Source organism: Pelobates fuscus, chromosome 12, assembly GCF_036172605.1.
Source record: "Pelobates fuscus isolate aPelFus1 chromosome 12, aPelFus1.pri, whole genome shotgun sequence".
Lineage (NCBI taxonomy): Eukaryota > Metazoa > Chordata > Amphibia > Anura > Pelobatidae > Pelobates > Pelobates fuscus.
In genome coordinates, this window is record NC_086328.1 from 103,088,469 (window position 1) to 103,665,184 (window position 576,716).

At 42.5% G+C, this 576,716-nt stretch overlaps 6 protein-coding genes across 17 annotated transcripts in view; 4 read left to right on the forward strand and 2 right to left on the reverse strand.

Annotated features, from left to right (window-relative positions):
* Window positions 1-1,645: 1,645 nt before the first annotated feature.
* On the forward strand, window positions 1,646-18,175 carry PSMA1 (proteasome 20S subunit alpha 1). The gene is made up of 10 exons (XM_063438417.1): window positions 1,646-1,755; window positions 4,838-4,882; window positions 9,106-9,207; window positions 9,481-9,584; window positions 9,711-9,799; window positions 15,114-15,184; window positions 15,277-15,406; window positions 15,798-15,877; window positions 17,385-17,489; window positions 17,900-18,175. The coding sequence occupies exons 1-10, from the start codon at window positions 1,753-1,755 to the stop codon at window positions 17,954-17,956; spliced, it is 786 nt and encodes a 261-aa protein (XP_063294487.1). The 5' UTR covers window positions 1,646-1,752; the 3' UTR covers window positions 17,957-18,175.
* Window positions 18,176-29,548: 11,373 nt separating this feature from the next.
* On the forward strand, window positions 29,549-55,222 carry COPB1 (COPI coat complex subunit beta 1). The gene is made up of 22 exons (XM_063438143.1): window positions 29,549-29,671; window positions 30,541-30,687; window positions 32,080-32,309; window positions 34,378-34,547; window positions 35,374-35,488; window positions 37,008-37,100; window positions 38,159-38,296; window positions 44,179-44,298; window positions 44,466-44,573; window positions 44,662-44,808; window positions 45,349-45,494; window positions 46,006-46,102; window positions 46,442-46,602; window positions 47,552-47,672; window positions 47,886-48,113; window positions 49,532-49,711; window positions 50,070-50,214; window positions 50,854-50,973; window positions 51,816-51,961; window positions 53,105-53,194; window positions 53,611-53,766; window positions 54,372-55,222. Exons 2-22 carry the CDS (start codon window positions 30,597-30,599, stop codon window positions 54,429-54,431), a joined length of 2,862 nt encoding a protein of 953 aa, XP_063294213.1. The 5' UTR covers window positions 29,549-29,671; window positions 30,541-30,596; the 3' UTR covers window positions 54,432-55,222.
* A 44,768-nt stretch (window positions 55,223-99,990) lies between these two features.
* Window positions 99,991-159,583, forward strand: RRAS2 (RAS related 2). Of its 2 annotated transcripts, none has more exons than XM_063437439.1 (7): window positions 99,991-100,573; window positions 151,973-152,060; window positions 152,480-152,582; window positions 153,233-153,341; window positions 156,968-157,086; window positions 158,420-158,615; window positions 158,677-159,583. In XM_063437439.1, the coding sequence occupies exons 1-6, from the start codon at window positions 100,499-100,501 to the stop codon at window positions 158,505-158,507; spliced, it is 582 nt and encodes a 193-aa protein (XP_063293509.1). In that variant the 5' UTR covers window positions 99,991-100,498; the 3' UTR covers window positions 158,508-158,615; window positions 158,677-159,583. The 2 variants fall into 2 exon arrangements, with proteins under 2 accessions (XP_063293509.1, XP_063293510.1); XM_063437440.1 differs by lacking the exon at window positions 99,991-100,573 and adding an exon at window positions 115,789-115,891.
* Window positions 159,584-173,172: 13,589 nt separating this feature from the next.
* Window positions 173,173-383,937, forward strand: TUB (TUB bipartite transcription factor). Of its 8 annotated transcripts, none has more exons than XM_063438592.1 (13): window positions 173,173-173,548; window positions 193,095-193,136; window positions 328,168-328,219; window positions 330,872-331,034; window positions 343,856-343,996; window positions 365,491-365,655; window positions 367,580-367,701; window positions 370,805-370,996; window positions 374,247-374,359; window positions 376,119-376,233; window positions 377,097-377,195; window positions 377,471-377,642; window positions 382,774-383,937. In XM_063438592.1, the coding sequence occupies exons 1-13, from the start codon at window positions 173,493-173,495 to the stop codon at window positions 382,905-382,907; spliced, it is 1,566 nt and encodes a 521-aa protein (XP_063294662.1). In that variant the 5' UTR covers window positions 173,173-173,492; the 3' UTR covers window positions 382,908-383,937. The 8 variants fall into 8 exon arrangements, with proteins under 8 accessions (XP_063294662.1, XP_063294663.1, XP_063294664.1 ...); XM_063438593.1 differs by having other exon boundaries at window positions 173,174-173,548; window positions 343,859-343,996; XM_063438594.1 differs by lacking the exon at window positions 193,095-193,136 and having other exon boundaries at window positions 173,174-173,548.
* Window positions 383,938-394,432: 10,495 nt separating this feature from the next.
* On the reverse strand, window positions 394,433-415,353 carry RIC3 (RIC3 acetylcholine receptor chaperone). 2 transcript variants are annotated; one of them, XM_063438459.1, is made up of 6 exons: window positions 415,183-415,353; window positions 410,803-411,014; window positions 399,884-399,962; window positions 398,215-398,308; window positions 396,855-397,000; window positions 394,433-395,746 (listed from the first exon to the last, which is right to left on the reverse strand). In XM_063438459.1, the coding sequence occupies exons 1-6, from the start codon at window positions 415,295-415,297 to the stop codon at window positions 395,277-395,279; spliced, it is 1,116 nt and encodes a 371-aa protein (XP_063294529.1). In that variant the 5' UTR covers window positions 415,298-415,353; the 3' UTR covers window positions 394,433-395,276. The 2 variants fall into 2 exon arrangements, with proteins under 2 accessions (XP_063294529.1, XP_063294528.1); XM_063438458.1 differs by having other exon boundaries at window positions 396,849-397,000.
* Window positions 415,354-540,543: 125,190 nt separating this feature from the next.
* LMO1 (LIM domain only 1) overlaps window positions 540,544-576,716 on the reverse strand; it is a 112,814-nt gene continuing 76,641 nt past the window's right edge. For all 3 annotated transcript variants that reach the window (XM_063438452.1, XM_063438451.1, XM_063438453.1), the window contains exons 2-4: window positions 559,534-559,747; window positions 544,744-544,869; window positions 540,544-541,004 (exon numbers count right to left, since the gene is read on the reverse strand). In XM_063438452.1, the coding sequence (XP_063294522.1) occupies window positions 540,899-541,004; window positions 544,744-544,869; window positions 559,534-559,747 (446 nt within the window). In that variant the 3' untranslated portion in view covers window positions 540,544-540,898. The remainder of the gene's footprint in view (window positions 541,005-544,743; window positions 544,870-559,533; window positions 559,748-576,716) is intronic.

Genomic DNA, 576,716 nt, shown 5'->3' on the forward strand with positions numbered 1-576,716 from the left:
CCATCCGCTCTAACTCTAACGCTCGCTGCCTAGGTGTTGTCTTTGACTCAGACTTCTCCTTCACCCCTCATGTCCATCAATCGCCAAATCCTGCCGCTTCCATCTCAAAAATATTGCGCGCATCCGACCCTATTTAATGCCAGATGCGGCTACGGTCCTGGTCCATGCCACTGTCCTCTCTCGCCTTGACTACTGCAATCCACTCCAACTTGACCCGTTACAGTGTATAATGAATGTGGCGACGAGGCTCATCTTCCTGTCCGCCCGCACCTCCCACCGTTGTCAGACCCTACATTGGCTTCCCGTAAGATATAGGTCTCAATTTTAAATCCTGATACTGTGGTGGAATCTCGGTAAAAATAAATTGAGTAGGCCGAGATTACCACGTGGCATGTGTACGTGCATATACTGGCGTATCGGTCGGTTGGTTGCACGTGGCAAAGATACGATCAGTAGTGTACGGAGCATGTGCAAGAATACCGGATATAGTATTCCCCTCCTCCATTGTGCTGGACAAGCCATGCGGTCAAGCAGGAAGTTAGTTCTTGTTCGTTTTTGATTGGTTAAGAGAATGTGCGGGTGGAGGTTATTATGGGAGGAGTTATGTGCCTATATAAGGAGCCTGCACTATTGTCCGGGGCTCAGAACTTGTTGTATTTTGGTGACATTAGTCCCTCTGAGTCCCGATCGGTGAACCGAATAAGGAATCTCTTCCTTCCTGAAGAAACCTGTGTCCATCTCTCTGTGCTTGGCTTCCGTCAGTTTCTCCGGTATCAATACTTGCTTACAAATCTCTACACAATGCTGCTCTGACCTACTTATCCTCACTAAAACACAAATATGTCCAGTCTAGGCCCCTACGCTCTGCCGGAGACCTACGCATAACCTCTGTTTGTACGCCTACCTCTGATGCTCACCTTAAAGACTTCTCTAGGGCTGCACCGTTACTATGGAATGCCCTTCCCCTTTCTGTTAGACTTTCACCCAATCTCCACTACTTAAAAAAATCTTTGAAAACTTACTTCTTTAGGAAAGCATATCAATTAAACTGTGGACAGCTATCCCTCCCCGCACCCTGATTCCTCTCCTGAAACTGTCATCAAAACAAAACACTAAGCCCTCAATGAATACTATCCTAACAACCTACTTCTCTACCCTACCCTAACCTTTTGTGTCACATTACCCCACTCCCTCTAGCATGTAAGCTCATTGAGCAGGGCCCACAATATCTCTGTTCCTGTACGTCCAACTCGTCTGGTTACAGTTACTTGTCTGTTAGTCTACCCATTGTACAGTGCTACGGAACTTGTTGGTGCTTTATAAATAATAATCATCATAACAATGTTAACAGTTATCCCATAATCCAGTCCACACACAGGCTAGAAGAAGAGACTTTTGCCTGCAATGTCACTATTTAATGCATTGACAGTTATAGAATGACGTGTTTAGTAGAATAATCCTGGAAAGGAGATACTTTTATTTAATGTATTTAGTTTTATATTTTCCATCTAGCTCTCCTGTACACGTGTGTCAGCTCAATCTAAACAAAGTTTATTGAAGGATTAAAAAAAAAAAAAAAAAAAAAGAAGGCGGCGGGAAGCCAGTCGTGTGATTGTTGCTCGATCGCTCGGCGTTCGATGTGTTTTCCTTTTCCTGGGCAGGATTCCTCCAGCAGCTAGACGGGAGCAGCGGATCGCCGAGTGATCAGCATTATTCAGCAGCAGTGCACACCGGCAGTGAGTTCCTGTCACCATGGTAAGGCCGGACACCGCTCCTGGGGCTCACATCGGCCCTGATACCCCGCCTTTATATCCGGCCCCTTATACCCGGCTGGTTTATAGTACTGGCCCTGCCCTGAGCGAATACCTAGCGGACAGGCCTAGTGTAACGGCACAGCCTGCCTGCAGTAACTGGGGGGAGCCATGATCAGTCTCACCCGGCCCTGCATTATTATTATTATTATAGGGGGGGGGCTGCAGCACTGCTTTTAGTAACTGGGGGTCATTACTACCCCCCCCCCCTGGTAGACTGGGGGTCATTACTACCCCCCCCCCCCCTGGTAGACTGGGGGTCATTACTACCCCCCCCCCCCCCCCGGGAGACTGGGGGTCATTACTAGCCACCCCCCTGGGAGACTGGTGGTCATTACTAGCCACCCCCCTGGGAGACTGGTGGTCATTACTAGCCACCCCCCTGGGAGACTGGGGGTCATTACTAGCCACCCCCCTGGGAGACTGGGGGTCATTACTAGCCACCCCCCTGGGAGACTGGGGGTCATTACTAGCCACCCCCCTGGGAGACTGGGGGTCATTACTAGCCACCCCCCTGGGAGACTGGGGGTCATTACTAGCCACCCACCTGGGAGACTGGGGGTCATTACTAGCCACCCACCTGGGAGACTGGGGGTCATTACTAGCCACCCCCCTGGGAGACTGGGGGTCATTACTAGCCACCCCCCTGGGAGACTGGGGGTCATTACTAGCCACCCCCCTGGGAGACTGGGGGTCATTACTAGACACCCCCCTGGTGGACTGGGGGTCATTACTAGACACCCCCCTGGTGGACTGGGGGTCATTACTAGACACCCCCCTGGTGGACTGGGGGTCATTACTAGACACCCCCCTGGTGGACTGGGGGTCATTACTAGACACCCCCCTGGTGGACTGGGGGTCATTACTAGACACCCCCCTGGTAGACTGGGGGTCATTACTAGACACCCCCCTGGTAGACTGGGGGTCATTACTAGACACCCCCCTGGTAGACTGGGGGTCATTACTAGACACCCCCCTGGTAGACTGGGGGTCATTACTAGCCACCCCCTTGGAGACTGGGGGTCATTACTAGCCACCCCCTTGGAGACTGGGGGTCATTACTAGCCACCCCCCTGGTAGACTGGGGGTCATTACTAGCCACCCCCCTGCTTGGAGAACCAGGCTAGGTAACCATAACTCGACACATTTGTTCTCCCTGCTCCATTGTCTCTGGCTATCCAGTGTTTCTGACAGGGGTCGGTATTCTTTCAGAAATTAGCTCTCAGCTGCTGCAGAACCTCTTGGTTTATAGAGCCCCTTTGTTGGGGTTTTATTTTGCTTTTTAAGCAAGAAGTGCAAGAAGTGCTCTGTCTGTTTCATACAGGTTCTGCAGCAGCTGTGTTTAGTGCAGGGAAAGGCAACCCTCGGCACTCCAGATGTTGTGGACTACATCCCCCATAATCCTGGAAAAGCATCATGGGAGGTGTAGTCCAAAACATCTGGAGTGCCGAAGGTTGCCTATGCCTGAGTGGCTGGAAGGTGAGTGTCTGTTAACCCTTGGAGTGACAGCGATTTGTTAGCCTGGAACAGGCTTCATAGCAAAGTTCACAGCAGTCGGAGTCCCAAGTGTTAGCTGTGTACAAGTTAATTTCATATATTAGAATAATTAATAGGAATGTTGTCTAATTACATTATCCTTTAACCCCTTAAGGACCAAACTTCTGGAATAAAAGGGAATCATGACATGTCACACATGTCATGTGTCCTTAAGGGGTTAACCAGTTTGCAAAGTTGATTTGAAGTATGTAATAATCAAGGTGGGATAAAACTAGTCTGTCTTTCTTATTGCTATTTAGTGTGAGAATGGTTTGTGGCATTATATGCTAGCATAATTTAAATATACACGTGTTACTTTCCTGTGAACATAATTTCATTAACCATTGTCATTAGTGTTCATTAGAAACAATAATAGTTTTTTTTTGTTTAATTGTTTTATGAATAATATTTCAAAATGTAATTAACATAGTAGATACTGTTACATTTCCTGCCTGAGCTGTGCTAGGCCCAGCCATGTCATCATGAGTTGGTAACAGAAAGTGAAAGTAAACAACGTTCTTCTAGTATAAGTATGTTTATTCTTTTTAGTCCTGCTTTTTTATTATTAGCTTTTATATACCACCAACTTTTTCCGTAATGCTTTATGTTGGTGGTGTTATATAACAAAAAATAACTGACAGATGAAATAATGTTGGCAGACACAAGAGGTTTAGAGAGCCCTGTTTATTCAAGCTTACTGTGGTCTTTACATTCTATAAATGTATCAATCATCCATTTATTACTCTTCCACTTTGCTGTTCTATATGAGACCCCCAAGAATCTATGGATTTTGTACTCTTAAATGTAATATATTACTGATGGGTGCAATAGAACTGTAAGCTGAATATTTCAAATTAGTAATTTGGCATATACTGGGCATTGGTATAATATTATTATTTATAAAGCGCCAACAAACTTCGCAGCGCTGTACAGTGGGATATGAGACTAGAATAAAGGTACCGGAGTAACTATAGGCGAAACACCGATGCTGTTGTGCTTAACTGGGATCAGGGAGGCTATCGGTGTTTTTGTGGCTTTTTCTAGGTACTGCACATTAGAAGGGCAGTTTGCAGCACCTTTATGTTGCTGTGAATCTCTAGAAATAATCTGCGATTCTGATGGCTTCATTAATTATAAATCAAACAACACAAAATGAATCACTTTGTTTGTTACTCCGGTTAGGAAAACTTTGATCTACACACCGGCTGGACGTTCTGTTCTATTCTGGACATAACTGTGCCTGAATGAATTCTGATTCTTTCTAGATATGATAAAACAATTGTGCTGTCACTATATATAGTATATGACAATAGTATACTCATAGGAATTCTATTCCAAAGCCATAGGGCCATTGCAGTAAACCTGTTTAATTAGCAGAAATTACAAATTGCTTGTGTACAAAGTGTAACCTGCCCTGTTCCACAGGGAGCAGTGCATACATAAAACGTTTGTTTACAATGATGTATTTTTCACTCTTCTGTTTTCTCTAGTTTCGCAACCAGTATGATAATGATGTCACTGTATGGAGCCCTCAGGTACGTGTAGTTCACTGCTTGTCATTTATACTTCTGCCAAATGACTGGGACAGATATTAACGATAGACTCTGATTATGTAAATATAAGCAGTAAAAATGAAAAATTTTAATCAATCCATTTTATTTATTTATTTTTAACATTCTTTTTTGTGTGGGGTTTTTTTTTTTCTTCCCAAAGGTAAGTACAATTATAATAGATGGAAAAACAAGGCATATACATGTTCATTACAGTACAGTGGGTGTCATACATTGTGTAGTTCATACATAATATTTAAAAAATTACTTAGAACAACATTACATGAACCAAACAAAAGGTTGATGTAGGGCACAGGCCTTGTGTCATGTTGTTCTTTCTGAGCCCTTGCTATATTATTTAGGTTTTTTGCTTGGGTCCGCATTTTGCTGGTGATCTTGGGAGTAGCCTTATGTTGGCATTTCATGACACTGATATGGTGTTTATATTGTCTGGGATGTTGGTTCTCTTGAGTCAACTCCCCTTAAAGGGACATTATATAGTCACCTGAACAACTTTAGCTTAATGAAGCAGTTTTGGTGTATAGAACATGCCCCTGCAGCCTTACTGCTCAATTCTCTGCCATTTAGGAGTTAAATCCCTTTGTTTATGAACCCTAGTCACACCTCCCTGCATGTGACTTGCACAGCCTTCCATAAACACTTCCTGTAAAGAGAGCCCTATTTAGACTTTCTTTATTGCAAGTTCTGTTTATTTAAGATTTTCTTATCCCCTGCTATGTTAATAGCTTGCTAGACCCTGCAAGAGCCTAATGTATGTGATTAAAGTTCAATTTAGAGATTGAGATACAATTACTTAAGGTAAATTACATCTGTTTTAAAGTGAAACCAGTTTTTTTTTTTTTTCCATGCAGGCGCTGTCAATCATAGCCAGGGGAGGTGTGGCTAGGGCTGCATAAACAGAAACAAAGTGATTTAACTCCTAAATGACAGTGAATTGAGCAGTGAAATTGCAGGGGAATGATCTATACACTAAAACTGCTTTATTTAGCTAAAGTAATTTAGGTGACTATAGTGTTCCTTTAAGGAGGTGTCGGTATCCTCTACAGCAAATGGGACACCTGACGCTGCTTGCTCCCACCAACAGTCCTAGGCGGTGTCGTCTACCAGTGTCCCATGGATTTAAGTAGCATCTTTTAGAACAGCAAAGACTCCCATTGGCTCATTGATCCCTTTTGTTATGATATTTTCTGCACCACTTCTTGTTTCCTACAGTATGGATGTCTGGCTCCTAATTCACTGAGTTCAGTTTGGCTGAGCCAGCATGCTTTACTGTCTGGCTCACTCATAATAAAATATCCCACGTTCCTCTTCATCTACATGTTTGCAATGGTTTAGTTACACCATCTTTAAATGGAAAAAATATATTTAAAGGGGATGCTGTCATATTCTAGAAACATTAAGTGTTTGTATGTGGCAGGCTAAAGAGCAGACTGCAGCTCCCATTAGTCTTAGGCGGCCACTTGCTTTTACTTTAATTTTTTTTTTTTTTAATTCTTTATTTTATTCATGCATGAATTAACAGTTGGGTCAGTAGCGCAATGATAGTGATGTGTGACCATACATTAACAATTGGTAACACGGCATTGGAAATACTATGCACATTTTTTGAGAAAGTAAAAGTAACGAACATGTTGAAGCAAGATGCGTCAATGGCTAGGAATGTGTGGTGTTTGCTGTTTAGTTTAACACTGAGTAGTTAAAGATATTAAGGTAGCATGCGAGGACCTTGGTAGAGACATGAGTAGGCTAGTGCGCGTGGGTCAGTGCATTTAGCTTAGCGATAGTAATGTCAGGTGTATGCTCTGTGTGTGCTTATAGTGGGCTAGTAAAGACCCGAGTAGATCTGTGCATGTGGGATTTTGTAGCTTATCTGCGGCATGGGGGCATCTAAACCTACAGCTTGGCTATGGTTAGTGTGACACGTGGGTATTAAGAGGTACAGTGGTTAGGTTAACTTGGTAAGAATCAAACTATAGTAACGTTGTGCTGTGTAATGCTAGTCAGTCATTTCAGTGAGTGACTGCTGGGTGTATAAGGCTATTCAAACTTTGTGCAATATCTGGATGCTCAATATATAAACATGCACGGCTTAACAGTAGTCTAAACATTAACTGAAAGCACGGCAGATAGGCACAGGAGCGAGTAAAAACAGTGCGTTAAGTATAAATGATACAGCTATATTATGCATTATCATGGTATTGGAGCCTGCAGGATCGTAGTCCACTCCAGGTTAGTACAAGATTCCATTGTAGATCGCTAGCTGGGGCTGCGTCGGAAAATTGGGTAGCAATGACCATCCCTAAAAATATAGTACATCTGTATAAGTCCTTAGCTGGATGGATGGATTGTGCTAGCGTCCCATGGTAGCCGTATTGGAGCCCAGTAGAAAGTGGAACAGTAATCCAGATGATGGTTAGTTAAGTCCCAGGGGTTATAGGTTGCTCAGCGAGGGCAGGTGCGTGGTCTGGGATAGCCAGGTAATGGCAGTGCCGGGGTTGGGGCGCAGGCGCCTCAGTTCTGTTTAGGTGGTGACCGCGGCGTAAGTGACTGGTGTGAGGTTTTGGGGTACAAATGGGGCACTGTTCGCTGGGTCCAAGCTGTGAGTCGGTGCGGTGGGGGCCCGGAGGCCCGCTTGGAGGAGTGAGTCCCAAGTTAGGCCCAAGGCCTGTAGTAGTTCCGATGCGTCCTGTGGGTCGTGAATTTGGTAGGTTGTCTCACCCCGCTGCACAAGGAGTGTGGCGGTGAGGGGTCGGAACGATCTACGCCACGCCAGGATTCTCCTTGACAGGTCACTGTAAAAGGTCAACTTCGCATTCTCAAATTGTAAGGGGGTTTTTCCCCGGAGGGCGGTGAGGACCGTTGTTTTGTCCATTCCGTTTTTAAAGCTCAGTATTGTGTCCCTTGTGGCTGAGTCTGGGGCCCTGGCGGGTTTTGGGATCCGGAAGAGGCCTGTGGGTATGATAGGTTTAGTATGACCTGGGGGCAGTATGTTAGTCAGGAGGCGTTTGATTGTGTGCGGGAGTTTGGTCTCCGGCAGCTCCTCTGGAATACCTCAGATCTTAATGTTGTGTCTCCTTCTCGTGTCCTCCTGGGCATCCAAGCGCCGTTCAAGCAGTGTGTTTTTGCGGCTCAGATCCCGCATGTCACTTTGCAGTGTGGCGGTAGTGCGCTGGTGGTCTTGAGAGGAGGCCTCCAGCACAGTAATGCTGCCTGTCAGGCCCTGCAGTTCTCCTCTTAATGCAGTGACGTCCGCGAGAATATTCTTTTGCAGATCTGCCAGTAGGGCTTTTAGCACCCCGGTGGTCACGAGGTCGGCATCAGGGTCAGTCCTTGTTTTGGGTCTGGTGTTGGGAGGTATTCCTTATCCGCTTCCTCTGAATAGTCGTCCGAGAAATCCGTGCAGCCTCCGTGGAGCGCCGCCATATTGGCTTCACTCGGGCCGCATGCTTGCCTCCACATTTCCCCTATTGTGAGCCCAGGGACCGGTTTATCTGGCGACTATTTCTTAGTTTTGCATCCCATGGAGCTGGTGGGGTTCCTGTGCGTAGTCAGCTTTTAATGGGGGTGATGTTTAGGCTTGGTTTCTTATTATTTTTTTTAACTAGTAATGATTCATTGGAATTGTAGGAGGCAGTGGTACGTGATTAGTCCTGATGTTCAAATATAGTTAAAGGAACACAAATGTGTATTCCTGACACTTTTTACACCATTTAAGTTTGTCACCCCCCCCCCCTTTTCCTCCCTGTGAAAAATACTTTACTTGCCTTTTTTCAGTGCTCAGCATGTCTCTTTGTGGCTGGCGCTGCCCATGCATTGGGAGGCTATTACGCATGTGTGACAAAACGCTGTGCTATGCCAATACGCATCTCTTCATAGAGATGCATTGAATCATCTCTATGAGGAATGCCTGATTTACTGATTCACTCCTAGTTAAAGGGACACTATATTCACCAGAACAACTACAGATTAATGTAGTTGTTCTGGTGTCTATAGCCTGACCCTTCAGGCATTTTAACGTAAACACTGCCTTTTCAGAGAAAAGTCAGTGTTTGCATCGCTGCCTAGTAGCACCTGCTACTCGAATTTCCTTCGGGTTGGATTATAGCTTTGTAAGATGTGATAGTCATGATTCAAAAGTCAGAGAATTTTGCACCTGTTTTAATATTTCACCTTCAACTTTCCACCAGGGTCGAATTCACCAGATTGAATATGCCATGGAGGCTGTAAAGCAGGGTTCTGCTACAGTGGGTCTAAAGTCTAAAACCCACGCTGTGCTTGTAGCGTTAAAGGTAAGTGTAATTGCTTCCCTGAATATTCAGGAGTGAATGAAAGCTTAGTGAATGATTCAATACCGATGGCGTTACTGGCAGTTAAAATATAGCTGGTTTGGGTGGAAGAGTGTAGCCTGGTAATAACAATAGTTGGTGATTCTGTGACTCCGTTTGCTCTCTGTCACTTTGGTTTGTTTTATGGTTTGATGCGCAGAAAGAGTAAAAGAGGATTTTAGCCAGAACTCAGTGCTGTACATGGAATCTAGATCCAGCTTGTACTTTATTTTGCAGAGAGCCCAGTCTGAGTTGGCTGCACATCAGAAGAAGATTCTGAATGTAGACAATCACGTTGGCATCTCCATTGCTGGACTTACAGCAGATGCTCGACTGCTATGGTGAGAACATTTCTCTTCTTGTATGTTTCATTTCCAGCATGCTCTTTTATTATCTATTTGTGAAGGGTTGATTAGGATTCCCTGTTACCCTTTCAGCCTCTGATCTACGTTGTTTATGTTTTGCAGTAACTTCATGCGCCAGGAGTGTCTAGATTCCAGATTTGTGTTTGACCGTCCACTTCCTGTGTCTCGTCTCGTGTCTTTGGTTGGAAGCAGTATCCTTATCGTTGCTATTTCTGCAGCTTAGGGCATCATCTACCAAGCTGTGCCACTTTGCCATCTGATCTGAGTGTATAAAAACACAGTCCGTACTTTATGACTGTGGACAATATTAGTGCATACAACATTTACTTCTCATATTTTCGTTAAGAGTATATATTTCCTCTAAGGTTTAGCGACTGATGTATCGATAATCAGTTTTACTATCTCTCTCAACTCCTGTTCCCACAAATTACTAGTGTTCTGGCCTAATCAGATTCCAAATAAATGGCAATGTGAACTTAGAAGGGCCCTACACTGTCCAAATACAAAATAAAAATCATTGCATAGTAGATATACCACCAGTGAAAACATGTATTGAATTTTATATATTCTTTCATTGACGTTGATCTTAAAAGCTGCTTGCAATAGCTGCAGATATCTTGTCTGCAGCCTTTGTAAGCTCTCCCCTCTGAATCCGTCTCAGACTTTCTGTGGCTGGCCAATCACAGCTATCCCGATGAAGCTTAATGAGAAGTCTTTGCAAGGCAGTTGCTCTGGTCAATTGCAGCCTCTTGAGTTTAGCTCCACTGAGCTAAACAAACCAGGAAGTAACAGGACCTGTTATCTGCTTGGAAGCCAAAGGGGTGTAACCAGGTTAATTTATAACAATATCCGTCTTAAATTATGAACATTTCTTTAGAAAGCTTTACTTTTTGTAAAACTAGAAGAGGACACACTCTTCACACATAAATCATTTCAGCAGATTAAAGCGCTTTAGGTGTTTGGAGTTTCACTTTAATGCATGGGCAGCCCTGCAGAAAGATCTCCTTAATTGCATGCCAGAGCTTGCAATGGTCAGATTTAATGGCAGTGCAAGCCCTCATTCCGAGATAAAGATAAATTCCCCATCACATGTTTTAGTTTTTTCCCTTTCTGTTTCCTTTTTTTGTGTTAAATCTGTTTTTATTTAGGTCAACACAATAAGCATAAATAAAGCTTAAACAATGGATTTGTTATGGAAAAATATGTCCTCTGAAGCCATGTAACGTGGAGAACATATTCAGGTTTAAGTCGCGGTACACACATTTACATAATCAACATATACAGTAGTAACTGTAGGTAATTATGCAGTGAGTGGATAAGGGTGACGTGTTACCTTGTGGATTTATAACTCAAGTGATTAGGTACACAGACCTATCATATGATTTGTTCAAATAGCGCTTAGTCTATTGTGACTCTAACATGGATATTATGAATGCCTATAATATAAGCATTAATAGTAGTAACTTAAACGTTGTGTCAGAGAACAGACGGCTTACATGTAACATAAAAATGAAACCAACACTGATGCAGCAGGTGTATAAAAAATAATTGCAGTTGGCCTGCGAGATAGGTGGCAGCCATCTAGTGGAGCCGTGCCCCGAGCCAACAGCATCCGCCACCAGGGTAGGTTTCAGCTTTGTGTCTTCTGTTTCCTGGTGCGGGGGATCGGCATGTGTACTGACTGACTCGTGGTCGTCCGAGTCTGGTCTTGCGGCCGTGGGTAGGCCTTGAAGGTCGTTTGCGGTGCTTCCAGCCTGCTTTTGGGTTCCGTTTGGCAGCATCTTAAAGCTGGCGGTATCCTCCACCCTGTTTCAGCGGGTAATCAGGTCTTTGTGCCTTCTGTGGTCATTTCAAAGCCTTTGTTTGTTTGTTTAGGCCTGGAGCCACATTAGTTTGCTTCCAGGCAGCTCGGCGGCCTGGCCCGGCCCCGCCCCCTGTTTCCTTTTTTTGTATTTGTTTTAAATTTACATTTCTAAGTGCCTGCTATCATCCTTGGTCCTCTAAGAATGTAATGAAGGCTTCACTATTAATTCACGATAAAATAAAATACATTCATTAGGCTTGCTCCATCTCTGGCATGTAGCTAAAATCCTAACCTATACATGCTCTATAGACCACATATCCTTCCTGTCATGTGCACCCCTGCCACTCAACAGACAGCAATTGCCCAGAGCACCTGCTTTGTAAAGACTTCTCCTTGAAGTGCATTGGGAAGTCTGTGATTGGAAGCAAGCCAAGATATCTCAAAACACAAATTAAATTGATTATTATTATTTTTTTTTTAGGAGATGCTCTGTTTTCTTTTACATTCATATTAGACCTAATCCAGTTCAGACAAGGCACAAACATGACTCCTATTGCAAAAGAAGAGGTCTCTCTATGTGGATTGCCAGGTGTAATGGGCAGAGCTTATAACAATGATTGACAGGCAGCTAAGATGGAGGCGCCCAGATGCAGGATAAAGATCTGTGGATTTTTTTTTTAATTCTTTATTTTTCGTTTTTGGTGCTTGATATTGTAGTTTCGCATACAGGTGTGCACGTAAGTGCCCCAAATATACAATAGAGATACAATTTCGTTTAAGTTTCGCACCAATTTTGGGTCAAGCAATAACATTCAGAAATAACATCAACATATTAAACATTAAATGATGCACTGTCTAGGTGAGTCAGTATGTTTCGTGCATTTAGGGTGAAGCCTTATGTTTGGTATCAGTGCCAGTACCTGCGGGTTGTGGGTTTGTTGCTATTAGCGCTCCGCGTGAGCGGTGGTGTGTTGACATGCTTATGGTGTCTGTGTTGCAGTAAAGCTGTGTTCAATTGTCTAGTTCTTCATGTCATGCTGAGTGAGGGGGATCTGCAGCAGGTGGCGTTTTGCATTGAGTGATTACCCCTAACCAAGGGGGGGGGGGGGGTTTTACATAAAGTAAACATTATAGTTCCAGTATGAAAGGTATGCCACTATTGTGTTGGTAGGGTTCGTGGTATCGTTTCATATCCTTCACGGCACCGGTTGTTGTGATCCGCCTTGTCCCGGTTCAAACGGGGTAGAGTTCTCAGGGATCCAGGCCCTCGTCTGAGGTCTGTTCTGTGTCGCGTTCGTGGGGTTAGATAGTCCCAGGGTATCTAGGAGGGGTGTTGCTTCCTCCACCGAAGTTAGAACATGTGTTGTTTCTTTGTGTGTGATCTCCAAAGTTCCGTTTGCGCCCCACCTGTAAGCTATGTTTGCTGAGCGTAGTTGTGTGGTGAGCGGACCATAGGTTTTGCGCCACAAGAGGGTGGCTTTAGATAGGTCTTGGAAGAATGTTAATGAGGAGTCCTCAAATAGCATTGGTGTCTTGCCTTTCAGCCCCGCCATTATGTGTAGTTTGTCTTGTACAGTGACGCATCTGAGGATGACATCTCTGGCCGGTGGGTTTTTTAGGTGAGGGGTGCTGGGTAAGCGGTATACTCCGTCTATTGTGATTTTCTTTGCGAGTGAGTGTGGTAGTCAGCAGGCGCCTGACATAGTGTGGCAGCTCGTCTGCAGATATCGTCATAGGTATGCCCCGGATCTTGATGTGGGAGCGGCGCTGTCTGTCTTCAATGGTTGACATTTTAATTGCCAGGTAGGTATGTTGTTGCTGTATTTGTTTCATGGTGTCTTCCATTTGGGTCATGTGAGTGTGGACTTTCACCACTTCTTCCTCCGTGTTTCGCACCCTTTCTGCGACTGTGTGTAGTTCAGTCTTAAGGATGGCTGAGTCTGCGGCAAGGAGTTTGTGGATCTCTGTTAGAAGGATTTTGAGATCTCGTTTTGGTGGTTGGGGCTGAGTCATCTGTGGACTCCGGTGGTGGTGCCCGTTGCTCTTGTGAAGGCCCTGGGGAGTCAGGTCTGTGCAGTGTAGTGGTGTGTGCACTCATCTGCTGCAGTGCCTGGGTGTGCTCCTGAGGGTCAGGGCCCTGGTTTGCCTGGATTTGGGGCCTTGTATGTGGTGGCGTCAGGGAGTGCTCAGGGGGGGTAGGGTCTGGTGGTTTCATGTGGGTTGCCTTGTCCGTCTGTCGTGTCTGAGACAGCAGGCCAGTTAGATTGGGGCTCTGTTGAGCTGTATTGGGTGCCTGGGCGGGGTCCGGCCTGTCTGCTGTGGCAGCTGGCTTGGAGTTAGTAGGCCGTTGTAGCTTGGCCCCTATATCCCTGTCCCCAGGTGTACCTTGCGGTTTTTGAGAGCGGCGCCCCATGGCTGGTGTGTGAGCAGGGACGATGGGTTGGTCCCACAGATAGTGGTCGTTCCTGAACTCTGTCGGGTTTCCGCACAGGATTTCCGCGAGGCCGGGGATCGCTGGTGTTTGGTAGGCCCCGTTTTTCGGTCTCCTCTACTGCAGCCGTTGCGACTGAAAGAAACGCATCGGGTGGTGCAGTGAATTGTGCCGGTGCCCGTTTGGTAAGTGGCAAGGCTGGATGGGTGCTGGATACTTTGATGTTCGTGGATGTAGTTTTGGAAGTTGGGAGCTTAGCGAAATGGCGTCCGCTCGGGTCTAGTAGCAGGCTCCGCCCCCCAAGATCTGTGGATTTATACATTTTATAGGGAAGCTATAGTGCCAAGAAAACAAACTTGTTTTCCTGGCACCATAGCTACCCCCTTTGTCAAGGCTCCAATAGAGTTAACCCTAGCAGGTAATTATTGCAGTTTCTTAAAAACTGCGACAATTATTTGCTTGGGGTTAAGGGACCTGGTACAGTGCACCCAGACAACTTCAATGAGCTGAAGTAGACTGGGTGCCTATAGTGTTCCTTTAATTTCATTTTTCACACCTCACAATCACATACTTGTTAAATACAGGAATAAATAAACATAACATTAAAAATTATTAAAGGGACACTGATCACCAGAATTACTACAGGGTTTTGGTGTCTATAGCCTGTCCCTGCAGATTGAGTATTGTAAACTCGACCTTTAAAGAAAAGAGACTGTTTTACATTGTTGCTTAATAACATTTGTGGCTAGACCAGTACAGTGAGGGAGAAAAGGTAAGTTTAAAATCTTATTTTTCCACTCTGAGGGGGGCCGGGGACCCTAATACAGGTTTGTATTCCTAACAGTATACTGTTCCTTTAACCTTGCCAGGAATCAAACCTGTGGCTTTTTGCAGCTTTCTTACTTTTAGCAGTTGGATATAATGTCCGTTATATTTAAATATGCTGATTAAAGATGTGTATTGTACTCCCTTCAATTGATAAATTGGAGGAGCTTATCGCAATGGTTCACAGCACCTCCACATATTTCCTCGAAATCTGGGCTCCCTGCTTGGAGCAAAGAGGAGTCGCCTAACCCCCTCCACTGATTTTTATTTTTCTATTTGGTTATTTAGCCCATAAACTTTGCCTGTGTGAAATGCATACATATGTATCTTTTTCTGCTTAAAATTAATAATAAAAAAAAGGATCTTTCTCATTAAATAAAGACAGATGTGGATGATAGTCTTGGATAGAATATTTTATATGCATGTTTTCCTTAATGGTCTTAAGAAACACAAATCCCAACTCAGCGTTATGGGCGAAGACCGTATGGAGTTGGACTTCTCATTGCCGGTTTTGATGTGAGTGTGTTTAGACCATATTGTGTACATTCCAGCTGTTTGGTCCACACAGGTCCATCATTCACCTCTCTTAATCCCTCTTCTTTCTACAGGATATGGGTCCTCACATCTTCCAGACCTGTCCCTCTGCTAATTATTTTGATTGTAAAGCAATGTCGATCGGGGCCAGGTCGCAGTCAGCTCGCACATATCTGGAGAGACACATGTCAGAGTTCACGGACTGTGAGTGAATTCATTTATAACACTGTCACTTTGTGTTAGATTGTCTTTATTTACTGCCAGGTTTATTGAGTTAGTGTGTCGAAGCGTCTACTGAGAAAATCTAAATTAAACGATATCAATCCCTTTTATTAAAAAAAATAATGTGTAAAGATTTGACAAGTTCCCAACCAAAGGGTTTCTACCTGATTTAGACAAAATCGTGGACTATGCATGCGTTGTAGGATTTGTTTATTTTGCATTGCGTTAAGGGAATAAAAGGAACCACGAGCATCTCCTACTGTTTCCCCCTTGTTCTCGCCCTGGGCACTTGGATTGTACATAATGTTGCACTTTACAAATCCCATGGATCCTGTGAGCAGACTTTCTGACTGTTATTGCTCTGTTTCTGCAGGTAATCTAAATGAACTGGTGAAACATGGTCTACGTGCATTAAGGGAAACCCTCCCTGCTGAGCAGGACCTGACCACCAAGGTAATGTCTGGTTGCAGCAGGAGAGCTCCGCAGCTATTGACCTGTCTGCTGGACTCGCTCAAATGACCTTTGTGTGTTCAGAAATTATGTTTCTGAAATGAGTTTTAAAATGTTGTTTTAAAGAATGCCACGCTTACTGCTTTATTAAATGGGCACTCTAGACATTATAACATTACAACTCAAACTCTCTAAACCATTTTCAAACTGAGCTTTCCCTACGCCCACATCCCTGTCCCTTTGCTGCGGATAATGTAACGTGAAAGTGATCTTCTGCATTGTCTCAGATGATAAGATTGTCTGGAGGCAGCCTATCATTTGACGTACACAGTTAGATGAATAATGTAGAAGTTCACATTAGTTAAGCCCCAGCAGATGGGCTGGATGAGGTATCAGCAGAGTCCTGGTATTTGTAAAACTTCACAGAAAAACAAGATTGGATCTGTAGACCCTGTGCATCGTAATCTCCATTCTGAGTTGTAGTGGTTATAGTCTTCAGGGTACCCCTTTAAGCACTGCCAGTTCAAGTCGGGTGTCAGTCCCTTCCTGTTCAGTATTATATATTGGACCAGAGTGGACGTTCCAGGTAACCACAATCTGTTAACAATTTTTATATGTGCTTACAAATAAAAACTATATTATGCTAGCAGAATTCATGTATTGCCTGTAACGTGTTCTGTTGCTTGCTGGCGTTTAACACTTCGTGAATTGAACAATTTAGTTTTAATTTCATTGAAATCTATCCTGACTCGTGATGAGTTTTTATTTTATAATGCTCTAACCAAACAATTAAAGTAACACAGCCACTACATCTTTACGTACAATGTAAAACCTCTTCAGCATGCTAACACTGCTCAGCATTGGATTAGTGGATTATGGCAATTACTGTTTATTCACTGTATTCCCACAGTGCTTTACTATGAGAAACCTTGGATTGCAGAGAGTTCATCAATGTTGTTGATCTTGCAGTAGCAGGATTGGGCTGCAGTGACAGGATTTTTATAAAACACAGGGAGCCCTAAATCTAAAGCCGCTAAAGAACACATTTGATTTAAACTAATATATATTTATTTTTTAAAGTTGGTGTCATCTTGATGTCTTGATATTTAAGGTATTCTAGAATTCTTCAGTTAAACATTGCTTAACTTTGGTGGAACTCATAGAGCTGCCCGTGTTGTTGTAAATCTATTTCCATCATTGGATTGTTTTTCTTTTTATTTAATGATTCCTTTTCATCCTGTTGAGATGTGTAATTGCAAGTAAGTAGCAAGTGCATCTTGAGTGCATCTCAAAACCCACTCATTTATTTGCAGAAGGAAGCGAGTGAACAATTTCAGTTCTTTCCAAGCAAAAGTGTGTTTTGGCAGTCTGCCTTAAATTTGTTCAAACACAGGAAGTTCCAGCAAAATGGATCTTAGCTAAGATTTTGGAGGAGACTGCGATAAACAGGTGCAGAGGAAATGGTTTATAAATGTTGTTAAACGCCCACCCTCCTCTCCTTGTTCTGCAGAATGTTTCCATTGGTATTGTTGGAAAAGAATTGGAGTTCATGATCTATGATGATGATGAAGTTGCGCCTTTCCTAGAAGGTTTGGAGGAACGACCACAAAGAAAGGTATATGCTGGGCTATTGCCTTGTGAGGCTGCTTATTGAAGGGAACGTTATAAGGGTCTGTTACCATTTGCCACTTAAACTGTAGCACAACCAATACAATCTGTACATCGTGCTGACAGTTGTGTGGACAGGAAAAAGACTGGGAGGAAGGGAAAGCAGGTCCTATTTATTTATTCTGTATTACCTGAATTACCAATTTGTGTTGGGGGAATATACCCATAGTGATGCTGCCATGGATATGGTTGGGAAAACAATCAGGACAAATCAGGAGAAAAACCTAATTAAATTGGACTTTTGGCTCTGACGTATGATGTTACCAGATGGAAATGAGTTTTTTTGGGGTGTTTTTTTTTTTCCACCATTGCAATGTTAACATGTTCCGCTAAGTTCTTCTTTCTGTTCTCTTCCAGTCTGCTCCCCCGGCGGAGGATCCTGTGGACAAGCCAGAGGAGCCAATGGAGCACTAATGGTGCAGCCTGACTGCACTGGGGTGGTGATATCTGCAGCCCGCACTCCAAGTCTCCAAAGAAAATCATATGTAAATCTGATCTTAAGTACACATTCTGTAATCATTCAGAAAAACATCCATTGCCCAAATGGTGCGGAAAAGTGTATGTTTTGTATGATGCCATTTGCCTTTGTGGTTTGAAGGCAACTTTAATAAACATTTTTTTTTTTCGTTGAAAGTGTTATTTCTTTTTCTATTGACAAGCCAATTCAGTTCAGTTCATGTAAAACAAAATGAGCCTTAGCCTGAAAATGAGCCTTAGCAGAGAAAGCTAGTCTTTATCAGACAAGGGACAGGCAAACTGAATACAATTCCCATGATCCTCAGTCAACCAAAAAAATCTTCCACACCTCTGTAAAGTAGAGACTAGACTGACTATAATTAAAATAGCAGCCTAATACCTAATATTAATAATATTCCTGTTTAATGTATGTGGATAATTCCCTCTGAAAGAGAGAAGAGGTTTGACCAGGCTCTCATTCCTCTGCCCAAAAGGTCTTCCTAACATGTTTTGTGATGACCTCAAATGATTGCTTCTACCACTTGTACCGGGAAGCTATTCCAGGCATCCATTACTTCTTTTCCCTATGATCTGTATAATTTCTACTAGTGCCTCATATTGAACGTATGTATTATTTATATAGCGTCAACAAATTTTGCAAGGCTGTACAATGTAAGTCCCCCCCCCCCAACCCCTTGCGCCGGCTCATGCTCTGGTTTGACACAAATCTGCTTCCGAATATAGATACTGGATTAGATTATATAGCTTTAAAAACTATTACGCAAGATAGTTTGCATACTTTGTTAAATTAACTTTTTTTTTTAATGTATTGTGTGGGATTACCAATCTGAGAGTTTTTTGAATGGTACCAGTGAGCATATGCAATGCATTTACGGGCACGCATTATGCGAGAGGCGGTTGGTTTATAGTAATTAGAAAGGGGATTTCCCTACTTTTTTGTCCCTTGTGTTTACCCCCTAAAAGACAGGTGAGTTAGTCAGACCCTAAGATATGTGTCCTCACATCATCCATCAAAGAGTTAACTAGTAGGGCTGCACCGTTCCTGTGGAACTCACTTCCCTCCTCCGTTAGATGCTCACCCAGTCTTCACTCCTTCAAAAAAATCATTAAAAACACACTTCTTCATAAAAGCGTATCAATTACCGTATATACTCGAGTATAAGCCGACCCGAATATAAGCAGAGGGCCCCTAATTTTACCCCAAAAAACTGGGAAAACTTATTGACTCGAGTATAAGACTAGGGTGGGAAATGCAGCAGCTACTGGTAAATTTCTAAATAAAATTAGATCCTAAAACAATTATATTAATTGAATATTTATTTACAGTGTGTGTGTATATAATGAATGCAGTATGTGTGTGTGAGTGCAGTGTGTTGCAGAGCCTTGGTGGGGGGTGGGCATTTTTATTTTTTTAATTTTAATTATTATAATGGTAATATATTTTTTTTTGTTAGATTACCGTATATACTCGAGTATAAGCCGAGTTTTTCAGCACATTTTTTGTGCTGAAAAACCCCAACTCGGCTTATACTCGAGTCAGAGTCTGTATTATGGCAATTTACATTGCCATAATACAGACTGGGGGGAGAGGGGGGCTGTCAGAGATGTTACTTACCTTCACAGCAGCTCCTGTCAGCTCCCTTCTCCTCCGCGCCGTCCGTTCAGCACCTCGGTCAGCTCCCAGTGTAAGTCTCGCAAGAGCTGCGGCTCTCGCGAGACTTACACTGTGAGCTGACAGAAGAGCTGAATGGACGGCGCGGAGGAGAAGGGAGCTGACAGGAGCTGCTGTGAAGGTAAGTTACAGCTCTGACAGCCCCCCTCTCCCCCCCACTGAACTACCAATGACACTGGACCACCAGGGAAGGAGCCCCCCTCCCTGCCATGTATCAAGCAGGGAGGGGGGACGAAAAAAAATATTATAATAATAAAATAAAAAATTATATTTTAAAAATAATAATAATAAATTATAATAAATAATAATAAAATAAATAAAAATAATTAAAAAAATTACCGTATATACTCGAGTATAAGCCGACCCGAATATAAGCCGAGGCCCCTAATTTTACCCCAAAAAACTGGGAAAACTTATTGACTCGAGTATAAGACTAGGGTGGGAAATGCAGCAGCTACTGGTAAATTTCTAAATAAAATTAGATCCTAAAACAATTATATTAATTGAATATTTATTTACAGTGTGTGTGTGTGAGTGCAGTGTGTTGCAGAGCCTTGGTGGGGGGTGGGCATTTTTATTTTTTTAATTTTAATTATTATAATGGTAATATATTTTTTTTTGTTAGATTAATTTTTTTTAATTATTTTTATTTATTTTATTATTATTTATTATAATTTATTATTATTATTTTTAAAATATAATTTTTTATTTTATTATTATAATATTTTTTTTCATCCCCCCTCCCTGCTTGATACATGGCAGGGAGGGGGGCTCCTTCCCTGGTGGTCCAGTGTCATTGGTAGTTCAGTGGGGGGGAGAGTGGGGCTGTCAGAGCTGTAACTTACCTTCACAGCAGCTCCTGTCAGCTCCCTTCTCCTCCGCGCCGTCCATTCAGCTCTTCTGTCAGCTCACAGTGTAAGTCTCGCGAGAGCCGCGGCTCTCGCGAGACTTACACTGGGAGCTGACCGAGGTGCTGAACGGACGGCGCGGAGGAGAAGGGAGCTGACAGGAGCTGCTGTGAAGGTAAGTAACATCTCTGACAGCCCCCCTCTCCCCCCAGTCTGTATTATGGCAATGTAAATTGCCATAATACAGACTCTGACTCGAGTATAAGCCGAGTTGGGGTTTTTCAGCACAAAAAATGTGCTGAAAAACTCGGCTTATACTCGAGTATATACGGTAAACTGTTAATAACTCCTGACTGATTTATCTCTTGCAACTGTCATTAGTCTAATACTATCCTTACCTTTTGTGTCACTTTACCCCACTCCCTCATTGAGCAGGGCCCTCAACCCCTCTGTCCCTGTGTGTCCAACTTGTCTGGTTACAACTACATGTCTGTTCGCACTGTAAAGCGCTACAGAATTTGTTGGCGCTATATAAATAATAGCATAATAGGCTTTTACTATTGATGCAGATTGCCAAGTCCTAATAAATATTGTCTATTCTATTGCCAGCTGGCTTTATTCTCTCCTGTACATGTGAAAGGAAGTGGCTGAGTATAGGAATTTTGGCAGAGTCTTCAATCTCATTGTAATCACTTTGACAACTGGAAACAATACAGTCAAGTAGCAGCATTGAAAGTCCCTGTGAAGCCTTTATAAATCATTCTAAAATCCTTTATTACATTGCCCTTCAACCTTTCCAGAATATCACTTGTATGTTTACAAAAATAAATAAAATCCAACACAATTCAGGCTTAAAACAAGACCTGGCAATTGAATAAATGAGCATTAATCTTTTGAATACCCCGAGGGGAAATTTATGACTTTGTCTCTGGCTCTTTAAGGGTTAATTCATGCTAAATAGCACAAAATATGCTGTATGTAGTCTTGAATGGTGTGCAGATGTGGTCTGTCCTGCTTGACACATTGCACTATGTTACAGAATATACAGGATTTTCTTTATAATATATATTTTTTTTTTTTAATGCAGTATAACCAATTAATTCTAGCATCCAGGATTCGTGTTGCGGATGTTCACTAGTTTCTCACTTGTAAAGATTGAGATGGGGAGACAGGAGGTATAAATATCGGATATCGAGTTTATTATAATAGTATAGCAGAGTGTGGAGTCAGGTTTATAAGATTAATCTATACACGACTGCAGTGGCGGCTCTAGACTTGGTGAGGCCTTAGGCGAAACTCATACATGAGGCCCCCCACTAACACCATTATTGGAAAAAAATTGCAGTTGACTTGTGTGTGTATAAGAAGCTGTAGATATATTGAAGGGAGAGCTTGCAGCACTGGATATAGAGAACTAGTCTTTGTATACATCGTTGCATTGTCTACCAGTGTGTGTCTGGCAGTGATTATCTTTGTACATGTATGTATATTTCTCTGAGCATGTGTATGTTTGTGTACTGCCTGTGGCCTTTGGCATTAAGTTCATGGCAAAGCTGTGTTTTATGACAGTGTGTAGAATGATTGCCTTCAGGGGGTGACAGGGTGAGTAAAGGAGTAACTGTGGCAGGGTGAGTGTAAAAGAGCAGGAGGGTGCCAGAGTGCGGAGAGTGGTGCCTGTTTGATTAGAGGGAGAGAGAGTGTATGGAGGTAGGTGACAGTGTGTGCGGAGAGAGGGGGTGACAGGTGGGGTGGCAGGGTGAAAGGGGGTGACAGGTGGGGTGGCAGCTTGAGAGGGGGGTGATAGGGTGAGGGGGTGACAGGGTGAAGGGGGTGACAGGGTGAAGTGGCATGGTGAGGGGGGGGTGACAGGGTGAAGTGGCAGTGTGAGGGGGAGTGGCAGGGTGAGAGGGGTTGACAGGGTGAAGGGGGTGACAGGGTGAGGTAGGGTGAGGAGGGGGTGACAGGGTGAAGTGGCAGGGTGAGGGGGGTGACAGGGTGAGATAGGGTGAGGAGGGGGTGACAGGGGGAAGTGGCATGGTGAGGGGGGGTGACAGGGTGAAGTGGCAGTGTGAGGGGGTGACAGGGTGAAGTGGCAGGGTGAGGGGGGGTGACAGGGTAAAGGGGTTGATAGGGTGAGGGGGTGACAGGGTGATATAGGGTGAGGGGGTGACAGGGTGAGATAGGGTGAAGGGGGTGACTGGGTGAGATAGGGTGAAGGGGGTGACTGGGTGAGATAGGGTGAAGGGGGTGACTGGGTGAGAGGGTGACTGGGTGAGATAGGGTGAAGGGGGTGACTGGGTGAGATAGGGTGAGGGGGTGGCAGGGTGAGGGGGTGACTGGGTGAGATAGGGTGAAGGGGGTGACTGGGTGACGGGGTGAGATAGGGTGAGGGGGTGACAGGGTGAAGTGGCAGGGGGTGACTGGGTGAGGGGGTGACAGGGTGGGGTGACAGGGTGAAGTGGCAGGGGGTGACAGGGTGAAGTGGCAGGGGGTGACAGGGTGAGATAGGGTGAGGGGGAGACAGGGTGAAGTGGCAGGGGGTGATAGGGTAAGGGGGTTAGAGGGTGAGATGGGGTGAAGTGACAGGGGGGGTGACAGGGTGAAGTGGCAGGGGGTGACAGGTGGGGTGGCAGGGTGAGGGGGGTCAAAATGTACCTTTTTCCCTGGTGGTCCAGTGGGGTCAATCTGTCCCTGGGGGTCCAGTGTCCTGGATGGATCCCTGGTGGTCCAGTGGGCTTTCCGGTCTGCAGCTCTGCCGGATGCAGAGCTGCAGACCACATGGGAAATGTCTCGCGATCTCCATTCAGAGCGTTGCCGTGGTAACCCGCGGCAACGCTCTGATTGGCTGGAGATCGCGAGACCTGAGTCTGCAGCTCACACCCGGCGGAGCTGCAGACTGAGGCTGGCTCTCTCCCCGGGCGGACTGACAGGAGGGGCCTCGCACCTGGCGGCACAAAGGGCAAGCCGCCGGGCCCCCTCCTGTGTCGGGTCCTCGGTCATAGACCCGACATGTCAGTCTGCCCTCAGGCGATTTAGGCGGCCGCGAGGCCCCTGACTGCGCGAGGCCTTAGGCGGTCGCCTAAATCGCCTAATTAGAGAGCCGCCTCTGCACGACTGTACTCCTTAAATTAGAAGTTATGGGGAATGGGTAAATAATACTAATTTTTTAACCAAAATATCCAAATCTGAAATACTTTCTCTCCCAAGTTCTTGGTTTAGTGAATAAACCCCAGTGTGTTCCAGTACATGTCAAACTCGTGGCCCAGCGGGACGCGAGTACATGCTGGTGTTATAGCAGAGTAGGCACCTGCTTTCCCCACACTGCAGGTGCCTACTCTGCTAAAACTTACCCGGCCGGGGAGGAGGGCTGCTCCCGCGCGCGCCGTCTGTAGTGAAGCCGGGTGCCGGAATATGACGTGAGAGCAGTGAGGAGCAGATAGGACCCCAGGGAGATGCCCCACATTGGCTCCAAAAAGTAGGGAGCAATAAAGAAAAGTGTGTGTCAGCATGAGGATCAGGTTTGGCACAGGGTGCTGTGGTTTAGTAGAGGGGAATGCTGGGGGATTTTTTTATACTGTACTTTTTAAAATAAACATAAGTTTCTATGAAGATTTAAGGTTTTTGTTTTTTTTTTTGCGGCCCACATAAACTTAAACCTTGTTTATGTGGCCCGTGCCAGACTTTGAGTTTGACATGCTTGCAGTACATGTATATCAAGCACAACAGCCTGAGTGGTCGGGGAATGAAAAAGATCTGTTAAGGTGTGACAGTTTAACTTCACCACCAGGTGGCAGCAACACTATAACCTACCAGAGCTTCAGGGAGGAATATAGAAATGTTTGTAATTTTTTTTTTATTGTGTATAGAGCGTTTTGGATTATTCTATCTATTAATACAGTAACTTATTTAACCAGTATCTATCGTATCTTAAAGGGACACTATAGTCACCTGAACAACTACAGCTTATTGAATTTGTTCTGGTGAGTAGAATCATTACCTTCAGGCTTTTTGCTGTAAACACTGTATTTTCAGAGAAAATGCAGTGTTTACATTACAGCCTAGTGATAACTTCACTGGCCACTCCTCAGATAGCTGTTAGAGATCCTTCCTGGGTCATGGCTGCCTAAAAGGCATCCAAACATTCAGTACCTCCTCCCTCTGCATGCAGACACTGAACTTAATTCATCTCTATGAGGAGATGCTGATTGGCCAGTGCTGTGTTTGAATTGTGCTGGCTCTGCCCCTGATCTGCCTCTTTGTCAGTCTCAGCCAGTCCTATGGGGAAGCATTGTGATTGGATCAGGCTACCACTTCTGATGATGTCAGCAGACTGCTTGTTTTATTCTGAGGCAAACAGCATGCAGATCTACAGCTTCAGGCTTGAATACAGTAAGATTTTTCTATATTTATGGAGGCATGAGGGGCCCAGTGGGTTCTAGATGGTGATTGTAACACTATAGGGTCAGGAATACATGTTTGTGTTCCTGACCCTATAGTGATCCTTTAATACTCTATGATCTATATCAGTGCTTTCCAAACTTTCCATGTTGGTGACCTTTTTTGGACATGCATCCTTTCACGACATGGTAAATCTGTTTTACTAGCAAACCGGAGGTTAAACTACTACTAATTCCTTATAGGAAATACAGACACATACATAAATCGTAATAATGACATAATAAAAGATTACGCTCACATTGAGCTACTCACGGTTCTGACTGTGTGTGATATTAGATATGAAACACACAAACACACTCTTATTTACAGACATGGGCTGGAGGAGGTGCAGGGGCACTGCAATGCTTCCCCTTAATGTACAGCAGTAACCGGGTAGCGGGCAGAGAATGTATTAGTTCCCAGGCCTGCATGTGCGAGGTTGGTCAGCCGTCGGCACCTTGTGCGACAGCACAACTCGCACACCATTAAGGCCAGCCATGATACTGATTTGCACCTGCATAAAACTGTTTCGCTCGCCCGATACACACGCACACTCCAGCTGACACACTAACGTTTTGCGACATACAGTTTGGAAAACACAGATCTATATATTAACGCACTATTAATACTCATCCATCATCTATCTGTACAGTATCTATCATTCAATAAATGGGTTTACAAATCCCGGGCAACAGGTCGCCAAAGCGATTAGGAATTTTGTCCTGGTGCCTGGGTGTTTGTCATCCTGTTCAACACTGGCCACTTGCAGACTTTACTGTCTATGAATGTGTGTGTGCCTGTCAATGAGTGTGTCTGTCAGTAAATATGTGTGTCAGTGAGGGTGCCTGTCTGTCATGCCTTAATTACGGTATTCCCTTACTTCCTGGTTCCACGGAGCCTAGCCACACCTCTTTATGACACGGTCTGCCTATTTAATCTGACCACACCAGCTGATCGACGCTGGATTATTAAACTACGTTCCGTACCTACCAACCGGTACAACTTCGTTGTGAAAGCCTCTGCTACCAGACCGGACTGAAAGACTCTGCAAAGTTCCCTTCACCTCTCCTCATCCACGACTTAAGCTTAAACACTCTTCATCCGCCTCTGAGGAGATCTCGGGAACCAGTGTTCTATGTGCCGGAAGCTAAGTAAAACCAATGTGATAAGCGTTGCATCTAAAAGCTGTTATTACCTGTCTCCAAAGTCCTTCGGTAAAACCAACCCCGTTACAGCTAACTTCAACTCATACTTCATATCAGTTATCTGCATCAGTCTTGCTTCAGTTAAAGTTATGGAACAGCTATTGTAACTACTTATCACCTAAACCGTTAATTCTACTAAGAGACTTTATTTGATTCAGTATCTGCAATTTACTATCGTTTACTCCTTAAAGCTACAGTGCCTATAATTGTGGACTTCAGTTATCGTTTACTCCTTAAAGCTACAGTGCCTATAATTGTGGACTTCAGTTATCGTTTACTCCTTAAAGCTACAGTGCCTATAATTGTTGACTTCAGTTATCGTTTACTCCTTAAAACTACAGTGCCTATAATTGTGGACTTCAGTTATCGTTTACTCCTTAAAGCTACAGTGCCTATAATTGTGGACTTCAGTTATCGTTTACTCCTTAGAGCTACATTGCTTATAATTGTGGACTTCAGTTATCGTTTATTCCTTAAGGCTACAGTGTCTGTAATTGTGGACTTCAGTTATCGTTTTCTAATTAAAGTTACAGTACCTGTGAATTGGACTAACGTCCCATTATCTTTTACCTTTTATAATAAAAACTTCAACCTATACGAAATCTACAGTTGTGTTCCTTCATATCAAATGTTTAGACGTGACACTGTCACTGTGTGTCTGTCAGTGAGTGTCAGTCAGTGAGGGTGCCTATCAGTGTGTGTTTCTATCAGTGAGTGTGTTTCTGTTAGTATGTATGTCTTTTTGTTAGTGTATGTATCTTTCAATTTGTTTGTGTCTGTCAGTCATTAAGTGTGTATCTGTCAGTGATTGTATCTTAGTGTGTGTGTGTGTGTGCTCCTGTCAGTGAATGTGTGTATGTCTGTCAGTAAGTACGTGACTGTCATTTAGTGTGTCTGTCCGTGAATGTGTATCTGTCAGTGTGGTGTGTCTGTCAGTGAGTGTGTTTATGTCAATGAGTGTGTCTGTGAGTGTGTGTTTATCTTTGTCTGTGTGTATATCTGTCAGTGAAAGTGTGTCTGTCAGTGAGGGTGCCTGTCACTGTGTGTGTCTATCTGTCATTGAGTGTGTGCCTCTCAGTGTGTGTGTGTGTGTGTGTCAATGAGGGTGCCTGTCACTATGTATGTTTGTCAGTGTGTGTCAGTCATTGAATGTGTGTGTGTTTGTTGGTGTGTCTGTCAGTGTGTGTCTGTCAGTGAGTGTGTTTATGTCAGTGAGTGTCTGTCAGTAAATGCGTGTGTTTATCTGTCAGTGTGTGTGTCTGTCAGTGAGGGTGCCTGTCAGTAAGGATGTTTATGACAGTGAGTGTTTGTTTGTCAGTGAGGGTGCCTGTCACTATGTGTGTCTGTCAGTGAGTGTGTCAGTCGGTGAGGGTGCTTATCAGTGTGTGTTTCTATCAGTGAGTGTGTTTCTGTTAATATGTATGCATTTTTGTTAGTGTATGTATCTTTCAATTAGTGTGTGTCTGTCCGTCATTAAGTGTCTATCTGTCAGTGATTGTCTCTCAGTGTGAGTGTGTGTGTGTCTGACACAGTGAGTGTCTGTCAGTGAGTGTGTGTGTGTGCCTGTCAGTGAGTACATGACTGTCATTTAGTATGCCTGTCCGTGAATGTGTATCTGTCAGTGTGGTGTGTCTGTCAGTCATTGAGTGTGTGTGTCTGTCAGTGAGTGTGTTTATGTCAATGAGTGTGTGCGTGTGTCAGTGAGTGTGTGTTTATCTTTGTCTGTCAGTGTGTACATCTGTCAGTGAAAGTGTGTCTGTCAGTGAGGGTGCCTGTCACTGTGTGTCTGTCAGTCAGTGAGTGTATGTGTCTGTCATTGAGTGTGTGCCTGTCAGTGTGTGTGTGTGTGTCAGTCATTGAGTGTGTGTGCTTGATGGTGTGTCTGTCTGTCAGTGATTGTATGTGTCTGTCAGTGAATGTGTGTGTCTGTCATTGAGTGCGTATTGTAGTGTGTAAATAGTAGGACCAGGGAGCAGCGCCTGTGATGGAATTCCCACGCTCAGAGCAATATGGAGGAGGGAAGGAAAAGGACAGATAGTGTAGTATGTTGAGATCTTAAGTGATAGTAAATGAAGGGAAAGGAATTGCATTTACAATTTTCTGGAGCCTATACTCAGCTCCCGATATGTGCGCCTGGACGGTACAATCCCCGCCTATGGATATGTAGATGGTCCTTGGATGTCCTCAAAAGGGGGTCTCCTGTGGTAGTAGGGTATATCTCCTTTCCAATGGCAGTAGGCCGGTATTCAAATAGTTGGTGATATCTGGAAAAAAAAAGAGGATAGAAACACAAAATAGTGCTCTCTGGATAATACAAAATAAAATGATAAAAGATGGAGGTATACTCACAAGTGAAGAGCAAATAGGATATTGCTCAATATATGTAGGCGTAGGTGGTATGATCCCCACCAAGGATATCACTCATCGAGTCCTCCAGTGGGGGTGTTGAAGAGAGTTGAAAGGAATTACCGGTATATTATTTAAAAAATAAAATAAAATAGAATAAAAGGATGAGCTTGGAGGCTCCAATAGCATAAATGGGCTATCTTTATTGGAGACAAAAAATCAGTAACAGTGTTTTTCAAAGCGTTTTTATGTTACTGATTTTTTTGTCCAATAAAGATTTATGCTATTGTAGCCTCCAAGCCTATCCTTTTATTCCATTTTATTTTTTAAATAATTTAATTCCTCTAAGCGTGGGAATTCCACCTACTCCTCTATGTATTGTAGTGTGTGTTTATCTTAGTCTATCAGTGAGTGTGTGTGTGCCTGTCGGTGAGTGTATATCAGTGTGTATGTCTATCAGTGAGTATGTGTGTGCCTGTCGGTGTGTGTATATCTGTAAGTATGTGTGTGTCTGTCAGTGTGTATGTCTATCAGTGAGTGTGTGTGCCTGTCGGTGTGTGTCTGTCAATGTGTATGTCTATCAGTGAGTATGTGTGTGTCTATCAGTGAGTGTGTGTGTGCCTGTCGGTGTGTGTCTGTCAATGTGTATGTCTATCAGTGAGTATGTGTGTGTCTGTCAGTGAATGTGTCTGTCTGTCCTGGAGAATGTTTCCAGTTCGGCTATTATGGCCTTATATTAGAAATTCATTAACTTGCTGACAATTCTTAGTGTGAATAATCCACTCAAATGTGTATAGAGGGAGTTAACAATACATTTCAGGCGTTTGCCTTCCCCCGTTTATGTTCACGGGGTTTGCGTTCCATCAGTGTAGCATTTCCGGGGTTTGCGTTCCACCAGTGGGGCATTTCTGGGGTTTGCGTTCCACCCACAGATCATTTCCGGGGTTTGCTTTCCACCAGCGGATCATTTCCGGGGTTTGCGTTCCACCAGCAGTGCACTTCCTGGTTTTGCGGTTCACTGCTCCATTTCCGCTGACCCTCCCCGGCCGCCGTACTATTGATGTGGCCGTAGCTCTGCCAGTCCTTCCACGTCACCCTGAGAGCGTTCAGTGTCCGGAGCAAGACAGGGCCCCGGGAGCCGCAGGTAATTCTCCCTGGGGGTCACACACCAACACAGCGCCTCCAGGGGCCCCGAGAGACCCTATCCAACTCGGCAACCCCGCTCTGACTGCCGGGACTGCGGCCTGGGACACGGCAGCCGGAACTGGGGAGAGAGAGAGAGAGACAGACAGACAGGGTGAGAAAGAGAGACAGAGACAGACAGGGTGAGAAACAGAGACAGACAGGGTGAGAAACAGAGACAGACAGGGTGAGAAACAGAGACAGACAGGGTGAGAAACAGAGACAGACAGGGTGAGAAACAGAGACAGACAGGGTGAGAAACAGAGACAGACAGGGTGAGAAACAGAGACAGACAGGGTGAGAAACAGAGACAGACAGGGTGAGAAACAGAGACAGACAGGGTGAGAAACAGAGACAGACAGGGTGAGAAAGCGAGACAGAGACAGACAGGGTGAGAAAGCGAGACAGAGACAGACAGGGTGAGAAAGCGAGACAGAGACAGACACACACACACAGACATGAACAGAGAGAGTGAGCCTGAGGGAGGGAGAGAGAGAAAGACACACACACAGACGGTCAGAGAGAGTAAGATTCAGAGACAGGGGGAGAGAGTGAGACAGCGAAATAGTTGAAAAGGGGAAATTAGAGTGCACATAGGGGGAAAGACATGCTTATGGCACGAGGTGTTCAGTCGATTTTTTTCCTTAATTTACTATTTTCCTTAAATTAGTTTCGAGTGCTGAATATTCAACTTCACTAATACATGTTTCAAAGGTGCAAATAGATTGACATTTACAGAATACACTCGACTCACAATTTTAACACCATCCATTGTCCTAATATTGTAATTCAGCATTTTGTATTTTATGAATAAAATATCTCACCCTTTAGGTTCTACTGCGTCAGTGATCCTGTGTTTTATTTCAAGGCATTAAACGTCAGGAAACATGACTGCGGCAGAGAATGTGTGCTACACACTCATCAATGTTCCCATGGATTCAGAGCCCCCGTCTGAAATCACCCTGAAGACTGATCTTGGTAAATAAAAAGCCACTTCGGTGACACTTTCTATTAATGCAAACCATTACTCCGCCATGGAGGGTCATTTACACAATGCATTAGTCATAAGGGCTCATTATTGTCTCTCACACCTTCCAGCTATTGAAAAGTGGAAGCAGCCTGGAATAGTAGAAGAGTGTGCTGTGAGTTTGCTTGGGGTCGGTGGGAGTTCTCAAATGTTGCAGAATAATATGACTACTTCCACCTTTTTCCCAGATTTGTGCACAATGCACGTTTTGAGCTATCTTTCAGCAATTTTCACTGAGCCAAGAAATGCCAAAGATTTTAAGTTATGCCAGGCACCATAACCACTTCATTGATTTTGTGGTGCTTGAAGTCTGTATGTGCATGGTTTCACGGTGAAACGCTGAACATGCCGAATTTAACCCCTTTTCTGCCGGTGGTGTAACTCCACCTCTGGTGGTGTCTTAAGGGATCATCACGATAATGTCAATTCTCTGCAAATTTAGAAGCATAGACGCTGATTCATTGGCTGAGCAAGATCAGCTGGCACTCTCAGTCACTGAATGAGTGGTAAGATTGACAGCCAGTTCTGCAGAAGTCAGATTCTGTTAAACCTGCTAGGAGCCCAGTGGGCGCTGTTAATGTAAAATTATTTGCCTCATTAACGGGGAACAGTGCAGTGTTAATCTTGGCGTCAAATTTCTATTTAGTTGTAATCGTATTTTTTTGACTAAAAAAAAAATATTTTAGCTTTAGTTGTATTTTAGTAATCTGAATTGTTTTTAGTTTTAGTCGACTAAATCAAAAAAAAAATTTAGATGACTAACATTTGACTAAAATTGTTAGCCAACAACATTAAAGCCAGGAAAACAAAGCCGTTTTCCTGGCACTATTGAATCCTACAGTGCCCCCTTCCCTCTGGGCTTAAGGGGTTTAAAACCCCTTCAGTCACTTACCTGAATCCAGAGCTGATGCCCCTCGGTGCTGGGTCAGGCTCGGCCCACGCTCCTCCCCCGCTGACATCAATGCTTTTGCTGTGGGGAAAAATCTGGCGCTGGACATCCTCATGCAGAACTTAAGGACGTCCAGCGGCCGATAACGGACCAAAGGTCCGTTTCAATCTAGGAAGTCCCTCTAGTGGCTATCTGGTAGACAGTCAGTCACTAGAGGTGGAGTTAACCCTGGATAGTAATTATTACAGTTTCTCAATAACTGCAATAATTACTATTGCATGGTTAAGGGACATGGGACATTGCACACAAACCACTTCGATGAGCTGAAGTGGGCTGGGTGCCTACAGTATCCCTTTAACACTGCCAGCAAGCCATTTATTTAAGAATATCTGGGTGTGGGTGTCTGTTCCTATATTTGCAATGATAATCTTGATGGTTTCTTTTCTCTCCCTAGAAAAAGGAGACATCAAATCCAAGACAGAGGCTCTGAAGAAAGTTATTATAATGATTTTAAATGGCGAGAAGCTGCCAGGTCTCCTGATGACGATCATTCGCTTTGTGCTGCCCCTCCAAGATCACACCATAAAGAAACTGCTTCTAGTCTTCTGGGAGATCGTCCCCAAAACTACCCCCGATGGCAAACTGCTGCAGGAAATGATCCTTGTTTGTGATGCTTACAGAAAGGTGAGCAGGCTTTACTAATCTATTACATGTGGCTGTGAATGTACAAGGCTATATTAATCAACATGTGGCTGTGGATGAACTAGTATGCTATACTAATCTACTTCACGTGGCTGTGAATGCACTAGCATATACTAATCTATTACATGTGGCTGTGAATGAACTACTAGGCTATACTAATCTACTACATGCGGCTGTGAATTGCTCTCTCCTGGTGCTCCTCCTACCTCTCCCAGCGCTCTTTCAGTGTTTCTTTCTCTGGCTCTGCTTCTTCTCCCCAACTCCTCTCTGTTGGTGTCCCCCAAGGTTCAGTCCTTGGTCCCCTACTGTTCTCCATCTATACTGCCTCCCTTGGTAAACTCATTAGCTCCTTTGGCTTCCAATATCATTTCTATGCAGATGACACGCAAATCTACCTGTCCTCTCCTGATCTCTCCCCGTCCCTCTTGACTAGTGTCTCTGACTGCCTCTCTGCTGTTTCTAACTGGATGGCTGCCCACTTCCTTAAACTAAACTTGACCAAAACTGAAATTCTGGTCTTTCCTCCCTCAAGTGTTGTTACTCCTGTGTCTGTCTCCCTCCAAGTCAACGGTGCTACCATCAGCTCCACCACGCAGGCTCACTGCCTAGATGTTCTCTTTGACTCCGACCTCTCCTTCAAGCCTCATGTTCAATCTATCGCCAAATCCTGTCATTTCCATCTCAAAAACATTGCTCCGCCCCTACTTAACGCCAGATGCGACTAAGGTGTTGGTCCATTCCACTGTCCTTTCTTGCCTTGACTACTGTAATCTGCTTCTCAGTGGTCTTACGTGCTCCCAACTTGCGCCATTACAGTCCATAATGAATGCGGCGGCAAGGCTCATCTTCCTGTCTGCCCGCACCTCCCATGCCTCACCCTTCTGTCAGTCCCTACATTGGCTTCCCATAAAATATAGAGCTCAATTTAAAATTCTGGTTCTTGCTTTTAAATCTCTACATAATGTTGCTCCCACCTATCTATCCTCCCTTATACACAAGTATGTCCCATCTAGGCCCTTACGATCTGCTGAAGACTTACGTCTATCTTCTGTCCGTACTCCCACCTCTGATGCTTGCTTTCAAGATTTCTCGAGGGCTGCACCGTTCCTGTGGAACTCGCTTCCCTCCTCCGTTAGATGCTCACCCAATCTCCACTCCTTCAAAAAATCGTTAAAAACCCACTTCTTCATAAAAGCATATCAATTAAACTGTTAATAGCTCCCAACTGATTCCTCTTCTGCAACTGTCACTAGTCTAATACTATCTTTACCTTTTGTGTCATTTTACCCCACTCCCTCTAGCATATAAGCTCATTGAGCAGGGCCCTCAACCCCTCTGTTCCTGCGCATCCAACTTGTCTGGTTACAACTACATGTCTGTTCGTCCACCCATTGTAAAGCGCTGCGGAATTTGACGGCGCTCTACAAATATCATAATAATAACTACTAGGCTATACTAATCTACTACATGTGGCTGGGAATGCACTACTAGGTTATAATAATTTACTACATGTGACTGTACTAGGCTATACTAATCTACACATAGCTACAGATGCACAGATATATTACATTTTACTCAATAAATGCCATAGATGATAAGTGATGTAGTTGGTTCAAAATGCCATTGCCAATGAAACTGCATTATTTTGCTATAAAAGCTTGAATTCGGTCTATATGTAACTCTTGTTTTGTATTTGTATTATTATTCGTATGAAAATAGTAAATATTATTTTCCTTTTCATACTAGCGAGTACAAAAATATGAGACTGAGGGGCTTTAATAAGTCTGCTTTGTTTCCAATATGCTTTTTATTTATTCCTAGCAGATTATATTTCGGGTAAAATTATTTTAAAATGTAGGTTAGTTGCAGAGGAAGTATATAGACCGTTTCTGTAAATCTGAATCAGAGAGATGATCTGAATTAATAAAGGGCAAGAGATCCGGTTAAAGAACAGAAGGTTATGGCAGTTAAAATATGGCTTGTTACAATTGATGATGGGATTTTGTTTCCCCTTTTCACGAGGATATAACTCTGCAATATCTCTTCCTAGGATTTACAGCATCCCAATGAATTCATCCGCGGCTCCACACTGCGTTTTCTCTGCAAGCTGAAGGAGGCCGAGCTTCTTGAGCCCCTGATGCCAGCAATCCGAGCTTGCCTTGAACACCGGCACAGTTATGTACGGAGAAATGCCGTGCTTGCCATATACACAATCTACAGGTGAGATCTGGTATATCTAGGGTATTTAGAGGACACACAATGATGTTCTTTTAGTAATGTCTGGATCTGTAGCATTCAGAGGACAGGCTGTGATGTTCTAGTAATGTCTGGATCTGGGGCTTTCAGAGTACAGGTATTGGCATGTTTTTCTAGTAATGTGTCGATCTGGGGGATATTGCAAGTTCATCTAATAAAGTCTGGATCTCCCGTTGTTCAAAGGGCTGATAGACATATGTTCATCTAGCAAAGGCTGGATCTGAGAGTCCTGTGTCAATCTAATGCTAAAAACCTCAGAACTCCCAGCTCCAAAGGGTAAAGTGAGAGAGAAAAAAAGTCATATACATATACTAGCATTATAATGCACCAATAACGTCTGAAAACACAGTGAATGGTTGTTAGAAATGACAGTGAAGGCCACAAACCAGCAGCTTCATGTCCACATCTGATCCAGTACGCGCTGCACTTCCGTGGTAACATGTTCTGTGTACAAGTAGTTTTATTAAATAAATGTTTTAGAATGCTCATGATGTGACAGTTTGATCAGGCGTATCTGTGGAAAAGCCAGTAACAGACATGTTGTCCAGGCAATAGGTGACATTGATGGTTTGTAGAATCCACAGGGAACATATCTGATGGCTAGGTGAAAGTGTCTGTTTTTATCGTTCTGTTCATACTGTTATATGGTTCTTTGTTTTTCCTGTGCAAACTTGTCTTTCCTTTCTCTCTTTGAGTTAATATTTTGATATCTGCTCATTGCTATTTGTGCTTATTGCAAACAGCACATACTATTAGTGTTTAATTTTGAATGTTATTTATTGATTTCTAGAAACTTTGAACACCTTATCCCGGATGCCCCTGAATTAATCCATGATTTCTTGGTGAATGAGAAAGATGCAAGCTGCAAAAGAAATGCTTTTATGATGCTTATCCATGCAGATCAGGTGAGTATTGGTCTGAAGACTGCTGCGGCATTGTTTGAACTGATCATTGGGGCAAACGTCTGTTAACACGAGTGTCTTTAGCCTGATTCTTGTTTGTGAGGTCGGAAGTGTTTAGTATATAATGTCAGTTTCTTTGTACGTGGAATATACCCATCTACCGTTTTGTCACTAAAATGTTTCTTTACATAAATCAGAATCTTCTCGACAGATGATCTTCATCTGACCTGGAAGCAGTAAATGTATCTGTAATAAATATTGAGCGTATGATTATTTCTTGATGTGGAGGTGACCACCTGAAACCGCAGTATGAGTGTCACACCCTCCGTAACGTTTACTGATAATTAAAGCACAGAGAACATAGTGTGATCTCATCCGCCAATCAGATTCTCAAATTTTGAGCAGGTTCTCTCCCAGCATGTAATTCTGCAGAGAGTAGTATGCAGCCATTTTGCCTTCCTCTGCTTTTAAGGGAGTTAGAATTTGTTTATTACAGAAACAAAGAGATTTGAAGGACCACTATGGTGCCAGGAAAACATACTCTTTTTCCTGGCTCTATAGGTCCTTGGGCCCCCCTCCCGCCGGGCTCTAGGGGGAGGAAGGGGTTAATCCCTTACCTTTTTTCCAGCGCTGGCGCTGGGTACTCTCCTCCTCCTTTCCCGTCATCGGCTGAATGCGCATGCACGGCACGAGCCACGCTCGCATTCAGCCAGTCTCATAGGAAAGCATTCTCAATGCTTTCCTATGGACACTGGCATCTTCTCACTGTGAAAATCACAGTGAGAAGCGCAGAAGCGCCTCTAGCGGCTGTCAATGAGACAGCCACTAGAGGCTGGATTAACCCATTTGTAAACATAGCAGTTTCTCTGAAACTGCTATGTTTACAACAGAAAGGGTTAATCCTAGATGGACCTGGCACCCAGACCACTTCATTGAGCTGAAGTGGTCTGGGTGCCTATAGTGGTCCTTTAAAAGGTGGGAAATAGAGCATTAAACGTTGAATTGAATGTGATTTGAATGCTATGAACCTTTCTAATTGAGACACTTACTGTGCATTAGAAGATAAGTCTGTTTACGCTGGTTCTGTTGGATAAGGAGATTTCTTTGTGCGTATGTATGTGTGTGTGTGTGTGTGTGTGTGTGTGTGTATATATATATAATATTATTATTATACTTTTATCATAAAAATCACAAGAGTTTTACTGCAGAAGCACATAGATGCCATCTAAATATACAGTTGATTAACTGGATGGAAAAAAAAACTACATTCGTTTTAATGTTAGTGGTTTGACGCTTGTTGCATGATTGCCCTGATCACTGTTGTTTTACTTAAAAGCCCGCTGTGATTTCCTCTCAATGCTCCCTGAATACCCATAAGCTGTGGATGTATACAACGTTGGCCTTTAATGATTGGCCACTGTTGTAAATGTCTTTTTGCTCCTGTAGCTTTTTGAAGCATGTTAACATTATTAATTGTTAAAGTTTTTGGTTGATGCATGACTTCTTTCTTCGTCTCAACCAGGAGCGTGCTTTGGATTATCTGAGTACCTGCATCGACCAAGTACAGACATTTGGTGATATCCTACAGCTGGTCATTGTTGAGCTCATATACAAGGTGTGTACTAAGGGCGCACTCTGTGAGTGGCGTGGGTTGTGGGCGTGCTCTTGGTGCGGGTTGAGGGTGCAGATTATGGATGAGGTTTCACTGGAAAATATATTTATTTATTTTTTCTCTCTCTATTTTGCTCGATATTTGAAGCTGGTTCGATTAGTTTGCTCATTTTAATAGCTTTTATTAAAAAGTGGTTTTCTTGTTACTCCCTGTTTAATTACTTCTCATTACTTTTTTTTTGTAAAGCTTTAATCTTTTGCTTTATGAACAATACACAAATTTGTAGTTGGCCTTGAGCTGTAGATACAATGTTGGCTGTGACCTGCATGTTGGTTTTGTCTTCACCCCTCAACTCCTAGTCTAATTTAGATACTGCATGACTCCTTACCTCTATTCTGAGTCTATGTGCGCAGTGTAAGCGCTATATTTATCAATCATAGATGGCATTCTCTTCTGTAAGCTCCACCTGTAAGAGGCATAACGTGTTACTGGCCTGGGTGGACATTTGAAAGAAACATCATCTGTATTCCTAATGCTACATTACTGATGCCCCTCCCACATGTGTAGAAATAGAACAATTTAAATCAAATAATTTTCTTTGTCTCCACCGGTTTTGCCACTACCTCATCTTCAAGTGTGGCTCCAGCATGACTGGTCGATTCAATGCTTCTCAGAGGAGCATTGGAGAACGTGGGTGCGTGCGCAGCGCTCGCCACGGTGCACCTACGATTCTTCCATAGAGAATCATTGTATTCAAGTATTTGGTTTGGCCAACCGTGATACTGCTGCACATGTGCTCTTAATGTCACAGAATGCTATGGTATGAGAGCCAGGAACTAAGAATCGTGGTATGCTGTGCTTCCAAACCTCTTAGTTAATTAAATAAAAGGTTTTAGGATGACAGGGGAGGCCAGAGGCAATATAAAACCTAAATAAGATGAAGTTAAAATGCTTACAGTGTCTCTTTTTAATTCATTTATTTGTTTTGGTCCTGTCCTTTGGCCTGATGTAAGGAGCTTTGTGTACATTTACATTCTCTAAACCATGTCTACGTTCTGCAGGTCTGCCATGCCAATCCATCAGAAAGAGCTCGTTTTATTCGGTGCATCTTCAACCTCCTGCAGTCTTCCAGCCCAGCCGTGAAATATGAAGCAGCAGGGACTCTTGTAACATTGTCCAGTGCACCGACCGCCATCAAGGTAACATGGGAATTCCTGGTACACTGTATCTTCATAAGAAGAACTTTTTAAAGTCCTTGCCACGGCCACAGGCAGGTTTTAAAATGAGACTGACCTCCGCTAGATGAAGAAGTGACTCCACCTACTAGGCGCTTTTTGTTCTGGCCCTTGGGGTCTAATCTGTCCAGTATGGTTTGAGATTTCGTTCAGCCGCCTGATAAGTATATTGCTACTGTAATAAGACACTCCCTAAAATGTGAGTTGATAGAATTTGAAATTTACTTTGAATTACTATCTAAAATTGCCCAGTTATTGTTATAATATATCTCCAAGCCAGCTATATTTTAAGTTCTGCTAATTTGGCGTCAAATTTGAAATGAGAATTCACACTTTAGTGAATAACACTGTGTGTGCCGGGATACAATGATTTAATCCGCCCCTTGTACATCGTAACTTAAAGGACCACTCTAGGCACCCAGACCACTTCAGCTTAATGAAGTGGTCTGGGTGCCAGGTCCAGCTAGGGTTAACCCAATTTTTTATAAACATAGCAGTTTCAGAGAAACTGCTATGTTTATAAATTGGTTAAGCCTTCCCCCTAATCCTCTAGTGGCTGTCTCATTGACAGCCGCTAGAGGCGCTTGCGTGATTCTCACTGTGAAAATCACAGTGAGAGAACGCAAGCGTCCATCGGAAAGCATTGTAAATGCTTTCCTATGCGACCGGCTGAATGCACGCGCAGCTCTTGCCGCGCGTGCGCATTCAGCCGACGGGGCGGAGAGGAGGAGGAGGAGAGCTCCCCGCCCAGCGCTGGAAAAAGGTAAGTTTTACCCCTTTTCCCCTTTCCAGAGCCGGGCGGGAGGGGGACCGTGAGGCTGGGGGGCACCCTCAGGGCACTCTAGTGCCAGGAAAACGAGTATGTTTTCCTGGCACTAGAGTGGTCCTTTAAGCAACGAAATGGGTTGCTATGGTGCATATAGTCCTTTAATTCACCATATATAACCTGCTCTGCCAGTTATTTTCCTAAAGTTTATTCTTAGTGGCCCAAAATGAACCCAAATGGCCCAGAAAACTTCCACCCTGATTCCTGGCTGATTGTATAACGACCGTTACTGGATAACCATAATTTAGTGAGACATTTAAAAAAACAAAAAACGTAGTCTTCATTTGCTTATAGAGGGCTTGAAAGTGTTCCCCATCAGTACGTAGTATAGTTACATGTTACATAGCTGAAAAGAGACTTGCGTCCATCAAGTTCAGCCTTCCTCACATATGTATTTGTTGTTGATCCAAAAGAAGGCAAAAAAAAACAGTCTGAAACGCTTCCAATTTTGCAACAAACTAGGAAAAAATTCCTTCTTGACCCCCAAAATAGCAGCCAGATGTCTCCTTGGATCATAAAGCTATTACCCGACTAATTAGAAATTATATCCCTGTTTGTTATGTTTTTGCAAGTATTTATCCAATTGCAGTATAAACATTTTTATGGACTCTGATAAAACCACCACTTCAGGCAGAGAATTCCATATCCTTATTGCTCTTACTGTAAAAAAAAAACTTTTCTTTGCCTTATATTAAATCTCCTTTCTTCCAGCCTAAATGTGTGACCGCGTGTCCTATGTTTATCCCTGTTTATGAATAGATTTCCAGATAATGGTTTGTACTGGCCCCAAATATATTTGTATAATGTTATCATATCCCCTCTAAGGTGCCGTTTTTCCAAACTAAAGAGATTTAAATTATTTAACCTTTCTTCGTAACTAAAATGCTCCATTCCTTTTATCAATTTTGTAGCTCGTCTTTGCACTTTTTCTAGTGCCATGATATCCTTCTTTAGAACAGGTGCCCAAAATTGCACAGCATATTCAAGGTGTGGTCTTACCAGCGATTTATAAAGAGGCAAAATTATATTTTCATCCCGAGAATTTATGCCCCTATTTATACATGACAAAACCTTACAGGCCTTAGCAACCGCAGATTGACACTGCTTATTGCCTCCTAATTTGTTGTCTATAACAATTCCCAAATCCTTCTCGTGTTTGATTACCCCTAATTCACTACCATTTAGGGTATAAGTTGCTTGTGCATTCTTGACCCCGAATCGCATAACTTTGCATTTTTCTACATTAAATTTCATCTGCCATTTTAGTGCCCACTCCCCCAATCTATCTAAATCCCTCTGCAACAAAGCAATATCCTGCTCACATTTTATTACTTTACAAAGTTTTGTGTCATTTGCAAACATTGATACATGGCTTTCAATGCCCATTTCAAGATCATTTATAAATATGTTAAATAGAAGCGGTCCCAAAACAGAACCCTGAGGGACACCACTTACCACTTTAGTCCAGCCTGAACATTGGCTTAAGGATAGAGTACAATGAGTTGTCATTTACCATTAATGACAACTCATTGTACTCTATCCTTAAGCCAATGTTCTACCCAAGAACAAGAATATTCATCTAGACCAATTTCTTTTAGTTTGAAGACTAACCTATTGTGTGGAATTTTATCAAATGCCTTGGCAAAATCCAAGTAGATCACATCCACTGCAACACCCTGATCTATACTTCTACTTACCGTATATACTCGAGTATAAGCCGACCCGAATATAAGCTGAGGCCCCTAATTTTACCCCCCAAAACTAGCAAAACTTATTGACTCGAGTATAAGACTAGGGTGGGAAATGCAGCAGCTACTGGTAAATTTCTAAATAAAATTATATTCATTGAATATTTATTTACAGTGTGTGTGTATGAATGCAGTGGTGGTATTATTTTTTTTTTTATTATTATTATTTTAATTTATTTTTTTTATTATTTAATTTTTTTTCGTCCCCCCCTCCCTGCTTGATACATGGCAGGGAGGGGGGCTCCTACTCCCTGGTGGTCCAGTGGCATTGGTAGTTCAGTGGAGGGGGGGCTGGCAGAGAGCGCTTACCTCTCCTGCAGCTCCTGTCAGCTCCCTCCTCCTCCGCGCCGGTCCGGCCAGCTCCTCTGTCAGCTCCCAGTGTAAGTCTTGCGGCCGCACTATGACCCCGCGGCTCTCGCGAGACTTGCACTGTGAGCTGGCAGAGGGAGCTGAAGAAAAGGTAAGTAAACGCTCTCTGACAGCCCCCTCCTACACAGCCCCATTGTCTGTATTATGGCAATGTAAGTTGCCATAATACAGACAGTGACTAGAGTATAAGTCGAGTTGGGGTTTTTCAGCACAAAAAATTTGCTGAAAAACTCGACTTATAGTCTAATATATACGGTACTTCTTCATGCATTCTTTGGCTATCAATGTCTCATTTTCTAGTTTAGCCACTTTAATTGCCTTTTTGCAAGTATTATTGGCTTTCTTATATCTTATATAGGATGCCTCTGATTTGTCCGATTTTTAAATGCTTTAAATGCCCTTTTCTTATTTTTAATCTCTTGTTTTACTTCTATACTAAGCTACATTGGTTTCAATGTGTTTCTTTTATATTTATTACCCAATGGTACTTACTTAGAAATGTACCTTTCTAATATTTGTTGGAAGATGTTCCATTTATACTCAGTGTTTTTTCACTAAGGAGTTTATGCCAGTCAATATCTTGTAGAGCTGCCCTAATCTTATTGAAATTTGCTTTTTTTTTTGTAAAGTCACTTTTTATTATCTGTCAACAAAGTGGACAAGCAAACATGGCAGTCAAATTGTATAGCAGTGGGACACGCAGGTCTCCATTCAAATGACATCAACAACAGACATGTTGGATGCGCAGGTCCACAGTAGTTAGGCATACAGTTGGGCGTGGAGTAAAAGTGGCTGCCTCGCTCTATGTGGTCCGGGTGTGCTTATTGGCCAGTTTGCCTTTGTACAAGCAATGATGCGGTAGAAAACAGCATAGGTGTTTATGAACAACGGGACGCGGAGGTCCCTTAAAAAGTAGGTCGAAGTGACCATAGTAAGTGTATCGTAGCGATAGCATGAAACGTTTCGGTTTTATTTTCATTATTTAATCATTAGCTAAATATGTGTGTTTGTCTCCAGTGTAGTTGGCGTGGTTGACTTGGAACTTTATATGGCGGTGTCGCCAGTTGTGATTGTCAGTGTGTGTGGTGTTGTGTCTGCGGAGCGGCGAGTCCTGTGGGGCATCACCGTCCTCGACCAGGCTCCCCTCACGTCTATGGTTCGTATTTGTCGGTTATCCCACTCCCTATGGGTCGGGGGGAGAGGAGGGCGAAACTCCTGCGTCTGCTTCGGTAAAGCTGGTGTTGGGCCTGTTATGTGAGAGTCAGGGTAGGGTCATGTCTGTCTCGGATTTACTGTTGCCCACCCAGCCCCCAATGTCGTGTCAGCGTCAGGTAGCTATGTGGTCGTTGGGGTAGTTGTTGGATGAGAGCTTCGCCTGGTGATGCTAGGTGTATGCTCCGTGTGCTAGTGAGGTCCTCGGCGTTATTCCCCTGCGGTTGACCTCGAGATTTGAGGTAGCGTTGTGGGAGTGTGAATGTGTGTGTGTGTGTATATACCGCGATGGTTGCGTTAAGGATCCCTGAGCGGGGAGTGCGGTGCGTGCTTCCTGGGCTATGGTAGTCCAGTGGAAGAAATTTGCTTTTTTAACATTTATGTTTTTTAGTATACCCCACGTGCTTTTGATTTTTTGAGTTTATTTAAAAAATTTACATATTGTGATCACTATTTCCCAAATGCTCCCCTACTTGAATGTTGGTCAAAATATCAAAAAGCATCCTTTCTAGTTGGTGCTTGTACCAGTTGTGACATAAAGGTGTCATTTAACACATTCAAAAATCTGATTCCCCTTGCTGAAGTAATAGTCCCTCTATCCCAATTTATGTCCGGGTAATTAAAATCTCCAATAATTAATGTGTTACCCAGATTTGCAGCTTTCCCAATTTGCTCTGACACCTGTTCTTCCTGATTAATATTTACATTAGGTGGTTTATAACATCTCCCAACCAATAATTGATTTCCCTTCGTCTGCCACAAGCAGATATCTACCCATAAGGCTTCCACATTCTCCTTGTCACACTCCAGATGCCTAAGATTTGACTTTAATTCATGGTTGACATGCAAACATACTCCTCCACCCTTTTTTTTTTTTTTCGTTTTCCCTATCCTTCCTAAATAACGTGTACCCATTTAAGTTAACTGCCCAGTCATGTGTCTCATCCCACCATGTTTCAAATCCTTCCCGTGTGTGGTTACCCCAAATTCACTACCATTTAGGGTGTAAGTTGCTTGTGCATTCTTGACTCCGAATTGCATAACTTTGCATTTTTCTACATTAAATTTCATCTGCCATTTTAGTGCCCAGTCCCCCAATCTATCTAAATCCCTCTGCAGCAAAGCAATATCCTGCTCACATTTTATTACTTTACAAAGTTTTGTCATTTGCAAACATTGATACATGGCTTTCAATGCCTATTTCAAGATCATTTATAAATATGTTAAATAGAAGCTGTGAAGTACCATATTTCTGTTATGCCTATTATATCAATTTGTTTATTGTATGTTATTGACTCTAGTTCCCCCATTTTGTTATATAGGCTCCTTGCATTAGTAATAGATACCTCCATTGTCAATCACATGGTTTTAAGCCTTAGATAATTGCTTTCTGGCTTGAAGCACCTTCTATTCCTTTCCCACAGTATGCAAGAATATGGCAATCTAGTCCAACGTATACTTTGCTTTTCCAACAGACAACTACACAGTGCTTCGGGTCTCTGTAATAATTATACCTGTCATAACTACTGGATGTAGATTTTCATCCCAGAGTCTGTTTAACCCCTTAAGGACATGTCATGATTCCCTTTTATTCCAGAAGTTTGGTCCTTAAGGGGTTAAAGTTAAATCCGTGTCAGCCTGTTATAAAGTTTCACTAAGACTAATATACCGTTTGTTCTATCTACCATTAGGCAGCGGCTCAGTGCTATATCGATCTGATCATCAAGGAGAGTGATAACAATGTAAAACTCATTGTCCTGGATCGTCTGATTGAACTAAAAGACCATCCTTCTCATGAACGAGTGCTACAGGTGAGCAGAAAGTCCTTCCAGTGGAATTCCCATTAATGTCTCTTTAAATCCTGGCTTTGTCAATGTATTGTGAGAGATATCATTCTGTTCTCCACGTCTGTGGAGTAATAGGACACTTTATTGCTAAAAGGTTTTTCAGGCTGTATTTTTTATTTTTCACCCTTAAGGACCTGGTAATGGACATCCTGAGAGTTTTGAGCACCCCAGATTTGGAGGTACGAAAGAAGACTCTGCAGTTGGCTCTTGACCTGGTTTCTTCACGAAATGTAGAGGAGGTAAAACACGTGGTGTGTTTGTGTGAATTAGTGAGCGCTAAACTCTCTTGCATGCGCTCATGCCGAGTTCTCTTTGCTTTGGTTCCAGCTGGTGATTGTCCTAAAGAAGGAAGTTATTAAAACCAACAATGTATCTGAACATGAAGACACCGACAAATACCGGCAGCTTCTAGTGCGTACCTTGCACTCGTGTAGCGTCCGCTTCCCAGATATGGCCGCCAATGTTATCCCTGTGGTAAGTAGGAAATATTGCACTCGTATTGTGCGTTACGTGAATTTTCAGCAATACCTATAATAACCAGATAAACACTGGACAATGTCATTCGAGGTAGAAATTCTGGTTAATGGCAATGTAAGCCAGACTCTAGTGCGGAGGAAATAAATTGGGCAGTTGAGCCGTGGCTGTGTTTGAGACGCACTTTAACGAACAGAGGCTCACTGCCAACAGAGACAAAGTAGCAGTCGCTATAACTACATTAAATATAAGGTGCAGTCCGTAAAATTGATTTATCTGAATATGGAGTATACGATGGAATAGAATATCTTGATTTTAAAACGCAGGCGAGAAACAAGATAACTAAAGTTCTTTCAGTAGGATTGTTCTACTTTTTTATTTTCTGCAGTGCTATCATTAAATGTCATTAGCTGGTGATAGTTCCTGCAACTCTTAATAATGTTTATTTTCTGCAGCCTCTAGAACATGGCAGTAGTTAACATTTCCCGTAACGTTGCTCCCTTCCGTACTGACGATACTAATCGTCTAATTTTGTTCCAGCTAATGGAGTTTCTTAGCGATAGTAATGAGGCTGCCGCTGCCGATGTTTTGGAATTTGTACGCGAAGCTGTTCAGCGCTTTGATAACCTTCGACCTCTGATTGTGGAGAAGATGCTGGAAGTGTTTCATGCCATTAAAACTGTCAAGTATGTATTCAGATTGCATTTAAGCTGTCCCTTTGCATTTTAAAATTTATATTAAAAAAATGTTAAATATTGTTTCGGAACACGAAAAAATGCTTTGTTTAGAAAGGGGAAGCCTTTTATTCATTGTTCAGGCTCATCATCATTGCTAAACCGTTTAAAGAATTGAGTATATGTGATGTCTGATCCTCTCCTGCAGGTTAGACCCAGGTAAATGCACTTCTGGCACCATAATCACTAAAGAGGGCCTCATCGGCATTTCTACTCATCATGTAGTTGAAAATTACATGGTCGTTATCCGGTGCTATCAGCTGGGGGTACTCTCAGTACTAGCGGTTATGGTGCTTAGACTGAGCCTAGAATGTTATAGTTCATCAGATTTTTATTTAATTCTTTACTTCTTTCTTCTCATCCTACCCTCTTTCTTGACCCACGGATGCAGCAATTTTATTGCAGGAAATTCATTCTGTTGCCATCTGATGAGTCTAAAACACGCACGTTAATATTATTTCAGGATTTACAGAGGGGCTCTCTGGATTCTTGGTGAATACTGCAGCACAAAAGATGATATCCAAAGCGTCATGACTGAAGTTCGTAGGTCTCTGGGAGAGGTAAGCACTGCTTAAATATACAAATGTTCATCTGGTAACAAAGAAAAAACTAATTTCCTGGACATAGCTCACACACCATCCATTTAACCAATTCATTGAGTGAAGCTATTTCAAGCATTCTAGTTAATGAGTTGTCTGCAAACCTTAAATTTATTTTGTGAACATGAAATGTAAATTTAGATAATTGTAATATTTCACGAAGGTGAAATATGTTGTGTGTGTCGCCATGGATCCCACTGATCAGGGATTTCCATCACATGTGTTCCTACTACTACATGACTGTCTGCAGTAAATTTGGCATGGGTACGGATCTAGCAGTTGGCGTCCCTTGAATTTCAGGTCCCAATCGTTGAGACAGAACTGAAAAAGGAGTCTGGTGAATTAAAGTCTGAAGAAGAAGTGTCTGTTGGTCCTGCACAAAAGCTGGTGACCGAAATGGGAACTTATGTCACCCAAAGTGCCCTCAGTAGTTCACGGCCTGCAAAGAAAGAGGAGGACAGGTTAGTGCTATGTCTGCCAGGTTATAAATAATACTAAGCCAAAAAAAGACGTACAATAAACGGTCACTTAAAATATTCCAAAATGTTCTATGTTGTATGAGGTTTTATTTTGGAAATGGTGGAACTGTCCCTGCAGAGCATCATGAGAAATGTGGTCCCACAACCTCTTCAGTGCCAGTGCTAGCTTTGTATCCAAGGCCAACGGTGCAGATATCCGGTATCTGATATCCTCCTGGGGCACAGACATCTAGGAGACTGTGTGAGCTGGAATTGGGTGTAAAAAAGCATTCTAAGTAATGGCTGTGATGACTCCGTATGGAAGTGGGTTATTGTAAATTTCCTAATGAACGAACAGCAAGGAGGAGCTCCCTTTCTCCCTTCGTTCAGTTCTTGGCACGGATGAACTTGACTGTTGCTCTGAGCTTGCAGAGTTGTTTCATTCACGGGCTTTACTGAATATATTCAATATGTGTAGTGCAGGCCCCGAGAATTTGCAGTAAATGAGGCAAACTCATAGACAGGCCTGTTCTATTTTTATATTTTTAATGAATTAAAACTGGAGGCTCCACTCAATGTAAGATTCTGTAAGCTGTTTGCAGTTAACCTAAGGTTCCTTTAAATAATGTAACAGAATTAGTGTGCAATCTGTTTAAATTGTGTTAAACTGGGTTTGAATTATCTTTAAAGTATTCACTGTCTTCTGATTATAACATGCTGGGTTATTTACTGAAGTGTGAGTTCCCAGGAATTCCAAGTTTTAAGGGGCAATAGCTGGATTGGGAAAAAAAAAACCTTAACTGCAGTGTTTTCATTTTGTGTATTTTAGCTTCAAATCTAAAACTCCCTGTGTATTCCTGACAATTCATCCTGCAGTGAATAAGCCTGTTGGTGACTTCACTTGCACTTTCAGTAACGTGTCTCCAATCGGGTCTCTTCTCTTTCCGTTCAGGCCTCCACTTAGAGGATTCTTACTGGATGGCGATTTCTTTGTTGCAGCTTCTCTTGCCACCACTCTCACCAAGATCGCGCTGCGCTATGTGGCTTTGGTTCAAGACAAAAAGAAGCAAAACGTAAGTTTATAGTCTCTGCTTCCTAGGGACCAGGGTTTCCTGAGTGATCTTCTGTTTCCTGGTTTAAAGAGACTGTAACTGCAGAAGCAGCAGATGCTGGGATTTTGCTTCAAACAAGGGACATTCAGAGTGTCTTGAGAATTATGTTTGTGAATCTTCCTGTTAATTAGCAAGTTGCCTAATTTATCCACGTCCCCTTCTGTCTCCTTCCAGTCCTTTGTTGCCGAAGCAATGTTGCTCATGGCTAGCATTCTTCACCTGGGTAAGTCCTCTCTCCCGAAGAAGCCCATCACCGATGACGATGTGGACAGGATCTCGCTGTGCCTGAAGGTCTTATCTGAATGTTCTCCGCTAATGAATGAGATCTTTAACAAGGAATGTCGCCAGTCTCTTTCCCACATGCTCTCCGCCAAGCTCGAAGAAGAGAAACTTTCACAGAAGGTAAGAATTATTTGCACATTGCTCCCTTGGTCTTTGTACACCACAGTGAGTGTTATACAGAGACATATTGTTAATATATGGAGGGGACTCATGCATACACATCTGTGTGTTGTATGGAGTTAATATCAGATTGTGTGCAGTGCATATTATTGTAAGGCAATATTTTGGTTAAATAAACCTGTTAGTTTCGTGGTGGCTAGAAAACACTTCCTCCATGTATCCAACACAGGGGGGGGTGTATAACTGGTTGTAGGTTATGGACTAGATGCCTTTTATTTCATGCTGTTTATGGTCCTTAGATTCAACTTTATCCACTATAGTCCGTTGTAGTGATTATGTTGCTAGGACCATAGACATTGTCAGTTTGGTCCTCGAGCATCTGCAGCCTAGCCCCCAATTTGCTGGATTGCTAATTTAGAAATTCCTCTTCTGCATCATCAAAGTCCATTTCATCCAGGTTTAATTGAAATTGCCAATGTTCAACGTCCGCATTAACAAATTTCAATCGGGTCAGACAAGCTGTAAGTGTCATGGGGAAGCCACCGTTGGTCACATGACTTGACACAGAACAAGAGGATGAAGTCTGCTGTCTTCTAGTACCATAACCATGACAACAGGAGTGCTTTGTGTCTCTTTATTCTGCTCCAGTTGGGCTTCGTTCACATGTGATTGACTAATTTGTAGATATATAAATTGCTACCTTTAACCTCCTTGATGGCATTTTGGATTATTAATAAAAAAAATAAATCCTAAAAGTTCACCAAATCCTAAATGATTGCAGTTGTGATATTATAGAAAGTAAAAAATATTGCATCTTTTGATCTTGCCAGTTTCTCACTAGTATAATAAATAAAAATAAATGGAGGAAGGGCATGAATCGAGTAGTAATATATTACAAGACTTTACTGTTATTTAGATGCGCAGGTTTTTTCAAATACAGTGGATGTTGTTATACCTGCATGAAACAGCAGGGGGCACATTAGGTGGAGTTTTACCCTGGGGCAGCAGCTGCCGATTTTAATGTATCAGCGTAACTTCCATCACTCTCAGAATAGATCTGGGCCATAAGTCCTAGTCTGCCTAAGATTAAAGGAGTCGTAATATAAAACAGACTTAATGCTGACACAATCATCGGGGAGCCTATCATGTCCTATTTGGTTGTGGAGATTTTGGTGGCATTTTTCCATAATAAATCCACCCTGCTGTCTTGCAAGAAAGAGTTTGTCCTGTATTATTAAACATTAGAAGGGGTAAGCACTAAACCGATGATGGGCAGAATTCTACACACACGAGGTAGATTTAGAATGTCCTAAAAAATGCAAAATTGTACAAATGAAGTGTTGACCTCTCAATTCTCAATCGACTTCTTAATTCACTGGGATCTGCATTATACGTCTCGTCGTTTTCCTGTTAAACAGAAAGAATCTGAGAAGCGCAGTGTGACCGTGCAGGCTGACGATCCCATATCCTTCATGCAACTGACAGCCAAGAATGAGGCATCCTCAAAGGAAGATCAGTTCCAACTGAGTCTGCTCGCTGCAATGGGGACCACCCAGCGAAAGGAAGCTGCGGACCCTCTGTCGTCCAAACTAAACAAGGTAAATCTCTTTGAAATTAGCAGATCATCACACTGAGTTCATATTGCTGCACTGAGTAACTACGTATAGCATTAGTGTTTTATTGTGTACTGTTTAATAGCGTGTTTGTTTGTTTTATTCTTAAATCTTTCATACTCTAATTTAAGAGAGAAAAAAAATAAATTCAAGAAACCCCCAGTTTTTAGAATTCCTCAGCCACTCGACGTGTGTGTGTGTGTGTGTGTGTGTGTGTGTGTGTGTGTATATTTTACTGCATTTGCAATTGTGATGTGCAAAGTTTTAGTTGCATTATAAACTCCACTCTTCATTTTAAAATGGCACAATGTCCTCTACATACCATTCTCATTTTTCCTGGTAGGTTACACAGCTGACCGGTTTCTCAGACCCAGTCTACGCAGAAGCTTATGTACACGTTAACCAATATGACATTGTTCTGGATGTATTGGTTGTCAATCAGACCAGCGACACCTTGCAGAACTGCACTCTGGAGCTGGCCACTTTAGGTAAGGGGATGGGATTTGTTTCATGTCAACGTGGAGGTGCTAATACATAAAATGGGGGGAGGGAGGGAACTATTTCTTCTTCCTATTTGTTGTGGAGTTTTTCAAAGAATTCTATTGGTGACTATTGAGAACTTTGTTCTTGTGTTACTGTAAGTAGCAAATTCATCAAAATGTGTGAAGTTCTATAAAATAGAAATAGAGCAAATGCACAATTCTTAGTACAGCAATGATGTCTGCTGGTGCTCTGTGCTGCCAGCAGGTGGCATTAAATGTTTATTCTAAATCTTTATAAGAAGCCAAAATACTAGAGTATTGCAGTATGCAATGATGCATTTTTTTAATTGTATTTTTTATTGGGCTAACCTATTATTTAAAAGAATAGCTTCCGAGAATTTTCCTCTCTTCCTCAGGTCTAAAACATTATTGGACAGTAATCTCTTAAAATCTAGTAAAATCTTGTCTTTGAAATATTATGTTAGACAAAAAAAAAATGTGTCCTGCATTAATGGCATCTTGTCTACTGGACTGATAAGACTAATGGCTTAATCTACATTAAATGTATATACTCAGAGCTTTACAGAAATGGTGACATTGTGAAGGGCTTGCAAGCTCATGTCTTTCTTTCCTTGTACCTGGTAGGTGATTTGAAGCTGGTGGAGAAGCCATCTCCTCTGACTCTTGCCCCGCACGACTTTGCCAACATTAAAGCTAATGTCAAAGTTGCATCTACAGAGAATGGGATCATTTTTGGGAATATTGGTGAGTGTGGTATTGCTGGGAGCGTTCACTTGTGTGGGATCATATAATTACTGGAACAAACCGTTATTGGTAGATTATAGGGACCCTATAATGATTAAGTAGTTAATCAGTTTGATTTTATTGCTTCATTTTTTTTATTATTTTTAAAAGGCTTGGAAAGTGTTTGTCTGTATTTATGGTGCAGTGTGAAGAGTAAGAAGCCAGACAATGGCACTTCAGAAAAGTTTATTTCGCAAGTAATCTGTGCCACAAAGTACCCATCACATTCACGTTTCACCAGACGTTTCATGCCAGGCTGATATCTTGTACTGAACCCACCTATTAATTGCAGAACTGAACGCACATCACCTGCAGCATCTAAGTGGCGGCCCTCGTATACATAACTTTACACTTGGCCAATCACACGACATACATAGTTCCTTATTGACGTAGCACTTACCTAGTAGATGTTCCTACAGTTTAATAACACCAGAGCTCTGCCAGGCCTGAGATTGTGCCCACCTCCACTGCATTGACCAGACTAAAGACGTCCGCAGTGGCTGAATGATTTAAGTAAAATATTGTTCCAGTGCTAGAAGGTGATAAACCACCAATGTTTCAAATCGGTGGTAGCCGGAAGCCAACTTTATACAACACAAAAATGGGGTCTACTAGATGCGCTACTGCAGCCCTATTATGAAAAACTTGGGTTGCACAAGTGGATCCCATTTTGCGCTCAGTCTTTGCAGTGCGTTGATATTACCCAATTCATACTTTTTTATCTTGTCCATCCAAGCTTAACCGAGTGATCTCCATGGGGTGCTGAGCAAATCTAAATCTCATATCTCCAATCCCATTTACAGTGTATGACATATCTGGGGCAGCAAGTGACCGAAACTGTGTAGTCCTGAGTGACATTCACATTGACATCATGGATTACATCCAGCCGGCATCCTGCACAGACACAGAGTTCAGACAGATGTGGGCGGAGTTTGAGTGGGAGAACAAGGTAAGTGCGGCATTGAACGAGCTGCGACTTCCTTCTTACATTGGTGTTGGGGATTTTATTACAGTGTATATTTTCTGCCATTTCCTGACCCCGTTATGTTTTACACCATTTCCAGCCCTATATATTAAATATTCCAACCAATCACTACATCCTTAAAGTGATAAATAATTTGTGTCATATTCCCCCACATTCTGCTTGGAAACACTTCCCCGAGCAGCGTGCATCCCCCTTTAACACAAACACTGGAATAATTGCTTTAATAATAGTTGCTTTTGATAGAGATCAGCCTGTAGGATGGTTCTCCTGTTCTGTTACTCAATTCTTGGCATAGAAGTAAATGTACACCTTTATCTGCATTTCTCCCAGCACTATGTGTATAGGAAATTGTATCTTCATACCTTAATGTAAGGTTGTACGTGCACGATGGTTACACATTAAACAGAAAGGAAGACATTTAAGGGAACACTCCTGACACCTAAAGCAATTCAGCTTGCTCTAGGCACCATTACGACTTCATCTAAGTGAAGTTGGAATAATGCCAGGAGGTCCTGAGCTTATTCTTACCTTAAGGGGTTAAACAGATTACAAATGTTTTAACCCCAAAGTAGCGAAAAACTGCACCAGTCTGCTATGCACCTCTCCTTCCAGTGATGGTCCAAGGCTTCAATCAGCCTCAGAATTGGCACTGCTGATAGGCTGAGAAGTCAGCTGACACACTCGGCCTATCCAGCTTCTCATATCTCAAAGGTACGAGAAAGGTACGTACCTTGTTGAGACGAAGTTATGGTGGTGTTAGTGTTTCTTTAAGGTGTTAATTTCCTGTCTCTGAGGCTTCCTAAAAGTACCAATTTCAAAAGTTTCACTTAGTAACACCTCCTAACTGTCAATCAGTCAGCTGGAAGGGTTTCCTGTCTCACTTAATTCAAACTGTCGTACAAATCTCATGTAAGTGACCCTCACGGAGAAGCTTTGGTTTATCGGTGATGGGGTTGATAAATCTAAACTGAATAAGGAACACTCCAATAAAAAACACATTCTATCGAATTTTTATTCTTTTAAAACTTTATTTGGAGTTTGTATTTTTCTATGACAATTAACAAACAGTGTGTCTTTAATTACGTCACTCCTGTTCTTTCTTCGTAGGTGACCGTTAACACAAACATTATCGACCTGAATGAATATTTGCAGCACATTCTCAAATCTACAAATATGAAATGTCTCACCCCAGAAAAGGTATGTGATGAGATCTATCAGGCTGGTTGTGACAAATGCATATATAAACCTGAAGAGTTAGCTGTAAATCAGTAGGGATTGCAGCAACCTGTCATTAAATCAGGAAGTGGCTCAGCCAATCCCGATGCTCCCTTTTTCATTGGTAGCTGAACATAGTACATATGTCTGGCCAGGATTATGGGACTTGCATAAGAAAAAGCTTCATGACCTGCGCTAGTGAATGGAATGGTTACTGTATTTTGTGATGTTCTGAGTACATTGTGAGCTGAATGACACGTCACATGTATTGTGTGCTCTTCTGTGTGTTGTGTAGCAGGGTTGATGTTGTGTTAATTGTGCTCAATATTTTTGTACTTGTATTGCTTGACATTATTTGTTGCATATACAATATAACTCACTGTGTGTTCCCCCGACAGGCTTTGTCTGGATACTGCGGGTTCATGGCTGCTAACCTCTACGCTCGTTCCATATTTGGAGAGGACGCACTCGCCAATGTCAGCATTGAAAAGCCAATTCACCTGGGTCCAGACGCCCCTGTGACCGGCCACATACGAATTAGAGCCAAGAGCCAGGTAAGTGAAATCATGTCTCCTTTGTGCGATTAAAACATAGTATTTCATAAAGACTCCATAGCACAAAGCAGGGACTAGTCTGAGGTTACAAAAGGCTGTTCAATCCCAGCAGTCATGACAAGGGACGGCTGTGGGATTCAGGCATCGTCAGGCGTGTTTATTGGGAGTCATAATCTGTGTGGTCTTTGTTAGACCTCAGTGTTGTAGTCTCATGGCACCTGGCAGTTAAAATAAATTTAAAATTAAGATGGCAGCAGCCACGAGTGACTGCTTCAAGTAAGTAGAATTACAGTCACCGGACTCTAACCTGACATGTCACATTTGGGGGGTCTTTGTAAAATATATATAAAGACCCCCTAAAGTGACATTCACCTTAAAGTGCTTGCTAGCCAGTTTAAAATGATTATTCAGCATCACATCATGGTTCATATTCTGATTAAAATAACCCATACTGACAAATCCCAGCCCTCACTTTAGCAGTAGCTTAAAAATCTGGAATTGTGTTTCCGGTGTTTCCCTGCGTGGTATAGAGAAGACATCTAGTCCAGATCTGTTCCATTGCTCCTAGTTTTTTTCTGTAAATGATTTGTGCTTTTTCTTTCTAGGGAATGGCTCTGAGTCTGGGAGACAAGATTAATCTATCTCAAAAGAAGACAAACCTATAAAGCAGGTTCCGGAATCCATTCCATGAGATATCTATCAGCAGTCGGCTGTTAAACTTGGATCTTGCTGTCTCTTGTTTCCTCCCTGCTCTCAGTGTGTAGTAGCGTTTCTGACTGCACCGACGCTGAAAATTCCTAGCAAGTTGAGATCTCTGCCATCATGATTCAGTAAACCTACAAGTTCAATATATATATTTTATTTTTGGTCTTATAATAATACTGTGTCCTAAACTCCAAGGCTCTGTGTCTGTGCTCATCTGTTGTGACAATTGACAATAAAACAGTCCTTTTGATTACTTTTGTAATTTTCCATATTTATCCAGATATACCTGTCCCCTTCCTGCTACTACATGTGCTGGTCATAGTCAGTTAGAATGTGGACAGCCACTGTGTATTTATACATCCGACGATAGCTTCATGATCAAAGACTTTATTTTACAATTGTGTGGTTCATTTATTTTTCAACATTTCATAGATAGGGACTTCACTTAAAGGACCACTATAGACACCCAGACCACTTCAGCTCAATGAAGTGGTCTGGGTGCCAGGTCCATCTAGGGTTAACCCTGCCTGCTGTAAGCATAGCAGTTTCTGAGAAACTGCTAGGTTTACAATGGGGTTAATCCAGCCTCTAGTGGCGGTCTCATTGACAGGCGCTTCCGCGCTTCTCACTGTGATTTTCATAGTGAGAAGACGCCAGCTTTCCTATGGACTGACTGACTGCGCGTGTGGCTCTTGCCGCGCATGCGCATTCGGCGGAAGAGGGAGAAGAGTCCCCAGCGTCGAGGGAGCCCAGCGCTGGAGAAAGGTAAGCCTTTAACCCCTTCCTCCCCCTAGAGCCCGGTGGGGGGACCTATTAACACTATAGTGCAAGGAAAACAAGTTTGTTTTCCTGTCACTATAGTGGTCCTTTAAATAAATGCCCTTTGTATAACAAGTTTGTGATTTCACAAGAGCTTGTTACCTCATGCTGTAATTACAGTGCAAACAATGAATGTCATTATCACACATACTAGACAAAGCCACTTAGTAAGGGGTTAACTGCTCTCGGACTGGGAATTGGGGCATATTCACAAACTTGAACTCTATCGGGAATTCAAAGTGAATTTATAGTTTTTTCCCAAAAAGTTGCTTCGTTGGAAAAATTCTCCTAGTCAGTAGTTTTCAGTTTTTGGATTAAATATAAAACTCGCTTTAATGCCTCAACAATTCACAACTTAGTGACTAACTCTGATAACAACCAGAAATCATATTTTCGAGTTGAAATATTTTGCCCAGCTGAGCCCTGTTATTAGATTATTACTATATGTTTCAGTCTTAATTTTCAGAAAGAGCTTTTTATACGTTGAGTGCAAACAATGTGGGTCAGTTATTCAAATCTTGAACAATGTTTGTTCTGTGAGATTTTCATTAGACGCGCACGTTAGCGGTTCTGAAATAAGTGTATTCACAAATATCCAACACGATCAGAAACTGCACGGTTTATTTACTAAAAAGTGAAATCAATACAGATTTGAAAAATGTACCTGTGATTTATTGTCTAACGGGAGATATATTTTTCCAAATTGCACTTTTTGATTGTAGTGTTTAAATTGTGTTCACTGTTCACATTTCATGTAAGCAATACAGTGCTTGTCGCTGAAAGTGCGATAATTATTATAGAACCGAACAAGCTGGATGTTAAAACAATCATATGTGTCATCACCTGACCTGCCCCTCACAGGAGATAATTTAAATAGTCCAATCAATGTGAATGGATCATGTCCCCAGCTGCCCAGCGCTGGTTGTGCACACACCGGCTATCCATCAGAACGTGCAATTACTTTTTATGATTTACAGGATTCTAATGGAAACAGCTGGGAAAGTTTAAAAAAAAAAAAAAAAAAAAAGTCTCAAATTTGCATTAATTTTAACTGCATAAAATCTGTTTTGAAATAAATAAAAACTTTGTAGTTAACCTTGGCTGCCTGTTGTTTCCTGGGGATCAGTGAGCATATTGTGTAATTCAGCTCGTCTAATTCAACATTTCTACTTCCTGCATAATGGGATGAAGGGAGATACTCTGCGTGATGCATGATATGCTGGGTTCTGATTGGCTGGTGGTGTTTTGCCCCAGGATTCCTCTTTATAAGGAACCCCTTAATCTGTTTCAATTTAGTTTATCTTTATTCTGAAAATTTTAAGCATCCAACATGGGTGTGTCCGCTACAAAAGGCGATCATTGTAGGAGACTGAAGTTGCACCGCTGGGGATTTGACGGGTGTTGAAGATGAATTGCTTCAGCTAATGTGGTCTTGTGTTTGATGATGAACCAGAAGTGGTTTCTAAATGATCTCTCCTGTTACATAAAGTGTGTGATGTAATGATCATTAGACATTCTGTATTCTGCGTGGGGGTTGGGATTTAACCGATGAAGACTACAAGGTCCACAAGACAGCCATTTAGATGGGTTTGAAGATAATTTTTTTTCTAAAAACTGGAATTGCCATAACTGTCCCTTTTTTATTCTGCAGAATACCATCTGTGTCTCTGAACTTGTGAACTTATCAGTACATTGATTTGTGCACTTTGGAGAATTGTAATCAAAGTCTCATGTACGATGTATTCTGTGAAAGGGTCATTAAACACGCCCAGTGATGTCACTGTGCCTCCATTTCTTGTAGAAACTTGGAGGGGAAAAAAACACCCAAAGATTTAACCCAATGCTGATTCTTCCATTTCTTGATAGGACGAGAATGCGTTTTTAGATCTTTAAAGACCAGTGGCCCCAGGACTAACCGGTGCCATTCTGGATGCCTTCATGACATTTTAATCAGAAGTGTTTATTAAAAATCCAGGCACTGCTCAATGCGGACGGAACACAGCCATTTACCTTCTACTGAATTTATACTTACTGATATTCCTGGAAAAAAAAACTGGATTAGGATAATCCTAGATGTACTATTTTTAAACCTAGAACAGACCGTGGAAGGTGACTTGTCCTGTAGACTTTACATTTTAACCTGGAATAATGAAAAGCAATCTTGGCTGGGCAGGAAAGTTGGGGATAGTGGATTTAATTTGTTGGACAGAACTTACCAGCTATAACGCCATCAGCAGACCCTATACAGATAAAGTTGATTATAGCGGTGTTCATTATTAAAATATAGTCCAGCTGAGGAGTTTGTTGGCAAAAGGTGCCAGCTAGATTTCACAGAAATAAAAAGGGGAGTCTAACTAGCACAAGTATTATGACTATAAACTGTTATCTACCTAATCCATATTTTGCGTTTTATGAATTGTGGAGCTTTACCGGTAGATGTGGATAATTAATGCACATAGTCCATACAGTCTGATAATGCCCAGATATAGGGAATGTGCGTGTGAACACAGAGCGCAGGCATAGGGTCGGAAAAAGATTTTTCTTTTATACCCGGTTTGTTGCGCTCTGAATGCTAGTCGTTAAACAGGCAACCACTTGAGTAGTGTTAAATGAACACATATGTATTCCTGACCTTATAGTGTTAAAAACACCATCTAACTCCCCTACCTCCATAAATTTAGTAAAATCTTACTTTTATTCCAGTCTACACTTGCTGGCTCTGCCCCTGATCTGTCTCCTTTGGTGACCTGAAGTGTTGATCTGAGCCAATCGCAATGCTTTCCCATAGGCTAAGACTGTCAAGGAAGCAGATCTAGGAAGCACAAGCCAAACACAGTCCTGGGCAATCAGCATCTCCTACTAGAGATGCATTGAATCAATGCATCTCCATGAGGAAAGTTCAGTGTCTTCATGCAGACGGTGAAGAAGACACAGAATGTCAGTCACACTGTGCAGCACTGCACCAGGAAACACCTCTAGTAATCATCTGAGGAGTGGCCAGAGGAGTTATCACTAGGCTGTAATGTAAACACTGCCTTTTCTCTGAAGGTAATGATTATACTCACCAGAACAAATACAATAAGCTGTAATTGTTCTTGTGACTTTAAAGGGGAAATATCATGGTTGTGTTTACTAATCCCTACATTTACCAAGGATGTGTATAGTATAGAAACATCTGTAAAAATTCACAGCACTTTATCCTGCAACTGGGTGCCTCCATCTTAGCTCCCTGTCATTCACGGTTGGAATCTCCACTCTTTACACCTTCATTCAGCATAGAGCGAGTGAGGAAGAGGAGGAGAAATTAAACAATGTTTTTATTTCCCCTTTTCTCCACTGGATTGTGATGTCATTTCACAAATTAAAGGGACACTATAGTCACCTGAACAACTTTAGCTTAATGAAGCAGTTTTGGTGTATAGAACATGCCCCTGCAGCCTCACTGCTCAATCCTCTGCCATTTAGGAGTTAAATCCCTTTGTTTATGAACCCTAGTCACACCTCCCTGCATGTGACTTGCACAGCTTTCCAGAAACACTTCCTGTAAAGAGAGCCCTATTTAGGCTTTCTTTATTGCAAGTTCTGTTTAATTAAGATTTTCTTATCCCCTGCTATGTTAATAGCTTGCTAGACCCTGCAAGAGCCTCCTGTATGTGATTAAAGTTCAATTTAGTGATTAAAGTTCAATTTAGAGATTGAGATACAATTATTTAAGATAAATTACATCTGTTTGAAAGTGAAACCAGTTTTTTTTTTCATGCAGGCTCTGTCAATCATAGCCAGGGGAGGTGTGGCTAGGACTGCATAAACAGAAACAAAGTGATTTAACTCCTAAATGACAGAGAATTGAGCAGTGAAATTGCAGGGGAATGATCTATACACTAAAACTGCTTTATTTAGCTAAAGTAATTTAGGTGACTATAGTGTTCCTTTAATGTGTGGTTTTCAATGTTTTGTTAAGTTGATAAGTTGACTAAGAAGTAACCGTTCCCCTGTAAGAGAGGAGTTGGTAGGAATTGGGGTTAATGCGTTTTGGATTGGGAATTTTAGGGGTACTGTGAACTGTAAAACCCATGATTCAGAACCAGGCATAATTAGGATGGCAGTGTTATTGCGTTGATTTTTTTAAAAAAAAATTAACGTAAATCCAGTGTTTAACCCCTTAAGGACACATGACATGTGTGACATGTCATGATTCCATTTTATTCCAGATGTTTGGTCCTTAAGGGGTTAAAGTGCTCTTGGAGCGTCTCAACTGATTAGACAGAATCCAGCAACTGCCTGAAACCTCACTCCATGGGTTACTCTGATTTCATTTTTATTTTCTCATCTCTATTGTATTTAAAGCATGTCAATGAGGATTTTTTAAATAAAAAGGCAGAATTACCATTGTAGATGTACTTTTGGTTTTGAGAAATGTCTGACCCTCTGATTGCTGAGTCCCCAGAGCTTTCCAGTCATTGTTTTGTGAGTCATGAAAATGAATAAGGAATTCCTGGAAATTCAGAATACGTAATCTTAGTTTCCAGGGTATGGGGGAAATGAAATCTTTACAGATTAACTGACCGAACGAGCCACCGGGAAAGATGGACTAAATGTAATGATTCTGATAATAAACAGACTATGAAAGAGTGACAATATCCTGACAGGTGGAGACAAAGCCGGTTGACTATTCAATCTGATTGGCATCTAGAATCCCAGAGGATTTTTACGGTCAAATGTCTGGAATTTAGTCAGAAATTAACTAAAACTATTAATACTCTCTAGACTTTGTAGTCTCTGGCTTTACTTATTCCATTGGAAATTTTATTCCGAATTGCAGGAATACATACAGTCAAACATTGACATGTCGTGGTGGGATACGTTAACAATGAATGGAGCTTTACATTGGACACATACACATACACATACATGTCCAATGTAAGACAGAGTTAAGAATATAAAAAGAACATAAATAATAGAACACAACAAAAAAAAACATAATGGGTGTGTTAACCAGAGTAGATATGTGGGGAGAGGGTGATGATTAAAAGGACACTATAGTCACCAGAACAACTACCGCTTATTGAATTTGTTCTGGTGAGTAGAATCATTACCTTCAGGCTTTTTGCTGTAAACACTGTCTTTTCAGAGAAAATGCAGTGTTTACATTACAGCCCAGTGATAACTTCACTGGCCACTCCTCAGATGGCTGTTAGAGATCCTTCCTGGGTCATGGCTGCCTAAAATGCATCCAAATATTCAGTGTCTCCTCCCTCTGCATGCAGACACTGAACTTTCCTCATAGAGATTCATTGATTCAATTCATCACTATGAGAAGATGCTGATTGGCTAGGGCTGTTTTTGACTTGTGCTGGTTCTGCCCCTGATCTGCCTCCTTCACAGTCTCAGGCAACCCTATAGGGAAGCATTGTGATTGGCTCAGAACAACACTTCTGATGATGTCAGCAGACAGCTTGATGTTCTGAGACAAACCCAGCAGCTTCCGGCTTGAATACAAAAGATTTTACTATATTTAGGGAAGCAAGATGGGCCAGGGGGAATAGATGGTGGTTTTAACAATATAGGGGAGAATAGCAGGAAGTCAGCAGCACTTCACTCATTTTTAGACTTCATTAGTGATGGTTAAAATGTTTTCCTTCCAATATCCTTTTAAGGCTATAGTAGCCGGGTGGTATCTTAAACAAGAGTGAAATAGATATGGGGGCTTGTCCTGGCTATCTCCGCAAGTGGTCAGGACTAAACAAGATGGCGGCCGCAAATTGGCGTTTTCCCACTCTCCTTCACCAACCTCCAATTCGAATTTGGAGATTATCAAAGCATTCTCTGAACAGGCTATTAGAGACATGCTGCAGACATTGAGATCTCTTTAGGAGGATTTCCGCAATATCTCAGCGAATCTCCTCAAAGTTGTGAGGATGCGGGGGGGTTGCACTGATCGTGTGGAGAACCTGGTGGAAGAATTAGGGATTATTGTAGCTCAGTGACCAATTACTGGACGGAAATCTCAGGAACATGTTGCTGAGAAATGTATATGGGAAGGGCAATCATTTGATCGTTGTCCTCTCCAATAGCTTACATATTTCTTAATGTAAGGTCGCCTCGTTTGACTAGGATTTCCAAAGTGCCATCAAGGAGGCATTTTGACTGTAAAAGGTGATATAATCTATTTGGAATCCCTTGACAGTGTGTAGGATTCATTGGTCCTCAGAGAGCATTTCCTAATGAAAAAAAATGGGTTAATTGGCCTACATTGAAATAAGGACATTACCTGCAGCAGTACGACTGTGGAGGGAAGCAGACTCACGTCCTCTGATAGATCCTCTATTCGTGAATTGCTGCCAATGGTAAGGGCAGGTAGTGCCCGAATTCCAGTAGTCAAAGGGTTGAGGCCTGTAGTCTGTGAAGGCAGCCCTTGACCTCTGTAGCTACCAGCTCTCCCATAAAAATGTGTTGTTTTGGGAGCTAAAGACTCTGCGTAAGGAGAATTGGGCTTATTAATGGTTGTGAATACAGAGACGGGTTTATTAATTGTCCCCAAACAATATGCCATTGGCCTCTGGCCCTAGTCTGGCCCAAGTTCCTTAGAACTTAAGTCAGCCAATTTAGCATCTATTTTGTATAAGGCTGTTTTACACCTTTCCATGGATATGGCCATGTTGGCATTACCACTCTCACACAGTGGGAGGATCAAATTCGCAACTAGTTAGTGCCTCATCGGCCAGAATGATAATTTGTATAATTGGTCCAGAAATATCTAAAAGTTTATCTTGAGTCGCCTTTAAATCCTGCATGATGTTAAGTAAAGAAAGTGAAAAGCATAGAGTCAAATTCTGACATCAGTGCCACCTTATCTAGGATAGTAGGTCTGGGGCATTCAGCCCTTAACTTGGCTCGGATTTCCTTTTCCATGGGTTTGTGAAGCCACACTTTAAAAAAGTTAGCAGTATGTTCTGGAGGTGCCTATTCAGCAGAGCAAGAGTGCCGAATAACTCGAGTCAAAAAATGGTTGTCCAGAAGCATCCAGGAGGAAGTCAGTAAGTGGATCACGTTTTTTTTTGCTGGTGTCCCTGTCATTAGAGTTTGTCTGATTGATAATATAAGACTCTTTGACAAATTCTGATGTCAAGGCATCTCAATGTACATTCGCCGGGAGATCCTCAGAATAATTAGTACAATATTCATCTATCACTTGTAGGTTTTGGGAAGTAGAACCCTCTAAATGGTCTGGAAGGAGGAATTGATCCAGTGGTGTAAGACTGTGATGATCAGGGCAGGTTTTGATCCAGCGGGGTCAGATTGTGATAATCGGGGCAGGAATTGATCCAGTGGGATCAGATTCTGATAATCAGGATAGGTATTGATCAAGTGGGACCAGATTGCACTAATCAGGGCAGGTATTGATCCGGTTGGGCCAGATTGAGCTAATCATGACAGTGAGTTTAGACTGTGATAATCAGGACAGGAATTGATCAAAATACACAATATTAAAAAAAAAAATTGCGGCCTCTGGTTGCAAATTGGTAGCAAATTGACTAAGTGAAACATGTCAGAATACCCTGGACATGTGTGTTATAAAAATATATGTCCAATTATTTGCACATTTTAAGTCATTTTTATTTAGCCGACCTAAGTGTGTATGCATTAATAGGCAAAACAGTGAAATTATGGGGTTTTACTGGTTTTTATTTAGCTTTTTTTTTTTTTTTTTTCGTACTAAATCAGAAGCTATTCGATATCATATCACACGAAAGTCTTATCTGCCTTTAAAAACCCCAATGCAATTTCTAGTATGTATGCAATGAATTTAAAAAAAGAGAATCCTTGTAAAATATATTACAAATCAAAAATAACAAAATGTAAAAAACGTTGGCCCTTTTAGTATAAATTAATTGTAGACATATAGGCCTGTAAGGAGATGAAAAACAAAAAATGGGCTAAAATAGACAAATAAATCAGTTTTTTTTTTTTTTTTTTTACAAATCAGTACTTTCCCCCCTAAATTTAGCAATTTGAGCTTTTAACTCACTACAATGTGTTGATTAGCGACTAACCCCCAGCCAGTGGCTGTAATGCTTGCATGCTGTGATCAGATGGATGAAGGTTATAGTTCTTATTCTGGATTTAACAGTTCATAGACGTGGTAAGTGATGGTGGTGCCCACTGGTGTAACAAGAGCTACGTTCACCCGGAAGAGAACAAAATGTTGTACCTCCCCCCAACAGGTCAAGTACATCCTATAGGCCACCTAGTGCGCGGCTTTAAGGGGGGCGCCGACAGGAGCTCTGCTGCTTTGCTCGTTTGGCCGCCCCTCTATGTTTTAATAATTCTACAAATAGTGTCGCCGGTCATGTTACCAGGCACAATGGACACTTACATGTCTGCTGACTAGCGCCTGGTGTAACACAGCATACACTTCAGCCTGCTCAGCCAGGCCTCCCAGAAGCACTACCATTGCCGCAAGGGAGCTTCAATTCCTCGCTCCCGCCCCTTGCCCTGTACGTGGGGACAAGTGGGCGGGAGTATAGCAGGGGCGGGGCTGACATGCAGTGAAGGCGGCCAGGCGCAGGAAAGTGGCCAGGAACACGTGACACGTAGTCAAATGTTAAGAACGGTAAGTGTGTGTGGCGAAACCGACCTCGCCACGTGTCCTTGGAGGGGGCTGCTTGCCCGCCTCTTGCCTTTGGACTATGGACCAGACTTTATGTGAATGTGTTAACCCAGATAGCTATACCATGGAGCCTATTCATATAATGAAAGACTATGGGAAAGACTGTAGCTCCATGGCAATTGTACTGTGTGAATAGGATCTGCGCGCTATTCGGTAGTTTTTTTTTTTTTTTTTTTTTTTTTTTTTTTTTTTTTTTAAGGTATGCATGTTTACTGAGACAGTCTACGAGACATTACTGGTAATGGTGCAATGTAGCTGGAACCCCACCTGGCAAGGTTACTGCCCCTTCCATATTCACTGACAGCAAGGGAGTGACAGTAAGTGAAATAAAATGAGCGGTGCCCGACCGGTTAGTTAAGTTAACGTAATTGCAATGTAGGAAAGGTAACTTAGCTTTAGTGCGCATCCTATGAGAAATCCAACTGAGTACACTGAACTGACAGGTTATATGTGTTATTTAATGGATGTGTGTGCAAACAAGCCTCTCGGGTCGAAGACCGATTATTAGTGTGGCCCTATGCCATGTTGCCTGTATTAGAAAATGATGAGGACTTAAAAGTGGTGGTTAGGTATTCATGCTAAGCCAGTCTAGCGGGTCTCCAGTGTGGGGCGCGGTGTTGCGCTAATCTCCTACCTAGTGGACTGAAGAGCCTGAACATATTGTATGTCATGCTTATTTAACAGGTTTGTGGAACAGGCCTACAAGAGTCCACAACATCGCTCATGGATTAGGTACTGGTACTGACAGTGTGGTACTCAGAGAAGCTGCACTAGTACATTATAATGAGCTAGTAACAAATTTATAATAAAGAAAATATAAACTTGAGTCCATGTAAGCTGGATCATATCAGGTGACCGCCAGGTTAAACAGGGTCTGCCAGCTCCATCACTGAAATGTGCCTGATAGCTGTCCGGGTCTTCATACCTCTTCATTCAATGCCCAGTCTATTCAGTCTATTCAATGCAGGTCTATTCAATGCAGGTTTGCCCCTTTCGTAACAGCAGGAGCTTGTACTGCGTCTGGGTGTCTTATGGTGCCCTTGCACGATGATCCGCCATCTTGTGAGGTTAGGACTTTGAGCACATGTGGGGCCAGTAATGCCGAGTGGTCAAAGGGATCCATTTTTAATCAGTGACAGCCAATGCCTCTGCGCCAGCCTGCCTGTCGTTGTACCGCACTGCCTGAACAATCTCCATAATAAAGGTCTCCCTTCAGTCAGCTTTGATCGCTCTAGCGTACCTGATGCCGGCGGGTGGCGGCCATTTTAAGGAATACCGCTGGTAAATTTTCTGCAGCAGGGTGATAGTTTCGGCCCCGCGTGTCGGAACACGGCAGAAGTTGCTGCGTATGCATGCAGACCGGGATGACCCCCCCGGTCCAGAGGGGGGGGGACGCCGGACACCGGCGGGAGACCCGGGAGAGCGGCCGTCTCATCCTGGCTCAAGCTCCTCACGCCTCGGGCCTTCATCGGGTTACGGAGGGCATCTTAAGAGGTATCTCCTCGAACCCCAGGATCTGGGGATCAGGGTGGTAGTTGTTGCGGGTGGCTAGTAAAGTTTATGCCCCCAGTTTGCGCCGTTTTCGGGCCTCAAAGCGGGAGCTCAGACAAAACGTGTCTGATCCCGTCGGCGGTCCGGCCCCGCCCCCTATTCGGTAGTTTTATGCGCTCAGATCCCAGCTATCTGGGGATATGTGAAATGTCTGTGTGTTATGGATAAAAAGTAACTTTCTGTATTTTAAAGTGTTTTATGTCTTTCTGTAACCATGTGGTTAATGGAGTCTGTCTCTGTGCTGGAGATAATTAGATTACTTCTCCAGCACAGAGAAGGCTCTGTAAAAAACAGTCTGAGCTGGAAAGCCAGGGGTTTTAAAAGATACTTTACTAACTTTTGAACCCCTGGTCTGATCCATGCCATTTTTTAATATGTTGTTCCCCTGAATGGATTGATTGTGGATATGTATTTTTATGTGAATGTGATGTATGGTTTTAGAGTTAGGAAAGTTGTGTAAAAGTATATTTTAAACTGTATGCATAATGGGATTATGTGTCACACTAAGGGGAGGGGATGTGTGGGAGGTAACATCTATGTAATTGGTTCTTTTATGCCTCCCCCTGGGTGTGGCCTGTATGTGTGAGTTGGAAATAAAAGCCAGGCTGGATGAGCCAGTCCTGAGTTCCTGTTTTACCCTCAAAGTGATGTGTCGTCTCATTATTGGGGGGGAGGATTTATTGCATGCTGTTCCAGTTGACTGCTAGGAGTGCAAGCCTATTCGTACGGTTCCTATTCAACGGTCTACAGCATTCCTATGCTTGAGAAGGTTCATATGCTAAAGTAGAAAGAAGGAACCTGTAAAACAGGAACAATGTAGTGTGTCCAGAGAATATCCTATAGTAGGGGTTAACCCTAAATAGTAAACTGACAAAATAGAAAAAATGAGGGAACCCTAGGACAAGAAAGTCTCGGGTGCCCAAGTGGATATCTCAGTGTGAACTGATACTGTTAAAAAGTCATAATTTTATTATACATGCTAGACATCAACAAAATAAAAGAAAAAGTGTAACTCCAGGCTATGGGGACAAAAAATAGGTATAATGCTAGGAAGCGACCCCCAGGCACAAAAGGGAGACTAACGAGGTATGTTACTCATAACCAGAGTTGCTGCTAAAGGTAATGAAACCTGGGGTAGAAATATGCTATATAGAGTTAGTAGATACAAAACCCTCAGTGGTAAACTGCCTTAGAACATATATAAGTAACTAAGAGTCCCATAGGTAACCCTAGTATAAAGAGTAACAGGATAAGGTCTATAGGTATATGACAGTGATTGAAAGTCTTACTGCTGCACTTCTCTATACAGGTCAGCTATGCTTGTAGACTGCATATCCCAGAGTAACCTCCTAATAATCCTTACTCATACTAAGGTCCCTAAGTGCCGGTCAATGCCCTCCCTAGTTTACATAGAGCACAATACCATTACCGCTGAAAATTCCCCATAGATAAACACACCCCAATCAAGTGGATAAAAATAAAATAAAGTGAGTTAAAAACCCATCCTCTGCCTAACGCGTTTCGGCGCTTAAACTAGCGCCTTTCTCAAAGGCTATCAATGAGGACGCTTACCTGAGCGTGTCTTTATACCCCTTGTCAAATTCAAACACCAATCCGATCGTGGATAGGGGGCATGTCCGTTCGCACGTCCCCCATCGATGCGATTGGATATTCCCGCTGTCCATCATACTCCCGGCCGCCAATCCAAGGGTGGGCGGGGCTTAGTGCCGACATTCCAGGGAGAGTGTTAATTTCTCCTACTCCCCCACTTATCGGTTACCCTTAGTCACGCCCCCCTCGATGCGATTACAGGTTGACTCTGTCCATCAACCTGTCAGAGGGTGGGCGGAGCTTAATGCCGAAAGTACAGGGAGTGCATTTACCCGTTGCCATTAGCAACAATAAAATTATGGGTGACGTATTAAATCCCTATTGAGTTCTCCAGACCCACGGGGGATACAGAACTTCCAAGTTATTATAGCAGATAACAAATCCCTTCGTATTTATACAAAGTTGTTAATAATATGTATAACTACAAAGACGTTCCTGGCATCTTTACCCAGTGTAGATTTATTTCTTCCGATGTGTAAAATACATAGAGGGACTATACATTGAGTGCTAGAATATAGGGTTAAGTGCATACCCCACCCGTATTTACGTTGCCCTGGCCGTTTTGAGGCATTTAGGTTGCATGCCTATTTGGCCAGTGCTCTAAAACCTCACGGAGAATTCAAAATTCCGGAGCTTATAACAGATGGCAACTACAGTTCTGCTTAAGTGAAATAGTTAATATGGTGTATAGCTTCAAGTACACTCTCAACTAGCACATGTACTCAATGTAGGTCCATTTCATACAGTATCTCCATGATTAAATATTGGAATTCAAAAAAAGGGGGGCTATACATTGAGTGCTAGAAAAAAGAGGTTGTTAGAAGTATACACCAATCTACCTCCAGTAGTTTTATGGGTGGACAAATATCAATAGATGAACGAATTAGTGGGTATATGAACAGAAGACTCGTCAGGTCCCATAATAGATGGCTATCCTCATGCGTTGATGCCTAGGATGTAATATGTAGAAATATATAATAGACACAATATATATCTCACAAATACATACTCAAATGGATAAATTGTGATCTAGGATTCAATAAATGGGGTGAAGGTAAAACCTTCATTTAGGCCGTTTGGAGAAAGAGTGTCCAGTTTATGAATCCATAGACATTCTCTTCTTTTTAAAATGAGATCCAAATCGCCACCCCTTTTTCCCAACTGTACTTTTTCAACCACGACAAACTTAAAACATCTTGGTGTGTCGCTATGGTGTAACCTAGCGTGTCTTGCCACTGGAGTATCTCTATCCGAGGTGACCGAGTGGATGTGCTCCATTATACGTCTTTTAAGGGGGCATATTGTCTTACCGACATACTTTAGTCCGCATTTACAGGTAAGGAGATATACAACTCCTGTAGAATTACAGTTAAAAAACTGTTTGATAGGGAACTCCAGTGTACCAGAGGAGTCGGTTACAACTTTCGAGTTTCTGTCTATGTAGCGACATGCTACACAGCGTCCACATTGATAAGTCCCTTGCACATTAATCCAGCTTTTTTTATTACTACTAGGTTTGGAGAAATGACTCGGTACCAGCAGGTCTTTTAGGTTCTTTCCTCTTTTGGCAGTTATAGATACACGTGAGGGGACTACATCTCTTAGATGGCGATCTTGGGTAAGAAGTGGCCAAAATCTGGCCAACACCCTTTTTGCAGTATCCCATCCTGCATCATAGTTTGCCACACACCTAATTATTTTTTGAGGGCAAGGTACTGGTTTGTCCTCAAGGAGGGTTTCATGTTCACTCAGAAGTGCTCTTTGGTACGCCAGTTTGAGGCACCTATTGGGGTAGCCTCTGGCTTTAAATCTGGCTCTCAGTAGGGCAGCTTTCTGTATAAAGTCCTCAGGAGAGGAGCAATTTATTTTTAATCTGAGATACTGTCCCACTGGAATGCCTCTCTTGAGTGAAGTAGGGTGGTAGCTTTTCCAGCTCAGCATATTATTGGTGGATGTGGGCTTACGGTATAGGGTAGTATGGATCTGTAGTCCCTCTGTAATGTTGAATGTGCAGTCCAGGAAATTTAAGGAGGGTGTACCTATCTCCATAGTCAGACGTAGGTTTAAGTCATTTTTATTCAAAGTTTCCACAAACTCAATGAAGAGCTCTTTTGTGCCTGTCCATATTATAAGGATATCGTCAATGAACCGCTTCCATATAAAGACCTTCTCCATAAAGTGTACCAGGTGTTCAGCTTGTACAATATGGTTCTCCCACCACCCCAGGTGCAGGTTAGCGTAGGAAGGGGCACAAGGCGTACCCATCGCTGTCCCCCGCACCTGGTGGTAGAACTGATTGTTAAAAAGGAAAAAGTTGTGGGTCAGTATAAATTGTAACAGGTCCAAGACAAACGTAGTATGTCTTGAGTGCTGTGGACCCCTTGTTTCAAGAAAATGGCCCACATGTGCAATTCCATCCTGGTGGGGTATTGAAGAATATAGCGCTTCAACGTCCAAACTACAAAGAATCGCCCCCTGTGGGACTACTATGGACCTTAGACACTTGAGTGTGTCCTTAGTGTCCCTTAAGTAGGATGGTAGCTTTTCAACATAAGGTCTTAAGATTTTATCTATGTACCTACTCCCTTTACATATGAAATTGTTTGAACCTGATACAATTGGTCTGGCCGTTAATGTCTCGTATTGTTTGTGGACTTTCGGAAGACAGTAAAACGTTGAGATCACTGGGTTTTTGACGAAAATACTGTTGTACTCGTCTTTAGTGAGAACCCCGTGATCAAACGCCCTGTCCAATAGAGTTTTGTATTCCGACATAAACTTAGGTGCAGGATTGGATGTAAGTACTGTGTATGTGTTCACATCCTTCAATATATTTTCAGCGATTTGGACATAATGGGGTCTGTTCAGAATTACAATGTTACCCCCCTTGTCTGCTGGTTTAATAATAATGTGCTCATTTTCCCTCAATTCACAAAGTGCTTTCCATTCTTTTTTCGTGAGATTTTCCCTAGGTTTAACTAAAAGGGTATCAACATTGAGGTTCTTAATCATGTTTGTTGTGGATTCAACAAACATGTCAATGTTTTTAAAGTCACGAAAATTGGGAGTGAACTTGCTCTTTGGATGCAGATCTGTATATGGAAGGGGGGTAGCATTGTCATTAGATTCGAGAAGTGATACCAGATCAAGTAGGCACTGATATTCCTTTGTATCAAAACCCAACTCTTTGGCCTTTTTCTCCTCTCTCACTTTAAAAAACTTATGAAGGGCCAGTTTCCTCCCAAACAAGTTTATATCTTTAACCCATTCAAATTTACAGAATGGAGGGGTCGGGACGAAAGACAAACCCTTCATAATTACTTGACTTTGTGTCATCGTGAGAGGAGTGTCCGAGATATTGATTATACGGGTATCTTTCTCTAATATCGTCTGCGAGTCCTTCCCCTGTTGCGAGTTTGTCTGAATGGACCCTGTGGTTCCCCCTCTCGGGGGGGCTGTCCTAAAAAAGTCACCCCTTTACTTTTTAGGATACTTTTATTCGTCTGTATAGTTTGAGGTACTGAGGTTTGTTCATTTTCAGTATCAGAGGTGTCATATTCGGACGTAGTACAGTAGTCAGAGTCTACCCTTGTGGTCTTTTTAAAATGTCTGTAGACTCTCCCTGATCTATAATCGTCATTGTCCCTAACAAACTTTTTATGTTTGCGGACCTTGATGATACTCTGATACTTATTCAAGTTATCTTGTAATCGTTGTTCCTGAGTTTGGAATGAGGGGTCTACTGTACATTTCTGAATGTCCTCTACTGCCGCATTAACCTTCTCATCGGTTTGCTTTAATCTTTCAGATTCAAACTTCACCAGAATCTCCATGTACTTTTTGGAGCATGCATTGGATGCCTCATCCCATTCTTTTAACAGGGTGGTGTCTTCCATATGCGTATTTGGTGTGGTTTGAATCCTTAAGCCTCTCGGAATCATGGATTTGCTTAAATAGTTTTTTAATGATGTAACCTCCCATCCAATCCTGATTTGTTGTTTACACAAGTTGGTCAGTGTCCTAAATTTATAGTTAATATTGTCTTGTTCTGGTAGTTGGATGTTATCTTTATCTGAAAAAACAGAATCTGCATCTACACACCATGTATTTGATTCTTTAAGCTGTGATAGAAAGTTTGCCATAGTTGAAGCAGTATGTTTATTACAATGAGTATGTATTGACACACTAATAGGTATTAAAACCTCTATAAAATAGATAACTAAAGTAGAAAGAAGGAACCTGTAAAACAGGAACAATGTAGTGTGTCCATAGAATATCCTATAGTAGGGGTTAACCCTAAATAGTAAACTGACAAAATAGAAAAAATGAGGGAACCCTAGGACAAGAAAGTCCCGGGTGCCCAAGTAGGGTATCTCAGTGTGAACTGATACTGTTAAAAAGTCATAATTTTATTATACATGCTAGACATCAACAAAATAAAAGAAAAAGTGTAACTCCAGGCTATGGGGACAAAAAATAGGTATAATGCTAGGAAGCGACCCCCAGGCACAAAAGGGAGACTAACGAGGTATGTTACTCATAACCAGAGTTGCTGCTAAAGGTAATGAAACCTGGGGTAGAAATATGCTATATAGAGTTAGTAGATACAAAACCCTCAGTGGTAAACTGCCTTAGAACATATGTAAGTAACTAAGAGTCCCATAGGTAACCCTAGTATAAAGAGTAACAGGATAAGGTCTATAGGTATATGACAGTGATTGAAAGTCTTACTGCTGCACTTCTCTATACAGGTCAGCTATGCTTGTAGACTGCATATCCCAGAGTAACCTCCTAATAATCCTTACTCATACTAAGGTCCCTAAGTGCCGGTCAATGTCCTCCCTAGTTTACATAGAGCACAATACCATTACCGCTGAAAATTCCCCATAGATAAACACACCCCAATCAAGTGGATAAAAATAAAATAAAGTGAGTTAAAAACCCATCCTCTGCCTAACGCGTTTCGGCGCTTAAACTAGCGCCTTTCTCAAAGGCTATCAATGAGGACGCTTACCTGAGCGTGTCTTTATACCCCTTGTCAAATTCAAACACCAATCCGATCGTGGATAGGGGGCATGTCCGTTCGCACGTCCCCCATCGATGCGATTGGATATTCCCGCTGTCCATCATACTCCCGGGCCGCCAATACAAGGGTGGGCGGGGCTTAGTGCCGACATTCCAGGGAGAGTGTTAATTTCTCCTACTCCCCCACTTATCGGTTACCCTTAGTCACGCCCCCCTCGATGCGATTACAGGTTGACTCTGTCCATCAACCTGTCAGAGGGTGGGCGGAGCTTAATGCCGAAAGTACAGGGAGTGCATTTACCCGTTGCCATTGGCAACAATAAAATTATGGGTGACGTATTAAATCCCTATTGAGTTCTCCAGACCCACGGGGGATACAGAACTTCCAAGTTATTATAGCAGATAACAAATCCCTTCGTATTTATACAAAGTTGTTAATAATATGTATAACTACAAAGACGTTCCTGGCATCTTTACCCAGTGTAGATTTATTTCTTCCGGTGTAAAATACATAGAGGGACTATACATTGAGTGCTAGAATATAGGGTTAAGTGCATACCCCACCCGTATTTACGTTGCCCTGGCCGTTTTGAGGCATTTAGGTTGCATGCCTATTTGGCCAGTGCTCTAAAACCTCACGGAGAATTCAAAATTCCGGAGCTTATAACAGATGGCAACTACAGTTCTGCTTAAGTGAAATAGTTAATATGGTGTATAGCTTCACTAAGGACACACTCAAGTGTCTAAGGTCCATAGTAGTCCCACAGGGGGCGATTCTTTGTAGTTTGGACATTGAAGCGCTATATTCTTCAATACCCCACCAGGATGGAATTGCACATGTGGGCCATTTTCTTGAAACAAGGGGTCCACAGCACTCAAGACATACTACGTTTGTCTTGGACCTGTTACAATTTATACTGACCCACAACTTTTTCCTTTTTAACAATCAGTTCTACCACCAGGTGCGGGGGACAGCGATGGGTACGCCTTGTGCCCCTTCCTACGCTAACCTGCACCTGGGGTGGTGGGAGAACCATATTGTACAAGCTGAACACCTGGTACACTTTATGGAGAAGGTCTTTATATGGAAGCGGTTCATTGACGATATCCTTATAATATGGACAGGCACAAAAGAGCTCTTCATTGAGTTTGTGGAAACTTTGAATAAAAATGACTTAAACCTACGTCTGACTATGGAGATAGGTACACCCTCCTTAAATTTCCTGGACTGCACATTCAACATTACAGAGGGACTACAGATCCATACTACCCTATACCGTAAGCCCACATCCACCAATAATATGCTGAGCTGGAAAAGCTACCACCCTACTTCACTCAAGAGAGGCATTCCAGTGGGACAGTATCTCAGATTAAAAAGAAATTGCTCCTCTCCTGAGGACTTTATACAGAAAGCTGCCCTACTGAGAGCCAGATTTAAAGCCAGAGGCTACCCCAATAGGTGCCTCAAACTGGCGTACCAAAGAGCACTTCTGAGTGAACGTGAAACCCTCCTTGAGGACAAACCAGTACCTTGCCCTCAAAAAATAATTAGGTGTGTGGCAAACTATGATGCAGGATGGGATACTGCAAAAAGGGTGTTGGCCAGATTTTGGCCACTTCTTACCCAAGATCGCCATCTAAGAGATGTAGTCCCCTCACGTGTATCTATAACTGCCAAAAGAGGAAAGAACCTAAAAGACCTGCTGGTACCGAGTCATTTCTCCAAACCTAGTAGTAATAAAAAAAGCTGGATTAATGTGCAAGGGACTTATCAATGTGGACGCTGTGTAGCATGTCGCTACATAGACAGAAACTCGAAAGTTGTAACCGACTCCTCTGGTACACTGGAGTTCCCTATCAAACAGTTTTTTAACTGTAATTCTACAGGAGTTGTATATCTCCTTACTTGTAAATGCGGACTAAAGTATGTCGGCAAGACAATACGCCCCCTTAAAAGACGTATAATGGAGCACATCCACTCGGTCACCTCGGATAGAGATACTCCAGTGGCAAGACACGCTAGGTTACACCATAGCGACACACCAAGATGTTTTAAGTTTGTCGTGGTTGAAAAAGTACAGTTGGGAAAAAGGGGTGGCGATTTGGATCTCATTTTAAAAAGAAGAGAATGTCTATGGATTCATAAACTGGACACTCTTTCTCCAAACGGCCTAAATGAAGGTTTTACCTTCACCCCATTTATTGAATCCTAGATCACAATTTATCCATTAGAGTATGTATTTGTGAGATATATATTGTGTCTATTATATATTTCTACATATTACATCCTAGGCATCAACGCATGAGGATAGCCATCTATTATGGGACCTGACGAGTCTTCTGTTCATATACCCACTAATTCGTTCATCTATTGATATTTGTCCACCCATAAAACTACTGGAGGTAGATTGGTGTATACTTCTAACAACCTCTTTTTTCTAGCACTCAATGTATAGCCCCCCTTTTTTTGAATTCCAATATTTAATCATGGAGATACTGTATGAAATGGACCTACATTGAGTACATGTGCTAGTTGAGAGTGTACTTGAAGCTATACACCATATTAACTATTTCACTTAAGCAGAACTGTAGTTGCCATCTGTTATAAGCTCCGGAATTTTGAATTCTCCGTGAGGTTTTAGAGCACTGGCCAAATAGGCATGCAACCTAAATGCCTCAAAACGGCCAGGGCAACGTAAATACGGGTGGGGTATGCACTTAACCCTATATTCTAGCACTCAATGTATAGTCCCTCTATGTATTTTACACCGGAAGAAATAAATCTACACTGGGTAAAGATGCCAGGAACGTCTTTGTAGTTATACATATTATTAACAACTTTGTATAAATACGAAGGGATTTGTTATCTGCTATAATAACTTGGAAGTTCTGTATCCCCCGTGGGTCTGGAGAACTCAATAGGGATTTAATACGTCACCCATAATTTTATTGTTGCCAATGGCAACGGGTAAATGCACTCCCTGTACTTTCGGCATTAAGCTCCGCCCACCCTCTGACAGGTTGATGGACAGAGTCAACCTGTAATCGCATCGAGGGGGGCGTGACTAAGGGTAACCGATAAGTGGGGGAGTAGGAGAAATTAACACTCTCCCTGGAATGTCGGCACTAAGCCCCGCCCACCCTTGGATTGGCGGCCGGGAGTATGATGGACAGCGGGAATATCCAATCGCATCGATGGGGGACGTGCGAACGGACATGCCCCCTATCCACGATCGGATTGGTGTTTGAATTTGACAAGGGGTATAAAGACACGCTCAGGTAAGCGTCCTCATTGATAGCCTTTGAGAAAGGCGCTAGTTTAAGCGCCGAAACGCGTTAGGCAGAGGATGGGTTTTTAACTCACTTTATTTTATTTTTATCCACTTGATTGGGGTGTGTTTATCTATGGGGAATTTTCAGCGGTAATGGTATTGTGCTCAGTCTACAAGCATAGCTGACCTGTATAGAGAAGTGCAGCAGTAAGACTTTCAATCACTGTCATATACCTATAGACCTTATCCTGTTACTCTTTATACTAGGGTTACCTATGGGACTCTTAGTTACTTATATATGTTCTAAGGCAGTTTACCACTGAGGGTTTTGTATCTACTAACTCTATATAGCATATTTCTACCCCAGGTTTCATTACCTTTAGCAGCAACTCTGGTTATGAGTAACATACCTCGTTAGTCTCCCTTTTGTGCCTGGGGGTCGCTTCCTAGCATTATACCTATTTTTTGTCCCCATAGCCTGGAGTTACACTTTTTCTTTTATTTTGTTGATGTCTAGCATGTATAATAAAATTATGACTTTTTAACAGTATCAGTTCACACTGAGATATCCTACTTGGGCACCCGGGACTTTCTTGTCCTAGGGTTCCCTCATTTTTTCTATTTTGTAAGGTTCATATGCTGCATCGGTTCGGTGATTGTGGTGTCTGCCAGAGTGCTTGGAGTCCTCAGGAAGCACTAGGAGCATCCATTAACGGAGGTACCAAGTCGGGGTGCCAGGCGATCCGTTACAGTGTGTCATTGGGGAATGTGTATTTGTGAAGAATTTGTGTATGTCAGTCTGTATGGGTCAGTGTGTGTCTGTATGGGTCAATGCGTGTCTGTATGGTGTGGGGATATTTATGGGATAATAATTGTAAACAGAGAGAATTGCCCACGAGTTTCGATTCTCAGATCCCTAATCGTTATCGTTATAAGTGAAAGGTAAAACCATAAACCGGTAATTAAAATCACAAATTGTTATAAAAATAGATAATTTATTTATTTTTATATTCAAATGATAATAATATAAGTAACATGCGTGATAATAATCAATGGAATTCGATTATAACATGAATATGCAATACAATATGGTAATTTAAAACAAACATTTCCTAATGACTAAGACGTAGTTTAAAATCTAAAGCATTAGGTGTCAAGATTGATTTACGATAGGCTTCACAGAAAGTTTCACTGGGAGACAGAGAATTCTTCAGCGTGTAGCGTAAGGCAATAAAGCCGTAAAGACTTTCTGCTGGCAGTTTAGAAATAACCCTTGCAATGCTGGCTAGACCTCTTCTAGGGATTTAAGATCTACTCTTGTGTGATTTTAAATAAAAATAACATTTAACCAGTCATCAACCATTTCCTTGATTTTATCCAATGAGAAAAATCTACTATGTTATATTAGCTGATATTTTAATTAATTTGTCTAAATAGATATTTAATCTTATTTTAGAGCCAATCAATACAGCTGGATAAATGGTCATGATATGCTAACGTGATATTAATCACACAAATACATTAATGGCTATATTACTCCCAGCTGCAGATGGGATGCTATAACCATATATATCCTTTAATAATTAAGATTTCTAAATATGAAATCTAATCAGGATTTATCCAGTCATATATCATGCTATTAATTTTAATTAATTTAAATTAATTAATTAAATGCCTGTATATTTACCAGTTAAGTAGATATTTTCTCATCAGATGTTCTCAGGTAGCTAAGTGTCATGGGTCTCTTTCTCTGCATGGAGTGTAAGAGTTTCTTGGTTACTCTGATCGCCCGATTCTGCCTGGATCTCTCTGAATCCCCAGAGTCTTGTAATGTCTTTCTCTTCAATCTTTGAATCTCCGACTCTCTCCCCCTCTCTTCCCTTGTCTTAACTTTTTAAAGGGGAAATTCCTCTAAGTGATAGCCAATCACAAATGTGGGGTGTGGTTCCCTTCTAGGTAACCAATTTAATATTTGGACTCTAAATGGCAGCATTGTTCCACTACACATACCTATCCAGGAAAGAGTTAACTTTTCCTGGTGGCTATTTTTGACGTCATTTACGTTATCTTTATGGTGGCTATAACTTTATATTTTCTGTCAGATCACAGGGTCTTTCTCAGTTTTGTCCAGACTATGCGTCTGCAAATTCTGCTATAATTCCTAAAATTGATAGTTTGTGAACTAAGTTTCACCTTAAACTATAATGGGACGTTGTACAATATCGAAAGTAAAATTTAATTATTTAATCTCCTCTGTCACCCAGGTCTGGGTTTTTAGAATTTATTATATTCCATTAGTACCTAGACAGTCTCTTATCACTTGGTTTGTTTATATACACATTCCATTCAGCTTGGGCAAAGCAGTCAGTTTTAGAGAAAGGATAGAAATTCTGTGTCTCTTTTGTTAGCTTGAGAATAACAAAATGGAGTCTGATCTGTTCATTTTGATTTTAGAACATACACTTTGTATTTCTATCATAGCACAAAATGTCTGCCGATATAAATACCCTGACAATGGGTCAGTGTGTGTCTGTATGGGTCAGTGTGTGTCTGTATGTGTATGCATGGGTCAGTGTGTGTCGGCATGGGTCATTGTGTGTCGGCATGGGTCAGTTTTGTGTTGGCATGGGTGAGTGTGTGTGTTAGCGTGTGTCTGCAGTATGGGTCAGCTTGTGTCTGCATGTATCAGTGTGTGTATCTGCATGTATCAGTGTGTGTCAGTGTATGTGTCTGCATGGGCCAGTATATGTGTCTGCATTTATCAGTGTGTGTGCGTCAGTCTGCATGGGTCAGTGTGTGCATCAGTCTGCATGTGTCAGTGAGTGTGTGTCAGTCTGCTTCGGTCAGTGTATGTCAGTCTGCATGAGTGGGTGGAGCAAATGGGGCGGCATTATTTGTTTTCTCCTAGGGCGGCAACAATCCTTGCACCGGCCCTGCCCCCCAATGTACCACTCCTCTGGCCCCCATCCACCCTGTCCCTCTATTTGTAAGGCTAATTCAAAACATAGTGCATATAGTATACTATAGAATTGCAACTGTTGAATAAACACTTTTTAACACAATATAAAAAATAACTGACAGATTTTAGCATTTTTTGTGTATTTGAATGTATGCATTTGTTTGTAGCGTAGGCACTTGAATGCAGTTTTATGCTTGTATATACTGTTGGTATTTGAAAGCAGTGGTGTAGTTGTGATTGACTGTTTGTAAGTACAGTTTTTGTTTAATTTCTGGGTGCACATACTCTGCCCCGCACATACACATTGAAACACACACACAGATACACACACACTCGTACACTAACACAGATACACACAGACACGCATTCAGTGACAGACACACTTACTGATTTGAAACACACTTACTGACAGACACACACATACACTGACAGATACACACGCACAGATCTAATGAGGATCTTTTCTCTGTTGTCCAGTGGGGATCTTCTCTCTGGGGTCCAGTGGGGATCTTCTCCCTGGGGTCTTGTGTGGGACCTCACCCTGAGATCAAGGGGGGCTCCTGCAATCTCACAGCTCCTTACACTGTAACACTTGTTAGTGATGCTGGGGCCAGAGTGATATCATATTCCGGCTCCTGGCATCACCACAGAGGACGCACGAGGGGGCAATGTGAGGACCTGGAAGATCAACGCTCCCTCTCCATTGCATCCTGCCTCCTCTCTCCAGGCATATTTCTGCAGAGTAGGCACCTGGGTTTTTTTTTGTCATTCTTTGTTTTATTGAAGCAATGCGAGATTGTTACAGAAAGGAAGAGAAGGAAGAATACATCAGTGAATATACAAACATATGCAATAACCATTAACATTGATATATACTCTCCTGAGTGTCTGCTTCATTTTATGTTTTAGAGGATGTCGCTTTGTCTGTTTAGTTAGGCATATATAATTGTGATAATGTATTAGTAGAGTGGGTTAATACATGTTAGGTTTAACTTTAGCGTGAGAGTGAGTAGCATTTACTTAATCTGATTTATCGTAGGTTAAACATGCTGTGCTTTAGTATTAGGTTGTATGAATGCTATAGGGCATGTGGATGTTCTGTGCCCACTGGGTACAAGATAGGCATAAATAAGCAGATTGGGCTAGCTTTTGGTTTAGGCAGCACTATGTCATGTTACTTGCATGGTAAAAAGAATATATATAAAAATATATATAACAGAATAGATAGATAAACAGAATGTACTTGGGTATGCATAGTGTGGAGCACGACAATATAGTAAATTCCCCGGGGGTCCCCCAGGTATGAGTCTCTCTCTGGCCGGGCAGGCTTTAGGAAGATTGATTCTCCCAGATCTCAGTGCAGCGCCATGACTTATTTGGTCTCCCGGTCGCAGGACTCAGCTTTCTGTGCGTCCCTGGTGGTTCACCCGATGCCTCGTTGGGGCTGTGCTATTTCCTGCTGTGGGTGTCCGTGGATCCCCGACTGGGTGCGGTGAGTGAGCGGGAGTGGGTGGGGACGATTGGCGGTACCTTTTTGCCCTTGTAGGGTCGCCCCTGCAGCGGGCCTGTGCTCGATTTCTGCGGTGTTCTCCGCGTTGTTGCTCTGTGTGGGTGAGGCACATCCTCGCAGGTCTCAATGCCCAGGGAGGCAGCAGTAGGGGACCGGACCCAATCGCCTGGTATAAATGCTTGGGCTGCGGATTCCTCTGCTGGTGTGGCAAGACAGACCAGGGGTGGGTGCTCCAGCCAGCTCATAGCAGTGTTGTGGGTCCTGTCTGCTGGTAGTCAGCTTTTCCAGTACAGACCGTGAGGCAGCCATTTTGTCTGGAAAGCGCCGGTGTTTGAGAGCAGGCTAAGGTCAGTGGGATCTGTTCCTGATGGCGTCAGATCTCTCCAGTGTGGGCCGGGATAACCCCCCCAGCCCATGGGGGGGGAGCGGGGCCTGTGAGGAGTGTCACAGGGCTGCTGTGTAGCTGCTAGATTAACGAACAGGGTGGCGGCCGTCCACCCTGCTTCTCTCCCGTTTAGGCCGCAGGCTCCAAAGTTTCGTGTAGCCCTCAGGGTCCCCAAAACTCCCGATCTTGGGGTCTGCGGTAGTGCCCACAGCTCCCTGCTCACTATGCCGTACTTCCAGGCTGAAATCAGAGCCATGTGTGCCATAGTTTTCAGCCCAAACAGCCAGATTTTTTCGAGAGCCTCTCCCGCATGCGACCGGTCAGCATGGCGGTCAGGCCCCGCCCCCCCGGCACCTGGGTTTTAAACAGATTAAACAGGTGCCTACTCTGCCTGAGTGAATAAGTGCCTGCTCTGGTGGCACTCTAAGGTCATCTCCTGGAACTAGCCATCTGCCCACTCCTCTCAGCGCTCCCCAGGTATCCGATCCCGGGGCAGCCACACCATCTGCCCCCGCCCCCCCTTCCCCTGTAGCTACGCTACTTCTGGTGCCCATAGGGTGTGCGTACAGAGAAAATCCCTATCTAAACATTAAAAATAGACCCATTAAGGGGGGCGGAGCCTGACCACCAAGCTGATCAGACACATGCAGCTTGAGCTCCTACACTAAATGCTGGAATTACCCTTAATAAGCCTGAAACTGGAACACATCTGCACAAATTTCGACATATTCATGGTCAGGGGATCCCGGGCAAGCAATATTAACCCTTTCTGGACCATTCTCAGCAACGCGAGCCCAGGGATCCTGCTGCGGCCTACCAGGCCCAGGCTGGATGAGATCTCGTTACGGCCTGGCCCCACACGTGGCCCGCTACACTCACGCTACCCCCCCCCGGACTGGCGGGGGTCATCCCAGTCCCCTCGGAGCTGACAAACCGGGCACGCATATACTTACTCTGCCTGGCAAGTGGTGGACAGAGGTGAATACAGCCACATCATGGCGGGAGTTTCAGTAGCGGACCCACAAGGAACGTGTCCCTTTCAGAAGACACCGAACGATGCTGTGGCAGAGTTCCAATCGGGGCTCGACCGACACTTCCAACACCTCTGGCTCAAGCTCCAACAGCTTCTGGCACCCTCCGCAGCCAACAGAAGGAGCAGAGCCTGGAAAAGCAAGCAACCGGAGAGGAAGGGGCCTACTCGTGGTGAGAAGCTCCGGAGTGGTCCTGTGCAGCCGTCCCCATACACTCCCAGGTCAAGGGTCACAAGGGGCATAAAGGCCCGGCATCGACCATTGAAGTGGAGAAATGCCCACATCAAACAGCGCACGTCAACCCGACCCCCTGGCTACCTCCAACTGAGACCAGCCACAGGCTACAATAGACGCCGGGACCTTGGCAAGCAGAGGCATATCCTCATTAGGACCTGGGGCCGGAGAGGAACCCAATCCTGGCACCATGTCCCCCAGAGAGCTAACACCACCCTGCTACCCATGGGAATAGGCTGAACCAGGCGGACTACTACTGGGCACCCTCCATTGTTTGGATGTACCCTACCTAGCACACACTACCTGGCACCACTTCCTACCTATCCCTGTAGCTGCCCGCTGTGACACTCCTGCATAGGCACACACAGGCGTTGTATTAAAGGACTCTAATGTCAGCCTGAGGTTTCCCTCTTTGAAACCACCTAGTTAAGTAATGATTCTCATAACATGTATGTTACTGCTTTATACTTATTAGATGTTACATGCTTAACGACTACCAAACATAAACAGCTTGTTCCAACTTGACCACCATCAATTTAAATACAATTATTAGGCATGCACTTAAACAACCAGCATGCAATTCAAAGTAAAATGTATAATGTCATAACGAACGTCATTTATTTTAAAAATGTTATTAACCTTTTGAAGCCACATTTGCATTTGTGAAAAGCGTCAGCTAGACTTCAAATAGATCTCAGATAACCTAGTAGTTAATCAACAGTTAAGCGCAGCAGCTTTATGAGTTTCATAAATGCCGCAACGTACCAACCGAATGTTAATCTTTGAAGAAAAAAAACTAAAATGTGCCTGACCAACGAATGTCACAACCTGTATTGCATAATGTAGTTATCTATACCTTGACTCTGCTGTTGTGGCGAATCAAGGCTGTTTGTCACTCTTTGTGCACAATAAAAATAAAGAATATAAAAAAAAAATAGACCCATTAAAAGTTAGTTAAAAATACACACTTTGAGTTCTACTGATAAATAGTGCAAACAAATAGTGAAGATTTCTCTCTGAATAGCATAATGAACTTAAACAAATGAAGTACCCATAGGGAGATAAACTGGGGACAAGGAGGACAACTCGGCCTTGCGTTAGGGCTTTACTGGGCAGGCCTGACACGCCCTCTACGCATACTCCTATGTTGACTGAGTTGAAATCTAGCTTTGTGAATTAGTTGCTTTGTATGAAATATGACTTATTGAATTCCATGCCTAATATCACTGTTTGGGGGTTTCCATTTAAAATCGCCCCTCGGCCGTGCACAGAATACTTTAGATCCCGTCAACTTCCTGCACTCCAGATGATGTGAACTACATCCCCCTTGAAGCTTTGCCAGCATTATACCTGTAGGAGCATTAAGAGTATTATGGGAGATGTAGTCTAGAGCACCATAGGATGCCTACCCCTGCTGTAGATGTGCTAACAGCGAGATCTGAATTGAAAAGCATCCGAGCGAACGTACGAGAACCTTTCCTACCCAGACACTTTCATGTATCTCCGAGATCTTGGGATCCGATTGATGTAGCTTTTGAAGCCTCCAGTATCTCTGGGTAACCTTTTATTTTCATTGACGACATCCAATGAACAACTAGTGCCCTTTATGTTTCACAGGCTTTCTAGATGTTTCAAAGAATTTTAAATGACATTATAAGGAGTGAAGGAGAAATGATTGCCCCGCGCTGGCCTGCAGGATATAATTAGAGGTCCTGCTGCCCGTGTGTCCACAATGGAGACACCAAGTGACACACTGTGCGCTATACAGACATTCACACAAATTAACACTTTCTATCTTTCAATCCGCTCCGTTTGTGTTCTCAGCAAATTTAATTTTCTTTTACTGTCATAAAAGGCTACAATTTAATATAAAAAGGACATTCTGCTATTTATGTCCATTTTCACAGAATATAAGAGGACTTCCTGGCAAGCAGAAAATGAAATGCAGATGGTTCTTAAAGTGACCATGTCCCTTTTTTTTAAACAGATACAGACAGTGCTGGATTAGCATAGGGGCTGATGGAGCTAAAGCCCACGGAATAGGCCCATTGATTTAAAAAAAAGATTATTCATTTTTTTACACACTACTCTTAAGGTTGCCACCTGGCCGGTATTTATTTGAGGCTGCCTGGCTGGTGTAGATATTGCAGTAATACCGTCAATACAAATGCCGGTATTTTTCTCAGTATAACCCCTTAAGGACCGAGGACGTATGAGGTACGTCCAACAAAAAATGGTCCTCAAGGACCGTGCACGTAACTCATACGTCTGCGGTAAATTTGAGCGCTGGAAGCGATCGTGATCGTTTCCAGACGCTCTATGGTGTAATATCCATTGAGCGTCTGGAAACGATCACGATATCGAGGCATCGTGGAATCTCCCCCCCCCCCACATTGCCGGGCACCCGAGTGATTGTTCCCCCTAGAGTGATCACTTCCGGGTTGCCGCACGTGGCGCCCGGCAGTGTAGGCTTCCGATGCTCTGCCTGTACTGGGTGCCTCAAGGGTATAACGACATATTAAAACATAATGAATATCCCTTCTGGCGTGGGTTTAGGAGAATATGCTGCTTAAGTTTACTTTTAAACCAGGGGCCACAATATATTTTTAAAGTCCTTGAGAGATTTCCACTCCACGAGATCACACTGTATGTAAAGTAGAAATGTGGAACTGCACTCAATCCCAAGTATCTGGGTGCAACCAGGCCAGTCCCAGTACCAGGGACCAAATACTCAGTAGAAAATAGAAAAAGGGTCCAGGCACTCCAAGATACAAAAAGGCAAATTTATTGAACCCAAGTTTGACAAAGACCGTATAGGTCGAAACGTTGTGAGTGGTAGTGGGTTCAATAAATATGCCTTTTTGTATCTTGGAGTGCCTGGACCCTTTTTCTATTTTCTACTGTCTGTAAAGTGGCATTACATCCTGGGCAGTCACATGTCAGAGACAGTGGTGGAACTAAAGTAGAGAGGACCCTGGTGCAAGAATTTGTTTAGGCTTTCCCATCACAAGGCTAGCCAAAAGGTAGATCCTCATCTGTCGTACAAATCCCACAATGCTATGCCAGCTGGGGATCTACCATTTTGCCCATCCTTGCAGGGCTGTATTTAGCACCGAGCAGTGCTTGTGTGTGAATGAAGGAGTGTGTTTGTGTGTAGTATATGTTTTCATCTACTGTTGCCATTTGAAAGCAGCCACTTACTTATGTGTAGTGTTTGCCTTTGAATGTAGGGGTGTGTCATTATGTAGTGTTGACATTTGAATGCAGGGAGGTATTTGTGTGTAGTGTTGGCGTTTGAATGCTGAGATGTATGCACATATACATATACACTGCCATACAACACGCAATGATACACATACACACACAAACATTCAGATACAGACACATACATGCACACACATGCAGACATACAGATGCAAACACTAACACACATACAGATACATACATACACAGGTACAGACATACAGATACACAGACACACAGGTGAGCACACTGGCACACATGCAAATACATTGATGCAAACACTGATACACATACAGATGCACATATGCACCGATATATACACATGCACAGTGGCGTACATACCAGGGTCGCAGGGGTCGCGGCTGAGACCGGGGCCCGGCCCACCAGGGGGCCCTGCGACCAGGTATGTGCCCAGTGTGGTCAGCCTCTTCTCCTGGGGGGCCCAGGAGCTGGCGACCTCAGGGCCCCCCGAGGCTGGCCATGGTGTCACCGGGCGGGCAGGCTGGCGGGCGCGCGAGGGAGAACTCTCCCCTGAGTGCTTTCTGCCCAGCTGCCTCGCGAGCACTGCACTGATGCCGGAGCCGGAATATGTCGTCATCAGTACACGGCGCACAAGGGAGCTGAACAGGGAGCACTCAGGGGAGAGTGCTCCCTTGCGTTCCCGTCAGCCTGCCCGCTTACCGGCCGCCCAGCAACACCACTGGACCCCAGGGAATCCCCTCAGCACTCCCAAAGGTAGGGAGGCTCGGGGATTACATTTTTTTTAAAACGTGTGTGTGTGTTAGTGTGTGTGTATTAGTGTGTGTTGTACAGTGTGTGTGTGTGTGTGTATTAGTGTTAGTGTTAGAGAGTGTGTGTGTGTGTTAGTATTAGTATTAGTGTGTGTGTTAGTGTTAGAGTGTGTGTGTGTGTATTAGTGTGTGTGTGTTAGTGTGTGTGTGTGTATTTGTGTGTGTTAGTGTTAGATTGTGTGTGTTAGAGTGTGTAAGTGTGTGTGTGTGTTAGAGTGTGTGTGTGTGTTTGTTAGTGTGTTACAGTGTGTGTGTGTTAGTTTTAGAGTGTGTGTTGGTGTTAGAGAGTGTGTGTTAGTGTTAGAGTGTGTGTGTGTGTTAGTGTTAGTTTTTGTGTCAGTGTGTGTGTTAGTTTGTGTGTGTCAGTGAGTGTGTTACTCTGTGTGTTACTGAGTGTGTTAGTTTGTGTGCGTCTGTCAGTGAGTCTGTTTGGTGTCTGTTAGTGAGTGTGTGTTTTGTAAGTAAGTGTGTATGTGTCTGTCTGTCAGTGAGTGTGTATGTATGTCTGTCACTGAGTGTGTGTCTGTTAGCTAGTGTGTATGCGTCTGTTCGTGAGAGTGTGTGTCTGTTAGCTAGTGTGTATGCGTCTGTTCGTGAGAGTGTGTGTGTGTGTGTCTTCAGCACTTACCATTCTCCAGCGCCGGACTCCCTCCGCCTCTCAGCTCCGAATGCGCATGCTCGGCAAGAGCCGCGCGTGCATTCAAACCGCCCACAGGAAAGCATTACTCATTGCTTTCCTATGGACGTTCAGCGTCTTCTCGCTGTGATTTTCACAGTGAGAATCGCGGAAGCTCCTCTAGCGGCTGTCAATGAGACAGCCACTAGAGGCTGGATTAACCCTCAGTGAAACATAGCAGTTTCTCTGCAACTGCTATGTTTTCAGCTACAGGGTTAAAACTAGAGGAACCTGGCACCCAGACCACTTCATTCAGCTGATGTGATCTGGGTGTCTGTAGTGGTTCTTTAAGTGTATGTGTATCTGCATGCAGTGGTGTACATACCGCAGTCGCAGTCGCATGTGTTGCGGCCTCGGCCCGCGCAGAGTTAGCGCGCGTGGGGGGCACGGATCAGTTTTCGGACCGGGGCCCCATGGGTTGTGTGTACGCCACTGCACATGCAGAAACACATAGACAGCTATACTGACACACAGGTGAACACACTGGCACAGATGCAGATACACTGATGCAAACAGTGACACTCATACAGATACACACATACACAGGTACAGATATGCAGATACACAGACACATAAAGACAGCTACACAGATACACATGTGAACACACTGACACACATGCAGATCACAGAGACACAATAACACACATACAGATGCACAGAATGCCAATCATACAGATACACATACAGACTCATGCATACAAACAGACAAACATGCAAAATGTAAAGATTCCTCATATTTCCTACCTTTTAGGTGCAGGAGTGTGGCTTCCCTGGGGGTCCCATTGGCTGGGTGAGGCTATTGAGAGGTTCTCCCGATGGTCCGAGAGCTGACAGCAATGTAACTTTATGAACCCTCTTTAAATCAGCCAAAAATGTCCTAAGTTGGGAATGTGCACAGAATTGAAGATAATTAGTGCGTTGCTTTGTACACCATCCTGTGGTCACCCAGAGTTCTGTATAAACATGAAAATACTTTAAACAAGCTTTTTCATGTTTAAATATTATATTTTTCTAGACAGGTGTACATAAAGCTTCATTAGCCCTGATAACATGAGTGAGCACGCAATTTATACACAGATATCACCTTGGGCCAAGCAGACACTGGGGTGGATTTTCATGGAAAGGTTTCTGTATTTGAGTCAGAACAAGGTCCTCCCCAAGCCTTGCTGAACAGATAAATGCCTTGTACCAGAGCCTGCAAGGCTCAAGGTGTTAAGGGCTCGCAAATAGCACCCACAAGGTGAAGGGTGGCAGGCTGAAACAACTTTATAAATGCAGATCCCAGCAGACCTTTTCCAAATACCAATAAACATTGTATTGATCAGTTTTGTCACATCTACCATTTGTTAAAAAAAAATAATGGAATTTTGGCTTCAATCCTAATATTTAGAAGCTGTATGATATCTGATAAGATATTATCTGTGTAATTAATCATCCCCAATTTTATTTTATAGATAAATAATATATGAAAAATTTAAATTATAAATAAGTGTGTATGTGTGTTTATGTATGTATATGTATGTGTGTGTTTGTGTGTGTGTGTATATATATATATTTGTTTTTTTAAGAATTGTCTCTGCATCAATCTATTGTCTTCATATTATGAGCTAACTTTACAAATTATAATACAGGTTACTCTTATGTTTATTCACACACATTATATATATATATATACATATAGACAATATCCTTGCACTCACGCTTTTAAAGTTTTTCAGTAAAGTTTGCTCAAAGTAGTTGCCAGGTGCCAGTTCCTTTAAGGATTCGATAGTGTATACAAAAATAGAAAAATAGGAGCTGCACTCACGGTCTTACTATCAAAGTAGAAAAATAATTTATTCCATGTGTCACAAACGACGTTTCGGTCCGCTCAGGGACCTTCCTCAGGATAAAGTGAGGAAGGTCCTGAGGAAGGTCCCTGAGCGGACCGAAACGTCGTTTGTGACACATGGAATAAATTATTTTTCTACTTTGATACTAAGACCGTGAGTGCAGCTCCTATTTTTCTATTTTTGTATATATATATATATATATATATATATATATATATATATATGGTTCTAATTATTATTATTATTTTTATAGTAATGGGTGAGGGCAGGCTCGTTAGAAGAGTTAGTAGAGTTTTCATTTTATGTGTCATCGCTATGTTAACGGGGTAATTCAGCACAGAAACGCAGTTGTTGGCCTGACAGTGTTTCACAATGCGCTGATTGTTCCGATTCTGCTTGCTGATTCTGTCCTTCCCCTACCCAACTTCTGTAAACAGTTTGTTTTAATCACGTGATTAAATGGCATTTTAGGTCCTAGCGTGCAAACAGGCAATGTTTCAGCAGCGGCAGTGAGGCCGATTAATGTCCAGGTTAAACTATCTGTACCCCAGTTTTTTAAGGATGTACCCCATGTAGTAATGTTACTCAATGTTTGTCGATATTATATATTTAAAAATATCTATATAAATGTAAATTTTTCTTGAGAGTCTGTTATTGGGTTTATTAAGCACTATCAGTACTGAGCTCGATAAACAAGGAATGCCAGGACAAGAGGCAACCCAATGGACTGTACTTTAAATTTACAGAGAAGGGTTCGAATGATGAGGAGTTAGGGGACAAGGCCAGAGAATTGGGGAAGGGGTTAAGAGTGAAAGTGTTGGAAGGATATAGGGTCCGAGAATACTGGAGGATGGCGTGATGACATGATAGACAAAGATAAAGACTTAGATGTAAAGCAGGTTTGATGGTAATAATTTGTTGAATACAAGTAGAAGGGACGCCATGATGGTGATGATTGGTTCGTGGTCAAATCTTCAGAATCATGTTATGACGTTCTCATGTGTCCTCAGGAAAGCAGAATAAACACCCTGTACAAGGGGTCATGTTTTATAAGCACTGGGGGTGATATGACTGCTCTGTCTGAGAATGCCCCCAATGAGACACGAGGTGCCATGTTGGATCTTTTACTCCATATTTGTTCCAATAATCTGATCACATGAATGGATCCACCTGGCCTATTGATTGTGTTTGGGAGCATTATATAATGTGTTTATGACACCTAACGGTGGTGTACGAGTTGTCATTGAGTGACATTCTCTAAACGAAGGAGTGTTAGGAGACTGATGATCATTTAGCAAAGTTTAGGGTAATGAATGCCCAAATAAGCCTTTTTCAATAATGTGGAAGGAAATAGGGTTAGTGTGCAACATAATGTAGATTTCACGGACTGAGTTTTTATGATAACATTTTTCATATCTATATCTTTACAAGCTGTGAAAAGAAGATAAAAGGCTGGGTATAATAGTGAAATAAAGGTTGACATTTGGAAGTGTTCCCGAGAGTGTGTAAACCGCCAGCTGGTCCAATATACAGTCTGACAGACGATAAAGAGGCAGAAATAGAACGTTCCTAGGGAAACGACATGTGAAGATTCTGTTTAAAATGTCAATAAGATAAATTGAATGCATAGCTACTGTCCTCACAAATGTCATAGATATCATGTAAAGAGAAACTGCGCACTGTTTGTCATTAATCAGTAAAGGTGGAATTGGAGTGTTTGAACGTGGGATTAGCCAATCGTAAGACTCAATAAACCTGTGGGAGTGTTCACAGCTGGCAGCCAATCACAATCCAGAGTGACGGACACTCCATTGTTATTTTTGTAAACGGTTGTTATAGTGCTTTTATCCATAGTGCGTAATAAAAAAAACTTTATTCATAGGTCAGGTTACAAACTGAGAGATACATACATTGGATAAAATTATAAATGCAACACTTTTGTTTTTGCACACATTTTTCATGCGCTGAACTCAAAGATCAAAGACCTTTTCTACGTACACAAAAGACCTATTTCTCTCAAATATTGTTCACAAATCTGTCTAAATCTGTGTTAGTGAACACTTCCCCTTTGTCGAGATAATCCATCCACCTCACAGGTGTGGCATATCAAGATGCTGATTAGACCACATGATTATTGCAAAGGTGTGCCTTAGACTGGCCACAATAAAAAGCCATTCTAAAATGTGCAGTTTTACTATATTGGGGGTGTCTGTGGGGATCCGGGAGGTGGGTCCAAAAACCAGTCAGTATCTGGTATGACCACCATTTGCCTCACGCAGTGCAATACATCTCCTTCGCATAGAGTTGATCAGGTTGTTGATTGTGGCCTGGGGAATGTTGGTCCACTCCTCTTCAATGGCTGTGCGAAGTTGCTGAATATTGGCAGGACCTGGAACACGCTGTCGTAAACGCCGATCCAGAGCATCTCAAACATGTTCAATGGGTGACATGTCCGGTGAGTATGCTGGCCATGCAAGAACTGGGATGTTTTCAGCTTCCAGGAATTGTGTACAGATCGTTGCAACATGGGGTCGTGCATTATCATGCTGCAACATGAGGTGATGGTCGTGGATGAATGGCACAACAATGGGATTCAGGATCTTGTCATGGTATTTCTATGCATTCAAAATGCCATCAATAAAATGCACCTGTGTTCGTTGTCCATAATATACGCCTGACCATACCATAACCCCACCATCACCATGGGCCTCTTCATCCACAATGTTGACATTAGCAAACCGCTCACCCACACGGCGCCATAGACTCTGTCTGCTATCTGCCCTGTACAGACGTTGTCTGCCATCTGCCCTTTACAGTGAAAACAGGGATTTATCTGTGAAGAGAACACCCCTCCAAAGTGCCAGACACCATCGAATGTGAACATGTGCCCACTCAAGTTGGTTACGATGACGAACTGCAGTCAGGTCGAGACCTCGATGAGGACGACGAGCATGCAGATGAGCTTCCCTGAGACGGTTTCTGACAGTCTGTGCAGAAATTCTTTGGTTATGCAAACTGATTGTTGAAGCAGCTCTCTGGGTGGCTGGTCTCAGACGATCTTGGAGGTGAAGATGCTGGATGTGGAGGTCCTGGGCTGGTGTGGTTACATGTGGTCTGCGGTTGTGAGGCCGGTTGGATGTACTGCCACATTCTCTGAAATGCCTTTGGAGATGGCTTTTGGTAGAGAAATGAACATTCAATTCACGGCAACAGCTCTGGAGGCCAATTGCACGCTCCCTCAAAACTTACGACATCTGTGGCATTGTGCTGTGTGATAAAACTGCACATCTTAGAGTGGCCTTTTATTGTGGCCAGCCTAAGGCACACCTGTGCAATAATCATGCTGTCTAATCAGCATCTTGATATGCCACACCTGTGAGGTGGATGGATTATCTCAGCAAAGGAGAAGTGCTCACTAACACAGATTTAGACAGATTTGTGAACAATATTTGAGATAAATAGGCCTTGTGTGTACATAGAAAAAGTCTTAGATCTTTGAGTTCAGCTCATGAAAAATAGGGGCAAAAACAAAAGGGTTGCGTTTATAATTTTGTGCAGTGTAATTAGACACAAAACAAAAAGGCAGAGAGGATCTAACATTTGGAGGAATTTCATACAGTTCTATATAAGAACCGCCAGAATTCGGTTATTTTCACTGTATTTAGTCCAGTGTTTATTGAATAGCCCCGAACACTGTGCAGTGTGTCCGCTCCCTCTAGTCAAGTTGCTGATAATCTCAAATTGTCAGAAACGCTATCTATTACAGCCAGTATGGAGGTTCTAACATAAGGTTCAGGGACCAGCTTGTGCTGGTCCTGCCACCATACTTTCCAGGCTCTGTTATTAATCACTATAGTGCCAACATATAATGCAGCGCAGCATCAATGGGTTCTGCACACAAATGAAATAGATTGCACATAACACTTTTGTATAATTAATATTGCGTCTCCAAGTGTAAATGTTAAATTGAGAAATGCTCTTGGGAGATGAATTGTAGCAATCTTTCAATAGACCTGCCTTGTATTTTAATAATTTTTCTCGCCAAGTCCTCTTAAGCAGAGGTTTATCGGTGGAATCAGTGCAATGTTCTGACCATTTTAAAGGGACACTAACCACCAAAATCACTAAATCTTAATGTAGTGGTTTTGGTCCATGGAGATTGCCATCTTTGTCCTGCAATGGAATGACAGATTTGTTTAAAGGCTTTGTAATATTTCATTTTTTTTTATATCAAGTGAGGTCCCGAAATGTAAACTGAATGAAGAAACCACGTTAACGTTTAATATATTTATCTTTAGAGTATTTGTTTAACCGTTTGGATACCTGGAGCGAAGCATCCTGCAAGATTAAGAGTTAATGTTTTCTCGGGAGTCTAACTGTCTAAGAGAGTGCTTCCTTTCCGAGTGAGCCATCTGCAGGACAGATGTGGCCTGAGTCACACTCTTGATTTGCTGTGAGGGTTAGGGACCTAACAATCACAAACTGTCACAGGGGCCCAGAATGACTCAGAATAGGATGGAGTCACCGCGCCTGGCAGCCATACATTGTGTGAGCATGACATCCACACAATATCTGAACTCAATCACAGCTAACACATAGCACAGGTTGTTTTTCTATTTCATCTACAAACACTGAATTGTTGATAATAATAAAAAAAAAAAAATGATACAATTCCCCTAAAATAGCCCAGCTGTGCTGAGTAACAGAGATGATGTAATTGTGGAATCCTTTTAAACACACCGAGGCGAGATTTCACATCTCGAAAATCAAAATGCTGTTTTACATTTATATTATATTGTTATCTCATTGCTGTATGTTTAGTAGGTATTTTTTAAAATTATTTGATTTGTTTACGGCCATGCCCGAATTGCCAGGCTCGGCCAGACATTGCGGTACTTGCTGTACACTCTGGACATTTTAAGTGTGACATATAATAATGTCAGTTCTTAATTTCTAACCTTTTTTTTTATTTTATTGCATTTCTATTGCATTGTTTTTGTTCAATAATGTTATTTATATTCAAATGCTGTCTGATTACATTATCGAATTGTTCGAACTGATTACATTATCTAATGGGTTCTACGCAGAAATGAAATTGTTTGCACGTGACACTTTTTATGCTTAATATTGCTTAATATTGTATCTGTATATGTATATGTTAGTTTTGGAAAGGCTTTTGGGAGACGAAATGTTTTAATAAACCTGTCTTAGAGTTTATCCAGTTTTGTGCTGAGTCCTATCCAGTGGCGTACACCTGACCTATGTGGCCCCGGTGCGAAAATTGATCCGTGGGCCCCCCCCCAGACCCCTTCCCATCCTCGCGGGCCGGGGCCGCAACACATGGCGGCGGGCACCTGGTGAAAATCACAGTGAGAAGACGCTGGACGTCCATAGGAAAGCATTGAGTAATGCTTTCCTATGGGCGGTTTGAATTTTTTTATAGCGCTCTGGGCAGGGCTTGATGCCCTCATACTGCCCGACTGCAGTTTGAAAGAGGGCTGTGCTGGTGCACTGGTGTCTTTGGACCAACCTGGGTCGTTAATTTGGAACAGTCCTGTTGACCTAGGTACAGTTAGGAGGTTCACAAACTGTTTTCAAGATATTTGATAAAAAGCCTATCACTTCCATCAGTCAGAGCCCAGCCCCTCTGTCGGTGTTGAGATCGTGAAGAATTTAATTTCCACATTAGATGGCAGCTGGGAGCTCCTGTACGATCTCTGAATCAATGCAGGATCCAGAAGAAGACATATTGACAATAATCCTGAGGTTCAACATATGGCGCAAACAGAGCAATAACCATGGGCTGATATGTCAGTAAAGGGCACCGTGCTTTACACGCTAATAACAACACACACAATCCTTAACGTGAGCAGAAGACATGTTTATGAGCAGTCTGCAGATCACTGGAATGCAATAATTAGTATTAACATAATTTATCAATATTTTACTAAGAGCTGCTATGTTTAGGCAGATGTAACGTTCACTGTCAGACATCCCATAATACCCAGATTATATTTAGAGGACGCTCTGCATAATGGTGTCGCATTACCGTTTATTATAAATAAACTGTGCTGTTTGACAGTCTTGGCAGAAACTGTATCTGACACGGATAGAGTGCACTTGGCATTACCATCGGTTTGTGTCTCACATTTTCCAAGCACCAAACTCTGGGATTCTACAATAATAAAATCTACAACAGATTCTATGAACAGAGCGGATCGCTGCGTCGTTCTTAGATCTGTTAAACCAGAGAAAAGGGATTAGCTCAAGGGAAACAGGCAGATTCTCAGGAGTAACAGGCAGATTCCCAGGGGGAACAGGAGGTTGTCAGAGTGAATGGGCAGTTTCAAAGAGGAACAGACAGGATCTCAGGGGGAATGGGCAGGTTCTCTGGGGGAAAAGGCAGATTCTCAGGGTGAATGGACAGATTCTCTGGGTTTTGAGGTGAACTGATTCTATGGGTGAAAGAGCAGATTCTATGGGTGAACGGGCAGATTCTCAGGGTGAACGGACAGATTCTCTGGGTTTTGAGGTGAACAGATTATCAGGCAGCAGAAGCCAAACAGGCAGAGCTTTTAGGCCAAGGCAACAAATATGCGTAACGATGGTGCCCATGGTTTACCTACCTGGCACATAAAGAGCCTCTAGCTGAAGCGGGGCAGTGGAACCCGCGTGCACCGCGTGCACCCTGAGCAACCTTACATCCACATTTGAAAGTGAACATTACATTCAGACACACCTCTGCAATCAAACGCAAACATCGCATACAAACACACCACTGTATTAAAACACAATAAATGTACACAAGCACCCCTTCAAACACCAACACTAAATGCTAGAAAATTTCCATCATCAGGGCAATAATTAATAAGTTCCAGTCATTGGAAATGTTATGAAGCTACCTTGAAGAGGACCTGTGTCTATATTGTCTCAACACACTATGAAGAGGATGGTTTTAGTTGCCACAACTCCAAGGATTCCAACTGGAGAATTGTAGATGTTAGTTGCCTCTTGAGATCAGAAAGTCTCCAAAACTACAATGCGAAGTCACCTACATCATCACAAGTTGCTTGGATGGGTTATAAGAAAAAAGACTCTACTCTCATCGAAAAACAAACTCAAGTGTACCCAGTTTGCCAGACACTATTGAAACTTTAAATAGGATTGGGTTCTATGGTCAAAATAGAGCTTTTTGGCATTAAACACCAGAAGTGGGTTTGGCACACACAGAGAGCTAGCCATATGGAAAAGTACCTCATGCCCACGATAAATAAGGTGATGACTCTTTAATGTTTTGGGCTATTTTTCTGCCAGAGGACATAGACATTTTGTTAGGATACATGGCATCATGGACTTTATCAAATATCAACAGATATTGTATGAACACACGACTGCCTTTGTTGGAAAGCTTATAATGCCAACATAACAATGATCCAAAACATACATCAACATTAAAATATACTCTGATATATATAGCTATACACCAATATATACCAATATATACTGATATCTACAATGGTCCAGCCATGTAATATGAAAATAGAGACATTTATTGAGAAGATACAATAAACCTTGTACATAGGACAATAATGCCTCAGTCCCCTTTAAAGTAGGCAACTTAGGACCTCACACAGTTGTCACAGCTTCTCTTCCAATGTTTAAAACACTCTGCAAAATCCTTTGTAGAAATCGCCATTAGCTGCCTCATCGTATTTACCTGAATCTCATGGACGGTCTGAAATCTCTTCCCTTTCAAAGCTGATTTTAGTTTTGGGAAAAGCCAGAAGTCACAAGGCGCTAAATCTTTCAACAGATTTTCGACCATCTTTGAAGCGTTTGTGCCACACTTTTATTTGGGCTGCACTCATTGCATCAACCCCGAAAGTCTTCTGAATCATCCAAATATTTTTCTCTGAGGAATGTTCAAGCTTAATGCAAAATTTAATGCAGATTCGTTGCTCTACTCGCTCAGTCATTTTGAATGCACTGGCCACACAGTCTACTCTCCTTGGCTGCCAGGTTACATCAAGGTGGCGCAAACCTTTCTTGTTATATTAACAATGACTGGACTTGTTCTGGACAGACCTTGTGTGTATATATATATATATATATCGGTATATATGCACAATGGTAGTATAGGACCTGGGCACGTGGGGACCCGTACAACTGTATCGTCATTACCCCCCTGATGGTGGGAACACATAGTAATGCTGGGGAGGCTGTGAAAGGAGATCTCGTTCTCCAAGCTCTGTGGCCCCCGGGAGCCATGCAGGATTCCGTTCTCTTAACAGACTTGCTCTTCCTATATATAAGAGAAATATGCTGAGGAGATACTTTTATTTCTTCAACTGCAAAAGTGTTACAGGGCCAATCCGGGCCCCAGTACTCAGTCGGCCCTTTACCGGGGTCCCTGATGATGGCCCTGTCTGTAAAAATGAAGACGGTGAGGAGATGCTGACTTGTTGCAGTGATTGACGCGCATGTAGGCCACAAAGCACAGTACTAGATGAGACCATCTGCACTAATTATCTCTGATTAGTTCAATCTATTTAAACATATATTGTTAGAATTTCCCTTTAATGTAAATGAACTATATTCCCATGATGCTGAATCAACAATGGGAAAAGGTTGGGAATATAAAAGGAGCATTTACTAAACCATGCCCATGGGGGGGGGGGGAATCTTGCACCCAGGAGTCGTCTCCCTTGGCTCACCCTCATCTCCGATGTGGCTTTAACTCCTTTATCACAACTGAAATTGGAACTCTGTGTTGCGTTGTTTGGATAAAATGAACCATTCTGGTCAGTAATTCTTTTAGACAATATATATTGATCAATATTGATCCATTGAAAGATATATTGATAAATATACTGATAGATATACAGATATACAGATACATTAATATTGATCTATTGATAGATATATTCATATATTAATAAAGTACATACTGGTGTGCAGGGCCGGTGCAAGGATTTTGGCCGCCCTAGGCAAAATAAAAATGTGCCCCTCCCCCATGTGACATCACAATGCCCCACCCATATAACTAACGCCAGTGCTGCACACAGTGTGTGTTTACATTAAAAAGCCTGCAGGGACAGGCTATAGACACCAGAACCACTTCATTAAGCTGCAGTAGTTCTGGGGACAATAGTGTCCCTTTAATGTGAGGTAAATTGGAGATTAGTGCCAGTAACAATATACTAGATTGCCTACTTACAACCAGATGATCATGATGACGGGCCCTGGCTGCAGTTTGGCTCCACTGGTCTGGTGTAGAACAGGATCTCTGGAGGCTGTTTGCAACTGTGGTCACAAAATTCAATGTTCTGGGAGAACGGGAAGCAGCTCCATTTTTTTGGGCCCCTTGCACAGCTCAAGGTCTGCGCCCCCAGGGCCTGACGGTGAGTATGCCCATAAGGCCCACCTACATGTTCCATTCATGGTTTCGCTCACAGGCAGTGGAGTGTGCAGGGGATGTGTTATGTGTTATTGTAGAGGATCTAAAGTGTGTGCTTATGGAATGTAGTGTATAGGGATACCAGTTTGTGTAGGTGATGCAGTGTGTGTGTCTGTAGTGGATGCAGTGTGTTTTTGTGTAAGGGATAGAAAGCAGTGTGTGTTTGTGTGTAAGAGATGTATTGTGTGTTTCTGGTTGTGTTCAAGGAATGCATTGTGTGAATCTGTGTTTGTATGTGTAAGGGATGCAAGGTGTGCTTCTGTATATGTAAGGGATGCAGTGTGTGTGTCTGAAAGGGGTGCATTGAGTGTGTGTAAGGGATGCATTGAGTGTGTGTGTATAAGAGATGCATTGTATTTCTGTGTGTGTGTAAGAGATGCATTGTGTGTTTCTGTGTATATGTGCAAGGGATGCATTGTCTTTGTGTGTAAGGGTTGCATTGTGTGTGTGTGTGTGTGTGTAATGGATGCATTGTATTTTTCTATGTGTGCAAGGGAAGCATGGCGTGTTTCTATGTGTGTAGGGATGCATTGTGTGTTTCTGTGTATGTATAGGGAAGCATTGTGTGTGTAGTGTGAAAGAGAGAATTTGTGGGGTAGGATAGGGGCTAAGTCCTACCAGCCCCTTTGTGCTTCTCTTTCCCCCCTTCCTCAGCCTCTCTCCCCTCTTGTCCCTTAGAGGTCTCCCATCCTGTCCCTTAGTGCTCTCCCCGCCCCCTTTCTCTCAGTGCTCTCCCCTCCTATCCCTTAGTGCTCTCCCCTCTCGTCCCTTAGAGCTCTCCCCTTCTGTCTCTTAATGCTCTCTCCTACCCCTCACCCGTCGCTTGGTGCTCCCCCCCATCTCTTAGTGCTCTCCCCTGCCCCATGTCCTTTAGAGCTCTCCCTTGCGTTTCATAGAGCTCTTCCCTGCCCCTTAGTAGTCTCTCCTCCCCTGTCCCTTAGTGGTCTCTCCTCTCCCCCACCCCATTAGTGGTCTCTCCTCTCCCCCACCCCCTCAGTGGTCTCTACTCTCCTCCCCCGGGTCCCTAAGTGTACTCACCTCTTCTCCCCCCTATTTGCATTAGGGATCTCTCCTCTCCCCTCCCCCCCTTAGGGGTCTCTGCTCTCCTCTGCCCCCTAGTAGTCTCCCCCCCCTTTCCATTAGTCGTCTCTCCTCTCCCGCCCCTTTCCATTAGTGGTCTCCCCTCCCACCCCTACCCTAGTGGTCTCTCCTCCACCCCCTTCCTCTAGTGGTCACTCCTCACCCCCACCCTCCCTCACTTAGTGGTCTCTCCCACCCCCCTTCCAAGCCCTCCCTAAGTGGTCTCTCCTCACCCCACTCCCATAGAGGTCTCTTTTAAACCCCCCCCCCCATTGTGGTCTCTCCCCCATAGTGGTCTCTCCTCCACCCCCTCCCATGGTGGTCTCTCCCTGACCGTCCCTCCCTCAGTGGTCTCTCCTCCACCCCCCCCCCCATGGTGGTCTCTCCCCGTTCCCCTCACTCTCCCCTCCCCTACCTCTGTTGTAGCGTGGCCAAGCTCCAGTCCGGTCCGCGGTACTGGAGCTTCTGTTTTCTGTACCCAGCGGACTGACAGGAAGTGCTCAGTCCGGCCAGGTTTAGGAAATGGGTGTTCCTGTACCGTGGACCGGAGCCCCGCCACGCTACACTAAGGGACTGACAGAAGGGATCGTAGTGCGCTTCCCTCATGCCGATCCCTCTTTTCTCGCCCGGACCGGTGCGCCCTCATGGACGCGTCGGCCCAGGCAGTGCTGCAGCCTCCTGAGGCTGCTACAGCATTAGAGGGGCCGGCGCTCCTGGCAGCCGCCCTAGGCGACTGCCTAAATCGTTATTATAGTATTTTTTGTATTTGTGTTTAGCAATGTATTAACTGTATTAATAAATATACATATACAATACTGGTCTATAGATAGATATACTGATATTGATCTATTGATAGATATATTGACAGTGATCTATTGATGAATATATTGATCGGCGACTGCCTAAATTGTTATAGTATTTTTTGTATTTGTGTTTAGCAATGTATTAACTGTATTAATAAATATACATATACAATACTGGCCTATAGATAGATATACTGATATTGATCTATTGATAGATATATTGACAGTGGTCTATTGATAAATATATTGATCTATTGGTAAATATTTTTATTTGCTGGCTCTGGATCTGCTGACTGTCAGACTAACTGAGCACAATGTGCTGAGAGACTGACAGAAGCCCCGCCCCCTGATGAATATTAATAGAGGGATCTGAGTGAGCCCCTCCCAGCTAATAAATATTCATACAGGAATCCGGCCAAGTCCCGCCCTTCTGATAACTATGGCAGACCCCTTTCTGTCTTACCCCGCCCCCTCATTAATAATCTCACTGGCTTCCACGCCCACATGGAACAATACTCATTAATATCCAGTCAGGTCCCGCCTCCCTGATGAATATTCATGTCTGGCCGATTCTCTTTGACGGCCATTTACACGGAGAGTCGGGCGGCGGCGGAGAGACAGTCAGAGAGAGAGAGAGAGAGACAGAGACAGAGACAGACTGAGAGAAACAAAGACACACAGGGAGAACGAGAGACAGACTGAGAGACAGACAGACAGACAAACAGACAGACAGAGAGACACAGACAGTGAGAGACAGAGAGTAAGAGAGACAGACAGAGACACAGACAGTGAGAGACAGAGTAAGAGAGACAGACAGAGAGAGACACAGATAGAGAGATTAAGAGAGACAGTGAGAGAGACAGACAGACAGAGAGTAAGCCAGAGAGACAGAGTGTCATATCGAGAGAGGGCCCGGGGACCAGGATTTGGGGAGCAGTCTGTAGGTTCTAGGGGTCCCAGAGATTGGGGTGACTGGGGGCAGGATGTCTGTATTGTAGAGGTTCAGGGTTTTGGGGTGCCGGAAGTTTGGGCTCACAGGGGAAGATCTGTGGTGTTGGGGGCCCCCGGGGGCCCAGGATGGAGAAGTACCGGCTGGTGGTGGTCGGAGGAGGAGGGGTCGGAAAGTCCGCTCTCACCATCCAGTTTATACAGGTGGGTTTCGGGGGGCTACAAGGGAATGCTGGGTTTTGGGGGCTGGAAGGGAATGCTGGGTTTGGGGGGGGGGGGGCTGGAAGGGAATGCTGGGTTTGGGGGGGGGGGGTCTGGAAGGGAATGCTGGGTTTGGGGGGGGGGGGGGAATGGGGAGGGGAGCCCCCAGTGCTATGTATGGCTGTGATTTATCATGTTTGAGTAGTTAATGGGGAGTATTTGGAACTCACTCCCCTTTAACATTCCTCTTTGGGAATCCTGTGGTCCCTGAATGAGATCTTCAGGGTGCAGGCGTCCCCAGTAATATAATCCTCACCCCTGACCCTACTGCCTGGGCCTGTGGGGTAGAGCTTCAGAGACAGCATGGCATCAACTGATAGAGATACAGCCTGGCATCCCCTGAAAGAGAGAGAGCCTGGCACTCCCTGAGAGAGAGACAGTCTGGCACCCCCTGCGAGATACAGCCTGGCATACCCTGAATGAGACAGAGCCTGGCACTCCCTGAGAGAGAGACAGGCATCCACTGCGAGATACAGCCTGACATTCCCATAGTGAGATACAGCCTAGCACTCCCTGATAGAGACAGTCAGGCACCCACTGCGAGATACAGCCTGGCATTCCCATAGTGAGATTCAGCCTGGCATACCCATGAGAGACATACAGCCTAGCACCCCCTGAGAAAGACCTCCTGGCACCCCCAGAGAAAGACCTCCTGGCACCCCCAGAGAAAGACCACCTGGCACCCAATGAGAGAGAGCAGTTACTAGCGGGTAATACAGAGCATGCCATTGGTGATGTCAGTTAGCTGGTGGTGTTATTGTAATTACTTCTGGTTATTTGTTAGTGTTATTTACATATTGCATTGTTTGCGTGGTATTTTAAATTGGTTTGGTTTTATTACCCTTGAAATCCCATAGGGTACATGTGTTTGCCCTAGTTCTGGCATTGGAGTGTATATTCCACTGATAATGCATACTGGTGCCTAGCCACGTATAGGAATGTGATGTGACTAGAATGACAGATTATCTGCTGCCACTATTATGGGACAAACTTTGCCACTCACCTTGCAGCTTTGGTGGGATAATTAACTGTCTAGCTGCCAGGAGGTAACCCACATTGCCTACCACTCTGACAGTGCAAGGGTTAAATTGCCAGACATGTACATGTTGTGAGTGAGAGTATCCATGGCACCACTACTGAAATTGTATATGTGAGCACCCTCCCATTATTGCAGTGTGACACTGTCTCTTTCATACTATTTTTTTTGTGATTTTAAATTATAAATCCCTAGCACAGGAGAGGTTTTGTTTCTGGTATTACATTTATGTACAGATCTAGAATGTACACCCTGTGCGTACTGATCTAGAATGTACACACTGTGCGTACGGATCTAGAATGTACACACTGCGCGTACGGATCTAGAATGTACACACTGCGCGTACGGATCTAGAATGTACACACTGCTCGTACGGATCTAGAATGTACACACTGCGCGTACGGATCTAGAATGTACACACTGCGCGTACGGATCTAGAATGTACACACTGTGCGTACGGATCTAGAATGTACACACCGTGCATACGGATCTAGAATGGACACACCATGCGTACGGATCTAGACTGGACACACCGTGCGTACGGATCTAGAATGTACACACACTGCGTACGGATCTAGAATGTACACACTGCACGGTCGGATCTAGAATGTACACACTGCACGGTCGGATCTAGAATGTACCTACTCTACGTTTGGATCTAGAATGTACCTACTCTCCGTTTAGATCTAGAATGTACCTACTCTCCGTATGGATCTAGAATGTACACACTCTGCGTACTGATTTAGAATGTACACGCTATGCGTACTGATTTAGAATGTACACGCTCTGCGTACTGATTTAGAATGGATGCGCTATGCGTACTGATTTTGAAGGTACGCGCTTTACGTACTGATTTAGAAGGTACGCGCTTTACGTACTGATTTAGAAGGTACGCGCTCTGCGTACTGATTTAGAAGGTACGCGCTCTGCGTACTGATTTAGAAGGTACGCACTCTGCGTACTGATTTAGAAGGTACGCACTCTGCGTACTGATTTAGAAGGTACGCACTCTGCGTACTGATTTAGAAGGTACGCACTCTGCGTACTGATTTAGAAGGTACGCACTCTGCGTACTGATTTAGAAGGTACGCGCTCTGCGTACTGATTTAGAATGTACACGCTCTGCGTACTGATCTAGAATGCACACACTGTGTACAGATATAGAATGTACACGTTGTGTGTACAGATACAGATATAGAATGTAAACCGTCTGCATACAGATACAGATATAGAATGGACACACTGTGTACAGATATAGAATGTACACGCTCTGCGTACAGATATAGAATGGACATGCTTTGCGTACAGATATAGAATGGACACGCTTTGCGTACAGATATAGAATGGACAGTGTGTACAGATATAGAATGGACACAGTGCGTACAGATACAGGTATAGAATGTACGTGCTCTGTGTACAGATACAGGTATAGAAAGTGCGTGCCCTGTGTAAAGATATAGGTATAAAATGTGCACGCTCTCTGTACAGATACAGATATAGAATGTACACTCTGTGTGTACAGATACAGGTGAGGGGGGAAGAACACTATGAGACAGGGGAGGGGGGGGGGGAGAAAAGAACTCTATGGGGGTGGGGAAGAACACTATGGGACTGGGGAGGAGTGGGGAAGAACACTATGGGACTGGGGAGGGGGGATAAAAGAACACTATGGGACTGGGGAGGGGGGGAGAAAAGAACACTATGGGGGTGGGGGGAACACTATGGGACTGGGGAGGAGTGGGGAAGAACACTATGGGACTGGGGAGGGGGGAGAAAAGAACACTATGGGACTGGGGAGGGGGGAGAAAAGAACACTATGGGACTGGGGAGGGGGGAGAAAAGAACACTATGGAGTGGGGGGGACACTATGGGACTGGGGAGGGGGGAGAAAAGAACACTATGGGACTGGGGAGGGGGAGAAAAGAACACTATGGGGGTGGGGGGGACACTATGGGACTGAGGAGGGGGGAGAAAAGAACACTATGGGACTGGGGAGGGGGGAGAAAAGAACACTATGGGACTGGGGAGGGGGGAGAAAAGAACACTATGGGACTGGGGAGGGGGGAGAAAAGAACACTATGGGGGTGGGAGGAACACTATGGGACTGGGGGGGACAGAACACTATGGGACTGGGGAGGGGGGACAGAACACTATGGGACTGGGGAGGAGGGAAAGAACACTATGGGTGGGGGGAACACTATGGGACTGGGGAGGGGGGAAAGAACACTATGGGACTGGGGAGGGGGGAGACACTATGGCACTGGGGAAGAATACTATGGGACTGGGGAGGGGGGAGAAAAGAACACTATGGGGGTGGGGGGGACAGAAGAACACTATGGGACTGGGGAGGGGGGAAAGAACACTACGAGGGTGGGGGGAACACTATGGGACTGGGCAGGGGGTAGAAAAGAACACTATGGGGGTGGGGGGGAGCACTATGGCTCTGGGGAAGAACACTATGGGACTGGGGAGGAAAGAACACTAAAAAAGAGAGAGGGGAGAGGAACACTAGAGGGGGAAGAGAGGGACATTTTAATACAGTACACCGCACGTTTGCCGTGTTTACTAATGAGGATTATTCTGTCTTGACTGATTGGAATAGGGGATACATCTTTTCTGAATATATTGTTTTGGAAATAAACATTTTGAAAGAGACGGGTCCTAAAGCTATTTACAGTTGTGGGCTGTTTCCATTGGGCGTTCAGTAATCAATTTAATCTCCCAGCATGCAGTGGCTTCTGTATATATTAATATTGAGCCCTCGTGTTTGTTCTCTAATGCTCTGTCCATATATTCACTGTAAGATCTATATCTTTGTGGTTAGTGTAGGTGTCAGAGTTAAGAAATTTTCAGATTCTGTTGCGGGTTGAATTCCTGTAACTATTGCCAGCATTATCAATAGGTTGTTTTACTAGAAAGTTGTCATTTGAATTTGATAACATTATGTTGCTTCAAGTGTCTGTTTGGATGCTGTGCAATTTAAATGTCTTGTGTTTCAGCCTTTTTGCCGGGTCAATAAAACAGGTTTTCAGCTTTCTATCAACTAATCCTGCAGCTAGATCTTGTTTAACCCCAGGTTTGGCGTATTTGTGCTGAAGTTAGTAAGTGTACAGAAATATCTCTGTAAAATTGTGCTGCTCTTAGATGATTATAGATTATAGATATAGTTGGCTTTTCTTAGAAGGATAAAAAAAAGATAACAAAATGGAAACTTTTCTGACAACCAAGTTTGAGTTTTTGAATTATGAATATAATGGTTTTTTTTGTTTTGTTTCATAACAAAATGAAATAGGATAGTGATTTGCATGATGATGCACCTTAAAGGGACACTATAGTCACCTGAACAACTTTAGCTTAATGAAGCAGTTTTGGTGTATAGAACATGCCCCTGCAGCCTCACTGCTCAATCCTCTGCCATTTAAGAGTTAAATCCCTTTGTTTATGAACCCAAGTCACACCTCCCTGCATGTGACTTGCACAGCCTTCCATAAACACTTCCTGTAAAGAGAGCCCTATGTAGGCTTTCTTTATTGCAAGTTCTGTTTAATTAATAATTTCTTATCCCCTGCTATGTTTATAGCTTGCTAGACCCTGCAAGGGCCTCCTGTATGTGATTAAAGTTCAATTTAGAGATTGAGATACAATTATTTAAGGTAAATTACGTCTGTTTGAAAGTGAAACCAGTTTTTTTTTCATGCAGGCTCTGTCAATCACAGCCAGGGGAGGTGTGGCTAGGGCTGCATAAACAGAAACAAAGTGATGTAACTCCTAAATGACAGTGAATTGAGCAGTAAAATTGCAGGGGAATGATCTATACACTAAAACTGCTTTATTTAGCTAAAGTAATGTAAGTGACTATAGTGTACCTTTAAAACTATTATTTGTTCAAGAATCAGAACATTACACCTGGCGCATGCATCGGAACATTACACCGGGTTTAAGAATCAGTACTTACAAAATGACAATTCCTAAAGGGACATTAGAGTCACCAGAATCACTACGGCTTAATGTAGTGGTTCTGGTGTCTGTTGCCTGTTCCTGCAGGCTGAGCACTGGAGATGCTACTTTTTCAGAATAAAGGCATGACCGGTGTATAGTCGCCATATGGGCAGTCGGATTCCAGGACAACCCTCCCACATACCTAACCCAATAACTCACTGACACGCAGGTATATGGGAAAATTTGTCCACTTTATTTAAAACAATCCTAAATAATAACAATTTATTAATTACCATATTAATAACCATAATAATAATTTAACAATAAACATGGGTCATTGCCCCCCATCCGAATCCTTCTGTTGATATAAAAGGCAATGACCGCCATATAAAGAACACATATATATATATAACATACATACCAACATATTCCAACATACCAACTTAAAGTGCCAAACGTGCCCCGACTTCCCTTTCTTGAAGCACCGGTTGAGCCCACGGGCGCCTCCGCAGCCCGAACACTTGTGCTTAAAGCGACAGGTGTTTCCCCATTTGCACTGGCCCTCGTTAAAGAGCCAGCAGAAGCCCTTTTGCAAGGCGGCCGACGAGGCGGACTGCCCCTTTGCGGCGGCCGTGGGCTGAAAGGGCTGCGCCTTCTGCGCCATCATCAGCTTCATCCAGAGAGGCAGGTCCATTTGATCCCACCTCATACCTGGATTAGCCGCCAAACGCTGCCTGAGCTGCTCGTCGTACCGCCACCATGCCAGTCCACTATAGGTGCGGTACGCCTCCCAAATACCGTCCAAATAACAAAACAGGGGGGAGCACAAGCCCGGCGATTTCTCGCCCAGAACACTAGCCAACACGCAAAACGCCCTCAGCCAGTTACCGAAAGACTTAGGTATCTTACGATACCGCTTCTTTTTTTCTTCCTCCTCCTTCTTCTCGTCTTTTTTATCGTCCTCCTTGAGGTCGATAAAATCCTCCAAAGGGAGAAGAGAAAAGATCTCGCAGAATTCGCCCTTCCAGATTTTATCCTTCACCTCCTGTTTGAGGTGGACCCCAAGGGAACCCTCAAACAACACATATGCGTGTTGCCTGGCCGCTCGTCGCGTCCGCCCCGGTAACCGTCGTTGCAGTGTCCCCACCCGAACTCTGCTCCGCGGAAGGAATCTCACTAGGGCCCGCTACCCCAGCCCCTTGAGCCCATACCTGACCCACACCGCCCCTCGTGTCACCCCCCGCTCCCAGTGAGTGAAGAAGCGCTTGAAGTGTGTGAACTAGCGCACTGGAGTGCAGAGAAGCACAGGACTCACCGGCCAAGCCCCTCGTTCCTGAAGCTCCCGGGGCTGCGTCGTGCACCGTCCCACGACCAGGATGAGCGACATCCGTCAACGACCCTCCAACCGGGGAGCCCACCCGGTGCCCGGCCGCTGCAGAGGCGGAGCGGCTCCGAGATCTGTAACGAGGAGAAGTCCTGGGCAGAGCATACTGATCCCGAGCAGCCCCCCCGTCCCGACCCTGGGAGCGCCTGCTGGACACCAAAGCCTCCCGTCGCGCGACCACTCCTTTCCGCCCACCTAAGGCCCGATCGGCCCTGCCTCTGGGACTACGACTCCTCTCGTTCCTACCAGAGGCTCGCCCCCATCGTCCAAGCCTGGGGGTCATGACCCCGCCCCCCCTGAGCTACCAGATGAGGACCTAGCGCGCTGAGCCCTACCCTTAACCCTTCCAGGCCTCCGGGCCCTAACAGGTGACGGGCTACTAGACCCCGACCCTGAGCCCCCCCAGGACTACGCCTACCTAGCTGCTCACCAGCGCGGGGTGATCCCCACCCCGGCGGACCCCCCGGCTAGAAGAACCCCCCCCTCGGTACCTCCAGACCGGCCACAGACCCCGCTGCAGACCCATCACCCCTAACCTGCCCTGACCGCCCTGCGCACCTAGACCTCCTGCCCTCACCCGATGGCAACCCACCCCCTACCCCGACCTGGCCCAAGGACCCCCCTAGCCCATCTACCCTCCCGGCTAGAGTCCCTCGCCCCTCGACTACTGTCCTTGTACTGCCTAGCGCACCCCCCCAGGCCCCTCTGCACTCGATCCAGTAGGGGCCTGACCCCTCACCATCCCCCTCCCAGGCCTCTGGACCCCGGGCCCAGTACTCAGGTGCTGATCTGCACCAAGGGGGCCCCTGCCGGAGCCCCCTGCACTTGATTGTTCTAGGGGCCGTCCATGCGCTCCTCCCGAACCGGCCCTGCCAGTCCCCGTCATGGCTGTAGGGGACGCCCTCCCGGGCCGTAATCCAGCGCCATCTCTGGTTCCAGGGGGCCGCCCGAAGTCTTCCGCGGCGCCCTCGCTCCAGGCGCAGCCCTCCCCGAACTGGGAGCCGCGCCGTCCACCTCCTGGGTAGCCGCCTGCTGGCTACCGCTCCTCCGACGTCCCGGTAGCGCGCCGGGAGGCGGGGCCTCAACCATGCGGCTACCGGGTCCTTTGCGGCCTGGTCCTGCTGCCACCCGGCTACTGGTACCGTCCCCACAGGATTCCGCGCCCGGGCTCAGCCGTTTCCGCGGCCTTCGGCCCCGCACAGGCCGCCCTCCGCCGCCCTCAAGATCCGCAGCTCCAGCCAGGGCCGGTCCAAGTTGGGCCCGCAGCCAGTCCACGCCACGTCCTTGAGCCGCCGACCGGATCCCTTCCAACAGCTTCTCCATGTCGTCCATCGACCCTGCAGAAGGAGAGAAAAAACAAAAGGCCCACCAAGCCAAATCTGTGGACACAGGAGTGCACACAAACTCGGCAAGGTAGTAATTAAAAGTGAATGATTTTAAAATGGCTGCCTATTTAAATAGCCAAGCCTACTTACCCATAACTCCATTCCTTCCTTGCTTCCTCCTATGCCCACCTCCTAACCCCTGTCAAGGCCTTTTTTCGCTTAGCTGCGCTTTGGCTACATGGGGCTACAGTGTTTACATTGCTGCCTAGTAACACCTCTAGGTGCAGTCACTCAGATGGCCACTAGAGGTGTGTCCTTGGTCAGTCCTGCACACGGTGCAGCATATACAAAGCTGTATTCTGACTGTAAGGTTTCCCTGCCTTTACTTTCAGCACCAATAGAGCGTATATGTTGAAGCAGAGCAGAAGCATACAAACGCAGGGAAACCTTCAAAACAGAATTCGGCTTGTCTGCCACATTTATAAATTGGATGAAGCTCTCTTTTAAAGCAGAGCACTAGTATCCGCCCCTCTCTCTTGACATGTGCACAGTCACCTTGTCGGCATATGCACAAAACCCCCCACCAATACCCATTACAATAAAAGATACTGTCACCAGGGTTTTGGCAAAAGTATATCACAGCTTTTATTTATTATTAACATAAATTATAAAGGTAATTGTCAACCACAATTACCACAGTAGTTTACAATTTAACCCCTTGACAATGACCCACCCCCACGTAACATAATACCCAAACATTGTAACATATTAACTTAACATTGAAACATGACCATTGCCACCAAAGGGCACCACCAGTGTAGGGGCATACCGAGACACCCCTACACACCCTGGTTCGGAGCTACCTACGAGCTCGAACCTACCAAAGCAGTCCAAAGGCCTACCTATTACCCATGAACTCCAAACTTTTCCCCCATCTCACTCTTTTCTCCCCCCAACTTTACTCTCCATCCCCCGCCGCCGTGACCAAACGGGAAACACCTGAAAGCAAAGGGAGGGTGGGTGGGACAACAACAGGTAAGTGTAACTTTAGATTAAAAGTGATCATTAGATCTAAAATGGACACTACTTATACTCCCCTTATAACTCCACCCCACTCCATATCCTTAGGCCCATCCCAAACCACTGACCCCTAGATGGCCTGTCTCCTGGCAATGTCAAGGCCCACTCCCCTTAGCTACGCTGCTCCATGGGCTACATAACCAATCCACACTTCTGCAGGGATGTTCTGATGTTGGTAGTCTGTGTCCAACGTCATTGGGTGATGCAGGCCTGCACAATTATTCTCTTGAGCCTAACCGGAAAGCCCAGCATTCCCCGTTATTGGGCCCTATACTAATCACAATAGGGAGGAATAAGGCATGTAGAAAGACATGCGCAGTTTAGCTCTTTAGATCAGAAAATGGCAGGCCAAATAGACAGGGACAAGCAAGTGCCAATAGTCATATATAACTTACTTTGTTTGGCGACCTTCATCTACATTGAGAAACATAGACTTTCCAATACAAGGTTCCACATGACCCATTCCCTGGGGTGCGTTCTTCATACTTCATACTTGGGGCTTACAGTATCAGAGACTGAGCTCTCTCACCAGGTCTCCCCAGAGGGCATTATGGTGTTAGGAATACAACTCGCGCCATCCCTCCCAACCCCCCATGGCACACAGAGTTAAAACCCCTTTATTTACTAACCCGATTCCAGCGATATTCCGATATCCGCACTCCGCCTCCTCCGACGTCATCCGATTGGGCAACCTAATGCGCAGCGAGCATTCCCCATAGGAAAGCCTAATCAGTGCTTTCTTATGGGAATTTCACGTGCACTGGATATCCTCATGGATATCCTCATGCAGAGTGACACTTTTTTTTTTTTTTTTTAATTCTTTATTTATAACTAGGTGAAACACCGTTAACACAATATACATATATATACATCACATTTGTAAAGACGTTAGCAAGATCCAGTGTGAGTAATGAGCAAATAGTTCAAAGTAAAGCGTATGTTATTCATAGCATTGTTAATGTCTTCGGCTCACTGGCCTCGAAGCGTCCATATGTGTGTACGGTGTCCCTCCAATTTTCCATTAACATAAAATTTGAAAAGAACATGAATGGCTGCAGTACAGGAGGCATCTTGTTGTTAAGTATGCATATATGATCCCATATCTTACAGATTACATAGGGCCTTTTTACAGCCCCGCCAGGGGGGACGCTGATTGATATAGTTGCAGATGCCTAAGAATATCACTAAATAGTCGCGATCCCCACCAAATAGGACAAGGCCCAGGCCGAGATAGGGAAAAACGCGAAGTTAAAGCCATTCAGATAATAAAGAAATAGAGGAAAGAGAGATCAAAGAACAATATGGACAGAAAAAGCGGGGATGAAGAAAAGTATAGAAAAGAAGGTCAAGGGGGAGGGGGGGGGGAGGGGAGGGAAGGGAGGTATGAAGGGTAGGAGTAGTCATCCGTCCTCAGCACCAGCCCATGAGGCAGTGCCCTCATTCATAACCACATCACACTATTCCTTGTATACAGCCCGACCTATCCCCAAAGACCAGCAGTATCCTAGAGGCTCCCAATGGGAGCCCCATTACATCCTCTGTAAGGGGGACAAGTCAGGTAAGCATCCTGTTCGCTAAAAGGTGACGGAAGGAGGGAGGACGGAGGCCCGGATTCAACTCCCTTATCGCCTATTCTCCCGCGCCACTATTCATCCACGGTGCCCAAACTTTATCAAATTTTGCCGTCGTGCCTCTGACCTTCGCTGTAAGTTTATCCATAAGGAACGTATCCTTAATCTTTTGTAGCACCCTGTGAAATGGGGGGGAGGAAGGTTGAAGCCACGCCTGAGCCAATGCCCGCCTCGCCGCCAGGTTTACATAATTTAACAGTTTCAATTCCGTTCTGGTACATCCCTCTAGAGGTCTGGCCAGAAGGAAAACCCATGGGTCTAGTTCGATCTCCTTACCAAAGATATCCTTCAGTAAGTCCGCCACCCCCTTCCAGAACGATTTGATCCTAGGGCATTCCCACCACATGTGTAAGTAAGTCCCTTTATGACCGCAGCCTCTCCAGCATACATCCGTGGATGCCCTGTTCATCCTACACAACTTCACCGGGGTGGTGTACCATCTAAACATGGTTTTAAATGCTTGCTCCTGCATTGAAACACATATAGACGAAGTTGCTACAGCTTCCCAAATCTCCTGCCAATCCACCCCCTCCAATTCTTCGCCAAGATCTGCCTCCCATTGAGCTATGTATGTGAGGTCCCCCCATTCTGACGTGGAAGTGCTTAAATGCGCATATAAGGCTGTTATAAGGCCCCTCGGGAACTGTTCCCTGAGGCACATGGCTTCGAAAAAGGTAAGCGGTTGCAGTGCACAAGACCTATTAACCACTTAAGGACCAAACTTCTGGAATAAAAGGGAATTGTGACATGTCACACATGTCATGTGTCCTTAAGGGGTTAATCGAGGTCTGTGCAAAGTCTCTGAGTTGTAAAAAGCGAAAGAAGTCAGAAGGGCGTAAATTTGCCCTGGCCTTTAAATCCTCAAACTGAAGTAGTGAGCCACCTTCATAGAGTTGGCAAAGGCGCTGGACGCCCGTACCCTCTATTCCTTTGAATTCCCTAGCGTGTAGTCCAGGGGGAAAAGCCTTGTTTCTAAGATAGGGGGTCAATGGGGATGTCCGGGAGGCAGAGTGACACTTTTATATTATTTTTTTTTTTTTTTTTAATATATATTTTTGAAGACAAGTTTACTGCAGGGTTTCCTTTTTTTCTGTATTTTGTAAAAAATAATTTTTGCAGCATTTCCCTCCTATTTGTATGAATCCTGTGCATCAGGCGTTCGTCAACAGGAAATCACACGTAAGGACCAACTCCTGACTAGTGATATAATGCAGCGTGCAGGTCACTGAATGAAAGGGTCTATGTTTTTTTTTTTCCCTCTTATGATCTGTGAATGGCTGATTAGGTAAGACCAAGCTTGCTGTCACTGCCTGGCACACTCCGCTCCAACACTGCACGTGATGCCATTATTGTTCTCTAGTCAGATTTAAATATCTACACAGCTGTTCCCCTGGCAGCTGACCTGTCACAAGATATCAGCCATTCCTGTCTGGCTTCATAGACGTCTTCATTCATTTACTGGTTATTTTGTTTCCTCGTGAAATGACATGGATTTATTGCTGATCGTAGCATTTGAATTCAGGTTGCGGTTCTCTCATTATTTAACGGCAAAGATCTTAAATTCCCTGTGGAGGGTGGTTGTTGTATCCCATGATGATGACCGTGACAGGGAACGAGCGGGTAGAATAGGTGTCATTATAACATCTATAGGCTTAGCACTGGAGACGCTGCCTTTTTTGTGAGTAAAGGCAGTGTTTACATTGCTGTCTAGTAGTAACACCTCTAGGTGCGGTCACTCAGACGGCCACTAGGTGCTTCCTGGGTCAGTGCTGCACACCGTGCAGCACCTACAAGCTGAATTCTGTCTGAAGCAGAGTAGGAGCACACAAGCGCAGGGACACCTTCCAGACAGAATTCAGCTTGTCAGGTTTGAGTCTGCCATATTTACAAACTGGAAGAAGTTCTCTTTTTTATTTTTTATTTTCATTCTGTGTTTTCTTTTTCACCGTTTAGGTGATCTATCCACTTTTTCACCCTTTTCATTTTTTTATTTGTATTTGTCTAGTTTTAGCTATTTATATATATACTCCTGGTATACCCTTTGTAGGTTTTTCCTTTATAAATTGTCCATAAATTCTATCTATAATATCTCGAATTCTTACACAAATACTATCCCAGGGCCATATTTGTCACAATTTGTTTTATTTTGTTTGAAATATTCGAGCTCGCCCCATCTGCCCCTATGCACCAGCATCCAGGGAACATAATTACGAAGACAATATTTTCGTAGGACTTGCAATCGTCACAAAACTTTTTATTGAAATATCTGTTCCAGCAATTGGATAAAACACCCGATAGTATGTATACTTCAATATGTGGTTCACATGTTTCCCTCTTACTATTAAAGGACCACTCTAGGCACCCAGACCACTTCAGCTTAATGAAGTGGTCTGGGTGCCAGGTCCAGCTAGGGTTAACCCATTTTTTTTTATAAACATAGCAGTTACAGAGAAACTTCTATGTTTATTAATGGGTTAAGCCTTCCCTCAAATCCTCTAGTGGCTGTCTCATTGACAGCCGCTAGAGGCGCTTGCGTGATTCTCACTGTGAAAATCACAGTGAGAGCATGCAAGCGTCCATAGGAAAGCATTTAAAATGCTTTCCTATGCGACCGGCTGAATGCGCGCGCAGCTCTTGCCGCGCGTGCGCATTCAGCCGACGGGGCGGAGAGGAGGAGGAGAGCTCCCTGCCCAGCGCTGGAAAAAGGTAAGTTTTACCCCTTTTCCCCTTTCCAGAGCCGGGCGGGAGGGGGACCCTGAGGGTGGGGAGTATGTTTTCCTGGCACTAGAGTGGTCCTTTAAAGCTCTTGTGGTCATAACTTTTTAATTGCAGCAATGCAGACTTGCTCTCAACATTGGGGTGGAAAACACACAAGGGTTAAATGGGGATTGTACACTGGAGCTGATCCTCTGTGTAATGAGTTCAGAGTTTTTTCAGCCAATCTTATCCTCTTTCTCCTACTGATAGAAATGAGGACATCTCAGAATGCATTGCTTGGCAGGGATTTCACCATTTGATAGGTTCATTCATGAAAAGGCATGAAAGAACTCACTCTGCACACAATTAAAAGCACATAGACAAAATCCATGTGGGAAACTGTCAGGTTATGGCTTTTATAATCCAGCGAAAATGTCTTGCTGTGACATTGTACAGCGCTGCGGAATTTGTTGGCACTATATAAATAATAATAATAATAATAATAATAATAATATTCATCAATGCAGAGGGAGTGCAGCTGCAGCAATTTTTAGCAGTCTGCAGTTATAACTAACAGAGAATACGGAGACCGGCGCTATAACCTCTACATCATAAGTACTGTTTGGCGTGTTCCTTTCTAATGTAACGCACTGATTACAGCGAAGCAATGACTTCACTTTTCCGATCACTTGTTTAAAACTGGTTCAGTGGTTTTACTCTGTTTGGCTACTTCCTGGGAGTTTATTTAATTTTCGTTCCTCTCCTTTCATTCTTGTAAACATGTGTATTGTACGCTCAGGCTAAGGATTTAACATCTTGCTCTCAGCGAGTACACAAACCGCCACCCTTTGTACTTTAAATGCTGCTTGCTGAGTAAATATGGTGACGTGTTCACCTGGCTTCCTGATTGTCACTCAGCTCCATTAATCTCCTTCTCTGTTTTAGGAAATTTTTACTGAAGGTCACGGAAAACATTGGCAGCTTGTGAGAATTCTCACTGTTAGATCTTTGACAAAACTCCGTCCTGATGTGTTCAGGTTATCGGACATGTCTGTTTTGCTGAATATTTTAGTTTTGGGAGGGCTGAGCATTATTTAGATTGTTGATCTAATAGAGAATTACCACTGGCACTCCTAATACAGAGAAGATTATTCACTAAACAGCTAATCGATTTTGTCCTATTATCTTTGATATTGACGCTGAAAGGGCAAGCACTTTGGCATTAGCAATATGGCGATAGGGGCAGGGCTGCATGTGCTTTGGGCAAGCATGATTTTTGTCAAACCACTTCAAAATGGTTTGGCTCAGAACTGGGGGATTGCGCCTGCAGTCTTCTAGCACCATAACCACTACAAGGACAAGTGTAGGTAATCTGTATTGTAAGCTTGCCCTTCGTGAAACTTCTCTGACTTGCATCACAAACATAAATTCAGGATTTTCTGACATTCAGTTAAGCAGTGACTTTGCCATTGAGACCCTCTGGGGATATCCTCAGATCCTGGCCACATGTTTGAGGACACACATTTGTACTCTGTGAAGCCGGCGGCCACTCTTGGGAGGGCACTGATGCAGCTGGTTTAGATTTAGGTGGAATTATAACTCTCTGACCACTATCCTGCAAAGGTCCAGACCCCGCACTGGTGTTGAACGAGAAACAGCATGAAGATTCTTGTTCTCACACCAGCGCAATTCCACTACATCGGTAAGAATCACCTGGCCACTGCCACAAATTCAATCCTACTCCATTGCGTAGGGAGCCCTGAGTAGGGAGCCCAGTGCTGGCTTCTGTCTTGCAGCTCAAAAGGTGGCATATGGCACATAGCCATATGCCACCTGGGTTTACCAGTGAGTGTGTCTGCGTGTGAGAAAGTTGTCCATAGTGTAAACTGTCACAGAACCACAACACAAATGAAATGGAAACATTTGAAAACAACAGGTTTCAGAACTTGTATTTTGCCTTTCAGAAGCTCTGTGCCCTACCGCCTCCTATTCCTACATTCTGTCACCACCATCTTCACAGATTACGTGTTCACTTAATTATTTAGTAATCAAGACGTGACATAGGTGGCACAGAGTGGCGGAAACTTACACAAAACTCATAGTTCTGAAGTGGAATGGGAACATCTGCTTTAGCGATATCGAGACCCTCCGAAAGATCACGGTTACCAGGTAAGTGTCAACGCCATTCCAAAACGGTTTAAATCTTAACCTTGGAATAGTGGCAAAGGTCTGCTTGCACCATAACCACTGCAGTGAGTAATGGTGTTTAGTGTTACTTTAAATAAACCCTATGTGGAACTAAGGGGTGAAAAATAATAATCTGTAAATGGAAGAATAGAAAATCCAAAACATTCGAAGAAAAATTATAAAACAAACATCAAGGGGACAACAATGGTATATCCTAAAATAATTCTAAATCACATAGAGCGACGAACTGATTCAGTCACAGTTTTTATTTGAAAGAAATGTTTTATTTTGTAAGGTGCGGCCATTGTTTCTGCTTTTAATATAAATATAAGTGCCAACTTTAATCTACTAAAATGGTTTATTGAACGGGAATTTCCGTATAAAGTCGTCCATTTACCTATTAAACCAGAAAAAAAGTCTCTTTGTTAATCAATAAAACACTTTTAAAAGAAATGGCTTAGCGTTTTTCAGATATTATGTAATATTACATTTGGCCTGGCTAGCGGAGAATTATGGGAAATGTAGTTTACAAACTACCAATATGCGGAACTTTGGGAAATGATAAGTGAACTCCTGAGTCATAGGAAACGATTGACCCTTTAATAGTGCAGGCAGATTATCTGTTTCCGATCTCCGTTTCGAGATCTCAGGCTATACATTTCATACATGATTGTATGTATCATTATAGGTTAATTATTGCACCATATTCTCATGCAGAGTATCATCCTATCATTTTGCAGGATTCAATGGGGCTTGCGGCTGACTATATCGGTGACGAGTTCCTACACATTTCACACCAGTAACATTAAATCCCAACTCTTAGGGCCAGAACACGTTCACCAGATTATTTCTAAGTGGTTGGAACGGAGGGGACAGAGGCTGATCGTCAGCCGTAAATGGCAAGAGGAAATATTTAAAATAAACACGTTTCTGTTTTTTGGATTCTTAAAAAACCCCACAAAACAAAACCACAATATGTACATCAGCTCATATTGGCTGACAGCTCCTATCACAGTGATGGCCTTTATTATTTAATGACGCATGGTGGACAGGGGATGGAGGAAGACATTTATTTACCACAAACTGTATTTAGCAACTTCTTACATTAAATGTAAATTGTTTTCTAACTGTATTTATAGAAATTTCCCCGCGTGACGACCTAAGTCATGCTGAACTTGGTAAAATGAGGTTCTGTCATTACATTTCCCCAACCTTGCATTTTCTTTAAATGGCTATATAGACCATGCGCCCATTCTGGGGTGAGACACCATTTAAAACACCCTGCAGTGCCTGCGCATGTGGCCATGTCTTAGGCACCATATTTAGGTTATATCGGCTCTTACTGTACTGTATTCATTTAATAGACTTTCTATCACTATGGGATTTTTTTACTTTAATATCCAAACTAATATCTTTTTAATCATAGTTTTTTTTTTTTTTTATTCCTCTGTTGTGTCTGCCTGATATACAGCCAGTCCTGGTTTCTCAGATTTATTATTATAAGCATTTATAGAGAACCAGCATATTCCACAGCACAGTAATTATTGAAAGCGGATATTTGGCAACAAGTAATTGACTGCTGAGTATGAGCAGAGATAAGGATTTTAGTAAATATTAGAATAGTTTAAAACATATTCGTAACTGCGCTACCTGCTTCTGCCTATTATATTTCCCAGCATGCATCTGGTGGAGCATTTCTGATTGGCTGATATATAATGAAATGGTATACATAGATTGAAACATAATTAAGCAATGTTTAAAAGGCTCAGTATTCTTTGAAAATGATAATTCAATATAGATGAGTGGTTCTCACACTTTTTTGCGCAGAACCACATGAAATGCAGAACACAGGAGATTTGTCCCAAGAACTTTTGATCTATAGTGGACGTTTTTAGACCCGGTCACACTTCAGTAAGAGAGACATTTCCTTCAGCAGTTTATAATTGTCACATTTACCTGACACCTACTAATAGCCAAATCGACTTATTAGGCCGATTTCAATCATAAGCACACATCTATATTAATGCTGACACTTATCAAAAAACACGTTTGAAGGACTGCATTTAACCTGTAATAAATACTAAAGCTAATGTGTCTGTGGCACACTTTGACATGGCTGTAGCCACGGCATGCTGTTTGAAGACCGCATAAATAGACAGCTGATTGTTAGGGTAAAAATATTGATAACTGATAAAATAATACCACATCCAATCATATGGTGAGCTGTTAAAGACATTGACATGGATGCAGAAGAAAACATTCCGGACTTTCTGTGACTGTCAATGTCTAATTGACTTTAGTGTCTGTGTGACTGTCAGTCCCAGAGACACTAAGAGTCACACAGACACTGCCATTGTCTGACTGTTAGTGTCCGTGTGACTGTCAATGTCTGACCTTTTATAAAGTGTCAAAAAATTAATAAAAATGACAGACTGTGCACATTTAACAATTCAAGCTGAAGTGGTTTATGTGTCTGGACTGTTGCTTTAATTTGACAAGTGTAGAGACAGTTCAAACCTCAGGTACATATGTTCAATTCCTGGCAGGATCATCTCAGCTTACAATTAATAGCTCTGAGATGAGCAACAGTATCGTCAACTTCACAGCCAATTCTGTAGAAAGTGCAATAATGGATTTCAGTTCTCTTTGGGGGAAAAGCTCTATAAAATTAGATCTATTAATTAAATGTAATTCCTGAAAGGAAATCTTTAATGTGTTGATAGCCTTTCCCTTAGCGAACATTTCAGCATGTATAACCCCCACCCCCCTACCTCCCCGCCACATAATTTACTATAGAAGCAAGGAAATTACAGAATTAGTTGAAAGGGCGCTGGGGATAATCTGGTAAACAGAGAGTTGGTGCAGATTGACATCAGAATTATAACATGTCAGTCATGGGCGGCGGGGGATAGCCCCATTTCAGCCGAATTGAAACTTGAGAATTTTTATTTTTAAGTTAACAGCAAATACAAAAAAAATAAAAAATTAAAAGGAACTGCTACTAAAATATGTACTTCAGCAATTAAAATTTTCTCTGTTTTACTGAAATCTTGAAAATTCCAGTAAATAGTTTTTGTTTTTTTAACCCCTTAAGGACTAAACTTCTGGAATAAAAGTGAATCATGACATGTCACACATGTCATGTGTCCTTAAGGGGTTAAATCCAATCCTTTTGGTTTATTCTGAGATATGTGAATATTTTATTCTGGTTTTCTGGTGTTACATAAAGTGGTATTTTCTTAACTCTTTGGGTGTTATCGAGCTGTGAAGTCGGCGTGTTTTGTTCACAGAGTCCCACGTGTGGTTTATACAGATGGCGGGCACGATCGTTTGGCATCCATGTGACTCAAAAGGAAACTAAATTGGGTTTACCACAAGGCTGTGCGAGCGTGCACACTGTAGTAAACAAAGCTTCAGATCTTTACAACTCGTTTTATTAACGGTGAGTCACGACAGACAGCACGTTGTATCTTTCAGTAACGTTGTAGCTGCCGGTATAATATGTTCAGCATTATCAGACTAGTGACAGATCGGTAACAGGAGTTAATGTTATATAGTTGTACAGTTATGTTTATACTGGATAGATTGTGCAACAGTTTCTGAATGGATAAGGGGCAGTGGCCACCACTTATTGCTAAATTGCAGTCTTTCATGGACATTACTTTGGTTTGACGCTTTACGCCCTCCGCCAGATTCTTCCAATCCCGTGTCTCACACCCTCACATCTCATTAGATTGTAAGCTCTGTTTATGGTATACACAACATCCTACTATTATAGCGCTGCGGAATATGAAGGAGATTTTGGGATATCAGTGTTACCTAAGCACTGCTGCAGTCTGCTCATAGTGATAGTCAATATAATATTTATATGTATGTCAATATGTCTGTTTGCAGTATATTATGTATCTTTACATTTATTCGAATTGTATTACAGAATAAGTGTATCAAATGATCATAACATATTTATTTACTAAACCATGAACTGTGGAGAATTAGCACAATTAAACAATTTAAAGGACAGTAGTAGATGTACGCTGTGTGCACAGTTTGGCTATTTCAGCCTGTTATAATTCACTGTTTAGTAAATAGGTTTATTTGTTCTGAGCCGCCTTTTAAGTGTGTGATGTCTTGTGGGATGGCAGGCAGTGCATTATGGGTGTATGCGCCGTCCCATATTATAAACTATTGATCTATCAAGCATAACCTTTATATCAGGAAACGTGTTTGTAATATAAATATAAAACAGTTGCAGCTCTTTAACCTCATCCTTTTTTAACCCTTAAGCCAAAGAACATATCAGGTCTGAAACATTTTATAACATTGTTATAAAATGTTCTATAAAATTATTATGAATATTCTATAAAAGTATATTATACGTATAAAAATAAAAAATATATACAGTACCTGTATTTATATATAAAATAATTTGTTACAATTATGCATAATATGTATATAATATGTATTATTATAACACATATTCCTGGTTCTTTTGACATGTATAGGGCCTCGGGGCTCCTGGCACCAGGCAGCAGTGGTTTTGGTGTCCCTTTAAGCAGGGATTTAACGGTTATTTTGCTCAACATTTTGCAGTTGTTTTACTAATGAAAAGCCATGAATGAATTAATACTAATATTAGGATTATACCACTCCTTTAATAATGAACGAATGAAACCATGAGGACGAAGCAGCGAGAGGCTCTGTTTTGTCACTCGACGTACAGTTGTCACAGTCCCTGAGCTCGCTAATCCCAGCCGTCTGAAGTCATCGCTGTGGCATCCAGCTCTGAAAATGGGATAAATAGAAAGGTATTTCTCATTTTGGGAGCAGTGAGTCATCCCAGCACTTGGCTGGTTCTGTCTTTCCAGAGCCTGAGAGCGTATGCTGGGCCAGGGACAGTGTGTATAGCGCTGTGCTATACAATTCGCGTGGTGATGTCAGCCACCTATTAACCCTTCGGAGTGTCTCTGGGTAGCAGCATGTTAATCACTGGTTACTGTGCTAGAGGACAGGTCAGCAGAGATTAACACCTGGAAAAGAGACCTTTCACAGCCAGCGGACGATCAGAACATTAGTTTATTAACCAAGAAACCCAGTATGTTCTACACTAAATGGCTAGGGCCATTACACCCCTGCCCCGCAGCCGGGATTTGTACATGTAGGCCGGGGGAGTCGCTGGAAATATTGGGGGACACTGTGCATTGGATTGAACATCCAGGATTGTTTTCATTGTGTGAAGATATTCATACTGCTTCATTTTTCCATTGTACTGCTCATTGCACTACTAATGGTCAAACATATATACATGTGGTTCAATGGGCCTGTACATCACACTGACATCACAATAACTGCACATCACATCACACTGACAGCACAATAACTGTACATCACACTGACATCACAATAACTGCACATCACATCACACTGACACCACAATAACTGTACATCACATCACACTGACACCACAATAACTGCACATCACATCACACTGACAGCACAATAACTGCACATCACATCACACTGACAGCACAATAACTGTACATCACACTGACATCACAATAACTGCACATCACATCACACTGACACCACAATAACTGTACATCACATCACACTGACACCACAATAACTGCACATCACATCACACTGACAGCACAATAACTGCACATCACATCACACTGACAGCACAATAACTGTACATCACACTGACACCACAATAACTGTACATCACATCACACTGACACCACAATAACTGCACATCACATCACACTGACAGCACAATAACTGCACATCACATCACACTGACAGCACAATAACTGTACATCACACTGACACCACAATAACTGTACATCACATCACACTGACACCACAATAACTGTACATCACATCACACTGACAGCACAATAACTGTACATCACATCACACTGACACCACAATAACTGTACATCACACTGACACCACAATAACTGTACATCACATCACACTGACAGCACAATAACTGTACATCACATCACACTGACATCACAATAACTGTACATCACATCACACTGACACCACAATAACTGCACATCACACTGACACCACAATAACTGTACATCACATCACACTGACCGCACAATAACTGCACATCACATCACACTGACCGCACAATAACTGCACATCACATCACACTGACACCACAATAACTGTACATCACACTGACATCACAATAACTGTACATCACACTGACACCACAATAACTGCACAACACATCACACTGACACCACAATAACTGTACATCACATCACACTGACACCACAATAACTGTACATCACACTGACACCACAATAACTGTACATCACACTGACACCACAATAACTGTACATCACATCACACTGACACCACAATAACTGCACATCACATCACACTGACAGCACAATAACTGCACATCACATCACACTGACAGCACAATAACTGTACATCACAATGACATCACAATAACTGTACATCACACTGACACCACAATAACTGTACATCACATCACACTGACAGCACAATAACTGCACATCACACTGACAGCACAATAACTGTACATCACATCACACTGACACCACAATAACTGCACATCACACTGACACCATAATAACTGTACATCACATCACACTGACAGCACAATAACTGCACATCACACTGACAGCACAATAACTGTACATCACACTGACATCACAATAACTGTACATCACATCACACTGACAGCACAATAACTGCACATCACACTGACACCACAATAACTGCACATCACACTGACAGCACAATAACTGCACATAACATCACACTGACACCACAATAACTGTACATCACATCACACTGACAGCACAATAACTGCACATCACACTGACACCACAATAACTGCACATCACATCACACTGACAGCACAATAACTGCACATCACACTGACAACACAATAACTGTACATCACATCACACTGACACCACAATAACTGCACATAACATCACACTGACACCACAATAACTGTACATCACATCACACTGACAGCACAATAACTGCACATCACATCACACTGACAGCACAATAACTGCACATCACACTGACACCACAATAACTGCACATCACATCACACTGACAGCACAATAACTGCACATCACACTGACAACACAATAACTGTACATCACATCACACTGACACCACAATAACTGCACATAACATCACACTGACACCACAATAACTGTACATCACATCACACTGACAGCACAATAACTGCACATCACACTGACAGCACAATAACTGCACATCACATCACACTGACAGCACAATAACTGCACATCACACTGACAACACAATAACTGTACATCACATCACACTGACACCACAATAACTGCACATCACACTGACAGCACAATAACTGCACATCACACTGACAGCACAATAACTGCACATCACATCACACTGACAGCACAATAACTGCACATCACACTGACAACACAATAACTGTACATCACATCACACTGACACCACAATAACTGCACATCACACTGACACCACAATAACTGTACATCACATCACACTGACACCACAATAACTGCACATCACACTGACAGCACAATAACTGCACATCACACTGACAACACAATAACTGTACATCACATCACACTGACACCACAATAACTGCACATCACACTGACAGCACAATAACTGCACATCACACTGACAGCACAATAACTGCACATCACATCACACTGACAGCACAATAACTGCACATCACACTGACACCACAATAACTGTACATCACATCACACTGACACCACAATAACTGCACATCACATCACACTGACACCACAATAACTGTACATCACATCACACTGACACCACAATAACTGCACATCACACTGACAGCACAATAACTGCTCATCACACTGACAGCACAATAACTGCACATCACACTGACAGCACAATAACTGTACATCACATCACACTGACAGCACAATAACTGCACATCACACTGACACCACAATAACTGCACATCACATCACACTGACACCACAATAACTGCACATCACACTGACACCATAATAACTGTACATCACATCACACTGACAGCACAATAACTGCACATCACACTGACAGCACAATAACTGTACATCACACTGACATCACAATAACTGTACATCACATCACACTGACAGCACAATAACTGCACATCACACTGACACCACAATAACTGCACATCACATCACACTGACAGCACAATAACTGCACATAACATCACACTGACACCACAATAACTGTACATCACATCACACTGACAGCACAATAACTGCACATCACACTGACACCACAATAACTGCACATCACATCACACTGACAGCACAATAACTGCACATCACACTGACAACACAATAACTGTACATCACATCACACTGACACCACAATAACTGCACATAACATCACACTGACACCACAATAACTGTACATCACATCACACTGACAGCACAATAACTGCACATCACATCACACTGACAGCACAATAACTGCACATCACACTGACACCACAATAACTGCACATCACATCACACTGACAGCACAATAACTGCACATCACACTGACAACACAATAACTGTACATCACATCACACTGACACCACAATAACTGCACATAACATCACACTGACACCACAATAACTGTACATCACATCACACTGACAGCACAATAACTGCACATCACACTGACAGCACAATAACTGCACATCACATCACACTGACAGCACAATAACTGCACATCACACTGACAACACAATAACTGTACATCACATCACACTGACACCACAATAACTGCACATCACACTGACAGCACAATAACTGCACATCACACTGACAGCACAATAACTGCACATCACATCACACTGACAGCACAATAACTGCACATCACACTGACAACACAATAACTGTACATCACATCACACTGACACCACAATAACTGCACATCACACTGACACCACAATAACTGTACATCACATCACACTGACACCACAATAACTGCACATCACACTGACAGCACAATAACTGCACATCACACTGACAACACAATAACTGTACATCACATCACACTGACACCACAATAACTGCACATCACACTGACAGCACAATAACTGCACATCACACTGACAGCACAATAACTGCACATCACATCACACTGACAGCACAATAACTGCACATCACACTGACACCACAATAACTGCACATCACATCACACTGACACCACAATAACTGCACATCACATCACACTGACACCACAATAACTGTACATCACATCACACTGACACCACAATAACTGCACATCACACTGACAGCACAATAACTGCTCATCACACTGACAGCACAATAACTGCACATCACACTGACAGCACAATAACTGCACATCACACTGACATCACAATAACTGTACATCACATCACACTGACACCACAATAACTGCACATCACACTGACACCACAATAACTGTACATCACATCACACTGACACCATAATAACTGTACATCACACTGGCACCACAATAACTGTACATCACATCACACTGACACCACAATAACTGTACATCACACTGACACCACAATAACTGTACATCACATCACACGGACACCACAATAAATGTACATCACACTGACACCACAAAAACTGTACATCACATCACACTGACAGCACAATAACTGTACATCACATCACACGGACACCACAATAACTGCACATCACACTGACATCACAATAACTGTACATCACAATAACTGCACATCACACTGACACCACAATAACTGCACATCACACTGACACCACAATAACTGTACATCACATCACACTGACACCACAATAACTGTACATCACACTGACACCACAATAACTGCACAACACATCACACGGACACCACAATAAATGTACATCACACTGACACCACAATAACTGTACATCACATCACACTGACAGCACAATAACTGTACATCACATCACACTGACACCACAATAACTGTACATCACACTGACACCACAATAACTGTACATCACATCACACTGACAGCACAATAACTGTACATCACATCACACTGACACCACAATAACTGTACATCACATCACACTGACACCACAATAACTGTACATTACATCACACTGACACCACAATAACTGTACATCACATTTACACCACAATAACTGTACAACACATTAACTGTACATCACATCACACTGACACCAAATTAACTGTACATCACAGCTCTCCCTTCCTCACCGCCATATGCTAGCTCTCCCTTCCTCGCCGCCATACACCAGCTTTCCCTTTCTCGCTGCCATTCTCCAGCTCACCCGTTCTCGCTGCCATATGTCAGCTCTCCCTTTCTCGCTGCCATAGGCCAGCTCTCCCTTTCTCGCTGCCAAATGCAAGTTCTCCCTTCCTCGCAGCCATACACAAGTTCTCCCTTCCTCGCCGCCATACGCAAGCTCTCCCTTCCTGTCAAACTATCCTTTCCGCACTACCTTGTGTGAACTTTTCTATAGCGGATTTGTAGTTGTATACAGACGATTTGTAGTTGTATAACGCGGATTTGTAGTTGGCTATATAGCGGATTTGTAGTTGGCTATACAGCAAATTTGTAGTTATATACAGCAGATTTGTAGTTGGCTGTATAACGGGTTTGAAGCCCATGGGGAAAGCGCAGCTTAGGGAATAGGGCCCTGACAGGGCTAGGAGGCGAGCTAGGGGGTGGTAGCAGTTGGGGATTGGTGGATCAGTGTTTGGGGGTTGGCTGATATAAATGGTCAGCCATTTTGTGATCACTCACTCTAATTTCTTACCTAGCAGATTTGGTCCCTCACTCCCTTGCCTTTTTGTAGCCTTTTTTTCCCCGCTTGGTCACAGCGGCGGGGTGGGGTAAGGAACATTAAGGATAATGGGCCTTAGTTAATATAGCAGTAAGGGGAGTTAGTTGATTGGTTAAAAAGGGAGAATTACCCTCTGTCACCGCCCCAGCCCACCGTGACCCGTGGTTTTCCACGAAACCGCCCTGTCTGGATGTTTACAACTCTCCTCCAGCTGTTCATGAGTTGGCCAGATGTTGTACGAAGTGGTTAGAGTAAACATGGCGAAGCCAGTGAAACCATTGCTGTGCCTATCTTTCCCTTTCTTTTGGTGAAGTTACTTTCAGGTCTTCAAATTTCCTCGTGTCTTCCACCCAGCATTTGAGAGGAGGAGTTAACGTTGTCTCCAAAAGAGGACGACGATTAAGTTTGCGGCGTTGAGTCTCGGGATCACTGACCGTTTGTATGTCGGCATGGTAGTATGATGTAAGAGGAATGGGCAGGCGGCAGTTGTAGAGATTCATCTGTCACCAGGGCTGCCATCAGAAATTTTGGGGCCCCTGACAAAGCACAAGGTCTGGTCCCCCCCGCCCACGCCCTACCTAGACCGCTGACAATGATGCAGGACTGAATGTGGTGTGTATAGTGGTATTGAATTAGAATGTGTGTAATGGATGTAGTGTTTGTGTGTATTAGATACTGTTTGTGCAGTGAATGCAGAGTGTGTGTGTGTGAAGAAAATAGACTTTTATTTAACATTTTCTTCTTTATTCGGTTTGTTTCCTCCATTTACTGCATGGATATTGAATATTGGTTCGGTAGTTTGAAACACCGACCACCCTTCTGGCTCATTAAGTTCAAAAGAACCGACTATTAAGTGCTCCCTGGGCGGCCGCTGTTCGTATAGCCGAACGCCACGTGGAATAGAAAACGGCAGCCATCTTGTTCGCACGAGGGGAGTCAGCGGGACTTGGTCGTCGAGTGTCTGGAACTAAAATCGGATACTCGACCTCACGAACCACTGCTGAAACTACCGAATGCCTGCTTCTCTTACTTACCGAACAGCCAGTAGAGCGCCATTCGGTAGTTTTGTTCGTACGGACAAGGGGAGCAATCACTCCTATGAGCCAGGAGGATCCATTCGGTACTTTGTTCGTTTTTTACCTTTTTCGGAATTGACCGACCGCACACGCTGAATTCGTGGAACTGTTTTGGGCAGGAGCCTCGTGTGTGGTCGGTAAAACATGACTTCCATACTTTGTGTGCCCTCTGCCTGGAGATAATTGATTTATTCCTTAACTTTTCTCAATATCTCCCAGGCAGAGGGAAGGCGTGTATTACTGTAAAACTGTATGATGATTGGTTAATGTCTTTGTTTGCTGTGGGAGGTCCTCTTGCAGGAGGATTTCTCATAAAAGCCAGTGTGTTTTCAATAAACCTCATTCCTGTTACACCCTTCATGAAGTCTAGGCTCATGTTTGGGGAATATTCTATTTGCTGGGGAGAATCGTCTTGGAAGCTGCATTCATCTACACTATTCCTCTACTCCCTGCTGCAGCTATAATCACCTATGCTCAGCTGTTGGGAAAGGAATAGAAGACCGCAGTACCATAACCACTGCAGGTCTTAACAGTGTGTTTGTGTAGCGGATGCAGTGTGTATAGTGAACGCAGAGTGTGTTTGAGTAGTGTAAGTAGTGTGTGTACAGTAATGTAGTGTGTGTTTGTGTAGTGGATGTAGTGTTTATGTGTACTAGATGCAATGTGTTTAGTTGATGCAGTGTCTGTAGTGGATGTAGTGTGTGTATTAGATGCAGTGTCTCTGTATAGTGAATGCAGAGTGTTTCAATTTGTGGTGGATGTAGTGTGTGTACTGTGAATACAGGATGTTTGTGTTGTGGATGCTGTGTGTATAGTTAATGCAGAGTGTGTGTCAGTGTAGTGAATGCAGAGTGTGTGTCAGTGTAGTGAATGCATAGTAAATGTCAGTATAGTAAATGCAGAGTGTGTGCATAGTGTAGTGAATGCAGAGTGTGTGTCAGTGTAGTTAATGCAGAGTGTGTGTCAGTGTAGTGAATGCATAGTATATGTCAGTATAGTAAATGCAGAGTGTGTGCATAGTGTAGTGAATGCAGAGTGTGTGTTAGTGTGTTAGTGTGTAGTGAATGCAGAGTGTGTCAGTGTAATGAATGTAGTGTGTGTTAGTGCAGTGAATGCAGAGTGTGTTAGTGTGTAGTGAATGCAGAGTGTGTGTTAGTGTAGTGAATGCAGAGTGTGTGTCAGTGTAGTGAATGCAGAGTGTGTGTCAGTGTAATGGATGCAGTGTGTTAGTGTAGTAAATGCAGAGAGTGTGTTCAGTGTGTAGTGAATGCAGAGTGTGTGCTAATGTGTAGTGAATGCAGAGTGTGTGTTAGTGTAGTAAATGCAGATAGTGTGTTAGTGTGTAGTGAATGCAGAGTGTGTGTTGTATTAGTGTAGGCAGTGTGTGTTGTATTAGTGTATGCAGTGTGTGTGTCAGTATAGTGTATGCAGTGTTTGTGTCGTATTAGTGTATGTAGTGTGTGTGTTGTATTGTATGTAGTGTTTGTGTGTATTAGATACTGTTTGTGCAGTGAATGCAGAGTGTGTGTGTGAAGAAAATAGACTTTTGTTTAACATTTTCTTCTTTATTCGGTTTGTTTCCTCCATTTACTGCATGGATATTGAATATTGGTTCGGTAGTTTGAAACACCGACCACCCTTCTGGCTCATTAAGTTCAAAAGAACCGACTATTAAGTGCTCCCTGGGCGGCCGCTGTTCGTATAGCCGAACGCCACGTGGAATAGAAAACGGCAGCCATCTTGTTCGCACGAGGGGAGTCAGCGGGACTTGGTCGTCGAGTGTCTGGAACTAAAATCGGACACTCGACCTCACGAACCACTGCTGAAACTACCGAATGCCTGCTTCTCTTACTTACCGAACAGCCAGTAGAGCGCCATTCGGTAGTTTTGTTCGTACGGACAAGGGGAGCAATCACTCCTATGAGCCAGGAGGATCCATTCGGTACTTTGTTCGTTTTTTACCTTTTTCGGAATTGACCGACCGCACACGCTGAATTCGTGGAACTGTTTTGGGCAGGAGCCTCGTGTGTGGTCGGTAAAACATGACTTCCATACTTTGTGTGCCCTCTGCCTGGAGATAATTGATTTATTCCTTAACTTTTCTCAATATCTCCCAGGCAGAGGGAAGGCGTGTATTACTGTAAAACTGTATGATGATTGGTTAATGTCTTTGTTTGCTGTGGGAGGTCCTCTTGCAGGAGGATTTCTCATAAAAGCCAGTGTGTTTTCAATAAACCTCATTCCTGTTACACCCTTCATGAAGTCTAGGCTCATGTTTGGGGAATATTCTATTTGCTGGGGAGAATCGTCTTGGAAGCTGCATTCATCTACACTATTCCTCTACTCCCTGCTGCAGCTATAATCACCTATGCTCAGCTGTTGGGAAAGGAATAGAAGACCGCAGTACCATAACCACTGCAGGTCTTAACAGTGTGTTTGTGTAGCGGATGCAGTGTGTATAGTGAACGCAGAGTGTGTTTGAGTAGTGTAAGTAGTGTGTGTACAGTAATGTAGTGTGTGTTTGTGTAGTGGATGTAGTGTTTATGTGTACTAGATGCAATGTGTTTAGTTGATGCAGTGTCTGTAGTGGATGTAGTGTGTGTATTAGATGCAGTGTCTCTGTATAGTGAATGCAGAGTGTTTCAATTTGTGGTGGATGTAGTGTGTGTACTGTGAATACAGGATGTTTGTGTTGTGGATGCTGTGTGTATAGTTAATGCAGAGTGTGTGTCAGTGTAGTGAATGCAGAGTGTGTGTCAGTGTAGTGAATGCATAGTAAATGTCAGTATAGTAAATGCAGAGTGTGTGCATAGTGTAGTGAATGCAGAGTGTGTGTCAGTGTAGTTAATGCAGAGTGTGTGTCAGTGTAGTGAATGCATAGTATATGTCAGTATAGTAAATGCAGAGTGTGTGCATAGTGTAGTGAATGCAGAGTGTGTGTTAGTGTGTTAGTGTGTTAGTGTGTAGTGAATGCAGAGTGTGTCAGTGTAGTGAATGCAGAGTGTGTCAGTGTAATGAATGTAGTGTGTGTTAGTGCAGTGAATGCAGAGTGTGTTAGTGTGTAGTGAATGCAGAGTGTGTGTTAGTGTAGTGAATGCAGAGTGTGTGTCAGTGTAGTGAATGCAGAGTGTGTGTCAGTGTAATGGATGCAGTGTGTTAGTGTAGTAAATGCAGAGAGTGTGTTCAGTGTGTAGTGAATGCAGAGTGTGTGCTAATGTGTAGTGAATGCAGAGTGTGTGTTAGTGTAGTAAATGCAGATAGTGTGTTAGTGTGTAGTGAATGCAGAGTGTGTGTTGTATTAGTGTAGGCAGTGTGTGTTGTATTAGTGTATGCAGTGTGTGTGTCAGTATAGTGTATGCAGTGTTTGTGTCGTATTAGTGTATGTAGTGTGTGTGTTGTATTGTATGTAGTGTTTGTGTGTATTAGATACTGTTTGTGCAGTGAATGCAGAGTGTGTGTGTGAAGAAAATAGACTTTTGTTTAACATTTTCTTCTTTATTCGGTTTGTTTCCTCCATTTACTGCATGGATATTGAATATTGGTTCGGTAGTTTGAAACACCGACCACCCTTCTGGCTCATTAAGTTCAAAAGAACCGACTATTAAGTGCTCCCTGGGCGGCCGCTGTTCGTATAGCCGAACGCCACGTGGAATAGAAAACGGCAGCCATCTTGTTCGCACGAGGGGAGTCAGCGGGACTTGGTCGTCGAGTGTCTGGAACTAAAATCGGACACTCGACCTCACGAACCACCGCTGAAACTACCGAATGCCTGCTTCTCTTACTTACCGAACAGCCAGTAGAGCGCCATTCGGTAGTTTTGTTCGTACGGACAAGGGGAGCAATCACTCCTATGAGCCAGGAGGATCCATTCGGTACTTTGTTTGTTTTTTGCCTTTTTCGGAATTGACCGACCGCACACGCTGAATTCGTGAGACTATTTTGGGCAGGAGCCTCGTGTGTGGTCGGTAAAACATGACTTCCATACTTTGTGTGCCCTCTGCCTGGAGATAATTGATTTATTCCTTAACTTTTCTCAATATCTCCCAGGCAGAGGGAAGGCGTGTATTACTGTAAAACTGTATGATGATTGGTTAATGTCTTTGTTTGCTGTGGGAGGTCCTCTTGCAGGAGGATTTCTCATAAAAGCCAGTGTGTTTTCAATAAACCTCATTCCTGTTACACCCTTCATGAAGTCTAGGCTCATGTTTGGGGAATATTCTATTTGCTGGGGAGAATCGTCTTGGAAGCTGCATTCATCTACACTATTCCTCTACTCCCTGCTGCAGCTATAATCACCTATGCTCAGCTGTTGGGAAAGGAATAGAAGACCGCAGTACCATAACCACTGCAGGTCTTAACAGTGTGTTTGTGTAGCGGATGCAGTGTGTATAGTGAACGCAGAGTGTGTTTGAGTAGTGGAAGTAGTGTGTGTACAGTAATGTAGTGTGTGTGTGTCAGTGTAGTGAATGCATAGTAAATGTCAGTATAGTAAATGCAGAGTGTGTGCATAGTGTAGTGAATGCAGAGTGTGTGTCAGTGTAGTTAATGCAGAGTGTGTGTCAGTGTAGTGAATGCATAGTATATGTCAGTATAGTAAATGCAGAGTGTGTGCATAGTGTAGTGAATGCAGAGTGTGTGCATAGTGTAGTGAATGCAGAGTGTGTGCATAGTGTAGTGAATGCAGAGTGTGTGTTAGTGTGTAATGAATGCAGTGTGTTAGTGTGTAGTGAATGCAGAGTGTGTCAGTGTAATGAATGTAGTGTGTGTTAGTGCAGTGAATGCAGAGTGTGTGTTAGTGTAGTGAATGCAGAGTGTGTGTCAATGTAGTGAATGCAGAGTGTGTGTCAGTGTAATGGATGCAGTGTGTTAGTGTAGTAAATGCAGAGAGTGTGTTCAGTGTGTAGTGAATGCAGAGTGTGTGCTAATGTGTAGTGAATGCAGTGTGTGTGTTAGTGTAGTAAATGCAGATAGTGTGTTAGTGTGTAGTGAATGCAGAGTGTGCGTTGTATTAGTGTAGGCAGTGTGTGTTGTATTAGTGTATGCAGTGTGTGTGTCAGTATAGTGTATGCAGTGTTTGTGTCGTATTAGTGTATGTAGTGTGTGTGTTGTATTGGTGTATGCAGTGTGTTGTATTAGTGCATGCAGTGTGTTTGTTGTATTAGTGTATGTAGTGTGTGTGTTGTATTAGTGTATGCAGTGTGTGTGTAAATGTGTAAACTAGGGCCGGGGGGTGGGGGGAGGGGCATTTTTACATTGATTTCACATACATTTGATATTAAATTTAATTAAATGTTTCTCCCCCTCCCTGCTTCTTACCTGTGTCCAGGGAGGGGGGAAATTACATCCCTGGTGGTCCGGTGGCATGGTGGGCCCCCCGGCTCCCTGTATTTGCAAAGGGGGCCCAGCACACTGCGTCTACTCTTCTCTTCTCCTCTCTTCCAATAACTCGTGAGAGTTATTAGAAGAGAGGAGCTGAATGTGCAGAGGCAGTGTGCTGGGCCGGGGGGCCAGCAGCTGAACATATAGATAGCGATATTCGCTATCTATGTGTGCAGAGGGAATGTGGGGCCCCCCAGGACTGCCGGGCCCGTGACAACCATCATGATTGTCACCCCCTGATGGCAGCCCTGTCTGTCACCTCCTGTATCACCCTTCCGATTGACTCCCAGAATGGTTTGATGAGGGCACAGTCCCACCAAATATGGGTGAACGTTCCCGTTGCCTCTCCGCAGCGCCAGCAGGTATCAGGTATTGTGGGATCTCCGGCGTGGAGGGCCGCAGGGGTGAGGTACCAGCGTGTGAGGACTTTGTAGGAGTTTTCTTGTAATCGTGCCGATCCCGGTGTTTTTTTGAAATAATTGTTTTTGCTCAGACGCTTGCTGTTAATAAAAGGTAGAAATTTTCAGTATGTAAATGAGGAATTTTCAAAAATCACTCACAGACAGGAATGAAACAACCTGGAAACTCCGTTTAGTCATAGAGAGCCCTGATTAGCTGCTCTCATTGTGCCAACACTGAAATTGTAAATATTTTGTGTTAAGAAATTATTCAGCCATTAGTTTAATTTAAACCACCAGCCGTTAATAGCGAGAGGCCCCCAGGTTCACCCTGAAAATATATTCTGTTTGTAAATTGAGCCTACTGGTGTGAGACTTGTGGGTAATTAAGCTGTTTAAAGGGGTAGTGTCACGGTTTTATGTTTTGTTTGTTATGAGTAGATCGATTTTACAAAAACATTCAGGTTTATTTACTAAATGACAGATTTAGCGAATTAAATCTTAATTGTAAAACCGATTCAACCTGTGACTGTTGCAGGAATTTTAAGATTTAATTCACTAAAATTCAGCGTCTAGTAAATAACTCTGACAGCTGACGTGGGGGTTACATTTACTCCATACGACAGTTAATTAATTCTGGGTCATGGCGGGTCCCGGGTCAGTGCTGGGAGAGTTACTCCCTTTCCCCCCAGTTGAATCCCGGGTCAGTGCTGGGAGAGTTACTCCCTTTCCCCCCAGTTAATGAATCCTGGGTCATGGCTGGGAGAGTTACTCCCCTACCCCCTGTTAATGAATCCTGGGTCATGGCGGGGAGAGTTACTCCCCTACCCCCAGTTAATGAATCCTGGGTCATGGCTGGGAGAGTTACTCCCTTTCCCCCCAGTTAAGGAGCTGGGAGAGTTACTCCTCTCCCCCCAGTTAATGAATCCTGGGTCATGGCTGGGAGAGTTACTCCCCTCCCCCCAGTTAATGAGCTGGGAGAGTTACTCCTCTCCCCCCAGTTAATGAATCCTGGGTCATGGCTGTGAGAGTTACTCCCCTACCCCCAGTTAATGAATCCTGGGTCATGGCGGGGAGAGTTACTCCCCTACCCCCAGTTAATGAATCCTGGGTCATGGCTGGGAGAGTTACTCCCCTCCCCCCAGTTAATGAATCCTGGGTCAGTGCTGGGAGAGTTACTCCCCTCCCCCCAGTTAAGGAGCTGGGATAGTTACTCCCCTCCCCCCAGTTAATGAATCCCTGGTCAGTGCTGGGAGAGTTACTCCCCTCCCCCCAGTTAATGAATCCTGGCTCAGTGCTGGGAAAATTACTCCCCTCCCCCAGTTAATGAATCCCGGGTCAGTGCTGGCAGAGTTACTCCCGTCCCCCCAGTTAATGAATCCTGGGTTAGTGCTGGGAGAGTTACTCCCTTACCCCCCTAGTTAATGAATCCTGGGTCATGGCTGGGAGAGTTACTCCACTCCCCCCAGTTAATGAATCCTGGGTTATGGCTGGGAGAGTTACTCCCCTCCCCCCGGTTAATGAATCCTGGGTCATGGCTGGGAGAGTTACTCCCCTCCTCCAGTTACTGAATCCTGGGTTATGGCTGGGAGAGTTCCTCCACTCCCCCCAGTTAATGAATCCCGGGTCAGTGCTGGGAGAGTTACTCCACTCCCCCCAGTTAATGAATCCCGGGTCATGGCTGGGAGAGTTACTCCCCTCCCCCAGTTAATGAATCCTGGATTATGGCTTGGAGAGTTCCTCCACTCCTCCCAGTTAATGAATCCCGGGTCAGTGCTGGGAGAGTTACTACCCTCCCCCCAGTTAATGAATCCCGGGTCAGTGCTGGGAGAGTTACTACCCTCCCCCCTGTTAATGAATCCCGGGTCAGTGCTGGGAGAGTTACTCCCCCCAGTTATTGAATCCTGGGTCAGTGTTGGGAGAGTTACTCCCCTCCCCCCCAGTTAATGAATTCCAGGTCAGTGTTGGGAGAGTTGCTCCACTCCCCCACAGTTAATGAATTCCAGGTCAGTGCTGGGAGAGTTACTCCCCTCCCCCCAGTTATTGAATCCTGGGTCAGTGTTGGGAGAGTTACTCCACTCCCCCCAGTTAATGAATCCCGGGTCAGTGCTGGGAGAGTTACTCACTTTCCCCCCAGTTAATGAATCCCGGGTCAGTGCTGGGAGAGTTCCTCCCTTTCCCCCCAGTTAATTAATCCTGGGTCAGTGCTGGGAGAGTTACTCCCTTTCCCCCCAGTTAATGAATCCTGGGTCAGTGCTGGCAGAGTTACTCCACTCCCCCCAGTTAATGAATCCTGGGTCAGTGCTGGGAGAGTTACTCCCTTCCCCACAAGTTAATGAATCCTAGGTCAGTGCTGGGAGAGTTACTCCCTTTCCCCCCAGTTAATGAATCCTGGGTCAGTGCTGGGAGAGTTACTCCCCTCCCCCCAGTTAATGAATCCTGGGTCAGTGCTAGGAGAGTTACTCCCCTCCCCCCAGTTAATGAATCCTGGGTCAGTGCTGGCAGAGTTACTCCCCTCCCCCCCAGTTAACGAATCCTGGGTCAGTGCTGGGAGAGTTACTCCCTTCCCCCCCAAGTTAATGAATCCTGGGTCATGGCTGGGAGAGTTACTCCCCTCCCCCCAGTTAATTAATCCTGGGTCATGGCTGGGAGAGTTACTCCCTTTCCCCCCAGTTAATGAATCCTGGGTCAGTGCTGGGAGAGTTACTCCCTTTCCCCCCAGTTAATGAATCCTGGGTCAGTGCTGGCAGAGTTACTCCCCTCCCCCCAGTTAATGAATCCTGGGTCAGTGCTGGGAGAGTTACTCCCTTCCCCCCAAGTTAATGAATCCTGGGTCATTGCTGGGAGAGTTACTCCACTCACCCCAGTTAATAAATCCTGGGTTAAGGCTGGGAGAGTTACTCCTCTCCCCCCAGTTAATGATTCCCGGGTCATGGCTCGGAGAGTTACTCCCCTCCCCCAGTTACTGAATCCTGGGTTATGGCTGGGAGAGTTCCTCCACTCCCCCCAGTTAATGAATCCCGGGTCAGTGCTGGGAGAGTTACTCCCCTCCCCCCAGTTAATGAATCCTGGGTCAGTGCTGGGAGAGTTACTCCCCTCCCCCCAGTTAAGGAGCTGGGAGAGTTACTCCCCTCCCCCAGTTAATGAATTCCAGGTCAGTGCTGGGAGAGTTACTCCCCTCCCCCCAGTTATTGAATCCTGGGTCAGTGTTGGGAGAGTTACTCCCCTCCCCCCAGTTAATGAATCCTGGGTCGGGGCTGGGAGAGTTACTCCCCCTCCCCCAGTTAATGAATACCGGGTCAGTGCTGGGAGAGTTACTCCCCTCCCCCCCAGTTAATGAATCCCGGGTCAGTGCTGGGAGAGTTACTCCACTCCCCCCAGTTAATGAATCCCAGGTCATGGCTGGGAGAGTTACTCCCCTGCCCCCAGTTAATGAATCCTGGGTTATGGCTCTGAGAGTTACTCCACTCCCCCCAGTTAATGAATCCCGGGTCATGGCTGGGAGAGTTACTCCCCTCCCCCCAGTTAATGAATCCTGGGTTTTGGCTGGGAGAGTTACTACCCTCCCCCCAGTTAATGAATCCTGGGTCAGTGCTGGGAGAGTTACTCCACTCCCCCCGTTAATGAATCCTGGGTCATGGTTGGGAGAGTTACTCCCCTCCCCCAGTTAATAAATCCTGGGTCATGGCTGGGAGAGTTACTCCCCTCCCCCCAGTTAATGAATCCTGGGTCATGGCTGGGAGAGTTACTCCACTCCCCCCCGTTAATGAATCCTGGGTCATGGCTAGGAGAGTTACTCCCCTCCCCCAGTTAATAAATCCTGGGTCAGTGCTGGGAGAGTTACTTCACTCCCCCCAGTTAATGAGTCCTGGGTCAGTGCTGGGAGAGTTACTCCCTTCCCCCCAGTTAATGAATCCTGGGTCATGGCTGGGAGAGTTACTCCCCTCCCCCCGGTTAATGAATCCTGGGTCATGGCTGGGAGAGTTACTCCCCTCCCCCCAGTTAATGAATCCTGGGTCATGGCTGGGAGAGTTACTCCCCTCCCCCCGGTTAATGAATCCTGGGTCATGGCTGGGAGAGTTACTCCCCTCCCCCCAGTTAATGAATCCTGGGTCATGGCTGGGAGAGTTACTCCCCTCCCCCCGGTTAATGAATCCTGGGTCATGGCTGGGAGAGTTACTCCCCTCCCCCCAGTTAATGAATCCTGGGTCATGGCTGGGAGAGTTACTCCCCTCCCCCCGGTTAATGAATCCTGGGTCATGGCTGGGAGAGTTACTCCCCTCCCCCAGTTAATAAATCCTGGGTCAGTGCTGGGAGAGTTACTTCACTCCCCCCAGTTAATGAATCCTGGGTCAGTGCTGGGAGAGTTACTCCCTTCCCCCCAGTTAATGAATCCTGGGTCATGGCTGGGAGAGTTACTCCCCTCCCCCCGGTTAATGAATCCTGGGTCATGGCTGGGAGAGTTACTCCCCTCCCCCCAGTTAATGAATCCTGGGTCATGGCTGGGAGAGTTACTCCCCTCCCCCCGGTTAATGAATCCTGGGTCATGGCTGGGAGAGTTACTCCCCTCCCCCCAGTTAATGAATCCTGGGTCATGGCTGGGAGAGTTACTCCCCTCCCCCCGGTTAATGAATCCTGGGTAATGGCTGGGAGAGTTACTCCCCTCCCCCCAGTTAATGAATCCTGGGTCATGGCTGGGAGAGTTACTCCCCTCCCCCCGGTTAATGAATCCTGGGTCATGGCTGGGAGAGTTACTACCCTCCCCCCAGTTAATGAATCCTGGGTCAGTGCTGGGAGAGTTACTCCACTCCCCCCGTTAATGAATCCTGGGTCATGGTTGGGAGAGTTACTCCCCTCCCCCAGTTAATAAATCCTGGGTCATGGCTGGGAGAGTTACTCCCCTCCCCCCAGTTAATGAATCCTGGGTCATGGCTGGGAGAGTTACTCCACTCCCCCCCGTTAATGAATCCTGGGTCATGGCTAGGAGAGTTACTCCCCTCCCCCAGTTAATAAATCCTGGGTCAGTGCTGGGAGAGTTACTTCACTCCCCCCAGTTAATGAGTCCTGGGTCAGTGCTGGGAGAGTTACTCCCTTCCCCCCAGTTAATGAATCCTGGGTCATGGCTGGGAGAGTTACTCCCCTCCCCCCGGTTAATGAATCCTGGGTCATGGCTGGGAGAGTTACTCCCCTCCCCCCAGTTAATGAATCCTGGGTCATGGCTGGGAGAGTTACTCCCCTCCCCCCGGTTAATGAATCCTGGGTCATGGCTGGGAGAGTTACTCCCCTCCCCCAGTTAATAAATCCTGGGTCAGTGCTGGGAGAGTTACTTCACTCCCCCCAGTTAATGAATCCTGGGTCAGTGCTGGGAGAGTTACTCCCTTCCCCCCAGTTAATGAATCCTGGGTCATGGCTGGGAGAGTTACTCCCCTCCCCCCGGTTAATGAATCCTGGGTCATGGCTGGGAGAGTTACTCCCCTCCCCCCAGTTAATGAATCCTGGGTCATGGCTGGGAGAGTTACTCCCCTCCCCCCGGTTAATGAATCCTGGGTCATGGCTGGGAGAGTTACTCCCCTCCCCCCAGTTAATGAATCCTGGGTCATGGCTGGGAGAGTTACTCCCCTCCCCCCGGTTAATGAATCCTGGGTAATGGCTGGGAGAGTTACTCCCCTCCCCCCAGTTAATGAATCCTGGGTCATGGCTGGGAGAGTTACTCCCCTCCCCCCGGTTAATGAATCCTGGGTCATGGCTGGGAGAGTTACTCCCCTCCCCCAGTTAATAAATCCTGGGTCAGTGCTGGGAGAGTTACTCCCCTCCCCCCGGTTAATGAATCCTGGGTCATGGCTGGGAGAGTTACTCCCCTCCCCCCAGTTAATGAATCCTGGGTCATGGCTGGGAGAGTTACTCCCCTCCCCCCGGTTAATGAATCCTGGGTCATGGCTGGGAGAGTTACTCCCCTCCCCCAGTTAATAAATCCTGGGTCAGTGCTGGGAGAGTTACTCCCTTTCCCCCCAGTTGAATCCCGGGTCAGTGCTGGGAGAGTTACTCCCTTTCCCCCCAGTTAATGAATCCCGGGTCAGTGCTGGGAGAGTTACTCCCCTCCCCCCCAGTTAATGAATCCCGGGTCAGTGCTGGGAGAGTTACTCCACTCCCCCCAGTTAATGAATCCCAGGTCATGGCTGGGAGAGTTACTCCCCTGCCCCCAGTTAATGAATCCTGGGTCATGGCTGGGAGAGTTACTCCACTCCCCCCCGTTAATGAATCCTGGGTCATGGCTGGGAGAGTTACTCCCCTCCCCCCAGTTAATAAATCCTGGGTCAGTGCTGGGAGAGTTACTTCACTCCCCCCGGTTAATGAATCCTGGGTCATGGCTGGGAGAGTTACTCCCCTCCCCCCAGTTAATGAATCCTGGGTCATGGCTGGGAGAGTTACTCCCCTCCCCCCGGTTAATGAATCCTGGGTCATGGCTGGGAGAGTTACTCCCCTCCCCCAGTTAATAAATCCTGGGTCAGTGCTGGGAGAGTTACTCCCCCTCTTTAATCATAGTAGGAAATCTATTGCTCTCCAGCTACTGACTAAGTAGATCTTACTAGACTTTCAGTTGATATAAAACCTGGAATCGTGAAGAATTGACAAATATTTTTTCTATTTTCTTGCATGTGACTGTTTGACTTAAAACGTGTATTTTCCTTTCAGTTACCTTTCAGTCTGTCTTTCGTTTATTGCCGAGGGTGAAGTTTGTAGTAAGTGTGCTCAGTAGACATGGTCGGAGAACCGTTGAGTCTCGGACACATTCTCGTATGGTCTGTCTCCATTATCCGGCAGCTGGAACCTATTTTGGGTGTTTTCAGCCAAGCGGAGAACCTGATCTGTTTAATTAAGCAGATAAATGCTTTACTTGTGTTGCTTGAGGCTCCGCTGGGTAATTGTGGACACTCACAGGGGTTAGTTACTAAAGTGAGAATTCAAAGTGATTTCACATTTAAGGTAAAAATTTGCTGCGTCAGCTATACTTCCAGTTCAGATACTTTGGCCTCCTCACTTCAGTGAATCTCCCTGTTATTTTACGTCTGTTATAGCTCTCCAGCTGTAGTGGACTCCAACTACCATTATGCTTAGCCATTCCTGTAACTGGCGACATGAATTATTCAAGAAAATCTGTCACTTTGTATGTTTTATTTTTATATTAAACTTTTTTCTGTTCCATTGTTTCCTCATATTTTTTTTTTTTGTTTGTTTAAATTAGCGAAGACTTCTTATGGGGTTGCGTGATCTCTGGAAATGGGCAGAGCTTAAGCAAAGTTTTACTTTAACTGTAATTTAGCAGTCAAATGTATCCAACAGAAAGGCACACTGCAGACGTCACGGGCCGAGGAAAACAAAATGGAGGCGCCCTGGTTATAAGATCCGCACGAGGAAGGTAATAGATATAAATAAAGGCAAGCGGTAGGAGGAGTAGAATTATTAGGACACAATGAAACTGAAAGAAACAGAAAGCTTGCTACGTGTATAGTTAATAGAGCCTCACTATGCACGTCTGTTCAGCATTTTCAGCATTTGGGGTCATGTCTGTACCCCTTAATCATCACAAACAACCACACCCATCCCAATGTCTTCTCGGGAGGTTTCTGAACCCACTGACTGTATAGATAAATGAGAAACAGCCCTCTGCAGGTTCTCACCCTTTCAGTGGGCCCTGGGCTGCTTTATAGTGGACAAGGGGCCCTTCGTGTTGGTGGCAAATTTGAGGTTCCCCTTACTGGCCGAGGCATTTATACATTGTTGTATTTTGGCTGATGGTTTTATTAAGGAGAGTGGGGGAGGACCTGCTGTACGATTTGCCAGGCAGCGATGAAAATATCCAATTAAACGCTCTAACAGGATAATACTGTGTTCTTGTCGAGTGTGGCATATTCTTTCCCCGGCAACTCGCGTCTCGTCAGCTGAAGCAGATGGCATTTGTAGGATGTCTGGTCAGCTATTTCTGACTGTGACCAGCTGCATTTTGCATTTAGGAAAACTGTGAAAATTGCATTTTTCAGTAGTTCTGCTAATAATTGTTTGCAGCTTTTTCTGCCTCCGATAGATATATCCTTATCTCGGGACTTGTGAGAGAATAATAAAAGACCCTGCAGTACACAAATGGTTAATGTACCTGGGATGTTTTACACCAGTGGTGCCCAAAGGAGGCGCCCAGGTCCCCTTTGGGCTATAACTATCGCTCCCATGATCCTTTGTCATTCTAGAGCATTCTAAAAGCATACAAAAGCATCATGGGAGTTGTGGTTTTACAACATATGGAGGTCTATCTTTTGGGCACCCCTGTTTTACACAAAACAGAATTTTTAATTAAAAAAAACTCAGAATAAACGGTTATTGAGTTAAGCTTCCCAAACTATGAAATATTTCATTGTGGGCTGACCGCTGCAGACTTAACAGAGTTCTATTAACTCTTATGAGACATTTGCAGTATATCTTTTTTTCAGTGCAATTCGGTATCTTTCTCCCCTTTCAAGTTGGTTTATATGCAAACTGCAGCTTTCTGTTTATAATGTTTATGTCATCGTTTAGTAATAACGCATATTTTATCATTATTGAAACTTAAGCAGAATCGAAGCAGCTAAAAACAACGCCTTATTAAGCGATCATTCTCGCTCCCTGTACTGTGTTACGGGAGGCCGCCCCGTGCTAAATACTCGAAGTGACAGGACCCTTCATTATTATTATTATTTATTTTTATTTTCAAATTTTTATATTTTTGGATAATAGTGACTGGAAACAGACGTTTGATAGAAAGTGCCTGTCATTAGATAGGGTGACCTCTGAATACTAAATTTAACTAGTACCTCTTCTCAGTTTTATTTTGCAATACTAAGTTTCACAAGAGCACAAAGAAACAACCAAAAAACGCTGATACAGAGTAATCTCAGTTCCCCATTTTCTGCTTTAAAGCCGGGATTATATCTATTAAACAGCCTCATCATTTAGTACGTTAAACTGAATTAACAGTCGCTGCCTGAAATTGGCATCAATACACTAAATTAAACATTGTTGGGAATTCAACATGTTAGGCTAATATAGCCGATCTGTAGAAATTCTTCAAACAGCCATGCTTCAAATTTATATATTTTTTGCCTTAAATTTTAATTGGATCTTAGAGTTATTCCGCTAACTGTGCTTTCTGTAAAATAGCTGTGCCTTGCTGTGCCTTGCGGCACAGATCTTACATGTCATCTGCTGTGGACACACTTCCTTCTAAAGCAGAGAACGTATCAGAAAGTGTACTAATGTAAAACCTGGATTAAGGATGATTTTATCAAAGAATTGTTCTTTATTCAGCTTTCAACACAAATAGCAGGAGCACATTTATTTACAGTATTAATTAACCACTGGGCATTAATATTTAGTAAAACACTAAATGTGAAGAAATCACCATGGAAACCATTAGAATGTATAACAAACAAAAGAAAAACATAAAAGCGGCTTATTATGGATGTAATTTCTAAATTGTAACATTTATTGAATCACTAAAAAGGTACATATATACACATAATGACGCAGTGCGATTGTGTCCTCATGTTATACAAGTACAATGCTACAAAATAGCACCACTTTATAGCATTACCTATATACGTAACATTTTAGTGATTTATTAAAGTTATGTTTTAGAAGCCATTTGATCCATGAGTAGCCACTTTTATGTTTTTCTGTTGTTAAAAGTCTAAAAGCCCTGAGTCTGGTGGTGGATCATTTCACCTATTGAACTAACAGTTATTTACTAAAACGAGAATTCAAAGTGAATCAAATTCAAGGACAAAGAATCTGAGATGGAATCATAGCTGTTCCAATTCAGCTTTTTGACCTATTGGGGGTAGGGGGGTAAATGCGCTCTAGTTTTGCCCCATTGTGGGGAGAATGAGCCCTAGTTTTGCCCTGTTTTGTGGGGTAATGGGCCCTAGTTTTGCTCAATTGTGGGGGTAATTGGCCCTATTTTTACCCCTGTTATGACTTGTCACACCCTCCCTTCCTTTGAGCGGATGTGTTTGGGTTCTGGTTACATATCTGAAGCTGCAGTGAGGTTTTATTCATTGCCGTTCAAGGTGAATTATGAAACTTTCTGATTGTTTCTGTAATAATTGGCCTGATTAAATGCCTGCTTTCTCAGAGTGGTCTCAGCCTACCGATTCAGCATGATGAGATTCATGATCCTGGCTGAAGTGATAATTCTAGCATTGGGCTTACTGTCATCTCTGATTTAATTTTTACTTACAGTTAAACCACATGATTTATGGGGTTAGTTTTCTGCAGGGGATTTAAAGGAAAGCAACGTTTTATACATTCCTGTCACGAAGACGTTAACCCCAGGCCTGAGCTCTCCTCAAGGGGCCCCGGCTCAACTAAACGACAGAAAGGAAGCAGAAAAAAAACTTGAACTTAATTTTCCTGTAACTGCGAGCGATTCTCTGAACCACAAAACATTTACATGGAAACAATGCTTATATTTCATTCAGTTTTATAACCAGTGCTGTTCTATTTCTGTTCAGACCCCTGAGATTAAAGGGGCTGTTGTGATAAACTTAATAATATTCTTATCGGCTAGATTAGTTAACCCCATGTGCTTATATAGAATTTCTCTCTTGATATCTGAACGTGCATGAGTGCACCTAAGGCATCATGGGACAGAAAAGTCCCCTCAATGTGGAAGTGCAACGGAGGTAATTTGTTACTTACCTCTGCTGCTTTATTTACTACATAACCACTATAAATAACCGCTGATCTGAGAGAAGGACATTGCAGCTCTCATTGAAGGTTCCTTCAAACCCTTATAACTAATGAGGTGTTTTTACCTTATAATTCCCTATAGGGCATATCTAGCTAGGCCCCCCTCCCCACACTTTAATGATTAAAAAAGGTGGGGGTTTATTTTTTGTTTATGTACGTGACTTCCAGCGTCTGGCAAAGCTCCCGGCACTGATCTACATCCGACGTCGCGGACGCAGTTGTGTGGTCCAATCACAGATTTCTCATCGAGATGCCTGTGATTTGATTGGACTGTTTCACTGGCTCACAGCACATGTACGCAATCTGAGACATCGAGGGCAGGGAGTAGGGAGGCATGAAGGGAGGGATGGATTTGTGTAAAAAATAAAATATCGGCTGTAATGGAAAGAGGGAGGGGTGGGTTGTGTGTGCTAAGGACAGACATAAAATATGCACAGAATTGACTTTTGGCAATCCCGAATAGAATTACTGACTCACAAATCACGTGTTTTGGGGGTGCAATTATGCACATGCATAATCATACCACCATGACCACTTCAAAATACTGAAGTGGTCATTGTGGTTGGAGTAACCCTTTAAGGTAAGACCGTCATAGTTTAGGACTCATGTCATTACTTTTCACTTTTCAGCATGAATTGCCATTCACGGATCAGACTTTGTTTTGGTTGAAGGGATACTTCAATTTGTAAACATCACAATCTAAATAATGTACCACAAAAGGTGCATAATACTTTTAATGTAGGCCTGCGGGTCATTTGTTCTGAGTGTGGGATGTCATGTAGAAACATAGGCTTGCAGTACTTTAAATCAGTCAGCCATATTAAATCAATCGGATTATGGTACTTGGAGTTTTTTCTTTCACTAACTAAACTATATCACAAGTTGTGTTGCTATTCATAGAGGTTGGACAAAACACTATTGAATACAAAAATTCAAATAAATGGTTTATTTCCTAGAATGTAAAATTTTGTATTAAAATGCTGTTCTCTTGGTGGCCGAACATGTGTGGTGCTAGTGGCAAAACAAGGTTTGTCTTAGCTGGGCTGCAGATATTAAATAGAGATTGCTCCTTAACAATAATGTGAGTGCATTATATCAGCTTGGACGGGAATCCTGCACGAGACAAACATTCTACCATAATTCCTCACTTTAGTGGAGCTGCCCAGGCATCTTAATCATTACATACCAGTTTAGTGGCTATGGTGCAATTAGGCTTCAGGGTCATCACCCAGTTCTTGTTTATTCTGTTATAGAGGTTTAACAAATACCCAGTGTTCCTAAGGCACCGTAGCCTGACACCCCCACTTTCACATATATCACAATATCAGTTTATCCAGATTTTAACACCATTATTTGGCTGGTCAGATAATGCGCTTAGCCAATCAGCACTGTCCAGTTATGGGTGTAAGTGATATAACTATTCCACCTGATCACTGCTGGCGAGTAGGGGCTGACCTGTAGGTGCCTCCCGAAAGGCAATGGAGTTATAACCACTATATTGGCATGTAGTGGTTATGGTGCACAGGCTGCCCATTTAAAGATAAAATGTAGGATGCATTGGGGTGGACAAGCATGTCCACACGTTGCCAGCAAGATCTGTACCCTTGTCTGTATCTGACCGTTTACTTCAATCGTCATCATATAGATGTCCACATGCATTTATGAACTAAACGTGCGTACATTATCACGTTTGAAAGCCAGGCGACATCTAGTGGACAAAACTGATTACTGCAATTGACTAATGTTGAAAATCTTTTTACAAAACTTTTTGTTTCCTTGAGAAGAAGTACATTGATTTCACTACTTTTTAGATAAACTGTGTAAAGTACATATACACGACGATACCACACATTGAAATGATAATGCTTTTAAAATGAATATTAATATATTAATGTCTCATTAATACATGGTTAATCTTGGCCTCACCCCATTCAGCATGTGCTCTCTTCTTCTGTTCTAAACCGGTTGTCCTGTTTCCACTAATTCTGTTATCTCACCTGCTCACTTCCCTTCACACCTTAAGTACATTCTTTAATATAAAGCCTCTAGTCTCTATCTTCTGCAATGCTCATATTATAAAATGATCTACTACTCAATCGTCAGCAAGCCAGGGTGGTTACACCAATAGTGAACAAAAACAAAAAAGAAAACCGCGCCCTTATTTGGATACGAACATACGTACTCAAATCCTTATGGTCATACAATTTCAATGGTATACCTAAAAAAAAAAGAAGAATATACAAAATAATAGTGTAACCCTGTAGGTAATCCAAAAACAATAGAGAAAATATATGGATATACACTCACATTTGGCAGAGCTAAATACAGAGCTCTGCTGTTTTAGCGCATAGACGGAATGATCCCCATCCTAGGATAAATATGAGGTGGTCCACGTCTTGATGGTCTCAAACAGAAAAAACAGGAGAATCCACATAGTGTAGTAAATACCAATATTGATATGTGTGGCGAAACCAACCTCGCCACTGGGCCCTGGAGAAGCCTGTTTGCTAGCCTCCTACCTGCTGACTATGGCCCCTGGGTTATTTGGGGCATATTGTACTTTATATTGCTGCTACTGCTCCTTTAAAATCAGCGATGGACATATTGGGACTTTTGGGACTACTGTCCCTTTAAGACTGTGGAGCATATTCCAGTATACTGCCTTTAATATTACATATGTATTTATGTGTTGAGTTTAACCTGGGATATGTATGCAGCATTCACCTGATTGTTCGGTAGAATCACTCCATTCATTATATTGAGTGAAACTACCGAACAACCAGACCACCCAGGAATAAGTGTGCCTCCAATTACAGTTTGCAACAATGTTGCAAACGGGTAATTGGCAATCAGTGTAATGTATTCTTTGTCCTCTGGGTGGCCGCCATTCGGGAAACAAACACGTGGCGGCGGCCATCTTAAACTACCGAACAGCGGTGTTTTGCCGTCGAGTGTCTGGAACTAAAATCGGACACTTGACTAGGCAAACACCGCTGAGACCTCCATACTTCCAGAAATTCGTATAGAAACTACCGAATGACCCGCCGTTCGGTAGAAAGAACCCCACAAACAAGGGAATTCATTCAAACCCTCTCCAGGCTCTATAACACAGGCAATTCGTCTGTTTTCATTCCCTTGTTTGTGACCGACCGCAGGGCCAAAATGCATGGAACTGTTTTCGGATACTTTACCCATGCGGTCGGTCAAATCTTTGGAACCCCATATCTCACGAACCGTTCATCCGAATGACTTGAATTTTGAATATGTTGTCCCCCTGAATAAGGGCTATCCAGCGATGCTGGATTTAAAGGTGTACCCCCGGGTTTTAGGGTACATCCAGAACTTGGCTGAAAAGGTGTACCGGATAATTGGGTTTAATGTTATCTGAGGGGAGGGGATGTGTGGGCTGAACCATGTATGTGATTGGATATTTTATGCCTCCTCCTGGGTGTGGACTGTATGTGTATTATTGTAATAAAAGCCGGGCTGGATGAGCCAGTCCAGAGTTCCTGTTTTACCCTCAAAGTGATGTGTCGTCTCATTATTGGGGGGAAGGATTTATTGCATGCTGTTCCAGTTGACTGCTAGGAGTACAAGCCTATTCGTATGGTTCCTATTCAATGGTCTACAGCATTCATATGCTTGGGAGAATTTAAAAGGTTTCTCGGATTCGGTGATTGTGGTGTCTGCCAGAGTGCTTGGAGTCCTCAGGAAGCACTAGGAGCATCCATTAACGGAGGTACTCAGTCGGGGTGCCAGGCGATCCGTTACATTGGTGGCAAGCGGTGGGATGGCGTCCTAGTGCGAGGTAAAGCAGCTCGGAGACACAGTTCGTTTGGATTACAAAGGGAGGACAACGCTAGTACCCGTACAGCGTCCCTATCCACAAAAGAAGCAACTGCAGCAGAGCAAGCATGGCGCCTGGCTACACTCAGGAGCGGTTGGACAGAGAGATTGCCATACGGCTGGCTTTCTTTGGACCCAACCCCTCTGAGAAAATTGTGCAGTTCATAAGGGAATCAACGGCAGATTTCCTGCATCGCCTAGCAGATTTAGACAAAAAGAGAGCTGAAGGGGTCGTCCTTCCTCCCCAGCGGCAGTCTACGGTTCAGGGAGAGGAACCTGTTATCCCCTCTCCCCAGCGGCTGAAGGTGTGTAAGGGAGAGGAGTTTGTTACCCCCTCTCCCAACCGACAACCTAACCCACCAAGGGGAGACAGTAAACCCCTCACCAGCGCAGATGGGACCGTGGTCTCTGCGCCCTGCCTACAGGGAGTACAGAGGGTCAGCCCTGCTCCCCAGCTGCTGAAAGTGTGTAAGGGAGAGGAGTTTGTTACCCCCTCTCCCCAGCGGCAGCTTAGCGCACCAAGGGGAGACAGTAAGCCCCACACCAGCGCAGATGGGACCGTGGTCTCTGCGCCCAAGTTACAGGGAGCTGAAGGGGCCGTCCTCCCTCCCCAGCGGCAGTGTGATTTGTTGGGAATTGGGAGCCCAGTCTCCATTCCCCAGCGGCAGTGTGAATTGCAGGGAATTGGGAGCCCAGTCTCCATTCCCCAGCGGCAGGCTGAGTTACAGGGGGCAGAGGTAGTTGGTCCTACCCCCCAGCAGCAGAGTGATATGCCGGGAAGGCAGTGTGAAGTGCAGGGAGAGGAGAGCAGCGTCCTCCCTCCCCAGCGGAAGGCTGAGTTACAGGGGGCAGAGGTAGTTGGTCCTACCCCCCAGCAGCAGCGTGATTTTTTGGGAATAGAGAGCCCAGTCTCTATTCCCCAGCAGCAGGACACTGAATTGGGAGGAGAGACAGTCGGTCTCCCTCCACAAAGACTGAAAGTAGGCATGGGAGAGGAGATTGTTACCTCCTCTCCCCAGCGGCAGATCATCAATGGGCAGAGTGTTCTAATGGGAGAGGAGATTGTTACCACCTCTCCCCAGCGGCGGATCATCAATGGGCAGAGTGTTCTAATGGGAGAGGAGCTGGTTACCACCTCTCCCCAGCGGCAGCTTAATGTATCCAAAGGGGAGACAGTCGGTCTCCCCCTCTGGCAGCAGAGCGGTGCATCTAAAGGGGAGACAGTCGGTCTCCAGCAGCAGAGCTGTGCATCTAAAGGGGAGACAGTCGGTCTCCAGCAAGGCTCCAACCAGACTACTCCCGGGGTAGTGCTGGCACCAGGGCAGAGTACCGCTGGGCTCTGCCCACTCAGCAACCCACCAAAACAGCCTACCAGTCCCCCACACAGCCATGGTGAGGCACCTGGACCTGGACAAGTTTTTCTCTTACTCAGGTGTAGTAACCATTTATTGTGGGTGGGCTGTACTGCTGTTTCTGTTTTGTGGGTGGGCTGCTGGACTAACAAGGGCACTGACTGGCAAGAGGTCAGGTACCCTGTTAGTCTGTTTGGAAAAGGGGAGAAATGTGGCGAAACCAACCTCGCCACTGGGCCCTGGAGAAGCCTGTTTGCTAGCCTCCTACCTGCTGACTATGGCCCCTGGGTTATTTGGGGCATATTGTACTTTATATTGCTGCTACTGGCCCTTTAAAATCAGCGATGGACATATTGGGACTTTTGGGACTACTGTCCCTTTAAGACTGTGGAGCATATTCCAGTATACTGCCTTTAATATTACATATGTATTTATGTGTTGAGTTTAACCTGGGATATGTATGCAGCATTCACCTGATTGTTCGGTAGAATCACTCCATTCATTATATTGAGTGAAACTACCGAACAACCAGACCACCCAGGAATAAGTGTGCCTCCAATTACAGTTTGCAACAATGTTGCAAACGGGTAATTGGCAATCAGTGTAATGTATTCTTTGTCCTCTGGGTGGCCGCCATTCGGGAAACAAACACGTGGCGGCGGCCATCTTAAACTACCGAACAGCAGTGTTTTGCCGTCGAGTGTCTGGAACTAAAATCGGACACTTGACTAGGCAAACACCGCTGAGACCTCCATACTTCCAGAAATTCGTATAGAAACTACCGAATGACCCGCCGTTCGGTAGAAAGAACCCCACAAACAAGGGAATTCATTCAAACCCTCTCCAGGCTCTATAACACAGGCAATTCGTCTGTTTTCATTCCCTTGTTTGTGACCGACTGCAGGGCCAAAATGCATGGAACTGTTTTCGGATACTTTACCCATGCGGTCGGTCAAATCTTTGGAACCCCATATCTCACGAACCGTTCATCCGAATGACTTGAATTTTGAATATGTTGTCCCCCTGAATAAGGGCTATCCAGCGATGCTGGATTTAAAGGTGTACCCCCGGGTTTTGGGGTACATCCAGAACTTGGCTGAAAAGGTGTACCGGATAATTGGGTTTAATGTTATCTGAGGGGAGGGGATGTGTGGGCTGAACCATGTATGTGATTGGATATTTTATGCCTCCCCCTGGGTGTGGACTGTATGTGTATTATTGTAATAAAAGCCGGGCTGGATGAGCCAGTCCAGAGTTCCTGTTTTACCCTCAAAGTGATGTGTCGTCTCATTATTGGGGGGAAGGATTTATTGCATGCTGTTCCAGTTGACTGCTAGGAGTACAAGCCTATTCGTATGGTTCCTATTCAATGGTCTACAGCATTCATATGCTTGGGAGAATTTAAAAGGTTTCTCGGATTCGGTGATTGCGGTGTCTGCCAGAGTGCTTGGAGTCCTCAGGAAGCACTAGGAGCATCCATTAACGGAGGTACTCAGTCGGGGTGCCAGGTGATCCGTTACAATATGGGTGACAAGTGAATAGACAATATAGTACTCACATTTACCAGAGCGTACCTCGCTCTAGTTAGTAGCGCATAGGTGGTATAATCCCCACCAAGGAACAAAGATGTAAACCAGGAACAAAATATATAATGGAAATCTCAGAGTAATAAAAAATAAAATATAACTATTTATTATACATATAAATCAATAAAAAACAATGTAAATAAAATACTCTATGAGAAAGTCCATAAAAAATGTGAGTGTATATCCATATATTGTCTCTATTGTTTTTGGATTACCTACAGGGTTACACTATTATTTTGTATATTCTTCTTTTTTTTTTAGGTATACCATTGAAATTGTATGACCATAAGGATTTGAGTACGTATGTTCGTATCCAAATAAGGGCGCGGTTTTCTTTTTTCTTTTTGTTCACTATTGTTTTATCATAAGGTGGGGAATCCTTGTGTTGGTCACTGCTGCCCATCATATATCACTTATACCACTATAGCGAGCGCCTATACTCTGTTTGTCTTGGTTACACCAATTAGACCACTCACATTTAATTTAAAAAAAAAAAAAAAAATTTTTTTGTTTACCTCAAAGAGTTGTAACTTAAGATAATGAATCCGTCCTGTGTTGTGGCTGATGATTTAGACACAATTCTAAAACAAATCTGGATTTCAGGATCCATTTTTGATCCAGAATCAATTCAAATGAATTCTGATGCAAAAACATTTAAAAATGCTGCAATTATATGAAAAGTGACTATATGACACAAAGTTTGGTAATATTCTGCATTCACGTTTTGTGAAAAGGTTTTGTTTTTGAAAGATGATTCCACGGGATGACCTTCTATTTATTGTTTTTTGCAGTCGTACTTTGTGACAGATTATGATCCAACCATTGAGGATTCGTACACCAAGCAGTGCGTCATCGATGACCGTGCCGCTAGATTGGACAGTAAGTATCTATGAACTAATGGTCATTTACATCAACGCAAAACTAGATAAACCCAGCTGCCTATTGCATTTGTACATTCACTCCCAATAAAGGACACATTGTGGAGGGTTCTTCCATCTGTGGACGAGGTGAAATTTAACCGAAAATGCACAGGAATCATGCTCAATAAACACCTACATCAAGATTAGCCACAGCGACATGTAGATCAGACCCAACTCTTATTAAGATTCCGAATCCCAATTTTAAGATCCAATGTAAGTTGCAGAATGAATTCCGTTCGGGATTGTTTTCTGTGAGTAATTGTAAAGTAGAAGGATAGAAATCCATACTGTGTGTGTGTATGTCAGTGGTTTAAGTGGCAGCGCATTTTCTTCACAGCACTTGGGGGGGATTTAATTCGATTTTTTTTCTTTTCACAGTTCTGGACACAGCGGGACAGGAGGAATTTGGGGCCATGCGAGAGCAGTACATGAGGACTGGAGAGGGATTTTTACTGGTGTTCTCCGTGACAGATAGGGGAAGGTACAGAATTTTATTGTTTTAATTGGTACTTTAAATGCATATACATGGCTCCTGCTACAGAATAAAGTATATTTCATATATATCAGAGTGTTATATTATCATTTAGGACAGCAGTCTAGTGGCCAATTATTTTAGAATTAAAAGTATATATAAAATATAGCTTTATGTACAAAGCACCACAAACAAACCATTTCTGCTCTTTTTAAAGGAGCACTGTACCGCTAGGAACACATATCTGATGTGGCCAATTAGTTCAGGCTCCCCCCCAAATTATTCTCTATGACAGTCCGTGATGTTACGGGATGAGAGGCAGGAAGTAACAGTCTCGGCTCTCATACACAGCGGTCTTGGAGGAGTGGCTTGAAGACGCGCTTCCAAGCCTTCTAATTATTAAAATAAAAGGTTTTAAGGGGGGCTAGGACTGAAGGCACTATAAACTTTTACAAGATGAAGTTGTTATAGTGCCCACAGTGTTCCTTTTATACTTGGATAATGTTCTGCAGAAAAGTTAAAATCATTGCACGGGCTAATGTGTTACCCAAGTTATTCCTATGGATTTTGCATCGCGTAATTAATTTAAAATGGGAACATTGTGCAGGCGTTTAATTGTAGTTAAAATGTAATGCTATTTTATGTCTAATTTGTTGTAGCTTTGAAGAGATTTATAAATTCCAAAGACAGATCCTACGGGTAAAAGACCGAGATGAATTCCCCATGATACTAGTTGGTAACAAAGCAGACCTGGAACATCAGAGACAGGTAATGTTATGCCCCCAGGTGGGGAATGGAGGTATTGCAGACAAACTGACAAGATTTGTATTTCATTACTGATGATACTGGAGGTGGTTTTCATCTCTAATACGTTTGGGGCTTTTTGAAAGTGATTCTTTGTTCTAGCTGCCATAGGAGAAATTATACATAGTCCCTGGTTCTGTTATCTCGCCAACATTAGAACTTGACCCTGTTGCACAGGATTCTGAATCCTCATTATGAACAGAGCTTGAGTGATGAGATTCAGCTACATTACCGTGAATCTGCGGACTGTCCTGGCTTGTCAGCTTGTAGTGGTGCTTCTATAAGTACCAATGCGGAGACTACATTGCTGCTCTAATTGGGCAGGAGTAGGCAAACTTTGTCACTCCAAATATTGTGGACTACATCTCCCCTAATGCTTTGCCAGATTTTGTTGATGTAGTCCACAAAATCACATTTGTGCCTACCATTGCCCTAGAGGGAGCATCAGATCAGGAGGGATTTATGTTTGTTATAAAAGTAAAGAGAAGTAAAGAAAAAAATGGGCGAAATAATTATATTATTGTTATAAATATATGCGACTTTAATTCTAAGAGTGAAAGAAACCATAAATTTTTTTCTAAAGAAGTCACATTAATTGTTCAAAGCAACTATATCTTCCTCTTTAAACCTGACCTTCAGTGTTAAGGGGGAAGACCACATAAAAACACAACCCAATATATTATAGCAAACTCAGCGGTCCTTTGCAGTATCATACCCAGACTCCTATTCGGAGCGGTATCATACCCAGAGTCCCATTCGGAGCAGTATCATACCCAGTCTCTCATTCAGGGCGGTATCATACCCAGTCTCCAATTCGGAGCGGTATCATACCCAGTCCCCCATTCGGAACGGTATCATGCCCAGTCTCCAATTCGGAGCGGTATCATACCCAGTCTCTCATTCGGAGCGGTATCATACCCAGTCTCTCATTCGGAGCGGCATCATAACCAGTCTCCAATTCAGAACGGTATCATACCCAGTCTCCTATTCGGAGCGGTATCATACCCAGTCTCTCATTCGGAGCGGTGTCATACCCAGTGTCTCATTCGGAGTGGTATCATACCCAGTCTCTCATTCGGAGCGGCATCATACCCAGTCTCCAATTCGGAGCGGTATCATACCCAGTCTCCCATTCGGAGCGGTATCATACCCAGTCCCCCATTCGGAGCGGTATCATACCCAGTCTCTCATTCGGAGCGGCATCATAACCAGTCTCCAATTCAGAACGGTATCATACCCAGTCTCCTATTCGGAGCGGTATCATACCCAGTCTCCAATTCGGAGCGGTATCATACCCAGTCTCCATTTCGGAGCGGTATCATACCCAGTCTCTCATTCGGAGCGGTATCATACCCAGTCTCTCATTCGGAGCGGTATCATACCCAGTCTCTCATTCGGAGCGGTATCATACCCAGTCTCCAATTCGGAGCATTATCATACCCAGTCTCCCATTCAGAGCGGTATCATACCCAGTCCCCCATTCGGAGCGGTATCATACCCAGTCTCCAATTCGGAGCGGTATCATACCCAGTCTCCATTTCGGAGCGGTATCATACCCAGTCTCTCATTCGGATCGGTATCATACCCAGTCTCTCATTCGGAGCGGTATCATACCCAGTCTCTCATTCGGAGCAGTATCATACCCAATCTCCCATTCGGAGCGGTATCATACCCAGTCTCCAATTCGGAGCATTATCATACCCAGTCTCCCATTCAGAGTGGTATCATACCCAGTCCCCCATTCGGAGCGGTATCATACCCAGTCTCCCATTCGGAGAGTTATTATGCCCAGTCCCCCATTCGGAGCGGTATCATACCCAGTCTCTCATTCGGAGCGGCATCATAACCAGTCTCCAATTCAGAACGGTATCATACCCAGTCTCCTATTCGGAGCGGTATCATACCCAGTCTCCTATTCGGAGCGGTATCATACCCAGTCTCCAATTCGGAGCGGTATCATACCCAGTCTCCATTTCGGAGCGGTATCATACCCAGTCTCTCATTCGGAGCGGTATCATACCCAGTCTCTCATTCGGAGCGGTATCATACCCAGTCTCTCATTCGGAGCGGTATCATACCCAGTCTCTCATTCGGAGCGGTATCATACCCAATCTCCCATTCGGAGCGGTATCATACCCAGTCTCCAATTCGGAGCATTATCATACCCAGTCTCCCATTCAGAGCGGTATCATACCCAGTCCCCCATTCGGAGCGGTATCATACCCAGTCTCTCATTCGGAGCGGTATCATAACCAGCCTCCAACTCAGAGCGGTATCATACCCAGTCTCTCATTCGGAGCGGTATCATACCCAGTCTCTCATTCGGAGCGGTATCATACCCAGTCTCTCATTCGGAGCGGTATCATAACCAGCCTCCAACTCAGAGCGGTATCATACCCAGTCTCCAATTCGGAGCGGTATCATACCCAGTCTCTCATTCGGAGCTGTATCATACCCAGTCTCCCATTCAGAGAGTTATTATGCCCAGTCTCCCATTCGGAGCGGTATCATGCCCAGTCTCCCATTCGGAGCGGTATCATGCCCAGTCTCCCATTCGGAGCAGTAACATGCCCAGACTTGGATTTGACACCATAGAGGGCATCACTTTTCAACCACTGCCCAGCTATCTGTTTAAGTCATGTATGGAGAGAAACCTATGGCATGCCTGTCAGCTCTACTGCTGTCATACTATATGAGACCCTCCGATGGTGCACACCATTTATTCTGCAGACTCCAGGCAAATCTACGGCCTGACGTCGTCAAGACCACATGAAACCCCCATCCAGTATATTTTGGGGTGCAAGCTGGACAGGCTGAAAGCGTAAATACAATAGCAATAATATAAACAAATGAGATGAAGACCATGATTAGAATAAGGAATGTAACCCTGACAACAGCTGTGGATATATGGAACCTGGTTACTGCAGAGGTTTTAAATCATTCATGTGATGAGTCATTTGTTATTAGAAATAACTGGCAGATTGATTAATTAGCTCTAATTAGATCTCAAACTATGGGTTTATACTGGGAAATTGCTAGCGAGTTACTATTAAAATAGACAGTGTTTGTCTCTTGGTCACTGCACTCGATAAGTGGCTACTAACCCTTATCCGTTCCTGTATTCCACTATATGAAAGAATAAAAGTTAGTTAAAATAAACCAGGGTGTTGATTCTAATTAAAATTTTGGTTTTCTGTCTGATTAAAGCAGTGAAGTCTCCTATCTTGTAGCGAGGCCCAGATTTGCAACAAACAGATCATTAGATACAGCGTTGCCACACTGTGTTTCCATAATCGGCAGCTGGTTTGGTTCTGTCGTACCCAGCATGGCAGGTTTCACATGGCAAGATACAATATATTTTATTGAATGACGATGGTTATAGTTTAACTTCCACCATAGCATTGCCTGATGGGATTCCCAGCCGGGAGTGTTCCATTAATAATAAACGTTCACTTACAATGTTCTTGGCAAAAACTCTCACAAAATGCTGCCACTCAGTTCGATTATTTTAGGTGATCCAGCCCAGACTGCGATGCTTTGAGAGGAAATAGAAGAGCTCTGATTTCAAATACAATCTTCATCTCTTTCAGGTAACGCAAGAGGAGGGGCAACAACTGGCTAGACAGCTTAAAGTTACATATATGGAAGCATCCGCGAAAATACGAATGAATGTAGACCAGGCTTTTCATGAATTAGTTCGAGTTGTACGGTGGGTGTATTTTATTTTACATGACGGCCATATCTTTTTAACTCCTTACACTCATGCACGGATGCCTTAACTATTCCAATTTATGCAGAATAAATAACGGTTCAGGCAGTCCAGGATAACAAAAATAGCAGTTTTATTGGGGCAGAAGCAGCAACGTTTCGACCCTACCAGGTCTTTATCAAGCTTCTTGGAAGGGAGGCCTGGCCAGCCCTGGCTTCAGAGCACCTGGGTTATTTGGTGAGAGCGGTATCCAGTTTGTCTCTATTAACTATTCCAATTGGCCTTTCTCCAAGATAAATCTATAAAAAGTCAAACAATATTAATTACTTAGGGAGCGTTATTTGTCCTGTTTCTGTAAAAAAAAACTGCAGTGCTGAAACAATATTTCTATTTTAATATTTCAATTGCATTGATTCAGGGGACATTTCCTCACCTGTCACGTGAGTCCTCTGTCCCTTGCTATAGCAGTTAACTCTTTCCTCGGCAAAGGCAACGATAGACATTTAAAATATTATAGAAGTGTCAGATTATGGTGCACGGCGCTGCCAGTACTGGCCTGATACTGGCAGATGGTTTGTGGGTCCGGTGCTCTCACCCTGCTAATTAAAAGGCTTTATGTTAACAAGCTTATATTGTGCTGCCACATATAAATCACTGCAGTTTCTTGTAGCTGGTTCTGTAGTCTCACTTACGCAGGTATTATTTATGGGTTTATAGGGGCAATGGGAGGGCCATAACTGGCTGAAAACTTTGCCCCCTAAAATTAAAATGTATATTGCCCTCTAAATATATATTTTTTAATGTATCTCCATTATATCTATTAAAATAATGCATCACCTCTGAGTATTCATATGTTATTTAGCAATGTGTTGTAGTAATTCAATTGTAATTAAAGGGGTATTTAAGTACCATAACCACTACAGACCATTATGATGCTAGGAGGTTGCAAGCGCCATTCCTATGTCTCTGTGTCACTTGCAAGCATTAGCAATGTGTTGTCCATATTTAGAGGATGCGAAAGGCTGATACGAACTCCCTCGTTACCAATTTGGAAAACAAGTTGCCAGACCAAGGATGCCTGGGAGACCTCAGCTTGCAAACTGACCGAGAACCAGGGGATCGCCCTAGCACAAACACTGGAACTTGATGTAGTGATTATGGTGCTTGGATGGCCCCTTTAAATAAAAATTATCTATCCTGAGAGGCTATAATATTACATGTGTAGCAGTACCAAAAACAACAGCTTCTAAGAGATCCTTAACTGTGCTAAGATATGAATTGTTTTGCTGTTTAAAGGACATTTCTTTATTTTCGCATTGTTTTCTGTCTGCAGGAAATTTCAGGAACAAGAATGTCCTCCGTCACCGGAGCCAACGCGGAAGGAAAAGGCCAAGAAAGGGTGTCACTGTGTCATCTTCTAAGAGAACTGGCATTTAGTATCTTTTTCCTCCATCCAAATATAATGTCTAGACATTATCCTATTTTCTCGGTATCCATCGCTAAGATGGCCTTTTACCTCCGAGCATGATGTGCTTATTCACTGCACACTGCAAGGTTATTTACTTAAGTTTCTATGGTCAGGATTTTAAGGAGTCATTTACAGTCCGCACATAGAGAAATCTACTGGACAGGTGGATTTAAAAACCATGGAGTGGATGGAGGCACACAGGAACCCATCCTGGCAAGGTGCTACAGTATTACCAAATTTGGAATCCCAGGAGCAGGAATTGCGGCCACTCATAAGTGACAGACCTGCTCCCAACATCTCACGTGTCCTCAGTTCTACAACGGGCAGATCATCGGTCATGGAAAGGAAAGCCACTGCCTTCTAGAATTCTTTTTATAGGCTCATCTTTTAACCCAGCGTCTGTCGGCATACGTTACTGCTCGATGCAGTCTGCTGGCAGCAAAAATATTCAGACAAAAGACAATCATATTTCTGCCACCATTTGTGCCAATAAACAACCACCAGATTTTTTTTTTTACAAGATTAACGGAGGCTATTATTTGCCTTCATCGTTTTCTTTTAACATTTGCCTTTTTTGATGTCACATTTTATAAAAGAAAGGATTGCCTGTGCCGGTGATATCAGTGATTCCTGATACATAAAATCTAATTTTGGAAAGTGCTCAAAAAATGTGAAAATCAATAGGTTAAGGAGAGATGTTCGAATTCTGCGCACTAGTCTGAAATTATATTTCTTGTTAATGGTTTGTATTGATAGCGTTTCTGTGTATGTCTCATACAGTGTCTTGCAGGATTCAACATTATGTCTTCTCACAACGAATAGAGGATGTATTCATTTAAAGATCTCTCGTTTGAACAGAGGTGGAAGAATCTGTGAGTTCAGGAAAAGCCGGATACATACAATATATTACTTTACAGTTTACAAACAAGCCAAAATACTCACCGTTGAGTACATAAATCTCTAAACTGGCAATAAAAGTTATGGGTAAAATTGCTAAATAATATTTACCCAACACATTTTATAATAAAATTATTGATTTGAAGGATATTCAATACATTGAGATCTTTTAAAAAATGTTTAAATACTACAAATACTCGTTACTATTAGAGAAAAGTGCATGGTATGTGAACTCCATTGTTATTGTGTGGTATGGCATAGGTTTACAGTTTATACGATGTGCTTATTCACTTAAGTTACTTAAGTTTCTATGGTCAGGATTTTAAGGAGACTTTCAGATTTTAGACAATTCACAGTTAAGTGAATAATCTTGTATGGGTTTTCTCCTTTTAAGTATCACAGTAATCACGCTCATGTGCGGTTACAACAAACACAATGCAAGAACATGCTACAACACACAGTGAAAAACCTCAAACCGTCTCCTACTGAGCCAACATGAGCTTTATTAGAAGTTAAATCCAAAGAACTGAGTCCAAGTCAATAGAATTTGTAAACTCTGATAATTTTAATTTTAGTTTATCTTTAGTGATTTTCTAGAATTATGTATATTTTTTTGAATTTTGTTGTTGCTGGGAGATGTCTCATTAGGTAGTTCTGTCAGAATTCCACTAGACAAACCTATATGAAACATGAAAATTACTACACCAATTTGACTACACCAGATAAGTATAAGTATATCTAGATACCATTGTTACTTAATTGGAGGTATCATATATATACATACTGTTTGTATCTTTATGAAACATGAAAAGCCTGGAACTGGGTGTAATTGGTTAATTCCTGATGGCTGCTTTCTGTTACTCCAACCAATAGGAATCAGCCTTTCAGGAAGACTGTGATATCTGGCCCTTGGGCTCCAGTTCTGGAATTCTCAGGGACTCTAATGCTGTATATCTATAAAAAGAAAACAGAAAACAACAATAGTGTAACACTATTGCAGCAAGAAATAAAATGCGCAAATAAAGTTGCACTCGTAGGATGGAGAATGGTATATCGCCTTAGGGTGCCTCCCCTGATGTAGGTGGGGGGGCTAATCCAAATCACCTCCTGTCCTTTCAGCAGCACTGCAGTATGAAGGGCAGGACTCAAGTTGAAAAGATAAAGTAACCACTGTTTTATTATTAAAATCAATGTGTAAAAAGCACAATGATATAAAAGATATATAAATAATGGTTGCTCAGTATGGTCCTACATGTTTCCTCAGGGACCTTCAAAGGTTTGCAGCAACAAGAATATTTTTTTTTGGTTGGTTGTTTTCAAACTAAATTTTCAAGGAATATATTCTGGGATATTCCTGGAGGAAGCCACTATCCATTGAGATAAGTGCAATTTTCATCACTCCATTGACTTTTGGGTGTAGATTAAATTATTCTAATATTCTCTTTGTGAGTTAACCTTAAATACTGGTCTGTGCATTTAGCTGCTCTATTATACACACATACTATCGCAGACCATTCTTAAACTGAAAAGCAAAACAGCTTGTCACTCGTGTCCTGGTGGATCTGTCTTTAAAAGGTATTTGAAATGCAGTATACTCAATCCCTCTTCCTGATGTCCTCATACTATCTGATGGCATCAAGTCTACTAGCATAATTGCGAAAATTTGCTTCTCCATAGCTCCACCCCTTGCCTATTTTTTATTATCATCTAATAGGAAGAGAAACTGAAACTATGAAACATACAAGTACTTGTATATTTCCCAGAAACCTCAGCAGTAAAGGGATTCTGTTATGCTCATATCGTTACATTTATATTGAAAATTATACAGACCTGCTGGTTGAGTCACAGGCTTCTACGAAATTCAATTCACTAAATCACTGGGTCAGTATGCTACGGCTTATGGAGCATTATCTGCCAGTACTATAGCGCCTTTACAGTTATTTTTATTATTGCCATTTGTATAGCGCCAACAATATTATCAGGGGGGGGGGGGCGGGAAGGAGGTGTTGGATGAATTTAGGACAATTACAAGAAAACTTACAGGAACGATAGGATGAAGAGGACCTTGCTCAAACAAGCTTACAGTCTGTAGGAGTTGGGGTATAAAACACAATAGGATAGGAAATAGTAATCAAATCAGGTGGCAGTGAAGCAGAGCTGGAGAAGCTGCCCTTCAGGAGAAAGGTATGTGAGGTAAAGCTTACTCTGGGAGGCCATAAGCTTTCATAAAGAGATGGGTTTTAAACTATTGTAGACTAGAGGAGAGTCTGATGGTGGCTATTTCATAGGAAGGATGCCAACCGCGAGAAGTCCTGCACACATGAGTTGGCCCTACGGGTCCGAGCAACAGACAGGAGAAGGTCATGGGCAGAGCGGAGAGACAGAGAAGGGACATACCTATGGATCTGTGAGGAGATATAAGATAGAATTGTTCAATGCTTTATAGGTAAAGGTTAGTCCTTTGAATTGACACCTATAGGATACAGGAAGCTAATGTAAGGACTGGCAGAGGAGTTAGGTGTAAGAGGTCCGACCGCAGAGTTAAATCAGTCCGGCGGCAGACTGTAGCGGGGCAATACAGGTTTTGGGAAGACCAACTAGGAAAAGGTTACAATAATCCATGTGAGAAATTACTAGAGCAAGGACAAGCTCCTTAGTAGCATCTTGTGTAAAGAAAGAAAGGGGCGGATGCGGGCTATCTTTTTAAGATGGAATCTACAGGATTTGGTAACATACTGGATGTGAGGCTCAAGGGTGAGGCCAGAATCAAGTATAACGCTAAGACAGCGCGCTTGCAAGGATGGACTTATGTGGGTACCACTAACATGAAGGGAGAGCGAAAGAGGAGGTAAGACAAGGAGCTCAGTTTTAGAGAAATTGAGTTCCAGAAAGCGGGAGGACATTAGGGATCGACTGATTATCGGTCTGTCTGATATTATTGGCCGAAATTCTGTATTTTCGGCAATATCGGTATCGGCCTATAGAGATACCGATATTGCCGATAATACATACCAGGACAGCCGGGCCCATGACAAGCCCGGCGGTCCTGGAGGGCCCAGCAAGTTCTTACATACCTTATCAGCAGCTCCCCTGTCTAAACCTCGCAAGTCCTGCAGCCGTCAGAGCGTTGCCATGGGATACCATGGCAACGCTCCGCGTGGCACGCTGGCCGCAAGATTTAGACAGGGGAGCTGAAGGGAGCTACTGGGAAGGTAAGTAAGAGCTTGCTGCGGGCCCCCACTGCAGAGTCCATGCCACTGGACCACCAGGGAATGCTATATCCAAGTAAGAAGCAGGGAGGGGAGACTTAAAAAAAAAAAAGATGTAAATACTTAAATAAATAAAAAAAATGCCCCCCCATTTTACACAAATTACATACCTACAGAAACACACACTCTGCATTACATACACACACTACACAAACACTGCATTCACTATAGACACATATACACACACTGCACAAACACACACACTCTGCATTCACTATACACACACTACACAAACACACACACTCTGCATTTATTATATACACACACTGCATTCACTATACGCACACTACACACACTACACAAACACTCACTGCATTCACTATACACACTACACAAACACACTCTGCATTCATTATATACACAAATACACACTGCATCCACTACACAACTACACACAGCCCTCCTGTCTAAACACACTGCATCCGCTACATGTGGCATGTATATTTTTTGCATTTACCTTTAGAAATAGTTTATTTTTTCAAAATGGTAAATGTACAGAATATCGGTAAGTTATCGGCTATTGGCCTGAAAGTTCACAGATTATCTGTATCGGCTCTAAAAGATCAATATCTGTCGATCCCTAGAGGACATCCAGTCAGAGATGGAAGAAAGGCAAGCAGTGACACGTTGCAGGACGGCAGGGGAGAGGTCCGGGGTGGAGAGATATATCTGGGTGTCATCAGCGTACAGGTTGTAGTGGAATCCAAATGAGGCAATACGTTTGTCAAGAGAGGCAGTATAGAGAAAAAATAGAAGGGGACCAAGGACAGAGCCTCGGGGGACTCCAACCGAAACAGAACGAAGGGAGGAGGTATCATTAGAAAAGGAGACACTGAATGAGCGTTGGGAGAGATAAGAGGAAAACCATGAGAGGAAAGAGTCACAGAGACAGTGATTGAAGAGTTTGAAGAAGGAGAGCATGATCAACGGTGTCAAAGGCAAAAGAGAGGCCAAGAAAAATTAGTATGGAGTAGTGGCCTTTGGAGTTAGCTGCAATTATGTAGTTAGTAACTTTGATAAGAGCAGTCTCAGTAGAGTGGAGGAGGCAGAAGGCAGATTAAAGGAGGTCAAGGAGACAGTTGGAATTGAGAAAGTGAGAAATACGAGTAAAGACAAGTCTTTCCAGAAGCTTTGAGGAAAAAGGGAGCAGGGATATGGGACTACAGTTAGAGGGGAAGGAAGGGTCAAGAAATGTTTTTTTTCAGGATGGGCACTACAATGGCATGTTTAAGGTCAGCAGGGACAACGCCAGAAGAGAGAGAGCAGTTGAAGCTGTGTGTTAAGGAAGGCACAAGACAAGGGGAGAGAAAAAAAGGCAAGGTGGGGAGAATTCTTTCCTTAGCTGTTCAATCTTGTCCGTAAAGTAGCATGCAAAGCTATTGGCTGCAAGGTTAGTTTGGGGGGTGGCCACAGCAGGGTGAAGAAGCGAATTAAAGGTGTCAAAGAGACGCCTGGGATTGCGGGAACATAAACTAATGAGAGAGGAAAAGTATGACTGTTTGGCGAGGGCTGCGTTGTATGAATACAATATGACTCTATAATGGAGAAAGTCTGACGGTGCAAGACTTCCTCCAGGAGTGTTCAGCACAACAGGAGCATCTTTGCAGGTAGCGTGTTGAATTATTATGCCACTGTTGGGGGCGTGTCCTCCTCGAGGTACATGTTTGGAGCATGGCTGCAGCGCTCCAGGCAGAGGTTAGGGTAATGTTATATGTGAAGATGGCTAGTGAGGGATAGACAGGAGAGGGAAGGGATACATAGGAGTTGTGAATCAGTATCAGTTGACAGCTGCTGGAGGTCAATAGAATTAAGGTTCCTCCAGAGTTGAAGGGGGTTAGGCTGAGGTTGTTGGGTGAGGTGGTACTCAACAGCAAATGATAAGAGGTGGTGATCAGAGAAAGGAAATGGAGTTTTGCAGATATTAGATATGAAACGTGTTACGTACAGGTTTATGTACTATAGCTATCTCAATCAATCAGTGCAAGGAATTTTAGTAATTAATATTGTCGTTTGTAATTAAGACATCAGCAAACAATCTGACATATATCCCTGTTTACAAGTAATGCCATCACACAGTTTAACGCGTGTTTGATAAAGTAGCACTTATTCTCGGTAAGTGTTTATAAGGGGTTAAAGGCCACCGCTGCCATCAGCCATATTGTGATGGCTTTGTTCTATCAGATGACCCTGTGGGGAGACATGACACATTTTATGAAGAGTGTTATTTCAGCCTTATTTATTGGTGTATACAATGACTACTTTAACCCTTTGCACGCAGCAGTCTTACCACCCCCACAAATGAATTTTTTTTCAATTCAGATTTTTTTTCAGAGGGTCGATTCACAAGCAATAGTTTTGTATTTTAACAGAATTTATTCCGTGATATGTAATAGTTTGGGTAGGAACTTACTCTATTGACACAATTTTTCTCAAGAAACTTAAATCTTTCTTCTATTCACGTCAGTCCTGTGACGTCATTTCTAGCGCCATTTCTCTGGAATTACCTCAGGAAGGTGCGCCACCCAGTGGATCGGTCTTATAAAAGTTGGGATTCAGAGAAGGCGCAGCCATTGGCCTACTCTAATTTATGTATTTTGTGGTCACTGACCACAGTTTGAATGCCACGTATTGTCTGAGCTGTGGAATCGTCCAGTGAAAACATAGTTTTCATATTTCTCCTGTGTCTACCTTCAGGTCTCAAACACTATAGACAAACTCCAAAAATGTATATTGATGTATACTGTAATTATCTTTATTTTAACGTCCCTTGGAAGCTGTTTAATTTTTTTTTTTTTGCTAGTTATATATTTTTACAGAGTATTTTTTTAAATGAGCTTCAGTATATGATACGTTATTGCACTGTAGTAGCCATTTACTGCACTATAGTAGCCATTAATTGCTCTGCAGTATCCATTCAAGGTTCTCCATTTACTGTAGAATATTCCTATGGAATTCTTTGTGATTTACACAATTACACGGTTGTCTGATTGACGGCCAGAGGAGTGTAACAGCATGTATTTCTATTGAAATAAGAACTTTCATACAATGGAAAAATTAAATAAAACAACACTTTGACACAAAGCTTTTCAGCAAGTGTTTAGAGTGTTTCTGTGATAATGGAGTAGTATTGCGTATTTTAACATCACTGAAATTTAGCAACACCTTTTCATCTATTCTCATATCTTACAAAAAAAACAACTAAAATCCACGAGACGTCGTGAGCATTCTGGGCATGGCAGCCATTTGTGGATATTATAATATGGAATATTTACAGAGAACAAATTCCTGTTTAGTCCTCAGACGAGGATGGTTTTCATTCTTTTCCCAGAGAGACGTCGCTGCCTGTGGCCCTTTGGGGCTAATTTATCCTGAATGTGTTTGTTGTTTACATCTAAACAGGGAAACATATAAACGTCAATCCTGTATTAATAGTGAGCCTTTACTTATGATGGCACAATCTCACCCTGAATCCACAGATTGTGGATTAATCTAAATAACTGCTCTCCACCAGCCCCCGGACAGACAGTATGTTGGGGACAACCCTGTACTAAGCATGAGCAATCTGTTGAATGTTCATAGTCACTGGACTGCAACTCACACTGTTGGCTGGGTAAAAAGTAATTGTGCAGGCCTCCTAAACATCGCAATTTCGATGGGACAGTCCTGATTTCCGGGTTCTGTCTCGCTGTCCCAACTTTGTTCCCTGGTGTTTTGGAGACACCAGGGAACTGTCCCCAACAGGCATGGTACATGTGCATCATTCGATGTGCATTCACACCAGGCTGACCTGTCAATTCTACCGGTGGACCAGCCCCTTTTTGGGCAGCCCCCTTTACCTCTCCTACTGTGAAATAACTGCAAGCTTGTAGAGTGCAAACATGAAAGTAGCGCTGTACAATATTAGTGAGCAGTATCTGTAAATAACTAACAAGCAAAAAAGATATCTCAGTGATTTATTCTCGATAGACCCCATTATTTATTTAAACTGCTCTTTCTCTATGCTTGTTGGGATCTGGGATAATTCTAGGTGTCCAGACGTTCCCTGAACAAATCTAAATCGACAAGTGTCTGAAACGAGACCGGACGCTGTAGTGGAATGAAAAGCCAATTGCTAAATTCAAGCTAAAAACTAGTCCAGCTGTGACTTCAGCAGAGAATCCAAATCATCTATTTAGGTGTGTTTATAGCCCAAGTGAATATAGCTCACTGATTATAGCTGATATCGCTGTTCCACACAAACACTAGTCGAGACTTGTTTTTATTGTGTGAATGGCACAATTTTATACCTAGGTCCTTAACCAGAGGTCCCCAGGAGAACAATGAAATTGCGACATATCAGGTGCCTCGGTGTACGTAACTGACCAGATGATTTAATTGGGACCATACACCACAGCACCTATTAACATTATTATAACAAAAGAATGGTTCCTGTGACCACATCCCCAAATCAATGCCATCCCAGGAAAGCTCTCCTTCTGAGTGCCAATTCTGTCCAAAAAGCGGGTGGGAGGTGTCTAGCCCGAGTTAGCTGGAAGTTAAGTTTCCGGGCCAAGTTCATTTTAAAATCGGGCGCAGAGTTCCATGATGGGTGGAAAATCCTGGTCACCTAAACTGATGGCCCTTTCTGTTGGTACATGGAGCTCCCTGAAGTCCTTGGTATCATTCGATGTCTTACCAACTCCTTTATGTAGTGCCCTTTTTGGTGACTCTAGGACTGAGAGTGCCCTCAACAAAGTTTTGCTATGATGACTCCTGGGGCATTGAAAACTATGCTGGGCTGGGAAGCACAGGTTGTCGTTCTTTTTAGGCTGTTTGGAGACATGTACAAGTTCTGGGTGACTGGATGGTCTGTCACAGCTACCCTCCTCTTATTGTCTCCTTCAGAGAGGTCAAGGATAGTCACATCTGTGTCTCCATTCACGTAAAGTGCCATTCACGTAAAGTTAGCATGGTCTACAGTTTCAGTGGTAAATTTGATGAATTAAATTATTGTAAGAGCTGGTAGCAAAAGGTTGATGTGATATGTTCAGTTTTGCAAAATGTAATGAAACCGGCTAAATGGGAAGGGGGACGGGAGATAACGCTGTAATAGAAGGAAAGGGGGACGGGAGATAACGTTGTAATAGAGGGAAGGAGACAGCAGCTACGACTGTAATAGGATGGAAGGGTGACAGGAGATCTGGCTGAGTATTAAAGGGAAGGGGACGTGACTAAGTAGGGAGATAAATAATTTGACAGTGCTAGATGGGTAAGTGGGTACATTTTGATTCTTAATATTTATTGATATAGTGTTTCAGGTCATTAAATGTGTATATTTAGCCCCATCATAATTTTAAGACCCAGGCCCATGAAACCTTTACCCCGTACTTCCCGCAGTAGGAGTTTTCTTGCAGTAAAATGGATCAGCAGAGCCTATAACTGTCCTATGATAGTGAAATGTTTACATATTTAATACAAAATAAACACTTATTCCTTGGGAATTATAAGAGATCTTCCCAATTTTGCTTTTTTTGTGGCATTCTGTCCAAAGTACAGACACTGTTTACAGATGACACGAGCGGGTATTATGAGAATAAGAGAGCAAAACGTCTGGCTGCAATAATTAGTGACACAGCACCTAGTTGCGAGGGGGGCGTGCAGGTCCCCCGGAGTGCAGTGCAATGCTGAACTCCCAGCAGGACTACAGCTGTTGCCATGAGAACAGAGCCTACTCGTGCTGTGTACAATTGTCCTTCTTGACCACAAATGCCCGAGGGAGACGTTTAACCCAGCACTGTGTAATTATGAAGCTCTTTAACATAAGACAGAGTAATAAGCCATCAGCACTTTCTAAACACATACAGGAGTAGTTCTCCTTTCTGTTACTATTGTTCGTTCCTGTGTATATAAAATGACCGGCTTCTTTTTCTAATCTTTATTGTGTGTCTTGTTGTGATATCAGGAGGTCTGGGGATCAGTCTCAGCTCTTTACATCCCGACGTGACAAAGCATTTTGCCCAAAGTGAAGTCTTGCGGACTCAGATTTAGTGATTTTTCTCCGCTGTCGTTGATTGATGAAAGATCCAGTGATGCCTGGTTCATCTCTGAGCTCCACCTAGGATGTTAGATTACAACATGGAGGAGGACCAGACAATGCAAAATTCTGTCCTGACTGATCACTGGAGATTCGAAGAGTTTCCAATTCGGTGTATTTATAGGAATACTCTGGACACCATTAAATCATCCTGGTAAAACTAACAGACCTTAACCACATCGCTCATCTCCAATCTCAATAGGAATTACACTGGTTCCCACTAGAATTAAAAAGTGAGGTTTATGAGTTGAGATCTCTATTGATTAATAGATCAATAAAATGAAGGACAACCAGTTTAACAATGTAGCCATTTGCTTTCTTTCACTGATGAATAAAGGTGCAGCAAGAACAAATGTGTGCAGTGAGTCGACGGAAACATACATCGCTCTCATTGAAAGCAATGGGAGGACCAGGGTGGCCAAGAGGTGATTTCAGTGTAGAAGCTGCAAATTTCAGGAATCTGCTGCAAACAAGAGATGTTCAGAATGAAGAATCTAAAGGATCTACAAAAAGGTTACATTTCTGGTGAGCAGTCACATTCACGCTAGTATTTAGCGATATATCCTCAGCTTCATCCAGGTAGATACAGCTTTAGGAGTAAGTCTTCTCCATCCTTGCAGGAATGCCTCAACAGCCGCCAAGACCTACAACTCATTGAGACGCAGAGGACTGCGCATGCACATCCGAATGCTGCACCAATACAAAGGCTCCGACACAGGCTGAAATTCTGCACTGAGGAAAATGGAAAGGGTTGCAGACAGAAGCTTTTGCAAGCTGTTCTCTTCATATACAATCAAAGGAAACATGCAGGAAAAAAAATGCATGTATGTTTTCTTTATTTTAAATATTTATATATACACACACTGATCTGCCACAACATTAAGACCACCTGCCTAATGTTGTGTAGGTCCCCTTGTGTTGCAAAAACAACTCTGATGCGTTGAAGAATGGACTTCACAAGACCTGAACGTGTCCTGTGGTATCTGGAATCAAGACATCAGCACCAGATCCTTTAAGTCCTACAAGTTGTGAGGTGGAGCCTCCTTGGATTGGATTTGTTGTACCAGCACATCCCAGAGATGCGCAATCAGATTGAGATCTGGGGAATTTGGAGGCCAAGGCAACACTTTGAACTCTTTGTCATGTTCCTCAAACCAATGTGGCAGGGTGCGTTATCCTGCTGAAAGAGGCAATTGCCATCAAGTAACACCATTGCCATGAAGAGGTGTACATGCTCTGCAACAAACTCCGCCGGCCTGCCTTCTTCCCATAGTGCATCTTGCTGCCATCTGTTCTCCAGGTAAACAATGCACACGCACCCGGCCATCCACCTGATCTAAAAGAAAATGTGGTTCATCAGACCAGGCAACCTTCTCCCATTGTTCCAGTTGTGATGCACATGTCCCCACTTGGTGGATAGGGGTCATCATGGGCACTCTGACCAGTCTGCAGATACGCAGCAAACTGCAATGCATTGTGTGTTCTGACATCTTTCTATCATGACCAGAATTAAGCTTCTCGGCAAATTGAGCTACTGTATCTCTTATGTGGGATTGGAATAGACAGGCTAGCATTTTCTCCCACATCAATTAGCCTTGGGTGCCCATGACCCTGTTCAACGGATGTCCATCCTTGCACTACTTTTGGTAGGTACTAACCACTGCATAGCAGGAACACCCCACATGACTTGCCGTTTTGGAGATGCTCTGACCCATTCATCTAGTCATCACTATTTGTCCCTTGTCAATGTCACTCAGGTCTTTTCAGTTGCCGATTTTTCCTGCTTCCAACACATGACATTCAAAAACTGACTGTGTTCACTGTTATTCACTTCACCTGTCAGTGGTTTTAATGTTGTGGCTGGTTTAATAAAATAAAATTAAAAAAAAAAACACAAATTTTTTAATGGATGCAAATTATATTTTTATTGATGTATATTGCTTTTTTGAGAAAATGTCACCTTTTATCTGCCTGAGTGGTCATGTTAGGTCAGACTCTACTGTAATCAGACCAACTGCTGTTCTATCTAACTTGTTGCTACAGGTTCACTTAGCGCAATCACAGCAGCAAGTTAGGTTGAGCAGCAGTTTGTCAAATACCAGTAGATTCTGATTCAACATGGCTGCTGAGGTAAAGTAACATTTTCTTAAATAAATCAATTTGCAGCATATAAAAAAAAATATCATTAGGTTTAATTAAATTTAATGTAATTTTAAGTGAAAAATTGATGACAGTTGTCCTTTAAGCATTAAGTCCATGAATAATGCGGTCAGATGATTGACAGTCACTGGGTGCAGTCTTACCTTACAGGCTAAACCGCTTTCGACTGGCGTAACCCATGGCATTGTCTGGATGGCGCAGTGATCTGTAAGGTTTCCCATGGCGGCTGATGATCGTGAGGGTCGTTTGATGCTCTCAGCACATCATCAACCGCCAAGGCAAACCTTCCTGATCAATGCGGCGCAGGGGGAGGAGACTCGAAGCAGTGAGGGAGTGTTCTTTTAATATGTACGGCACAGGTACAAAATTAAATCGCATAATCACTGTAACTATATCCTGGTAAGAAATACTACTAGCTACAGCTCAGTGGCACCAACTTTGTCAGCATCACAGAGATAAAAGATAAGAATTATTTTTTTTAATTGTTAAAAGCACTTTTTTTGGCAAAACAGTCTATTTAAATCAATAATTAAGATGGGTGATAGCAGTTTGCAGCTTGTTATAAAAGAGAAATGTAATTACCATTTTGCAGTCAAGGAGGAATTCTTTCCTGTGTTGGGCACATCAGGAATCGTGGCACGGTGACTGCGTGGCAAAATGACTGCACTGCTAGCTGCGTGGCATAGTGATTGCGTGGCAGGATGACTGCACTGCTGGCTGCGTGGCAGTCTGACTGAGTGTCAGGATGACTACGTGGCAAAATGACTGCACTGCTAGCTGCGTGGCATAGTGATTGTGTGGCAGGGTGAATGCACTGCTGAATGCGTGGCAGGCAGACTGAGTGGCAGGATGACTATGTGGCAAAATTACTGCACTGCTAGCTGCGTGGCATAGTGATTGCGTGGCAGGATGACTGCACTGCTGGCTGCGTGGCAGTCTGACTGAGTGTCAGGATGACTACGTGGCAAAATGACTGCACTGCTAGCTGCGTGGCATAGTGATTGTGTGGCAGGGTGAATGCACTGCTGAATGCGTGGCAGGCAGACTGAGTGGCAGGATGACTATGTGGCAAAATTACTGCACTGCTAGCTGCGTGGCATAGTGATTGCGTGGCAGGATGACTGCACTGCTGGCTGCGTGGCAGTCTGACTGAGTGTCAGGATGACTATGTGGCAAAATGACTGCACTGCTAGCTGCGTGGCATAGTGATTGCGTGGCAGGGTGACTGCACTGCTGACTGCGTGGCAGGCAGACTGAGTGGCAGGATGACTATGTGGCAAAATGACTGCACTGCAGCCTGCGTGGTAGTCTGACTGAGTGGCAGGATGACTATGTGGCAAAATGACTGCACTACTGGCTGCATGGCAGTCTGACTGAGTGGCAGGATGACTATGTGCCAAAATGACTGCACTGCTGGCTGCGTGGCAGTCTGACTGAGTGGCAGGGTGACTGCACTGCTGACTGCGTAGTAAGGTGACTGCACTGCTGGCTGCGTGGCTGGGGGACTGCACTGCTGGCTGCGTGGCAGGGTGACTGCACTACTGGCTGTATGGCTGGGGGACTGCACTGCTTACTGCGTAGCAGGGTGACTGCATTGCTGACTGCGTAGCAGGGTGACTGCACTGCTGGCTGCGTGGCAGGGTGTCTGCACTGCTGGCTGGGAGGTAGGGTGACTGCACTGCTGGCTGCGTGGCAGGGTGACTGCACTGCTGGCTGCGTGGCAGGGTGACTGCACTGCTGGCTGCGTGGCAGGGTGACTGCACTGCTGGCTGCGTGGCAGGGTGACTGCACTGCTGGCTGCGTGGCAGGGTGACTGCACTGCTGGCTGCGTGGCAGGGTGACTGCAATGCTGGCTGGGTGGCTGGGGGATTGCGAAGCTGGCTGGGTGGCAGGGTGACTGGTGGCTGCGTGGCAGGGTGAATGCTGGCTACATGGCATAGTGTGTGTGACAGAATGGTAAGGTGCCTGCGTGGCAGGGTGATGTGTTTGGCGTGCTTTGTACATGTAGTGTTGTTAGGCTGTCATGCATGTGAAGCTATACACAGAGGATTTAATTACTGCATCTCACATCTCACCAGAGGGACCTGGTTTAAAAGAGTCAAGTATTCGCCTATTGGGTGCAGAGCAAGTGATGTAGAAATATGGAGCAGTATCTGTGGAAACCGACATATATAATAAAAATCAGATGCTGGCAGGGAGCTGTCCCTGAGCCTTCACCCAGGTGTTTATTGAGAGCTGCAGGACAGACATTGCATATTTCTGTATTACACACACAGCTCGGGATTTATTCCTGCCTCTCCAGCATCTCAGGAGCTGTGATATATTGTGCATATTACAGCCATAGGATGCTTAGAAAACCCCTCCATCCTGGCCGTGAATGGTACATTCCTCAGACTGTGATTCCCAACTAAATCAGCCCTGTGCATCGCCTTCCAATATCGCTGGCAGGTCTGGAGGTACCCATCCTACAGCTATTGTCTGAGGGTTTGCAGTTCATCCATCATTTGATAGCCAGACAGGGTCTACTATACCACCAGAAATGGAAGGTGTGAGCAGCAACAGGGCAATGTCCTACAGCAGATGGAGCTATGACAGGTACGGTGCATCATGTATCAGTGATATATGTTTAACCCTTAATTATGACAATATCATATTTTGCTGGAACAGTAGTGAAGAGGTTAATGCACAGGGTTTTCAGTGAAGCCACTGAAACGTAAAATAGGTGGCATCCTAGTCATACCACATACTTTGGGCGCTTGGCGCTTGAATAGGACACACAAAAAAAAAAATCCAAATAAGAGTTTACATCTTGGCGTTGTTAGATTTTATAAATGCTGTATCATAGAAGTTTTATAGATCAACATATATCTGTATAGTCACCATTTTATGGGTCACTGAAAAGAGCCGGAATGTCGCCCAGAGTCATTTTCTGCCTTTAGCGGTTTAATATGGGAAAGAAGACGAAATCTATGGAAACAGGGAATGAAAATTCACATCGATGGCTGGGAATTCGTTAAGGATTGAAGAATATAAAAATCCAGAGGGGGAAAAAAAAATTCCACAGTCCATGTCAGATCAATTTATAATATTGGAGGAAGTTTAGATTTCCGGAAAATAGGATAAACTATTCCATACAAAACTTTTAGCGTGAATTATCCCGTCGCAAGGAATGCTTGGCGAAAGTACTAATTATTTTGATTTATTCTGTGGTCTTTTGAAAAGTGGTGAGGGCAGGCTACTGTGAATTATTTCTCCCATCAAGTGAAGGAACATGCTTTCTTGGGAAAATGTAAAAGAAATTAATAAAAAAAAGTGCATTGGATTATTTTTGCAAACAGAAGCTGATAAGGGATCATAGCGAAGATTAATACTGTGTAATACCTGCTCAGCAATCTTAATAAAAAGGTTATTTTTGGGATTGATTTTAACTGTGTTTAGTATGCTGAGAACACGCTCAGATCTTCCAGCAACAGAGCGCGCCTGCTCGGCACTCTACACGCAGGGCATGCTGGGAGCGTACTGTCAGAATACTCTAATGTATGACCGCTATTAACATACTGTAAGGATGCTATGTAATATAGGAGTGTGATTAAATATAATACTCTGTATGAGAGCAATTAACGTGCTGTAAGGATACTATGATGTATGAAAGCGATTATGTACTATAACAATACTATGTAATGTTCGAAAGTAATGTTCGAAAGTGACTAGTATTTGTGGGTACAATGGAGGGGGGGGGGCAGCATGTGGGGTACAGCGAGGTGTCAACATTTGGGGTACAGCGAGGGGAATGCATTTGGGGTACGGTGAGGGGGTCAACATTTGGGGTACGGTGAGGGGTTAGCACTTAGGGTACAGTGAGCTGTCACCATTCAGGGTACGGTGAGGGGGTCAACATTTGGGGTACGGTGAGGGGTTAGCACTTAGGGTACAGTGAGCTGTCACCATTCAGGGTACGGTGAGGGGGTCAGCATTTGGGGTACGGTGAGCTGTCACCACTCAGGGAACGGTGAGGGGTCAGCACTTGGGATATGGTGAGGGGTCACCGTGGCCTGGTGTTACAGGAATGGGGGGGGGGCTAGAAAACTCTGGTGACGTCTTAGAACAGCTGTCAGCATTTAACATTAAGGAGCCGAAGCAAACAGCAGCTGTGCAAAGCTGCAATGAGTAAAAATACTACATCTGGTGGAGGGCTTCTGTGAGGGCTATTTTCTAAGCAGTAACTTGATAAACTGTAGAAATAAATAGCCGGGAGAATGAATATCAATCGATTTCCAAAATGGCTATTGAAGACATAATCTGCAAGTTCTCCACTTGACTCACTGTTTAGTATATTAACCCACATTCTGACTCAGAGCAGCTGAGTTAATTATCACTGAGGCTTTCACCACACCATGATTTAAAGTTACAACCTCATGTTGGGGGAGTCTGCGGATGGTCAGTGGATCTGTAACGTGTCGATATGCTAATCCCATATCACTTGCAATACACCTCGAGAGGGTGTAATAGTACTAATAAGTGATGGGCACCCAAGCATTGTGCGCTGATTAGAGACAGATGTGTGAGGATTCCGAAGACGCCAGACGCACAGGCGTTACCATACGCTCAGCTTGTTACGTGTAAAACGTGTAGGAATAAATAAAGTGACAGCTGTAAATACACTGTAACAATGTACATTTGAATAATATTTGTCTTAATATATATGGATTGGACAGTATAGAACTATTTCAACATAGGATAACACAGTATTGTCCCATTACAGGTCCACACATTGCTTGGCAGTCTGTTATATGTATACATAGATTCTCTCTCACTCACACTCGCTACGGGTGGTCAGTGAAAGCCTGATAGTGTCAGCTGATACACTCAGGCTATCACTGGCCAAGGCAAACAGTTTGGGTGTATACATCATGCCCCATGCAGTCTCTCTGCTCCATTCTCTGCCATTTAGGAGTTAAATAACTTTTGTTTCTGTTTATGCAGCTCTAGGCACACGTTCCCTGGCGGTGACTCACACAGCCTGTACGATAAAATGGTTTAATTTTCAATCAGGTCTGACTGCTCAGTGTGTTAACTTTAGAGGTTTTTATCTCCTGATCGCTAAATTAAGCTTTAATCACAAACAGAAGGCTGCTGCAGACTGTAGCAGGCTATTAACAGAGCAAGAGATAAAACAAATTCTAGATTAAACATGTGCAATAAAATAGGTTTTAGCATTAGAGCTCTCTTTACAGGAAGTGAGTAGGAAGGCTGTGTAAGCCACTTGCACGGAGATGTGATCAGGAATGTATAAACAAAATGATTCTATGTTTTTTTCTATATGTTTTTTTTTTCTTATGCCCTCTGGATCTTAATGTTTACACTCTGCCCACTGCCACTTCTCTTTATTTATATTTATCTTTTCCTCCTTGTGTCGGATCTCAACTAGGCATGCCTCCTTTCTTGGAAAAAAAATACTTAATAATTTGCATAAATAATTATGTATGCAGGATATCACATGGTGTAAATCACAAAGAGCAAGAAAATTCAATAAAATCACCAAAAAAAAACTACTTACAGTTTTATTCTGCTGTGTAGATGGATTGCTCCCAGTGTCTCCCTGTCTCCCAGTGTTGCTATGTATCACAGTGTCTCAGTTTCCTAATGTTGCCCAGTGTCTCAGTGTCCCCTTGTCTCCCAGTGTGCTCATGTCTCAGTGTCCCATAAGTAACACAGTGTCCCTATGAATCACAGTGCCCCATGTCTCCCAGTGTCCTCTTGTGTCTCCATGTCACCCAGCGCCCCCATGTTTCCCTATGTCCCCCAGTGCCTCAGTTTCCCAATGTCGCTGAGTGTTCCCTAGTGTTTGTGTTTCCATGTCTCCCAGCGTCCCCGAGTGTCTCAGCATCCTCGGGTCTCCCAGTGTCCCAGTGTCCCCTAGTGTCCCCAAGTGTCTCAGTGTCCCCATGTCTCCCAGTGTCCCCTAGTGTCTCAGTGTCTGCATGCAGGTCTCTCAGTGTCCCCATGTCTCCCTGCAGCATGTCCCGGTAAAAGTATATTTTAGCTTATTTTATCATTTACCGTTTCGTTCAAGTGTGATTAAGTGGCACAATAAATAAAATAACTAACTCCAAATAATAAAATACGCTAAACTACACCTTTACCCTCACAGTCTAGGTAAGACAAATACTATATGAGTTAGTTATTTTGCTTAAATCACACCTGAACGAAATGGCAAATAATAACATACGCTAAAATACACTTTTACCCATTTCCCCCCCATTCCTCACTTCTCTGAGCTGTAGGCTGTTTCTGCAGGCTGGGAGCTGCTGTCTGGACTCCCTGTGCTGTGTAGCTGCTCCCCCGCGGATCAGTGTGTAGAGAAAGGCAGGCATATGCTGTAACTTCCTATCCCTGCCTCTCTTCATACACAGTGACCCCCACTGGCTGGTGCTGGTATTGCAGAGTAATTAGTAACTGAGATGGAACTTTGTTTAAGCTCCGCTCACTGTCAGATCACGCTCCCAGTGAGAGAAAGTAGTCCCTGCATCGTCTGAGATATAACAAAAATACTAATGTGAATTTCAAATAAATAAATTCAAAGAGAAATAGGAACAAAAAAAATGATTAAAGGGCCACTATAGGCACCCAGACCATTTCAGCTTAATGAAGTGGTCTGGATGCCTGGTCCAGCTAGGTTTAACCCTTTTTTCTATAAACATAGCAGTTTCAGAGACAAAGGCGCCACGCCAGCGCCGAAACGCGCGTTGAGCTAATATCGGGACCACTCCGGTCTGAGCGACTTCGCTTCTCACTATACCACTTGTGTAATTTGCAGCATAGACTAGTAGTCTGGTGTAATTTGCAGCATAGACTAGTAGTCTGAAGCTTTGACAGGGACCACTTGGTCCAGAATTTGAGACTTTAGACTAGAAGTCTGGGTACTTTAGGAGACCACTTGGTCCAGAACCAGTTCAGATTAGAGTAGTAATCTACCGGGTAAAATCAGATCACTCAGTCCAGAATTAGACCAGACTAGAACAGTAATCTATCTGGAATGTAAAGCACTAGTATCAGAATAGACGAGTACTCTGCATGTTTCCCGGGACCACTCAATCTAGAATCTGATTCAGACTAGAAATCTGCCTGTACAGGCACTGACACAGGAGTAGCTTGTGTGCCGTTTTCGGCTCCGTTTCTACTGCTATCGGGCCATAGGTTAGATCTGCCATATTCTATATTTAGCTAATCACCTTGACCGCATATTGTTTACCTTTTATGCGGGTTGTGACTGTTGCGTACGAATAGCTACCCTTTTTTTGCTACTGTTGTGACAGAATAGCAAGTTTATCGTTACGTTCTCACTATTTATACACTGAAAGCTTGTTCAGCCACACAGATGTTTTCACTATATCCCGGCAATCTAAGAGTGTGTGGCTATACAAAAGCTCCAGTCTTTATACCTGCTAATCTAGTGATGTATATTGGGTAATTGTCACGATCACATACACATTGACATTTATCCGCTTAGATTGTGTCACTCATTTTGGTGATTGTCACGTACGAATAGCCTCTTTTTTGCTACTTTAGTGATAAATAACAAGGTCTCCGTGACGCTCTCACCATTTAAGCCTGTTTAGCCACACAGATGTTAATTTTATCTCTGTAATTTAAAGTGTGCGGCTATACAGAAGCTCTAGTCTCTACACCTACAACTATAGTGATAATTATCGGGTAACGGTCACATACACATCGACAGTTACCCGCCTCTGATTGTGTCACTCATTTTTGTGATAACAAGGTGTGTCATGCTACAGACGATTTCTATTTTATATTTTCTATTACACTTTTTTCATGTATATACACATTTATTATTTTGTGTGTTTATTATCTTCCCTAGAAGGGAGCAATAAAATTTATTATTTTCATATTTCATTTATGTTCTATACTGGCAATTTTTGAAGCCATGATTATGAACATGCCTATCCTGGGGTATAGGGACTGACGATAGGGTGGACATCTCTTGTCATACCCTTCTCAGCCTCTTCGCTTCTTTATTATAATCACTGGGTTATGCCCTGATACCCTGCAACCCTACCAACTTCAGTGCAAGATTGTATCCATTTACTTTCTTTCACTGGCTGTTGTGTTTTCTCTCTTATATTAGGGTTAATCCAGCCTCTAGTGGCTGTCTCACTGACAGCTGCTAGAGGTGCTTGCGTGCTTCTCACTGTGAAAATCACAGTGAGAAGACGCCAGCGTCCATAGGAAAGCATCTCCCAGCGCTGGAGAAAGAGGTAAGTTTAACCCCTTCCTCTCCATCCAGCCAGGCGGGAGGGGGGCCCTGAGGGTGGGCGCACTCTCAGGGCACTATAGTGCCAGGAAAACGAGTATGTTTTCCTGGCACTATAGTGGTCCTTTAACCTAAAAGCAAAACTTGCAACGTGCCAGAGGCGCTTTAATATCTAAATGGCACAAAATTGTGCAACGAGACTGCGGGGGCATGATCAATACACCAAAACTACTTCAAAAAGTTGTTTTGGTGCTTCAAGTATCTCTTTAACCACTCAGTTTGTCACACTAAACAGCTATGGCCAGAAGGCGTTCAAGAAGGAGTTCCTTCCTAGTTCAGCGGAAACTTTACTTTTAGAAATCAGCAGGTTTTCGTTTTTTAGTAAACATGAGGCAGTTTGTCAATCCTGACGCCAGGTGTAGGTTGTATCAAATAAGATCGTAATCAAAGGAAAAGGAAGATGGCTTCTCCCAGCAGCTACCTTGTTGTTTTTCTACAAAAAATATCCTACACTTTGTATGTATCCAGCAGGCCGGAGGATGGAGATCTGTAGATCTAACAGTGGGAGCCGTTTAAGTTGTGTTTTTCTGCAATAAACACTAAATTGCACCTATTATAATATGAATGGCAACACACGTAGGCAAAAATAGCGATTTGGAAAAATTCTCAAACTCACCAGTGAGAGCTAAGCTATTTTACATTCATTACAGTCTGCTGGTTAATGAATATACCCCACAGATGTTTGAAATGTTCGGTTTTTATTCTCAACCCACATATAATACCGCAACTGAATGATGGCAAAGTGAATCTATAGGAAGACATTTCTGACAGCATTAAACAGTTTTCCATTATAATTGCATATTAATAAACGCTAAGCGCACAGTTTCTGCCGGCAGGGGAAACATATTAATATTTGCATATAAATTATGTCCGAGCATATGATTCATGCTAAGGGGGGCCTGTTCAGAAAATGTGATACGAACTGCTTTAAACCAACAGGCACCAGGGATAAAAGCCTCCCATTAAGATAAACGCTTTAAACGTTGCATAAAGTTAGTGTCTTTGTAATCACGCAGCAGCTGAGCGAACCTCCTACACCTTTATAGAACAAAACCCAGGCTTGCAATGCAGATCAGCTTCTGGCACAGCGTGCGGAGGGAAGGAGTTGGTCAGGCCCCGTGATGAGTTGTTATTGCACAATGTGTGTTTTTATATCAGTAGAAGGCAATTTATATAACATAAATGATCCAGCCCCTGTGCTGGACTGACTGCTCTCCGGGGGCTTGTTAGTCATAATAAGGGCCAGAGCACCCAGCATTAGGTCAACCAAACACTGACAGAGCTTGCTGTGACCGTCCCAGCCTCGGATATCTTTCATCAAGGGGACAGGAGTTATCTAGAACTTAATCACTTCTAGATTTCTCCAGGCAGCAAGACATGAAGTCCTATCCTTTATTTCTCTCTCTATAAAAGAACTGCCTTACTGCCAGGCTGCAGTCTGTAACATGTGCCCCACTCCCTGGTAGTCTGAAAGAAGTGCCCCGCTGCCAGGTCGCAGTCTGTAAAAAGTTCCCCGCTACCAGGTCGCGCAGTGTGTAAGAATTGCCCCTCTGCCAGGATGCAGTCTGTAACATGTGCCTCGCTGCCAGGCCACAGCCTGTAACATGTGCCCCACTGCCAGGCCAAACTCTGTAAGATATGCCCGATGCCAGGCCACAGTCTGTAACATGTGTCCACTGCCAGGTAGTCTGTAAGAAATTCCCCACCGCCGGGCCGCAGTCTGTAACATGTGCCCCACTGCCAGGCCAAACTCTGTAAGATGTGCCCGATGCCAGGCCACAGTCTGTAACATGTGTCCACTGCCAGGTAGTCTGTAAGAAATTCCCCACTGCCGGGCCGCAGTCTGTAACATGTGCCCCACTGCCAGGCCACAGTCTGTAATAATTGCCTGCTGCTAGGCTGCAGTGTGTAACATGTGCCCCCTGTCAGGCTGCACTCTGTAAAAAGTGCCCCGCTGCCAGGCCGCTCAGTGTGTAAGAAGTGCCCCCCTGCCAGGCCACAGTCTGTAACATGTGCCCTGCTCCCAGGCAGTCTGTAAGAAGTGCCCTGCTGCCAGGCCACAGTCTGTAACATGTGACCCTGCCAGACCGCAGTCTGTAACATGTACCCCACTATCAGGCAGTCTGTAATAAGTGCCCGCTGCCAGGTTACAGTCTGTAAGAAGTGCCCCATTGCCAGACCGCAGTCTGTAACATGCATCTCATGATAACACTGTTTAGTACATACCCCAAATTAAAACATGCATTCATTTAATTATGCATTTTTTCATTGGGGGGTTTATCTAAAAACAGATTGTAAAAGCTGCAGATGTCTTCTCTGCAGCATTTGCAAACCCTCCCCTTCTAACCCCATCCAGACTTTCTGTGGCTGTCCAATCACAGACTTCCCAACTCAGTTCAATGACAAGTCTTTGCAAGGGAGGTGATCTGGGCAACTGCTCCCTCTTGGGTTTAGTTCCACTGAGCTAAACAACCAGGAAGTAACAGGCAGGGCCAGATTAAGAGCCCAGTGGACCTGGTGCTGACAATTATGATGGGCCTATTTACAGAATCCAAAAACACTAAAACAATCATACCTCCCAAGCATCATGTATCTGATGGAGATGGTGTTGGAGGGAGGTGTTGGAGGGAAACTCAAAGGATGCAGCTATACGAAAATACATACTCTGTGCTAATCTCTCTCTAATTTATGCTTTCATCTTTCAAGTAAATCCATATCCCCTAACAGCAGTGTCCAGTGAAGCAGGAAGTCAATGTGCAGGGTAAAAGAGTGTGCCACTGGAGCGAATCACGTGACCAGACCTGCCAAAAGGGGTGAACATGCCCAAAAAGGGGGCATGTTTGTCTAAAGAATTGGAAGGCCAGCCTGGCATGAATGCATGCCAGACTGCCTGCCAATCTGTATTTTTGCCTGCCAATCATGCAGGCTGTCCAACTAAGGGCATACTATACGGGCAGCACCCTGAGCTTGACATAAATGCATCAAATGATGCGCCTACTCCACACTTTCTAAGGACTGTCCCCTAGCACTCACATGTCCACTTGTCTCCTTATCATCTTACTAGCAGGCAGAGGTTCCTGGTATACAGTCTGAGACAGAGAAAAGGTGTATGTAGTGAGTGTAGAAGAAAGGGGACATGCCACAGTGTTAGAGAGACCAAAGTCTGCATGACAGGTCTATAGTCGCCATTTGGGCAGTCGGAATCCAGGACAAACCACCCCCATAACCTAACCCAATAATACACAGACACTAAGTAGTATGGGGAAATTTGTCCACAGCTTTATTAACCAATAATTATAATAATAATAATAATAATAATAATATCGATAATAAATTAACAGGTAAACATGGGTCATTGCCCCCCATACTCCGCCCCCTCGCATCCTGTTCCTTCGGCTACCATACAAAAGGCAATGACCCCCATATAATAACACATATATACATAATTATAACATACACCAACTTTATATCAAAGTGCCAACCACCATTAACCACGGCAGGGGTATACCCGGATACCCCTGCCCCACCAGGTTCTGAGCCACCTCCAGGACTCGAAACCTCTCAACCACCGATGACCACAATCTGTTTATTCCACCTCACGTTCATCCAGGGGAGCCTATTTCCTCTCCTTCAGCTCCCCGTCCCGCCGCTGTGAAAGAAACGGGTTAAATAAACACAAAACAAACAAAGGGAGGGTGGGTGGGACAAACTCGACCAGGTAGGAAGTTAGAATGACTCACCTAAAATGGCTGCTCATTTAAATAGCCAATCCCACTTACCCATAATTCCAACCCTCGCTTACTTCCTCCTAAGCCCGCCTCCTAACCCCTGTCAAGGCCTTTTTCCGCTTAGCTGCGCTCTAGCTACATGGGGCTACATGACAGGTCTATAGTCGCCATTTGGGCAGTCGGAATCCAGGACAAACCACCCCCATAACCTAACCCAATAATACACAGACACTAAGTAGTATGGGGAAATTTGTCCACAGCTTTATTAACCAATAATTATAATAATAATAATAATAATAATAATAATATCGATAATAAATTAACAGGTAAACATGGGTCATTGCCCCCCATACTCCGCCCCCTCGCATCCTGTTCCTTCGGCTACCATACAAAAGGCAATGACCCCCATATAATAACACATATATACATAATTATAACATACACCAACTTTATATCAAAGTGCCAACCACCATTAACCACGGCAGGGGTATACCCGGATACCCCTGCCCCACCAGGTTCTGAGCCACCTCCAGGACTCGAAACCTCTCAACCACCGATGACCACAATCTGTTTATTCCACCTCACGTTCATCCAGGGGAGCCTATTTCCTCTCCTTCAGCTCCCCGTCCCGCCACAAGCTCAGACCTTGACCCCTTAAGCTGTCTGAGCTCCGCCACCCCGAAGAAACAGAGCCATCCTTATACCATCCTGCCAACCCAAGTTGAGCAGGTCCAAACCCACATCCGAGAGGTGAACACCATCCGAGCGGTAGTATCCTGGCAACCCTTCCTCCAACTCCAGGTGCCGTACCACTACACCCCCTACTTTCCGCACAAAGCTTGCCATCAAGCTATTCACCTTCTTCCTGCACCTCTCCATAGCCCCCGGGTCCCGAGCGTGCCGCCACCGGCGCCGCGGGACAATCTCAGACCAGACCAACATTACCCCCGGAAGCAGGCCCCTTAACTTATTAATGTCCTGCTTCATCCACTTCACCAGCCGGCGCTGCGGCGTAAGGCCCAGGTCATTTCCCCCCACATGTAATACCAGCACGTCAGGCGAGTACCCTGCTGCCAGCATCCCAAACAGTTTCCCACAAACATCCCCCCAGCAAAAACCCCGATACCCAAACCAACGAACTGCCAACTGGCCTCTCGGAAAACCCAGCTGCTGGCCTTGCGCTCGAGCTGCGGCCCTCCTCTCGGCCCAGAAGACAAACGAATGGCCCACGATCCATGCCACACGCCCTGGGGGGAGAAAACAAATGATGAGGGAAGTCCAACAGAGACCCCTACCCCATCCCCAACCAACACAGCGAAACATCCCAACATAGCCATTACCCCTCACATCATAACACAAAACCTTTCGAATTTGATGGTTCTACACATTTTTTTTTTTTTTTTTTTTTTTAAATACGAAACAGTCCCCTGCCATTAATCCAATAGACCCAACCGGACATAGGAGCGGAATCTTACCGATTCCCACCTCCCGATCCTCTTCACCACCTCGTCCCCCAATCCCAACCGTGCGGCCTCCGTGGCCGCCCCAATACGGAACGAGTGCGTCCCAAATCGTGCAGCTTGAAGCCCCAACCTGCCCAAGCCCAACCGAAAAACTTTCGTGAACTGGAACCGAGAAAGGGACGATCCGTCAGCATGCACCAATAAGGAGCCCCCCACCGCTGGCCTCCGCGCCAGATACTCCACCGTAGCAGCCACCGGGCACAAAGCCGAGCCTGGCAAGGCCCCCAGTGTCACGTCCCGGCCCACGCCGCGGACGTCCGTTTTGGACCTGCCAAGGTGCACCACCACCTTCCTATCCAGGATACGGACCCCCGACAATTGCAGGCCCCCCTGCGCCAGTTTACTAGCACTCACCAATTCCCCTACTCGGAATGCCCCAAAAAACGCCAAAACAAACGCTACTTTGAACAGTAAAGCCTCAAACCCATCAAAACAAACCTCATGCAATATACCCACCAAGTCCCCCAGCAGCCGCACCGACACCGGGCGCCTGGTATCCGGCGCCCTGCGCCCCTTGCGATAACCCTTCAGGGCTTGCCTGATGACGAAGGTCTTGGTAAAGTCCTCCTTCCCATGCCACCGAAACCAAAACGCCATAGCCGCCATGGATCTGTCCACCACGGCAGGGGACGGCCCTTTTGTCAGCAACTGACAGGTGTACCACAAGAAAGCGTCCCGCAGGGCCTCCCCGCTGTCCATGGCCAACCCCTCCAGTGACCGTTCCCACAAGCCCCAAACCTTACTGTACGAGGCCCAAGTGGCCGGTGCCAGAGAAGCCTTCACGAGTCCTCCAAGCAGGACGCCCCCAGCTGCCAAATCTCGTCCGGGCAAGCCAGCCCTTCCTTCGATGCCCCCGGCGCCGCCAGCCAGAAACGGGACCACTGAAAACGAGATAGAGCATCAGCCACCTCATTCAAATAGCCGGGAACATGGCGCGCGCGAAAAACAACATTTCGGGACATACACAGCAATACCAGTCGCCTAAGCAGCTGAACCACCGGCTTTGATGCCGCCGACTGGCGATTCACCGCGTGAACCACCGCCATGTTATCCGAGAAAAATACCACTTTCCGATCACGCAGCCTGTCACCCCATAACGCTACTGCAACGACCAACGGGAACAACTCCAAGAAAGCCAAGTTGCGCATAAGAGGGCTCGAACCCCAAGAGTCCGGCCACCGCTCCGCACACCAGGAGCCCCCGAAATATGCCCCAAAGCCTATACTGCCCGAAGCATCCGTAAAAAGCTCCAGCTCGGCCGACGACTGGCCCTCCTGCCGGAACAACACCGTCCCATTAAAATCCCGCAAGAAGGCATCCCAGATGCCCAAGTCCGCTCGCATGGCCGCCGACACCCGTACGAAATGGTGCGGGGATCTAACCCCCGCGGTAGCGGCCGACAAGCTGCGACTAAACACCCTTCCCATCGGGATGACCCGACACGCAAAATTGAGCAACCCAATCAAAGACTGTAGCTGCACCAGAGTCACCTTGCGTGCCCCAGCAACGGCAGCCACCGCCCCCCGAAGCCTTGCCAGCTTATCCTGGGGCAGCCGACATTCTCCCCTCCCAGAGTCAATCTCCAGACCTAGAAAACTCAGACACGTGGTCGGGCCCTCGGTCTTATCCGCCGCCAGCGGAACCCCGAATTGGCCCGCCACCCACTCAACCGTCCGCAGCAGGCGCAGGCAATCCAGGGAACCGGCCGGTCCCACACACAGAAAATCATCTAGATAATGTACAATAAGACGACTCCCCGCTTCCACCCGTATCACCCATTCGAGAAAAGTGCTGAATTTCTCAAAATAGGAGCACGAAATGGAACAGCCCATGGGCAGACACAAGTCCACGAAGTAGGCCCCTTCAAAGAAACACCCCAGCAGGTGATGACAGTCCCGGTGGACCGGTAGCAGCCGGAACGCGGCCTCGATGTCCACCTTAGCCATCAGGGCCCCATGCCCGGCCCGCCGGACCAAATCGACCGCCCGGTCGAAAGATGCATATGACACCGAGCACAATTCCTTATGAATACCGTCATTCACCGACTCCCCTTTCGGGTATGAGAGATGGTGAATGAGTCTAAATTTACCCGGCTCCTTCTTGGGGACCACCCCAAGTGGGGAAACCCGCAGGCCCTCCAGCGGAGGCACTACAAATGGGCCTGCCATGCGGCCCAGTCCGACTTCTTTGCCCAGCTTTTCCCTAACCACATCCGGGAAGTCCGCCACAGACTTCAGGTTGCGCAGCCTCCCTTGACCCCCTCGTCGCTCCTGAAACGGAATAAAGAACCCCACCGCAAACTCCGCCAGGAGCACCGCAGCGTCCGCCCTGTTACCGTAGCGGCCTAGCCACGGCTCCATCGCGCTTAGCTTCACTGGGGTTAGGCCCAGGGGAAGCGGATGCACCCCCTCCCCCCGGCGCGACAGCCGCGCCGGCGCCTCCGGACTTACCCTTCTTAAAGCAGCGGTTGAGCCCATGAGCTCCCCCGCAGCCGGAGCACTCATGCTTGAAACGACAGGAGGCTCCCCATTTGCATTGGCCCTCGTTATAGAGCCAGCATAAGCCCTTTTGTAAGGTGGCCGACGAGGCGGACTGCCCCCTGGCGCCGGCCGAGCTCTGAAAGGGCTGCGCTTTTTGCGCCATCATTAGCTTCATCCAGAGCGGCAGGTCCATTTGGTCCCACCGCATACCCGGGTTAGCCGCCAGCCGCTGCCGAAACTGCTCGTCGTACCTCCACCATGCCAACCCCCCGTAAGTCCGGTACGCCTCCCAAATGCCATCCAAATAGCAGAACAAAGACGAGCACAACCCCGGCGATTTCTCGCCGAGCACGCTAGCCAGCACACAAAAAGCCCGCAACCAATTACCGAAGGACTTCGGTATCTTGCGGTACCGCTTCCTCTTCTCCTCCTCCTCTTTTTTCTCATCCTTCTTATCCTCCTCCTTGAGGTCAATGAAGTCCTCTAACGGGAGGAGGGAGAAAATCTCACAGAACTCGCCCTTCCAAATCTTATCCTTCACGTCCTGTTTCAAATGGACCCCCAGTGGGCCCGCAAAAGATACGTACGCGTGCTGCCTAGCCGCGTCGGGGATACCCCCGGACAACTCAGCCCTTTCGCTCCCAACCTCCCCTACGTCCTGCGGCACCACCAAATCCCCGCCCGAACTAGGCCCCGCGGAATCCCGGATCCGAGAACCTGAAGCCACTGCACCCGGAGCCCACACCTGACCAACGCCGCTAGTGTCACCCCCCGCCCCCAATGAGTGGAGTAGTGCCTGAAGTGTGGTAACTAGTGCGCTAGAGTGTAGTGACCCACTGGACTCACCGGCCAAGCCCCCCGACACCGGAGTGGTGGGGGCTGCAGTACAGATCGCCTGACGTCCGGGAAGAGGAACTTCCGCCGCCATCTCGCCGACCGGGGAGCCCACCCGGTGCCCAGCCTGTGAGGAAGCAGAACGGCTCCGAAATCTAGGACAAGGAGAAGAAGTCCTGGGTAGGGGGTAACGAACATCCACTCCCCTCCCGTCCCGACCCCGGGAGCGCCTGCTCTGCACCGAAGCCTCCCGCTGACCTCTACCACCACGTGGCACCCGGGAACCCCTGGGGCTACGACTCCTCCCGTCTCTACCAGCAAGCCGCCCCTGCTGTCCATACCGAGGGGCTGCCGCACCTTCCCCTGCTGAGCTATCCGAGGGGGAGCAGTGCCGACCCGACCGCCCCCGAGCATCCCGGGACCCCAGAGATCTAACGGGCGAGGGACTGTCACTACTACTCCTGGAACCCGGGCCCCCCCTGCGCCCCTCCACTACGGAAAGACCCGACTCCCGGCCTACCCTACGCCCTTGCCTAGCTACCTCCGAAACCCCCTCCCCCACCCCCTTACCTCTGACCCCTTGCTTGCCAGACCCCGATGGCCCCGAACTACCCACCACCCCTACGGGAGACCCTCTGTCTGACCTGGCCCCCTCCCGGGAACCCCTACCACCCGTAGAACTTACTCCTTTAGAGCCACATTTTCTCTTCGGGGCCCCAGGGCCCTCCCCCTTTCCCACTAAGGCCTGTGTACCCCCAACCGGCTTACTCCCGCCCCCCCCAGTGGCAGAGCTCCCCCGAACAACCTTCCCGCCAAGAGGGCCCCGACCTGAGCCCTCTGCACTTGCCTGATGCCTGCCATGCGGTCTCCCGGATCCAGCCTCCTCATCGTCTCCGCTGTCCGAAGGGGGGGAAGCCCTCCTGGGCCTCCCCTCCGTGGGTCTCGAAGCACCAGGGGGCCGCCCGGCCGCCTCCGACCTGCTAGCAGCCGCGCCCCCGTCCACGATATCCCTTTGCCGCCTAGTGCACATCCGAGGCTCCGTCCGCACACGGGGAGGCAAGGCCTCGACCACGCGGCTCCCGGGCCTGCTGCCGGTCGTAACTGGAACTCCACTGCTACCGGGTACCACTTCACCGGGCCCCGCGCCCGGGCTTAGCCTCCTCGGGGGCCTCCGGGCCCGGACCGGTCTCCCGCCATCGCCGTCCCGATCCGCCGCCTCCGCCAGGGCAGGGCCAAGCTGTGCCCGTAGCCAGTCCACACCTTGATGCCGTGCTGCCGACCTGATCCCTTCCAGCAAACGCTCCACGTCGTCCATTGTTCCTGCAGAGGAGACAAAAGAAATCCGACCAAGCAAAGTCCGCGCACACCGAGGCGAACACAAACTCGACCAGGTAGGAAGTTAGAATGACTCACCTAAAATGGCTGCTCATTTAAATAGCCAATCCCACTTACCCATAATTCCAACCCTCGCTTACTTCCTCCTAAGCCCGCCTCCTAACCCCTGTCAAGGCCTTTTTCCGCTTAGCTGCGCTCTAGCTACATGGGGCTACATTACCTAAACTAATTGTATTGTCATCCAGTGCACAGGTTTTGTTCTCATGCATCCCTCTTAAGCTTCCAAACTTAAAGGGACACTATAGTCACCAGAACAACTACAGCTTATTGTATTTGTTCTGGTAAGTAGAATTATTCACTCCAGGCTTTTTGCAGTATACACTGTCTATTCAGAGAAAATAACTCTGATGGCCACTCCTTAAATAGCTGCTAGAGGTGCCTCCTGGGGCAGTGAGACACTAGGGACACTATGAGACATGGGGATACAGACACTGGGAGACTAGGGGACACTGGGAGACATGCGGACACTGTGTCCCTAGTGTCTTTGTGTCCCAATGTCTCAGTGTCTCCCAATGTCCCTATGTCTCACAGTGTCCCCATGTGTCTCAGTGTCCCCATTTCTCTCAGTGTCCCCATGTTTTCCAGTGTCCCCAAGTGTCTCAGTTTTCCCAGGTCTCCCAGTATCCCCTAGTGTCTGTGTCCCCATGTGTTCCCTAGTTTCTCAGTATCCCCTAGTGTCTCAGTGTCCCCATGTCTCCCTGCTGCCTTTCCCCCATCCCTCACTTACCTGAGTTGTATAGCTCCTGTCAGGACTCTTTGTGCTGTGTAGCTGCTCCCCCACGGATCAGTGACCAGTAGAGAAAGGCAGGGAGGGATATGCTGTAACTTCCTATCCCTGCCTCTCTCCACACACAGTGGCCGGTGCTGGTATTGCAGAGCAATTTCCGTGTATACTGAGAAAAATACCTGCATTTATATTGCCTGTATAACTGCAATACTGGCACTGGCCAGCCAGCCTCAAATACCAGCTGTGCCAGTTAAATATCAGTCAGGTGGCAAACCTAAGAGTAGTGTGTAAAAAATTTTTTTGAAAAAAAAATTATTATTATTATTTTTTTTTTTTAAATGGGCCTATTCCCTGGGCCTGGAGCTGCAGCTCCATCAGCCCCTATGTTAATCCGGCCCTGCTACTACTGCCATGTCTCAGTCTGTATAATGTGCCCACTGCCATGTCTCAGTCTGTATAATGTGCCCTAGGTCTCAGTCTGTATATTGTGCCCACTGCCATGTCTCAGTCTGTATAACGTGCTCACTGCCATGTCTCAGTCTGTATAATGCACCCACTGCCATGTATCAGCCGGTATAATGTGCCCACTGCCATGTCTCAGTTTCTATTACGTGCCCATTACCAGGTCTCAGTCTGTATATTGTGCCCACTGTCATGTCTAACTCTGTATAACTTGTCCACTGCCATGTCTCAATCTGTGTGCCTACTACTGCCATGTCTCAGTCTGTATAATGTGCCCACTGCCATGTCTCACTCTGTATAATGAGCCCACCCCCATGTCTCAGTCTGCATAATGTGCCCACTGCCATCTCTCACTATGTGTATCGTGCCCACTGCAATGTCTCAGGCTTTATAATGTGCCCACTGCCATGTCTCAGTCTGTATAATGTGCCCTAGGTCTCAGTCTGTATATTGTGCCCACTGCCAGGTGTTACTCTGGATAATGCGCCCACTGCCATGTCTCAGTCTGCATAATGGGCCCACTGCCATGTCTCAGTCTGTATAATGTGCCCACTGCCATGTCTCACTATGTGTAACGTGCCCACTGCCATGTCTCAGTCTTTATAATGTTCCAACTGCCAGGTCTTACTCTGTATAATGTGCCCACTGCCATGTCTCACTATGTATAATGTGCCCACTGCCATGTCTCACTATGTGTAATGTGCCCACTGCCATGTCTCAGTCTGTATAATGTGCCCCAGGTCTTAGTCTGTATAGTCTGTATATTGTGCCCACTGCCATGTCTCACTATGTATAATGTGCCCACTGCCATGTCTCACTATGTGTAATGTGCCCACTGCCATGTCTCAGTCTGTATAATGTGCCCACTGCCATGTCTCAGTCTGTATATTGTGCCCACTGCCATGTCTCAGTCTGTATAGTCTGTATATTGTGCCCACTGCCATGTCTCAGTCTGTATAGTCTGTATATTGTGCCCACTGCCATGTCTCAGTCTGTATAATGTGCCCACTGCCATGTCTCAGTCTGTATAATGTGCCCACTAACATGTCTCAGTCTCAGTCAGTCTCTGTAACGTGCCCACTGTCAAAGCTTTAATAATAAGATAAAAGCTCCTGTATAGGAGATTGTTAGCCTCAGTTCGCCCATTTATTTTGTCCATATTCCATCTACCGGTATTTATTCTGATTGTGATTTATGCTCACTGTGATTATCTACCACCTGTATTAGACTTTACCACCTCTGCTGAATGACTGTTTCATGTATCTTTTTCTACACAATACCAGAGTATTTCCTTAGCGAAAATGTGCTGGAATTCTAGTTCCGCATAAACATTACTAAAATTTTCCCTTTGTACTTTGTTTCAATCCTGTCCCCTTCCCTGCTCTGCTCCCAGATTCTTCGTAGCTCTGTGATCAGTCTCGCTTTCCGCCTGCTACACAAAACATCCTGCAGTCTATCAGGAGTTATAGGACAGTTTTATTCAGAATTGTAGAAAATTAAGACCAAATGGAAAAAAACCTTAGATATAAAATAGCTGATCTAAAATAATTCTCCAACTGCCATAAAATCCCAGCTAGACTGTAGTGGGGTATAATAGAGCCTACCTGGACATCTGCCTTCACCAGCAGAGGGAACCAGCACCCTAACACACTCACCATCCACAATGTACAAATTACTGAATTACTGTGACACAAACAAGCATGGATTTCAGTGGATACATTACCAGCATCTGCTGTCTTCGCAGTGTATGGCCTCAACTTAATATTATTGGATGAGCATTTCAAATGATTTCATATTTATGGAAAAAGTTTTAAAATTAATATTTTGAAAAATATTTTTATATGATAGATCATTTTTGATAGTTTAATATTTTGAATTTTTTTTTTTTTTTTTAAAGTTTATGCAAAACTATTAAATCATTTAAAAAGCTTGCCAAAAATATTTAGTGCTCTGTAAACCTGCAGCTTATTAAACTGTGTGCAGCCCCAGATTTGGGCTTTCTAATGACTAATGAGAGTAGCATTCTGTGATAGTGCCCGATTCCCCTGGAAACTTTGCAGAGTTGCTAAGGATTTGCGTGGTGGCTCCGTGGCCACCCCAGGGAATCGCAAACAGAAATCTGCTCTGATAATCCATGAGCAGCAATTACCAAAGGAGAAAGGATCCTGGGAGTCAGAGACCCAGTAAGCACTCTCGGAACATATAGGGGCAAGGCAAGCTTGCCCGGGTGCCAGGTAGCCCTACAAGGCTGCCATCCATGGACCCCTGTGTGTAGTGCAGTCGCGAATGGGCAGAAAGCCCCTGGAATAGCATAACCAAGCCACATGTGGGTAAGGGGGTGTACTGGCCTTCCTAATTCAAGACTGCTGGTAGGTAAATACTGTTGTGAGGTAAGTTGTAATTTGTAGGTCTATCACCCTACAACAGCTAAATCATTTAATAATCTCAAAAGTTAATGAAAAGCCATCGGAATCCAGTCCAAGCCCGCTAAACATCCACGCTAACGGTTGGAGATCTTTAGGTACAAGTGATTTTTACCCTCCACTAATCAGCTTTAATACAAAGTATAATGTTATATAAGTTACCGTCCCTTTTAGTACAAAATATTGCAATTTCATAAGTTAATGCATTTCTGATCTTGTGTTCATTATTATCTGCAGCGTTGGGATATCCGCCACTGCCCCGGATCCTCCACTGACCAGGTAGCTACGGAACATTAAAAACATCTAGAGTTATTTAAGATTTTGTTTTACGCTTGTAGATGGCTTATTCGCTTGAATAGATCTCAGTGAGAGAGAGTGAGCGTGAGAGAGGGTGACACTGTGATTTAACCCTTTGCTTTCCAAAGTAACACAAAACATAACTTGAAGCTACCAATGCAGAGTCCCGTGGCATGCACAGGGTTAAATCCGCAGGATTGCTCGCCTGTAGTGGCTTAGATAATGATGAAGTGATACAAAACTACCAAATATGACAACATGCGCAGTGCATTTTGTTTTCCATTGCAATACAAATCATGGTATTATTATTGCTCAACAATACTCACAACATACAGTATTTAGATGTAAATTACATCTCTTAGCTATTCAGAGACTGCACCTAGGAAACAAAAGCAGTGCACGCTCGCTGTTTGTTATACGCCATTTTTACAGCTCATGAAGGAGAGTCGTGTTTGCTTTGGGCTCTGTCTACAAAACAAAACACGCACAGATCTATAGCTACCTGTATGGATAACCCAATCACAACAAACACAAAATGTGCTCATTATAGGGGGCACACACTCATAAAATGGAATAAAACTGGGAATGCCAAGTAATAATATATTCTTTAATGCCTCACAGTAATATTAATTTATTCATCATTAAATGAGACATTCTATAAAGGTACAGATTTGCAAAGATGTTTGTGTTATGGATTGCACGATCAACTTAGCAGGATCAAAACCACTGACAGGGTCATTCACTACAGTGAGAATTCAAAGTCAATTTCTTTTTATTTATTTTTCTGGCCATAAAAACATTCTTTATTTTTGCAGTGCAGTCTTATGAGTACACGTTGAGCAAGAAATGAAAACAAGGGTTTTACATAGACATTGAGTGTATCTGGTCATGTCTACAATGCTGCACTTTTTTCTTGTTAGGTATATATGGAAACATATTATTAAACAGAAGCAACGTAGGAATAGGAGCAAAGATTAAAGACTACAGATATATGCATAAAGACTTGCTTTTCATAAGCACAACTTTCCAGAACGAGGGTCAGCCCGTCTGAAGCATGAACTTGATCAGCCGATCCCTTTTTAGAACCAAACACCGTCCCTCAGAGTAATGGGCAGCAGGGGTGCCTGAGGCCCAGTGGGTGATAGGTGCCTTGCAGCAGGTAGACGTTGGTAGAGTACGGTGCTTTTTGAGGGTCGGGACTTCTCATAATAATGGTCAGCTGCTGGTGTAATATGGCTTCCCCATACGGTATGGAAGACGGGCTCTCTCTGTCCGTTTCCGAATCCTGCCTAGACGTCGCCCACTCCATGGAGGACCTTCGGTGAGCTCCATCCTGCGGCCACTGTTACCCGCGAGACCCCCGACTCTCACAGGTGGTAACTTAGCTTTGGCCTGCTTGGTTGATGCGGAGATAGACATTCTCATGTTGAGCTTGACCCTTGCTCCCAAAAGGCTGCAAATATCTTGTCTAGGTTGGTCAGAGTAGATAGACCACATGAGGTCAAAGGGCCTCTCGTGCAGAGCACAGCGTCCGCCATCTTGGACAGGTCGGAGTCCAAATGAGTGCACTCATCTCGGATTATTCCAAATCAGTTTCTGCTAACTGTTTAGTGGATAATCCATCTCCCCCAATTGTCTCACTAAACCTTTCAGTAGTTTGGGCTGAGAGTGATGGGATTTACACTACTACATAATATTACCTTTAATACTTTTACTAATGATGTCATGCTATTTTACTATTGTGTTATCTTACTAATCAAATATTTGAGAGATTTTATTCCCCAATGAATATTTATGAAAAAACGAAACCGTTTGTACTGAATAAGATGAATAAAACATGGAGCAGTGCTGGCTGATTTATTCATGGGGACGATAACGATGCAGATTAAAACATTTAATCCTTATTAGGTTCACATTGAAGATCGTTGTTACATCGACCAGAGCTTGGGAGAGCAATTTACCGATAATGTAATAAAGTTCTGGTTTGCTGAGCGATGAGCTTAAATCTAGGTTTGTTAAACCTGGCTGTGTCCCCAGCTCCACCACGTTGGCCTCATTTTTGGATATACTATTTTCAATCCTTTGTCACCATTTAGTGAATAAGCCCTTGGAGCACAGAGTCTCTAATGATGACATTCTGTGGATTGTGACATAAATTAAACAGAAACGTTGGGGGCCATAGTATGGGCAGCAGTCAGAAGACCCCCAGAAATCGTTAATGGGGTGGGCTGTGAGGAGTCATTCGGCAGAATTTTCAAATTTAGGTTCCAATACAAGAAGAGGATTGGCTATTGATTTAGCCCTTGTTCTCAGGGGTACATAGTGACACCATATAATTATTACACATGTGCAATTCGTTTTATTCCGAATGTCAATTCGGACGAATTTCGGGCAATTCGGACATTTGCATACTTCTGAATTGCTGAAGTACCGAATAGCCAATGTTCCAAAATAACCGAGTTTCCGAAATGGCGAAGTTTCAAAGTGCCGAAGTTCCAAAGTGCCGAACTGAACCAAAGTGCTGAAGTTCCGAATTGCTGAAGTCCCAAATTTCGGAATGCCGAACCAAACCACAAAATCTGGAGTGCCAAAGGTTGCCTACCCCTGTACTAGAGGCATCCTAAAGGCGAGCAAAGCATTGTGGGAGTTGTAATTCTACATCTGTGGATCTACCTTTTGGGTACTCCTGCACAAAAACAACTACATTAAGCTGTAGTTGTTCAGGTGACTATAGTAGTGTCCCTTTAAATAACCTAGAAATTACATCAATTAATGCAAAATCCACCCTAACAAGGAGCCAATTAAAAAGACACAAATGTTAACTCTTTACAAGATACCACAGCCAAAGAAAAGAAATAAAAACATAAAGAAGTACCATAACCACATCGAGCACAAGAAATGATCCAGAGAACATACAGCTTCTTAAAACAAACAGGATTATCCCGTCATACTTAGAAGCACACTTAACTACAAATAGACTGTTTTTGCAATATGAAATAGATAGTTTTGGATACATTAAAGGCAGTTGCCGAGTACATAACGCAACATAATTGCCACTTAGGGAAAAAAGGCTCTTGTGTACCAAAACAGGGAAAAATAGTGACATCTCTTGGATATCTCATAGATATGATAATATTAAAAGGAAAAAGGGGGAGAGATTAGAACATTGTTAAAGGACCACTATAGTGCCAGCAAAACATACTCGTTTTCCTGGCACTATAGTTCCCTGAGGGTGCCCCCACCCTCAGGGTCCCACTCCCGTGGCGCTGAAGGGGGAGGAAGGGGTTAATCCCTTACCTTTTTTCCAGCGCTGGGCTCCCTCGGCGCTGAGACTCTCCTCCCTCTTCTGATGTCCCTGGCTGAATGCACATGCAAAATCCTAGATGCTGTTTGTGGCGAAAGTAACCTCGCCACTGGGTTTTGGAGAGGCCTGCTTGCCAGCGACTATGGCCCTTGGGGTGTGTGAAGAAAACCTCTGTTTTATGGACTTAGTTGGACTGTTTTATCCCCCCTCCCCCAGAACACCAGTTAAACCCTTACTACCTTGTTACATTCAAACATCGTCTGACCCAATGATTGTCATATTCAAACACTGTCTGACCTTTTAACTGGCATTTTGTTTTCCTCAGAGCAGGAGTGGTTTTACTGCATGAATACTGTTGCTTTGTGTGCCATTAAACAGATCTTCACCCAGCATTAAGCCTCTTGGGGATTGCTATAACACAATACTCCCCTGAGTATAAGCTCCTGTAAGAGCTTGTTCCTGATACGCTCTCTGGCTTAGGAGAGGTCTGCCCACTGGAAGCTGGACCCTGGTCTTGGGTCCAGGGTGGGTGAAAGACGGCGAGACCCCGGCGCAGCTGCATCGCTGGAAGTGGGGTCTTGGCAAGCACTAGGAGCATCGATTGGCGTAGGTACTCGGTCGGAGTGCCAGCGGTCCGTCACACTGTTATTCTCAGATTTGATAAAAATTGGTTAAAAATCTTAAGCACGATGAAGGCCTTTGGGTTCCAGACAGTCCGACTTGTTGATCCAAAATGGCTCACGTTTTTTGAGCAATTTCTGTCTGTTCCCACCCCAAAACTATATAGGTATAGAATCAATTGCTTGCCTTTTGGTCTGTGATACCATGTGCTTACAGGAACAAAAAATGAGCTGGCCCTGGTTTATCAGTTCTCTTAGTCCGAATATCATTTTCCAACTTAAATTATAACCTTTAGGCGTAGACTAAAGCAAATGACTGCCCACTGTCTAATGTAATATGAACACTTCCTGGAGTACATAAATGAAATTAACAAGCACTGTGCATGTGGCGAGGCAGTACTGTTCCTTTAATAGAATCTATCTTTGAACTCGTTCTGTTTCACTGACTAACAGATCTGTTCTGACAGTTCGAGCTGATTCCGAGCATCACTAATGATCTATCTAGAACAGAGCATTTAACGTATTTTACACGCCAAACATGATGGCGCTCGGTCAGCTGATGGTTATTAAACGCCCAATTTCAGCAGAAAATGAATGAGTATCCCATCCGTTTTACATGAAAGGACCACTCTAGTGCCAGGAAAACATACTCGTTTTCCTGGCACTAGAGTGCCCTGAGGGTGCCCCCACCCTCAGGGACCCACTCCCGCCGGGCTCTGGGGGGAGGAAGGGGTTAAACTTACCTCTTTCTCCAGCGCCGGGCGGGGAGCTCTACTCCTCCTCCTCTTCTTCCTCGCGACGTCATCGGCTGAATGCGCATGCGCGGCAGGAGCCGCGCTCTCATTCAGCCGGTCGCATAGGAAAGCATTCATAATGCTTTCCTATGGACGCTTGCGTGCTCTCACTGTGATTTTCACAGTGAGAAGCACACAAGCGCCTCTAGCGGCTGTCAGTGAGACAGCCACTAGAGGCTCTGGAGGCTGGCTTAACCCTCAGAATAAACATAGCAGTTTCTCTGAAACTGCTATGTTTATAAAAAAAAGGGTAAAAGCTGGCTGGACCTGGCACCCAGACCACTTCATTAAGCTGAAGTGGTCTGGGTGCCTAGAGTGGTCCTTTAATATGAATAGGCACTTATATGGCTCTGATAACTGATTAAACTGAAATGATAATCTTCAATAGAGGTGGCTTGCCAAATGGTTCTGATAATAAATTAAGAGAAATTAGGGACACTGGCTGGGAGACATGTGGACATTGGGAGACATGGGGACACTGGGAGACATGGGGACACTGGGAGCCATGGGGGCACTGGGAGCCATGGGGGCACTGAGAAACTAGGGACACTGGGAGACATGGGGACACAGGAAGACATGGAGACACTGAGACAAAAAAAAACAGACAAAAAAATTACAGAGCTCTCCCCTAAAAATGGATTTCTGATTTCATAGGGCTCACATTACTGGAACTCCTGCTGGGACATTTAAATATACAGTTTTCTTTATGAAGACAGAGTTGGGGGGCTGAGGGATGGGGGAAGGAGAGGGTGGTTGGGGGGTGGGGATTTTTAGTCTTTAATTTTCCTGCTAGTAACCTGTGTACAAAACTTAAAAGGATACACAGATGGATAGAACAATAATTAGCCATTTTTTAATGTAGGGATTTTATTTAAAATTATATGTAATTATTTAACTTTTTTTTACACATGTACATATTTATTATGTATTCCTAGCAATATAATGTTCAGCTATCCCCCTTCCCAATGCATAAAAAAATTACTAACCTTGTTGATCTGTGCGCCACTGGTCCCGACTCCTTGGCAATCTTGATAATTTAAGCCAATCCAATATTTCCACACAGGGAAGTATTGGGAGGCTACTGCGCATGTGCAACAAATTACAGAGCTTCAGAATTCAGCATCTCCTCATAGAAAAGCATTGGATCAAGGCAGAGTGTGGAGATACTCATCCGGGAAGTCCCGATAAAGCAGGGCACGACATATTTTGTCCTGGTCTCTGATGTTTGTCAACCCGTTCAGCTGAGGCAGCTAGCTGGCTGAAGGAGCATGAAGGTAGTGAGGGAGCGGAGAGGAAATTGGTCTAGGCATCGAGGGAGCTGTAATCTTCCAGCTCTTCTTGCTCTGCTCCCTCTGCGCGCACCATACTCTGGTGCCAGGAAATGACATCACTCTGGCTCGGGATCACTAAACACCACGTGAGGGTGCACAGCAAGAAGAACTTGAAGGTTACAGTTTCACAGCAGCCCCACTGGACCTCAGGGAAAGGATCCGCTCCAGATCTCTCAAAGGTAGAAAGGCAGGGTGGACTTAAATTAAAATAAAAAAACAATAATTTGTGAGTGTGTGATAAAATGTGTGTCAGTATCCGTGTGTGTTAGAAAAAGGGTCCAGGCACTCCAATGTCTTCAGGCACCTTTATTAGAACATGTGGAACACAGCGACGTTTAGACTCCCAATGGAGTCTTTGTCACGCTTGAACGTTGCAGTGTTCCACATGTCCTAATAAAGGTGCCTGAAGACATTGGAGTGCCTGGACCCTTTTTCTAATACTGATATTAATTATCTTCTGGGCTTGTACTGGCCCTTGGTCCAGAAAAGCACCCTGTATTAAGTGAATTGAGTGCGGTTCCTTTTCCATTTTTGCAAAGTATCAGTGTGTGTCTGTCATTAGGTGTGTGTCTGTCAGTGAGTGTGTTTGTTTAGGAGATATTCCCCCGTCTGATTGCCTGGTAAAAGTGTTTTTAAATTAGATTTTTCCCTTGCACTGCTGGTTTCGCAGCAGCTGGCCCCTCCTCCATCGCTGAGATAATCAATCTTGATGATCTCAGCCAAGCCTATGCTTTCCCATAGGAAATTATTGGGAGGCTGCTGTGCGTGCGCTAATCAGCATCTCCTCGTAGAGATGCATTGAACCAAATCATCTCTATAGGGAACATTCAGCGCCTCCATGCAGAACATGGGGATGCTGAACTTAGGTGGTGCACACTGTGCTCCTAGGCAGTAATGTAGACACTGCCTTTTCTCTAAAAAGGCTGCATTTATATTAAAAAGCCTGCAGAGACAAGCTGTATACAACAGAACCACTACATTAAGCTGTAGTAGTTACATTAACTATAGTGTTCCTTTAAGAATTTTATTTTTGTTTTTGAAAATGAAGCCTTGTTGGCTTAAAAAAACCTGGCTTCTGGGGGCAGGGCCGGGCTGGGGAGCTGAACAGACGCATGCAGCATGAGCTCCTGTCTGAATACTCACTTTACATGAAATTAACCCGACTTCCAAGCTATTTAATCCCCTGTAATTGCATCACCCATGTCAGGGAAGCAAAGGAGATCATAACGCGACGTTTTAAGAACGGCTGAGACACGGGAAACGCGGGCTACATCACTGGGGCCTACTGCAGCACTAATCGACCCGATTTGTGGCCTGGGAAGAGGTGAGGGGGCGGGTGAGGCGGCCGATCACCCAGCCTGGAGCCCCCTAGAAGCAGATCTCGAAGCGACAGAAACCATCCACCAACCCCCCTCCCCCCCCGCCGGTGAGGGATATCCCGGCACCAACGGTACAGTTACAGCAGAGACGCACGTCCCAAGGCCTGCTCGAGCCAAGAATCACCAGCCCCAAAATGGCGGATGCCACGCGCCAGCCGGCAAGCATGGGGGCCTGTGGGGACCCAGCGACTAACTCACTTACAAAGCTTGACGAGATTTTCGCTGCCTTCTGGGCCAAGATATCGTCGAGGAAGCTGAACACGGTTCCAGTCAAACAGGCTATTACTGCACCTACACCCCTGGCAATTTCATGCCTTCAGGGCGGTAGCAGAATGACAACCGCTGGAGGCTCCTTAAAGAGGCGCAGATGTCCGGACCGTCGGCACAGGCAGAAACGAAAAGTCTGCCCCATGCCTAACATCCACCCTCACCCTAACTCACCACAACTCCGAACCAGAATGGAAGCACCTTGCCCAGCAGGGCAGCACCGACCCCCCGACAACGTAAACCTCCGCCAACACCTGCTGGACGCCTGTCACCTACTCATCTTCATGCCTCCAACACTCCAGGTGACAAGGGTACTGGGGCACTGTAGCTGGCACCCAGAGGGGATCGGGTGAACAGAGGCAGAGAACCTGAGTCTGCCAGGCATATTTCACCACAGCTGGACTTCCTCACCATGCCCCCTAATACAAGAACTATTCGCTGCACACTAGCTTAACGCACAGCACAGTAATAGTCCTTAACCTGTTATTCTTTTATTTTGCGCAGTTTTTGTGCTTAATTCTTACCTGAGTTTATTTTAACAGCTCATGCATTGTGTTATCAGCTAGATCAACTAATGGGGCAGCCCAAGCATGTTAAAAATTGCAGAAATACGGTTGGTTTAAATTTATATTTAACACCAAGCTATCATTGACTCAAACATAAAAATCTTCTCAAATGCAATGCTACACACCTTACCTTAACTTTAAGCATAACTTGCCTGAGCATATGCATAATATCGAGTCTAGCATGTTTACTATAAAATATTGCTGTCTTAAAACCTGTAATCTCCATGTTATATAAAAAAGTGCTGTTCAAACTGCCGCACTCGGAAATGCTATGACAGCGCTTGCAGTTGCTGTTGTGGCTCTGCACGCATGCTGTTCATATATGCACAATAAAAATAAAGAATATAATAAAAAAAAAACAAAAAAAAACTGGCTTCTAACTTTTCTAGCTGGCTCTTAGATTCCAAGAAAACTTGTCAAGCCCTGCTCTAATTGTTGTAGAAGTAACAACCTTTATACACTTAGCTGATACCAGCCCGACTACTCCTCCAACTTCAGCCAGTGGGGGAACCTAACGTGCATGCATGGCGAGTGCCACGTGTGCATTAGACATTCCCCATAGGAAAGCATTGATGCAAAGCGTGAAGACATCCAGCGGCATTTCACAGAGTGAAACCCCGTAAAGCTGCAGTAAGCACCTCTAGTGGCTGTCTGGTAGACAACCACTAGAGGCAGTCTTAGCCATGTAATGTAATCATTGCAATTTCTTTAAAACGTCAATGTTTTACTATGCAGTGTTAAGGGATCAGGGACACTGCACCTTGACCACTTCAATGAGAGAGCCTTTAGTGTCCCTTTAAAGGGCTTGCTGAAATGCTTTGTGTGTGAGAAGTGTCTCCTCTCTTTTCATTTCACAAAAAAAATGCAGATTTCAATAGAAATTGTTACTTTTATAAATTAACCTTGTTACACCCCTCCTTTTCCCCCCAGGCTGTCAATCAGACAAGCGGTCCTGTGACTTCCTGGTTTTGTTAGATCAGTGGAGATAAACTCAAGAGGCAGCTATTGCCCAGAGCCTCTGCCTTGCAAAGACTTCTCATTGAGCTGCATTGGGAAGTCTGTGATTGGACAGCCACAGAAAGACTGGGCGGGGTTAGAAGGGAAAGGCTGCAGACAATACATCTGCAGCTTCTGCAAGCTGTTTTAAGATATACCTACAGTGAAAATAATTAAATGAATGCCAGTTTTCATTTGGGGTATATCTACTACACAGTAATATATAATGTATTATTCGGACATTGGAGTGTCCCTGTAAGCTGTAGTAGTTCTGTCCCTTTAATTTCCCAAGAAACTATTCTTAACAGAGTTCCCCCATCCCCTCAGATGTCCCCAAACTTACTATAAGAGCCTAGCGGTTGAGGTCCAAGGCTAAAACATCCACAGAAAATAAGTCTAAAGTTTAACTACGAGATGCCAGAGGTTTTTAGGAATCCCAACCAGTACTGGAGCAATCAGCAGCAGCACCCCACTGGTTTCCATGGTAACTGCTCTACTTTGATCACTTTGCCGCTGAATGGCTCAATACAAATACAACCTTATTGTAACAGAGACGCTTCAGCAGTTATTTTCCTCATTAATTCCATTTTCTCCACCGATGTGTGCCTGCAATAATATCCACATGGAATGAGCCGATAGAGATGTTTGGCTGAGTGTTGATTCGAGATGTGTCAAAGTAACGGTAGAAATGATTATATTGTAAGTAAATAACCTCCCTAATTCCCTCTCTAGAAGTGGAGTGAGGAGGGGAAGCGATTAATGAGCCTGACACAAGAGAAGACAGAGAATGCATAAAAAGACACAGAATTAGCCATTTGCTCTCAGTCTAGAGAGATGTAATCAGTGAATCTTGTCTTGTTCATTCTGGAGAAATGTCAGAATTCCAGTTGTTATTTCCAAGACATCATTACCATCACAAAACCCATTTAATGCCAATGTTCCCTCTGAGCATGTTTTAGAGATCTGTCACACACGTGTAAAACTAAATTCACACTGGAGAGTACTGGTTTACAGGATTACCCTGGTAACCATCTTAGAGCTGTGTTACAGCTTATTGTATTATTACAGCTCAGTGTATTATTACATCGCTTTGCATTATTACAACCTATTGTATTATTACAGCTCAGTGTATTATTACAGCTCATTATTACAGCTTATTGTATTATTACAGCTTAGTGTATTATTACAGCTTATTGTATTATTACAGCTTAGTGTATTATTACAGCTCAGTGTATTATTACAGCTCATTATTACATCGCTTTGCATTATTACAGCTTATTGTATTATTACAGCTCAGTGTATTATTACAGCTTATTGTATTATTACAGCTTAGCGTATTATTACAGCTTATTGTATTATTACAGCTCATTGTATTACAGCTCAGTGTAATCGCTTTGCATTATTACAGCTTATTGTATTATTACAGCAGTGTATTATTACATCGCTGTGCATTATTACAGCTTATTGTATTATGACATCGCATTGCATTATTACAGCGTATTATATTATAACAGCTCGTTAACAGCGCATTATTACAGTTTATTGCATTATTACAGCTTATTGTATTATTACAGTTTATTGCATTATTACAGCTTGTTGTATTATTACAGCACAGTGTATTATTACATCAAATTGCATTATTGCAGCATATTGTATTATTACAGCTCAGTGTATTATTACAGCGCATTGCATTATTATAGCTTATTGTATTATTACAGTTTATTGCATTATTACAGTTTATTGTATTATTACAGCTTGTTGTATTATTACAGCTCAGTGTATTATTACATCAAATTGCATTATTGCAGCTTATTGTATTATTACAGCTCAGTGTATTATTACAGCGCATTGCATTATTATAGCTTATTGTATTATTACAGTTTATTGCATTATTACAGTTTATTGTATTATTACAGCTCAGTGTATTATTACATCGATGTGCATTATTACAGCTTATTGTATTATTACAGCTTATTGTATTATTACAGCTCATTGTATTATTACAGTTTATTGCATTATTACAGCTTATTGTATTATTACAGCTCAGTGTATTATTACATCAAATTGCATTATTACAGCTTATTGTATTATTACAGCTCAGTGTATTATTACATCGCATTGCATTTTTACAGCTTATTGCATTATTACAGCTCAGTGTATTATTACAGCACATTGCATTATTAAAGCGTATTGTATTATTACAGTTTATTGCATTATTACAACTCAGTGTATTATTAAAGCTCATTGTATTATTACAGTTTATTGTATTATTACATCAAATTGCATTATTGCAGCTTATTGTATTATTACAGCTCAGTGTATTATTACATCGCATTGCATTATTACAGCTTATTGCATTATTACAGCTCAGTGTATTATTACAGCACATTGCATTATTAAAGCGTATTGTATTATTACAGTTTATTGCATTATTACAACTCAGTGTATTATTAAAGCTCATTGTATTATTACAGTTTATTGTATTATTACATCAAATTGCATTATTGCAGCTTGTTGTATTATTACAGCTCAGTGTATTATTACATCAAATTGCATTATTGCAGCTTATTGTATTATTACAGCTCAGTGTATTATTACATCACATTGCATTATTACAGCTTATTTTATTATTACAGCTCAGTGTATTATTACAGCGCATTGCATTATTATAGCTTATTGTATTATTACAGTTTATTGCATTATTACCGTTTATTGTATTATTACAGCTCAGTGTATTATTACATCGATGTGCATTATTACAGCTTATTGTATTATTACAGCTTATTGTATTATTACAGCTCATTGTATTATTACAGTTTATTGCATTATTACAGCTTATTGTATTATTACAGCTCAGTGTATTATTACATCAAATTGCATTATTACAGCTTATTGTATTATTACAGCTCAGTGTATTATTACATCGCATTGCATTATTACAGCTTATTGCATTATTACAGCTCAGTGTATTATTACAGCACATTGCATTATTAAAGCGTATTGTATTATTACAGTTTATTGCATTATTACAACTCAGTGTATTATTAAAGCTCATTGTATTATTACAGTTTATTGTATTATTACAGCTTATTGTAATCTTACAGCTCATTGTATTATTATAGCTCAGTGTATTATTATATTGCATTGCATTATTACAGCCTTTGTATTATTACAGCTCAGTGTATTATTACAGCGCATTGCATTATTACAGCTCTTGTATTATTACAGCTCAGTGTATTATTACAGCTCAGTGTATTATTACAGCGCATTGCATTATTACAGCTTATTGTATTATGACAGCTTATTGTATTATGACAGCTCAGTGTATTATTACAGCACATTGCATTATTACAGCTTATTGTATTATTACAGCTCAGTGTATTATTACAGCTTATTGTATTATGACAGCTCAGTGTATTATTACATCGCATTGCATTATTACAGCTTATTGTATTATTACAGCTTAGTGTATTATTACAGCTCAGTGTATTATTACAGCACATTGCATTATTACAGCTTATTGTATTATGACAGCTCAGTGTATTATTACATCACATTGCATTATTACAGCTCAGTGTATTATTAAAGCTCATTGTATTATTACATCACATTGCATTATTACAGCTCAGTGTATTATTAAAGCTCATTGTATTATTACAGCTTATTGTATTATTACAGCTCAGTGTATTATTACAGGTTATTTTGTTATTACAGCTCATCGTATCACTACAACGCATGATATTCACATGTATTGTAATATTATGTCTTTATTATATCATTGCAGTGACCTGTAATGCTGCAATAATACCAATGAGCTGTAATAATACAATAAGCTGTAATAATACACAAAACATAGTTATGTCCCTTAGTCTGACCCTTTAAAGGAACTCTGAGTAAAATACAAGTTGACTTTTTTTGTTAACAATCTATTACGTTTGCCATAAAGATACAAAAGAAGCCTTGATAATACATAAAACATCAATGTACTGTATGAAAATGATATATTCAGGGCTTAAAATGTGATGTCCTATGCTACTAGCCAGCCTGAAAAAGTTACTTGCCACTGCAAGCCAAATTATGTTGAGAAGGAGTAAACCTCTATTCACCACAGCTAATTTCTACCCGCCAAAGGCTAGTCTTGAGAGGTTATAAATATATTGGAAATCACTTTTGTGGGTTATAATGGTGTCATATGGACTGAGTTCCCTTTGAGCCATTTAGAGACTATACATCCCGTACTATATTTACTTTAATCGCATGGAAACATTGTTCTTTGTAGAGCAGCTGTTAAACGAGGGGTGGGTTCAAGTTCATGGCAGTGATTTTTTTTGGGGGGAGTCCATGCTTTATTAAGCATTGATTATTTTGGGGCTCCATGTGCTTTATTTGGCATTGATTTTTTTTTTTGGGGGGGGGGAGGGGGGGGAGTGGCATGGAGGGGTTGTGTAACTGTTTAAATATTCAGCTTCTCCGTCACCAGCGAGTGCCATGCCTTCTCTATTACCGGGTGTTGTTAGGTGGGGAGGCCAGTGGTTCGTGCTCTGCCTGTTCCCCAGTAATGTGCGGGGACATTATGTAGTCACACACTATGACTGAGTTACTAATTAGGTATTTGATTAAGTTGCCAGTTATGTTTGGTCCTAATTTGGTATGAGCCATTAAGTATTTGTGAGCTAATGTGTGGCTAATCAAATATGTTTGGGTGTCTAAATATGTGTGTGGCTAATCGTGTATGGGTGTCTAGTTATGTATATGTGTGTGGCTAATTGTGTATGCATGTCTAGTTATGTACATTCCTCTGTAAAAAGAGGTAACCCTTGATTGGTCACCATTGAACGAAATAACGTTTGGTAAGCCGTATATGTGTGTTGAGCGCTCCACTTACAGGTGTAGGTCTCTGTCACTTACACCGCACTAAAATCTACAAATTTGTTTAGTGGAATAGAGGATATTTCCACACAAGTGTATAGAGCTGCCTGTAAATCACTTTAATCTTTTAAGCATTTTGTTACACACATTCCTCCGTAAAAAGAGGTAACCTTTGATTGATATGTAGACGTGTGTGACTAATTGTGTATGGGTGTCTAGTTATGTGTGTGGTTAATTGTGTATCGGTGTCTCGTATGTTTAAGTGTGTGGCTATTCTAATTTTGTATGGGTGTCTACGGTGTGTATATATATATATATATATATATATATATATATATATATATATATATATATATATATACATCGTAGTAGCTTGCACTCCAAGAAGACTTTTGTAGTGCCCGGTGCTGGTTGTGGCAGGTTGTTACCTGTCCTGATGAAAGCTACATGTTGGAGCTGAAACGTTGATATTTTATATGGAATAAATAAAAGCTAAATTTTACTACTTCAACCAAGTCCCAGGAGTGCGATTGTCTCTACACCCATATATGTATATATATATATATATATATGTTATACACATTTTAACACATTTTACACATGTACCGACAGAAGGAATCAAATAATAGTATTTTGTTATAAAAGGTAAACTGCATAAAAAGCCCCCTCCCCACCATCTTAAAATAAAACTTTGTTAATAGTAATAGATAATAAAAAATACTTTAATAAATTATTTATGACACACAAATGGTTAAATCCGCAGCAGATCTGCCATTACTGCGTGCGTTCTTAGAAACAGAAAGTACTAAGTTGGCCAATTTTCTCAATATTTAAAAATAGCATGCGTAATGAATGCTTGAGGAGTAAATGACCAGCAGGCAGCAAAGTGAATTTAGTTCTGGAATTAAAATCTCGCTGTCTCATTGGGATCTATGTGAACCACGTACTATAAGGACGATTAGCGCACTTCACTAAAAAGGAATGTGAATAAGCTGAATGGGCATTTTCATGTTTTAGGACAAAATAGCTAAATTGGAGTAATTCTATAGTTTATAAAATTATATTTATTGAAATAATACACAGATCTTAGTGAATAGGCATGTAGGGTTTATTAACTGAACACCAAATCGGCCTAAATTGCGAAATTCAGGTTAAAATAGTCCAGATGTTGCAACAGCTGAGAATATTTTTAAACCGGCTGTTTTAAGCTATATTTTATAATTCAGTTTGCAATTTATCATAGTTTTCTGTTTAGTATATATTTTCTATCTGTTCTGAGGAAGTGGATAGATTCACGTATTCTGCTTATATAGAGTTAGTTTTTAGCCAAGTGTCTATTTTATTATTAGTGCAGCTACCTATGCATTCCATCAGAATTATGATGGTAATGCCAGAGTTTATTACTTGGTGCAGAGTTCCCTACACAGTCCACCAGGGTTACCATAGTAACGCCAGTTTACTTGGTGCAGAGTTCCCTACACAGTCCACCAGGGTTACCATAGTAACGCCAGTTTACTTGGTGCAGAGTTCCCTAAACATTGCACCGGGGTTACCATAGTAATGCCAGAGTTTATTACCCCCTACACATTCTATTAGCATTACCATGGTTACTGTGCATAGAGTATATTACTTAGTGCAGAGCATTTTACTAATTTCACTATGGTTATTCTGATTAAGGTCTATTATTACTTAAAGTTTCCTTTTAACTTGTGACTAAAGGGACACTCCACAAAAGGGGGGAGGTGGTGTGGAGGGGGGAGGGCGGATCAAAGTTTAGTAGATATGCTACAAATGAAAACATACATGCATTTAGTTATGCATACATGCATTTAGTTTAGTTTATTGGGTGTATATCTAAAAAACATATTGTAAAAGCTGCAGATCTTTTGTCTGCAGCCTTTGCAAGCCGTCCCCTTCTAACCCCGCCTCGACTTTCCGCTGCTGGCCAATTACAGACTTCCCAGTGCAGCTCAATGAGAAGTCTTTAAACCCAATTGCTGCCTTGTGAGTTTAGTTCCACTGAGCTAAACAACCAGGAAGTAACAGGACCAGCTGTTTGATAGCCAGGAGGTGCAGCAAGGTTAATTTATAAAATGGTCAATTTTTATTGAAATCTTTTTCCTTTCATCATTTTACAGAAACACAGTCGCCATACATAAAGCACTTCAGCAAGCTAAAATGCTCCAGGGGTTATAACTACATTTAAAAAGTAATAGAGGTGTGGCAATGTTTGTTTGTTAAAAAATAGAACATACTCTGTATTTATCACACACTGAATGAAAAATTCTTCTCGTTACGCAATTCTATCCCTAGAATTGAGAATCAGAAAGATTGATTTTTATGACTTACAGAAGCTCTGTCTCCAAAGGAATGAATCTGGGCCAGAATATGGTTGGATTTTAGCGTTTAATCAATGGCGATCTGCTAACATTCTCACTGAGACCCATATTTCGATAAATGTTACGGCATCGGGATATTGAATACTTATTGGGAGAACTACCTCCATTAACAATATTAAAATATAATTTCTGAGAATGTATCTGAAAGTATCAGATTTGCCAGTTATCCCTCCAGGAGAGAATGGGTTAATATTATTTATAAAATAATTTTTATCAGATTCAGATTCAACATTATTGTCATTGTACCATTTACAAACAAGAGCAATAAACCTCAGTTGGCCTCTGAACAAATATGCAACAGTAATTTAACCCCTTAAGGACCAAACTTCTGCAATAAAAGGGTATCATAACATGTCACACATGTCATGTTTCCTTAAGGGGTTAAAATACTATTTATAAAAAAATGTACTTCCAGTGTAAGCGTTACAGTTTATTGATACCACAATGTCCCAATACTAAAGAATACAATCCTTCTACATTGCTACCAATTCCCAGCCTAAAAATACATCAACACTATAATAGTGCCACCATATAAAAATCCAACACATAACTCATAGCCCAATCTAAATAGAAATTAAGTGAACCAACTGCCATTCAGTTAAAACTCAAAGGCAAATAAATACCAAATCCTTAATAGTGTATCATAATCATGAGACATAAAAGTGCTTAACCCCTTAAGGACCAGACGTCTGGAATAAAAGGTAATCATGACATGTCACACATGTCATGTGTCCTTAAGGGGAAGGATCACTATAGTGCCAGGAAAACAAACTTGTTTTCCTGGCACTATGTAGTCCTTAGGTCCCCCCCACCCTCAGGGCCTCCCTCCCGCTGGGCTGAAGGGGTTAAAACTCCTTCAACCACTTACCCTAATCCAGCGCCGGGCTCCCTTGGCACTGGTGACCTCTCCCCTGATCCCCCTCCACACATCAGACATCAGCTCCTGTCAGCATTGAGCTGAAGTGGTCTGAGTGACTATAGTGGTCCTTTACTGTAAGCCCAAAGCCACATGCATAAAGTGCAAAAGTTAAGCAAATAAACCATATATATAAAGTGCAAAAGGGGCACATCTGGTAAGTGCAAAACGTAAGCACAAAACATGTGCAATATAAAAAAGTTAACACATAAATCATATGCAAAAACACATATGCATAGAAAATACAAAATGTGGACACACAATCATGTGCATGAAGGTGCAGAGCATGATCACATTGACCATGTACTTAAAGTGCAATGTGAGCACAGTAGTTCAGTGTGAACACACAATTGTGTTAATAAAAGTGCATACCACAATCAGAAAACAGAGAGAAGCACATAATCATGTGAATAAAAGTGCAAAATGCCATCACCACGATCATGTGCATAGGTGCAAATGCGAGCACAATAATATGTGCAAATATGTGCAATGCCATGTACGTTAAGTGTAATTAGACATCCCGCATGCATAATAAAAACCACCAAGTGCAATTTACCAATTTCTTTTCTATAGCAGTTAATGCAGTTGTAAGGGTTATGTTAAGTGAAGCATGAATGTGTCATTAATTGTTGTTATCAGGCTGCTTTCTCCTTAGTTGAAGTGTTACTATGCAAAGTATCAGGCGGGTGGGATAAGATTGTACCTTCGTTGGATGTGAGAACTGATCATTGCGAGGACGGTTTATTCGGAATTGATATAAAAACACCCCAATACAAACATGGGGAAATGCTCGTTTTGGACTGGCGAAGGAAAACTCGACCTTTCCTAAACAATTTGGGGATTATTCACTAACAATTGCTTTGAAAACCAAATAGCTAAATTGATACCAAAATAGCCAAGCTGTGATTATGGTGGAGTTTTTCCAGATCAGCATTTTTAGCCTAGATTTTGCAAGTTTGTTTCAATTCTCCACTGTTCTCTGTTCAGTGAATCTAGTGCCCTCAGTGTAGTGAAAGTGTCTAATGAGGCGGTTGTGCTACATGGTTTTGGGGTTAATTCCCTGGTGTCAGATACTGATATAGGGACTGCCCTGCTGCAATCAGGACCATTGGCAGGCCTGTGAATAACCCATAGAGTTTATGCTTAATTATTGCATGAACTCCACCGTCTCATGGGCTTCACTTCCTGGTTTCATCAATAAGTTAATTGTATTTCTCTGCTGATCACCTTTAATTATTATTATTATAATGTTATTTATATAGCGCCAACAAATTCCGCAGCGCTTTACGAAAACAAAACACAAACCCTCATATTAATTGAATGATAATAAACGACCTATGTTCTAGGTTTTAGAAGCTTAAGATTTAAAAAACAAACAAAAAAACCCCACACAATTAAATTGCCTCTTGGCTGATGACTTTTACCAGCATGCCATTGTCCTCCTACGTCTCATTGGTTGCTAACTTTGCAAATATTTATACGTTTTCTGAAATATTTCATGACTGGGGTCAGAATCTTGGAATAGATGGGGCAGTGTGTGCTCTATGATAATATTACTAGTCTCTGGATGATTCAAAATTAATTTTTATTATATAATATTTATGAACATTTGTAACAAAATAAAATCCTCACTAACCTGAAAAAAAAACAAAAAAAAAAACAACACAAAACATGAGTAATTTATACATAATTGCTATTTGGGGATGCTAATTCAGTTTGTGATATATTGTATCAATTTCAGAATTTATTCATTAAATCAGCCTAACTAGCAGCAGAACAAACAGAACCAGACGGATTGTGAATCTCCATAATTAGATAGTCATCAAAGAACTAACGCAAACAATCAGGGAAGAAACCGTGAATGTGGTAGTGGGGGGGGGGGGGGGCAAAATATAAAACCTCCTCATGGCGCTATGAGGTGCAGGGGCCGGGGCCGTCGTCAACTCATCACATCACCTGACCATCTCAGGGCAAGCCTCTGGTCGGCCTTATCTAGATGGGCTGGAGGATAGGTCCACAGTTTATTCAGAGTGACAACCCAGGCTTCCATGATATTTGTATTACTGAAACAAGGACCTGGGAGACACTCTGGGACCATGAAATACCATGACACACCGGCATCACCAAAGCTTTGGGAGGGAGGAATCTGAAGAGACTCTCATAAACTAAAGAGGGGAGGCTTCCTGAATAGGGGGCTTCTTAGAGATCTAGGCCTGGTGGCCAGGTAATGGAGAAGAGTCCATGCGGGATTAGAGTGGGGGACGCGGAGAGAATGCAACTCAGCAAATGTGTGTCTCGGGTAACCAGAGATGGACTTTTGCCCTTTTATTTTGTGATAATAGGATGGCCCTTTTTTATTGAACAATGTTAACCGATGGCATTTGTTAGAAGACACACCATTAGTGGCTGTCAGACTCTATGAGAATCATCTGATTGGCAGAGCAAGTGATTACCGCGCATGTGTCCTATGTCCCCAATGTCTCTCTATGAGAAGCAACGTACTAGACAAAAGTCATAATTACTGATGACTTCTCTGGAGGTGGAGTGGCTGCTAGGAAACTGACCCAGCGCTGGGTTACCTCATTTTGGGTAGAACCACAACATACATGTCCCAAGTGGCAATTTTTTTGATTTTTAAGTACACCATTTGAAGTGAGACTGTAAATTCCATTTACCTCAGGCAGCACTGGTACACCTATATCACGGTCCTCCCTTGAACCCTTACACTACAGTAAACAAACCCCTATAATACGCTGAGACATGATCTTCGGCCTCATGGCTTATGAATATATATTATATGTGTAGAACCCACATAAAACAGATTTTACACGCTGCCTGAAACATTACCGGCATTCCTTTAAGGACTCTGCGTGGGCCAGAGGGGCAGGTCAGTCTTGGGACTCCGCAATTTATAAATCATGACCTGCTGACATGCAGTGTGACAAGGACATTGTGCGTTGCCCCTAGAGAATGCTTAACGGGCCCAAAAATGGATTAAACTTCACCTGCTGGTGGAGAATACAATCTAAAAATAATAAATTGTATGTCAGGCTTTCGCTAACTTTCTTTTCATGTGAAAAGTTTTAATATCTCAGAATCCAGTTTGCAATAAATGAGACAGACCTAAAAAATAATAAAAAAAAATAAAAAAAATTTAACCCCTTAAGGACACATGACGTGTGACATGTCATGATTCCTTTTTATTCCAGAAGTTTGGTCCTTAAGGGGTTAAAAATCACCAAGTACAATTTTCAATCGACATCTGTTCCTGCTGATAATTTCTCATTCTTTAAATGCAATCTGTCAGAAATCGGTTAAAGGTTGTGACACTTTACTAGCAACGTTAAACATCCGAGTGTGAGACTGATGTATAGGATTTAACCAATCAACGCGCGCACTTAATGTCACATGAAAATAAAGTGTCAGTGTCAACACTGTGTGGAAATAGCAACTTTTTTTTCTCTTCCAATATGAATTAAACATTAACGTTAACTCATCATTAACGTTAAATCATCCCCAATTTGATCGCTCTCTATGAAGTAGCTGCAGGAGCTGGTTAAGGATGGGACAATAGGTTACTGCCCCAGGGGTATTTAGAAATGTTTTAGTTGCTTAGTTTTGCAAGTTTAGTGATTCTTCCTCAATTAGTTATCGCGTATTAAGCTTTTCAACCTATTACACTAAAAAACAGGCCGTCACTAATTGGGACGAGGAATGAGGAGGGTGTGCCCGCTGACATGCAGAGACGGCTCTGAGGTTATAGATATATCCATTTGGGTTGTTGTTGTTTTTTTATGCTTCCTTTATCCGAGATAAAATTGAAGTAATGCATTTCTTCCTCAGTTTTATGGCCTTTTCTTGCTATGCTGTGCAATCCGTTGCTAAGGAAACAAGGCAGAATTAAAAAATATTTCCATTTTTCAGTCGGTCCCTTGCTCTGCGGAAGCCTGCGTGTAAAGCAAGATATAAAATGTCAGGAGAGGTTAGCAGGAATGGGGGATTCGGGATAAACACGCTCCTAGCACAATAATGAGACTGTTATAGAGCAGTCAAGATACATGACAACAAACAGAATCTGTTTCTATAGGAAGCAGCTAAATATAGCAAAGGCACAGTATGGAAATATATTAAATTAGACAGTGAAGGGTCAGGTCTGGGTAACCATTACATTGTATGTAAATATACTGAATGATAGGACCTGGGAGGGCCGGGCCTAGGGGAACCATTACATTATATGTAAATATACTGAATGATAGGACCTGGGAGGGCCAGGCCTAGGGGAACCATTACAATGTATGTAAATATACTGAATGATAGGACCTGGGAGGGCCGGGCCTAGGGGAACCATTACATTGTATGTAAATATACTGAATGATAGGGCCTGGGAGGGCCGGGCCTAGGGGAACCATTACATTGTATGTAAATATACTGAATGATAGGACCTGGGAGGGCCGGGCCTAGGGGAACCATTACAATGTATGTAAATATACTGAATGATAGGACCTGGGAGGGCCGGGCCTAGGGGAACCATTACATTGTATGTAAATATACTGAATGATAGGACCTGGTAGGGCCAGGCCTAGGGGAACCATTACAATGTATGTAAATATACTGAATGATAGGACCTGGGAGGGCCGGGCCTAGGGGAACCATTACATTGTATGTAAATATACTGAATGATAGGGCCTGGGAGGGCCGGGCCTAGGGGAACCATTACATTGTATGTAAATATACTGAATGATAGGGCCTGGGAGGGCCGGGCCTAGGGGAACCATTACATTGTATGTAAATATACTGAATGATAGGGCCTGGGAGTGCAGGCTTAGGGGAGCTGGTGCCTTGTATGTATATATGCTGAATGATGGGGCCTGGGAGAGCCAGGCATAGGGAAACCAATTCTCTATTTGTAAGTAATGTGAATGATGGGACCTAGAATGGCCAAGCTCTGGTAAGTACACATTCTGAATGATAGGACCCCAGGAAAGAATAACTTTTTTTTTCGCCAAAGTATTAGAGAAATGGTCAAGCCACCCCTCTTAATGTGTCAGAGTGTGCAATGAACAGTTATCCTGAGTCTTATTTACCGCAAGCTTCTGACAAGATCCCAGAGCCGTGCGTGTGTCAAGTATCAATCACACGAAAAAATAAAACAAAACAAATACACATCTTTAGATGGATTTTGGATGGAAACAGGCAGGAAGCGCATTAATTAAAACTGCCATGTTCTACAGTGTTTCGTGAACAAATATAACTTGTTGATGGGTAGTATGTGAAGAGTACTGCACTGATGGTTACAGAATAAATATACTGCAGGAGGAAACTATGTTAATTTACACTGTTGAATCAAATTAGTTTGTGGGTTTCCTTCCTGTGGCATATGAATGCTGTATACTCCAAGGCAGCAGCTGCATGTACTGGCCATTAGCAGCAAGTAGGGGTACGTGATCAGAAAACATGGATATTGTGGCAGCCGTAGGAGGACTACAGACAGGATACAGAGGTTTTCGAGAAATGCAGAGTTGACCCAAATGGTCTCCCTTAAACCTGCCTCATGGTTAACGGTTACTGCACTGCCTCACTGAAAATCTTTACACAGGCGTATGGAAACACAATGTTACTTGTTTGATCACATGTTCACAGTCAGGATTACGGCCCCCAAGAACCAAGTTTGTGGTCCTTCAAAACAGGGTACCGTCTGTATAACTGAAGATATAATTAACACTAAAAGCAGGGGTACAACACTGATGTCACGGGGTCACTGGGTATAGCGCAGCTAACTGAGAAGATACTTTGGAGATTAGAGTGGAGTGTGTTTAATGTTATAGACTGCAGGCCTTCACAGTGCTGTGGACCGCAACTCTCTTTATTCTCAGCCAGGCACTTAACGCCAGAAAATATTAAAATCCAAGAAATCAATGGTGACTTTTCTGTGTAGAGAACCTACAGCTCCATTCATTCCTGGTCAAATTATGGGAGTTGAAATCCATCGTCCCCTGAGGACTGCCACAGTTGGCATTCGTAAAATGCATTCACCCTTCATTGTTGCATGTGTAAAAGGTGAATAAACAAGGTGTAAAGCATCATTGAACTGGGATACAGGAAATGGAGTTGCTTATGGAAGGGTCCAGCTCGTCCTCTGACTTGGTCACTGATACAGCTACCACAATGTATCAACGTCAAATAAAAATCCAGGAGTTCTTGATCTGCTCCGGCATATTGTTGCACAGTTGGTTTGACTTGTTTTTTGTCAGAATTAATATCTTGGGGAACGTCAAGCGGCAGAACATATGTAAAGAATAGACGGGAGATTGACAATTATATTATATCACAGACATGAAGAGATGAATATTGCATTTTACGGGTCGAACCTGGGAAAAGAGTCTGTATTTATTTGTATCACTAAATCTATAGAATCTCTTTAACGCGATTCCCACTTACAATGTAGACATGTAGCTTTCTCATTGTGCCACTGCAGAGAGTGGGATATGGTTTAACACAATTATTTATTTATTTATAAAATATTAAACCAGAAAGAGTACATGGAGATTTGTCTTGTTTTTCGAGTATGTCCTGTATGATATGATGAGATGTGTTGATACAACAAGCTGTAGAAGCACAAGGAGTTGCAGTGGTTTAGTGCTTTAGAGCGCCCATTTAATAAATTCTGCAGAATATACCTAACCGTTTATTTCTAGATACTTTGTAAACGTGGAGATTTGTCAGCATGGAAACATGATTACATTTACGAAGTAACATTTAATTAGCAGGGAGTAATCTTGGTCTTCTATAGGAAAACACTGGGAGGCTATTGTGCATGCACAGCAAAACACCACACTGCACCAATCAGCATCTCCTTATAGAGATGTACTGAAGCAATGCATCGAGAGAGAGTGTGGAGATGCTGAATGCCAGGGCTTCACAATGTGCAGCACTGACCCAGGAAGTACACCTAGTGTCCATCTGAGTGACTGCCAACAGAGGTGTTCCTAGGCAGCAATATAAACAATGACTTTTTCTTGGAAATGACAGTGTTTACAGTGCTAACACTGCTGGGACATGTTATATATACTGCTGGGATATAAGAACGGCAACATTAAGAGTTGACCTACCTTGATTTCAGTTGACCTACCTGTAATAGACAAATATAAAACAATTCCATATAATGTTAGTTTGATGTTGCTATAAAATATAAATATTTTTAATTATATATATTTTTCCACGCTATGCAAAGTATAGTAATTCATTGGTCAGGAACCAAATAAGCAGTCCTATTGGCTGCGACTTGAGGCGGAGAATTAAATGATGAGGAAATAAAGACACATTCAGATGTTGGATGTGTTATGATGATCAAATCCAATAGAATGTTAGAATTTTCTTTGGTCGGACAGTATGATCTATCTATCCCATACCTGTCACTGGGAGTTTTTGCTCTCAGGAATTTGCAGATTCTGTTTGCTTTGCTTGCAAAAGAGTAAACAGAGTCTCCTAGTTCGAAGGTTGATCGGTTTCGCTGAAGTTGTTGCAGAAAGTGGATTATATTTCTCCGTCCAAATGAATGGAAGCTTTCGGAGGAAAAGCAAGAGATATGGGTAATTTTGATTTCTCCTCAATAGTTACAGTCTGTAATAATGGTGAAATTGTGGGGGCAGGAATTTTATACTGCATTATGGGGGTGATCTGGTCAGGGCTGGCACAGACTCCTCTATGAGCGAAATGTCAGAAGGTACCGGTAATGATCCCAAAGGCTGACAAAATGTTAGAAGCATGACGCCATTATTCATTTTAGCAGATATTGATAAAAATGCAGAGATAATATTTTTATACCACTGAAATTATGTAATTTTGTCATACAGACATTTTCTTAAATAGCAGTTGTCGGGGCTTTTGCAATATTGGGGCTTTAGCCCTCTTTGGACGGAAGCACAGGTTATCAGACCATAAACTACGCAGTAATCATAAGATAGTGTATGTCCTGTCCTGCAGTCACGTGGAGATGCCAGGCTTTACAAAAATGCATTCGGAGAAGGCTTCAGATCTTTATTTTGAGCATGGTTAGAAGATAAGTTGAACTTCCGAACAAAGAGGACTAAAGATTGCAGCCCCCACAAAGCAAGAGTAAGTCAGGAGACGCCAAAACGGTAACCTATGTATTCATTACAAAATAATTAACAAGCAGATATATAGAGTACAGGAAGTTAAATCAGCCGCATCAGAATGGTAACTTACTACAAAAGTGATTTATAATGGAATGTTTGGGTCTTGGCATTCCGTGTCCAGTGACAGAACTGTTTAAAGGTGCTAAAGGGGTTCATTTATCAAACAGTCAACTGGAAAGTCTGGGTGCAAATAGCTTAGAGGACATTATAGTTACATAGAAACAAAAACAATAAAGAAAATAAATCAGATTGGTTTTTTTTGTTGTTGCTATTTTCAATTCAGCCCCAATTTACAATTTAGTGAAAATCTGTATTAAAAAATAAATAAAAATACAATTTAAAAAAATTAACATAAGTGCCCTGGCTGTGCTGCAAATAACTAAAATGTAGACGAAAAAGAAAGAAAATTCTGTGACATATAAACTATACAGGGACTATATGATTTAGCTGAATTCAGGGGCCATAGTAGGCCCCAACCAGTCAGTGGGGAGTCGGGGACTGGACTAGGGACAGTTTTGGAAAATGGTGAGTGGTCTGCTAAACGTGGCCTCGCTACCAGGAACGTGGCTTCTAGCAGCAGCTAAATGCTTAGAAAGATCTGTGCCCAGTATGTTAATTTAATAATCTTCCTGGTTTGATGCTGCATATTACAATACATTTATTATACATTACTGGATTGCAAACATGTTTTAAATGATTATTCTGTTTATTGAATAACCATTTTGAGAGATGTGATAATATAGTTTTGGGAGGGGAAAATCAGAATAACCAGGGTAGTTGTGAAATTTTTATGTATTTTCTAGAGGCCAATAAAACAGAGATAGGAGGAAATATGGCTACCAGTTTCAATGGAAACACTGAGAGGAAGAATTGAAAAGTAGGGATATGCTGCCAGTTAGTGGCCCAGTGATAGTAAGGCAGCCGCAGCGATTTTATTACAGCAACAGACAGACTGGCCTGTCTGCTACCCAGCAAGCACATGGTTAAATTACTTGACTAGAGGATTTAGTCCCAAGACTGGAAACTGTGGAGAATTAAGGAAAAAAAAAGGAATTTCTAATTTTAACCTAAAATAACTTAGCTGGAAAATTTGCTGAAAGTGAGAGAACTGTAATGATTTTGGTAATTTTAAATAAAGCTTGCTGTTTTGAAGTGGATAGGATCCGTCAGCAAAGCATCATGGAACTTGCAGTCCTACAAACCTCTGCGGATCCACCGTGTGCCTGATCTATAGGATTAGCAAATGGAATTATCTTAATATCACTTTTTAGGTTAAAATGAACATATTGCTGGTTTACAGAATTATTCCAATACAGCTATAGTGGCTGAATATATGAACTTTGATTTGAATTGCCTCTGAATTTCTGAGAGTTCACACTTTAGTAATCTTAGCCTCTAAATCTTTGGTATTTATGTACCTGCCCCAGGGAGTTAAAGAGGTTCTCCTATGATGCTCTGAATTCTGAGTTCACATTGCTAGCAACGGTTGGTTGGAGTTGGAGTTTGATGGACCCTGGAGGTCCAGTATGAGGGGCTAACCCGACCCCTACATGTTCCTGTGGATCTCAAGGTCTGAATGATCAAGTGCTATCTATTAACTCATAAACAGTTTTACATTGCTTACGCCCAAGAGGATAAGCAGTACCAGCAGCACCCAAATATCGCCACCCCTGATTTCATAAACTCCATTATGAAGTTTGTTTGATATCAGATCACTTCATCATCAAATCTATACCAGAATCCAATGTGTGCCAAGGTGTGCCGAATAAACAGGATGGGTTGGTGCACAGACCATATTATATTAGTAATTAGTATTAGTAATTAGTACCATATTACATTAGTTATTAGTAATTAGTACCATATTATATTAGTAATTAGTATTAGTAATTAGTACCATATTATATTAGTAATTAGTATTAGTAATTACCGGTAGTACCATATTATATTAGTAATCGCTATATTAACTCTGGTGGCAGGGCACTGTTCGAGCAAAAACTGGAACAATCAAAATGTATTTAATGAAGTTACACATTACCTGCCATCACAAAAATATATTTGCTGGCTTTAATGACCTCTCCCCCCTCGTCTATTGTCCCTTATAATGAAACTATTATCCAGTCAAGCTTCAATCAATGTAATGATATCCAATTTTACTATGGTTATTCAGACAGCTTCTTGTAGGCAGTATACAGGGCAATAAACTAAATAAATAAATATTTAACCTATGCGAATGACATGGCACAGCCTGGCACGCAATGTGTATAAATCATAAAAGACTGCTGGGAGTTTTGGTTGTAAAGATGGGAGACGGTTACAGTTTTGCTTTCTGGTATATTCTGCGTGCCTCGGGGGGCCAGTGGAACCCTAGGGTACTTTTTATGAAATTAAGAATTAAAGGGACATTCCAGGAACCTTTGATAGATTTTGCTCAAAATGATTAGTTTTAGTTCTTGCAGTTTTTGTGCAGGTGAGTGACGCCTCTAGCAGAGATTAGAAATGTGGCAGATAGCTAGGTGTCTATTTAACCCTTGTAGTCCTGGGTTAAAGCTACTTCCTGGTGTGTGCAGAGTTATGTGATAATTTCTAATTACCAAAGCAGGGATTTAAGGGCATTTTACTTTAAATTATTTATTTTACATATTTTTTCCCCCTGTAAATAGGTCATATCATGCAAGTGTCTTTCATCCAAAGGTGAAATACCTGTTTGCACTGTAAAGGTGAAATTATAGGTAGATATACTTACCCGAAACTCTCCCTTATAGTCACTGTCAGGAAACTCGTACAGCTCCTGGCCCATCATTCTCCATGACCTGCGTCAGTATCATACTCAAGTGAATGAACTTGTGGTTTTAAAATTGTTATTTGCAATTTATTGTTAACCAGGTTCTATTTTTCCACCTGAAGTTGATATTTTGAGACAAATTGTTTAATTTTATTCTCAGATGGACTTTTATTTTCCCCACAAGTAGAATCGTAGACTTAAAAATGCAGACACACTTTGCTCACAATTTTTGCTGGAAATCTTCACCAGATAATTAACGTTTCGTATATTAATTGCCATACTCCAGGGTGCTTTCAGGAGAATATCAATAGAAAATGTCTAAAGATATTAAAATGTTAAACCTACTTGGAGCACATTTGATGCGTCACTGTCAACGTTTGGTGATGTTGCATAATATCCCAAATTCTAATGGTGACTTCGCCACTGGGGGTCCGGTGGTCGGGAGGGCAGTCAAAGGTGAGTTTAACTTAGCTGCAGGGCTGCCATTAGGAATTGGGGGTCCACTTACACAGCTCAAGGCCTGGGGCCTTGCCCATAGGTCCCACCCCTGAGTCTGCCCATAAGTATAAGTAAAGTCGATGCAGTGTGTGTTTACAATTGATGTGGTGTATGTATAGTGAATGCAAGGTGTGTGTATATGTGTGTATTAAATGCAGAAAGAGTGTGTGAGTGGATGCAGTGTGTATATTGGATACTGTTTGTGTAGTGCATATAGTGTGTATAGTGAATGCAATGTGCGTGTTTGTGTAGTGCATATAGTGTGTATAGTGAATGCAGTGTGTGTGTTTGTGTAGTGGATGCTGTGTGTTAAATGAATGCAGTTTGCATGTATGTGTATCAGATGCAGTGTGTTGTAGTGGATGTAGTGTGTGTAGTGAATGCAGTGTTTTTGTGTTGTGGATGCAGTGTGTGTGTGTAGTGAATGAGTGTGTTTATGTAGTGAATGCAGTTTGTGTAGTGGCAGTGTCTTTGTGTTGGACCAGGGCTGTGGGGGTGGGTGATTTTTTATTTTGTTGTTGTTGGAATTTGTAGTTTATTCGGCTTTCAACATAATGGGGGGGGGGGGGGGGGAGGGGAGGGGGGGAGAAGGGGATCAAACAGTCACAGTAGAGAATTGCTTTACATTCCCATATAGTTACACAATTCATTCCTTTGCATACACATACTAAAGTTTTTTTAACATACCCATATCAAAGGTGTTTTAACATACACATATTAAAGGTTTGTGAGTCGCTTTCCTCCCTTGTGTGTTCTATACCTGTTTAGCCCGTGGTGGCGGGAAGTAGGTGGGGGGGGGGGGGGTGTCTATGTTGCTACGGGGCTGGTGGCCCTACGAGGACCGAGTTGTCCTTTCTCCAGGTACTCCACATCTCCCACGCCCACGTATGACACTGTGTACATGTATTGCATTGTAGTGCGTTTCGTATACCAATTGCACGTCTATGTCTTGCATAAGGTGTTGGGTATTGGGGGCCTTGGTGGATTTCCAGGATCTCGCTATTAGTTTCTGCGCAGTTAATAGGATATGGTATATCAATTTTATCGCCTTAGCAGGCAAGTCAGTGGAGATGTCGAGTAATAGGAAGGTCAAGGGGTCAAATGGTATGGTATGGCTCTGGTGGCCCTGGTTATAATTTGGTGTACCTTTCTCCAGAACCCCACCAATTTTTGGCATCCCCACCAGGTGTGTAGCACCGAACCCAAGTCCTGCGTGCATCTCCAGCAAGTCGGAGGTGTGTGTGGATACAACTTATGTAGGCGAGTTGGTACCATATACCACCTATACAGTGTTTTTTGGTATTGTTCTAGGAGTGGGGCCGACTTGACCATCCTCTTTATGGAGGATGTGATGTGATTCCATTTACTCTCGGTTATGTTGGTGCTCAGGTCGGAGGCCCATTGTTTGGCCTGTGTTGAGCCGTGGAATGTTTGATATGTTGGATGAGTTTATAGCATTCCGAGAGTGGTTTGAATTTAGGTGGAGGTGTCCCTGATATCCCTATTTTCTCCCATATAGAGGGTTCCCCTTTCTGGTTGTGCTCTTGTGCCTTTTCTTTGTGTTGTCTGTTTAAAAAGGATTGGAGCTGTATATGCGAGTATTGCGATGTACGAGATATGTTAAAGAGGGAGCCAAGCTTCGCGAAGGTCATAAGTTTGCCCTCCGCGCATATGTGTGACAGGTGGGTAGCACCCTTATCCTACCACGGCGCTGCATGGAATGTTGGGATACAATATGTGAGGGCCTCTATGGGAGTTGCCATAGAGAGTGATTGCCCGGATCCAAAAAGTGTTCTGAGTTTCCCAGGTTTGTAGGGCCAATACAAGTTGTGCTGGCATGGTCGGGATGACTGGTCTGGTGTTTTTGGTCAGCCACAACAGATTAGGGACTTGGAAGGGATCTATAGCTAAGTTTTCCATCTTAACCCATTGAGGTTGGTTCACTTTGGTGAGGTGTGCAAGCAAGGTCAGTATCGTGACCTGATAATATGATTTTACGTGTGGGAACGCCATCCCTCCTTTTCTCCTTGGGGCCATTAACAATTTTTGTGAGATACGTGCTCGTCCCGCCCCCCAGGTGAATTGTTGTAATTTAGTTTGTACACTTTTAAAGTATGAGTTAGGCACTCGTAGGGGAAGGTTTCTAAAGAGGTATTGAAGTTTTGGCAGTATGGTCATTTTGAGTGCTATTATGCGCTCTGTCCATGACAGAAATACCTTGCCCCAGCCCTTTATGACTTCTGCACACTCGCTCCAGACCCTATTATAGTTAGCTGGGAACATTTCACTCGGATTTTTGGTAAATGTGATGCCTAGGTATTTTATATTGCCTTTCCTCCATTCAAATGGATAGTCTCTTCTCAATCTTTCTAGTACTTGCGGGTCCAGTCGGAGCCCCAGTGCTTGGGTTTTAGTAGTGTTGAGAGAGTAGTAGGACAGCGTCCCATATTCAGCAATTAGTTTCATGATGGGAGGTAGGGATTGTTCCGGGTTGGAGACATAAAGTAAAATGTCATCCGCAAATGCACTCATTTTTATTTGTCTCCCATGCCAGTCTACCCCTTGGATTTCCTGTTGGGATCTGACTGCTATAAGTAGGGTCTCTAGGGTCAGCATATAGAGTAGGGGGGATAGGGGGCATCCCTGTCTTGTGCCATTCGTAATCTTAAATGAGTTTGATATGAAGCCAGCTTGTAATACTTGGGCTGTGGGGTGGGAATATAGGGCGAATATTTGTCTAATGAGTTGTTGTGGGAACCCATATCTCTCCAGCACCTGGCGGAGGAAGGGCTTTCCCAGGCGGTCGAAGGCCTTTTCGGCATCCAGGGCCAGGAGCAGTCCGCCTGGGCCTGACCTCCTCATCCTTTCCATTATAAGGGATAGTTTTCGGGTGTTATCTGGTCCCTGTCTCCCCATTACGAACCCAGTTTGGTCATCATGGATAAGAGTTGGGAGGATTTCGCCCATTCTGGAGGCCAAGATTTCAGCATAAATCTTGGCATCTGTGTTGAATAGTGAAATGGGTCGAAAGTTTTTGCATTGGTATGGGGTCTTCCCCGGCTTCGGCAAGGTCACTATCGTGGCCAGGAGCATTTCAGGAGGGAGTTTCCCTGTTTCTGTCGCTGTTTGGAATAGTCGCACTAGCCACGGGCCGAGTAAATCTGCAAATTTTTTGTAATATGCATTGGGTAGGCCATCTGCCCCCGGAGATTTTCCTGTGGGCAGGTGTTTTATAGTAGCTAGTACCTCATCGAGGGTAATGGGCTTGAGTAGAGCTGCGATTTGGGTCTGGTTTAAGTGTGGGAGGGGGAGCTTTGTCAGATATGTGCGTATTGACATTTCATCTAGAGGGGCTACAGTTTTTTGTTCCCTGAGGTTGTATAATGCAGAGTAGTATTTTGCAAACTCCTGCGAGATATCTAGGGTTTTTTGTATTTTGTTGCCCTCAGAGTTGTGCAGGTGTGTTATTTTGGAAGCTGCTTGTCTCACCCTCAGTCGGTTGGATAGGTATTTCGTGGCTTTCCCACTGTGGTGGTATGACGTTGCTTTCATTTTTTGTAGAAAGCCTGCTGTTTTGGCTGCATTTAGTTCCGTTAGTTGGTCTGTCAGGGTTTGAAGGTGGGATGACCTTCTGATAAAGAGGCCCCTCACTACGGCCTTGTGTGCTGACCACACTGTTTGGTCAGACACTTCTCCCTCTGAGTTCGTTCGGAAGTAGTCTGTGAGGTCTGTCGTCATTTGGCTTAGGAAAGTCTGGTCTTGCAGTAGTGATTCGTTTAACCTCCAGTTCCCTTTTCCTTTAAATTGAAAGGAATCGTACAGTTCGAGGTACACTGGGCTGTGGTCAGACCAAGTTATATCCCCCATATTACAGGTCGAGACCTGGGCTAGCGTGGGTTGATCTACATAAAAGGTGTCTATGCGGGTGTAAGTATTATGTACTTTGGAATGAAAGGAATAGTCTCTCACCGCAAGGTGGAGTTCTCTCCAGCTGTCATACAAGTTATGCAGTGTAAGCCATTTAGTCAGTGTTTTACTTATGGCTGTCATGTTTGTCCGTCTTACTCCCTGAAGGAGCGTTGTCGTATCTTCCTCAGGAGACGTAATGAAGTTAAAGTCTCCACAAAGTATCAGTCCCCCTAATTTGTGTTTTTCGATTTTTTGTAATAAGCGCCTGAGGAATCTCTCTACACCTGTGTTTGGGAAATATGTGGATACCAAGGTATATTGAGCATTATTAAAGAGTCCCACCAGGATAATATATCGTCCCTGGGGGTCTACAAATTTTGCGTGTTCTACAAACGCCACATCTTTGTGTATTAATATAGATGTCCCTTTGGTTTTATTCTCTGAAAGCGCATGATGTTGAATCGGGAAGAGTTTAGTGAAGATTTCGGGGGTCTTTGTGTTTTTAAAATGTGTCTCCTGAATACAAGCAACATCGGTCCCCTGATTCTTGAGTTCTTGCAGCAGAAGTCTTTGTTTACCTGGGGTATTCAACCCCTTTATGTTATATGTCAATAATTTCATATTGGGTGGTTAGTGCAGTAAGGGGCATTATATCGGTTTTTGCGTTGCCCTTTTTTTGGTGTTTCGGGATTGTTGCTATAATGCGAATTTTGGGGTCCTTTGTGGGAATGATTGATCTGAGGACATAGAATGTGATCTGTTTGTCTAGGAATAGGGCGGGTGGGGAGACAGGGAGGGTGTAAAATTATATGCGGGTAGAGTACCCAGAATCGCTCCAAAACATGGGGCCTAGTCTCGCAACCTAGTAGATAGGTGCAGGTGGTGGGGGGGGGGCAAAGGTGAGGACGTCAATCATCTCGATCGTTCACCTTGAAACCTTTGAGCAATTATAACAATTAAACATTTAAAACCTACAAAACAGTTAATACAATTTCACAATTCACAGGTTATTATGTATGTGCTTATACACTTCTGTTATGTCTGCTGTACAGCACAGGTCATGGCTCAGTCCTTCCCCTCTTGGGGTTAATTATGCTTAATGGGCAGAGTCAAGATCTAACCAGCAGTATATGCTGCTTATGGTTTGGGCTTGCGGTGCCTGAGGCCAGTGGTAACGTGTCGTATATTTTAGCAAGTGTGAGTGTCTGTGTATAGCTTCTAAAAGTTTAGCATATCAAGTTAGTGCCTGAACGTAGGGTGTATGTAGTGTATAGTTACGTGTGCCTTAAGCGTCGTCTCGTCTCACTGGGTCGTCCATTCTGGCGACAATCTCGGAATTTTGGTCAATTTGGTAGGTTCTGTGGATGGGATTGGAAGTCCCCAATCTCTCAACTTTTGGATTCCTTGAGCCACATCTGTAACGGGGTGGATCGCTTCTTGGTGTGATATTAAAAGTTTTGCTGGGTATCCCCAGCGATAATTCAGGTTTTGTTCCCGCAGGATGGAGGTGATGGGCGCCAGTGATTTCCTGAAGTGTAGTGTTTCCGCCGATATATCTGCGAAGATTTTTATAGATTTGTAGTCGTCCGGCATGTCTGCGTTTCTGCTGGCTCTCATAATTCTTTCCTTGGCATGGAAAAAATTTATTCTTGCAATAACATCTCTTGCCGCTGTTGGTGGCAAGTGTTTCGGTCTGCGCAGTCTGTGTGCTCTATCAATTATCAGTTGATCTGGATGGATTTCCGGTGTGAGGGATTGGAACATGTCGGATAGGTATTTGTGCAGGTCAGCGTTTTGCACTGACTCCGGGATCCCACGGAACCGGAGATTGTTCCTTCTGGCTCTGTCTTCCATATCCGCCAGTTTTAACCTGTGAGCCTCTAGGATGTCATCCATTTCTTGTATTTTATCTGCCAGGCTATTGTGGGCCATTGCATATTCATCCATTTTCGTTTCTATGTGTGCTGTGCGGTTACCCATCTCCTGTACTTCTTTTCTGAGTTCAGATGACAGCTCTTGAAGTTGTTTCTTCATATTCCTTTGAATGTTTTCTGTAAATTCCGCCATCATTTCGCGGATGCCTCCCATCGTTAGCGGCTGCTCATCTGCCATGCGAGAAGGGGATATATGAGGTGAGAGGGAGTGTTCCCGCTTCCTCTGGTTGCCGCCATCTTGCGCGGGCTCCTGGCCATCTCACTGTTTGGAGGCCGCGGTTTTTGTGAGAAAGAAGGAGGCTCTATCTGACTTCCCAGATTTTTTTTGCCGTTGGGACATTGTTGCTGCTTTCTCCGAGCGTTTGGTTCGGTTTTCGCTCAGTGTACCGCTTATTTTTTGCTCGTTGTCGGTTTCTGTGCCTGGAGCTGCTCCTACATGCGTCCGTTCAGCTCCGGCATTAGGCCACGCCCCGTGATTTTTAATTTAAAAAAAATATATAATTTATTCCCCCTTCCCTGCCTCTTACCTGTGGCCAGGGAGGGACGGGGGACACACTAGATTCCCTGGTGGTCCAGTGGCTCTGCTGGTTGTACAGCAAAGTGGGGGTCCAGCAGTTTCCATCTTCCCCCTCCGACAGCCAGTCCTCTCCTATCATGAGTTTACTGTGTCCTGGGCCCCCTCTATGAAGACAACAGGGCCATGTATAGCGGTACTATATATATATGTGCACATTAGGGGATGGTCTTGGTACGTAGCAGATTACAAGCGCAGATGCGAGGAGTCTTGGCCCCCGGGACCGCTGAACCAGTGACACCTGTCACAGTTGTCACTCCCTGAGGGCAGGCCCGCTTGCTTGAATCTGTCCCACACGGGCGCCACCATCTCCTTTCAGCAGGTCTTCTTCTGCTTTTACCGCTTCAGCATGTGTGTGGGGGGGTGGGGGTGGGGAAGGAGGTAGCAGTGCCCCTTTAACTCTATCATAGAATTATCTGCTGTCACATAGCTAGCACAAAGCCATCCTCATCATGTACATTATCCTATAAATTGTTTTAATCTGCTGTGTAGAAGGAAACTCTGTCCTGTTTTTACAGTCTAATAAAAAGACACAGTAGAAGTGTCACGGGGGTCATACCCCAACTCACAGGAATGGCGAATCCCACAAACAGAGGTACTAGATAGATAAATTATTTGGCCTTTCGAGTATCTGGACCTAACGTACGAAAGATAAAGAAAAAGTCAGTAATAGCCAAGGTCAGAAATCAATAGATAAGGATAAACAAAATAACAAGTCGGATCAGGATACCAGAAAAAGACAAAGTCAAATACAAGCCAAGGTCAAAGAATATTAAGATAGACCTATCATAAGCACTAATGTGTATCAAGGCAGAAACCACAATAGAGCACTGAGCAAGGGTCCAAATAAACATACTTTCTAAATTGGTCCATGTCATCTCTGTCACTCCAAACTGATAGAATCTGGGGTCGCCTTTGTGACGTGGTCACTGTAAGGGTGGGTGTGACGTCACAGCATTTGAATCTATAAAAGACACCCCGAACAGGCAGTTTCTAATATATTGCAGGGAAGCAAATGGCTAAGAGGATTTCGGCCTGTGTGTTCGACTCGCACGGCCTGACAAAGGGAGCAGTGTGAGTGCCAGGGGCTGACAAGTAAATTACAAGAGTGTAAAGAAAAAAAAAAAAAAACGACCCTCCTAACTTTCATGTATAAAATAACGTTTTCGAAGTTCATAAGGTAACTGAAGCATAGATGACAGGTCTGTTTGCCATTGTGACTACCAGGGAGTGTGGCATTCCCCATCAGTAGGATATATTCTAGGACAAGCTTGATTGTGTCACTGAATGCAGCAAGTGGCAGCTGGAAAAGGTTAAAGATGGTGGGGCACTGTGTGAGAAGATGATCAGGGAATGATCCTCAAATTTGTATGGAGTCTTACGCCTTGTCAACCGCAGAAATTCAATGATTAAGTCCCGAGCTGTTGATGTAGATAAACTTGGTGATCTGGAGATGTGGATAATATCAAACTGGCCAGGTTTGGGCCTGCTTGAGCAGTATAATGGAGGCAAGGAGTCTATAGAGATGGATCGTGGTCTATTTTCTACTGTAATGTACAGCTTCTTCCATCTCATCTTGTCTTTGAGGTTTGAGTTCCACGTGTGTCACATGTTGTAAGGAGCTGACGAATACTTTGCTGGATCATGACCTGCTCTACAGCGTGGCCTGACTTCAGCTGCTGGTTTCACATTAAAATGTATTCACCTAAATTACACCCAACGTGGGAAGAGTTTGTTATCTAAGCGTTATGAAGCTGGAAATAGCACTTTGTAATGAAATACGATTATTCATGTCCTTTATTCATGCTTCTCTTTGGATGGAATGATATTATTCTCAGAGTCCAATTTAACTCATTTAAATAATATCAAGACAATTAAAAGCACACACCCCTCAATAGAAGTAGGCACCAAATATTAAAGGCAGACGACAACTGAGGTTTATTCACGAAAACACAAATTGAAAGTCCAATTTAAAACCAAATAATTAAAACCAAAAACAAACAAATGAACTTGGAAACTTTCTCCAATTATATTCCTGAAAATCAAATGTTTACAATAAATAAATCTGGACTTTGTTTAATACAGCACAATGTCTGGGTTCGTTGCTCATACTGCCCCCCCCCCCCCCCCCTATAATGAGTGATGGTCCACATTAATGTTATATCCAATGAAAACATGGAAACTGCCTTTGCACTCCTGTAATTATGAATCAAATTGGACAGCTCTGATTCTTAATTTTGTGAAAGAAGTAAATCTGGAAAAAGTCTAGTTATAGTTGATTAGACAACCTTGAGACTTACCATCTCGAGACTCTTCATGCCAACGATTCTCCTTCGGGTCAAGTCAAGACAAATGGGATAGCTTGCATTAAAAGTGTTGCAAGAAAACATATAAAGTGGATCTATATGAACAGATCATGTAGGTGGCAACTTTACAAGATGAGACAGATAGACAGACAAATAGGGTAATTTTTACCATACACACATAAACCAGGTGCTTAGCAACTCCTATTAATCTATGAAAGATGTTAAAACTTGTATCAGCAATTAGTTACCAGTGACCGAATGTTAGATTTTGGAACTTGGAAACCACCGGTAGTTGTCAACGTTCATGACAGACCTTAGAGCAACTATCGACTAGTCAGTACATCCACGAAAAGAAGCCCAGTTAGCTCCTGCAACAAAGTATCATAATACCTGCATTACAGTAATAATGTATTTTGCAGAGAGAGTTAAAGTAGCATTTTATTCGCCCCATCTGCTTCAGTTCTACGGCCTCAATAATGGCTAGACACTATTGAAATGGCTGCACGCGTACAAAACAACTTTAATACTAATAGATTAAAGGGATTTTCCTGATCGGTTCCAGAATGAATTACCTATTAAAATATTGCTCATTATATTCTTGACAGCTACGTATTTTTATATGTTATGAGTGATGGCTATCACCCCATTCATTTCTTCCACTGCCAGACGAATCTTTAATTTTACTTTTATCTAATATAAAAATCATAGCTCTTGAGATAAATCTTTAATCTCATTTCTACAGAGAAATACTCATTAGATCGGAGGTTGGAGCAGACTCCCAGTGCAGCTCAGTACTCTGCAACGTGGGTCATTTTATCCTATTACTAAGGACAGTCAGACAGGGTAGATTTCGGGTGGTGGAGGAAGTAAATAGATGGAAAGATGATCACGGACCGTCAGACAATTAACCAGTTTTTTTTGTTTGTTTTTTAATACATATTATCCAGTAGCAGGGGATGTAATCGTCATCAGTGTTACATTAACACACAACTTTGCCAGAAAAATATAAAACCACCAGAGAAAATGCCACATAAAACCTATGGATGGTCATGCGCCACACGCCACATAAATGGCCTCACACCACATAAAGCCTAGGAACGTCCATGTGTAATCTGTGTTTGTAGAAGATATCTCTGTAGAAGATATGTGCGCGGGCTGCAGAATCCTTATCTTTCGACGCAGTAAAAAAGTAAACTAGCTGATCAAAAGGTATCACGTAGATGACAACAGATGCTACTGCATGGTATGTGCACCAGTCAGAGAGAAACAAGCAGCAGACGGAACCATACCAAATACTTTACACCCCCCTACTCCCCAAAATACTTTCTCCGTCAAAGATTTCTCACCCAGTCTCATTAGCAAAATGATTTCCTCTTTAACAGTGAAATGTTCCCCTCCACTCCAAGGGCACAAAACAAAAATATTATTCTGCTAACGGCTACATTGCTTCATTATTCATTTATAGAAGACTTCATAAATTATCTACTCGGCTTGGTGATCTGTTAGATGTAATGAATTCCTGCAATAAAAATCACTCCTACTCAAAGTGTCAAGTACTTCATGCGTCGGCTGACGTCAGCGCAGTCCTGAGATTGAAATTACTGCCCTCTTACCTCTACGATGCCTGCATTATCTCTTTCGCCACGAGAGAGGAGAAAATCAACAGGTTATTAAAATTCATAAAGTGTCAGCCCATCGCGGTCATTATGTGATATTCTTGATCCAATCATTTCATACAGAGAAGCTCAGCACAAAGACTCGAAGGCAGAGATAATAAAGGCCCCCCTAAAAACAATGCTGTCATGCCACAAGGATTTGTTTAAATGTTTCAGCAGTAGAATCTACTTTGTGACTTTACGGTTTGCGTTTCCAGAATAAAAAAATAAAATAAAACAAACAAACAAAAAAACACTCAAAATTACTGCATTTGTTTCAAACCCCTTAACTTCTAGCATCTCTCTCCAGACCAGGAAGTTTGATGCTCCCCTGGTATTCTAAGAATAGGAAGAGATTCTGGGAATTCAACTTCAATGAAAGCTAACAACAGTCAACAGTTACCTTCATTCAAAAATAATAAAACAAACAAACCCATGAATTAACCTCCTTGTGTAGGATAATATATAGTACACGTTCACGTAAACGACTGAACTACAACTCCCACAATCCGCTGTGGTGCACCCTCGCATCGTGCATTATTGGATCAAATAGGGGTTCTCTGCCGGCTGATGGGGAGAGAATGGCACCTATAATATTAAATAAATAAAATAATGAACTGTAAGATAGCTTACATCTAACATGTGGTGCCCGTACTGTCCCTTTAACAAGAGGAGTATATAAAAACAATCAGATTATTTGTACATTATCATTTTAATCACGTCAAGTTAGTTTTCTAATTATCTAATTTCAGGATACCATATCAATTGATCTTACAGCCATAATTATATTAGCTGGAAAATCTCATTAGATAAACAGGTAAATAATTTGAGCCATTTGTAATTAATTACAGGGAAAGGAAAGGCTTCATAAACCCTGGTTTAAAAAATTACTTATGTCATTCATGGCATTGTTCAGTGTAGAAAACGGTAAAGGAAATAAATAAATAATGTAACCAGGGCAATGTAACCAGCCTCCACTGCTACCATCCCTAAAAAAAACTAGAAGCAATTTTAACTCCTTCGCTGCTGAGGGAATGATCACCTATACTCCCTAATATCTGTATTCCCTAAGACCCCAAAAAGTGATCGCTGTACTCAATTCCTCGCTAGTGGTTACCCTAAGATCACTTGGCATCTTCAAAGGAACTGACAGGGGCTGTCGTTGAGGAAAAGCATAACTTGAAGTTCAATCTCCTGACCAGTGGCGTCTCCAGGATTCATATTTAGGAGGGGCACATAAGGGACCAGGGACAAAAGCTGCTGCACAGTGGCGGAACTAACGTAGAGTGGGCTCTGGTGCAAAAACAATTTTGGGCCCCTGAAAACGCATTGCACGGGTCACTCGATGGGCCCTGGTGTAACCGCAACACCAGCACTCCCTGTAGTTCCACCGCTGTGCCTTCCTTATTACGGGCAAAATACCTTTTTACGACAACTGGAAAAAACTTTTCTGGAGGTGCAGGATAATTTTTCATGGTGTTTAGAAGGGGCTGTGGTGAAGTGTGTGTATATAGGAGTCTGTTTATGGTGTACTATGTTTAACTAGGGGCTGTAGTGTGAGCACGTGCTCATGTATAGGAGCTTTTGAGATTGTGTGTTGCTGAAAGGGCCTGTAAAGGGTGTGTGTGCATCTAGGTGCTGCATTGTGAGTGTATGTGTATTGGGGTTGCATTGTGTGCTTATCAAGGAGCAGTATTTATTATGCTTGGGCCGGATCTCCTCAGCTTGATGAGTGCACTCGGCTTCACACAAATCGTCGCTACTTCCACCCACTAAAAAGGTCATACAGTTGATCTATTGTTTCGGTCTGGACTAGAAGTGTCACCAGTAACTGTAAATCCAGTTGTTTGGTCAGACCACCACTCCATTCACTTCTCCATTGTATCACAATCAGCCAGACCTCAGTCTCAGAACCTGGTTAAACACTGCTCATTAAAAAGGTTGACGCCATTGGATGTAACATCACATATGGATCTAAGTGAACTAATGGGCACCTGGGAAGACCCCAGCTCCTTAGTCCGACTCTACAACAAAACTATAAGAGATACCCTTGAAAGCATTGCACCAACATGCATATGCACTGTCAAAACCCACAACAATGCACCATGGTTTGACAGAACCATCAGAGAAATGAAGAGAACAGGCCGTAAACTCGAGAGAAAATGGTGCAGGACACATGAAGGTATCATTGTTACAGTGATGACACACAACTCTACTTCTCCTTTGCTCCAGATACCACAGACCCAACATGCCGCATCAACAGTTGCTTAGCAGACCTCATAAAATGGATGAATGCTAGTTGGCTTAAAGTTATTAAGTTATTCTTGGTGAGGGGACCTCGGTCAACAAAAATATCCCATAATCACCCAACTGGCCTAGAGCTTGGAGGCTCTGAACTCATCAGTGTCAGGATCGGGTCAGGGATCCAACACGCAGAGTACAAAGAGTAGCTGATACGTATACCGGTCCTTAGAATGGCCGGACTAACGTAGAACTACAATAGAATGGTCAGAGACAAGCCGAGGTCGAGGATAACAGAGGACAGGTAAGCGAGAGACAAGCCGGGTCAAGGATAACAGAAAGGCAGGAGAGTAAACAACAAAGCCGGGTCAAAACCAAAAGACAAGTGAATCACAAAGCACTGTGTGACTAGGCGGACTAGAACCACGACAGGGCAATGAGTGAATGAGAGAACCACCGTTAAGTATCCTGGCTAGGGAGAGGGGACACGCCTCCGGCGAGTCCTGATTCGTCTCCCGAGATTTGAGTGGCAGGATGTTTCGGGTTAGCGTCATGACGTCTACCTCCGGTCCTTCTGTTATAAAAGGAAGTGACTCCCTCGCGGCCGGCGTTAGCAAGACCGAGTGAACCGCGGGAGACCGAGGAGACATGGCGTCCGGACGGATAACCTTCTAAGTCTCTACCTCTCTCAGAGGTAGAGACTCCAGGTACCCTGACAGTACCCCCCCCCTCAGATACGCCCACCGGGCGGAAGGAGCCGGGGCGAGATGGAAAGCGGGAGTGAAATGCCCTGCGAAGACGAGGAGCATGAACATCCTCTTGTGGTACCCAACTCCTCTCCTCAGGACCATATCCCTTCCAGTCAACTAAATATTGTACTCGTCCCCGGGAGACACGAGAATCAATAATGGAGTTAACCTCATATTCCTCCTGACCCTCCACCTGAACAGGGCGCGGAGGGGCGATTGTGGAGGAGAATCTGTTACAGATTAGAGGTTTCAACAATGACACGTGAAAGGAGTTCGGGATGCGTAAAGTAGCTGGAAGAGCTAGACGATATGCCACTGGGTTAATTCGAGTCAAGATCCTGTAGGGACCAATATAACGAGGAGCGAATTTCATGGAAGGAACTTTAAGACGAATATTCCTAGTGCTCAACCACACTCTATCGCCTGGAACAAAATTCGGAGCCGCCCTTCTACGTTTGTCAGCATGTTTCTTTACCAGTACAGAATTGTGTAGAAGAATCTGTCGAGTCTGATCCCACAACTTCCTCAAATTGGCCACATGGACATCAACCGACGGCACTCCTTGGGAAGGAGAAACCGGGGGAAGAATGGATGGATGAAAGCCATAGTTCATGAAGAAGGGACTTGAATGCGTGGAGTCACAAACGAGATTGTTGTGCGCAAACTCTGCCCAAGGAATCAAACCGACCCAATCGTCCTGGTGTTCGGAAACAAAACAACGTAAGTATTGCTCAATCTTCTGGTTAGTTCGTTCAGCAGCTCCGTTAGACTGAGGATGATAGGCGGACGAAAAATTCAATTTGATGCCTAATTGAGAACAGAACGACCTCCAAAAACGTGAAACAAATTGGGAGCCTCTATCAGAAGTGATCTCCGAAGGAATCCCATGCAAACGAAAAATCTCTTTAGCAAAGACCTCCGCCAATTCAGGAGAAGTCGGGAGTTTAGGCAAAGGTACGAAATGTGCCATCTTGGTAAACCTATCGACTACGGTGAGGATAACAGTGTGCTTTTTAGAAACCGGCAGATCCACAATAAAGTCCATTGCCACACAGGACCAAGGTTTGTCAGGAATCTCCAGCGGTTGTAGAAGGCCACAAGGAAGCGTATGCGGTAGTTTGGTTTTAGTACAGACCACACAAACCCCGATAAAATCCTTAATATCCTTCCGTAACGACGGCCACCAGAAATCCTTGGAGATCAAAGAATACGTCTTGCGAACACCCGGATGACCAGCCACCTTACTCTCGTGAAGACACTGTAAGAGCTCCAATTGAAGTTCAGGGGGAACGAAAAGTCTGGAAGCCGGAGTCAGTCTAGGTGCCAGATGCTGCAAGTTCCTTATCTGATCAAGTAGCGGGGAATGAACTTTGAGAGTAGTGTTAGCGATAATGTTACCCTTGGGTACTATAGAGGACAAAACCGGCTCAGATACGGCAGCAGGTTCATATTGGCGAGATAAGGCGTCGGCTTTAGAATTCTTAGAACCTGGCCTATATGTGAGTACGTAGTTGAAGTGAGTGAGAAATATGGACCAACGAACCTGTCTAGATGATAGTCGTTTAGCCTCCCCAATATAGGATAAGTTTTTATGATCTGTCAAAATAGTAACAGGATGCAAAGTACCCTCCAATAAATGTCTCCACTCCTTCAAGGCCATTATAACCGCTAGTAGTTCCCTGTCACCAATGTCATATCTGCTTTCAGTACCGGACAATTTTTTGGAAAAGTATCCACAAGGATGTAATGGTTTATCTACCCCCAACCTTTGGGACAGGACAGCACCTATACCTGTCTCAGAAGCGTCAACTTCGAGTAGGAAAGGTAGAGTAGTATCAGGGTGAACTAAAATTGGTGCGGAAGCAAACAGCTCTTTGAGTGTCTCAAAAGCCCGAAGAGCTTCAGTAGACCAATTCTTAGTCTCAGCCCCTTGTTTGGTCATGTTGGTGATGGGAGCAATGATAGAGGAGTATCCCTTAATGAAACGTCTGTAGTAATTAGAGAAACCAATGAATCTCTGGATAGCCTTGAGACCCTGAGGTAAAGGCCAGTCTAATATGGATTGGAGCTTCTCCGGATCCATTTCAAACCCTTCCCCAGAAATCACATAACCAAGAAACGTAGTTTGGGATTGGTCAAAGCTGCATTTCTCTAGTTTGCAGTACAAGCCATGCTGAAGAAGTTTGTGTAAAACCCTCCTGACTTGTCTGTGGTGAGTCTCAATATCCCTGGAATGTATAAGAATATCATCAAGGTATACAATTACACAGTCATCTTGAAACTCCCTAAGAACCTCATTAATAAGGTCCTGAAATACTGCCGGAGCATTGCAGAGACCAAAAGGCATTACAGTATACTCATAGTGCCCATATCGAGTATTGAATGCAGTTTTCCACTCGTCACCGTCGTGGATTCTCACCAAATTATAAGCACCTCTAAGGTCTAACTTAGTGAAAATTTTAGAACTTTTTAATCGGTCAAAAAGCTCGGTGATCAAGGGAATCGGATAAACATTTCTGATGGTTATCTTGTTAAGACCCCGGTAGTCAATGCAAGGTCTTAAAGAACCATCCTTCTTTTTAACAAAAAAGAATCCAGCCCCAGCAGGGGAGGAGGATCTTCTAATGAACCCCTTGTCTAGGTTTTCACGAATATACTCTTCTAGAACTAAGTTTTCATTCGTGGACAAAGGGTATACATGACCCCTGGGGGGCATGGTACCAGAAAGTAAATTAATTTTGCAATCAAAAGGCCTATGTGGTGGTAAGGTATCAGCCTTTCTTTTGTCAAAAACTGCCTTTAAATCTTGATACAAGGACGGTATCTGTACTTTGGTAGAGTCAGTAGCGTTATTAAGTGAGTTGACACTACAAAGAGGTGACACTTTCTTTAAACAACTCTCTTGACAATTCTGGCCCCATGAAACTATTTCCCCTGATCTCCAATCTATAACGGGGTTATGTTTCTTAAGCCAGGAGTATCCCAGGACTATGGGAACAGAAGGGGATGAAATGAGTAGTAGGGATATTTCCTCCTTGTGTAGAATACCAGTAGTTAAGTAAAGAGGTGTGGTCTCCCGGGAAATCACAGGCTCAACTAAAGGTCTACCATCAATGGCTTCAACAGCCAAGGGTGTCTTCCTTAACTGGGATGGGATAGTGTGTTTGGTGAGAAACTTTTGGTCGATAAAACTCTCAGCAGCGCCGGAGTCTATCAATGCCATAGTTTCTAAAGTTCCCTTCTCCCAAGTTAAAGAGACCGGTAATAGGAGTCTATGTTCTTTGTAGTTATGAGTAGAGGACAAAATCGAAACACCCAAGGTCTGTCCTCTAGAGAAACTTAGGTGCGAGCGTTTCCCGGACGGCTGGGACAGCTCAAACGTACATGACCTCTGAACCCACAATACATACAAAGTCCCTCTCTTCTCCTGTACTGTCTCTCCTCCTCTGAGAGACGAGTAAGGCCCAACTGCATAGGTTCTGAAACCTGTGGATCTTTGGTTTCAGAAACTTGAAATGATGGTACTAGTCTAGAGAAAGATTTAGCGGTTCTATCTCGAGTATTCTGTCTCTCCCTTAGACGTTCGTCAATACGAGAGATAAAGGAAATTAAGTCCTCCAGATTCTCGGGAAGTTCTCTTGTCGCTACCTCATCAAGTATTACATCAGATAATCCATTTAAGAATACGTCTATATAGGCCTGTTCATTCCATTTTACCTCTGCCGCCAAAGACCTGAACTCTAGTGCATAATCCACAAGTGTTTGGTTGTCTTGTCTAAGGCGCAACAGTAATCTGGCTGCATTGGCCTTCCTGCCAGGAGGGTCAAAAGTTCTTTTAAAAGCAGCTACAAAGGAATTATAGTTATAGACTAATGGATTATCATTCTCCCACAACGGATTCGCCCATCTCAGAGCTTTCTCAATGAGTAAGGTAATAATAAATCCCACCTTTGCCCTATCAGTAGGGTATGAACGGGGCTGTAGCTCGAAATGAATACTGATCTGGTTCAAAAAGCCACGACACCTCTCAGGAGAACCAGCATATCGTACAGGTGGGGTAACTTGGGAAGAAGCACCTACAGTAGCTACCTCTAACCCCGAACCCACAGAAGAAGCAGAAGTGTTACGGCTCTCCTCAGGTGGATTAATAGGGCGAGACAGCAGCGCCTGTAGTGCTAGAGCCATCTGATCCATCCTATGATCCATGGCGTCAAACCTAGGATCAGGAGAACCAAGCTGACAATTTGTACCTGCAGAATCCATGGCCCTGTCGTAATGTCAGGATCGGGTCAGGGATCCAACACGCAGAGTACAAAGAGTAGCTGATACGTATACCGGTCCTTAGAATGGCCGGACTAACGTAGAACTACAATAGAATGGTCAGAGACAAGCCGAGGTCGAGGATAACAGAGGACAGGTAAGCGAGAGACAAGCCGGGTCAAGGATAACAGAAAGGCAGGAGAGTAAACAACAAAGCCGGGTCAAAACCAAAAGACAAGTGAATCACAAAGCACTGTGTGACTAGGCGGACTAGAACCACGACAGGGCAATGAGTGAATGAGAGAACCACCGTTAAGTATCCTGGCTAGGGAGAGGGGACACGCCTCCGGCGAGTCCTGATTCGTCTCCCGAGATTTGAGTGGCAGGATGTTTCGGGTTAGCGTCATGACGTCTACCTCCGGTCCTTCTGTTATAAAAGGAAGTGACTCCCTCGCGGCCGGCGTTAGCAAGACCGAGTGAACCGCGGGAGACCGAGGAGACATGGCGTCCGGACGGATAACCTTCTAAGTCTCTACCTCTCTCAGAGGTAGAGACTCCAGGTACCCTGACAATCAGTTCATCAAAGGAGGTATCAATTTCCTCCATAATAAAATCTGTCTACTTTCATCTGAAAAACAAGCCAGGATACAACACTTAATTTCACCAGATGATATGCAAACATTATTCCATGCATTTGTATCCTTTTGGCTAGTTTACTGCAATGTACTTTACTTGGGCCTCCCAGAAAAAGAACTCCATTGCCTTCAGACAGTACAAAATGCTGCAGCCAGGCTACTGACCAATCAAACTCGCTCCCGCCACCTAACACCTGTTCTCCATGCCCTGCATTGGCTTCCAATTATATGGCGATTGGCGAACATATTTTAAAGTTGCGAAAAATAAAGAGGACTAAGGGATTAGGACAAGCAAAATCCCAGGGTCCAAAGATAGGACTATGTGGGTACAGACGGGCATGAACCCCAGATATATAAGAAAAATAATTACCCCGGAGCATTAAAGAGTATAGAAGGCATAAAGCCGTTCCTCTCAAAATCTCCAGAGATATACCCACAGTGGTGATAGTAACTTGTGAGGTACATAATTTTAGTATGATATGGATAAAAAGTAATCTTTATTAAATTATACTTGATAAAGTCTATGGACTTGTATAAACCGAACAACACAAAAGAAAAATGAATAATAATGTGCAAGTGATTTATCAATTACTTTTTATCCATATCACACTAAAATTGATAAAATTGAGGGTATACCTCTGGAGATTTTGAGAGAAACGGCTTTATGCCTTCTATCCTCTTTAATGCTCTGAGGTAATATTTTAAAGTTGGCCTGCTAACCTTCAAAGCCTTAAACGATCAAGGCCCACAGTACCTGAAAGAGCTCCTGACACCCTACTTTCCATCCCCTTTACTTCGGTCAGCCAGCAAATCCTTCCTGTCAATTCCAAGAACAACGACAGACTCAGGTTCTAGGGCATTCAGACATGCTGCCCCTACCTTCTGGAACTTTTTTACCATGTGCAATCAGAGAGGTGCCGTCCTTTCAGACTTTAAAAAAAAGCTAAAGACCCACCTCTTCCATCAGGCATTCAGTTCGTGCAGCTGACCTTATTTGCATTCCTAACACTATAGTGTTCCTTTAATGTATCCCTGCTTTACTAATGCTGGCAGTTCTCAAATACAAGACATCGTCCTTAATCAAACTTATTATTATTAATATGAATATCAAGCGCATTTTAGTAAATTACTATAATCTAAATGCACTCCGTAAATTATAGCACGCTATTTTGCCAGACAGCTGTGAAACGTATTAATACAATTCAATTTCATAATGAATGTTAAAGTGAATGAGTCGTTGGAAGTTTACCATCACTTAGAGTTAATTTATATATTGTGCCGGAAAATATCGCCAACAAATGTATAATGGGATAAAATAGATACAGCCCTACAGACTTGCGTATTATTTTGATTTTGCAGCATTGAACAATTACTAGCGGGTTAATCACAAACAAACTGAAGTGAAATGAAAACCCAAAAAACTGCCAAACTGTGCCTATGGCCGATTGTTAGAATTGCTCCATTTCAGTAAGCCTTGTCTAACATTTGCGTTTGGATTTCCAATTAACTACAATTTCGTGAATAAGGCTCACATTGCTCTTATAATTTTGAGACGCAGTTCAGGGCCTCGTGTCAACGCTGTAAAATAGCAAATAAATAGACACTCATCTACACATTAAAGAGTGAGCCTTCCGACCATTGTTATATAGAGAATACTAATATATATATACCACGCACAAAGCCTCCTACAAAATAACAAAGAGGGCAACCTTTGCCAGAATGAATAAATCCAAAGAAGGACAGAACACCCCAAAACCACAAGATACACACACCCTAGAAGAACTTTTGGGGGGAATTTTTTAGAGCAGAGAGAGGAGATGAGAACTGCACTGAAACAAACATGGATGGATAGGAGAGATCCTCCATGGTCACCAGTCTTAAGAAAAAGACTAAGTAGAGAACAAGACGGAGACCCAACAAGAGAATAATAGAACAAAAGACAACTCAAGAAGACATACGTGTATTTAATATATCTAACCACACTTTAAATCCAGATGTGACACGACTTCTTAAGAAAGGTTGGAAATTTGCCCCAAACACAAGTAATTCAAAATTAATTTTGTTCATCGAAGTACATAAATTTATTAGGAAGCTAACAGTCAAGAGATTTTTCCTAGAAAATTAATATAACAAGAAACAAATGGAAGAACATTACGCACCCACAAATCTCCATCCAAAATCTGTGTTTTACCCTCAACAGACCAAGAATGATAACATCAGGGTGTTCGAAAAAATGGTGGAGAAAGATCTAAAATCCTTGGAAGCCCCCCAAAAACTAAAGGACAACCTGACCAAAAAGGAACAGAGAGCCTTAAGAAATTTAATGGAGGATGGAGATATTATTAGAGCAGCTGACAAAGGTGGAGGATTGGTGATTATGCATCTCGGTGATTATGAACAAAAAAGTAGAAGGTTACTCAGCGATTCAGAAACATATCAGAAATTACCTAAAGATCCAAGTAAAGAATATATGAAAGAATTCCTGTAATTACTGAGGGCAAAGAGAGAGGGATCCTCACTAAGATTGAATACGACTATATTTGGTCCAAAAATCCAAGAATATCCATATTTTACCACTTGCCAAAGCTTCACAAATGTCTCAACAATCCACCTGGGAGACCCATAATCTCAGGCATTGGATCTGTTACATCTAATATGCCCGAATATGTAGACCAATTTCTACAGCCAGTGGTCGGTAAATTAAAATCTTATCTAAGAGATAATACTCAAATTATCCAAATTCTATCACAAATCCCTTGTAAGAAAGAGTTTATCCTAGTGACGGCAGATGTGACATCCCTCTATACAGTCATCCAGCATCTGCAAGGCTGTGAAGCAATACAATACGCCCTAGCCATCCATTCAGAACTGAAAAACGACTAGATCAGTTTCCTAGTCCATTGTGTAGCTTTCATCTTGAGCCATAATTTATTCTGGGAACAAGATCAGTTCTTCCTTCAAGTAGAGCGCACTGCCATGGGTACTGGACTTGCGCCAAGTTATGCCAACCTATTCATGGGCAAATGGGAAGATAAATTTATTTGGAACAACTCCCCATTTGGTGCAAACCTGGTCCTATGGCAGAAATACATAGACGATTCCATCTGGGAAGGAGATCTTTCATCCCTGGAACTATTCAAGGAATACCTCAACTTTAACCCATGTAACCTGAAATTCACTTTTCATCAATCTAGAGAATTGGTTGAATTTCTGGACCTAGAAATTTACATTAAAGAAGACACAATACAGACCAAAACTTCCAGGAAAACAGTAGCCTGTAATAGCTTCACCCATCAGACAGTCATCACAAGAAGACATGGTTAGAGAACATCCAGCCAGTTTAGGAGGGTGAGACGCAACTGCTCTGAACATGAAGTATGCCTGGTCCAAATGGAAGATATGCATAATCAATTCCTGATGAAGAGATATCCTAAAGAACAACTGGATGAAGCCATGAACAAAGCCTTAGAGAAAACTCTGGAGAACAAACTAAAAACAGTACAGTTGAATACTGAAGCCCCTGTATTTATCACTCAATATAGTCATCAATCATTTCAAATAAGCAACATATTGAAAAAACACTGGGGTGTTCTGGAGGGCGACCCAGTATCGGCACCCACATTAGGCAATAGACCCAAAATAATCTACTCGAAAGCACCAAATTTAAAAACAACGCTGGCCCCTACAATGAAAACACAAAGGAAAGTGAACTCTCGATCAGATTAAATAGGTTTTAACAAATGTGGTAAGTGCATAGGATGTAAAAACAATCCAACCCGGGACGCTTATATTAGAGAATTCTGCAACATGGATGTGACAAACTGCCTTTTGTCACTGGCTTTTTATGTGACCAACTGCCCTTTGCCCCTGGCTTTTGGAGGAGCCTTTTGCCAGCCCTTCTGCCTTATGACTATGGCCCTGGGGTGTATGGCCCTTTAAAAACATTATTTGGGCATATTGGATTGTAACACGCTTTTTCTGCCCCGTTAATTCCAATATGTGCCTCTTCCCCTCCCCTTTTTCCTGTCTATTGTTCCTCCAGCAGGGCGTTGTCCCAGAGACACTGCCAGACCAGTTTAAACTGGCTGTTTTGTCCCTCCTCAATCTCTCATCAGCCCGTGCTAAATTTAAACCCCATGGCGATTTTATTTTGTTCGTGGGATCTGAGCGCTGTTCGGATATATTGAGCGCTCAGATCCAAGCTATCTGGGGATAGGTTGAATGTGGGGGTTCTGTTCAGTATAATAGGAATTATGTATTTTTTTTTAATTCTTTTTTTAAGTTGTGCATGGATTAACAAACAGATTTGCACAGCCACAATAGCTGGTGCAATAATATCATAAAACAATGGTGAACAACAGAGTGGCTTCGTATACAGTGCACTTTTTCTTTTTTATAATGGAAGATTCTCTTCTAAGTTTGAGTTACAGGTCTAGACTAAATATGTCATAAAGATTTACCCAAGGGTATGCTATCTAGACTGACAGTAAATTATATCAAATACAAAGATAGTTTGAAATACAACGTGCTTGAGTGTGAGTTATACTACGCTTGCAAAGATAGTTTGAAATACAACGTGCTTGAGTGTGAGTTATACTACGCTTGCAAAGATAGTTTGAGATACAACGTGCTTGAGTGTGAGTTAGTTTGAAATACAACGTGCTTGAGTGTGAGTTATACTACGCTTGCAAAGATAGTTTGAAATACAATGTGCTTGAGTGTGAGTTATACTACGCTTGGGTGCAAATAGTACTTAGTGATACCATGACAGGATTATACTGCACGTTTTTATATGAAAGCAAGATGGTGTTGTAGTTGCCTGAGGGTGTCAACAGAGGAAATAAAATGAAAATAACAATAAAAGTGAATGCAATCAACTAGATTAAGAATTAATAATTGGTTGCCAGCGAGTTATATCTTTTGTGAGTACATTCAAATGTTATTAGATCAGGCTGAACTGGAGTTATGAAAAGAGAGTAGGTGTCAGCAAATAATATACTTGTCCAATTGAGGCATATAAAAACGGGTGACATAGGGCACCTTGCCTTATAGCGTGTCACAGTCACTATGGGGGTCAGCCGATGCCTTGTTGAGGCTGAGTGTTTTCTCCCAGTGTTGTTCGCTGTAGCACTTGCCTTCTCTCCGGTGTGTGGGAGCTCTGAGCCGCTGTCTCTTGTGGAGCAGTGTTTGTCGGCAGGTTTGTTGGTGGGTATATTGCCCCCTTAACTGGGTGCTGCACGGTGTTCTCCTGTGTTGGGCTGGGGCAGCGCTGTTTGCGCCGTTTCGTTGTGGTCGCTGGTTTCAGACTGCCCCTGTCTCCTATCGTTCTCCGTCGGTTTAACCCCCTGGGAGCCCCTCGCTGGTTACGTGTTGGTGTGCGCTTAAGGGGGGGTGGTTCCTGCTTTCCTCCGCTTGGCTGCCCGTGCCGGGACCTGAGGTAGGTCCTTGAGTGAGGACGTTGGCGGTGGGGGTCGCATGCGGGTCTCCCATTGCTCCCAAAAGGCGGCGAAAATCTTGTTCAGCCGACGTTCTGTCTCGAGTCATGCTTCTCGTGGTTCGCAGGTAAGGAAGACATCCGCCATTTTGAGAGTTTCTCCGGTTGGCAGTTCAGGCCTCGAGTGGCGGCAGAGGTCTCCCAGTTTTGTTTGGGGAGCGTGTGAGGGTGGACCGGGATATCCCCCGCCGGTGTGAGGGTGGACCGGGATATCCCCCGCCGGGGGGGGGGGAACGCAGGCCCAGGGTTGTAGTCGCTGCTTGTCTCGGAGGTGGGAGAGCGCCGCCTCTCCCGCGCCCGCCTCACTTGTAGGCCGCAGGGACCTGTCGGGTGTGCATTGCAGGAAACGACTCATTTAAGGTATCGATTTGTTCCTGTCGATGTTGTCAGTTGCTTGGTGGCCTCCTAGCTTCTTTTTATCGCTGTTTTGTGGGCAAAATGTCGCTTTATTTTTCGTTTGGCAGGAGCTGTGGAGGCTCTCTGCTCTGCGGCTAGGCCACGCCTGAATTATGTATTTTTATGTATTTTTACTGTTGTTGTAAATGGAGATATTTTCTGCACCTGGAGATAATTAAGTTACCACACCCACTTAAGCCAATTATCTCCAGGATAGAGGAGAAGATAGACCGGCTGCACAGCCTAAATCTGTGGAACTGTTTTGGTCAGGAAAGCCATGCTTACAGTCAGTCAAATAGGACTTCCACCTAACTTTTGAACCACTGGACCAATTTGTAGGATTTTGACAAATGTTTGTATACTGCTTATGCTGGTTCAGAATATGTGACTTGCATGTGTGGTTTGCAAGTTATGGATATTGTATAAAACTGTATATTTTCCTGCCTGTGATAATTGAGTTAACCCATTGTGTTCAGTAATTATATCACAGGCAGAGGGGAGGGTTTGTGTGCCTGGGCTGGGAGTGTCTGACTGTACTGTAATGTGCTTGATTGGATGTTCCACAAGGCCCATGTGGGTGGTAACCTTGTGGAACAAATTGTATAAAAGAAAGTCCTTTGGTGCTCATTAAACAGATCATCTTGTATCTTCATGAAGTTTTGGCTCATGTTTGGGGGATTGGAGAACTACACTCTGGGGATTGCTATAATCACTATACTCCCCGGGGTATAATCACTAAGCTCTGCTAAGAGCTTGTTCCTGTTCCTGCTCTCTGGCATTCGGAGAGGTCGACCTACTGGAAGCTGGACCCTGGTCTGGGTCCAGAGTGGGTGGAGACGGCGAGACCCCAACCAAGCTGCGGCGGTTCGTGGGTTCTGCAGTGGTTATGGTATCAGGTGGAGTGCTTGGAGACCTCGGAAAGCACTAGGAGCGTCCGTCAACGGAAGGTACCCGGTCGGGGTGCCAGGCATTCCGTTACAATGGACAATAGAGAAACTTTCCAAATAAGAACCCACTTAAAGGAGCACTAAAGTGCCAGGAAAACAAACCAATTTTACTGGCACTATAGGGTTATTAGGTCCCTCCCTCAGGGTTCCCCTCCTGCTGAAAGGTAAAAACCCCTTCAGCCACTTATCTTAATCCAACTTAATGCTTCCCTGTGGACATCCAGCGTGTCCTCAATGCGATTTTCGGATTGAGGATGCGGCCTCTAGTGGCTGTCAGGGAGACAGCCGCTAGAGCCTGGATTAACCCTCAATGTAAACATAGCAGTTTCTCTGAAACTGCTATGTTTACAGCGGCAGGGTTAAAACTAGGGGGACCTGGCACCCAGACCACTTCATTGATCTGATCCTTTAAGCTGCAACTCAATAGGGGTGATATATCTCCTCATCTGCAACTGCGACAAATTCTATATAGTGATGTCACGAACATAAAATTTTGCGGTTCGCAAACGGCGAACGCGAAATTCCGCAAATGTTCGTGAACGGGCGAACCGGGCGAACCGCCATAGACTTCAATGGGCAGGCGATTTTTAAAACCCACAGGGACTCTTTCTGGCCACTATAGTGATAGAAAAGTTGTTTCAAGGGGACTAACACCTGGATTGTGGCATGCCGGAGGGGGATCCATGGCAAAACTCCCATGGAAAATTACACAGTTGATGCAGAGTCTGGTTTTAATCCATAAAGGGCATAAATCATCTAACATTCCTAAATTGTTTGGAATAACGTGCTTTAAAACATCAGGTATGATGTTGTATCGATCAGGTAGTGTAAGGGTTACGCCCGCTTCACAGTGACAGACCAAACTCTCCGTTTAACGCACCGCAAACAACCGCAAACAGTCCATTTGCACAACCGCAAACTCCCCATTTGCACATGTTTTAGTGCAAACTAGTCTAACTACTAATATAGTTGAAACATGCTACTTTTATTCATGCCAGACAACCATGCAGGCCAGACTAACAAACATGCCAGGGCCAATCATAGTTAACCACCTCAGATAGTAACATGGCTTCCTCTATATACAGAGTAAACATGGCTCCCTCTATATACAGAATAACATAGCTCCCTCTATATACAGAGTAACATGGCTTCCCTCTATATACCGTGTAAACATGGCTCCCTCTATATACAGTGTAAACATGGCTCCTCTCTATATACAGAGTAACATGGCTTCCCTGTATATACCGTGTAAACATGGCTCCCTCTATATACAGTGTAAACATGGCTCCTCTCTATATACAGAGTAACATGGCTTCCCTCTATATTGCTATGGCAATGTTCTCGCGATCCTATGTAACGAGATGATAATATGTGTAATCCATGTTCTTCCTGCACGTCCTCAATATGTGCCGCCATTTAAAAATATTTTAAATGATGGCATTTTTCTATATAAACCCTCGAGGTACTAAACAAACTTCCGCTTCTAACAAAGTATATTAAGTGGGTAGGACCTTTTAAGAAAGATTAAAGTAAAACCTTTGTATATTTGTATATTCCTACTTTCTTAACAATTTTTTTAATCTAGTTTTATCTATTTCTTGTATTTTTTATCTACTCTATATCTGTGTATTTTACAATGTTATAACTTGTATATTTGGTTTATTCCACATGTATTAAGGTGTCATCCGATTTTATTTCACCACTATGGCTCTTTTCTATAATATAATTCCTTATATCCATTCTAATGAATTGCAATCCTAAAGTATTTTTATTCCATAATGTTTCCATAATGTTTATGGTTTACTGTAACGCCTCCACTCTAATTTATTTGCTGTATTATTGAGTAGAACTTTTAACATGAACTGTTTATTTTACAATATATATTTACTTTGTAAATATTCAATCTACCAAAGAGTTAACTAAAATCATGTGAGAGACTTAAGGGTTAACAATCCAGTGGCTGGATACACTTAAAGGATCACTATATGGTCAGAAACACAAACATGTATTCCTGACCCTATACTGCTAAACCCACCATTTAGGTGGTTTGCCCCCCCCCCCCAAGTTCCCCTATAAAAGTTTAAAACTCACATTTCCAGAGCCGTGTGGGTGGGCCGGCGCTGGTTCTACCCCCTTGGTGACATCATCACAATTGCCAATTTTTTTAGCCAATCCAATGCTTTCCCGTGGGGAAAGCAGGATTGGCTAAAATCGGCATGGGGTGGGGCCAAATCAGGACCTCCTCGTTGTAGAGATGCATTGAATCAATGCATCTCTATGAAGAAAATTCTGCATCTCCATGCAGAGCGTGGAGACGCTGAACGTCAGTGCTGCTTACTGTGCAGTGCTGAGCCAGGGCGCCCCTCCAGTGGCCATCTGAGGAGTGGCCACTTGGAGGTGTTCCTAGAGGCAATGTAAACACTGCCTTTTCTCAGAAAAAGCAGTGTTTACATGAAAATGCCTGAAGGGAACTATTATACGCACCAGAACAACTACATTAAGCTAGTGTCCCTTTAAAATACAGCCGCACAGATCCAATGCTTACCTTTGATGAGTGATTTAAGCAATCACGAAACACGCGTAAGGCAGCAATAACTCACACTTCACTGACAAGGGCAAAAAGGTGGAACGCACAGCAGCTCGCAGTGGAACGCACATGAAGAGATTCCAGCGGCAAACACAGTATTCAGATCTGCCACTCTCTCCCAGAGCCGGCAAAGACGAAAGAGCAACTAAGGGACTTAGTTACTGAGACTAATTTCCCACTAGGCGATGTGCTAACCATACCTGCATCTCATGTGAGTGAGTTTTAACTTATCTTTTACTTTGATAAAGTTTTTACAGAGAGCACTATGTCTCTGCTATTCTTATTTTAGATATACCCCACCGTGGGATCCTGACACTCAAATCATTATCTGGAATATCCAACCATCTCAAAACACAAAGACCTGTCAAGCTGTATTAGTGCTTATGGTAAATATTGGACTACAGCCTAACACTATAACAATTCAACTTATTTAGGAAGTCCCCAGACCTTTCACCATAGTACGGGTAACTTTGCTATACTTTTATCAAGCTAATACATTGTTCTAACACAGAGACAGTAATTAATTGACTCTCTCACAAACTATTAGAGTGGAGAACTTTGGACATTTTAATACTGTAACTAACTACTGTCAATCCTTTTTTCTTACTATTCAGTGATTTTTTGATTTGTTAAATCACTATTGCACTTTGAACATACAGATATTTAGTGGATATTCCTCTTTTTTTTCTTTCTAAACTGTCAGTATTCTATTATACCACCTATCTCCTATTCCTGGTTGCTTCAACAGCATAGTTCTTTGCTATTTAATTTATATTTCTTTAGACTTTGGTGGGGATTTCATGAGTTGTAGTGGGAGATTTGGTTTATCTATTGATTTTTATATTTTTCTCATTACACTTTATTTGTCTTATCCTCTGTATTGCACTTTATCTGCATACCCTATTTACTCTGTCTCCTCTCCTTACCCTGTGTCTCCCATGAAGGTATTATACTACTGTACCATCCAATTTTTCACTAGCTTTACTTTGTGTGTGTATATGTATTAAGGCAATTTGGCCTGTAATTGTGGGAGGTGCTTGTTATTCACTCTTGGTTTTTCAGTATCCACGAGTTTTTCCGTGGCAAGCTGTGTCCAGGAATCCTGTTACAGGCCTTTCCGTCCGTCCAACTTCTTCTGACCCCAGTCATCGTCGTAGATCGAGTCCCAGGGACTCCTAAACCGTAAGTTAGACCTACCTGTCACGCCAGGATCGGTTCCCACAGCGTCCGGTACAGCACGGGTCCTCACTTTACATTTTTTCCCTGTTATGTTGCAAATTGGACAATCCGTTCGCGGAATCACTTTGTGCAATATTCGGCAAATTCATTGTGTTAGTTAAAGGTTGTCATTTCGCCTAAAGCTGTTCCGTGTTTTTCGGCTAAATAAGCTATCCTTTCGAGTTATTTCGCCTTTCGGCACTTATTCATGATATGCTTAAGCACGCTTGCCTGTTCGCATAAAATTTTCATACGTATAAACTGTTCGTTTCAGTTTCTGTTTTCCCTTGCCATAGGGTTTTTCGTTTTTTCTTGCTAATTGTATTTGCATAAATCCTTTCGTGGATTACACACATCATTTCATGTATTTACCATTTGGTTAAACGATTTGTTTTGCTTACTAGATATAGATTAATTATATTTACTGTTTAACCCCTTCACGACGGGTGACGGACGAGGTCCGTCATCCAGGGGATACCCTTAACGACGGATGACGGACCTCGTCCGTCACGCGGTAAAATTAACCCCAGATCGCCGCAATCGCGGCGATCGTGGGGTTAATGGTGCTCCGGTCTGCCTCTGCATTAAAGGCAGACCGGGAGCACCGGATCGGGCTGCCCCTGTACATGTGCCCGCTCTGACAGCATGTCTGAGCGGGCACATGTGCTCTGCATACTCACCTCCGCATCCCTGCACTTCTGGGTTCAGTGTGAAGTGCAGGGAGACGGATCTTCAGTGATCCTGCCCCCTGGTGTTAAAAAAATAAAGTACAATTAAAATCCCACCCCCCTTTACCCCCCCTTTACCCATATTAATAACAAATTAACCCCTTCCCTGCCAATTGATCACTGGCTACAGTGATCAATTGGCAGGGATTACATTTTAATATGATCTGATTTTTTTTTAACCCCTGAGGGTTAATTCTTTTTTTTTTTTTTAACCCTCAGGGGTTAAATTTATTTTATTAATTAATTTAAATATTTTAAAATTATAAATTTAGCTAGCTGGGGAGGGTGGAAGTTAGCGGGGAATTGGGGAAATTAGTGTTAGGCTAACTAGGGGTTAACGTTAAAAAAAGTTTTAAAATAAGCTTTTACTTAAAAAATTAAGTAAAAAAAAAAGTAACTTTAATAACGTTTAAGTAAGAAATTAAAAAAAAATAAACTCGGGGCGGGGCCTGACCGCCGAGCCGGATGGACGTGGGGCAACTCTGCTCCGCTATGAAAATGGCAAAAGCAGGCAATAAATGCCTTTTTTCCCCCCAAAAAACCTATCAACAACCACAAGAAGGCAGAGGGGACACGGGCAACTACCCTCGACGTCAATATAAGCCCCCGTCCTGCCGGTAAAGCTGACTGCTGGGCAGCTGGGATTGAGGCCTGCCGTGAGGCTCTGACGGGAGAGGCGGCCGATCTCCCGCGCTTAGTCCGGCGGGACCTCTCGCACGCCTACAGAGGGCCCCGTTCTCCCCCCCTGTGGGCTGGGGGGGTTATCCCAGACCCCACCGGAGAGGCAGCGATCGCTTGTACCACCCGAGCGGCAGCATGATCACCCACAAACCGCGTGGCAAAATCCAAGATGGCCGCCGCACCCATTGCAAGCCGGAGACCAAGCTCCCAACTACACTCAAGCTACAACTCGCTGAGTTACCGGCAGACCTAAGGGGACTTTACCAGGACTCTCACTCTACCCACACAAAGAGGAGCAGCGGTCACAGCACGCAGGATTTCTCTTGCACCCAAGGCTGATGCTGGCAGAATCACAAAAACGATCGCACCCCTGGCCGGCAAGTACCGAAGCGCTCATACAACCAGCAGGAAACACAAGGGACTTGTTGATGGCCAGGACGACAGCGCAGCTACAGGAGCAACTAAGCAGCTGCTAACCTTGTATAATGCCAGTCTAGCAAAGCACTGTATGTTCTTTAGTTTAACATTGTCCTTCTCATACCATTTATGATTTTAATACAGTTGATTTAATCACTGCAGAACTGCAGGGAAAACGTTTTAAAAATGTCTAAGCCTAAATATATGCTTTGCCCGGCAAGCCCAGCGATTCGCTGCCCCCTGGTGGTTAATTTAAAGCAGTGTGGAGAAATCTACACACCAGGAGTTAGCTTGTATAGCCTGTAATTTACTAATCGATGTAACAATGTTTGTAATCCTCAGGAATATGCCATATAATCTATATAATCTTAATGTCACGAAATCATTCAACCATAAGCCTGTCTAGTTTCACATGTTTGAAGCAATCTACAGATATTCAAAAGTCAGATATTGTCTTGTTCGTTTAAAAAAAAAAAAAATGTGCCGTTTAATTTGCCACACTGTAAAATACTATGGATAAGCCTGCAGTTGCTGTTGTGGCTCTGCAAGCCTGTTGTTACTGCATGCACAGCAAAAATAAAGAATTTATAAAAAAAAAAAAAAAAAAAAAAAAAAAAAATAAACTCTTTACCCAGTCCAAATAAAAATTAACCCCTTCCCTGCCAGTCTATCACTGCCTACAGTGATCAAAATACAGATCACAGTATTATACTGTGATCTAATTTTTTTTTAACCCCTGACAACTAACTTTTATTTATTTGTTAACCCTCAGGGGTTAAATTTATTTAATTAACTAATTTAAATATTTTATAATTAAATATTTTGCTAGCTGGGGTGGGTGGGAGTTATGGGAAAATGGGGAATTTACTGTTAGTGCTGCTTACTGCTAGTTAGGGGTTAACGGTAAAAGAAAAAGCTTAGAAAAATGTTAAATCTGTAAAAAAAGTTTTACGAAAGTTTAGGAAACTTTAAAAAAATTAATAAGCAAAACAAAAGTTTAAAAAATAGTTTTAAAAAGTAAAAAAAGTTTTAAAAAGTTAAAAAATACATTTAATAACGCTCATTACCACTACACCTGGTACAAGCTAGCGGAAAAATGATCCCACGCTAAGGTTCAAAATATGCCTTTTGAAATACCCTGGGATGTCTTCTTTGAGAAATGGTATGGCTTTATGGGGTATTTGGATTATATAGCCTGGTAAAATACTCTAAAATGGGACATGGGCACAGTGTAAAAATGTAAAGTTTGAAAAAAAATGGAATGGCTGTGTCCCAAATGTGCCCCTCCGATGTCCACATATACCTGGTAAAGGTACATACGGGGGTATTTTTGTACTCAGCCGACATAGCTGAGCAACATATAAAGTATTATAGAGTGGTGGTACACATAAGGTTTGCAAAATATACTGTGCAAACTCACTTTGTGTGTCAAAAAGGCAGAAAAAACGCTTATTACCACTACACCTGGTACAAGCTAGCGGAAAAATTATCCCACACTAAGGTTCAAAATATGCCTTTTGAAATACCCTGGGATGTCTTCTTTAAGAAATGGTATGGCTTTATTGGGGTATTTGGATTATATAGCCTGGTAAAATACTCTAAAATGGGACATGGGCACAGCGTAAAAATGTAAAGTTTGAAAAAAATGGAATGGCTGTGTCCCAAATGTGCCCCTCCGATGTCCACATATACCTGGCAAAGGTACATACGGGGGTATTTTTGTACTCAGCCGACATAGCTGAGCAACATATAAAGTATTATAGAGTGGTGGTACACATAAGGTTTGCAAAATATACTGTGCAAACTCACTTTGTGTGCCAAAAAGGCAGAAAAAACGCTTATGACCACTACACCTGGTACAAGCTAGCGGAAAAATGATCCCACGCTAAGGTTCAAAATATGCCTTTTGAAATACCCTGGGGTGTCTACTTTAAGAAATGGTAGGCCTTTGTGAGGTAGTTTGAATTTAAAACCTGCGAAGATGCTTGGAAATTGCACATAGGCCCAGCGTCAAAATTCAAAGTTCTGTAAAAACTGATATGGCTTGGTCTCCAATATGCCACTGTAGCTTCACAAAATAGTGCCAAAGACATTCATTGGGGATGTCTTTTTACTCAGAAGACTTAGCTGAGCATAATTTGGAGGTTTTGAACTTAGTGGCACATATGAAATATACAAAATGCCCAGCAAAAATGCAATCCGTATGTCAAAAAATGCACAAAATTATTTTTTACCACATACTTTGGCATATATTGGTGAAAAAATGGGGGCATGCTAAGGCACAATATGCACCTTATGATATACCCTGGAGTGTCTACTTTTACAAATGGTAGGCCTTTGTGGGTTTTTTTTGAACCGTCAAACTGTTATAATACCCCAAATGGAAGCATAGGCTCATTAAATCCGTCTCTCAAAATTCTACTGTGAATACTGAAAAGGACAGGTCTCCTGTATGGCACTGTAGCTTCACGAAATAGTGCCATAGACATACAATGGGGGTGTCCTTTTACTCAGAAGACTTAGCTGAGCATAATTTGGGGGGTTTGAACTTAGTGGCACATATGAAATATACAAAATGCCCAGCAAAAATGCAATCCGTATGTAAAAAATGCACAAAATTATTTTTTACCACATACTTTGGCATGTAATGGTAAAAAAATGGGGGCATGTTAAGGCACAATATGCACCTTATGAGATACCCTGGAGTGTCTACTTTTACAAATGGTAGGCCTTTGTGGGGGTTTTTGAACAGTCAAACTGTTATAATACCCCAAATGGAAGCATAGGCTCATTAAATCCCTCTCTCAAAATTCTACTGTGAATACTGAAAAGGACAGGTCTCCTATATGGCACTGTAGCTTCACAAAATAGTGCCAAAGACATACAATGGGGGTACCGTTGTACTCAGCAGAAGTAACTGAACACATAATAAAACTTTGTACAGGAATAGCACACACCAACTTTACAAAATACACATGAGAAGTTCTTTGTTATACGTTTGTGTGCGAAAACCCCCAAAAAACACAATTTTACTCCAATATTTAGCAGAGGTTGGCGGTAAAATGGCTACGTAGAAAGTGTCAAAACAACCTTAGGTAAATAGCCTGTGATGTCTACTTTATATAAATATATACTTTTGTGTGGCAATTTTGTTTTCTTTTATGGCCATTAGGCTTACAAGACAAACATACCAAATTCTAAAATCGCTCCACATTAAAATTTTATTTTACTCCTAGTGCTTTGTGACCTGTAACTACCAAAAAAAACTGAAAATCCCAGACACATTATATATTCTGTAAATCAGAACAAATAAATGAATTTATTTTTAATTACTTTCCTTAACCTACACTAATTAGGCACACATTATGATTGCAAAAACTGTAAAAAAAAACAATATTTTTCATTTTTTTTGCATTTTTCTGTATTTTTTTTATAATAAGTAAGCATATATATATATATATATATATATATATATATATGTTATATCAAATTAAAGCCCTTTCTGTCCTTTAAAAAACAGTATATAATATGTGCCGGTGCAATAAATGAGAGAGATGCAAATTGCAGTTGAACGCAAACAGCAAGAAAATGCAAAAATAGCTTGTGTCATTAAGCGTAAGTCAAGCTTCTGAAGCTGTGTCCTTAAGGGGTTAAAGGTATCAGGATTGTATTGGTTTCCATAGCAAACCAGTTTACATATCTGTATGGATCATTTGACTCCCATGCTTTCAGGGGTTTTCCATACTTATCCATTTCAGTCAAGTTTTGTTCAGCCTACAGTTACAAGCCTCATTTCTGTGTCTTAAACTACGACACGACATATATACATAAGGATACGGTTTCCTTTTCCAAGTAAGGAATTCTCGGGTTGAATCACACGTACTGATCCAACCAATCATACGTCTTTACATTACAGTACTAGCATATACAACTTTACATCATCACTTTAGAGAATTGTTTTCATCCCTGCCCCTTTTGTTGTTAATTATATATCAGCATAGCTCATCTACATAGAGTATAGGCCGTGGCCTCCCCCACCCTCTCCTCTTTTCTCACTTGACACCCATCATACATCCTCTCTGTTCTAGCCAGAATCCTGGCATTAGAAGACACTGTTCTCTAAATGTTGCCATGTGTATCATACCTCAAGGCCGCTCCTTCATATCATGACTCTTGTATCTATTTCCACTCTTCCTACACGACACACACAGGTTGTCCTTAGATACTCAAGCTACGGCAGACAAGAATTTTTTAATTTTTTTTATATTCTTTATTTTTGTTGTGCAGGTGAGTACAAAACATAGTCAAGCGCCACAACAGCGTAGAATAACACGGAAACATAGTTAGGTTAAACAGTGGCTCTGAGAACGTGCACATTTTTTGTTTAAAGGTAATATTAGTTACATAGGTATGCCTGAGCGATGACCACTTATTTAAGATTAAATATGCCTGTAGCTTCCTGACAGCTTTGGTAGACAGGGTTACACATATGTGTGAAAGCAATGCTCTAGTATAAACAGCCATGCCCTCCTGTAACATGTAAGATACAAGCCATAAGAACATTGATTAATATAACATAAGATGAGACAGTCGTTGGTTGACAATGGGCATATTGGCATTTGTAATATGAATCTCGATGGGTCAAATAAGATTGAACCTTGCCAGGGATACCGTGCGGGTGCTGGGTCACATAAGGTGTTTTCCGGTAACTGCCTGGCTCGCCCACTGGGGCTTGTGCTTAATCAGGTTGTAACTTAATTTAAGGTGAACAACTGAGCAGGGTGATGAGGTACAAAATATTGCGGGGTGTCCGCGGCTGGGGTATAGACTAATAGTGTAGGTAAAAACATAACCTTATAATCAAACCTAAATTACACATTTCCTACAACAGTGGGGCAGATTTGTGAGTGGTTGGTGTGGCTCAGTCGGCTCGCCAAGGGCACTCAGGTCGGGGCCACTGTCCGTGAACCCCTTGGGACGAAAGTCTCAGAGTTGGCTGGGTTCCAGATATGTGGTATGGAGGGGATTTTTGGTTGCTGCAGAGCGTCTGGTGGAAGGCCCAAGGTAACGAGTTGTGTCTTCGCCTCCTGTAGGTCTGCTATGAGGCATGTGTTGTCTCCCTGGAACACCTGTAGCTTGTGTGGTGAGCGCCAGTGATATTTAATGTTATGGGCGCGGAGTAGGGTGGTGAAAGGTCTCATGGTTGTACGCCAGGCCATAGTTCCTCTGGACAAATCTGAGTATAGCGAGAGGGCCATGTCCTCGAAGGGGTATGGTGTGTTCCCCTGATGGCGGTCATAACCGCTTCTTTGTCCTGCCACTTTTGAAATTTAACAACGACGTCCCTGGGTGCCGCTGTAGGAGCCGTGGGCGGTTTGGGGATTCTGAATATGCCATCCAGACCTACCCCTTTAGCTTGCTTCCGCTGGAATATTTTACTTACGAGGCGCCTCATGAGGTGAGGGAGTTCCGAGTCTGGGACCGACTCCGCTATGCCATGGATTTTTATATTTTGGGCCCTGCGTGAGTCCTCCAGTACCGCCATTTTCTGTTCCACTCTCAGGTGCTGCTGTTGCAGCGTTTTCATCTCCTGTTGGAGCGTGGCTACGGTCCTCGAGTGGTTGAGGGAGTCTTGTTCCACGGTTCCCATGCGTTTTGTTAGACCCTGTATGTCTTTCCTCATGTCGGCTACATCCGCTTGGATATTCCGGCGGAGCTCCGCCAGCAGCTCCCTCATTTCGGCCTTTGTGACCGGGGCCGTGTCCAGCTGTGCTCATGGTTGCACTGCCTCTTGTGTTGCGGGTAAGTGTACGACTTCGTGCTCTGAGAGTCGCTCGTCGGAGTCGTCAAAGTCGTCGAGGTAGGCATGGTGGGTTCCAAGGCGCCATGTGCTCGCTGCCATAGGTCTCCTATGCTGGTGCCCGGCCGGGGCAGTTCTTGTTTTGTTTTTTTGTTTTTCCTGCCCATTAGTGTTGAGTCTGCTATATTGGGGCAGGTTTGCTTGCCTTTTGGGGGGTAAAATCTTTGTTTTTTGTGTTTTTTTCTCCGTTAAAACTCGGAGCTCTCAGAAGATGCGACCAGTCGTTTCGGCGGTTAGCTCAGCCCCTCGTGGAAGAAATTTGTAACCACTTGGAATGGTAAAAGTATGTTCCTCCCTCAATTGACTGACTCATCACCTACCATTTGGTCAGATGCGGCATCTACCACAGGTTTTGCAGCAATTTTTGGAAACGAATGGCTTTGGGGCAGCTGGCCTACAGCAGTTCAGGATTTGAAGGGGTTTTCCACTACCTCAGCTCTCTTTGAGATCTTTCCCATCGTGGCGGCTGCTGTAGCATGGGGTCATTTATGGGCAAACTTGCCAGTACGTTGCTACTCAGATAACCAGGCAACCTGTCACATCATCAACAAAGGTTGTTCCAAATCCCTTACGATCATGAGATTTCTGAGGAAACTCACTTGGTTGGCGGCTTGTCATAATTTCTTCCTGTATTGTTTCCATGTTCCAGGTATATGTAACACAGCTGCTGACAATTTGTCCTGTTTTTAAATTTCAGGCATTTCATCAAGCACTCCCGTCAGCTGCGCTCACAGCCACAACTACCCCAACATTTTAGCAACTAGTACTGGACTAGACACCATTATGCATCATAGCAGGGCACTGTCCCAATTGGCACTGTCAAAAAATACGCACAAAACATACGACAGGGCCATTACATTATTCAAAAGATTCCTTTCGGAACATAACATCAGGCAACCTTTTGTCATGACATCTTTGTTGGGGTTTGCTTCTTTTTGCCACCTTAAACTTAAGATGTCATACAACACCATCAAACCTTACAACCAAACAACACAGGTTTCATGGCCTCTCACCAGATTAAGACTATCCTCAGGGGCATTCAGAGATCTGAACCCACACGTACATCACAGAGGCTACCCATAGATGAAAACCATATTTTCAAAGCATTGTCTAACCTGCTTGATTTACCTTTTGACACCAACACAAATTCTGTCATCAAAGCAGCAATCTACATAGCTTTCTATGGATTCCTAAGACCTAGAGAATTCACTACGACCAACGGCATACAATCTACTCCTATTCTCCTCTATTCCCACTTAACAAAACACATGGATCATTACATCCTGACTCTACCTCACTCCAAGACCAGTCAGCATACACCAGTAAAAATAGCGTACTATCCCACGCACAACAGGTGGTGCCCCATCACGATTCTTGATGCATACATACAGTATCATAACTCACTACCATCACAACCATTATTCATTTTACAAAGTTCGGTACTCACCATACAACCTTCATGACCTACGTCAGGTCTTTACTCAATCAGCTGGGCCTCAACCGAGCTAACTACTCGGGGCACTTCTTCCGCATAGGGGCAGCATCCACAGCCTCCAGTGTTAACATTCCAGTTCATGTTATAAGAGCACTGGGGTGCTGGAAATCATCCGCTTACTCACGGTACATACCGAACCCAGTACAAGAATTAAGGGATGCATTCAAAAACATGTCTGGTTGATATGTGTATTTGTATTGGTTGTCTGTAATAAATTTGATTACTTAATTTTTGCCCTCTTCTTTCTCAGGCCTACCTCATCGTCGGTTCCGGCACACCACAACCAACTTGCTCTTTTTACTATCCTACGTTCATTATGGTATTTTACTCTGTACTATCATGAGCACCTAACACAAATATATATATACACACACACATACATATATATTAGTTTATACAGATAAATAAATAAATATAAATAAGGATATAGGCAATGATTGATACTTGCGTTTTGAGACCAGCTATTACACAAATACAATGTATAAAATAAAAATTCTACCCTGCATGAAGTCTTGTCAATCACTACCAGGCACAACCTCTTTAAATAAAATACAAATCTCTAATAAAAGTCTTGCCCTGGAGTTTTAGAAGCATTTTGCGGAAACCCAAGGCCTCTGATTAACTGCTGTTCGGAATCATTGCCTCTAATCTTCTCTTAGCTTTTCCCAGTCTGATTGCAGGTAGTTTGCAAACGACAGGTCAGCATAAGAATTCTAGTGCAAGGCGATCAAAGGTAATTATCACAGCCGGGTTGCACGACCGTAGCAGTATCCCAAAAGCCATACAGTAGGAACACACGTTGCATCAAAACAAAGAAAGCACATGTTTTGGGTGCGCAGCTGTGAGATTTGATGCTTCCAATCTGTTTCTTGCTTCAATGCTATGGGGATTTCACTGATGTGGATATCTTGATGCAGAGTGTAAGGGCACCTCCAAATAATAACAAAGTATTTAACCAGGAAAGTACATCCTGAGGATGTTACCTTAGGGTTGGTTCTATTACCCAATTTAATGGTACTAATTTTATCTATCTTGGAAGGATGAAGGGCTGAGGCAACCCACAGGTTGAACAGATGCTACTGATGATGCATTAGCCCACTGAGCTATCTCACCAGCCCTTAATGTGCTTACAGCCACAATACTAACAAAGCATCAGGGGAAATGTAGTTCACAAAATTTGGCCTGCCTACACTACACAAAGAGTATCTTTTGTTTGGAATTCAAACAAAATTAAAGTATTGCCAGGAACTCAAAGTGGATTCAAAGATAATTATTCATTTTTTGTAAAAGTACCCAAACTGGGAACAAAACGAATTTCTTCCAGTTTGGGTATTTTAGCCTCACGTTTTAAAGTCACTTTATATTCACTTTGAATTCCTAGTATTTTTCGCGTTGGCGAATAAATAACATGTCTTATAAATAACTGTACTAGCTTTCTTATCCTGCTGCGCTCTGTGGGCTGGTATTTCCAATTGTACTGATTACGGGAAATTTCACTTTAATAAATATGCCATTGTCCAATGTGTGACATCACTTATACAATGTCATTGTGGAGAAGGAAATTATAGGACAGAATGATCATTTCTGCTACTTTGTGGGTTAAAATTAATATGCAGAAGTATTTATTTAAAAGTATACAAATAGGGTGATGACGTGACCAGGGCCGGCCTTAGGGGTGTGCGAGCTGTGCGGCCGCACAGGGCGCCATGGTGCAGGGGGCGCCCTGCGGCCGCATAGCTCACACGGCATATCTGTTAGCCGCAATGCTAACAAGACATTTGCCTTGGGCGGCATTTTCCAGGGGGCGGCAAAAAAAGCCGCCCCCAAATGCCCAAGGCAAATGTCTTGTTAGCCTTGCGGCTAACAGACATGCCTGGCGGTCGGGCGGCGCTGGCGGGCGGCTGGCGAGGGAGCACTTCCTCTGAGCTGTATGCTCAGCTCCCTCGCGCGCCGCAGAGTGAGGCTGGGAGCCGGAATATGACGTCATATTCCGGCTCCCAGCCTCACTCTGCAGCGCGCGAGGGAGCTGAGCATACAGCTCAGAGGAAGTGCTCCCTCGCCAGCCGCCCGCCAGCGCCGCCTGCCCAGCCCAGCAGCCACTGGACCACCAGGGAGGAAGAGACCCCCCCCCCCAGCATTCCCAAAGGTAAGGAGGCGGGGGGGTCTAAATAAATGTTAAAAAATGTGTTAATGTGGGTGAGTGTGTATGTTAGTGTGTGTGTGTCTGTGTCTGTTAGTGTGTATGTTAGTGTGTGTCTGTGTCTGTTAGTGTGTGTGTGTGTGTGTTAGTGTGTGTCTGTTAGTGTGTGTGTGTGTATGTTAGTGTGTGTCTGTGTATGTTAGTGTGTGTCTGTTAGTGTGTGTGTGTGTATGTTAGTGTGTGTCTGTGTATGTTAGTGTGTGTCTGTTAGTGTGTGTGTCTGTTAGTGTGTGTCTGTGTCTGTTAGTGTGTGTCTGTGTATGTTAGTGTGTGTCTGTTAGTGTGTGTGTGTGTCTGTTAGTGTGTGTGTCTGTGTATGTTAGTGTGTGTCTGTGTCTGTTAGTGTGTGTCTGTGAGTGTGTTTGTCTGTTAGTGAGTGTGTGTGTGTGTGTGTGTGTGTGGCTGTCTGCCTGTGTGTGGCTGTCTGCCTGTGTGTGTGTGTGTGTGTGTGAGACTGTCTGCGCGTGTGTGTGAGACTGTCTGCGCGTGTGTGTGTGACTGTCTGCGCGTGTGTGTGTGTGGGAAGGGGTAAGGAGTGGGGGAGGGGGGGACGGGAAGGGGGGGCGCTGTGAAGATTTTTTGCACAGGGCGCCCAAATGCCTAAGGCCGGCCCTGGACGTGACGACGTGATGTAATCATGCATCGAGAGGCCGGGTCTAGGGGGTTGACGGACCGGCTGTAACCGCGTGATAGCGGTGTTTTGAGCTTAGGGGACCACGGTGAGAGATTGCAGCCCACTACAATATGCTCTAAGCAGAGAAACAGGAGACTGATGGTCCCCACTTGAAAGGTGAAGACTGAGAGACGGAGGAGATAGGAGTTAATAAAACCAGAGATAAAACTCTGCAGCATTAGAAGCTACATCACAGTGCAAAAGGGTCAGACGACTACAAAATAAAAGCAAGTACAATTATTAAGCCCCCAAGTGTATAATAAGGTGTTAATTTGGGAATATAAAGACTCATCTTTTATAAATCTGCATGTATATTCAAGCAATATTTCCCAATTGTTCCTAAATGTTGTGGTGGGAAAACAAATTGGCTGACAAATTGATTAAACAATAAGAACTGTGATAAAGCCCAAACTCTCTGCTTAGGGAAAAAAACAAACTTCTAAAGCACTACCAATCCATAACAAAACCGTGACAAATGAAATGCTGACAGTTAAGAAAACCAAACTAAAATATATATATATATAGAAAAAAAAGGGAAATAGTCAAATTACTAAGAAATTGTGGGTGAAGACAAAAGTATTAGATTGGAATTGTAAGAGAGTGCCTGAGTTAGAAGGGAGAGAGAGAGAAAGCAAGGAATACAAATGAAAAAGGGGCATCTAGACTAAGCAGTGAAACAAATGGCTACTGCAAAGATACCAAAGACAAAATAACTTAATAAAGACAATAAACAAGATAAAGGAGTATTATCTTTTTTCTCTCCCCAAAATAAACAAGAAGCAGACAACTCGTTATTAGAATAATCATTAATGGAGGACAGGAGAAACTCTACGTGTAATCTACAAGAATTCATCAAAGCCAATTTGGAAAACCAAATGGAAACATTTAAAATGGAGATCAATGATAGTACATCTCAATTAAAACAACAAATAGAAGAAAGTGGGATAAAAATAACCAAGATGGAAGAAAAATATGAAAAAAATAGAATTTCAGTATAAGATGGTTACAGAGGCGCAAGAAAAAAATTTAAATGGAAATGAACGCCTTGGAACAGAAAATAAACTTAATGGAAGATAGACAAAGAATGAAGAACATCGGAATAAAAAATATCCCTGAATCCATTACTCATGACAACATAAAACATTTTTTTGTTTGAATTCTTTACTGCATTAGACATCAATCTACAAAATCAAGACATGGTGATTGAAAATACATATCGTGTGAGAAAACCGCAAAATATTCCAGAACCAACTCCGAGAGATACGGTAGTTTATGTTCTTTTTTTTTTTTTTTCATCTTGACATGAGTAGCATGCAAAACAAGATCTTGGAACAAAGGTATATGTATGTCGGTACAAAAAGTATCAAAACACAACAGAATGCATTTAACATTGGGCTTATTTGGCCTCTTGTCAAAGATTTATGTACTTAAACTTCACTATAACATAAACTTAGCTTACGTACTGATAGCTCCTTTTGTCTTTTATATTGTATTCTCTTATTATGGTGTAGTAGGGGTGTGGTTCGTAGCAGGGGACCCGTGTCCCTGTGTGATCCATGTGTTCTGCCCCCTCTTTTAATAGGATGCACTGTTTTTATTATCTGTCCGTACACCATGTGGTGGTGGTTGGTAGTTTATGTTCTTTTCAAATAAAATTGCAAATAATTCAAGCAAGTAAAGTGAAGAAGATTACAGAAGAAAGATTTAAAAATATTACAACATATCAAGACCTATCATCATACTCATAAGACTTTGGAGAAAAAAGTTTGCTGCAGCCCTGCTAAAACTCAAACAACATAATATAAGATATCGTTGGGGGCCCATTAAATCAAGATTAGTGTTCTGGAAAGACACAAAGAAAATCTTCTCCGATCCAAATGAACTGGAGGAATGGACAAAAGAACAAATAAAATAAAATTAAAAAGCCATAAAATCTACAGAATGAGAGGAGGGCGAGGGATATATATGAAGGAAAATGATAAAATACTTATATACAAGTAGGGATATGGTGGGTGGAAACTTGAAATACACGAGTTAGGTGATAGAACTTAATAGAATGACACAAGCATGTGTGTAGGTAGCGGTTATCGTGTGGTGCGAAAAAAAACAAGGTATAAGCATGGTTTAACTTGAACTAGTCCTTGCCAACCGTACCACCAACCCTCTAGGGTACACGCCCTACCGAGGCATCAGCCCTCCCCCTCGTCCAGGATACCTGGCCTTCACCTTGGCCTTCCAATACCACATGCCAACCCCTGGCCACCATTCCTGGCACAGAGGGCACGCGCAAATACCCAAACATTTCCCGAGGTTAGGGGAGGGGGCCCGACCCAGCATCCTTCTTTTCCTGTACTCCTCTTACAATTGGTTCGGCAAGGACCATACCCGCCGGCTGTGACAAGATAATGAACACCAACAGAGAAAGGAAACAAAACAGCAAAAAAGGGGAGGGAGGGAAATTGTCACCTTGCCGTTATCTTTAAGATGGCTGAGGTGAAAGGGACAAAATGTCCGTTATTTATACAACCCCACCCAAACCCCTAACCTAAATGCCACACCGATTTTACACCCACACCCACCACACCCACACATGCCTCCTATCCGGCTAGCTTTCAGCCCGCCTCCTCTGGGCCTTGTTTGTAGGTAGCGGTTATCGTGTGGTGCGACACAATACATCCCCCCCATTCAAACCCTTAACCCAATCAAAACTAGGAAACATATATGTGTGGTATAAAAAAGCCACAGCTTTTATTTATAATTTAACAAACATATTTATAAAACCAACCATAAATAAAAACAAGGTATAAGCATGGTTTAACTTGAACTAGTCCTTGCCAACCGTACCACCAACCCTCTAGGGTACACGCCCTACCGAGGCATCAGCCCTCCCCCTCGTCCAGGATACCTGGCCTTCACCTTGGCCTTCCAATACCACATGCCAACCCCTGGCCACCATTCCTGGCACAGAGGGCACGCCCAAACATTTCCCGAGGTTAGGGGAGGGGGCCCGACCCAGCATCCTTCTTTTCCTGTACTCCTCTTCCCAATTGGTTCGGCAAGGACCACACCCGCCACTAGCCCCGCTGCATTTACGCCTAAATCAGCGGGCGCGACCCCCAAGCAACGCCATGGCCTGCTCCAATGCATCCTGCAGCTCTAAGTTAAACAAGTCCAAACCGACATCAGTTAGATGGACCCCATCCGGGCGAAAAAAGATCGCTGCCTCCCGCTCGAAAATACGGTGTCGCACTGTCAAGCCCCCGACACCTAGCACAAATTTGGAAACCCGCTTATTAATCTTTACCCTACAGCGCTCCATAGCTCCCTGATCGCGTGCGCACTTCCAATAGTTCCTGGAAACTATTCCCGACCATATTAGGCAAAGTTTCGGAAAAAGTACTCGCAAGCGCGCCAAGTCTCGCCTGATCAGCTCCCCTAATCCCCACGCAGGCAGCGAACCTAAATCGTTCCCTCCCAGATGCACCACCAAAACATCCGGGACTCCTAATAAAGTGGATAACTGCACGACCTCAGGCAACAGCTGACCCCATTTCATGCCCCGGAACCCGAACCACCAGACCTCCGCCAGTTCCCGAGGTATTCCAAGCCTTGTCCCACCCGGGCGTACCCCAGCCCGCAGGTGGGCCCAGTAGATGTAGGAATGACCGATTATCCAGATCCGTCGGCCGGGCCCTGTGGAGAAAACACAAGGGGGATACCGATCAGACGTGTGGGCCGCACATATGACCGAAACCTCCCCGATTCCCATCTACCAATCCTTTGAATGGCCTGGTCCGAGAAACCTAAACGAGAGGCTTCCGTAGCAGCCCCAATCCGAAAAGAGTGACCCCCAAAGTCTGTGCTCGAAATACCCAGTTGTTCGAGTGCCAAACGGAAAACCCGGAGAAATTGGAAGCGAGAAAGAAAAGACCCATCCCCATGAATTAACAATGGGCCTACAACACCCGGGCGACACGGACCGTAAGATTGAAAAGCTGCGACGGGACAGATGGCCGAACCGGGAATGGCGCGGAGGGAAACCCATGCCCCCCTACCAAAAATGTCAGTTTTCGACTTTCACACCAAAAAACGCACCGTATCGTCCACGACAGACACATCATTGAACAACAAGCCGCCTGGAATCCGTTTGCTAGGGCTCACAAGCTCCCCAATCCACAGAGCACCAAAGAAGGCGAAAGAGAAAGCCACCCGAAACAAACGCGCTTCGAAATCGGACAAACAGACCCTGGATAAGACCGACGCGATACCAAGTAGCAGTGCACCAGAAACCGGTCTCCTGGAATCCCGAGGCTGCGGACCTCTACGCCAGCCACGCATTGCAAGCCGGACCATGCAGTCTTTGGTAACATCCGGCACTTGAGTCAGGTTGAACCAGAAGCTCAGACCTGACAGCTTCCCCGATACCGTGGCTGGGGAACAACCACTAGCCTCCCAAAACCAGAGCAACCGTAAAACCCCTTGAACCCTCTCCGCAGTTGAAGAAAACCCACCCTGGTCCTGTTCCAGAGCGACCCAGTCCCCCCATGCCTTACCGTACCGGGCCCAAGTAGCTTCTGACACTGAAGACTGAATCCATTCCCTTATTCGCTCAGGCCAAGGGACCATAGCTCTCTGGGACAGGGAAGGCCCTTCGTATCTGCTTCGGGCGCGACCAAACGAAACACCTGCCATTGGAAACGAGAAAGAGCGTCAGCCGTGGTATTCTCTACACCAGGAATATGCACAGCGCGACATGTAACGTTCAAAGACAGGCAACGCAGTACCAAGCTCCGCAGGAGCCTGACCACCGGAGGAGAGGAGGCTGTCAACCGATTAATGGCCTGGACAACGCCCAAATTGTCACAGTGGAACACGACACGCCTGTCCTTGATCTCCGGCCCCCAAAGATGGAGAGCCACCACAATGGGAAAAAGCTCCAAGAACGCCATGTTCTTGGTCAGGCCCGAGTCGAACCACGATCTTGGCCAAGGTTCCATTGTTTACCCATGATAGCTCCAAAACCCGACGAACCAGCGGCATCCGTAAACAGGTGCAGCACTGAGTTCGCTACCTCGGGCTGCTGCCAGTAAGACCTACTATTGTACTCTTCCAGAAAAACCGCCCAAACCGCTAAATCCTCCCTGAGCGATTTGGTCAAGCGGACGAAGTGGAACGGCTTCAGTATCCCAGACGTGGCGGCCGCCAGGCGTCGGTTAAATACTCTGCCCTGGGCATAATCCGACAGGCAAAGTTTAATTTGCCCAACAAGGATTGAAGTCGTTGCAGCGTGATCTTCCGCAAGGAGCTCGCCTCCTGGACCACCCCACGTAGATCAGCCAACTTGTCCAACGGAAGCCGACATTCCCCAACGACCGAATCAATCTCGATCCCGAGAAAGCACAAGCACGTGGAAGGGCCAATCGTTTTGTCTGGTGCCAGCGGCACTCCGAACTTACAGGCCACATCCGACACTGCTTGTAAGATCCGGGTGCATATCGGGGAATGCGCGGGGCCCACACACAGAAAGTCATCTAAGTAGTGAAGCAGGGAGTCGTAACCGGACTCCATTCTCACTACCCATTCCAGAAAAGAGCTGAAACATTCAAAATAAAAACAGGATATTGCACAACCCATCGGGAGACACATATCCACGTAATAATGACCTTCAAATGCACAACCCAAGAGATGATGGCACCCTGGGTGAACCGGTAGGAGGCGAAAAGCAGACTCGATATCAGTTTTTGCCATGAGTGCTCCGGGGCCAGCGGCCCTTACTATGCCCACAGCAGCGTCAAAGGACGCATAGGAAACGCGGCATAATTCAGCTGCAATGTCATCGTTTACCGAGCACCCATGAGGGTGCGATAGATGATGAATCAGCCGGAACTTTCCCGGTTCCCGTTTGGGCACCACGCCTAACGGTGAAACCCTTAGATCGGGGAGTGGCGATTCCCGAAATGGGCCCGCCATGCGGCCCAGCGCTACTTCCTTCGCCAGTTTTTCCCTGACCACCCCCGGATATTCAGAAACAGATCTCAGGTTTCTGCAAAAACCGGAGACCTGCCGAGGCCGGTGAGGGATCCAAAACCCCTGCCCAAATCCCTCCAGTAATAAGGCAGCCGCCTTCTTATTCTTATAACGATTTAGCCATGGGCGCATCGCGTCGACGTCCACCGGCGTCTTCGCCCTTAGCGCCCACGGAATCCCCTTTGTCGCCAGTTTTGGCTCGTTTGAAGCATTTTGAAGCAGCCTGTTTTACACTGACCGGCCGACGCTGCAGTTGAAGAACCCGCGCTGGCCCCCCCAAGAAAGGACGACAGGCCCCCCTGATGTGAGGCTGGGCGGGTCATGATAGCTAACCACAAGCCAATGTCCATTTGATCCCAGCCCATGGAAGGCCGAACCGCTAAACGTTGGCGGAACTGCTCATCATACCGCCACCACCCTAACCCGCCGTACACCCGACAAGCGTTCCATATCACGTCCTGGTAGCAAAATAGGGAAGAACATTTGGTGGGAGTCTTCTCACCTATCACGCTGGCTAGGATCGAAAAAGCTCGGATCCAGTTTCCGAAAGTTTTCGGAATCTTCCGATACCGAAACTTTTCTTTGTCCTTTTCGGATTCTTTAGCGTCCGCGTCCACCCGGGGAAGATCTTCCATAGGGAGGAGAGAAAAAACTTCAACAAATTCCCCCTTGTCTATTTTCGCGCGCAATTCCGGCGTTAGATGGAGGCCCAGAGGACCTGACCAGCACATGTACGCCGCACCGTGCGCAGCCGGAGCAACCCCCAAACCCGAGAGAGCAGCGGCGTCCCCGGCCGTGCCCCCTGTAGTCTCCGGCGTCACCGTCAGTAACGCCGAGGTTGAGGGGCTGGGGGCCTGTGTCATATTAGCGGGAATTGACGCCGCGACTGCTGAAGGATCAGACCCTGCGGAACCTGCCCAACCCGCCCGAAGTTGGTTATCTAAAGCCACCGGGGGGGAGGCCCCGGGGCGAGATCCCCGCTCAAGGGTTAGCAAAACCTGCTTCATAGCCTGGAGTACAGAACCCCATTCTTGCACTTCCCTTGCGCCAGCGCCCCCCAAACCCGACCCCGTTATACCGGAGTACTCACCTGCAGGAGCTGAATTGGAAGGTAGCAGCGGGACTTCAACATGCCCACCAGGCTGCAACGGCCCCAAGGGAACTGCGACCGCAGGAAGCACTGCACCAGTCACAGCATCAGGGAACCGACTTGTCAGCCGACCAGGGGTGACCTGTGAAGACAGGACAGGTGAAAAGGAACCCTGCCCACCCATCCCAGGTAATTGGGGACCCGCAGAAGTGGTAAAAACCGTGTGTAAATCTGGCATGGCATGTAAAGTGAATGTATGCTTCTGTGTGAATATTCACTGTGAGCCCTGCTGTAAGTTAATATATCTATATTTTGTGTGTAGTATCAGAGGGGGCAGCATGGGCCGTAGTTAACGGTGGGGCAGATGCCGAGGGCATCAGACCCATAGGAAGGGGTCCAAGGGGGGTAGGATGGGCAGGAGAGAGTGTTGGGAGTGCTTGATGGGCGGCTGAGGTTGATGGGAGTGCAGGATGGACGGATGAGGTTGATGGAAGTGCATGCTGGCCGGATGAGGTTGATGGGAGTGCATGCTGGCCGGATGAGGTTGATGGGAGTGCCTGCTGGATGGATGAGGTTGATGGGAGTGTGGTAGTGGCCGGGCCAGGGGAGACAGAGCGGGGAGGATGAGAAGGGGGGGGGCTGTGTGCACGATTAGCCGGACCTGGCTCTATGCCCCGACCCCCCGAACCCCCCAACCCCCTACTGGTTGCCCTGCCGCCTCGCGGCCTACTCACCACTCCTGAAGAAGGGCCGGCTGCCGACCTAACTTGCTCGCGCTCCGCCTGAGATCCGCCATGAGCCGAGCGCCTGTCAGGTGCCCGGGTCACCGCCCACGATGTGCTGGAAAGTGATCTCGCGGCCGCCCTCCTGGAGGCCCACGAGATCACAGGAGCAGGAACCGGCACGGGACGGCCATCACCTCCTCGAGAAGCGGCAGCCGCACGGGTAGTCCTAGACCGCCTCGGGGAGGAGGCGACAGACTGCAATAACTCGCTGCCGCCCGCGGCCGCGGGGGACCTGGCGTGCGGGCCGGCAACGGGGCTCCTGCTCCTAGACCTCACCCGACCCTCCCGCGAGGGGCTGTAACGGGTAGGGGGACGCGCCCAGCGGCGCGGAGTACCCTGGCTGCCGACAGAGGGAGCAGCTACCAAGGAGGCACCCTGCAGCCTTACCAGCTGGGCCTGCAGGTGCCGGCCACCGTCCTGGAGGGCCTCAGCCCGGAGAGCAGCAAGGATTCCGTCTATATCCATGCTCCTGGCCGTGGGGTAAGCAAAAGCAACAATAAATGATAGGAAACAGGGGAGAAATTGTCACCTTGCCGTTATCTTTAAGATGGCTGAGGTGAAAGGGACAAAATGTCCGTTATTTATACAACCCCACCCAAACCCCTAACCTAAATGCCACACCCATTTTACACCCACACCCACCACACCCACACATGCCTCCTATCCGGCTAGCTTTGGGAAAACAACACTTTGCTTTTAGAAATTATAGATATGAATCACTAAAAGAATATAACACTCCCAGGGACGGACTGACAGTGCCTCAGGCCCCCGGCAAAATTAGGACCTGGGCCCCTTGCAGACCAATATATATGCTGGTATACATGATGGTGTAGATGTCCCGTGTATTTGATTATATGTGCATGTAAAGTGAATGTATGCTTCTGTGTGAATATTCACTGTGAGCCCTGCTGTAAGTTAATATATCTATATTTTGTGTGTAGTATCAGGATCCGTGGATTCAGAGTATGTTTAAATACATGTTTTTTGTTTAGTTTTTTTTTTAAATAGGGTAGTATTTATGCGTGTGTGTAGCATGGCAGTATGTATAAGGGAGTATTTGTGAAAAATGGCAATGTCTCTGAATGAGGCATGCAGGCATCCAAATTGTAGGTCTTGACTTACTAACCATGTGCTAAAGGTTACAAGCCACCTTAAAGGGACATTATAGTCGCCAGAACAACTACAGCTTAATGTAGGTGTTCTGGTGTGTATAGCCAGCCCCTGCAGGCATTTTAATGTAAACCCAGCCTTTTCAGAGAAAAGGCAGTGCTTACATTGCTGACTAGGGACACCTCCAGTGGCTGTCACTCAGAAAGCTACGAGAGGTGCTTCCTTGGTCAGTGATATGCAATGAGCAGCACTGATGTTCAGTGTCTCCATGCTCTGCATGGATGCGCTGAACTTTCCCAACAGAGATGGGGATTGATTCAATACATCTCTATGAGTAGATGCGAATTGGCGTTAGCAGCGTTTTGCCGTGTGTTCGCATTAGCTTCCAATACTTTCCTATGAGAAAGCATTGGAAATGCTGAGATCGTCAATTCTGATTATCTCAGCCAAGGGGGCAGAGCATGGGCTGAGCCAGCGCCGGCTGAATTGGAATAAAGGGATGTTTCTTACCTTTTTGAAGGGTGCAAAGGGGGTGCCAGTGACACTATAGATTCGGAAATACAAGTTACATCAGTGTGTGTATGCAAGGGCATATTTATTGAGGGTCTGTATGTGTGTAAATGCAAGACCAAATTAGCATGTATTTAGTGTGTTAACCCAGGTTTGCATGTGTGGAAGGTCAGTGTTCGTGAAAACAGGGGCATGTAGTGATTATAGGGGCTATAGTGCAGAAAAGAGGTAATGAGGGCAATAGTGGAGGCAGGGGGTAATAAAAGCCATTAAGTGTTCAGGGGAGGTATAGGGGCTGTAATGGGTGCAGAGAACAATGCAGGCTACAGGGGGTAATAGGAGCTTTGGTATATGCAAGGGTTAATAGGGGCTGCAGTGAATGCAGGGGGTAACAGGGGCTGTAGTCTGTGAAGGCGGTATAGAGGTTGTAGTTAGTGCAGTTGCTGTAATGGGTACAAGGGCTTGTAGTGGGTGTAGGGGTTGTAATGGGTGCAGAGGATTATAGGGGCTCTTGTTGGTATAGGGAGTATAAGGGGTTGTAGTGAGTGCAGAGTGTATAGGGGCTCTAGTTGGTGTAGGGGGTGATAGGGGTTGTAGTGAGTAATAGGGGTTGTAGTATGTGTAGGGGGTGATAGGGGTTTTAGTATGTGTAGGCAGTAATAGGGGTTGTAGTATGTGTAGGAAGTAATAGGGGTTGTAGTATGTGTAGGGGGTGATAGGGGTTTCAGTATGTGTAGGGAGTAATAGGGGTTATAGTATGTGTAGGGAGTAATAGGGGTTGTAGTATGTGTAGGAAGTAATAGGGGTTGTAGTATGTGTAGGAAGTAATAGGGGTTGTAGTGGGTGTAGGGGGTGATAGGGGTTGTAGTGAGTAATAGGGGTTGTAGTATGTGTAGGGGGTGATAGGGGTTTTAGTATGTGTAGGGAGTAATAGGGGTTGTAGTATGTGTAGGAGGTAATAGGGGTTGTAGTATGTGTAGGGGGTGATAGGGGTTTTAGTATGTGTTGGGAGTAATAGGGGTTGTAGTATGTGTAGGAGGTAATAGGGGTTGTAGTGGGTGTAGGGGGTGATAAAGGTTGTAGTGGGTGTAGGGGGTGATGAAGGGGGTGATGCAGGGGTGTAGAGGTGATGCAAGGGTGTAGGGGTGATGCAGGGGTGTAGGGGGTGATGAATGGTGTAAGGGGTAATGAAGGGTGTAGGGGGTGATGCAGGAGTGTAGGGGTGGTAAAAGGGTGTAGGATGTGATAAAGGATGTAGGGATAATGAAGGGGTGTTGGGGGTGATGCAGGGGTGTAGAGGTGATGCAGGGGTGTAGAGGTGATACAGGGGTGTAGGGGTGATGAAGGGTGTAGGGGGTGATGAAGGATGTAGGGGGTAATGAAGGGGTGTTGGCGGTGATACAGGGTGTGAAACAGGGGTATAGGGGGTGATGAAGGGTGTAGGGGGTGATGAAGGGGTGTAGGGGGTGATAAATGGTGTAGGGGGTGATGGAGAGTTGTAGGGGGTGATGAAGGGTGTAGGGGATGATGAATAAGTGCAGGGGGTGATGAAGGGGTGTAGGGGTGATAAATGGTGTAGGGGGTGATGAAGAGTTGTAGGGGGTGATGAAGGGTGTAGGGGATGATGAATAAGTGCAGGGGGTGATGAAGGGGTGTAGGGGGTTATAAATGGTGTAGGGGGTGATGAAGGTGTAAAGTTCTTGGAGATGAAGGTGTAAAGATCTCGTATACGAATCCAACTGAACAGATTTGCCCCAGCTGGTTCGTATATCGAATAATGTACCGAACACTTGGTATGCTATGTATGTGAGTGTCATACATTATAACCCTGTTGTTATTGGTCTGTAATTTTATCTTGTAGTCCCCCACAAGGTCCACGTGGGAGTGCCCCTTGCATGGGGAATTACATAAAAGGCCAGTGTGGCTACCATGAAAACCAGTTCACTTAACCCTCAACACGCAGCCTTGTCTCGTGATTGTAGCGAACAGCTATACTGCTATAACCACTAGCTCTTATAAGAGCTCTACAGAGATATTGGATTCATGGTCTGCTTGGATATCGACTGGAGAATACTGCAGCACTACTCAGACTACGGGGAAAGGACATCTCTGACGGTAAATACCCCTCCTCACTCGGGGGGACCGTCACAGAAGGGTTGTAGGGGGTGATGAAGGGTGTAGGGGGTGATGAAGGGGTGCAGGGGGTGATGAAGGGTGTAGGGGTTGATGAATAAGTGCAGGGGGTGATGAAGGGGTGTAGGGGATGATAAATGGTGTAGGGAGTGATGGAGAGTTGTAGGGGGTGATGAAGGGTGTAGGGGATGATGAATAAGTGCAGGGGGTGATGAAGGGGTGTAGGGGGTTATAAATGGTGTAGGGGTGATGAAGGTGTAAAGTTCTTGGAGGTTACTTTTTGCTTTGCCTTGATCGGTATACGAATCCAACTGAACAGATTTGCCCCAGCTGGTTCGTATATCGAATAATGTACCGAACACTTGGTATGCTATGTATGTGAGTGTCATACATTATAACCCTGTTGTTATTGATCTGCAATTTTATCTTGTAGTCCCCCACAAGGTCCACGTGGGAGTGCCCCTTGCATGGGGAATTACATAAAAGGCCAGTGTGGCTACCATTAAAACTAGTTCACTTAACCCTCAACACGCAGCCTTGTCTCGTGATTGTAGCGAACAGCTATACTGCTATAACCACTAGCTCTTATAAGAGCTCTACAGAGATATTGGATTCATGGTCTGCTTGGATATCGACTGGAGAATACTGCAGCACTACTCAGACTAGGGGGAAAGGACATCTCTGATGGTAAATACCCCTCCTCACTCGGGGGGACCGTCACAGAAGGGTTGTAGGGGGTGATGAAGGGTGTAGGGGGTGAAGAAGGGGTGCAGGGGGTGATGAAGGGTGTAGGGGGTGATGAAGAGGTGCAGGGGGTGATGAAGAGGTGCAGGGGGTGATTAAGGGTATAGGGGGTGATGAAGGGGTGTAGGGGGCGATGAAGGTGTGCAGGGGGTGATGAAGGGTGTAGGGGGTGATGAAGAGGTGTAGGGGGTGATGAAGGGGTGCAGGGGGTGATGAAGAGGTGTAGGGGATGATGAAGCGTGTAGTGGGTGAAAAAAAAAGGTAAATAATGTGTTGCCCTCTCCCTGAGCCTTACCTTTGTCCAGGGAGGGGGGAATCCTTATATATATAGGGGCATATATATATATATATATATACTCACTCTCCCGACTCAAGCATGAAAGTACAATAGATACCGGTATCCTAAGCTCCCACATGTTTCAGCAAATTTCACAACCAGCCAAACTTTCAATACCTTAATCCCACCTTACTTAATCCCACCTGACTAGCCGGGTAAAACCCAGCCTGGTGTATCCCAGGTGCATAGAGAACACGGTTAATGCCCTTTCACACAGTCATCCCTAGCTAACCCCGGGTTGGTAACCACACTTATATAACAGAGAAATGTGCTTTAACTCTCATGCATTACTCAAATATGTCTAGCAAATTTATATTTTCCTATGTATGGACAAACCCAGTGTATTTTCCTGACGTTATTTTTGCAAATAAATTTCATTTATGATCGCAAACCAAACACGGAAATAAAGAATTCAAAGAAAAAAAAGTCAAATAGAAAAATAAAAATGATAATAGTGTATTATTGTAAAAAATATACACAAAAATATAGTAATAATATACCACTGTATATATAGTATCCAGTTGTACCCAGCACACACACTCATAGATTGTCAAAAAATGCCGGGTGCATCTTAGCCATAGCCAAAAACATATAAAATAATCTCAAAAATAAAGGCTTGCACTCACGGTCTGTTGTTAGGATTAAAACACTTCTTCTTTATTCCATATTATTAAAATATAGTTGCTGTCATCTTTGTCGACGTTTCAGCCACATCAGTGGCTTTCATCAGGACCAACTCAGCTCACAAAACTATTACATATACAAAAAGCCACTTATATATAGCTAAACAGACTTCTAAGACAAATTAAAAACACTTACCACCTGTGTATTCAGGCGCCCGGCGTCTCTCACTTCCGTGTGCGCATGTGCGAACATGCCGAAACCGGAAGTAGCGTGTACGCGTCATTGTGCCGTTGCCGGGGTAACCCGTAATGTAAACAATCCACCCGGCAACGAAACACTCCTACACACTGCCCGGGCGCCTATTAGGTGAATCAAACAGATAAAAATCATTTGTACATATCTTACTAATCCCCCTGCAGCACAAACTTTATGTGGCTAACTGATATATAGTGTATATATATCACTGTATATATATATATATAAAAAAATATGTGACTCTTTCATTTAGGAGTGGTGTTTGTTTCTCTGTATTTTTCCCTTTTTAGCACTTTTATCACCACTTTCTTTTAGTATTGCAAATGTTTCGATATGTTTTGTTTGGGATTCTCTGTGAATTGTATTGATTTTAAAAAGATTTTATAGTGTTAGGAATACAAATCAGAACTCTGGCACCCCGTCCCATGCACCCCCACCCCCGACATAAAATGGGGTTAAAAAAGACCTTTAGTCACTTAACCAATTCCAGCACAGATGTCACTGGGTCAGTGCACCATCTCCTCCGACAGGGGGACCTAATGTGAATGCGCGGCATGCTCATTTGGCCCTCCCCATAGGAAAGCGTTGCTTTCCTATGGAGTTTTCACTGACCCTGGATGTCCTCATGTAGTGTGTGAGGACATCCAGCTTCGTTTAAGGGACTCAGAGTCCCTTACAATCCTAGAAGTATCTCTAGTGGCTGCCTGATAGACAGCCACTGGAGATAGTCTTAGTACTGCAAAGTAATCATTGCAGTTTCTCAAAAACTGCAATACCGGTAGTTTACATCACTGGTGTGGTCTGGGTGCCTATAGTGTCCTTTTAAGGCAGACACCAGATGATACAGAACGACATGTGTTCAGTCTGTTGTAAATATGTGAATGGTAAATCTTCATCAAATCTGGAGTTCTTATTTTATTTTGCTCATGCAGGGCACATTCAGACTTTATTGAATAAGCCTCTTAGTGTTGAAGGTACCTCGGAACAATATCTGAAGAAAACACAAATAAGATTTAAAAAATACAAAGATAGGATAAGCACTAGAGTGTCAACTGAGTATAGATATGATAGCAGGCAGCAAAAACTAATAGTAAGGGTTACCCTCAACCCTTTACTGAAAGATATAGAGAAAACAATATATACAAAATATAGCTTGTGCCAATATAAATTTACTAGTCCACAATTGCTTGAGTGATCTTCACATGAAAATAGCCCCCCCCCCCCCCCCCCCAGTTGCGATGTGCTGTTTATTTTAACTTTTGGTTTAACCCCTTAAGAACACACGACATGTGTGACATGTCATGATTCCCTTTTATTCCAGAAGTTTGGTCCTTAAGGAGTTAAAGGGTTAAAGTATATTTGGCATTTACTACTAGTTGTGTTTGTCTATTTATTATGCTTTTTATGCTTTTAGTTGCTTTTATTATTATTTTTTTTATCTTCTCCTGTTCCTGGCACTAAAAAACATACAGAATAAGGAAACTTTGGACACTACTCCTTGGAGAATCTACTTTACATTATATTTCTGGTGGGGATTATACCACCCAAGCGGTAACATCTGAGCTGGATCTACTGCTCCACCACATATGAGTGAAAATGAGCACTATAGTTTGCCATTTTAATCTTTTATATATCAAACCACACATTGAGGGAACAGCCCCCAGATCTACATATCCATCATTGGAGATTGTACCACTGCATGCTGCTCAACTGAGCAGGTCTATTAGCTCTCTCAAATGTGAGTGATATACCTTATACATTATTGTTGTATGTCCTGCACCTAGTTCCATATGCTCTGCAACATCACTAGTTATTTTCTGCTTTTGTTTCATATACTCCCACCACCAAGTCTAGACGGTTACCAGTTGCGAACAGACTCCATCAGTTGTGGACTAATTGGACTTTATATTGGCGCAATCTATATTTTGTATATATTGTTTTCTTTACATAAATAAGACGGCACACTTTAATTTGAATATACATTAAACATGATTATTCACTAAAGTGTGATTTGTCAAAAATCAAAAGTAAGTTTAAAGTGAATTTCATGTTTTTTAAATGATTGGTAATTTACAGCATGGTCACTGTGCGGCCCGGCGAGTCGCGAGTGCATGCTCAGTGTTATAGCAGAGTAGGCACCTGCATTCCCCATATTGCTGGTGCCTACTCTGCTAACATTTACCCGGCCGGGGAGGAGGGCCAGCGAGGGAGCTCAGTGTTCCTGCTCCTCACTGCTCCCTCCCACGCGCCGACGTCATATTCCGGCACCCAGCATCACTAAATCGAGGGAGCAGTGAGGAGCAGGAAGGACCCCAGGGAGATGCCCCCCATCGGCTCCATAAGTTAAGGAGCAATAATGAAAAGTATGTGTGTGTAAGTGTCTGTCAGCAAGTATGTGTGTGTGTCTGTCAGTGTGTGTGTCAGTCAGTCAGTGAGTGTGTGTCTGTCAGTGAGTATGTGTGTGTCTCTGTCAGTGTGTGTGTCTGTCAGTCAGTCAGTGAGTGTGTCTGTCAGTGAGTATGTGTCTGTCAGTGAGTATGTGTGTGTGTGTCTGTCAGCAAGTATGTGTGTGTGTCTGTCAGCAAGTATGTGTGTCTGTGTGTGTGTATCTGTGTGTGTCTGTCAGCAAGTATGTGTGTGTCTGTCTGTCAGTGAGTATGTGTGTGTGTATGTGTGTGTGTCTGTCAGTGAGTATGTGTGTGTCTGTCAGCAAGTATGTGTGTCTGTCAGCAAATATGTGTGTGTGGGTCTGTCAGTGAGTGTGTGTGTCTGTCAGTGAGTATGTGTGTCTGTATGTGTGTGTCTGTCAGTGAGTATGTGTGTGTGTGTGTCAGTGTGTATGTCTGTCTGTCTGTCAGTCAGTGAGTGTGTGTGTGTCTGTCAGCAAGTATGTGTGTGTCTGTCAGTGAGTGTGTGTGTGTGTGTCTGTCAGCAAGTATGTGTGTGTGTCTGTGTCAGTGAGTGTTTGTGTGTCTGTCAGCAAGTATGTGTGTGTCTGTGTCAGTGAGTGTGTGTGCCTGTCAGCAAGTATGTGTGTGTGTCTGTATGTGTGTGTGTCTGTCAGTGTGTCTGTCTGAGTATGTGTGTGTCTCTTTGTGTGTGTCTGTCAGTGTGTGTGTGCGTCTGTCTGTCAGTGTGTGTGTCTGTCAGTGAGTATGTGTGTGTGTGTGCTGCCGACATAAACTTAAACCTTGTTTATGTGCCACACTTGAGTTTGACATGCTTGTATTACATTGTTACAAGGTGTCATATATTAATATATACTGTGACATATTACAGCGTTACAAGGTGTCATTTATTAATATATACTATGACGTATTACAGTGTTACAAGGTCATATATTAACATATACTATGACCTATTAAAGCGTTATAAGGTGTAATTTATTAATATATACTATGACGTATTACAGTGTTACATGGTGTAATTTATTAATATATACTATGACCTATTAAAGCGTTATAAGGTGTAATTTATTAATATATACTATGACGTATTACAGTGTTACATGGTGTAATTTATTAATATATACTATGACCTATTAAAGCGTTATAAGGTGTAATTTATTAATATATACTATGACGTATTAAAGAGTTACAAGGTGTCATTTATTAATATATACTATGACGTATTACAGCGTTATAAGGTGTAATTTAATAATATATACTATGACATATTACAGTGTTACATGGTGTAATTTATTAATATATACTATGACCTATTAAAGCGTTATAAGGTGTAATTTATTAATATATACTATGACGTATTACAGTGTTACAAGGTGTCATATATTAATATATATGGTTATGTATCAAACGGTCATTTTTCACGATAGTTCCTCTTTCAGTACGAGCCCTATATTCTGTTTGTATGGTTTTGGTATTGATTGCTGCTAACACTCATAATGCTAATAAGGAGGTTTAGTGTCTTGTTTCCATGGCAACATAAACCTTTTACCTGCATTGTGGCATGCCGAATAGCGTCACGGATATTGGAGATGTACGATTATATTGCAATGTACTTCATGGGAGCATGGGATACAGCTGATTATCATATAACTGTGCAGTAATCCAGCATTGAAACAGTTAAAATTCATTTTCATAAAGGTTGCTGCTTTGCGGGATACAATGCAAAATGTGAAGGATTCAGGAGTTGTATAGTATTATATAGTGAAGGATGGAGGAGTTGCATTGTTTAATGATGGATACCTAAGCTGCGTTGCATTACAAGTGAAGAGTTGCATTGCATGGTGTTGTGATGGATGCAGGAGGTGCATGGTGTAGATGCAGCAGTTGCATTGCATTAAAACTGTGGGGTTGCATTGCATGATGTAGGGATGTATGCAGGGGTTGCATGGCATATTTATGGATACAGAAGTTGCATGTTGCAGTTATGGATGCAGGAGTTGCAAGGTGTATTTATGACTGCAGGAGGTGCATGGTGTAGTTATAGAAGCAGTAGTTGCATGGTGTAGTTATGGATGCAGGAGCTGCATGGTGTAATGAAGGATGCAGGAGTTGGATGGTGTAGTTAGGATATAGTAATTTCATGGTGTAGTTATGGATGCAAGAGTTGCATGGTGCAATAAAGGATGTAGTAGTTGCATGGTACAGTTATGGATGCAGGAGCTGCATGCTGTAGTTATGGATGCAGGAGTTGCATGGTGTAGTTATGGATGCAAGAGTTGCATTGTGCAGTGAAGAATGTAGTAGTTTCTTGTAGTAATGGAAGCAGGAGTAGCATGGTGTATTGAAGAATACAGGAGTTGCATGGTTTAGTTTGGATGCAGGAGTTTGGTGGCTTAGTGACGGATGCAGGAGTTGCATGATGTAATGCAGGATGCAGAAGCTGCATGGTGCAGTTATGGATGCAGGAGTTCCATGGTGCAGTTATGGATGCAGTAGTTGCATTGTATAGTTATGGATGCAGGAGTTGCATTGCAATGTGTAGTGAAAGATGCAGGAGTTGCCTGGTGTAGTTATAGATGCAGTACTTGCATTGCATGGTATAGGTATGGGTGCACGAGTTGCATTGTATAGTTATGGATGCAGGAGTTGCATTGCAATGTGTAGTGAAAGATGCAGGAGTTGCCTGGTATAGTTATGGATGCAGGAGCTGCATGGTGTAAGTTATGGATTCAGGAACTGCATGGTTTAGTTATGGATGCAGGAGCTGCATTGTATAGTTATAGATGCAGGATCTGCATTTCTGCATTGCATGGTGTAGTTATGGATTCAGGAGCAGCATTATGTAGTGAAAGATGCAGGAGTTGAATTGCATGGTGAAATCCATCTCAGGTTTTGCAGGCAGCCCCCTGACTGGCAGATGACATCACTGGGGGATGTGGCAGTTTGTGATGTGGAGCTGGAGGCTGGAGCTGGGAAGCTGGGATAGAAATGCTCATTAAATGATCACTGGCTGATTGATGCTGGTTACGCCATCAGTGCTTCACATCCTCTGCAGCATCTCCTTATGCACCCTGCCTGCTGAGCCCTGGGGATGCTCCCTCTGCTGAGGATGCTGGGGGACAAAGCTGATCCTGCTCCAGGAGGGAGATCTCAGCCCTGAACATGGTGTCATGGAAGATGCACTGAGCATGCTGCATTGGATGAATGCATTGCTGAGCCCTCACCTTGCTCCCTGAGCCTTGCCCCCCCCCTGTGTCCAGAGGATGGTGCTGACCAGATGGCAGAGGTCTGCAGAGGCACAGGCACTTTATACTGAGGACCAATCACCTGCCAATGTGAGCCATGACTTCAAAGTACCAGTCTGACTGGATCCCATACAGGTACAGTGAACAGATCCGGATGCATTGTAATCTCCAACTAGCAAGGACACCTTCATTCATGGTGCTTTGGCAGGGCATGGGTTAAAGCCATTGTTGCTGTGTCTGTAATCATTTCATCATTTTAGGAGAATGTTAGAATTGTGATCATTCTGGCAATATAAGGGTTAATATGTGCAGGCATGATTTGGGTTTTAGATATTTTGGGATAAAATTGTTGCATGTGTATTTTCAAGTTATTTTTAAGTATCAAAGTTGTTTTAATAATTTATTCTGTTCACAGTGAGTGTGTTTTAGAATATCCCCCCCAACCATAAGATTAACCCTCAGAGTGCCAGACATAGCAAATACTGCAAAATGGTATTTGTTACCTAAATAATCTGGATTGTATGTCCAGTTTGTCTTTAATGTAACTATTTGGAGAATAAATACCAAATATTAATGTATAGCGTTCTGGGGATAAAAACACATTTTATTTGTTTTTAAAGTCCCCAGTCATCTTGTTCAAATGAGTTTAAATATCTGGATGTATTTGATCGTAGAATCAGTACAGTTACATTTAAAATAATTAATATCAAATAAAAGTGTTCTAAAGGGGTTTATTCACTAAACAGTGAATTCAAGCAACTAGAAAATGTGTTAGTATTTAGACCATTGTTGCAAAGTTGATAAATTATATTGTGAATTTTTGGCCAAGGTTTTACAAATATGTTAGGTTTCACAATAATTCATGGTTTTTGTAATAACAAAGTTCTGTGCGCAGTGGGCGGATTCACATGGTTTGGTTCTGCTTAAATAAAGTGAAACAGCATTTTGGCTTCAATCAAATGAACTTTCCTGTAATGATGATACATTCAACTTAAACGCCTCTAAGCGTTGGCGGTAATTTTCAGATCATTCACTACACAGTGAATTTCCAGAGAAATGGTATCTGGACTGGGAAATTAACTGAGTTGGAGAATTTATTTTAATTATCTACTTTTGCCAAAAAATTTAATTGATTCAATTTCACTTCCTGGTTTAGTGAATCCCACCATATGTTATAAAGAAAAGCCGGGGGTCTTATTGCAATGTGAGTTCTGCATAAAATACCGGTACTTTGACACTTCTCAACATTAGAGATTCGATTAGAATGTTCCTACTTGCAACACCTGCTATTATGTAAAATTTGTGTAAATAAGCGCCAGCGCCTAGTTCTGTCTCTTAAATCTTCCACCGTGAAATAAAAATGATCCTCCCCTTAAAATCTGATCAGGGGGATGCACAATGCAAAGCGGAAAGCATTGTTAATATATACATGGCATGCATCATGATACGTGATACATAATCTTTCTATTTATTTACACATATATATTGTAATTCATGTTGTATATATTCTATACAAAAATAAACCATATTAACCCCTTTATAGCCAGGCTTAGCCGACAAATGTTCTTGACTGTTTCAGCTGCCTTACTATGACCTAAAAACTCACTACAATAAATGGGGGTTATTCACAAAACGGCGAATTGTGTTGGATCGATAACTGAATTCCAAAACGTAGGTGAGGATAGAGTGTTTGGGATTCCACCATACATTGTATATATTTACATATATTTAATTGATCACCTGCCTCGTGTTTTATACCCACTTTCCTGAGATTGTAAGCTCCTTATTTTAACCTGTTTGCCATTTATTTGTTTTATTTTAGATCCACATTGTACTGCGCTGTGTAGTTCGTTGATGCTATATAAATAATAAAAAAGATTTATAGCTGTCTAATTTGGAAGTAAGAACTAAGGGCTCTATTGTAAAGTTTATAAAACAATTCTTCATGTTAAAACACATTCTACTCTTCCTCGATAACAGCTGTGGCTGAGATACCTGCTTCTTTATCCTTTAGTTAATCATACCAGGGGCACTCTGTGTGAATTGCTTGTAGGGTTTATTTTTCAATTTATATTTCTATTTTCATCAAAGAAACACACGACTGACATGTCCATATACATTTTATAAACTACGTTTTCTATTTTCAAATTAGCTCAGAATCAAGCCAAAGTTTCACTCACTATCAGAGACGCAAACTTATCTGCAAAATACTTGTTATTCTCTCTTCCTTGGAGTTGGGTCACCTTGACGACCCGGGGACGAGGGTAAGACAAAAAAATGTGCCTTGCGGAAGGTCTTGTGTCGCTGGCCAACCATCGGTAAGATATTTGCGCACACAAATAGAATTCCCACAAATACCGACTGCGCACTGTGCGAGAACTCATCTTGGATAGTAACAGATTGATGAGATCTAACGGTGTATGTGATTAGCCGGCATTCTTCCGGGAAAGATTGTACTTAATATTTCTTAAAGTAAACCTATTAGTTTTTATAAGATATATTCTTTATTATAAACCGCCTCTTACAAGTTTTTCCAAGTTTTTAGAAATCTGTTTTTGTTTAATTGTTCTCTTTAGAAGAAGGTATGGATTACAGTCTAACTAGTTCTCTGGATTTAGAAACTGAAGCAGCATATCTATCGGAACGCCATAACAGTTACATCATCGCTGAATTCTTTTCTTGACACCTTTTCGCAACAAGGCACAGCATGCCTGTTACATGTGAGCAGGAAGATTATGGAGAGCGAACCCATATGAGAAGGAATTACTTACATCGGCCTTACTGAAGCATCTTGGACCACAGAGATCGTTCTCAGTGTGCATCTCACTAGGTAACACTGCTGCAAGTTTCAGATAGAAGAGGTAGATGCTAGAAAAAAACAGTATTTGGGTAAGAATACACTGTACTAAGCAACAACCATCAAAACGTGAATGGGAAAAAACTGTTCATGATGTGAATACTTCATAAGTTATTTCTGGTTGCATCATCTCCAAAGCTTACAAACTGGAAAAGAAAAAGCTCCTAGCGTAACGCGTTTCGTGTCGCGTTAGACTTACTGGGCTTGACCAATGGCAGCCGGCTTCAATCATTGATGTTCGTAGTATTTGGATCCTTGTCATCCAGTGGTGTCCTACTCCTAGTTATATTTATCCTTGGTTGCAGTTGGAATTTACAGTGTTTTACAAAAAGGTTTTTAGGTTTTTAAGTGTTTGTGGATGTTTTTACTGTGCTGAAATTCACGTTCTCACTTTGTTTTGCATGTGATAACATTTTATAGAAAATAATATTTCATACCTCCAGATTGACACTTAGGAGAACAGTCCCTTGTTCAAACTATAATCCTCTGTCCCTCTTTTCTTTTCATATTTTTGGTGTGTCTGAAACCAAAACATTTGGTTTGTCAAAATCAATTCATTTAAAATTTGAAGAGGGGCTAATCTCATGGTATCATGGTAGCTTTTGTCTCCCAGGAACTGGCAGATTGTCACGATACCTTACCTGTCATCCTCGGACCCACGCAGTACAGCATCCTCCTTCACTGAGCGGCACGGCACCTCTGACGCCGGCCGCTCACTCAGAGCGGAATTTCTAAGTTCGGCGCATGCGCGCCACTGCCGTCGGCTGGAAGCCGACAAGATCATGACGCAACCACGCACCCGGACCTTTTGGGGGCGTGGTTTTAAAGCAAAACACACCACACTATAAAAGGGCTGTCTTGACAGCAGTAAGACGCCCTAGTGTGGTTCTTGCTGGTTCCCATAGTGCTCTTTATGTAATATTGGTATTCTCTCCTGGTATTTGACTTTTGGCTACTCTATTTGACTATTCTACTCTCTGGTTCCCTGTACTTTGGCTTGTTTATCGTTATTCCGTCTTCTGTTATCCCTTGACCTCTGGCTATCCCATTTGACTACTCTAACGTGAGCCCGGCCATTCTAAGGTCCGGTATACGTTCTATAGTTAGGTTGCACTCTGCGTGAAGGGGTCACTGTCGTGACATTACACTAGGGCCATGGACCCTGCAGGTGTTAACCCTCTTGGGCTTGGTGCGGACAATAGGTTTGAGGAGCTGGACCATCGTATGGACCAGATCGCCCTCGCCGTACAGACATTAATCAACCGCACTGCTTATCTCCAGCCGGAGGAGCAGACTCCTAGTCTGAGACCCCAAGAACATCCCATGGAAGTGCTACCTACAGGCACTTCCAATCAGGCTACAGCACCTCTCAGGTATGGGGGTGATCCTAACGGATGCAGGGGGTTCCTAAATCAGATAAGCATATATTTTGAACTCCATCCTAGAGCTTACCCTACCGATAGAGCTAAGATTGGGTATATTATCACCCTGTTAGTAGATAAGGCTTTAACCTGGGCTAATCCCTTGTGGGAGAATGACAACCCCATAGTCTTTAATTACACTAACTTTGTTGCAGCTTTCAGGAGAACTTTTGATACCCCAGGCAGAAAGACTAACGCTGCCAAATCCTTATTGCGTCTAAGACAAAATACCCGTTCTCTAGTAGATTATGCCTTGGAATTCCGTACTTTAGCTGCAGAAGTCAGATGGAACGAACAAGCATTCGTAGATGTGTTCCTGAATGGAGTGTCTGATAGAATCCTAGATGAAGTGGCCACAAGAGATTTACCAGATACTCTAGAGGAGCTAATAACATATTTAGCTCATATTGATGAACGTCTTAGGTATAGGCAGAATACCAGAGAGAGACCTAGGAGAGTACCGGAACGTCTTGCTCTAACCTATCCCTCGTCCGAAACCCCTCCAGAACCCATGCAATTAGGGGCTACAAGATTGTCTGAGACAGAGAGACAATACCGTAGGAGGGAAGGTTTATGTTTGTATTGTGGCAGGAAGGGACATACACGAGTGAATTGTCCTAACCGGCCGGAAAACTCTCGCACCTAAGTTCACAAGGGGGACAGGCCTTGGGTGTTATGTGTATGTCCTCCTTCAATGATAAAAAAGATCTCCGGCTTCTTCTACCTATTACTTTAGAATGGGAGGGAAAGAAAATATCCACCCTTGCTTTAATTGATTCTGGGGCTGCTGAGAATTTTGTAGATCTCTCATTCGGGCAGAAAAATACCCTTCCATTCCAAAAAAGATCGGCACCCTTGGCCGTTGAGGCCATAGATGGTAGACCATTATCGATACCTCTTATTACCCAGGAGACCATTCCTCTAGTATTATCTACAGGTCTTCTTCATAGGGAGGTTATCATTCTGCAACAGATAACATCTCCTATTTTTCCTGTAATACTTGGGTTTCCTTGGTTAGTCCAGCATAATCCGTCGATTGACTGGGAAAAGAAGGAGATCATTAAGTGGGGAGATTCTTGTCACAGTAAATGCATTACTCCGATTAAACCAGTAGGCTTAATCAATATACCTACTATGGAACCATTGACCACCCAAATACCCAACCAATATATTGATCTTAAAGATGTCTTTGAACCTAAAGAGGCAGAAAAATTACCTCCCCATCGTCCCTATGATTGTCCTATTGAATTGTTGCCTGGTACTATGCCTCCACGAGGTACGGTTTATCCTCTGTCGATGGCCGAGAATAAAGTATTAGAGGAGTACATTGCCGAGAATTTAAAGAAAGGGTTTATCACTAAATCTTCATCGCCCGCGGGTGCTGGGTTTTTCTTTGTATCTAAGAAAGAAGGGGATTTAAGACCCTGTATTGATTACAGAGGTTTGAATAAGATTACTATCCGTAATGCTTATCCTATTCCCTTAGTGACTGAACTATTTGACAGGTTAAAAGGAGCTACTGTCTTTTCTAAACTAGATTTGCGGGGAGCATATAATTTAATCAGAATAAAAGAAGGGCATGAATGGAAGACTGCTTTTAATACTCGTTATGGTCATTATGAGTATCGAGTTATGCCCTTCGGCTTATGCAACGCCCCAGCAGTCTTTCAGGACTTCATTAATGATGTGTTGCGAGACTTTTTACAAATGTTTGTAATCGTATATTTGGATGATATCCTGATTTACTCTAAAAACATGAACGAACACTATGAACATGTCAGATTGGTTCTTTCAAGGTTATTAGAGAATGGTCTCTATTGTAAATTGGAGAAATGTTTGTTCCACAAGGAAGAAGTGCATTTCCTGGGATATATCATTTCTAGTACGGGTTTCCAAATGGAGCCGAAAAAGTTAGAAGCCATTCAGCAATGGCCCTTACCAGTTGGACTTAAAGCAATCCAACGCTTCTTGGGGTTTGCCAATTACTATAGAAAATTCATAAAAGGATTCTCTTCAATAACAGCCCCTATTACTGCTATGACTAAGAAGGGAAGAAATCACAGGGAATGGTGTACTGAAGCTAAAAGAGCTTTTGATTTATTGAAAGAAGCCTTTTCCTCAGCACCAGTATTAAGACACCCTGATCCTTCTCGTCCTTTCATACTGGAAGTAGATGCATCCGAGTCAGGGATAGGAGCAATACTATCTCAAAGACCTTCGGATGATCAACCATTGCATCCTTGTGGGTTTTTTTCTAAAAAATTAACGGAAACTGAGAAGAGATACGATATAGGGGAGAGAGAGTTGTTGGCAATTATTTCTGCCCTTAAAGAATGGCGATACTTGCTTGAAGGGTCACCCATCCCTGTTACCATTTTTACAGATCATAAAAACCTCTCTTACTTCAGTGAAGCCAAGAAAATGTCTGACAGACAAGTACGTTGGTCTTTATACCTCAATCGTTTCAATTATGTTGTTACATACAGGCCAGGGTCAAAAAATACTAAGGCTGATGCTCTATCCCGCCAATATGAACCTGTTACTTCCTCCAATGAAGTTATGTCCTCTTTAATCCCTCATAATCGTATTGTAGCAACTGTCTATGCAAAAGTCTCATCGGGATTAATAGAGGAGATCTCTACATTCCAAGATCGTACTACCTTGACTGTTCCACAAGGAAAACTATATGTGCCATTAACCTATCGAAATAGAGTACTATCCCTCATGCATGACTCCAAAATGGCAGGGCATCAAGGGATACATAAAACCACATCATTGCTGGCGGAACGGTTCTGGTGGCCTTCCTACAAGAAGGATGTGCGTGAGTTTGTCCTTGCTTGTAATATTTGTTCCACTACAAAATCGCCTAAGGGTCGTCCTATAGGACTCCTCATGCCCTTACCTATTCCAGAGACTCCATGGTCAAGTATTGCTATGGATTTCGTAGTAGACCTACCCCCTTCTAAGAACTACACTGTCGTATTAACGATAATTTACAGATTCTCCAAGATGTCTCATTTGGTTCCTCTTTATAAATTACCTACATCATCTGAACTGGCGTATATATTTATAAGAGAAGTGGTCCGTTTACATGGGGTACCCCATGATATTGTCTCTGATAGAGGGCCTCAATTTATTTCTCGTTTCTGGAAATCATTTTGTGGACAGTTAGGTATCAACCTTAACCTTTCCTCTTCTTATCATCCCCAATCTAATGGGGTTACAGAAAGGATGAACCAATGCCTGGAACAATACATCCGTTGTTTCACTTCGGTTCATCAAGATGACTGGGCGGACTTGTTACCATGGGCAGAATTTGCTCACAATCATCATGTCCATGAATCCACTTTACACAGCCCGTTTTTTATAAATTATGGGTTTAATCCTACAACTTTACCGAGTTCCATTCATTCTACCGGAGTGCCAAGTGTAGATGACGCCGTTAGGAACATGAGGGAGACTTGGTTAGGGGTTAAACAAATATTGACTCAAAGGGCTAGTGTGTACAAAGACAATGCGGATAGGCATCGGAAACCTGCTCCCACGTTCATGATCGGGGATAAAGTGTGGTTAAGTACCCGTAACATTAGACTTAAGGTCCCATCTATGAAATTCGCTCCCAGATTCATTGGTCCATTTCAGGTTCTCAAGCGTATCAACCCTGTTTGTTACAGTCTTCGTTTGCCCTCTAATATGAAAATACCGAATTCGTTCCATGTCTCACTTCTCAAACCATTAATTTGTAATCGGTTTACTCGTAATACCCCTCCTCCTCTTCCTGAAGTTGTGGAGGGACAAAACGAATATGAGGTGAGGTCTATTTTGGATTCTCGTTTTTCTAGGGGTAAACTTCAATACCTTTTAGACTGGAAGGGTTATGGTCCTGAGGATCGTTCGTGGGTGGACGCTTCTGATGTGCACGCCCCCCGCCTTATTCGTTTATTTGAAAGGAGGCGTTCTAACCGCCCTGGGGGCGGTCCTTGTGGGGGGGGTACTGTCACGATACCTTACCTGTCATCCTCGGACCCACGCAGTACAGCATCCTCCTTCACTGAGCGGCACGGCACCTCTGACGCCGGCCGCTCACTCAGAGCGGAATTTCTAAGTTCGGCGCATGCGCGCCACTGCCGTCGGCTGGAAGCCGACAAGATCATGACGCAACCACGCACCCGGACCTTTTGGGGGCGTGGTTTTAAAGCAAAACACACCACACTATAAAAGGGCTGTCTTGACAGCAGTAAGACGCCCTAGTGTGGTTCTTGCTGGTTCCCATAGTGCTCTTTATGTAATATTGGTATTCTCTCCTGGTATTTGACTTTTGGCTACTCTATTTGACTATTCTACTCTCTGGTTCCCTGTACTTTGGCTTGTTTGTCGTTATTCCGTCTTCTGTTATCCCTTGACCTCTGGCTATCCCATTTGACTACTCTAACGTGAGCCCGGCCGTTCTAAGGTCCGGTATACGTTCTATAGTTAGGTTGCACTCTGCGTGAAGGGGTCACTGTCGTGACACAGATATGTAGGTAACAGATTGAATACTTTGGACCCTGTGATTTTGCATTTAATCCGTAAAATACCTACAGAGATGTTGGTTCTGTAACTGTCACCATCGTTAGTTCCATCTTGCTCCTGCTACTCCTGGCGACCATGCATAGCACACATTGAGCCATGGATGGTGTCTCTCTTTATATGTGCAGCAAGAGTTGTTAACAGTGGAAGATCCTGTAAGATGGATGAGTTATGTTGGTCTTTGTGGCAAAATGTCTGTCTATAAACTTCTATTGTGCAATAAATTGCCTTCGATGTCTACTGCCAGTGATTGGGGTGATGTACAATCTTTACTTTGCTTTATAACTGTAAAACAAATTTGTAGTTTAGGGAAATTCTATTCAAGAAAATATTAAAACTTGAAAGATGACAAGGTTGATGTCACAGGTGGCAGTCCGAAGACCGGGACACTGTGTGCCTGATGTTGAAAATAGGAGTCTCAGCATGGAAGTAGTCAATCAGGGTCTGGTGCAGGGTAACCACACACCCCCTGGTGTTGAGCACTGATAAAGCTTAGCGGATGCCTTCACATATTGACCAATCTTTATCTGTGTTGGAGTAGACAGAGATCCTGCACCTTCTCTAACTGTTAGGAGATCCCATCTAGTAACCAATACCCACATAGTACCCAATACCCACCTAGGTCCTAATACCCACATATTAACTAATACCTGGCTGGTACCTATCTGATAACCACCAGATACAAATTACAGTGAGGGAAAAAAGTATTTCATCCCCTGATGATTTTGAACGTTTGCCCACTGACAAAGAAATGATCAGTCTATAATTTCAAAGGTAGGTATATTTTAACAGTGAGAGAAATAGAATAACAAAAAAAGAAAAAAGAAAAACACATGTCAAAAAAGTTATAAATTGATTTGCATGTCAAAGAGGGAAATAGTAAAAGTATTTGATCCCTTCAAATTTGTACTTGGTGGCAAAACCCTTGTGGGCAATCACAGAAGTCAGATGTTTCTTGTAGTTGCCCACCAGGTTTGCACACATCTCAGGAGGGATTTTGTCCCACTTCTCTTTGCAGATCCTCTCCAAGTCATTAAGGTTTCGAGGCTGACGTTTGACAACTCGAACCTTCAGCTCCCTCCAAAGATTTTCTATGGGATTAAGGTCTGGAGACTGGCTAGGCTACACCAGGACCTTAATGTGCTTTTTTTTGAGCCACTCCTTTGTTACCTTGACTGTGTGTTTTTGGTCATTGTCATGCTGGAATACCCATTAACGACCCATTTTCAATGCCCTGGCTGAGTGGAGGAGGTTCTCACCCAAGATGTGATGGTACATGACCCCGTTCCATTGATGCGCTGACACCCCCAAAGCATTATGTTTCCACCTCCATGTTTGACGGTGGGGATAGTGTTCTTGGAGTCATAGGCAGCATTCCTCCTCCTCCAAACACGGCGAGTTAAGTTGATGCCAAAGAGCTCGATTTTGGTCTTATCTGACCACCACACTTTCACCCAGTTGTCCTCTTAATCATTCAGATGTTCATTGGCAAACTTCAGATGGGCCTGTACATGTGCTTTCTTGAGCAGGGGGACCTTACGGGTGCTGCAGGATTTCAGTCCTTCACGGCGTAGTGTGTTACCAATTGTTTTATTAGTGACTATGGTCCCAGCTGCCTTGAGATCATTAACAAGATCCTCCTGTGTAGTTCTGGGCTGTTTCCTCACCATTCTCATGACCACTGAAACTCCTCGAGGTGAGATCTTGCATGGAGCACCAGACCGAAGAAGACTGACAGTTGTTTTATGTTTCTTCCATTTGCGAACAATCGCAGCAGCTGTTGTCACATTTTCACCAAGCTGCTTGGCGATGGTCTTGTAGCCCATTCCAGCCTTGTGTAGGTCTACAATCTTGTCCCTGACATCCTAGGACAGCTCTTTGGTCTTGGCCATGGTGTAGAGTTTGGAATCTGATTGATTGATTGCTTCTGTGGACAGGTGTCTTTTATACAGGTAACAAGCTGAGATTAGGAGCACTCCATTTAAGAGAGTGCTCCTAACCTCAGCTTGTTACCTGTATAAAAGACAGCTGGGAGCATAGGCGTGTGCAGCCTATTGTATAAGGGTGTGCACCCTAAAGCACAAACACACGCCGCGTATATATACATATATATATTTTTATATATATATATATATATATATATATACACATACACACACACACATACTGCTGTGTGTGTGAGGGTGCTGTGTGTAGGTGCTGTGTGTGTGGGCGCTGTGTGTGTGTGAGAAGGCGCTGTGTGTGTGTGAGGGCGCTGTGTGTGTGTGGGCGCTGTGTGTGTGTGTAGGCGCTGTGTGTGTAAGGGTGATGTATGTGTGTGTGTGATGTTAGTGTGTGTGTGTAAGGGTGCTGTTAGTGTGAGGGTGCTGTTAGTGTTGGTGTGAGGGTGCTGTTAGTGTGTGTGTGTGAGGGTGCTGTGTGTGTAAGGATGATGTATGTGTTTGTGTGTATTGTGTGTATTGTGTGGGGTGGGGGTCCGTTTAGTTATTTTCCCCTGTGACAAAGTGCCCTTCGCCACTTGTGCCTGGAGAGGACTAATTGCCGGCCTCTTGCCATGTGACTATTGCCCCCTGGGAGACTTTGCCAGTTAAAACCACTATTTGGACTTATTGGTGTTTAAAAGACTGTTCTGGCCCTTTAATTGGAACTGGCACAATTCTGCACCTTTGATTCCATGGGAGAATGTGCCTTTTCCTGTCCCATTGTTCTCCAGCAGGGCGTTGTCCCAGGGACACTGCCAGACCAGTTTAAACTGGCTGCTTTGTCCCTCCTCAATCTCTATATCAGCCCTTGCTAAACTTAAACCCCATGGCGATTTGACTGTGTTCGTGGAATCTGAGCGCTGTTCGGACATATTGAGCGCTCAGATCCAAGCTATCTGGGGATAGGTTGAATGTGGGCGTTCTGTTCAGTATGATAGGAATTATGTATTTTGGTGTATTTTTGCTGTTGTTGTGAATAGATATATTTTCTGTACCTGCAGATAATTGGCTTACCACACCCAAGCCATGCTTGCAGTCGGTCAAAAAGGGCTTCCACCTAACTTTTGAACCACTGGACCAACAGTGCCTTCTTTTGGATCAACAGCAAAAAAAACAAATGTGAGGAAGGCTGAACTTGATGGACGCAAGTCTCTTTTCAGCTATGTAACTATGTAACTATATATGATTTTGACATATGTTTGTATACTGCGTATGCTGGTTCATAATATGTAAGTTTTATGTGAATGTGATATATACTTTTAAAGTTATGAATATTGTGTAAAACTGTATATTTTCCTGCCTGTGATAATTATGTTAGCCCATCGTGTTCAATAATTATATCACAGGCACAAGGGAGGATTTTCCTGTAATGAATGGGAGACATTGTTGTATTGTTTTGATTGGTTTGTGTCCTTTGTATGCCTGTGTACCATCAGGTCCAGGGGGTGTGCCTCTGGCCTGGGGAATTGTATAAATTGTGAGTGCTTGCTTCTATTAAACTGAACTACTTGGCCCTTTCTTGAAGCCTTGGCTCATGCTTGGGGGATGGCATAACTACACTCTGTGGATTGCTATATTCACACTATACTCCCCAGGGTAAGCTCTTGTAAGAGCTGTTCTTGTTCCTGCTACGCAGGAGAAGAGAGGCCTGCCCACTGGAAGCTGGATCCTGGCCTTGGATCCAGGGTGGGTGAAAGACGGTGAGACCCCAGCGCAGCTGCATCGGTGGTAGTGGGGTCTGCAGTGCTGATGGTGTCGGTTGGAGTGCTTGGAGTCCTCGGCAAGCGCTAGGAGCATCGATTGGCGGAGGTACTCGGTCGGAGTGCCAGCGTTCCGTCCCCCCCCTCCCTTCTTACCTTTTGTAGGGAGGGGGGATCGTGCTGCTGCCATCCCTGGTGGTCCAGTGGTGAGTGAACTCTAGCGAGATCTGAGCGTTGCCGCGGGCATGATGTTGCTGGCAAGAGCTCCCCGAGTCCTCTCCTGCCTCCCTCACTGCCTGTGGGTCGGTGAGGGAGATCTTTGATCTCCCTCACCGGCCCACGGATGGAGGCACATAGTGCAGGCCATGGGGATTAGGGTGTGCCCAGGCACACCCCGTGCGCACGCCTATGCCTAGGAGCCAGAAATCTTGCTGATTAGTAGGGGATCTTATTTCACTCATTGACATGCAAATAAATGTATAACTTTTTTGGCCTGTGTTTTTCTGGTTTTCTTTTTGTTATTCTGTCTCACTGTTAAAATACACCTGCCATTAAAATTATAGATTGATAATTTCTTTGTCAGTGGACAAACGTTCAAAATCAGCATGGGATCAAATACTTTTTCCCCTCACTGTAGTCACCTAGTACTCAGACTATTACCCATTTAGTACTCACTTAGTGTTACGCTGCTAGGGGTGATTTGGATTGGAACTCAACTGCAGCTTATAATCTCCCTAATTACAATAGTGAAGAAATGGAGAATCCTTAAGTATCAATACTGTAGCTTTAAGAAAAGAGAGAATCACTGGTAACTTGATTCAACCGAAGTTTTAATAAGTGTTAAACTTAAATGAATTGCATTTAGGCAATAATCCAATAAGAAGAAGTGCAAGTAATCAACAACACAAAGTTCATTATTAAGTATTTCTTCAGAGATCCATTAAGTAACATTCTTTAAGTTCATGAGAATAATCTTCAATAGGAACAATAATCAAGTAGCTGAGAATATTTGCAAAGCAAGAAACAGTTCATAGTGAATACGCATGATGGGAGTTGTCCTTCATGAGTGACATTAGTAACTTGAAGCACTGAATGTAATTGCAAAGCAAGAAACAGTTCATAGTGAATAAGCATGATGGGAGTTGTCCTTCATGAGATTAGGAACTTGAAGCACTGAATGTAATTGCAAAGCAAGAAACAGTTCATAGTGAATAAGCATGATGGGAGTTGTCCTTCATGAGATTAGTAACTTGTAGCAATGAAGATTTGAGTAAGCAAGCATTAGTTCATTAATAAATGATATTGCAGACAATTAGCTGAAACATATACTTAAGGTTAATATGGGTAGTCCTCCAATAGTTCAGAGATATGGTCCACTTGTAAAGTAGCAAAGTATCCGTTCTCCAGTAATCCTTTATGGCATGCAGCAATCCTTGCATTTGCTCAAAGGCTGGAACGGCTTGTCTGAGCTTGTGGAGAGGTAAGTCTGGTGGAAGTAGCTCCCAGTAGCTGAGCCTGTGGAGCCCACGGTCTCGCGGAGGCAGCTCACACGTTAGCTCACACAATCAATCACCAAGCACCCTCTCTCTGGCCCAGTCTCCCTAAATACCGTCAGAGATATTTGGTATAAACACTTTCCTTGACCTAATGTAATGGCAAAACTATGTCTCTCTATATCCATTTATAGTATTAGAAGGTATGTAGTAACTAGTAACACACATACTATTACTGCAGGGGTCACTCTAGTAGCAACCTAGTAGCAATATTTAAGTGCCAAAGGCTTCATAAATTCCAACATAACATACTCGGGCTGGATCTCGGTGAATGGGCAGATTCTCCGGATGTCAAGATTATTGGGACAATTCCCCATAGAACAGATTCTCAGGATCTTGGGATGAATGGACAGATTCTCATTATCCTTGTCACGGTCTTACCTGATGTGTAGTCCGGCATGCAGAGATATACTCTCACCCTTGCAAATAAACAAAGACCAAGGTGATCAGGCTAGACGCCACCTGGCCTGTGAGTCTGTGCACGTGGGGCTGTCCAGAGATATACTCCAAGTCGCAGTACAGGCAAGGACAAGCAGAAGAGTAGTCATGGAAAGCCGAAGTCAGGGCAAGCCAGAGGTCAGAGAAAACAATGAGAAGAGCCAAGGTCAGGAGCCAGGAACAAACTGGAGAACACATGATCTGGATACTCAGAAACAGGAACCAAAAACGTGAATCAGAGTCAACGAACTGATCCTGCCCTCAGGGAGAGGCAGTGTCTTATATCTGGCTAATTAGTAATAAGCTACAGGTGGACCATAATTGACAGGAGCAGTCACAGGTCAAGTCCAGAAACCAGTGCTGGAGACATGGCGAGGATAAGCTTCAGGCTAAAACAAGAACTGAAGTGGCTCAGAGGCAGGAACACAGGCTTAGAACCACAAAGTGGACTGATTCAAATCCCCCGTTGGGCACTTCTGGGGAGACCTCGTCTGGATGTCACGGTGAGAACCGTGACAATCCTGGGATGAATGGACAGATTCTCTGTTAGAATGAATGGACATATTCTCAGGATCCTTGGATGAATGGACTGATTCTCTGCATTTTAGAGTGATTGAACATATTCTCCTGATCCTGGTCTGAATGGGCAGATTCTCGAGATGAATGGAAAGATTCTCTGTATTTTAGGATGAACAAACAGATTCTCGAGATCCTGGGATGAATGGATATATTCTCTGGAACTCAAGATGAATGGACAGATTATTGTGATTTTAGGATGATTGGACTGATTCTGAAGATCTTAGGTTGAATAGACAGATTCTTTGAATAAATTGACAGATTCTTCGGATCTTAGGATGAATGGACAGTCACAGGATCTTGGAATGAATGGACAGATTATAGAGATTTTAGGATGAATGGACAGATTATAGGAATCTTAGGAGAAAGGGACTGATTCATGGGATGAATTGGAAGATTTTGGGGATCTTGGGATGAATGGACAGATTCTTGGGAATCTGGGATGAATGGACAGTGTCTTGAGATCTAAGGATGAATAAACAAATTCTCGGGATCTTGAAATTAATGAAGACATTCTATTCATCCTGGGATAAATAAACAGATTCTTAGAATTAATGTACAGAGTTTTTTGATCTTAGGATAAATGGACTGATTTGGGGGATTTTAGGATGAATGGACAGATTTTTGGGATCTTAGGATGAATGGGCAGATTCACAGGATCTTAGAATGGATGTACAGAGTCTCAGGATCTTAGAATTAATGTACGGAATCTCAGGAGCTTAGGATGAATGGGCAGAGTCTCAGGATCTTAGAATTAATGTACGGAATCTCAGGATCTTAGGATGAATAGGCAGAGTCTCAGGATCTTAGAATGAATGTACGGAGTCTCAGGATCTTAGAATGAATGTACGGAGTCTCAGGATCTTAGAATGAATGTACGGAGTCTCAGGATCTTAGAAAGAATGTACAGAGTCTCAGGATTTTAGAATAAATGTACAGAGTCTCAGGATGTTAGACTGAATGTACAGAGTCTCGGGATCTTAAAATGAATGGACTGATTTTTGTGATTTTAGGATGAATGAACAGATTTTTGGGATCTTTAGATGAAAGGACAGATTCTCAGGATCTTGGGGTGAATGGACAGGTTATAGGGTTTTAGTATGAATAGATAGATTCTTGGGATGAATGGACAAATCTGTAAATCCTGGGATGGATGGACAGATTCCCAGGATCTTGGGAGGAAAGGACAGATTATCTGGGTTCATTTGGAAAGTTCCCACCAACATTATTTAATACCTCTGTGACGTGGGGATTCCTCTTGTATGGTGAGGCAGTGTTACATTGTGATATCCCGGCATCCTCTGTAATGCAACGCACCAGGGAGGGAGCACAGGGAACTGATAAACACTGATACTATCAGACGGCACCTGGCCTCCTGTGATAGTGTGTACCGGATGTATTATCATCTTTCACTATCACTGCTTTTACAAAATAGAAATAACATCTCCATAGATCTCAGGTTTACTGTGCTGGTCTGATAATCTTTATTTTATTAAATACTCCATGTACTCTTCCCATAAATCAGCCTTTTCCCTGGTTAGAATGAAATGCTAAACGTGAATTTGCTATGGCTTTGTGCAGGAGGGTTTGGGGCTAATAATTTCCTTTTTGCTTTTGTGATGTTGTGTTAAACGGATATTAAACAGTTGCAGATCCTGGAGCCTGTCACAGCCATGTCTCTGCCGAAAGCATGCAGCCCAGTGACATGTGGGGCCTGTCCTGCCCTCCCCAGCAGCACACATTGTATCCGCATCCTCCTAGCGAGATCACATCGCCATGGCAGCACGATTGGCCCTGCTGCTCCTGCCATTGGCTGCCGGTTGCTATATGTTACCAAGGAGGCCTTTGTCACCTCGTTTGCGTCATCCTGGTTCACATTTTTTTTCTGTTTGCTAGTTTTTTTTTTTTTTTTTAACATGTGGAACAGGAGAATCGTACGTTCATATTTTAAATAAATAAACATTTATTTTGTTAATCATAATGCTCTTTTTTTTTTTTACTGCAAACGAGAGTCTGTAGCCTATGGCAACAAAAAAATTATACCTTTAACATAGCTGAGATGATGCAAACACTTCAAATCAAGTGCTGCAATACTCTGCAGTATTATATTCATTTGCAGATGATTTCCACAAAAACAAATGATATTGAGCAGCAGTGGCTGTAATATAACAAAACAAATAGAATGTCTTGCACGCCTGCCAAGCGATGAGTGCACAGAACTGTTTAATGAGAATGTTTGTTAGCGCTTTGCATCGCACCTGTCTCTCTCTGATCGCACGTGTGCAGAGCCTTCCGTTATAGAGCCATGTTGGCTGCATCCCAAATTTCAATGTTATAATGTTGGAAAAATGTGCTGCGGCAGACCAAAAAAAATAAATACTCGCTTAACAGGAAACCATAGCATTTTGTGGATTATTGAACTTTGAATCGAAAAAAATGAAATCCTTGGGTGTGCAGTCTGCCTGAAGGTAGTGGGATTTGGTTTATACGACTGATATAACATCACGGTTTTCCTCCTCGGATTTGGAACGAGCAGGTAATCTGTAAGGATTAAAGGAATTGGGAAATATTTCAAAGGTTTGTTTTGCAGTGTGTTGGGTCATAGTGAACACCCAATTTCTATAAAGGGGGTGAATTTTGGTGACATGTTATATCTGTTTAGGTGCGAACGGAGAATGAGGACATAAAGAAGGCATATGATATGCTATGCATGAAGTACTCGGTCACTTCTCTTTTCCTCCAATGTCCCAAAAGATTTTTTACACTAACAAAAAGCTAATTTGTTCAGTAGGATAACATTGATTTATTTTATTGTGTCCACTGGATTGTACTTTTTTTATGACGACAATGATGTTATTGAAAAAATAATAGAGAGGAAGCTGTCACAGTTTGTCACATTTTTGACTGTTTACAGATCCATTTTTTGTGATGAAGGTTGCATGAACGCTGCCCGTAACCAGCCATGAGGCCTCATTGAGCCAAGCCTTGATGATCCAGGTATCTTCTCTGGGTCCAGTAACAAATCATCCATCTTGGATGACTCCTGCCTCTAGTTTCACATGGTCGGGGAGCACTGAGCGTCCATACCGCGGCATGAAAGAACTGAGGTTGAAGGGTCTTCATATGTGTACTTATATGGACAAAGCTTTAATTAGAAGCTCTAACATCAATATAGTCATGCCTATAGATAGAATAGTAGCCAAAGGACCACATTCTTCTGCTCTTCGGTAGTTCCACTGATGCTTACTTTAAATCGAAGATCTCTTTGTCTATAACATCAGTTAAGCTGTACCATGTTACGTTTTTACATATGTTTTGCTGTTTGCATTGATAAACAGAATAAAATAAGTATACTTTTTATAAAGAAAGTCAGCATGCATATTAATATTTTTGGGTAATATAAAAGAAGCCATTAATACAAGAATATATGTACATAAAAATACATATTGCAGTCATCCCTAACATATACCTATTTATTACACTTGTAATACGGTGTTTAGAGCTAACTGTGGAACCCTCCTAGTGGTCATGGTTCTGGCCACGTTGCTATAGTTGGACGTTCATGATATTTTTGAATTGTGTTGGTATCCAAACATTGCATTTAGGGTGGGCTAGAAGTAACACACCCTCGGTGCCCATAATTACTTGAAATTTTATAGCATTTCACTCCATAATTAGTGTTTTGATCACTAACAATGGCTACCATATTCTACATATAAATAAATAGATATATTGGCGTATACGCGCACACCTATATGTTACTTCCTTTTATCTAGGATCCAATGTTCCAGCAGGTCTTATCTGTAAATTAAATAAAAAAGCAGTGTTTAACCCCCCCCCCCCCCCCCCCCCGGGTCTGTGTTTCCCACACTGTCAATCCATCTTGTTCCTGATAGCAACAAAGTCCACTCAGGATATATCTGCTGTCTTATCACCACGTTGATTAAACCAGAACTGGTGGAGTCTGGATTTCGAAAGGTCACAATTAATGTCCATTGTCTCGCCTATTCTTTCAGTTAATGGAAGCTTTTAAATCTCGTAGACCTTACCTCCTTTCCAATTTTCTGCCATTATTAAATCTCTTTGGAGTTTAATTGCACATTAGAGTATCTCAGTATCTTTTGGAAACGGAATCAGATTTCTCAGATAGACGGTGACACTGAGCAAACACAGCCATTGTGATGTCTCCAAACCTATAATATCTGATAAAATCCAGGAATAATATACCATCTGAACCATTTACATGCTTGGCTCTGTAATCAATCATACCACATCAGCTTGTGTTTTATATAAAAGGACACAACAATGTACGTACATGGATTCTCTTATAAAAGCTTCACATCAAAAATAAAATACATATCAACTCTGATTAAAATTCAAATATCATATATGGTAAAGGTCTTGACCATGATACCCCCGCCATAAGCGTTAAATATACTCCATGAGCACCTCACCACGAGTGTTAAATAAACTTCATGAGACCCCCAAAGTGAATGTTGCACAACCTCCATGAGACCCCCTTTGCAAGCATTAAATAAACTCCATGAGACACCCCCACCACAAGTATTAAATAAACTCAATGAGACCCCCTGTCGCAAGTCTAAGTGTTAAACTCCATGAGACACCCACTGCAAAATTAAATAAACCCCTTGAGATCCCTGCCACAAGCATTAATTAAACTCCATGAGACCTCGCCCTGCAAGCATTAAATCAACTCCATGAGACCCTTCCCCTGCTGAAAGCATTAAATAAACTCCATGAGACATCTCGCCACAACCGTTATGAAAACTCCATGAGAACCCCTGCCGTGAGTATAAGATAAACTCTATGAGACCCCTGCGGTCATTATTTTATATTATTATTATTACTGGTATTTATATAGCACCAGCATATTCTATAGCGCTTTAAAACCAAAGGGGGAGATTTAACAAAAAATTAGACAATTACAAAAACTTACAGGAACAATAGGTTGAAGAGGGCCCTGCTCAAACAAGCTTACCGTCTATAGGAGGTGGGGCGTAAAACCCAACAGGACGGGAGGTAGCAATCAAACAAGGTGGAGTGAAGCAGAGCTGGAGGGGAGAATAGAGTGCTGCCTTTTAGGAAGGGCCGGATTAACATAGGGGCTGATGGAGCTGCAGCTCCAGGCCCAGGCCCATGGAATAGGCCCATTAAAAAAAAATAAAAAAATGTTTTTTCCTTTTTTTTTTTTACACACTACTCTTAGGCTTGCCTCCTGACTGGTATTTTAAGGTACCGCCAGTATTTGAGGCTGCCTGGCCGTGACGGTATTGCAGTAATACTGGCAGTATAAATGCAAATACGGTATTTTTCTCAGTATAAATTGAGATTACTTTGCAATACTAGCACCGGCCAGTAGGGGTCACTGTGTATGGAGAGAGGCAGGGATAGGAAGTTACAGCCTCTCTCCACTCACTGATCCGCGGGGGAGCAGCTACACAGCACAGACCGCAGCTCCCAGCCTGCAGAGACAGACTACAGCTCAGGTATGTGAAGGATGGGGGGAATGGCAGCAGGGAGACATGGGGACACTGAGACATTAGGGGACACTGGGAGATGTGGGGACACTGAGACACTTGGGGACACTGGGAAACATGGGGACAATGAGACACTAGGGGATGCTTTGATACATAGGGAGACACATTGGGACACGGAGACACTAGGGACACAGTGTCTCCATGTCTCCCAGTGTCCCTATGTCTTCCAGTGTCTTTGTCCCCATGTCTCTCTGTGTCCCCATGTCTCAGAGTGTCCCCAAATGTCTGTATCCCCATGTCTCCCAGTGTCCCTATGTCTCCCAGCCAGTGTATCAGTGTCTCTATCTCTCCCAGTGTCTGTGTCCCCATGTCTCTGTGTCCCTAGTGTCTCCAAATGTCTCAGTGTCTACATGTGTCCCAGTGTCCCAAGTGTCTGTGTCCCCATGTCTCCCAGTGTCCCTAGTCTCCCAGTGTCTGTGTTCCCATGTCTCTCAGTGTCCCTAGTGTCTTAGTTTCACCAAATGTCTGTGTCCCCATGTCTCCCAGTGTCTGTGTCCCCATGTATATGTGTCCTAAGTGTCTGTGACCACATTTCTCTCCGTGTCCCTATGTCTCCCAGTGCCCCCATGTGTCTCCGTGCTCCCATGTGTCTCCGTGCTCCCATGTGTCTCAGTGTCCCCATGTCTCACTGTGTCCCCACGTCTCTCAGTGTCCCCTAGTATCCTAGTGACATGGGACACACTAAGACATGGGGACTCTGGGGAAAAATAGGGACACAGACACTGGGAGACTAGGGGACTGGGCGACATGGGGACACTGACACTGTGATATATAGGGACACTGATGCCAGGCTGGCCTTCCATTTCTTTGGACAGACATGCCCCCTTTTTGGGCATGTTCGCACCTTTTGGTAGTTCTGGTGATGTGATTTGAGTCAGTGGCCCACCCTTTTACCCCGCCCATTTACTTCCTGCTTCACTGGACACTGCTTTTAGGGAGTATGGATCTACTTGAAAGAAGAAAGCGTAAATTAGAGAGAGTTTAGCATAGAGTATGTGTTTTCTTAGCATAGAGTATGTGTTTTCTTAACACCAACTCCATCAGATGCATGACACTTGAGAGGTATGACTGTTTTAGTGTTTTTGGTCGATAAGATTCTTTAATTAGGCCCCATCATAATTGTGAGCACCAGGCCCACTGGGCTCTTAATCTGGCCCTGCTTTTAGGAGAGAGCAAGAGACAGGTATGTAAGGTAAAGGTTACTCTGGGAGGCCATAAGTAGAAGATAAACTCCATGAGACCCCCTGCAACAAGCATTAAATAAACTCCTCGAGACTCCCAGCCTGGTGCTGAGAGTGTTAGAAAAACAAGTGGTGTTCTGTGAGTCTCAGAAACAGGCCAAGCGATGTTATTATACAACTGTCTGTTACACACTACTCAATCAGTAAGCATAGCTACATTTCAAAATAGATTTATCAAAAATCCCTAAAACATGAAATATTGAAGAATATAAACAAACACATTTTGAGCATCAAAATAAAAAAATGGGTTTGATATTTAAAACAGCAATACTACAAAATATTCACTAAAGGGACACTGTAGGCACCCAGACCATTACATTTCATTGAAGTGGTCTGGGTGCAGTGTCTCAGTCCGCTTAACACTGCAACGTAAAACATTGTAGTTTCATAGAAACTGGATAGCACCTGTTTTGCCTTGAAAAATATCCCCATATAACAAAAATATAGTTCAAGGCTCAATTACTATTGCATTAATAATGATTCTGTGACTAATGCTGAAATTTACTTATATATGTACTCAGGGTCGGACTGGGAAAAAAAATTTGGCCCGGGCATTTTTCAATCACAGCTGCCCCCTGAGAAGGGGGCGGGGCCAGAGAGGGTTTCACTGTATCTGCATATGTGTCAGTGTATGTATCTTTGTGTCATGGTATGTATCTGTGTACCTGTATGTGTGTACATGTGTGTCAGTGTTTTTATCTGTATGTGTGTGTATCATTGTATTTGTGTGTCTGTACATCTGTACATGTATGTATGTCAGTGTGAGAGTAACCTGCATGCATCTGTGTGTGTATCTGCAGGTGTGTGAAGCAGAGAGAGCCTGGAGCGGAGGAGAAGCAGGGAGAGCCTAGGGCAGAGGAACAGAGGAGATGGGTCAGAGAAAAACATATAAATGTTAAATAAATGCAAATATATTAATTACAAACATTTTGTTAATGGGAGGGGTACAATTTATGGAAATGGGCTGCCAAGGGTTACTCAAGTGAAATAAGGTTGGGAACCAATGCTCTAATGCAGTGGTAGTCAACCTTTTTCTACCTACCGCCCACTAATGCATCTTTTTGGTTGACAAAATGTCCTTACCGCCCACCAGTTTTCACGCAAGTGCAGAATATTTTTTAGAAAGGAGGGTGTTTTAAAAAAATAAATGTACGTACATTTATCTTTTTATTTCTACTTAATGCATGTTTATAATGTTTTTAACTTTATAAAGTTTAATGAGAAAACAATAAAGTAAATTGAAAATACCTTTACTAGTGATTAATGAGACCCTTGAGGCTGCAAGACTAAATATTTGATATCTGGTTCGACTTTCGTAAGGATCGAAACAAAGGTCTCCTCTTTCGGTGATATTCAGACGACTACTCTGTTTGCGCATAATATGATTTCTCATCTGTGCGTCAGCTCCTCTTCTTTCCCTCCTCAATTCCCCTACCCACCTTTTTTTTTTTTTTTAACCTTCCTTATAGCAATGCCCGGTAGGAAGGCTGAGCTAGGTATCCCACTTACTATTACTTACTATAGCCCACTATAACAGACAGGCACACATACATACATACATACAGACACACACACACACACACACACACACATACATACACACATACATACATACAGACAGGCACACACATACATACACACACACAGACATGCACACATACAGACACACACGCAATACACATACATACAAACAGACACACACAGACATGCATACAGACACACACAGACATGCATATAGACACACATAAGACATACATACAAAGGCACATACAGACAGACACAAGACACACATACACACACAACACATACATACAAAGACAATACACACATACACACAAAGACACATACAAAGACACACACATACATACAAAGACACATACATAAGACACACATACACACACATACAGACACACATACATACAAAGACACATATATACAGACAGACATACAGACACACACATACAGACAGACACATACAGACAGACACACACACACACACAAGACATACATACAAAGACACATACACAAATAAACACACACAAAATATTTTAGTCACCCTCCTGTTTCCTACCGCGGGCCAGGGGTGCAAATGGTGATGGCGGTACCCGGTCACAGGGGTACCGCCTGCTCGCACCCGCCCGCACGTTCTCTCAAAATTAGAAAATCCCTACCGCCCACCTGGAATCCTGAAACGCCCACTAGTGGGCGGTATGGACCAGATTGACGACCCATGCTCTAATGCATCCTGGACACAACAGTCAATCCTGTGACAATAACAAAGGGAGATGTTATCTATCAATGGACAATTTAGACACAATAAATAAAAAAAAATTATAGCAAATGATACACAGTTTCACAGCCACAATGTCCTCATCTGACTGCGCTATATGGCGAAGGCAGATGGACAGATGGAGAGACAAATAAGCCAAAACACAAAACAATTTGTTGCTCACCAAAGCAAATCGAATAAAAAATTGTAAAACTTTTCCAGGTATAAAGTGTACATTTATTAGATGGTATGGGCAAATCTGTTTGCAGTGGGCATAAAATAAAAAGAAAATTTGTTTGGCAAAGAAAATTAGTTCATACCCAAATAAATTGGCATGACAACCTACAAAGGCAACAGCAGAACTTATCAAAATGGTGCAAACAGCATAATAAGAACAAAGACAGTATAACGGAGCTATTACAAAGGGTATTGTACCCGTCAAATAAATGATACCCAGACCTCCCATCAGTCAGGCACTCAAGGAGTTAATATAATTACAGAAAGCAGCTCACTGAAACTACAAATGGGTGTCTGTGCCTCTTGCTGTCATTTTGGCGGTTTTACAATTGGACAGTTGAGAATTGCAGATGTTACAGGGCCCCAGAACGCGGGATAGCGACAGGCTCCTTGGAACGCAGCTGGCATTCTGTGCAGATCTTGGCAGTGAGACCTACAACGGGGGCCGAAATACCCAGAACATGAAACCCTCTCTTCATACAAAACATAGAATCACTGCCATACTTTTTTTTTTTTTTAGACTATATTCTAATTGTGCTGGGATTTATATCTTAATGGGACAATCAAAGCACCATAACCAGTACAGACCCTAGTCTGTGTCAAACCATTTATGCTGGGTGGGTTTCATATTTATTTCCTTTAAAATAAAAAATAAAAAAATATTTAAAAAATAAATATATATATATAATCTGTCATACACTGTGTTACACTCATAAACAGCGCATTACTGTGGAGCTGTTTGATACACTCATACACTGCAGATTACCGTGAGCTTTTTTGCTGTGGACCTCTGTAATGCACTCATACTGTGACTTTTATTGCTGTTAAGCTCTGGTTTCCACCAACATTTATGAACTCCTTGAGGAGAAGACATAATAAGGGGAAAAAAGACATAGATAGGTCTAACCATTGGAAATGAGATGATGTTTATTTAAATTTTAAGGAAAAGCTATGATATATATTTAGCAGAAATGTGAGCAGTGCGGACACTTCAGCTTTGTAAGCGCACATGGAGGGATTGTCTGAATGAACTTATTAATGTGGATTTAGAACAAAAAGCCCCACACAGCCAGTTCTCCATTTATATCCAACATCCTATACAGAGGAAGAGGCAACCACACTGAACACAAAGCCCGTCTGCCTATTACATCATAGCACACATATCACATATCCAATCAGTTTATCCGTTCAGACGCAAACACTTATTTAGTGTTCTGTGGCACCTGTTACAAAGCGCACAGAATCTGATCCAAGTGTTCATGAAATGCCCACATTCATTCTAAGAGCCGGAAAATGCTTCTTTTAAATGAAAAATCGCTTCCTGTCTCAGGGAAATGTTGTATCCTCTTACTGGCGTTGGCTGTGAAATAAAAACACGCTTTATAACTCGGAGATGGGAGTCGAACACGGAACTGTCGTTTTTTCTTTTATTGTGAAAAATATCCGCTCCATTAAGCTTTAAATAAATTAAATGTATCTAGACGCCAATACATTTATCGGAGATTGCCTATTTAATACATTTATTTTCACTAGACATATTTTATTTAAACAGTGAAAACCCATTTTCTTGGTTACTGTAACCTTATCGATGCAAACATGTGGATCACATGACGTGTTTGAAGTATGTACTTAACCGCAGACATATGTATACAAGTTATAACATATAACATATAATAATCTAATAAATGGGAAAATGGGGCAATGGAGCAAGAATGTATCATGTGTAACTCAAACATTGTGCTACAAATTAACAGCTACTACCATATAACATAACATTATATTAACCCCTTCAGGACGGAGTCAATATTGCACGTTCTGATCAAAACAAAACGTAAACAAAAACTGGAATTTGCGCTACATGTCTGTTCACCCGTAGTTCCCCTCTTTCAAATTATATGCACCCACACTTATTATATATCATTTTGTTCAGGAGAAACAGGGCTTTAATCTATCATTAACTATTCATATATGGAACATCATTTATTATGAATAAAAGTAAAAAAAATGTGAGAAAATAAGATTTTTTTTTAAATTTGCATTTCCGTCTTACATTTTTTTTTTTTTTTGTCAATCTTTATTTTATTGAGGCAAGTGATTATGGTGGTACAGAATAAAGAGAGGGAGACATGTAAGGGTCATACAGGTTGTACATATCACGGTAAATTGCAATATCTCCGCAGATTAACGGCCTCATTTTATATTTTATAAACAAGCTTAACTGAAAGAGTGTATAGTAAAGTAAAAAGGTCAAGATGATGGACATTCAGTGTGTTAAACATGGCGTAATAACATATGTTTTTAGCAGTAACAGGCGAGTGATTGTCGTATTATAACATAAATTTTTAAACAAAGACGTATTAAAAGTTACCTGCACATTTTTATCATTTATGGAAAACACGTTTAAACATGTCGATAAGGATCTAAGTAGTATATGTTCCCAGCTTAGTTCAGTAGATTTTCTGCGCTTATTTCTAAACTATAAAAACGTCAAGATGAGTATCTATATTTGTAGATTGTCATACACATTACTTTAACGCGCTAAGCGAACTGTAGTTAAAACAAGAGCAAACAAACAGGTGAGAGCACCCAGTGGCCAACAGCTGTGGACTAAACACCCCATTACATACCAGGCTGCACAATGTCACAGCAGATTAAATAACGCTTCTGAGTGACCAAGGTCACATTATTTGGAGAGGTGGTAGCCATCTGGTCGGGTCTGACTGTAATTCAGGACTTTAACTGTATACTTAAGCAGTGTACCTCTATAAGATTAAAAAAAAACAAAAAAAAAAAAAAACTGAGTGCTTTAGAATTATTTATGGTCATTATAGACCTGCATATTTAGCAGTAGCATATTTAGGGGGCAGCGTTGGTTTAGAATAAGCATTTATGCAGTATGTATAAAATCAATAATGCTCAACTAAGCTAATGTAAAAACAATAACATAACAGTGTTAACTTGCAGTCGTCTTTCTTGGCGTTGGGAGGGTTGTCAGAGTCAGGTCCGCGGTATGTTCATCCGACACCGTGTATGTGCTTCAGGAGAAAGTCAGTGAGGTGTCTCAGTATGGTGTCTCCGATCTTCCCCTGGTTGTTCTGCGCCCGGTGCCAGTCCTCGTGATGGGCTCCCCCGCCTGGTGTGTGTGTGCGGACGCTTGCTGCACTTAACCGGTGGTGGTGCACGTCGTTGCAGACGGTGTGGGTCCATTTATTTGGGAAAGTCTGCTGCTGGCCCAGTGGATTTGTTGCCTCCGGGTGGCCTTCTGGCTGGCTATGTCTGCAGCTCTCGCCCTGGCTTGTGTGGAAGCAATTGCCGGCGTCCGTGGGGCTTGGCGTCGATTCCTGCCGTATGAAGTGCCGGCGTTGACCCCTAATCGCCCCTCTGGGGGCCCGAGGAGGATTCCAGCTCATGCTTCTTCTTGTCTTCGGGCGGATCCATGCCGCTGCTTCCCTCCTCGCCCGCCTGAATGCCTGTCCCTGGGTGTGGAGCTTTGTGCAGAGGTGAGCAATAAGTCTGTCGCAGAACTCTGCTATGTTCCCGGGAGGCTGGTATAGTGAGCGCTTCGTCCCAGACTGCCTGGTTGCCGCCATCTTGTTTGGGCCTCGTGGGTCCCGTTTAGTAGTAGCTTGGTCTCGCAAAGGGGTTGTCGTCCCCAAAGCGGGCCGGGATAACCCCCGCCGGTCCAAAGGGGGGGGTAGCAGGGCTGTGCTCTGTCCGCGCTTGTATGCGGGCTGTGGGCCGGGGGATCGGCCGCCTCCTCCATGCTCCAGACCCCGCTTAGGCCGCGTGGCCGGTATGGACTTTCCCGTAGCGGATTGGTACCGGACTGGTACCATTCTGCTCCTCGTGTGGCACTGGTTCGATACCTGGGTAGCTTGTGTCGTGGATCGTTTTAAATCAGGCAGATTGTGCATTTTAGTGCCCTCTGATACAGGAGCCCTCAGAAGACACGTCCGGCCATCTTGGCTGTCAGGCCCCGCCCCCCTCCGTCTTACATTTTAACTGTGAATGTCATAATACTGTTAGGTTTTACTGCAAAATAAATGCACATATTTGTAATCAGCGATGTCTCACGAGTACAACAGCACCCCCCATTAACAGGTTTTATGTTGTTTTGGAAAGTTACAGGGTCAAATATAGAACATTACATTTTCAAATTGAAATTTGCCAGATTGGTAATGTTACCTTTGAGACGGTGTGGTAGCCCAGGAATGAGAATTACCCCCATAATGGCATACCATTTGAAAAAGTAGACAAGCCAAGGTATTGAAAGTGGGGTATGTTTAGTCTTTTTTAGTAGCCACTTAGTCACAAACACTGGCCAAAGTTAGCGTTCATATTTGTTTTTGTGTGAAAAAAGCAAAAAACAAATATTTGGCCAGTGTTTGTGACTAAGTGGCTACTAAGAAAGACTGGACATACCCCACTTGCAATACCTCGGGTTGTCTACTTTTGCAAATGGTATGCCATCATGGGGGTAATTCTCATTCCTGGGCTACCATACGCTCTCAAAGGCAACATAACCAATCTGGCAAATTTCAATGTGAAAAAAATGAAATGCAAGCCTTATATGTGACTCTCTAACTTTCCAAAACACCATAAAACCTGTACATGGGGGGTACTGTTATTCTCTGGAGACTTCACTAAACACAAATATTAGTGTTTTAAAACAGTAAAACATATTACAACAATAATATAGACCATAAAAGTGCCGTTCGCTTGTAAAAAATGCAAAAAACGTCACTTTTACTTAAAATATCATCGTTGTAATACAATTTACCAGTTTGAAACATGAATATTTGAGTTCAGTGAAGTCTCCCGAGTAAAACAGTACCCCCTATGTACAGGTTTTATGGTGTCTTGGAGAGTTACAGGGTCAAATATAGTGCTTGCGAATTAAATTCGCTGCACTTTCTCCCTGTGTTGCCAGGCATGTCAATCAAATTTTAATTAATCAAATCACATAATTACGTTAAAAGATTATTTAAATATACATGTAGAATTTTAATATATATGCATTTATAGGTATTTAAATTCTACGTGTATACTAATGTAATCTTTTATGTAATTATATGTATTTATCTATATATATATATTTGCGGTTATTTGTATTTTATATATATATAGATATATATAGAATGTCATTCTAAGTGTATTTTGTTACCGATATATATATATTAATAACAAAATACAGTTAGAATGAAATTACATATGCATATATAATTTATATTAAATTTTGTTTCAATATTTTATTTATTTATTTTATTATTTTATTTATTTATTATTTTAATTATACGTATTTATATATAATATATATATGTACATCTATTATATATATAATATATATACATATTATATATATGTAACGTCATTCTAAGTGTATTTTAATATTAATATATATACTTATATTAATATTAAAATACACTTTGTATGACGTTACATATATATAATATGTATATATATTATATATATAATATATATACATATTATATATATGTAAAAATATATTTAATTTATTTTTACACTTGTATTTTATTTATTTTTTATACTTCCCACCAGCAGGGGGACTGTCTGATATTTCAAACAATCCCCCTGCTGGCAGATCCACAGCCAGCTATAGGGGGCCATGTGATCGCTCTTTGAGAGCGATCACATGGCCCCCGGGGGCCTGATTTGCCGTGGGAGGGCTGCCTGGGCTGTGAGGCAGTCCTCCCGAAGCGGATCGCGGCGGAGGTAAGTACATCTTACCTCCTGGGGCTGCAAGCTGTTACGGCGTGCTATGCCGTCATAACGGCTTTAAAGCCCACTTAACCCGTGACGGCATAGCACGCCGTAACGGCGTTAAGGGGTTAACAGCTATTACCATATCACATTATATTAACAGCCATCAATATATTGGGTAAGTGCAAGATAATGCATCTTGGATGTAAAAACTCAGGGGCAGAGTACAGAATATTTGATAGAGCCCTAACCTCAAAATCTGAAGAAAGTGATTTAGGGGTAATTATTTCTGAAGGTAGGCAGACAATGTAGTAGAGCAGCAGGAAATGCTAGCAGAATGCTTGGTTGTATAGGGAGAGGTATTAGCAGTAGAAAGAGGGAAGTGCTCATGCCATTGTACAGAACACTGGTGAGACCTCACTTGGAGTATTGTTAGCAGTACTGGAGACCGTATCTCCAGAAGGATATTGATACCTTAGAGAGAGTTCAGAGAAGGGCTACTAAACTGGTTCATGGATTGCAGGATAAAACTTACCAGGAAAGGTTAAAGGATCTTAACATGTATAGCTTGGAGGAAAGACAATACAGGGGGGATATGATAGAAACATTGAAATACATAAAGGGAATCAACACAGTAAAGAAGGAAACTATATTTAAAAGAAGACAAACTACCACAACAAGAGGACATAGTCTTAAATTAGAGGGACAAAGGTTTAAAAATAATATCCGGAAGTATTACTTTACTGAGAGGGTAGTGGACGCATGGAATAGCCTTCCAGCTGAAGTGGTAGAGGTTAACACAGTAAAAGAGTTTAAGCATGCGTGGGATAGGCATAAGGCTATCCTAACTATAAGATAAGGCCAGGGACTAATGAAAGTATTTAGAAAACTGGGCAGACTAGATGGGCCGAATGGTTCTTATCTGCTGTCACATCCTATGTTTCTGTATAATATAACATTCTATTAACATCCATTAACATATAGCATTAGAGGGGGCGGGGCCTGGCACCCAAGATGGCCAGACGTGCTTGGTGATAGCTCTGGCACAATCAGGCACAAAAGCACACTTTCTATGCCCAAATACTGCTGCAAACTGCTTAACACGACTGGTGCCCTACCTAGCATCGAGCAGGAACACGGGGATAAGGGTGTGGACCCGAGAATCAAAGTGCCCACAGCGACCGACACTGAGGCCTACCATGTATAGCAGTCCAGGGCCTGGGAGAGGCGGCCGATCTCCCGGTACAGGACATGCTCCTTGCAACTGTTCTCCTGCAGCCCCGCGACCCCCCCCTTTGGACCGGCGGGGGTTATCCCGGTCCCCCCTGGGGAAACATGCTTCTCAGCAATGGCAGGATCCTCCACAGAATGACCAACCGCATGGCGAGCCCAAGATGGCCGCCGCAATACAGCACTCTCAGCACCAGGAGAGCCCCGCAATCGCAGCGTGGAGGGAGAGCTTTGAAGCTCGATTCGACAAGCTCTGTCAGGAGTTCTGGGAGCGCTTATATGGCAGACCTCACTCCACAACCCCGCAAGTAACCCAAGCTGTGGTACAGGATCACCAATCACACGGAGGGGAGACCCTTCTGGAGGATCTTGCGACCAGAAACCCGGGTGCTCAGAAAGCTGCCCGACCTCTGGTGCTCCCTCGAACCCGAGACCCAGCAAGGAGGAACAGGAGCAACACGGGACAAGCAGTGAGAGCAACCACTGCTGTCCAGGCTACTAAAAGCAGTGATCCATGTTACAGCGACCTACCAGCAGCGTACACTCAAAAGGCCTGTCACTTCCCTCTGAGCAGCCTGGAGACAAACCACAACACCATTACTGGCAAATTGAAGGACTGTATGCAGTTGCCCATATGTGGAGTAGGATAAATCTTCGGCACCAAGAGCCCACTCATATTCAGACAATCCTGTCTGCAATGCGGAGGACTATGTATCTTTACTCACTATAAGTACCCAGTGGCAATACAAACCAGGGGTTCCTATCCTCTGAATTCCTCATGTTGTTATTTACTGTTTATAACTGTGATATATAAGCTTACAATTTAAACTAGTTTTCTCCCGCTATATAAAAAAAAAAATGTGCAATGCTTTTGATGCCATAATACTACTGTTAATACATGTGTAAAAATCGACTTGCACCAGCTGTTGTGGCAGTGCAACTCTGCTTGTTTAATGTCTGCACGCATAAAATAAAGAATTTAAAAAAAAAAAAACATATAGCATTATATCACCAGACATTAGTATATAGCATAACATTATATTACCAGCCCTTAACATATATTATATCAACAGTAATTGGTTGTGAAAGGTCTTTTTACCCTTGAGAAAGGCGGAGTGTACCACCAAAACACGCGTCGGGCTTCCGATGCACAATCTTTTGATGTTTTTATTTTCACCATTATAGACTGCTAGACTATGAGTTCGTTCTATTACATAGTTAGGGAGATCCTTTGCCGGCTGAATTCTCCCTAATAGTCTTTACTGAGCCATGTGGACTATATTATAGGAACCTGTTCACCTCTGTCAGGTACTTTCCTCCTACTACTCATACTTTGTTTTCATTTGTCTCCAAACTCCTGTCCTTTTGATTTACATACCTGCTGCTACATACTTGAGTGGATTATTCCCTAGCCCTTTTGGTTTATTTTTGGGCTATTCCACTCTAGTAGCTCTGTTTAGGTTACTAGCCCTTTTTGCCTGACTTGGCAGTTACTATAGCTACACATTTTTTGAGTGTGCTTTTCAGTACCCATTTGAAAGAAGGCTACACTCTAGTAGCGTAATTCTATGCTGCCACTAATAGGCTAGTTCCCTTGATTACCATTAGCTGGTATATTGATAGGAGTATAGTTGACTTCTGGACTCTTTTATCTACTCAAGTCCTGTTTGTAAGGCGGTAACTGGGCTACAACAACAACAACGATACACTACCCTTACGACGGTGAAAAAAATGGGATACTCCCCATTTGTTTACTCTGTCTGCCTGAGGAACAATTTATACACACTAGTCCCCTCTTACGTATTTTAGTAGTTGAAGAGAGGATCTTTGTTTAGTCCTCTATACTTATGACTACCTGGGGGAATCTATATTCGGTGGCCACATTGTTATATCTAGTGAAGGCTCAGCACGTTCCTTTATTGCTCTATATATGTTTAATTGAGTCCATATCTATAACTGATATCTACTTTTTTGTCACATCACTATAAGCGGATATACCAGTTGCTACTGTGTTGCAACAAATTCTACTATTATAGATATTAGTATTATCTATTTACTGTGTTGCAACAGTACCTACCCATTAACTACAGAGATTGCTACTGTTTCATCGTGTGAAGGACTCTCTTGTTTACTACAGCTGCAGGGCTGGCAGTCTTTTTCATTGCTTTCCACACTTGGGAATCACTAGGCGGTCTTCATAGACCTTTGTATATAAAATTTATATTTTTTTTCACTTTTTTCTTTTTTGATTATAAATAAAATTTAATTATTTTTGTGTGCAAGTTTTAAATTGTTATTCACATATGAGGTAATACTGGGGAGGGGGCTGTCTCCCCTTTTTCTGTGGAGTCTTCTCTCCTCTCCATCTATATCTTCTTTTTTCTAGTTCTGTTCCCTAGAGTTAGGCCCTTTACTACCTCTGTAACCTTTATCTTCACTCCCGATCTGGTTTTGTCTGGACCGAGGGGTGTTGTCCATTTATTAGCCATTATCATACAGCATTATATTAACAGATATTAATATATAACATAGCGTTATATTACCAGCCATTATCATATAAATTATAATAAGAACCATTACCATGTAACATTATATTAACAGCCACTATTATATAACATAACATTATATTGACAGTCATTATCATATAAATTACATTAACAGCCATTATCATGTAACATTATATAAACAGCCAGCCACTACTATATAACATAACATTATATTAACAGCCATCAGCATATAACTTAGCATTATTAGCCATTATCATATCAATTATATTAACATCCACTACTATATAAATTATATTAACAGCCATTATTATATAAATTATATAAACAGCCACTACCATATAACATAATAATACCAGCCATTTTCATATACATTATATTAACAGCCACTACCATATAACATAATATTATTTTAACAGCCACCATCATATAACATTGTATGATCAGCCATCGCTACATAACATCTTATTAACAGCAGCTACCAAATAACATTATATCAACAGCCAATATTATGACATGCTTATAGCCATTATTGTGGATTACATTATGATTAATTTCACTTTATCATTACAACTCGTTTTATTACGACTTACTGTATTATTACAGATCAGTATATTATTACAACCTATTGTATTAGTACAGCTCATTGCATTAGTATAGCTTATTTTATTATTACATCTTATTGTATTATTATAGCTCATTGTGTTATTACAGCATATTGTTTTAGGACAGCTTATTTTATAATTACAGCTCATTGTATTATTACAGTTTATTGTATTATTACAGCTCATTGTATCATTACAGCTCAGCGTATTAGTGTGGCTTTTTGTATTATTACAGCTCATTATGTTATTACAACGTATTGTATTATTACAACTTATTATATCACTACAGTTCACTGCATTAGTACAGCGTATTACATCATTACAGCTCATTATATTATTACAGCTTATTGTACTATTACAGCTCATTGTACTATTTCAGTTTATTGTATTATTACAGCTCATTGCATTATTACAGCTCAGTGTATTCGTATGGCTTATTGTATTATTATAAATCATTGTATTATCACAGCTCAGTGTATCATTATAAGTCAGTGTATTAATATTGTTCATTGTATTTAGTACTGCTTGTTGTATTATTACAGCTAAGTGTATTATTATAGCTTAGTGTATTATTACAGCTTATTGCATTATTACAGCTTATTGTATTATTACAGCAGAGTGTATGATTACAGCTCATTGTATTATTAACCCTCAGTGTATTATTACAGTTTATTGTGTCATTACAGCTCATTGCATTATTATAGCTTATTGTATTAATACAGCTCAGCGTTTGATTACAGCTCATTATATTTTTACAGTTCGGTGTGTTACTATTATTATTGCAAACTCCAAATCACAAAGCAAACAAATAAGCCCGTTCATCATGCTAGTCATTTGGTGCTTCAGAGATATGGAATTAGGCCCAACTGTTAATCAGCCTAAATTTAGAGGAACCACAATTCGTCCGAAACCAAATGCACAAATCGAGTAAATACAACTAAACTGATAATAGCGTGGTTTGATTAAATCTGTGGAGGTTTTGTATCAAAAGTGTCATGTTCTAAAAAGTGGTCTAAAGTTTGAAAATTAGTCAGTCACCACGGAAACCAGTGGAACCAGCATACGCATTGCATTGGTGACTCCGGACCTTCTCCATGTTTGCTCCAGTTTTCAGAACAGACACTTTTTATACATAACTCCTATTGTATCTGGTAGTAGTACTCTTTTAAAGTGGTTCATTTAATGAAAATGTCAGGTCCTCTTTAGAGGCAGCAATCAATTCTCTGACAGTTCCTCATTCCATCTTCACAATAAATATCCCATTGCCTACTCGACTGAGGAGTGCTTAAAACACACTTACCTCCAGGTCCATCCACCAGTATCTACCCATAGTGCTCCATTCCATCCCTATCATAGTGCCATATGTACATGATCCCTCACAGTGTCCACATGCACTGATCCATGGGAGTTAAGGTAATTTGCATTACATGCCCCAGCTGTGCCAAGACAGTCAGTTGTATTACCTATTCTGTCTGCTAAATCTTTGCAACTGAACCTAGCCTTAAATCCATCCATTGGAAGCTGTAATTGTACCCAGTTAGGATCTCAGTGCCGTCTCTGACCTTCACTTTGATCTTGACGGTATAAAGCAGGGGTGCCCAAAAGGTAGATCCCTAGATGTTTTAAAACTACTTCCATATTGCTTTGTCATTCTAAAATCATTCTAAAGGCATGCAAAGTACCATGGGGGTTCTAGTGCTACAACATCTGGGGATCTACCTTTTAGGCACCCCTGATTTAAAAGAAAACTATTGGGTCAGGAACACAAATGTATTCCTGACCCATAGTGTTAAAAACACCATCTAGTCCCCCTGGCCCACCCTTGCCCCCTAAATATAGTAAGATCTTATATTTATTCCAGTCTGCTGCTGCTGGCTCTGCCACTGATCTGCCTCCTTGGCTGACATAATCAGAAGTGATGATTTCAACCCATAACAATGCTTTCCTGTAAGAAATCATTGGAGTGACTGAAATTGTCAATTCTGAAGATCCCAGCTAAGGAGGTGGGTGAGGGGGCAGAGCCAAATGCCGCCCTGGCCAATCAGCATCTCCTCCTTGAATCAATGCATATCTGTCAGGAAATTCAGTGTCTCCATACATTTCTCTGAAAAGACAGTGTTTACTGCAAAAAGCCTGCAGGGACTGACTATACTGACCAGACAAATTACATTAAGCTGTAGTTCAGGGCTGGATTAATATAGGGGCTGATGGAGCTGTAGCTCCAGACCCATGCCCATGTAATAGGCCCCATGTCTCCCAGTGTCCCTAAGTGTCTGTGTCCCCATGTCTCCCAGTGCCCCATGTTGCTCAGTGTCCCCATGTCTCCAAGTGCCCCCATGTCTCCCAGTGTCCCCAAGTGCCTCAGTGTCCTCAAATGTCTCAGTGTCCCCATGTCTGTATCCACAAGTGCCCCATGTGTCCCCAAGTGTCTCAATGTCCCCACGTCTCCCAGTGCCCCCATGTTGCCCAGTGTCCCCATGTCTCTCAGTGTCCCCATGTATCCAAGTGACATGAGGACACTGGGAGACATGGGGACACAGACACAAGGGGACACAGAGACATGGGGACACAGACACTAGGGGACACTGGGCGGCATGGGGATGCAGACACTAGAGGACATTGTGATACATGGGGACCCTGAGACACAAGGGGACACTGGGCGACATGGACACACGAGAGGACACTGACACACTTTGATACATAGGGACACTGATACATAGAAACACTGGGAGACCTGGGGACACAGACACTACGGGACACTGTGAGAAATGGGGACACTGAGACACTGGGAGACTAGGGGACTGGGCGACATGGGGACACTGAGACACTGATACATAGGGACACAGACACTGGGAGCAATCCATCTATACAGCAGAATCAAACTGTAAGTAGTTTTTTTGTGATTTTACAGAATTGTCTCTTATGTCACTCCTTGTGATTTACATCATGTGATGTAACTCATACATAATTAATTATGCAAATAATTAAGGTCAGTATTTTTTTCCAAGAAATGTGGCAACCCTAACTACTCTTCACATACTCTTGCTTAAGTATGGAAACTTAAGAGGCATGTACGGGAACAAAACCTGTGTGGACTGGCTGACAATTAAATTAGTTAAGGTAATGCTGACTTTGTCTCTCTAACACTGTGGCATGTCCTCTTTCTTCTACACTCACTACATACACCTTTTCTCTGTCCCAGACTATACACCAAGAACTTCTGCCTGCTAGTAAGAAGGTAAGGAGACAAGTGGACATGTGAGTGCTAGGGGACAGTCCTTAGAAAGCGTGGAGTAGGCGCATCATTTGACGCATTCATGTCAATCTCAGGGTGCTGTCTGCATAGTATGCCCTTAGTTGGCCAGCCTGCATGATTGGCAGGCAGCCTGACATGCATTCATGCCAGGCTGGCCTTCCAATTCTTTGGGCAGACATACCCCCTATTTAGGCATGTTCGCCCCCTTTCGGGAGTTCTGATTACGTGATTCGCACCAGTGGCCACCCTTTTACCCTGCCCGTTGACCTCCTGCTTCGCTGAACACTGCTGTTTGGGGGTATGGATTTATTTAAAAGATAAAAGCATAAATTAGAGAGAGATTATCATAGGTTATGTGTTTTCTTATAGCTACATCCTATGAGTTTCCCTCCAGCACCATCTCCATCGATACATGACACTTGGGAGGTATGACTGTTTTATGGTTTTTGGTTGATAAGATTCTGTAATTAGGCCCATCATAATTATCAGCACCAGGCCCAATGGGCTCTTAATCTGGCCCTGCTGTAGTTGTTCTCATGACTATAGTGTCCCTTTAAGCCACTTTCAGGATGGGCACCTAAAGTAAGTCTTCCCCTCGGATCTACAACCTACCAGCTATCAATTCTACGAGCCAGAAAGCCATCGCAATAGACAAAGCAATATGACATGGAATGCTGTTGGCCAGTACTTTGTCAAAAGAAAGTAAGTCATTGTCACAAAGAAAAATTGAATCAACACTACATCTCAAATGAATAATGATAAATAATAATTATCATAAATCATATAACCGGGAGTTTGACATGTCATTATCCCAGGATTTCTATAAAATACATCAGTTCAAGGAGAAGTCAGGAGAGAATCTGTATAATCTTCTCCACCTCGAACGAAAAGTGTGGATGGGGCAAGGTGACACAACGCAACAGCCACGGTGACACAACATAACAGCCACAGTGACACAATGTATCAGCCATGATGACACAATATAACAGCCATGGTGACACAACAAAACAGCCACGGTGACACAACACAACAACCATGGTGACAATGTATCAGCCATGGTGACAACATAACAGCCACTGTGACACAACATAACAGCCACGGTGACACAATGTATCAACCATGATGACAAGAGAACAGCCATGGAGACCCAAGATAACATCCACGGTGTTACAACATAACAGCCACGGTGACGCAACATAACAGCCACAGCTGGATAACATAACATTTCTACAAAAAAGATAAACTCTGCCTTTTAAAAGAGACTAGATTGGATTTACAACACTAGAAAAAAATGATTATTTTAAATGATTTCCTGTTCATACATTTTAGCCACACTTTGATATTGCAGACATCGCTCTCTTACGACGTTGTAAGGTTCAATAATCTATAACCCTCCTTCTCAGTTAAAAAGTGAATTCACAATTATTATTTTTTTTTTTTGTACAAAATGTTTTCAAAGGCTTGCGTTATTATTTTTGTAAATGTTTAATAAAAGTGTGGATTACTTCCAGGACTAAGAGTAAACAGAGAGTCTCTCACTCAGATAATCTGGACAGAATTTACAACTTTATTATTTGGTCTAAATTCTGCACTCATGTTTCCTGAACATTGTCCTTGGTAATAAATAATGGTGATAATAATAATAGTGATAACTTTGCAAGTTGCTTTTTTTTAGCAACATTAATCAGGCTCTCAAAGAGTTAAACCATGCAGATCTAGAAGGTGTCAGGTAAGTGTATCTGATGGATCACCGTTCTGCTCGGTCAGGTAATATAATGCGGCTCACACGTTAAATGAGCCATTAACAGCTACCATTTAAAGTACCGTATATACTCGAGTATACGCCGACTCGAATATAAGCCGAGGCCCCTAATTTTACCCCCCAAAAATTAGGAAAACTTATTGACTTGAGTATAAGACTAGGGTGGGAAATGCAGCAGCTACTGGTTAATTTCTAAATAAAATTAGATCCTAAAAAAATTATATTAATTGAATATTTATTTACAGTGTGTGTGTATATAATGAATGCAGTGTGTGTGTATGAATGCAGTGTGTGTATGAGTGCAGTGTGTGAGTATAAATGCAGTGTGTGTATGAGTGCGCAGTGTGTGTGTATGAGTGCAGTGTTTGTGTATGAGTGCAGTGTGTGTGTATGAATGCAGTGTGTGTGTGTATGAGTGCAGTGTGTGTGTATGAGTGCAGTGTGTGTGTATGAGTGCAGTGTGTGTGTATGAATGCAGTGTGTGTGTATGAATGCAGTGTGTGTGTATGAGTGCACAGTGTGTGTATGAGTGCGCAGTGTGTGTATGAGTGCACAGTGTGTGTATGAGTGCGCAGTGTGTGTGTATGAGTGCAGTGTGTGTATGAATGCAGTGTGTGTATGAATGCAGTGTGTGTGTATATGAGTGCAGTGTGTGTGTATGAATGCTGTGTGTGTGATGCAGTGTGTGTATGAGTGCAGTGTGTGTGTGATGCAGTGTGTGTGTGATGCAGTGTGTGTTTGTGTTGCAGAGCCTTGGTGGGGGGTGGGCATTTTTATTATTTTTTTTTAAATTATAATTTTATTATATTATAATAAATTATAATAAATAATTTTTAAAAATAAAAACATATTTTTTGTTATGTTATTATTATTTTTTATTATTATTATTTTTATTTTATTTTATTGTTATTTTTTTTTTTTCGTCCCCCCTCCCTGCTTGATACATGGCAGGGAGGGGGCTCTCCTTCCCTGGTGGTCCAGTGGCATTGGCAGTTCAGTGGGGGGAGGGGGACTGGCAGAGAGCACTTACCTCTCCTGCAGCTCCTGTCAGCTCCCTTCTCCTCCGCGCCGGTCCGGTCAGCACCTCTGTCAGCTCCCAGTGTAAGTCTCGCGAGAGCCGCACTATGACCCCGCGGCTCTCGCGAGACTTACACTGGGAGCTGACAGAGGTGCTGAACGGACCGGCGCGGAGGTGGAGGGAGCTGACAGGAGCTGCAGGAGAGGTAAGCGTTTGCTGCCAGCCCCATTGTCTGTATTATGGCAATCTAAATTGCCATACTACAGACACTGACTCGAGTATAAGCCGAGTTGGGGTTTTTCAGCACAAAAAATGTGCTGAAAAACTCGGCTTATACTCGAGTATATACGGTAATACAAATCTATAAACAGAGTCGATTCATGCAGGATCTCCTGTCATTAAACATCGCCTTCCCATCTTCCACAGGATTAATGCACAGAGTATATCTTATATCAGGACAACAGCCAATGAGAATTTGCAGCTACAGACATTTAGAGGAATACGCTAAGCACCATAACAAACTTTTGTTAATGAAGCAGTTGCTGTGTATAGATCATGTCCCTCCAGACTCACTGCTCAATTATCTGCCATTTAGGAGTTAAATTACTTATGTTTCTGTAAATGCAGCATTAGCTACACTTCCACTGTCTGTGACTCACATAGTCTGCATAAAAAAAGTTTAAATTTTTAATCAGATGTTAACTTACCTTAGAAGTGTTTATCCTCTGCTCTGTTACATGAACTTCAATCACACACACAGTAGGCTCCTGCAGGGTTTAGCAAGCAATTAACAGAGCAGGAGGTAAGACATGCTAACTTAAAGGGACATTTTGCTGCCCAAATACAAAATAAATATACATCACAATTTAGCAGATATAACCCACATGAAAACTTGTATGCATTTAATTATAAATGTTTAATGTAGTTATATCTACAAACAGCCTACAAAAACTGCAGATCCCTTGTCTGCTGCCTGTGCCAGCCCTCCTAGACTCTGCGGCTGTTCAGTCACTGACTTCCCAATGCTCTTGGTAATTGCTGCCTCTTGGGTTCAGTGCAAATAGGCTAACCAAGCCAGGAAGTAACAGGACCAGTTTTCTGCTTGAAAAGCCAGGGGGTGTAACCACTATAACTTATAAAGGTGTAAACTTCTATTAAAATCTGCAATATTTCAGAAAATGAAAAAAAGAGGACACACTCTTCAAACATAAAGCTTTCCAGCAAGCTAAAGTGCTTTAAACAGACTGTGCAATAAAGGAAGTTTAAACATTAGATCTCTCTTTACAGGAAGTGTTTATGATGGCTGTGTAAGTCACATGCAGGGAGGTGTGACTAGGGCTACATAAACAAAGTAATTTAACTCCCAAAATGACAGAGAATTGAGCAGTGAGACTGCAGGGCATGATCTATACACTAAAACTGCTTCATTACCCTAAAATAGTTTTTGTTACTATAGTGTCCCTTTAATAGAAATTTAAACTATGACACAGGATAAACAATCTCCCTTAGCAAATAAACACTAATTTATAACTCCACTGCTGGCCACGCAGTAAACAGAACAGTAGGCCTTTACTTAATACGGCCTCAGCTGAAAATCAAGGGTCAGCTGTCCCAGGAATAATGTTTTAAAAGTTTTTTTTAAAATGTATTCGCCTTTCAGAGCCTCAGGTAAAGGTAATCTGAATAAATGCGGGACCTCAATCTCTGTATTAGCCTGGAGCCGCACCCTCTCGCAGGATAGGGAAATGGGATATAACTCTTGCTGAAGAGAGCAGTGGCGCTGCCAAGCCAAGATAACAAACAGCTACCACAGGAGATTTGAAAAACTAAACGGGGCAAATCGGAGTGCTCGACCAGGCAACCAACCAACCCAACAAGGTAGAGGCGAAACTCAGTGCCACATAAGCAACTACCCTACCGAAAACGAATGGCGGAAAAACTGACAGAGGAGAAAGCAGAGAGAGATTGGCAGGCTGGAATGACACCCTGCTAAACAAATATCCTGGAAACAAACTGTCCTATTAGTTGCACTCCCTCCTCCAAGGAGACAACCCCTTAAATGTTTAGATGCTTAATAGGGCGTCCTCTACTCCCATTATACTCTATATATTTCCCAGCACACTGATTGGCCCATTTTCCTGCTTTTGTTTTGTTCTTCTGATTTGGCCAAACTAACGAAAATTTGAGTGTTCCAATAACTGTTCCATTTTCTCATAAACCATAATTTCTCACTGTGTACAAGTCTAATAAGCTGTAAAAGTACAATCAGCTACAGTAATACAATGATCTGTAAAGGTATAATAAGCTATATTAAAGGGACACTATAGTCACCCAGACCACTTCAGCTCAATTAAGTGGTCTGGGTGCCAGGTCCCCCAGGTTTTTACCCTTCACATGTAAACATAGCAGTTTCACAGAAACTGCTATGTTTACATAGCAGGGTTAATCAAACCTCTAGTGGCTGTCTTCCTGACAGCCACTAGGGGCGCTTCTGCGACGCTGGATGCGAAATTCGCATCCAGCGTGCAGAACGTCCATAGGAAAGCGTTTAGAAATGTTTTCCTACGGACTGTTAGAATGCGTGTGCGGCTCTTTCCGCGCATGCGCATTCTGCTCCACTCGGGAGCTGATGTCGTTGGGGGAGGAGAGGTCACCCGTGCCGAGTGAGCCCGGCGCTGGATTAAGGCTGCTGAAGGGGTTTGTTTTCCTGACACTCTAGTGATCCTTTAATACAATGAGCTGTAAAAGTACAATAAGTTATAATGATACGGTGAGCAGTAGAGGTTATGGTGCTTGGAAAATTCCTTTAATGTGTGTTTCTATCAATAAAGCAGATGTTTTAAGGAAATAACTTTAACTTAATCACAATAATACCTTGTAATGAAAATATATTTATAGTTTAACACAAACGAATACACACTACACAGAGATCGGAGCTTGTAACTGCTGTATTCCCGGAGTCCCAGAGCACTGAATGACTAAACAGGAGAGTGGGATGCTATAACTTACAACGAAAACAATAAACTATTTGATGGCATTTTAAAAGCACCTCCTTTCATAACACTACAAGAACAGAGCAAGTTTTTCGCTACAGTTTTACCTACGGTGATCAGACAAAATGTTCCCTCTGGTATTGTTTGTTGCTCATTGCAGCGCACTGACAGCTCTAAAGAGTTATTTTGGGGAATAAAAACATTAGATGAAATGAAAAGAACACGCAGTTACGCTCAGTGGGGGCGAACAATGCAAAATGGGCGATTTCAGAACAGAGAAACCCCTCAATGTTGCTCACGACTCAGTTTTTTCCCGATCCAAAATAGCTGAATCTGAAAAAAAGTCCACTATGCTTCCAGTTTGGCTAATTTGGACTAATATTTCAAATTCACTTTGAATTCTCACTTTAGTGAATAAGCCCTAACGATGCTATAATTCTCACATAGCTCTTGAGTGGGTTGGAACACTGGAGTGGGTTGGAACACATCTGTTTATTTTTAAGCTCTGGACACTTCACACTTCATTGTTCTATTACTTTCACGTAACTGCCCCAGCTCGCCCAAACAGGCAGATAACTTGCTTAGACGGATACGATGGGAGGGCAGGAGAGGCGGTATCACGGCCGTCTAGAATATGAATAGGACCCTGGGCAAAGCATTTTATTGGGCCCCCTAGGCCCTGCCCCTCCCCCCCCCCCCCCAATTACGCCCAATCACACTGACAGACCTTCTGACACATACACACACACAGACAGATATATTAAAACATTTGCAGATACATACTGACACACATACACTGACACACAAATATATACTTATATACATTCAGACATACTGACACACACATACACATACACTGACAGATATACTGAAACACACACAGACAGATGTATTGACACACACAGACATTCTGACACACACACAGACATTCTGACACACACACATGGATACTGACACACACAGGCATACTAACATACACACCGACAGGCATGCTGACACACACACACACACACACTGACACACACACACACACACTGACATACACACACACAAACATACTGACACACACACTGACATACACACACACAGACATACTGACATACACACACACACAAACACACTGACATACACACACACAAACATACTGACATGCACACACACATACTGACACACACACATACATACTGACATACACACACACAGACATACTGACACAGACATACTGACATACACACACAGACATACTGACACACACACACACACAGACATACTGACATACACACACAGACATACTGACACACACACACACAGACATACTGACATACACACACACAGACATACTGACACACACACAGAGATACTGACATACACACAGACATACTGACACACACATTCAGACACTGACATACACACACAGACATACTGACACACACACACACACACACACACACATACAAACAAACATACTGACACACACACAGACACTGACATACACACACAGACATACTGACACACACACACACACAAACATACTGACACACACACAGATACTGACATACACACACAGACATACTGACATACACACACAGACATACTGACACACACAAACATACTGACACACACACAGACACTGACATACACACACAGACATACTGACATACACACACAGACATACTGACACACACAAACATACTGACACACACAGACATACTACTGACACACACACACACACACACACACATTTAGCCACCCTCCAGGTTCTTACCTTTTCCTGGAGGGTGGTTTCCCAGGGGTCCAGTGGCAGGCTGAGGCAGATGGGAGTTCTCCTCTGGAACTCCCCTCCTCCTGCCTTTTTCCTCCCGCGCGGCTATTATCTCCGGTGGGAGGAAGTGACGTGCGGCACTCACTTCCTCCCAGCCGGTACAGAAAGGGGCCCAGTTGCGCTTTTTAAGCTTACCGGGTGGCCTTTAGTGCATGGGCCACCCAGGGGGGATCCTTAGTTGGCGGGCCGGTGCGGCTCTGTGCAGCCGCACCGCCGGGTACATGGGGGCTGCTCAAATCGCTGGGCCCGGGGCAGCTCGCCCGTTTGCCCCGCGCTAAAGACGGCCCTGATTATAACACCACATTCCAGACTTATTCTAAAACCAGCTTTGGAGGTTCCACGCTGCTTGTGCTCCCCGGACAGATCCAGACAAAACAAAATGATCCAGACAGAACAAAAGATAAATGGAGTCAGGGGCAGATTGAATAGGACAGAGAGAGAAATGTCCCTGGGAATATTTATCGTGTTTGTGATTGGCAGACTATAATTTCTCATTGTGTTATTTTTATGGTATCTTTACTGTATGGATATATAGATTATGCAATATATTTATTATATGATATATTTCTTTATTTTTTACTGTTTTTTTTTTTTTAGTGTTCTGGATGATGAAACCAGCAGCTTACGGCAGCAGAAGCTCGACAGACAGGTGAGTTATGGCGGCTACCAGTTCCCGCTTCCTGTACGTATTAAAGGGTCAATTCGTTTAGCAGTAAGTGCCGTGTCATCAGAGCAAATTTGTGAAATGTAAAAAAAAAAAAAATATCTCTAAATCAGCCAAGATGGATATTTTCCATATTCTGCTATTTAAATTAACCACTGATAAATGTTTAGTGAATAAACCTCTTTGTGACTTGATAGCACTATCTGTATGATTAGATATCAGTCTGTCCTGCTCGCTAGCTGCCATAGACAGTAGGTGGCTGTGTGTACTCCTGTGGGGACTACAGACTATAGTAATTGTGTTTTTCCAGGCATTATAGCTTCCAATATTTTTGGATAGGCTTTTCAAATAATTGTAATAGTTCAATGTACCATTTTTTAGTATTATATATTTTGACATTTTAATATTTTGAAAAAATCATATTAAAAGCTTACTGAAAATCATTGAGGCCAGATTCAGAAAGATATTCAAGCATAATGGTCTTGATTTAATCAGCTTTCCAAATAATTCAATACGGTTAGAAAAAAACGTACAACTTATTTATCTACAGAAGTCACATTTAAAGTCTATATGAATTTTTGTAACTAAAAAAATAGAAATGTTTTACCAATAGAATCATTTAGAAAGCTGAGCTAACTGAGTTCATGTCAGTGCAGGCATATCCGATTCAAGATTCAAGACACCATGTCAGTGCTGGCAGATCAGTTCAGATTCAGTATCCAGACACCATATCAGTGCTGGCAGATTAGTTCAGATTCAGTGTCTAGACGCCATGTCATTACAGGCAGATCAGATCAGATTCAGTATCCAGACACCATATCAGTGCTGGCAGATTAGTTCAGATTCAGTGTCTAGACGCCATGTCATTACAGGCAGATCAGATCAGATTCAGTATCCAGACACCATATCAGTGCTGGCAGATTAGTTCAGATTCAGTGTCTAGACGCCATGTCATTACAGGCAGGTCAGATCAGATTCAGTATCCAGACACCATATCAATGCAGGCAGATCACATTCAGTATTCAGACACCGTGTTAGTGCTGACAGATCAGATCACATTCAGTATCCAGACATCATGTCAGTGCAGGCAGATCACATTCAGTATCCAGACATCATGTCAGTGCAGATCAGATCACATTCAGTATCCAGACACCATGTCAGTGCAGGCAGATCAGATCACATTCAGTATCCAGACACCGTGTCAGTGCAGGCAGATCACATTCAGTATCCAGACACCATGTCAGTGCAGGCAGATCACATTCAGTATCCAGACACCATGTCAGTGCAGGCAGATCACATTCAGTATCCAGACACCGTGTCAGTGCAGGCAGATCACATTCAGTATCCAGACACCGTGTCAGTGCAGGCAGATCACATTCAGTATCCAGACACCATGTCAGTGCAGGCAGATCAGATCACATTCAGTATCCAGACACCATATCAGTGCAGGCAGATCACATTCAGTATCCAGACACCATGTCAGTGCAGGCAGATCACATTCAGTATCCAGACACCATGTCAGTGCAGGCAGATCACATTCAGTATCCAGACACCATGTCAGTGCAGGCAGATCAGATCACATTCAGTATCCAGACACCATGTCAGTGCAGGCAGATCACATTCAGTATCCAGACACCATGTCAGTGCAGGCAGATCAGATCACATTCAGTATCCAGACACCATATCAGTGCAGGCAGATCACATTCAGTATCCAGACACCATGTCAGTGCAGGCAGATCAGATCACATTCAGTATCCAGACACCATGTCAGTGCAGGCAGATCAGATCACATTCAGTATCCAGACACCATGTCAGTGCAGGCAGATCAGATCACATTCAGTATCCAGACACAATATCAGTGCAGGCAGATCAGATCAGATTCAGTATCCAGACACCATGTCAGTGCAGGCAGATCAGATCACATTCAATATCCAGACACCATGTCAGTGCAGGCAGATCAGATTACATTCAGTATCCAGACACAATATCAGTGCAGGCAGATCAGATCACATTCAGTATCCAGACACCATGTCAGTGCAGGCAGATCAGATCACATTCAATATCCAGACACCATGTCAGTGCAGGCAGATCAGATCACATTTAGTATCCAGACATCATGTCAGTGCAGGCAGATCACATTTAGTATCCAGACACCATATCAGTGCAGGCAGATCACATTCAGTATCCAGACACCATGTCAGTGCTGACAGATCAGATCACATTCAGTATCCAGACACCATGTCAGTGCAGGCAGATCAGATCACATTCAGTATCCAGACACCATATCAGTGCAGGCAGATCACATTCAGTATCCAGACACCATGTCAGTGCAGGCAGATCAGATCACATTCAGTATCCAGACACCATGTCAGTGCAGGCAGATCAGATCACATTCAATATCCAGACACCATGTCAGTGCAGGCAGATCAGATCACATTCAGTATCCAGACACAATATCAGTGCAGGCAGATCACATTCAGTATCTAGACACCATGTCAGGGCAGGCAGATCACATTTAGTATCCAGACATCATCTCAGTGCTGACAGATCGCATTCAGTATCCAGACACCATGACAGTGCTGTCAATTAGAAATAAATTACTGGCTCCTTTGACGCGGATAACCTTTATGTCTCCAGCGAGCCCTCTTAGAGCAGAAACAGAAGAAGAAACGTCAGGAGCCTCTCATGGTCCAATCCAATGTAGACAGCCGAACACGAGTTCGGAAAATGAAGCAGTCTGAGGAGCAGGCGCCGCTGGTGGAGTCTTATAACAGCAGCAATAACAGTACCATTTATCATGGTAAGCATTTGGAACGCTTCAAAGAGCATTATCAAGGAAACCTTCTACATGTTGTGTTATTTGTTTATCTTTTTGATGTTTTAATGTGACAAATCCTTTAGCACCGTCTCCCTGGATTTGGGAGACACAAGATTTTGCTGCAGGTTCGTATGAGGCACAGTACGGCAGAGCATGTATGTGCAAACAGAGCAACATTCAGGGTTCATTGAACGGAAAATGTGGGATATCCATCTATCTTTAAATGCCCTTGTAACTATCCTTAAAACAAGGAATCTGCTTCATTATAGACCAGAAAGAGTTTAAAAAATGATGTTTTTAGGCCCCCAGGGAATTAAGTTCCTATCTCTGTAAATTGAGGAATAAAAAATAGGGTCATTGCCAACAAATATTATTAAAGCCAACATCCCCCCCATATACATAAAATACCCCTGGCAATGACCCCACAATAATAACAATAAATAACAATCTAATTAACATGTTAACACAGACACTGGCCGTCCAATATGACCACATTTCCACCAGATTAAATTGTAGGGGTGTACCAAGACACCGCTATACCCACAAGTTCAATTGTAATGGTGTACCAAGACAACGCTACACCCCAAGGCTCGAACCTACCAACCAAGTGTTAGACTGCCTAATCCACACTAAACGCCGGATGCCCACTTTTTCCTCCATCTACCCCCTGATTTATTCTGGCCATTCCCCAACGCTGTGAAAAAACGTGAACATTTTGTAACCTAACCAAAGTCAGGGAGGATAGGAGGGACAACTGATAGGTAAATTTAGGTTTAGTTAAGGTGGCCACTTCACAAAATGGCTGGTATAAATACTCCCATCGTAGCTCCGCCACACCCAGCCTGCTAGCTGTCACTCAACTTCCCTTGGCTGTTATGCCTATCTCCTGGCTCTGTGCTGATCCATGGGCTCCACGGTAGCTGTAATGCAGTGTGAAATCTCACTCTTAGTGAGAACTCTAATTTATGAAATGAAGCATCACTGAGAGAGGAATTGGGGAAACAGTAATGTTTGCTCTCATTTACAGAGATGCACTGCTCAATGGTGTCAGAAAGAGCAGAAAAACGATCCCTGTCTAGAGTAGAATGTATGTCGTGTGTAACCCAAGAAATCTGTGGTTTTGATTACCTTCTCGGAAATGAGTGACCATATCCTGGGTAGAGAATCAACAAAGAAAAGAAATCTATTTTTTTATTTTTTTTGCAAAATGAGAAAATATCTATTCTGTTTTTTTTGTAGATCTGTTAATTTCCAATTAAGTCTACAGATTGTGTTTATCACCAGCTTGTGCTGCTGTTTTTTTTTTTTTTTTGTATTGGAAATTATTTTGGAAGTTCAGGAAACTATTACGAGCGTGTCTTCCTTTATGTTTCGAGGCTGAACATACGGCGATGACAAAGGAGTAGGTCCTCAATATCCTAACAGGAGCCCAGGCAAAGCAGGTGTGGCTTGGAGTTATAGTCAGTCTACAAGTGTATCTTCTTTGTAGATCAAAGAAGCAAAATCATTATTGAGAGCAAAGCACAGAAATCTGGAAGGGTGTTTTTAAATTGTCCTTTCTTCACAATAAAATATTTCTTCTAGGTGACTTAACTTTCATCACATGGGTCATAATATCTGCAAAGTCCCATTCGTCATTCAAATGGAAACAACATTGATATGTGTGGCGGGTTAATAAAGATATTTCCTCCACCAGGTCTGGGCTTTCCTTGTAACCAGCTGTAATTAACAAATAATTGCTTTAATCGTATGCTTTGCAATTTGCTTTTCCACTCACGGGCATTCTATGGGATGCGTACCCACAGTGATTTACTGTAAAAATGTCACCTGTTCCTGATGGTGATATGTATTATATTGGTGAATTGTTGCTAATTACAAGTGGATATGTACACGGGTAGATTGGCTCAGTGTTTTATCTTGTCTCAGTAGGAGACTGTCAGAGAATGCCAAGATTTGATTGTCCCCCCACCTCCGGACATTAATGTGATAACATGTTCTGTGTACTCTTTTCTCCAGACATGACGCATGTTCCTGTCTAGTACTGGAGTATAACGATAGGATGCTAATTGGTCTCATTAATAACATTTATCCAGCTATTCTGTCCTATCTGGCAGTGTTTTTATCAGATGCTCCTGGGATGGCGAGAATGTCTCCTGTCTCAACCAGAGAAGGATTCAGGCTTCATGTGTCTGCAGACTGCCACCCCAAATCAAGCATCACATGGAGTAAAGGGAGGCCAAACAAATTCTTGGTCCCAGTGTTCCTGTCTAACCCCTGGGCCCTAGGGTCACCTTAGCTCCATCATCAATGGAAGCATTGTTAACACAATCACTGTTTGAAAAGAATATAACATTTTAGGTCAGAATTGTCAAATTTTAAAAATACTCCATGTCTGCTGTATTTGCTGCCAGGATTTGTGATCACTTGAATTGTCTGACCCTGATGCTTGTCTTGCCCTCTGGACTTGCTTTAGCAAGCTGTTGCATTTGTGGTTCCTATCGCGAGGGTGACCAAAAGGTAGATCTCCACAACTTCCACAATGCTTTGCCAGCTGGAAATCTACCATTTGCCCATACTTGTAGGGTTGTATTAGCACTGAGCAGTGTTTGTGTGTTTAAATGTAAGCCTGTTTTCGTATGGAGTATGTCTGTGTGAATGTAGGCGTGTATTTGTGTGTACTGTTAGCATTTGAATTCAGTTGCTTGTTTTTTGTGGATTATAAGTTTCTTAATGCATGGGTATCTAATACCGAGGTGTATTTATGTGTAGTGTTGGCGTTTGAATGCTGAGATGTATGTACATATACACATACACTGCCATACACACACACATACACACTGATACATATGTACACACACCGGCACATATACAGATACACACATGGAAAAACATACAGACAGCACGTGCTGGCAATCTTTTAGCCATCTTCCTGTTTCCTTCCTGCTTGAGGGTGGCTTCTGCTAGTTAGGGCTGCTGGGACTAATTTTGCCCCTCCTCTCCCCACCGCGTGGCTCCATGTATGTTAGCGAGGAGGAAGTGACCTGCACACACTTCCTCCCAGGCACCAAATATTAAAGGGGCCTGGTCGTGCTGTTATGGATCAACAGCACGCGATCCGTACCCTGAGGACACATGCATATCGAGTAGCCTTAAGTTCATTGACCACCTGATGCGCTCCTCAACTTGCGGGCCCCGTTGTCGCACAGGCTGCACCACTGCTATTTCTGCTGCTGATGGGCACATCTAATAATTCCTTTTCTGAGGACAGTTTCCTGCTGCAGGACACCAGGGAACAAATGTAACTCGGCAGGAGCATGAAATTAGTGCTGTCTCACTAGATTCAGTTCAGTCGGGTCTCCTGTTATTATGCGTCTGCTATACTAGCCACTAGCAGGACAAAAAAATATATATAAAACACAATGCAAAGACTTCAGAATAAATTGGGGCAGACAGCAGCAAGTGCTCGGTGAGGATCATGGGAGAATATTTCATTGGAAGATGGCTTATCCAATGGAGGGAGAGAGGAGGGGTTATGATCATTTATTTTATGTTCTACCACATAGGAGGATCGGTATTGTTAAAGGAGATAGAATTTGTAAGGAATATAAAGTTCTATGATGTTATATAGCTTATTGCTGCCCCATTACCTGAGCAATAAGAAATTGGTATTAACATGATACAGTCGGGATTCATTGTGATTTGGTATATTTTTTTCAGGTATGACGTAACATATAGTGATAATGAGTTCCTCGCATCGTTCACCGGACTACTTAATAATGCTGAAATGTTAAGGCTCTTCATTTTTTTAATAGAAAGCATTATTATATATAATTATTAAAATCATAAGAATGAGGAGAATGTTAGGTGGAGAGAACTGTAAATATGCAGAGCGAGAACGAGATTGCACCCCAGGGGGATTTACAATCTTTAGACAGACAAGCCACATACATATACAGTATTTTATAAATGTATCTACTAGGGATCGACCGATATTGATTTTTTTAGAGCTGATACCGATAATCTGTGAACTTTCAGGCCTATAACTTACCGATACCGATATTCTGCACATTTACCGTTTTGAAAAACTAAACTATCTCTACACAAATCTACTGTTAACTGAACATGTTTATTATTTATTTTTTTGCCAGTCAGAATTTTTTATGTTTTCAAGAATATATATGTGTGTAGTGGATGCAGTGAGAGTATTTGATTAGTGAATGCAGTGTGTGTGTGTGTGTGTGTTTGTGTAGTGGATGCAGTGTGTGTTTGTGTAGTGGATGCAGTGTGTGTTTGTGTAGTGGATGCTTTGTGTGTGTTTGTGTAGTGTGTGTATAGTGAATGCAGTGTGTGTTTGTGTAGGTTTATATAATGAATGCAGTGTGTGTGTGTGTGTGTGTACTGTGTGTATAGGGAATGCAGTGTGTGTTTGTGTAGGTTGTATAAAGTGAATTCAGAGTGTGTGTTTGTGTAGTGTGTGTATAATGAATGCTGTGTGTGTTTGTGTAGGTTGTATATAATGAATGCTGAGTGTGTGTTTGTGTATTGTGTGTATAGTCAATGCAGAGTGTGTGTGTGTAACGTGAATGCAGTGTGTGTGTAGTGTGTGCATAGTGAATGCAGTGTGTTTGTGTAGTCTGTGTATATAATGAATGCAGAGTGTGTGTGTTTGTGTAGTGTGTGTATAGTAAATGCAGTGAGTGTGTGTAATGTGTGTAAAATGGGGGGGGGTGGGCATTTTTATTAAAACATTTTTTTTTTTTTAAATATTTTAAAAAATGTACATTTTGTTTTAGTCCCCCCTCCCTGCCTTTTACATGGCCAGGGAGGGGGGATATGGCATTCTCTGGTGATCAGGCGGCATGGACTCTGCAGAGGGGGCCCAGCAACACTCTTACTTCCCTTCCCAGCAGCCTCCCTGTCTAACTCTTGCGGCCTGCGTGCCCATGGCAACACTCTGACGGCTGTGGGACTCACGAGATTTAGACAGGGGAGCTGCTGGGAAGGGATGTAAGAGTGTGCTGCGGGCCCCCCAGGACCGCTGGGCCCATGACAACCGTCTTGGTTGTCATGCCCTGATGGCGGCCCTGATCTGCATTATTGGCAATATCGGTATCTTTATAGGTCGATACCGATATTGCTGGAAATTTTGAATATCGGCTGATAATATCTGCCAGACCGATAATCGGTCGATCCCTAGTATCTACACAGATATACACTGTATAAACCTCTGTACGCTATCCCTACACATACAGATTTACACAATCACCTGGATTGTATACGGTTCTTGATGATGCACTGTGTACCTTTATAAATATACATCCAAACACAACACTAGTATAAAGGTCGCTTCTAATTAATTGTACGAGTCTACATGTTGCCGTTTTATTCTTGATTTCCTTAAAATTAACCTAGAACAGAGGTCAACCCTATTAAGCTTCCACTCAAGCTCATAAATCATTGTGCGTGCGTGGCGCTCGCTGCCTGCTGGAGAGATGCCATGGAAATCCTCCAGATGAATTGCTGATCACTTTTAAACGCCTTATTAAAATTAATTATGCCGGTATCCAAGAAATACTCTTCCTTGGCAACACAGTTTGCTTTCTTTGCCTTTTTAATTGATATATTACTATAATTATTTTTTATTATTTTTTTAAAAAGATGCTGTTATGTGCATAGGTTGTCATTTCACTGAAACCCCCCATTATGAGTATCACCGCCACTGTCCGCCCACGATGTTGGTACATTAGTCGTTCTCGTGGATTTTATAAACGTGACCTAGAAATATAATGGCAGTGTTCAGTTTGCTGTTCCTAGATTTAACCATTTGATTTCCAAACCTGGAGCAATTTATTCCTTCAGTGAGCTAGTGCAGGTTATTTACTAATTATCCTGGTGCATGTAATGACCGCATTCCGCAATTATGTGAAGTGGTCATGGTGCCTGGAGTTCTGTATGTTCTGCATTAAAACGCTATGAAATGCTGCACATACTGAGTTTAACCCTTTGATTGCCAGTTATGTAAGCTGGCTTTTGCTTTGATATTATGGGTATTGGGTATTTGGGTGTAGATCATTGTGAAAAGAAATTAATCATTTGTAGCATAAAATAAACCGTATATAAGGATTGGTATAACCCAGTACAGTATGGTGCTACTATCACCTATGTGGGTCACTCCACAACACACAAAAGTGCAATGCAAACAGATAATACAATGGTTAGAGCACACTAAAAAAAAACAAATAAATATTACCACATATGAAAATGGAAATATTCCTGCAAATTAAAAAGACAGGAAAAAGATTAACGTTTAAAAAAGTGAAACATTCATTTAAATTGGTCTCACTCACATGTTGCTGAGCCACTTCAATAAGCTGGCTCAGACTAAAGGCGTTAAATGGATAAATGTAGGTGGTCTCAGGATAAATATCAGCCGCTTTCTCCTTCTTCTTATTTATATTCCCATAGAGAATCCGGGATGCAGGATACCGAGAATAAAATATTTATTGGAACATAAAAAACAAAGACAGCTAATAAAATCCAATATAAGAGCCCACTTACAAGAAACAGTGCGTTTTTTACATTATATTTCTAAATTACATTATATATGATATTTATAAATTACATTATATACCATGTATTGCTTTATGTATTAAAAATATACATCACATTATATATCATAAATTGCGTTATAAATTATATTTATATATTACATTATACAGGTGGTTATGGTTTGCACAACTTGTATATTCTCTGCATATGTGCGGTATAGCTGTGTGTATAAGAGATGCTCATTGCGTCCCTCCCACTCTTACTTTCTTTTGTTTCCTTGTGTCACCATGGTTACAGCACTACACTAATGCCTTGCTACACTCTTATAACAAATTACAGTATACTAGCATAGTTTCTTTATTTCAATAAAAAAAAAATCAATTTATTTTATATCAGTAAGAGATACCCTTCTTCTACACCCCTACTTTTACATCAGTAAGAGATACACTTCTGATACATTCCTTCTTCTTCATCAGTAAGAGATACCCTACTGATACATCCCTTCTTCTTCATCAGTAAGAGATACCCTACTGATACATCCCTTCTTCTACATCAGTAAGAGATACCCTACTGATACAGCCCTTCTTCTTCATCAGTAAGAGATACCCTACCGATACAGCCCTTCTTCTTCATCAGTAAGAGATACCCTACCGATACAGCCCTTCTTCTACATCAAGAGATACTGTAAGAAATGTTGACCCTCTTACAAGGATATTCTTTTAGGGAATGTGTAACACAAACACAAGTGTATAATAAAATGGATTGTAAATATTGATTTAGGATACTGTTACAGATTTAACCCCTTAAGGACTGAGACAAATGTACACGTTGTGAACAGAACAAAACGTAAACAAAACCTGGCATTTGCGCTATATGTCTGTCCAACCGTAATTCACCTCTCTTATATTAAACGCACCCCCCCTTATTATATATCATTTTATTCAGGGGAAACAGGGCTTTCATTTAATATCAAATATTTAGCTTTGAAACATAATTTAATATGAAAAAAATGGGAGAAAATAAGAAATGTTGTTATTTTTTTATAGTTCTACATGACATTTTAACTGTCAATGTCATAATACTGTTTGCTTTTACTGCAACAGTACCCCCTATGTACAGGTTTTATGGTGTTTTGGGAAGTTACAGGGTCAAATATAGCACATTACATTTGAAATTGAAATTCTCCAGATTGGTTACGTTGCCTTTGAGACTGTATAGTAGCCCAGGAAATAAATTTACACCCATAATGGCATACCATTTGCAATAGTAGACAACCCAAGGTATTGCAAATGGGGTATGTCCAGTCTTTTTTAGTAGCCATTTGGTCACAAACACTGGCCAAAGTTAGCGTTAGTATTTGTTTGTGTGTGAAAAATGCAAAAAACGCCAATTTTGGGCAGTGTTTGTGACTAAGTGACTACTAAAAAATGCTGGACATACCCCATTTGCAATACCTTGGGTTGTCTACTATTGCAAAGGGTATGCCATCATAGGGGTAATTTTCATTCTTGGGCTACCATAGGGTCACAAAGGCAACGTAAGCAATCTGGCGAATTTTAATGTGAAAAAAATGAAACACAAGCCTTATATTTGACGCTGTAACTTTTGAAAACACCATAAAACCTGTACATGAGGGGTACTGTTGTACTCGGGAGACTTCGCTGAACACAAATATTTGTGTTTCAAAACAGTAAAAAAGTATCACAGCAATAATATCGTCCGTGTAAGTGCTGCTTGTGCGTGAAAAATGCAAAAAAGTCACTTTTACTGGCGATATCATCGTTGTAATATATTTTACTGTTTTGAAACACTAATATTTGTATTCAGCGAAGTCTCTCGAGTAAAACAGTACCCCCCATGTACAGGTTTTATGGTGTCTTGGAAAGTTATAGGGTTAAATATAGTGCTAGCAAATTAAATTCCCTATACTTTCGGCATGGGTTGTCAGGCAGGTCCCGCTAATTGTAATTAATTATAAATAAATGTGTAAATTATGTGTAGAATTAATATATGTATATATATACATATGTGTATATATATGTATACATATATATAATTTTTTTAAAATATTTTTATTTATATATAGGTATATATATAGTGATATATACGTATATATTTATGTATATAGATATATATATTATTTCGTTCTACGTGTATTTTGATAGGAATATATATATATTAATATCACAATACAGTTAGAACGAAATAACACATCTATATATTTTTTAATTATTTATTTTTAATTATTTTTTTTATTTTATTTTTTTACGTATTTACATATTTTTTTAATATTATATATAAATATATATATAACAATAATTATATATATATTTAATCAGTATCAGTCTACGTGTAATTTGATATTAATATATATATATATATAATTATATATATATATTAATAGTAAAATACACCTAGGCAGTGTATGTGTGTATGTGTGTGTGTGTGTATATGTATATATATATATATACTTAGATCATATATATGTTATATATATATATGATCTAAGTATATAATTTTTTTTTACACTTATTTTAATTCTTTTTATTTTATTTCCAGCCAGCAGGGGGACTAACTGTCATTACAGTTAGTCCCCCTGCTGGCAATGCCTGAGCCAGCTAACCCGGCCATGTGATTGTGAGGTCCTCGCAAGGATGTGCCGCAGGGGGCTCCCTGGGAGTCCCCCCAACTGCGATCGCCGGCGTGGGATCGCCGGCGACCGGTTAAGTAAGAAAAAAACGGAGGGCGTACAATTACACCCGGCGGCGTTTAGAGCCGCTTAAAATAGGGCGGAATTGTACGCCCTCCGGTCTTAAAGGGTTAAAAAGGGATATACACATTATACATTATAACCATATCCAGTACATAATCCAAAGATACATAATAAAAAGGCAATACTTAGACATTTAAATGAAGATCTTCCCCTTGCGCCTTCATCTTGGCTAATCTGGGACAGTCACCTGTGCTTGCTGCGCTGTCCTCCCCAAAAGAGAGGAGAGAGGAGAAGAGAGGAGCCCAACCTCCTTGGCTGTTGTTCTTTTACAAAGACTGATTCTTGCAGTCATTAACTAAAAGTCCCAGAATCCCGTTTCCCTGCCAAAAGTGGTTTATCCCACCCTCTTTTTCCAGAGAGCTCTGTCTTTACACAAGTCGTTCCCTTTGACCTCTTCCCTCCAGCTATACTGTAACATTGTAAGAAGTGACCAGGTGACCAGTTAGGGTGGGTTTCTGGGTAGGTAGACAGGATGGCTTGGAAAAACACAAACTCATGGTTACACCTAGATGTTCATTACTCTGATCTTCTGATAACATGCATGGAAAACTAGTTGGCAGGAGAACTGCTGGGGGGATGTAAGCTTTTGTGTTAGCTGGGTGTTGTAAAATGCAACTGAACTTTTTCATCATTATCACACTGTTATCAAGTAAATCACCCCAACTTGTGAAACCAGTCACATACACAGAAAGTTATATACAATATTGCAGTTTTGCATATCAATTTCTTACAATACCCTTCTTTTACATCAATAAGAGATACCCTTCTAATACATCCCTTCTTCTTCATCAATAAGAGATACCCTTCTTCTACATCCCTCCTTTTAAATCAGTAAGAGATACCCTTCTTCTACATCCCTTCGTCTACATCAGTAAGAGATACTCTTCTTCTCCATTCCTCCTTTTACATCAGTAAGAGATACTCTTCTTATACATCCCTTCGTCCACATCAGTAAGAGATACTCTTCTTCTACATCCCTCCTTTTAAATCAGTAAGAGATACCCTTCTTCTACATCCCTCCTTTTAAATCAGTAAGAGATACCCTTCTTCTACATCCCTCCTTTCACATCAGTAAGAGATACCCTTCTTCTACATCCCTCCTTTTAAATCAGTAAGAGATACCCTTCTTCTACATCCCTCCTTTTAAATCAGTAAGAGATACCCTTCTTCTACATCCCTCCTTTTAAATCAGTAAGAGATACCCTTCTTCTACATCCCTCCTTTCACATCAGTAAGAGATACCCTTCTTCTACATCCCTCCTTTTAAATCAGTAAGAGATACCCTTCTTCTACATCCATCCTTTCACATCAGTAAGAGATACTCTTGTTCTACACCCCTCCTTTACATCAGTAAGAGATACTCTTCTTCTACACCCCTCCTTTACATCAGTAAGAGATACCCTTCTTCTTCATCCCTTCGTCTACATCAGTAAGAGATACTCTTCTTCTACATCCCAATTATCTACATCAGTAAGAGGTACCCTTATTCTTCATCCCTTCTTCTACATCAGTAAGAGATACCCTTTTTATACATCAGTAAGAGATACCCTTGCAAAAGGCAGACTAAGAATTATAGGAAATGTAGTTTCCAAACATGTGAATACTGTCCTTATAGCGCACATTGATGCACACAGCTGGCCTCACAGGGGATATCTCCAATATCATCACTACCTGTACAATATCTTCTAAGAAACATTGAAATATAATCCTTGCAGTTTGTCTGCATGATGTGATAGTGCTTTTATTTTTAACGTCATTGTTAAATATTAAAATCCGATTTAGAGAATTGCTTTCAATATTATTGTTTGTATTACGTTTTATTAATAATCCCATGTGTGTTGTTGGCAGGTTCTGTAGCGCGTCCTTCACAACAAACTCAATGGATATTTTCAGTGAGAAATGTAATCTAACACGCAGTTTTGCATAAAATTCACAACTGCTGCTATTTTTATCTGTGATAATTAGATGAGTTTTTTTCGTCTGGGCAAATTCCAATTTGTATGAAAATGAATTTATTAGCATTTTTCTATTTTAGCTGTAAGCAAATCATTCTGGGAATGTTATGATTTAATTTATAGGTTCTGTACCCTTTGAGCTGGGACATAATTAACTGAGAAAATATTTATAAAGAAAAACATGAAAATGTAACGTTCCAGCGGCAGTGAGCTCTGGCTGTCATACTGAATATTAGGTTTGATTCTTGTTGTTGATAACCTGGTAACTTTGTTTGGGGGAGGGGTGTTGATTTTCAGAAGTTGTCTGGTTACAGAGCTCTGAGTTATAGCAGTGGATCCCGCGAGCTTGTGCGCCATATCCTGCGCGTGCCTTTCACTGTGCCCTACGGTTCCAAGAGTTTACTTTCCGTGAGCTTGTTAAATGCTCGGCTTGTCTCTTACCATTCCGTGAATGAGATTGAAGGAGCAACCTTTTAAAGACATTGAACTAGGCATTTTGCTAGCTCGTAGTAATTAAGGAGTCTAGGCTATTCCTGTTCGGCTGCAAATGCTACCCACAATCTCCTGTAGCCCTCCCTGTTAGAACGTCCCCTCTTTTTTCAGGGTTTGCCTGCTAATATAGGCTCTAGAGGGCTCAGATACCCTCATCTCTTCTTTTAGTGCTCTTGAAACTCTCACTCTCATCACCCCTTCCTCGGACTGCTCCATTATTTAATAACATTCTCCACGTTTCCCCCCACGAGATTGAAATGTTTTCTTCACTTTAGATATCTGAGTTTTTCCACAATTAGTGTCCAAGTTAATTAATACAATGATTGTCCCAAGAAATTGGTTCCAATGCGTCATGTGTGGCAAATTAGAAGGACAAAATGGGCTATTTAAATATCTATTCCTCGCCATCCTTTATCCAGAGTTACCAGCACTGCACGGGAAAAAAAATCATTGCAATATCGTAATAGAAAATTACTTTTTTTTTCCAAGTATAGACATGTCTAGACATCTTTATGCAAACCGTGCTGACGCAGAGGCAAAACCCTAACATTGTTATAGCAAGGTTATGCATAATTATTCTACAACATAAATCGTCTTCAAGAGATTAAACTCAGATCTTACAATAATCATATCGGTATATTTTACTAGAAGTTTGAATCAATTAATGACTGTTTCCCAATAAATCATGTCTTTCCAACTACAACCTCCTAACTGTTATTGAAGTTTAAATCTCTCAATCAGACAGGCTCTTGCTCTCAGTAAATGGTTGGGTATGGTATTTATAATCGAAAGAAAATCTCGTACTATTCAGTTTCATTTATTTGCTGCAAATTAACACTGACAATTATTCGTTTTGTATCGTTGTGCTGGTTGGAATTCCTGGGTAATTTTCTGCCGGTTCAGGGACAAAAATAACGTTAAAATCACACAATCCAGTTATTTGAAAAAAACCTTGTTTTGCTAATTTGATAATGTTTCTTTGTGTTCTGTCTGTTCTCTTTCCTCGTTGCTGGGCTTTTCCTGATTGTACCAAGCAGTGCAAGAAGCTGAGCAGGAGGAAGCCCAGGTGGCTACAGAGATCCAGGCTCCAAAGTCAACTAAAAAAGCCAAATCGGCAGCTGCAGCGGGCTGCCCAACAGGCAGTGCCAGAAAGGAGAAAAAGGGCAAACAGAAAGGTTAGCCGCATGCTTCGAAGCAGCATTGCATGTCCTAAACATACAGGGAACCTCCATTGCATGTCTACAGCATATGGGAACATGCATCGCATGTCAAAAACATACAAGAAGCAGGCATTGCATGTCTACAGCATACGGGAACGGTCATTGCATGTCAACAACATGCAGGGAACAGGCATTATAGGGTAAAAACACACAGGGAACTTGTATTGCATGTTTAAAACGCACAGAGAACAGGGATTATATGTAAAAAACACACAGGGAACACACTTTATATGTTAAAAGGAACGCACATGTTTCTAAGCACACAGGAAACTCGCTTTGTATATTTAAAATGAGCAGGGAATATACATTACATGTTTATAACACAAGGAACAGGCATTATATGTTAAAACATGCATTGTTTTCTGCATTATTAACAAAGTCGTGAGCTGTGGGTTCCTGAGACTATCTGCTAAGTTTGTATTGACCAGTACTCACCTCATGGACTATCTGCTAAGCCTGTATTAACAAGTACTCACACAATGGACTATCTGCTAAGCTTGAATCGACCCGTACTTACACCATGGACTATATACTAAGTCAATATTGACCAGTACTCACACCATGGACTGTCTGCTAAGCCTGTATTGACCAGTACTCACCTCATGGACTATCTGCTAAGCCTGTATTAACAAGTACTCACACAATGGACTATCTGCTAAGCTTGAATCGACCCGTACTCACACCATGGACTATATACTAAGTCAATATTGACCAGTACTCACACCATGGACTGTCTGCTAAGCCTGTATTGACCAGTACTCACCTCATAGACTATCTGCTAAGCCTGTATTAACAAGTACTCACACAATGGACTATCTGCTAAGCTTGGATTGACCAGTACTCACACCAAGGACTATATACTAAGTCAATATTGACCCGTACTCACACCATGGACTATATACTAAGTCAATATTGACCAGTACTCACATCATGGACTATATACTAAATCAATATTGACCAGTACTCACATCATGGACTATATACTAAGTCAATATTGACCAGTACTCACATCATGCACTATATACTAAGTCAATATTGACCAGTACTCACATCATGGACTATATACTAAGTCAATATTGACCAGTACTCACTCCATAAACTATCTGCTAATACTGTATTGACCTGTACTCACACCATAGAAGTTCAGTAGAGCTGACATGTAGAAGGGTATCTATCTGCTAAATCTATATTGACCAATACTCACACCATAGATTATCTATATCTGCTAAGTCTGAATTGACCAGGACTCACACCATGGATTATCTGCTAAGTCTGCATTGACCAGTACTCTCACCATGGACTATCTGCTAAGCCTGTATTGACCAGTACTCACTCCATAAACTATCTGCTAATACTGTATTGACCTGTACTCACACCATAGAAGTTCAGTAGAGATGGCATGTAGAAGGGTATCTATCTGTTAAGTCTATATTGACCAATACTCACACCATAGATTATCTATATCTGCTAAGTCTGAATTGACCAGGGCTCACACCATGGACTATCTGCTAAGTCTGCATTGACCAGTACTCTCACCATGGACTATCTGCTAAGTCTGTATTGACCTGTACTTTCACCATTGACTGTCTGATAAGTTTGTATTGACTAGTACTCTCACCATGGACTATCTGCTAAGCCTGTATTGACCAGTACTCACACCATGGACTATCTGCTAAGTCTGTAATGACCTGTACTCACACCATGGACTATCTGCTAATACTGTATTGACCTGTACTCACACCATGGACTATCTGCTAATACTGTAATTACCTGTACTCACACCATGGAAGTTCAGCAGAGCTGACACGTAGTAGGGTATCCCAGTTTTAATCTTCAGGCTGACAATCCATGTAAATATGTTCAGAAATGCAGGTGAAAAGACAGTAGTTGCTAACATATGACAGAAGATGGCTGCTACATGACAGTATAATTAAGAGTATTAGAATGAATAGGAAGGGAGAGTTAGCTGGACACCTAACTAAGGAAACCCAGCAGGGACATAATTACTAGGATATGATAGCAGATTCAACACAGAACACACAAAATACAAAATAAACCCTGAGTCTTGGGACATGACACATTGAACAAGCACTGTATATTTATAAAACACATAAAAACACACAATAAATATTTATAAGACACAGGAAGCACTCATTGTATATTTAAAATACGAAGGGAGATGCATTATATGTGAACACGCAATGCATGTTTAAAACAAAAAACATGAAATACAGTCATAGGAAAAAGCAAGTACACCCTCTTTGAATTCCATAGTTTTACATATCAGGACATTACAGGTACTCCTCACTTACCAACCGGGTTCTGTTCTTACAACCCGGTCGTAGAACAAATTGGTTGTTAAGTGAGGAGTTAAGGGATTCCCTGTTCTGGTGCGCTTGTCTATGTTCAGGGAAATTTCCCCGAACATAGGCGAACGCAGCAGAGCAGGGTATCCCTCTAATCCCCACAACGGCTCGCACTTACCCCCACGCTAGAGTGCTGGTTGTAAGTGCGAGTTGTTGTAAAACAGGTAGGTCGTAAAATGAGGACCACTTATCTGTTCCTTGCCCGGCCTTTAAATGTAGGTAAAGACAACCTCAAATGAACAACAACACGTGACATATTAAACCATGTCATAATTTATCTACCAAAATAAAGCCAAAATGGAGAAGCCGAGTATATTAAAAGTGAATTTATATTAAAACCTCACAGTCCTGGATCTGCTGAGTATATTCAGATTCTTCAGAACTAGTTTATGAAAATAGATTACTAGGCAATTTGTGATTTGGCCAGAGGTACACGGCCGGTATTAACAATGCCTGTGTGTTTTCATTATTGGGCAGCCTGGGATTCTGACTGCGTGAACCACATGGAGAACAGTTACATTTGTGGTTACTTGTTTATCCAGACATTTAAGATCCACTGCTGAGAAATGTCTGCTATTTTCATCGGTGTTAGTTTGCTGATTTATTATCGTTTATTTATAAAGCACCAAAACATCCCACAGCTGGCACGTGTTTTGGTGCCGATGGTGTTATATAATTAGCTATAATGGAACTTCAGTAGTGAATAAAAGTATTTAGTTCTAATACTTTGCATCGAATTTCACACCCATGACCATTGAGCCCATAACCAATGGGGCAAGATTTAAAGAAGAATCAAACAAAGCAAATCAGGATTCTCACTCCTATTAGGATAAGGCAGACAGAGTGCAGTAACTATGTACAATATGTACAGTAATCTCCTTTAAGGATTACCCCAACCTTCATCATCACTTCAGTGATTTGAAGTGGTCATGGTGGTAGGTTTCACTATGTGCAGTGTTTCTGTTTGAGATATTTGTAATTATGTGCTGGGGGCTAATTGCACCCCACATGTGACATTGGCAGCCAAGATACCATAGTATCCAATAGGGCACCCAACAGGGCATTTTACACAGAAAAAGTCCCCTTCGCTCCACAGGGTTAAAGTAACCCATTAAACTCCACTATTCATATACAGAGTGGAACCAACAATGTGAAGGTTTAGCAGAGCACTGTTCAACAATGCAGAGGTTTAGATATACTCTGTACCCAATATTGGCAATCTGAATACCAGGCCATGTGAAGGCTGAACGGTGTATTTTGAAAAATCCAGAGTGGAATCTTAACAAAGAACAGAATATAATGCCTGTTATCGGGTATAGACAGTTTGAAGAAGGACTTGTCCAACAGGAAGTTTAGATAGACAAGGCCGAACTAAGTGATTGTTCAACGTTTAACGTGCGTTAAACTGAGAGCTGAGCAATAAATCCGAAATGCAGGAAAATGCATGGCACGGCCTTGGAGATAGTGTAGTTCAGTTAGCAGAATCGAGCACAAGGGAATCCACCCAAAAACAATGACAAGAACTACAATTGTTGCTGTGATGAGAGTGAAATGAACTTATGATTATCTCTAAACTATTGACTAATTTCACTGACGCTGAATGTCCTCATGCAGAGTGAGAGAACGTCAAGCATTATTTTTAAGCGACTCAGAGTCTGGTAAACTCCCAGAAGCACCTGGTAGACAGCCACTAGATGCTGCCTTAGTACTGCAATGTAAATACTAATATAGACATAGGAAGAAATTATGACTAAACAGTTTTTTCTTTGCTTTCCTGCTGTATAACATGCCCCGTGGTCTATATGAATGATAGACTTTTAAACATCTGTTTTTGGATAAATACATGTTTGCCAGAAATTCGTTCAGCGTGATGATTTGCTGTGCATGCGCACTGGCTTCCAATACATCTCTATGGGGAAGCATTAGATTGGCTGAGATTATCAAGATTAATGATCTCAAGCAGGGAAGAGGGGCAACTGCTGAGACGGAGTAAAGGTAAGTAACTACTTTTTAACACTTTACGTGGGGGCCCTGGATGTAAATAGGCTAGCACTATTAGGGATTCTGTTTGTACCGGTATAATAAAGGCCATAGTATAATAAAGTCATTCTAGTGGACATTGAGAACTAATAACAGGACTAGATAGAAATTGTGTATCAATTAAACCAATTTAAAATAAGTGAAACTCTAAACACAAATTAATATGGGATAAGGTTACACAATCTAACCAAAATGTTGGAGTAAACATAGTGGGCTGCAAATGAGGGTTAGTCTTGGACCCCATATTCTGTAAATTCTCTTTATTCGCTTTCATCTCACATTTCACTGTCCCCCTCTGCCCTCTTTTAATCTGGGACAGTTTTGTAGATTTTGTAGAGGGAGAGCAGCTAACCTGTGATGTCACGCCTCACCTGAGAGAGGCGCTGTTCACTAAGCCACGGATGTTCTGGAATTCTTAAAAATATCAAAAAGTGCTGTTATCGGAATGTTGTCAGAGGGAATGATAAATTACGGATCTCCCTGTGTGATTTTAAATCTATGGCTATAAAATAATTTATTTCCAGACAAAAGAAAAGAATGGATTTTTAGAGCTAGCAGACAGAAACGATAAAACCCCTGTGCATTGTGTGCAGTTTCTTTCCATTAAGCCTTTTCTGTCTGATATGAAGACACAAATTGATATAGGATAAGATTAAATACATAGAACCTGTTTCTGCTACCTGCGCGATAGACATGATATTATACTAATGTCAATGATCTAGGACACTAAAAGCCTTAAAATGGGATTTGTCAAAATGTCACTGCGTAATCTGCACCTTTTGTGAGATTTTTTTCTGTTGCGGATTGTCATTTTCAGAGGGAGTCGGGGTTGGGCTATTTATTGCTCGTGTCATATTTCTGTATTTTTCTTTTCATTCATGCTAATTTTTGTGTAGCACTTTCCATATATTAATAGTTTCCTGTGTTTTTCACTTATTGATTTATTTTCTCATTTTTTTAAATGTTGTGTTTTTGACTTTACAGTTCCCTGATGAGAGTTAAATGCGTCACATTAAAATACCTAATTCTTTGACAATTATTTGTACAAAGCTACTAACTTTATTTAGCACAGATATTTTGCCTCAAGACATTATGTATTTAGCATTGGACTCTGGGATTTTGGATCAGTAATTAGGATAATATTTATATATTTATATATAATGCTTAATATTGACGATCTTATTATACTTTATTCTAACTAATGATGAGTTTTATAACTAAAGTTTTGAAATTATTACCTGCTAAGTAACAATTTTCCTTCTATTTTGCCAATTTATAATGTGGTTACCCCCACCCCACACACACACACACACTCTCCCCTTTTCTGTTTATTGGGTATTATTGCATTGGCTCTGCAGATGTTTTGGACTACACCTCCCATGATGCTTTGCCAGCATTATGTGTGTAAGAGCATTATGGGGGATGTAGTCCACAACATCTGGAGAGCCGAAGGTTGCCTATCCCTGCATTAGCTCAGACCCCTCTTTTTCTTATGAAAAATAAAAGAAAATACATGTCCAATCACATCTGCCATCGGTGCTGAGTCCCAAATCACCACAATTACCTCTTCATGTGATTAGACCCAGAGACGGCCAATGGAAGCAGTTTTCTCAATACTTTTTTACATTTTCATATCTGTTGCTTCACAACTCTTTTAACCAAAAATGAATTTTAAAAAAATGAATAAAAACATTCAGTATTGAGGGTTTATTGTGAGCCTTTTTAAGCTGTTATTGATGAGCAATCTTCATAATCTGCCTTATCTGTTCTCTAAAAAACTGATCTCTGGAGCACAACGGCGGATCTGAAAGCTCTTCAGTCGAGCTATTTATTCGTTTCAGATTTTCAACAAGCTGCATTTTCAAAATATATGATTCTTATCTTACATCTAAAATCCTAAATCCACTTTGATGGTTTTTAAAAGCTTTTGATGTTATCCTTGTCATGGTGCGCTTCTAAATAAATAAATCCATTCCTTATTTGCAATAATGAATACGCTGGCACACACATTCATTCACATTTTTTTACACGTTCCTTATAAATTCCCAGAATCAGAGCATTTGACCATTTATTTAGACTTTTTTTTTAACACACCTGATGTGTGTGACTAAATGTAATTGGGTTTTCCCATTTAATCAGAAGGAGCATTGCACAGCAAACTGTATTGTTTAAAATATTATATTTCTATAAAAAGAATAAAACATGTGAATTCATAATTAAAATGATGTTTTGTGGATAATATATGTTTCATTAAACATTTACATGATTTCTAAGCAATCCAAATATAATAATATTTTAAATGTAATATTTTTGGATAAACCTTTAAAATGATTTGATATTATAAAAATATTTTAATATTTTAGAAACATAGAATGTGACGGCAGATAATAACCATTTGGCCCATCTAGTCTGCCCAATTTTCTAAATACTTTCATTAGACCCTGGCCTTATCTTAAGTCTAGCATAGCCTTATGCCTATCCCATGCATGCTTAAACTCCCTCACTGTGTTAAAGGACCACTCTAGGCACCCAGACCACTTCAGCTTAATGAGGTGGTCTGGGTGCCAGGTCCCTCTAGGATTAACCCTTTTTTTTTATAAACATAGCAGTTTCAGAGAAACTGCTATGTTTATACTGAGGGTTAATCCAGCCTCCAAAACCTCTAGTGGCTGTCTCATTGACAGCCGCTAGAGGCGCTTGCGTGATTCTCACTGTGAAAATCACAGTGAGAGCACGCAAGCGTCCATAGGAAAGCATTGTAAATGCTTTCCTATGCGACCGGCTGAATGCGAGCGCGGCTCCTGCCGCTCATGCGCATTCAGCCGATGACGTCGCAAGGAAGAAGGAGAGGAGGAGTAGAGCTCCCCGCCCGGGCGCTGGAGAAAGAGGTAAGTTTAACCCCTTCCTCCCCCCAGAGCCCGGCGGGAGGGGGTCCCTGAGGGTGGGGGCACCCTCAGGGCACTCTAGTGCCAGGAAAACTAGTATGTTTTCCTGGCACTAGAGTGGTCCTTTAACCTCTACCACTTCAGCTGGAAGGCTATTCCATGCGTCCACTACCCTCTCAATAAAGTAATACTTCCTGATATTATTTTTAAACCTTTGCCCCTCTAATTTAAGACTATGTCCTCTTGTTGTGGTAGTTTTTCTTCTTTTAAATATAGTTTAATATTACATCATTATATACATAAAATGTTTTTTTTTACATTTGAAAAGAAATTATTGTACATTCCATTTATGCATTAAGTTTTCATCTCATATTTGAAAGAAATGTGACATTGTTGCTTTATTTAACCCCTTAAGGACCAAACTCCTGGAATAAAAGGGAATCATGACATGTCACACATGTCATGTGTCCTTAAGGGGTTAAATAATAATTGTCTAGAAAAGTATGGGTTAATTTACCCAGGTGTAACCTTTTCCCTTTGATGATCTGTTTTTCACAAACTGTGGCCCATATTGTACTGCATATTCAGAGTGAGGTTTTAACATGCTGAATGATATTCGATCTTTGCTCTAATTCCTGGTGACAAATGTTGGTGATGAAATCACTGACTTAATGGAGGTTATCTTAGTTTTCCCAAGAGTTACTGGTCGATACAATAAGACTGTTTGTACGCAGTGAGGTGATTAAAGTGATTGAACAGGATACTGTTATTATAAACCCTGGTAAAGTGATTCATAAGTGTATTTGCATGGGCTTGGGAGGGAGATAAGAATGGACCGGCAAAAATGATTGGCCATAAGGTGGTAATTAACAGTTTAACTTGGCAATCATGTCAAACAACAGGAACATTTAACCCCTTAAGGACACATGACATGTGTGACATGTCATGATTCCCTTTTATTCCAGAAGTTTGGTCCTTAAGGGGTTAAAAAAATATGGCACATTATTATTATTATTATTATTATTATTATTATTATATTAATAATAATAAAAATATTAGGAGTAAGCATAAATATTATATTATGATATTTTTATGATATTATGATATTATGATATTTTACTGATTGGTTCACCTTAATAATTATTTAAATGTGCTAAACATACAGTAATGCTTGTTAAATGCTTGTTTTGTGTGCGTATTATGGAAATGTGTGATTGCTTTAGAAAATAAAAAAAATAAAATAATAATAATACATTTGTATTGCGACAGGAGTTATTCACTTAACTCCAATCTGAAGCAAACTTCAGGCAACATGCGGACATGGATAAAATCTCCAACACATCTATAGTCACAGTTTTGGTATTTTTATCTAAATTTTGCAGTTCGTTACATTTTAAAGTTTGCAGGGGGATTCACTGAAGTCCAAATGGCTCTGAACTGAATGACGCAAAATCAGCATGTAAAATCTGTAAAAGACTTTGTTGATGCAATTAATCAATGTCCGGATTTTGTAAATAAGGCCCAGAATGGACCAAAATTTAGTCCAGACTGAATGCAGTCCTCTAGGTGTGAAATATATATTTTTAAACAGGTTTTACATTTATTGGCCCCCTCCTCACTATTATTACGGTGAGGGGGGTAGATAGGAATTTTTTACAAAAGTGGCTCAGGGATTGGGGACCCGTAGCCATCCGGGGGAGGGAGGGGAATACTATTATTTGGTGGGTGGACAATGTCATGTCTAACCCCACATTTTATAATTTATTAACCATGGTTTGGGGCTAGGGGAGCCCTAATTGTGTAAATTGGTTCAGATGCAAAAATCACAGATTTTCCGAACTCATGTGAACAAATGTTCAAGTATTGATTGGACAGACTGAATCCTGACCACATTGATCTTTAGTAAATCTGCAAATTGCCATTGTGACCGGAATTTGGTCTTTTTCACCCGATGTCTAGTGAATAACACTGTTAGTAAATGTTCACAATGGGTCAATGTGTTCTGATAAATGTGTGATTTTTTTTTTTTTCTTATAAATTCTTTATTTATGTCAAGGAAGAACATTACAATAATTGCATATCATGACAAGACGATACAGGATATTGTTACATTATATATGCATGGTTCACATCGTATTTGGAATGACCTTAAACTATCCCTCCTAGTAAACCTTCACTTCACCAACGTATCCTGGAATGCGACTATCTTGCAGTGCAATGCTTCTAACCAGTCCTTCCCAGTTTTTTATTTTTTAAAATTTTTAAACTTATAACTTAGATGAGAGATAAGCAAAAGCAGTAATAAGACAAAAACCAATAAAGCAGGTCAAACAGCACCATATATGTCATACTAGTATGTTCGCATGTTAAGTATGTTTAGGACATGCCCTATTTTCCATCCTGTGCTTCCATGATAATCTAACAACTCGTTTGCTGATTTATATTTTTGTCAATCTCTTTCAAAGTTCTATCCAATTACTCCATTAATCCCATGTCCTTATCCTTTCGTGGTACTAGTCATTTACAGTCTGCCTGGCTTTTGTGAAATAATTAAGAAGATCTCACAAGAAAGAAGGAAAGGAACAGAGAGACGAAAGTAGATATCAGAGTGTGAAAGAAGGGAAAACTGGGGGGGGGGAAAAAAAGGGGGGGGGGAGGAGGGTGACGTCAGGAGGATCCGGCCATCCCATGTCGTGTGAGCGAAACTCACGTATTGGCTGCGCTGGCCTCCCAAGGGCCCCAAATTTTTTCAAACTTTTTCGTCGTACCCCTAACTCGAGCTGTGAGGTCATCCATGAGGTAATTATCTTTAATTTTCCTGATCACCATATCAATCCCTGGGGCCTCCTGTTTCAACCATCCCTGTGCCAGAGCTCTCCTAGCTGCCAGAGTCACCTTATTCAATAGGGTTAGTTGCGCTTTGGTCCAGTTATCTATAGGTCTGGCTAATAAGAACACCCATGGGTCTAGTTTAACCTCCCTCTCAAATATGTCTCGTAGCAATTGCGCAATTTGTCGCCAAAACACTTGTGCTATTGGGCATTCCCACCACATGTGGACATACGTGCCCTTGAGACCACATCCTCGCCAGCATAGGTCTGTAGTAATTTGATTCATACGGCTCAACTTTACCGGTGTGGTATACCATCAAAATAGCGTCTTATAGGACTGTTCCTGCAGGGAGACACACATAGAAGCCTGCGCGGCCGCCTCCCACATCTCTTGCCACTCCACTCCCTCTAGTGTCTCTCCTAATTCCGCTTCCCATTGGGCTATGTATGTTAGTCCTCCCCATTCTGAAGTGTTGTGGCATAAATGTAAGTAGATAAGTGAAATAATTTTTCCTGGGAATCGTTCTTTTGCGCACATTCTTTCAAAGAACGTCATCTGTGCCTCTGCGGCTTGTTTAACCTGGATGTTACGGGCATAATCCCTGATCTGAAGGTACCTGAAAAAGTCAAAGGGTCGCAGAGGTGTTTTATTTTGCAGATCGTCAAAAGTCACGATCGAGCCCCCCTCGTATAGCTGAAATAACCTTTGCAGTCCTGCCCTTTCCATGCCTCTAAACTCCCGGGCCGACATCCCTGGTAAGAATGCTTTGTTCCTCAATAGAGGGGTCATCGGTGAAGGGGAGGACGCCAAGCCATACTTAGGTGCAGCTGTGTCCCATATTTTCAGCGAATTAGAGATCGCTGGACAAGTCACAATTATGTTCGGTCTGTGCTCCTTTGGGGTCCACATATAGAACTGAGGCATATCCATCCCCATAAGGGATGCTTCCAGGTCAACCCATCTCCTTTCCTCGGGCGGGGAGTGCCACAGCGCCACCTGTGCCAGTTGGGCTGCAATGTAATAAAAGTGTAAATGTGGAAGGCCAAGTCCTCCTCTGCCCTTAGCTCGATAAAGAATGTTGCGTGATACCCTGTGTTTCTTGTTTTGCCATATAAATTTGCCTATGGCTTGCTGTAGCGGTCCTAGGTCCGATCCGGATACCCTTATCGGAAGTGCCTGGAACAAAAACAATATTCTGGGTAGCACATTCATCTTTACGGAGTGAATCCTGCCGATCCAAGAAATTGCCTTTTCCATCCATTTCTCCATATCCGTCATCAAGGTCTTAATCAGCGGAGTGTAATTCTGTTGGAATAATTTAGATGGATCCGCTGTCAATCGTATGCCTAGATATTTTATGTGATCTCTCGATATTCTTAACTTGTAGGTTCTCCCTATGTAGTCGGTGTCCAGCTCTGGCATCCCTATGGGTAACACACTGGATTTATCCATATTCACCTTGTATCCAGCCAATTCTCCAAATTCTCCCAAAACGTCTGCCAGTGCCGCCATAGATCCCCTCGGTTCAGTTAGCGTCAGTAACACGTCGTCGGCAAATGCCGACACCACGTATCGTTTCCCTCCGACATCTACCCCTTTGATATCCGGGGCTGCGCGTATTGCCTGAAGGAGCAGCTCTAAAGACAGGGCGAATAATAAGGGCGACAATGGGCATCCTTGTCTCGTGCCGTTGCTAAGACCAAACGGTTTTATCTTTGCACCCGAAATGCGGATTTGGGCTCTGATGTTGGTATACATTGCTCGAACCGCAGTCGTGAACTGAACCGGGAATCCAAGGTGATCCAGCATTGTAAATAAGTAAGGCCATTTAACCCTGTCGAAAGCCTTTTCGGCATCCAACGATAGTAATATCGTCGGTATCTTCCTCGTGGTTTGTCTCCATATGAGGTCCACATTACGTCGAGTATTCTCGAATAGTTGTCTAGTTGGTATGAATCCCACCTGGTCAGGGTGAATCAGCCGAGGTAGGATCAGATTTATCCTGGTAGCCAGGATCTTCGCTAGTATTTTTGAGTCGTGATTGATAAGGGAAATCGGGCGAAAGTTTTCTGGGGTCGACAAATCTCTGCCTGGTTTCGGCAGTAAGACAATATCTGCTAGCGACATATCCCTATCAGGCGTTCCTCCATCTAATAATTCGTTAAGCCAATCAACCAGGTGTGGAACCAGTTCTTCCCTAAAGGTTTTATAATAAGAGCCATCGAATCCATCCGGTCCCGGAGCCTTATTACTCTTCAGTGTACAGATTGCCACTTCTACTTCCCCCTCTGTAATCGGTTTCCTCAAGGACTCCACTTCCGCCCCATTTAGTTTTGGTAAATCCAGCCCGGCAAGGAAGGCTTGTATCTTGTCTCTTTCGTCGCTAATTCTGGCGGGGTCTGTTGTGGAGTGGTTGTATAGTTTAGCGAAGAATTCCGTAAATACTGTAGCTATATCTGTGGGGTCTGTGCGGTATTGACCTAAGGCATCTTTGATTTTAGTAATGTGGGGTCGATGCTGCCGTGGCCGTAACGTTCTCGCCAGTAGGGTATCCATCTTGTTGCCCTTTTCAAAATAGGTCCGTTTAGATCTTACGATAGCCCGTGCTGTTTCGTCTATCAACGTTCCTTTAATCGAGGCTCTCAGTTCCCGCACCATCTGTAAGTTAGCAGGTGTAGCGTCGATCTTATGTTTCAGTTCGGCCTCACGCAAGGACTCCAGAAGGGAAGATAACAGTTGGGTTTTGCATTTTTTCTTCAGCGTTGCTGCACGAATCAAAACGCCCCTGATCACCGTTTTATGAGCCGACCACACAGTCACCTTCGATAAATCCGTGTCAGTTTCTCTAGCGAAGTAGTCAAGCAATTCCTTCCTAACCTCCTCAACTATTGCCGGATCACGCAGCAAAGAAGTGTTCAATTTCCATGACCATGGGGACATTGCACTTAGTTTATCCAATGTTATGGAAATGTCAGCGTGATCAGACCAGGTTATGGATCCTACAGTCGATATCGATACTTTGGGCACTGAGTGAGTATTAACCAAAAACAAGTCAATTCTTGAGTAAGTATCATGGGGTGCAGAGTAGAATGTATAATCGTTGTCGTCCGGGTGTTGCGCCCTCCAGATATCTACTAAGCCTGTGTCCTGCATGAAGATATGTAATAATTTGTCCTGTCCGCCCCTATTATGCGATCTAGGAATACCTTTACCTGATCCCCTATCTCTCGCCGGGCATGGCGCTGCATTGTAATCGCCTCCTACTATTATCATGCCATGTGGTTGAGTTTAATCATCTGTGTCAATTCCGCCCAAAACTCCTTAGAGGGGTCATTGGGGCCATAAAGATTAATAATATGTATGCTATGGGAGTACAACGTACCTGACAGGAGCACAAAACGGCCCCCCGAGTCCGTATGTACCCTAGAAACATTAAGCGGGCATCTGTGGTGTACCAGGATTGCAACGCCATTCCTCTTATTGAGCGCTCTGGACTCATACGTGGTTCGGTACGTACGGTCTCTAAGTGCGAATTTCGCCGAGGCCTGAATGTGTGTCTCCTGCAGGAAAGCTATATCGGGGTTCAAACGGTTGAGATCCCTAAACATGAGGCGCCTTTTTTTGGGTGCATTAAGACCTTTAACATTCATGGACAATATCTTCATCGGCATGGGTCCATCCCGTGTGAATCGCTATGATAAAACCCATTGTGAAGCCTGCGCACTAAATGTATTTCGTCTAACTTTCTCTCGGTAGGAATAGATAATCTTCGTCGGCGCGATCTAGCTTGCATAGTAAGCGCTGCTCCTGTCATTGTAGTCTTACCAGTTATGTTCCGGCCGTTCCTGAGGTGTATTCCCCCAACGTCACCCTCCAGGGCTGGGTAAGGGAAGGTATAAGAAGGGATAGAAAGGGGACGAAATAAAGAGAAAAAAAAAGAACAATAAGTAGAAAACATATTATGTACAGTAAATACCTGGTCTTATCTAAAGCCAGGCTCTTGTGGGGTATGAGTCCCTGTCCCTCCAGTGATCCTAAAAGGCTCCACAGGGCCAGGGACTCAGACCAACCTAAAAATAATTAAAACCGCAGCCGAATAGAAACGATTGGAGGCGGTCATTACAAATACATTCGCCAAGGTAGGACGCCCCACCCCAGGCTCCCCTTGGGTATCATACCCGTACTCCTTCTCGGGTATCCCTTGCAACTCGACTTTACTCTCGCCCTGTGATCCCCTCACTGCTCCCTGCATCCTAGGGGTGGAAAGAGCTTGCCTTGTGTGTTATTTAGATCAAATGGGAAGACATTTATATAGGCCCGACCGGAGTATCCAGGGTTCGTGCGACTAAATATGGGCTATAGCCCTGGGGATATCCCACAGCTAATGGAGCGTGAGCCGGAGGCGGGAAGAAATAAGGCCTAAACCGACGTCCCCCCTCCCCCGTAAAGAACAAGGAGTATGCCCTTTGCCTCAATTGTTGGGGACCCCCCTCATCCCTAGCTCCCCGAGTCAGCCGGAGTGGAGCATATGGGCGCCAAAGATCGGTCTTGGTGGATTTCAACTATCCACCTCTATGCAGCCCAACATGTGGCCGCATCTAATACCTGGTTGTGGGTACTCGAGAGTTAAAGAGGAAGCATAAATACATAGAGGGGGGTACGAAGAAAAAACTCAAAACTGTTTAAACATGCCTATAACCGAACAATAGGTGTGCATAATACAAATACAAATAATCCCTCCGTCGGTGCCCACCCTACCGTCCACCCGTAACCCATGAGCTGGCAACCACACCGTGCCTCGATTGTATGCTGGGCGCCGCCTTGCAGATGCGTCAGAATCATGTCCCCAATATGAGTATATAATCCCACACCTTTCCAAAAGGAGATATAAGCCCTGACCCTCCCCAAAACACAATGGAGCCCCCCCGGATATCAACCCCAGGCCGAGCAAAAATCACTCGCTCCTGACGGGTACAAAAACCTTTAAATCAAAATAGAAATAAGTGCCCGCAGAAAAAAGAAAAAAGACCCCCTCCCCCCAAAAAAACAGGATGCAAAATACCCCCCACAAGCCGTCCCCAATGGGGAACTTCTTCAAGGGGCTGGCACCAGAAAAGGAACGTAAGGGAGCCCCCCGCGGACCTCACTCACCCGCCGTGTACCATTCTCGAGGGAGGGGATGTACCGTCGCTGTCGCTACTCCAGGTACCGTTATGTCGCCTGTGTCTTGTACCCCTAGGTCGTGCAGGAATGCCGCCGGATCGCCCCCAGGGTGTAGGATCTTAGAGCGCCCATCCTTAAAGGCCATCAGCCGGAACGGATGGCCCCACGCATATTTAATAGAGTGCTGTTGGAGCAATTCAGTTATAGGCCTCCATTCCCTCCTCTGCCTCAGGGTGTCTGGTGTCAGGTCCTGAAATAGGGCCAATTCAGCTCCTCTGTACTTGATTTGGTTTTCCCTTCCAAATCTCATCAAAGCTTCCTTTGTTTGGAAAAACTGAAATTTGATGATGATATCCCTGGGTCTGGTATCATTTGGCCGTCTGATTCTGAGAGCCCTATGAGCCCTCTCAATATGCCAGAGGTTTTCCGGTATGTTTGGTAGCAGCGGTTTAAATATGGCGAGTACCACCTCAATCAGGGAGCCTTCCCCCTCTCGCTCTGGCAAACCCCGCAGTCTGATGTTGTTCCTACGCGAGCGGTTGCCCAAATCTTCTAGCGCATATTCAGCCACCGCTAACCTGGATGTTAACAGGTTAATTTGCGCAGCGGCTGCATTGTGAGCTTCCACTGTGGACTCCACTCTTTGCTCTAGCACTGCTGTTCTATTTCCGAGTGCCTGTATCTCCGCCTTAACTTCGGCGGTATTTCTAGCTATCTCTGTCGCTAGGTAGGATCTTACCTCCGCCAAGGTAGCCAGTATCTGTTTGGCGTCAGGCTCTTGGGATCCCGAAGTCCCGCTGGATGCCGGGCTGGATGGAGATTGCGGCCCTCCAAGGCTTTCCCGTCCGCCATCTTGGGTGTTCCTCATGGCGCGGGAGGCCGCAAAGAGATCTGTCACCGTCGCTCCCTGTTCAGCCTGTTTTTTGGTCGGCTTCTTAGGGGCCCGCTTGTCCATCTCGGGTCTCCCTCCAGTTTTATCGGTCACGGAATGCCGCTTCTATTAGCCGTTGATCCAGTGGTCCCGGCGGAGCTCACACGAACACGTCCAGCTCGCTCCCGCCTCAGACCACGCCCCCTAAATGTGTGATTTTATTTAGAATATCCTCATAATTATTTATTGATTAACATTTTGAAATTATAAAAAGACTGAAGAAATACGTAAAACTTGGATTCATATATGTATTATTATTGCAATTATAATTTTCTCTTCTACATGTCCCCACCCAGAACAATATCCTAAAATCTCATATTATTTCAGCAGCTGACAGCTCCATCAATTTCAATTTTCTATGTGGTTTAAGGACCATTAGCTGAATACATGCACGTAAGACAAAAAATCTTACCAAGGTAGCGTTCATTAGACCAGGCAATTTTACACAACAAAATGAACACAACAAACTATGTATAATATATAAAGCAAAAACTATAAACTAACAACTGAAAACTAATTGTAAAAATTAATGTCAAAATAGGAAAAAATCATCATTGCAGCTCGTTTTCCGGTTTAAATATTTTAGCTTAGTTTTTGCAATTTGACTCCCACTCACCACAAATCGTTGTTTAGTAAATGATTATGTGTCTTTGTATGTGATGTCAGAGTGAATGTTTCTGTGTAATTCCCAGTGTAGAACTGTACTTTAGTGTGGTAGAGCTGTGTGAATACATTGGTTGCATTTGTGTACCGTGCATGTATAAACGTTTGTTATGTCAGTGCGCATTGTTACTGTTAATGCATGAGATTATTTGTGTACGTTGTGTCAGTGTGAATTTATGTTTGTATATGCAGAGTGTTCAGAGAGTGTTTGTGTATGTGTTAATGAAGAGTTTTATTAGTGTGAGTGTTAGGTGGATTCAGGTGTGTGTTAGTGCACAGTGTCAGTGTGAGTGTGAATACAAGGATTTATTGATACAGTGTGTCAGTGCGTGAATGCAGGGTTTATTGGTGCAGAGTGTCAGTGTGTGAATGCAGGGTGTATGGGTGGAGAGTATCAGTGTGTGAATGCTGGGTGTATTGATACAGAGTGACAGTGTGTGTGAATGCAGGGTGTATAGGTGTACTGTGTCAGTGTGTGAATGCAGGGTGTATATGTGCAGAGTGTCAGTTTGTGAATGCAGGGTGTATGGGTGCAGAGTGTCAGTGTGTCAATGCGGGGTGTATGGGTGCAGAGTGCCAGTGTGTCAATGCGGGGTGTATAGGTGCAGAGTGTCAGGGTGTTAATGCAGGGTGTATGGGTGCAGAGTGTCAGGGTGTGAATGCAGGGTGTATGGGTGCAGAGTGTCAGGGTGTGAATGCAGGGTGTATAGGTGCACAGTGTCAGTGTCTGAATGCAGGGTGTATGGGTACAGAGTCTCAGAGTGTGAACGTTATATACGCCCATTCTGTCTCTTTCATAGGTAACAATAAAATAAAGAAAATAAATAAATAAATATTGTAAGGTAGTGCTGTCGGTTTTCAGTGATCCTTCAATATTGATAGTTATGGCTCGCTTCAGGTATGATGTGGACCTTTACCGACAAAAGGTCACTCCGGGTCATTCTAAGCTTAGTGTGTCTTTATGCAATCTATAGCTGTATACGGAGCAGACCCTTCCGTTCCCAAATTACTTATAAATACTGTTTTCCTTAACAATTCTAGATGATAACTTGACTATCACTAAAATAATCCAGTGTCTGAAGACCCAAAATGCACTGTAATAATATTGTAATAAATGAAACAAGGACTCAAATAAATATAAGATAAAAGTGTATTGAATGAATGTTACAGAATGCAAAAATAGTCAGTAAATAATTAATCTTACCAAATGTATTAGTGGCTACAGCATATGTCCCTGTATACCCTTCAGCTGTGTGGTGACAGCATGCAGAGTAAGAGTAGATGAATGAATGAATGAATTAATGAATGACTGAATGAATTAATGAATGACTGAATGAATTAATGAATGACTGAATGAATGACTGAATGACTGACTGAATGAATGCATGAATGAATGGCTGAATGACAACGTCCCACTCTTTCTCCTTCAGTTAAATAGCCATTTTGTCCTCCATAAAGCAGCCCCCACCTGTGTAATACTCCCAAAAAGGTTTTCTAACTTGTTGTATTGGATATCTAAGTTTGGGATATACCCTAGATCAGTGTTCCCCAACCCAGTCCTCAGGGACCACCAACACTCCAGGATTTATGTATGTCCTTGTTTTATTCCAATGGAGATGCTGACAAAACCTGGACTGTTGGTGGTCCCTGAGGACTGGGTTGGGGAACACTGCCCTAGATGGCTCTGCCTATAGTTAGCTTCAAAATTAAGTGAAGTGTTTTGTATACATTTGACTGACAACACATGTGTTTGTTCTAATTTAACTTCAACCTTTTAGCTGTTAACCTTGTGGAAATGTCATTGACAATGTAACTTTTTCAAATCTAAGCAAAAAGGCCTGCAATATTTCATACACCTATTTTATACAGCTAAATGTACATTCATAATATATATTATATATATATATATGCACCATACCCTATGATACATATATATATTGCAAACTACACATTAAATAATGATCAACAATAATGATCAAGTGCAACTACAGGCTAGTCACAAAATGTAAATGAAAGGGAATGCTTTTGCTATTAAAAATGCATAGTTTTATGCTTCACTAAAAATTCCTTATTTTATGCTCTGATTAACAAGCAAAGTACAAACAATGGAATGTTATAACTGCCGTCAATGCTTTGTCACTGTAGAGGGAATCTGAGCCATTTATATAGGTATTATTGGACAGGAAGAATTGTTAGTATTTAAAATTTTTCCTGCAGGTTACAGATGCTGGTGGTGATGGGTTAGTGGGAGCATGCAATGTTAATTTGCTGGATTTAAAGTACATATTTAAAGTCACAATGCATATGTTCCACTTCTTATACTTTTTACTTTTTTTTTTTACGCTTAGTCGATGAATTTTCCCAAATTCATGTCAGGTGAGAAGTGGGTAAATTTGGAATATTTTGTATAAAAAAAAAACAAAAAAACTTTATAATTGTTAAGCCAAAGGTAAAATGTGTCTGGGGGATTATTTCGGCACAATAAATACGCTATTATTGAGCTGAGCACATCCTGAATATTCTAAATTTAGGGCTGTTACCATGGAGCCTGAAGTATAAACTTGCTGATTGTTCCAATTTCAACCTCCTCGCTTATTAATAACGCTCGAGTGACTTCATTTGCACAGTGTGAATGGCGTGCATTCCTAGGACTGTGCGTTACAATGTACATAACTATTTATTATGATTAGGAGTAAATGCAGTTTATGTAAGATTTTAATAATAATAATAATAATAATACATTTTGTGCCGATTTTATATTTCCCATTTTACCAACTCTTTGTGATGACTACAGTATGCCACTGGGAGCTCAATATTGTTGATGTGTCTGAGTGTATAACAGAGCTCCACAGCACTAATACTCCCAGTAATGTGTATTTAAACTACTAATAAATGTGTTTAGAAATCAGTCTGTGTAAATAAGATACATTGTTCTTGTTATAAATTACATTTAATTGTATAAATTGTTATTAGTACGTCACCTAAAATTTCTCAGAATAGCCCCGCCCTGGAAACACCCCTAGAATTAAAGTGTCCCTCTTTGTCCATGTGACATGTTGGGAGGTATGGTGTAACACAGCCACAGTTCGAAATTGGTATTGACTGAACAGTTTTCTTAATGTCAGGCGGCATCATCAATCACTCAATCTCAAGAACAAGAGTCGTGAGGTTAATGACAAAACATAATGGATCCATATTGGAAAGATGCGACGTGCCTATTTGACCTTTTTATAGTGCAGTGAGGATAATAATAGATGATGTCATATTGTTCCAAAACAATATTGATATGTGACACTTTGCGTGTAATGTACATGTGTATTTGTTGTGTTATCAATTATGATATTTTGATGCTACAGTGCTTATTATTATTTTATTACTTGTTGTTTATTTGCTTTAATTGATAAACAGAGAATATTTTGTGCACATTAGTTAACCTTGTTCATAAACACCAACTAATGGAAAGTGTTTGTGACCACCCGTCCATCTAACAGTGACAATTTGTACTCTGGCCACATATCAGGACAGATGGAGTGCACAGTAGCCTCCCACCTGATTTATCTGACAAGTATATTACATACTTATTTCACACTATTCACACGTGATTGTGGTCATAGTATTGTTTTTGACCTGGAGTGCAGAGTAGAGCTGGATCATCAGAAAAGTATTGTATACATAACTCATAATAAGAGTTAACACTTATTTTCCCCCTATACCACCCTTAAAGTGTACCCTATACCACCCTTAGTGCCCCCTGTACCACCCTTAGTGTCCCCCTGTACCACCCTTATTGTTGCCCCTGTACCACCCTTATTTCTCCCCATGTACAACCCTTAGTGCCCCCCTGTACCGCCCTTAGTGTACCCCTGTACCACCCTTAGTGTCCCCCTGTACCACACTTATTGCCGCCCCTGTACCACCCTTATTGCTCCCCATGTACAACCCTTAGTGCCCCCATGTACCACCCTTACTGTCCTCCCTATGACACCCTGATTGTGAGTTGAGTATACATTTCTGATGACACAGTTGTATTCTTCACTCTATCTTATTCTGTTTAATTTGATGTGAATAGCCTAGTGATTGTCATATGAGGGAAAGTGGGACCCCGATATTAGCTGTTTTAAACCTGCAACACATTTTTACTGTCCACTGCCTGCCATCCCATCAAGCTTTATTAGGCTTGTATTATCAGCTTCAGTCTACCTTTGCAACAATTTTCATCATTTCATCTATGTGTTTATTTGTATCCGTTATTTAGGTCTTTGTATTTATACAATTGTGTTTGTATCTTATTGGGAGTTTGCTCGTATTGATTCTTACTTGCCCTAATCTGATTGACATTTATTGTTTTTTTTTTTACCTGTTTGTTTAGCCCTGTTCCAACCTCTTTGTTTTAATAGCTGGTAAATACAGTAAGTCCACGATCAGACACTTTATGTAACAGGAACCTTTATATGAATCCATCCATATGTAGAAGGCAGTTCCGTGGCTGCTATTAAAATCTTTGCAATTAGTTTTGTTATAATTAGGTCTTCCACGCTGAGCCAACAATCTCTGTATGTACTACTTCAGGCATTGACGGGCCTGCAGCTTTCCAGGACGAGGTCCAGGACCCTGGGAGCCATGTCCAGATTCTCACAGTGGGGCAATCTATCCATGATGAAGAAGATGGTGAGACAACAGTCACCAGCCAACAGCAAAGCAAACAGGACCTGAGGGTGACCATGCAGAAAAGGGGTTCGTATTTATCTTTCCTTGCTTCATATAAACCACAAAATGCAATCACAGTGACCCAATCTCTATGGTACTATGAGCAGCAATGGCCAGGGTGGGTAATAGAAAAATGGCCTACAAGGAGAGTTACAGGAAAATGGCTTCCAAGGAGGGTCATAGGAAAATGGCTTCCAAGGAGGGTTATAGAAACAATGGCTTCCAAGGAGGGTTAGAGAAAAATGGCCTCCAAGGAGGGTTACAGGAAAATGGCTTCCAAGGAGGGTTATAGGAAAATGGCTTCCAAGGAGGGTTATAGAAACAATGGCTTCCAAGGAGGGTTAGAGAAAAATGGCCTCCAAGGAGGGTTACAGGAAAATGGCTTCCAAGGAGGGTTATATGAAAATGGCTTCCAATTAGGGGTATAGAAAAATGGCCTTCAAAGAGGGTTACAAGAAAATGGCTTCCAAGGAGGGTTATATGAAAATGGCTTCCAATTAGGGTTATAGAAAAATGGCTTCCAAGCAGGGTTATAGAAAAATGGCTTCCAAGGAGGGTTACAGCAAAATGGCTTCCAATGAGGGTTATAGAAAAATGGCCTCCAAGGAGGGTTACAGGAAAATGGCTTCCAAGGGAGGTTATAGGAAAATAGCTTCCAAGGAGGGTTAAAGAAAAATGGCTGCCTAAGAGGATTATAGGGAAATTGTGGATCTGTGGGAGCTGGAGCGATGGTTTAGTCCTGCATTACTTGCCATCAGGTTTTATTCTTACACACTGCACATGGTACAGGATGTACATTTTATAGTTATTCTTCAGAAAGCCAGTATTTATTTATTCATTGTTCCCATTGGTATCTTTAAATAATTATGGTTTTTTTTAAGTTTTTCTTCTTATGTTACATTTAACATTCTGGTCGGTTGTGGGAAAATGATAAAGAAATTGAATGATTTAGGACAAATGTGTAAATTTTGACATTTTGTTCTAATATTTGCAATTTCCTGTCAATTCTTTTCCTGATTTGGAGAATCATTCCTGCTCGTGTATTTGTCCTGTGGCTTAGACGATGGGGTCCATCGTTTGTCTGTATTTTTTGTAACGAACCCCCACAAGTCTTGCTCTGTGGACAGAAACCTCTCATGTGGAATATTATTATATAGGGTAATATTATTTAATACATTTAATCTGACTGGATCCCAGATTGTATAGATTTAGTAGGTTGTAACTCACTTTCACCTTCATTTAAAGTTTGTTTTTTTCTGGTAATAAAACTCTAAAAATTATTCAGATTATTTTTCCTGCACACACACAAAAATGGATTGAGTCGGTGAAGAGTGCAGTACGCAGGTATTGCTTGTGGCGCAATGTTTTTTTATATTCAAGGTTAGAATTCAGTAAATGGGAAATATTGGCCCAGGTTTCATCCATTGGTTTTATTCTTAAAGGCTTTATATCTCCTCTCCAACTCAGAGATAAAATAACAGACAGTGTATGTGGAGTGGATATAAAACAGGTTTATAAATTATCCTTCAACAATAATAGAAAAGGCAAGCATACTATGCCCGTCACTTCTGTGAGAGCTCTAATAAATGATCTTGAGTTCATGTGACCATTCGGAGAAAGTGCTATTAATTAAAGACATAAATTATATAATTTAGTGAATGGGTTTTCCAGAAGACGGCTATTGTATTTTCTCTGTGTCTTTATTTTTGTGTCGTCGTGAAGCATGGTTAACGTAGATGGAGAAACAGACAGATTTTTCGGATACATATAAGGGTAAATAACACAAGAAACGTTGTTCTGCATGCGAGTTAGAATTTCGCTGGGAGATAGAATAGGAAAACAGCCAAGGACACGTCAGACTACTGAATCATCTGGAGATAAGAGTAAACTAATAAAACCACAATAAACATAAAATTAACATTGTGATTTTGTGTTTTTAAACATTTTACAGGCATATCGAGCAGCATGAACTTCGATGAAGAGGAAGACGATGAAGATGACGATAGTTCAAGCTCATCCCAGCTAAACAGTAACACCCGACCGGGGTCTGCAACAAGCAAAAAGTCCAACAAGGTAAGTACCAGCAAAGAGAGAATGACACCTACCTTATTAGATAGGTACTAACATAGGATCTTGACCTAGAGATTGTAATAATTATAAGAGCAACAGTATAAGAGCAAATCCACCTTCACATGACTGTGACGTTTTCCTACTTAGAGGTGTTATTTAATTTAGGGTTATATACAGCTCTGTATCTATCACGAGACGAACAAGGCACTTTTCAGGGGGCAGCAAAATGCTGTCATGGAGCATAAACACATCATAGAAGCTCAGCAAGCTTTGGCAATATTTTTTGGGACATTTCCACACCCTGACAAATGTGTATACTTACACACCAGACAGCTACTCCAAACACCAGCTCTAAGTGAGAGAAACTGCTTCCCAGAGTCACTTAGGGAAGACCAGTTCTGCACCTAATGAACGGTACATTTTTAGGGCTTTCGGGAACACTATATTCTTGACAATGTAGTTTTAAAAGCAATATTTAGCCCCCCTATTAAAGGAGTAAAAGGTGATTTTACTCACCTTTTCTCCAGCGTCAAACGGACCTCGTTGTTGGTGACCCTGACTCCGCTCTGCCTCCTGGGCTGAGATCATCATAGAAAAGCATTGGGAGGCTATTGCGCATGCGCTGCAAAGCGCTGCATCAGTCAACATCTCTTCATAGAGATGCATCTCTATGAGAAATGTTCATGGAGACGCTGAACGTCCACTAGAGGTGTCACTAGGCAGCAATGTAAACACTGCCTTTTCTCTGAGTGTTTGTTAAACAGTGTGTGTGCCAATGACTGTGTCTATCAGTGCGTGTATGTCAGTGTATGCGTCAGTGAGGGCATGTGTCGTCTGTCAGTGAATGTGTAGGTGTTAAACAGGAAGAGGTGCCATCTTGACAGGAAGAGGTGGGGCAAATTTAGATAAGGGGATGTCCAAATTTGCTAGGGCAGCAAAAAAACATATATATTACGAGTCTGTATAAATAATGTGCTTTCATTTTATATAGATGAACAGCACATTACAAATTTTCAGGAACTTTGCTAGGTAGAAAAAGACACTGGCACTTGGCACCTAAATCTGGAACCCCACCAACATTACTGTCTTACTTTTCTTCTGTAATTCTCAGTTTTTCCTGTTCTCTTCCATCCTGTCTGGCTACATTTAACGTATTCTTACCCTCGTCTCCAGTGTTGTCCACTATCCTCTTTCTTTACTCTAACATTTATTTTCCATGTTCTTCCCATTACTCTTACACACTGTCTCCCCTTTTTTAACTTGCTCTCCTCACCTCACTTGCTCCTTTCCCTTCTCCCAATTTCTTTCTGCACCTCTCTCACATGCTCCCTGTTCCTCATTTCCATTTCTCACCCCACGTCTTGTCTCGTCTTCACAGCTCTATCAGTCTGCCTTATGTGTCTCTCTTAGTCTGCCTTTTGTCTCTGTCAGTCTCGCTTATGTGTCTCTGTCAGTCTGCCTTCTGTGTCTCTCTTAGTCTGCCTTCTGTCTCTGTCAGTCTGGCTTATGTGTCTCTGTCAGTCTGCCTTCTGTGTCTCTGTGAGTCTGCCTTCTGTGTCTCTGCCAGTCTACCTTCTGTGTCTCTGTGAGTCTGCCTTCTGCATCTCTGTAAACTTGCCTTCTCCCTCTGTCAGTCTGGCTTCTGTGTCTCTCTTAGTCTGCCTTCTGTCTCTGTCAGTCTGCCTTCTGTCTCTGTCAGTCTGCCTTCTGTGTCTCTGTCAGTCTGACTTCTGTGTCTCTGTGAGTCTGCCTTCTGCATCTCTGTAAACTTGCCTTCTGTGTCTCTGCCAGTCTACCTTCTGTGTCTCTGTGAGTCTGCCTTCTGCATCTCTGTAAACTTGCCTTCTGCCTCTGTCAGTCTGGCTTCTGTGTCTCTCTTAGTCTGCCTTCTGTCTCTGTCAGTCTGCCTTCTGTGTCTCTGTCAGTCTGACTTCTGTGTCTCTGTGAGTCTGCCTTCTGCATCTCTGTAAACTTGCCTTCTGTGTCTCTGCCAGTCTACCTTCTGTGTCTATGTGAGTCTGCCTTCTGCATCTCTGTAAACTTGCCTTCTGCCTCTGTCAGTCTGGCTTCTGTGTCTGTCAGTCTGGCTTCTGTGTCTGTCAGTCTGGCTTCTGTGACTCTGTGAGTCTGCCTTCTGCATCTCTGTAAATATGCCTTCTGTGTCTCTGTCAGTCTGCCTTCTGTGTCTCTGTCAGTCTGCCTTCTGTATCTCTGTCAGTCTGTCTTCTGTGTCTCTGTCAGTCTGCCTTCTGTGTCTCTGTCAGTCTGCCTTCTGTATTTCTGTCAGTCTGCCTTCTGTGCCTCTGTCAGTCTGCCTTCTGTATCTCTGTCAGTCTGTCTTCTGTGTCTCTGTCAGTCTGCCTTCTGTGTCTCTGTCAGTCTGTCTCTCCTTGCTCTATGGAATTCTTCTAAATTCTCTCTAGTATTCTTGCTCATTGTTTTTCAACTTCTCTTGTGTTTTCTCCCCTTTCTTATTGCTCCCACTGCTTTTCAATTTTTTCTCATCTTTTATTTTTACACACCTTCAGCCCCTAGAGACCTCCCCACAAGCAACACCCATGTTAGAATTCATTAGATGCCATTGTATTACAATGTATCAAAAGTAACTGATATTTATTTACAACATGGAAGACATAACACAGTGAGCCAAGTGTTTCAAACAACAATTGTGATGCCTGTACATTAAATGATAAATATTAGCCAGCTTGTAAAATATAGGAAAACAAACTGTTAAGTTGTAAAATGTGGCTGGTATGACAGAATTATAGAGTTATATTTTAGTTAGATATTTTTGACCAACGTTTTATGTTAGCAGCTCGCTGTTTAGTGAATAATGGACCACGTTTAATCCTTTCCACTCGGATAAAATTTCAGTGTCGTTCACCAAATTTGCCAAATTTATTTATAGAAATCACTTTGTGGGTGCGTTTTTTTTCAAGTCGCCTTTATCCGATAATGTTATGTCCCTCTGGGTGAGCCGTACGACCTTCAAACTTGTATGCTACTCATATGTCCCACCAGGAAAATTTAAATGTCCCACCCTGTGGAACAGTCGAGGGGAAAGGGTTAAGTGAACTCTGTGTTTCCCTTTAATCGTTATTTTTAGGAAACTGCCTCTGCATCAAGTCCCCCCAAAGATGAACCAGCCATTGAGGTGGACGACCTGGAGGAGTTTGCTGTTAGACCCGCCCCTCGCGGGGTGACCATCAAATGCCGAATTACTAGAGACAAAAAAGGCATGGACAGAGGAATGTACCCAACGTATTACCTCCATCTGGAGAGGGAGGATGGGAAAAAGGTCAGAATTCACATCAAAATATATATAACAGAAGAGAATGAAAATATGTCTGAGTAACAATTGCTGATTGGGAAACACGTTTTGAAGAAACACTCCAAACTGCCATATGTTAGTAGATTGCGCATAGTGTTTGTTTCTTTTATTTCTACAAAAATAATAATTTGTTATACATCACCCTCCCAGCATACAATGTTTCCCTTTTAGCTTCAATAATACGGCTGTACAAGATTTAATTGTAACGTAGCTCGGTACGCAGCCCGAGTATCTATGTTAATATACCTCCTTTTCCAGCCGGACACCTTCAGTAATTATAGCACCTCGCCCAAACATCAGCATAGACTTGGTGAAGGGAAAACAAGACACTTTATTTGGTTACAAATGTACATATTTATACACATACCCCCGGCAGGGGGTCTTTAACTCAAACAACGGAGATCCCACCCAGGCGTCTCTGTGTCTGGGATATAACTAGATCAAGTAATGCTGATCTAATCAACCTCCAGACAACAAGGCCCCTTAACAGAATATCCCCAATACACATATAAACATCACAAAACACCACATATGTGGTATCCCCGGATAGCTCATCCCCAAAATAGCGCCGTGATATGCCACCGGGGGTCCGAGGTACCTTGGATTAAAGTTTCAGCAGGCTGCTTCAAAGTTCTTATCCACTCAGCAGTTACACAAAGTTGTCAGGTTTGTCCTCACAGCCGATCAGTCTGTGGAAGTCTTGTCTGGGGCAGGTCAGTCTGGGGTTCCCGGTCATCCAGTGCCTTCAATAAGCACAGGATAACATAGACAAAAGAGGGGACTGTAAAACATACATTTTAAAACACCAAATCTAGAACCCCGTGTTTCCAGCCCTGTCACTGTCATGACTTTGGGTTTTTTCGTGTTTGGTGAGAGCTTATTGCGGAAGCTGCGCAGTAAGCAAATTTGCAAACGCAAGAAATTTAAATGTGAAGATTTATTGATTCCTCATAATTCTCATATATCATATATACAGTTGTGATCAAAAATATTCAACCCCCATTGAAAATCAGGGTTTTTTCAATATTTGCAAGCAAGTAAATCACTATATGCACTGAAAACATGAATATATCATTTTCAGGAAAAAAAACAAAAAAGGAAAAAAAACATGTATATATCACCAAAAGTGAATGACCAAATAGTACAACCTGTATATGAATGATGAAGTACAATGTATAGATGTATATTTGGTAAAAAAAAAAAAAAAAGAATATAGTGCAGTATGATCAGCACAGGGGTTGGAGGAGGGGATAATGGCAAACTCACTAAATTGATGCAAAATCAGGCATATCTCCACATAAAAGTGGTATCCAGGACTCCAGCAAGTAGCAGGAAAACTCCCAGGATGGCAGATGCAATAAAACAAACAAATATAAAAAGAAGTAAATAAAAATAAGGATAATAACAATAATAAAAATATTTTTATTTACTTGTTTTTATATTTGTTTGTTTGTTTTATTGCATTGTTCACCATCAAATCGTTTCAGTCTATTTAAGAGGGAGACATGCCTGATTTTCCATCATTCCTCCCCCCCACCCCTGTGCTGATCATACTGCACTATATTCTTTTTTCTTTCCCCAGTTATATATCTATACATTGTACTTCATCATTCATATACAGGTTGTACTATTTGATCATTCACTTTTGGTGATATATACACGTTTTTTCCTTTTTTGTTTTTTTTTTCTGTTATTTCAATATTTACAGTCTTTCAGCTCTTTGCAATATATAAATCAAACAAAAGCAATTAAAATAGCTCAACACAATAAATGATTCGAGTGGTTTCCCCAAATTCAACTAAAATGCAACTTATAATGACTTCTCCAGTTTCAAAATGATGCTGAAAAGAACACTCTGCCCACAGTTAAACATGGTAGTGGCTCGGTGATGCTCTGGATATCTGCAACATGTGGCAGGCAAGATGGATGCATTGAAGTATCAGGAAATCCTAGAAGAAAACGCCATGTCGTCTGTGAGGAAGCTGGATCTTCCAACTTGGTTTGGAAGGCTTGTTTAGAATGCTTGGTTTGGAAGGCTTGGTTTAGAATGCTTGGTTTGGAAGGCTTGTTTTGGAAGGCTTGGTTTGGAAGGCTTGGTTTGGAAGGTTTGGTTTGGAACCTTTGGTTTGGAAGGCTTGGTTTAGAAGGCTTGGTTTAGAAGGTTGGGTTTGGAAGGCTTGGTTTGGAAGGCTTGGTTGGGAAGGCTTGGTTGGGAAGGCTTGGTTGGGAAGGCTTGGTTTAGAAGGCTTGGTTTGGAAGGCTTGGTTGGGAAGGCTTGGTTGGGAAGGCTTGGTTGGGAAGGCTTGGTTTGGAAGGCTTGGTTTGGAAGGCTTGATTTGGAAGACTTGGTTGCAGAAGAAATCCTGAAAAATTCTACAGTGGCCATCACAATCGCCTGACTTGAACCACTTAGAAAATCTTTGGTGGGATTTGAAGAAGGTGGTTACAGCATGCAAACCCAAGAGTATTACTAAACTGGAGGCCATTGCCCATGAGCAATGGACTACGATTACTCAGGAACGCTTCCAACAGCTGGTGTCTGGATATGCATCTCATTTGCAGCAGGTCATAACAGCAAAAGAGTGCTCTACTAAGTAACAAAGATGCTTGCCATGAAGGGGTTGAATAATTTTGAGACTGGAAAAATCACTATAAGTTGTATTTTTAGTTGAATTTGGGGAAACCACTTGAAGCAATCATTGCGTTAAGCTATTTCAATTGTTTTTCCTTGTTTGTTCGTTGCAAACAGCTCCAATTCTATTTTTGACAATAGATTAAGAAAACTGATTTCCAATGGGGGTTGAATCATTTTGATTACAACTGTACATCAAAAAAGAATGTGTGAGCTGCAGCTGGCAGTGTCTCTTCAAAACAATCACTTTTAAATTCTGGTGGAAGCAACTTTTAGACAAATGGAAGCCAAGTTCAAAAACACAAATGAATGCACCCCTATAAAATTGTAAAACATACTGTAAATATATTGTCGTTATTCCATAAAACTGGTAAAAGGTTTGATATCATTACACTGTCTGTACACCGTCGTTAAAGGTTCAAATTTACCTCTGCAGCTTCCTTTTCGACTTATGGGAGTAATCACAATAATCACCATTTGTCTTTACCCAGTCTAGCGTCACTGGCTACGAATGGCAATAGATTCAGGTTTTTACTCTTGAATCATGTAATTTTAGAAATATTGTGTTGTTTTTTTTTTTTTTAGGTATTTTTATTGGCTGGAAGAAAACGGAAGAAGAGCAAAACGTCCAATTATCTAATTTCTATCGATCCAACAGACCTGTCACGTGGTGGAGAAAGCTTTGTTGGAAAACTCCGGTAAAATTATTCATCATTGTTGATTACTTTTCCAACTTTTCTCATCAATCACTTTGTCTAAGTTGGCTGAGCCCAGGCTGTCCCACAAATGAAATTGGTTTTCAGCCAGTTAGATTATAACCAGGTTTTCAGGAAAGGAAGCTAATATAATAATAAAGGTAAAACGATTTCCTAGAATTACACAATTTTCTTATAATTAAAATAAATATGAGTGAGCACCAGTCACACACGAATACATTATATTAGTATAGTGCAGTGATAGGCAACCTTCGGCTCTCCAGATGTTTTGGACTACACCTCCCATGATGCTTTGCCAGCATTATGTGTGTAAGAGCATTATGGGGGATGTATTCCACAACATCTGGAGAGCCGAAGGTTGCCTATCCCTGGTATAGTGGGACACCTAACTTGTTCACAAAAAGGTTTGAAACTAGTTCCCGAACATATATTTAAATATTTTGCTTTATCATATGTCTCAATCATCACATGAGCGTAATATTTATCTAACGCTGTATTGCAAGTTCCACTCATTTCCAGCAGCCTATTGGTTTTTCAGGATTAATCATAATAGACTTATTTCCATGAATGTTTTAAAAAAAATTATGTTAAAGTGACACTATAGGCACTATAACTATTTTATCTCATTGAAGTAGTTATAGTGCTTGGCACAGTCCCTCCATTCAGTATTAAACCATTTTTGAGCAGTTTAGAACTAAATGAGGTTTCATGCCCACCCACCGCCTGAGCCCAACTGCTGGTGTGGTTAGGGCAGAGTTTATACACTTCCTTCTAGCCATGGAACTCCAGACACTATAATCACTTCAATAGGATGAAGCAGTTACTGTGCCTACAGTGTCCTGTTAAGCATTATAAATTTCAACAGCCAGATGTGTTTTGCTTAAAAAAAATAAGAAAAATGTCAACACATGAATTTATGTCTGCACATTGCTCGTGCCCGTCAAGCGACCACCGCTTACAGCATACCATTTACCAGATTGGACACCAGATGTTACAGCGCATCTTCTAGTATTCATTTCTACAAACGTGCATTAAAACGTTTGCCAGCGACTGATTGCCAATTGCTACACTGCATTAAATTTGTAGCATGAAAACTGTTGGTAGTCGTTAACTACCAACTTGTCGCTAAATGGTTGACGCACATGGAATCTAGCTCACTGTTTGATATCAAAGTAAAATCAACAATACACGTTAGTGCTCTCAGTAGAGATTAGAGACCACAAACACTCTTAATACAAAGCCAAATGTGCAACAGAATCTGGTCGAATAAACAGCAGCAGAACAGACTTCATGCTGACAAACACCATGTAAGTCGTGTCTAACAAACTGCTGTAGCGTTATCCCTGTATTGGACTTTCTAAGGGCAGGACAGGGAAACGAATATTAAAAAAGTGTAGTTTTAAAGCTAACATTCCATTAACTATTTACAAAGCCTGATTTGGACCTGAACAAACGGCCTCCAATTTCCATGCGAAAAAAAAATAGAATTTTTTATTGTCCAAATTTTATCTTTTGTATTGATGTTATGATTGTTTTCAATGCTAAGAGAAAGACGTTAATATTCTCTACAGGAAGAATTTTTCACGTTTTTGAAAACTATTGTATTTGCTGAAAAACAAAAGGTGGAGAAACTTGTATCAACACTTTACATATTTATTGTGACGGTAATGTTCTTGCATGTAAAATACTGTCAAATGTTTATTATCAATGAAACCAAATTAATTTTTTTCTTATTTTGTAGATCGAACCTCATGGGCACGAAGTTTATAGTCTATGATAATGGGGTAAATCCCGGCAAAACAAATTCAAGTTCGGAGGCCAGTACCGTGCGTCAGGAACTCGCTGCTATCTGTTACGTACGTAAAACATTAAAACGTATAGGGTAAAAATTCCGCTCATGTGACTGAAAACTTCAATAGAGCCCACAAACTCATAATGCAATACAAAGCTAAACTCCTCACACTATAGCTCCCTCTACCCCCTCTCCCCCAGTCAGAGAGTAAAGGGTTAAAAACCCTTTATTTACTTACCTAACCCCAGTGCCGATGTCCCTCAGTGCTGGGTCACTGACCTTCTTCTTCATCCATCCCGCGACGAGCGGGCACTAATGCACATGCGCATTAGACCTCCCCATAGGAAAACATTGAATCAATGGTTTCCTAGTGGGAAAAATCTGACGCTGGATGTCCTCAAGCAGAGCGTGAGGACGTCCAGCATCAGTTACCGAATCAAAGGTCCGTTTGGATCCAGAAAGCGCCTCCAGTGGCTGTCTGGGAGACAGCCACTGGAGGCAGACTTGGTGCTGCAATGTAAATATTGCAGTTTCTCTGGAACGTCAAGATGTCTATACTATCCCTTTAAGATATATTTAATTTCCTACAAATGCTTGCAAGTTGCAATAATAATCAGACTGTGGGTGAGGAATTCTGTTTTCCTTAACATGTTGTATTGCAGAGCATTGTGGTTGAACGTTATTATATACTGGTAGGAAAAACTTCTCAGAATCATGCCGTTTCTAAAACGAGTTAATTGTATTAACCAATGCTGCCACCTACTGGTGTAAAAGATTACAGTTTAATTTTTTTTTTTAATAAAAATATAGTTTTGATTGATGCATAGATGAACACACTAGTCATCTACAGCGATGACCTGCTCTGTGTAAAGACATACTTTTAGCTTGTAAACCTAAAAAGCAACAGATACTATATTTTTATTCCAGGAAACAAATGTTTTGGGTTTTAAAGGACCTCGTAAGATGAGCGTTTTAATTCCTGGAATGAACATGGATCAAGAACGAGGATTTAGCAGACCGCGCAATGTAGGTGTATTTATTATGTGTATAAATTGTTTTTATTAGTTCTGATAAGATTCAGTATTTTATATTCATGCCTTAAACTTATTGTTTCATGGTAAAATAACACAGAATATTAAAAAAGAACTGCTTGCATTTAAGAAATAGTTTGTACTGTTATCTATCTGATGTTATGGCACAGAAGACGTGGTAAACATTATCTCCCACTTATCTTAATTTACCTCGTCCTCCTGATTCATGCTCCAATGGAAAGCATTAAGTTTGCGTTTTTACCATTACAGGAACATGAAACATTGCTATCTCGATGGCAGAATAAAAACACAGAGAACGTTATTGAACTCCATAACAAAACACCCGTCTGGAATGATGACACCCAGTCATATGTTTTAAACTTCCACGGTCGGGTCACACAGGCCTCAGTAAAGAATTTTCAAATTATACATGATAACGATCGTAAGTTTACAGAGTTAATAAAAGATGTTTGTTTATGGAAAAAAATAAAAAATATAACCAATGTCCTGTCTTATCCTGCTATTTGGCAACTAGACGATCGCCGTGGTGATGGTAGATAGTGTTTATGTGTATGTGTTTGTTAAATAAACTCTTTGGACACTTTTTGTTAGATACCCTAGCTTGTACCAAACACATTTACCTTGTGGCTTCAAGATAGTTGAAATTCTATTCGACATGAATTCAATATAGATCATTATTAAAATAATGATCCCTTGGTGGTAAAGAGTATCAATGGTCTCGATTTAATATTTTTGGATAAGCTTTTAAAAATTATTTCATATTTTTGGATAAATTTTTATAATAATTTGTACAAAATATTAAAATAAAAAAAATGTCATATATATAAAAATACACTAATGTGTAATAATATTAAAAACATATTATGCAATTTTAAACGTTAATTCAAAAAAATTAAATAATTAGAAAAGCTTATGCAGAAATATTAAATCAAAGCTAGTGTTTGCCACGAATACATTCCATGATCTGCACCCTGTACCAAGAAAACATTCCCTCACCTTCATCACCTGCACCCTGTACCAAGAAAAATTCCCTCACTTTCATCACCTGCACACTGTACCAAGAAACATTCCCTCACCTTCATCACCTGCACACTGTACCAAGAAAACATTCCCTCACCTTCATCACCTGCACACTGTACCAAGAAAACATTCCTTCACCTTCATCACCTGCACCCTGTACCAAGAAAACATTCCCTCACCTTCATCACCTGCACCCTGTACCAAGAAACATTCCCTCACCTTCAGCACCTGCACCCTGTACCAAGAAACATTCCCTCACCTTCATCACCTACACCCTGTACCAAGAAACATTCCCTCACCTTCATCACCTGCACACTGTACCAAGAAAACATACCCTCACCTTCATCACCTGCACCCTGTACCAAGAAAACATACCCTCACCTTCATCACCTGCACCCTGTACCAAGAAAACATTCCCTCACCTTCATCACCTGCACCCTGTACAAAGAAACATTCCCTTACCTTCATCACCTGCACCCTGTACCAAGAAAACATTCCCTCACCTTCATCACCTGCACCCTGTACCAAGAAACATTCCCTCACCTTCATCACCTGCACCCTGTACCAAGAAAACATACCCTCACATTCATCATCTGCACCCTGTACCAAGAAAACATTCCATCACCTTCATCACCTGCACCCTGTACCAAGAAACATTCCCTCACCCTCATCACCTGCACACTGTACCAAGAAAACATTCCCTCACATTCATCACCTGCACCCTGTACCAAGAAACATTCCCTCACCCTCATCACCTGCACACTGTACCAAGAAAACATTCCCTCACATTCATCACCTGCACCCTGTACCAAGAAACATTCCCTCACCCTCATCACCTGCACACTGTACCAAGAAAACATTCCCTCACATTCATCACCTGCACCCTGTACCAAGAAACATTCCCTCACCTTCATCACCTGCACCCTGTACCAAGAAAACATACCCCCACATTCATCACCTACACCCTGTACCAAGAAAACATTCCCTCACCTTCATCACCTGCACCCTGTACCAAGAAACATTCCCTCACCTTCATCACCTGCACCCTGTACCAAGAAAAACATTCCCTCACCTTCATCACCTGCACCCTGTACCAAGAAACATTCCCTCACCTTCATCACCTGCACACTGTACCAAGAAAACATTCCTTCACCTTCATCACCTGCACCCTGTACCAAGAAAACATTCCCTCACCTTCATCACCTGCACCCTGTACCAAGAAACATTCCCTCACCCTCATCACCTGCACACTGTACCAAGAAAACATTCCCTCACATTCATCACCTGCACCCTGTACCAAGAAACATTCCCTCACCTTCATCACCTGCACCCTGTACCAAGAAAACATACCCCCACATTCATCACCTACACCCTGTACCAAGAAAACATTCCCTCACCTTCATCACCTGCACCCTGTACCAAGAAAACATACCCTCACCTTCATCACCTGCACCCTGTACCAAGAAAACATTCCCTCACCTTCATCACCTGCACCCTGTACAAAGAAACATTCCCTTACCTTCATCACCTGCACCCTGTACCAAGAAAACATTCCCTCACCTTCATCACCTGCACCCTGTACCAAGAAACATTCCCTCACCTTCATCACCTGCACCCTGTACCAAGAAAACATACCCTCACATTCATCATCTGCACCCTGTACCAAGAAAACATTCCATCACCTTCATCACCTGCACCCTGTACCAAGAAACATTCCCTCACCCTCATCACCTGCACACTGTACCAAGAAAACATTCCCTCACATTCATCACCTGCACCCTGTACCAAGAAACATTCCCTCACCCTCATCACCTGCACACTGTACCAAGAAAACATTCCCTCACATTCATCACCTGCACCCTGTACCAAGAAACATTCCCTCACCCTCATCACCTGCACACTGTACCAAGAAAACATTCCCTCACATTCATCACCTGCACCCTGTACCAAGAAACATTCCCTCACCTTCATCACCTGCACCCTGTACCAAGAAAACATACCCCCACATTCATCACCTACACCCTGTACCAAGAAAACATTCCCTCACCTTCATCACCTGCACCCTGTACCAAGAAACATTCCCTCACCTTCATCACCTGCACCCTGTACCAAGAAAAACATTCCCTCACCTTCATCACCTGCACCCTGTACCAAGAAACATTCCCTCACCTTCATCACCTGCACCCTGTACCAAGAAACATTCCCTCACCTTCATCACCTGCCCCCTGTACCAAGAAAACATTCCCTCACCTTCATCACCTGCACCCTGTACCAAGAAACATTCCCTCACCTTCATCACCTGCACTCTGTACCAAGAAACATTCCCTCACCTTCATCACCTGCACACTGTACCAAGAAAACATTCCTTCACCTTCATCACCTGCACCCTGTACCAAGAAAACATTCCCTCACCTTCATCACCTGCACCCTGTACCAAGAAACATTCCCTTACCTTCATCACCTGCACTCTGTACCAAGAAACATTCCCTCACCTTCATCACCTGCACACTGTACCAAGAAAACATTCCTTCACCTTCATCACCTGCACCCTGTACCAAGAAAACATTCCCTCACATTCATCACCTGCACCCTGTACCAAGAAACATTCCCTCACCTTCATCACCTGCACTCTGTACCAAGAAACATTCCCTCACCTTCATCACCTGCACACTGTACCAAGAAAACATTCCTTCACCTTCATCACCTGCACCCTGTACCAAGAAAACATTCCCTCACCTTCATCACCTGCACCCTGTACCAAGAAACATTCCCTTACCTTCATCACCTGCACACTGTACCAAGAAACATTCCCTCACCTTCATCATCTGCACCCTGTACCAAGAAAACATTCCCTCACCTTCATCACCTACACCCTATACCAAGAAACGTTCCCTCACCTTCATCACTTGCACCCTCTACCAAGAAACATTCCCTCGCCTTCATCACCTGCACACTGTACCAAGAAAACATTCCCTCACATTCATCATCTGCACTCTGTACCAAGAAACATTCCCTCACCTTCATAACCTGCACACTGTACCAAGAAAACATTCCTTCACCTTCATCACCTGCACCCTGTACCAAGAAAACATTCCCTCACCTTCATCACCTGCACCCTGTACCAAGAAACATTCCCTTACCTTCATCACCTGCACACTGTACGAAGAAACATTCCCTCACCTTCTTCACCTGCACACTGTACCAAGAAAACATTCCCTCACCTTCATCATCTGCACCCTGTACCAAGAAAACATTCCCTCACCTTCATCACCTACACCCTATACCAAGAAACATTCCCTCACCTTCATCACATGCACCCTCTACCAAGAAACATTCCCTCACCTTCATCACCTGCACCCTGTACCAAGAAACATTCCCTCACCTTCATCACCTGTACACTGTACCAAGAAAACATTCCCTCACATTCATCACCTGCACCCTGTACCAAGAAACATTCCCTCACCTTCATCACCTGCACCCTCTACCAAGAAACATTCCCTCGCCTTCATCACCTGCACACTGTACCAAGAAAACATTCCCTCACATTCATCATCTGCACCCTGTACCAAGAAAACATTCCCTCACCTTCATCACCTGCACCCTGTACCAAGAAACATTCCCTCACCTTCATCACCTGCACCCTCTACCAAGAAACATTCCCTCGCCTTCATCACCTGCACACTGTACCAAGAAACATTCCCTCACATTCATCATCTGCACCCTGTACCAAGAAAACATTCCCTCACCTTCATCACCTGCACCCTGTACCAAGAAACATTCCCTCACATTCATCACCTGCACCCTGTACCAAGAAACATTCCCTCACCTTCATCACCTGCACCCTCTACCAAGAAACATTCCCTCGCCTTCATCACCTGCACACTGTACCAAGAAAACATTCCCTCACACTCATCATCTGCACCCTGTACCAAGAAAACATTCCCTCACCTTCATCACCTGCACCCTGTACCAAGAAACATTCCCTCACCTTCATCACCTGCACGCTGCACCCTTTACCTTGAATACACAGCAGGGTCGATCTGTGTAATATTCTGGTTCTGTGAAATTGTTTTATCCATCTTCATCTGTTAGACTTCATCCACTATTTCATTGTGCCATATTACCCTAAAGTGTATGATGGCAGTGGAACCTGACATGATCTATTGCTCTTCTATTCCATCCACTTGTTGGTTCAACATGTCCGTTCAGAGATTTAACTTGGAGACACTTAAATCCAAATCACAGAGTGGTAACATATTGGCATCTAAAGTGGATGGCCACACTGTGATTTGGATTAAAGTCTCTCTTTGGATTAAAGTCACTCTTTGTTTGACTGATCCTTTATTTTGCCATTTACCAGGGTGAAGTAAAGTGGGACAGTCACCACCATAAAAGGAACAACTTTGGCCTTGCACCTTAAAAAAATCTCCACTTGTCTGTGAACACACTATATAACTCAGGAAAAAAAATCTTTGTTGCTATTGTACAGTGTGCTTTGTGTTCCATAATGTGTCCTCGTTTTTCTGTTTCAGCGGAATACATTGTGATGCAGTTTGGTCGTGTGGCAGAGGACGTATTTACAATGGACTATAAATACCCCATGTGTGCTTTGCAGGCGTTTGCGATTGCCCTATCTAGCTTTGATGGCAAGCTAGCATGTGAATAGAAGGGAGAGACACCAGCCATAACTGAAGCCTATGCGGACAATTTGTGACGCACACTCGTCTTAATCTCGCTAATAAGCAGTCTGGATAAACCTTACTCAAACCATGTACTTTGTTTGGTTGCCATAAATGGAGAGAACATAAATAAAAAGTTCTTAGTGTTTACACGCAGGTAATATTTTTTATTTTTCCGACAAAGGTTTTTTTTTCCTGTAAATAGTACGTTTGCGCGCTCGCTGACCGGGAGTCGTGTTGTGATACAGTTGGCGTATCCTGTACTTTCGATAGGAAATGACATTATAGGGGATCGTACCTATTTCTACAATTGTGGAAACATTTTAATTTTATTTTTGTATTTGTTTTTATGGGGTCACCATTGGGACTGAGGTGAGAAGCTTTAACTAAACCCGTTAGACATTGGTACAAATTACTTAGCAGGACCTCGGCCCTGATTGAAATGCTGTTTAGTAAATTTGGACCTTCGTGCACAAATCGTTCGCCTCTCACTTCATTCAGAAATTGACTTAACAATACTTGCCTGTAAAATGTACAGAGAGTTAGCCTGTCTTCATTGCTAACGTATGCTGGAGATGTGCAGATGTCTTAGCTAAAATCGGTGGGAATTAACGTCTGAACTCATTGCTGGAAGAAAGCACAAGAGGCAATTTATTTTTACCGAGATCACTCTACATTCCCACTGTCGTTTTATTTAATGCTGTCACGCCTTGATGTCGAGCCAATATCATTTGATTTTTCGGTACTAGACTTTTATTCGTTGCTGACTGGTTTAACCCTTCTTTAAACACGTTATTGTAGTTATTAACTTGCTACAGTCATTGCAGATGTTGTGGCTAGTTGTTCTGTATCCTAATTTCTAGAAGTGGTTAATTCCACCATACTTAACCCTTCAGTGATGGAGTGGCCTTTCAGGATGTTACAGCTTTTCTATTATTGAAGCCATGCGTGACACAGGTGGAAAAGGTCGATTAATATTTTGAAATCGTGTTCTATATTAAATTTCTCCTGCCTTGAGTGTCCTCTTATTTTCTTTCTATTTAATGGATAGGGACTTTGTGTTCCATCATGATGCATCACTTAATTCCATATTAGCTTCCAAAAAGTTATTATACAACAATGTAACAAGAAAAAAAGCGTAACACATTCAAATATAGAGAGTAGGAACAATAAATGATGCAGAAAATAACAGAACTATTTATATTATCATATTTCCTGCAGAATGTACTTTTGGTGGTGTTGGGGAGGGGTGGTTGTTGCGTATTTCTTAGAAATACAAATTTGCCCCCAGTTTTGGATTTTGACTGTCATATTAATATCTCAATTTGGAATTCTTAATAGTCCATCGCCTTGATACACCGGATTGTGTCAGCTTTTCTTTGATTGTCACGTAAAATGTCAGTATAATGCTCTAAAGAGAGAGAGAGAAAATGGCCGCTGCCCTACGGGATGTAACATAAATTAACAATTAAATCCTTCCATAAAGCCTTATATTTCCACAGTTCCCTAATTGCATTTGCCTTGAATGTACCATGTAAGTGTGTTTCCGCTCAGCATTGTATGACGTGTAGATGTGAGCGCTCTGTATTGTATAATGTGTAGTGTGTGCGCTCAGCATTGTTTGACGTATAGGTGTGTGCGTTCAGCACTGTATGACGTGTAGGTGTGTGCGCTCAGCATTGTATGATGTGTAGGTGTGCGCGCTCAGTATTGTATGACGTGTAGCTGTGTGCGCTCAGCATTGTATGGTGTGTAGGTGTGGGCGCTCAGCACTGTATGATGTGTAGGTGTGTGCGCTCAGTATTGTATGACGTGTAGCTGTGTGCGCTCATCATTGTATGGTGTGTAGGTGTGTGTGATCAACATTATGTAAAGTTTGATTAAGCACTGAACTTAGTGTAAAGTTAAATGAGTCACTGAACATCATGTAAAGTTAAATGAGTCACTGAACATCATCCAAAGTTAGATGAGGCACTGAACATTGTCTAAAGTTAGACAAGCAACTGAACATCATGTAAAGTTAGAGGAGGCACTGAACTTTGTGTAAAGTTAGATGAAGCACTGATCATTATGTAAAGTTCGATAAGGCATTGAACTTAGTGTAAAGTTAGACGAGGCACTGAACATACTGTAAAGTTAGATGCGGCACTAAACATACTGTAAAGTTAGATGCGGCACTGAACATACTGTAAAGTTAGATGCGGCACTGAAAATTGTGTAAAGTTAGACAAGCAACTGAACATCATGTAAAGTTAGATGAGGCACTGAACATTGAATAGAGTTAGACAAGCAACTAAACATCATGTAAAGTTAGAGGAGGCACTGAACTTTGTGTAAAGTTAGATGGAGCACTGAGCATTATGTAAAGTTTGATTAAGCACTGAACTTAGTGTAAAGTTAGACGAGCCACTGAACATTGTGTAAAGTTAAATGAGTCAATGAACATCATGTAAAGTTAAATGAGTCACTGAACATCATGTAAAGTTAGACGAGGCACTGAACACTGTGTAAAGTTAGAAGAGCCACTGAACTTTGTCTAAAGTTAGACGAGACACTGAACATCATGTAAAGTTAGATGAGGCACTGAATATTGCGTAAAGTTAGACAAGCAACTGAACATCATGTAAAGTTAGATGAGGCACTGAATATTGCGTAAAGTTAGACAAGCAACTGAACATCATGTAAAGTTAGATGAGGCACTGAACATTGTGTAAATGTCTCAGCAGTTAATAATTTCTCTTTTTTCCTAAAGAACTCGTCTAACCCCTTAAAAGGTTGTGGCTTGTCCCACTCTTGAAGCATAGCTTCAAACCTCCTCCTACGGTTATTTTGTAAACTGGAGAGAAAACTCACATTCGTAGCCATAATCAATAAAGATAATATCAGATGTGTGTACTAAAAAATAGTGGATAGAACTATAGCAAGAAAAAACCAAATATAAACACCACAAAATACGTGAAAGGTAGTATAAATTACTTAACTTCAATTAATATACAGCCTCCCGAGATCGTTATCCACAACAAACGACCTTTACAGAGTACAAAAAACCACAAACAGAACCACAAACTGAATAACATCCGTAAGAGACTTGTCACCCATTCGGTTTTGGACCATTGCAACCAATGCCCCCTTTTTTCTTTTGGGGGGTTTATATGTATGGGCATTGAACAAGTTCTCCCTTTCTGGCGAGAAATTATCTCAAAGAAGGTTTAATCCCACATGGTCTGAGGATAGATAAAACACCGGCGTTTGGATTGGATGATGATCTCTTCCTGCAGGAATGGGATGAGATTCTTACTAATTGTTCTTTTCAGTTAATTCAGCTTATAATTAGACATTCTAAAGAGATACAAAACAAATTGGAAAATAAACTGATTGAGCTTGATTCTAATCCCCCTGTATATGCAGAAGGAAGGGATTTTAAAGAGAGGGATGACGCTTTGCAAAGTAACATAAAAAAACTTGATGAGAACATTACAGAGACAAAGAATAGGAAGTATAGTAGGGATAAAGAGGATAAATTGACTAATAGTTTCTCTACTCGTAGTAAATTGATGAGCAAGAAATCACGTTCTCTCCCTTTTAAAAAGACAAACCAAAGAACACCTAATAGAACTAGAAGTAATTCTCGGTTCAGAACCAATTATAGGGATAATTATGCATCCAGGTACAATGGATCCACTAATTATCCAAAAACATGGAATAGACAGAGACCCTCTTTTCCTAAGAGACATTTATCTGAAAAGGAAGGAAATTTAAGACCCCATACTCAGATTACACGTAATCACATAGATACCTTTACGGCTCCCACACAACATGATGAACAAGAGATACATTTTCAAGGGAAACCCAGAGGTCCAAAGGAAAAAACTATAACCAATTATTTTCGCCCCAGAACCGACACTTGGGAACACCCAAACAGATTTACCCCCCTATATCAGGACTCACCACACAAGAGGGTGAGAACGGAGGACTAGGTTATATCACAAAGCCTATTTTTTTCTTTGAGAAAGGAGGAGACTGATAGAGGTATTTTTAATTTAACTGAAACTCCACTTACAGTTGAAGAGATAGATTTACTTTCTAAGAGGATGAAATTTGCCCCTAATAAAACGGCAAATGATTTTGATCTCTATATAGATCTTAAAAAATGTATACGTTCTTTGACCGTAAGAAGACATTTTCTCTTACATCCCCCTACAATTGATATTGGTTCCGATAATATAGAGAAAAGGGATAATTATAAATTCCGTCCCAAATCACATTTTTTTCCAGTCCAAAGTAAGGGTCCTTTTTTGGAAACTTTTGAACATACGGTTGACCAAGCTTTCCAATCTCTCACTAAAAAAGAAAATAGAGGACCACGCACTTTTAATCTTACTAAGAGGGAAGAGATGATCGTGAAACAGCTTATGGAACGGGAGGATCTGGTAATCAGAGAAGCAGATAAGGGGGGGGGGATTAGTATTGATGACCATTTCCTATTATCTGGGGGATAAGAAAACATATATTACTATTTAAAATAATCCTACTATTTCTTTCAATTTAGAACTTAAACAAATTTTGGTCGTAGCTAGAGATAATGGAATTATATCATCAAAATTGTTTTATTTTTTTGTTGCAGAAGAATCCAGTAACTCTGATCTTTTATTTTCTCCCTAAAACCCATAAACGTCTCCCCAATCCACCGGGTCGTCCTATCATTAGCGGAGTAAATTCTCTCACTGCCAATATGTCCGTTTATGTGGATTCTTTCCTTCAGAAATATTCCCAAGGGGCACCGTCATTTATACGTGACACTAAATCTTTCCTTCAAGAACTAGACAGTATAGAGTAGGATCCGGAATACAGTTGGGCCACATTGGATGTGACCTCTCTGTATACGGTAATTAGCCATAGACTAGGACTATAGGCTCTTGATCATTACATGTCTCAGGACATGGATCTATCTCAAGGTCAAAAGGAATTTATATAAACTTCGGTTCAGTTAATTTTAGAAAACTTTTCTTTTTTGATGGCCAATATTATTTGCAGACCACTGGGATCGCCATGGGCACCAGGTTCGCCCCCAGTTATGCCAACACCTACATGAGGAGGTGGGAGGAATTATTTGTGTGGTCGGGGCATGACTGGAGGGAGAACCTGGTGCTCTGGCGACGTTAGATCGATGATGTAATTATTATTTGGAGGGGGTCTTCAATGAGTTTTTTTGAATATGTTCAACATCTTAACTCTAATTCTTATAATCTAATTTTCACCCCTGAGTGGAATAAAAATAATATTCATTTTCTGGACCTTGCTATATCCTGTGATCAGGGCCAGATTCAAACTAAATGTTTCTTTAAGCCAACTGATGGCAATGGCTTTGTTCACCAACAAAGTTGTCATCATAAGCCCTGGCTTAGGGGTATAGCGAGGAGTCAATTCACTCGGCTGAGGCGTAATTGCTCTCAGTTTCAAGACTTTCAAACTCAATCTTCCCATATAAAAAACAAACTTCGTGCTAGGGGTTATGATAAGAACAGTTTGGAAAAATAAATTTGTTCTATTGGTCTTCTTGATCGCAATACACTGTTGGAGGACAAAGTTCCTGTGGTTGTGGCTAATACTGATTTTAAAACAGCTTTTGTCACCCAGTATAATACTGACCATTTTAAGATCAAAAGGAGTCTTAACGAATTCTGGCCTATTTTACAACAGGATCCAGTCTTGGGTAATTCTTTGTCTGACCACCCAGTGGTGATTTTCAAAAAGAATAAAAATTAAAAAAATATGCCGGCCCCTAGTTATGCCATCAAACCAAATAGGGACAAAAAAACTGTCACTACAGGTTTCTTTAGGGGATGTGGTTCATGCAAGGCCTGTGCCACAGTTTCTATTGGAAGACATAAGGAATTTGTTAGTACTGTTACAGGGGAGGTTTTTGGGGTCAAGACGGAGATAGGTTGCCACACGGACCATGTAGTATATTTACTGCAGTGTCCGTGTGGCAAACAATATGTGGGTCGTACTAAACGTATCTTGAAGGTCAGATTTCTTGAACATCTGAATAACATCCGTAAGAGACTTGTCACCCATTCGGTTTCGGCCCATTGCAGCCACTGCCCCCTTTTTTCTTTTGGGGGGTTTATATGTATGGGCATTGAACAAGTTCTCCCTTTCTGGTGTGGGGGTAATAGGGTCAAAAGGTTATCTCAGATGGAGACTTTTTGGATACATAGACTTAAGACCCTTGAACCCAGGGGTCTTAATATAGGTATCGATCTGGTGTGTTTTTTGGATTCATTTTTGGGATCCTTGTTTCTTTCTTGTATTGAATAGTAAAGGGTTTTATGTATATTTGTTTCTATTTATCTGTTCAATGTTCTGGTGACAGGTGTAATGGAAGTAGGAAATAAAAGCATTATTCGATTTTTTGCTATGAATCACTCTATTGCCCTGTATGTATTATACATACATAGTGATAATATTTTTAACTGAGATGTGCACGGCAAAACATTTCATTAGTTTCTTCCCACATAAGAGTTCAAATTAGGGAGCTATGTACTAAAAAACAGCTGACAAATCTAAATTAATAGAAGAGATTTTCCTATAGTTATTCACTATAATGAGAATTAAAAGCGAATTTCAAATTTAAGGTCAAAACTCAATATATTTGCTAAGTCAACTATGCTTTAAGTTCTATTACTCTACCCTTAAATTAGAAATTCACTTTGAATTCTCACTTTAAATAAATAAAAAGTAAATAACCCTGTTAATTTTGATCTTTCAGTGAGTTGAGAAGGGTTTTTGGAGGCTTGTTAAAATTGGGAGAGAGCAAGTATAGGTTTAGTAAAGTTGGGAGAGAGCAAGTAGAGGTTTTAGTAAAGTTGGGAGAGAGCAAGTAGAGGTTTTGTAAAGTTGGGAGAGAGCAGTTGGGGATGAAGTAAAGTTAACTGAGAGCAGTTAGGAGTCGAGGAAAGTTAAGAAAGAACAGTCAGGGTTCAAGTACAGCTGGGTGAAAACAGTCATGGTTGAATAAAGTTTAGTGACTGCATTTGGAGGGCACGTAAAGTTGGGTAAGAGCAGTTGGAGATCATGTAAAGTTGGGTAAGAGCAGGTGGAGATCATGTAAAGTTGGGTAAGAGCAGTTGGAGATCATGTAAAGTTGGGTAAGAGCAGGTGGAGATCATGTAAAGTTGGGTGAAAGCAGTTGGAGATCATGTAAAGTTGGGTAAGAGCAGTTGGAGTCGAGTAAAGTTCAGTGAGGGCATTTAGAGATGAAGTAAAGTTGGAACAAAACAATCAAAGATCAAATGAAGTTTGGTAAGAGCAATCAGATGGTGATTAAAGTTAGTTAAGAGCAATCCGAGGTTAAGTAAAGTTGCCACTAGCCATTGACGAGTTAAAATTTCATTTCGGATGAATGATTTCGTACTAAATAAAAATATCATTCATCAATCACGAATTTTGTCTGCAAACCATTCATTTTCGAACGAAGTTTGCTAAAAAATAATTTGTTTTCATGCATAAGGGCGCCTAAAAAAAGTATTGAGGGAGCTGGTAGCGCTACTATCTCCCTCCTTGTAATAAATAACTATTGTCTACCCACCCTGCATTAACATCACTATGACCCCCATATTAATAAAAGGGAGGTCTGGTTTCAGTATAAACTACGTAACTCTCTCATTTGCCATATGTCTTGATTCCCTCTTAGATAAGGAGCCATTTGATATGAACAAGCCTTCTTGTGTTCCATTACCATATCCAAAAGAGACATTAATATCTATCCACGTATTAATACTCAAGCCTCATTTTTATCATACTTAGAATGGAACAAGCACAATTTTCCATTCCAGCCTAAACATGATTTGCAAACAAGGGCACCCAACAGAATCTAGTCGGTAACCGAACAGAAGGGAACAATTCCATTTGAATGCAGGGAAACGTTAGACGATACAAAGTATAATTAAGGGAACACATACAAGAAGTCCCATCTCCTGTGACAGCAAGAATTGCTAAGATTTCAAATCTCCTATGAGATTAATCCACTTAACCCCACTGCTGTATGTATTGGCCCTGGAACCACTCTTAGCATTAGTCAGAACCCACCCCAATATTTCTGGTATTCAACTGGGAGATGTGGACCTGCGAGTCAGCCCGTTTGCGGACGAAATACTGCTATACATTTCCAAATCGCAGGAAATCTTGCCCCTAATAATGCACTTGATCAAACAATCTGGGAAAGTCTCTTACTAGTCCCTCAATACTGGCAAAACCCAAGCTATGTGTGTAGTTATCCCTTCCACACAAGCAGACTCCCTCCACCAGTCCTATACCTTTTGAAAGGCGAACATCTAATATTAAATACTTAGGCATTACCTTTGCAAAAAATGCTGCAGACTTATATCCTGCAAACTATATAAAGACGTGGAACAAATGTAGATGGCTATTGCAGGGATGGACTCCACTATTGTATTTCATGGACAGAGAGGATAGCCGCCTTCAAGATGTCTACCCTGCCCAGGCTGCAATATATCTTTTGCAATCTGCCCATTCCAATTCCACTATCCTATTTTAATACAATACAGACAGAATAAAACAAATGCCTTTGGGCAGGAGGAAGGTCTAGAGTGGCAAAAAAACTATTGCACGCACCTAAGACCCATGGTGGATTAGCGGTCCCAGATATTTGGGCATACTATCAGGCTTCAATACTGGCCGCAGCCATTACACACCTACTAGACTTCCTGGCACCTCAATGGGCCGCTTAGAACAGCACTGCTTAGCTCCCCATGACATCTCAACATTGTTGTAACTCACGAAACACACTCGCTCTGTTGTCCCTGCTGCTCCTCCAACTATAGACCTGCTATTCCAGACCTGGCATAAGCTTAGACCTGAACGTACTAGTGGAGTATCAGTGTACTTAACCACTCCGCTTACTGCACTACCATATTGTATCCCAACCTTTAACGCCAAACCATGGCTTGAACGAGGTGTAACGCACCTTTACTACCTATTCCATCTAGACATGCTTCTTGATTTTGAGACATTGGCAACTAGGTAAACAACCTTCCCTGTACCTTACACTATTCCTATATATAACTTAAGTCTTACATTATCAGACAACATAATTTAAATGACAAACATAAGGTGTCGACTTCCAGGGCCGGTGCAGTCATAAGGCGGTTCAGGCAGCCTCCCTCTGGCTGTGCACTCAGATTTTTCCTCCCTCTCCCTGCAGCCAGCAGCCAGAAAAATCAGCCGGCCTCTCCTGATGATGTCAGCAGGAGGGGGCGTGACTTCCACTGCTCTTCTCCTAAACTGCTGGGGAGCCTGGTAGAAGAGCAGAGGAAGTTACGTCCCCTCCTCCTGACATCATCAGGAGAGGCCGGCCGACTACGCAGGCTGCTGTGTGCTGGCTCCAGACTCCAGATCCTGGCCCAAGCCTCAGGGAGGGGGGAGATACACTTTAGTGTTTTTTTAATGCCCCCACTTAGCCCCTGTCCCCATTCCTCAGCCCCTGTCCCTCTTCCTCAGCCCCTGCCCCACCCTCAGCCCGTCCCACCTCCCTAAGACCCAGTCCCCCCTCCCTCAGCCCCTGTCCCCCTCCTCAGCCCTCCTCAGCCTTATGACCCCCACCAACACCCCATACCCTCATTACAGCCCCATAAAATCCCCACTACAGCCCCTCTCCCCCAAATTCAACCGATATCACCCACACAACAGCCCCTTTCCCAAATTGTAGCCATCAAACCCCCCAATTACAGCCCATACCCTCCACTTCAGCCCCTGTACCCCCACTACAGCCCCTACTGCATCCCCTAACTTTTCAATTACAGCCACTACAACCCATGACCAGTTCCATTACCCAAGATTAGGCTGTGGATCCGCCCCTGCTCTGTATGCCTGTATGTGTATGACTATAAGCCTGTGTCTGTATGTCTTTGTATGCCTGTGTCTTTTTGACAGTGTCTGATTGTCTCTGTGTATGTCTGTATGTCTGTGTTTGTATGACATTGTACCTGTATGTGTAGATTGTATGGCTGTGTGCCTGTATTTGTTTGAATGTGTACCTGCATATCTCTGTGACTGAGTGCCTGTTTGGTTGTATGTTGCTCTATATCAATGTCTATATCGCCTGGAAAAAGACCCAAAATGAATGGGAGTGGACACACAAAGGGAAAGAAAGAGATACACAAGGAGGGTTATAAGAGACAAACAAGAGAGTGTAATACATAGTAAAGGGGGACAAAATACATTAAAGCAGGTAAGAAAATCAAAAGGGGGGTTACAAGACACAGAGGTGAAGACACATTTATTTTTAATTTTTTTTAAAGGGGTGGGGGCAAAATGCATCTTTGCCTGTGTAGTCAAAACCCTTGCACCGGCCTTATGGACTGCTATGATTACTGAATGAAAACAACTTTGTATAAATAAAAAACTGACTCCTAAATGTAAACCAATTGGTGCTTGAATACACAAGGTTCTCAGAATCCACCCCCGCACAACAATGGCACATTGACTTGGATTTTACCTTACCCAAAACACAATGGGATTCAATCAGTTACCTCAACAAGATGTCCACGTTGGTGGAACAACATCACAAAACATTGTATCGTTGGTATATGGTGCCAACTAGGCTTCACAAAATTTTCCCCCATACATCACCCATATGTTGGAGATGTGGGATAGAGGAGGGCAATACACTACATGTGTGGTGGCAGTGTCAGACCCTTAAGGTATTCCGGAAGACACTTCACCAATCCCTGGCAGAGAAACTAGAATGAGATTTGCCATTCTCACCCCAGACCTACCAACTACTAAACCTCCTAAACACAATGCCAATCCACAACAGAAAACTCATTATGCATATAGTGCTGACAGCACAGAGAACCATAGCGAGAAACTGGAAGTCAAAAAACACACCGCCACTATCCGAGGTACTTTCGGAAGTAGATAAGCATAGTTCATATGAGAGGCAATTCCAAAATATAGCCCTACCTTCCAAAGTTGCAACCGACACATGGCGTCTGTGGGGCACATGGAAATCGGGTGATGGAGCCCTAGGTATCACTTAATTAACAATTTCATATTAGCGTATTTTATGACATTATTGGTGATGTGCATAGACCTTTTGATGAGCATCACTCTGAGCGGTAGCAAGTCATATGTCACTGGTGCTAAGTGTGCTGTTCCCCCCCCCCCTTTTCTTCTTTCTGTAACCCCCCTTTCAAAACTTGAAACTCAATAAAAATTTCATATGAAAAAAATAAAAAAGTACAAATATTATAGCCTCCGTGTGTATTATATTGCAATATATAAATAAAATTAAAACATAAGTAAATTAGTAAACATATGTTTCAGTGCCTTCCCTAGCCCAGCTCACCCATACTTTGTAAGGGCACCCATCTTTAATTTCTCATGATCAGAGGCAAACCAAAAACCATACCAGTAAAGACAGACAAAGATATATTTATATATATATGTTCTTCACAAAATAATTCACACTGCTGCTACATTACAGACAATCTTTTATTTACAGGAAAAAAAAAACAAAAAAACAAGTGATAACATTTTAACTTTAATACCCGTTGCCATTTCAGGTGAGTATGTTTTATAAGGTATGTGTTAGTGGACATAAAGTGCTATCGAGGTACCATATAGATTATCTATATTACAATACCTTAGAATAAACCAACAAAACAAAAACTATTTTTTCACAATTATCCTATCATTTTTATAGTGATAGATGTAGTGTGAATTCAGAGCATTATATATGTTATACAATATTTTGTATAAAAATAAACAAGGTGTTCAAGATAAGCTTAAACTAATATTTAATTAGTGCAAGAAAAGCACTCTGGACAGGATTAGTGTTTGATAAATAGTGTTATACTGTGTTCACGAATTATATTATCCCATCATCCAGACTGGCACTTTATATATACACAGGACAGGGGTGTACATATTACAAAATAAATAAATACAGAAATAAATTAACACTCTGCAATAAAGATCTATAAATGACCAGGGCAGTCACCATGGAATCCGATAGAATGTTCTTGCTGATTGCCCCAGTTTTAGAATGTCAGGAAGTAGCAAGCTTGTACGTACAACGAGTGATCTTCACAGACGCAGTAACACGGACGATGAAGCAGCTTTGAAATATATCAACTCCTGGCACCTTTGGGCAAAGCACGTTTTCCTCTGTGGCCAACGCTGTTGGACTGTTTATGGTCGATCGGCCAAAGCAAGCACGAGGAACTGGCCATCGCATCACGTAACACTATGCTTTCACTGGCAGCTTCAGAAAATGCATTACTGGGCCCATTAGGCATTGCAAGCATTTATGACTGGAAGCTGAGGATTCCTCAGTATTCATTTCCTGTCTTCCTTTTCCTTAAGGTGCCTACTTCATCATTGCCAGGGCTGTCACCTACCTCTGGAATCTCTCGTTCATCTTCAGAATCCACCAAGAGTTCGTTGGTGCAAACATCTCCTTGTTCACTACAGCTGTCTGAATGGAATCCAGCATTCTCTGCAATCACAGCTGGGTCATCTTCCTCATCTTCTTCCATGTAGCATGTCTCAACATTGAGGAGGGTATTCTGAGGACTGAAAATAGTGTGCGGGAGGGCTTCAGAACTTTCAGAAAGGTTGAAGGTCTTGTCCTGGTCTATGCTTCCCGCCAACAAGTGATCAACATCTTCTACAAATTCCATTTGTTCAGCTATTTCTTCTGCTGAGGGCTGGCTGAGCATGGAGCGGTCTATGAGAATTGTGTCGTGTTTACGTCTGTTTTCAGAAGGTTCATAAATGGGATAAGTCTCTTCTGGGTAACCTGTCACACAAATCACAATTTTTTTAATTTCAAAAATTTCAAATTGCAGCGTAATTCTGTTAAAGCTTACGTTTTATTAAACCAATTTACAAACATGTGTAACATTTAAAATGTTGCAATAAAAATTATTAAATAACCATCCTCCAGTGGATACTTGTCTTGTTTTTACTGTTTGTGTTGGTCCGCAATGAACAGTGCCATTATATGGCTTTAGAATGACGGGTTGCATTCTTCAGGGCTTATGATAAACAGTGATTCTGGGTCAAAATTATAATAAATGAAACAATCAGCAAGAAACATCCCATGGTTTCCATGGTGACTCCCCTACGATTAGACACAACAGTAGAAAATATGGTTACAAAGTCAGGATTGTAGTCTAAGACAGATTTATTGTAGAAGACAAATCACATTGTTTTGGCTCAAATAGGAACCTTAACCAAACAAGGCTAAATGTTGTTTTTTTTCTTCTCCAATTATTCTGCCTTGGACCACAATCTCGACTTTGTGCACATTAATTTCTACTGATATGTCTATTAGGAAAGTATATCTTGGGCTCATTTTTATATGCTCTATGATTAGAAGTTTGCCCCGGAATTGGGAGGTCTGGATCTCCTCTACAGGACCGGCACCACCATAAGGTGTTGCCTTGCGGACTGTGGTAGAAGATCTTCTTTGTCCTCTACCCCATATGACAGGAAGCCGGCCACCGGCAGCAGACCAGGTAGAGGATAATGAAGATCCTCTAACCCAGTCTGCACAGCCATGCTACAACTTGGAGACAAGTGACACACAGTTGGACTGGGGGAGAAAGCAACATACAAAGGGACTTGGGGTGGAGAAAGTGACAATCAAAGGGGTTGGGGGTGGGGTGTGGGAAGGCACACACAAATGGGGTATGGGCTTAGTGGTAAGAGAAACACACCAGGGGGTGTAAGACAGAGAAAGGGTTAGAAGGGGGGATAAGATGCACTATGGGGAATAAGACTTTGAAAAGAGGAGATAAGAAATGCACGAAGGGCTACAGAGGGGTAAGAAATTCTAAAGGGGTAAAAAAAACACACAGGTAAAGACGATTTATTTTAAGGGGGCTTTCTCTATGTACCTGTACCTTGCCAGTCCTCCATGTAAGGGCCTTCTTCTGCCTCCTGTTCAGGGGACACTCCATCCAAGACCTTCCCTTCCTTCATAACTCGAGTGATCTCTTTCAATCTCTGCAGCAACTGCTGCTCTTCCTCCGTATTCACGTCATGCGATCTGTAAAACATCACAAACTGATTGATGTAACGTCACTACAAGCAGAGGGGCACATGGCTTTTATGTTTATTTGATAAGGAGCGCATTAAGAAACTATGAAGGTAGGCAGAACCGTTTCAATTTCCAGGAGTTACCGGCGGCAAGCCCCATGGTGGTGATGGTAGGACTGAGCACATCGGCGCCTGGCAATCTCGATTGATGATTTAAACATGATGTGTTCAAAAATGCTACTTTTATGCAGCTGTGAATCCTGATATTCTGTGTTCTATAAATCAGAAGCTTTCACAAGATATAAAAAAAATGTAAAAAGTGTTTCGGAGTATAATTTCAGACAGTAATGCTAATATTGTGTAAGTGTGATACTAGTCCCAATCCGCTTATGCTTCCCTCATTGCTGCACATTCATACTACATACATGATTAAACATGGATAGAACTTGCACAGTCATTTTTTATCAATTTCACTCCCCGATTTATTTCATGGGTTTCTGCTGTATCCAGATCCTTCTTCTTTAACAGACAGCTCTGTCCATTCAAACTCCTTTAGAAACTAGAACAACTTCAGAATGTCTTAACCCTTTCAAACCGCTTAACTCACTTCAGTCCTCTATGCTCACGTCAGGTCCCTGCGGGAAATCCTAACCCAGAATTCCTCTCTGTCTCTTTCTATATATTAATTAAATAAACCCAAAGCAGAACCTGCAGGATTAACCCTTCAAGTGCCAGAGAGTTTTACTTAATTTCTTCCTCTGGTTCAAACAATATCGATATTTAGAATCTGCCGCCGATGAAAGGCTAAGGGGGGCAAATATCTTGTTTCATTATCATTAGTCCTTGACAGTGGTAATAATGACGACAAATTTCAATTTAGTTTTTTGACTAAAAAGACATTTGGGTTTTAGTCGTATTTTAGTTATCTGAATGTCTTAGTTTTAGTCTAGTTTTAGTGGACTAAATCGCCAAAATCTTTAGTCTACAAAATATGACGAAAATTGTTAGTCGACGAAATTAACACCGGTACCAGAGAACAATTTAAACCATTCTGCATAGGCCAAATGTATGCATTTAAAAAAAATTTATTCTGGTTATTAAACCAACGTTTGCACTATAACGTAAACTCTCCCAAGCATGAAATAACAATAAAATAATAGTATTTATTTTCTCACAACAGCCCAAAAGATGGTGATTTATGACTTTCATTAAATTAAATTGTACCTCTCCGTGTTGGGACCAAGGCGAGAGATCATTTTTTGCATCGCTTCTTCGGTCTCCCTCAGTTTACCTTGCAGTTGGCTAAGCTCATAGTCAGCTAAAAATATAAAAATAAGAAGATATTAATAAAAAAAAAAAAAGTCACTGTGATAAATATTAGATAACTTGCTGTAAAACATAAAAGCCTATTTATCATCGTCGCTAGAAATGTAAGTCGGAAGAAACCTGTGTTAATAAAAGCGCTGAATATTTATCAGCAGCAAATAGACCAAAGATTTCAATTAGGATTTCTATCCTTTGAAAAATTTGCTGCGATTTTGCTCCTGTTTGCAATTTTTGTGCAGATTTGATAATAACATTCTCATTATCACACATCTTGGAGACTTTCTATTTGTTGGTTTGTGAAGTCATTAATAAACCAGATTTCATAAGGCAATAAAGAATGGTTTATATTATCATCCTTAACAGCTTGTACGCTGGACACACAAAACAAATTGTGTTTAATAATGCTCGTAATGCGTTTCTATAGACTAAACAGCAATTTGTCAACTTGCTGATCCAATATGCAAAAAAAAAAAAAAAAAAAAAAAGATCAATATAGCAGAGTTGACATACAAATCAATTTTGACAATATAAAGATTTTTTTCCTAGCTGTTTGTGTAAATTGATTCTAAAATCAATTTGAGGAGATAGACCTCATGTCTCTTCTTTAGAAAAACAGCACTTGCACCTCTGTAGGCTGAAAACTTTTTGCCTACTCCCTTCTCAAGTCTCAGAATATAATTACGTGTCCTTTGTACAGTCCTGCAAATGAGCAGGTCACCCGAGAGCAGAAAGTATTGCCTCTCTCTTTATTTGTGTGTTATATTCCCTTTAACCCCTTAAGGACACATGACAAAGTCTGGTCCTTAAGGGGTTAAACCACCTTAAACCTTTGTTTACACATGCATGACCTATTCAGTTAAAGGACCACTCTAGGCACCCAGACCACTTTAGCTTAATGAGGTGGTCTGGGTGCCAGGTCCCTCTAGGATTAACCCTTTTTTTAATAAACATAGCAGTTTCAGAGAAACTGCTATGTTTATACTGAGGGTTAATCCAGCCTCCAAAACCTCTAGTGGCTGTCTCATTGACAGCCGCTAGAGGCGCTTGCGTGATTCTCACTGTGAAAATCACAGTGAGAGCACGCAAGCGTCCATAGGAAAGCATTGTAAATGCTTTCCTATGCGACTGGCTGAATGCGAGCGCGGCTCCTGCCGCGCATGCGCATTCAGCCGATGACGTCGCAAGGAAGAAGGAGAGGAGGAGGAAAGCTCCCCGCTGGGCGCTGGAGAAATAGGTAAGTTTAACCCTTTCCTCCCCCCAGAGCCCGGCGGGAGTGGGTCCCTGAGGGTGGGGGCACCCTCAGGGCACTCTAGTGCCAGGAAAACGAGTATGTTTTCCTGGCACTATAGTGGTCCTTTAACTCTACATTAAACTTTGAGGCCACTCAATGCTTATTGCTGCAGCAATGATGCTCTACAAAAAAAAAATACTTAGAAACAGAAATCAAACCAAACACAGAAACCACAAAACACCAGTGAAATACCCTCCGTGCAATATAAATCTTCCTTAAATAAATATGGTCCTTTCCGCCTTTCCTAAGCACCGTAGAGCAACGCGCGGGACTTACTGATTTTCCTTTTCAGGTTGCCATTAGCAATTGGCTGAGTTTTCGGCTCAAATTTGGGGCTCTTTCCTTTGGATGAAAGCTGAAAGTTGCACAATAAAATCAGATTAAAAGATGCATTTAGAAATGACATTTATTTTATTATCTTATTGTGTCCAGCAATTTTAATTCCTGAAATTCTCACGAAATTTTTCTGTATCCAGGGTCAGCCTTAGCATGCAAGCTGTGCGCCATGGCAACAGGGGTGCCAGGCGACCGCACAGCTCGCAACACCAGGGGCCACCTTGATACTGCAGCCGCCATGTACCATTTTATTATCCAATGCATTACCAGATTGGCATCATATTGAATAACATTTTTTACCTGTTGGTCCAGTCCTGGCTGTTCATTTCCTGGTGGTCCGTGGTGTACCGCATTGTCTGTACATGCCATCATGTCCTCTACTTCGTGGTTCAGACGCACACTTAGTGAGTCAGAGTGCTGGTTGGTAATTCCCTCAGCTGTGCTCTGACTCAACATTGGGCAATGGAACCGTTCAGGAGAGTACATGATGGTGTGTACCAGCTGCAGGTACAGACAAAGTGGTACACCACCGGACCAAAATGTGAACACCCGGTACTGGACCGCCAGAGCAGGCATCAAACACAGGTGTCATGGGCCCCCCTCATAGGTCACATTTTGGTTCAAGTGAGGAAGGAGGCAGGCCCTCGGCAGGCTGGCTCCATTGAAGTCAGACACATGGAGGTAGACATTTAAAGTATGCATCACAGGAGCAAAAGGTTGAGTGTTTATGTGTGTATGTTTGTGTGTGTCTTTGTATTTATCTATTCTTATGTTTCAGTGTTTGTGGATATGTTTGTGTATCTGTGCATGTGTGTCAATCAATGTGCATCTTTCAGAGGGTATGTGTGTAAATGTGTCTTTGGTCATCTGTGTGTAGCAATGTGCACCTGTATGTGTGTGTGTCTGTGTATAGGTATTTGTGAGTACACCATATTTATTTATAACATATATATATTTTCTAAATGTTTTTTATATTATTTTTAAAAAAAAGTGTTTTACTAATATGATTGTCTCATTTTACCTTTGGGCTCTTTGGGCCTTTTCTACAAAATTTGTGAGTACACATCTACATACAGTCACCAATATTACATACATCCGCACCACTGCATTCAAACACCAACACTGTATACAAATACTGTGCTGCATTCAAACACCGACACTACACCCAAACACAACCCTGCATTTACCTACCAACACTACACCCCTGTATTCATAGATCAACACTACATAAAATAAGGCAAAAAACAGACTTACGTGACAGAGTCACAAGTAAACTATCACGAAGCCCGTGTTGGTTGTAGGGTAAATTAGGGCATAACCTGATATATAAATTAATATCTAGATTGGATCAAGCCTCAAAAGAGAGGACACGATACCAACAGAATTACCTACAGATGAGTAGATATTCAACAAAACACACAATAGTGATATGAAAAATAACCATAGAAAATAATAAATATTTTATTGGATCCTAGTTGGCATAACAAACATACACTAAATGAAACATAAGTAAATAAAGTGAAAATGTGGTACACACAATCTTAAAATTGGATAGCTGGGGGGCGGGGCCTGACAGCCGAGCTAACCACACGTGCATGCAGAGAGCTCTGGCAGAAAGCAGCATAATATTGGCAAATACATGCCCAAAACCTTGACTAAGCAGCCCAGCTCGGTATCACAGAGGTGCTGAACCAAGTGGAGATCCGTGGTCACACACCAGATACAAATCTGGAGAAAATACCCCACACTCCTACCATGGAAAGCGGCCTAGTGGCAGGGAGAGGCGGCCGATCTCCCGCCATGGGGACCGCAAACTGCACAAGCTCTCCTGGCAACCCGCATACTCCCCCTCTGGACCGGTGGGGGTTATCCCGGTCCACACGTGACACACATATGACCAGCATAGCCTGGAAACCACCGAACTCGGGGCCACGAGGCAGACCCAAAATGGCCGCCACACTGCGGCTCCCGCCGCAACAAGAAAGCAAGGCAGTCCAGGACTGGAGACGGAGCTTTGAGGCTCGCTTTGACCAGATATGCAACGCATTCTGGGCCCGCATGGCAAACCGCCCAAGCACCCCTACCTTGCCGGAGCAAGACCATCGCTGCCCACAGAAGGGCATCGCCATAGCACCGCACGGTGTTCGCCCACACAAGAGCAGGCTGCAACAAACCAGGCAAGACACTGACACAGGTCTGACAGCAGGGCCACGGAAGCGGCCGCCTAGACGACAGCGACACCAACTAAATCCCGGGACCCCGGTGAGCCGCAAACCACTGGGGCCACGGGCCGAGAGGCAAAGTGCACGCAACCCCGGCTCACGCCCGCAGAAAGCGCCTACCCATAGCGACAAGACACCATCTGGCACACGGAGAAAGAGCGAGGCAGCAAGGGGATACGGAGCTCCAACACAGGGCTGGTGGAGTTTAAGGCAGGGGCCCAATACCAGACATTTTCCTAGGATAACGGGACTTTACCTGATCACGAGTACCGGAAGTACCCGGAGCAGCGAGTGTACCATGCCTGCTCTCTTCAGGTCTTGGGGCCTGGCGATAAGCCAGCAAGGGACAACCGGAACTTGGTCTCAATATGTGTCCTCTTTGGCAAGCAGGGGGATAGGATGAGCCCCACAGCCGAGCCTTGAGACATAGGGGGGCAGAACCTTTTTTTTTTTTTTTTTAACTGCATAGTCTCCTATGTATACTCTGGTCCCCACAAAGTTAAAGCTGTTTCCAGGCAATAACCACTGTTATAATTGAGTAGACAGGTCGTTTCATCACCTAGCTAATCACAGTGTTTTACATCTGACCCGCGAAAGTTTAACAATGTCACGCTCATACGATGAACCATGCATGTTTTGTTATTACTTTAATTTTACACCCCACCAGTTACCTAGCTTGACTAATATCTTGACGTTAATTCATCCGGTGGGCACCCAACTACATAGCGACTGATATGTTGTCACTAGAATCATTATCTTTATTTTTTATATTTCACACAACTAGTAATTTTTACAAATGTTATTCACTCACTTAGCAAGATCTAGCATGTCCATGTTTGGCAAGTAATGTTATAATCGCTACTTTAGACTAGCCTTGCTGGCAACCAGCCTGTAATAATAACATATGCTAGCCAGGACTCAACAGTTTTGTTTCTCATCCTAGAGATCTATCGCAAATGGATAGCCTGTGTCACATGATTATTATTTTATCCTTTAAAATGTGCACCTTAATCAGACGTTCAAGGACCTAACCTAAGAAATGTCAATCGGTATAGCATGTCATTTTCTCGCACCTGTAATGCCTTCTTACTAATGCAATGCCTTAGACTTACAAACCTCATCGCTACTAGCCATATCAAATGTACGTTTAGTCTAGCATGCTAATCTATATTACCTGTATGTTAACCTGCCTGCATTCCTCATGTTATAAAAAATGTGCTGTCTACACTGCAAAATGTTATGTAAATACGTGCAGAAGCTGTCTTAGCTCTGCGTGCTTGCTGTTAATCTGAGCACATGAAAAATAAAGAATAAAAAAAAAAAAATTGGATAGCTGGAGGACACTGATTGTATAGTAGAAAGTTAGATACTATCTCAATGTAGATCTGAAGTTAAGTAAGTATATTGGTTACATTGTAACCAATATTGTGACAGCTGTGTTCCGGGTGGGCGGCGAGGGTGCGCTCTTCCTGCTCAGTGTCATGGCTAAAATAGGAGAACACAAAGACCCTAATCTGCTAAAGAAGAGGTATAACGTATTACCGGGCCTTAAAGCGGCACTGTCATGCCGAATCCCGTTTTTTTTTAACCCCCCTCCCGCCTCCACTACATCCAATCGACCCCCTAGTCACCCCCAAATGCCCCTAAGCCCCCCACATTACCTCTTTTTAATTCTTTATCTTCTGCCCCGATCTTTATTCAGGGCGCCGCCATCTTTGTGTGGGTAGGTGAAGTCCCTGTGGGACACGTCATCTACCCACACTACACAGACTGTGAGATTCCCGCTCATGCCCAGTGAAACACCTGGACATGCGAACGGGAATTTCATCTATTCATTCATTCATCAGACAGACGAATGAATGAATAGAAAAAATCAGACAAACAAACTAACACTGTGTATCAGTGTTAGTTTGTTCGTTCAGTTTATTACAAGGAGGGAGCTACCGGCGTGCAGCTCCCTCCTTGTAATATGTAACTATAGAAGCGGCAGGGAGCAGTGCTCCTCGCCACTTCCTAAGCCCCCCATGTCCCCCCTCACTCTATGGGGGTCAATATGACCCCCATAATAGGACAAGGGAGATTAAAATCTCCCCAATGCCCCTACTCGCTATACCGCGAGTAGGGGCATGTCCACTAAACAGTGAGCAGCCTGTGGCTGCTCACTGTAAAAAAAAAAAAATGGTAATAAGGGGGGGACCTACTGTCCCCCCCCCGGCCCCCACCCCTGCGCGGTGGGTGGGGGCCCTAATAAAACAATAAGGGGGGGGGACCTTCTGTCCTCCCCCCCGGCCCCCACCCCTGAGCGGTGGGTGGGGGCCCTAATAAAAACAATAAGGGGGGGGACCTATTGTCCTCCCCCCCTGGCCCCCACCCCTGCGCGGTGGGTGGGGGCCCTAATAAAACAATAAGGGGGGGGGACCTATTGTCCTCCCCCCCTGGCCCCCACCCCTGCGCGGTGGGTGGGGGCCCTAATAAAACAATAAGGGGGGGGACCTACTGTCCTCCCCCCCGGCCCCCATCCCTGAGCGGTGGGTGGGGGCCCTAATAAAAACAATAAGGGGGGGGGGACCTACTGTCCTCCCCCCCGGCCCCCACCCCTGAGCGGTGGGTGGGGGCCCTAATAAAACAATAAGGGGGGGGGGACCTACTGTCCTCCCCCCCTAGCCCCCACCCCTGCGCGGTGGGTGGGGGCCCTAAATGAACCCCCCCCCCATCAAGGTGACTAGGGGTCCCAAGCCCCTAGTCACCCCCCACCCAAAACATTCTATCCCCTACCTACCCCCCTCACCCTAAAAATAGTGAGGGGGGAATAAAATAACTAACCTGTAAAAAAAAAAAAAATTAAACTTGCCATTTGACGTCTTCTCTTTTCTAAATTCTTCTTACTTCAGCCCCCCAAAAGGCCAAATAAAAATCCATAAACCCGTCGCACTTTAAAAAAAAACCAAAAAAAAACGAGCGCAAACAAAAATTAATCCATCTTCACCCATGGAGGGCACGCCGCGTACTGAGCTCCGCAGGGCGGGTCAAGGCTTATAAAGCCTTGCCCCGCCCTGCAATTAGGCTTAGAACACAATGATTGGTTGGTTTAAACCAATCAGAGTGCTCTGTGTCATTTTACACAGCGTGGGAAAATTCAAAAGAACTTTCCCACGCTGTGTAAAATGACAGATCACTGTGATTGGATGGTTTTCAAGCCATCCAATCACAGTGCTCTGTGTCATTTTACAAGCGTGGGAAAATTCCAAAGAACTTTCCCACGCTTGTAAAATGACACAGAGCAGTGTGATTGGATGGATTTCAAGCCATCCAATCACAGTGCTCTGTGTCATTTTACACAGCGTGGGAAAATTGAACTTTCCCACGCTGTGTAAAATGACACAGAGCACTGTGATTGGATGGTTTGAAATCCATCCAATCACAGTGCTCTGTGTCATTTTACAAGCGTGGGAAAGTTCTTTGGAATTTTCCCACGCTTGTAAAATGACACAGAGCACTGTGATTGGATGGCTTGAAAACCATCCAATCACAGTGATCTGTCATTTTACACAGCGTGGAAAAGTTCTTTTGAATTTTCCCACGCTGTGTAAAATGACACAGAGCACTCTGATTGGCTTAAACCAACCAATCATTGTGTTCTAAGCCTAATTGCAGGGCGGGGCAAGGCTTTATAAGCCTTGACCCGCCCTGCGGAGCTCAGTACGCGGCGTGCCCTCCATGGGTGAAGATGGATTAATTTTTGTTTGCGCTCGTTTTTTTTTTTTTGTTTTTTTTAAAGTGCGACGGGTTTATGGATTTTTATTTGGCCTTTTGGGGGGCTGAAGTAAGAAGAATTTAGAAAAGAGAAGACGTCAAATGGCAAGTTTAATTTTTTTTTTTTTTACAGGTTAGTTATTTTATTCCCCCCTCACTATTTTTAGGGTGAGGGGGGTAGGTAGGGGATAGAATGTTTTGGGTGGGGGGTGACTAGGGGCTTAAGACCCCTAGTCACCTTGATGGGGGGGGGGGGTTCATTTAGGGCCCCCACCCACCGCGCAGGGGTGGGGGCTAGGGGGGGAGGACAGTAGGTCCCCCCCCCTTATTGTTTTATTAGGGCCCCCACCCACCGCTCAGGGGTGGGGGCCGGGGGGGAGGACAGTAGGTCCCCCCCCCCTTATTGTTTTTATTAGGGCCCCCACCCACCGCGCAGGGGTGGGGGCCAGGGAGGGAGGACAGTAGGTCCCCCCCCCCCTTATTGTTTTTATTAGGGCCCCCACCCACCGTGCAGGGGTGGGGGCCAGGGGGGGAGGACAATAGGTCCCCCCCCCTTATTGTTTTATTAGGGCCCCCACCCACCGCTCAGGGGTGGGGGCCGGGGGGGGAGGACAGTAGGTCCCCCCCCCTTATTGTTTTTATTAGGGCCCCCACCCACCGCGCAGGGGTGGGGGCCGGGGGGGAGGACAGTAGGTCCCCCCCCCCTTATTGTTTTATTAGGGCCCCCACCCACCGCGCAGGGGTGGGGGCCGGGGGGGGGGACAGTAGGTCCCCCCCCCTTATTGTTTTATTAGGGCCCCCACCCACCGCTCAGGGGTGGGGGCCGGGGGGGAGGACAATAGGTCCCCCCCCTTATTGTTTTATTAGGGCCCCCACCCACCGCTCAGGGGTGGGGGCCGGGGGGGAGGACAGTAGGTCCCCCCCCCTTATTGTTTTATTAGGGCCCCCACCCACCGCGCAGGGGTGGGGGCCGGGGGGGGAGGACAGTAGGTCCCCCCCCCTTATTGTTTTATTAGGGCCCCCACCCACCGCGCAGGGGTGGGGGCCGGGGGGGGGGGCAGTAGGTCCCCCCCCCCAATCTTTAACCCCGCGCAGGGGAGGGGGGGTGTTTATTGTTTTTTTTGTTTTTTGTTTTTTACAGTGAGCAGCCACAGGCTGCTCACTGCTTACTAGACATGCCCCTACTCGCGGTATAGCGAGTAGGGGCATATTATTTACTAATACTAAGTAATCTTTACTTAGTATTAGTAAAGTTGGCTGAAAGACCAATTCAGGTCTTTCAGCCTTTTAGTAGATAGCTCCCTGATACCGTGGGAATTAGGGAGTTATCTACTAAGCGGCTGCAAGATGCAGCCGCGGCAATGAATAGGATCGGAGTTTCATTCATTAGAATGAAATTCCGATACAAACAAAGTACTGAATTGCATCCTAACACCAATGGAGAATTCTGTTAGGATGCAATTCGGCAGTTTTGCCGGCGTTCTGTCTAAGTGACAGAACGTTTGGCAATACTGACAGGAAGCATTGTGGGAACAGGGAGGAAAGCTAGGGATCATGGGAAAATTGCTCTGACCAGCGGAAATGAAGCACACTTTGCTCCTCCGCTGGTCAGAGCTGGTCAAGCGGAGGAATCCCATAAGACAAAGAGTCCATACTTTGTCTTATGGTTTTAAAGAAAACTAAAGGAGACAGGAAGAAAAGAAGAACAGATCCTGAGAGAGGGGTAGAAGAGGAAGAGATTGAGGAAAGGTAAGTTCGGCATGACAGTGCCGCTTTAAATTGTCCGGATTTAACGTAAAGAGTAGTCAGGAAGAAAGTTAAGGTCAAACGTAGGAGTACAGCATAAACAGTAAGACAAGCCAAGGTCAGGAACACAGAAAGCGGAGAAACGATAAAGAAGCCAAAGTCGGTAACAAGAAATCCAAATATAAATATAAAGCGAATTCTTGGGTTAACAAGAACCACAACAGGGTAACTTGTTACTAAAGGCCCTGGCTTAAAAAGCCAGGGAACCAATCCCATTGGTCTACATCACTGTATAGCGCCTAAACACCGGAATTCGGCCAAAAGTCTGTTAGTGAATATTTCCTACGTCAGGAATTTTCCTTTATGTCATGCCATGGACTTCTAAGCAATTTGCAACTCTCTGTATTTCTCCTTGTCCCCAAACGAGCTGGCGGGGAGCCCCAATGAACGAGACAAGACAATGCCAGGTTCAAAGTGACGTCTGACATGTAATGGGCTGTGTAACAGGTTATATTCAGCAGGAAACAGGGGAGGTCATTACATGCATTCTCCAATCCTAATAAAATCATCTATCTTATCTTAACATCTTCACCTGTAGCAATCTTGTAGGTGTATCTTCATGTTTGGGCCTTGCTCAAAGCAATAAATACTATAAATACGCACTTAAAATTAATATGCATACGCACTTAGAATTTAGAGATATTTACTACGCAGTTCTAAATCACACATTACTAAGTAGTTATGATCAAAGGGAGAAAAACAAGAAATAAGGCCAACAGCAGAAACATACAGGATATAACACTAACACTTGTTACACAATGTTCTATAGCTCTTGTCTAGGGGTATATTCACTAAGCATTGTATATAGATAAAGTATATTGTTTCAAATAGCTGACATGTTACAAGTTAGACAATTTTTTTTTTTGTGAATTAAATTTTATTCAGGTTTTCAACAGTTTACATTCAAACAAGAATAAAAGTAAGTGTCTCAAAAGTGATTCTGTGAAACACGCAGGTTTCAGTAGTTGGCACATGAAAATTGTCGGCCACATTGTTAGCGAGCCTTGAGAATCGATATACCAATGCAGGGAAACACGCAGGTTTCCAAGTTAATACAGGTAAAATTGTGTTTTCAATGGTACAGCTGTGATCCGCGGGGTCCCAGTCCGACTGCGCGGCCCGCAAGCTCGCCCGGGCCGGGGAAGGGGGGGGAGGGGGAAAGGGGGGGGGAGTGAGAGGAAAAGGATCCTTTTGGATTTACAAATTCAACACACTGGCCCCCAATGGACTTAACGAGGGGTTCACATTTACTCCCTTCATTGATAAATGAGTTACATCAAGAGCATTATTTTACATAATCAGTAATGCAGTTTTTCTTAATTTGTACATAGGTTTGTTTTTTGTAAATACTTTATTTATACTCATTTGATTATATGGAATTTTCAGTTCTATCCCTTTATTGGATGTGAGACATGATGCTGTCACTTTAAGACTCTCAAGTAAATAGTACATGTTCCTTTATTTGTTTAGTACTATCTACATTTCTTTAGCTCAATGAATATTATATCATAACTCTATCAGTAAGAGCCTGGATTTATTAATGGACTTTGATCCATTAAGTCATTTGCCCTGATGCTACTGATATGCATGGAGACTTATTTTCGTTGATTTCCATGACATTTAGTTTATTCCCAACTGAGCGTTTAGGTGATATACCTCTAGGGACGAATTTACATGCCCTGTCAATCATCGAGTGACTCATCCAGGGGGGCGGTACTACTTTGAACGCCGTTTTTCGGCGCGAACGGGTCCGCCACTCCCTCTAAATCCTGCCGGCTCGCCTGCTATAAAAGAACCGGCCAGGGGGTAGACACACAGATTACCTCTGACGAAGGCGCTGTTATGCGCTGAAACGCGCGTTAGGAAGTTTAGCTAGGTGCTGCTCCACACATGGAGAACGTAGTCAGTCTAGTTTGATATACTAACTCTGGGACTTGGGTGATTTTTCAAAAGGGGAATTTCTTTTTTTTTTGGTTCAGCCAGTAATCTGGGCGATTGATTTAGCCGACAAGGGTTCTGCACAGATTTATTTCTGCTTTATATCTAGTGCAACTTTGTTGCCTTATGCACTAGATATTTTGTTACCCATAGGCTGTGAGCCTAAGATTTGTTCATAGTGAACCAGAGGATTACTCTGGAGGGACACGTCTGGAGGCAACGTTTGATTTAAATATCCTAGTATTGGGAGTGTGTTCAATTTCTAGTGCAACTTTGTTGCCTTATGCACTAGATATTTTGTTACCCACAGGCCGTTAGCCTAGGATGTGTCCATAGTGAACCAGAGGATTACCTCTTTCCCCTCCCCATTTAGTCACCAGCTCTGACTATTTCTAATCTCTGTATATAGGTGGTACTGGACTATTTATGTTTTGTTTTTCATTATCCTTACTGTCCATATCCACATAATTTTTGTGGTACCACTCCTATTTTCCATTTTTTTGTTTAATATTATTATTATTTTTTGTGTTTACATCATTTTATGCTATTATTATTAAAGGTTAAGTTTTAGCATTACATCTAGGACGGGGTCTCCTTGATAGGTTTATCCATTATAAGGGTGTGGGGTTTTCTCCATTACTCTTTGGATTTTCCTTTTCTCCTTCTCTTTTTGTACGTATGTAAGGGTTACCCCCTTTAGGATTCCCCAGACACACTTACAGGCTGGTTGCTTTTGGCCACTGGCTTTTCTTCTTGTTAGTTGACATGCATAGTAGAAAGAGGATCGAGGCACTTCAAGTATCTTCAAATGTGTTTATTGGGACAACTAAGACACTGCAACCTTTTTCCCCTGAAAGGGTCTTTGTGCAGCTTGACAAAGACCCTTTCAGGGGCCGAAACATTGCGGTGTCTCACTTGTCCCAATAAACACATTTGAAGATACCTGGATCCTCTTTCTACTATTGATATTTACTCCTCTGGGCTGGTGCTGGCCCTTGGTCCAGTCTAGCACCCGGGTCTTCATGTGATTGGAGAGAAGTTCATTTTTTTTCTTTTGTAGTTGATATGCGTCAAGATGAGTCTATAAATCGCAGTTGGATAACACGAATGATATAAAAATATGTAAATTGTAATTCCTACCTTAAACAGAATGTACAAAATGTAGAGTAAAATTCCAAATCCGTATATTGGTATAATTTGTCCAACGAGACTCTGCCTGGAGCTACCTCCGGCTCCATTACCGCCCTTAGCTTTGGCCACGGCTTCCGATAAATGAGATCTTGGGAAAAAGGATCCTGCAGTCCGGCCATCATTCGGTTTAGAATGATGTACACCTGAAGGAAAGTGACTACCTGTAATACAATAATTTATGTCATGAGTACGGAAAACACCTTTTAATTTATTTTATCATATGTGTCCTGGATGCTGAAAGGAACTAAGGTTGGTTGCTGTAAGGTTAAAACAATAAAAGGAATTACAATGTAGCAAAATGCTTCTGTGACAAAACTCACAATTTTACCTGTGTCCAAGATATTCCCCTGCTAAGTTCGGTAATATGTTCCCGAACCCCATTCATGTTTTCCCCATTCGGGAGCTACAATCTACCGAACATCCGACCACCACCAGGCTCATTAAACATCAAAGAAGCCACAAACTCAAGTCCTCTTTCTGTGTGGCCACCGTTCGTATAACCAAAAAACAAGTGCGCTGGAAAACAGCGGGACCTGGTCATCGAGTGTCTGGAACTATTAGTCGGACACGCGACCTCGCGAACACCAGTGATTTCATTCGTGCCCCTACTTCTTCTCACGAGAAGCCAGGAGAGTGCTGTTCAGTAGGATTGTTCGCACGAACAAGGCGAACAATCGCTATCTCTGAGCCAGGGTAACCGTTCGTCTTTTTGTTCGGTTTGGAACTCCTGAAAATGACCAACTGCTACCACTGAATCTCTGGAACTGATTTGGGCAGACGCCACGTGTGCAGTCGGTCAAAACTTTACGTTCGTGTTCGTGGGATCTGAACGCTATTTGAACAACTTGGGCGCTCAGATCCAGGCTATCTGGGGATATAATATTTGTGGGGGTTCCTATTTGTATTATGCATAATTTTTATGTTTTATGTTTTATAGTTTGTAACTCTAGTGCCTGGGAGATAATTAGTTTAAGCAAAGTACAGTTAATTACCACAGAGACTCCAGGGTGTGTTGTGGGAGTGTTTGTGGTGTGTTTTACTGTGTCCTTGCTGGAGACCCCATGCTGGGTGTCTGTGTATATAAGTGGGCCATCTGGCCATAATTAAAGTTATTTTGTACCCTTCATTAGGTCTAGGCTGATGTTTGGGTAGCTCGGAATTATAATCACTACTTCACTTGGGACTTGGGAGATTTACAACTGATATACTCAGTCGGAATATAGGGGACCTGTTACAGCTTCTATGTTCACCTGAAGCAAAGCAGGGCAGAGACAGCAAGCTTAAAGGGGCACTCCAGACCCCTAAAGCCCTTTAGCTTAATGAAAAGCTTTATGTGTGAAGAGTATGTCCTACTTTGTTCATTCTGGAAAAAGTTCAGATTTTAATAGAAACTGACACGTTTATAAATTAACCTGGTTACAACCCCTGGCTTTTCAAGCAGACAACAGATCGTGTTACTTCCTGGCTTGGTTAGCTTATTTGCACTGAACTCAAGAGGCAGCGATTGCTCAGAGCACCTGCCTTATGAAGACTTCTCGCTAAACTGCATTAGGAAGTCTGTGATTACAGAAAAGTGTGGGCGGAGTTAGAAGAGGAGGGCATGCAGGTTTTCATTTGTGGCATATCTACTAAACAGTGATTTTATTTATTTTCTATTTGGGAAGTGGGGTGTCCCTTTAACGCCAGATAACAAACACATTGTATTGCACAAAAGACAAGACGAGCTAATGATATTGATATGTGTACACATATAGGGATTTTGCATAAAGAGTGGAAATATCACCATGGAAGCCAACAGAATGTTCCTGATAACTTTAAAAAGTGTAATCCCCAATTACTCTTTATACTGAACCTTCATATATATATATAACCCTTGTATTGTTTGTGTTATATTTTGTATCCATTTTTATTATATCCAGATTTATATTATAAACACACATCCACTGTGAAAGGGCTGTTTATAAGCACACCCCACTGACATTATTGCATTTCTTCCATCAAGCTGTTGGACATTTAAGCGACACTCTTGAATTAAATTGTTATTGAGGTTGACAAAAGGCCAGACTATCCGAGTGGTGTCAGCCGTGATGAATTGCATTGTGCTATTGTAAGGAAATGGGACTAGGAGTCACACGCTGTAATCTTTAATTAAATGTCAATTCTTATGACGTGTAATATCTGTGACATCCCTCGGTGCAGTTTGTCAGGAATATTGGTCGGGAGGGAACACAGTTCCCCTCATTCCATAATATTTTACAACCAGGTTGGAAGAGGTGGCGAGGTCACAATGCTACTGCTGACATAAAGATTGCAGGTGGGATTTTAATTAACTGAATTAGCAAACGTTTAACGAAGAGAGACAAGCTGGGATCATTTTGGAACTTTAAGAGGTTTGAAGCCCTGAAGGCAGTGGGCAGAATAGGCAGTTGCCTAGGGGTGCCTTTCTATTAAGGGATGCACTGTGTTTCCCCATCTCCCACTTTTTTTATGTGTGGTATGAGGTGATAGTGGAATCTGAGAGCCCTCCAAATCACATAGCAACTGAGAATTGTTTTTTGGATGGAAGGTAGGGGGTGCCTGGGAATTGTGCACCTACAGGCGCCTGATTTGTAAATCTGTCTACCATAAATACTGCATGGTCTGTCATTACCTGCATTAATAAAAAATAAAAAAAAATCGCCATTATTGTATGATTTGTGAATTGTCGTATCACCGTCCCTTACTCCTGTATTAATTTCTGTTCCATTCCCTGTTCATTTTGTCTTCTTGACAAATTATTAAACAATTATATTTATATACAAAACTCTTTTGTACCACACAGCCATGTTACAGTGCTGCCGCCCACCCCATGTGTTAACTATTCAGGGTTAATAAGTGTGAAGGGGTTTAGAAAAATACCTCAGAGATTTTCCTGTAGCTGAAGAAAGCCAGGTGAATTGCTAGCGTGGACTCACATAAGAGGTTTGTCTTGACGTGGCAGGTGAACTTACACTTAAATGGACATTGAATGGGTACTAAAACCTCCAGTCATTTAAATGTGCATAAGGATTTGGGATAGTGCGCAAGCAATTATTTTCTATTACATATTTATAAAAAAAATATAATGAATTGTGCTAAATAAATATATATCTATGTATGTATATATATTATACAAGTAATCCATGTCTCGAGACCCTCATTTTGTCCAGTAGTAGACCCCTGAAACAACCCATCAGGAGAGATGGTAGCGATATTCATGCACAAATAAAATGTCTGCATAGATTTTTACATGAATTTCTCTCCTTCTGTTTTATGACCCCCTGTCCACCAACTACAGTACAGCTGCACCCTCTGGTGCAGGGCAACATGCTGTGTGTAAGGAGGAAATGAAGGGTTAAAGTCAGAAAATAAATTTAAACAGAAAATGGAGCGGATGCAATGAATAGCCTTCCAGCAGAGGTGGTAATAAAATGGAAGAAAGCGTGCAACAGACTCACAGGACCCATGCCTTTGATTTAGGAAATGAGCGACTGGATCAACCAAGTGGCTTCATTTGTGGACACAACCTGATTCTTTGGAGAATTTTACAGTCTCACCTACAGAACTTGCACTCTATATTTAGTTTACTGTGAAAGGTGGAAAAAAGGGGGACATTAGTGGGGTCTGGGATGGGTCTGGACAATTGGTATATCCCACTAAGAAAATATCTAATAGGGCACATTTACTAAACTGTGAATTTTGGAGCCCTGACAATGGAATTGCATCTCTCAGCAAGAGCAGCTGAATTAGACAATAGCTGATTTTTACTGGTATAAAGCTAGTATTTGCAAGTATGTCTGTACAGGGACTATATTATTTATGGTGGGATCTTTACCATCTTTCTGTCCATAACCTGTAACTGGATGCTTCCATCTTAGCTCCCTGTCAATCATTGTTATAAGCTCCGCCCATTATACCTGGCAGTCAGCACAGAGAGAGCATACAGAGAGGAGGAGAAATGAAACAATGTTTCAATCTCTCATTTTCATGTGCAATGTGTGCCCTGGCTGTGCCTTGTCTGAACTGGATTGTGATGTCACTTGCTAAATCTTTATTATAAATTCAAAAGAACACACAGCATCTTCTGAGAAAAGTAAAGGCAGGTTCTAGGTGATTTTATTGAATGCTGTAAATCCCTCAGAAGTGTCAGTTCCCCTTTAAAAGACAAAGGCCAGTAATCTGTGTTTTGTCTGTTAGTATAATGACTCCTTGTTCTTCCACAAAGGATGCTGCACAGACAGTACGAGCACAGACAGAGCTCAGCATCGGTGAATGGGGGATGGTGACATATCATGCACGGATACCTCTTACCCTCCGGCTGCCCCGGCTGCTTCCCTCGGGATAAAAAGGTTTTGGGCAGAAGCAGAGAAACACACAGCACCAGACAGGAGAATGAGGCCACTTTCTGAATGGTGGATAGAGCCATTTTCCCTTTAAAACAAAATGGAAATGGTTGTGGGAGGAGAAATGGCAGCCGGGATGTGACAGTGACGATGGGAGACAGGCACGATGTTACTGTGAGAGACAACAGGAGAGGCTGCTGTATGTTGGGATGATAAAACAGGCTCTGCCATTGGCTGGCCACCAAAGACACCTATTGGCTGTATAATGGGGGAATGATAAACCAGCCATTGGCTAGCCACCAGAGACACGTATTGGCAGTATAATGGGGAAATTATAAACCAGCCATTGGCTAGCCACCAGAGAGACGCATTTTTGGCTCAATGAAGGGCCCTGACCATTGGATACTGGCCTCTCTCTGGCTGTCACTAATATCTGGGGCATCTCTACCCCCCCTTGTCGCTCATACACCCACTGGTTGTAAGGTTGTACAGCACTGAGCAGCATGGCAGTGGTTTTAACCCTCTCAGGGCTGTGGGTTAGATAAATTTAAATGATAATACGACAGTTCTGGCACATCGTATGTCATGAAGGGTTTAAGAAATACTCAAGGACGATATTAATCATTTATTCAAACGGAGGAACCAAAATCTGGTTTTGATAAAATTCCACAATTTCCCGGGTTGCAGCACGTTTACACACACGGATCACATGACAGGGCACGGAGCAGAGACGTGGATCTTACACCGTGACAAGCCAGCTACTTGGCTGGCCAAGCATCATGGGTGTTACAATCCACAGAAAACTGACGCCTACTTTTATGATTGATTCAGTCTTGCTGAGCATTACGAGAGTGCTGTCACTGCTCATATTATGGTCATGTAACATCTTGCAGGCTGAGGATTGTGAGAGCTGCTGGTTAGACAGAGATTAGCCATCCCTGCTCCAGCGAAACACAATGATAGGAGAGAGGGAAAGGAATGAATGGAGGAGAAAACTGTGAGATAAAAGACAATCAGGATAGAACAAGGAGATAAAGAGGGGGTAATGAGGAATGGAGGGGATTACTGGAGATATTAAAGTGTCTCTGCCACCTCAAACTTACCTTTCATTCTCTGTTCTTCTTTTCATTTCTGATCTATTTCTCTGAATAATTTATTATTATTTATGAAGCGCCAACAAATTCTGCAGCGCTATACAATAGGATAAAACAAAAGAAAAAGTAGTACTTTGTCTTAGGTATTTTTACTACACCTGACAATTGTGACAAAAGGTTGGCACATACACACACACTGGCACATACACACACTGACAGATACACTGACACACATTTATACACACACAGAGTGACACATACACACATTGACATACAGATACACATACTGACAGATACACACACACTGGCACATACACACACACACACACTGGCCGGTACACACACACACTGGCACATACACACACTGACCGATACACTGACACACAGTGACACATACACACCTTGACACACAGATGCACAAACTGGCACTTACACACACAGATTCACACACATTGTCAGATACACACACTGACAAAGGTGCATACACATATGTTTAACTTACCCTTTTGCTTCCTTCAGTGCTGCAGGCTGCTGGCTGAAGATGGTGTGCCAGGTCGGCAGCTGCTCACTCCCCGCTGCACTCCCTCTTCCTCCAGCAGGCTCTGTCTGGGGTCCCATACAGCAGGGGTCCGGTAGCGGTCTTAGACTCCCGCAGGACTTGACCAGACCCCTGTTTAGCGATACCCATCGGGTGGTCCTAAATGCTTGAGCCACCCGACTGGCAAATCGCCGTGAAACCCCAATTTTGTTCTCGTGGAACCCTAGGGTTCCGTGGAACACTAATTAGGAAACACTGCCCTAAGGTATAAATTTACTTATGTTTCTGTGTAATATATAATAAGCTGATAATATGCCTTGATGCCCTACTTGGCCTATTGTAATCTTAATGTAATCTAAAATATTGCAACATGTTATTCTTATGAAATGTTATTTCCTGTAATACTAATTGGATTGAAAATAAATGGTATCATTCCCAATCAGATATAACTTATTTTAAAACGTTTTATCTCCTGCTCTGTAAATTGAACTGTAATCACACACAAAAGGCTTCTGCAGGGTCTAGCAAGCTATTAACAGAGCAGTAGATAAGAAATTCTAAATTAAACAGAATTTGCAATAAAGATCTCTCTTTACAGGAAATGTTTAAGAAGGCTGTGTAAGTCACATGCATGGAGGTATTACTAGGGCTGTGATTTAAAAAAAAAGGTTATTTTGGTGCTTATAGTGTCCTTTTAATAAAAAACAACAAAGACCGATCAATATGCACTAAAAAACACCAAATATGAATTACCAATAAACTATAACAAACACCAGTAAGCACCAATAAACAGAAATCCATTATTAGAATAACCAGCATCGTTGTATAATACTGTATGGCAATAATACACAGACCACCAGAGAGCAGCTCACAGACCCCTGATCTCAGGCAGAACCAGAACATACTTGTCCCAGTTCTAAATTAATACACTCGCAAAGCTGTCACTCAGGATTGTAACTCACACACTCTCAGCACAGTCCCAGCATTGTCTAACAGAGAACAACTCCCTTTAACCCCTATACTATACTAACTCCAAACTACACTAAATTAACACTATTAACTGCTACACTACCGATACACTGCATTAACCCCTAAACTACATTAAAGTAACACCAACTATTAACCACTACACTACCTATATACTACATTAACCCCTAAGCTATACTAGACTAACACTAGCCACTAATCCCTACACTACTGAAACACTGCATTAGCCTCTAAACTACACTAAATTAACACTAACCATGAACCCCTACACTGCTGATACACTACATTAACCCAAACACTACATTAACCCCTAAACTAAAACTAACCATTAACCCCTACACTACTGATACACTGCATTAACCCCTAAACAACACTAACTTAACACTATCCATTAACCCCTACACTACTGATACACTGCATTAACCCCTAAACTACACTAATTTAACACTAACCATTAACCCCTACACTACATTAACCTCTATAACCTCTAAACTGGACTAAATTAACACTAACCATTAACGCCTACACAACTGATACTCTACATTAATCCCTACACTACAATAACCACTAAACCAACACTAACCATTAACCCCATCTATACGATACACTATATTAACCCCTAAACTACACTAAATTAACACTGATGATTAACTCTTACACTACAGATACATTACATTAACCTCTAAACTACACTAAATTAACACTAACCATTAACCCATACACTATTGATACACTACATTTACCCCTAAACTACACTATTAACCCCTACATGATACTGACACTAGCCATTAACCCCTTCACTACGCTAACACTAACTCTTAATTCCATCACTACATTTATTTAATAATAACCATGAACCCCAACAATAATCACAAGGAATTAGATTGGGTTGAAACAGCTCAAACTATTTTTTGCACAAGAAAACTAATGGCTAATTCTTACACTAAAATTACACTAGCCATTAACCCCTACACTACACTAACCTAACAATAAACATTAATCCTTACAATACCCTATAATTTAGCTTAGCCTTAACACTAACTACAGTTCTAATATTAACACTAACTGTGGCTGAAGGTAACGATTTTCTAGATCAGAATCCATTGATCCTTAACCCATAATTCACTGGCCAGTATTTCTGGATGTCTTGTCTGCATAGAAACTAAAGGCCTCGTTGAAGCTGACTGACTCACCTGTGCTAAATCAGGGCACGCATGGAAATCTGATCTACTGGTGGCTATAGAATATATTTGAAGTGATACCGGAGAAACTGACGGAAGCCAAGCACAGAGAAGTGGACACAGGTTTCTTCAGGAAGGAAGAGATTCTTTATTCGATTCACCGACCGGGGCTCAGAGGGACTAATGTCACCAAAATACAGCAAGATCTGAGCCCAGAACTGACTGTGTAAATGCATGATATAGACATATAGCTCCTCCTATAGTTAACTCTACCCACATATACTCTTTACACAATCAGTTGAACAAAGCCTAACTTCCCTTACCTGTTAGACCACATGGCTCACCCAGAACAATGGAGGAGGGGAAGTGTTTTCAGTTTCTGCATTCCTGCATTTGCTCAATACAGTGTTGATTGTATCTTAGCTACGTGTAACTAACTAACTGATACAACATTTACACATTTGCCACATGGCAATCTTGTCCTAGTAAATTTATTTTTACTGAGATTCCACCACATTCCCCCCTTTGATGCTTCTGATATTTCACAATTCCAGATGCATCACTTAACCATAGTTTGCTTACACCTCAGGTTGCCATGAATCAGAACAGACCTCGTAAGCATCTTAGCATCCTTACAAATTCCTTTAGCACTCCTCATTCTGATTCTCTCTGGGCTAAGGGTTCATACTTGCAAACAGCCATTACATGCGCAGCTGGTTTCCTTTCTGTCGTGCTCTCTATGACACTCTGTATGGACCTAATTACCAATGGAACCAAACATGGTAGAAAGAGACACACTATAATCAACATGACTCCTCCTACCAATGTCTTGATCCCTCCAAGCTGCTCGTACCTACTTCCAAACCAACTACTAGAATTGTACCCGTTCCAGGCTTAAGTCGGTACATGCGTCAGTTTAGCCATGTGGCTTGTGAGATCAGCCACTGCCACTTCATCATCTATGTGCAGACAACAGTTGCTGAGATTGAACTTTCCACATACACCTCCTTCTATTTGCACTGGAAGTGAATGGAGGACTTTATCAACAGCCCAACTGGTTTACCTGGTAAGAAGGCTATGTGCTTTACAGAGGAATCCATAATTGCCTGATGGTAAAATGAGGCTTGAATCCCTGTATTAGAATACAATAACACTTCATGGGCATACAGTTTGGCTGTTAACCAGTTCCCTCACATATTACATCCCTCCTATTGGCAATGAAGCGCGCTAAGGTAGCCAGTGCCACTCATTATCTTCCCAGCTACCTACATTCAAGGATGCTAGCTTCTTTTTATGATTCACATCATACACTTTAACTCTCAAGGTCTCTCCTGTTTCAATTGGCAACAAGAAGAAGGATGGTTTGAGCATACCTAATACACATGCCCCTTCCCAGTCCTGTGGCAACTCCGAATAGGCTTTCTTACCACAGATCCAGTACAAATTTGCTGGGGCTCTCCAGGTAGATGTGATGGATAGGTCAAACCACACATCCTTTAAATTGGCGTATCTAGCAAACGGGTTAGATGGTTCTGAGACATTTGAAGCCGACCACCAAGTTGTATTCTTCGTATCATCATCATAAGCTTTTTGCCCTAGACAAGTTAATTCTCCTACAGAAGTATTATACATCATTCCTTTCCTTGCTATGCAAACATAACCTATGATGGAGGTCTTTAATCTCCACTCAGATTTACCTCTAACACTCACTTGATAATCAGTTTGAGAAGATATTAACTGTTCAATTGTCTCAGAACCGGAATACATTACCTCCTTTGCTTCCCAGGGCCATTGGTCTCCCATGTTAGTACCTCCACACACATAGCAGTTGGTGACATTAAGACTACCATCAATGTTTGCGGCTAGATCTATAAATACGTTTTTAGCGTTATGGGGGATCTTATTTTCTACACTCATCTCTTCATAAAAAGAATGGAAAACCTGATGAGTTTGGGATGCTACGGTATCGGTCTCTATCCCTATAAATAATATTGTCCCAGGATCTAAACCCGTCCCATATATTTGGAACCCAAATAAGTTACCGAACCAAATCTAAAAATTGTTCAGGATTATTTATGAGTATATGGATTGGGTTTCATTCCCTAGACTTACAATATGGCTTTGTAGGCAACTTAGTAACAATCATATCCTTATTTGCTGTCTGTCCCCAAGTTGCCCACCCCACACAAGACCAATATGGACAATAATTATAATCCCTATCTGGGCATTTTGAGCTTACGTACTTATTTTTACTACTGGGACAAATATACTTATCGTTAGACCCATACGTTCTCTCCCACTTAAGATCCCCGCATACATTCCACGGTTTTCTACCACTTGATATCGCCTTACATGCATCAAATAGCAGAACACCCGAAGAATGTATGGTTTCTAATACAGTTTTATTTATTAAGGTCCCCTGTGGATCTCCATTCCTGAGGGTCAACCAAATTGTACGGGGTTGATACTCCGGATTGAAGCACTTAGGTTCTCCTACTCCTAAATGGCATACACTATATTCTATACCTAGATACATACACCTAGACACATCACCTTTACACTCATATTGTGAATGCCAAATTAGGGTCTGGGAAATATGATTACCTGTCTTAGTAGTCTTAATGCAAACCTCACAGCTAGGAGTGTCGGTACCTCTACCTTCCTGAATATAAAAAGACACAAAAATATACATTATCAAAAGCACTTCTTTCGACGTCTTCATCCTCAGTCTTCGTCCGTGCGATGGCACCTCAGCTTCCAGGGTGTAAGGGCTGCAGGGAATGGAGTTCTGCTCGTCTTCACAGGGGTCCCTTCGAGACTTTCCTGGCTTTTAATAACACGTTGGTGAGCGGACAGGCGTTATTATGGCCGTCAAAAACACTCACTTGTAGATCTTTGTTGATGTTCCCTTTTAACAATATTATCTTCGCAAAAAACACTTTTAATCCAACTCGGTCACACGCTTCAACTGGATCTTGCAAGGATTCTCTGGATCTATGGTAGCTTGTCAGGAATCTGCCGCTGTTTTTTTTTTTTTTTTACCCTTGAGTGATGAATCCACTGAGTCACTTCTACAACCTTTACAACTGTTGGGGTAGATAAAAGAACAACATAGGGACCTCTCCACTTGGAACCTAATGGAACAGTGTTCCATTCTTTTATCCACACTTGATCCCCTGGATGGTAAGAATGAACAGGTGGATAAATATTCACAGGTACTTTACACACTTATCCACATAGGTTTGTAATTTTTCTTAGCCCTCTATAATATATGGTACTAACTAAGGCTAACAGGATACGCTCCAAGCTTTAATTCAATGTGTATTGGTGGAATATTGCGAGCAAGTCCTGGAGGATTATTCTCTGTTCATATTCTTGAAATGTCAAATAAGGATTCATCACTCTTAGGGTCTGTATTTTTTATTATAGAGTAGAAGTGCCTTTCTTCTTCCCTTTGCACCGATACTGATATTATGCCTGGTGATCTATTAAACTTCAGAGACGTTGATCCGTTGGGTTTAAAAGTTATCTGGGCTTGAAGCTTTAATAATAGATCTCGTCCTAGAAGCTGAACTGGACACTCCAGCATATACAGGAACTGGTGCTTAACCAAATGGCCTCCTAGAATACAAGTATGACTCCTGAGAATTGGTCTAGCAGCGCTTTTCCCAGTAGCTCCTATCATAGTTATAGTCTTCCTGAAGGAGGAGCAACTAGGTTAGTTACCACAGAGTACTCAGCACCAGTGTCAATCATGAAAGAGCTCCTCTTTCCCTCTATTGATACATCGACCATAGGCTGCACTCGGCTAAAGGGGGATGGAGCCCAGTCGGTATCAATAGTCTTCCATGACAGTGTCAGCCAGACCGACAAAGTATCTTTCTTCTCTATCCCTTAATCTCTAGGTAGGGGAATAGTATCTACTTCCCTGAACACATCCTCTGTTACTACTGTCATTCCCTCCAAGACTTTCTCTATAGCCACCTCTGTAACCATCTCGTAACCTTCTCTCTTGTCTTATCTATAACTTGCTTTATATTCCCTCTGTGGGCAGTCACTTTTCCAATATCCTTCCTCTCTACAATACACACAGTGATTCCTACTTCCTCCCTTACTCAGCCTATTCTCAACTCCTCTATTCACCTCCCTGTTCATATACACCTGACTTGCAATTTCCATTAACTGTGATATGGACATTCCTACAAATCCCTTTAACTTTAGCAATTTTCTTTTGATATCACCTTGGGTCTGGCTGACAAATGCTGAGTTGTTCATTCGAGAGTTTTCAGGGGCCTCTGGATTAAAAGGAGTATATAATCTATATGACTCCAGCAATCTCTCATAGAAAGCATTAGGTGACTCGTCTTCTTTCGTAAAGGAATTATGGGTCTTCCAATTAAACAGATCAGTCATGGTGAACGGGACATAAACAAATACAGGGTCTGCCAACTGTAATTGACCATTAATATCAATGTGTGGGGGACCAGGGGTAAGATGCAGTGGCATTTGTAAATGTCAAAGTTGGAGGGCACCGGTCATTTGTCAGGTTAGGGTGGGACTTAGATAGGGTTGTTTAGTCATAGGTTCCGGTCGGGGAGTGGTGAGGTAGGTGGAAATGGATAAATTAATTTTACTGGTCAGTAACTCGGTTAACAAAATGTTTCGGACAGGGCTAGGAGGAGCCTGACCAGTAACAAAAAATGGTAAAAGTGTATTCCAGCATCCTATACCATTGACCCTTTCATCCAGTTGTATTTCAAAACTAATTTACTGTTACTAAAGGCACACAAGGCTCAGTAATTATAGTGTTATGTCAGTGGTTATGGTGTTTTCAGTGATTATGGTATTATCAGTGGTTATGGTATTATCAGTGGTTATGGTGTTATCAGTGGTTATGGTGTTTGTAATTGCTGAGAATTATCTGATTTCAGTGGATTCAGTTACTGTTATTAAGAATTTTCCTCACAATTTTGACTGCTAATAATAAAACTGAATACAAAGAACCAGTTGGGGGGGGTAGGTAGGCACAGAAATAGGAGGGGACAGGCATCTGAGAGCCAGAGACAATTAGAGCACAGGGGGACATACCAGCTGCACCAGTTTTTGATAAAGAATTTAGTTGAGGGATGGTCAGATGGGTCAAATTCCATTGAGGATGGACAAACCAGTTTTTTAGTAACCATCTAGTAACACAAACTGTGTTAACAGTCAAAAACTGGTCATTCTCTACTACATAAGGTAGTCCCCAAAATCACACACATTAAAGTTATTTAGCATACATTCTAAAGGATCAACAATCTTTAAATTCCGGCGCTGCCATACTTAGCATCGGAGCGTCTAATTCAAAGAAACACAACAAACACACCTCTAACAGTCACACTCGTTTCCCTGGCAACAGCACCATGTGGCACAGTTACTAGGTCAAACTCATACAACAAAACATACAGGGAATTCCCGTACACACACAGCTGTTACACCAGTCACCAAGTAACTAATACTGTGCCCTTTGGCGAAACTATACAGTCACCGACGCTATTATTCCCTATATCTGAATTACCCGTCTATAACATACCCCAGTAACATCGTCTTTACAAACAGTAGTTATAGTACGGTTAGCATAGGTCAAAGTACAATTTAAGGTCACAATACAATTATTAGTGGTTATGGTGTTAGACATGCAATAGACGACAATTATTAGTACTTATATACAGTGTCAGTAAATATACAGGGTTATGGTACCGTGCACTATAATACAGCAACACACTATTAACACTCTCGCTAGACGGCAGAGCTCACGCTATCTAGCAAGATATACACGTTACTAAACAATCTTTATCACATATACAATTCCCAACTAATCTATTGGCCAGTACCTTGATGGACTACCTAAAACTATCTACATCCATTTTGGTTAGCCACACTGCCCAAGCACCACATATAGCGAGCTAGAGGACCGAATTTACACAGACGCCTCTTAGTCGATTACTCTATCAAAAATCTAGTGGGTTCCAAATTTACACGCCTTCCCACTTAGCCAAGATAGGTTGAGAGCTAGCGAACCGAATTTACACAGACGCCGCTTAGTCTCCCGGTCCCTCCGACCTAGCGAACAAAATACAACCGTTTGATTTGGTTAGTCAGGCGGGGTTCTGGTGTAAATAGCCCTAGCCGGACACCGGTGTCTTGTCTAGACTAGCGTTGAACGCTAGTCTAGACAAGACACCGGTGTCCGGCTAGGGCTATTTACACCAGAACCCCGCCTGACTAACCAAATCAAACGGTCTTACTAAAGAGCGTTCGATTGAGCGGTGCGCCTTCGCTCCTTCCCTCCGACAGAGGGGGCAGATTCCATACACAATTCAAACCCCTTATGGGCCTATTGCACAATCGGTATACCCCTAGTGGGTCCGCCGTCTAAAACAGCAGTCGTCTTACCTCCTCGTTCCTGAACCTGGGTTCACACTCATCGACGGGGACACCCCAGCACTTACTACGTAGAGGCCGATGATCTCCTGGACAACAGACCAGTGGCGCCGAGACGAAGGGAGGTCCACGCAGAAGTTCAGGGGTGCAGCCGTAGAGAACGTGGGCAAAGATAGACCGTCTCACGCCTCTGCTTCTCAGCTACCGTTGAACGATGAGCTTTCCGGCCAATGCACCAAATGATACCGGAGAAACTGACGGAAGCCAAGCACAGAGAAGTGGACACAGGTTTCTTCAGGAAGGTAGAGATTCTTTATTCGATTCACCGACCGGGGCTCAGTGGGACTAATGTCACCAAAATACAGCAAGATCTGAGCCCAGAACTGACTGTGTAAATGCATGATATAGACATATAGCTCCTCCTATAGTTAACTCTACCCACATATACTCTTTACACAATCAGCTGAACATAGCCTAACTTCCCTTACCTGTTAGACCACATGGCTCACCCAGAACAATGGAGGAGGGGAAGTGTTTTCAGTTTCTGCATTCCTGCATTTGCTCAATACAGTGTTGATTGTATCTTAGCTACGTGTAACTAACTAACTGATACAACATTTACACATATGCCACATGGCAATCTTGTCCTAGTAAATTTATTTTTACTGAGATTCCACCACAGAAGCATGTTGCAATTCACAACGACTCAAACTTTCTGGCTATTGAGCTCTTGGGACAATGTTTCACCATATAAAACTTGACTTTTAATAATGTAGTTAAAAAAATACTGTATAACACATTTGCCTAATAAAAAGTGCATATTATCACCCATACAAATAAAATAGTTATGTGATAATAAGAAAAAAAAAAGAGAAAATAATGAAAGCACAAAAAGGGAATTAACCCTTTAGTGACCAGACCGTTTTTCAATTTTTTTTTACCGTTAAGGACCAGGGCTGTTTTTACATTTCTGCAGTGGTTGTGTTTAGCTGAAATTTCCCTCCTACTCATTAACTGTACCCACACATATTATATACCGTTTTTCCTCGCCATTAAATGGTCTTTCTAAAGATACCATTATTTTCATCATATCGTATAACTTACACTAAAGTAAATGATAAAATATGATGAAATAAAAAAAAACACACCTTTTCTATCTTTGACCCCCAAAAAACTGCACGTTCACTGACGATATCATCGTTGTGATATATTTTACTGTTTTTTTTTTTATTCTTTATTTTTCTACTCGACAGGAGTAACAGGTGTACAGTAACTTTTTGCTTGCGCAGAAGCCAACATTGGTATTACAATAGAATGCAGAACATACTTCAGATGAACCTTATGATACCTTTTCTTTACATCTTTGATGCTTGTCTCCCATCGAGGGTTTTACATTTATCAGGCAATTCAGACATAACTATAGGAGTCCTATTGTAATATCTATCCAAGTAGCTCTAGATCTCCCTGTTCCTTCATTATTTTGACCATGCCTGAGGAGATTTAAGTAAAATTTAAAAACAATAGTAAAAGTAAGAGAGGTATCCTTCCCTTAGGAATCGGGAAGTAAGAAAAAAGAGATCAGAACAGAAGAAAGCAGAATAGATAGTGAGAGAGAGAAGAGAAATAGATGGGGTGCAGGATCCGGGAGGCGAGGAGCAAATGCCGGGGGGCAGAGGGAGACCCAGTAGGACGGAGGGCGACCAGGGACCCCTTGTGCAAACTGTTAGTTCACCTTTACTTTTCTTATTCTGTCTTATTTGTCTTCGTTGGATCCCACTACGCTATTATCCCATGGCTCCCAGAGTTTTAGAAACATTACTGTTGTCCCCCTCACCCTTGCTGTCAGGTCATCCATTATCCTGCATTCTCGGATCCTGGATATCACTCCCGGAAACTACGGGTTGCTATTGCTCGTCACGCACTTAGAGTTATTTTATGGACCAGTTTCTGTTCTCTCTTGGTCCAACTGTCGACAGACCTATTCAATAAATATATCAATGGATCTAGTACTAGGGGCTTGTCAAATGTCTGTTTCAGTAAATCCTCAACTGCTTTCCAAAATCTACGTATTTTCGGGCATTCCCACCACATGTGGAGGTATTTTCCCCGGGCTCCACAACCCCTCCAACAGTCATCTGTGTCCAGTTTGTGCATTTTATACAGTTTTATGGGAGTGGAATACCATCTGAACATGGTTTTCCACGTCTGTTCCTGTAGCGTGACACAGATAGAAGCATTTTTATTCACTTCCCATATTTCTTGCCATTCCACTCCTTCTAAAATTTCCCCCAGATCCGTCTCCCACTGGTCGGTGTAAGTCAACCGCCCCCATTCTTTAGTTTCTGTGCTAAGGTGGGCATACATGAGTGTTATCATGTCCCTGGGGACCACTCCGTCTAGCCATAATTTCTCATAAAAAGTCAGCCTTTCCTGAGCTGCTGCCTTTATGTGTGGTTTCCCAGCGAAATCCCGGATCTGAATATATCTAAAGAAATCCGATGGGGTTAAGTGGATATCTTGTTGAAGTTCCTCAAATTGGACGAGGTTCCCATTGTGATATAATTGGTGGATCCGTTGTAGTCTTGTTCTTTCTAAGTTCCAAATATCTCTAGGAGCCATTCCAGGTTGAAATTCTCTGTTTCTAAGAATTGGAGTCAGGGGGAGGGGGAGGCTGCCAATCCATACTTGATTTTGTTTGCGTCCCATATTTGAAGTGAGTTGAGTATGGACGGGCAAGTCACTCATATTATAGGTCTATGTTCCCTTGAGACCCACATAGTGAATTGGGGGACGTCCCATCCCACCCACCATCATGGATTCTATTTCAACCCATCTTCTCTCTTCCGGTGGGGAGTGCCACATAGCCACCTGCGTCAGTTGGGCCGCAAGGTAATAGAAGTATAAGTTTGGCAGGTCCAATCCCCCTCTGTCTTTACGTCTGTAGAGAACCTGTCTAGATACCCTGTGCCTCTTGTTCTGCCAAATGAAGTCTCCTATCAATCTTTGTAGCGGTGTCAGTTGTGTTTTAGTAACGTGGATAGGCAATGCTTGGAATAAGAATAGGATACGTGGGAGGATATTCATTTTAACAGAGTTAATCCGTCCTATCCAAGAGATGGGTTTATCCGTCCACTTTTCTAAGTCTCCTGTCAAGGTCCTAATCAAGAGACCATAGTTAGCAGAGTACAGGCGTACCGGGTCAGCTGTTAGATATATACCCAAGTATTTCAAGGTGTCTCTTTCCATCCTGATTCGGTAGGTCTCCCGTATGCGACTTGTTTCAGCCTCTTGCAGGCAGATTGGCATAGCGCTGGACTTTTGCATGTTAGCTTTATATCCAGATGCTTCTCCATATTCCTTTATCACGTCCTGCAGTGCCGACATAGAGTCCATGGGGTTCGTAATGGTCGGGAGGACCTCATCTGCGTATGCCGAGACAGTGAATTCACTGTCTCCTACTCGTACTCCTCTAATTCCTGGATGTTGTCTTATTGCTTGCATCAGGGGTTCCAATGCTATTACAAACAAGAGGGGAGAGAGTGGGCACCCCTGCCTGGTTCCGTTGTATAGGCAAAATGGTTTCAGTGGGGCACCTGTAATCTGTACATGTGCCCGCACTTCATGGTACATCGCTTTCGTGGTCGTTATAAATTTGTCCGGGAATCCCAGGTGCTTTAACACCGTAAACAGAAACTGCCACCTCACCCTATCAAACGCCTTTTCTGCATCGATGGAGACCACTAACGTGGGTGTCCCTGAGGTCACCTGTTTCCAAATCAGATCTATGTTCCTCCTGGTATTTTCGAACAGTTGTCTGCCCTGAATGAAACCCACTTGGTCTGCATAGATGAGTGAGTTCAGCTGTGGATTCAGTCTATCAGCTTGGATTTTCGCCAAGATTTTCAGATCTTGGTTAATCAGCGATATAGTTCTGTAATTTTCTGGTCGGAGCGTGTCTTTGTCGGGCTTGGGTATCAATACGATGGTAGCTAGGGCCATGTCTGGGTCCAACCGTCCTCCCTGTCTTAGGTCGCCGAAAAGTCTCACTAATTGAGGTGTGACTTCCTCCTTGAAGGTCTTATAATATGTACCATCAAATACCGTCTTATAATATGTACCGTCTTATAATATGTACCCAAATCCCTCCGCTGGCCTCCCCACCCCACCCACTCCCGCCACCCCCCAAAGCCGCACCATGAAGAAAGAGAAAAGAAAAAAGGAAAGAGGAAAGAGAAGAATGATGGCATCTGAATTCATTCAGATGCAGAAAAACACTGGTCTTACCGTTTGCCAGAGTCTTGTGGGGAGCATGTTCCCTCACCCCCCACCATGATCAACGTAAGAAGGAAACCGAGGATCCCTGAGCTCCATCACCTATGCGCCCATCCATTTTGAAGTGACCTCTAAGTTATCTTAACTGTCTAGATGTAGGTATATCCCCCACTGAGTCCCCCCCTTCTGTCTACCTGTATTATTAGGTTGGGAGTGTCTGGGGGTCCTGCACACAGTGTCTCTGTTTCCCTTATTCCCCCATCGATCCACCCCGTGCCCCCCCCCATTCCTCCCGGAGCCCACCCCACCAGCCCTGCATATAGCTCTCTGTTATTTGGGTTACGGGATTGTATATGATGGAGGCTTAATACGTGGTACCTTTCCCCAGAGGTTATATTCTCCCAATACCCCGCACCTACTCCGCTCTCTAGGGCGCATACATTTCGCGAAAGCCCTTCCAGACATATCGATCCTATCCCTCATTTGTGGTGCTATCCTCCGTATTATCCTTAAATAAATGTAGGTCTATCCGCAGGGGGGAGGGGGGGTACCGCAGGGTTGATACCTGTGCGGGCCCCCTCTCCCTGATACCCGACCTGTCTCTGTCGTGACCGGACTACACGTCTGCGTGTGCCCCGAAAAAAGGCTGCTTAAACGTTGTCGCCTCGGTAGAAGAGTAATAAGTACAGACACCTGTTATAGTACCTACCTGACATTGCAGAATTTGCATACATTAGTTTTCTATCAGGCATGTAATATCAGTAAATGAGTTCGTATATACCTTTCCAGGGAATTAGCGTTATCAAGTTATGTGTCGTATACATATAGTATGCATGTAACACCCCCCTCTTTTTTTATAATATTTTATTTTTTTAATTCCATATATTTATTTATATATTGTTGCATTTTTATACATATTTTGTCTCCATGCTTGCACGTGTCAAGTGAGGTCCACCCTATAAGAATACCGGAGGGACACTGAGGGGGGGGGGGGGGAGATAGACCCCAGGGGAGGGCAGGGAGGGGGAGAGGGGGGGAAGAAAACTGGGAAGGGCCTGCTCAATCGCGGATGTCCCAAAGGCAGCCATGACCCCGAAAATAACCTGCACGACTACAGACATCTGTCACAATGCCCACCCCCCCACACATATTCAGTTTACCATCATACGACATCTTCGACAAGGTTGTACATTTCAAAAACAGTGCAGAACTTTCAAACATTATCACAGTGTTCCCTAAAAAACAGGTATGCAACATACAGAATTGATCCGGTATATACTACACAAGAGTGTTTGTCTATATTTTGCACATAGAAACATGTAACATCCCCCGCCTTTTTATTTTTTTTATTTTATTTATTTATTTCTTTTTTATATTTTTTGTCTTTTTCATTTAAATTTTTTAATTTTTGTGTTTTTGGAAATAGTTGAACCTCCATGCTTTCAAGTGTCAAAATGTGTTCCATCCTGCAAGAATGCCGGAGAGATGCGGGGGTCGGGGGGAGGGGAAGCGAAGGATCCCACATAAGGTATGAATATAAAATCCCACCCCCGTGTCCTGATTTTAAATATAATCCTACCTCAGTACGGTCTAGTGTGTTCCATCTCGTAGGGATTCCGGAGTGACACGGGGGGGAAGGGGGGCCAGGGAGGGGGGGCGAAGGTGGGGGGAGGGTGGAGGGGAAGAAGGGGCAGAAGGAGGGGGTGGGCGACAAAGGGGCACACAGTCCTATCACCTCATATGGTGAAGGATCAACACCCTCGCGTCACCAATAGGGTTTAACATACACCCATACGCTCCATTGGGTCCATGACCATGATAAAATATTTGTCCCTTATGTCTCTCAAGAGTGGGGCGTCTATTACGGGTGAAGCCGGGCCGTAGCTGTCGCATTGCTCTGAATATATATTTAAAAAAAGATAGCTTCAGCAGTGCGCTCTCCCAGGGCCCCTATATCCGCTTGGAGAACAGCAGTTGATTTAGCTATTTCACCCGCTAGGAATGCCCTGACATCAGCCAACCTGGCCAGCACTGTATCTTGTTCAGTGGATGGGGCATCCTTGTCGGCCCTAGGCGATGTCTGCGGGGAACCCCCGTCGCCATCTTGACTTCCTGTCCGACCATGCCTCTGTGTGGTAAAATGGTCTAGGACAGAGCCCCCAGTTTCCGCGACTTTTTTCCCCTGCTTCTTGGGGAGACTTTTCTCCATGTTGGGAAGCCCTGTGGGGGATAATTTAACACAATAAAGGTCGCTTTTGTTAGCTATTGGCGCGGTTGTAGCAGAGCTCTATCGAGACACGTCTAGTCATATCGACGGTCCGGCCACGCCCCCTGTTTTACTGTTTTGAAACACTAATATTTGTGTTCAGCAAAGTCTCCCGAGTAAAACAGTACCCCCCATGTACAGGTTTTATGGTGTCCTGGAGAGTTACACGGTTAAATATAGGGCTTGCAAACCAAATTCTCTGAACTTTCTGCCTGGGTTGTCAGGCAGGTCCCTCAAATTGTGTATGTATAAATATTATATAAATATATTTGTAGAATTTAAATATATATATATATATATATATATATATATATTATTTTTTAAAATTATTTGTATTTACATATAGCTATATATATATATATATATATATATACGTATAGATACATATATCTATTTATACCGTCATTCTAAATGTATTTTGTATTTATTTTTTATTTATTTATTATTTTTATTTTATATATATATATATATATATATATATATATCATACAAAATACACAATCCAGCGCACTCGCTTATTCACTAGACAATGATTTTTAAATCTTACAGATTGTAATAGTTTTATTTAAAAACACATCACCTAGGCAAAAAATAATGGGGCTTTAGTTACATTATATAATCATATACTGCATAAACCTTCCACAACGTCAATGTACCCCATTCTTGGCAGGTCCTACTCTAGCAGCCTAATGCTTGCTCTTATGAGATTAATCCACTTACTTGGGAAGTACTTCCTTACTCGAACTCTCTGCAAGTCAAGGCTAAATAGGGTCATGGAATGAGGCACATGTGACAGGAAGGGGTGCAAAACCAAGGAGTTGGCCTGGACTATATATAATTAACATCATTCTCAGTGTATTCTTTGCTGAAATATCACTCAGATTCCTTTGTTGGTTCGGAAACGCCATTTGAATTAAGTTTTGACTGGTCGGCCATGAGGTGATGCCCCAAAACAGTTCCAGAGAAAACAAGGCAATGACCGGTCATCTTTCGTGGGTTCTCGCACGAACACTGATGAATTAATTCCCAGGCTGTTAGGGTACGAATGCTCCCCTGGTTTGGAAGTTTATGCCTCCCCAACACCGTTCTCCTACCTTTTCAGGAAGTTGGATGGGCAGCGGTACCAGATTCCCAGGTGTTAGCAGGGTCAAGTGTCCGAAAACAGTTCCACGCTGTCAACGACCATGTACCGCGGGCCGCGTTCAGGAGACAAAATGGTTGCCAATTGTTTGAACACGTGCGCTCGGTTATACGAACGGCGGTCACACAGGGAAAACACTTGAACTAATAACCAATTTGTGGTTAACAGCCAGGGGTGGTCGGGGATTAAAAGGTGCGAACAAGGGGCCACACAGAGAGGGGGTTCAGTAAACGAACGGGGGTATATGGACAGCCAAACAAAGGGAATAAAAGTATATTTGGGTTCTCCATTCCGCTACAAAAATTGTGCTAGCAATAGAACAATGTGGATCCTGTCTAAATTGATACGATAACTGCTGCTTCTACCTACAGCCTTGTAACTACTCTTGGAGGATAGTACTGAGCTCCTGACGCACGCATTTCGCCACCAGGCTCTGCAGAGGTCCTCTGAGCCTGGCAGCGAAACGCGCACGTCAGGGGCTCAGTGCTTTCCCGCTAGAGTAGTTACAAGGCTGTAGGTAGAAGCAGCAGTTATTGTATAAATTTAGACAGGATCCACATTGTTCTATTGCTCTTGTCAACAGGACTTGTTTTCTATAATTTCCACAATGCTTATGGCTCACACAATGAGCATCTCACTTTAACAGTAGTACGGCAATCTAAGGTAAAACTGTGTGAAATAAGGTCACTGAAGAAACAATTCCCTGCAGTGATCAATATGTACCAGTAGAGGTCAAGCAAGTATACGGTGAAATGTAGCAGTTTTTGTCTGAAAAGACTGTGGATTTTTTCGCTAAACACCAGATTGATGAACAGAAAATCAAATTGTAAATTTTCAGAAAAATAGCTAAAATGGCTAAAATAACCTGCAAGACAGCTATAATCTCAGCTTGGCTCCATGTCTGTATTTTGTCATTTGATTTGCCAGTTCACTATAATTCATTGATTATTAAATCATTCCTGTATTAGTTTAACAGCACAGAGTTACATAAAGCACAATGAAATGACGTGGGATTTACCTGTACACACGCAGTCATGCCGAGTATTCTAGGACATGATAGTCAACGTACATTGAGGTTAATGTTCCCTTCTTCTAGCTCGTCCCAGTAATTTCACCAAACGCAATCTTTTTATGCGACTGGAAGTTTGTTGAAGGTTTACTATAAAGATGAACTTCCAACTCACTATTCTGTGAGAACTACAAAATAAAATTGCACAAATATGTTAAATTTTATTACATCTAATGTGTGTGGGAGCCTGGAGTGTCCCATTAATAATATAAACACACCCAGTATAACAGTAACCTAGCCTACACAGTGTACCTAACGTGTGTGGGAGCCTGGAGTGTCCCTTTAATAATATAAACACACCCAGTATAACAGTAACCTAGCCTACACAGTGTACCTAACGTGTGTGAGAGCCTGGAGTGTCCCTTTAATAATATAAACACACCCAGTATAACAGTAACCTAGCCTACACAGTGCACCTAATGTGTGTGGGAGCCTGGAGTGTCCCTTTAATAATATAAACCCACTCAGTATAACTAACTGTAACCTAACCTACACAGTGTACCTAACGTGTGTGGGAGCCTGGAGTGTCCCTTTAATAATATAAACACACCCAGTATAACAGTAACCTAGCCTACACAGTGTACCTAACGTGTGTGGGAGCCTGGAGTGTCCCTTTAATAATATAAACACACCCAGTATAACAGTAACCTAGCCTACACAGTGTACCTAACGTGTGTGGGAGCCTGGAGTGTCCCATTAATAATATGAACACACCCAGTATAACAGTAACCTAGCCTACACAGTGTACCTAACGTGTGTGGGAGCCTGGAGTGTCCCTTTAATAATATAAACACACCCAGTATAACAGTAACCTAGCCTACACAGTGTACCTAACGTGTGTGAGAGCCTGGAGTGTCCCTTTAATAATATAAACACACCCAGTATAACAGTAACCTAACCTACACAGTGCACCTAACGTGTGTGGGAGCCTGGAGTGTCCCTTTAATAATATAAACACACCCAGTATAACAGTAACCTAGCCTACACAGTGTACCTAACGTGTGTGGGAGCCTGGAGTGTCCCTTTAATAATATAAACACACCCAGTATAACAGTAACCTAGCCTACACAGTGTACCTAACGTGTGTAAGAGCCTGGAGTGCCCCATTAATAATATAAACACACCCAGTATAACAGTAACCTAGCCTACACAGTGTACCTAACGTGTGTGGGAGCCTGGAGTGTCCCATTAATAATATAAACACACCCAGTATAACAGTAACCTAGCCTACACAGTGTACCTAACGTGTGTAAGAGCCTGGAGTGTCCCATTAATAATATAAACACACCCAGTATAACAGTAACCTAGCCTACACAGTGTACCTAACGTGTGTAAGAGCCTGGAGTGTCCCATTAATAATATAAACACACCCAGTATAACAGTAACCTAGCCTACACAGTGTAACTATCGTGTGTGGGAGCCTGGAGTGTCCCTTTAATAATATAAACACACCCAGTATAACAGTAACCTAGCCTACACAGTGCACCTAATGTGTGTGGGAGCCTGGAGTGTCCCTTTAATAATATAAACCCACTCAGTATAACTAACTGTAACCTAACCTACACAGTGTACCTAACGTGTGTGGGAGCCTGGAGTGTCCCATTAATAATATAAACACACCCAGTATAACAGTAACCTAGCCTACACAGTGTACCTAACGTGTGTGAGAGCCTGGAGTGTCCCATTAATAATATAAACACACCCAGTATAACAGTAACCTAGCCTACACAGTGTACCTAACGTGTGTGAGAGCCTGGAGTGTCCCTTTAATAATATAAACACACCCAGTATAACCGTAAACCTAGCCTACACAGTGCACCTAACGTGTGTGGGAGCCTGGAGTGTCCCTTTAATAATATAAACACACCCAGTATAACAGTAACCTAGCCTACACAGTGTACCTAACGTGTGTGAGAGCCTGGAGTGTCCCTTTAATAATATAAACCCACTCAGTATAACTGTAACCTAACCTACACAGTGAATCTAATGTGTGGGGGAGCCTGGAGTGTCCCTTTAATAATATAAACCCACCCAGTATAACTAACTGTAACCTAACCTATATAGTGCACCTAACGTGTGTGGGAGTCTGGAGTGTCCCTATAATAATATATACAATATTTTAAAACACCCCAATACACCCAGTATAACTAACTGTAACCTAACCTACACAGTGAATCTAATGTGTGGGGGAGCCTGGAGTGTCCCTTTAATAATATAAACCCACCCAGTATAACTAACTGTAACCTAACCTATATAGTGCACCTAACGTGTGTGGGAGTCTGGAGTGTCCCTATAATAATATATACAATATTTTAAAACACCCCAATACACCCACTATAACTAACTGTAACCTATCCTACACAGTGCACCTAACGTGTGTGGGAGTCTGGAGTGTCCCTATAATAACATATACAATATTTTAAAACACCCCAATACACCCAGTATAGCTAACTGTAACCTAACCTACACAGCGCACCTAACGTGTGTGGGAGTCTGGAGTGTCCCTATAATAATATATACAATATTTTAAAACACCCCAATCCACCCAGTATAACTAACTGTAACCTAACCTACACAGTGCACCTAACGTGTGTGGGAGTCTGGAGTGTCCCTATAATAATATATACAATATTTTAAAACACCCCAATCCACCCAGTATAACTAACTGTAACCTAACCTACACAGTGCACCTAACGTGTGTGGGAGTCTGGAGTGTGACCAGCAGTCACTTGCTCCCAGGCTGCCGAAAAGAAGTGCGCCTGTTCTCGCTGTGAAAGGGCCACAGCATCTGACCGGGCCCCTGCGGACAAATGCCCACTGGGTAGCCCAAACTAAATGGGTCACCTGGTGAGCCCCCTTAATGTGGGGACCCTGGTGCAGCCGCAATGGCTCCACCGACGGTAGTTCCACCACTGTTTGTACAGTCCTGTTAACAAACAGATCACGAGAGAGATGTTTATATTGGCGCTGTGCATATTTGTATAATGCGTTATTTTCGAAATAATTTTCTAGCCATTTTCTGCAGCAAAATCTTTCATTTACTTAATGAAAGGGAAACTCTAAGCAACATAATCACTACAGTTCCGTGTATTGGGCGCACAAAGGCTATGGGTGCCTGTGCTCTATTCTTTAAGCAAAATAGATGGTAGGAACCGCACTCATTCCCAGCGGCCACGGGTGCTCCAGGGCAGGACCAGCAATCCCAGAACAATAGGTAAAAAATAAAAACTCACAGGCACTCCGAATTCAAGCCGCAGGCAGTTTTATTGTAACAGAATGCAACGCAACGTTTCAACCAAAACGTTGAGCTTGAAAAAATACCTTTTTGGTCGAAACGTTGCGTTGCATTCTGTTACAATAAAACTGCCTGCGGCTTGAATTCGGAGTGCCTGTGAGTTTTTCTTTTTTACCTATTGTGCTCTATTCTTTGTCTTTTTACCAAACCTCATGAGAGCAGTTTGACATAAACCCAGCTCTACATGCCTGGAAACATTGATAATGTGGATTTCACAGTTCTACCCAAACTGGACTCACTGATAGGACAAGAGGAAGATGGGTAATAAGATGGGTCAGTCACTGCAGGGATGGGTAGAGGTAAATAGCTGTAGGTTCTTTAGAGAATTCAAATTGAATTGTTTGTATTGCTTTAGTCCAACATATTTACCCACATACCTTAAATTCTCGGAGAAAATAATAACAAGCGTGTCTCACACACATACTGTCGCACCAGGAAGGATGTTTTCAAGTTATCCTATTGGCGATAGATGCTAACTCTACTGGGAATATACTCTGCAACCATGATGTATGAGCAGAATTGAACGTTAGTGCATTAACAGTCAATACACCTCACCGATTTATTACGCCAAATCTCTTTATTTAACACTGATTGGATTTTCACAAACAAAAAAAAATTAGATTTTTTTGTAAATATCAACTTCTGAACCAACTCATTTAATATATTTAAAAAATCTCACTCCTAAGTAATGCCAATGCCTTACTATAACCAGCAAATGGCTGGGGGTCATGGGATTTGCATTCCATATTTGTGGCAGGGCACACAGTGCATATGTCAGCATTAATTAAGGAATTTACCATCCCTCGGTAATATATGAAAGCACATGATGTCATTGTTTAATATTATATGCGCAATATGAAGGATATATCGTCAAATCGATAGTGACAAATCAATACGTTGATGGGTAAATATTTCTCTGTCCAGCCATCAGCTTTTATTAAAATGTTTGGTTACATTATGTGTATTGTCACGATCGATAGAGGGAAGCTTTAGAACGGTGGGAGCTGGCGCAGACTCCCATCGTTGCGACATTGTGAGCCTGAGAAATATCTAAGAAGGAAGCTTGGTTTAAGAATATCTGAAACCACCAATAACTGGTCGTCTTTCTTACTTCCTGGACAAATAACATTATCCATTAGACTATTTTCCCCAGCTGCAATTAGGTCACTGCTCTGTCTAAGAACAAAACGAGGAAAATCTTAAAAATGAAAAAAAAAAAAAAATACGAAAAAAAAAAAAATCGTTTCACTCAAGACTCTCAGTTTCGAGGTTATTAAATACATATTTTTTTGCTATAAAATTATTTAATGCAAAATATGCTTTTGAACATCAGATATTCACAGACTGATGCCTTGATTCACAATTGCAAACTGCGTTATATAATCATTCAGATTTCTTTTACTCCCAACTTTGAAAAGTCGTCAGCTTAAATTAATTAAAAGAAGGGATATAAATTCGCTGCTTAAATTAAACTTTGCATATCCATAATCTCGGAGCTGCATTTTATGTATACTTTACCCTTGGGTTGAAATTTGTGGGTATATAAATGGTTTTACACATAATCTTGCTAAAGCACACACTTGTCTATAAATATTCATATTGCTGCCAAAACATTTGCAGCTCTCCCAAAGGTGAAATATGCGTAGTGTTCCTCGTCTTATGGGTATAAATATTACCCAATACATTTTGCTTAATATGAATATACTAATTATTCCGGTAACCCTTTTTAAAAGGGTCATCTTCATGATGTGAATTTTTTTAAAAAAAAAAAAAATCTAATTACGGTAATTGGATACTTCATCTAATTAAAATTGGCTTTATCTTTAATGGGAATATTTCTAAAGAGCTTGAATGACAATTGACTTTCTGTTAATCACTGTTTTCTTTCTCGCGGAGAATGCGCTTAGCGTATAAAGATTCTTGCGAGAAGGTCTCATTCCAGTCTAGATAAAATTGCATTTGAGCAAAACTTTAGATGGATACACAATGTGAAAAACGATAATACTTTTGTAAAGGCAGAAAATAAATAAAAATATGCTTCCGTAAATTAATTTCAATTTCCATTTTTATTCAACCTGATTGACCACAATGGATCCGTTTAATAGAACAGGCTACAATATGTTCATATAACAGCGTATAGTAGATGAAAGGATAATGGAGTATTGAAAGGTTGCTTTGAAATCTTACAGATTCATTATGAAGGTAAATGTGAAGCGATAGAACATTATCCAGTGTTCTAAAATACAGATTAATAACACTTTTTACACAATTCACCCTACAGGGCCCTAGGTATCACACCAGACTCTGGTTATACCAGACACCAGTTTTTCATTGATTTTCCCTGGGCCCGAAGCTTTCCGAGATAGGGCATGGAGTGAATGCCTCATCTTGCGTAGGTATGCATGGCACCTCCCCTCACGGCAACAAGATATGAGATATATTTTTTATTTTTATTATATCTATAAATAGGGTATTTACCCCAGAGTATGGATACAATGACTCACACATGTCATTCATGGCCAAGTCCACTTATGATAAAATGTAGAGAATATGAAATATTTGTACGAAAGTCGTGGAACATGCCTACTTTGCCTTTTACGAAGATGGCATTCCATAGGACACGTTTTAATTTATTTTTATTTACGTCTATTCCTATGTGTGCATTTTGTGATTTGAATTTTATCTGTTTTCTGATTGGCTGAATAGACAGAATACGGGCTCAGTTAGGGTGAGGATTTATTGAACAGAAAATCCCTGTTTCTCAGAGAGTTATTTAAAAGGCACTGGTCGTGACATTCCTCTTCTCCCTGTCCCAAACACAGTAATGAATGATGCCTTTTACTATAGGCTAATGGAATCTGCATTCCTCCTAATCTGACATTCAGAAGGTGTGACTATCTGTGTTCCACCCAGGTTTAACACATTGATAAACTGCGTCCCAAGACATCACACCTGACATACAAAATCCAGAATGACAATCTCACCCCAGATTCAACTGTAGTAGGAATTACCTAATTGGCAACGTAGGTCCAGAACTCCTCGAGACTGACACGTGCCCTGCTTCCGTATAGTAAATGGACGCTGCCTGCTCTCGGGGTGCATCCTTAAATACACTTGTGACGGTAGTCACCATCACTGGGAATGGAAGACACTATGTGTGGATCCCCAGATTCCTTTTGTGTTTAGGTCACCTTGTGTCCATTTTAAGTGCAGGGTATGAATGTATTGCTTGTCTGTGCCTCTCCTCCTCCCTCTTTTTCCTGTCCTATTGTTTCCCCTGCAGGGAGTTGTCACAGGGACACTGCCAGACCAGTTTAAACTGGCTGCTTCGTCCCTCCTCAATCTCCCATCAGCCCTTGCTATTGTCTGACTTCCTTGTACTATATTGCTCTATGTACCCTATTGTATGTAAATGAGGCTGTTGTGGGCTTACATGTGTATGCTATGTCTATTAAAGTTAGTTGCTGTTTTAACCTTCACCAAGTATCGTCTGGTGTTTGGTCCAGGGTGGAAAAGGCCCTCAGTGATCCCAGTCAAGCCTCTGCGACTGGGTCTGAAGTGCTCCAGAGTCCCTTATAGCTACGAGGAAGCAGACTTGGTGGAGGTACTCAGTCAGAGTCCTCGAACTCTGTCACAACATTCACCATGTGCAACGTCACATCCAGTCCGTGATTGGTCACATCACCCAGGCGACCTCGTTCCTGCACTATGTGGGGTCACAGTGGTGTACCAAATTACTGAGAACAAAAAGTCCAATATACGCTTCAGGTATTCTTAATTGGTAACTGTCTGGACTCCAAAATGTTTGTAGATATATGAAGTACATCAGAAAAAACGGGTGATAGTGCAGATTGTTTGGTGATTGATTGAAGACAAATAACAGGGATATAGTGCTAGCACTCACATTTAGTAGAGCTATAGACCAGTTCTAGGTAAAATAGCATGCAGCTGTAAAATCTACACTGATTGGTATGTAGCTCTATAGATCAGTCTCACAGCATACAGATGGATATATGAAATAAAATATAAAATCAAACAATAGTGCTTTACTGTGTTAAAATCAATTAACAGTAATATAAATGGTACGCTAACTTACATGTAGTAGAGCACTAGACACCACTCTAATATACTTTAATGCTAAAAAAAAAAAATAGTAAGTCTTACACTTACCTCTCTGGTGTTATGCATTGAGTTTTTTTTTAAATGATTTGTGTTTAGCATTAAAGTATATTTGGCATTCACCCTAACAATGTCTATGACCATTTATTACACTTTTTATTGTTTTAAGTAATATTATTTTTTATTGTTCCTGGCACATCAGTTATCTCTGAAGAATCTACTGCACCATACCCCAGGAAAGTCTACTCTACATAATATCCCTGGTGGGAATCATACCACTCAAACACTTACTCTTGAGCGGTGTCTACTGCTCTACTAAATGTGAGTTAACTACCATTTAATTGACTGTTTATTGATTTTAAGACAGTAACGCACTATTGTTTGCTTTTATATTTTATTTCTTATATCAATCGGTATGCTGTGAAACAGAATCTATAGAGCTAGATATCCATCAGTGGGGATTGTAACGCTGTTTTACCTAGAGCTGGTTTGTAGCTTTACTAAATGCGAGTGCTAGCCCTATATCTCTGTTGTATGTCTCCAACTAAGCACCAAACAATCTGCGCTATGACCGGTTATTTTTTGCTTTATTTTATATATCTGCAAGCATTTTGGAGTACAGACGGTTACCAATTAAGAATACCTGAAGCATATGTTGGACTCTTTGGACTCAGTATTTTATCACACCCTGTATTGTGTTTAATATTTTTCTGTTTCTCTTCTATATAAGATGTTGAGGGTATCCCTTATACTAGGTGTTTGCAGCCTGCACTTTTATATTCTAAGCTCCCTTCCTATGAAATAGCCTGCCTACTGCCATCAGACTCTTCCCTAGTCTTCAATCGTGTAAGAAGTGCCTTAAAACCCATCTCTTTAGGAAAGCTTATGGCCTCCCAGAGTAACCTCTACCACACATACCTGTCCCTTGCTCTCTCCTAAAGGGAAGCACTTTACTCTCTCCTCCAGCTCTGCTTCACTCCCACCTTATTTTATTTGATATTTCCTGTCCTATTGTGTTTTACACCCCACCTCCTATAGACTGTAAGCTCGTTTGAGCAGCGTCCTCTTCAACCTATCGTTCCTGTAAGTTTTCTTGTAATTGTCTTATTTATTATTAAATCGCTCCTTTTAATAATATTGTAAAGCGCTACGGAATCTGTTGGCTATATATAAATGGCAATAATAATAATAATATTAATAAGTTGACATTTCTAGCTCTTATCCTATTTTTGTGTATTAAGTTCTAACCCTATTTAAACCTATTTCACCAGTAGTTCTGTGCCCTATTGTGGTTTCTGTTATAGTTCCCAGGTAAGCGCATCCTTTATTCAGTTCTTTGTATTTTTTGGTTTGACCTTGGCTAGAATATTGGATTATGAGTACCTCTGTATCCCTGTTTTGTTGGTTTTTATCCTATTTTGTTATTCTGACCTGGCTAATACCTCCGATTATTCCTTATCTTGACCTTGGTTTGTCTACTTACCACGCATTTTCCTATTCTCTGATTTCTATACGTTAAGCTCTGCCACTCTAAGGTCTGGAAATATGTCTCTTCTGTCTCTTCTGTTGACTTACCCAAGTTCGATGTACTCCAGCTATCTTCCTTAAACACTCGTGAAAAATAATGTTTGTTTAGTGCCCATAGCTGGTCCTTACTCACTACTGTTTGTGTTTCTCCCATTTAGTCCCTTATTTAGCCCATTTAAATTCAGGGCTACTGTACACACAAGCCCAGAGTATAACTGGAATTAGTGTATTTAGGAAAATGAGTGTAGGTTGGGTGAACAAACTGCCCTGATTGTAAGAGCCCAGAGAGCATTAATCCCTGCCCTACCAAGCTTGGCTATATTGAGTCTCCATTTACTTATTTTGGGCCACACGTTCTATGTGACAAGAAGACATACCCAATGAGATACAAAAAAAACGGAGAAAAAGTAAAAACCAACAAAACAAAAAAAAGTTAAGAAGGCTACAAACAAAAAATATAAAAACACAAACAAAATTCCTAAAGTCCAAAAATGCAAACAAAATTACAAGACACGTTAACACACAAAAACATGATAAACATTACATTTAAATAAACAAAAACACGGAAAATGCTAGCAAACAAAAACATTAAATAATTCTGGCAAAATATAAAAAAATATTAACAAAAACATAAATAATACATTGAAATAAACATTGAACAAAAACTAACAAACAAAATCATTAAAACTCAGTTTTATCTTGTTAAAAATATTAACCTTGCAATACACAACGATGATGTAATCGGAACAATTCTATGCACTGTTTTAATGAATACCAAACATTGTAAAAACACGCTGAGAATTTCAGTTATTTACTTAGGATATTGTATATACATATGTTTTTTATTCCTTATCATTAAAATTCTGTGTTTTCATTTCATTTCCTGCTGACGAACAATTTAATTAAGCAATTGCTAAGCCGCCCATGCATTGCTCCCTGTTTTGCAAACTTAAGTGCTTTCTACAAAATAGTTTCCTGAAGCAGCTGATACAGAACATTTTAAATATAAAATGCAAGCATAATGCTTATTAAAAAATATGTATCTTAAACTTGCTACTGTGTTCATGCCTGTGGAAGTAATTCATCCATTAGATGCTTATGCTAATAATAGATTATTACACAATTCAATGTACTGTACTGAGATTACAGACTGGCATAGTAATACCCATCAAATGTCCAGTAGGTGGCGCCAAAGGCACTGTAAACATTCTGGGATTGTACACTACAAGAGGCGCAGACTTTTCTAAACCAATTAACAGAATTATAGAGAAACAAGTTTTGTCTGTGCTTAAAAACTGCAACTAAAGTCTCTTTGTTAAAGGAACGAACCAAAATTCTTTGTAGAGAGGTAAATAAGCTCCTTGCTCTTCCTGCGTAGTGGGTGGACCTAGAGGCTTGCAGGAACAAGTTTAAATTGCCCAATGCCTGTTTGCAGAGACTGCGCTAGAGATGGGTGCACCCCAATACTGGATCAAACAGCCCCCCTGCTTTATTCTCTAAGGGCTCGAATAATTGAGTTCGGGTCAGCTTGAAAAAAATCATGACAGTATCTATATAAAAAGAAAAAATGTGCATTTTGTAAAATATATTATTTTAGACATATTTAACAATATGTAATTTACATATGGAAAAAAAAAACAATAGGTGAAGAAGGCGTTTAGAGAAAGCTCAGGTTATGCTAGGGAAAGAAGGACCAACAAGGCTCCCCTCGTTGTTTTATTGTTTCCTACTTCATGACATTAACAAGCAGCCGAGCCAGTAGAATCCTAATTCTGCGACTGCCTGGAGATCGGCTGAAAATTAATAATATACCCAGAGGGTCCCTTTAATTTCACTAAACACAAAAATAATTATTTAACAATTAGTACAAAATCCCCAGAATTTATTTGCTGAACTGCAAATTATGGTAAATTGAAATCTGCATATTTTTCAAAGTATTTATCCACCGACCGAGTTCATTCTACCATTGTTATCCTGCCTTACGTTTTGCAGTTGAGATTTTAATTCAGGACAAGTCTCTGTTTAGTGAATAATCCTTAGCCTGCATCCTGATGAATGCGTTTGATGTAAGTTTGGATGGGGAGCAGTTGGCTCCTGCCCAGGACTGGAACTTCCCAAGGCGTGCGCAGTAAAGACTGTGTGTGACAAGGAGCGTCATTGCGTTTGTGCTGCTCCGAGAACAGAGGAGACTTGGCAGCGATGCAAGACACGCTCACCTTAAAGGGACTCTGAAGCCTGTGCTTCAATCTGAAAGAATCAAGTGACAGAAAATATTATATGGTCCCAAACAGGTCTCTGTGCCCTGGTACGATCTCACACACAACTTACAAATGAACAAAAGAACAAGTGACATCTAATGAGACAGAGAATTGCAGGTCATGTGCTGCGATGTCAGACAAGCCACAAACCCTCTACTGGTGTTTTATTATTTTCTATTAAAATAGATTTCAGGATGTCGAAACAGGCCTTCCTTTTCAGGAACATAGAATTATAAAATAATAATAATATTAATAATAATAACATAACATAATTTCTTAAAGGCAGTTGTCCCATCCTGTCTGTCCGTTTAGAAACGCAGGTTTTCTTCTGGGCTTTGTTTCTTGTTCAACTTTTTATCTTCACTGTTTAGTTCTGCACGACTTTTGCTCTAAGGCCATTGCACATATCTACTACATTCTCAGTTTTAAAGAGACACTTCAACATTAAAATAAAAACTTGTATTTGTAACTCTGCAGTGTTTTAAAATCTAATGAGATTGTTGCTCTCCCCGCTCCCCTAAATAGTCAGATTCAGTAAGGAGAGGGTCTCTGCTCCTCCCGCTGCGCCTGCAGCGATTCTCACAGGGGAGTAACAGGAAGAGCTCCCTCTGATTGACAGGTCGGAGGATGCAACATATCACCTTCAGAAAAGCGATTTCTCATAAAATTGACACTTTATGAATTGTGATAGAGGAGACATTGTTAAGCTGCAATGTTCCTTTACTTTAAGATTTTCCTGGCCCTCTTGGTGACAGAAAATATACATTTTATTGAAGAAACCAGGTAGGTATTGTGCGTTTAAACTTTCTTTACTACTCATAGCAACAAAAGGGTTAACAACAAAATAGGTGCAGCTACAAAAATAAAAATGAACAAAATAAATCATATAACAAGTACGCAAATATCATTAACAACACAACCGGGTACAGAAACCATAAGAAACATGTGGAAAAATTCATGACCAGATCATGATCGATAATAACCTCTCTTCTTTGTTAAACTGCAGGAGTAGCTGTTCTGGAGGAACAGCAGAGGGAACTATACCTCTAGAATGAATGTAAGAAAGGCTAGACAGGTTGTGGTGGTAGGGAATTATATTATTAAGAGAGTAGATAGAATAATCTGCCGCTTTGATTGTCTAAACTGGACAGTTTGGAGTCTCTTGGGTGCTCAGGCCCGTCATGTGGATGAATGGATAGATTATTGGGAGGAGTTAGTGATAACCCAGCTGTCTCGGTCCATATTGGTACCGATGACAAAGTCAGGAGAAGATGGAGAGTCCTAAAGATTGAGTTCAGGGAATTAGGAAGTAAACTGAAGAAAAGAACCTCCAAATTAGAATTTTCAGAGATATTACCTGGGCCGATTTGCGCTTGGGTACAATCTTTATAGTCATGATGGCTTTCACCTAAGCAGAAGAGGGTCAGCTGTGCTGAGGGACAGGATGGCTAGAAGGTTGGAGAAGATTTTAAACTAGTGGTGGGGGATGGACACACAGAAACTTACAAAATGGAGATAGGACACAAAGGAGATGGACTTTCTTTCAGCACAATGGAGGTGGAGATGGGGAGGGGCATGTTTACAACAGAGGAGTTATGTAATTATATTAATACAAATTCATATAAAATAAAAGGGACTTATGATGATTTTATGCTTACTATTATAAGGATCCTAAATAACACACTGAAAAAAACTAAAGGCAATAGCATACACTAAGCAATATGATATAATTATCATAACAGGAACACGGTGGGGCGAGACACAAGATTGGGCAGTTAACTTATAGTTACATATTATTTAGGAAGGATAGAAAAAAAAACAGGAAAGGTGGTGGGGTATGTTTGTATGTCAACCATGAGTTAAAGTTAAATCTTGAGCAAGTGGAATGTGACAAGGAAAACTTGGAAGCGTTATGGATGGATATCTGCTTGGGGCAAAAGAAGGAAAATCAATTATTAAAGGGACACTATAGTCACTTGAACAACTTTAGCTTAATGAAGCAGTTTTGGTGTATAGAACATGCCCCTGTAGCCTCACTGCTCAATCCTCTGCTATTTAGGAGTTAAATCCCTTTGTTTATGAACCCTAGTCACACCTCCCTGCATGTGACTTGCACAGCCTTCCATAAACACTTCCTGTATAGAGAGCCCTATTTAGGCTTTCTTTATTGCAAGTTCTGTTTAATTAAGATTTTCTTATCCCCTGCTATGTTAATCGCTTGCTAGACCCTGCAAGAGCCTCCTGTATGTGATTAAAGTTCAATTTCGAGATTGAGATACAATTATTTAAGGTAAATTACATCTGTTTGAAAGTGAAACCAGTTTTTTTTTTTTTTTTTTTCATGCAGGCTCTGTCAATCATAGCCAGGGGAGGTGTGGCTAGGGCTGCATAAACAGAAACAAAGTGATTTAACTCCTAAATGACAGTGAATTGAGCAGTGAAATTGCAGGGGAATGATCTATACACTAAAACTGCTTTATTTAGCTAAAGTAATTTAGGTGACTATAGTGTTCCTTTAATTGGGATATGTTATAAACCACCTTTTGTTAACACTGATGAGGAAGAACAGCTGTTAGAACAAATTGGGAAAGCTGCACATCTGGGAAACATAAATTATTAGAAATGTTAATTACCTGGACATACATTGGGACAAAGGGACTAGTATTTCAGAAAGGGGAACCAGGTTTTTGAACTTTGTTAAATGACACCTTCATTTCACAACGGGTACAAGCACCAACTAGAAAGGATGCTTGTCTGGATCTGGTTGTAACCAACAATGTTGATCTTTTGACCAACATTCAAGTAGGTGAGCATTTGGGAAATAGTGATCACAATATAGCAGCTTTTTTAAATCAATAAGAATACAGCAGCTTTACAACATTTTGACTGGAATAAACTCTTTACTTAAAAAAACAAACCACGGAGAATAAATTGAATATTTTTAAACAAATATTAGAAAGGTACATTCCTCACTCAAAAATTGTGATTGACTAAAGACAAGGTGCTGCAGCAACTATACAAAGTTAATGCAAACAAAGCTCTGAGGCCTGATGGTATTCCAGCATTGAGAGCGCTGCTCATATTCAGAGTGCGTTCTTAAAGACAAACAGGGGGTATAACATCATTTCCTGCTCAATTTGGTCCACTTCAGTGGTCCATTCATGCAGGTATTATGTCAAATCTTACATAATAGTGTTTAAATTTATCAGGCCCCATATACTGTACTCTATCTTGGATTCTGTTCTCAGAACCATTTAGTGCGTTCCTTGTTACATTGTGATATTTCTGATATTGGCCTTGTCTTTGTTCCTGACTCTGAGTTTCTCTGTGACCCTTTCCTGGCTAGTTTTTATGAACTTTTGTTATACCGTTTAGTTGACTGCGGCAAGCTATCATTTACCGTATTTTTCGCTCCATAAGACGCACTTTTTTTCCCCTCAAAAGTGAGGGGAAATGTCTGTGCGTCTTATGGAGCGAATATGAAGCTTTACTTACCTGTCTTGCAGCGTTGGCCGGCAGCACAGGGCGCACCGCGGTAGTGGAACTTGAATTTCATGTTCCGGTTTCCGGCGGGACTGAAAGGAAGTGCGCACAAGCTGAGTGCGCACTTCCTTTCAGTCCCGCCGGAAACCGGAACATGAAATTCAAGTTCCACTACCGCGGTGCGCCCTGTGCTGCCGGTCAACGCTGCAAGACAGGTAAGTAATTATAGGACAAGGGGAGGGGGACAGTATGGGAGGGGGATAAAGTCTATGGGGAGGGAGGGGGATGAAGTCTATGGGGAGGGAGGGGGTGGAAGTCTATGGGGAGGGAGGGGGGTGGAAGTCTATGGGGAGGGAGGGGGGTGGAAGTCTGTGGGGAGGGAGGGGGGTGGAAGTCTGTGGGGAGGGAGGGGGGTGGAAGTCTGTGGGGAGGGAGGGGGGTGGAAGTCTGTGGGAAGGGAGGGGGGTGGAAGTCTGTGGGGAGGGAGGGGGGTGGAAGTCTGTGGGGAGGGAGGGGGGAGGAAGTCTGTGGGGAGGGAGGGGGGATGAAGTCTGTGGGGAGGGAGGGGGGATGAAGTCTGTGGGGAGGGAGGGGGGATGAAGTCTGTGGGGAGGGAGGGGGGATGAAGTCTGTGGGGAGGGAGGGGGGATGAAGTCTGTGGGGAGGGAGGGGGGATGAAGTCTGTGGGGAGGGAGGGGGGATGAAGTCTGTGGGGAGGGAGGGGGGATGAAGTCTGTGGGGAGGGAGGGGGGATGAAGTCTGTGGGGAGGAGGGGGGATGAAGTCTGTGGGGAGGAGGGGAGATGAAGTCTGTGGGGAGGGGGGGAGATGAAGTCTGTGGGGAGGGGGGGAGATGAAGTCTGTGGGGAGGGGGGGAGATGAAGTCTGTGGGGAGGGGGGGAGATGAAGTCTGTGGGGAGGGGGGGAGATGAAGTCTGTGGGGAGGGGGGGAGATGAAGTCTGTGGGGAGGGGGGGAGATGAAGTCTGTGGGGAGGGGGGGAGATGAAGTCTATGGGAGAGAGGAGAAGACTATGGAAGGGGGGACACTATGGGACAGGGGAGAAAAAAAATATTCTGTACAAACTGTCCCATAGTAAGAAACACTATGGGACAGTTTGTTCAGAATATTTTTTTTCTGGGTTTCTTCCTCTAAAAACTAGGTGCGTCTTATGGTGAGGTGCGTCTTATGGAGCGAAAAATACGGTACGTTGTCTCTCTGTTATCACGACCTAGGCTTGTATTTGATGACATTTCTCAATTGCACGTTAATCCCAGTAACTTTAAGGACCGTTAATACATCTATTCTGTCCGGTCTGTTACTGTGATCCAAGACTCTGCGTTGGGTTAATTCCTTGTGACAAAATATTAGGCGTAAACCCTCAGCCTATCTCTAGCCACTCTATCAAGAGGTTTTCTGAGCAAAGGTTTATCCAAAAATATTAATACATTTGAAAACCTTATCCAAAAATATTAAATCGAGTCCTAAATGAGACAGACTTTGGAATAATTATACATAAACTAAGCAACAATATGCAATGTTACATAGCAGTTGTTAAGGCCAGTTAAGCATGTGATTGCGTAAAAAAAAAGCCCCCTGCAAACATTTAGAAAATATTACCATGTGTATACCATGATAACAGTCTGGAGTCAAGATTCAGGGTTTATTGCCCGACCGCCTGATCACACAGACTGCTGAACACAATATTCGTGACGAGGAGACTGCATGGCACACGGGGATACCCGACACTTGGATCTCCGGTGCTAGGCGGACCAAATCATAGCCGGCGGCCTGTGCGGGTGGGAGCCGAGGAGAGACGGCCGCTCTCCTGGTTCTCTGGCTGACAAGGAGGCACTCACAAATCACCTCTCCCCCCCCCCCCCCCCCCCCCGTGGACCGATGGGAATTATCCTGGTCCTTGAAGACACCCTGTGAGCCCTGCAAAACTACCACAATACGCGGGACAAGAGTCACCCAAGATGGAGGCCGCAGCAGGCTCTGCAACACGAGGCCTGTCACTGACACAACAAGCCTCAGCAGGCCCTAAGACCACTACACCGGACACCCTAGGAGCCATATTTTTGGGCCAAGCTACACAACCGGGCAAGGCAAGCAGCGGAGCCCGGCAGGGCACACCGAGCTGGCAATGAGGAACAGCCTGGGAAGCCTACTATGGGCCAACAACTACCCTGCACCAACCTGACAGCACTACAGAGGCGAAAGATGCAGAAGCGAAACTACCGGCAGAGAAAACGAGCCAAAGATAATCGTCCTGCAGCGAGGTACCAAACCCCAACGTTTTACCACCTGCTCCAAGCCACAAGGTGATACCCATGAGGCCATCCCCTACAGGGCCGTCTTTAGCGCGGGGCAAACGTGGCAGCTGCCCCGGCCCAGTTGCTCCTGGGGTGCCCCAGAGCAGCTTCCCCGTGGGCCCTGCGATTTGAGCAGCCCCCATGTACCTGGCGGTGCGGCTGCACAGAGCCGCACCGGCCCGCCAACTAAGGAGGCCCCCTGGGTGGCCCATGCACTAAGGGCCACCCGGTAAGCATGTGTGAGCAGGGGCCCGGTCAGGCGCTGTGACGCTTAAACAGCGCGACCGGGCCCCTTCCTGTACCGGCTGGGAGGAAGTGAGTGTCACTTCCTCCCAACGGAGATAATAGCCATGCGGGAGGAGAAAGGCAGGAGGAGGGGAGTTCCAGAGGAGAACTCCCACCTGCCTCAGCCTGCCACTGGACCCCAGGGAAACCACCCTCCATAAACAGTTAAGAACCTGGAAGGTGGCTAAATGTGTGTGTGTGTGTCAGTAGTATGTCTGTGTGTGTCAGTAGTATGTCTGTGTGTGTCAGTATGTTTGTGTGTGTGTGTATGTCAGTATGTCTGTGTCAGTATGTCTGTGTGTGTGTGTCAGTATGTCTATGTCTGTGTATGTCAGTATGTATGTGTGTGTGTCAGTATGTTTGTGTGTGTGTGTCAGTATGTTTGTGTGTGTATGCCAGTATGTCTGTGTGTGTGTGTGTGTGTGTGTGTGTCAGTATGTCTGTGTGTGTGTGTCAGTATGTCTGTGTGTGTCAGTGTGTGTGTGTGTGTATGTCAGTATGTCTGTGTGTGTGTGTGTGTCAGTGTGTTTGTGTGTGTGTGTACAGGGAGTGCAGAATTATTAGGCAAATTAGTATTTTGACCACATCATCCTCTTTATGCATGTTGTCTTACTCCAAGCTGTATAGGCTCGAAAGCCTACTACCAATTAAGCATATTAGGGAATGTGCATCTCTGTAATGAGAAGGGGTGTGGTCTAATGACATCAACACCCTATATCAGGTGTGCATAATTATTAGGCAACTTCCTTTCCTTTGGCAAAATGGGTCAAAAGAAGGACTTGACAGGCTCAGAAAAGTAAAAAATAGTGAGATATCTTGCAGAGGGATGCAGCACTCTTAAAATTGCAAAGCTTCTGAAGCGTGATCATCGAACAATCAAGCGTTTCATTCAAAATAGTCAACAGGGTCGCAAGAAGCGTGTGGAGAAACCAAGGCGCAAAATAACTGCCCATGAACTGAGAAAAGTCAAGCGTGCAGCTGCCAAGATGCCACTTGCTGCCAGTTTGGCCATATTTCAGAGCTGCAACATCACTTGAGTGCCCAAAAGCACAAGGTGTGCAATACTCAGAGACATGGCCAAGGTAAGAAAGGCTGAAAGACGACCACCACTGAACAAGACACACAAGCTGAAACGTCAAGACTGGGCCAAGAAATATCTCAAGACTGATTTTTCTAAGGTTTTATGGACTGATGAAATGAGAGTGAGTCTTGATGGGCCAGATGGATGGATTGGTAAAGGGCAGAGAGCTCCAGTCCGACTCAAGACGCCAGCAAGGTGGAGGTGGAGTACTGGTTTGGGCTGGTATCATCAAAGATGAGCTTGTGGGGCCTTTTCGGGTTGAGGATGGAGTCAAGCTCAACTCCCAGTCCTACTGCCAGTTTCTGGAAGACACCTTCTTCAAGCAGTGGTACAGGAAGAAGTCTGCATCCTTCAAGAAAAACATGATTTTCATGCAGGACAATGCTCCATCACACGCGTCCCAGTACTCCACAGCGTGGCTGACAAGAAAGGGTATAAAAGAAGAAAATCTAATGACATGGCCTCCTTGTTCACCTGATCTGAACCCCATTGAGAACCTGTGGTCCATCATCAAATGTGAGATTTACAAGGAGGGAAAACAGTACACCTCTCTGAACAGTGTCTGGGAGGCTGTGGTTGCTGCTGCACGCAATGTTGATGGTGAACAGATCAAAACACTGACAGAATCCATGGATGGCAGGCTTTTGAGTGTCCTTGCAAAGAAAGGTGGCTATATTGGTCACTGATTTGTTTTTGTTATGTTTTTGAATGTCAGAAATGTATATTTGTGAATGTTGAGATGTTATATTGGTTTCACTGGTAAAAATAAATAATTGAAATGGGTATATATTTGTTTTTTGTTAAGTTGCCTAATAATTATGCACAGTAATAGTCACCTGCACACACAGATATCCCCCTAAAATAGCTATAACTAAAAACAAACTAAAAACTACTTCCAAAAATATTCAGCTTTGATATTAATGTTTTTTTTGGGTTCATTGAGAACATGGTTGTTGTTCAATAATAAAATTAATCCTCAAAAATACAACTTGCCTAATAATTCTGCACTCCCTGTATGTCAGTATGTCTGTGTGTGTGTATGTCAGTATGTCTGTGTGTGTGTCAGTATGTTTGTCATATGTGTGTCAATACATCTGTCAGTGTATGTGTCTATGTGTGTTTCAGTATATCTGTCAGTGTATGTGTCTGTGTGTGTTTGTATGTGTGTGTGTCAGTATGTCTGAATGTATATAAGTATATATTTGTGTGTCAGTGTATGTGTGTCAGTATGTACATTTTTTAATATATCTGTCTGTGTGTGTATGTGTCAGAAGGTCTGTCAGTGTGATTGGGGGTTGGGCGTAATTGGGGGGGGGGGGGGGGCAGGGCCTAGGGGGCCCAAGAAAATGCTTTGCCCAGGATCCTATTCATATTATAGACGGCCCTGATCCCCTAGCCGCCTCCCTTGCCGACCAGGGCTAGGCATCCACTCACCAAGCGGAAGAGCCACGGACTGGCAGACCAACGCCAGGCTGTACACAGACCGAGAGACATGTGGAGCTGGGGTCATGCCTGTGCAATATACCACCTTCAGGACGTTGTACAGATCAGCGGACTAAAGCTCAGATTCCCACACCTAGTGAGCACATTATTGTTTAATCTCGCTTGCACTAACCTAGCTAAATCATATGACCCCTCAGGCACTTTTCTCTTCTTGCAAGACGTCAACCCACATAGGTGCCCATATCCTCTCGCAGCAGGAATGGCCGGTGTACAGCAGCCAGCTACAAAACACCCCATTTCTGCTAAAGTATGGGTAATATACCCTACATAAAAAGAACAGGGCAGTAACTCAGACACTCTCTAATAGCTAACATATCTCAAGCGATGTCTGGTAACGTTTAAGATTCAGAGACCCAGCCCTCAGACACGATGGAATCACCATCCCAGATAACATCATTTCACTGGTTCCTTCAGAGAACACAAACTGACGAAAAAAGGGCACTAGATGTGCGGTCCCACAATAGTCCTATACTATACAAACATGGCGTAAACACGATGCAGGAGGGTCTTGAGGCTCCCTGACTTGAAGCAGAGTCAGACAGCCTAGCCACAGGGAGGTCTTTTAATATAAAAATAACCATGGCCGCAGAAGCGGGCAACCGCGGGGTCCTCAACCAAACAAAAGCGTAGTCCCACTAAACAATGCTATAGACACCCGACGATTATTAAATGCTAGGGTACAAACACCTGACAAACTTAGGAGAGATGCCTATATCCCTCCAATAAATATGACTAATACAAAGCGTAACCACACTAGCCTGATTTCTTACCTAGCATTGATTACATGCATTACATAAGTTGATACTATTCTACCACACGCACTAACCAAGCCTGCGTACAAAGCAACTTACATTAAAGTCGATGTTCTAACGTGAACAATTTTATGTTTTATTATAACAATACCCCAGAAACGTAAATCCACACTGTTTATAGCCTAAACAAAAATGTGCTTGTTCTAACATGTACCTCTATGTCTAACTGTTTTAATGCGCTGGAGGATTGCCTTTGGGGTACCTCACATGCGAATGCTATAAGCTTACACACAACAAAATTACAAAAAAAAATAAAAAATAAACAAATGTTAGAAAAAAAACAAAATAAGAATGTAGCGCTCATATATCAGGAATTAATAACCTTTTAGGACTGTTAAAGGAGTAGAATTCCCCTGACAAGCCAACGAATAGGTGTCTATAAGAAATAATCACATATAGTGTAGATTATGCATAGTAAAGCAATCTATATTAATTATATAGTGTACACACTCACATTCATTTTATCCGGTTTGAAGAAGCCACGCTAAGAGTGGCGAAACGCGTCCCGGTTTTTAAAGCACATTGAGGCTTTTTTATTTTGTATATTATATTGTATCAATAAATGTTATATTTTGTTTCAACTGATCCTGGTTCCCGGTACCGTCAAATTCAACAGGGAGTGCAGTCCCTAATCTGCACAACGCTGGAAAATTGAGTCATTACAGTATGACTCCACACTTGTGAGTACCCATTTGGGATCATTGTACTACACTTTCTGCAATATTTTGTAGCAATACTGCGCAATCGGCTGTACCTCTATTTTTCTTACAGACTTCATAATTACATTGAAAAAAGGGGTGGGTCGTCTGTACGGACCCAGAAACAATCCAAACCAGAGCTGGGTCCATAGCCCTCCGTTTGTGAGTGTGTACACTATATCATTAATATAGATTGCTTTACTATGTATGATCTACACTATATGTGATTAGTTCTTATAGACACCTATTCGTTGGCTTGTCAGGGGAATTCTACTCCTTTAACAGTCCTAAAAGGTGATTAATTGCTGATATATAAGCGCTACATTTTTATTTTGTTCTTTTACTGAATTTGTGATATTGCAAGGGATCATTTGAATGTTTAGCAGCTTTATTAATTGATTGAATAAGAGATATATATTTTGTATTATAAACTATAAGCGCTGGTTCCACTACACACTAAATGTTAGAAAAGATGAACTTGTTTACTTTATAACATTATACAAATTAATAGAGATCCAGTACAAAACAACTCCCAGGTTTGCAGTTAGATTTGAAGAAAGGGGATTTTACCTACAGCAGAGGAAAAGGTTCTTTCAAAAGTGCTTGTTTTATCAGATTCTATACATATTTTTTAGAAAAACAGAATATTCAATGATATAGTAATTAATATGTGAATATTAGTTGTTGATCCCGAAGAGTAATCTGACTGCCAATTCGAAACTAAGATTCCCCGCTCCTCCATTTTGTGCCAAAATCAAAAATCACTTCAAATTCAAGATTTTACCTTCTTAAACATCAACAGCAGAAATAGGTGAAAGCAGGGGTCAAGTCCTGGGGGAAAAAGTGTGGAAACTCACCCGAGATCCCCCCCCACAAAGATACACTTGTATGCATAGACGCACACACGTGCGCACACACACATACTGATGACATTCATGCGCACACACTCTAACAGGCTCACACACAAATACACTCACAGACAGACACACAAACAAACACACTCACAGACAAACACACACTCACAGACAAAGATACATACACTCACAGACAAAGACACACACACACTTCCAGACACTCACAGACAAACACACACACTTCCAGACACACACACTTCCAGACACACACACTAACAGCCACACACACATAAGCTCACACTCACAGACACACACACTCCCAGAGAAAGATACATACACTCACAGACAAAGACACATACACATACACACACTCACACTTCCAGACACTCACAGACAAACACACACACACACACGTCCAGACACACACACTCACAGACAAACACACTAACAGCCACACACACATAAGCTCACACTCCCAGACACACACATGCACACTCCCAGACACACACACACTCCCAGACACACACAAACACACTCCCAGACACACACTCACAAACAAAGATACATACACTCACAGACAAAGACACATGCACATACACACACTCACAGACACACACACAGACAAACACACTCACAGACACACACACACACACACACACAAACACACACACACACACTCACAGACACACACTCACAGACACACACACATAAACTCACACTCCAAGACACACACACACACATACACTCCCAGACTCACACTCACAAACATACATTTTTACAAAATGCTTAACAAATGTCCACCCAGCCTCCCTACCTGGAGAGCTGGCGTAGACTTGTCCCTGGGGTCCAGTGGGGCTAAAGCCCGGCGAGCGGCTGTGGTGCCTGATACACGCGGCGAGGGAGTTGCTGGTCTGTCTCCTCTGCTCCCTCGCGGGCTGTCTATTAATGCCGGGAGACGGAATATGACGTCATATTCCGGCTTCCGTAGACAGCGCGCGAGGGAGCAGAGGAGACAGACCAGCAACTCCCTCACCGCGTGTATCAGGCACCACAGCCGCCCGCCAGGCTTTAGCCCCACTGGACCCCATAACAGGGGGGACACGGGGGCTCCTGCAGGAGCAACGGGAACGGCGTTCACGCTGTAAAAAAAAGTGCAGGAACGCCGTTCCCACGCGTTCCTGCAGGACTCGAGCCCTGGGTGAAAGGTTGAAGGAGAAGGACCACAGTCTTTTATTAGGCTATATAACTATGTAACTAAAATAAACACAGCTACCAAGAAGCCTTTTTGCAAAATATCTTCGAATTAAGAGCAATAGTTTTCAGTTTATATTCTGATGTTTTATCTTGTCTTAGAAACATATTCTGTAATGAATTTCAGTGATTATCTGTTTTTCTTGCTTGGGATATTGGGTACAAAGTGAACAGGAAGAACCATGTGTGATGGAGGGACATCACGGTATTGTCTCCACCTTTTTATTATTACTTTGTCTGAAAAAGTTTTGTGGTTTCTTTACTCATGGAACACAGACCAAGGCCAAGTCCACAAAAGGATCCGTCATACCAAGAAATTACTGTTGATCACACATGAAGGTTAAATACTTCTTAAATGAAGCAACAATAGTAACAATACAATACAACACTGCAAACATGAAATATGGAATACCATGAATCCTACTGGTGAGTTTAAAGACATTGCTATTCACAAAATATACGTGGGCTACAAGGTAGGTACATCTATTGAAGAACTGGTGTTTATTCTGCGATAGTGTGTTTTGGGAAAATTACATCTAAATGGCATATGTAAGGCTAAAATAGTCAAATTAAAATAACACCCAAATTAAGCAATATGCAGGAGCAAATGTACCCAACTATATGCAAGTAGGGTCAAACGACTGACTTAACTATGTGCAAGCAGGGTCAAACAACTCCCTCGATTGTGCGAGCAGGGTCAATCATCCTCAACAATGTGTCCCATCAGGGTGAAACTTAATTAGAAAAGTGCTAGCAAGTAGGAATATATATTTTTTTCTTATTTAGCTGTTACTGAACACTGTATTGTGATGACTTTATGGTACAATAGTTAAACTGTGCTAAATAGTTAAGCTCTAAGTTAGATGTTTTTTCCAAATCAGTTTTCATTTTTAAAAATCATCTCGTGTGGCCTACATTTTGCCGTGAGGTCTTCAGTTCACAAACCTTTTAGTGTTTTTACGGATAAACCCCTAAATTCTGGTAGAACATCGCAATGATTTTTTATCCAATCAATATGTTTCTAAATATTAGCAGCGTGGCTCTGTGTCACGATAATGAGATTCCTCAGGGCCACCATGGCATGGCACCTCAATGGAGGGCACAGAAGCATTTATAATCTCTCAATCCAAACCATCACCTCCCTGTTGTAATGCACTTTCATAACAGAACAGAGAGAATCAATTGTCAAAATTCATCCCTTTAGCAGATGTAATTTGATAAAAAAGAAAAACATCTTTTAAAAAGTACATTGAGTTAAATTATAATAATACCACATAGTTTTTTTTTGTATGATTCATACTATTAAAGTCACTTCACTAAAGGCTGATACACAATAACGCAGTAATGTAGGTCCAAGGAGTGAGCCGTGTCAGGATGTGGAGGTTCAGATGATGCAGCAATCTTTGAAAACCTCAATCATTACGGCAGGTGGTGTTCCCACACATGCCCATTCCATAGATAGCACCATTTCTCTTTGTACCAGTAACTCTCCAATGACTGATATCTTGCAACTAAACGTTCTAGAATATTGACCATCTGTGACTCACACCTGGCTGACCTGTCTGTAACAAAGCCCTCATTCTCCTGCGCCTATTGGCATCTTATTACAGGGGCAGCTGGACCCAGGAGATCAACCAGTAGAGGATGGGGCTCTTACATTTTAAATCCCAATCAGTGAGTCGTGCTCAGGATCCCAGGTACAAATCATATTTCTGTGACTAGGTACAGAGTTTGTGTACACTAAGACAGTAATAGGACAAGCATAGAGAGAGCTCTCACAGTGTAAAAAGATAATTAGTCCAACATAGTCTCATATCAATGCTGTTCATATATTTAATGTCCACAATGTAAAGAAAATCTTTCGACCCGAGGCTAGGTCAAACCTGAGGAAGACCTTAAACCAGGCTGTTGTTCGAGGTGCTTTTATCTGCTCCTCCTAGTTATTGGTGAGATAGATAGCCGGATAAAAGGGTTACTCCAAGCACCAAGACCACTTCAGTGCTTTGAAGTGGTGATGGTGCTTAATGTCCATATGTGCAGCGTTTCAGAGTTGAGATATTTTATTTAACTGCCAGACATGTAACTCGACCTCCGGCAGCATCTTTATCCAGCTTAGAACGAGAACTCTGAGCGGGCTAATGTCAATTCTGTGCATATCCTTTGCACACAGTGTTATTCATTGGCTGATAGTGATCAGCTGACACACACTGCCAATGAATGGCTTTTGGGATCAGCTTCTTCTCCTTTCCAGACGCTGGATGTGTGTCATACAGTATTAGAGGAGACCCGGCACCTAGTGAGTCCCACATTGCACAATGGTTTGCCCCATTACTGAGGAAGGGTACAAGCTTGTATTGCTGGAGTAAATATTTAGGCCCCCTCAGAGTGGATTTAAAAGGTAGTATACTTATCATTTCTCCATCGCTGCGCCAAGCTTGTCTAAACAGCATTTCATCATAGAGATGGATTGAATCAATGTATATCTAAGGGGAGTGTTCAGCGCCTCCATGGTGCTTCTGAATAGCTTGAAACACATTCAGAGATATTTTTAATTGTGTGTTGCACAACCAGCGCATGTGAATTAGGTAGCCCAAAACTCCAGGCTGCCTAATGTTAATACTGTGCATATTTGCATCTATCATCAGAACGCACGGCACACTGTCAACAGATGTAACTGCTTCTCTCTTGCAGAAGCATTCGATTGAACCTTGGCTCTGCTCCCGTTACATGAAGTGCCAAGTAGTGTCAGGGAGGAGCTTTGCCCAGTGCTGGATTAAGGTAAGCAAAGATTTAATTTAAATCACTTTTGTTTGGGGGGCAAGGGGGCTTTAGAATAATGCCAATAACACATTATTTTTTATAAAAGGGTTGGAGTAACCTTTTTTCATGTGTTGCTTCATTTTGTGAAATCACTTCACAATCCAATTCAGTCCTGGCATGGTCAGGGCACACCTTTAAACTGAAGAGAAGAAATAGAAACATAGTTGCATGTCTCCTCCTCTCTGAAAGCTCTCTATGCTGACTGCCAGGTGTAAAGGGTGGAGCTTATAACATTGATTGACAGGGAGCTAAGATGGCGGCGCCCAGTTACAGGATAAAGAGCTGTAGATTTCTACACTTTATTTTATTTTTCACTGATACAAAGTTGTTAAATATAAAAACTATTTTTAAAATCAGCTCTCAGATACAGCTCCCTTTAACCTGGTTGAACTGGAAGAACTAATAGTCTATCTACTACATCAGAATCAGCCAATAGATCTTGCCTGTTAGCATACATGGCTCTGAGGCCTTTCTCCAGACTCCATGTGGAAACTCCACTCCAAAAACTTGGCCCTCAAATTAGGATATGCAGAGAATGATAGGAGATAGATTGGCATAAAAAAATTTCTACCACCTTCTACCATCCTTCCTATAGGCAGTCCTACTAACCGCATTATCATAAATTCTTAATGCCAAATCAAAGAATTACACATTCTACTTTGGATATATAACAGTATATCTAAGGTTGAAATTGTTAATAGAAAATTCAACTTTAAATCTCTCCATCTTGATTCTGTCTCTTGCCTTTCTATAAACAGAAGTGCATTAGATTGAGATGACGCAGCCGAGTATGAAAACTCAGTAATTGTCAGAAATTCCGGAAACACAGTCAGAATCTGGTTAAATACATCAATTGTAAGAAGTTAGCCCCATCACTATTCCACCCGTGGCACTTACCCTCGGCCGAATGTAACAACGAAGACACAGTATTTCATATGTCATTATTAAGATAAATATGTATTTTTTTAAGTAATTGGCATCGGCTACCCATTGCCAAATGTTTCCAGCACACTATAGATGCTGAGAATAGACTTTCTTTCTACTAAGTCATCCTTAAAGAATATATATTATTCAACAATATTTTTCATACAGAAAATGTTCAACAGACCACTTTTCTTCTCAAAGTAAAATTGCTTCTTTTATCAAAGTGTGGAATGTGTTTTTCTGCCTAAGAATGTCGCGTTTGCCCTCGTTCGCAGATACTGTAGTTAGATTCTACATTTAACACAAGCTGTTTCGATAACAATATCAATTATGATTTGCTCAGAGAACTCATTGTTACATGTGTCAAATTAAAAGGACCTTGTCAGAAATTAAATATCCAGGCAGTAAATCAGCCGCGGGCTTTTCACAAAGTGTTAATGATGTCAAAAAAGTAGCAAGCGGTTCATTTATATGGTTTTATTTAATTGAACACTGTATACCCTTTTGTCGAAAGAACAATACGTAGCTTTCATAAATGATGAAGTAGACTTTTTTCTATGTCCAGAACCACTTACAAGGTTCACCAACACAATAGCTATTATGTAGGATGAAAAAAGCTCCAAATTACTATTGTTAAATGTAGGAGAGCTAGGAGTACAATTGGAAAGGGAGAATACTGTCTGTATATAGCGCACATTATATATTACTTATACTATACACTATATGTCACTGTGTGTGTTTCTGTATCGCTTTAGATCTCTGTATGTGGAGAGGTGGAGAGAGAATTAGAGAGGGGGGAGACCGCAACTGGGTATGAGAGAGGAATAGTGTGTGAGAGGCAGATAAATAGAAAGAGGGGGAGAGAGCGAAAGTGCGAGAGACAGACAGAGGAGGAAAGAGAGCAAATACCTGAGAGACAGTTATAGAGAGAGGCAGAGACAGAGCAAGTGTGTGAGAGACAGAGAGAGAAGAGGAGGGAGCGCAAGTGTGTTAGAGACAGTTATAGAGAGAGGCAGAGAGAGAATGTGTGTGTGAGAGACAAAGAGAGAAGTGGAGAGAGTTCAAGTGTGTCAGAAACAGTTATAGAGAGAAGCAGAGAGAGAGCGATTCTGTGAGAGACATTTGGAGACAGAGTACACACTGCAAATTAAAAGTGGTTAGAGGGTCATAAGCCGCCTTTCTTTTCCCATTTGCAGTACCTTCCCTCCTCTCTATCGCTCTGATACAATCCGTCCGCTGACAGCAGTTATCTTTACTTAACAAATACTTGTTTGTAAAGTGTGTAAAATAATGTTAAAGGTACTCTATAGGCATCCAGACTAGTTCATCTCAATTGCGTATCCCAATGACGTCTCCCAATGACGTCTCCCAATGACGTCTCACAATGACGTATCTCAATGGTGTATCTCAATGGCATATCTCAATGATGTCTCCCAATGACGTATCTCAATGATGTCTCCCAAATGACGTATCTCAATGGCGTATCTCAATGACGTATCTCAATGGCGTATCTCAATGGCGTATCTCAATGGCGTATCTCAATGGCGTATCTCAATGGCGTATCTCAATGGCGTATCTCAATGGCGTATCTCAATGGCGTATCTCAATGACGTATCCCAATTTTATATATGGCAACATTGATTGCAGTTTTAAATCTACCTCTAGCAGCTTTCTTCCACTATGGCGGGCGGTTCTGCTGAATAACCGACTCAGATTCAGCTATGTGACTTTGACATTCTCAAACATTGCACAGGGATGTCGAACACCCTCAAATGTTTATAATAAGGAATCACTGGATTGAATTCTTCCCAATTGATTGCAAGAATGCGGCACTCTCAGCGCATGCGCTTCCCGTCTACAATGCTTCTTAATTAGAAGTAATGAATTGGACGAGAAGATGAAGAGTAGACTGCCTGATGGAGGACGTCATCAGATGTGGAGCGGGCATCTGCATGGAGAAAGTCTTAGCATTGGAAAAAATGGTGAGTAAAACCCTTATTTTTAACCTTTTTAATCTAGTTGGGTCTGAGCCTAAACCGAAAGTTTTACACTATAACGCTTGCAATACATGTTTATATTCCTTTAAATGTAGAATTCAACAGCTCTTTATCCTGTAACTGGGCACCTCCATCTTAGCTTCCTGTCAATCATTGTTATAAGCTCCACCAATTACACCTGTCAGTCAGCACAGAGAGAGCATACAGAGAGAACGAGAAACAGAAACAGATGCACAGGAACCCACAGAAGGGATGGTGAGACGTTTGGACAAAGCTTGAATTTCTGCTACATCTACTGTTATAACATTAAATAACATAAAAATATATCACAGCATGCATAGCCACAGAGCCCAGGCCTTCCTGCCGTGTGATACACATCTACCATGCTTCCAGTGAATAGAGCATTCAATTTCGGGGTGTCTTGCCTTCTTCTGATCTTGATATAATGGGGTGAGATTAAATCTTTAAATACCGATTAATACTCTGTTTGTTACTTCTTTCACCTTCTTCTAATAAATCAAAAAAATCATATTTTACATATATATTCCATATATATATATATTGGGTGGAGGTTTATTGAACAATGAATTAATAAGAACATAAAACCAGTATTTAGTCCAAAATAAACACAGCTGAAAATAAAAATCTGCATAACGTCAGTCATTGTTCTGATGTCGACAATGATGCAGAACGCTCCTGCTAGGTCTCCCATTATGCAAATTATGGCCCCTGCCTTTTGTGGGTGGTCTGCCAGGACTCTGGGCCCACCTAACATGGATTGCTTTCGAGTTGGAGGCACACATGGCGCAAGCCAATCAGAGGCCACAAAGGCCTATATTAAGCGCCTGTGGCCCCTCTTCATTGCCCTCTCGAGGTTGTTAGTAGCCGACGTCTGTTTCATGGATTTGTTAAAATGAATGGCCTGAATTTGACTACACTTTATCCTATACCTTCTATATACTTTAAGCCCCGACAATCTAAGTTCGGGTAATATGTATCTTTCATTATATAAGGTTCTATGAGCCTCATTGTTTCCGCCTCATTTTGAAAAACGGTTTGAATTTACTGTAATCCTTTTTTGTTGTTGTTGAATAAACCCAGTGATGGGTTAGTGAAATAAACATTGCATTTATCATCAGTCAATGACAATTCAAGTTCCCAGAATAAAAAATAAAATCGCTTAAACTTAAAGTTAAATTAAGCAAAATACTTTTCACATTTGCAACAAAATATAAAAACAATTTATGTGTTTACTGTGTTTCGTCAACAGCAATAATGAAATATTAATTGAGTTACCCCAAATTTTCTGTGGGCGGCTTGTACGAGGATCAGTAAAAAAATAAATTATCCTTGTTTATACCATGTCAACACCGACTTCAAAAGACTTATTCCCTAAGAAGAAAGCAAATGGATATTTTTTGCAACATAATTAAGCAAAGAAGCCTTTAAATGTCATAACAGCCTGTGCCATGTTTTAAATTGTTATGCATCAAGTGTATTTAATGAGATGGCAAAGGATTCCACTTCCTGCAAAAAAGTGATAAGCACAAAACCCTTAATAGATTGCCAAAATAAAGCATTTTGTATGCAAATTATTCATGGAGTGATACAGCGTATGTTGGGCCAAAACTGCGCCCACTAGTCCTCTGCAATTAGTAGTTAATTTTAACTATCTCCAAATAGCAGAATTGTGCATTACGTTTCTGTTTCCAAACTAAAAATATTGTTTGTTTTGTAATGAAAGAAATATGTTCTGTGTTTTTAAAAGTCTATTAGCTGGTTGTACTTGCTACTGCTATACATAAAGAATCACATTACTACACTTCTCTCCGCAAAACCTCCCTAAATTTCTCTTTTAGGAAAAGTGTGGATTGAAATAAAAGTCGTTGCTCACAAAGATTTTGTGCAGAATTAAAAATATTTCAATTTAAATTGCATGGCTGATCTGTGATTTATTTGAACTAAGGGCAGGTTCGCTAAACCCTGCCGATCACATAAAATCTTATCAACAAATAGAAGTAACATATATCACACCTCTGGTGGCACGGAACTCATCCTTAGCAAAGTATAAATGAAAAATTACTCCCCATCATATACCATGGAACCTTCAAAGTTCACAGCATTGCCTGTGAGTCCTCCACCAGCCAAACCACGATAAAGGCACACTGTGTTTAATGACTTCTAGACAGCCTTGGTCCTCATTGGCTGCACAGATCCGAGAGCAATGCTACAAGAACACAATAAGTCGAGTCAAATTTCGCAAGATTGTGAACATGTCTCTTTGCTGGGGCCTTCCTATCGTGGCTAATCTATCACCTACACCTGTCTCTATCGCTCTCTTTCTCAGTCTCCATCAGTTGCTTTACATTTTTTTTTTTTCGCACGTGTTTCTTGCATGGTGACTAAATCCCTTTCACCATTTAAATTTTTGTGGTCCTTTTTTTCCCCCATAATGTTTTCATGTCATATGTCTGGCCCTAATTTATTTTGTCTCCAAAATGCTGACACAACGTAGCGATACTAAATATAATGTCTTCCTTCGTATATTAGCGACTTAAAGAATGTTCTTCCATCCTATCACAAGGTGACTGATTCCTTTACACCTTGCGTTTGTATGATGACCCAGCTGATTAAATATATTGGGGTCATAGAAAAGTAGAAATACCCATTATATTTAACAAACACAATTGCATGTTTGTGATAGCGATCTTTAAAAATGTCACTGTAAGATACAAATGTCACACATCTCTCAACATGGCCATATAAAACCGTCACGGTGTTCACGGTGACCCTCAATTTTTACTTGTGTTTATTCAATAAACAGTAAAATGATGTGAATGGACAGATAAAAAAAAGCCAAACTTTATGTTTTTACTAAATAAAAACATTAAGAGTTACTGTATACCAGATGGTTTCTGCAACGTTTTTGACACTAATGCCAAATATTATATTTAATACATTTCAGGATTAATTATTTGAGTGTAGCAGGTGTAAATATGGCCTTTTGCAGCCACTGCCACTAATTCAGCTATTCTCTCGATACTGATATGCTGGCAGAGGAGCTGGGGAGACAGCATTCACTCTGTCAGTCTCCTCAGATCCTCTTTTGAATATAATGGTAGAAAAGGGCCGAATTAAATCTGTTGCAGCTGTATATCATAGCTGTTGTCTAGTAGAGTTATTTCCCACTAATCTTGGTCACACCAGGACCTGAATGTCCTGAGATTAGTGGTCTTTGCATTACATTGTGCATGTAAAACCTTGCGTCATGGAGAGTTCTACACGAATAATGGCACCAATTACACAGTCTGAGATTTGGCTGCATGTCTTGAAATAGCTATATTTTAATAAACATGTAATGCAATTTACAAAAATCAACAAACATTTTATATTTCTAGCCCATAAATAGTTTAAATGCTTTTTTAATCAATGCTTTAAAAATACAAGCGAGCATTTAGTAAAAATACACGCTCAGCTCATGCACTGCTGCCAGTGCCTATGTATGTCTCATTCATGCGCAGTGTGTCTTATAGATGTGCGTTCAGTACAGCAAAGTGGAGCCTCTGTACGTGAATTATTATTATTATTTATAAAGCGCCAACAAGTTTCGTAGCGCTGTACAATGGGTGGACTAACAGACACGTAGCTGTAACCAGACGAGTTGGACGTACAGGAACAGAGAGATTGAGGGCCCTGCTCAATGAGCTTACATGTTAGAGGGAGTGGGGTAATGTGGCACAAAAGGTTAGGGTAGGGTAGAGAAGTAGGATGTTAGGATAGTATTTATTGAGGGCTTAGTGTTTTGTTTTGATGACAGTTTCAGGGGAGGAATCAGGGTTCGGGGAGGGATAGCTGTCCACAGTTTAATTGATATGCTTTCCTAAAGAAGTACGTTTTCAAAGATTTTTTGAAAGAGTGGAGATTGGGTGAAAGTCTAATAGAGAGGGGAAGAGTGTTCCATAGGAACGGTGCAGCCCTAGAGAAGTCTTTAAGGTGAGCATCAGAGGTAGGCGTACAAACAGAGGTTACACATAGGTCTCTGGCAAAGTGTAGGGTCCTAGACACATATTTGTGTATTAGTGAGGATAGGTAGGTCAGAGCAGCATTGTGTAGAGATATCTAAGCCAGTATCAGAATCTTAAATTTAGACCTATATCTTCCGAGAAGCCAATGTAGGGACTGACAAAGGGGGAGGCGTGGGAGGTGCGGGCGGACAGGAAGATGAGCCTCGCCGCCGCATTCATTATAGACTGTAACGGGGCAAATTGGGAACACACAAGACCACTGAGAAGCAGATTACAGTGGTCACGGCGATAGAGGACAGCACCTTAGCCACATCTGGCATTAAATAGGGTCGGAGGCGCGCAAAATGGACGAATTCAATGAGGGATTTTTCCCATTTTGCAGGATTATTTTGTTTCTATGAGGCAGCGCTGACATAGGAAACAAACCTTTCTGAACGAGAAAGCTTTATTGCAGACATCCCGAGGATAGATCTCTCGATATATCTGTAATTATTTCATGATCTACATTTTTATTTTATTAAGTTTATAAAGTTATTTAGTAAGTGATTTTAAATGTTTTGAAATCAAGCCTCACTGACGTGATGGTAACAGTTTATGAAAAGTAAACTATTAAAACAGTTTTTCTTGGTATATTAATTTCTTCAGAATTATCATGTCTCATTTCTCCTGAATTTAAGATAATTGTATAAAATTGCTAGGGTCAGATGGAGGAAAAAAATTCTAAAGAGAAGCCCTGTTACCCCCTGACTGTCACCATTTGGTATAGGGAGTAAGGGCTAAAATAAATCAAAGTAAGGAAACTTTCAGGATTATTCACTGAAGTGAGAATTTAAAGCAAATTACAAATTTTAGACCAAAATAGTGAACTGTAAGCAAACGTGGGTAGGGGATATTTTGGCCTTAGATTTGAAATTCACCTTGAATTTTTTTTGAATTCCCAACAATTTTCACTTTTGTGAATAGTCTTGTGTGTAAGTTGATCTACAAGAATCTGCATACCAATGGGCTGGTTCAATGCAGAGTAAACATGTATACAAATAATACCCCCTTACAGGTTAGAGGGGTCAGATTTTGGCAACTGTTGTTGTTTGCTCTTATTTCCTAACATTCTCTATTGGTAATGACTATATATTTTTTCAATGCAGCCCTGTAGAGGAAATACAGTTCCTCTTGTCTCTTGAGCTTGCAATCTGTTGTGGGGGGTCCTAAGCAGATCCTGTTAGAGCACAGCATGTTATTGGTTGCTGGAAAGCTTCATGAGAAGACCCCGAGCACAGAGCAGATCAATACTCGTCCAGCTGACAGCTGATTCTCATTATCCACATAAACGTCAAAATCTTTTTCGAATTCCTTCTGTTAAAGCGGATTGAACCTCAGCGATTGTCAAGTTGTACAAACATTCAAATACCAGCGATGGCAGAAAACTGAGACAAAATGTAAGTTTCTGACATTTTGTAAAACTGTGAGGGGGAAAAAAAACAATTAGGACCCGTTGTTTACCAAACTTTCAGAATATATTTTATATGTATATAAATTAAGAAATCGCAAGGTGACTGCTGTCTGGTTACACCCACATTGTTATCCTCCGCATGAACCAATGTGATACGAGCTTTCTAATGCACAGAATGGTGTATACACAGGCCTGATTGCAAATACACACAGACACACAGACAACAGCACAAACAAATACACGCAGACAACATGCACAGACACATACATACACTTGTGAATATACACACATCACAACGGGGTCCTCTACACTAACGATGAATGGTGAACATATACGTCAATGGCGACAACCCCATGCAATTGAAAGCACCTAGACCCCCACATACACCCGACACGAGATATGACCCTATACCTCAACCCGCAAACTGGCCTACAGGGCCAATGGATGATGAGATGTTTACAACAGAACATAAAAGACCCCTGAAAGGGTGATACACTCTCTATATAAAACGCACTCCACTCCACCCAATAACCCTTATATTGAATGCATTTAATGTAATGTACTGTTACACTCCCTTTCTAATCTTCTTGCTACAAAACAAAAAACCTGTACTGAACATGTAAAAGATACATTCAATTGTGAATTGTTCAAATATATGCATGACCTAAAAAATTGGAAAAATAAATAAAAATTTTTTAAAAAAGTGTGTTTTTGTAAAAAAAAATGTATGCTTTATTTCAAACACATTTGCATTTTCATGGCACTGATATACAAGTTTTGTGTTTATACTTTCAATATTTTTTTGTCTTTTACAGTTTTTTATTTGTTCAAAGGTTTTTATATAACATTTTTATCGTGAACTTATGTAAAAATATCATTGGTAATTATACAACAGGGGATAAATAATTAGACACAATGAAATAAAATCAGAAGAGATCCCATGAGCTTACATGCTAGCGGGTAAATGCACATCTTTAAGGTTTCTACATCTTTAAGGTTTCTGAGCCTGTATTTTATTTCACCTCTGTCATTTTCTGCCGGTTCTTTATCTTGACACAGCACATACTCTAATAACGGATATCTATTTGATCGTTACAAAAGGTGAATAAGATGAGTGATCCGACATAAACCCTATCACTTTAATGATTTCTCCGATAGAACGCCAATACGGACACAGTAATGCTCAGCGCATATCTGCTTCCCTCCCATCTCAAAACTTTTCCTATTTTAACAACCAGCTTTGAATTAAGTGCTTTGGCTTAACGTTCAACATTGCACGCATTTATCAAAAACTACCGTCTCTGGACTTTTAATATTATACAACTGGTTTAATTTAAAATGAAATGGCAAACAGCTCTGTCTGATGCCGGGTTATATATTCACTTGGACAGAGTCCTGCCTTGACAAGTCATCGCTGACATTCATAAGGAAAAAAAATGGCAGCCAATGAGAATCAATCTTCGGATGCTTCACTGCCTTAAATACCAGCAGTACAAACAAACAGCTTGAAACAATACGGCAAGTAACCACATATCAATTACACTAAACGCTTCGACGTTTTAACTTCACAGTCTGCGACATACACTGTGAGCAATCCAAGCACTCTGGAAGGGGACGATAATCGTGTGGCATTGTTCTCCCACATTCTGCTCCTCAGATAAGAGTCGCCTGTTCTGAGATGATAGCAGGAAATTGGCAGACTTAACATCGCCAGTTTAGAATTTTTGGGTCTTCAAAAGAACTTCCATTAAGTCCGCTGACCCCAATTGAATATTAATTAGCTAATTAACAGATTTATTGTTCCTCAGAATTTCTGGAGAGCATTTTTTTTTTAATTTATTTTATTTTTTTAGCTCTTTGCTTTTGTGCATAATTGAATCTTTATGTTGGCAACATTTCTCTCTCTCTCTCTCTCTCTCTCCCTCCTTTCCACTCCCTCTCTCTCTCCCTCCCTCTCTATCTCTTGTACTCTCTCTCTTTCTTGCACTCACTCTTTCTTCCTGTCTCTCTCTCTCTCTCTCTCTATCCTTCTACCTCTTTCTATGTCTCTCACTCTCACTCTTTCTTCCTGTCTCTCTATCCTACTACCTATTTCTGTCTCTCACTCTCACCCTTTCTTCCTGTCTGTCTGTCTGTCTCTCTCTCACTCTCTCTATCCTTCTACCTCTTTCTATGTCTCTCACTCTCACTCTTTCTTCCGGTCTGTCTGTCTCTTTCTCTTCTCTCTCTCTCTATTCCTCTACCTTTTTCTACGTCTCTCACTCTCACTCTTTCTTCCTGTCTGTCTGTCTGTCTGTCTGTCTGTCTGTCTGTCTGTCTCTCTCTCTCTCTCTCTCTCTCTATCCTTCTACCTCTTTCTATGTCTCTCACTCTTTCTTCTTGTCTGTCTGTCTGTCTCTTTCTCTTCTCTCTCTCTATTCCTTTACCTTTTTCTATGTCTCTCACTCTCACTCTTTCTTCCAGTATGTCTCTTTCTCTGCCCTTGCAAAAAAAAATGAGAGAAACAAAAACATTCTAGATCAATATTTTGCTTTTGCCATAATCACATTTTTGGGGGCATTTGTAGCATGCAACGGCCTCTTTTTCTTTTCTCTCTCTCTCTCTCTCTCTCGCCCTCTACCTCTTTCAATGTTTGTCACTCTCACTCTGTCTTCCTGTATGTCTCTTTCTCTGCCCTTGCAAAAAAAAAAATGAGAGAAACAAAAACATTCTAGATCAATATTTTGCTTTTGCCATAATCACATTTTTTGGGGGCATTTGTAGCATGCAACGGCCTCTTTATATGAAGCCAGATTATTTTCCTGTATTGTTGGATTTGCCGCGTGGCCGATTACAATGTGTGTGTAAGAGCCAGTCACTGCTAGTGAATCGCATAAACAAACTCTATAACAATATCCGAATATTACCTCTGTCCAATGAGACACGAATGGAGCGTGAAATCTCCCTGTGAAAGAGGGAATAAGATAATACTTAAGGTGAAATTGTATTTTCTGCATTTTTATAAAGTGTTCTTTTCACTCAAGCTCATGTTTACACAGTTTGAATCCACAGTGACGCAGTGCCCAGGGCCCTCTACTTGTTAAATGAGAGATGCAATAAACTTGGCTTAACTTTTAATTTCCTTAATAGAAAAAGAAAGATTGCACATAATCTGAGATTTAAAGACCCGCACAGACATATACAGTATACACCATCCAGACAGCCACGGGCTGATATCAACACTGACCTACTCACAAAGGAAAGGATTAATTGGGTCTGAGTCGTTTATGAGTTAGCATATATATATATAGTATTCACCAGTGGCGGATCCAGGGGGGGGCAACGGGGCAATTGCCCCCCCCGAGATTCTCCCCTGCCGGCTAATGCAGGGCTGGCATTGCCCAAGTGCCAGCCCTGCAATGTGCCTGCGGAACGGAGGGGAGATCAGAGATCTCCCTCCCCGGTCCGCAGGCACGGTGCTGACAGCCGGCAGGGGAGGGAGTGAGAGAGGACCCAGGAGCTCTTACCTGCAGCTCCTCCGGGTCCTCCTCTCGTGAGATTTGGAGCGTTGCCGCGGTAACCACAGCAACGCTCCAAATCTCGCGAGAGTGAACTCTAGCCCTGTAACTGGGCTAGAGTTCACCTCACCACCACCGTACTACCAGGGAATCCCCACCGGACCACCAGGGAATCCCACTGGGCCACCAGGGGCTAAGAAATGTCCCCCCTCCTCCCAGTAAAGGTAAGAAGGGAGGGGGGACATGAATATATTATTTTTAATTACATTTTTTTTAAAAAAGCCTCCCTACCCTCCTTACTCCCCATACACACACTGCCCCCAAACACTGCCCCCATACACACACTACACACACTGCCCCCAAACACTGCCCCCATACACACACTACACACACTGCCCCCAAACACTGCCCCCACACACACTGCCCCCAAACACTGCCCCCATACACACACTACACACACTGCCCCCAAACACTGCCCCCATACACACACTACACACACTGCCCCACAAACACTGCCCCCCATACACACACCGCCCCAAACACACACACACTGCAACTCACACACACTGCCACCCTCACATACACACTGCAACGCTCACACACACACACACACACACACACACACACACTGCCCCACACATACACTGCCCCCTAACACACACACACTGCAACCCTGACATACACTGCCGCCCTCACGCACTCGCACTTCACCACTCACACACACACTGCACCTTTCACACACACACTTCACCCCTAACACATACCACTGCTCCTATGCCCAATATCCCAGCAGACCCCAGGTAAGTTGTCAAACTGTTCTTAAACGGTTTGACTACTTACCCTGGGATGGGATCCTAGCACTACTGGCACCATAACTACTACACTGAGATGTAGTGGTTATTGTGCCTAGATTATTTCTTTAAATAATCTACAAGTGCCCCTCCCGAGATCAGGTTCTGGATCCGCCACTGGTATTCACATGTGTTCAGCAGTCATAGGGAGATGGACCAGAAGGGACAGGTTAACATGACTAATGCTCAAAAATTATATATTTTTTTGTTTGGCTAAATTATATACAGAATTAGCACACAGAAAAGATACAGCTTAGAAAAAATTATAAAATGCAAAAAACCTCTGTTGCAATAGCTTGTGCTCGGAAGTAGTTATGGCGTCTAGACCGCCCCTTTAAGTGGGATCTGCTTATATCACATTGGCTTCAGACTGCAACTTGTATCTGTGGGCCCTCTTCTCTGATGAGCCCTAGTCAATTTACCAGAGCTGTCATGCTGGCATTTCCTCTGTGCCATAATACCTCCCAAGTGTCCCTATTTAGGAAGGACAGTACCTATTTTTGGGCCCAAATCCCCCTGTCCCTCTTTTCTCTCCTAATGTCCCTCTTTTCTATGAGTTCCACATTGTTGGAGTGTCTGAGTGCACCACAGAGTTCCACAGCAATAATACTCCCAGTAATGTGTCTTTAAACTACAATAAATGTTTTTAGAAATCAGTCTGTGTAAATAAGATACATTGTTCTTTTCCTAAATTGCATTTTAGCTTTATAAATTATTAGTAAGTAAGAACAGCCCCGCCACTGACACGCAGAACAGGCCCGCCCCTGGCCACACTCAACTCACAATCAAAACAGCCCCAACCATGTTCACACCCCCACTCACATCCCAAACAGCCCTGACCCTGGCCGCACCCCACTCAGACGCTTACAATTAGAGTGTCCCAATGTCCATGCGAAATGTTGGGGGGATATGCCCCAAAAGGGTTCCTTTTGTTGTAACAAAGAAACAATTCACACAGTATTTTTATGGTTCTGTTAAATAATTTTTTTTTTCTGTTTCTTCAAACTGGGAAACAAAATGGTTTGATTGAGGTCATTATGACATCCATTAGTGTGATAAATGAACTGAAATTCAAGGCTTTTCTACAAACGTTCGCACAGATTCCCAGTTTAAACCTTTTGATTAGATTTGATATTATTTTAATTTTTTTTCTCTGACACGGCCCTCAAACTCAAGGATGCGCGCAATAATTACATTTGGTATCAGTGAAAGTACATGGAGTTATTCAGGGTGTTTCAATGCCACATCAATAAATGCAAGCTCTCTGAGGAAGTTTTTTTTCTTTTCTATACAGAAGGTTAGTTTGATAGTACAATAATAGTCTTGCTGTCACCGAGCACTGAATTTACATGCAAACTAACTACATTTCCAATTGTTTGTAACTGTGCATGACAACAGACGCAAATTGAATACTGTGTAATTTACAGCTACTTACTAATACAAGAATGGCAATTACACCGAGCCCATATACAATTAATGTTATCTCCTTGTATATTGTTATTTTAATTTAAAAAAAAAAAAAACATGTCTTTTTATTATGATTCCCCCATCCCCCAACGTCTCAAACAACAAGGAGCTGCAGTAGTTATTATTGGATTTAAATCTAGGATGAGATGGTGTTGTATAATTCAGATTTTAACACATTCAGTGAGGGTTTTTCGTTGAACCAGGGACCGTAGAACCCTAACATGGGCATTGAAATTTCACACTAAAATAGCTGGAAAATTGCAATATTAGAGCTTTTTTTTTTTTTTTATTCAGCGATTTGAGTCTAAAAATCACAATTTCTTTATCAATTCTGCTGTTCTCTGTTCACTTAAGAATGGGATATGAGTTTGTCAAGGTTAATCATCCTCACACGAAAACTAAGGCGCTCTACTGATACACAACCCAAGACGTATTAACGGGCCTTATATCAGACAGGCCAAGGTCAAGACTGGAGACAGAAGGATAAATGTAGAACAAGACAAAGGTCAAGGATACCAGAAGAACAGATAAACGAGTAGCAAAGACAAAATTAGAAACCATAAAAGTCTAAGCTAAAGAAACGCACTCTCAGGCTACAAAGACCACTGCCAGGGCATGGAAGTGCTGTCAAAGGGAGGTATAAATAGAGCTAAGTGTGAGCTGATAGGGTAGGGAACCAATTAGGGTAATATGTGAACAGCTACAAATGGAGTGCTTAGCCCAGAAGTAAAATGGGTAACTTTCCCTTTTAAGGGACACTGCGGGAATACCGTGACGTCACTTTTACTTTTATAGATAAAGGTGCAGTGACAGGCAGTCTCAGCTCCCGCCCTAAATAATTCAATGAATTACTGATGGCCAAATTATTTCACAAGCAACAAATCCACAGGACAACCAAGTTCACATATGCCAATACAACTAGCTGATTAATGAACAGAACAAAGTAGAAGTAGATATTTCGGCCGACAATTATCACATGAAACCACATCGAGCAGAGGACACACTGTCTATCGATGCGGCAATGTGACCTTGTGGGGAAACGCACTCACTTTGTTTTTCCTCGGATTATATGAGATAAAGTATAACTACATTATTTTACAATATAGAATTATAAGCTCCGTATCAACATTCGGATATATCTATAAAACAAAGGAAGACAAAAGATTCTTTTCAACATCTTTAACAGACAAGAAGGCAATTCATTACCATTATCTTTTCTTAATTACAAACGCTGCAGCACATTATCGTTAAATAATGCCATTTATTAAAATTAGTTAATTCCCCTCCCACTTCATCTTTAACAGCTCAATGACGAAAGGATAACGCCGAAAAAGCTGCAGGAAAAGTGAAGCATTTGTTTTAAGGATTTTAATTTAAAAGGTATCTTTTGGGCTTTTACTGTTACTTATTTGAACATGTTTAATTAAACTTTCCCTTATTACATAGATAGAAATGGCCACGTCAGCTCATAATGGTCTCTTCTAATTAAAGAATGCCACTTGCAGTTTGAAGTCGCATTACTAACGCTATCAAAATCCTGCCCTAGCCTCCATTACTGCACAGAAAGACTTAAAGTAACACAGACATTTATTCCTGACATTATAGTTTTAAAATACCTAATAGGTGTCCGGAGTCCCCTCTGTGGAGAGACAGCGTGTTTAAACGTACCTATTCTCCCACGCTGTGCCGGCCTCGCTGCTGCTGACCCTGTCTCCATTGCTGAAATCATCCAACATGATGATCTCAGCCTATCCAATGCCTTCTCATAGGAAATGGCATAGGAAATGCCACACTGCGCCAATCAGCATATCCTCATAGAGATGCATTGAATCAATGCATATCTATGAGGAGCGTTCATGGAGATACTGAATATCAGAGCTGCACAGTGGGCAGCTCTGCCCCAGAAAGCACTTCTAGAGTGGCCACTGGAGGTGTCCCCAGGCTGTAATGTAAACACTGCCTTTTATCTGAAAAGGCAGCGTTTAAATCAAAAAGCCTGCAGGGACATACTACTGTGTATAGTAGTATATAACTATAAACATTAAGCTGTAGTGTTTCTCGTGACTATAGTGTCCCTTTAACACTGTCCCTCCCAACTCAGGAACCTCACGCGGATTACATTCCATGACCAATCTTTACTCGCCAGACAAACATATTTAACTATTGCTATTTTTTTACCCCGTTGTAGTGATTGTGCACTTACCAAACAATTGGCAATTATGAAAACAATCAGAAACATTAAACTTTTCTGTAAAGAATGACTGAGTACATAGAACGAGTACAGTTCTGCAAAACACATAAAATAATTATTTGACGGTGAATGGGTTAATTGCAATGCATGTCTATATCTACAGTAAGAATGACAAACATATTAATTCAGGGAAAAGACAAAGTGGACAAATTGGCAATCTTATCAGACACACATGCTATCCGTTCTTTAAGCCATAGGTGGTAATTTTTAGTGTATAATCTGCAAAAATGATCAATAATTGGTTAAAACAATTCTTTAACTTTTAATATGTAGTGTTTGTATTACATGAAATAGAAAGACTATCAAAAATGAGCAACTGTTTGTTTCTGTAGCCTACTACAATCTCCTAGTTTTATTATATCTTGCATAGGTAATATATTTCCCTGCCTGATGCTATAGATTCCGGTAGATTATGAGTAAATTGTAAGTACAACTATCCTTTGTATATAGAACAAAAACACTTTTTTTTTAGTTTGAAACAAAATACTAGCATTAAACGTATCTGAAACAAAGGACGCACTGTTAACATACAAACATCTAATAAATACAACATTATGTGTTCAGATTTATTTTCAGACAAATGCAACATAAAAATTCTGTACTTTTGCACTTTTTGTTATTTTTCATACCTTTGTTCATCCTTTGCAAAAATATTTCACAAATTTTGGGGCGTATACAATGTCAATTTCTCGCATACAATAACTGTGACAAAATCAGATACATAAAAATGGTCAATACCTTGTTTATAGATATTTACAAGGACACCAAAGGAATTACGAGTAGTACAGCTTACTAAAAATAAAACAGAATATAAAATGAATGTCTGCGTTGAGTATGTGCCGTTACAGTAAGTACCGTTAAATCAGATAGTATTGTCGTACCAGCGCTAAATATGCAAGTGCTTCACACGTATCAATGATTTTTTAGCTGCTAAACCACTTAAGTGCGACCTTCTATAACACCCCCTCCCCCCAAAAAAAGATATATAAAGTGCAGCGCTTATTATAGAGATCTTAGTGAATATGTAGATGTTTCACTATATACTTTATTAGTATAATAAAGGATCTTCCAAGTGTTCCAATATCACATTGAAGAGCTAATGCACCTAGCAGGGTACTTCGGCTTCTAATGAACCCAATGGGATGATGGGATGAACCCAGCTGATGAAGCTGAAGGCGAAACGCGTTCTGGATTGGACTATTTAATATTATATTCTTAGTATTTATTTTTTTTATTGATTTTTCTTATACTATTTTGAAAATGTTGCTAATGAGCTCTTGTCGAGTTTTCGACCCCTGCAGGAATTGTCAGCTTGGGTAAGGAGCAGGTAAGTTGCAGGATGCCAGTCAAATCACCCCTATTAAGGCTAAAACCAGCTTTTTAATCAGTAGAGGAGAGGAGCTCTATCAAAACACTTCTCTCCACCATGCCAGTCAGCCCCCCCCCCCCCCCCCCCGCTTTATATTTTATATATACATCTTTATATTACAATATTGCCCTATGTGTATAACCATTTGAATGACTTCATAGAACTATCCGTGGAGATACCAAGGAAGGGAAGGGTCACCTTTACAGACCCTACAGTGATTCACACCAGAGCTAGGTGCATTAGCTCCACAGTTAAATCATATATTTATAAAAATAAAGGTATTTAAAACTGCTCTAGCAATCTTTATCCATCTCTGGAATGCTAATGTAATGCTGACAGTGAAATGTTAGAGTCCATTCACCCCTGCCTGCAGGAATGGTATGACCCATCGAAACTTCCTTTACAGTTTCTTCAAGAGAATAAATAGGTGCAAAAAGGAAAAGCGCAGAAACTGCCTAAAAAGTGAACACAACCCCCCACGTACGCCAGGAATGCCATTATAAGTGTGTAGAAGGAGAGGACCAGGTGTACCAAGCAAACCCTAATGTCCCTCCCTGCCCCCTATTAACTACCTTCACTTTGTATGTGAGGTATATCACTAACTAATAAAACAAAGCCCATGAAGATTGGTTCATTTGGTTATTATTATATTAATATAATTTCTACGCCTCCTTTTAAATATTAAGTATATTTTTATTTTACTAAATGGGATTTTTCTCTAATACATTTTGCCATGGTAAAAAAAAAAAAAAAAAAAAGGTGTACCTCACTGAGATTTGCTGTGCCACACTAGCTGCCAATTCAAACAAAGGGTTAAGGTTTTATCATGCCAATCTCGTTATTCTTGTATTAAATAATGCACCCGGCAACAGCCGGTTCTAGATACAGAATGGATGCAGACAGCAATTCTACTGTTTAAACAGCAATTGTTATGTAATTAACATTAATGAGATTGAAAATGCTGAACATTTTAGTGCGGAATATGCCTCTAATGAATCACTCCTAAGCTGCGCTTTTAGGTTGGAGGTAGTTTTATTGAATTATTTTGGAGAAATTAAGTAATTATGTCTTTTTGTCCCCAGAAGAGCAGGAATTAGAAACGACATAAGCCTTCTCTAAGCGAGATCTTACCTTGAGTGCCATCTGATTGAGATATCTGGAAATAAGACCGCACCAAACCCCATCTAGGCAGACAAGACAGACACGGCACAGTAAGGCTCACTTATTATTAAGGGTTATTACCATGAATACAACTAAACAATAGAGTTTTTAAACAAAAAATAAAGCTTATTGATTAAAAACTAAACCTTTTTTCTACATTAAGACTGGACATAGTAAACAACAAGTTTTCATTCACCTCAGTCTTCAAAGGTTCCAAAGCAAACTCAAGCAGGATGAGACACTATGGACTGCCAAAACCAGGCTTTGGAAGTCCTGCAGTTGGAGTGTTTGATGCTCCCACTATTTCTTTTGGCAAGGCCAGACAAGAGATTCCCACACACAGAGCTGGTGCCTTTTGCCTCTGCCCCAGCTGTGCCCCACTTTCACAGAACTAGTTCCATGAAAATGTTCTGGAAGAGTTGGCAGCCACAATTCCAAATAGCCACATCACCCACCAAAAGCATCTGTCCCCAGGGTAAAAAAAAACCCTTAGGACTACTGTGACACATTAATCACCATGAGTGCTGGTGCGTTGTGGGTAAATAAATAAATTAGATAATTATACATTGCTCATACCAGAAACATCTCCTCCTTTTCTCACAATAAGAGGAGTATAACTGAAAATGTCTCATAAAGGGTCTTGGTGCTTTTCCACCACTTGCATCTTCAACTGTGCAGGTTCTAAAAATTGGTGCACATTAAGGAGGCACCTTCGTGACCAGTCCTTGGGACTTTGTGGTACCACCAGCTACAAGGCATTCATTGTTGTTACAGAGTCTTTGAACTGGTTGTTGAGAACTTAACCACCTGGGCCCATAAACCAAGACCATCTTTGAAAGACTATGCAGAGTTACTATACCTGTTTGCCAAGAAGTATCGGGTAGCAAGGACAGTATCTGCAAGCCCAATAGGTAGAGGGCAAGACTTTATCATGAGGTATTGTTAAGGTCCATGTTGGCAGGAGAGAAGGGAGAGACAAAGTGGTGGGCCAGGTCTGGTCCAAGCCCCAGACAGCCCAGGTTAACAATATATTATATATAACAGTGTTCCCCAACCCAGTCCTCAAGGACCAACAACAATTCAGGATTTATGTATTTCCTTGTTTTATTCCAATGGAGATACTGACAAAACCTGGACTGTTGGTGGGCCATGAGGACTGGGTGTAATGAAAATATACCCCAACACGCAGGATTCAGCTAAACAGAAGACAACACAGAGGGGAGATACGTCTACCGGACCTTAGAGTGGCCGGACTCGACGTATATAGGAGAAGTACAGAGTCAGGAACGATCCGAGGTCAAGGGCACAAAGAGTCAGCGTAAACTAGGACTAGCCGGGGTCTGGTACACAGAAAACAGCAAGCCGGCAAACAGAACAGATAAGGATAAAGAGATAACGTAGTCAGAAAACAAAGCCAAGGTCTAGTACGAAGGAACACAACTGAACACAACAAACGCTAAAAGGAACTGACACAGAAACCACGATAGGGCAAGGAACTAAGGGAAAAAGGTGAGTATAAATAACTAAACACCTATTGTGATTGGCCCCTGTCATATCCACACCCCCAAAAGGTAAGTGTATGGGGAGTGTGGCATGACAGGGACCAATGGGAGGCCTTTTACAATTTAGGCTCCCACTGTCCCTTTAAGAGCGCGCCCGAGACCCGCGGCGCGCTCTTAGAGTCAGGCGGGACACGTGACCGCTTCTCGCGGTCACTGCCCGCCCTCCTGTTCCAGCCGTCGGTTGAGCCACGTGTGGCTCGTGCAGCAGCAGGACCGCGTGGCTTGAACAGAGGACCCCGGCCGGCCCCTGGAAAGGGTAAGTACCACTACACTGGGTTGGGGAACACTGCTATAAAACACAAAATGTAGCCCTTTCTTTCCTTCCGCCATCTCAGGATATTTATTATAGGTGGTAACCTTGTGATAGACAGATTATTCATGTATTAGATTAATGTTTCTATACTGGACTATACATGAACCTAGATATAAGGCCATGAGAAAATTTCTATCATAATTTACAAAGGTTTTTAAATAAATTAGCAGCAACATGTCTTGGCATTTGTCTACAGGACAATGTTTATAAGAGATATTCAAAAATATTTATTTAGAAAATAGTGTTAGAAAATAGTCTGAAATGTAATTGGAGAGAATCATTCAATATAATGTTTGCAAAGACAAGCTTGTTAGGTAAACATTTCTGTGAACTATAAAGTCAGCGTGTATCAGTGAGACTTTAACTCAGTCTTGGTACTGAGGTGGTTCACGTATGCTAAATAAAGAGTCTTCTCCACATCTTTTGGCCAATCAGAATTCTTAGTAAGAGTTCACAAGATCAATGATTTACCATAGCGGGCCCGCTCTCTCCATTACTATCCCATACCAGAAGGTCTAGGGAAATTCTCTTTCTGTCACAAGAGATCGAAGAGAAGATAAAGATAATAAATTCAGTGAAAACACAGGGAATAGATTTATTTTGTGGAATTGCATTAACCTCTGCACTGCTAGAGGGCAGGGAAATGGAACTCAGTAAGCTCTGTGTTTTATCGCATCACTGTAGCAAACTCATTGGAACTTAACAGCTTAAACCATAGAGGCACCCACCCCCCTTCCCATTTCCCTCTCCCCCCCCAAAGAGGGGGGATAATCTACGGATAGAGGTTGGTGCTTTCTTATTAACCTTAAAACCCTGTCACCCCCAGATGTATGGATGCCAAGGAAAAAATTAATTTATATTTTCTTTCAGTTTACACAGAGCCCAGGCATAATAGCCAATTCAGACTGCCTGGGAGTAGGTGCTTGATAGGTAACTATGGATCTTGGTGGAGTTTAAAAAATATTAGGCATTTTTAAAAAAATATCCAAATATCAATCATTTTGAACGTTTATCCAAAAATATTATATCATTTGAAAAGCTTATCTAAATATATTACATTAAGGCATGTATGATTGATGAAGTCATTTTGTGATGGATGTGTCCAGATTGACCTGGCTCTAACACACAAACCTAGGTTAAATATAAAGTATGAATGCGTACCGGTCCTTAGAGTGGCTGAGCTAGCACTTAGAATATAAGTCAGAATTTGTTCACGAAGAAATAGAATAAACGTAAACAGGCCGAGGTCAAGAAAGAACAAAAAAAAAAAAACATGTAAGCATAGACAAAAACACACTCTTGGGTAAATAGAAGCCATGACAGGGCAATGAAACAAAGACAACCAGGAAGTATATATACCCTGTTCTGGGTTGTGATTACAGAGGGTCATGTTACAAGTGTTTACACATCATCAAAAAGCGCCACAAAAACTGACATTATAAATTGAGATCAGTGGAAGGGTTTCAGGTCATATATGATGTCACGATGAGGCACCAGGAAGCTAAGGATGAGCAGGTGTGCATCGGAACACAGAAGAGACATCTCGTCCATGATCGCAAGGTGCGTGAATGACAGGTATTGTGACAGGAGGTGTTTGATGACAAGAGAAAGGACCCACTTACAAAAAAAAAGAAACAATAAACCTGGAGTTAGACGTGTCCTTATACATCCATAAACAAGAGTAAGAGAAATCACATAGGAACAGGGGATTCTAATTCCAGTCTCAGACCCACAGAAACTGTACTGAGACTTTTACACGTGAACAGACATCATTAGTGAAAGTTTTTTTCTTTTACTGAGCTTATATTTTTTTAACACCATAGTAGATGTCAACAGATGTTTTACAAAGAGAGATGAATAGAGGGGTAGGTGGAATATCAGTACTTGTAATTATAGTATGTGGCTGCTGAAACTTCCCAAAAATCAGAGTCTCTTCTTTTCTGGTGGTACGATGGGTTTAAATAGTAGAGTCAGGGAGCAGCGGCTGTGATGGAATTCCCACGCTCAGAGAGACATGGAGGATAGAAGGAAAAAGACACGGATATAGTGTAGTAGGTTAGGACCTTAAGTCATAGTAAATGAAGGGAAAGGAATTGCACTTGGACGGTATAATATGGATATGTAGATGGTAGATGGTATCTATGGATATGTAGATGGTCCTTGGATGTCCTCAAAAGGGGGTCTCCAGAGGTAGTAGGGTATATCTCCTTTCCAATATCAGTGGGCCGGTATTCGAATAGTTGGTGATATATAAAAAAGAGGATAGAAACACAAAATAGGGCTCTCTGGATAATACAAAATAAAATGATAAAAGATCGAGGTATACTCACAAGTGAAGAGCAAATGGGATATTGCTCAAGATATGTAGGCGTAGGTGGTATGATCCCCACCAAGGATATCACTCCTCGAGTCCTGTAGTGGGGGTTTTGGAGATAATTGAAAGGAATTATATATTTTTTTTAAATAAAATAAAATAAAATGGAATAAAAGGATAGGCTTGGAGGCTCCAATAGCATAAATGGCTCTTTATTGGAGACAAAAAAAAATTGTTACATAAAACAGCTTCAAAAACACTAACGCGTTTCTCCTGCAAAGAGGCTTTATCAGAGTGTTAACAGGCAAAACATACAGAAAAATTACATTTATACACTCAGTACTTAAGAAGTCCACCCACCCTATCTTGCTCTGGAAGAACTGAAAGGATCCTCTGTCCCTGGTGGCTAGCAGTTGCTGCTGGGCTGGCATCTATCTCTGTGCTCTTCCTGCACAGGTCCCTCGCAAGCCCAGCAGTGATGCCAGGATGACGTCATAGCCTGGTGGCCAGCTCACTGCAGGGTGCACGAGGAAGCTGTCCAGGAGGAGCGCAGTATGTACAATGCTCCCTGCCTCCCTTGCCACCTGGCAGGGCGGACAACAACCGGCCCGCATTGCTAACGGTCCCGTTCCATGGGTTGGAGACCCCTGATTTATACCATTTTCTGCTTCTGTTGTTTTTGCTTAGAAAGGTGTAACTAACCCATAGGTTAATGCTGCCATGGTGAATGAGCAGGAAAAAAATACTGTAAGTTTATTTGGCCAAGAGATGCTCGGTTGCTGAGCTACTTTGCCAGAGTTATTGAGGAATGGAATGTATTGCATCTATATAAAATCACTGACCAATAAGAAAGGAATTCAAAGTATTCCGCCAGTAATATATTGTAACAGATCAGTTGTTCTCTGTTATAGAAATATTTTCAGTTGTTCGTGAATATTCGAAGGAATGTTAAAAATTGTATGTTGCCATGAAAATCCCAATAAAGGGGCACATTCTATAGAAATCTCTTTTTTTCTGAAACGAAAACTCATTAGAAATTGATAGTAGAGCTGACAGACAGATACTGCTGTTGTGTTTGTTGCGTGCTCGGGCACATAGAACATACAGTAGAAGGTTATTATTATTTTTGGATTGCTTACATACTCGGTGCTGTATAATTAAAAAACAAATCATAACAAAAACGTTGATGTGAACGTCTAGAAAATGTGAGCGAGAAACAAGCTTACAATCTAGATTAAGTGGGTGTAACAAGACAGAATAGAAAGAATAATGTATCTGGAAGGGAAGTGAGATTGGCAGGTGTGCCGTCAGTGTCTAGCTGAATAAAGTTATAAAACGTATAAGACATGTGTAGCGGAGTTCCGATACCACGACTAGGTATCTCCGCTATTTCTTCATCGAAGCTGAAAGAAGCACTATAATAATCCAAGACCATTTCCCCCCAGGCAACTAGACGACACATAGTTCTGGGAGTCAGCTGATTTTTATTTGGCCACAAACAACTTTTATGCACTGACCCCTAGCATGGGGTTTCCACATCAAAATTACAAGGGTTTACCTCCCAAGAGCCTTCTGAGAGATAATTGAGTGAGAAAACGGTAATTCAGTTATCTCTCAGATACAGGAAAACAAAGAAAATCTTACAAATCACCCTACAAATACATTATAATAACATAGGGACTTGACAAAAGTTATATCACCGTATAGCTGGAGCCTGAGCACTCACTTTGTTGAAATAGCGCTCAGATCCCTTTGGTGGTTTAGAAACGCTATTCAAATTAAGTTTTGACTGGTCGGTCACGAAGTGATGCCCCAAAATAGTTCCATAGAAAACAAGGCTACAACCGGTCATCTTTCGGGGGCTCTCCTACGAATACAGACGAATGCTCCCCCTGGCTGTTAGGAAGCAAAAGCTCCCCCTGTTCAGTAGTGCATGCCTCTCAAACGCCGTTCTCCTAACTGTTCAGGAAGTTGGGCGGGTAGCGGTACAAGTTTCCTGGGTGTTTGCGGGGTCGCATAGCCAACAAACAGTTCCACACAGTCGACGAACAAGTACCACTACCTGCGTTCAGGAGACAAAATGACTGGCAATTCTTGGAGCACGTGTATTTGGTTATACGAACGGCAGCCACATAGTGAAGCACTTGAGCTAATTGCTCATTTGTGGTTAACAACCAGGGGTGGTCGGTGATTAATGAGTTTGAACAAGGGGACCACACAGAGTTGGTTCGGTAAACGAACAGGGAGGTGTACAGTCTGCCGAACAACAGTGATAAAAGTTTATTCCACAAATCCATTTCGCTACAACATGTGATATAAATATAATGTAAAACAGGATGACAAAAACTGGGAGAAAGGAAACTGGGAAACAGGAAAGAGATAGCAGGGTGGGAGTTAGAGATGTCGCGAACTGTGCGCCGAACCGTTCGCGAACATTTCGCCAGCGAACAATAGCGTGTTCGCGGCGAAACGAACATATGCAATTTCCGGTCCGCCCCCTATACGTCATCATTGAGTGAACTTTGGCCCGGAACCTCACAGTCAGCAGACACATTCCAGCCAATCAGCAGCAGACCCTCCCTCCCAGGAAGTGTCTGCTGACTGTGAGGTTCCGGGCCAAAGTTCACTCAATGATGACGTATAGGGGGCGGACCGGAAATTGCGTATGTTCGTTTCGCCATTAACACGCTATTGTTCGCTGGCGAAATGTTCGCGAACGGTTCGGCGGACAGTTCGCGACATCACTAGTGGGAGTAGGGATAATTGCCCCCAGGGCACAAGCCTATAGGAGTTTTGGCCTACAGCCTCACAGCTCTCTTCCTCTAGTGATTTTAAGTAGCGGTCTATTGACAGAGTATTTCAGAAGAGCGAAAGCAGGGTTCAGAGACACGAATTGCAAGGCCAGAATTATATGGGTTAATGCACCACCCTTTTGTTGCTGGGCTGGTGACCTCTAAATAAAATAAAATGGGATGGGAAGTTTGCTCTGTCTGAATTAACCACGAAAAGGGCCATTTGTTGGTAATTGTAGATACCACGTCAATATCTCCACATCTATATTATTACAGTACTCAGAGCCCTGACGCTAAATATTCAAATATTCAGCATTCTGCACTGTTTAGTGTAGGATATCAAAAGGCACATCATTGGTTATTCATTTTAGTTAAATCTAAATGTGTTAAAAAAAACAACTAATTAAATTCTGCAGTACAACATCAAATAGTTGAATTGTTATTTGTTTTGCGCATTATACATTTCATTTCTATAAATAAACTCAGTCCCATATAGGTTATTATAAAATATTCATTACACAATCTTATCAGCTCCATCAGAATATAATTCCGTTTCCACGTGAAATGTCTGTATATATTGTACGTATTGCGAGAACAGAAAAGGTCTCATCATTATCATGGGCCGATAGTCACAACGGACGACTTGATTGATGGAACTGACTCTGCATCTTGTATTGAAACTATGCAGCAGTTAATATTCACATAGAAATCTATGGATTTTATGACACAGAATTACCATTTGATTAAATGTGAGCCTTATTTAACAATGTGGCTTATTCATACAAAGGATAATGAATGGATTACTAAACTCCTGGACTAAAGCAGGATAAATGGGTTTTGTAACAGAAGAAATCATGGAAGGATATTAAATGCATTGGACACTCAGTCTGTAAATCAGAGCTCTATTTTTATGTAAATAATAATTCCTCTAATTGCCCATTCTTTGCCCTCCTGCCTTCTTCAGTTGGTCGTGGAAGTGATCTGGGCTTCGGCAGAAATTTACTTTACATCTATATATGTACACGTGTGTATATGTTCTAGAGTAGAAGAGCATACGTTCTAGAATAAGATGACATGTTCTAGAGTAAAAACGTATCCGTTAAAGTGTTAAAGAACATATGTTCTAGAGTTGGAGTATCTGTTCTAGCATTGAATAGCATCTGTTCTAGATTTAAAATGTATCTGTTCTAAAGTTAAAGAGTATCCATTCTAAAGTTAGATCAGCTGTTCTAGAGTTTGTGAATTTGTTCTAGAGTTGAAGGCTATCTATCCTAGAGTTAATGATTATCTGTTCTAGATTTAAACCAGCGCAAAAACTAGAAATCTGCCAATTCCGAGGATAGTATTCAATGCTCCTGTAACTATAATGTATGAAATATGTTTAAAATATGGGATTATCAGAGAGGGGGATATCAGATTATTTCCATCCAACAGCTGGTTAAATATTCCTCCTTGTTTGATCACCAAGTAAACTGGAGGAAGTTATAGATCAGGCAATTAACTGCCGGCCTCATACAACATATGCCTCATTCAATATGGCCAAAGTCTCAGCCAATCAGAAATGACAGCGTTTTTTTCTGCTAGGTTTTGGAGTGCAGACATTCTGCCAAATCAGAACATATCATATTAATAGACATGTGCAATTCGTTTCAGTCCGAATTTAAGTCCGGACCGCTGTTCTCTTGGCATTTTGTGATTAAATAAATGAAACAGTCACAGCCGTGCACCAAAATTCCCTAGATCTTAAATATTGTGTCCCGTCTCTTCCCTCTCTGTGAAAGTCCATTAGACACACTTAGCGTTCCAGGTACGATATGAAGCATTCATTAAGGGCTCTGACACTGCATTAAAACTGGTATTTATTTTAATAAGTGAGCACTCACACTGACATAATTCCTTGATTTTAATGATAATTAAACTGCTCGATCAATATTTTATGTTCTGTGCTACTATAACTACAGATTGCTACCTGTGGATACATATTTATCCCAGGTCAAAACAATAGAATGTCACTTGGAGATATCCCCTTGCTTTATTGTTTATGACCAATAATACGCAACAATATATAATATTATTATCCCTGATTCTTTTTTATTCAAGTGATGTCCATTAGGTCATGAGATTAAGTAAGTGGGGCAAAACAGACCAAGAGGAGTGGTTTACACTGAGGTATAGGTGGGTCTAATTTCCAGGGCAGGGTTGTGTGCCGACATACAGTTACAAAATGTGTACGTAATATGTGCAGGGGTAGGGGCTGTGTGATGTTTAGACTAATTGTCTGTCTTGGAGTTTTCCCAGGTTAGACGCGGCGTTATGCCCCTTCCCCTTTTCCTGCTGCAGTGCATGCTCATTTGATTCATCCTGATGTACTCTACATCATATATGCACGTGTTTATCTTTTTTTTCTTTTGCAGCTTCTTTAGATAATTCAGTTTGGATTTATCTGATGCATGGTGCTCCTGTTTGGTCTTTACATTAGGTTAATGTCCCATATGTTGATTTTTTCTTGCTGATTAAAGGGACACTATAGTCACCTGAACAACTTCAGCTTAATGAAGCAGTTTTGGTGTATAGAACATGCCCCTGCAGCCTCATTGCTCAATCCTCTGCCATTTAGGAGTTAAATCCCTTTGTTTATGAACCATAGTCACACCTCCCTGCATGTGACTTGCACAGCCTTCCATAAACACTTCCTGTATAGAGAGCCCTATTTAGGCTTTCTTTATTGCAAGTTCTGTGTAATTAAGATTTTCTTATCCCCTGCTATGTTAATAGCTTGCTAGACCCTACACGAGCCTCCTGTATGTGATTAAAGTTCAATTTAGAGATTGAGATACAATTATTTAAGGTAAATTACATCTGTTTGAAAGTGAAACCAGTTTTTTTTTCATGCAGGCTCTGTCAATCATAGCCAGTGGAGGTGTGGCTAGGGCTGCATAATCAGAAACAAAGTGATTTAACTCCTAAATGACAGTGAATTGAGCAGTGAAATTGCAGGGGAATGATCTATACACTAAAACTGCTTTATTTAGCTAAAGTATTTTAGGTGACTATAGTGTTCCTTTAATGTTAACGGAACACACAAAATACCTAAATTACCTTGAGAGTTTTATGTGTTACGAGTATGTCCTATTTTTTTCACTTTGCAAAAAGTGCAGATTTCAATAGAAATTTACACTTTTTATAGAATAACCTGGTTCCACCTCCCTGGCTGTCAATCAGGCAACTGGTCCTGTAACTTCCTGGTTTCTTTAGCTCAGTGCAGAGCACCTGCCTTGCAAAGACTTCTAATTGAGCTGTATTGGGATGTCTGTAATTGGACAGCCATAGAAAGTTTGTGGGTATGTCTACTAAACAGTGAATTTGTAAATATAGTTTTAATATTGGGTAGTTGATGTGTTCGTTTAAACACTAATTCTATTGACCTGTTTTTTTTACTGTGCTGGCAGTAAAGGTGTTAATCACTGCTTTTTTCAACATTCTCATCTTAACAATCACACACCTATTGCGCTCCTTACATTAAACAGGTCTTTTTGGTATATAATTAGCTGCATTCAAGACAAATTATCATGAAACACTGTGGCGTTATGTAAAATGTAATACTTAAACCAATTGTGAAAATGATGGGGCTAAAGTTCTTAATAACACTTTATGAATTAATGTTGAAATATTACAATAATCTGTTCCCTTCAATTACATGCTCATATTCAAGTAGCACTCACACACCCCTCAAACGTGCAAAGACAGAATACATTCTGGGGGCAGTAGACACTAAATTATATAAAAAGTATTGAGTAACGTCTGACTTACGACTTGTCTAATTATCAGATAACGTATCATGTTAGCGAATACACCTGCAGTCATTTCTGAAGAAATAATTGATACTGGTCTGTCTAATATGAAAGCACAAACCATTTTAAAGTATTACTAAAACTACCCAGGCCACTTAATCTCAGTGTTTATGTCAATGAAGTGGTCTGGGTGCAACAGTTCTGTCATTTTTAACCCGTCATGCATAGTTACATAGCTGTAAAGAGACTTGCGTCCATCATGTATGTACGAAGAGGGGAATGTGGTGCGACTAAAAGAAAGAGACTACCCACTTATCCCCCCAATAACGACAGACAATGCATATTGGATGAAACAGGCCACAGCATTTATTAAAACTTACAACTGTAGGACACATCCGAACTTTATTCTTTTCCTTTAATTCAAATATAAATAAACACATAAATATATATACATACCATAATTAACATATAAATTAACACTTATTGCCCTACAGCCTTCAACTTAAATAACCGTCCTTGCCAACTAAACTTAACCAGGTGCCTATGCACCAAAAACTTTACCCACTGGTGTCTCGCCTCCCCCCTCGTCCAAACCAAATTTCCATCATCTTAAATGCTCTAACCACCAGCCGGCTCTTAGCTCTGTGGGCACGTCCAATTCGGTAACTTGAAAGTTTACCTTACAGAGCAGGGGAGGTTGAGACCCACCTTGTCCATCTCCTGACATTCCATCTGCTCCCCAACCCTGTTAGCAAGGACATGCTCCCCGCTTGCTGTGACGAAACAAAAAACATAAATTAGGGTGGGTGAGAGGGAAGTTGTTTGCTGGCCAGAATCCAAACAGGCACTGAGGTAAGATGATCCCTGCCCCACTTCAAACACATAACCACTCCCCTAAACACATACAGCCAATCACTAGCACCACCCCCACACTCATACATGTGCCCTTGACCGTTTAGCTGTGCTGACTCCCCAGGGCCTAGTTCAACCTTCCTCACATATGTTTTTTTCTGTTGATCCAAAAGAAGGCAAAAAAAAAACCCAGTCTGAAGCACTTCCAATTTTGCAACAAACTATGTAAAAAATTCCTTCTTGACCCCAAAATGGCAGTCAGATGTCTCCTTGGATCAAGCAGCTATTACCTCACTAATTAGAAATGATATCCATGTATGTTAAGTTTTTGCAAGTATTTATCCAATTGCCGTTTAAACATCTGTATGGACTCTGACAAAACCACCTCTTCAGGCAAAGAATTCCATATCCTTATTGCTCTTACTGTAAAAAAAAACTTTTATTTGCCTTAGATGAAATCTCCTTTCTTCCAGTCTAAATGCATGACCTCGTGTCCTATGTAGAGCCCTGTTTATAGAATATATTTCCATATAATGATTTGTACTGGCCCCGAATATATTTGTATGATGTTATCATATTCCCTCTGAGGCGCCGATTTTCCAAACTAAACAGATTTCATTTTTTAATCTTTCTTTTAACTAAAATGCTCCATTCCTTTAATCAATTTTGTAGCTTGTCTCTGCAATTTTTCTAGTGCCATGATATCCTTCTTTCAAGGCTCTCCCTGCCCTTTAATCTGCCCCAGGCTCTTCCTGCTCTCCTCTCTGCCCTAGGCTATCTGCTCTGCTCCAGGTTCCCCATGCACTTCCCTCTGTCCCTGGCTCTCCTCTCTGCCACTGACTCTCCCTTCTGCCCCAGGATCTCACTGCACTTTCCTCTGCCTCAGGTTTCCCCTGCTGTCCCCTCTGCCCCAGGTTCAACCTGCTCTCCACTCTGCCCCAGACTCTCCTTGCTCTCCTCTCTGCCCCAGGCAGGGCCGGCGCTACCTGTTAGGCGGACTAGGCAGCCACCCAGGGGCACAGGGAAGAGCAGGGAGAGCCTGGGGCACAGGGAAGAGCGGGGAGAGCCTGGAGCAGAGGGAAATGCAGGGAGAGCCTCGGGCAGAGGGGAGAGCTTGGGGCAGAGGGAAGAGCAGGGAGAGCCTTGGGCAGAGGGAAAAGCATGGAAAGCGTGTGGTACAGGGATGAGCAGGGAGAGCCTGGGGCACAAGGAAGAGCAGGGAGAGCCTGGGGCACAGGGAAGAGCAGGGAGAGCCTGGGGCACAGGGAAGAGCGGGGAGAGCCTGGAGCAGAGGGAAATGCAGGGAGAGCCTCGGGCAGAGGGGAGAGCTTGGGGCAGAGGGAAGAGCAGGGAGAGCCTGGCGCACAGGGGAGGGCATGGAGAGCCTTGGGTAGAGGGGATAGCAGGGAGAGCCTGGCACACAGGGAAGGGCATGGAGAGCCTTGGGCAGAGGGGACAGCAGGGAGAGCCTGGGGCAGAGCCAGGAGCGCCGGCCCCCCTCATGCTGCAGCCGCCCGAGCGCTCTGCAGAGAGCCTTGCACCGGCCCTGGCCCCAGGCTCTCCCTGCTCTCATCTCTGCCCCATGCTCTCCTTGCTCCAGGCTCTCCATACATTTTCCTATGCCCAGGATCTCCCTGCTCTTCCCTCTGCCTCAGGCTCTCCCTGCTCTTCCCTCTGCTCCAGGATCTCCCTGCTATCCCCTCTGCCCCAAGCTCTCCCCTCTGCCCGAGGCCCTCCCTGCATTTCCCTCTGCCCCAGGATCTCTCTGCATTTCCCTCTGCTCCAGGCTGTCAGGGTACCTGTGGTCTCTACCTCCGAAAGAGGTAGAGACTTAGCAGTTCCTCCATCCGGACGGTCTGATGGCTTCCTTCTTCGCGGTCTATCCGGTCGTGCAAAGCCGGCCGCGAGGGAGTGACTGCCTTTTACAGCATCACGTCCGGAAGTACGTCAGGACACTACCGGAACGACCTGTCAGTCAAGTGCTGCAGGACCAATCAGGACGCCTCAGAGGCGTGGTTACTTTTCTGAACAGGGTATTTAACGGAGCTTCTCTCGTCAGCTCATTGCCCTGTCGTGGTTCTAGCTTGTTCTAGTCACTCAGTGCTTGTATTCTGCTTATCCCCTTTGGTTTTGACCCGGCTTGTTTATTCTACTCTGCTTACCTCTGTATCCTTGATTCGGCTTGTCTCTCGCTCTCCTGTCTTCTGTTACCCTCGACCTCGGCTTGTCTTTGACTATTCTCTCAGTACTACTTACGTTAGTCCGGCCATTCTAAGGTCCGGTATACGTATCTGGCTACTGTTTGTACGCTGCGTGTTGGATCCCTGTCCCGATCCTGACATTACGACAGGGCCAATGGATCCTGCAAGTACAAACAGTCAGCTTGCTTCTCCTGATCCTAGGTTTGAAGCCATGGATCACAGAATGGATCAGATGGCACTTGCGCTACAGGCACTATTATCTCGTGCCAATAACCCACCAGAGGAGATACGTAATACCCCTATTTCTCCTGTCAGTTCAGGTTTAGAGGTAGCCACAGTGGGTGCTTCTTCTCGCATTACCCCCCCAGTACGCTATGGTGGGGCGCCTGAGAAGTGTCGTGGTTTTTTAAACCAAATTAGTATCCACTTTGAATTGCAGCCTCGCTCCTATCCTACAGATAGGGCAAAGGTAGGATTTATTATCACCCTACTTATTGAGAAGGCTCTGAGATGGGCCAATCCACTATGGGAGAACGATAACCCATTAGTATATAACTATAACGCATTTGTAGCTGCTTTTAGAAGAACATTTGACCCTCCAGGTAGAAAGGTTAATGCAGCCAGATTACTGTTGCGCCTGAGACAGGAGAACCGAACACTTGTGGATTATGCACTAGAGTTCAGGTCTCTGGCGTCAGAAGTCAAGTGGAACGAGCCGGCGTATATGGATGTATTTTTGAATGGCCTATCTGATGTAATCCTTGATGAGGTTGCTACTAGAGAACTCCCTGAGAATTTAGAAGATTTAATTTTGTTCATCTCTCGTATAGATGAACGTTTAAGAGAGAGACAGAACACTCGAGAGAGGAACCGGAGACCTTCTTTTAGGTTAGCTCCCTCTTTTCCAAGTCCTGACTCCACGGTATCTTTGCTTCCTGAACCTATGCAGATAGGGTATACCCGCCTCTCTGAGGAGGAAAGACAGTACAGAAGAAGAGAGGGTTTGTGTATGTATTGTGGAGCCAAAGGTCATTTACTCTCGAACTGTTCTAACCGTCCGGGAAACGCTCGCACCTAAGTCTCTCTAGAGGACAGGCCTTGAGTGTTTCTATTTTGTCCTCTACTCCTAATTATAAAGATCACAGGCTTCTGCTACCAGTTTCCTTGACTTGGGAGAGGGAAGTAGTAAGGGCTATGGCATTGATAGATTCCGGTGCTGCGGAGAATTTTATCGACCAGGCCTTTGCGATTAAAAACAACATCCCATCCCAGCTAAGGGAGACACCCTTGGCCGTTGAGGCCATAGATGGTAGACCACTACTAGACCCTGTTATCTTTCGTGAAACCATACCCATTGATTTAAATGTTGGTATCCTACACGTGGAGAATTTATCTCTTATGCTCATTTCGTCCCCTTCCGTTCCCATAGTTCTAGGGTACCCATGGTTGAAGAAACATAACCCTATTATTGATTGGGAGTTAGGGGAGATACTCTCGTGGGGCCAGGGCTGCCAGGATAGGTGTTTAAGCAAGGTTTCTCCCTTAGCTAATATTAACATACCGGAGAATCCTACTCAGTTCACAGAAAGACAAATACCAGACCTTTACCTAGACTTAAAGGCAGTATTTGACAAGAAGAATGCCGATTCTTTGCCGCCACACAGGTCATTTGATTGTAAGATTAAGCTTTTACCAGGGACGATGCCTCCGAGGGGCCATGTATATCCTTTGTCTGTTCAGGAAAACTCGGTTCTAGAGGAGTATATTCGGGAGAATTTAGAAAAGGGATTCATTAGGAGGTCTTCTTCTCCGGCCGGGGCTGGGTTCTTTTTCATTAAGAAAAAGGATGGCACGCTGAGACCTTGTATCGATTACCGAGGCTTGAATAAAATAACTGTCAGAAATGCCTATCCTATCCCACTGATTACCGAGTTATTTGATCGTCTTAAGGGCTCCAAGATCTTCACCAAGTTAGATCTTAGAGGGGCATAGAATTTGGTGAGAATCCAGCATGGTCACGAGTGGATGACGGCATTCAATACCCGGTATGGCCACTACAAATACACGGTTATGCCATTTGGACTTTGCAATGCTCCTGCAGTATTTCAAGATTTGATTAATGAGGTACTTAGGGAGTTTCAACATGATTGTGTTATTGTTTACCTGGACGACATACTAATACACTCTAAGGAGATTGAGACTCACCATAAACAGGTCAGAAAGGTATTACACAAACTTCTGCAACATGGTCTATACTGCAAATTGGAGAAATGCAGTTTTGATCAGTCTCAGACAGACTTTCTTGGGTACGTGATTTCTGGGGAAGGTTTTAAAATGGACCCTGAAAAACTCCAATCTATTTTAGACTGGCCTTTGCCCAAAGGACTCAAGGCTATCCAGAGGTTTATTGGTTTTTCCAACTACTATAGGCGCTTCATTAAGGGATACTTCTCTATCATTGCGCCTATTACCAATATGACCAAACAAGGGGCTGATACTAAGGTCTGGTCTAAGGAGGCTCTTGTTGCTTTCAAGACTCTCAAGGAACTTTTTGCCTCGGCTCCCATTCTAGTTCATCCTGATACGACTCTGCCTTTCTTGCTCGAGGTCGATGCCTCTGAGACAGGAGTTGGGGCTGTTCTATCTCAAAGGTTAGGGGTGGATAAACCGTTACACCCTTGTGGTTTCTTCTCTAAGAAATTATCTGGGCCTGAGAGCAGATATGACATCGGGGAGAGGGAACTGTTAGCGGTCATTAAGGCTTTAAAGGAGTGGAGACATTTACTGGAAGGGACATTACACCCTGTTACTATATTAACGGATCATAAGAACTTGTCTTATATTGGGGAGGCTAAGCGCTTATCCGCCAGACAGGCTCGCTGGTCCTTGTTCCTCACTCACTTTAATTATGTACTTACTTATAGACCTGGTTCTAAGAACTCTAAAGCCGATGCTTTGTCTCGTCAATATGAACCATCCACTATAACTGAACCAGTCCTGTCCTCCATAGTTCCTAAGGGAAATATCATCGCAAACACGAATCTTAGGATTCACTCTCCATTGCTTTCCGAGATCATGAAGTCTCAGCATTTGGCACCCAAACAGACTCCTGGGGATCGACACTTCGTTCCTGCCACTCTCCAACTGGAGGTGCTACGCTGTCTCCATAACAGCAAAGTAGCGGGGCATCCGGGCATCCGCAAAACATATGCTCTGGTCTCTAAAGATTTTTGGTGGCCTGACTTACGTAAAGATATTAAAGAATTCATCGGGGCATGTGAGGTTTGTACCAAGACTAAGCAACCTCATTCGCTCCCATGCGGATTTCTGCATCCTTTAGAGGTCCCTGAAAAGCCATGGTCCTGTTTGGCTATGGACTTCATTGTTGATTTGCCTATCTCTAAAAAGCAGACTGTTATCCTCACTGTGGTGGACAGATTTACTAAGATGGCTCACTTCATTCCGTTACCTAAACTCCCATCTTCGCCTGAATTAGCGGAGATATTCGCTAGGGAGATTTTCCGTTTGCATGGGATACCTTCCCAAATTGTCTCTGACAGAGGCTCCCAATTTGTTTCCTGTTTTTGGAAATCTTTCTGCTTCCAACTAGGCATCAAATTGAATTTCTCCTCTGCCTATCATCCTCAGTCCAATGGAGCTGCTGAACGCACTAACCAAAAAGTTGAACAATATTTACGTTGTTTCGTTTCTGAACACCAGGACGATTGGGTCGGTTTGATTCCTTGGGCGGAGTTTGCACATAACAATCTCATTTGTGATTCTACGCAGTCTAGCCCTTTTTTCCATCCTTCCTTCAGAGTCTTCTTCTCAAGGGGTACCGTCGGTGGATATTTATGTTGCCAATTTAAGGAAGTTGTGGGATCAGACTCGACAAATCCTTCTGCACAATTCCATGCTGGTTAAAAAACACGCTGACAAACGTAGAAGGGCAGCACCGGTGTTTGTTCCAGGCGATAGTGTATGGTTAAGTACTAGAAACATTCGGTTAAAGGTGCCGTCCATGAAGTTTGCTCCTCGATATATTGGACCTTACAGGGTACTGTCTCAAATTAACCCAGTTGCGTATCGTTTAGCGTTGCCTAATGCCTTACGCATTCCGAATTCATTTCATGTTTCCTTGCTAAAACCACTAATATGTAACAGGTTCTCCTCCACGATCGCCCCTCCTCGCTCTGTGCAAGTGGAGGGTCAGGAGGAGTATGAGGTCAATTCCATCGTTGATTCTCGAGTCTCCCGAGGGAGACTGCAGTATCTGGTCGATTGGAAGGGTTATGGTCCTGAGGAGAGAAGTTGGGTACCTCAGGAGGAGGTGCATGCTCCCCGTCTCCGCAGGGCGTTCCACTCTCGCTTCCCTTCTCGCCCTGGTGTCTTCCGCCCGGTGGGCGTATCTGAGAGGGGGGGTACTGTCAGGGTACCTGTGGTCTCTATCTCCGAAAGAGGTAGAGACTTAGCAGTTCCTCCATCCGGACGGTCTGATGGCTTCCTTCCTCGCGGTCTATCCGGTCGTGCAAAGCCGGCCGCGAGGGAGTGACTGCCTTTTACAGCATCACGTCCGGAAGTACGTCAGGACACTACCGGAACGACCTGTCAGTCAAGTGCTGCAGGACCAATCAGGACGCCTCAGAGGCGTGGTTACTTTTCTGAACAGGGTATTTAACGGAGCTTCTCTCGTCAGCTCATTGCCCTGTCGTGGTTCTAGCTTGTTCTAGTCACTCAGTGCTTGTATTCTGCTTATCCCCTATGGTTTTGACCCGGCTTGTTTATTCTACTCTGCTTACCTCTGTATCCTTGATTCGGCTTGTCTCTCGCTCTCCTGTCTTCTGTTACCCTCGACCTCGGCTTGTCTTTGACTATTCTCTCAGTACTACTTACGTTAGTCCGGCCATTCTAAGGTCCGGTATACGTATCTGGCTACTGTTTGTACGCTGTGTGTTGGATCCCTGTCCCGATCCTGACACAGGCTCTCCTCGCTCTTCCCTGTGCCCCAGGCTCTCCCTGCTCTTCCCTCTGCCCCAGGCTCTCCCTGCTCATCTCTGTACCACAGGCTTTCCCTGCTCTTCCCTCTGTCCCAGGCTCTCTCTGCTTGTCCCTGCTCCCTCTGCCCCAGGTTCTTCCTGCTCCTTCCTCTGTTTTAGACTCTACCCTCTGCCCAGGCTCTTCATGTTCTCTCCCCTGCCCCAAGCTCTCCCTTCTGCCCCTGGCTCTCCCTTCTGCCCCTGGCTCTCCCTTCTGCCATTGTCTCTCCATTCTGCCCCAGGCTCTCCCTGCTGTCCCCTCTGCCCAAGGCTCTCCATGCCCTTCCCTGTGTGCCAGGCTCTCCCTGCTATCCCCTCTACCCAAGGCTCTCCATGCCCTCCCCTGTGCGCCAGGCTCTCCCTGCTCTTCCCTCTGCCCCAAGCTCTCCCCTCTGCCCGAGGCTCTCTCTGCATTTCCCTCTGCTCCAGGCTCTCCCCGCTCTTCCCTGTGCCCCAGGCTCTCCCTGCTCTTCCCTGTGCCCCAGGCTCTCCCTGCTCATCCCTGTACCACAGGCTTTCCCTGCTTTTCCCTCTGCCCAAGGCTCTCCCTGCTCTTCCCTCTGCCCCAAGCTCTCCCCTCTGCCCGAGGCTCTCCCTGCATTTCCCTCTGCTCCAGGCTCTCCCCGCTCTTCCCTGTGCCCCAGGCTCTCCCTGCTCTTCCCTGTGCCCCAGGCTCTCCCTGCTCATCCCTGTACCACAGGCTTTCCCTGCTTTTCCCTCTGCCCAAGGCTCTCCCTGCTCTTCACTATGTTCCAGGCTCTCCCTGCTTGTCTTTCTTCCCCAGGCTCTCCCCGCTCTCCCTTCTGCCCCTTGCTCTCCCTTCTGCCCCTGGTTCTCCCCTCTACCATTGGCTCTCACTTCTGCCCCAGGCACTCCCTGCTATCCCCTCTGCCCAAGGTTCTCCATGCCTTTCCCTGTGCGCCAGGCTCTCCCTGCTCATCCTTCTGCCCCAGGCTCTCCATGCTCTTCCCTCTGCCAAAGGCTCTCAACACACACATAGATACAAACACTGACACACAAACAGTTGCACATACGCACTGACACACATACAGATAAACACACATGCAGATACATAGACACACATACAATCACTGACACACATGCAGATACATAGACACACATATACAATCACTGACACACGTGTGAAGGGGTTGTAGAGAGTGTTTGTTTAGGGAATGTAGTATGTGTTTGCTTACAAGGAATCTAGGGTGTGCATAGGGATCCAGAGTGTGTATGTCAGTAATGTTATGTGTGTGTAGGTGGTGCAGTGTGTGTGTGTGTGTGTGTGTGTGTAGAGGATTCAGAGTGTAAATAGGGATATAGTGTGTGTATGTGTGTAGATGATCCAGAGTTGGGTAAGGGATTTAATGTGTGTCTGGAATGTAATTTGTGTAGGGGTGTTCTGTGTGTGTGAGAGAAGGGTACTGTAGTATAAAGGTTTAGAAGTATTGTGTGTGTGAGTGGTGTTGTGTGTATGTGTGAGGAGTGCGGTGTATGTGTGTGAGAGGGGTGCTGTGGGTGTGTCAGGGAAGGGGGCCTTGTGTGTGAGGGTGCTGTGTGTGTGAGAGGGGTGCTAGGTGTGTGTGTGGGGTGCTGTTTTTGTGTGTGTGTGTGTGTGAGGGGTGCTGTGTTTGTGAGAGGGGTGCTATGTTTGTGTGTGTGGGGGGGTGCTGTGTGTGTGTGAGAGGAGTGCTGTGTGTGTGTGAGAGGGGTGCCGTGGGTGTGTCAGTGAAGGGTGCTGTGTGTGTGAGAGGGGTGCTATGTGTGTGTGAGGGGTGCCGTTTGTGTGTGTGAGAGGGGTGCTGTGTGTGTGTTAGTGAGGGGTGCTCTGTGTGTATGTGTGAAGGGTGCAGTGTATGTGTGTGAGAGGAGTGCTGTTTGTGTGTGTGTAAGAGGGGTGCTGTGTCTGTGTGAGAGGGGTACTGTATATGTGTGAGAGGGGTTTTGTGGTTGTGTGTGTGAGGGGTGCTGTGTCAGTGTGAAGGGTGCTGTTTGAGTGTGTGGGAGGGGTGCTGTGTGTGTGTGAGTGAGGGGTGCTCTGTGTGTGTGTGTTTGTGTCAGGGGTTCTGTGTGTAAATATGTTTGGAGGGATTGTGTGTGGAGGAGGCAGATTAATGTAAATATATTAAATATGAACTTTTTTTAATAAAAAAACATTTTACCCCCCCCCTTCTTACCTTTTGCCTGGGATGGGGGACCATGCTGCAATCCCTGATGGTCATAGTGGTGAGTGAACTCTAGCCTGCAGGATGAGTACACTCTCGCAAGATCTGGTAAGAGCTCCCCCAGGTCCTCCGTGCTCTCTCTCCTGCACCGACTGTCCAGGAAACTGCCTGTGGGCTGGTGAGGGAGATCTTTGATCTCCCCACGGACCCATAAAGGCACACAGCAGGGCCAGCGTTCAGGTACTGTGATCTTCCCTGCCAGCGTCGGCCTAGGGCTGTCGCGGCCCACACCGTGGTTCCCAGCACTTGCGGTGTGGCTGCATCGGCGGCAGAACCGCCATTACCAAATTATTTTAGCGTACCACTGGGAGCACTGAATTGTACCCCTGGGATTATTTTGGCACTGGGTTCCATAAGCTGTATGATGCCAGTAAATTTACCTAGTCACCTGACTGGGCCTGTGCATCAGATAAAAATAAAAAAAACATTTCAGTGTCACAGCAGAGAGTGCAAAATACTTTAAGTAAATAGACATATTTATGGATTGATGACAAAGGAGTCAAACACCTCTCTCGCCTCCACTCTGTCAGGATTGGTTCCGGCCAAACATACAGAATTAAGTAACACAGAGAAAAACTCTAAAATAGATAAACATATCACCGGACCTTAGAATGGACGGATTTAACAAAAATAGAATGGTCAGAAACTTGCCGAGGTCAGGAATATAAATAGACACCAAAACCGAATAGACAAAGGCAAGAGTCAAGGATACCAGAATAAGGAATAGTCAGAAACAAGCCAAGATAAAAAAAAACAGAAGAATACTATAGGAGTGCGCTCTCGGAAAACCAGACAGTGGAAACCACGGCAGGGCACTGAAGACAGGTTAAATGGAGAATAAATACCTATAGAAAGGCTGTGATAGGTGGGATCATGTCACATAACGTCGGAATGTGTATAATGTAAACGTGGTGATGCACGCATGTCCGCATCATATTCCTGCTTGGGAACCCCTTTAAATGCTGTAGACGCGCAGTGGCTGGAGTCATGCATCATGCCAGCCACGAGTGCAACTGAAGGACGCTACGTAGGTACATGCCACAAGTAAGTGCGACCCTCTAGCAGTGCGACAAACTCGCAGAATGGGGAGATAAAAAATGGTGCGGCAACCCCTGGCACACAATATTTACCAGCACGCCCCGGAAACTGCTGCCCCCTGTATCTACCCCATAGACAGGGCAGTTAGAAGGGAATAGACAGCCATCAAGTATAAGTGGGCAATGAGGGTAAGGTTAATATAATTATGTGGATAGCCTACTAGCTGTCAATTAATACTGCATAAATTGAGAAAATAGGTTTTGACATTTCCTGGATCAATAAATAACATCACAAGAAAAGTATAAATGAGTATAAACAAGGATAAACCAGTACATTGCAGCCATTGATCAGTCTATGGAGTTTCCTTTTTGTATTTATTCTATAACTTGCTTTAAAACTACTTTGTTGAGTCCTATATTTAGTGGAACAGGCCTTCTGTGTGGTTGGTTATATTGGTCTCTTTTTATATATTATATCAACAGTTCTTCAACCCATTTCTGCAAGGATACTGTAATGGAACACCGGGGAAGAGAACATAAAGAGAATGAAGTATCAGTAGGAAGGACGAAAGGGAAATAATGTATCAATAAGGAAAATGGAAAGTCATATTGTGCTGTCTTACAGTACCTGAGATGGTCCTAATTTGCTAACAGTCGTATAGGCAGGGGTTCTGGTATTGACCTCCTCACATCGATGGTGGTTATCTGTTGTATACTCTAGACCTCAAATGTCTCCTCAACAGAGCAGGGCAGGGATTGTTAGTCTTCTGCAAACCTTCTTTTTCCAAAAGTCTATTTAGAATCTCAGAAGACTTATTATATATATATATATATAGAATCCAAGAGGAAATTGAAAACATTGTCAAAAAAATTAAAAAACAGATACATTAGTTTTTAGACCACAAGTCAGGTAGCAAAATGCTTCTTTTTATTGCCAATTTGCAAAATTCTTTCAGCAATGAAGTTGTTTATACAGAACCTCTGGAGAAACCTGATTTTTATCTATGTATCCATACATGTATATATTGGTAGTGTGGTTTAATGAACGGCCCTAAACAATCACCTATAAATTATAATCTTTCTGAGCAATTCTATATATGATAAAATAAGTCTCAAGGTGCCGACATCGCAAAAGAAAGACAGTATGAATTTCACCCCAGATACCATGATAGAATATTCTCCGTTTTACGAGAAAGACCATTATTAACATGTACAGTTAATTGGATAATAAAACGAGCTGAGTGCATTTTATAAGGCTTGGATGACTGGCGTGTTAATTTTAAATCTGAACTCTTGAACTCAATGCTGGAGAATGATTTACCATCCCACACACAATTTTTTTCTCTTCTCGTTATTAAGTTAAAAAATTTGGTGTATGTCAGTCTTTTGGCACTCAGCAGCAACGCACTATGACACCAGCCGACAGCACCGAGTACCAAAGGTTATCCCCCTGTACCCTTTGTAAAACTTGGTCCAGCTAATAAACACTGCTACCAAAAAACACAAACGAATCATTGAACGCAATGTTTGTACTCAAAGTACTAAGAGTTTAAAAAAAAAAAAAAACATCAAATAAAAACGTTTCGATTAAAATTTCACATGACATATTCCAAATGTTTCCCATCTATGTGCAAATTATTTGGAATCTCAAATTTCTGCAAAGGATAAACAATATATTCTTTGAAAAATGTGTTTATGTTTTTTTTCTGTTTTTGAAGCACTTCTTAGTGAAGGACAACACGGCTTTCGTGAGTGTCTGTATCATATCTAACACCTCGATGGAAATGTCTTGTTTTCTTGAATAGAGAGATTCATTGTTTCCTGTGAGCAATGGTCAGGATTTAATGGGACATTTCACTGCCCAAATTTAAAATAAATGAAAATCACTGTTTAGTCAATATAGCACAAATGACAACATGCATGCATTTAATTATTATTTGTTTTCATTGGGGTTATATCTAAAAACTGCTTTCAAAACATTTGCCTTTGCCAGCCCTCCCCGTCTAACACTGTCCAGACTTCCCCAGCTGTCCAATTATAGACTTTCCAATGCAGCGCAATGAAAAGTCTTTGCAAGGTAGGTGTTCTAGGCAATTGCTGCCCCTTGAGTTTAGCTCCACCAAACCAGGAAGTAACAGGACCATTTGGTCTGCTTGGAAGCAAAGGGAGTGTTACCAAAGTGCCAATTTCTACTGAAATCTGCACTTTTTGCAAAATTTAAAAAAGAGGACGCTCTTCACACGTAAAGCTTTTCAGCAAGTTAAAGTGCTTTAGGGGTCTGGAGTATCCCTTTAAGACATTAACAAACCATATAGCATGTTATATTACATGACTCTCCTAATATTATCTCCTATGCATAATACAGGAAATACTGCAATGCAAATTAACATGGTGTTATGCAAATAGATTTTTTTTAAAATACACATTTTGACCGCAAGCTGTAATGGACTTGTGAGCGCTCGGCTCCGACACAGGGTTCCTAAACAACAGCGACTAGTCTAGCGATTTCTTCAACTAAACCACACAAGTAACCGGGTAACTTTCACATAGAGATCACATAGAGATCACACAAGCTATCAAAATGCTCCCACAGCATAAACCCCCAAGCCCAGATGGGTTCTCTAACTCATACTACCAGACGTTCCATGACCTTTCTTTAACCACTTATATGCACAAGGCTCTATGTCGTCAGATATGCTTAGAGCCCATATCTCAACTCTCTGAAAACATGGCAAACCTCCTACCCACTGCCCTAATTTTACACCGACTTCACTGCTAAATTGTGACACCAAATTATACGCAAAATTAATAGCTAACTGGTGAAACTACTCCCTAAACTGATTCACAATGACCAGTCTGGTTTTGTCACAAATAGACATGGATCGGATAACACCATGAAAATTGTAAATATTTTAGAATACATGTCCTCGAAGAAGATGGAAGACCTTCTTCTAGCTCTAGACACGGAGAAAGCCTTCGACAGAATAATTTGGAAATACATGGATGTTGTCCTCCATGAATACAAGTTCCCCACTGATTTTATCAAAGGTAATTAGCGTTATATAGCATTATGTACAATCCTAAAAATTCCCTTCCACAACTTCTCTAACTGTTGGAGGAATATGGGAAGGTTTCATGCTACAAACTAAAAAGAAACAAGACCCAAGCACTCCCCATAGGCCTCCTAACAGAAACCACCCAGATCCTATGTGGCGAATATAAATTTGTTAGGAGAACTTCCTATGTCACATATTTAGGGGTGAAGATTGCACCCACTATGCACAAATTGGCCTCTCTCAATTATTTGCCATTGCTCCAGACTTGCCCCGCAAGCTTCTCAAAATGGAAAGAGATTAAATTATCTTGGTTGGGACGGCTCAACGCTATTAAACTGATTAACTTGGCAAAAATGTTAGATATATTTAGAATGCTACCCATTCGCATACCTCAAAACTTTTGTAAGCAGCTCCAATCTGCCTTGCTCAAATTTGTGTGGGGGCGATTGCAGGCTACGCTTGCCAGTGGCGCTACTGTAAGAGCCGACATACAAAGGGGGACTAGGCTTCAATAACATACTAGCACATTATAGGGCATCCCATCTAGAAGCTGCAGTCAAATTGCATTCCTCAGGGGAGGAATTGCAATGGGTACAAATGGAGAATGACATGACGTCAAAAGGCACTATAGAGGACCTCCTATGGACCCCAACGCACTTACGACCTAAGACACCAGAGTTACTCATAACGTTTATATTTACCATACGTTTTCCACAACAAACGGGCAACAGCACAGGCACACTTCCCCCTACAAACCCTGATTATGGCCCTGGAACACTTATCACCATGGCTGTCTCTGAAACCATGGAAATATAAGGGTATTAACTTGGTACAAGATATCTGCTCTCCTACACATATCCTGCCATTCCCAGTCCTACAGGAAGTCCTAAATTTTCCCATACCTCCAGCTCAAACGTATAGTTTGCAAAAATGTATGTGTATCAACCTCATCCCAAGCCCATCAACTGTTCAGGTCATTGCTATATGAAAGATGTTGCCAAAGTCCTACAAAATCCAAGGCACTCTCCCTATGTTATAAAGCCAGTCTAAGCCAGTCTATGCTTCCCATAAAACCCTTTAAGTTTACGGAGCAATGGCAGAAAAAGGGCCTACGCATTGCAGATGACTCGCAATGGAAGCAAGCCCTTAATGCCCTGAAATGGGTAACCCCTTGTTATTCACACATAAAAGCCCATAAAATGTTACTACATAGGTGGTATCATAGGCGTGCGCACGGGGTGTGCCGGGTGTGCCTGGGCACACCCTAATCACACCTCCGTGCTGCACTGCCTGTGGGCAGACTGACATGTCGGGTCCTCGGTCTATGACCGAGGACCCGACACAGGAGGGGGCCGGCGGCGTGCACACAATGCCGCCGGGTGAGAGGCCCCTCCTGTCCGTCTGCCCTGATCCTCAGTCTGCAGCTCCGCCGGAAGTGAGCTGCAGACTGAAGTATCTCACGATCTCCAGCCTGTCAGAGCGTTGCCGCGGCAACGCTCTGACTGGAGATCGCAAGACTCACCATGTGGTCTGCAGCTCACTCCCGGCGGAGCTGCAGACTGAAGAGAGAGGGCGCCCACTGGACCACCAGGGCAGGTATTTAAACACCCCTCTGCCCCCTGTCACTCACTGCCCCCCCACCCTGCCTCTGCACCCATACCCCCCCTAACCCCTGTCCCTAGCCCTCTAACCCCCTAACCCCTGTCACTCACTGCCCCCACCCCCCCTAACCCCTGTCCCTACCCCTCTAACCCCTGTCACTACCCCTCTAACCCCTGCCACTACCCCTCTAACCCCTGTCCCTAACCCCTGTCACTACCCCCCAACCCCTGTCCCTAACCCCTGTCACTACCCCCCAACCCCTGTCACTACCCCTCTAACCCCCTAACCCCTGTCACTACCCCCTTAACCCCTGTCACTACCCCCGTAACCCCTGTCACTACCCCTCTAACCCCTTTCACTACCCCTAACCCCTTTCACTACCCCCCTAACCCCTGTCACTACCCCTCTAACCCCCTAACCCCTGTCACTACCCCCCTAACCCCTGTCGCTACCCCTCTAACCCCCTAACCCCTGTCACTACCCCCCAACCCCTGTCCCTAACCCCTGTCACTACCCCCCAACCCCTGTCACTACCCATCTAACCCCCTAACCCCTGTCACTACCCCCTTAACCCCTGTCACTACCCCTCTAACCCCTTTCACTACCCCTAACCCCTTTCACTACCCCCCTAACCCCTGTCACTACCCCTCTAACCCCTTTCACTACCCCTAACCCCTGTCACTACCCCTCTAACCCCTTAACCCCTGTCACTACCCCCTTAACCCCTGTTACTACCCCTCTAACCCCTTTCACTACCCCTAACCCCTTTCACTACCCCCCTAACCCCTGTCACTACCCCTCTACCTCCCTAACCCCTGTCACTACCCCCTAACCCCTGTCACTACCCCTCTAACCCCCTAACCCCTGTCACTACCCCTCTACCCCCTAACCCCCGTCACTACCCCCCTAACTCCGTCACTACCCCCCAACCCCTGTCACTACCCCTAACCCCTTTCACTACCCCTCTAACCCCTGTCACTACCCCTCTACCGCCCTAACCCCTGTCACTACCCCCCTAACCCCTGTCACTACCCCTCTAACCCCCTAACCCCTGTCACTACCCCTCTACCCCCTAACCCCGTCACTACCCCCCTAACCCCGTCACTACCCCCATAACCCACTCACTACCCCCCCAACCCCTGTCACTACCCCTCTAACCCCTTTCACTACCCCTAACCCCTTTCACTACCCCTCTAACCCCTGTCACTACCCCTCTACCTCCCTAACCCCTGTCACTACCCCCCTAACCCCTGTCACTACCCCTCTACCCCCCAACCCCTGTCACACCACTCTACCCCTTAACCCCTGTCACTGCCCCTTTACCCCCCTAACCCATGTCACTGCCTCTCCAACCCCCTTAACCCCTGTTACTGCCCATCCACTCCCCCACCCCCTGTCACTGCCCCTCTACCCCAACCCCTGTCATTACCCCTCTATCCCCAACCCCTGTCATTACCCCTCTATCCCCCTAACCCGTCACTACCCCTCTACCACCCCTAACCCCTGTCACTAACCGTCTACCCCCGCTACCTCCTGTCACTGCCCCTCCACCCCTCCACCCCCCCACCTCCTGTCCCTCTACCCCCCCCAACCCCTGTTGCTGCCCCTCCACCCTCCTAACCCCTGTCGCCCACACAGTGCATCCCTCACAATCATACACACTGTACCCAACACACACACTTAATCCCTCACAATTACACAAACTGTACCCCTTACAATCACACACACTGCACCCTTCACAATTACACCACACTGTACCCCTCGCAATCACACACACTGCACCCCTTACACACTGCACCGCTCACAATCACACACACTGCACAGCTCAGCTCACAATCACACATACACTGCACCTACGTATACTTGTATTTGTGTGTGTGTATGTGTGTATATATATATATATATATATATATATATGTGTGTGTGTGTGTGTATATAAAAATACATATATACGCGGCGTGTGTGTTTGTGCTTTAGGGTGCACACCCTAATGCAACAGGCTGCGCACGCCTATGGGTGGTAACACATCCCCACTGACTCCATAAAATATACCAAGCTGAAAAACTAAATTGTTGGAGGTGTGGAGAACCAGAGGGCAACATGATGCATATCTGGTATGTCTTTTAATTCTTTATTTTGTTGTGCTTGTGGAAAAACAAATAGGCATGCAATGCCACAACAGCAGTTGCTCGCCAGTCAAATCAACATTTATAAACATGTGTTAGGCATACATTAACAGTGCACATTTTATATTATAAGAAACTACTCCTGTGTCTGTCTCCCTCCAAGTCAATGGTGCTACTGTGATGTAATTCCAGTAAAATACAAGTTTAGCAGGCTAAGATTGCCACAAGGCATATGTATGTATATGTGTTTGTAGTATCAGTTAGTTAATTACACGTAGCTAAGATACTGTTATCACTGTACTGACCAGGTGCAGGAATGTAAGAACTGGAATTACGCGTCCCTCTCCTTTGTATCAGATGAGCCACGTGGTTAGACCGGATGGATGAGTTTAGACTCTATTTATTAAATAGGTTAAGGGTATGTGTGGGTGTAGTTAATTGTGGGAGGAGCTACAGTGCTATATAAGGAATGTACTCTATGTATTCAGTACTCAGACTTTGCTGTATTTTGGTGACGCTAGTCCCTCTGAGTCCCGATCGGTGATCCAATAAAGAATCTCTTCCTTCCTGAAGAAACCTGTGTCCATCTCTCTGTGCTTGGCTTCCGTCAGTTTCTCCGGTATCATTTGGTGCATTGGCCGGGAAGCTCATCGTTCAACGGTAGCTGAGAGGCAGAGGCGTGAGACGGTCTATCTTTGCCCACGTTCTCTACGGCTGCACCCCTGAACTTCTGCGTGGACCTCCCTTCGTCTCGGCGCCACTGGTCTGTTGTCCAGGAGATCATCGGCCTCTACGTGAGAAGTGCTGGGGTGTCCCCGTCGATGAGTGTGAACTCAGGTTCAGGAACGAGGAGGTAAGACAACTGCTGTTTTAGACGGCAGGACCCACTAGGGGTATACCGATTGTGCGGTAGGCCCAAAGGGGTTTTGAATCTGTGTATCTGCCCCCTCTGTCGGAGGGAAGGAGCGAAGGCGCACCGCTCGATCGAACGCTCTTTAGTCAGACCGTTTGATTTGGTTAGTCAGGCGGGGTCCTGGTGTAAATAGCCCTAGCCGGACACCGGTGTCTTGTCTAGACTAGCGTTCTAGGGTGTATATTACGTTCGCTAGGTCGGAGGGACCGGGAGACTAAGCGGCGCCTGTGTAAATTCGGTTCGCTAGTTCTCATCCTATCTGGGCTAAGTGGGAAGGCGTGTAAATTTGGAACCCACTAGACTTTTGATAGTGCGACTAAGAGGCGCCTGTGTAAATTCGGTTCTCTAGCTCGCTATATATGTGGTGATTGGGCAGTGTGGCTAACCAAAACGGGTGTATATAGTTTTAGGTAGTCCATTCAAGGTACTGGCCAATAGTTTAGTTGGGAATTGTAAATGTGTTAACGATTGTTTTAGTAAAGTGTATATCTTGTTAGATAGCGCGAGCTCAGCCGTCTAGCGAGAGTGTTAATAGTGTGTTGCTGTATTATAGTGCACGGTACCATAACCCTGTATATTTACTGACATTGTATAATAAGTACTAATCATTGTCGTCCATTGCATGTTTTAACACCATAACCACTAATAATTGTATTGTGACCTTAACTTGTGCTTTGACCTATGCTAACCGTGCTGTAACCGCTATTTGTAAAAGACGATGTTACTGGGTGTGTTATAGACGGGTAATTCGTATATAGAGAATTATAGCGTGGGTGACTGTGTAGTTACGCCAAAGGGCATAATATTGATTATATAGTGACTGGTGTAGCAGCTGTGTGTGTACGGGAATTCCCTGAGTGTTTATTGTTATTGTGTACGTTTCACTTGGTAACCGTACCACGTGGTGCTGTTGCCAGAGGAAACGGGTGTGACTGTTGAATAGTACGCGTGTATAGTATTCGTTGTCGACGACGTTCCATTGTTTAATATGGGTGCGTCGCAGTCAACGATTCCGGATCCCTTAGGATGTATGGTTAAGAATTTTAAAAAGGGATTCAAAGTTTGTGATTTTGGGGTAAAGATGTCTCCTGTACGTTTGGTCACTTTGTGTACTAGGGAGTGGCCTACTTTGGTTGCGGCATGGCCGCCACGTGGCAGTTTGGATCCAACTCTGGTACAGCGCTTACACGTGGCTGTATCGGGTAGGCCTGAACTTTACGGCCAGTTTCCTTATATTGACTGTTGGAGACAGGCCGTAAATGACTCGCCAAAATGGCTCCAGACATGCCACGAGGAGCAGTGTCGCCTCATGGTAGCTAGGACTTGCTCGTCCACTAGGACTGGTGTTAGGCCCATTTTGGACACGCCCCCTGAGTCCGAGATCCCTTTGCCGCCCCCTTACTTTCCGTTAAGAAGAAGTGACGCAAACGCAGGAAGTCCTGCACCCCTCCCCTCATTACCCTCATCCACTTCCGCTTCCTCCTCCAGTACAGGATCCACCCCCCCTCGTACTAAATCTCCCCTTCCGGAACCAGAATCCACCCCCATTAGAAACGAATATCCTGATTTGGCGCCACTTCAGACTTCCGGTCAAGCTTCATCTAGCTCGGCTCGAAGTGTTTTATTTACGACCTTTTCCCAAAACCGACCTCCCACATCCCCATACCCTATCTCTCCCCGACCGGAACCCATGACTGACGCCTCTCTACGTAGCCCCATCCAAACCCGACAGTTGACTGGTGCCCAACAATTAAAGCACTATCAGATGCCTCTTCGTCTGAATCCCGGGTCAGCTTATATCGATGCCGCAGGTCAAATGGCACACGCTGACCCAGTCTTCGTATATGTCCCATTTACCACAACCGATCTTTTAAACTGGAAGACCCATAATTCCTCGTATACTGAGAAACCACAAGCTATGACTGATCTGTTCACCTCAATAGTACAGACGCATAATCCGACATGGGCTGATTGCCAGCAGTTACTAATGACTTTATTTAACAATGAGGAAAGGACAAGAATAAATCAAGCAGCCATTAAAGCATTAGAGGATAGAGCCCGTGCTTTGAACCAAGCCAATCCAGCAGCATGGGCCGCGACACACTATCCCAACACCGATCCCGATTGGAACGTAAATGGTGCTGATATGGTTCAACTCAGAGCCTATAGAGACGCTATAATTGCTGGCATGAAAGCCGGAGGAAAGAAAGCCATTAACATGTCGAAGACAGTTGAGGTGATCCAGAAAAGCGATGAAGCGCCCAGTGTCTTTTATGACCGATTATTGGAGGCATACCGCTTGTATACCCCCTTTAATCCGGAAGACGCAGACAATTCCCGAATGGTTAACTCCGCCTTTGTCAGCCAAGCATACGGAGATATTAAGCGCAAGCTACAAAAGTTAGAAGGGTTTGCAGGTATGTCCATCACCCAACTAATGGAGGTAGCAAATAAGGTCTATATGAACAGGGATACAGAAAGTAAGAAAGAGGAAGAGCGCAAGATGCGTAAAAAGGCTGATATGCTAGCGGTAGCGATCGCAGGCGTAGATAAACGGGGCCCAGATAGAGGCAATAATAGATGGAGTAGGGAGCCTTTGAGTAGGGATCAATGCGCGTATTGCAAGGAAGAAGGGCATTGGAGGAACGAATGTCCGCAAAGAGAGCAGTACGAGAGAGACCAACCCAGGGCAGGCTACGGAAACTTTAGAGGTAGAGCGAGAGGTAGAGGAGGCCCCGGAGGGAGTAATGGTTATAGAGGGAGTAATGGGAACAGAGGAAGTGTTAGGGAAGACAGGTATATTCCAGCAGCGCAAAGGTCCCGCGATAGAGAAGGTAGGGACTTTGTAGGATTGGCTGACACTGTCATGGAGGACTATTGATACCGACCGGGCTCCATCCCCCTTGGTCGAGCGGAGCCTATGGTCGATGTATCAATAGGGGGGAAAAGGAGTGCGTTCATGATCGACACTGGTGCTGAACATTCAGTGGTGACTAATCTAGTTGCTCCTCCATCTGGAAGGACTATTACTGTGATAGGAGCAACTGGAAGAAGTGCTGAAAAACCGGTTCTTAAAAGTCGACTCTGTACATTGGGAGGCCACGTAGTAAAACACCAATTCCTTTATATGCCTGAATGTCCAGTCCAATTGCTGGGACGTGATATGCTATCAAAATTACAAGCGCAGATTACGTTCCTACCAAATGGAACAACATCCTTAAAGTTTAATGGACCTTCAGGTATTATGACTTTATCCGTACCAAAGGAAGAAGAGTGGCGACTTTATACAGTGTTGACTAGCCAAAACCCTAGGAGTGATGAGACATTGTTTAACATACCAGGAGTTTGGGCAGAGAACAACCCACCAGGACTGGCCCGCAATATTCCACCAATAAAAATTGAACTGAAACATGGGGTTTATCCAGTGAGCCTAAGACAATATCACATTCCGCAGAAGGCTAAGAAGAACATCCAATCCTATCTGGATAAGTTCATACGGTATGGTATCCTAAAATTCTGTACTTCCCCCTGGAACACCCCATTGCTGCCTGTTCAAAAGCCCGGTACAGATGAGTATCGACCTGTACAGGACTTAAGAGCAGTCAATGATGCGGTTGTTAGCATACATCCAGTTGTACCCAATCCATATAACCTGCTTGCTTTAATTCCGGGCGGGGCTACTTACTTCACAGTCTTAGATCTCAAAGATGCCTTCTTTTGCCTCCGAATTGCCGCAGAAAGCCAATGTATTTTCGCTTTCCAATGGGAGAACGCTGTAACGGGCTCAAAACGCCAAATGACTTGGACAAGACTGCCCCAAGGGTTTAAAAATTCACCTACCCTATTTGGTTCAGCTCTAAGTCAAGATCTACTGGATTTCGAGTCTATCCCAGGAGAATGTGTATTGTTACAATATGTAGATGACTTGTTGATAGCAGCAGTTACAAAAGAAAAATGTCAGCAAGCAACGCACGATCTACTACATATTCTCTGGAAGGCAGGATACAAGGTGTCCAGGAAGAAGGCTCAGTTGTGTTTGCCAACTGTCAAGTATCTGGGATTCCATATCTCTGAAGGTCAAAGGATTATGGGGCCAGAGAGAAAAGAAGCTGTCTGCCAAATACCAATACCCAAGAATAGAAGACAAGTGCGAGAATTCTTGGGGGCAGCAGGCTTCTGTAGGATATGGATTCCCAGCTATGCGATACTGGCAAAACCTCTGTACGCAGCCATCAAAGGTACAGAGCACGACCCCTTCTTATGGACCCAAGAACAGCAAACGGCATTTGAAGATGTGAAGAAGGCTTTGATGAGTGCCCCAGCATTAGGTCTACCTGATCACACACGACCATTCTACTTATATGTACACGAGCAAAGAAGAATGGCTGTGGGAGTATTGACACAGTACTTGGGATCATGGCAAAGACCTGTTGCCTACATGTCTAAGCAACTGGATGCAGTGGCCAGCGGACTTCCACCTTGTCTAAGAGCCGTAGCTGCAGCCGCCCTGCTAGTAGCTGAAGCCGATAAACTCACTCTGGGTCAAGAACTTTATGTACGAGTCCCACATGCAGTACAGACGTTGTTGGATTACAAAGGAAATCATTGGTTTAGTAACAGCCGTATGACCAAGTATCAAGCAATGTTGTGTGAAAACCCAAGAGTGCATTTAGAGACTGTAAACACCTTAAATCCAGCTACCCTTTTGCCGCAACCTACTGAAAGTCAACATGATTGTTTGGAAGTAATGGATGAAGTATTTTCAAGTAGACCAGATCTTCGTGATTTTCCCATCCAGAACCCCGATGTTCAATATTACACCGACGGCAGTAGTTATGTGAAAGAAGGGATCCGCTATGCAGGATATGCAGTGACAACAATAGACAAGGTGATAGAAGCTCGGCCACTGGCGAAAGGAACATCAGCACAAAAGGCAGAATTAATAGCACTAACACGAGCGTTACAATTGGCTGAAGGTTTAAGAGTAAATATCTATACGGACTCTAAGTATGCGTTTTTAACCACTCATGCCCACGGAGCTTTGTATAAAGAAAGAGGACTACTGAATTCAGAAGGCAAAGAAATCAAGTACGCAGCTGAAATCCTACAACTATTGGAAGCAGTGTGGGAGCCGAAAGAAGTCGGTATCATACATTGTCGAGCGCATCTGAGAGGAGATGGTGATGTAACCAAGGGAAATCGGATGGCAGATAGTGCAGCTAAGCGTGCTGCTGAATCAGGAAGACAGGAGTATGTGGGGCATATAGCTGCTCTTATACCAACTCCACTGTCCCAATGGACTCCAGTTTATACAGCTCAAGAAGAGGAGTGGTTAAAGACTGAACCGGGAAAGTATTTGGAGAACAAGTGGTATCAGCTAGAAGATGGAAGAATAGTCATACCAGCATCACTAGCGGTAGAAATTGTCCAAAATTATCACAACGGGACACATTCTGGGAGAGACAGTACTGAAGAATCTCTCAGGAAACATTTCTACATACCAAGATTGTCCAACTTGACTCAGGCCATTGTACGCAGATGTGTAACGTGTGCTAAGAATAATGCAAGACAAGGACCAGTAAAGCCACCAGGAGTCCAGTTTATGGGGGGACTCCCCATGTCCGATCTACAAATAGACTTTACAGTAATGCCTAAATCGGGTGGACATCGTTACCTGTTGGTAATTGTGTGCACCTATTCAGGCTGGGTAGAAGCATGTCCTACTCGTACAGAGAAAGCAGGAGAAGTTGTAAGATTCCTGCTACGAGAAATAATACCCCGATATGGACTACCCTGTTCTATAGGATCGGACAATGGTCCAGCTTTTGTTCATCAGTGCCTACAACAACTGACTCATATGCTTGGTATAAAGTGGAGGCTTCATACTGCATATAGACCCCAGAGTTCTGGTAAGGTAGAGAGAATGAATAGAACTATAAAGAACCAGTTGGCTAAAATGTGTCAGGAAACCCAACTTAAGTGGAACGTTCTCTTACCCATAGCTTTATTGCGAATCCGCAGTACCCCTACCAGAAGGATGGGCCTCTCTCCTTTTGAAATCATGTATGGGCGACCACCTCCCGTACTTGGTAACTTAAGGGGGGACTTGAGTCAGTTGGGAGAAGGAATTACCCGGCAGCAGGTTGTAGAGTTGGGTAAGACTATGGAGGAGGTACAGAAATGGGTACAAGATAGATTACCTGTGAATATTTATCCCCCTGTTCATAGTTATCATCCAGGAGACCAAGTGTGGATTAAAGAGTGGAATAATGTACCGTTAGGGCCCAAGTGGAGAGGTCCTTATGTTGTTCTTTTGTCTACCCCTACAGCGATAAAAGTAGCCGAAGTAACTCCGTGGATACATCACTCCAGGGTTAAACCAGCAGCAGTCGATTCTTGGCAAATTACAGCAGATCCAGAGAATCCCTGCAAGATCCGGTTGAAACGCACTACTCAGTCGGAGTAACGAGGAATTATTGTGGATTACAAATTTTATTGTTACAGGTGTGAGTGAGAAGGCCATAATAAAGCCTGTCCGCTTACCAACACATAGTGTATAAGCCAGGAAAGTCTCGAAGGGACACCTGTGAAGACGAGCAGAACTCCATTCCCTGCAGCCCTCACATCCTGGAAGCTGAGGTTCCATCGCACGGACGAAGACTGAGGATGACGGCGAAAGATGTGCTTTTGATTGTGTTTATTTATATGTGTTTTTATATTCAGGAAGGTAGAGGTACCGACACTCCTAGCTGTGAGGTATGCATTAAGACTACGAGAACAGGTAACCATATTTCCCAAACCCTAATTTGGCATTCACAATACGAATGTAAAGGAGAGGTATCAAGATGTAGATACCTAAATATAGACTATAGTGTGTGCCATTTAGGAGTAGGAGAACCTAAGTGCTTCAGTCCAGAGTATCAACCTCGTACAATTTGGTTGACTCTCAGGAATGGAGATCCTCAGGGGACCCTAATTAATAAGACGGTGTTAGAATCCGTACATTCTTCGGGTGTTCTGCTATTTGATGCATGTAAGGCGATATCAAGTGGTAGAAAACCGTGGAATGTATGTGGGGATCTTAGATGGGAGAGGACGTATGGGTCTAATGATAAATATATTTGTCCCAGTAGTAAAAATAAATATGTGAGTCCTAGATGCCCAAATAAAGACTATAACTTTTGTCCATATTGGTCTTGTGTGGGGTGGGCGACTTGGGGACAGACAGTAGATAAAGACATGATAGTGACTAAGTTGCCGACTAGCCCTTATTGTAAGTCTATGGAATGCAACCCAGTCCATATACTTATTAATAACCCCGACAAGTTCCTAGATAAGTATGGAAATTTATTTGGGTTTCAGATATACGGGACGGGTTTAGATCCTGGGACATTATTGTTTATAGGAATAGAGACTGATACGGTATCCTCCCAGACTCATCAAGTATACCATTCCTTTTATGAAGAGATGAGTATAGATAATAAGATCCCCCATAACGCTAAAAACCTGTTCATTGACCTAGCTGAAAGTATTGCCGGTAGTCTTAATGTTACCAACTGCTATGTGTGTGGAGGTACTAACATGGGAGACCAATGGCCTTGGGAAGCAAAGGAGGTAATGTCCGGTTCTGAGGCAGTTGACCAACTAATATCTACACAAGCCGATTATCATTTGAGTGTTAGAGGTAAATCTGAGTGGAGATTAAAGACCTCCATCATAGGTTATGTTTGCATAGCAAGGAAAGGAATAATGTATAATACTTCTGTAGGAGAATTAACTTGTCTAGGGCAAAAAGCTTATGATGATGATACTAAAAATACAACTTGGTGGTCGGCTTCAAATGTCTCAGAACCATCTAACCCGTTTGCTAGATATGCCAGTTTAAAGGATGTGTGGTTTGATTTATCCATCACATCTACCTGGAGAGCCCCAGCAAATTTGTACTGGATCTGTGGTAAGAAAGCCTATTCGGAGTTGCCACAGGACTGGGAAGGGGCATGTGTGTTGGGTATGCTCAAACCATCCTTCTTCTTGTTACCGATTGAAACAGGTGAGACTTTAGGTGTTAAAGTGTATGATGTGAATCATAGGAAGAAAAGGGGACCCTTAGAGATAGGCACCTGGGAAGATAATGAATGGCCTCCCCAGCGTATCATAGATTATTATGGGCCAGCCACGTGGGCAGAAGATGGTACCTTTGGTTATAGAACCCCAATTTATATGCTCAACCGTATTATAAGATTACAGGCGGTGGTTGAGATTATTACTAATGAGACCTCACAAGCACTCAATCTTCTAGCGAAGCATAATACCAGGATGAGGACAGCAGTGTACCAAAATAGATTAGCCTTGGATTACCTTTTGGCAGTAGAGGGAGGTGTATGTGGGAAGTTTAACCTGAGCAATTGCTGTCTTCAAATAGATGACGAAGGGCAAGCAATAGCTGAGCTTACTAGCCATATGGTTAAACTAGTGCATGTGCCTACTCAGGTATGGAAAGGGTACAATCCAAGTAGTTGGTTTGGTAGCTGGTATGAGTGGTTTGGAGGGCTTAAGGCAGTGGTAGGTGGAGTCCTACTGATTTTACTGTTGTGTCTACTCCTACCGTGTCTTATACCCTTAGTAGTTAGGTCTGTGCAAAGCCTGATAGGAAGTATAGCAGAGAGGAAGGCTGCTGCACAGATAATGGCGATATATAAGTATAAGGCTCTAGATCAAGGAGAACCAATGCAGGAAGATGAGTGTTAAAAGATTCACATCATAAGATAAGTCTGGTCTGGTTCATGGTAACCTGAGGTATATGCAAACCAAGGTTAAGTGATGCCTCAAGTAATTGTGAAATATCAGAGGCATCAAAGGGGGGAATGTGATGTAATTCCAGTAAAATACAAGTTTAGCAGGCTAAGATTGCCACAAGGCATATGTATGTATATGTGTTTGTAGTATCAGTTAGTTAATTACACGTAGCTAAGATACTGTTATCACTGTACTGACCAGGTGCAGGAATGTAAGAACTGGAATTACGCGTCCCTCTCCTTTGTATCAGATGAGCCACGTGGTTAGACCGGATGGATGAGTTTAGACTCTATTTATTAAATAGGTTAAGGGTATGTGTGGGTGTAGTTAATTGTGGGAGGAGCTACAGTGCTATATAAGGAATGTACTCTATGTATTCAGTACTCAGACTTTGCTGTATTTTGGTGACGCTAGTCCCTCTGAGTCCCGATCGGTGATCCAATAAAGAATCTCTTCCTTCCTGAAGAAACCTGTGTCCATCTCTCTGTGCTTGGCTTCCGTCAGTTTCTCCGGTATCACTACCGCCAGCTCCACCACGCAGGCTCCTTGCCTAGGTGTTCTCTTTGACTCCGACTTCTCCTTCAAGCCTCATGTTCAATCTATCGCCAAATCCTGTCATTTCCATCTCAAAAACATTGCGCGCATCCGCCCCTACTTAACGCCAGATGCGACTAAGGTGTTGGTCCATTCCACTGTACTTTCTCGCCTTGACTACTGTAATCCGCTTCTCAGTGGTCTTACGTGCTCCCAACTTGCGCCGTTACAGTCCATAATGAATGTGGCGGCGAGGCTCATCTTCCTGTCCGACCGCACCTCCCATGCCTCACCCTTCTGTCAGTCCCTACATTGGCTTACTATAAAATATAGAGCTCAATTTAAAATTCTGGTTCTTGCTTTCAAATGTCTACATAATGCTGCTCCCACCTATCTATCCTCCCTTATACACAAGTATGTCCCGTCTAGGCCCTTACGATCTGCTGAAGACTTACATCTATCTTCTGTCCGTACTCCCACCTCTCATGCTCGCCTTCAAGACTTCTTGAGGGCTGCACCGTTCCTGTGGAACTCGCTTTCCTCCTCCGTTAGATGGTCACCCAGTCTCCACTCCTTCAAAAAATCATTAAAAACCCACTTCTTCATAAAAGCGTATCAATTAAACTCTTAATAGCTCCCAACTGATTCCTCTTCTGCAACTGTCACTAGTCTAATACTATCCTTACCTTTTGTGTCATTTTACCCCACTCTCTCTAGCATGTAAGCTCATTGAGCAGGGCCCTCAACCCCTCTGTTCCTGTGTGTCCAACTTGTCTGGTTACAACTACATGTCTGTTCGTCCACCCATTGTAAAGCGCTGCGGAATTTGATGGCGCTCTATAAATAATATAATAATAATAAGAAGAAGAAGAAACGATGGGTTCAAGAGAAATCTCTGTGTCGGCTATAAAGTAGCATAGGGTCGGAATTGAGACATATTGACACTGCTGACTTAAGGAGTGGAAGTCACGTGAGTATAAGCTTAAATGGGACATTTCCCGTAAAATAGGTTATATAGAGACTTTAAACATGCATAATGTTAAAACACTAGAGTAAAGTTAGCTGGAACCAACTCTATGTACCTGTGTAGACTATGCTTTGCTAGTTAGGGGTCAATTGGCAAAGTTATATCATAGAGGCATCTAAAACAACATAAGTGGGCAGCAGGCCTAAAATAAAATATAAAAACATTGACTATGCCCTGGAGAACTCTATAGGTATCATGAGAAAACAAGCTTATAGTGTGGGAACACCCCGAGATCCCAGCGTCAGGCATCTGAGTAGTAATGCACATAGTAGGAATATAGGGCATTTTGCACCCTTAGTGAGGAAAAGGATGTTTCTTTAAGTCATCCCTACTCAGAGTCTGCAGTATGGAGGCGGAAAGCTGGGAAGTCCCCTTTTGGCAGAGAGTTCGCCTCAGCCCATACCCTCAAGCCGTTTGGTGTCATCCTGCTGCGGTCCGACTGGTAAGTGTTGCAGTGCCGCCGTGGAGGTGCTACAGGCCAGAGCTGAGATGTGGAGCGATGTTGTGCACCATGTGTCAGCCGTCCGGGCATGCCCCAGAGATTGTCTGCTGGGTCTGGTTAGCTGTTTCTGTGCCGGCTCGCAGCCTCTCCAACCTCTTTGCTGCTTGTGCTCCTGGGGACCACGGTAACTTTTGTCAGGCATATGCTGATGTGGTGTGTCGCTGTGCTCCCGCTGTTCAGGCTGCCGCAAGCAGGTATGTAGGGCCTGCCTCGGATTCGTGGGGATTGTGTCACTCCAGGGGCTGGAGGTGCCAGGGCATGTTGGCAGTTCCATGGTTGCCGCCATTTTAGATGTGGCTTGTGTCTGGAGCTGCATTTTGGTGGTACGTTGGGGCCTTGAGATCTCTGTTGTAGTGGGGACGCAGAGCGTGGGCCGGGATCACCCCCGCCGGCCAAGAGGGGGGGGGAGGGACAGGGCCCGGTTCGCTCATCTGAGGGAGTCTGGCTGGATACCATTGGGCAGGATAGCGGGGCAGCGGCCGTCTGCCTCACTCACCACCTGAGTAGGCCTCATCCAGAAAGGACGATGTATATCTCTCCGAGGGACTTAAACATTAATAGCAAGCCTCTCCCCGGGTCCAGTGCTTCCTCATGTGTCGGCCCACCGCTTTAGGTCGTCTGGTGGGTTCAGGATTCCCTTTTTTTAGGCTTAAAAGTCGGAAAGTTGTAGGAGCTGTTTATCCCTGCACCAGCCAGCATGGCGGTCAGGCCCTGCCCCCTGCATATCTAGTATGAATGCAAAACCATAAAGCCCATTTGGGATAAGGTACAAAATAGTTTACAAGAATTTAATATTCTTCTGGGGCATGTCAACTCTCTACTAAGTTTGGAATCTAATAGTGTTATACTGAAAGGAACATGTTTTCCCACCAATAGCAGAGCTTAGAATGAAAATCTACCAATACTATCTGTATGAAAAATATACTATTGGGGCTCATACGAAATGCAAACTTTGGGTTGAGGCATGGGAACAGTGGGTAATTTAATACGTTGACTCCAGTTAAGGAAGTTAAGTGAACGAGGCAGACCCCAGTAGGACTAATTATAGTAGAGGTGACTACATAAGTATCCTAGTGAGGCATGGTGTATTGTGTACTGTAACATTGTACTATGGTATAGTGCAGTTGTAATATTGTCACGTTCACATAGAGTTTGATGGAGCTCAACTGCAGATTTCAGATTAATTAGATGTGAATGTGATAAATTGAGGAAATAAAGAGATGACAGTTCACCAGAGAATTCACTGATACTGTGTCTTTAGTATTTTGATTGAAGAAACATAGGTACTGTATCTTTAAATACCTCAGGATTGCTGAGTGGATTCTTAGACTATCTTACACAATTGAAGCAATAAAATGAAGAAAGGGAATGCAGATTAACTTGCAGAGATTTGATTTAGCTCAATTGATAGAAAACATCTCAGCTGTAGACAGAAGGGTTAATGAATAGGCATTACTCCTATAACGATAGGAGAATGTGCGAGCAGGCTAACGCTTGAGAGCTCAGTAGTCAGGGAAAAGTTTGTATAACACAGTGAGGTAACTTAGCTTCCAGTGGATTGAAGTTGGTCCCAGAGTCCCCTCCGGGGAGGTTCCGTTGGAGAGAGGTCGAGAGGAGTCAAAGTTCTAGCCGTGGTCGAGGGAAGGAGAAGGAGGTTAGTCGAGTATGAGTCCGGTTCGGTACACAGGTAAATTGTAGAGAAGAGTTGCAGCCGGTTTAATTCCGCGGTACGCTGTTCATTAATCCAGCGTCTGTTGTCTGGCGCGGTCGCATTATGTAGCGCACTGAGACCGCGTCAGAGAGGGGGTGTGGTTACAGTCCGTCAACCCGGAAGAGACAGGAATTACTGGTAACGGCCATGACAAATATGGTGCATTACTGTGTAATGTAAATACTAAACTTGGTGAAATAGTTCCCCAACCCTTCTCTTCTTTCTGTACCCCCTTTTACTTTGACAAAAACTTCAATAAAAAATATATTTAAAAAAAAAAAACATATTTAATGTCAATAAATTACATATATTGCACTTTATTATGTTATTTGAATCTAGTAAAACGTAATACTATGTGCTAAATGTATAGCCTAGCTTCATATTAATAATATTAATTATATATAAATAATAAATAAATAATAAAAAACTACATCATGAGTTGCTGCACACTCTCATGGAAATATTACAATGTAATAGTCACATTTTGGTAAATTCCAGATATTTCCTGTATTTGGAAATATATTATTGGAATGGCAGTGTTTATTGGATATTTTTAGAACTAATGATAAATAAATGATTTGGACAGATCTAAAAGCTGCCGAAACATCTAGCTAAATTCTGTACAGGAAACAGGAGTCCAATTTATTTTTCAATAATATATATCTAGAGACTAATGATTTACCCCTTTTAGCAGGTCCATATGTGCAATCTGATTGACAGATATAATTTCATGTAATGAATATGTCACTCAATACCGGGGTGTGAGATGTCAGTCTTCAGGGGGCAGGGCCGGGCCGCCGAGCTGAGCGGTCGCAGGACACATCAGCTCCCGCACAATATGACCCATTAAGCATGTGAATCGGGTTTCTAGTGGGAATAAACGGTCACCATCCACGAACCTCGATGCACACGGGCTACCGGAGCTGAGGAGAGGCTTGCTCCTGGAATTCTAGTCCCTCGGAGGAGAGGTCCCTGCTGTACCAGGCGGGGGGCCTACCTGACGGTGAGTGGAGTGGACTATCCGCTCCACTATCCTGCCCAACGGAGCCTGACAAGAGCATGGAACACGGCAGACCCGGTCCCAGTCCCTGGGCCGGGGGGGTGATCCTGGTCCATGCCCCACACCCAGAGACACCGCCGGACCATCAGGCCCAAACCCAAGATGGCGGAGGCCATGTGCGCGGGAACCAAACCGCAGAGCCCACAGCAGTCTACGGACACCATCTGGCCCGACGGCAACAAGCACCAAGCGACCCATACCTTACAGCAACACCCAAGTACGGAGACACTCCGGAGGCATGAAGCTGGTAACCCAGCACGATGCACCACCCACGTGGACGGCGCGGCGGAAGAGACCGCTCACCCTTCTTCTGAGCTGGGAGCTCACCGGGAGGTACCCCTCCACAGCGCGCCATACCCCCAGGGGAAAACCGGCACCCGACGGAACCCTGGGCTGACGATCCTGTTGATGGGACCAATGGCGAATGCGCATGAGCCCCCACCAAGGCCTCAGGTCGAAGAACTGCGGTCCCGGACGCAGAGTCGCCACAACACCAGGACAATCAGCTGCCTGGTGCTGGTCTACAACCTGGCAAAGAACCAAGCGGCACTCACCCCGAGGTACAGCGCAATACCCTGCGGAGTACGATGAATACATACTTGGACAGCAACGGATTCGCTAGCTATTGCCTTACAACTTAGCGTGGCTAGGACTTTAGGCCTCAAAATCTTAACTGCTATCAGCTGGAACATCCCTAGTTGCCTGTATTACTTTAATCAACTAATGTAATGTCGAAACCTATGGGCTCAGCGGGCAGGGATTGTATTAGCCGGGGCAAAGCATGCTTTGTACGTTTATTGCTGGCTGTCTCCGCAGTCCGCACCCTTAACTAACACCCTGCTGCATTCTCCTCTCACTAATCTATCAGCTATATTTCTGAAAAAAGCTTCAGCTCTATCCTCCAATCTCTCTCCCTAGCCATTAACCTGATAGTATTGAGCCTTGTTCTGATGTCTATATTATTGATGCTGATGCTCCATGGGTGTAACAAACAAAGCCTGTTTATACTTTGACTAATAAGGTTGATGCTTACAGACTAACAAAACTTGCTCATAGTATACGACTGTGATTGTTTAACATAACCTAGAATGCCAGCAAGCCGCTAGAACTAAAGAGACTGTCACGTGAGTCCCAAAGCAAGTTCATACAACCGGCTATCAGGTTTACTCGTTTAATGTTACTACTAGTCAGAGATAACCGGAATGGCTCATGTATAACTGCCTAATGCAGAACCTGCCTGACACGTAACCCTGTTTTACTTTACCGACTATAACGCTAAACTTGATATTAATAGTCTGATATTAAAACGCTTAATTACTATAATATAAAATGAGGCTGTCACTTATAGGAGATGTTACATAATGTTCACATACACCCAAACTGTATGTATAACGTAACTCCCCTTCTCTTCATTCTGTACCCCTATTAATGCTTGCCTCAATAAAAGAAAGATTGACAAAAAAAAAAAAAAGATGTCAGTCTTCAGGGAACCCCAACATGTTTTTATAGATAAAAAGTATAGAAGGCAAAAAATAATCAAAAACTCTTCTTTAGGAGAAAACAGTCATCAAAGGCTGATGTCCCGAAGAGAGGACTCGGCTAACATCTTGGTTCTGTTCATTTCTGGGATCACAATGACACAACAAACACTCACAGTGTAAGCTTTTAGACGTATATCTCTTTTAACCCCTTAAGGACACATGACGTGTGTGACATGTCATGATTCCCTTTTATTCCAGAAGTTTGGTCCTTAAGGGGTTAAGCAAGCATTTATGTTTTGTAATCTAAATTTCACATTTATAGAGACACCTAAGGTTTGAATGGTTTTCCAGACACGGACCCTGTTCACTCCGCCTAGAGGTGTATCATCAATACCTTATTGATAAGAGGGGACCTGCTGACGTTTTGGTTCTAGACTGGGAAGAGTCAGATGGGCTAATGTTCCGTGTTTCGTCTGCAATTTCAGATAATGCCCATTTGAAATGAGTGAGAACTAACCAAAAGCTATCAACCTTTGTCCATTCCCATTATGGCCTAGAAATAATATTGTTGGATAAGCTTTTGAAATGATTTGCTATTTTTGGATAAACTTTAAAAATTATTATTTGTAAAAACTTAAAACTTAAACCAATGTAACATAATAAGAAAACCTATCCATATATCAAAAAATTCTAAAATATTACAAATTAAAATATTTTTCATACTATTAAATGATGTTAAACGTTTATCCAAACATATTAAAAAATTTGAAATGCTTTTCCAACAATATGAAATTTTGGCTTTGTGTCTTCCATTCTATTTTTTTTTTATTTATATCAACTTCCCCCAGCTTGAATTTGATTTTGGACAGTTGCTAATTCCCAATTGTGATATAGCCAGACAACAGGCTTTTCTAAACTTTCCTGACTTTGAAGTGTCACAGTTTTTATTACAATGGAAGGCTCTGCGTCCCAAATGAAAGTGTTATGTTATAACATCTCACAAATGGGCGCTTAGACTCAAAGACTTCAGTTAAGAAGATTATGTGTTGTCTTTTTTCTCTTCTTTTTGTTTACGTGCCAACTCTTGCATGATTTTGGCACGTTCTAAAGAATAATTTCTTGTGAAATATTCTCACAGTAAATACCACGTACCACAGAGTAACAGAAATTCAGGCATTAAATTATTCTTTTTTTCTTTTGATTCAGAAGTTCTAAGAATGGAATGTGTTCTCAGAAGGTTCCAATATTCTGTGCATTGTCTAAAACCAGCAGCAAAACAACTATCCAAACTATCCTTCAAATGATTTTCACGGATGTTGTGCCATTACTAATTCATTACTGGGCAACTTAAGGCAGGTTTTTTTTTTATTTTTATGAAATATTTATCAAAGATAAATTACAGTCTTTCAATATCAACTGTCAGTCTGAGCACATCCAGTATTATCACAGTTGTTTTGACCCATGCTTAACGGAACAGAATAGAATTTGTGCCTGCCATGAGACAAGTAGTGCTCAGATGTTATGGACTGCATCTCCCATAATGTTCTTACAGCCATAATGCTGGAAAACTATCAGGGGAGACGTAGTCCTTAACATCTGGAATGCTGAAGATTGACAATCTGGTTTAGGGAGTAACATTATTATTAGGGTAGGGCAAGGTTAGGAGTTGTGGTTGAGTCAAGGAATTAGATGAGGAAATACAGAGTAAGGAGTCATGGTTGAGTTGAAGAGTTAGAATAAGGATATCCAAAATGAGGAGTTGCGGAGTTAGGATAAGGAAATACAGAGTGAGTAGTTATGGTTGGGTTGAGGAGTTACGATAACAAAATACAGAGACATGGTTGGGTTGAGGAGTTACGATAAGGAAATACAGAGTGAGGAGTTATGGTTGGGTTGAGGAGTAACGATAAGGAAATACAGAGTTATGGGTGGGTTGAGGAGTTACGATAAGGAAATACAGAGTGAGAAGTTATGGTTGGGTTAAGGAGTTACGATAACAAAATACAGCATTATGGGTGGGTTAAGGAGTTACAATAAGGAAATACAGAGTGAGGAGTTATGGTTGAGTTGAAGAATTAGAATAAGAAAATACAGAGTGATGTGTTATGGGTGGGTTTGAAGAGTAACGATAACGAAATACAGCGTTATGGTTGGGTTGAAGAGTTACGATAAGAAAATACAGAGTGAGAAGTTAGGGTTGGGTTAAGGAGTTACGATAACAAAATACAGAGTTATGGTAGGGTTGAGGAGTTTTGATAAGGATATATTAAGTGAGAAGTTATGGTTGAGTTGAGGAGTTACAATAAGGAAATACAGAGTGAGGAGTTATGGTTGAGTTGAATAGTGAGGTGGATAGTTGATTGGTTTGAGGAATTTTACAAAATGATAGGAGGCTTCATAGTTTGCATTATTCTCTTTACTCAACCAATCAAAATCAAGGGAGGCTGTTTGGATTCTTATATTGTTGTTGGCGCTTTTACCTCATGCTAATATGATTGCTTGCCTTATCTATTGTCATTATTATTTGTTTTCTTATAGTGTTTCAAGGGTGTTAGTGCGTTTATGTCCCCTATTTTGCCTTATTGCCCCTCCTGTGTAAACTCTTACATGGGGCTGTTGTGTATCTGGGGATCTGTTGGGACGTCTGTCCCCTATTTTGGTCTTGGACTACTGCCCTATTGCTTTTGAGCGCCAGCATCCCAGTGTTTTTTCAGTTCCCTTTGGGTGTATTTCCATTCAGCAGACTGGGGGGCGAGGGCATACTGTTTGTGGCGGTCCTTGTAACATTTACTGAGGTGGCCGGAACCTATATTTAAGTTTCCCAGAATTATGTGTATCCCCCTGTTTGTGGACCGAGCAGAACTTGTGTGGTCCTCCCTTTTATTAGTTGAGAACATCGACCACCCCTGGCTGTTAACCGCAATTAATGGATTAATTTGAGTGCTTTCCTTGGGTGGCCACCATTTTTATAACCAAACGCACGTAGTCCAGTGCATGGCAGCCATTTTGTCTCCCGAACGAAGGCAGCGGTACTTGATCGTCGAGCGTGTAGAATTCCTTTCGGTTACACGATCTCGCGAACCCCGGCAAAGATGGTACCTGTACACCTGCTCGGCCAGCTACACGAACATAGTTCAGGAGATAGGAACTACTGACTGGGGGGAGCATTCGCTCACTAAGAGCCAGGGGGAGCATTCGTCAGTGTTCGTACAGAAACCCCCGAAAGGAGACCGGCCGTGGTCAAAACTTTACCCGAATGGCCATTTCATTTTACTGAACAGATCAGAGTGCTTTTTGGATATATTGGTTGGTCAGACCCGGGCTATTCAGGGATATCAGACTTGTGGGGATCCTGTAAAATTTTCATATGTTTTTCGGGTGATTTGTAATATTTTGTGTTGCTTCCTGTAACTGAGAGATAATTGAGTTAGCTTTTCGTGGACTCAATTATCTCCCGGACACAAAGAAGCCTGGGAGAAGTTTGAACTGTTTACTATGGAGTCCCATGCTGGGGGTCTGTGCATAAAAAGCCAAGTGTGGCACAATAAACCTCAGTTGCCTCCCAGAACTGTGTGTCATCCAGTTACTGGGGGAATGGGCTATAATCACTTAACAGCGCTTTCTTCCAGCTCCAGAGGATTCCAGTGAAGATATTGAGTCTTCGGATTGCAGCTCCGCTACATTGTTAATGCCTTATACTTCCCCGCTCTCACCTTCTTCAAGCCAAACTTTCTGCACAGAAATTTGGCCAGGTTCTGGCATTCGCTCCTCTCTCGTGGTGGCTATTTTGGTTCTTGTGTTTTGCGAGATCGCAGAGGCCATTTTGGTTTTGCGAGCAACTCTGAGTGACCATGAGTGAGGAGCAATTTCACATACCTGCCTCAGTCCCTGCATGCTCATACTGTGGATACAATGCTGAAGGCAGTCAGGAGCGATCACTGCTCCCTAACAGTGACCGCTGGATTGCTTTTTCCATAGAGAACAGTCTGTTCCATGCTCTGTTGTACTGTCCTAATGCTCATTCTTAGAGTGACCCCCTTTACCAGCAATCATGTATGTGTTGCACCTTAATCAATGACTGCCTATATTATCACATTGCTATTATTTAGCTGCTGGGGCAAGCCTGCAGTTGCAGCCTCCTGTGCTTTGGTGAGCCTAAGTTTTCTGCATTATTACACCCTGATTAGGGGTCTCACTGTATTTATACTGGACAAACTGTAAAAAGTGTCAAAGCGCACACTGTGACAATTTCTCTTTACCTTTAAGGCAGAACGAAATGTAGTGGGTCTTTCCCTTAACAGGATCCTATATCATATAAATACAAAGCAGAGGAACCATACTGTAACCTGTATACGTAACTATAACAGTGATACAATAAAAATGGAACAGGCACACTTTCCAGAGCCCTTAAAGATTGGCTTTGTACTGTAAGGGCATGTTACCCACTATTGGGATAGTTGTAGAGGTGTATCACTGGAACCTTGACATTTATGGATAGAAAAAGGAACCAGGAACCAAATTGAGGATATTAAAAGGTATTTATTCCAAAATGTAGTTCAAATACAATATAAAAATAGCACAACGCATTTCGACCATGAATAGGTCTTCCTCAGGTGTAATCCAGATTGCACTTATGGATTCCAGTTCTCCTGGATCTATCATGCTACAACCCTTTTTAGTTACGGTCTTCATCGATCTGGTGGCCTGGATTCTTTCTGGGGTTCCTAGCATGTTTGTGTACTTTTGCAGACAGCTACCAGGCACAAGACGTAGCTACTTGTCCACTTCGAATTTATGGGCCGATGGGTTTCTGGAATGAGATCTCGATCCCTTTACAGCCTCTCTTCCCGCAGTCATAAACCTTTTGTTGTCACCTTTCACGGCGGTCTGCTTTTATCGGTCCATGCTCATTGTCCATTCTTTGTTTTCGTTATTGCCCACATTCCAATTCAGGGAGTTCCATTGGGAAAGATCCTTTTGCAGTTTGTTGTGAGTTGTTCGCCTCCAATGCCCTCCGGGTCCCACTTGTGGGACATCTCTCTCATTTTACATTTTCTGAGGGATTGGCCTTAGAATGACAGGCTCTCTCTCTGACAGTTATCGGCTGAGTTAACTTCTCTCTTATGTTTGATTTTCATTCGTCGGCTCTCGGATGTTCGGGCATGTGATGTTGATGCCTTTGTTCTCCCTGGGGGGGGTTACCTTTCAGATTTCTCGTTGGACTAAGACGCATTCCATGTCAATATTTTAGTTGTTTTTCACGTCAGACCCACAATTGTGTGTGGTCTCCACGTTGCTCCGTTATGTGAAGGTTACGTCACCTCTACGGCCTTCCTCATTGGGTCAGCTTCTTGTATCCTATGTCTATCCATTTAAGCTGGTGTCGGTTACTACTCTTGCCAGATGGATTTGCTGGTTATTGTCTCAGGCGGGCATTGAGGTCTCCTTTGGTGCTCATTCCATTCGGGGTACTGCTGCTTCTTCGGCACTCGTGGATGGTGCATCACTTGTGAATATCTTGCGTGCGGCGAATTGGCCATGAAAGCAAATATTTTGGACATTTTATTTCCGTCCCTCTGATAATGCTGCTTTTTTTTTTCTTCTGTCTCTTCTTCTTCTGAAAATATGAAGCTTGTTGTAAAATTGAAGATTATGCCAGCTTTTGAGTACTAATAATCTTAATAATGACAGGAGGTGAGTATTTTCCCTCCCTTTCCTCTCCCTTATTTTCTTTTATTATTAAAGTGTTATTTTCCTTTTCATACAGGTGTCAGCGTGTGGTGGTGGGTTGGTTGGTTGCATTGTTTTGCCATGCACTTACTGTTTGACTTTGGTATTTGTATAGAATTGTGCTTTAGCAAAATGTTCTAGTTAATGTGTATCTATGTTTATATAATGCTGTTTAGATCAGCTCTGATCGGTTTGTGACTTGATAAATCTCACTGTGGGGATTCCATTTGTTTTGTTTCACACTGTTGGTTACCATATGACAAAGCCTGTTTCACATTCTTTTTTAGTTTGATCCACGTTGGATGTTTATTTCCGGTGCCTTGGCTCTCATTTACCTGTCGCTGATTTTATTTTCTCTACTGGTGTTACTGTTTTATCATGTTCTCTCACCTTTATGTTTTGATGTATCTAGAAAGCTGACGTGCTTATGTGAACTGGATCTTACATGCACCTCCCTCGATTTTGATTGGTTCTTCGTTTTGTGTTTTCTTTGCTGCTGTAGAGTTGAGTAAAGAGAGATATGCAAAATACTCGCCTCTTGTCATTACTAAAATTAAGATTATTAGTACACTATAGCTAGGATAATCTTCAGTTAGGATAAGGAAATACAGAGTGAGGTGTTATGGTTGGGTTGACTAGTTAGAATACATAACACTGAACTATGAATTGGGGGACAATAAAGTCATTGAGGGTTTCTTGAGCCTGAGGTTCAGATCTTCAGAACACCGAGATGGAATTATTTTTCCCCAATAAACTGTTTTAATTTGATATAATATGATAGTTTTAGAAAAGCATTGATGATGGCTGTGATTAATGGGAGTTGCAGCCCCTACCAGCTGCTGCCATTACAGTGTAATACATACATGTTATCCCAGGCACAATGGAACATGTATGTATGTGTTTTGCCTGTGATTAAAGCCCATGAACTGATCTGAGTTGAATCACACATTATTCCCTATTAGTTACAGGAAATAATTGCACTGATGACGGTGCTATGTTTTGTTGTACTGACCCTTTTAATGTAGAAAATGTATGTGTGACAATTATGGAGGGCATTAATTCTGCTGGATAAATCTGTCCATCATGTTAAGCTCCCTTAAAATAAGAAAGGTCATCGAAATCCTGTCCCAAACGCATCCTTGGCAAAATTTCAATTTTTACATTTTTTTTTGTATTCTCTATTAGGTTGTGGACAGTGCCACGAGATTATATGTTTTACTCAAAAGAAAATATAACAGAACAAAAATATATAGATATAAATGTAAGGTACTCAGATTATGCATACATGATGGTGAGAAAGAAATAACAAATGGGACCGTCACCAAAGTGCTAAACCACAGCTTCATGAACCAACGCAACTATTTGTATGGTACATACCTGCGTATCATAGTTGCTACTAGGACTGGGAGAAAGACCTGCTGTCAGTCCACCTTATGATGTGGGAAGTCCTATGGAGGACCCTGCAGGCGCAGAGAATGTGCTTCCTCTGCCATCCGGGGTCAGGATTCCCGCACCACGCTGGGAATGCTGGTATTTGGAGATGCTGCTCCCTTTTGTATCCCACCTGGGACGAAAACACAGGCTCTTTAAGCCTGTGTAGGCTCTTTAAGAGTTCTCTGGGACCTCCTAGTTTGACAGGACGTGGACAGATTCCCTATGTGGAACCACCAGGGTTCCTGAGACTTCCCATCGGTACTGGACCCCTTGCTTCCTTGGTCACGGGCTTAAACCTTCATCTGTCCATTAAATTGGACAAAGGTAGGTCATCGAATACTGAGATCCTGCTGTTTTCCACCGCAACTCTGGGGTGCTTTCTGGAGCTGGCAATAATGGGTGCTTTTACCGCAATGTCCATGGTGACCGCAATAACATCTCATGGGGCCTCCCTCATTCTGACACTATATGCAACAGCACCTCCCTCATTCTAACACTATAGGCAACAGCTCACCTGCCTCACTAACCTCAATCACCTGTGTCATTTTGTGCACAAATGCCATCTGGGCCCACTTTTTCTGGCACTCTGCAGATCCGAATGCTCTTCCGGCGGTGTGTTGCTTCCAGTGATGCCGCCATGTGGGAGAGGCGCTGGACCTGCTGAGCAAGGGATTCCACTTGGTAGTGGGTATTTGCCAGTCGCTGTTCAACATCTCTGAGCCTTTGTCGCAGCCCACCAATCTCTGCCTGTACTCCAGCAAGGTCTCCTTTCCAGACCTATCTTAGATCCAAGAGTAGTTTTTTAATGTCCCTCTTAGTGGAGAGAGAAGTGTCAGTATTAAATTCACTTGCAGCCTGTAAACGTTTAAGGTTCCTCTGCGTCCTGCGAGTATTTGGAGTTGCTTGAGTCATGCGGCCTTTCAGGCGCCATTTTAAGTCCAGTCTGCATTGGTGGCCTGTCAAAGCACCTTCTGATATCAGGGAGGTTTGCGCTCTCGGAAAGGGCCAATTTTTTTGTGTTTTGACCCCATCTCTCTGTGGGTGGTATTAATTATAGAGAATGAAAATTCCAATAATGTTTCTGTTCTTTTATTTCTCTAGTAAAATTATATCTTATTGAATACAGTGTAGTTTAGTTTTGCTTCCGCATCCGTCATAAAATACTTTGTAACTTTTCCCATTTTTTATTAAATGTTCTTATAGAGAAAGTATGAAGAATAGTCGGGGCTCGGTGATAGATATATGTGCCTGTGTATTGGAAAAAGAAGGAAAACTTTGACAGTTGCCGATTTCCAATAGATTGGCAGTTGTTACTGATTGCAAGTTGGGTTTACGGTAGATTTAATGTTTTCCCTATGGCGCAGTAAATAGGATGCAATGCAGGTAAACACATATGTAAGATATTTGGAGAATAGTGTAAATGATAACTCCTGGCTGAAACTAATTCATAATGATAACATCTTTCTATAGCAAAAGTAACACAATTTAGAAAAATTAGCTAATGGCACTTGGAACAAATTAGCCACTTTATGTCATAAATGTAATTACTCTTCATTTATAAAGAGCTTTCATTCACTGCAGAGTTGTTCATAGATTTTACCATGAATATCGTGAGTGAAAATGGTAACTATGAGATAATTATTTAACTGATACAGAAGGGATGGGGAGCTTGCGCATCAGAGCTTACAATCGAGGAGCTGGATTTACGATAGGGCCTGGATTTACGATGTGGAGAATTGAACAGTGAGGGACGTAGCAAATAATGTCATAGTACCTACACATCACACGTGTATTAAAGGATCACTATAGTGTCCGGAAAACAAATTGGTTTTCCTGACACTATAGTACCCTGAGGGTGCCCCCACCCTCAGGGTCCCCCTCCAGTGGTGCTGAAGGAGTTATAACCCCTTCAGTTACTCACCTTCTTCCACCGCCAGGCAACCTTACCTCTCCTCCCCCGCCGACGTCAGCTCCCTGTCTGATGTCAGCGGAGCGGATTGCGCATTCGCAGCAGTGCCTGCGCGCACATTCAAAGTGTCCATAGGAAAGCATTTCTCAATGCTTTCCTATGGACGCTCTGTGTGATGGATGCATTAAATGCCCCCAGAGTCGCAGATGCGCCTCTAGTGGCTGTCCGGAGGAGATCCACTAGAGGCTGGCTTAAACCCAAATGTAAACATAACAGTTTCTCTGAAACTGCTGTGTTTACAGCAGGCAGGGTTAAACCTAGAGGGACCTGGCACCCAGACCACTTCATTGAGAAAGACATACCTTACCATCAAGACCTTCTGCAATTTCACTAATAAAAATATTAAAGATAATGGGTCTAAGTACAGATCCCTGAGGTACCCCACTGGTGACAAGCCCAAGCTTCGAATATACTCCATTGACTACAACCCTCTGTTGTCTGTCACTCAGCCACTGCCTTACCCATTTAACAATATTGGAATCCAAACTTAAAGATTACAATTTATTGATAAGCCTTCTATGTGCAACAGTGTCAAAAGACTTACTGAAATCTAGTTAAGCAATGTATACTGCACCACCATGATCTATTATTTTAGTTACCCAATCAAAAAAATCAATAAGATCAGTTTGGCATGATCTCCCTGAAGTAAACCCATGTTGTCTCTGATCTTGAAATCCATGTGTTTTTAGATGTTCAACAATCCTATCCTTTAACATGGTTTCCATTACTTTCCCCACTACTGAAGTAAGGCTTACTGGCCTATAGTTGCCCGACTCCTCCCTACTACCTTTCTTGTGAATGGGCACAACATTCGCTAACTTCCAATCTTCTGGGACTACTGCTGTTAACAATGATTGGTTAAATAAATCTGTTAATGGTTTTGCTAGTACACCACTAAGCTCTTTTATTAATATTTTAAATTGATCTAATGTGTTCAGGTGCTATTAAAAAGATAATTATAGATAATACCGGCCAGGATATTGCTCTGTTATGTCGGGATACACTGGGGAAACATATGAGTTTATATATTATATAGAAATAATAAGTACCCCTAATTACTCTGCCAGTTAAGAAGGTTTGTGCACACGCCTGCCCCCTGGTGATGAGGAATGGTATAGCTGTTGTATATTACTGAGCTGGTCTAAAGATCTATTTGTGTAGCTGATTCTCTCTGTTAAAGAAGACTACATACGATCCCTCAGATCATTTTAAAATACATATAAAGATCAAACACAACGATGACAAATTCCTAATTGTGTCTCCAAATATGTGTTTTAAAGATAAACACATAGAAGGACGTCTGATCTCTCCAGAAAACTCTGTAAGCAATTTCCAAATGTAATTGAATTTTTCCTCTCAATCTTCGATATTTCCTGAAGTTTGTAGAGGAACTGTGTTTTAGCGACGAGCTGGGAATATGCAGTGAGCAGAGGATGGGCTGCACATTGTATGAAGTACAAATAGAATTTGTGAAATGCAAGTTTTTTATTTTTCCATGAATTCTGCAAGAATAGGTCATACCGTCCACATGACGTTCCCAGTCAAAAAATTAAAAAAAATCTTTGTTGTCGTGCTTCACAGTAAAATTGGACATTCATTTTGTCACCCAGTGTGAATATCCCGGTGATAAACGCGCAGGATTATTCCGTTCAATACAGTAGGTACAGTAAGTGCAGTAGGTATACATCAAATCCACAGTAACTTAATGGAATATATGTGAAATTTGCTGTCTAGCAGTGTAAACATAATATGAGAAGGCCTGGACAATGACAAAATCTGTTTAGCCCAAACTCTTTTTTACTGAAAATGAAATGTATTTTCCAAACCTCGCTCATTTGATGGTTCTGCTTCCCGAATGTTATCTACGAAAACATAGAAACATAGCAAACATAGAATGTGACGGCAGATAAGAACCATTCGGCCCATCTAGTCTGCCCAATTTTCTAAATACTTTCATTAGTCCATGGCCTTATCTTATAGTTAGGATAGCCTTATGCCTATCCCACGCATACTTAAACTCCTTTACTGTGTTAACCTCTACCACTTCAGCTGGAAGGCTATTCCATGCATCCACTACCTTCTCAATAAAGTAATACTTCCTGATATTATTTTTAAACCTTTGTCCCTCTAATGTAATTTTTACCTTTGTCCCTTTTTAAACCTTTGTCCCTCTATGTCCTCTTGTTGTGGTAATTGTTCCTCTTTTAAATATAGTCTCCTCCTTTACTGTGTTGATTCCCTTTATGTATTTAAATGTTTCTATCATATCCCCCCTGTCTCGTCTTTCCTCCAAGCTATACATGTTAAGATCCTTTAACCTTTCCTGGTAAGTTTTATCCTGCAACCCATGAACCACTTTAGCAGCCCTTCTCTGAACTCTCTCTAAAGTATCAATATACTATAATAATCACCCCTAAATCCCTTTCCTCAGATGTTGAGGTTAGGACTCTATCAAATATTCTGTACTTTGCCATTGGGTTTTTACATCCAAGATGCATTATCTTGCACTTATCCACATTAAATGTCAGTTGCCACAACTCTGACCATTTTTCTAGTTTACCTAAATCATTAGCCATTTGTCTTATCCCTCCTGGAACATCAACCCTGTTACATATCTTAGTATCATCAGCAAAAAGACATACCTTACCATCAAAAATATTTAGTAATTCGATTTGGACAAACCAAAAAGGAAAATGGGCCAATCAATCTTCCGTAAAATATACACATAATATAAATATTATAGTATAATTATTATGTATCTATTTTGCAGTACAATAATAAGCATGTTTTTCTGCCATTTGTTCACAGAAGAAGTGAAAAAAGTAACGAATAGAAGGAAAAAGAGGAGGAGTCTTAAAACAATCTATATTTATATATTATATATGTAATAAATATATGTAATGTAAATATAGATTTTTGTTTCTTCTTTTTTTTTCCTCTGTTAGTTACATTTCACTTGATCTGTGAATATGTGAATACAATTTTTTCCCGATATTCATCTCTATTTTTGCCACCGAGGGGGGGAGAGGTGGGGGGGGGGGGGGGACGACGACGACGACCCTGAATCCTCAATCAAGCAGCATGTCTGTATGGCGTTACAGGAATAAAGAATTTAGCTGGACCTCCGTTTGGCTTCAATTTGGACAAATGTGTCTGAAATCGAATGCCCAAGTCTAAATATGAACATGTGACATTCTATTTTGCAATAATCCTTAAGAAGTTGCCTGTGCCGCAGATGAATGTCTTTCTCTGTTTGAGTGCTTAGTGTTTGTGATACGTTTGTATAAATGTTTATCTAGTGGTTTCCGGTGCTAGGATCCCCTCATTGCTTTCTTTGTGCTCTATATTCCACAAATGTCTCAATGGCAACATTTTTCTTATGTTTCTAATTCTGCCCAGTTTCCATTATTTACCTTTGTCGTTTCATATCTCTCTGCTCTCTAGCAGTTCCAGTCCTTTCTCTTTCTGTTGATGTATTACCAATTGGTTTATTTTAGTTTAGGTCTTATTCAGCGTTCGGGGCTCTAAAATTGTTTGCTGTAGGATACATTGAGCAGAATTCAAACAAATAAAGGGCATTATGTAAAGTCTAATTAACTATCCAAAAATGTACATTTGTTACAGCGCCACCTACTGTCCAGTATGTCAAACACACTCATTATATGTGAGGAATAATGCTACGAGCATTATTATTTTAATAGCACCATCAGATTCCATATTATCATCATTTATATAGCACCAGCTTTTACAAATTATACAAAGGGGATATTAAAGGCTCTGCTCAAAGAAGATTGCAATTTATGAGAATTTGAGGTAGGTGGATATATATCAATAGTTGTCTTGTGCAGGGACACTTACTGATGAGGCTGGATTAGAATTTAGGTTACCCAGCTCTATGGCACCGACGCTACCACTCTTCTAACCAGCCAATTGCCCTGCTGCTGTGAAATTAACAGTCCAAATAGATCTGATCATGGGAAATAGTTATCACCACTGCAAGGACTCTCTGCGTACTCTAAATATCTGGAGTCCAGCTACACAATTAATCCAAATATTAAAGGGATTTGGAGATAAATGATTTATAATTTGGTTTAATTCCTTTAAGCTAATAATGCAAACAGTCGCATCCCTGAGATAAGAGAAATACAATCACCTTGATTCCAGAGAATAAACAAGCCCCAATTAAAGTCATCACATCTATATGTCTGTGTTGCCTACACAGTGACATTGACACAGGAATGTTCTGAATAGAGCAAGACGAAGGATAATCCATTAATCAAAAGAAACAATGTAGTTATGGAATGTACTGAATGTAACGCTTATTATTGTAGGTGTTTATTCAGAATTTATAATGGAATTGTAGAAATGAGGTAAAAGTAGCTGAGCTGTGGATTTTTTTAAATCCAGTTATTTTGGTGTAGAATTCTCCACGATGTGCGTCTGGAGAGCAATGTATTAGGTCCGATTATGTGTTTGTTTTTAATTAATGTAATTTAGTAACCTTCTTGCTACAAAGCTTTATTTATACTTACAGACATCAGTCCTATTAATAAACAGACACTGGGATTGTGCTTTGTGGATCTTAGGACTAAGCAATTTTTAATTGTCCTGAATGCGAACTCATAAACCTCTGCTTCTACTGCACCAATCCACACACATACAAACCCTCACACATCCCATGCCACCCAGCTCCCTGCCAACATGCCACCCGACCCACGTACCTCCCTATCCAATCACTTACCATTCAGCTCCCTGCCTACCCACATATCTACCCACCCAGCTCCCTATGCACATGGTACCCGACCCACACACAACCCTACCCACACAGCTCCCAACCCAAACACATACCTACCCATCCAGCTCTCAACCCACACACATCCCAACCCACTCAGCTCCCAACCCACACACATCCCTGTCCATCCAGCTCCCAAACGCACACACATCCCTACCCACCCAGCTCCCAACCCACACACATCCCATCCAGCTCCCAACCTACACACGTCTACCCACTCAGCTCCCAACCTACCCAAATCTATACCCACCCAGCTCTCAATCCACAAACATCTGTACCCACCCAGCTCTCAACCCACATACATCTGTACGCACCCAGCTCCCAACCCGCACTCATCTGTACCCACCCAACGCCCAACCCATTCACACATCCCTACCCAGCTCCCAACCCACACACATCCCTACCCACCCAGCGCCCAACCCATACACACATCCCTACCCACACACATCCCTGCCCATCCAGCGCCCAACCCACACACTCATCCCTACCCACACACATCCCATTCAGCTCCCAACCCAAACATCCCTACCCACCCAGCTCCCAACCTACCGAAATCTGTACCCACCCAGCTCTCAATCCACATGCATCCATACCCACACACATCTGTACCCACCCAGCTCCAAACCCACCCAGCCCCCAACCCATACACACATCCCTACCCACCCAGCTCCCAACCCATACACACATCCCTACCCACCCAGCTCCTAACCCACACACATCCCTACCCACTCAGTTCCCTGCCAACATGGCACCCAACCCATAAACATCCCTACCCATCCAGCTCCCTACCCATAGACACCCCATCCCACTCAGCTCCCACGCACCTTCCTGCTACAAAGCTTTATTTATACTTATAGACATCAGTCCACACACCTACAAACCCTCACACATCCCATACCACCCTGCTCCCTGCCAACATGCCACCCAACCCACGTACCTCCCTATCCAACACTTACCATTCAGCTCCCTGCCTACCCACATAATTAGATATAAATACACCTAGGACTTTAGTATAAAAACTATAAATGGAGGTGTGGCCACCATTATTCAAAGATGGTGAGAAGATACGCCCAGAGTCAAGAGAATTAGGTTAATATTTCAAGTTACTATGGAAACCCGAGAGTGACCTCACATCCCCACCCACCCAGCTCCCTGTGCACATGGCACCCATTCTATATGCATCTCATTCCATCCAGCTCCCAATCCACACACATCCCTATGTGGATTACCTGGCTGAATTATCTATAGCCCGGAGAAGGCTTGCCAGGCTAAATTATTTATAGCCCGGAGAAGGAATACCTGGCTGAATTATCTATAGCCCGGAGAAGGCTTGCCAGGCTAAATTATTTATAGCCCGGAGAAGGAATACCTGGCTGAATTATCTATAGACCAGAGAAGGATTACCTGGCTGAATTATCCATAGACCAGAAAAGGATTTCCTGGCTGAATTATCTATAGAGTGGAGAAGGATTACCTGGCTGAATTATCTATAGAGTGGAGAAGGATTACCTGGCTGAATTATCTATAGACCGGAGAAGGATTACCTGGCTGAATTATCTATAGACCGGAGAAGGATTACCTGGCTGAATTATTAGAGATCGGAGAAGGATTACCTGGCTGAATTATCTATAGACCAGAGAAGGATTACCTGGCTGAATTATCTATAGACCAGAGAAGGATTACCTGGCTGAATTATCTCTAGACCAGAGAAGGATTACCTGGCTGAATTATTTAGAGATCGGAGAAGGATTACCTGGCTAAATTATTTAGAGATCAGAGAAGGATTACCTGGCTGAATTATTTAGAGATCGGAGAAGGATTACCTGGCTGAATTATTTAGAGATCGGAGAAGGATTACCTGGCTGAATTATCTATAGACCAAAAAAGGATTACCTGGCTGAATTATCTATAGACCGGAGAAGGATTACCTGGCTGAATTATCTATAGACCGGAGAAGGATTACCTGGCTGAATTATTTAGAGACCGGAGAAGGATTACCTGGCTGAATTATCTATAGATCTGGGAGTGATTATCTGGCTGAATTATCAATAGATCAGAGAAAGATTATCTGGCTGAATGGTCTATTTTTCTTCAGGGCGAAATGTACATTATTTTTATTTCTCAGATTAGGACCCCGAGACTAAGACCATCTGTCCCGTTTTGAACCGATATACAACGAAATAGTTTAGAAGTCGACTATACTCCAAGCAATAAACATTCATAATCTTTAATTTCACACCAGTAATAAAATTGCATTACATTTTCATAAAATAAATGTTCCAGTTTATATACATAAAACAGACTGTACATTACCTTCCCGGGCCCCACCCCCCAAACCGTCACGGACATACAGGCGAATGCAGTGCTCAGCTAAGCGGGCACGACTGTACACCTAAAATTGCAACTGCTTTGTGTTTTATTGGGGAGGGAAGTACCACATTTTATACAGTCCTTTGGGGGGACCGTGAATTAAAAAAATATTGCAGGCAAGCCGACAGACGCTCCTCACTGCTTGTGTAGCAGAACATCCATTCCGTGGCGCTTCAGCGAAGCCCAAATTTGTGCGTTATTGAACTTGAGATTCAAAACTCCCGTTCAGGTGTCCTTCCTCATAGTCCATCTGACACAAAATCATATTGTTCTTCAGAAAAAACTTGTCCCCCACACAAAATCTGGGGGGGAAAAAAAAGATAATACGGTCAAATTCAGTAACCAAATAAAATCCCAAACATTAACTAATCCATTACATTCTGGCATGAAAACAGTATACTTTTCAAATGTCAAAATCTTGAGCATCGAGAGTCACTGAAACGGCTCTCCGTTCATAAAAACCCAACATGATTACATTGCAATTTGTAATGGTGCCATTTTATAGCATACTTTAAAAGTGAAACATATAAAAAAACACAAGCAGATATTTTTAGATATTAGAATGAAGTTGGATCTTTAAAGTAAAACAAAGTAGGATGTATTCATATGTGTGCCAGTTTACATTACTTTGGGAGATACAGTTTTACTGGGATCTCTTCACTTCCTCAGGCATCGTGAAACGCCATCCTCCCTGCCTTTTTAAACATTAAAACAAGTCTGTTTGAGGTACATAGTCAAAGTTGCCTCAGTGCTAGACAAGGCCTGATTAAGTGAGGTCTAGTTTTATAATTAAATAATGATTTGAGTGGAATAATTATTATCCTACTATCACATGTTCCATGGAACAAGGGTGAGCACTGACATTGTAGGCAGTCTTCTTACGCTTCCTGTTTAATGACAGCTCTCATCACCCTCAGGCAGAGCCTTTTTATTTACACCTCTAGCTGTTGCACTGTGGTAGGACTGCAATGCTCACTATCCATGAAATGTAAATAAAAAGACAAATCATCCCTAGATTATTTCATATTAAGACCAAAAATCTTTCACATGAAGATGATGGAATAACGTGAAGAAAATAGATTTTTTTTAGCCTCCGTTACACTTGTCAACAGAACCACTAGGTGTCACTATAACTCAAGGGTGAGCGCACTTACCAAAGTGAATGATCAGGTATACAGCAGTTAAGATATTGACCTAAGCAGTGTCGCTGACGCTATCTCTGTATATACTGGGATTTTATGAAATCTTTTAACAAATGTTCCTGAAAAATTTTTGCGTATCAAAGAAGAAGAAGATCTCATTCCTCAGCAGGTTTTGATTCTAGAGCTTCTTATTTTAATGTTTTAAATGTGTGTTTGTGTTTCATGCAACCTGTGCATTGTAGACAATGTTCGCAGTTCCAAGATATTTAATACGATGTTTAGTAATTGCGGTAATGACGTCCTTTTCTGTATTTTGCCTGAGCACCGTTTAACAAAGTATGACAAGTAAAAAAAAAAAAAAAAAAAAATTGAAAATCAAAAAGTGTGAATTGATAATTAAAGGTTGCGGCATTAAAGGTATAATTAAAGGTTGTCTGTCGTGCAAAAATGTATGATCTGTTCACAGAGTATTATATTCTATCCGTTGTGTTACCAGATTTGTTAGTAAAACTATTTAAAAATGGGTCTTTCTCCCACCTGTCCATCAATTCTTCAGCATAGACTTTATACCAAAGTCTTGATTGACAAAGAAGAGCAGAGGTGACCTCCCACAAGCGGTCCTTCAACTCTCCAAACATCGCAACCCCAGCGTATATGGATGTAACTCCGTAGCCGAGGCTGCAGGGGCTGGCTAGCGAGTATCGGAATCTGATGTCACTTCGTTCAGAAGCTGGCAATAAAGCTCAAGGGTCTCCAAGCTGGACAAATCAATGACGACTGCGGCAGGAGAGCATGTTATTGTAACACCTACCTCTGGGATGACTTGGGTGGGTAGAGCCGAGGGTAAGAGGCGAGTCCCTGATTCCTTTAAATAACTTTCTAATTCAGTTCTTTATTTATCAGTTTATATAAAACTTTGCTCTTGTTGTAAAACTATGCCTAAACGTTTCTACTAAACTGACAGTTGTTGAAAATCCACCGGATAGTAAACATTTTGGGCCTTATGTTATATAATTTTAGGATTGGTATGGTATATGGTATGGTATATTTTTTGTTATATAATTGCAAGTTTGTTGATTTCTTTGTGTGATCTGCTTAATGTGGATTTATTGTTACATTTGCATTGGAACCAAAAAAACGCATTAGGATAAATAACTCCAGAACCACTTTCCCTTCTAATTTGTTTCCCTTTATGATCCATTAACATTCTAAGCTCCCTCTGCCAGAATTATAGCCTGGTAAATGTTTACCCAGCTGCAAATGGCTGCATTAGAAATATAATTGATGGACATATTGGATGAAATATATAACCCTCTAATAAATACATTTTGTACCCAGCCATCAAAGTGCATCTGCCCTGTCAACCTTGGTGTCACAGTAATCTATACATTGTAATAGATTGCATGAAATTAGTAAGCACCTTCTCCATCCTTAAATGATACAATTGCATTGCAAAACGTCTACTGTGCACATACAACGTTGTGGGGCAGTGCAGCAAGTCCAGGGGGCATGCTGTAGGTGGTGGAGGTCTGCAGGCTAAGTATATCGTCTGATTTGTTGGCTTTTTTTTTTCTTTTTTTAACACAATGTACATTTTGTATGTATATATAGCTCAAGATCAATCAGTCTTCTATGTGGCTTGTGGGTGAGAGGTTCACTATAACCTATTAAGTCTATGAATATTAAATAACTGTTTTTAATGGCTTTATTTTCTTGTAATTGTCAGCGTTAAACCAAATTCAAACATTGACATTCCTTCTTGATAATGACCCAGAAGAAAAAACACTTTAAGCTGCCATTAATGCTATGGACAGCTTGACAACTACACCTGAAGTAGAGAGAGGACATTTTGCCAGAAAGGCATCTGATCACCTGCAGATGCTAGCAGCAAATGTCTGTGTATTGCCCATTGTAAAGAACCGCTTTTGAAGTGCGAGACACTTTTATACGCATTGCATATCTTCCAAATATCTTCTGGAAGTGAAGGGGCATACTATAGTATTTTTAATCTTAACTTTACATCAAGGAGCTATTTCTCAGATCAGGCACGTGATAAAAAATAAAAGGTGACTAGTATAGTTCTCTGCAAGGTTACTAAGGGGTGATGACCCCCAGTCATGGTAGGGGGTTAGTGCTGGAGAACAGGACCTTGCGACACATGCCTTTATTAGTTAGACAGTGTGGCTGTACTGCACTGAATGACACCTTTGATTTAGTCTGGAGAGCAGCAGCCAATGTTCATGGTAGAGGAGGGGTATGACATAAAACAGCGGGATATGTCATGACATTACCCCACCTGAAGCTCCAGGTGTTTCTGAAACCTAGCAATGCCCCAGCTTCGTCGTACTCATTAATATAATGTTCATGCAGTAAGTTTCATGAAATTATTGTTTCTAATTGCCCTTGTCTTAACTCCACCACATTTGCCGTTGCTTTTTATCAGTTAACTTATTAATGATGGACTTTCCACCCACTGAGAGGGTCCCAGAGCTAGGTCAGAGAGAGCATTGTGGTTCTCACTGGTAATACCACCATCCATCCAATGGACTTCATTGCCAATGATTGCCTAATTCGATTGCTATGTTTGCGATCTAGATATGGCTGCGACCAGTGTCCCACCTAATTACGACCTTGTTAATGTTCTCATGGAATTGTCACAACAATTATTTATTTCATTCTAGAATACATGAGAAAAAATTTAAAATAAAGAAACTTCTCTTTATACGTCTTATTATAAATTACAGTGATTGAAAGACATGTTTTTAAAGCTGACGTGGTCAGGTGACTACCTGGCAAACGCAGGAATTTTGTTACGAATCAGTGACATCCCTATGTCTCCAAGTGTTAAAAGAAGCCTTAGCTTATTGTATGTGCCCGCTGCGGATGCCCCTGTGCTCACCTCTGGTTACAAAGCTGGCAGGCGAAGCAATCCAAATGGTAAACATTGTCTCTGGCTCTCATAACCATCTCGAACGCAGGAATCAGTTTACTGCAGGCAGCGCAATTCCCCGTGGTTCCAAAGAGCCTGCCAAAAAAAGACACATTCATGAGGAATCATTTTAATTAAATAGTGAACTGACTAATTATGCATAATTAGCTAAATCAAACATTGTACAACCAAACTTTCTAATGCCATTTTAAAGAGCATACATCTGACCAGATGAAGATTAGGATATCAAGAACTTGGTACAAGCAATGAATAATTATCTTCAATTATTTTGAATGCATTATGAAACGCAAAAACAGTAAAATGCTCACTCTTATTCCTCTGTGGTACTGAGGGTGCTGGATACATGTCATAATATGTTAGAGGCAGAGGGCATCACACTAAGGGAATTAAAAAAAAAAAAAACCCTCTTTGGATTGGCATGAAATGTTCTTGGACATGTAGTCAACTCATGGACACATTAAGGATAGACAATTTAAACTGGTGGCAAAGTTGGCAGGTGTGAGAGACAGCTTTCTGAAGGGTTTAAAATTGGATACAAATATGAAACTCACAGAACATTAATTCATGGCCTGACTATGTGTGTTTTAGTCACTCAAGCAGTGTGAAACCACCAAGGCCACTGGAGAAGGTCCAGCTTCCTCAAAGTTTAGTTTCATTGTCCGATGTCTGAAAATTGATACCGGGCATACCAATTTATATTTTATAGGATCATTTCCAAATAGATTACATTAAGCTTACCTCACTTACAAATATGTCCCAAGTCATAGATTGATTACCCAATTCAATGGTTCTCATTTTATTGAGCTTAGAAGAATCAAAACCTGTACTAATTTTGCCTGGACACGTGACTCCATGGTATTAATGACAATTAAATAATACCTTTTTAGCTGCACGTGTGCTTGATTAGACAGTAAATACACTTTTGTGATAAGTTGCCACAATCTCTTAACCATACATTTATCTCAGTAGGTACTTTTAAATTATACTGCCGCCCTGTTTTAGATAGCAGTAACTTTGTAGTATTTCACTGAATCATTAAACTATAAAATACATCTGTGACTTCATTTTTATTTAAAGCAGCGTTGGGTGTATATGGATAATAGATAGGGCCTAGTGTCCACAGGACTCAATTTCCCCTCTTTGTAGGTAAGGTTGGCTAGTGAGGATCCAAATGGCTACTATTTGATAAGGATGTAAACTATTAAACTGTAAGTGACAACTGAAATTTCAGGACTCATTCAAAAATGGGTAAACTTACGTTTACCTTTTACCACCCAAACGGACTCTGCCGAAATACTCCCACCTGCCGAAATACTCCCGTGACATTCCTCTAGGACAGAATATGGAAAACTCCAAAGATTCTGACCACGCCACGTGAACTCTTCTCCATTAGGGCCAAGTCAGCACTCCCAAAGGTTTACGTGTCCAATGAATATACTGAGTCCCACAAACCGTTAAATTCCCAATATACAGTACTGCCAGCATAACATGGTCTGCATCTCATTTTCATTACAGCTCAATAAAACGACTTACAAGGCTATCTAATAAAGTGACAATTGGTGGAAGCATAACTAAATTTTGGTCTTTTAATTAAAATTAACTTTGAATTGAATTTTAAATCCCCAACAATTCTCATTTTAGTAAATAGCCCTGTTAAATACATGCAAAAGTGAGGGATAAGAGAGTTGATTGACCTCAATATGGGAATTTACAATCTAAATCAATCCATTTTTGTCAAGATTTAATCACAAAACTAAAGCTTGTGGAAGCCTTGATATGTCAGCTATCAAAGCACTCTATTTGTAGTCTGCTATAAAGAAAAGATGGCTGCTCCTGAGAACACAAATATCTAATATCTGAAATCAATGACTAGACCTGGTGGAATATAGCAATATTATGCAAAATCTCTCTAAATTGTTTGGATGTGCCAACATGTGGTCAAAACAAGCTATTTTACCAAATAATTAAATTAATTTATTTTACAGATTTTTTTTATATCTTTTTTTTTTTATTATTATTATTATTATAAATGTTTATAACTTGTGGCATAAACACATTCTAAAGATAAGTCTGCCCAACTTTACATTACATGACATTTAAATATTAATTTCCATTTAAAAAAAATATATATATTTTTTGACCCCAAAACTGAAGGATAAACAAGTGGACCTGCGCATAATATCACAGACGCAATCCTGGCACAACTGTGCAGGAGCTTGTTTTAAAACACTGCTGATCAATATAAAGAAAAAAGGAAGCTTTTAAAATACTATTTTCGTTTTTTATCCCCCCCAGGGCAACATGTCAGAAATGATTGGCAAACACAATGTTTTTATGTCTTGATTTTGTTGAGCATAACCACAGTTTTAGTCGCCAAAAAAAAAATCTCATCAAGAGTCTCACAATTATATAATTCACAGCTGAGATTTTTTTTCAAGCAATTACAACTTTCAATCTATTTCTTGCTCTCTGTCTTGACCCTGACGGTGCTGCGGGGTCAATAATATATTGCAAAGGGATTAACTAAGGCTCTTTACTTATTCCTTTCTGATAAGACCCAAGTATCCTCATGTATAAAACACCTCGGAAACAGGAGACAGCTCGGCACAATCCCAGCTTGTACACACAGACGTACAGTTACCTATTACCAATAGATACAATGGTGCAGGATATTTTTCAATTATATTATGTAAAACAAAGACAGATATGCCGATGTATATAATATATCATTTTTATAGCATTATTTCTTATCTCCTTTCTCCGCATTCACCTGTCCAATGTCTCTACAGTATTTCCAATAAATGTTATCTCTTAAAATATAAATATGCATTTCGGGATTAAAAATTAAAGTGATATTTTTATTGCGTTACCGAAACAAACACAATAAAAAAAAAACCTGTGTGTTCTATCACATATTTAATATGGTAGGGTGGTTTAAATAGATTTGCCGTAGTCTAATATATATTGTTATGAAGCAGGTGATATAATACAAGGAAAATCAGGATGTCGACTAATCCTATATTTGTTTGGAGCTCTGTATCACTACATGTGGGAGTAAAATATGAATTATTCATTAGCTGCACAATAGTATGGAGCACTACTCAGATTATACTACATAAAGGAAGCCACACCACACTATTTGCATTGTAAAAGCTTCCTTTCTTAACCTTTTAAAATACAGACACTAAGCGAGTGAGAACTGTAGGGAAGTTTTTAAACAGATGTTCACTTAACCATTTAACCAGCATGTTTCACCAGCAAAAAAAACGCACTTCTGGCGACTAACGTTTGTAGAAAGATACAAGGTTAAACACGCAGTGTCCGTGGGCTTTGAAATCTTTAACTGGATTTATCGACGACGTTTCTCTTTAGACAGATTAATGTGTGTTGTTATATCGTGTTGCAAAGTGGGTACAGATGATTATGGATTTTATTTTTCAGCTCTTTTTAATAGTTATTTTGTTTTACTTTATTTTTCTCCCTTTCAGAATACAAGCGTCTGTTCAATGGCGTACATTAAAAAAAAACAAAAAAAACACAGGATTCCATTTTCAATACAAAGGGTGTTTTTTTTTTTTTGTTCCGTATTTCTGCTTGCTGAAATGTGCAAATCAGTCTCAAACTGCTCTGTGACAATAGTTTGCAGATTAGGGTAAAGAATACGTGATTCTATGAATCGCTTTACAGATTAAAGTGAATTTAGCTACTAGAAGAATGGAAGCATCTATTATGTTAGAGGTGTTCAAAGGAAGTTTGCGAGGGCCCCATGCAATCATTATCAGATTGCAGGCTAGAATTATTGGCACGGGTATGAATTTAAAGAAATGATGGTGGTTAGGGGTCTGGAGCGCAGATATTTATAGCCCCCATTCTGAAACAAGTGACTTGGCTGCTGATGAATCACCTAAACCCTGGATTAATCCAGTGGTTCATTGCTTGTTAAAAAGGTAGATAGTTGGCACAATACCACAATAAGAGCATACTCACTCAGTCTGCTTTTCAAGAGAAAGTTTGTTGTAGTTTAATTCAATATGAAACTCCCTGAAAGTACCAGTTCTTCATTCCCGCACCCCATTAAATGCAGGTGACGCATTTCCTAAGGGCAGTATTACATCAGATACATTAATGCCATTCCCAGGGTAACATCAATGCTCACTACTCTGAGTACAATGTAGAGCCTGATACACAGACACTACAGGCTAAATGCATTTACATGGTGTGCCCCGAGTGTGCCAGGACAGCCAGACATGTAATATAAAATAAAATAAAAAATGAGTGCAGAATTAAATACATATATAGTGCAAAAAATAGTCAAATGGGAAAGATATCTACTTTGAAGAATGTTTCCAGTTTACCTATTTTGTCTTACAATGCACCATTTCCTGGTGTACTTCAATATTCCCAGTTTATTCCCATGGCTACTCTGTGTTTCAGAGGATTCACACTGTGGGCAGATACTGACCATTACGGGTGTTTTAGGAGATACAGACAATATATATCCTCTATCGTAATAAGGACACCTATCATTATCTCCTACACTCAGCATAATGAACGGAAAATAAATTGCACAGATCTGATCTGCTCAATAGGTGTCACATGGCTGCAGACAGGAATGAATTAGCCCAGGAGAAAATATATCAATCAGGCAAAAATTCCCAGGAATTGAATTTTTTCGGGATGTGGTTTGGTTATTTAGGATAAGTATGTATTATGTTCCTTATGCTAAATTAACACATTAAAGATCAATAAGTGTCTCTGTTGTCATAACAACCCAGTTCTTTAAGAAAATACTCCTGGGTCAATACAGTCTTCCCTGATTAAATAATATGACTAGTGTAGTGACAAGTAGCTTTGTAAATACTAAATAAGTGAGGGCACTCCACACTGGAACAGAGCCTGTCTCTAAAGGGTCTTTAAGAAGACGTTGCCATTTTTAATGTTATTATATGTCTTGAATTCTCCTTGTCTTACATAAGAGGAAATAGTAAATATTCAGCTAAAACAGAAGCTTCTGACCTTAAATTAAGTAATTTTCACTATTTATATTGGGTGGAAATGACCAGGGAACAGGCAAGGATATAATAATTTCCTCAAGATGGAAGGTGTGTGTGTGTGTGTGTGTCAGAACAGGAGTCTCAGGTCTAAAACGAGAGGGTTTTTCATGTAAGCTGAGAGATCCTGTGTGATTTATGATGAGTCTCCAACATACGCTGCAGAACTATATAGTAAATAGGATGACATACACAATGACATTTAATGGAACATTTTAACAGATCCCTGACAGACCCCTTTCACAGGCAGGAAAAATAACTGATTGCAAGCTCCTAGGATCAGGCTTCAGGATTTAAAACCATTATCTCTGTTTTGCTGCTAAAGAACTTTCAAGCATGGTTGGGCAAAGTATAAAACCTTCTCTAAAACTAACTCCCCCTTCCCCATTGACCTACTGCTTAGTTTGCTAATTTCCGATATGTTTCCCTGGAGACCGACCCATTACTTGTGTACGAGACTGCCCTATGTCTATACATTTATGGCAATTACTTTAAATATACAAGCCCATAAATGCACAAAATGAAACTGTGAGTGATAAAAAAAAGAGGATTTTGCTAAAAAAAAAAGTGTTACGATTTTGGGGATATTATTAAAATTTACAGTATGGCAAATCTGTGACACTTAAGAGTCGTTTTCAGGGTTTTTGAGAGATGAACCTACACAGCTTAAAATAAAATCCAGGGGAAGATTTGATCTAAGCATTTAGCATCCTTGAAACCTTTCTTTTAGCGTGCTGCACAGACGCCATGGCGGCGCGCTCCGCTACCCTCGCTGTGAAAGGAAAGGGTTGTAAGAGTCTCGTAAAGAATAAAACGACAAGGAGTGTTCAGAGCCTGACACTTTTTAAAGTCTATCACTTGATGTAAAAATAGAGCTGGGCCTTTGTACAGTTTCAAATGTAGCCGATACGCGTTAGATCTGAAATTAAATAAGAAAACTTTTCAAGGGGAGCATTTATGCGGCTTTTCACTTGAATTTAATTCTTAACACTTTTTTATGTGCTATAAAGGAATTTGGATGTAATTAATAAAAAATAATTGTAGAATGGATGGCCAGGTAATAATTCTCATATAATGAGGTGGGAACAGATAAGGGGGTGAGTAATAACTAGGGTGAGTAATGAAAAAAGAACAGAAACTCTATCCTTGGGGCAGATTTTCTCTTCTTTTGTAATTATTAAAAAGTCTTCTATTTTGTTTAGAAAATAACATACAGGAGACGGGACAAAAATAAGCTCTTTTTTTACATAGTTACATAAATTATATATATATATTTATTGTGTGTGGACCCAGGGAAAAGACACATATGTCAGTATTAAGCTGCAAGATGCTTAACCACCACTCAGGGGCGCTGCCTTCCAAATACAACTACCTTTTCATTAACCAATGGCGATTTTTAAAAAATCGAATCTTTAACCCTTGTAATAATTTCTACGACCCTTTTTTTATTTGAATTTCTGTATTCTTGAAGATCCACCGCTCACTATCATGACTTATCTCATTCGATTTCCAAAAGATTTACTTTTTAAACTTCACTCAGGAATTAATTCACTAAACAATAAATTGCTCTTGTCAAATTGCTGGTGTTCCCGTATTCAGCACACGTCCAAAACGAGCTATTATTGCTGTGAGATGCAGAAGCTATGATTTTACCTGTATGGAAATATAGCAATTAAGGGACAGAATAAAAAAAAATAATTGCAAAAAATTAAAGCAGAGAAAAAGTCACAATGACAAAGATTCTGTCTTACTTATAACGTGTGCTCAGTCAGTGAGTCACTATAGGCCAATTTCGAAAAAATATACGCAAAATTACAAACAACTTGTAGCTATCTGACCAGTAAACTACGTCAAGTCCGAAACACAAAAAATGGTAATTGTACTTTGTTAGTACATACCTCCCAGTTGGCTTGGTGTGGTTTAATGGCAGGTGGAAATTTGAGACTCTTCTGATCTAGGAGAGAGCTAAATATTTGGGAATAACTGAAATCAGGAGAGATGATACCCTTTGTGTCACTATACCCCACTCCCTCTAGAATGTAAGCTCATTGAGCCGGAACCTCCACCTCTCTGTTCCTGTACGTCCAGAGGTCTGGTTACAATTACATGTCTGTTAGTCTACCCATTGTACAGCGCTACGGAATCTGATGGCGCTATAGGTGCTTTATGTAATAAGGTCACAATCACTATTATAAGCGCCTTTTTTCACTTGTTTATTGTTGTGCTATATAAATGATAAAATAATAATAATAATAATAACGATGAATAAAAATTGCACAAAGCCGCAATTTGCACTAAGTCTCTAAGGACCAGCGCTGTTTGATCTGAGCATTTTCAAAGTAATGAGGAGTCTGGTCGCCATGAGGAAAGATTGAATAGTCTGTAATGTTCATGGCTGTAATTCTCCAACTTATAACCAGTTTAGAGCTGGGACTATCTATAGACAGACTGTACAACCTGATAAATATACTCTGTCCCATTCACGACTACAACTAGGTTAAGTGGCTCGGAGGTCGAAGAGACAGTAATTTTTTTCTTCCTGTTAACGCCATATTTCAGTGTCAGGAATATCTAGGTTTCATTTGTTTGGGACAGATTGCTCAGAAGCAATATGAGAAAATTCTCCTTTCTGTATCAAACATTCCGTAATTAAATTATCTTGAGCGAAGAATGACTTGCTTAGCAGATTTTGAAGGGAATATAAATGTTTAATAAAAGCTTCAGACTATATCTTTCCAGTTTATCACGTAGGTTCCTGTCTCGGATGTTTAGAGTTTGATCTTTGAAGAGGCAAAGGTTTATGATCTTCCTTAGTATCTAATGATCTACGTCAATATCTAATAATCTGGCACAGCCCTTTCGCTGGGGAGTTCTTTTTAATAATAAAAAAAAAAAAAGTCGACGTATAATGTTTATTTGGAACATAAACTACACAACACAGAAATTAAAGGTGATGCATTAATATTGTGTATAGATTCATGGTCAATGATGTGCGAAAATAAATGTGGTGGTATAACTTGTTAGAGATTACCGGTATGTGGTATCCCTCATCCTACAAGGCTACTGACTGATTTAGAAAAATTAGTTTACGAGATAAATATCTAATATAGCTCAACACAATGGATAAAGGGAAGACTGTACTTTTTTGCCTGCCCTCCCACTTCCCAGTAAACAGTTTTACAGAATCTGCAAAGTATCTCAGTAGTTGAGGAAGTTATAAAACATACTTACACATAACTCCCAATATTTTAAATGGACAAATAGGGACACTTTAATTTTAGGGGTGCTGTGGGAGGTGTTGTTGGGGTAGGGCTGTACTGAGAACTTTTAGGTGACTTAATGATAATAATTTATCCAACTAAACTGTAATTAAGAACAAGAATAATGTATCTTATTTACACAGATTGATTTCTAAACACTTTCAAGACACATTGAGCTCCTAGAAAAGAGGGACACTAGCATAGAAAAGAGGGACATATGGATTTGGGCCCCAAACAGGGACTGTGCCCTTAATAAAATCCTACATCAGTATCAACATATAGTGCCCTAGGTTTGGTTTGGCTTTCTGTTTATTTCACATATCCCTCAGAGCACTTATTACTGGATTAAAACATCAGATATCCCCAGGAAGGGATTGTACCACCCAAGCGCATGAAAGTAGAGCTAACCTCAACACACTGTAAGTGCATTTCTTTCTTTTTTTCACCTACTTGCATCAAAAATACTACACTATATTTTGTCGTACTCTTCCTTCTGTTTTACATCAAAAATACTACACTATATTTTGTAATACTCTTCCTTCTGTTTTACATCAAAAATACTACACTATATTTTGTAATACTCTTCCTTCTGTTTTACATCAAAAATACTACACTATATTTTGTCATACTCTTCCTTCTGTTTTACATCAAAAATACTACACTATATTTTGTCATACTCTTCCTTCTGTTTTACATCAAAAATACTACACTATATTTTGTAATACTCTTCCTTCTGTTTTACATCAAAAATACTACACTATATTTTGTCATACTCTTCCTTCTGTTTTACATCAAAAATACTACACTATATTTTGTCATACTCTTCCTTATGTTTTACATATCTATTAACATCTGAGAATTCCTTAAAGACGCTACTCCCTCACTTCATCTCACACATCTTGGACCGGGACAAAGAGACTCTGGTTTAGGTTGATTAAGGTGCCTCCTATCTTCAACTGTATGCTCTAGAAACTCGTCACCTTCATATTTTAAAATTAAGTAATTGCTGTAGAATCCAAAACATTCCACCAGTGGTCACTGTGATTGCACCACCTTTAATCACTTTAATATATCCCTCTTCATGTAAGGATTTTTGGCTGTTCACCCTGAGATCTTAGAAATGTGCCCATCCACCCTAGAACTTACAGAATTTGTCCTTATTGCCTGTGTTAATATACTAGAAAAAAATAACAGACATAAAGACTAAGCGTGAGTACACCTCGTGTGACGTTTCTGTGCAGAGAACTAGAATTATACTATTATTGTATAAAAAACTGGAAATGGAATTAATTAATTTAACTCTTTACGTAACCTAAAAGCACAGTCAATCTTCAATTATTTCTTTACAAACAGCCTGCATATGTGTTTAACTCTTTAAGTGTCTTGTGGGAACCCTTACTCAATCTCTTTTATTAAGTTCAATCCAATATTACAAAGTATTATCACCATTTACATATAGCGTCAAAACATTCCACAGCACTTTACAATTATAGAAAAGGGATATTCAGCAGGGAAGAAGGTACGTGGATATATATCTTTAGGGGTTTAACCAGGAACCAAGAATTAGTCAGGTGGTCTGAGAAGGATTTGAACCCAGGATTCTTGGTTCTAAGGCAGTGACGTCACCAGTAACCAGTTTATGGGTTTTGCTCTGTTTCATGGATAATGTATTGTAACCTAATTTTCCCAAGAATTCTTTGCCGAAGATTCATGTATATCCATCACTGGCAAATCCGCAGGGGTGGGGGAGAGAAGCAACGGGGCAATTACCCCACCCTCCCCCCGAGAAACAAGAGTGCCTAGCTCTCCCTTAAGGTCCGCAGGCACTGTGCCAGCAGGGGAGGGAGAGAGGACCTGGGAGCTCAGCCTGCAGCTCCTCCGGGTCCTCCTCTCTCGAGCACAGAGTGTTGCCATGGTTACCACAGCAACACTCCGTTTCTTGCGAGAGTGAAATCTAGCCTCAGCAGCTGCAGGCTAGAGTTCACTCTTACCACTAGGACTGACAGGGATTCTCCATCGGACCACCAGGTATTGAAGGAAATATCCCCCCTCCCTCAGCAATGGTAAGGGGGGATATAAAAAATATTTATTTTAATTTTTTTTTAAAAGTATATATTTATTTATCTGCCCCCTAATCCCCAATAACTCCCCGCACACAAATTGCCCCAATACACACACACACACACACACACACACTGCTCCCCAATATACACACACACTGTCCCAATACACACACACACACACACTGCTCCCCAATACACACACTGCCTCCAATACACACACACACACACACACTGCCCCCAATACACACAAACACACACTGTTCCCAATACACACACACACACTGCCCCCTAATATGCACACACACACTGCTCCAAAATACACACACTGCCCCAATACACACACACACACACTGCCCCCAATAGACACACACTGCAGTTTTTCCCAATATACACACACACTGCCCCCAATATACACATACACACCTCCCCAGTACACACATACTGCCCCAATAAACAAACACACTGCTCTCCAATACACAAACATACACATTGCTCCCAATACACACATACTGCACCCCTCACACACACACACACATACACACCCTCCCTCAATACACACACACACTGCTCCCCAATACACACACAACTCTTTACCCAATACTCACACACACACTGCACCTAATACACACACTGTCTCCAATAAACACACACACTGCCCCAATACACACACAGCACTGCCCCAATACATACACAAAAACACTGCCCCAATACACACACACTGCCCCCTCACACCCACACTGCACCCAAATACACACAATACACACACTACCCTCAATGCAGACACTACCCCAATACACACACTGCACCCCATATACACACACTCACATTACCCCCCATACAAACACACCCACTGCCACCCACTACACCCCTCCTGCCCCATACACATACTGCACCCCTCACACACACAATGCACCCCTATACACACACACACATACTGCACCATTCACGCACACACTGCACCCCCCACACACACACTACTGCCCCTATTCCCTACTACTGTCACTATTCCTTGGGAGGTCACCATTGCACTACAGAGAGCTGTAGTGGTTATTGTGCCTGGATTGTTTCTTTAAATAATCTACCAGTGCCCCTCCTGAGATTAGGTTCTGGATCCGCCCCTGATATCCATAGCAATACCACGTCCACGTGATGATTAATCAATATCTCGCACAAGCAAGTAAACATGGCTAATACGCAGAATGACAGATCCAAATGATCTCGCCCTTGCTCCCAATGATTACAGTTTATGGCGCGGGAACGGTGTAAGCTGTGTCAGTGATAATATCTCATGTGCTCATTTCACACAATGGCCATTTTGTACCTCTGGGAGCAGGCAAGGACGTTCACTTATATTTTTTCATGAGTCATTTCTTTTCTATATGTCAGAATGATCTCAAATAAAAATCCACCACTAATGCTTTTCTCTCAGATTCCATAAGGCAGCGTTAATTTCCCATCAGGCAGTGAACTCACAGAAACGATATCGAAATGAACTGCAGCTTCACGTCAGTTATATTATATTTGCCTAAATTACGGCAGAAGAAGAACTTTAAGGTTGGAGATCTGAGGTCACTCTGTAACGTGATCTATTATTAACCATTATTAACTATTAATCATTAGTCGGACGAATGCCGAAACAAATCACAATTTAAGGAACCAATCATGCACGTCTTCCTTTGAAATGTGAGGGAAATGGATGAAGAAGTAATATTCATTTTACGTCACATTGAACCGTGACACAGCATGATAACATTTTTATTAAGCTGCAATATCACCTGGAGGAAAAAGAAAACCAATCTTAATTTAAGGCCCTCGCTTCGTACTCTGCTGTATGGTGGTGCTATAATGATGTTCAGCATTTAGAACACCGTGTTTCAGTTTCCCTGATTGAATTATGATTCAGCGTCCAGTGGTCCGTTTAAAAGTCGATCTTTAAGAAATCTATCATTCCATTATTAGATAAAGCTGCAGTTATGGCTGTATCTTAATGTATTGGCTTCATGGTGTGTTTGGGGTACTGTGGGGGGAGGGGGGTGGGCAGTAAATTAAACATCACAAGTTATAGCGAATGATTCCTATTGGCTACTCAGCCTTCGATAAATGAAAACTCTCTTCTTATAATCAATCATAGTAAATATGCACGATATCCATGCGGAAGGACAGTGCCTCGAATTTTGTGAATGAGACGCTATGACTCACAGTCTACGGTCTATCATCGGCTCTCACACAATTCCCAGCACTGTTGACTGGGATTCTGATACTATGTTTTTATCAAGAGCAATATAATAACTCGGCCTGAAACCTTCTCTTCAATTATATTTCTATACATGTTTTTTTTTTTCTTACAATTTCTACCTTTTCCCTGTTAAATTATTCAATTTTGTAAATATTTTAACTAAAAGGCCCATTTCTCATCCAAAAGAGAACCTTTACTTCTTCACAACAGGATCGGCTGAGTGGCTGAAGGATGTCGCAACATGAAATGCTTGTTGTTTGTCCACAGAGTTTGTCCTGTTTCACCTATGTAAAATCCACATCCCAATGGTCAAAAAAAACTGCAGGAAAACGAGTCTCCCCATCAATCAGAAGGAGCAGACACCTGGGGACCGCTTTCTGAGCTGCAATTATGGCATCAAGGACATAAATGCAAAAATTGTCATGGGAAATTCCAAACACGCAGAGAATGAAAATCTGTGTACAGTGTGTGGTAACGTGCATTATGGAGCGCAGGTAGTTTATAATTACAGGGGCTATTATGGCTCAATGAATACATTATAACACAGATATTCTATAGTTGCTATGGGAACTAAACTTCGCAGCCCAGCAATGTGTGAACTGCTTTCTCATAATGCTCGGCCGGCCATTACCACACAGGAAATGAATTTACCAAACATCCAGGATACCCCGGTGTGCCGTCATATGTAATCTCCGCAAAAGAATCCCTATTAGATTTAAATCCTTGAACTGGTTATTTGATCTGTTCCATGGAATTGGCCAGAAGATTATCTCACGGATGGAAATCCCCTGCTATTGATGAATCCTTGTGTGTTTATTTTAACACAGTTTTTGTCAAACATTATGTGTGTTATACTGTGCTGCCAGGTTCAATATAACATAGCCATGCTGCTTTTATAGCAGACAACAGCTGAAGTAGTAGGCTTCCTTATCACACCACAAGTACATTATGTAAGAAAGTATTCCCATGAGGAAAGTATTTTAATTATGACTCGATTAGAGTCTGCATGTATGTACAGACGTCGCTGTGCATCAACTGTAGCAAAAGTTATCTAATTGTTATTTGGTTATTTTGTTGCAATAGATATGTAAAAATTGTTTAAAATCAGGTTATTGGAATTAATTTCTGTACCATACTATATATCTGGTGTTATCTGCACTGTAAGAAAGGTTGGAAAGGAGGAAAAAAAATTCACAGAAATGCTCCATTTAGTTCTGACGTACAGTTTTGGCATATTTATCCTAACCTTTTATGTCACCATACCCCACTCCCTCTAGAATGTAAGCTCATTGAGCAGGGCCCTCAACCTCTCTGTTCCTGTGTGTCCAACTTGTCTTGTCTTGTTACAATTACATGTTTGTTAGTCTACCCATTGTACAGCGCTACATAATTTGTTGGCGCTATGTAAATAATAAAAACAATAATATTTACAGTTACTATACAGACACAAAAGGGAAAATTTAAGATCATAGATTACACCTAGTGTAAGAGATTGCACCATTATCTATAGCAAGGTTTAAGACCATACACTAAAAATACACAGGAAAACTAAACTTCCATCTGAATGCCTATCCCTTGCTGACCTGACTGGTTACTCATTGTTTTAATCAATGGTGCTGGTGAAAGTTCAGTGCTGCTAGTAGATATGATAATATAATGTTTGTAAAATTAGAAAATGAAGAGAATCAAATTCTCTACCACAGTGGTCTGACTACCACAGTTGAGCCAAAGTCAGAACTTTGTTAAAGGTCTGTTTGCTATTCTTTTATACCCAAACTGCAACTATTTTAACTGCAACTGACACACCATTAGTGGATAGTGGGTTGGCTGTCTTCAAACTCAGTGCTTACCCCCATCTAGAGGCAAGTAAGACCCTAGAGGGACCTAAGCAGAAATACCTTAGCATTGCTTAGACCTTAAAGTCACAATTTCAGCATGTTTGCTTCAAGATGTAGACAGTAATTTTTTATATTGCGCGTATTAAAAACAAAGTAACAAAATCGACAGCAACAAATAAAACCATGCACAAACGAACTAAAAACAAATAAATAAAAGATAATCTTTTGTGCTCTTTCCGATTTAACCCAAATGACCCCAAACTGCTCCTGTTTTTACAAGATTGCCCTTACCTCAGGTAATCTCTACGACAAAGGATAAGATTTGCTTTTGTGTAAAGCGTTGATCCGACCTCTCCAAGGCGACAGTCACAGCATGCACATTTTAGGCAATCTTCGTGCCAGTATTTATCCAACGCCTTCAGCAGGTAGCGGTCTTTAATCTTCCGATTACAGCCGGCGCAGCCTTTCTGTTTACCTTTGGGTTGTACTGAGAGCATCGGCACACCTTCGGAACAAAACAAAAAAAATTATTAAAAGAAATGATAATAATTACCTACAATTTTCACTACAGTGCCTTTATCATAGAAAATCTAATTTACGCTCAAACCTGGCACATTTATCCATTGAGAAGCAAAACAATTTGTTTTCCAATTATATTTTCAGAAACACGAGTATTTGTGAATTCGGTACACTCTATTCTCTACAGTTTCTGCCATTTATAAGAGCTGGGATGATAATATTGGCCATGATTAATTTGCATGCAAATAAAATACAGTATTAATGTATTCCCTTGTTAGATATAACATTCATGCTTTATTGCAGAAGACGTTTAATGGTCATTAATGTCGAAAACAGTTTGTTATCTGAATATCGAAATATTGTTTTGTACATGATTTCCTGTACCAGTTTAGTTTTAGTAAATAATATAAATGCATAAAGAGGCTACTCAGAAAAACACAAAATGCTTATTTAGTGTGACCTTTGCCTGGTCTCATTAACCCCTTCAGGACGGAGTCAATAGTGCACGTTCTGATCCAAACAAAACGTAAACAAAAACTGGAATTTGCGCTATATGTCTGTTCACCCGTAGTTCCCCTCTTTCATATTACATGCACCCACACTTATTATATATAATTTTGTTCAGGAGAAACAGGGCGTTCATTTCATATCAAATATTTATATATGAAACATAATTTACTATGAATAAAATAAAAAAAATGTGAGACATTTACATTTTTTAAAAAAATTTGTAGTTCCGCCTCACATTTTAGTTGTAAATGTCATAATACTGTTTTTTTTACTGCAAAAAAATGCACATATTTGTAATCAGCGATGTCTCACGAGTACAACAGTACCCCCCATTAACAGGTTTTATGGTGTTTTGGAAAGTTACAGAGTCAAATATAGAACATTCCATTTTCAAATTGAAATTTGCCAGATTAGTAATGTTACCTTTGAGACGGTGTGGTAGCCCAGGAATGAGAATTACCCCCATAATGGCATACCATTTGAAAAAGTAGACAAGCCAAGGTATTGAAAGTGGGGTATGTTTAGTCTTTTTTAGTAGCCACTTAGTCACAAACACTGGCCAAAGTTAGAGTTCATATTTGTTTTTGTGTGAAAAAAGCAAAAAACTAATATTTGGCCAGTGTTTGTGACTAAGTGGCTACTAAGAAAGACTGGACATACCCCACTTACAATACCTCGGGTTGTCTACTTTTGCAAATGGTATGCCATCATGGGGGTAATTCTCATTCCTGGGCTACCATACGCTCTCATAGGCAATACAACCAATCTGTCAAATTTCAATGTCCAAAAAATTAAATGCAACACCATAAAACCTGTACATGGGGGGTACTGTTATTCTCGGGAGACTTCGCTAAACACAAATATTAGTGTTTTAAAACAGTAAAACATATTACAACAATAATATAGTCCATAAAAGTACAGTTTGTTTGAAAAAAATGCAAAAAAACTTCACTTTTACTTAAAATATCATCGTTGTAATACAATTTACTAGTTTTAAACACTAATATTTGAGTTCAGCGAAGTCTCCCGAGTAAAACAGTACCCCCTTTGTACAGGTTTTATGGTGTCTTGGAGAGTTACAGGGTCAAATATAGTGCTTGCTAATTAAATTTTCTGCACTTTCTCCCTGTGTTGTCAGGCACGTCAATCAAATTTTAATTAATAAATTCACATTATTTAAATATACACGTAAAATTTTAATATATATGCATTTATAGGTATTTAAATTCTACGTATATACTAATGTAATCTTTTATGTAATTATATGTATTTATGTATATATGTATATTTGCGGTTATTTGTATTTTATATATAGATAAATATATATAGAATGTCATTCTAAGTGTATTTTGTTACCAATATATATATATATATATATATATATATATATATATTAATAACAAAATACAGTTAGGATGAAATTACATATGAATATATAATTTATATTACATTTTGTTTTAATATTTAATTTATGTATTTAATTATTTAATTTATTTATTATTGTAATTATACGTATATATATATATATATAATATATGTGTATATATCTATTATATATATAATATATATACATATTATATATATGTAACGTCATTCTAAGTGTATTTTAATATTAATATATATACTAATATTAATATTAAAATACACTTTGTATGACGTTACATATATAATATGTATATATATTATATATATAATATATATATATATATATATATATATATATATTATATATCTAAAATACTTTACATTTATTTTTAAACATGTTTAATTTTTTTTTTTTTTTTTTTTTTACACTACCTACCAGCAGGGGGACTGTCTGATATTTTAGACAGTCCCCCTGCTGGCAGATCCACAGCCAGCTATAGGGGACCATGTGATCGCTCTTTGAGAGCGATCACATGGCCCCCAGGGGCCTGATTTGCCGGGGGATGGCTGCCTGGGCTCTGAGGTAGCCCTCCAGAAGAGGATCGCGGCGGAGGTGAGTACATCTCTCCTCCTGGGGCTGCAAGCCGTTACGCCGTTCTATGTCGCCGCAATGGCTTTAAAGCCCTTTAAAGCGGGACGGCATAGAATGCCGTAACGGCATTAAGGGGTTAAAAGATTTTTTATTTTATTTTTTTAAGTATATCGATCATACTACATACTCGAGCAGGCTGTATATAAATATCAAAGGGACATTCTAAGCATCAAAACAACTTTACCTTAATGAATAACTTTCGGTAAATAGATCATACTTCAGCAGTCTCACTAATTAATTATCTGCCATTTAGGAGTTAAAAAAGACAAACCTCCTCTGGCTGTGACTCACACAGCCTGCATGAAATAATCAGATTTCACAGCACATTATGTTTACTTTAGACGTTCTTAACTCCTGCTCTGTTTATCTTTAATCACACATAGGAGGCTGCTACAGGGTCTAGCAGGCAAACAGCAAAGCAGGAGATAAGAAATTCTACATTAAACAGACTGTGCAATAAGGAACGTTTAAACATTAGATCTCTCTTTACAGGAAGCATTTGGGAGACTGTGTAGGTTACATGCAGAGAGGTATGCCTTGAGTTTCATGAACAAAGTGGCAGATAACTGAGCAGTAAGACTGCAGAGGCATGATCTATATACACCAACACTGCTTTGTTAAGCTGAAGTTGTTTTGGTGACTATATTGTCCATTTAAAGCACTCCAGCATCCTATACAGTGAGAATAACAATGGAGTTCTCTCTCCCAGGTCCTGAACTGGACTAATTCCAAATACCAAGCTATGGTCTGCTGTCATTGTCCTTGCTTTAATGTAGTTGGATAAGCTTTTCAAATAATTTAACATTTTTGGATAAACTATTAAAAATTGTTTTTTTTAAATAACAAAACATATCATATAAGAAAATATAAAAAATATCAACATATTCAAATATTAAAAATAGTTTTCAAAACATTAAATCATTTGAAAAGCTTATATAAAATTATTAAATTGGGGTAATGATCAGAAAAGTTTGTAATTTATGTCTGCTCTTATTAAACCTTGATTTTCAGCTGATTGCAATTCCTATTTGACATCCTACTGTGCATTCAGATTGCACTGAGAAGTGGGTATTCTGTAAATCAGAGCTGCACTGAGAACACCTATTACAGTGAGTGGTCATGAATTGCGTTTCCACTGACTGCACTTGGACTCAACTATGCAGATAAACTCAGTGGATAAACTGATGGAGAACATCTGGTGGAGACATCTACACAGGACCGCATACTGCCTGGGCCATCTTTAACCCCTTAAGGACACATGACGTGTGTGACACGTCATGATTCCCTTTTATTCCAGAAGTTTGATCCTTAAGGGGTTAAAGGTCCATTTTTTTTAAAAAAAATCACTATTTAGCAGATATACTTACAATGAAAACATGCAAGCATTTAATTATTCCTACAAGACACTCAATATCCAAGTTCTGACCTTATTAGCAGATATATTCCAGCGTGGACTTTTTGATCTGCCAAAGATCACTGTCCCATTTTCATACCTGCACCGTAGACTCTCACCTGGAGGACTTCTCCACAGTTTCCCCCTACTTGTGGGATGCCTTTCTACACAACATTCAACTCTCCCATCTCTGCAGGCTTTAAAAAAAAAATCCTTACAAACCACTGTCTACCATCTCATCCCTTAACATCCATTGCAACCCTGCCCAGACTTCCTGTGGTTGTCCAATCACAGACTTCCCAATGCAGCTCAATAAGAAGGCTTTGCAAGGCAGGTGCTCTGGCAATTGCTACCTCTTGAGTTTATCTCCACTGAGCTAAACAGCCAGGAAGTAACAGGACCGGTGACTGATTGACAGCCAAGAGGGTGTAACAAGATTCATTTATAAAAGTTATATACACAAAGAGAACATTTAGGGATCTTGCTGCAGTACCTAAAATTAGGGGCATAACATAGTGCAAATATTGTTTGATGTATATGTATATACAGTTTTACAGTTGCACCCACACATTTCTGATGTAACAAGCGCCTTATGGGTGCCACCCACGGTGTTAAATAGGTTGCTATCCACCAAGCTAGCAGAAGGAAGCTCCAGCACACTGGAAAAACTCTCTGAATGTGTTTTTTTCTCCAAAATGATGTTTATTCAATACAAAGTAGTATAAAAAGCACATACCATATATACTCGAGTATAAGTCTAGTTTTTCCGCACATTTTTTGTGCTGAAAAACCCCCACTCGACTTATACTTGAGTCAATGTCTGTATTATGGCAACTTACATTGCCATAATACAGACCAGGACCGCCGGGCTCATTACAAGCCCGGCCGGTCCTGTTGGGGGCTGGCAGGAAGCGTTTACTTACCTTTCTTGCAGCTCCCTTCTCCTGCGTTCTGGTCAGCTCCCTTGTAAATCTCGCAAGAGCCGCGGCGTCAGAGCATTGCCACGGGTTACCGTGGCAACGCGGCACGCAGACCGCGAGACTTACAGGGGAGCTGACCAGAACGCAGGAGAAGGGAGCTGCAAGAAAGGTAAGTAAACGCTTCCTGCCAGCCCCCCTCCTGCACAGTACACACCACTGGACCACCAGGGACAAAAAAAAAAAAAATGTGAATAATAAAAAAAAAAAATTAATAAAAAAATATTAAAATTAAAAATAATTATAATATTAAAATAACAAATTAGAATATTTAAATAAAAAAATTAAAAATAATAAAAATGCCCTCCCCACACACACACTCTGCATTATATACACACACACACACACTCATACAAACACACACTCTGCATTCACACAAACACACAGTGTTTATATAATGCAGAGTGTGTGTGTGTTTGTATGAGTGTGTGTGTGTATATAATGCAGAGTGTGTGTTTGTATGAGTGTGTGTGTGTATATAATTATAAAAATCACAGAATTTCATAGCCCCAAGTTTTATCCTCGACTTATCCACGAGGCATAGCATATTTCACAATTGTTGGTCACAAAACTGCACTCGACTTATACATGAGATCGACTTATACACGAGTATATACGGTAATTAAAATAGCAGTCTTACATGTTTCGTCCTCATCCGAGGACTTCCTCGGGGACCCGTGTAATTAAAACAATATTCAACAAAAATACAGTGTAAAAATACAGCCTAAAAACCCTCCCCAACCGTCCTCCTTAAATAGGGCTAATTCCCAAATGTTCATTGGTGATGTAGTGGGTATTTGGAGAAAAAAACACCTTCAGAGAGTTTTTCCAGCGTGCTGGAGCTTCCTTCTGCTGGCTTGGTGGATAGCCCCCTCTATTGTGAAACTGTATATATACACACACACACACACACACACACACACACACACACACACACACACACACACACACATAGATATAGATATATATCTCAAACAATATTAACATATTATGTTATATCCTTAATTTTAGGTACAGCAGCAAAATCCCTAAATGTTCTCTGTGTGTTCATATCTTAACCTTTGGAGGCTGTGTAACTAAGCTGAGTATTATTTTTATTTATATTCACACAATTCACTGGTGTTAAGATGGAATGATCACAAATATATAATTTATAAAACCGACCAATTTCTATTTAAATTTTTTTTTTTTTTTTTTTTTTATAAAAGCAGTTGATTGATTTGTTTTTTTATTTCTGCGAATACTTTCCAAAAAAAAAGTTGGTTGTATTTCTAGAAGCAATGGGTGTATATGGTTCTAGCAATTTGGTTCAACACGGGTAATGTCACACCGGAGCAAATCCAACAGTTTGACTAATTTGGTAACAATCTGATGAGATTGTAACGGAACATTGGATGCCCAGAAAATGCCCGTTATTACCCTCTGCCTGGTAACATTCTATGAAAACCATGAAAGAATCCCAGGTCACACTGATATACTGACAAATCAAAGCTATATTTCTGTCTTTAATTCTTCAAATCACATTCATTGATGTCAGACTGTGCCTTCAGTAATCCGATGTGGGAGAATGATTGTGCATGATATGAGTGGGATCTATTCAATAAATACCCCACGCACCCAACATCTTCAGCGGTTAACACAACCATAAACAGTTACACTGCTTATATATATATATATATATATTTTTTTTTTTAAGTAAAAGTGACATTATGAATAAATATACATTACTAAACTTGGACAGGGGAGGGAACATACTACAAGCTGCGATAGTGGTTAAGTGCATCTTCGTCGAAGCCTAAATGGAAAACGTTTTAAAGCTTTTTAAAATTTCAAGGTTTCTATTCATTATGCCACTTCTGTTTCCAACACTTATTTGTAATTTATTACAGAGGCTACGTTAAAAATAAGAATAATAATAAAAATAAAAAAAAACAGCAAATTGCTTTGGTGTCATACGACTTCCTGTCTAAATGTTCCTTTTCGCCTCCTAAAGGACAAATAAAGTCTGTTTAATAAGTGCAGTAAACACTAATAGTCTATCTATACTTGACATTTTGTAGAAAGCACTAAAAGCCCCCCTTAGGCTGACACTACTTCTGCTGCCAGAGCACACACTTTTTACTGTAATAACTGACCTGGCAAGCTAAAAGCGTACGACAACAGCACTTAAGACAGTTTCACACAAACACTGAAGTATTGATCCTTTTGATAACAAAGTAGCTTCTGTACGGAGGAGATAGGTCAAGACACATTTAGCAGGAAAAAAAAACCCTTAAAGCTTTAAAAGTTGCTTTTTTTTTTTCTTTCTCCAAACCTCCTCAGTGTAACTAATGATTTCAAATGCCACCCTTTCACGCTGCCGCTAAGTACAGCCTTTTTCCTTGCCGGTTATTGCCGTTAATATACTTTAATGCTAAAAAAGAAATATTCAGCGAGGATCTGAAATGCTTTTTGCAAATTGCCACCCTGATCTCCGGGTAGCTCCCGCCTCCCAAAATCCTCCCCTCGGTTTACAGGGAATAAAAGATGTCATACGAAGATTGAATTGATTTGCAAGAGATAGCAGTAAAATGTATGTAGGATGGTAACATAGTGCGTAATATAATAGGCTTTTACATGATTGACTTAACTACCAGGGGCTGCTGCAAGAGGACCTAGGTGGTACATTGGAATCAAGCAGGACAACATCTTAAAGGGACACCATAGGCTCCTAAAGAACTTTAGCTTAATGAAGCAGTTTTGGTGTATAGATCATGACCCTGCAGTCTCACTGCTGAATTCTCTGCCATTTAGGAGTTAAACCATTTAATTATGCTTCCCTAGGAACATCTCCCCTGCCTTTAACTGGACACACTTTATGTAAAGAGAGATTCCATTTTTAAACTTCCTTTATTGCACAGTGTGCTTCATTAAGAATTTCTTATCTCCTGCTCTGTTAATTACCTGAAATAAGCTGGAAGAGCCTCCTGTGTGTGATTAAAGTTCAATTAACAGAGCCGGAGATAAACACTTCTAAAGTAAACACACTGAGCTATCAGATCTGATTAAAATGGAAAAAAACATTTCCTACAAGTTATGTGAGTCACAGCCAGGGGAGGTGTGGCTAATGCTGCATAAACAGAAACAAAAGTGATTTAACTCATAAATGGAAGAGAATTGAGCAGTGACACTACAGGAGCATGATCACCAAAACCACTTAATTTAGTTAAATTTTTTTGGTGCTTAGAGTATGCTTTAATGCTGTCCCCGATAACAGCATGAGATACAGTGTGTTTGATTTCTCATTGTGGCTACGTTCATTGTAAACTGTGTTTACGGGAAATTCTATTTAATTCATGATTGCAGCTGCAATCTGTGGTGGGATAGGAATAATTATTATTCTCACGCATGGAATATTGATCAGTCCTGAATCATGATATATAGAGCAGCAATATTTTGTCAATGCCAAAAAATTCAGACGTTCAGTAAAAGACCCCAACAACAATTTATTGAAGATTTCTATCTCCGGAGTTAATTTTGCATAATTTGGTGATTGCTTTGCCAGGGTGTCAATGGAGTGTAGTTTGGGAAAAATAACATTGTAGCCATCAATATATCACCGTAATGGGAGCACAGTCACAATCCCAAGTTCCCATTATCACAGTCATTCACTAAAGTAAGAATTCAAATTTAAAATTTAAGGTCAAAATAGCCGAATTAAAAAAAAAAAAAATTCCCAAGCTCAGCTAGGCTTCCAGATTGGCTACTTCAGCCTAAAATGAGAAATTCACTTTGAATTCACTTTGAATTTTCACTTTAGTTAAAGGGACACTATAGTCACCTGAACAACTTTAGCTTAATGAAGCAGTTGTGGTGTATAGAACATGCCCATGCAGCCTCACTGCTCAATCCTCTGCCATTTAGGAGTTAAATCCCTTTGTTTATGAACCCTAGTCACACCTCCCTGCATGTGACTTGCACAGCCTTCAATAAACACTTCCTGTAAATAGAGCCCTATTTAGGCTTTCTTTATTGCAAGTTCTGTTTAATTTTCTTATCCCCTGCTATGTTAATAGCTTGCTAGACCCTGCAAGAGCCTCCTGTATGTGATTAAAGTTCCATTTAGAGATTGAGATACAATTATTTAAGGTAAATTACATCTATTTGAAAGTGAAACCAGTTTTTTTTTTCATGCAGGCTCTGTCAATCATAGCCAGGGGAGGTGTGGCTAGGGCTGCATAAACAGAAACAAAGTGATTTAACTCCTAAATGACAGTGAATTGAGCAGTGAAATTGCAGGGGAATGATCTATACACTAAAACTGCTTTATTTAGCTAAAGTAATTTAGGTGACTATAGTGTTCCTTTAATAACCCTGTAAGAGTAATGGGTCTTCAACCAAACAACCATTTCTAGCTTGGCTTACACAGTACTCCACGGTGACCTCCGACTCCACAACACTACGACACAGCAGGGAAATTGTGAATATTTTTACAATCCGTACAATGTGTGATTCGGGGAGGAAACTAACTATTCAAACACGTAAATATTCTTTATTGAGGATTTTTCACACTAATTCTTCCAGAAAATGGTTGTTAAACAAGCACACATTATTCGTTATGAATGTATTTTTTGTTATGCGCAGTTTGCCGTTTTAGACGCTCACAAGCCTGCGCTTAATAATCAAAATGGAATCCTTCCTCATGGTTTGTTTGTACATATTTTAGTAAAAACGCATAAATACAGCCTTACTCTAAATCAGACACCCCACGTTTCAGAGCGTTTATCGTGCCCTGCATTACTGATAATTTATTTTCTTTACGTTTAGCCTCTCGCTGTAAGTAATAATTTTCTACCTCCTACCTTCTAGCCTTATGAAGCTAATCTATATATTTATTGACGGCCCAGTCTGGTACTGTTTCTAATAGTAAAATACAGTTTTTATCTATAATTTGTTTTTCGCTCTCCTACTGAAAACATTTTACCCCACTGGCTGTTTGTAAGGATTAGGGAAAATGTAAAATATTGCAAGACCAAGTTAGCATTGCCTACTGTTTTAATTGCGGCTGTCATAAAGCAGCCTAAAGAGCTGCAACCACGTGGGTGTACTGGATGGAACAAACAAGGAATCCGTGGGTACACTGGGTGTTCCTCGAGGTCATAAAGGAGTCTATTTACTAAACAGTGAGTTAGAGGAAGTTGACAACTGACATTTTTGGCAAAAATACCAAAGCCGGGCAAAGAGTTGAACTTGGTTGGAGAATTTTTTTTCTGGTCTGGTTATTTTGACATAAAATTTGCCATTCAGTTGTCGGTGTGTTCAGCTCGGTGAATAAACCTGTAGATATTCGTGGGAAAGGCTAGCACAGCAAAACTGTTGATGAGAGTGTGAAAAAAAAAATGCTGCAATTTAATTGCAAATTCTGAATCACTTTGCAAGCATTTGATACATTTTGTAGCCTAACCTATCATGTTATTAGGAGTCATTTACTTAGTTTAACAGTTTTATTGGAATCAAACACTGCAGCTGCTCATAGCATAAGACTAAAAGCCTTATAAAGTACAGTGTGCACAAAAAAAAGCAAGATTAATAAGAGCTACAAGTACTGAGAAATGAAGAAAATTGAAACAAATTATTTGTATTTTTCTTGAAATTTTGGATGTATTGGTATATCAGCCTATGAACGTTACATGAGAAAGTACTTTCATTAACACAACTCCAACTACATGTTGGGATGCATTTACTAGGCACTCAGTGAATCAAGATGGTTTGTTAATCGAGTTGGCCAAAATAAAAGTTAAAAAAAAAATATCTGAATTGTACGGATTCTCTCTAGTGCCCAGTACCGAGACAGTGATTGCCCCAGGTCCATCTTAGAATATGAGCAGGTGGTCAATTTTAAAGCATCTGTACACTAAATTAAACCAGTAAGGAGTTTTGTGATCTTTGGTCTTATCATAGAAACATAGAATGTGACGGCAGATAAGAACCATTTTTTTTTTTTATTCTTTATTTTTGTAGTGCATGAAGGTATAACAAATGAGCATGTGGTACCCCAACGGCATTCCTCATGCTTTTCAAGAAACAATTGTAACAATAGGGTATATGTTAATACGTGCAAAGTTTTATGTGTTAAATTATTAAGAGGTTTGTCAGTCAGATTCAACAACTTGGTAGTGTTTAAACAGGCTTAGACAATTTAATAACATCTTTGAATTTAAACAGGCTTAAGCTTACGTCATAGTGAATACGTTATATTAAGCAGTGCGTGAGTATATAAATCTACATACAGAGAACCAGGATGAGGCTATATATGCCTGAGGTAGTTAACTATGATTGGCCCTGGCATGTTTGCTAGTCTGGCCTGCATGAATAAAAGTAGCATGTTTCAACTATATTAGTAGTTAGACTAGTTTGCACTAAAACATGAAAGACATCCTAGTATGAATCATAATCAACCGCTCTCAGGGACTATGCATTGCGACATGTATATGATGTGGCAAGGTTAACTGTTATGACTGTCTATAGACTAAGTGGCTTTAGCTGCACCTTAAGGATCACCGGTCCGTGGGTACTGTATCTCTGCAACTGCTATTCAGGAGCCGTAGATTGCCGGGTATTGTTGCCATTGCTATTCGGTGGGTGAGTCCTGTAGCCTCCTGGTGGGCTAGAGTCCATAAAGCCCTGTGCCGGCCCTCCAAAGTCATGTTACTGCCCAGTCATCCTATGCCTGTTCAGGGCCTGGGTCTGAGGCTGGCGCATGGAGCAGCACTGCAGTTCTTGTTAAGGATGCCGGTCCGGACTCGTACCTGCAGAAGGGGCTGTAGCATCCTGTGAGGGGTTTGTAGTCCGACAGGGATCTGGGTCGGCCACAGTGTTTTCGACTGCTGTGCCCGGTTGGTCCGTCTCGCGGGTCCGGTCCGGTGACTCTCATCTCTCCACGTGTGTCTCAGAGGCCTATTTATCATGGGCTTGGGAGCTCGTCTCCTCTGGTGGCGAGGGGTTCGCTTGCGGCGTGTGCGGTACATCGGGGTGGGTCCTCTGCCTCCCTTATGACTGGGTGAGCTGTCTGTTTGTACAGCAGGAGCTTGGGGATGAAGTGCGCTCATGGTGTGTCGCCCTCCCATCCCCTGCTCCTTTACCTCCTGGGTTGTTGGGGGTGGCGGTTGTTCCAGTCGCTTGTATAGTTTGACCCAGAAGTCATTGAATATCTTGTCAAGGCGTAGTTGCCTGAGGAATTGGCCTAACCGACCAGGACGCGGCCGCCATTTTATTCGTTTTGGTGCCATTCCCATCGGCTCCCCGGGGGATGGCAGGATGCGGTATAGCCGTGTGCTCTGGGTCGGTGGGGACCGGGCTGACCCCCGCCGGTTCATGGGGGGGGGAACGGGGTTCCACACTGGCATGATCAGCTTGGTGTGCTGGTCGGGGAGCGGCCGTCTCCCTCACACCGTCCATGCTGGTAGGCCGCGGCTTCCAAGTTCGTGGGTCCGGTGAGTAACACCACATGTTTGGTATCTTCATATAGTACTCCCGGTCCTCTGTCGTTTGGGCAGCAATTTAAGTCCGGTTATGGCCTTTGTCAGTGCGGATTACACAAGATTGGTCTTAGCAGTGCTGGAGCCCCAGACAAGCACGTCTGTTCAGCTCTGCAGTTACGCCCCGCCCCCGTCTGCCCAATTTTCTAAATACTTTCATTAGTCCCTAGTTTTATCTTACAGTTAGGATAGCCTTATGCCTATACCATGCATGCTTAAACTCCTTTACTGTGTTAACCTCTACCACTTCAGCTGGAAGGCTATTCCATGCATCCACTCCCCTCTCAGTAAAGTAATACTTCCTGATATTATTTTTAAACCTTTGCCCCTCTAATTTAAGACTATGTCCTCTTGTTGTGGTAGTTTTTCTATTTTAATAATTTTTTCGGATATGGTCAAAGAGACTCTGAACCAACCCAGCGCCATGCTAATGAGCCCTGACAAGGGGAAATCCAGTGCTGTTGCGGACGGGTACTCCTTTAGCCATGCCCTGTTCTGAGTGCTGGCATAAAAACTCGTGCCATGGAAGATGGCACTGTTATGCAGTGTGTTTTGCCATTCTGGGAGAGTTTTGAAAGCGCAATGATTCACAGATGTTGTACCTGCATTATTTTATTAGATGCCTTTGGATATAAAAACTCTGCATAGCATTACATCCGAGGATATATCATGTAGAGGTTTATATTAGTTCACAAATTATTGTGCTCATCAAAGTAATCTTTATATAGGATATAGAACCCCCCGCCACGTTAATGCTTTACCCTAATATGAGATACATTGTAAGAATTAAGGACCGTTCGAAGCGCTTTTCTTTTTCAAAGAGCAATGTTGTAATTGTCCTTGAATTGTCTCCTGCTCAGTAAGGAAATCTTAAACCGTGCCCCTATGAAAGAAGTGAGCTGACTTAATTGGTCTGAAAATGGTTTGAAAGGCTGCAGGCTAATGGTACCTATATTAAAGCTCTCATCTCTCTCTGTTTTATACAGTCACGTTGGACTTTGCTGTGAGGGCCTTCCTGAATTCTAAAGCCTTTGGCTCTTCACCCTTTGAAAAACTCTTGGAAAATCTGGAATTGTGCGATTTGAGGCTGAAGGCAGTTCGTAGTCACCTGCATTTCATACCTTGTTAGTAAGGCTTACGCTAGTTTAAGTGCGGCGGCTGTGCTGCTCATTACCTCGCCGAACATCTAAAAACAATCCTTAATGAGGCAAAGAAAAAGTGCGCACAATAATATAAAGTACAGAGAATAACACCTCCTTCTACATTTCTTGACGGATCAGGTCAGAAATCTCCAAGTTGCCATTTATAACAGTTTATGTGATACTTACTGAAAACCTTTGCTTTAAATAAAAGGACAAATTCAGCACAAAGGTCAATCACGCCCCCCGGTGAAGTCCACACAATTAGTTTTATTTGTCATATATTGTAAAATGTGCTTTAAACAATGCTTTTCCAAGACAGATGGTGTTAAATTGCTAATGTCTAGCATTTCAGCGAAACCCTTTTAAAGCACATTTGTTGTATATTTTTATGTCCAGACATGAGGACGAGCGTAATCAAGTTCTAAAAATGCTCCATTTGTCTTTGGCGTCCTGTAAATGTGTTTGTCTGAATTCTCCGCACCATTAATCTGCTGATGCTGATGAGACCAGTGTAATTATTTGGGATTTTGCAGGATAGCGACTGTAATTAGTGATGAGTATTTCCAAAGAGAAATCATAATTTTGACATACAACGAGGCAGAGTCTGTGTATAATTGGACTTTTACCATTTTCCTTCTCAAATACATAACAATTCCATAAGGTTCATATTGGGTTTATAAAGCCCAGCTATAGCTAGTTTAGCTCTAATTTTCATTTGGAGGCAGCCATATTGGAATTGCATCCAAGCCCTCATTGGCTGAATAATAAGAAATAAAAGGCTTATGGGAACATATAGAAGCCAATCAGAATCTTCCGTCGGCTGAATAGCTCCCAGCTTTGCCTTGGAAGTTGAAGATCTGATTGGATGTCCTCACGTACTCAAATGTGGTGTGCCTATCTTGCCCCAGGTTCCCTCAAAATCTTTAATTTAATAAAAAAAACTTCTAGAGATTTAATAATGATCAACGTACAGTTATGTGACACCCAGAGCATGCTGGGAGATGGAGTCCAGTGCTGTATGTCCCCATCCGCAGTCACGTACTGTCATTGTGTAATGGATATAACTGGGTGCTTTTTGTTCACGATATTTCCATAATGTGTTTTAAAAAAAAAAAAAAAAAAAAGGAAACATGACAATTGCACTTAATGGGTCCAATTCAACTCCTGAGAGCAGGAAAGAGTACAGTAATGTTAAAATCTGAGAGGAGCCGCAAGGCCACTAATGCGTGATCTGTGCTTGCATTAGTTAAAAGATTGCGTTGTTTTACAGGATTATAAAATCATCTCCAAGGTTAGGCTTTTTATGTATTTAAATGTTTTGTTATGTCTTGTATATGGTACAACATGTGGATTCAATAAATCTTAGTACCAGATATAAATTTGATTAAGATTATAATTTTATATTAGTACATAAGAAAAAGGAAGGAGGGTTACGGTAATGGAGGAGGGGGCAAGAAAGGGGTAGTGGAGCCGCTTAGGGGGTGTGAAAGGTCGATAGACTTAATAATTATTATTTATATTGCATGCAAGTCTTTCTTTATGTAACTGAAATCAGGTTCAGGAGGTATTAATACAATCTATGATAATGAAACTGCTGCCTTATGTGTACCCTATCTGTATTTAAATTCTTTATTTTGGTAGTGCATAGAGTAACATACATAGTCACATTGCCACAACAGCTTTGCGACTTGAAATATTAAACAATAAACAGTAGTTAACATTGCATGGCTTGTCTTATCATGCACATTTTAGTTTTTGGTCGTAGAGCGGTCTCTATAGCTTGGGGTATCTTCCCTGGTGTCCAATGTGAGCTTGTTGTCTCCGTCGGATCCTTTGCTAAGTGTGGTTTGAGTGCAGTATGCAGTATATGCTGTGTGTAGGCAAATAGGCTCGTGTCTGAGCTGTATGGCGTGCACGGCATAAACCGGGAAGTTTAATAGTGAGTGTCTTGTGTAAATGACATATTCCCTGTAACGGGATGTTATGTCGCTTAGTGCCTTGCTTGGTATGTCGCCTGCCTTAGTTGGATTGGGTTGCGAGTTCCCTGCTCTAGTTCTGTCAGGCGTGAGGGCGGGTATTGATTCGTGGCCCATCGGCCGTCTAGTCTAGAGTGTTGAGAGTGTGGTTAATCATCTTAGTAACATATAAACATCTTAAACGTTAAACAATAAGAGTTTAGCATCGAAAACCGAAAAATTATAGTGTGAGAGGAAAAACAATGAAGTAAAAAGTCATGCTTTTTTACTATTATTAGCCAACAACAATTCTCTACTTTTCCTTCTCTCTCCTTTTTTACAAGTACTCTACTCCTTCTTTCTCCTATTCTACAAGTACTCTGCTCCTTCTTTCTCCTTTTTACAAGTACTCTGCTCTTTCTTTTTAATATTCTACAAATACTCTGCTCCTTCTTTCTTCTATTCTACAAGTACTCTGCTCACAGAGTGAGCGCTTCCCTCCTGCCAGTCACTGAAATCTTGCGCCCCCAAGCCGCTCACGCCCGCCCACTCTAAAAAGGAGAAATCCTCTCGCAAGAGCATTTAGCCCCCGAAATCCCTACCACCCACCTGGAATCCTGAAACGCCCACTAGTGGATGGTAGGGAACCGGTTGACGACCCATGGTCTAGGGGTAACAGGCAAAAGGACAACAGTCTCTTATGCAAAAAGGTGTGGTTTAATAAACTTTATTTACATTGTGCACAAAGTCCAAGCAGCAGTTTGTTCATAAATGCAGCAAACCAGAAAAGAAAAACTACAAACAAAATCCTAGCTCTAATGTAAGCACTTACTAAACATAAAAATAATGTCCCTTACTAAACCAGGGTAATAATCTAACAAACCAGCAAAATAAGCATAGGTTTCACCAAACTTTAGCACTTTTACAAGAGTGCTGCTCTGCTCAGACCTGCTCCCAGCAGGTCAGAATGTATCTTCTCTCTTTCTGCTCGGAGGTCTGCTAATTAAAGCCTAAGCAGTTGCTAATTATGGCAGGTGAAGGAGTACAGGCTATGGAGGATTCTGGGTCCTAAATACCTTCCTTCTATTACCCTACCATAGACTGTCACATATTCTCCCTGCCAGCTTAGCCCCATCGGTCGTAGCGACCTTTGACCATAAACAATGGACTCTGGATAAACCATCTGCATTCCCCAGGTCTTTACCAGCGCTATGCTCCATAAAGAAGTTATATGACTGAAGACTAAGGAACTACCTAGATACTCTGGCATTTGTTTCCTTGTTTTGTCTCATCCAAGTCAAGGGTGCATGATCCGTAACAAGTTTGAACCTTCTACCCAACAGATAATACTTGAGTGTTTCTAGTGTCCACTTTATGGCCAAGCACTTTTTCTCAACCACTGAGTATCTCTGTTCATGGGGATTCATCTTTCTGCTCAGGTACA

Bases quoted from the DNA above. Each gene is read 5' to 3' on its own strand.
- RIC3 (XM_063438458.1), bottom strand. From the start codon at position 415,297: ATGGCTCTATCCACCATTCAGAAAGTGGCCTCATTCTCCTGTCTGGTG. The intron at 411,015-415,182 runs GTAAGAGGTATC...ATTGTATTACAG, and splicing joins GCAGCCGGGGCAGCCGGAGG to GTAGTCACTTTCCTTCAGGT. The intron at 395,747-396,848 runs GTACATAGAGAA...TTTGTGTGACAG, and splicing joins GGAGGACTGGCAAGGTACAG to GTTACCCAGAAGAGACTTAT.
- TUB (XM_063438592.1), top strand. From the start codon at position 173,493: ATGGAAGGTGTGAGCAGCAACAGGGCAATGTCCTACAGCAGATGGAGC. The intron at 331,035-343,855 runs GTAAGCATTTGG...GATTGTACCAAG, and splicing joins TAACAGTACCATTTATCATG to CAGTGCAAGAAGCTGAGCAG. The intron at 376,234-377,096 runs GTACGTAAAACA...TTTTTATTCCAG, and splicing joins AACTCGCTGCTATCTGTTAC to GAAACAAATGTTTTGGGTTT.
- COPB1 (XM_063438143.1), top strand. From the start codon at position 30,597: ATGACTGCGGCAGAGAATGTGTGCTACACACTCATCAATGTTCCCATG. The intron at 34,548-35,373 runs GTGAGATCTGGT...ATTGATTTCTAG, and splicing joins GCCATATACACAATCTACAG to AAACTTTGAACACCTTATCC. The intron at 44,809-45,348 runs GTAAGTAGGAAA...ATTTTGTTCCAG, and splicing joins CCGCCAATGTTATCCCTGTG to CTAATGGAGTTTCTTAGCGA.
- RRAS2 (XM_063437439.1), top strand. From the start codon at position 100,499: ATGGAGAAGTACCGGCTGGTGGTGGTCGGAGGAGGAGGGGTCGGAAAG. The intron at 152,061-152,479 runs GTAAGTATCTAT...TTCTTTTCACAG, and splicing joins CCGTGCCGCTAGATTGGACA to TTCTGGACACAGCGGGACAG. The intron at 153,342-156,967 runs GTAATGTTATGC...CATCTCTTTCAG, and splicing joins ACCTGGAACATCAGAGACAG to GTAACGCAAGAGGAGGGGCA.
- PSMA1 (XM_063438417.1), top strand. The intron at 9,585-9,710 runs GTGAGAACATTT...TATGTTTTGCAG, and splicing joins GCAGATGCTCGACTGCTATG to TAACTTCATGCGCCAGGAGT. The intron at 17,490-17,899 runs GTATATGCTGGG...GTTCTCTTCCAG, and splicing joins AGGAACGACCACAAAGAAAG to TCTGCTCCCCCGGCGGAGGA.